General features: G+C 43.1%; 5 protein-coding genes and 4 long non-coding RNA genes across 19 annotated transcripts; 5 read left to right on the top strand and 4 right to left on the bottom strand.

Moving 5' to 3' along the window:
* Positions 1-120,718: 120,718 nt before the first annotated feature.
* On the top strand, positions 120,719-238,584 carry LNX1 (ligand of numb-protein X 1). 7 transcript variants are annotated; one of them, XM_082238120.1, is made up of 13 exons: positions 120,719-120,840; positions 147,992-148,151; positions 170,434-170,927; positions 199,883-200,124; positions 201,982-202,137; positions 206,164-206,304; positions 209,181-209,383; positions 210,850-211,221; positions 213,784-213,918; positions 225,145-225,325; positions 227,814-228,042; positions 236,898-237,056; positions 238,301-238,584. In XM_082238120.1, the coding sequence occupies exons 3-13, from the start codon at positions 170,533-170,535 to the stop codon at positions 238,434-238,436; spliced, it is 2,349 nt and encodes a 782-aa protein (XP_082094246.1). In that variant the 5' UTR covers positions 120,719-120,840; positions 147,992-148,151; positions 170,434-170,532; the 3' UTR covers positions 238,437-238,584. The 7 variants fall into 7 exon arrangements, with proteins under 7 accessions (XP_082094246.1, XP_082094249.1, XP_082094247.1 ...); XM_082238123.1 differs by lacking the exon at positions 206,164-206,304 and having other exon boundaries at positions 120,722-120,840; XM_082238121.1 differs by lacking the exons at positions 120,719-120,840; positions 147,992-148,151 and adding an exon at positions 161,312-161,582.
* A 985-nt stretch (positions 238,585-239,569) lies between these two features.
* Positions 239,570-275,847, bottom strand: FIP1L1 (factor interacting with PAPOLA and CPSF1). Of its 4 annotated transcripts, XM_082238185.1 has the most exons (18): positions 275,524-275,846; positions 274,118-274,157; positions 272,981-273,041; positions 271,505-271,608; positions 270,768-270,829; positions 270,293-270,400; positions 269,572-269,702; positions 269,217-269,285; positions 265,555-265,664; positions 264,096-264,203; positions 259,975-260,068; positions 258,936-259,092; positions 255,074-255,100; positions 254,624-254,678; positions 251,448-251,503; positions 246,142-246,355; positions 240,941-241,078; positions 239,570-239,893 (listed from the first exon to the last, which is right to left on the bottom strand). In XM_082238185.1, exons 1-18 carry the CDS (start codon positions 275,609-275,611, stop codon positions 239,743-239,745), a joined length of 1,773 nt encoding a protein of 590 aa, XP_082094311.1. In that variant the 5' UTR covers positions 275,612-275,846; the 3' UTR covers positions 239,570-239,742. The 4 variants fall into 4 exon arrangements, with proteins under 4 accessions (XP_082094311.1, XP_082094312.1, XP_082094313.1 ...); XM_082238186.1 differs by lacking the exon at positions 255,074-255,100 and having other exon boundaries at positions 275,524-275,847; XM_082238187.1 differs by lacking the exon at positions 269,217-269,285 and having other exon boundaries at positions 275,524-275,845.
* A 2,456-nt stretch (positions 275,848-278,303) lies between these two features.
* Positions 278,304-430,173, top strand: SCFD2 (sec1 family domain containing 2). Of its 2 annotated transcripts, none has more exons than XM_082238152.1 (9): positions 278,304-279,403; positions 282,095-282,263; positions 295,896-296,023; positions 309,668-309,843; positions 327,081-327,330; positions 402,997-403,142; positions 407,237-407,371; positions 424,946-425,065; positions 429,903-430,173. In XM_082238152.1, the coding sequence occupies exons 1-9, from the start codon at positions 278,545-278,547 to the stop codon at positions 430,017-430,019; spliced, it is 2,100 nt and encodes a 699-aa protein (XP_082094278.1). In that variant the 5' UTR covers positions 278,304-278,544; the 3' UTR covers positions 430,020-430,173. The 2 variants fall into 2 exon arrangements, with proteins under 2 accessions (XP_082094278.1, XP_082094279.1); XM_082238153.1 differs by having other exon boundaries at positions 278,306-279,403; positions 429,500-430,173.
* Positions 430,174-432,508: 2,335 nt separating this feature from the next.
* Positions 432,509-438,811, bottom strand: RASL11B (RAS like family 11 member B). Its single transcript, XM_082238300.1, has 4 exons — positions 438,240-438,811; positions 437,232-437,288; positions 435,257-435,333; positions 432,509-434,322 (listed from the first exon to the last, which is right to left on the bottom strand). Exons 1-4 carry the CDS (start codon positions 438,376-438,378, stop codon positions 433,852-433,854), a joined length of 744 nt encoding a protein of 247 aa, XP_082094426.1. The 5' UTR covers positions 438,379-438,811; the 3' UTR covers positions 432,509-433,851.
* LOC309540965 lies at positions 435,340-437,221 on the bottom strand. The gene is made up of 3 exons (XR_014223585.1): positions 436,753-437,221; positions 436,151-436,719; positions 435,340-435,977 (listed from the first exon to the last, which is right to left on the bottom strand). It is a non-coding gene; the product is annotated as an uncharacterized lncRNA (long non-coding RNA).
* Positions 438,812-452,272: 13,461 nt separating the features above from the next.
* LOC309540977 lies at positions 452,273-476,615 on the top strand. The gene is made up of 3 exons (XR_014223597.1): positions 452,273-452,344; positions 472,464-472,566; positions 473,969-476,615. It is a non-coding gene; the product is annotated as an uncharacterized lncRNA (long non-coding RNA).
* A 525-nt stretch (positions 476,616-477,140) lies between these two features.
* LOC309540928 lies at positions 477,141-484,014 on the bottom strand. The gene is made up of 4 exons (XR_014223524.1): positions 483,981-484,014; positions 482,265-482,368; positions 480,377-480,442; positions 477,141-479,246 (listed from the first exon to the last, which is right to left on the bottom strand). It is a non-coding gene; the product is annotated as an uncharacterized lncRNA (long non-coding RNA).
* Positions 484,015-493,967: 9,953 nt separating this feature from the next.
* On the top strand, positions 493,968-524,544 carry USP46 (ubiquitin specific peptidase 46). Its single transcript, XM_082238267.1, has 9 exons — positions 493,968-494,656; positions 506,982-507,062; positions 509,791-510,004; positions 511,557-511,786; positions 515,604-515,680; positions 518,582-518,665; positions 519,032-519,229; positions 520,818-520,896; positions 522,328-524,544. The coding sequence occupies exons 1-9, from the start codon at positions 494,621-494,623 to the stop codon at positions 522,427-522,429; spliced, it is 1,101 nt and encodes a 366-aa protein (XP_082094393.1). The 5' UTR covers positions 493,968-494,620; the 3' UTR covers positions 522,430-524,544.
* A 4,162-nt stretch (positions 524,545-528,706) lies between these two features.
* Positions 528,707-529,272, top strand: LOC309540981. The gene is made up of 2 exons (XR_014223601.1): positions 528,707-528,778; positions 529,059-529,272. It is a non-coding gene; the product is annotated as an uncharacterized lncRNA (long non-coding RNA).
* The last annotated feature ends 47,444 nt before the right edge of the window (positions 529,273-576,716 follow it).

Raw genomic sequence — 576,716 nt, 5'->3', positions numbered from 1 at the left:
TATTCACAAGACACTAGACAGTCCTTTTAAAGTGACATTTCAAACAACTTAGACCGCTTGCGACAAAGGCCTTTCTCCTACCCCTCCTCCTGATTTGTAGCAACTTTATTCATTGCTATGTTCTGTCCCTCCCAAGAAAATCCTGCCCTTCTCTTTTGTGTATGTGTGTCTATATATGTATGTATATATATATACATTAGCCGAATGAAACAGATTTTTGGTTAGGATTTTCTTCTCAGAAACAATTCTGACAAAATCTTACTGTAATAGGCTAAGCTTGTAATGTATAGAACTGCTTTTCTTGAACAAAATTCCATTTATAGGCCTGTCCAGCACAATGTGCCGTCATGTTTTGGAAATTAGGATCATCCTTGCCATCCTGGCTTTTGAGATGCAGGTGGAAAAATACAGAATCTCACATCTTTCTGCTTGCAGCTGACTAGAGGAGGTCTTTTCAGCTACCCAGGATCTTTTTTTCTTTTTTTTGGTACCTTTCCCCCCCCCCATTGTAATAATTGTGGTTTTACCTGTTTCAAATAAACAAATTGGAGTGATGTTTTATAAATCTGCCAGCAGCATCCTCCCTTAAGACACAGGTCCTTTACTGTGACATGGAAAACATCGACAGGTTTGCTGGATGAGAATTCGAGGCAGACGAAAGCACTATTAGACTGGTGCTTAAGATGCGTCATGAAACAAACGCTTCTGTACTCAACCAGAATAACTTCTCCAATTCTGAAGATTCTCCATAACTATTTCAATTAAGTGAATAGCCACTGTTTATACTGACTTGCACAACCAAGACTGTACAATTAACCAAATGTGAACTTCATCAGAGCCTGCGGATTATGCTATTCATATCATAATTACAGAGGAGCTTAATTGCAACTCATTGGATGTTGGATACCAGCCATTATAACACAGAGTTGATGTGCCTACAATAAATGTTCTGTTTGTAGCATGCTGAAAATCACCGAGTGCCTGGGTCTCTTCAACCTGCCAGATGTTCTGTGCAGCGTATTGTTTTTCAAGCATTGTTAGCGCCAACCAATTGGCGAGCAACGTTTGCCTGCTTTCGTGTTGATACAACGGCTTAGCTTCATCCTGATTGCCTTGACTGTTTGATAGATTTTTTAAAATAAAAAAACTCTCCCGATATTTCCTTTCGAAGGTACTTGTGCTGTTTTATCACAGTCATTCTACACTTTGACTTATGCCAATTGCTTTCTTTTTCTTTCTTTCTTTTTAAAATATGAGAATCCCCACCTTCCCAGTCCAAGAAATATTTTGCTTCCCATGAAATTCTTCTGATGTTTTGCCCAAGTTGAAACTCCCAAGGAGCCTCAGATTTCACTTTATGCAAATTTAGTGCCTGGACATCCAGAAAGCAAATGGAGAACAAAGTTTAATTGGCATGTCCTTTCCCCTGAAAATAATGTATAAGCATGTTTAGACAGCCTTGTTAGCTTGTGTTCAGCAGCCAAACTTCGCCACTACAGAGGTTCTTCCTTGAAATCAACAGCCCTGTTCAAATGTAATGGGAAACCAGGGATTCCACTATAGGAATGAACTATGGCAGAGGTACCCAAGTGTGGGGTGGGCATGGGGGATGAGGCAAAAGAGCCCAATAAGGATTTAGCATGCTCAGTAGTTCTATCGAATGTTGAATGTCAGTTGGGAAAGCAAAATTCAGAAATGATGCAGCAGCGTGCTTCAACTCTTTGCAGCTTATACTGTCCTGTTGACTAAAGCCACAAAAAGAAGCATGCATGCTAAAATGTTAGGATAGACCATAACATTTTGTTGCAGGCCCAACTTGTACATTGTCTGGACAGTTGTTTTTTTAAAAAAATCATAGGATAATGGTATGAAGAGGAAAAGATTGAGGTTGCTGATCTGTTTGTGTAGAAACCAACTATGATCCAAACTCCTCTTTAAATGAATGCTCAACAATGGTGGTGTAACATGGTTTGCTGGTGCCCAGGGCAGGCAAGCCGCCAATGCCACTGGAACGCCCCCCTGAAATGAAGTTGGGGAGTCCCACCTGCTAACATGGCCCTTGGCAGGTGAATCCCCACAATGGGGTCACTCTTTTCCCACTTTATTCCGTCCGTGCCCACTCACTGTGGGCCTGGGCAGCTCCTGCTGCCATCTGGGAAGTGCAATGCCCCGAGCAAGGAACAAGTGCCTCCACAATTGCCAGCCTCTGCCAGGGATGTGGTAGCAAGACGAGGCCAGTTTGGCCTCCAGGGCTCAGAGACCCCCCACCTGTAGGCAAGAAGGCAGGGAAGGACAGGGAGCTGAGGAGGGGGCTTGCCAGGATGTGCCTGGGCAGCAGCAGCAGCAGCCCTCAATGGGCTGCTCTGCCACTTTCTCTGGGGTGAGACAGGGATCCCGATGGAAGCCAGCACTTGAGTGTGAGCACCTGCTTGCGTCCCTTCAGAATTTTGCACCCAGGGCCATGGCTCACTGCTTCCCCCATGCTGCACCACTGCTCAGCAATTATAGGTGTCATTTCCAAAAAAAAAAAAAAGGCACTGAAGTGACGGCATTTTTGATTACCACTATAGTTTTCTTGACCACAACACACCTTTGCTTTAACAAATAATATTCAACAGCTTTCTCCCTTTCCCTGAAACTGGCAGGTGCTTTAAGGAATACCGGGGTGTTTACCTGAGCCATCTCTAAGGACAACTGCGGAAAATATAGAGATGCAGGACATGAAAGGCTAATCATTTGCTTGCCTTATTAGCTCATTTTTCAGAGGAATTGACAGGACAGCTGCCTGTTATTACCACGCACCCCAGGAAATGCTTAACTGCCAAGCAGTAAGGAGTTAGGGAGGGGATTAGAACCAAAATAGAAACTCTGCACCTGGTCATCATACAGCTCTGCAGACCATCCATAGTGAGTTTGTGAATTAGAACTTATTTGAAATGAAACAAAAGCCCAAACAACCACTTTCCTTGCTATTAGCAATGATACCTATTAGGGAAATAGTCCGCCATTTCCACCAAGGCTGCAGTTTTCAATGAAATGGTGAGGTTTTAATTTCCATTAGCTGCTGACTGGTTTGACCTAGGTCTGCAACATTACGTATTGTTCTACAACTGAATGTCAGCTTCATATATATATAAATAGCGGAGTTCTGTGTTACCAAAAATAAGCCAGTTAGGAAGCATTTCAGGTATTTGAATTTCTCATTCAGAATGGATTACTTTAGTGCTTGTTAGCTATAGGTAATGATGTTGAAATCAGCTTCAGTATGAGTAGACTAGTTTCCTATATCATTTTGCCTTCCCAAGATTATACAACTGACTGAATGGAGGTGGGGCTATGTCATTGTAGGAACTGAAGCAATATAGATAAATGCAGATTGGGCCTGGTCCGTCATAATCTGGGGATGAATCCAAGAGGGTTTGAGTGGGAATGTATCTAAAATCTTGTACCTGGCCTATTTCAGAATTTGCTGCAGTGCTAGGACTAATTTACACAGATATACACAACTTTCAGGCAGTCTCTTAAACAAACTGCATACAGTACAATACGTACAGTTGCATGTGATTGGCTTGGCTGCCAGCTGCTGAAATCTCTGGAGCCAATTTAATCCTGATGTCAGAAGCAATTTTTCCCTGCACTTTGGGCAAACAGCCCACTCTGTAATCTCTAGAGACAAACTAGAAATTGTTGGTCACTTGCATGTCATACGGCGTGGAAGCAAACTTGTGGTTAAAGCTTCCCCTTCTGGGATTAGGAAGGTCTAAAGTTGAAAATAATGATCCTCCATAAACATAACAGAGCAACGGCTTTGATTAAGAAAACATGTGTAGCCCCTGAAGTGAAAGCAGATGGACACCACAATGACGGCGATAAATATGATCACTTTTGAAGCAGTGCAACAGATTGTGTCAGCACCGGATTTTAGCGAGAGTAATATTTTTTATTTTCGGATGAGAATCCTCTGGACTAATGTATACTGCTGCCAAATGTGGGTCAAAGGAGATGAAAATTGAAGTCAAATTATTCTGCTGCAAGCTCTTCCAGGAAATGTAGTCGCATCTTTACATTCTGAAATGTCATTTGCAAAAACATCTACACCCAATGAAGAACATAACACTTTTGCTATTTCCAGCCCAAGCACCAGGGTGTAATGGATGGTGAGGCTTGACACCAGATCCCCAAAGTTCATTTAATAACTATTTTGATGTATCTGATTTTCCAGCTGTATGGGCAAGCATGTTCCCACCCCATCGGTAGACTGATTACTAAGGTTGCGACGACCTACTGCTTAGTTTCTCATTTGCTACAGAGCAGAATTAAAGTCCTGTTGCTGGTCACAGCAAGTGGGAGGTGGGGGAAATGACCAATGGAGGGAGGTTTGGCCAGTGGTGTAGCTTGGGTTGCCAGTGTCCGGGATTGCATGAAGTAGGTGGTGGGGTGGGAGGGAAACGGACAGAGTATGCATGCGCATTCAAAGAAAAGAAGAGCCTTTCCATTGTCTGGAGAGGTCACTTCCTCATTCACATGGAGAAGCCATTTTCAAGGGAGCCTGATGACTGAAGTGCACAGCTACAGTATATTGAGGCAGCACTGGGTGCTGAAATTTTGTGCCCCATACAATTTTGTGCCTGGGGCAGCCACCCCGGTGCCTGCCTCATGTTACACCATTGGCTTTGGCCAGTCAACTGATGACTTGCTCAATGCCTTGGAGCTCTGAAACAATGGTCCATTTCTGGGCTCAATTAAAATGCTGGTTTTAACTGATGAAGCGCTAAGTTGTTTGGGACAAGATTACACAAAGATTGCCTCCTCCCACATATGCCTACCTGGACCTTCTTTAGAGGCCCTGTTCTGGGTGCCTCTGCCAAATAAATTGAAGCATAGCCCAGGTGAATAAAGACCTCGGTTTTTAAATTCTGCTTTAATTGTGGTTTCATTCTGGACCATAAGTTGTTTTATGCAGCGTCTTTTGAAAGGAAGTTCTTTGCTGTCTTACTGTTTATTTTGGTGTAAACCACTGAAAGAATATTTACTGATGGGTGAGCATGCAAAATCAGTCCAACAAAATATAGTGAAGGTGAGGAATACACATTACCTTTCCTAACTTGTGGGCAGGTAACAAAATTTCCACACATGAAGGGGGAGTGGATTGTCTATCCCAAGTTTACAACTCTTGAAATAAAACTAAAAACCTGGGCTGGGTGTGAAGACTTTTGCATTATGTGTCAGCAGCAAGAAAAGGTAAGTTTGGGCTGTCAGGAGGACTTTTAGAGCTAGGCCGGGGTTGTTTTTCCTTGTTGGCTAGGAACTACTGTTCTAACTGCAGTTTCCAATTGACTATTTAAAACAAGCAAATGAAAAAAGCCTGGGATGAGACTGTGACTTTTAACAGTGCCTTGACATGTAGAAATCAGAAGGTAACACATTTTCTAGAATTAAGATTAAACTAGGATTGGACCAAGCTTTCAAATACTTAAATGTTCAGTTTGAATCTTATTTATTTATATTTTTCATTTATGAATCACTTCCCTTGCAGCATCCCAAAGTGATTTACAATGCAATAAAAACTTATCAAGAACAACTGCATGTATAAAAACAGTGAAAATATGTGTGTGTATAAAAACAACACCCTATCTATAAAATTAATTCAAAACTAATACAGATACCAGCTTTGAAGGCTTGTTGAAAGATGAACATTTTCAACAGGTGTCAAAAGAACCATCAAATATTATGGGGAGTCTGAGGTAAAATATGAGGACGGAACCACTTCCAGTCTTTTGCAGTTGGGGTGCTGGTGGAAAGCAGTGGTGTGGAAGAAATTTGTATTCCTATTTCTATTTTTAAAACATTTTTATTTGATTTTACAAATACAAAAGTATAAAAATCCAAATATATATCCCTCTACAGAGATTACTCCAAATCCCATGACTTACCCCCACCCCCTCCATGGGGTCCCATTTGGAACATTGGTGTGGAAGAAATTTCTAAATTGGGGTGTGCAACACACACCAACACTTTCCTGGTTCTACTGTGAAGCTGGCCACCATATTTAGGCTATGTACACACTATACCAGGCATAGGCAAACTCAGCCCTCCAGATGTTTTGGGACTACAACTCCCATCATCCCTGACCACTATTCCTGTTGGCTAGGGATGATGGGAGTTGTAGTCCCAAAAGATCTGGAGGGCCGAGTTTGCCTATGCCTGCACTACACCTTTAAAACCATTCAAAGTACCCTTTTCACCTCAAAGAATTGTGGGTACTGTAGTTTACCCCTCACAGACTTAACAATTCGCCTCAACCCTCAGCAAACCACAGGGCCCAGAATTCTTTGAGGGCAACAGTGTGCTTTGAATGTGCTTCACAGGTATAGCGTGTACACAGCCTTCATTTCCCACAATACCCCGGAACAATGTTATATCATGGTGTTCTGAGGGAATTATGGGAATTTACGAACATGACAGCTGGCAACACAGAGGAATGCTGGTGAAATTCGCATACTCCTCCCTGAATTTCACCCCGTCTCCCTGAAAATAGCTAGGGAACCCCCCAATTTTGTAGCCGCCAAACAAGACTTACAGGAGTAAGCAGCCATTTCTCTATAACCAAAGATGCAGGCATTTAGCACACACTTTAAAATATCACCACATCGACCCATTTTTAAAGGCACATCTACAGCGGCTCATTAAGACGTTGGCAATCCTGCTGTCCTCAATAGCCTCTCTGCTAAAGTTTATGCAAGGTGATGGGTGGTCTGGCGAGAGATTGCCTAATGACTCCCCCTGCCGCAACTAGGCCGCAGAGGTCAACACATAAAATTAACATTTATTATCTTTTCACCTGCCCTTGCCTCTTCTTTGGTGATCATTTGGGGGTGGGGGATTGCCAGCTGCTGAAACATTTAGAAGTTGAAACCTTCAAATGTTTTCCCCACCTACCCACCCCCTGACATGATCTATTCCAAGTTTAGCAGTCTTTCTCTATTCTAGGTCACTATTACTGTGTAATAAATAGTGAAACATTCTAAGGGAAATGTCACATTCTCCTTAAGCTTCACTAAACTCCACCAGTGTATCAAACCCTGTCTTCAAAACTGGATAACTCATGGGTGGTATTCAACCGAGGTTTCCGCAGAGCAGACCCACTGAAATTAATGAACATGACTACTCTGAGTCCACTTCGAGTAAAATTTAGTTGAATGCCACCCCATATAGTTACGGTATTGTTAAACACAAATTCTGAAAGGGAAAGAGAAACATCTCTGAGTTTCAGCTAACCTAGCACCAATGAGCATGTGTAAAGTTCAAATCTGTAATTATAATGATTTATTACCTACCACTTTTCAGTCCTGCTGTTGATGGTTCTACAACTATCCTATACCTTTGTTGGTGCAGTGCTGAGTATTTCTCTGTCTTGAAATACTAGTTCAATCACACACAATAAAGCCTGAAAAAATAATTATATTAATTTGTATCTAATTCTGTAAAAGTTGTACATTCAGGCTTACACACTTTGTGAACCATCGGAACCAGAAATACCAACTACTAGCTATGATTGGCAGCTCACCAGGGGCTCAGTAATCCCTTTGGCCTGCAAAAAGCCAAAATATCACCCGGAATCCACCATGCATAGGATGCAGTTGTGGCTCATCAGTTTTGCAGGCTATACACATTTTTGGCTTCAAGTCTTACTATATTGCTCAGTCCAGTAGAAGATAGCATTTTTAGTTGACTGGAAACCAAATCATGGATCTGCAATCTCTCCTAGTTCTATTAACTGCTTTAGAATTATGAGCCAACTTGGTTTAGCAGTAACATGCATTGATGTCTGTTGCTGGTGGATGGGTAGGAATAAGGCATAGCACATTACTGAATCTCTCCTTATGGGGCTGGATTTCAATCGCACAATATATCCATTTGTTGACATTTGTATTTGCTTTGTGACATCTTCTGCTGGGCTTCATCTGATGAGACGAGCCTTTTGCTATTCACAATTTCAGTACAGGATATTTTGCTGTATGCAATCTAATCATTCACTGGCAAGTTGCAATGGCCCATGGCTAACAACAATAAAGATGATCATTAATAATATCTGTTCCCTAGTGGTCAATTTGTTTTTATTTAATAGAAACTCTATTGAGGAAGACAGTGGCGGATAATGAAAAACGCAGCCTCACCCGTGATAAACTGGCCTCTGTTTTCTTTGACAGCCCACGAGTTCCTCAGCTGCACAATTACAATACTATCCATCTTCATAAAGGATTCTTTCAAAAGCATTATTAAACATCAGGAAGGAATGGCATACTGTTCGGCAGCTTCGTAAGTAATTAAGAGGTAAACCTATCCAAGCTCCTGAGGGGAATTCTTAACACATTTCTAAACATCCCTGTGTTGTTTGCATCAAACAACAACCACTTATAACTCTGAAGCAAGCTTTTGGATAGCACCCAAGTTTTTAAATGTGTCCTCTCAAGACTTCACATTACTTATCTCTTTCTCTCAGTTGCCTGTTTCAGACATCATGCTGGGCCCAATATCCAAACCTTGAACATGTGGGATGTAGTTTGGTGGGCTGGGGGTGGCAGGAGTGGCCTGAACCATGGAGGGCTATCAGTTCAACAGCCTCCATCTCTCTTTGCAACCAGCTACTGTTAGGGGCGGGACGAGGGTGGCACTGTGGGTTAAACCACAGAGCCTAGGACTTGCCGATCAGAAGGTCAGCGGTTCGAACCCCCGCGACGGGGTGAGCTCCCGTTGCTCGGTCCTTGCTCCTGCCAACCTAGCAATCGAAAGCATGTCAAAGTGCAAGTAGATCAATAGGTACCGCTCCGGCGGGAAGGTAAACGGCGTTTCCGTGCGCTGTTCTGGTTTGCCAGAAGCGGCTTAGTCATGCTGGCCACATGATCCGGAAGCTGTACGCCGGCTTCCTCGGCCAATAAAGCAAGATAAGCGCCGCAACCCCAGAGTCAGTCACGACTGGACCTAATGGTCAGGGGTCCCTTTACCTTTACTGTTAGGGGAAAGGGACGCAGGTGGCGCTGTGTTCTAAAGCACAGAGCCTAGGGCTTGCCGATCAGAAGGTCAGCAGGGTGAGCTCCTGTTGTTCGGTGCCAGCTCCTGCCCACCTAGCAGTTCAAAAGCACGTCTAGTGCAAGTAGTGCAAGTAAACGGTGTTTCTGTGCGCTGCTCTGGTTTGCCAGAAGTGGCTTAGACATGCTGGCCACATGACCCGGAAGCTGTCTGTGGCTTATAGAGCGAGATGAGAGCCGCAACCCCAGAGTCGTCCATGACTGGACCTAATGGTCAGGGTTCCCTTTACCTTTACTGTTAGTGGATGGGTATTTTTGCTGTATCCCTACATTGAGCAGGGCCAATCCTACTGTTAGGCAGCATGAAACAGTAGCCTCAGGCAATGGATGCTAGAGAGTAAGGCGTGGCCATTCTGCCTGGTCACCAAGGCCATAAGACCATAGCTTGTGTACTGGAAGAGAGATGCTTGAACATGATGCACCTGGGTATCTTCAAGGGAGAGGGTAGGGCAAGGGAGAGCCATGACACATAAAGTGCTCCTTCATAGTACCAGCCAGTGTGGTGGAGCACCATCATCATCACAATATTTACCTGGATGGATCTGGGGCGGAACCGGGTGGTGCTGGGGGCTCAGGGCTGCATAGATGAACTGGCAAGAGCGATGGACTGGCACCTGCACAGTTTCAACCTCACCGCCCTTCCCTGTCCCAGATCAGACCAGGTGAGTATTCCAGTGCTTGGAGGGTGACTGTGTCTCACCAGTCACAACAGCCATTGGCTCATTGCTTGCTCACAGGACAATTGTTTGGGACCAGCTTTTCAAATATGAACCTGGGACCTAAGGGATGCCCTTAGGATTCAGGCAATGATACGGACTATACACCATCAGCCTAATGATAATGATAATCAGTGCTTTTTTTTCTTAAAAAAATGTTTAGGGGTACTCTCATTTTGGCTCAAGAAAATCACCATTGACAGGAACACTGTGGCATGAAGCCGCCGTTGGGGGAAGCAACGAAACTGATGATTAAAAAAAAAAATAGTTTCTTCTCCCGTTAGATTCACAAAATGTTTAGGGGTATGTGTACCCCTGCGTACCCCCAGAAAAAAGCACTGATGATAATGATGTCAGTACTATTACTGCTGCTACTACTACTAGGTCAGTACTAATAATAATTGGTATTGCCCAACTCCCTATTAAATCTTGAAGATCAGGCTTGCTCACTGGCTATAAGGACATAGTCTCAAAGAGCACAGAGCTGGCCCAGGAGTTATGGTGGGGGTGGGGGTTGGATGTCGGAGGGCAAATGTGAAGCACACCACTGGCCCAAATTCTATACTGTAAAACCAGTTGCATTCATGAGGACTAGAAACTTCTGTTCACAAAAATTCCCAGAATGTGTTTCTGTACGTAAACAGCGAGCTGTTTTCAGTTGCTTGCATATACTACATTTGCTCCTCTGCTAGATATGACAGCAAATGTTGCATAACTGACCTGAAAAATATATGCCAGCAATTCCATGCATTCCCAAATAAATGTTATTTCTAAAAATAGTACAGGAGGATAACATCTGCTATTCTCATGGACGTTACATATTTCGTTTTCTTTGGCTGGGATTCATTTTGCTCCTCAGGGTTAGATACACCCACCAGGGAGGGATAATAAATATTTCTGTGCCAAGCGGATTGTTTTGAAGAATGGGCTTGGATGAGTTGTGACTAGAAGATGGCAGTGCTGTCTTCACGCAAACGTGCCAGACTGAGTTGAGCTGGACTGGGTCTCATGGGGCAAGGTGCTGTGAACAGCACATTGTCTCAGACCAAATGATTGTTGTGAGGTAGTAAAAAGTCCAGCAGAAAGCTGTTCATGTCTCCAACCTGCATTGGTTGGCATGGCTTGACAGCAGCCTATTTCCAAAGAACACTATTTGACCCTAATTTTCTGTCATTAGCCTGCACCACTCTGCATAGTGCATTGCTGAACTATGACTCTAGGTCTAAATTAGAATAATATTGTGCTGTTGTTGCAAACAGATACACCATCACAGAAGTCTAGTTCTGTGATTTAAATGAAGTTTAGATGTATCATTGGCTTTAGCCACAGTTCTGCATATTTCATTTTTTGCAAAAAAAAATCTCTTAGACGTTTTTTATTTACTTCATTTTTTGTAATAATCTCTTAGACGTGCATAGAGCTTAGCTTGGGTTTGTGCTCTTCCGCTAACAGGAGAAACCTCCCTTTGGAAAGAGTCATGATGAGGGACATTTGATAATCCTTGAATAGATGCTGAGTGTACCGGTAATTCCTTTTTCCTGTTCTTGGGTTCCTCCACACACCCTTCATTTCTGGAAGCCTTGTAGACTATGGCTTCCCCGCCTGCAAATGTTTTGAGACTCTTCCACAAAGCATTCCATAACAGTAACTAATGGCATTTAGATAATGAGGGATCCTGTGAGAATATCTCTTTCTAGAGCGGTTCAACTAGAGAAGCACAAATCCCCTTTGCAGGGAGAAACCTGGAAATATTAACTTATGGGGTGAGTGATATATTGGTTGTGTGGAAGCCCGTTACATTTCTCCTACATGACTGTGTAATGTTTGCTGCTGTGTCTTCCCTCTTCATGTTTAAGTCCAAGTGCCTTTCCTCTCACCTCTGAGGTTTTTCTCTGTATCTTCCTCCAGAAATCATATAAAGCAGTCCTTGGTGATGAAATACTTAGCCTAAACTTCTATATTACCATTCCTGAAGCCTTTCTAAAACTCCTCATTTATGGGATCTGTCAGAGCAAAATTTGTGGGTCAGGTATTTTTTACTATAGCATTGAGTAAGTAGGTGTTGAACAATAAATGCTTATATTGCCTGTAGAAAGGGTTGGGTGTGTGGAAAGAAACTGGGTGACCCAGAAATGGGATCACAAATTAAGGGCTTAGATCAAGTGCCCTCCAGATGTTGCTGGACTACAACTCCCATCAACCCCAGCAAGCATAGTCAATGGTCAGGGATGATGGGGATTGTAGTTGAGCAATGACTGGAGTGACAAAGGTTCCTCACACCTGACTTCGACAAATGGCTGCTGGCAGATGATGGCAAATGGTAAACACTCTTATGGTCTGTTGAAGAAGAAGGCATTTAATATTAAGAAAAGATGGATCAGCTTCATCACCAGGGTTAGGGAACCTGTGGCTCACCAGATACTGATGGACTACAAGTCCCATCATTTCACATCCCTTTTAGTAAAAATTGATTCCACTTGTTAAAGCTAAGGTTGGAAGCTGTGCAGACTGATCCTATGCATGTGTGGTGCTTTGGTCTAAACCACTGAGCCTCTTGGGCTTGCCGATCGGAAGGTTGGCAGTTCTAATCCGCGTGACGGTGGTGAGCTCCCATTGCTCTGTCCCAGCTCCTGCCAGCCTAGCAGTTCAAAAGCACACCAGTGCGAGTAGATAAATAGGTACCACTGTGGTGGAAAAGTAAATGGCGTTTCCATGTGCTCTGGCTTCCATCATGGTGTTCAATTGCACCAGAAGCAGTTTAGCCATGCTGGCCACATGAACCGGAAAGCTGTCGGTGGACAAACGCTGGCTCCCTCGGCCCAAAAGTGAGAGGAGCACCGCAACTCTATAGTCACCTTTGACTGGACTTAACCATCCAGGGGTCCTTTACCTCTTACCTTTTTTAAACACAAAAATAAGTCCCACTGTGTTCTTGGCAGGTTGCTCTCTACGAAGTGTGTTTAGGACTGTAGCCTTATTTGCCCCCTTAGTAACTGATTAATCAACACGATTAATTGTGGGAGACTGTTTTGATTCAAAGAGTAGAGGAAACAATAAAAATGGTTGGATAAGCATCTTTGGATCTAGTGCTTGTAAACAAATGGAATAACATATATGTGGTTGGATATTCTCAGGTGAAGAGTATATATAAAAACATACACCCTTAAAAGAAATGTTCACTTGAAAAAAATGTTAAAACCTCACAGAGTGCTTAGAATAAAATACTGATATTTGAAGGTTGTTTGCTGGATTTATATATTAAAAGGGCAGTTTTAGAACTGGGCAAAGTTCTAAAACTTATGCAAGATAATGTTAGTATTGGATTCTGCTATGGCGTTATTGCAATTCATTAATGTGTATGAGTCAGAGACACGGCACTTTTAAGTCATCTTAACAGCAGCCAAACAAAGTTTGGCAATGAACTGGTGAGGAAAGACACCTGAAAACACCACAGTCTCAAAAGAGACAAAGCATTATAGACTCAGCAAAACCAATAAGGTGAACCTTGAGAAAAGCCCTTCTATGTGACGCAGAATTTTTGTAATGGTTATTAATTACAACCATGATGGTGACTGTAAAGTACAGACCCACATCCTAAGATAATGGAATCCTTGGAATATAGTTTGTTTTAGTGAAATAATAAAAATATATTAATTTTTAGAGGAGGAGAAGCTTGGTTGCAAAGCTGTGTGCATAAACTGATAACTAATCTGAAAGGACCCTGAAGACTAGAAACAGGGTTTTAATCTGATGCCTTCATGTATCGTATCACAAATGGTGCCTTCTCATATTCTCTTCTTTTTCATATGCATATCCCTTTTCTTTTTCACTCTGTGCAAACTTCACTCATGAACTTGACTGTTCAGACTTACTTTTTAAAAAAATAAATAAATAAATCCCTGTTTTGGTTAGCTGCCCAGGAGAAAGCATAGGAAGTTGAAAGGGTTGCTGTTCCTGGACTGCCCTCTATAGGGTATTTTGTGATTCATTTAGCCAAGATCCACACAGCCTGGCTAGTCCTTGGGGAAATGTGTGACTTAATATGGATGTAGCATGCCAGTTACAGTGGGTGTTGCCTCTGAATATCAAAATTCCCCCCTACCACTAATCCTCCATCTCCCTTATGGCCAAGTAATTATAGAACTCCAGCATGTGTCTTTTGTTATATGTCAATTCTGCTGCATAGTCAGAGATGGGGAAACTAACACAACTGGCATTCAGAGCTGGCTCCCCATTCCAATTTGGCAAGTGAAAGAAGCCGTCACTTGCTGAAGAGTGTTCTCCACTGTTGACCTTTTTTTCTTAAACGAGCAGCATATTTGGCTCTATTAAAATTGCCTGCATCACATCATTATCCTATATAGAGACCAACATAAAATGGCTACAGAATCTGATTTACAGAAAATGTTAAGAATATGAGAAGGCTACAAGGTTGGCTCCTAAAAGCATGCTCAATGTGAATCATTAATGGGGGAAATTGTACACTGTCTGATCCTGCAGGTGATGTTGTAGACTGTGCACAAATTGAACAAGCAAGCTCTCACGCAGTGCTTCTGAATGCCAGTTGCTGCAAACCACAGGAGGGGAGAATGCTCTGGTGCTCGAATCCTGCTTGCAAATCTCCCACAAGCATCTGGTTGACCACTGTGAGAACAGGATGCTAGACAAGATCCAGCAGAGCCACAGGCCTGAGCCAGCACGCTTTTCTTATGTTCTTATGGTCTGCATGCACATTGACTGGGCAGTGTAAGAAATCCCCAGTTTTGACAGTCAGTTTGAGCATGTTCACCAGCTTCGCTTGGAGCAGGAATAGCCAGTGATGACCCCCCCTCCCAATGTCATTGGACTACAAATCCCATCAGTCCAAGCCAGTATGGCCAGTGTTTAGGAATGATGACCAGGCAATGAACAAATTTTCCTATATGTGCTTGCACTGACAGCATAAATATCTATGACTTTGTTTGAACATCTACACTGGGTGCATTCAACATGGTGCCCCCAGATCTTCTTGGACAACAACTTCCATCATGCCTGACAACTTGCTATGCTGGCTGGTGCTGATGGGACTTGGAGTCCTATAGTATTTGGAGCGTACCATGTTGACTAGCCCTGGTCTATGCAATTGCTAGTCTTTGCGTAAGTCAGGTTGCAGAAACTTCAACACAAATAAAATGTTTACTTTTAAGATCTGCCCTGGATGTTTTAATGTCTATAAGTAACATTAAATCCAAATAACTACAGTGTGCAAAACAGCAGTACAAATATGGGACAGACATCCCAGTTTGCTTAGAGTTTTCTTAAAGCAGACACCAGTTTTTGTTTTATTTTTGGCAAATGTTGGGCTCAGTATCTAATCTTCTAGAGCACACAACCCCATTTCCTGCTTTATGAAATGCTGGACACTGAACAGCTCTTAAAGGCACTGCTGTTATTCACTGTTTGGTTAACAAAGCTCTCTTCCAAGAGATGAAGCCAAACAGCGCCCTCTTATGTCCATTTGATCGCTTTGGCACTTGTTCTAACTGATTCAAAGGAGGTGGATGTAACCGAATCATTGCAGATTCTTTAGCTAGATGAGAGCAGAATGTGCTGTGTGTCTACCTGAAGTGGTTGTTTAAACTGCTGATGGGCATTTAACGGCACATCTCTATCTCTAATATACATCTGCTCTAGCAATGAATTACTGCTTCCATCAGAAAACTGTAGCTAAAGGAAAAATAGCTGGTGGGACTGCTGGCAAGTAAGCTGTTTTGTTATTTAGAAGGGAGGAAATTCACAAACCGCATCAATGAGTCTAGTAGATGTCATGCATTTGTTGCCCACTCAGACTCATACAGCAAAAAATAATATTTTATCAGTAGGTTTTGTGGGGGAGGCAATATTTTATTTAACTTGTCAGGAGTATACCTCTGAAGAAGTAATTGTAGGTATAGCAAAGATTTTATAATAAGCCTGGTAGTCCTTCTCCTTTCTTGGCGTGTTGCAGTTAGCCCAAGTCTTCCGTTAACAGTTACATCTGAACTGGGAAGCAAAGGTTTCTCATTTCAGAACAAGCTGGGATCTTAAACTGTGGTTTGGAGTTGGTTTCAGAACTCAGCTTGTTTGGAAGTTGGTAGCCAAAGTCCCCCACTTTAGATGTAATGGGAAGTTGTGGTTAATTGAAGACTTCCTGATTTAGTACAGCACATGGAGGGGGGGAGGGGATAGCATGTGACTGGAAAACATAGCGAAAGGCAAAGCATACCTCTGCTTATGAAACCAAGGGATGATTGTGTGAATGCAACCATACAGTTACTTTGGAGTGAGCCCTATTGAACTAAAAAAAATCCCAGAATAAACCTGTTCATCTTTAAGGTCCCACATGTCTAGATTTTTTTCCCTTTCCCTTTTGGCATTCAACAACGTATCACTGCACAATTTCGAGTATTATATCAAATCTGTAAAATGGCTTTTCTGCTAAAGGTATGCTTTATTTATACTGACCTGTGTATCCTTAATAAAAAAATTCCTTCCAGTAGCACCTTAAAGACCAACTAAGTTAGTCTTTAACTCTAACGGCTACCTATCTGTAACTGTGTATCCTTAAGTGTGAAAGCATTAAACAAAGCACAGCACTTCAGTTGCCGCTTGGAATGCAAGATCTCTCTTTAAAGGAAAAAGAAAGTCACCAATTTTCCACGACAAAATCTGTATTTAATAAGGAGCTCGCTGTGCGAAAAAGGGCAGCTTAAAAACACACCAAGCTGCTCTCAGACTAAGAATGGGTTGCTGGCCATACAGCATATGCTGCCATACAAACCTTCTTTGATTCTATTTATGAAATAACAAGGGTGGTCTAGTTATTTTCAGTGGCTTGGGTCGAAACACTGTCTGAAGTCTTGGCCTTCCAGAGGAGTTTGAAAGGATGGCATGTTGTACTTCAGCTTAGCATTATCTGGCTTGCATCTGTGACAGATTGGAGTAAATGTGTGCGTGTTTGGTTAAAATGTTATCCAACTCATGTGATTGGATTAGTCCCATTGTTTTGCTGCTCTTCTGTTACAAGAAGACAGAGAGCGGATAATGGCAGTACAAGGCTGGAGCTGAAGTCTTAAGCTATGTTAAACAAAAAGTCTAGTAGTAATGTTGATTGGGAATGGATTGACAAATGCAGAGCAAACAACTAATACCAGATTGCACTCTTGGAGGTTAAAGAAGCTATTGCCTCCACCCTGGCTTCCATACTCCCAATGTACACAAGTGGGTTAGACTCTCTACTTCTACCATAAATTGAAAAGGTGAAAATGTGCTGTATCATAGACAACCCACATTGCAGGCGGCAATATGGGTTAAAGGGATATCTTGTAAAAGTTAGTTTATCCATGGAAGATTAATATGATACCAAGTTTAAGATTCTTTAAGGAGTTTATTTTTCCCAATCTACTCCTGGCAGACGTAGCTGAATCTCAGTTTTATCACTTATTGGTTGAATGGGAGCAAAGAAACATTTCCTGAAAGACTTAAAGGATTGTTAGGTCCATTAACCTGTAACTGGCAGAGCTTAGCTCAGAAATCTGTTAATTGGGCAAATTAAATCTGTTAACTGAAACAAAGTTAAGCACCAAGAAAGAAGGACTTTATTGTGCATGTGTTGACTCTACTTTCCTTCCTTTTTTGCCAATTAATTTTTATTAAGTTTCAAAATTCTTAACGAATTACATTCCAACTAACATTGCAATTAACATCCATTTCTAGAGACTCCACTCTCCTTCCAATGGCATTGCAGGTAGTACTGTGGGTTAAACCACAGAGCCTTGGACTTGCCGATCAGAAGGTTGGCGGTACGAATCCCCGTGACAGGGTGAGCTCCCGTTGCTCGGTCCCTGCTCCTGCTCACCTAGCAGTTCAAAAGCACGTCAAAGTGCAAGTAGATAAATAGGTACCGCTCCGGCGGGAAGGTAAATGGCATTTCCGTGCGCTGCTCTGGTTCTCCAGACGCGGCTTAGTCATGCTGGCCACATGACCCGGAAGCTGTATGCAGGCTCCCTCGGCCAATAAAGCGAGATGAGCGCCGCAACCCCAGAGTCGGCCATGACTGGACCTAATGGCAAATGAGATTAAATTGGTGGGATTGCTTCTACTTCTGGGGTAATAATCTAACCAGGACCTAGACCATTAGTAGCATTAGTATTATTGTTATTTGTTAATTATTTTCCACATATGTCTCAAGGCACTGCACAAAATATAATAAAACAGTTATGGAAAAGTTTTAAAAATAAAAGAAGTTAAACAGTAAAAAAAAAAAAAAGGACACTGAGAACTATTTACTCAGGTCTGTGTGAATGTAGTTCTAAATATTATTTTCTGTAGAGCAATGCGTGTGGCTTCCTTTTACTGCCATCATAGAAATCCACTGCTCCGGCCTCAATGAATATTTCAAGTGTAAGAGCAGGGAAAGGGGGAAGCTCAGGGTAAAGATGAACTTCTTGGCTGCTGGCTCATAGCACTTGGTTCCCTGTACATTGCCTGTCTTGTATCAAGAGAAAAAATATTGCAGTCATTTGCCATGAGTGGACCTGCTTGAACGATCCATATCCGATATTGGGCTAAACTAGTTTGCAGCACCAACATACCCATAATATAAATTTTAAGGGCAGTTGCAGAGCGGGGGGGGGGGGGATGACGGACGATGACGGGGACTGATTTTCATCTGGACCACAGTCCATGAGGAAGGGAAGCTTTTCTGGTCCTAGGGGCACATTCCAATAGTGGGAGGTACCAGACTCACTCACAAATACACACAGAGATCTATTTTCCATGGAAACAGAGGGATATATTTAATTCTTGCAATTCCACTCAAGTTTCACTTTCCATTTCTCCATTAACTTTTCTTTCTGGTTTTTAGAAGAAGTTCATCTTGCTCTTGTTATCTCCCCTGCCTATGATGATGCCTAAAAAGGAATTTAGTAATCTGAGCAGAAGAATAATGTTGTGAATTTGGGAAGGGTGGAGGCAGTTTTATGTCTGAGTCCCTTCTAATTCTTGGCTCTAACAAGGATTCAGGCAAGTTTCCTGGTAATGGCCCCCAAAGTATGGGCCATTCAGAATAGAAGAGAAGAAGAAGAAGAGTTTGGATTTGATATCCCGCCTTTCACTCCCCTTCAGGAGTCTCAAAGCGGCTAACAATCTCCTTTCCCTTCCTCCCCCACAAAAACACTCTGTGAGGTGAGTGGGGCTGAGAGACTTCACAGAAGTGTGACTGGCCCAAGGTCACCCAGCAGCTGCATGTGGAGGAGCGGAGACACCAACCCGGTTTCCCAGATTACAAGACTACCGCTCTTAACCACTACACCACACTGGCTCTCTGTGCCAGTGGCTCTGTGCCAGAAAACAAATGGGCAGGCCTCCCTCCCTCAAGTGTTAGTTAAAATATATTTTAAAAAATATAAAAAATGTCCAGTAGCACCTTAGAGACAACTAAGTTTGTTCTTGGTATAAGCTTTCATGTGCACGCACACTTCTTCAGATACACTAAAACAGACGTCTGTTAGTTAGAAAGGCAAAAGTCAAATTTAGGTGTGTGAGATAGAAGCAGAAAGCCGGCTGGGCAGATCAGAGACCCAGTCATGCCTGAGTTCTGCTGGGATCCAAGTCTGTAGCTGTGGGAGAAGCAAGACTCTCTTGGGGTGTTGGGGTGCTGTGAATCCCTCAGGTTGTATATTATTATTATTATTATTATTATTATTATTATTATTATTAATTGAATTTATATACCTCCCTATACACGAGGGTCTCCGTGCAGTTCACAGAATATATGTGTAAATATATATCATAAAGGGACGCAGGTGGCGCTGTGGGTTAAACCACAGAGCCTAGGACTTGCTGATCAGATGGTTGGCAGTTTGAATCCCCACAACAGGGTGAGCTCCCGTTGCTCAGTCCCTACTCCTGCCAACCTAGCAGTTTGAGAGCATGTCAAAGTGCAAGTAGATAAATAGGTACCACTCCGGCAGGAAGGTAAACGGCATTTCCATGTGCTGCTTTGGTTTGCCAGAAGCAGCTTAGTCAGCCAATAAAGCGGCTCCCTCAGCCAATAAAGCGAGATGAGTGCCACAACCCCAGAGTTGGCCACGACTGGACCTAATGGTCAGGGGTCTACCTTTATCTTTTTATATATCATAAGGACACCACAGTCTCCACTGTCCCTCATTCCAAGGAAACTGAACCCTGGGTAAGCACCTGGAACCTAGTAAGCACAGCTCAGAGATTGGGGTGGCCTGCAACAATACAGATAAAAGCCAATGTGCAGCTGAATTGCAAGCCCCTCCTTACCGCCGTTCAAAGCCTCAACTGGCAAAATGTAATTGCATCACAAAAACTGCCTGTAAAAAGCATCGACAGTTTCTGCATCTCTGCAAGTCCGCCACTCTGCTGATACTGTTTTCCCACTGTGCTTTGATCTTTCTCCAGCACATCTCCTTGCCGAGGAAGGAGCTTCAATTGAAAACTTTCTACAGCTTCCACATCCTTTTACCTCTTTCCTGCTCCCTAATGAACAGCTGATGAGCTGGAGGGGATCCCACCCCTGACTTAAAACTCAGCAGAAATCACACACAAACCTCCATGTGAATTGGACCTAAAAATAAAATAAAGTAAGATTGAAGGGGGTATTGTTAACCCCCCTGTTTTTTACTACATCCAATTACCATATTTATTTGAAACTGATACCTTGTGTCTGTGAATTTTCTCTGCTTAATAATAAGCAACTGTGTCATAAAAAACCAAGAATACATAAGTACTGCAGAAATGGTTTGCTTAGCCAAATTCCCTGCAGAAATGCAGTTTGTACCAGGTTTCAATAGACTCCTTTTGAAATATTCAGATATGCTTTCTTTCCCCCCCAGTCTAACCCCTGCTAAGGAATATTACATGTAAAGAGAGAGAGAGAAAAAACCCTGTAGAGTCTCTGGAAAACAAATGTTGTATTTTGCCAAGTGTAAGGATTAGTCATTGGATACAGAACACCCCTCTGAACGCCTAACAGCAAGCAGTCCCATCTGATTAAACAGATTCTGTACTCTGACTTTGAACTTAATGGCAGCGAGCAGATGGGAAAGTGTGGGAATTTGGTCTCCAAAGGTGAGGCCTGCAACTGCTGTCAGGAGGACCCGATGAGCATGTTTTCGCTCAGCATCTCACGAATCACGTGGAAAGCTCCAGACAAGCTGCACATGTTTCGCAACGTTCCCCTGCTCAGTTCCGATTTATCCTCCGTGTTTAGCTGTCTTTTTCCCCCAATTTTTTTTATTGATTTTCCAAAATTTATAAACAAACAAACAAAAATCCTAACTGTAATTATTCTAGTCTTAATAACATTGTTACGTGACTTCCTCGAATCCCCCTGGCTGAGTTTCAATATATATCATTTTAACAGTTTTCCAAAACAAATTTCTCATAAAATTTACATAATCAATTGATGTATTTCTTTCTTTTCATATTAAATTTAAACATGTTATTCTATTACACCACATATTTAAATCCTAAGCTTATCTGGTGTTTGCAAGTATTTCTATTTAAATTATCTTAGCATATTTAACTACCGTATTATTTGCACCATAACACTCACTTTTTTCCTCCTAAAAAGTAAGGGGAAATGTCTGTGCGTGTTATGGAGGGAATGCCTACGGGTGGCATGTCTACGGATTTTCCTCCTTTTCTTCATCTGCCATTCCTCCACTGTTGGCACTTCTTGTGTTTTCCAGTTCTTGTCTAACAAAATTCTAGCTGCAGTTGTGACATACAAAAACAGTCTAACATCTTTCTTGGGCAATTCCAAGCCTGTTATTCCAAGAAGAAAGGCCTCTGGTTTCTTAATGAATGTATATTTCAACATTTTTTAAAAATTCATTATAAATCTTCTCCCAGAAGTCTTTCACCTTGGGGCAGGTCCACCACATATGGCAAAAGGTACCTTCTTTTTCTTTACATTTCATGTTTAGCTGTCTTTTCACCGACAGCAATGACTTAAACTGAAATGTGAACTAAAGAAAGAACAAGGGCTGGGGTGGATGCTTGTGGGTAGGTGGGGGTGGGGGGGCGAGCCAATGCAAATCTGGGTAGAAGCACCCCCATGTTTGTGTCCTTTGTAGAACCCACTTCTGGCACAAACATAATCCACATCAGACAACATCAATGCTCTCTAAAGAGACCAGTCGGAATGGTTGACAGAATAAAGGGTGCGCGAAGCAACCAGGAGGCCCCTTAAAACACTGATTTACTAGATCATTATTGACCAAAGAATGTGGACAGTGCTGTCTTATCACTTTGTATCATCACCTTCAGCCCATTCTTTCCTCATAAAACGAAACAGCTTCTAAAACATTTACGGTATCTTCTGTCTAGCCGCTGGCTGCTCCTTCTTTTATCCTTTGCCAGAAAACCCTCCTCAAAGTTTCTTTCTGCTTCTCTGATTGTGCTGGCTTAGTTTATTCTATGCGTACTGATAAGGAAGGGGCATTCGAGCCTAGGAAGGCTCCAAGGCAGCCAGCTGTTGATATTTAGTAACTTGGTTAAAAAAGGGGGGAAAGGAGAATTCCCTGGAAGCCTAAGATCCAGGTTTGGGACAAGTACTTTGGGAGAGAGAGCCCCAGCAGAGATCACAAAACATTCAGCAAAGTAAAGCATGGAGATATAAACTGAAATCTGAGAACAATCTGCATGTCTGAGCTCCATTGCTCAGACACCTTCTCATAGGAACCAACTTCTAGGGGCTTCGTAGACTTCGGCCCCTGCAATAAAATATTCGAGGGGTCCGCCCACCAAAGTTAATGGGCATTGCCATTCAAATGGTGTGTTTGCACCACATCATGTGATCAATTATGTGCAGCAGGGCTTACCTGGCCCCCCACAATATTTTATTCAAGTTGGCACCCTGTACCATCTAAAACTAAGCTAGACTTAAGCTTGGCTTTGTAACCAAATTGCTATTTTAAGCCTGCCTGAACAAAGCTGTTTTATCTGTAACTCTTCAACAAGTACTCTAAGTGAGTAAAGTTTGTTTGTGTGATTCTTGTTTTAAGGGGGAGAAAGGGGGGAAATACCAGGAGGACCCAGTCTGCCTTAAAACATCCTGGATTACTTAAATTAAAAGGCTAAAACGAGGCTATCTAAGCTTCCCTTTAAGCTGCAAATGGATTGTACTTAGCTGAACTCACAAATGTGAGGAAGGAAGGATAATATCTACCGTAATACAGTAAAACCTCTACAGTGGTACCTCGGGTTAAGAACTTAATTCGTTCTGGAGGTCTGTTCTTAACCTGGAACTGTTCTTAACCTGAGGTACCACTTTAGCTAATGGGGCCTTCTGCTGGCGCCACGCGATTTCTGTTCTCATCCTGAAGCAAAGTTCTTAACCCGAGGTACTATTTCTGGGTTAGCAGAGTTTGCAACCTGAAGCGTCTGTAACCCAAGGTACCACTGTACTTACAACCGCCTCCACTCGTGGATGATCCAAGTTGCGACCACGGCAAACGCAGAAGTAACTGGCAGGTTTGCCACCATTTACGCATGCGCAGAAGTGGGCAATCGCCGCCCGTGCCTGCACACAATGGCACCTCTCCCAGTGACCCGTTTCGCCATAAGGATGGGTCTCCGGAACGGATTGTGGTTGTGAGTAGAGGTTCCACTGTAAATATAACCTCTCCTAGCACCTATGCACATCCCTACATCAACAATGTCGAGAGAGGACACTTAGATATGTTGGCGCCAACCTGATTTTTCCTTCTAATGTGTGAGTGTGCTGGGATAACTGACTCGAACAGAAAACCTACTTTCAAGCATTTGTGTGCAGTTGGCTTTCACCCAGCCCCACTGCAATATAATTTTGTACTAAGTGTGGGCAACTGCTTTGTACATTCCGAATGAGTTTCACCCCATTTGGTCCTCCTGAAGTGGCAAGAGGAATCTTTGTCACCATTTCCCAACATGCCAACTGATGCTTTTCTGGTGTTGACTGCATATGCAAATGATCTCCAGCTCATTCAAAGCTGCCCAAGTAGTTCATAGTGGTGAGTCACTTCCTCTCCCTGTTCTAGAGGAAATAACTCTCTTGACACTTAAACAGGGTAATGAAATTTGACATGTTTGGAGAGATCTGGCAGACTTGAGTGGTTCGTGATGATTTTTGCTAGAACTGAATTGACAGCTTCTTTCATTATTAACAATTAGTTTGCCCAGGGGAGAAGTATTTGGGTATATTATAATTTCGCTATAAAAACAGTAGGCGGACATCACAGGACAGAATACATAGCCCTCTTCCGGAGAACTCAGGAAAGCAAAATATAGTGCATGCATGCTTGTTAACCAAATGAGCCTGGTGCATTCATTTAGCTGATTCAGCCAAGCTTTTAAGTGTTGCATGAAACTTCATTTGACTTCAGATGACTATTTGTCTGAATAATGGATGGATGTAGTGGTAAGAGTCTCTGGAAATTCCTTCTTCTTTTCTTGTTTGTCTATAAAATCAGTTGCAGCTATACTGGTTGTATTTCTTATAAATCATATTGCATTTTCTCATCCATGACACTTGTCTATTTTTTCTCTTTTAAAATTATTGCTATGAATGCGGCCGGGGGCGGAGAGACTCCCTTAAACCCAAGAAATGAATAAATGGTAAGATTTTGACTCTTTGGGATGTGAAGGGAGAAATACAAGCTGCAGAGTAATTGTTGGGCCACCCTATGCCAAATGACCTGGCCATTAAGAAACAATACAGGGCTATAGAGGAGTACTGACCACATGAGATAACTATCCTTCTCCCCTGCCCTGAGAGTTGAACAGACACAGGAGATTTGGAAGGTTGCCAGGGTAACTGGGCATCATGTCACAGTTTGGGCCCTTTGGCATGAGGTTTGGGATAACGGAAAAAGGCAGAATGATATAGGCTAGCTGGCTGAAGGCAGGCTGGGACAGAAGCCTTGGACTCCAGGGCTGGACTGCTATGGGGAACAAGCCCCTCTTGAGATGACCATGCTGTAAGATCTGGTGTCAGGTGCGCGTGCAGGAGCCAGGCCCTGTGACCAGTAGGACTTTGCAGGACTGGGGCCTCCCTAAGTTTGTTCTGAAGAGGCAAGGCGTGGCCACACAAGTGAGGCCGATTGGTAACTCACAGCACCTGGTGGCAAGAGCTGGGAAGGGTTATAAGGTCAGCATTTCCCTTCGGCTCTTTGCCACAGCAACACGTTTCCTGCCTTGCTGCGTTTGGCTTCTTGCTTCCTGATCCTTGAACCTCGGATTCTTGACTGCCTGCTTCTTGATCCTCGGACCCTTGACTTCGTGACTCCTTGCTTCCTGACCCTCGGACTCTTGGCTCCTGACTCCTGGCTTTTGGACCCCGTTCCTGCTCCCACCCTGCCATCTTGCCCCCGGTCCTGATGTCCCCTGCCAGGACTTCAATCGCCCGTGAACCGGACCATGACATTTGGACTCGTTCCATCTAAATTCAGGTATAAATATGTGAATAAATCATATTTCTTAATGCCATGAAAGAAGTCTCCACTGCATCTTCAATTCTCCAAAGGAGCAAATACCCCGGAACCCCATTGGGATTGGGGTGGCCTGTAACATTACTCTACTGTCTTCTTTAGATGTGGCATTCTGAAATTGGTATATTGTGGGCAATTTATCAGCTGCTGAATGAATTCCTGTTTGTACACATGCCCCCGAAGAGTTGATAATCACACAGTAGTTGAGGCCAGATTGTTGGAGCTCATTCGCCAGTAAGGATAAGGGGTGAATGCTTCGAGAGGATGGGACACTTTGCTAGCCCACTACCCTCTCCAGCTCTCATGCTAAGCTGGACCCAGATACAGACTTCCTTCTTGGTTATCGAAATGAGACGCTTTTACAGCCTCCCAATAAACAGCAGGCACTGTGCATCATGCATCTTCTCATTGTTTCTGGTAGGAGACAGGCCTGAAGGGGGAAAGGGCCATAGCTCAGTGGTAAAGCATTTGCCTTGCATGACGAAGGTCCTTGGTTCAATCTCTCACGTTTCCACATAGGGCTGTCTGAAACTCTGAGATGTGCTGCGCATCAGTGTAGACAATACTAAGTTGAATGGAACAATCAGGAAGAACTTTCTGACAGTGAGAGCTGTTCAAACCTTCCAGCTCTACAATTCTGTAATTCCATGAATCATCTGACTCAGTACAGTGGTATCTCGGGTTACATACGCTTCAGGTTACAGACGCCGCTAACCCAGAAATAGTACCTCAGGTTAAGAACTTTGCTTCAGGATGAGAACAGAAATTGTGCTCTGGTAGTGCGGTGGCAGCAGGAGGCCCCATTAGCTAAAGTGGTGCTTCAGGTTAAGAACAATTTCAGGTTAAGAATGGACCTCCAGAAGGAATTAAGTTCTTAACCCGAGGTACCACTGTATAAGGCACCTTCCTGTGTTCTGATGAAAAGTCGTGCAGCAGCTGTTCTGCAATTGCCCTGCTCCCCTAGCCTTCTGTTGCTAACCTGGCTTGGCCCCTGGAACAGGATCATCATTCTTAAGGCCTCCTGCAGACCCCCCATTGCGGCTTTCCTCCAAACCTCTCAGAGAAAAGAGATGCAATGTAGCTAGGCAACTGAGCATCATCTCATCATCTTCAACCTTCAGGTCCATGCTCTTGTTCAAAATCACCCCCTGCAAACTTATTTAAATCTGGGATTGAGAACTCACAGCCCTCTAGGTTTTGTTGGGTTTCTTTGTTCTTGTTTTTATTATGGATTTTGTGTTTGTGTTTTGTATTTTTATGCTGTGAACTGCCCCGAGTTCCTCAGATGAGAAGCAGTATACAAATTTAATAAATAATAAAAATAAAAGCATGCATGGCAGTACTCCATTCTGTGGGCAAGCCATGCGAGAGCATTGGTTCAGTCATGTACAGTGCTGGTACTGCATACCCTTGAATACCCCCAGGAAAAAAGCGCTGGTCATACAACTAGCCATGGAAGAATCTAGTTTGTGCCACATGGATATGATTTCCCTGTAAAATGGAGCTGCACCATATGCTTACTTAGACTATAATTAGGCTTTATTTATTTATTTTACTCTCTGTGTTTGTTTTTCCCCCCATCTGAAAATTGTTGTTTATTTCATGCAAATTATGGCTCAACTGGTGCCTGACTGGAGAATCTTGTTTTATTCAGTCTAAATAAACTTGGCACTTTTCACCCAAATGTTCATTTGAAAGAATGCTTCGTTGTTTGACATAGGGGGAAAACCCCCTCCCTCAAAACTTTGTTCTCCTAAATAGTTCTAAGTCCCCTAAACCAGAGTTCCCTAGGGATGCCTGGTCTACCCATATGGCATATAGTCCCATGCTACATTTACTAAATGGATGGTTGTGTGTAGCAGGATTATGGGGTCCCTCTGGGGCAATGTTTTGTTGCTGACATATTCTGCAACATGTTATTTACACACTGATAGTTCATTGGTGGTTCTTCTGCCGTGGTTTGTTCTGTGGTGCTGCCCCAATGCTGCCACATTCTTTCTGTCTGAAGCAGCTGCAGCACAACAAAAATTGGACATATATAAACCAAAGCATTCCTGTTGTAAAAAGTTATGGGATTTAGGAGCAGGAAGCTGCAGGACATGGCACTGATTGGAAATAGAGCAGTATGGCTTCCCTAAAACCTTTGCGGGTGCAAACAGTATGGAAGCAGGTTTGTGTGGAACTTCCTCATTATCATCATGAGTGCAAATCGTCATGTCGCTGTCAAGAACATCTTCTGTCTTGAGGGACAATGGAGTGCACCTCCGGGTGAAGTCAAACTGCTGCATTAGCAGTACCAAAGTGACCTTCCCTGGCAGCTTGAGGGGGACGAGGTGGCTTCACAAGACTACAGGTTTTAAATAAGGTAAAGGTAAAGGGACCCCTGACCATTAGGTCAAGTCATGACTGACTCTGGGGTTGCTGCGCTCATCTCGCTTTATTGGCCGAGGGAGCCGGTGTACAGCTTCCGGGTCATGTGGCCAGCATGACTAAGCTGCTTCTGGTGAACCAGAGCAGCACACGGAAATGCCATTTACCTTCCCACTGGAGCGGTACCTATTTATCTACTTGCACTTTTCCGTGCTTTCAAACTGCTAGGTTGGCAGGAGCAGGGACCGAGCAACGGGAGCTCACCCTGTTGCAGGGATTCAAACCTCCGACCTTCTGATCGGCAAGCCCTAGGCTCTGTGGTTTAACCCACAGCGCCACCCGCGTCCCTGCAGGTTTTAAGTATTATAAATAAATAACCAACATCCAAGATCCTCTTGTATTTCAAGTTCCATGAGTGCACAAGTATGGAGATGGTGGAGCACTGCTGCATCCACCCATTGTGACATGCACTCAACTGGCCCTCTGCATCTAAACATACAGCTGCTGAGGTTTCCTTTGCAGATTTCAATGCTACACAGAGAGACATCAATTTGACTTGTGTTGTAGTATAGTAAGCCCACATTTAACTTGTGCACGTTCAGTTTTACCCACTTGACAAAAATTTAAAAATTAAGAAGGGGATCCAAAGGGGGTGGGTGTCCAGGAAAAAAAGACTTTGGCAATCCCACTCGCCATTGCACCCATATGCTTGATTTTTACTTTAGGAGAGATTACTGGAACGTAACGCTCACATAAGTTGAGGGCTTACCGTAATTGATGTTGTAACTAATTTTTAGAAAACAATAAACTGGGGGGGGGGATGTTTCCCAGGAAAAATATAGAAGTGAAAATACTTTCCAGAAAATGTTCAGTCCCACATAACGTCTGATAGTCAGCCTAGAAAAAAGCTTCAGGTGGGTGTCATGTGAGCATGATTGGCTGGTCATGTGACTGTTAATGACACACACAACTCATTCTGCTGATTGACTTTCTGTGTTTCAATATGAATTAGACTTTTTGATCATACCAGAAGTGGCTGTGTGAGCTACTGGTTCCACTCCAAAGCTACAGGTTCTTTCTTCGCCCTCTTTCTCTTTCTTTCTCAGTCTCCTGTGGTTTTGTGTGTGGCATACAGAGTGCAGTGGTCCAGCTTGCTAACAGCCCAGATGACCTTACAGTTCTTCAGAGAATGCATTTAAATGCCGGAGGTCAAATAAAAATCAATTACAAAGTTGTCGTAGGATCATGGAAGTCAACACCATCTTTCATCCATGAGTCAGGATGTAGGCAATCAGATGCAGGGTCCCTCTAGGTCAGGCTTGTGGATTTGTGCATCCATTTTTCACTCTGCAAATTGTAAACATGGGGCAGCGAGTGACATTTAGCAAATTACCCTGAAATGTGACGTGGTCTTGTACTGAATTTAACAGCTATTTCTTTGACATTGGCGCAAGTCACATTCATATTTTCCAGAATAAAGAGAGCAGCCAAGAGGATTTAGGGCTACCCATGAGATAAAAACTATTGTAGGCAAGTACTTCCCATTTAGCCAATTATTTGATGAACTGAGTAGATAGATCTGACTATTACCACAATCTTCATGTAGATTTAAATCCTATACACATTTACCTGGGAGTAAGTGCCACTGAATCCATCTGAGCTTATTCCTTCATAGCCATGAGTTGGATCGCACTGCTAGGTTCACTTTTGAGCTATTAGAAGGAAATATGAGAACTTACAGTTTGAGGAATAAAATCCATGGCTCGTTGAAAGAAGGAAAAGCCAAACTTGGCCATTTTCTACTACCGCTAAGATGCTAGAACCAAAATAGTCTTTGGAAATAAACAAGTGTGTCCTTAATTTTCAGTCCCCAGATTAATTTTTGCCCTCATTGATTAAAACTGGTTCCTATGATTCATTTTCCTCCTCAGATTCAGAAATTTATTTATAATTCATAGTTGACAAAAATAAGGTTCCTTCAAGTCCAATCTATAATTCCAGTATTTAACAAAACACAACCACATCTTAGCAACCTTTACATCATGGAAACACACATTTTTCTTATGAACCCCATCTGTCAGTTTGTCCATTTCTGTCCATTCTAAACACTTCTCATGTAGCGCACTTAAACGTTCTCATGTAGATGGGACATGAGGGTTTTTCCATTCGGAAGCCCAAACTATATTGGCTGCTATCAACAGTATGTTAACTAAGGACTTTTGTTCACCATAAATATTCTTCTCAATCAAGCTGAACAGGATCAACACTGCGGAGGTCTCAAAGTTTATCCTGTTATTAATGATGCACAATTTGCCTCCAAAATTCCTAGGCATTCGGGCAATTCCACCACATATGCAATAAATATGCATATGCAGTCAAACACTTCCAAAATCTGAAACATGGTTCCATACATATTGTAGATTCAAATCTACAAATTATAGGTTGAAGATTTCTGTGATTTGGTGAAAGAGCCTTTGCTAAGCTTATCGACTAGGAAAGCTCAATATAAACTTTTGCTTTGCTGGTATTTAATATAGAATATGTATGGAACCATGTTTCAGATTTTGGAAGTGTTTGACTGCATATGCACATTTATTACATATGTGGTGAATTGCCCGAATACCTAAGAATTTGTAGATTTAAATGGATTACATTCTGCAACTCTATGGTGAGTATGGGGGGGGGGAACCATTGGATGACCTGCATTTTTCTATACTGAAATATGTGGTGTTGATTTTATATATCTGTATAGCTTGGATTTCTCAAAAGAGCTGCGTGGGGTTCAACATCTGAATCCTTCAGATTTGTTTAAAGCCTCCTTGGTATGTACATTAAATAGCATGACTTTTTATGACCGTCTTGACCACATCCTGATAAGATGCGGTATTTCACTGGCTTTCTCCCTCCACATAGTATGGATTTGAAGCTATAGTTTGGCAATGAAATAAATTCTCTTGCTGCTTAAATAATACTGTAGTAAATTAATGGTGATTCTTTATAGTCAGTCAGTGGATCAGATTTTGCCCTTCTAGGACAGATTTTGGTTTTGCTAGGCTGCACAATGGTAGCACTTCATTTTAATTTACCTTTAATCCACCTTGCATACAAGTTGATGGCAAAGTCTCCATTTATTTTGGTAGAACTACATTGAATTCAAAAAAGCAGAATCCTATCCATGATTTCTTGGAAGTAAATCCTCTTGTAATAAAGATAAGAACACACAGTGGGTGATCTCAGGGTCTGGGTAGGTTCATATGGAGAGAGGTGGTCCTTGAAATATTGCAGTCCTGAGATGTTCAAAGCTTTATAGGTCAAAACCAGCATTTTGAATTGGGTCTGGAAGCTAATTGGCAGCCAGTGCAGTTGGGTCAGGATCAGTGTAACATGCTCAAACTGTCTTGCCCTGGTGAGCAACCTGATCACCAAATTTCCATGTTTAGCCAAAGTTTGTGAACTTAGTAGCATGTCCCATTGAACAAAGCCCCCACTAAACTCCCCCCTTGTATTTTTTTCATTTATTCATTCCTTTATACAAAAAAAGTTTCAAAGTGACTTGACAATTACGCAAAACACAATAAGCAATTTAAAAACATTAAGAAAAAACAAAGGTAAAATTTATATAATAATAATAATAATAATAATAATAATAATAATAATAATAATAATATAATAATACCCCGCCGATCTAGCTGGGCCTCCCCAGCCACTCGGGCGGGGGGCTCCCAACAGGATATTAAAAACACAATAAAACATCAAACATTAAAAACGTCTCTAAACAGGGCTAGTTACATGACCAAACTCTAATGAGTTTCCTTAAGTAATGCCATTATTGAGCTGGGTTTCCAAGTGATGCCCATTGCAATCTAGGATGGCTGCTACAGCAAGGCCCCATATGCAGACAGACTCTGTAGTGGTCAACCTCAGGTGGAGGACATCAGGATAACCCCCTTTTCACTGGAGAAATGTTGGAGGGTATGCATCACTCATTATAATAATAATAATAATAATAATAATTTATTATTTGTACCCCGCCCATCTGGCTGGGTTTCCCCAGCCACTCTGGGCGGCTTCCACAGAAACCAAAAAACACTAAAATATCATACATTAAAAGCTTCCCTGAATAGGGCCGCCTTAAGATGTTTTCTGAATGTCAGGTAGTTGTCCATCACCTTGACATCCGATGGGAGGGCATTCCACAGGGCGGGCGCCACCACCGAAAAGGCCCTCTGCCTGGTTCCCTGTAGCTTCGCTTCTCGCAATGAGGGAACCGCCAGAAGGCCCTCGGCGCTGGACCTCAGTGTCCGGGCAGAACGATGGGGGTGGAGACGCTCCTTCAGGTATACTGGGCCGAAGCCGTTTAGGGCTTTAAAGGTCAACACCAACACTTTGAATTGTGCTCGGAAACGTACTGTTAGCCTGCCCCTTATACAGCGACTCAAAAGAGATCATTTTCTGAAACCTTTGTCTACACAGGGAAGAAATGGTTCCATTTCTTTTGAGTGACTATAATAGCTTTGTAATGCAGACGGTGCCCCTCTATGCAATGGCTACAACAACAAAATTAGGAAAAAGAAGTTAGATAAAATTGTTATAACTTGTTGTGGTGATTTGGAGGCTTAATCTGAAATCAAACTGGATTTGAGTTTGTTGGTGTCTCTGATAATTTTTCACTCTTCCATCATGGATATTAGCTGATATTTTGGAAATCTGTTCTTTATTATCTTATTACTACTACTGCTGCAAGTTTGTCTAATTAAACAAAGTTTATGAGTACACACGGGTAGGAGCAGGCTCTGAGCATACATGGTACTTGATTTTGGCTCATTTTTGTATGATGATTGTATAACTATGTCAAATATGTGGACAGTGAACTACACCACATTACTGCAGTTTGGACTCTAAAACCTATTGCACTAGAAAATATTCTTTGTGTGTGCAACCATAAACTAGATTCTAAGGGTTTGCACCTTTAAAAAAAGAGAGTGCTAGGTGAAACATTAAATATTTTCTTAAAAAATTGTGGCAGTAAAAAGCAACAACCACACACTGTGTCTTCCTCTTTAAACACCATTAACTAATTAATGCTAAACCACAGCAGGAAAGCTGTCGTTAGAAGATGGAATTTGGAAAAAACTGTCACTAAGTCAGACCAGGACGGCTTGTGAATCACCAAGTCAACCGCAGCCCACCAGTCTGCTAAAGGCAGCCCGAATGGATTTATTCAGCTCCTCATGGGCCACCAAGCTTGGCTAGTGGGCCTGGAGGATCCTCCTGGGTCAATTTCAGCCTTCCCACTTTGTTGCAGTATTTTAATGGCTCGGTTCCGGGCCAAGAAGCTACAGCTGTCATCAGCTATCTTAAGAAGGTAAGAAGAGCACGGATGCATCAGGCTAAAGGCTTAAAAAAACATGCTGTTCTCACAGTGATCCACCGGGTGCCTATGGGAAGTCTACAAGCAGGGTGTTAGCACAATAGCACTCCTCCCTACTTGTGATTCCCAACAACTGATATTCAGAGGCATGATGTCTCTGACAGGGGAGGGAGAACATCAGTATCATGGCCAGTAAGTAACTTTTGATAACCTCCACGGTGGATAGTGCTGACCTTTAAAGCCCTAAATGGCCTTGGCCCAGTATACTTGAAGGAGTGTCTCCACCCCCATCTTTCAGCCCAGACACTGAGGTCCAGCTCAGAGGGCCTTCTGATGGTTCCCTCGTTGCGAGAAGTGAGGTTACAGGGAAGCAGGCAGAGGTCCTTCTTGGTAGTGGTGCCCACCCTGTAGAATGCCCTCCCATCAGATGTCAAGGAAATAAACAACTACCTGACTTTTAGAAGACACCTGAAGGTAGCCCTGTTTAGGGAAATTTTTAATGTTTGCTGCTTTATTGTGTTTTTAATATTCTGTTGGGAGCCGCCCAGAGTAGCTGGGGAAACCCAGCCAGATGGGTGGGGTATACATAATATATTATTATGACAATAGGGACATGCTATTCAACAACAACAGTTTTATTATTTACACTCCACCCATCTGACTGGGTTGCACCAGCCACACTGGGTGGCTTCCAACATATATAAAAACATTAAATATTTCAAAAAACTTCCCTATACAGGGCTGGACTCAGATGTCTCCTGAAGGTTGTCTCCTTGACTCAGGGGTTGCCTAACTTCGCACCCTCCAACATTTCTCCCATGAAAATAGGGACCTCCTATGGAAAAGTGGGACATTCTGGGATCAAATCAGAAACCAGGACGGCTTCTCTAAATCTGGCACTGTCCCTGGAAAATAGGGTCTGTAGGGTCTGGGTAAAGAAAGTTCAATGATCAGAGAAGAGAGTAAAGCGCAAAGAAACGGCACATCTGTGAATAGAAAGAAAAGACAGAAAGTAGACAAAGTAATAAAACTGTTAGCTGGTGCCTCTAGCTATTAAAAGAAAGGTGAGCAGCCGTACCATGTGGTGTATGGCCCATATTCCATTATATTTATTTTTAGAATGTGACTCATTTATGTAAGTGAAGCTAGAGGTCAAATTATGAAGTCAGAGTTATATTCAAAAAAGCCATCCATGAAACTAAAGTGGGGAGAGGCATGTGGATAACGTCTTACCTCTTCGTCACTAGGTGGCACTGGACTTAACTGCATCTGGATGGAGTCGAGAGGTGCATTTTGCTGCTCTACCCTTGTTTAAGAGCGGCAATAAAGTTTTTCGTCTAGTTTCCTCACAGGTGGGCCAGCCACATTCACAGCATATATTTAAAGCACTATGATGTCACCAATTGGCATCATATTGTGGGTTAGCAGTGGCTGGGGCTGCGCAGAGGTGTGGGAGGGAGAGAGGTAAGCGGATGGAGTACACATGCGCATTCAACCGCCTAAGGCATCTGCATCACCCAGGAGTCTGCTCCCTCAAGACTGGGAGGACTGAGCCCCCTCCCAGTGGACATGAGGGGGGGGGACACTGTAGAGGCCTCATCCCCATAGAATTGGCATGCCTGATCCTTGCTGAGAGGTACAAGAGGCTACTACTTTCTGTGGGTGGTATAAAGGTTAAGTACTACCTTCAAGAGGGACGCAGGTGGCGCTGTGGGTTAAACCACAGGGCCTAGGACTTGTTGATCAGAAGGTCGGCGGTTCAAATCCCTGCAATGGGGTGAACTTGCATTGCTCGGTCCCTGCTCCTGCCAACCTAGCAGTTTGAAAGCACGTCAAAGTGCAAGTAGATAAATAGGTACCGCTCTGGCAGGAAGGTAAACAGCGTTTCCGTGCGCTGCTCTGGTTTGCCAGAAGCGGCTTAGTCATGCTGGCCACATGACCTGTAAGCTGTACACCAGCACCCTCAGCCAATAAAGCGAGATGAGCGCCGCAACCCCAGAGTCGGTCACGACTGGACCTAATGGTCAGGGGTCCCTTTACCTTTACCTTACTACCTTCAAGAGAGGACCTCATCTTTTATTTTTTAGTTTTTGTGGCTGTTTTTATTTATTTATTTATTGACATTAGTTTTACCCTATCTTATTGTATCATGGGAAAGCTTTCCTACAAATCTTAACGCCGAGGATTGGGATATAAATGGAAAGCACCAGCTGTGAGCTTCAGTAAGAGAATACTGGTGCTCTGTTGGCAGGACGCCCCGGTTCAGAACAGAAAGGCAGTTTCGAAAACGAGCTGAAAATGACTACACGTAGCCTTTGCCACAGAGTGACCTCCCTGAAGACCCACCTCAGAGCTTCGTATTTACTCGGTGACCCTAGACAACCCAGCTCACTTGAAGGGCCGTTCAGGGTCAGTTTGGTTCAGAGAGAAAGGGTTACGGTTCTGTCCTCTCTGGTTTTGACCCAATCAAATCTACTGGGAATTGTTTGCTATGCCTACCTCACAGATCTTTTTTAGGAGAAGCCTGGGTTTGAAAGGGCGTAACAGCTCTTCTGATTTATTGCTGACGTCCGCGTCTGACTACGAACTGTATTTATTAGAAATGTAAACACACAACCACCGACCCACCTTTCTCTTAGGATCCCTCCTCCCACAACTTTTTAACCTTTAAAAATTTAAATCTTAACCCTCCTAGTTTTGAAAACTTTTACAAATCAGCAGCGTCTTCTTCTGGGACTGTTTTCAAAAAGTGTTGAAAATTCAAAAGCCCGTTTGTGGGAGACAACAATCTGAAATTCTAACATTTCAAACCTGCTCATTTCTCTTCTGTGGTAATTTTCTTCCATTTATATTAATATCGTGCATGCAAAGGGCAATATGTAAAGAAGCTATTCAAAAGAAAAACCTTTTTTTTAAAAAATAGCCAGAGGTTGTACCCAATACTGTTGTTCTACTTGCAGAGCAGTCTTTCAGTTGTTCCACAGGATTTCCCCCTCCTTGGCCTCCCCATGCCCTCCCATCCTCAAAATTTGCTTCAGAGAATTGGATAACCCCTGTATACATCAGTCTAGAATGGAGGGTATCAAAAATACCTGCACATATAAGTTCAGGTATTGCTGAAAGATGATTTGAGGGGGGCAGGATCTACCAGGGTATAGAGAAAGTTTGTCTTTCCTCTGATGCCTTCAAAAAGGCATCTCCGGCGAGATATTGGTACTACGTAAAATAATCTGAAATTGTCTGGTTTTGCTTTACCCAATTACATTGTTAAAGATGAGAGCCAGTATGGTGCAATGGTTAGAGGATTGGGCTATGACCTGGGAGAACAGGGTTCAAATCCCCACTCAGCCATGAAGTTCAGTGGGTGACTTTGGACCAGTCACCGTCTCTCAGCTTCACCTACTTCACAGGGTTGTTGTGAGGATAAAATGGGGGAGGGCAAACCATGTACACCACCTGGAGAAAAAGGTGGTATATGAACGTAATAAATAAAAAATAATTAACTAATCGACTGAACTACCGTAGGAAAACAGGGAGCTGCCTTCTCGTCCTATGTCCACCAGTCAACTCTGGCAGGCAGCGGTTCTTCAGAGGCATTCCCAGTCCTACCTAGAGATGTTTGGGATTGATCCTGGGACCTTGTGACTGCAAAGCAGATGGCCTGCCACAGAGCTACACCCCATCCTTTAACGAGTTGACTACCCTAATTTAAATAGTGTTGTTTTAGTGAGATAAATTTCAGCTTAACAGAACGGGCTGATGTAAAAACCTCATACCCTGCAGTATTACGTTTCATTTGTAAGACTAAAAACAGACCCAACCAGTTAAATTGATTAAGGTCTGCGATGGTGGTGGCAATTCTCTTAACACATCCCTTGCGGGTCCCAGAGGAGACATCAATTGTGTTAGACCAAGCCCTTTGCTTCTTCAGTTGAATATTTAGCATGCTTACTAAAAACAAACAAACAAACAAAACATTCAGCTGTTCTGTCTCACTTTATCTTTTTCCAATTATTTCAAAATCACTTCGGACAGACCTGGACTTAAATTATACCAATTCAATATATATATGAGCTCAGATTTAAGGAGACTGTTTCCTAGAAGTTTCCACCCCCAACTGCACTGAAGCAGCAAAAGAGTGGAGAAGCTCCATAGTGAATCTACAGTGGACCTGAAAGAGGACCAGGTCACCAGGACAGGGATTAAGAGGGCTAGTGTGGCCACCCACACTATTTGGTTCCAGGACTGTAAAACATCCCCCGTCGCTATGCAAGTCCATAGAATGATATTTCTGTAATTAATCTGAGGATGGAGGGGGATAGATGCAATAGTTTCTTACAACAAATACAAAAAAGAGAGACCTGTGGCACCTTAATGACTTAACAGATTGATTGCGGTCAAGTTCCCATGAACAAGAACCCACTTCATCAGATGTTGGCGAAGTAAATTCTAGTTCACAAAAAAATATTCTACAATAAATATGCTGACCATTAAGGTGTCATGATGCAGATAGATAGATAGATAGATAGATAGATAGATAGATAGATGATTAGATAGATAGATGATAGATAGATATAGATATTTGTGGTGATTCTATGTTGTCTCCTTTTAATTTAAATAAAAGAACAGACTAAATATATATATATATATACACAGCTTGCTCATGTAAGTTTCATTCCTGATAGCTTAAACATTTCTTGACTTGAGGTGTGCCATAGCAAAGGACTTATTATTTCTTTGCTTGAAATATTTGTGATATGCCCTTAATCTTTATTCTACATGGCAAGAGGTCTCTCTCTCTCTCTCTCTCTCTCTCTCTCTCTCTCTCTCTCTCTGTGTGTGTACAGATCGTAAAATATTTAAACCAAAATAGTTCTGTGCAAACATCCATGAACCTCTCCCTGTGTTAACAGACCATGTATAATCATGTGAATCATGACACTGACCTGTGCGTTAAAACTGAAGTAATGGCATGTCACCCTGACATGGAGCCAGGCCACCTTGAGAGCTTTGACATCAGAGCTACCCCACTAATTCACTTCTGGACAAGAGAAGATGTGGTTTATATTAGTGACCTGAAGAAGGTTCATGCCCTCTGGGAAAGGTTTGTCCCATGGAATAGCAGTGTGATTAATGGTTTATTTACAGCACTGACATCCAGGCTGTCAGAGCCCATCATCAGCCTTTGATGTAAAACACGCTAAAAGGCCTTCAGTCATCCTTATCGGCTCGCAAGAGAAGGATGGCAAGGGAAGGATGGGCAGGTATGGTTAGCATTCTGGTACTGACAGTCTCCTCTCCATGGAATACAATTGTGAAAACTACATGTCACTTATCCATTACTGACTGGTACGGCAATGCATCTTGGGCTTTTAAATCAAGTGTATACCAATGCGGGAAAACATGAGAGGTGAATGTCATCTTGAAAGAGGAACTGAACTTTGTCCTGGATCTTAGGCAAGTCAGTTGAAATATCATGTGTTTTTTTGTGTTTTTGAAAAACTTTGTGTAAACAAAGTTCGACAACTTTCAGGTTTTCCTAAAAAATAGCTCAACTTTCGGGGTGTTCTGGTTTTTACTTTTTGAAATATGGCAACGTTAAAGTAAATGTTTGCAGCCTCCATTGTGTATATCTGGGGTTGGGAACCTGTGTTCCGTCAGATGTTGTTGGACTCCAATTCCCAGCAGCCCAAGATGGCATGGTTAATGGTCAGGGATGATGGGAGTTGTAGTCCAGTAACACTTGATGGGCCACAGGTTTCCAAGTTTTGGTTTATATTTGCACCTATATTGTGTTATGGCTTGTACAAGAGATAATTCATAAATGAAATCCAGCCTCTTCCGCCATTGCATGTCTTATGTTGACAGATGGTTAATGTTCCAAACTGAACTTCAGTAGTTATTTTTGGGAGCAGCAGAACATCTTTTGTGAGTCAGATGAATAGCCCACATAGCTTGCAATCTTCAGCCAGATGCAGCCGAGGAGGTGGCACAGAAGCAAACAGTAATAACAGGGGCTGCATTAATCCCATGTCAAAAGCTAGACTAAATAGTGGTATGATGCACACAAAATTTTAAAAGCACACAAAATATTACCCCAACGAATGCATTTATAGGGAAAACTGACTTTGCCCCCTAATACGCTATCTGCATCAAAGTAGTATTAAGCCGCTTTAAACAGTCATAAAATGTAAAGGTAAAGGGACCCCTGACCACTAGGTCCAGTCGTGACCGACTCTGGGGTTGCGGCGCTCATCTCGCTTTATTGGCCAAGGGAGCCGGTGTACAGCTTCCAGGTCATGTGGCCAGCATGACTAAGCCGCTTCTGGCAAACCAGAGCAGCGCACAGAAATGTCGTTTACCTTCCCGCCGGAGCGGTACCTACTTATCTACTTGCACTTTGATGTACTTTCGAACTGCTAGGTTCGCAGGAGCTGGGACAGAGCAATGGGAGCTCACCCATCGTGGGGATTCGAACCGCCGACCTTCTGATCAGCAAGGCCTAGGCTCTGTGGTTTAACCCACAGTGCCACCTGTGTCCCTTTAAACAGTCATAGGTTCCTCCAAAGGACTTTGGGAACTGTAGTTTGTTAAGGGAACTGAGAGTTGCAAGGAAACCCCTGTTCCCATCCACCCCCACCACGATTTAGAGATTTGCACTGTGCTTTGAGAAAAATGAGATGGAATTAAGATTTACTCCCATTCAAAAGTGGAACTGCCAGTGGGCCACAGGTAAAATGGCTGTCCAAGTCTCCTGTGGAGAGACCAGGAAGTGGCATGGCCAGGTCAGTCCAGTGAGGGGCTGATCTGAGTCACTGGGGCTTCATCCAGTGCTCAGTGTGGCTGGCCCCTGGTGCTGGTCCTGTGAGCAGGGAATACTGTCGTGAGGTTTAACAGTGGTGTGGTGGTATTATCACAGCACTCCCTAACCTTACCGCACAGTATAAAATATAAGCTAGTTTTCAGAAGGTAGTTAGGGTACTGGGCTGGGGACAGGGAGAAATACTTGATTTGTAAAAAAGAGAGGTCCCAGACCTCAGACCTGCAGGGGAATCCTAGCATTCACCTAGGGACTCCCTGTTCTATCTAAAACCCTATTTAGGTGTTCTACATACAGTGGTACCTCTGGTTACGTACTTAATTCGTTCTGGAGGTCCGTTCTTAACCTGAAACTGTTCTTAACTTGAAGCACCACTTTAGCTTGGGGCCTCCCGCAGCTGCACCACCGCACGATTTCTGTTCTCATCCTGAGGCAAAGTTCTTAACCCGAGGTAATATTTCTGGGTTAGTGGAGTCTGTAACCTGAAGCGTATGTAACCCGAGGTACCACTGTATTGAAGTTACCATGTGAGTTGAGGCAGCAAAAAGAAGTACATTAGCTCTGCCCCCTTCATCCCTCTTTTTCTTGACTTCCAACTTGTGAACAGTGACTGTCGGGAGTCTTTTATATCTATGAAGGCTCCCCGCATTGTTTGAAACTCTGGTTTTCAACAACACAGTGTATTTATTGATAACCAGCCATCACTGGGTCACATCTAAAACTTCACAGTCGAATGGCTGTCAATTCTGTGGAAACGTGTCTCTGCGTAATCCCCATTGGACTGAATGATAGCTGTGTAAGAGCACCCATTCATTCCCATGGGGCTCATGCAGGGAACATTCCAGTAAATTGTGCATAAATACTTTAATTTGCAACATCTGGTCTTGCATTCTTGTTTGGCCATTTTCTGAAATGGGTTTCCTCTCCTCCAAATACTTGGGCTGACTAATCCTCACTTCATTGGCTGGAGGAGGAATTTTTGTTGTGACTAGTCCCGAAACTGGCTCATCAGGCTTCATGCAACTCATTTACAAAGCTGTATGTTTTTCATTACAACCCCTTTTCCAGACTAATTTATTGGTTTGACATTATCTCTCTCTCTCTCTTTTTCATTGAAAATGGGGTTTTGGGGTAATAGTAGCTGTTGCCAAAGAACACTGATTCATCCCTATTTTCCCTGAAGGGATTTCATAATCTAAGAAATTCTCAGCCTAATTCCAAAACAACTCTATTGGATGCAGACAACAAACCTTCCAGGTACCCCCATACTCTGAAAAAAATGTTTTTCCAGTAGATTCAGAATGGACAAAAAGGAAGTATTTCCCCCCCAAAAAGCACAATAAACTGATGGAATTATCTGCCACAAGATAAGATAATGACCACTAGCTTAGACAGACATTTTTGTTTCGCTTCATTGAAGAATTTCAGGGCTGGCTCCAGAAAGTGGTGAAGTTTTCAGGCATTTAGGTAAAGGTAAAGGAACCCCTGACCATTAGGTCCAGTTGTGGCTGACTCTGGGGTTGTGGTACTCATCTCACTTTATTGGCCGAGGGAGCCGGCGTACAGCTTCCGGGGCATGTGGCCAGCATGACTAAGCCACTTCTGGCGAACCAGAGCAGTGCACGGAAACGCTGTTTACCTTCCCACCAGAGCAGTACCTATTTATCTACTTGCACTTTGACGTGCTTTCAAACTGCTAGGTTGGCAGGAGCAGGGACCGAGCAACAGGAGCTCACCCCGTTGCGGGGATTTGAACCGCCAACCTTCTGATTGGCAAGTCCTAGGCTCTGTGGTTTAACCCACAGTGCCACCCGCGTCCCTTTTCAGGCATTTACTTGGGCCCAAACACCAGCAAAGGCCTCACTGTGTCTACAATGCAAATCTTACTTTGCACACAACACAAGTTCTTGGTTTGCATGCCTGAGGGCCCCTAAATCCCTCCAGCTGCATAGAGGCCAAGGCACTTTCGCTCCCCAAAATGTTAAAGCCCCTCAATGTTCAGAGGGCATTCAGCTCTGTCCCCTGGCTCCTTGCGACACCAAGATGCCACACATCGCTGTGCGCGTGACATCAGGACACCGTGTCAATCATTTTGAGAAGATGGTGCCTCTGTCCTGCTGGCACTGAAAGGATTAGATAAAGGCAGAGAAAGGGATAGACAGACATGCCCATTTCACTTTTCTTAGTTTCTCATTTTTCTGATCTTAAATCCCTTTCCCCACATTTCTGCAGCAATTTCTGGATTTTAAAAAAAATCCTCATGAAAATTTAGCAGCATTTTAGTGCAAATTTTTGCTAATAAACACAGCTTGTACACAATTTTTTTTTTCGCAAGAAATTTCTCCTTGCATAGTGCATTTGTGTATATTATTGTGGTCAGCATGTTAATTTTTATATACATAGATTTTTGTAAACGTTGTTTGGTTGCAGAACTGCATCGCAAAGTTCAGTTGAGTGCAAATTTCAAAGGATAAGTGTGTGTCGGTTCTCATTTTGTTTTGGAAAGACAGATTCATCTTAAAATGTGAATTTATAGATAGGCCAGATTGGGTGCAAATCAGAGCTACTTAGCACATAGTATGGATGTAGCTTCTAATATTTTATTGTTTTCGAACCTGAGTGAATCTATTTTCTTTCTTTTTTATAAGTGTATTTTCAAAGGGGCTTTGATCTTCAGGAAAGTGTTGAAATTTGACTGTGTTTATTAGTGAATGGGAGAGCTGATGGATGTCCAAAGAGCGCCTGCCACATACCCTCTGTATTTCAGGCAAATGGATAAACATACAGTGCCTTCTTTAAACAGAAGACTTTGCAGGAGCAACTGACATGGGAGCTCCCAGGATCAAAAGGTCTTTCCCCTCCACTGATAATCTCTCAGCCTTAAAGAGCAATAAATGTTCCGATCCAGTCAACAGAACATATGTATTTACATAGGTTCTGTATTTAGGCGTTCCTCTTAAAATTTATAGTTGTACCTACAGTTCTAGAGTATAAAGTGTGTTTATGTCCTTCTCTCCTTCTAGCAAGCTTTGAGACGTTTGTATAGTCTCCCATCAAGACACTAATTGAACTCTATCTTACTACAGCATCAAGTAGCCCCAGTCCAGTCACTGCTTTTAACTGATCTCCCCTTAACTGTTTAATCTTGTGGGTGTAGATTAGATTGGCCACTTGTAAATAGCTCCCAAATTGCTGCAGTGTATCTGTTTTTCACAGTGGTAAACATCTAAAGGTTGGGATGTATTGCCCGGTGAATTCTGAAGGACACGCCATGTATATATAGGGATGGGTAAACCTACCCCATCAAAAATGAGCTCAGCAAGTTACAAATCCAACATTAAAAGCTGGAAGGTTCATAGAATTGTCGCTGGAAGGGATCCCCATGGGTCAGCTTGTCCAAAGCCCTTCTATGCAGGAATCTCAACTAGATCATACATGACCAGGACTTTTTTTCAGCCAGAACTCGGTTCCGGCACTTCTCAAATGGGTTTCCGAGCACAAGTCAAAGTGTTGGTGCTGACCTTTAAAGCCCTAAATGGCCTCGGCGTAGTATACCTGAAGGAGCGTCTTCCCCCATCATTCAGCCCTGACATTGAGGTCCAGCAAGGGCCTTCTGGCGGTTTCCTCACTGCGAGAAGTGAGGTTACAGGGAACCAGGCATAGGGCCTTCTCGGTGGTGGCTCCCACCCTATGGAATGCCCTCCCATCAGATGTCAAGGAAATAAACAACTACCTGACTTTTAGAAGACATTTGAAAACAGCCCTGTTTAGGGAAGTTTTTAATGTTTGATGTTCGATCGTGTTTTTAATATTCTGTTGGGAGTCACCCAGAGTGGCTGGGGAAAGCCAGCTAAATGGGCAGGGTATGTATGTATGTATGTATGTATGTATGTATGTATAAATATTATTATTATTATCATTGCTGTTGTAAGAGAACAAGGGAGGCATTCATGGTGAGTTCTGGCACCTCTTCTTTAATAGTCAGTACATATGCTTTGCTATTTTTCTAGAAAAGAGGTGCCAGAACAGACCATGAATACCTCCCTTGTTCTCTTATAATGGCAATGGCACTCACCTGAGAGGCGCCAGTACTGAGTTCTGGCAAGTTTTGGCTGAAAACCCACCCCCCCCCCGCTGCTATCAGTCATTAAGGGTTGAGGAATCAAGCATCATTAAAACACAAACCAGCCCATATTTCAGAAACTCCCCCTCACCGATTCTTTGCTTCTGTTAGCATTTGACTTATTTTATTACCATATAGAAGACACTGACCGGCGTGCTTTAAAATCTAAACTGACCGTCACCATTTCCAGATGTGCAATATGCCTGAACGCATCTTTCCCAAAGGTCCTTTTCAAGGCACACAGAGCAGCCAGCAACTCCGCTCGGGAGAGAACATATGGAAAAAGGCACCAAGCGTCTGACCTTCTGCTGGGAGAAATAGTTCCTTGAAGATCGGCGCAATGTGTATTTTACATAGAAACCAGTGCTAAGTATACAAACCCAAGCCACATTTCTGGATCCACTCAAGAGAGGCTATAACCCTTGACAGTCCAAAAGATGGACTGCAAAAATAAATAAATAAACAGCAGAGAAGAAAGAAATGCCATAGATCTTTTTAAAAATTGTGCCTTTCAATTAATGATCGGATGCCAGATCTTTTATAGAAAGCAGAGAGAGAATTCTGTCTATACTATGAAGTCTAAATCCATGCCATGTTGTGTGTGTCTGTATGTATTTTCTGGGTTCATTCACATGCCATTGCCTGGCTCCTCCCACTGTCATAAAAATAAAATTAAATTAGGAATTTGCATTGGGAAGGCAAGGAGACCCAAAGTAGCAATGATAAGCATCTATAAAGCCTGACTGTATGCAGCAGCACAAAACTATAGACCAGCCACCCTATATTCCAGTTGCCTAGAAACAAGCCCCATTGAACTCAGAAGGAGTCACGTTTAAGTTAACTTGCATAGGATTGGTCGAAGACACACAATTTCAGCCCATGCACACTGGTCAGTGGCACCACGCTTTAAAGGGGTGCAGGCACAAAGCCCTGCTTTTGAACATATCAACAGCAAAATATGAGAGAGAATTCAACACTGTGATGATTATCACAATAATATGACAAAGCACAAAATCTTGGAGACAAAGACTTAATTGTGCATCTTATAACTGCAGCACGTCTTGCTGTTGCTAGACACTGGAGGACATTAAATGTGAACCTATATAAAGTTTGGTATGCTTATGTCTGGGAATATATTTTGATGGAAAAGTTAGCAGAAAAGGTACGTGAAAGAAAACAATGTGAGAAACATAACTTTTACATAACGTGGTCCTCCTTTATTACATCAAAGAAAGAACATGCATTTAAACCACCTAAGACACATGGGGGCATGTGGAATGATATTTTTTAAACCAGCAACGTTAGAAATATTTTTTTATTTGATTATATTACTAATATAATTACCTGGATGTAGTTGGGGCTGTTGGGGGGGGCTAGGGGGAAACTGTATTTGATTTCTTGTATTTGAATATATGTTGTTCTTATATTCGACTAATAAAATATTCAAAAATAACAATATGACAAACAACATCCAGTCTGATCTCCGTCAGCTTGGCTGGCCTTCTAGTACCAGACTTGAAGATGGAAGATTATGTAAAATGATGATTTGGCACCATCACACTTAGTGTCATTTTGAGGGGATACTCAAGGGTACGCAGTACTGGCACAACCCCCCCTTTTTTTGCTAAAAAGTGTAGTTCTTACTGTAACAACTTCACAGTGAGTACCAGCACCTATTTTTCTATTAAAAAAGCACTGATCACACTGACTACACTTCTTGACCTGTCCCTGAAGGAAGAAAATGTACACAGTAAGAAAATTTAGATTGGGGGAGGAGGGGGAGGTACACAATATTAAGCCAGATTCATTAATGGTTTTCAGTGCATTTATTGTAACCCTATTCCTTTTTTAAAAATAAGTTTTTATTTCAGTGTTTATATTAACATTAAGTAAGAGTACAAAATGCAACAACTCTATTCTTGGCAAAGATGGATTATTAGAATGATTTTGGGTTGTATATTTCATTCAAGTTTGCAAACGGTTTATACCAGCCTCTGGCAATCTAGTAGCCTCCAGATGTTTATGACAACAACTGCCACCAGCCACAACCACGACCCCATCTTGGTGGGAGGTTCTATTTATTTAAAGCATTTCTATACCACCTCTCACCAAAGTCTCAAAGCAATGTCCATATTAAAACACAAAAAGAAAACCAGAACAGGCATGAGTAATACAAACTGAAAACTGGAATTATACACCCAAAAAAGCCTGGGTAAATAAGCATGTTTTGAGGAGGAGGTGATATAAAGTCAAAGATGGTTTGACAAGCTTGTTTTCTCCTGTTCCGGTGGGTAGGACTTGAACCAATGGCTTCAAGTTACAAGAAAGGCGATTCTGACTAAACATACATGTCAGAGCTGCTACCAGGTCCCAGCTCACATAGGACCACGCCACACAGCGTCCACTTTAAAAGAGTCTTTATTGAGTTACAGGTTTCATTTCCGAACTGCAGCGTGCAGCTCTACACCTTCTGCCCTAGGTCGGCGAAGACCCATCTGAGTCCCCGCCTCTTGCACACCAGCTTAATACCCTAGCCTTGCTCCACCTCCTTCGCCTCTCCCTACGTCTCTGGGTCCTTCTGCCCCCCTGGGACTCCTCCCTTCTACTCTCCTCTGACGCTGACCCCCCTGATCCTTCCGCTTCCTTTCGGCGGGCTTTGGGACCTGGCTCACTCTCCGGGCTGCTTACTGCTCCAGCTTCCGCTGCATTTGAACTTGGCGCGCGCGCCCAACCCTCTACTTTCCTCTTGACCGTTGCCTCGCTCTCTGAGGAGGGCGTGACCACCCCTGACTCGTGCCCTCCCTCCTGCTGACGGCCTCCGGAACCCGATGCCTGGCTGCCTTCCTCCCTGCTGCTCTCAGTCTTGAGCGTGGGTCCCGACTTCCAGCTGCTGCTCTCTGAATCTCCTCTGTTCCCTTCCTCCTGGGGTGTCCCCCCGGATCCCCCCCTTGCTCTGCTCACTGGGGCTCCCTTTTGGGAGTCCTCTGACTCACTGCTTAGGCTTGGAGATCTCGGGTCGTCATCATCACTCATTCTCCCTTCGGCTTCCTCCCCCTCGCTCTCTGTTTCCACCCTTCTCTGCGTCTCTGCTTCTGAACCCCTGACATCCATCCCCCCCTCGAAGCCCCCCCTTCCCCCCTCCCCGCTGTCAGGTGTGGGTGCTGGGTGCTCCATCATCATGGGAGGGAATGCTGGATACAGGTCGCTCCCCGTGGGTGGCCGCCAACTGAAGACCTCCGAGTCTTCCCCCTCGCGGTCGTCGACGTTGACTTGTTGCTCTTCCATCTCTGTACCGCCGTGCTCGAACCCGAGGTCCTCCCCGAACACGTCCATGTCAGTCTCTGCGTCGGTCGCTCGACCTGGCATCTCCAGCCACTTCCTGCGCCATTGCTCCTCTGGTCGATCGTCCCACCAATACGAGTTGCCTGATGCCGAACCTGCCGGTGAACCTTCTGGGGAACGGGTGCTCCGTGCGGGTTCCCCTTCTGAGTCGAATCCATGGAACGTGCTGGAAGAAAGTGTGGGTGTGAACAACCAGTCGTCGAAGAAGCTCGCTGGCATGGGTTTGTGTGGGAAGAGGGCATGAAACTCGTCCTTGAGCAGGGGTTCCTCCAAAGCGTAGTCTGGTACCCAGGTATTGGCGCTGGCCCGGGTGCCCTCTCTGGCTAAGAGGTATTCGACTCCCTCTTCCCCCCATCTGGAGTCCAAAATCTCCGTGACCTCGTTGATGTGGTCCTGGTGCTTCACCTCCCGCGTCTCCGTCCGTTCCCGGAGCGGACTTGGCACCGTCCCTGGCTCCTGGAACCTGTGAGGTGCCTTGTAGGGAGTGAGCACCGACCTGTGGAACACCGGATGCATTCTGGAACCCTCCGGCAGCGCCAGTCGGAAGGCTACCGGGTTGATCTGCGCTTCGACTTGGTACGGACCGATCTGCTTGTGCCCCAACTTCTTCTTGGCAAGTGACCTGGTCGGCACTGCGTGGGCTGCCAACCAGACCCAGTCTCCCACTTGGATCACTTCGCCAACCCGCCTGTGCTTGTCAGCTTGCACCTTGTAGGCGTGCTTAGCTAGCTCCAGCTGCCGTCTGAGTTGATCGTGGACCGCCTGCAGCTCTGACGCGAACGCGTCCGCCGTCTGTGGTTCTCCTTCCCCCACTCTCTCCAGTCCCGGGAAGGTTCTGGGATTCCTCCCATTGTTGGCAAAGAACGGCGTCACTCCTGTGGACACGTGCTTCGTGTTGTTGTAAGCGAACTCGGCTAGCGGCAGGTAATCCACCCACGTCGCAGGCTGTTGATTGGCATAGCATCTCAGGTACTGCTGCATGATGGCATTGACCCTCTCTGCTTGCCCGTTGGTCTGCGGGTGTCTTGCTGATGCCAGATTGACCTTGACATTTAGAAAACCCATCAGCTTCTGCCAGAAAGACGAGATGAACTGGCGTCCGCGGTCGGACAGGATAGACCGTGGCAGGCCATGCACTTTGAACACGTGATCTATGAACAGTTTGGCGGTTTGTTCCGCCGTGGCCACCTTCGCACACGGAATGAAATGTGCCATCTTGGTGAACAAGTCCACCACCACTAGCACAGCTGTCTTGCCTCTCGAGCTGGGTAAATCCGTCACAAAGTCCAGGGCCACCCTCTCCCACGGTTCAAACGGTGTTTGCAGCGGTTCTAACAGTCCCGCCGGTGGTCTGTGTACCGGCTTGGCCCTCTGGCAGGTGTCGCACCTCGCGACGTAGTCCGCGACCTCTCCTCTCAGCCTGGGCCACCAGAAGTCTCTCGCGACTAATTCCATCGTTTTCTCTGTGCCAAAGTGACCGGCCGTGGGTGCGTCGTGCAACTGTTGCAGTACCTTGGCGCGAAGGTCGTCTCCTGGTACATAGACCGCCCCTTTGCGTAGGAGCAAGCCGTCCCGCACCTGGAACTCGTCCGTGGTAGCCGTGCCTCTGAGCAGTTCCGCCATCTTGTCTTGCGCGAATGAGTCGTCCCGCAATGCACGTCGCACCGCATCCAGGTCTACTGTAGCTGAGGCACACGCCCACGCCGTCGGTGCGAAGATGTGCATGGCCGCCGCTGGCGTCACCTCTTCTAGGTATTGCGGTTTTCGGGACAGTGCATCCGCCATGATGTTGGTGTCGCCTGGGACGTACTCTATTCGGAAATTGAAGTCAGCAAAGAACTCCGCCCAACGTATCTGCCTCTGGTTCAGGAACTGAGCCGTGCGCCAGTGCTCCAGATTCTTGTGGTCCGTGCAGACCTGCACCGTGTGCTTGGCGCCGATTAGGAAGTGCCTCCACGCCTTGAAAGCTGCATGAATGGCCAGCAACTCCCTGTCCCAGATGGTGTAGTTCTGCTCCGACTTGCTGAGCTTTCTGGAGTAGAACGCTCCCGGCCGCCACACCCCCTGCGGGTCTCGCTGCAGCAGGACAGCTCCCACGGCTCTGTCTGACGCGTCTGTCTCTACCCTCAACGGTTTACTGGGGTCGATATGCAGCAGTTGCTTCTCCGATGCGAAGAGATGCTTGAGCGCTTGAAAGGACTGTTCCGCCTGCTCCGTCCAGATGAATTTCTTTTTTTTGGAGCTGAGCGTGTCCGTAATTGCTGCCGTCTGCATCGCGAACCCCTTGATAAACTTGCGATAGAAGTTGGCGAAGCCGACAAACCGCTGGACCTCCTTCCGGTTGCGCGGGCTCTTCCAATCCAATACCGCACGAACCTTGGTGCTGTCCATGGCTATCCCCTTGTCCGACAACTTGTATCCCAGGAAATCCACCTCCGTCGTGTCGAACTGGCACTTCTCCAGCTTGGCGTACAGTCTATGTTGTTGCAACCTGCTGAGCACCTCCCTCACGTCTCGGTCGTGAGCTGGCTGCGAGTCAGAGAAAATCAGGATGTCATCCAGGAAGCAGACGCATGTCTTGTAGAGGAGTCCCTCCAACACGTGATGCATAAAAGCTTGAAAACAGTGAGAGCCATTTTGTAATCCAAAGGGCATAACTCTGTATTCGTAGGTGCCCAGCGGCGTGAACATGGCCGTCTTCCACTCATCGCCCTCCCGCATGCGGATGAGATTGTACGCCCCTCGCAGGTCCAACTTGGTGAACACGCGTCCCTTGCGCACCGTCGCGAGGAGGTCGTCAATCCTGGGCATGGGGTAATCAGACGGTTTGGTCATCTGGTTCAAAAGGCGGTAGTCCACAACGAGTCTTTTTTGGGGCGTGTCTTTCTTTTTCACGAAGAAAACGGGACTGCCCCCCACTGCCTTGGACTCTCTGATGAAGCCACGCTCCAGATTATGCTCGATGAACTGTTTGAGTTCCTGCATTTCATCTTCAGACATGGAGTATAGCCGCCCCTTCGGCAGCGTCGCCCCCGGTAGGAGGTCAATCTTGCAGTCATATGGCCGGTGAGGGGGTAGCTTGTCCGCCTCCTTCTCGCAGAAGACCTCCAAAAAGCTCGCGTATTTGTGGGGGACCGCTTGCAACGTTCCCAACTGCAGTTGTGATTCCTCCTCCTCTCCCTCCCGTCGGGGCAGGATGCAGTGTTCTGCGCAATAAGAGGAGCCGAAGATCAGTTGTCTCTGGTACCAAGCCAGTGTCGGACTGTGCCTGTCCAGCCAACTCATGCCCAACACAATGGGCGTGTCCGACAGTTGGGTGACATTAAAACTGATGACTTCCCTGTGGTTGCCAAGGCGCATCACCATCGGTGGCGTCTGCTTCACCACCTGCCCCCCTAGCAACTCTCTGCCATCCACTGTGACGACTTGCAGGGGCAGAGTGGCAGGCAATAGCTGTATAGCGTGCTGCTCCACAAAGCTCTGCGCTATAAAGTCTGCGTTGCTTCCAGAATCCACAGAAAGCGGCACTTCGATAGTGACGCCGTCGGGTAGCTGGAGAGATGCTGTGAGCTGCACTACTGGTTTGGGTGGGAGGGGATCCGTGGGTTGCAATATCGCTGGGGACTGCTTCACAGATGCGTCTGGCTGGGCCCCAGTGCCTCCGTCTCCAGCCAGACATCGTCGTTTCCCTGCTGTGGTTCTCCTTGCTGCGTTGCTGCAGTCACCATTGCTGAAGCTGCAGTGTGCTTGTGGAGCCTCCGGGGACACTCCTTCGCCAAATGGCCTGGATCCTCGCAGATGTAACACTTCCTGTTCCCTCTAGGAGGCTTCGCTTTCACTGCTGCCGGTGCTAGGGCTCTGGCTGCTGACTGAGCCCTTGCACCTCCAACCTCCATCGGTTCCCCTCCCCCTCCTGGCGGAGGTGTGGATTGCGCACGCGCTGCTTCCCTCGGAACGAAAGAGAAACTTCTCGCTGCTTCGCGCCCTCCACGTCCTTCATCTCTGCACCATGGACGTTCTTCCAGCCTCACCCCCACAGTCAGCGCCCTTTGGACCACCTCCTGCGTGCTTCGGGGCCTCTCCCCCCTTGCAATTTCATCCTTAACCGCAGAACTTAGACCCTCCCAGAAGAGGTCTCTGACAGGGGGCGAATCCCGATCCCATTCTAAAGCACTGACCAGCGCAAAAAATCGGGCGTGATACTGCCGGACGCTCGCCCTCCCTTGTTTTAGTCCATGAATCTCCCGTCTGGCAAGATCCACATCAATAGTAGACAAAAAACACGCATCCATCGCTTTGATAAAGGCATCTGCATTCTGAAGCGCCGGATCTTTATCCCTCCACAAATTGCGCAGCCAGGCTTTGGCATCCCCATGCAAATGGGACAATATGAACCCCACCTTCTCTTCCTCATCTCTAAAGTCTTTTGCCAGCAGTTGCAGTGCGCACATTACGTCTGCTCTAAAATTAGGGTACTGTTGCAAAGTCCCATCGAAGTGAGCCACAAGCCCTCCTGCTCTCCGTGCCAATCCCACGCCCTCCGGTCTGGGTCCCGGTTGCCCTTGCTTAACAAGCATTTCAAACCTGGCGTGTAGGTCTCTGTAGGCGGCTGTAGTCTCCTCCTCCCGTTTCTTGGAAGCCAATACCTCTGAGGACAACTGGGTCACTGCCTCTTGCAGCGCGGAGATCCTCTGTTCTTCCGTCATCTTGCTAACCTTTGTGAGCTTGCTTACAGACACCCCTCTTCCTCCCCTAGCGGCTTCTGCTCCCGCTGCGAGGTTTCAGGTTTCTGAAGCTTTGAAGGGATGGGTCTTACTGTCAGAGCTGCTACCAGGTCCCAGCTCACATAGGACCACGCCACACAGCGTCCACTTTAAAAGAGTCTTTATTGAGTTACAGGTTTCATTTCCGAACTGCAGCGTGCAGCTCTACACCTTCTGCCCTAGGTCGGCGAAGACCCATCTGAGTCCCCGCCTCTTGCACACCAGCTTAATACCCTAGCCTTGCTCCACCTCCTTCGCCTCTCCCTACGTCTCTGGGTCCTTCTGCCCCCCTGGGACTCCTCCCTTCTACTCTCCTCTGACGCTGACCCCCCTGATCCTTCCGCTTCCTTTCGGCGGGCTTTGGGACCTGGCTCACTCTCCGGGCTGCTTACTGCTCCAGCTTCCGCTGCATTTGAACTTGGCGCGCGCGCCCAACCCTCTACTTTCCTCTTGACCGTTGCCTCGCTCTCTGAGGAGGGCGTGACCACCCCTGACTCGTGCCCTCCCTCCTGCTGACGGCCTCCGGAACCCGATGCCTGGCTGCCTTCCTCCCTGCTGCTCTCAGTCTTGAGCGTGGGTCCCGACTTCCAGCTGCTGCTCTCTGAATCTCCTCTGTTCCCTTCCTCCTGGGGTGTCCCCCCGGATCCCCCCCTTGCTCTGCTCACTGGGGCTCCCTTTTGGGAGTCCTCTGACTCACTGCTTAGGCTTGGAGATCTCGGGTCGTCATCATCACTCATTCTCCCTTCGGCTTCCTCCCCCTCGCTCTCTGTTTCCACCCTTCTCTGCGTCTCTGCTTCTGAACCCCTGACAATACAGAAAAAACTTTCTGACATTAAGAGCTGTTCGACAGTGGAATGGTCTCTCTTGGGAGGTGGTGGACTCTCCTTCCTTGGGGGTTTTAAAGCAGAGGTTGGATGACCATCTGTCATGGATGCTTTAGCTGAGATTCCTGCATTGCATGGGGTTTGACTAGATGACCCTTGGCTCCCTCCCAACTCTATAATTCTATGGTGTCTGCCTAGGTTCTACAGGAAGGGTGCAATTAGAGAAAAGCCATGCCCCCTGGTGGACATCAGTTGTACCTCCATTGGCTGCTGAACCACCAGGAGGGTCTCAACGGGTGGCCACGTCAGGCACTTTGTTCATTGGCCGAGCCTGATAGATTTCGTAGAGTAGGTAGAATTTCTGCATTTTGTCTGCTGTGGTTCCACTCACAGTATTGCATTACTGTTAAGATTTATTTTATTGTGGAGTTGTTTTGAAGGCCTACTGTAGCACTGGATACATCACTGAACACTCAGGGAGTTTGCAAAGTATTCAGTATCTGGCTGGACCTGAGAGCTGGCAAGAACCTCTGCTGGGTCCCTCCATTAAGTATCCTCCTGCTAGTCGTTTGGGATGGGATTCCGGCAAATCCCATTTAAGAACGAAAAGAGGCAGGCAGTAAAGCAATCCAGCATGCAACCAACACGCACACACACACCTTCAGCTGCGTCTCAGTCCGTTGGTCTTGGAAGGTCTACAACATTCCAGTGTGGTCTGTTTCAGATGCGAAAGGAACAGATTCATTTGTCTTTAGGGACAATGGAACAACAAATGACTCATTAGCTTTCTGCAGCAGCTAACACAATTTGGCTTTAATTTGGTAAATCGTGATGTTTTAGAGTTTCTGTTCTATGAATGTATACTAACTGTTGCAAACTGCTCTTATCTGAACGAAGCATAGGCTCTAAATATTTCCAACCTTTCCACACATATTTCTATTCCTTACCTCATCCTTTTAAAGCCTTTCTTCTCCTTCAAAATAGCCCAGTGAGGTAGGTCCATATAAATCCCAGTTCTATACATGTGAAACTCAGGCTAAGAAGCTTCAGCTTGTCCAAGACCACCACCCGATCTCCTGATCCAAGGACCAATTTATTTAACTCTCTCAGCATGTGAAAACCACCCATCGTTTCCAAGCATTTCAGGGTTGCTTCCACCCATTTGGAGCCAGTGGAGTGCCACAGATGCTTGAAAAGCTACAGCTAGACTTCACACTTGCTAGGGGTGTAAGCCTCACTGAACAGATTGGAAGTTGTTTCTGAGTAAGCATGCATAGGATTGCTCTGTTGAGGTAGCAAGCTAAAAGCCAGCGCTGTTCGAGTTCCTCCCATAACAACAATATGCACAGAATTGCAACTACAAGTCAACAGAGGACTTCCTGAAAGCCATGTTAGATTGTCCTTTTTAAAAAAAATTTTTATTGGGTTTTCACATTTTATATAGACATAGACAAAAACACAAAAACACAAAAACAAACAAACAGAAAAAAGCAACAAACATGTATACTTTCCAAAAAAGTTATTTTCTAACCCTGGTCATTGACTTCCCCCCACCCCCTCCCTTGCATCCCTATTCCCAAATTTATATCAGCAAATTGGCATTTCCTTATCCATCTTGATATTAGTCCTTTATATATAAAAAAAGCAAAATTAAATTTTTTCTAAGTTGGACCTCAGTTCCCTTCCATCGATTTCCCATTTTGTCTTAAGTAATAATCTTGTTAGCTAAATCCCATGGTCTTGAGTGTTGTTAAAACTAGATTCTTCCCTCCCTCCCATCCCCGGTTTGCGTCCCTTCCGAAAACATGTCCAAAATAACAGTTCTTAGCCCGGGTTCCTCACGTCCGAGGCTCTCAAGTCTCTTTCAGTCCCTCTCCGCCGGTCTAGTTGGTAATCCTTTATGCCGGTCATCGCGTCTCGAAAGAGTTCTTTCACAGTCAGTCCAAAATCTCTTCCCATATTTGCAAGCAGCTGCTGAAGAATTTCCACAAGGCATGAATCTTGAACATAATCAAAGTCAGAGTCTATGTGGAGGCCCCAATTATATTTCTTTATTTTAAATTCCTTAATTTCATAGACTCCCAGGGCCTCCACTTTCATCTTCTGGATCTTTCGTGGATTTATAGTAGGTTCAATCCAATAGTCTCCTTGTTTATATTCCACAGGTGTCAGCTTCTGGACAATGTTTTCCCATTTCAATTCTTCTCTTTCTTGTTTTGTCTTCTCCTCTTCTTTGGTTATCATTTCCGGTTCAGCTGTGGATTCTTTCTCAACCAGGTTCTCATTACATTCAGCAGAACTACTTGTTTCAGAAGTCAAGGTCATCAATTGTTCACTCATAGCCGTAGTCTGCTCCTGTAAGATTCCCACCAAATAGAACATCCTTTCGATTTCTCCCAGTATCTTTCCATCCACAGCCATTGTAATTCCACAGAATTCCCCCTAGAGGGAATCTGGTTACTTAGTGTTCTTTTCTCCACCAGTCCTCTGTCTTATTATTGTTTCTTTGTTTCCACCAATTTTAGTTCAATTGTAACTCCTTTTAATCCAGAGGGGTCTTAAATAACGATTTTTCTACTATTAACAGTCCGTTTGACAGCTTTGACAGCTGTCAAACTCTGCACTTCTTATACAAGCTCCAAAACAGGACACTCCCGGGCCCGGGAGGGAGGGTTGTTTACAACAGAAATATACCCCTTCCAACACTCCTCTCTCCTGCTCAAAAATTTCTTTTCCAAATCTTGGAAGTTACTGTCTTTTTAAACTCACCCTTTACAGGGTAGGCACTCCAGCTTAGTTCTTTTATCGTTGCTCTGGATCGTCTGCAAGGGGGGGGTGCGGACTTCCTTTTAACACATCCCCCGATCGTCTCAAATTCAGTGGGTAAAATTCTTAAAGTCCAAATTCAATTTACTCACGGGTTCTTCTTCTCAGCCGAATTTCAAGGAAGGAAGTCAGCGCTCTCCGGTCATGGCTCGCGGCTTCACTCAGCAGAGGTAGCGATGGACTCTCGGTGCCACGCCACCCCCCGTATCCCCTCCGCAGCCTTTAAAAAGGCTCTTCGCGAATCAGGGGGGGGCGCTTAAGGCACCCACCGAGTCTTCAGTCCGCAGGCTCCGCGCCTGCGGTTTTAAGGGTCCCCGTGTCGCCGGCACGGCAAAGACCCGTCCCCTGCTGAGCCGATTCCCTCCGGAGCTCGGAGGGAATCCGCCATTCCCAGATCGCGTCAACCCCGGAAGTCCAGATTGTCCTTGTCCTTGTTGGGGAAGGGCCCTGTGGCAATCACACAGGGCTCCCGGACGTTTGACGGTCTATTGAGCCTGTGCCACCACTGTGATCGTTTTTTTCGCTGCCACCAACCCGTTTCTCCTCACGGGTACACACACAGTCCAGTCAGTCGTTAACATTAACAAATAATCAAGTTTATTTTTAGGCATGAACAAGCTTATGGTTTCAGTTAATTTTCCTTGGCTGTTTCTTAATCTTAGTTCCTTAACTGTCCTATATGTGCCTAACAACTTCAAACTGATTATCCCAACTAACTATCTGACTCCACCTAACAATTCCTCTCACTCACTCACCACACAACTTGACCAACCCACAGAGTATTCCTCCCTCCTCCTCCTTCAACTCCCAACTCTCAGCTGTCTTTCACACCACTCCCCCTCTAACCCGAACTACTCCTATCAGTTTCCACTGGCCAATCACATCACACTCATTTTAACCCTTTCCTTATGACCCACCTAGGAGGCAAACGCCACAGGCCCCAACTCTGTGGTAGAGTATTTGCCTTGTGTTCAGAACCTCCCAGGTTTAATCCCTGGCCTATGCAACTGGGGCTGGGAGAGACCCATGTCTGAAGCCCTGGAGACCCCACTGCCAGTCAGTAAAGTCAGGATTGAGCTAGTTGGATCAATAGTCTGACTCAGCAATACTGACCTAGTCAGATCAATGGTCTGACTCAGCAATAGACAACTTCCTGTCTTCACAATGACTATGGACTGAGAGGGTTCTGTGATTCAACCCTCAGCCTGAGATGTACCTTGGGGTTGGCAAAACTGGCCCTCTCCTGGGATGCAGGCCCAGGGAGTGCAAAAATCAGCCCAGGACAAGAACTGGGAGCTGAGCAGCAGGAGAAATGGCAACAAAGTATGAAGCTAGACCGCTGGAGACTATGGAGTGTATGCAGCAGTTGTTTTTTTTTTTAAAGGGGGGGAAAGCTGCCAGTGCTCACCTGAAATTGTTACAGTAAGTGCCACATTTTTAACATTGGGGTGGGTGGGTGGGTTTGGTATTGCATACTCTTGAGTACCCCCAGAAAAAAGCACTGAATGATGTATATGTTATGTATGCAGGATGAAGCCAGGCTGTATGCATGGAATGCAAGCCTAGGCCTTCAGGTTTCCTGGAGCTCAGGAGCGTCACCTGCATAACAAAAGACAGAGAGGATTCTAAACCCCATCAATGACATTGTTAGCAGCTGGCAGGCTCCCAATTCCTGCTGAGATAGGGCCAGTGTTGTGATTTGCTAATTGCAGCATTAAGGCGATCTATCACAGGTGGTGTGTGTTTTGCCTTGGCCAGCTTAAGGTATATATACTGGGCCAAGTGCTCCTGTTTGTCATTCTTATTCCTGATGTTCCAATAAGTCCTTTTTGAGCTGAGCGTCAGTCATGGGTCATTTCTTAGCCCACCTACACTTCAGTAAATGTTTGTGGTGACGCAACACTGCTATTGCTGTGAGATCACCTGAGAAGAAGCTTTCCATCCTCGCACTGTGGCACAAAGGTGTGTGAGTTTTTTCATCCTTCCTCCTCATCTTATCCTCACTCTGGACATTTTGAGCACTCGGGTTGTGTAAAATGTAGTAATTTTTAAGTGGTTATTGTGGTAAAGTGATTTTTTTTGGGGGGGGGTGGAGGGTTGCCTCTTGCCAAGGATGCAAGATATCCTAGGTGCGACTCTGATCCCTCAGCCTAACTAACCAGAGATACTCACCTCCTCCTGCCAGGCCCAGTCAGGCAAACTCCATCTGTGTGTACTTGACCATTTGGAGTTACATAGAAGCCTGCCTCTAAACAACTGTAGCCTTCCCTGTCCCAGATGTCTAACAAGCAGGAGACAAACTCAGCCGAACAATGAGGTTGGTTTCAAGTTCACGAGACCTGAAACTAAATATGTTTGCTCTGGGTTTGGCTCTTTTTTTGTTTTGAGGTTTTCCTTGCACCGCAAACATGGCTTTACATCACCAAAGTGATAGCGTGTATTACACAAGTCTGAGGCAGATTACATGGGAGTGTGGTAAAGTCTTCGCAATGTTGAATCCTTGCCATGATTAGCAGAAGATCACAGATGAGAGGCTTGCCAAGTCGTTACATGCACACCGTGATAACTTAACGACTTGGCAAATGACTAAGCAGCCATAGGATCGAGCTGTCGGTTTACCTCTCAAAGCACAGTTGTATTTGCCCTGCAAAGGTTCTGTTGGACTCTGTCTTGTCTAATAATCTAAGGAAGAATCCTGGGAGTCAAGGACCACCTGAGAAAGGGAGAGAAGTGGCAGAAAGAATAAGATGAGAAAAGGAATGGGGAAAGAAAGATGACGATAGCCTAGCCTTTGGCTCTAGCCCACCCACCATTAGGCTTGGCACTGTCTGAAGCAATATGTGCCCCCTCCAACAGATTACCCCTGAAGAAATGCAGTCCCCCCACCCTTGGTGTTAGGGCAATGGAAGGACATTATTTTTCTAGCTGCTCAAGGTTATCATTACAGCTGAAACCTCTCCTTTCTGATTCATTTGGCATGTTGTCTTATTTGCTGTTAACGTTCTCTGAAATTTGGTTTGCTATATCAGGTAAACAATCAAATGCTTGCGTGACTGTGTTTGTCCCTTGACTGACCATCATATTTGCAGGCTATGTGTCCTGAGAATTATGAATGTCAAAAAAGAAAAAGAGTTTGAGTAATTTCAGCTTTATTGTTTGCCATCTAGCTAGCCATAGGCAAACAATTCTTCTTTCAGCCTGGGATGCATCTGTTGGTATCGTGATAATACTGGACTACCTTGCAGGGCTAGTGGGTTTTGTCCTGCGCCCAGTCACAATGTAGGCAGAGGATTCATATGAACAGCTTACAGCTTCATACTGTAGCTCTAAACGCTATGTAGATGGTGGTGCAGCTACCGTATTCAACCGTGTAAATACTCCTAGCAGGAATTAACAAAAGTGATGGAGCAAATTCTGTCATCTTATTTACCGTATTTTTTGCTCTATAACACGCACCCGACCATAACACGCACGTAGTTTTTAGAGGAGGAAAATCCGTAGGCATGCCACCCGTAGGCATTTCCTCCATAACACGCACAGACATTTCCCCTTACTTTCTAGGAGGAAAAAAGTGAGTGTTATGGTGCAAAAAATACGGTAAATACTGTCAGTAAATTGTTCTCTATGTCTGTAATGGAAGATCAAGCTCAATGAACAGATGTGTTTTTATACCCTTAAATTACAATCCTCTATACGTTTCTTGTGCATTGAGAATTTTTGAGGGGATGTTTACTGAGACCTTTTGCGGTTGCCATGGGAGGTACTGGCAGACTTATTGATGACCCTGGACACCATCATAGTGACCCTTTCTGTTCTGCATCCATGTGCTGGTGAAGAATAGGTGGCAGACCTTCTTCTCTATGGTAGTTGAAGTGGATAGTATCATTTTCCTCCCGGAATTCTGGGATTTGTGCTTCCAGCCTTCTCCACAGATTCCACTGGGGATCTAGAGTGCTCACACACTGTTCTTTATGCTGCTTCCATCACCAGTGCAAATGTATTGCTGGGAAGGGGAAAGGGGTGGCTGAGGAGGAGCAGAGGTAGGTCTTGGAGGTTCCGTCCGAGCAGGCTCTGTTCGCAGGGCCCCGCTTGAGTCAAACAAGGAAGCCCTGCAAGGAACCAAACAAAGATGCTTCCTTTTGTCGGCTCCCATATTTGGATCCTTGCAACATCCCTAATTAGAACTATCACCAAGTCTGATCAGTGAGAAAACCCTGACCCTCCAAACGGTCTAACCTCCACCACAAATCAACCTAATTTACAGCTCTTTTAAATTCCTTCACTTCCATAAAACATCCTTGCATCTTAACTATTCGGTGACTCCCACCCCAGTATAACAATTTCAGTTGCCATTAAGGCAACTTGTATTGACTGAAATTGAGGACATTCATAGCCCCTCTGTTAAAATGATTGGGTATCTCACAGGTTTATGCCCAAAGGAACAGATATATATTTGGATATCCTTTTATGGCATGTCCCACAATTAAGCCCAGTACAACTCTCTAGCCACAAATAATTAGACACCAAATGTTCCTCTGGTCTAGAATAAATAACAGCACTGACCATATTTGTTAATTGGGGGGGGGGTATCTTCATACATTTTATTGGCGCTCTCGTAACCTCTTGTTACAATTTTGGTTCAAGGATACTGGCTTCTTATCCCTGTCGGTGTTTTTGTTTTGTTCTTCAACTCTGCTTTCTTTTGAATATAGCAAAATGTTCTTCTGGAACACCATTTATGGTATGATGCTGCTGTTCTTTTTCAAACAACCAGTAAGTGAAATGTGTCAAACATGCCTAAAAAATAATAATAGTGGCCCACTTTTAATCTGATCCCTATATTGTTGTGCAATGATTAATTTGTGAAATTAAAAAGAATAAAAAGAGAATATTGCCAACCATTTAAAACAACAACAAAAAACACAAATGAAGAGAGCATTAAAAATAAAATCCTCCATCCCCAGCTGAAATCTGGAGCAGGAGATATCCCCAAAGGACTCTGCTGTGTAATGTTGCTGAATGTGAAGTTTAGCTATTTAATTGCATAGCTACAAAAGCTCAGTGGTGCCACCACCTAGCTAGAAGAGCTGAAAATAACAGGAGGTCTGGCATCATGGAGCACTATCTCTGAAGACTTATTTTAAAATGGGGGTTGGGGGTTGCTAACAGTGCTTCAACTTCCACCTATAACCAAGAGGAAAACTTATTAGCACTAGCCTTATGAACATGGCTGCCTTCCAAATTGCACACTTACTTCAACACACACAGCTGCAGTCAGTTGGAATCGCTGGTCAGTGTCTGGATCACTTTGCAGAATCTTGCATGTGGCGTCTTCATTGCCGTGTGAGATAACAAGATAACCGCAAGAGCTGAGGTCACTCACATCTGCTTCTTCGACTGTCAAATGCCGTGATTGATTAAGCAAGAGAATCTGCAAGAAGCAACCTTGTTAGGTACTTTATAACACAACTGCAGTTAGCCTGCTCATTTAGTCTTTTAAAGTTCACCCTCCCAGATCCAAAATATCAAGGGTGCTAGCTGAGTGGTGAATGTGGTATTTATTTCTCTAAGGCATCCATGTACCGCTTAATCATTAGCACTTCTAAGTGGTGTACATAAAATAAATCACATGGAATAAAACAATATGATCTTCATAAAACAACCTGAACACTACTTTAATGCACCCGCTGGAATAAGAAGGTCTTTGTCATGTGTCTGAAGTTCAGCAAGGAGGCAGCCTGTCTAATCTTAGTTGGGTGTTGCACTGGCTTTGGTTCACAACACTGAAAGCATGACTTCTGGTAGTTATGAGACCTGCATCTGAGCCATGGGGCCACCACCAACGGAGACTCCATCAAGGACCTCAGTGATTGGTCAGTGATACAAGGGATCTTAAGATATCCAGGACTCTGGTTGTTAAGGGCCTTGTAAATTAATGCAAGAAATCTGGCCCTGTTCCACTATTTATATGGGGAACGGTTGTAGCTCTCTGCTTCCCTTAGGCAGCCTCCATGGATGTTCCATCAAAGCAACCCTGGCTTGTGAACCATAGGGACCCTAGTTTGACCTGCCATGGACCCATGCCTTGAGAGAACTCCTTTTGTCTTTGGGAAGTGTTAATGGTTCATGTACCTGCATGCACAGGGACGCGGACTTATAAAAAATATTGGGGGGGCCCGGGAAAGCTCATGAATAATAAATAAGCTCATGAATATGCAAATAAAGTGGCGCCCCCCCTCGTGAGCGAATAGGGGAGAGCGTGCTGCGCCTATTAATCAGCTCCGGAACAGCTGATATGCGGGAAACGTGGGGCTAGCTGGAGAAGAGAGGGCGAGCCCCCTCCGCTCCGGCCCTAAATAGGGCAAGCCAGGTCGGGATTCCCCTGTTCTCGCGGGGGCTGAAACCGCCAGGAGGAAGGAAATTCCCCCCGGCAGTGCCTTGGGAGTGGCGGTGCTGCTGTGAAGCAGCGAGGCAGGAGCCCCCGCCCCCGGGAATTCCCTAATCTCGCGGGGGACGGCCGGGGCTCTCCGACTAGGGCGCGCGGCTGGCTGGCTGGTTGGCTGGCTGGCAAGGGAGCAGGTGGGGAGTAGGCGGGGGATGGCGGCGGCGCTCTGCTGGAAGGGCGCCCGAGATTATTGGGGGGGCTGAGCCCCCCCAAAATTTTTTTTGAGGGGGCTCGAGCCCCCTCAGGCCCCATGGAGTCGGCGCCTATGTGCATGCATGCGTGAGACACCTGTAAGAATGAAGCAAAACAGTAGCCTGCTCTGTTGTTGTTGTTTAGTCATTTAGTCATGTCCGACTCTTCGTGACCCCATGGACCAGAGCACGCCAGGCACTCCTGTCTTTCACTGCCTCCCACAGTTTGGTCAAACTCATGTTGGTAGCATCTGCAGTGATCATGGAGCCCAAGAAAGTAAAATCTCTCACTGCCTCCATTTCTTCCCCTTCTATTTGCCAGGAGGTGATGGGCCCAGTGGCCATGATCTTCGTTTTTTTGATGTTGAGCGTAGCCTGTTCACAGAGGAAATTCTCTCCTTACTACCTCTGCCACTTAAAAGTGCTCTGTGAAAAATTATTCTGTGCTGCTATGAGGTATCTCTATAAGAGATATCTTCCCCACTTCCCAATTGCACATGTATGTTAAAGCCAGGCTGCATGAGATATAGAGAGACCTTCAGAAAGTCATTTTTCTTGGGTAAAGGGAAATAATAGCTTTGCTATCACTGTCTCATTTATTATATATATAAAAGGATACAGTGAAGGTCGGAGGGATATAGACAGCATTCTCCAGCATCTCAGCCTTTTAAAAACCAGTGGTTAAAATGTTCTCTTGGAGTACCTAGAGTAGCTCCCATAAATATTTGACTTATACTGATACCACTAATAAATCTGTTTAGAATACTGCTGTACTGTTTATACGTATGAGAGCTATGGGCTTTCCTTGTCCAAATAATTCTAAGTAAAAGGGATCCTGCTTTTTAGCACCTTACATAAATATTTGCAGTACCTTTGTACATTTAAGATAACCTTGTCTGCGTTTAAAAGATATTTACCACTTCCTTAAATTTCCACCTTCCAAATGTTCTCAGCATTCTTCCCCCAGAACTGCGGGAACATATGAATGCTTACTCTCACTGATAGCTGCATGCATTTTGATATCTCTGTGCTCACTACTGTGATTCGATTTCCACTCCTCTTTTGCTTATTTATTATTTCCTCACATTTATATCCTGCTTTTCTTCCACTGTGGAAATTACTGTAGTTTATATGTGGTTCCCAGGCAGTCACCTATTCCGGCATTGACCGGATCCAGATCTGTTTAGGTGGCCTCATGTGTCTTTAAGCCAGACTATAATATGGGAAGCTTAAACTGAGAAGTCACTTTGTGTTGATGGATGACTATAAAAATATATTCCAACACATATCCACTGTAGGTATCTCAAAGTTTAACTCAGGATTAGCAAATCATTGACACAACAGAATACACGTGGCACCATCTACCAGTCATTCCCATGGATTTCTACAAAGGAGAGACACCAGTGAACACTTTACTTCATTTGAAGCTAATCTTCTGAAATGGAAGGAAACCCCATATGTAGGGGTGGAGGGAAACACTGATCAGTGGAAGAACTCATGCTTTTCCTACAGAAAGTCCCATCTTCAATAGTTGCCATCTGCAGATGAAGTTGAGAAAAGACCCATCTCAGACCACAAAGAGCTTTTTCCTTTTCCTGCATACATTAGTGAGCTGCATGGACCAGTAGTATGACATAAGGAGGTTTCCTGTGCTGCTATTTTTTCCACAGAACTGCTATACATTATCAAACAATGCTCTTCTGGGTTAGGCTGGGAGAGAGATATTCCATTTAGTATGCATATACAGTGGTACCTCTGGTTAAGAACTTTTTTTTTTTTTTTTTGCATTTTAAAAAATTTTATTGGTTTCCAACCAATTATACATTTTATCCATGTTACAACATTCTTATCCATTTTTGACTTCCTTCAACATTACTGACAATCATTCGTAGTTATCCTTTCTTACACATTCCATTCTTACATATTGCCATTTTTCCTCCTTTCTTTCATTATTTCTAATAGACAATACTTATTGGGTCTTTACTGTGCCTCTTTAAAACCCACTAGCGTTGTATTTACATCACAGTTATTTTCCAGATAGCCCACAAATTTCTCCCAGTCTTGAATAAACTTTTGGTCTTTGGTATATCTAATTTTCCCTGTTAACCTGTCAAGTTCTACATATTCTGTCAGTTTTTTTCTCCACTCTTCCACAGTTGGGATTTCCTCCTGCTTCCATCTCTGGGCTAACACAATTCTAGCAGCCGTTACCGCATACTGGAAAAGTTTGCGATCTTTCCTTTCAATATCCTTTCTTACCATACCCAATAGGAAGATTTCTGGTTTTTTAGCGAAGGTGTATCTCAGCATTTTTTTCATTTCGTTGTAAATCTCCTCCCAAAACCTTTTAATTTTTTTGCATTCCCACCATTGATGATAGAATGTCCCTTCTTTCTGTCCACACTTCCAACATTTATTGTCTACCTTATACATCTTTGCCAGCTTCACTGGTGTCATATACCACCTGTAAAGCATCTTCATCATGTTTTCTTTCAGTAAGGTACACGCCGTAAATTTTATATTCACCTTCCATAACCTATTCCAATCTTCCAATTGGATACTGTACCCAAAGTCCCTCGCCCACTGAACCATCACTGATTTCACTTCTTCGTCCTTCGTATTCCATTCCAGCAGTATTTTATACATTTTTGACAGATTTTTATGTTCATTGTTTATTATCTCTTTTTGGTATCTAGATTCTTTTTCCTCATAACCCCTTTCCTTCACCTCTTTTTTGAACATTTCATTAATCTGGAAATAGTGCAGCCAATCGTATGTAAACCCTTTAACTTGGTCGTATGATTTTATTTTCCACTTTCCTCCTTCATTGGTCACCATTTCGTCGTATTTTCCCCACTTTCCTCTCATATTGATTTTCTTTACCCCCATTATCTCTAACGGGGATAACCAGTGGGGGGTTTTTGGTTCTAGTATGTTTTTGTATCTATCCCAGACCTCTATTAACGCGCCTCTGAAAACGTGATCACTAAACCCCTTGTGAGCCCTCTTTTTGTCGCACCATAGGTACGCGTGCCACCCAAATCTGTTATTATATCCTTCCAAATCTAGAAGTTCTTTATTTTCCAACTTTACCCACTCTTTCAACCAGCACAAACATGCTGCCTCGTAATACAATCTCATGTCTGGTAGGGAGAAGCCACCTCTTTCTTTTATTTCTGTCAGTAATTTAAATTTAATTCTGGGCTTCTTCCCTTCCCAGACATATCTTGAAATCGTCTTTTGCCAGTCTCTAAAATCTTTTGTACCTTTTATTATGGGTATAGTTTGAAACAAAAATAACAACTTAGGGAGCACCATCATCTTAACCATTGAAATTCGCCCCCAGAATGATAGTTTCATTCTGGCCCAGATCTCCAGATCTTTTTTTATTCTGTTCAATATTCTTTCCAGAGAGCCATATTCCCAAGTACTTGACCTTTCTAACTACCTCAATCCCTGTTCTTTGCTGCAATAATTCAGTCTTATCCTGATCCAAATTTTTAACAATCATTTTTGTTTTCCCTTTGTTCAATTTAAATCCCGCTATATTACCAAATTTTCCCATCTCGTCCAGAATCTCCTTTATACTTTCTATCGGCTCTTCCACCGTCAGGACCACATCATCTGCGTAAGCTTTGACTTTATATTCATTGTTACCTAAAGTCACCCCTTTAATTTGTTTGTTTTGTCTTATTGCATTTAATAGGGTTTCCAGAATCACTATAAATAACAGTGGCGAGAGTGGGCACCCCTGTCTTGTTCCCTTAGCTATTTTGATATCTTCAGATATAACATTATTGACTATCAGACTTGCTTTTTGCTCTGTGTAGATTGCCCTTATGCCATTCAAAAATTCCTGGCCCACCTCCATCACCTCTAAGTTTTTCATCATAAAGTCCCAGACCACATTATCGAACGCTTTCTCCGCGTCTACAAAAATTAAACATGCTGGTTTGTCGCACCTACTGGATAAGAATTCAATGGTGTTAACTATATTTCTTGTATTATCACTTATTTGTCTTCCCGGCAGAAACCCAGCTTGGTCTTTATGTATGATTTTTGATAGTATCTTTTTTATTCTTTTAGCTAAAACACCAGCAAAGATCTTATAATCTGTATTTAATAAAGAAATGGGTCTGTAGTTCTTAATTTGAGTTGGGTCCGAATCTTGTTTTGGAATTATTGTAATAAACGCCTCTTTCCATGTACCTGGAATATCCCTTTCTTTTAATATATTATTCATTACTTCAATCAGCGGGGTTATCAACGTGTCTTTCATTTCTTTGTAATAACTTGATGTAAACCCATCAGGGCCCGGTGCCTTCCCTCTTTTTAATGCTTTTATCACTTCTTCTACTTCTTCTCTACATATTAGGGCATTTAGTTGTTCTTTTTGATCTATCGGAATCTTCCTCAACATCTTTCCTTCCAGATATCTTTCTATTTTTTCTTTGTTGTTCCTTTCACTTTTCCTGTATAGTTGTTTATAATAGTCCACAAACCCTTTCCTGATTTCTTTTGGGTCGGCCTCTGGTTAAGAACTTAATTCGTTCTGGAGGTCTGTTCTTAACCTGAAACTGTTCTTAATCTGAGGTACCACTTTAGCTATTGGGACCTCCCGCTGCCACCACGTGATTTCTGTTCTCATCCTGAAGCAAAGTTCTTAACCCGAGGTACAATTTCTGGGTTAGCGGAGTCTGTAACCTGAAGTGTCTGTAACCCGAAGACAAACAGACCAAATAAACACTGTCTGAAACTACAAGCAAACCCCGAGACACGGCTATATTTCTGAATTTTGCACTTCTTAGAATTTGGCAATGCAGTTCTCCCGCCCAGTAATGTGTACAAAAACGCATATACTAGGGTAAAGTATCCACAAACCCACATAGTGAATTATGTTAGGCAGATTCGTTTGCAAAAAGTGTGTACATTAGGTAAAACTGCATACAAAAAAGTGTCCATTGGGAGAAATTTGCACTAAAATGCTGAAGAATTTACAGAGGCCCTGGCTAGTTTTCTCCATACGTATAAGAGAGCACGATTGCAGACCGGATAAAATTGGGTAGGGTAAAAAGGTTTTCTAACACTAGGGCTGGCACAACATCCAATGAAGCTGCGTGTTGGAAGAATTGGGACGAACAAAAGGAAGTCATTCCTACAGTGCATTGTTAAACTATGGAACTCACTCCCACAAGAGACAGTGATGGCCATTAGCTTGGATGGCTGGAGCATAAGGCTGTTGATGGTCTATGTTCTACCTCCACTGCCAGAGACAGTATGTTTCTGAATGCCAGTTTCCTGGAAAGCGCAAGTGGAGAGAGGGCTGTTGCAGTCAGGTCCTGTTTTCAGGCTCCCCCCAGGGATTCAGTTGGTCACTGTGAGAACAGGATGCTGAAATAGATGGACCAATGGCCTGATCCAGCAGCATTCATCTTGTGTTCTGATGACTGAATCTCTCCATTGCTGTGCACCTTAAAACCTACAATCACAGCACACATCATAATCCTATCTTTCCTTGAAGCCCACCTCAACCCTCTCTCCTTCCTGCGATCCATGCCTTTAAAAAATCCAGAAAACAATCAATATTCCCCTCCATGTTCCTTCTTATTGAAAGTAAATATAGAGACCTGAAGCATTTTACCTTTCCGGGTTATTAATCTTGGCAAGTAAAGTGAAATTTACCGTATTTTTTGCACCATAACACTCACTTTTTTCCTCCTAGAAAGTAAGGGGAAATGTCTGTGCATGTTATGGAGGGAATGCCTACGGGTGGCATGCCTACGGATTTTCCTCCTCTAAAAACTATGTGCGTGTTATGGTCGGGTGCGTGTTATAGAGCGAAAAATACGGTAATTGTCTTCCTCCTGCTTGAATACTTTGCCTTCCTAAATATTTTTTAGCACTTCCAAACTTGAGCCACTAGGTGCCGCAGCTATTTGTTCAGCGCCCACAAACAGAGAAATCTACTGTTTGTTCAGTGTTTGAGACTCATACAGCTGGGGGGGGGGAGGGTAATGAGTGCATAGAAGGGAAGGAGAAAGTGCATAAGATACACTGAATATCTTTGAATGTTGCGGACAAATTTAGGAGGGAGCTGCTGCCTTTATGTTGCTCCTGGAAATGGGATGCTTTTTGTCTAACTGAGCAAGTCTCTCCTTACATCCAACAGAACAGCTTTAACTCTCTTTGAGGAATGTGCTTCTGTCAAATCTGCTTCGGATTCTGTCGGAGGGGCACACATCCAGAAGACATATTCTGTCTCTCTGTACAAGCTCACTAGGTTTATATTTGGGCTGCAGTGGTAACTAATATTGAAGAAGCTCAAAATAGACTACTGCCCTGAGACTGGGAAATGGGTTAGTGATTAGCTGGAAGAAGCGGCAAGGGAGAGAGGGTGGTTTACATATGTTGACTAAGGAGGAGTGCTTTTCAAGAAATTTGGCTGTACTTTCTAGATTTTGGGAGATTAGAAAGAACTGGTTCTTTTTGTGCCTTCGGTAATCTGGCTTGAGAATACTGGCTGTTCTGCTCCCCTATTCCTTCCCCTTAAATGATTTATCCCCTCTGTTCATATTAACCTAGTATTGCTCCTGCTTCAAGGGAGTGAGTTGGGGAAATGAGGAATGTTTCAGCTACATGCTGAGATTGGGATTTGTTGATGGTTATCTTCCCTGTTGAGCCAGTGCGATATAGCAGAGTAGAGCAGCCTTCCACCAAATTGATGCACACCAGAAGTTGCCAGCCCATAAGCCCTGACCATTTGCTATCCTAACTGGGGTTGATGGGTCCAGCCCAACAGCATATGAAGTTTGGGGAAGGCTGTGTTAGAATACTGAACTAGGATTGAAGAGATCTAGGTTAATGTCTTGACCCAGCCATGGAGCTCACTGGGCAACCCTTGGCCAGTCTGCCTCTCTCTGTCTCTCCTGACTTCATGGGGTTGTTGTGAGCATAAATGGGCAGGGGTGTGTGTTACTGTGTAAACCACTTTGAGGTCCTGGGAGAAAGGGTTGAATAAAATAATTTTAATACAGGACAAGTTTTCTCAATGTATCGAAGTTGTGCTATTGAGGGTTTGTTTTTTTTAACATTGTTTTTTATTAGCAAACCAAACCAATCACAGATATACTGTGGCCCTGACCTGACGAGAAAGCCATGTTTTTTGCTCCAGAAACCCTTAATAAGCAGAGTAGAAAATGAACTTTGCACATGCCCAGGAACACTGTGATTTTTTATTTTATTTTCTACTGCCCATGACTCCATCATTCAGCTGAGATTTCAGAACTGAGCCATTGTTAAGCCACACCTTATCCTCTATGGTTGTCTAATGTTACACAGCTGGAGTCAAGCAAAATTGTGATTCTCATGAGAGAGCCTCTTATCTTAATTCTGCCTGCACTGAGAAGAGAACTTCTATTCCTTAAATGTCTCATAATGAAAGTGGAAGAGAGAAGGGGAGACAAACTCTTTGTGAGATCGTCTACCATTGTGTTGATTGGGTCTTCCAGTGGGAACATGTTTTTTTTAATATAGCATCTCATCTGGATGGAATCGCATGCAGACCGCATTTCGTCCACCTGATTGATGGTTTCCTGAATCTCGTGTTGCAAAGCAATCTGGGGAGCACAGCTTCCTCTGGAGAGGCAGCCAATTTTTTTTTCATTATTCTTAAATGGGATTACGTAAGAATCCTTCTCCGAAACTGCTGTCTGCTGCCCAGTGAGTTAATGTTTCATGTCCACTTCCCTTAGATCATTTTTCCACAATCTGTGTATTGCAAGTTAGCCAGGTGCTGAGGTTTCTTTTGTTGTTGTTGTTATTGTCCCTCTGGACAAATGGTCTTTTTAGAACTGTTTCCCCAACCGGGAGGTTGCTGGTAAAGACTGAGTCTTTTGTATATAGTGCAGCCTCTCCCCTATGGAGAAGGCACCACAGAGAAGAGACGTTGGCTAAACAAGCTTTCATTTCCATTATTCATTTGGCTTATTTCCATGGTTGCATCTGTTCTTCTCTGCTCTTTGTGGCTACGATACAACTTCAAGCCCACATGTACGATAGCGATCTGGATGAACTAATTCTATCAGACTTTCATCTAGGACAAACTGTAGAGATAACAACACTCTGCCGTGTGACCTGACACTTGGAAATGAGTCACTGGGTTGCAGTTCTAGTAGAACAAATATATATTTAAATGGCAATTGTTTCCTTCTTCAGACTAAGAAATTCACTTAGGACTCCTTCAGATGACGTATTTGTTGGATTTTTTTTCATGATTTGCTTGCACAAAGCTTTTTGCTGGGGTTAGATTATTTCAGGTCTTTAGTGAGCATCCATTCTGTTCTGTTGGTGGGATGATTTCAGATCTTCCCAATAATCATTTTTTCACCCCACACTTCTCAATGTGTTTCCCCATCACCTTTCTAACCATGAAAAGTTTGTTTCTTTCTCAAAGTGGATTTTCTACACTAGGACAACAGAGCGCTTGAAGGTGGCTTCAACTAACATTTTAACTCAAAAGTATTTTGATCTGCAATGCGTGCTTAAGCAGTTTCTCATCGCACAGTTATTGAAATGTGTATTTTCCCTTTGATAGCCGACACCTAAATTTTCCAATATGCACTAGAATCCCTCCCACAAAATACTGACACTCTGGAAGTACTAACTTCCTTACTGTGAGGGTTTATGCTTAACAGAGAGATTGTGCAAGGCAGCAATCTTATCCTCACTTTCTTGAAAACAACGGGACTCACTACTGAAAACAACGGGACTCACTACTGAGTGGACTTGTATAGGATTGCCCTGTTAAATGAGTGTGAAACAACTCCCCTCATTGAGGTTAAGGACTTAAAGCACAATCCTTTATGTCGACACAGCAGGAAATCCTGGAACTATAATCCTGACAACATTATTATACCCCATATTGCAGATCTGGGGTCTGAGTCTGAGAGAGTGGCTTTTCTAAGACTACCTTGTGAATTCAGAGCGCAGGTTGAGATTCAAACCGAGGACTTCCTGGCGGCAATGGGGACTCTGCAGCCCTCCAGATTGTGTAAGACTCCAACTTTTATCCGCTGCAGCCAACATGGCTGATGGTCAAGAATGATGGGAGCTGGAGTCCAAGAACATCTGCAGGACCACAGTTTTCCACCTCTCTCCTATGGGAACGGGTTGTAAGATGCACACTCCCCCCCCCAGCTTCTCTCCTCGCATTTGGCAGCTCTCCGAGTGACTGCTAGCCTGATAGATGGGCTATCATCCCTGTGGGAGCTGTTGTCTTCTCTGTTACACACCATGTCGGAAACATAACCACAAGGATGAAGGCTGCATACACACCATACATTCAAAGCACATGGCTTCCCCCAAAGAATCCTGGGAACTGTGGTAAGTTAAGAGTGCTAGGAATTGCAGCTAAGTGAGGAGTGAACTGCATTTCCCAGCACACTTGGAATGGACTTTAAATGGGTCCCACCTGCAGATGCAGAAGACACATTGCCACTGAAACTCCCGTCTACAAATTTCAAACATGTGCTAAATATCACTGGAACTTCTTAACAGGGGTAATAAATACACAATTGAGGGATAGTGGTCCTTCCTATCAGCACATTTTAGCCATGAAGCAGTGATCCCAACTGCAAGCTTCGGATCAACACAGCTGTCCTGCTTTCTAAAATAAATAAATATTAGCAGAAACCTCAGAGAGGAAATAAAAACTGAACGAGGATCAGTTCCTAATCTAACTTGCCCAAGGCTGCAAAGCTAAAAATAGATTCACTTATAGATTTGGGAAAATGAGGCTCTTTATCCATATAGAATCTGGAAATAAAAATAGCTTCTTCCTCTCTCCTAGGACACACTTATTCTCCGGACAGTGCTAAAGACTAACCAAGGTCTCTGTAAACTAGACAATGATTCTTGCATTTGCTGTAACAAAGGTAGGGCTACTGTTGCACAAGGAGGCCACTCTTTTCAGAGAGACTAGATTGGTTCAGAAAGAGGACTGCTGAAATATTCAGCCTTAAAAAATAAACATTGCACCGAAGCCAAAGGAACTGCAGACTTCTTTAGCTGCTCAGGGATATAGACATTTCCCCCAAAAAATAAAAAATAAAAATGGGATGGAGTTAGGTCCATAACTGGGGAAATATTTTGGAATTGTCGCTAAGCTAGTATAGCGGTTGGGATGGAGCTACAGGAAGTTGGGTCTAAATATAGCTGGAGAGCGGAGCACTTAAATCTGAAGCTTGCATTTTGCCCTTAATTTATTTTCCTATCTGAAAAACTGCAAATCAGCAGAAGCCCCCCCCCAAGCTTTCTACTGCCTTTGCATTTCACCGATTTTGTATTTGCAAACATAGCACTGGCTTATAATTGTAGGGAAGATGCAACACACTCACTTTACTGCCAGTAATTATTTATCAGATTCAATGTTTATAAGCAGCCATTCAAAGTTCACAATAACATTACACACACAGTTTTCACATTAAATAACCTAAAAGCTTTCTGGGTTATGGAATGGGCCTTCTGGAATCACATGGCTTTTTAGGCAGTTTCCTAAAAAAAGCAAAAAACCACCATTACACAAATTGACCTTTATACAGCCCTTCTTGGGGTTTATGAGATGCAAGGTTATCTCTAGGTCACATCATCCTTGGATAGAGAATGGAATTAAGATTAATTTTGTTATCCCTGCAACATGCCTCTGTCTCTACCACTCCCACCCCCGTTTCATATCATTTGGGAGGGAAGTCTGTTTAAGATGAGCAAAAACAGAGGAGGCAAAATCTTGATAGATTTTACTTCTCTCCACAGATAAATAGTCTTGCGGCAAACTATTTTGATATGCCAGAAAAGGTGGGAGAAGGATATTAAAAATTGAGCATGGCACAACTTTAGATCATCATGCTTTGATTAACAAGATCTTTGGTGTCAGCAGAGCTGACATTATTTGTTTAAATAGAATAAAAAAATCTGTGAGTGATTAGAGAACTGGGAGGCGAGAAGGGATGTATTAGTTTTGATTGCTACAAATAATAATCCAAATTGGAGTAATTTGAAGATCAGTAAGGCAAAATATTTTATTAAATTGGTGTGCAGCTGGTTTATATTGTGTATTTGGCCAAAATTCATAATGGGCCTCTTTCACTTTATAATCGGTTTTCCTGTTTGTGAGGCACATTGCAGTGAGTAGGTAAAAGAACTCTCTAAATCATGACATTAAAAAATAGTAGAAACTTGAAATGGAGATTTAGGAATAGGACTGCTACTTGATATTTGATATTTTAGCCCTTTCTCAATTCACACTCATATTGACATTATTAGCCCTTTCTCAATTAATATTGACATTGAAATATTGACATTATTTCTTTAATTATTAAAGAGGCAGCACTAATTAAAAATAACATCCATCTGTCTTGATTGCTCCTTTTTGGTTTTCTCAAGATGACCCACTAAAGGCAGATTTTTGAAGGGAGGGACTAATTTATCTAGTTTATGGACACTATGCTTTAATTTTTGCTTTCTGACAAATTTAAATTTAATATGTTTAAAAGGCAGGTGGTGATCAGCTAAAAACCACTCTGGTGACATAACTGAAAAGTATTTGCCATGCATTTACCAGACGTATTACATAAATATGCGGCAGCCAGTAATTGCTTAATAATCTTTACAGAATTAAAGTATTAGTTAATGACACATTGCGTACTGCAACGACAGCATATGCATTCAGTCTGATGGGCTGCTTATAAAATGATGAGCATTTGTCAAAAGTGGTAATTACTTAAAGGGCACACTATAAACCGAACTTTATTGTACACAATCCTTTGAAAAAAACTGGTGTTTCACAAGAGGGCAAGAAAAGAAGGGGCTGTAGGCAAGGAGAAAAGCACTTCACCAACATCCACCCAGTGTTTCAGGAATTATAAGAAGGAACTGCTTGTGTTAAACAGGGAGGAACTCATAGAAAGGAGACACAGCAAGGGGTCACAGCAAGGAAAAGAGAGAATGGAGAGGCAGGGTTGAAGACCCTTCTCCCAGATTTTACAAACTAACCTTTACCCAGCCCTTCTCATAGTTTATGAGATGGAAGGTTATCTCGAGTTCACATCATCCTTCGATAGAGAAGGGAATTAAGATTAATTCTATTTATTTATTTGATTTATATTCCACCCTTCCTCCCAAAGGAGCCCAGGGTGGCAGACACAGCAATAATAAAACATTAAAAAACACACGCAACTAGTTTTTTTAGTGGTTTTTTTTTTTAAGCATTCTCAACCAGTAATCTCAAAGGTCACTAGGAGCAATGTCTCCCAGCTATCAACTGCCTAGGCAAACAGGAATGATTCGAAAATTCTCCTTAAGGTCTAGAATGAAAGGGAGACAGTTTCACGTCACTTAAACAGAGAACTGCCACTGAAGAGACCCTGTCATGGGCTGCCACCAACTGGGCAGCTCCCAGGGGTGGCACGAAGAAGGCCTTACCTGAGGATCATAGAGTCCAGTATGGTTGTAAGTAGGGAAGGTACTCTTTTATGTTCTTGGGATCCAAGCCATTTATCACTGTAAAGGCTACTATGAACACCTTGCATTTGGCCCAGTAGTTCATTGGCAGCTGTGCTGGATTACCAAATAGGCAGAGTAGGCACCAGCCTATGGCCTTTTAGGGGCCCTCTGACAACGGATCAAAATAATATTGATTTGATCTTGAACGAAAATTACAATCAAGTATTAGGAGATAATTTGTGAGGGCACCACCCCAAGATTTTGACTGCCTAGGGGTCTCCACGGGGTTTAATCCTGCACTGAGTATTTTCACATGGCCCATTTACCAGCCTAGCAGCTGCATTCTTCACAAGCTGCAGTCACTTCATATCACTTGGGAGGAAAGTCTGTTTAAGGTAACAGGAGAGGCAGAATCTTGATAGATTTCATCTCTCTTCACAGATGAACAGTCATGCAGTGACCTATTTTGATATTCCAAAAAGCGTCATTTGCAAGCAGCAGTAGGAAGACATTAAAAATTGAGTATGAGGTGATCAGCCCTTAGTTACCAAGATCTTTGATGTAAGCAGAGTTGACATTATTTGTTTAAATAAAGTTTTTTTTAAAAAAATAAACCAAAACACAACCCCAAAAACAAATATGGAGTGGGGAGTGACTTTCAAACCTTACTCCTAGAAATTTATTTAGGGCTTGGAAGCTTCAAGGGTCCCTAGATCAGATCAGTAACGACCAATAAGCTGGCAAAGATATCCTGATGTCTACCATAACTGATCATAAGGTAAAGATAAAGGGACCCCTGACCATTAGGTCCAGTCATGGCCGACTCTGGGGTTGCAGCACCTATCTCGCTTTACTGGCTGAGGGAGCCAGCGTACAGCTTCCGGATCATGTGGCCAGCATGACTAAGCCGCTTCTGGCGACCCAGAGCAGCGCACGGAAATGCCGTTTACCTTCCCACCGGAGTGGTACCTATTTATCTACTTGCACTTTGACGTGCTTTCAAACTGCTAGGTTGGCAGGAGCAGGGACTGAGCAACGGGAGCTCACACCGTCGTGGGGATTCAAACCGCCGACCTTCTGGTCGGCAAGTCCTAGGCTCTGTGGTTTAACCCACAGCGCCACCCGCGTCCATATAACTGATCATACACGTTCAGTAAAATGAAACTATGGTTCATGTGGGCTAAAGCGATTTTTATTAAGTAGGTTGGCCCTGCATTGCTCTTTAGCTGGTGTGGTGGTGTGGATGGGAAGAGAAGCTTTAGTGCTTTCTATCAGCTTCAGTCCTGATCAGAATCAAACCCCACTCTGCTGTGATTTGCCTGGGAAGGAAAGTTCCCATTGGCTCCCATGCAAACCTTCCTCCCATTGCAAATAGCAAGCATGGAGGGGTGTGTGAGTCTGGTGAGGAGGCAGGGGAGTTATATGCCCTCTGTAATGTCATGGTCCAAGTTTGCACACCCCCACCCCTACCAAACACTAACTATTTGCTAAACAAAAACCAGTTACGCAGCCCAAACATGTCTTGTTTAGACCGCAGTTAGCAAAGTATAATCCAGAGGTCAAAAAGTCTCTGCCAGCTCCCCTGGGTGAACTGAGTATTCTCCCTGAATGTTTCTCATGCAACTTCTCTGTAGGAAGTTTACTTTGTTGGCATTTAAAGGCAAACTTACCTAATTCACAATTTCTGAAACAAGATTTGAGCCGAAACACAGCCATCCTTTGAAATTTGCACTTACCCAAATTTTGCCATGCAGATCTCCAGCAAAGTAATGTGTACCAAAATGCACATACTGGTTTAAAGTGTGCAACACGCCAAAGAAAGGCATACAAAAATGTGTTTATTAGGCAGAATCCACATCAAAATGCTGCTGAATTTTCATAAGATTAAAAAAAAAAATTCACAAACTGACGTAGAAATGCAGAGAACTGAAGTTTAGAAAAACAAGAAACAAAGAGAAATCGAAAGATCTGCCCATTCCTAATCCTCTGCAAGCCACAAAGGATCATTGGCAGACAAATATGGAAATTGTTCCCTGAGAGCAGAAAGTTTGACAAGAACCATTACAGAAATGTTAAGTTATGAATAAATTCCTCCAGAAAAAGCACTCTCTGTAAGGAGAAGAACTACAGTTCCCATGATTCTCTGGCACACTGCTGGAAGTTCTAGATTGGTTCTGCTGGTGTACCCACAGAGCCCTAACCTCTGTTCCAGGAGAGGAGAGCACACCTGAATCTTGTGGCTGACATTGTGATACTGTCCCCCCCTTTTATTCCCTCGAAAAACTATTTTGACTGTGCTGTTCATTTACAAGCTGAAAGCAAGCCTCTAATATTTTGAAAAGGGCAGATCAGAATTCAGCTTACTGAGGCAGAACGTGGGGTTTCCTCAATGTGTCTCCAATTATGAGCCCTGACACTGGACATTTCACAACAGATATGTCAATGAAAAGAGGCATGAGCTTTGCGAAAATGCCGGAGGGTATTCTCCCTCAGGCTTGAAGCTGTCAATCCTTTTCTTGAAGGCCCAGCTCAGAAGCACCTGCAAGATTGACAGAGAGGAGGAGAGGGGTGAAATTAGACGTCATAAGGGGAAACCAGCTGGTCTCTAGTCGGTTTGCTGCACAGCTGCCATCTTAACCTTCACAGTCAATGTCTGTGTATCTAAGCCAATCAGTTAAGCAGAAATTTGAAAATTATCCTTAAGTTCTCTGGATTTCTTCCCTTGCCATTTTCTCAGAAATTGCACACACGTTGTAACAATTTGCAGCATTAGGAAGGAGAAAATCCAGGCATGATGGTAAATTGGGACATTTGTAGATTAGTTTTTCATTTACGCTTTAGCTGTGTACACATTATACCTTTAAAACACCAAACACAAATCCCTGTTAAAGAAAGAGAACTCTATTTGGTTGACCAAATCTGGCCAGTTTTATACCATAAATAGAAGGGTATATTATTGGCACGGAGCACATGTAGAGAAGACATTGAATGTGAGAAACATCTGTCGGAGGGAAGGCCGCCAATATTTGTAGATATATATGTGATCTCCTGCCAAGTTCTCAGACGGTGCCAATTGACAGCTATTAATTAGCTTCAGTCGATCTTCACTGATTTATGCCAGTTAATATGATTTGCTCTTTGGCGGAACAGTTTCGGACTATTCATTTCTTTTGCAAAGGTAGATCAGCCTCTGCTGAGACATTCCTAATCTCAAGAAACTAGCCCTTGATCATTGAAAATATAGTCATCATGCATTTTGCCATTGATAGAATATTTATGCCTCAGGTAACCACTGAACAAAATGAGTGTTAAAAGAATTGAACTGCGTATTGTGTCTTTCAGTAAGACTTGGAGAGAAATCCTATGCTTGGCTACTCAGAAGGAAGTCCTGTTGGATTCAGTGACACTTACTCCCAGGTGTTTTGGCAGCAGAGGATCAATGGGATGCCTCTTAATCTACTCTAGCATGGATCTGGCACAGTTAATTTCCAGAGGCTTCCACTCTAAACCCCCACTGCCCTGGTAGGGTTTAAGAAATGGTGACAGCTCTGCCATAGAATCTCCCCTTTCTCAACATAAGATTTCTTTGTTAAATTCTTAACTGATACAAAGGGATGGTAGTTGTCAAGTACGTTTAAAAGAATCTGAAGATGTTTTATTGGGGACTTTGACTCCAGTGTTATGGCTCTTGAGCAGTGCGGTCTTCCTACAGACGACTTGAAAATTGCTGAGGGCCTTGGCTGGTCACTTAATGATTTTCCCATCTGTTGTAGCAAATGTAATGTGCTGTGCAGGCTGCGGCATAACTTTTAATTGTATTTCTAATGCTTATTTTACTTTCTTATATATTGTGCTTTAGTGTGTTATAATTGGAATTCCATAGAATTCAAAATGTAATGCAATAAAATACTCTTTTCAGGAGGGACTGTGAAGCTATGTAGCAGGAAGGAATCATCATGTAAGGTGGCTACTTAAACCTCACAAATAAAAGAGAAAAGGGGTCACACACAAAAAACAGAAGAGGATACAGATTTCCATTAAATTTGCATATGCTAATTTAGATGATTATTTTTTATTTTTGTAATTTATATAGTAATAGCGCACCTCTGGACAAAGTGTGATCCATTGACTGCTCAGCCCAGGTACTGACAACTCCAAGGTCCCTGTTCTCCCTCCTTATGGTTTGGGGTCTCCTGTTTGGACAACCCTTCAGATAGCTCATCAAATTAGAAGACTGTCATCTATAAAGGAAGACACATGGCCATCCTATTCATAGCAACTCTGAGCATCTGTTTGTAATAGCAGGAGGAAAGAGGGATGGTTTCCATGAAGCGTTTTGTACTCAGGTATAGATACCCAAGTAGCAGGCTGTGCCAGATTTCTTCTTACCTCGCTCATCCTTTTACAGAGCCCTAATTGCAAGCACCTGTCCTTTCTTTCATTCAGAAATAAATGGTCCAGCTGGCAAAGGTACAGAGATAATGGATGTACAGAGAGATCAGCTGGCGTTCCAGAGCCAAGGAGTGCTCTGTGCTGCAGTATATGAATGACAAAAATAAATCCAGACAACTTAATACAAAATACATGTGCTCTGCCTTTGACTCTATGTCCTGAAGTCTAAGGGATTTTCCCCCTAACTGAAGAACGTTGGGAGCGCAATTCCTTGCTGGTGCAGAGCCTTCTGTGGAAAGAACAGGCTAAGGCTCTACTCCAGAAGTAGCCAATGAGGTGCCCTCTGGATGTTATGAACTCAAAGTCCCATCAGCTGCAGCCCTCATGACCAATGTTCAGGGATGATGGGAACTGGAGTCCAAAATCTGTGAAGGACACTTCACACAGCATTTACCTGCCCCACATCTCAGTGCTTTCTTCAGAACAGTGCCTACTTGTGTATAGGTGGTACACATGCAGCTTCATTCCTCAGCAAATGGACTGGCTGACCATTTTGCCATGCCGTTGCCATGGATCATACACACCAAGGATCACACACACACACAAAGGTGATGGTTGGTTGGTGAAGGACCCTGAGTGAGAGGCAGCGAAGGGAAGATCTCCCAGGTGAGAGCTGGGAGGGTCCACCTCTTTCTGTGTAAGACAAAGGTTAGGAGCTACCTTTGACACAGGACTCTGAATTCTCTTTTCTTGTCATCTTTCTGTCTAAATTACTTTATTTTTTACTATTACTATTTTTTATTGTATTATGGAAAAGCTTTGATAAAATCTTATTAAAAAAGAAGTCGACCAAGAAGTATCTCCAGGTCAACAAGAGGAGGAAAAGATCAGGGGGTCTCAATGGAGTCACATATGGGAAAGAATCAAGGTGCCCACTTACCCTAAATCAGGGGTGGCCAACTCCCAAGAGACTGTGATCTACCTCATAGAGTTAAAAACTGGCAGTGATCTACCCCCTTTTAAGGAAGGAAAGTCCTTTTTTGGGGGTGCAGGCCAACTTTTTTACTTTTTTAGGGGAGCCAAGGTTGTTGAGCTTGTTTGTGGGGAGCCAATGATCTACCAGTGATCTACCACAGACATCAAGTGATCTACCGGTTGAACGTGCCTGCCCTAAATTATTGCTCCTGGTGTCTGAGTTACTGAGGAGGGCAGAGATCAAGTTCCTCCTCCTCCTGTTCCTCCTCCTCCTAACCAGGCTTGTTTATTGATTTGGAATATTTATAAAGTGCTAAGCATTACAACATACCACAGCAGTGTCAGTTAAGAAAAAAAAAATACAAGACATATAAGCTGATACAAACAGTTCTCCAAAGAGAAATCAGATACTGCCAGCTCGGGTGGGGAGATTTCCCCTTCTTACTTCCTAACTGCAACCAGCAGCCAGTTATGGTCAAATAGCACACCTGGAAGAACAGCGTCTCTTCTGTCATGAGCACTTTTGGCTTTCCATCTTTCTCTTTCTCCAAGCTGGTTCCTACATTCTGAAGGGCAGTGGGGAAACCCGAACCACCCTTTGTACCTTTGGACTGGCTATGCATCAGAAAATCCAAATGTTCTAAGTGACACAGAGTCCAAATTGAAAACTCACAGAAATGGCATGACCTCCCTCAAGCAAAGTACAACGAAACCCTCTGGGTCACCATTCATCAAAAAATGTGTTTTCTGTCAAGTCCAAATCCCGCCCCTCCTTCCCCAGCTCTGAAGTTGCCAAAGTGCTTTGTATCCTGGGCTAGACTGGAAAACACGCTTTATCTGTTCAATTGCAACCGAGATCTGCTAGTGAGAACAGACTGTATGTGGTAGTTGTTTTGTGACTGGGACATCTGGTATCGCTGCTTCAGGTAGCCGGCTGTGCCAAGTTTTCCCCCCTTACATCTCCACAGTCTCATCCTTTTATAATCAGAAACATCTGTCTTCTCTTTCATTCAGAAATAAATGGTCCAACTGGCAAAGAAGCAGAGGTAACAGATAAACAGAGAAGTAGATGGCTGGTGGGGGGGGGATTATAGATCCAGGAGGTGCTCTGTGCTTCAGTATATTTGTCAAAAAGACAAATCACTTACCATTTATTTACTAGCAACAAGTAGGAATGTTTTGCCTTATTAATGTTGCATACCTTGACAGGGATCACGGTTCACGTTGTTTCTGATGTGAAACATGGTGGAAGAGTTAACATCCCGTATGCACACTGTGCTTACAGCGCTGAAAGTTTAGGGGGCTGGATCAGCCTGTCAAATTGTGTCACAGAAAAGGCTAGTGTGAACTGGGAGGCACACAATGGAAAGCAAGTAATCATCTAGACCAAGGCAAAATCTTCTTCTTCTTCTTTATTAAAATAAATTATTATTTATACCCCATCCATCTGGCTGGGTTTCCCTAGCCACTCAGGGCAGCGTCCAACAAAATATTAAAAATACAATAAAACATCAGACATTAAAAACTTCCCTAAACAGGGCTGCCTTCAGATGTCTTCTACACGTCAGATAGTTGTTTATTTCCTTGACATCTGATGGGAGAGTGTTCCACAGGGTGGGCGCCACTACCGAGAAGGCCCCCTCCCTGGTTCCCTGTAGCTTTGTTTCTCGCAGGGGGGGGGGAACCACCAGAAGGCCCTCGGTGCTGGATGATGGGGGTGGAGACGCTCCTTCAGGTATAGTAGGCTCAGGCAGTTTAGGGCTTTAAAAGTCAGCTCCAACATTTTGAATTGTGCCCCAGAAATGTACTGAGAGTCAATGTAGATCTTTCAGGACCAGTGTTGTGTGCTCTCGGTAGCCGCTCCCAGTCACCAGTCTACCTGCCACATTCTGGGTTTAGTTGTAGTTTCTGGGTCACCTTCAAAGGTAGCCCCACGTAGAGTGCATTGCAGTAGTCCAAATAAGAATAAGAATGCAGCCATGACCATGGCTGCCTGCTCTCTTCGTTTGCTACTAAGGTCCCATCTGCACTATCAGTTTAAAGCAGCATCATACCACTTTACAGTGTCATGGCTTCCCCCCAAAGAATCCTGGGACATGTAGTTTGTTAAGGATGCAAATAGTTGTTAGGAGACCCTTGTTCCCTTACAGAAATACAATTTTCAGAGCGGTTTCATTTCCTTTCCTCAAATGGGGCTCCAGTCTACATTAGCCTTCCTCTGTGTGGTCCTGTATCTGCACATATCTGCCAACTCCTAGGGCCCCCAAACTCTTATTGGCCTCCCCAATAAAAATTGAGGGGGCCGAGTACCCCCCCCCCCAAAGTTGATGGGCATCGCTGCCTTTCTTTCTTTTCCACGACTGAACTTCATTTTCCAACAAGCCCTGCAAAAGAACTTGCAAAAGGGTTCCTGGATGGCAAGGGAACCTGGATTGGCCAGAAACCTCTGACATTGTTCCTTACAGCTCTTATGATTGGAGATTGAAGGGTTCAAGGCCCATGGGTAGGCAAACTAAGGCCCGGGGGCCGGATCCGGCCCAATCGCCTTCTAAATCCGGCCCGCAGATGGTCTGGGAAACAGCATGTTTTTACATGAGTAGGAATGTGTCCTTTTATTTGAAATGCATCTCTGAGTTATTTGTGGGGCATTTGTGGGGAATTGATTTATTTTTTTCAAAATATATTCTGGCCCCCCACAAGGTCCGAGGGACAGTGGACCGGCCCCCTGCTAAAAAAGTTTGCTGACCCCTGGTTCAAGCTACCTGACTTTTAGAAGACATCTGAAGGCAGCCCTGTTTAGGGACGTTTTTAATGTTTGATGTTTTATCGTGTTCTTACTATTCTGCTGAGAGCTGCCCAGAGTGGCTGGGGAAACCAGCAGGAGGAGGAGGAGGAGGAGGAGTCACCACAGCATTTACAATCCCAGCAAAACCGAAACCCATAAAACCAGCACATAGTTAACCACCAGAATGTCTGGCAAAATAACACTTTTAGAAAGCATTCCTTGCTTAAAACATTGAAGTAGTGTTGTTGCCCAACAACCTTCCTTAGAGAGACAGTTCCACCACCAGAAATAAAAAGCCCAATTTCACCATGTAGACCATGGGTCCCTCTAGATAGGGATGGGCAAATCCATCCATTTCCATTTCTCATTTTTCTCATCTTAAATTCAGTTCTCCACATTTCTGCATCAGTTTCTTTGTGGGGGGGTTTTCCATGCCTTGGCCCACCATCAGTGGCTCTGCTGTGTCCAGACCCACAAACTACAGCTCCCAGCATTCTTTCTGTGAAGTTATAACTTTTTAAAGTGGCATCATAGTTCTCTAAATGTCTGGTGTGAATGTAGCCCGGGAGTCAATATTTCTTTCCTGCCTCATTTGATTAAATTCATTATAGGCCAACCTGTTATTCAGACATCACTTGTTTTTATAGTCAGAGCTGAAATAGAGAGAGAGAAAATGCTTCTAGAAAAAAAGCAAATATTAATACATTGAAAACATTTCTTTCTTGATTTAAAGTAAGACAATAAAATATTACTGGATATATAATACTGCTTTAAAACTAATCTGTCTTACAACAGATGGTTGCAAAACAAGAACATTGTGCAATCATTAGCGAGCCAGCATGTTTAAACTTCTGAGTGTACAACTAATTTATCAGCTTACATTTAATAAAGGATTTAACCAAAGTCATATCTGGATCTCTTTAAGGTGGGTTTTTATCTCTGTATCCACAATTGTATGCAAACAGAAACCTCTCTCATCTATACATTCAAAAGATAACAAACATCCATCCACATTTAGATCTGGCTTGCTACCAAGTTTGGAGTTGGTGATCAGAAAAGCAGGTGTGTGATGAGAGATTCCTAAAGTGATTAAAGTTAGAGGATGTAAAGTAGATTTTATTGGACAGATATTCTTTCTTTAAAGCAAAGGGCATGATCCCACCAAAATTAAATATTTTAAGCCGCATTAGATTCAAATGAGAGAATCTTAGGCTGCAGTTCAGACTCTAGCTATTTACCTAGGATGGAGTCAATTTGAACTCAGTGGGACTAGCCCCTGAGTAGACATATATAGGTATAACTTGTTAGGCATGTGCTTACTGCTTCAGTGAAATCAATAGGCTGTAACCCTATGGAACTGGCACGCATATCCTCAAACCCTGTTGATTTCATTGAAAGAGGAATTGAACGCTCAACCAATGAGTGAAAACTTCACTCATTCTCCCTGCAGGGGTCTGCTTTGCCACCATGTTCCCCACAAAGAACAGACTGGAGAAGCAGCCCAGAGCAGGATTGAACTCTGCTCGCCGGCTGATAAGCAGAGGGTTAAATCCTGCTCTCTGCAGGAGTCTGCTTTGCCGCCAGGTTTCCTGCTGATGCAGAGCCAGATTTAGGTTTGATGAGGCCCTCAGCTACCGAAGGTAATGGGGCCCTTTATATGTCCAGCTGTCCTTTGTCAACCACAAATTGCCACTATTTTTTTGTGTTGAATATATGCTATATGGACCTAATAGGTATCTAAAGCCATTTGCACATAACAAAATATGTACGGCATTTTATCAAAGTAATTGTTGAACTGAAATACAGTTAAGAAGAAGTATATTAATAGTGAAATAATTATTAAGCTCTAACTTAAGTTTTTTCTCCCCTTTGAATTTTTTTGGGGTCCCCAAGAGAGTGGAGCTCTAAGCTATAGCTTGTTTAGCTTATACGTAAATCCAGCACTTTGGTGGACAGGCAGGTGTGGTTTAGGGAAAATGTCCTTGCAGGTCAAATAAGACTTGCAGCAGGCCATTAGTTGGAGTATCCTCACCCCCGGCATTCCCCATTGAGCATAGCAGAACTTACTTCTGAGTAAACGTGCACAGGACTAGGCTGTTAAAAGTGCCTTGACAGTGCCAGAAATAATGTTCAGAAATAGTACTGAGGGGGGTGGGATTTTTACTGCCCCATAAAATCAGAATCTGGCACAGATATTTTCCGGAGAGGCTTTTTACAATATGTGATGTTAAACAGAAACTCATTTGGTGGCTTGAGTTTATCATACAGATATAGGTAATCTCAGTGTATATTTAGGAAGACCTTGATGGGCATTCAATAATATTAGGCTTAATACAAAGTTTTTTTGTTGTTTGTTTGAATTACATATGCAAGTATAGTTTGATGTGAATAATAATAAATCAAACCAGATCATTCTCAGGCATATCCAGTATCCTGAAGAAACAACAGAGCCAATTATCTGATAGTGTTACATGGCTGTCTTCTGGCCTGTTACATTGTGAGAGAGGCATGAAATCCCTGAGGATACTTTGAGTCCCTCTTACATTCTTGTTAGAAAGCCGAGAATCACAGCTTTGGTGCTGCTGCTGCTTCCTTCTTCTTCTTTTAGCAAGTCTCTAGTCCACATTGTTGCAAGGAGAGCATGGAAGTGTGATAGCAGAGTGCTAAAAAGATATCTGAAATATTCAGAAACTAGGTGGCTGCGATAGACCTATGCCCAGAATTAGTGCCTTTTCAAATCACAGTGATTCATAAGGTGGCAGGCCTGGTTCAGAATTATTCCCAATCGCCAATCCTGGTTTGGAAATGGGAAGAGTACCACAGGGCTGATGTTCTGTTTCCTTTCTCCCCCACCCTCTTTTCAGGGTTTTTTTTTTTTTTTTGCTGATTTCTGGGTCTTGGCAGGAAGCCTGGCAATTAGAAGCAGGATGTCCCTATTTTCATCAGAGAAATGTTGGAGAGTACGGAAGCTATGGATAGAACTTCCTCTTGCTTGCCTCCAATGGCTCCTTCCTGCAGGCCACACTTAGGAGTGATACTCCTGTAAAGAGACCCTGGCCCACCTCTGAGTGGTGTAGGACTGTTTTGTTTTTTTATAGGGAAAAAAATTGGAAACACATGGAAAAAATGAAAACTTTGGCCAACGTGTAAGTTTAAGTAGGGTAAGAATCAAGCTAAACCCAAAAGTTTGGAGAATTCTTTTTCCTGCCTATGATGTTTTCAGGAGGGTTGTTTTGTGACTCCTTTCCTATCAACTCCTTTCTGCTGTGCTGGCCTTGGCCTTGCATACCATAAACCTAAGGTTGATCTGCAAAGATGCCTTGATCCTTACAGGAAGTCCTTACATCTGACCAAGTCTTGGAGCACAGCTGCTTCATTAGGTGGGGCTGGACAAGGGAAGTTGTCCTTCGTGCATTCGCTATTTTGCAAATAAGTTTTGTGTGACCCAGATAATGATCTATCACAGCTGCAAACCATGGCATCGAGACAGAGTTCAAGCCTGGGCGGGGCCCTCTGGTAGTTATCCAAAAGGCTCAAATACAAGTGGGTGGGTGAAATAATATTTACACTTACAGTAACCCTTTAGAAATGTAAAAAAAGTTTGCCTAAGTCCCTCAGGTTTAGGCAGAGAACCTAAACTGTTAATACTGCCAAGAGCTTCTCGCTCAATTTTTTATGTTATTTTTTCCTATCAAGTCTCGCTGCTACAGCTCCGTTTGCAAAGAACAGGATTCCATTACACTTATTCATGTGGAACGGTAACAGATTTTAAAAGGTCCTACTGATATTAGCTGGGTCACATACTAGCTGTTGCTCAATGAATACAGGGGAAGGAGAAAAGGCCATAGCTCTTGCACAGTGCTTTTTCTCAAGAAAAATAGGTGCCAGAACACACCATGAAGTTCTTACAGTAAGTCAGCCCTGAACACAGACACATTCACCGCCTGCGGAAGTGCTAAAAGCTTTGGCACGCTGTCTTCCTAGCTGGTTTGGGAGCCACCCCTGGTTCTGGTGCAGGGCAAATAAATGTGTCCCTGCCTCCCTCATTCTCTTAGATTCCAGTGGATGGCTAGGGCAGCTTGGAAGGGCCCTAACATGTTATTTGATGTGCATGCTGCTCAAGGCAGCTCACAACACATTTGTCATGATTAAAGGAAACACTGCACTGAGCAACTCACAGTATAACACAGAGAAGTAGATTGTTTTCATTTTTGAAACAGCAACTTCGATGCAGGTTTGGAGCCAGACTCACAATGCGGCACATACTCTATGCTTCAAGTTACAATTTTCAGCAACTAGGAGATGTAAAAGACATAATTCTTATAATTAGCTCAAAAAATTAAAGAGTTAAATTTGTTCATAAATGCTAATAAAAATATATTGTTACTGATGGCGCAAGATGAGACGTTGATGAATGCGTCCTCTCAGATCTCTCTGTTCACTCTTTTGGGGGGGGATGTCGTGTTTTGGTGTGTCGACATTTTTTATTTTTTATTATGGCTAGGGCCCTCAAAAGCTGGAAGTGGCCCAGGTCTCTTTGGACCTCTGAGACAGCTTGGTCCTCTGCCTCCGTCGGTCAGCAAAGTTGTCTTGGCTGGTTTTTGCAAACAGGATAATCTTAATGCTCTTGAACATTCAGCTCAAAACTTTCTGGAAACACTTGTTACATTAAACCTTCCAGGCCTAAACTAATAGACAACTCCATATAGCCCTCTGGGGTTTTCCCCACACCTCAAGTTCCCTGACAGACATATCGTCATCCACCCACATGGAACGTAATCAAGATTAACTACACAACGATTATGAAGTGTTTCTTCCCCCGATGGTTACATTCAGGGAAGAAATCTCAGCAGGCTAAGTCATGACTCTAAGCATTTTAATGTTTTCTTTAAAGCAAGCTTCTCCCTTCTCCCTTTCAGTGGAAAATTCCACAGTGCATATGGTCTGTGATCTGTTTAAAAAGCGAGACTAGTAATTTTGAATCAGGTCCTATTACTTTCTCACCAGGTGGCTCAATTTGGCTTCGTTCATAGCTCTGCCATTCTTGCACAACCAACCTGTACTGTTTTCTCCTCCTTGCCATGATTTCTGAACTCAATAGGCCATAGGAGAGGATGAGGGTTGGACTTAAATGCAACACAACACCATGGCCTGGAGGGACCGATATGCACAAGAACTGTCAATCCAGCTTGCTGAGGGACATGGGACAGGTCTAAGAGGAAAGCATGAGAGGAAATCTGAACCTGGAGGATTCATAGGGGGCAACTGAATGACACAGCACACTAGAGCCCCATGTAATAAAGCCCCAATAGATCCTTAACTTTGTTGCAAAATGCCTTGGGGAGCAGGTGATGGATGTGCAGCAAAGAAGGAATTATTAGCCCTTCTGCTGACACCAGTTTTTCCAGCAAAACTATCCACCACCCAGCTGCCTTTACACTACAGGGTTCCAGATCCACCGTTGCACTGCAACAGTGATGGGGTAAACAAAACCAGTGGTTGTATGGAGGGGAGGTTCAGGGGGAAAGTGACTGGAAGAGGAATGATTAAACATTTCCTTCCCTCCTGTCATTTCCCCAATTCAAATAACGCCTCCAAAGTATGCTTTGCAAGGGACAAAAGGATTCATTGGGGTTTCGACACACATGGCGTTGATTGTGGTGCATAGTTTAGTCTTATGAATTTTTGAAGTTCAGATTTTGTCTCATGCCCCAGCCATCCTTAACTCACAGTTGTCTGCTCTCGCTCCCTCTGCTCACCATCCCTGGCTAACCTGCCACAACAATTGGGGATGCTTTTCTTGAAACACTCTTTCTTCCCTTTGTAGAACCGTCTGTAAGGAAGGAAGAAAAAGGCTACCGTGTTTGCAGTGTTGGTCTGTTTCGCTCCCTAGGCATCCCTCCTCAAAAAAAAAAAAAAGTCTAACATCTATTTTCCAAAACATATGTCTTGTAAAAATGATAAAACCCTTCAAAATAGGAAATAGAAATATTATCAGAAATTTATAAGATACACATAAAATCTGTATAATACTGTGCCCCTCAAAGGTCCATACTGCACCCCTCTGAGGTCTGCACCCAGACAGGGTGGCGAAATGATAGCATCAGGCCTACATGTTTGTGGACAACAAAAGCAGAAACAGACTCTAAACTTTTGCAAGCTGTGTGGTAGTGTGTGGGTGTGTGTAGGTAGTTGAGGAATCGTTCAAACTGATGCACAGATAAGCCTTTGTTCTGTCATTCTGGACTGTGGTATTCATTGTCATCTGTTCACAGAAGAGGAGCATGGAATTATTGACATAGGGAGCTGCCTCTTCTAGAATTATTTTACACTAGAGGGAAAAGCAATGCCCTAGCAAAAACTATCCCTTTTTTGCATATTTGAGGATTATTTATCTCATCGACTACACTGTAGTAAACTGATGGAAACAGGAAATAGCTCCATGATGACTGATCATCCGATTAAAGTACAAAATACCTTCTGCAGCCAATGCTTATATACACATAGTTTTTTTTATGAGCAAAAAAATGTGTACCTTTTTTAAAAAAACATGCTCCCACCCCAACACCACCATTATATTTGTAGGAGTGAAGTAAAGTATGAGCAATATAGAAACAAAAAGTCTATGGTGTTTCATATTTAATATAGAATAACCTATATGCATCAGTATGGGTGAAAGGGGGCAGTGCCTCCTGTGTTTTGCATCGTATGTGGTTATTCCCAGAGCTTATTTCTTCCAGTGGGAGGGGGGCAAGAAAAGAAAGTAGGAAGGCAATGCTAGACAAAGTATGTCTGCCCCAAAAGAAGTGGGATACCTCGGGCCCACCAGGGGGCGCATTGGAAGATGGCCGACAATAACATCTCTCCGACCCACACGAGGTAATTAAGAGGCTGAGATGGGGAGTATGCAGCCTCCCTTACCCCCCCAGGAGATGGGGGGGACTGCCTTGCCAGCTGTGTCCATAATTCACCCCCGGACTCGAAAGAAGGGGGTGTGGGCACTTGGTACGAAGCCCTCGAGTGAGGCCGGTCCCCTCTGACGCTGTCTCTAATCGTGCACTGGTTCGCATTAGCTCGAAAGATATAATTGGAAATATATAATTGGAAAGAAGCTAATGGACATACATCAAGTGAAGATCGGGAGTAAAGACTGCTGATTAATGGATCTCTGTGAGTGGAGCGACGGGCTGGACAAATAAATCAAGTGATGAATCATCATTAAAAGACTGGTATGTGGAGTGAAACGGAAAGGGGGGGAGGAAAAAACTTTTCTTTTTTTGCCTTATGTGAGTATTAATAACCCTCCCCTCCAGAGAGAAGAATCATTGCATTTTATTAATCACAAGCAGGATTTTAAGAACTGTGTGGAAGGAAAGTTTTATGACGCAGTTTCAAATGGCGTCTCGCTAAGACAGACTTGCCTAAGGAAGATGAGGGGGAGGAGGACCAGGGTCATTGGAATGTGAATGTATGATTATCGGAATGTGATCTTGACCTGGCAGAGCCCTCTGAGATATTTTGGCAAGCCTGGAGAAATCAACGGACAGACTGAGGGAAAATTCTTTACGGAGGTGTGGAAATGGCGTCTGTCCTTTATGTGATATGGTTTTTGGAGAGTGCAAAACCTACACAGAGGATGTTTGTTTTCAACCCGCTTGTGAAGATTATCAGAGATCGCAAAGAAAGGAATATATGATAACAACAAGAAGATGAGGAAAGTAACAAAGAGACTATCTGGACAGAACTGGATAGAACTGTTTAATTAAAGCAGCAACATGAGTGATGTTTGGAGCTTGAAGTATGGGTGCCCCCAATAAAAATTTAAAAATATGGCTGTATAATTTGGAACTAATGTGATTTGGAAATAATGTGATTTGATTGGCCTGTTAATAAAAATTATTTTTTAAAAAAAAGAAGAAGAAGAAGTGGGATGCCTCTAAGGTGTACCTGAAAATGCCATCACAACTCACTTGGATCATGGATTATTTGTCAGGGGCTCCAACTAATGACCAGCTTTCTAGTTCTACTGTTTTAAACAGTTGTAAAGATTCATGCACACAATAGGTACAAACACAGGCAAGCCTCTTCCTGTTGACCCACGGCATGCAGAATTACATTCACTGAATTGAAACTCCTTGCCAGGATGTAACCTGCCAAAAACAAGGTAGCCTTGGCTTTTCCCATCTGTTGTTCTTCTGGTCCTGTTTCCCTTCCACCTGTTGTTGTAAAGAGCAGGACTTCAGGTAACCCAACTCGGTAGTCAATTAGTGCCCCATTTGTTATTCGCTATCTCTGGGACGGACAACACAACACAAGATTATCCATGCTTTCTGTTTTGTTTTGCTGGACACTCAACCACACCACATTGATATACTTTATTATCTGCAGATGATATGAAGTAGTACTAAGACGCCTCTGAGAATACGACCATAAGGAAAGCATCTTCTTGTGGACTACAATTCCCATCGTCCTTGACTATTGGGGCTGCTGGGAATTGTAGTCCATAATATTTGAAGGGCACCAGGTTGTCTACCCCTGGTGTAATGTTTTGCCACCAGACCAGAATTGCTGTGGAAATGAGAGGCTGGTTCCTCTGCACAACACTATTTCAATTTTTGGTTTGGCTGACAGAGAGGAAAAAGAAATCTGTTTCATATTTCATCACACAATATATTCTGTTTATTCTTCACTTGATAATAAAGAAAACCCGTGCTTTTAATGTGGATTGATTTAAACAAGGGAATTCTGAAAGTTTCCAAATCCTCAAACAACCCTTCCTGAATACTTAACTGATCCCATATTTTGCCAACGAGGAGAGGAAATTGCATTAAAATATAGCCATAGAATATAGCCATAGAAGAGACTATGGTTTTAGCTCTCTAATAGTCTCTAAAACCTGCTACCTCTTCCAACTTCGGTATGTCTTCACAGGAAATAAAAACAGTAGTCATGCAGGAAGATGATTTAAGTTTCAGGTTCAAACGTAGTGGGTTGTATTCGACTAGCTTTTACTTGGAGCAGAACCACTGAGTTAATTAATTTGATTTTTTAAATAAAAATTCCTCATGTTCTCTCTCTCTCTCTCTCTCTCTCTCTCTCTCTCTCTCTCTGTGTGTGTGTGTGTGAGTGTGTGTGTGTGTGTGTGTAAGTAAAAACTTAGGCTCATTCCAAAGGGAAATGGGATTAGGTTTTCAGCCAAAAATCCACGTTTTTGCTAAAAGATTTTTTCTTGTTTTCTGAAATAACTTCTTGAATATTAGGCCAACTTTACTTGCACAGCAGCATTTCAGTTTTGTTTGTTTTTTAACCATTCCAAAGTTGTTGGGGTTCTGAACCTTTGCTGCTAAAAATACATTGGGATAACATCTTCTACATAAGTCAATATTTCAGTATTCACGTACTCCCAATACTGTACACACAACACATTTAAACCAGTTTCAGATTCATTTGCTGGTCAAAGCTCCCAACAGTGAATTCTGGGAAATATAGTTCAGTGAGGGGATGATCTCAAAACAATACATATATATATATATATATATTTAGAATTATAGAGTTGGAAGGGACCATGTCTTGCTACTCACATAAAATTGCAGTTTTGAGAATTCTTGGGTGAAGCCATAAAAGTTAAAAAAATAATCAAAGATTGGCAGCCCAACCTTATGGATGTTTCCTGTGTGTCAAATTCAAATAGTGACTGTCCAGAAAGTGTAGACCTCCCTTAAAGATTTGTCAAAGCCCAATTCTGAGTGTTTTCTGCAAGCACTTTCGGGCTCATTTAGGGACACATAAACACAGAGACATATTTGTGTTATAGTATACCTCAGTTTGCACCCTTAATCTCAACTCAAGCATAGTTAAAAAAATAAAAAAGTTAAAAGGTGGTTTGTTTTTTTCTGCGCCTTATTTTGTGTGCATCCATCATGAGCTTTCCTTTTTCTCTACCTATTCCTCTTCTCCCAAGACCATATTTTGCTTAGCTGCTGGATTCTGTGTCTGCAAGAACTCCCATTGGCTACAGATGTGTTTGTCTATATGTAATTGGAGCACCAAAGACTTTTTAATGACTTGCATTGGTACAGCTTTGCTAGGTCAGCTGAATTTTTTGCTCTCTCCCAGTAGACTTCTGCTTCTCTTGCTGAGCTGTGGGAGTCCTTATTCTGGTAAGGATGTTTAAATAAAAACCAAACTCTGCTGATTATTGCAAGATACAGAGGCCTGGATAAAACCCACTAAAACAAGGAAACTGACTCCAGTATTCTTTTCAACTGTAAGCATTTTTAAATCACATTGACTGATTGAGTTAAAAATATTCCCAAAAGCTGCCTTAAACAGGCGCAATGTCATATTTATCTATGTGGTAGACAATAACTTCAGTCCACTTGGTTGGTGTCTTACAGTACTTCTTAGGATAAGTCAAGGGTACTTTCAGATGACACAGATTTAGGATAGTCACCTTTTCTGCTGGGTAGGTGCCTATGTTTGTTTTTTGCTTTTTAAAAAACAATAGTTCAATACGGTCATACCTTGGTTTTTGAACAGCTTAGTTCTAAAATATTTTGGCTCCTGAACACCGCAAACTCAGAAGCGAGTATTTTGGTTTGCAAACTATTTTTGGAAGCTGAACATCCGATGGGGCTTCCGTGGCTTCTGATTGGCTGCAGGAGCTTCCTGCAGCCAATCAGAAGCTATACTTTGGTTTTCGAACATTTTGTAAGTCAAATAGATTCTTTTCGACTGCTGAGGTATGACTGTATACAGAAATTAAGTTTTCTAACACTTATGTATGTCCATGATAGAAAAACATACCGCTAAACTGCCATGTTTTAAGAGGGACACCCCGGAATTACATTAGCCAATCCTGACTTCTGACTGGATCCTGGAACGTGCCATTTTTTGGTTTGGCACTGTGCTATGAATCAGCTGGGTCAAGCCAGAACACCAGAATGAAAGCCGGAAAACAGCAACTTTGATTTGTACATTTTCACACAGGCGCAAGAGCTCAGGGCCAAAAAAGGAGCATCCCTATTTTGGTCCTCAGGAAGTTGGAGGTGATTAAAAAAAAAAGTTCACTTGGACAAGTTGTTGCTTACGGCTTTATGTCACCATGGCAGGGAGGGGCATTAAAAAGTGACAGCCCTACAGTGATTTCCTCCGTCAGTCAAGCCTCTGATGGAGGCCAAACCTTGTCCCACTTTGAATTTCTAGACAGGCAAGAAAAACAGGAGCTCTGCCAAGTCCCATTTGTTGGCTTTCAGGATCCCTGGCCTGCAGTCCTGCCTGTTTTGAAGCACCTGAAGTCACAGGGTTTTGCCGCGAGTCTTCGTGAGGTAGGACTCGGCAGGGAGAGAGTGGTGTTGTGAGGGGTTTGTGGGTCAAAAAGCATTCACAACGTATCAATAGCAAAAGCCAACAGCGACTGAAGCTTCTAATGCATAACTAGTGGGTGTGGTTGCATATCCTGTGAATGAAATTGAGACTGAGAGTCCCAAAGCGTCTTATTGGCTCCTGATACTTCTGGAAGTGGAAGAGGTGTAGCTAATGGATTTGGCCATTGATTCCTGAGGATTGCAGCAACACAAAAAATGTGCAGAGCTAGTTTGTTGATGTCTCAAAGCCCACAGACAATGCCTTTTAGTAAACCCAAAGCAGTGATCCTGGGGAACATTATAAAATATCTGATGCATTAATTAAAGTATTAAGAGACCATTTAATAAACCAGATGAGGCACCAGGAAGTCGTTTTGTTCAAGTGCCACTGAATAAGGAAACCTGCTGTCATATCCAAACAGGTGGCCACTCAATATGTTTTCCTTTAAGAAGGCTTTCCCTGAAGTGTGACTCAGTCGTTTACGGAATATTTATTAATTTTGGAAATGGTTTCATTGCTTTTAGAGTCTTTATCTTTTATCTTGTTTTTAGCTCTCATATCTTTATTTCAGTTCCCTTTTATCTTATGTACAGTGCTTCAATAGTTTCTGACTATGAAGCAGATTATTAATCTGTAAACTAAAATAAATAAAATTAAATAATAGTGCATGTGGTGTCAACCTTATGTATGATAGTAGAGGAAATTCTCAGCGCCCTTGCTGTGGAACGCCCTCCCATCAGATGTCAGGGAGAATTACACAACGTTTAGGAAACATCTGAAGGCAGCCCTGTTCAGGGAAGTTTTTAATGTCTGACATTTTATTATTGTCGATATTTTGCTGTAAGCCGCCCAGAGTGGCTGGGGAAACCCAGCCAGATGGGCAGAGTATAAACAATAAAATTATTATTATTATGCTTACTTAGAATTAAACCCACTAATGGATATGTTGCTAAGTATGCCATAATATACTAAGAATATATGTACCTAATATGGGGAGTCTAATCCTAAACATGTTTATTTACTCAGAACCCCCCATTTATTTCATGGGACGTATTCCCTGGTAAATGTGCTTAAGACTGAAGTCTAGTCGCAATCCTAGGTACACCTACTTGGGGGTAAACCCCTTTGAAATCAGTGGGACCTCCTAGTTAGTAATATTGTTGCATTCTCCAAATTGTTCAGGTTTCTAGTGGTTCCAGGTGCACTCACCCAGGGTTTGTGTTTCCTTTTGGAAAATAAGGCACAGCAGAGGCTGTGGTGTCTTTATGATATATGGTTGATTTACACATATATACAACCTGAGCCTACTAGGGCTCAGCATTATACTCTTTCTCCCTCCTTAGGCACAGTCTTGAATCCAAACAGACACCAGCCATTGCTATCCCCCTGCTCTCTGCTTTTTCCATCACATAACTCCTCCCTGACTTCTCTAACCTTTGGCTTTACCTGCAGAGTGACAGGATCCATCCCCTTGCCATCTCACTCAGAGTTCCCTTTGATGCTTTGTGTTCCTCTTAATGGCCCACCCCCAGGTTATCATCTCACACAGGAGACCAGCTGGGTTTAATTAGCCTTTAACACGTGCTAATTCCGGAGGATTTAGAAATGTCTAGTACACAGCCCAATGCACAGGGTGTGGCTATAACCTCACACAGTAGACTAACCTAGCTTAATTGGCTTTTGACAATTGCTGATTACAGGATTTAGAAGTGTCTTAACACACAGTTTAACACACAGGCCTGGCTTAACACACACTGGTATGCCATTGATTAAATTCTAACACCTATTAGACCCAGGAGTTTAGGGTGTCTCGCACCCAGAAAATCAAAACAATATACAGTCGTACCTTGGTTTTCAAACAACTTACCTTAGTTCTCGAACATTTTGGCTCCCAAACACTGCAAACCCGGAAGTGAATATTCCGATTTACAAACTATTTTTGGAAGCCAAACGTCTGACGGGGCTTCTGTGGCTTCCAAGCTTCCTGCAGCCAATCAGAAGCCACGCTTTGGTTTCTGAATGTTTTGGAAGTCAAACGGACTTCCAGAACAGATTCTGTTTGACTTTCAAGGTACGACTGTACTTAGGATGGAGGTGCATGTTGAAAGTGATGTTAACTATGCTATTAATGACACAAAGCTGATTTTGGGGGGGAAGCGTTTAGATCTTGAAACAGAGGCATTTAAATTGTTAAGTGTGTTTGTCATCACTCAGTGTGCATGAACCTTGATCCAATTCTGGAGTTTTCCCCATGTGTGTGTATGGGAGCAGTGTACATGGAACGGGATTGTGGTATCTGTCCCAGAGTATGGAGGAGGCTATTTTTGAGAAAACAAAAAGATCAAAACAGAAAATTATCAGGGGATTTGAAGGTATCAAATTCATTGTAATTAATGGTCCCACCACCCCACCCCAAAGCAGCGATGCAGAGACAGAAACTCTGGATCCTAACTATTTTGCAGCTTGCTCACTGAATTGAGTCTACACGATAGGTATTGTATATGGTTTAAGATGCGTCTTCTCTTTCCCAAAAACTATTCCTGTGAAGGTAGGAATTATTTCAAGGCTTGTTGAAAGAGGAAAGTAAGAAGTCTTTTAAGCTGAGATCTTTCCCAGTCTACATCAGTATTGGAATTGTTTAAATATATTTTATCACTTGTTTTACTTTGGGTGGAAAGGCAGGATATAAATTTAATACATAAATTCTCAGTATCCCTACCCAAATACAATTCCCATGATCCTTTGAAGGAAGCTATGGCCATTAGGTCAATAAATGAAAGGCAATATGACATTGTTATGCAGGGGGCCCATTGTTGCTATAACACTTTTGTCATAACGGTTATCTGGGGCATTGTAGCAGGCAGAATTCTGTAGATACCAGAAATCCAAATTATGCCAATGGGATGCGTAATGTTATGGCATCTGGTCTGTGTTTTATGTGTTCACTGGAGGCTGGAGGAGTTCCAGTCCAGGTTTTTACATGAAGTTTGAGAACTTTAGAGATTAGACCTGGGAGCAATTGCAAGGACGGTTTTCTGGTGTGATAGATTTGGTTCTCATTGAAGTTGTTATAGTTACCATCTTTTGTGTAAAAAGGGGGACTGTTTCTTGGTTTGTATGTCTCTGAGATAGGACAGGAAGCTGAACTCATCTTTTCCAATACAGGTTTCTTTGAGGACCATAGGAAATTGCCTTATAATGAGTCAGACCATTGATCCATCTTGCTGAGTATTGTCCACTTTGATGAGCATGATTTCTTCCCTGCCCTGTTTGGAGATACCAGGGATTGAACCTGGAATTTTATGCATGCAAGGCATAAACTCTCTCACTGAGCTATGGTCCCTCTTTTACTGGAGAGGGCATTAGAGCCATATGGCGACTGTGTTCATTTTCTTTTTTTTTTACAAGCAGAGAGTGAACTGGGATAGTGGAGCAGTGAAGGAGGACACTGCTTCTCTATTCCTTTAGGAGCTGTTGAAGATGAGGACCTTTTGAAAAGGGCTTCTCCTCATGAGCAGGTGAGGAAAAGCTGTGCCTGCTGAAATGCCTTTCTCACAGCTTTCAAAATCCAGCAGCTCAGTCTCCCCACCCCTCTCTCTTTTAGCATCTTGTCACCCACAAGGGAGCAGGAAGACGCAATTAGCCACAGGCTGAGTCACTGCATTGGTATCCATCAAGCCCAGAGTTCCTTTGCCTCCTCCAGGCCAGCCTTGACATCCCACACTCATTCCAGTTTCCTGGAATCTGACAAGATGTGGAAGCAGCGTGGCTCAGCCGTTAGAAGGCAGGTGGCCACAAAAAAAAGAAAGAAAGTGTTTGTGGCTGGAGGAAGAGTTCCCTATGGAGAAGACGTAGGGATGTGTTGAATCCTTCCCTCCTCCATGCTCTCCGCAGTGGAGGTTGGTCTCTTAGGGTGAGCACGGCACTCAGTCTACCCTCACCTGCCTGCCTCCTTACAACCCTGCCTGAAAATCATTGTTGTCTTTGTAGAACTCAGCTGGCAGCAGCATGGGGACTGAGCAAGAAATAGCTAATTTGGATTGTCATTGGCTCTGGTTCCACTTACACTTGGCTTCCCTGCTTTCTCCTCTTCCAGTTCCAAAAAAGTTCCAGTCACCACCAGCTTTGTCCCTGAATTCACCTCTCTTCGCCCCGACTTTGACAGACACTGTTCTCCAGGCTTGCTTATTTCTGGTCTTGGAACCCAAACAAGGAGAAAAGCAGCTATGGAGAAGGAGCACAGGCACATTATTGGCGTAGACTCCCTTTCTTAGCAAGGCATAAGAGTTCTTGTTGGATCAGGCCAAAGGCCTATCTAAACCCAGCTCACTATTTCTCACAGTGACCACCAGATGCTACACCAGACGTCTGTTTGGCAAGCCATGTTCTAAAACAAAGCTCTTAACATGAAATTAGACCCTCAATGCATTTTTTTTCCAGAATTTCTTGGGCATTCCATGTCATTGGCCAGGCTTGGAAAGCTCTTTTATCTTTAGCGTTATTATCATGTCATTCATAGCTGGACCTTATTCTGAAAACAACAAAACCCAAAACTTAAGATGTGCTTCCATATCCATCATGGATGGTAGAGCTGATCTTGTTCCAAGAGCCTGCAGTTTTCCTTAATGATTATTATTATATTATTAGTTATTAAATGTATATACTGCCCTTCATCGAAAGATCCCAGGGTGGTTCACAAAATAAAATACAAGATGAAACACAAGTAAATAATTAAACCAAAACAACCAAACAATAACCCCCGCCCCTTTCCCACAGATACAGTTAAAAGGCTGTAGGATATTAACCACGCAAAAGCCTGGCTGAAGAAGAATGTTTTCACCTGGCACCTAAAAATATATAATGAAGGCAAACCTCCCTGGGGAGAGCATTCCACAAACAGGGAGCCACCACAGAAAAGGCCTGTTCTTGTGTTCCCTCTGGACCTCATGTGGAGGCGACACATGAAGAATTTGCTTCACTTTGACTCTAGGTGTGTGTTGCAGAATTTAGAGCAGCAACTGAAACAGAGGCCATGTCTGCAACTTACCTTCAAAGCACTGTGATACCACTTTAAACAGGCATTGCTTCCTGTTCTCAGAGGAGTGGTTTAACAACCAATTCTTCTGGAATTTTTTAGCTCTCTGCAGTGAAATAAGGGCCTCCTAACACCTCCCAGTAGGGACACGGGTGGCGCTGTGGGTAAAACTTCAGTGCCTAGGACTTGCCGATCGTATGGTCAGCAGTTTGAATCCCCGCGGTGGGGTGAGCTCTCGTCTTTTGGTCCCAGCTCCTGCCCACCTAGCAGTTCGAAAGCACCCCTAAGTGCAAGTAGATAAATAGGTACTGCTTTATAGCAGGAAGGTAAATGGCGTTTCTGTGTGCTGCGCTGGTGCTGGCTCACCAGAGCAGCTTCATCACGCTGGCCACGTGACCCGGAAGTGTCTCCGGACAGCGCTGGCCCCCTGCCTCTTAAGTGAGATGGGCGCACAACCCTAGAGTCGGAAACGACTGGCCCGTACGGGCAGGGGTACCTTTACCTTTACCTTTAACACCTCCCAGCACCCTTAACAAGCTACAGCTCCTATACAGCTTCCTGATCATCCTTTCTGGAGAAAAGTAGCAGACACAAAGGGCAAAATAGGGAACGTCAGCATGTTTCAGCTTTTCTCACCTCTGCCTGATATTTTGTTTCTCCCAAGACCCTCTGCCTTTTCCTGTTCACCTAGGAACTCTCTCCTGTGTTGCATCTGGTTACCCTATTGATCAAGTTCACTTCTAACTTTGGATGCTTTTTGGCTGAGAGCTGGACCATAAAGAAGGCTGATCGCCGAAGATTTGATGCTTTTGAATTATGGTGCTGGAGGAGACTCTTGAGAGTCCCATGGACTGCAAGAAGATCAAACGTATCCATTCTTAAGGAAATCAGCCCTGAGTGCTCCCTGGAAGGAAGGATTGTGAAGCTGAGGCTCCAATACTTTGGCCACCTCATGAGAAGAAAAGACTCCCTGGAAAAGACCCTGATGTTGGGAAAGATGGAGGGCACAAGGAGAAGGGGACGACAGAGGATGAGATGGTTGGACACTGTTCTCGAAGCTACAAACATGAGTCTGACCAAACTGTGGGAGGCAGTGGAAGACAGGAGTGCCTGGTGTGCTCTGGTCCATGGGGTCACGAAGAGTCGGACACGACTAAACGACTAAACAACAACAAGAACTCCCTGCAGAGTAGGGACGCAGGTGGCGATGTGGGTTAAACCACGGAGCCTAGGATTTGCCGATCAGAAGGTCGGCGGTTCGAATCCCCGTGATGGGGTGAGCTCCCGTTGCTCAGTCCCTGCTCCTGCCAACCTAGCAGTTCAAAAGTACGTCAAAGTGCAAGTAGATAAATAGGCACCACTCCGGCAGGAAGGTAAACGGCGTTTCCGTGCACTGATCTGGTTCGCCAGAAACGGCTTAGTCATGCTGGCCACATGACCTGGAAGCTGTACGCCGGCTCTCTCGACCAATAAAGTGAGATGAGCGCCACAACCCCAGAGTCGGCCACGACTGGACCTAATGGTCAGGGGTCCCTTTACCTTTACTTTTATTCCCTGCAGAAATGCTCTCGTAACTACCAAACTGAGGTTTTCTAGGGTGCAAATGGGCAAGAGTCCAAAGCATGGCATGACTTTTGAGGAGCCCAGATGTGTGTCTGGCTCCTGCAAAAGTGAGTTATGGGGAAATGTTAACTGCAGTTAATGCAGGTAAGTTTCAACTGACTTTTGCCCATGCACTTTTGCTTTCTGCACTTTTAAGTCAGCATGCTACAGTTGAGCAACTGGTATGTTACTGCAATTCAGACATCATAAGAAATCCGCAGGTATAAGCCCATAGACTAATGCAGGCATGCACAATATAATATCCAGGTTGCATTTCTGGCTGCTGTTACACTCGGATCAACAAAGTTAACTGAGAGGAAACTGCACATAGGACAGTAATGGTCTAAAGCTGTTTTGCGCCAGAGCATGAACTCCAGTGGTTGTTTTGTTGATGAAACATCTGTAGGAGGTTCTGGACAAGACATGACCTCAAATCACATCATTGGTTTTCCTGTTATTTTTGGCTTAGGACTAACATTATTACAGTGGGGGTTTTTATTGTAAAAGAGCTTACAGTGCAAGCCTATGCACACCTACTCAAAAGCAAGTCTCATTGAGTCCGATGAGGCTTACTCTGTTGTGTATAGGATTGCAGTCCTAGGCTTCAATACACACCATACATTTCAAGCACTTTGAAAACATGCAACCTTCCCCCAAAGAATCCTGTAGTTTATTAAGGGTGCTGGGAATTGTAGCTCTGCAAGTGGTGAACTATATTTTCCACAATTCTTTGAGGAAAGTTGTGTGTGCCTAGTCCAGCTTCTTCTAAATTTAAACCAGCAAGCTGCAAACAGGTGACACTTCACCCTGTAAGCAGCACTCCATGACTTTGGAAGTCCTTTTCAAAGTGAATATCCAACTAGCAGCATATTTAGAACCACTTCCTGGCGCAACCTGCTATTCAAATATATTTAGACTGATAAGGAGCTGGAAGAGAGGCCAGCCTTTTTTATTTGATACCAGCTTCTTCTTTCTACCTCCAGAGAAGGAATGAAAAGAATCCATTTTCAGTTGATGCAAGGAAGTGACATCCTTCACTTTTTGCCTCTAGTTGCTATGATAGGAAGTTCATCATTAGCAGCAGCAGCAGCAGCAGTTTATTTTAATATGTTACCTGTCTTTCACCCTAAGGTCCCAGGGCAGCTTTCAACAATTTAAAATACAACATTAAAATAAACCTACAATTACAAAAAAAGAAAAACCAGTCACAAAAACTAGGGTGGGTCAACTGCATAATCAAAATGTGCTGGTATGTGACTGAATCCCACATGAAATAGTGACAGGCTGGAAGTGTCCATAGAGACAGAAGCTATTATGGGACACTTGATTATTAATTTTTTAATTACAGTCATACCTTGGATCTCGAATGGCTTAGTTGCCGAACATTTTGGCTCCCGAACAATTGAAACCCGGAAGTTAGTGTTCCGGTTTTTGAACTTTTTTTGGAAGCCGAACGTCCGACACGGCTTCCACGGCTTCTGATTGGCTGCAGGAGCTGCGCTTGGGTTTTTGAACGTTTTGGAAGTTGAGCGGACTTCTGGAACGGATTCCGTTCAACTTCCAAGGTACGACTGTATCTCTCAGACTTTAAAAAAATCCTGTTATAAAAACATGTTGTAGCAAGGATCAGACTCGTATCTTCCCCTTCCTTCCCTCCTTGAGACACCAGGTGGGGAAGTTCCTGAAGCTTCTGTCTGAGGTTCCCATTGCAATTTAAAAGTGTTCGAGAAATAGTTAGCAACTAATATCAAACTGGTTTCAAATTCTGGTTTGTGAACTCACTTTGACTGGAAATGGTGGAGCAAATGATCATTTACCCTCATGTTGTTCCAAATTGCAGGGAGAAGCTTTAAATTTCATTCTCTCACATGCAAAGGAAGGAAAGGGAAGAGGAGCCCAAGACATTTCTGCACTGTGTTCTCATAACAGGGAAGCATGATTTCCCATTTGAACCAGGCCAGGACCTTGCCTAAAGTGATCTGGTGTAGCCTTTGCCAATCCGGTGCCTTCCAGATGTATTGTACTGGACCTGCTGGGAGTTGTAATCCACATCATCTGGAGGACACCTGGTTAGCAAAGGCTCATCTAGAGAACATTGATGATCATGTAAACCTACGCTGAGTCATCAAGCCTGATACATACGAATAAGGATGTCAGGAGCCAAAAATTGTACCAGTCCCACAGGAGTCAATCGGGGAAAAGACAAGGAGGCTGTTATCCTCCCAGCCCATGCTATTTTTCTAGAAAAAGAGGTGCCAAAACTCACCATGAACACGTTCCTTCCTTTCTTATAATGGCAATAGCATCCACCTGAGATGTGCTGGAACTGAGTTCCAGCTGAAAAAAAGCCCTGCCCCATATAAACCATAATCATCATGTACCAAGCTTTCTTTTTTTAAAAAAAGAGTAAGTTTCTATAATTTGTAGAACCTGAGATATGAGGTACAGTCGTACCTCGGGTTACAGACACTTCAGGTTGCGCGTTTTCGGGTTGCGCACCGTGCCAAACCCGGAAGTATCAGAACGGCTTACTTCCGGGTTTTGGCACTCGCGCACGCGCAGTAGCACTAAATCACGACCCGTGCGTGCGCAGACGCAGCGATGTGGGTTGTGAACGTGCCTCCTGCACAGATCACGTTCGCAACCCAAGTGTCCACTGTATAATGTACAGGTACTAGTCAGCTGTCTCCCTCCTTTCAGTGCTCTGCTTCACCCCACCCTGGGAATATTCCAGCAAATGCCCATAGCAGCAGATGTGTCTGAGGTTAGAAAGCCATCTCCATTGCTAGCCTCACTCAGGTTTTTGCTCTATCTCTCTGCTCCTTACTCTCCATATTATTCAGGCGTTCGGTATCTGTAGATACTAAGTGCATGTAGCTCATGGGTGGCAGACCCTGCCCCTTATTCATCTGAGCACACAGCTGTGCAAGTAAAGGGCTCCTTCTGTGTTCTTCAGAACTCTGCTTGTCTGTAGGAGGAAGATTTTCAGAGATACCACCAGGATGTGTGTTGATAGCTGGATCCCGTCCCTGGAAGGAGATACCATTGCGCCATTAGCGAGGGCTAAGGGTTCCCTAAACTGCTTATACATATTGTGCTTGACATTATTTCAGTGTGATGGGGGTGGAAATCATGTTTATTGCCCGATTGAGATAATCTGTTTATCATCAAATGTGAGATTTCTAACATGGCGATTGCCTTGATGGGACCTAGGTTTCTGTAGATTTCTAAACACATCATCCGTTTTCTCATCCACTGTTTTCTCACCCATTTTTATTATGAGAGCAAGGCAAGCAAAACTCATGCTGTATAATTTCCCCATTTTTATTTGCTTGGCAACTGTCTATAAACAGATAGTAAAAATTACCAGAATCATTCCATGAGTGTTTATGATTCGGGAATAAAAGAAAATGAAGGAAGATTGAGGAAGATTTGGGCCTAGTTTAGCGAGGCAGCAGTAGGCAGAAACTCAGCAGCTGCTGTAGCTTTGTTGCCGGGGAGAAAGAACTATAGATCCATAACTGTGCCAATGCTATGAATTGGACTGTTGGTCACCTTTTTATTCACTACTCCAATTTGATTGATTGATTGTATTTTTATGCCACTCTTCAGTCAAATGAATCTCAAAGCGGCTTACAAACAACAAATAATAACATAATGCAGTGGTACCTTGGTTCTCAAACGCCTTGGTTCCTAAACGCCAAAAACCCAGAAGTAAGTGTTCTGGTTTTTGAATGTTTTTCAGAAACCGAACGTCCGATGTAGCTGCCAGCTACTGTTTCTGTGGCGCCTGCACCAATCAGAAGCTGTGCTTTGAACATTTCAGAAGTCAAACGGACTTCTGGAAGAGATTAAGTTTGGCGCTTTTGTATTTGCTATTTATTTTGCATTTTTGTTTTTGAGGCTTTTTCAGTTAATTTGTTTTTGTGACTGTGTGGGACCCAGTTCATCTACTGATTGATTGATTGTGTGACTGCGGAAATGGATAAAAGCCCCCCCCCCAATCCAAACAATGACTATCATCAGTGCAGGTAAGGAAAAAATATTAATTTTAATTTTTATCATCTCCAATACTGTCTTATTTATTTTATAGTTCAGTAGATTGATTATTGCTTTCATTTTGTGGATCAATGGTCTTGTTAGATAGTAAAATTCATGTTAAATTGCTGTTTTAGGGGTTGTTTTTAAAAGTCTGGAACGGATTAATCCGTTTTGCATTAATTCCTATGGGAAAACACACCTTGGTTTTGGAACGCTTTGGTTTTGGAACAGACTTCCGGAACACATTAAGTTTGAGAACCAAGGTACTACTGTAAAACATAATAACATTAACAAAATGCAACTTTTTTTAAAAAAATATTTAAGTTTACATACACACACTCCATGTCCCTAAGACGCACAATCTTTCACAATGCCCTTGTTAAGCTAGCTCAGCCAAATCCTGAGCAAAGGCTAGGGTCCTCAGGTTGTAGGATGTGTTAGAGACAGGGGGGTACCTTACAAGGGGCTTGATCTAGTAAGGAGTTCAAAGAAAACATTCCCAGCAGCAAGTGTAGTGGTTAAAGTACAGTGGTACCTCGGGTTAAGAACTTAATTTGTTCTGGAGGTCTGTTCTTAACCTGAAACTGTTCTTAACCTGAAGCACCACTTTAGCTAATGGGGCCTCCCACTGCTGCTGCGCCGCCAGAGCCCGATTTCTGTTCTCATCCTGAAGCAAAGTTCTTAAACCGAGGTACTATTTTCTGGGTTAGCGGAGTCTGTAACCCGAAGCATCTGTAACCCAAGGTCCCACTGTAGTGCAGTTGTTCCCCCTACTATGGAAATGCAAGTTAGTTCTCCTGTGGAAATGCTCATTCAGTCCTAGAGGAATGGGTCATATGGAAATCATGTAATTTAAATGTAAACACTTCTTAATGACCCAAGGAGCTGCATGCATGCAAAGGGAGATTTGAGTTTTTGTCAGTCAGAGCTCCGTACAGTGACCTGCTCCCAACCTGCACGAAACACGTGGAGATTATTTCAAAGCAAAGGTGATTTAAAAGGCAGATCTGATATGAAAGAGCCTGTGCTGCATTCATTGACAAACAGCCTGCAGGTAGAGAAACTTACGGTAGCTTCTTTGTGCGTGGATGAGAATAACTTAGTTGAGTGCGTTTACTGTATTTTGCCGTTATGGCATTGCCTTTTCCTCCCCGCTTGAGGCTGTGACTCAGCAGCTTTGTATATTTATCTTGCTTTCTCAGTGTTGCTTCATCTGTTTTCTGTTTCCCGATCCCTTTATTCTTACTGGAAATGAGCAGGTAGTTGAAGCTAATTCAAGTGTTCAGGGAGTCTTGTACACAGGATTAGATTTCCAGGACTGTCCCATTTCAGTTTGCATGTATGAAGTTTATATCAATGCATTTTTGAATTCTCAATTCAGTTTCAAAACAAAACTTCCCTGCATCTTGCATATCAAGGAAAAAGATTTGAGCTTCTGGTCCTCTCTCTGATGCGCTGGTTGTCTATATGCAGAGTTCTGATGTCAGAGACCACCCAAACACCCATTCCCTGATTTGCGAAGTATGTGGTACAATCCTCTAAGAACTAAAGATTTATGTCACTATCCCTTTCGTCCACACTTACCTCTTGCTTTCTAGGCACAAGCCCACATTATTCTTGTCCATATCTGATCAGTTTTTCTTTTTCTGTTGCCCCACTACTTTCCCCAGGAAAACCCACTCTTTAATGCTGAATTGAAACAAATGACAAATTGGGTTGTCTGTGCGTTGCCAAGAGCATTAAAGAGTGCATTTTCGCAGGGAAAGCTTCATGGCAAATACTAATGAATGAATTAAAAAGCCCTTAGAGATGCCAGAACTCATACCTCCCTGGTTCTCTTATAATGGCAATGGCACCCACCTGAGAGGTGCCGGAACTGAGTTCCAGCTGGGGGGGAAAGCCCTGGAGGATGCTATTGTTAGTATTTGCACCAGAACACATTTCATATGTACTTCAAGACCTTGGACAAAAAATATGCCAGACTCCAGTTTGTTTCATCCGAGATGTGGCATTGGCAGGAGTGCTGCAGAAACTTTTGAGGAGTGGGATCAGTACACTGCTTACTCGCATTAGACCATACGAATTTTTTTGTACTATGGTCTAATGCAGGGGCAGGCAACCTAGGGCCTGAGGGGCCAGATGCGGCCCAATCGCATTCTCAATCCAGCCCACGAACGGTCCGGAAATCAGTGTGTTTTTACATGAGTAGAATGTATGTGTGCTTTTATTTAAAATGCATTTCTGGGTTATTTGTGGGGCATAGGAATGCGTTCATTCCCCCCCCCCCCCAAAATAATAATATATAGTCCGGACCACCACACGGTTTGAGGGAAGGTGGACCAGCCCACAGCTGAAAAGATTGCTGACCCCTGGCCTAATGTGACATGTTAGCTAGGCCACCTTTTAAAAAATAAAATAAAAACCTTTTTTCCTTTATATAAATTGGACAAAACATAAATTCATCAAAATTTGCAGCACATAAAGATGACAACACGAGGGGGGCATTACTGGCTCCCAGGGCCAGATTTAGGTTTGATGAGGCCCTCAGCTACTGAAGGTGATGGTGCCCTTTATATGTCCAGCTGTCCTTTGTCTTTTTTTAAAAAAAAAAAATATAATTTTTTATTAACCGACCAATCAAATCAAATCAAATCAAATCACATCACATAAATTCCGAATTACAAAGCCGAATTTTAAATTTTTGTTGAGGGGACCCATATTTCAAGTTCCGAAGGGGATTCCGATCATCTTCTTGCTACTGCGTTAATATCCACAAATCAGTCAAAATAATGTTCATAATTCTATCCAGTCTTATCTTGCTGTTTCCACATCTCATCTTATTCGTATATTTTTTCTTTTCCCCCTTTATGATCTCTTCTGATAATCTCCTTAAGCAGATAGACACCAATTATAATCCTGTGTGAATTTTTCCATTCGTCCAGTCCTCATATCAAGATGGTTTCCATGTATCATCACTTTCATAAATAACATCACTCTTTCCATCAGTAATCTCGCAAATCTGTCGCTCTTAAGTCCCTCTGAGAAGGCTCACCCACCATATAAAAACAGCTCTGTTCCTCCTCCCAGACTTAAGTCTTCCGACAGAACTTGCCAACATGGCGACGGTATTTTTTACTGCGTCATTCCAAAGCTCTTATACTTTCCACGATCTTCTTGAAACATGCTTTGGTTAGAAAATTATCTCCACACAGTCATAAATCCACAGCTTAAGTCATTTAAACGGCATTACTAACTTGTGACTTGTGTGTGGGGGGGATTCTTGGTTAATCACATAGAGAAAAGAAAGGAATTTTTTCCCCTCCCCCATCCAGTCCCTTTTCCATACCGAGTCTTGGTGTGTCTTCTCATGATTTATTCTTGTTCCTCCGACCCGTCTTATTTATCAGAGATCTCTTCAGTTAGCAGTCTTTACTCCCCCTTCTTCCTTGAAATATGTGCATTCGCTTCCTCCTAATTGTTTCTTTTGAAGTTGCTGCAGCTAGGGACACGGATCAGAGACAGCGTCCAGGAGTGCCGAGATCCAAAGGAGGGCTTTCTGCCTAGTGCCCCCAAATTTGGGGGGTGGTATAGGGCAGCCCCCCCCACACCCTTGGGGGGCAGGTAGGCTATTTACTCCCATCACAGCCTCCTAATTACCTCGTGTGGGTCGGAGAGATGTTATTGTCAGCCATCTTCCGATGCGCCCCTAGTGGCCCCTCCCAGCTGTCCTTTGTCAACAACAAATTGTTGCTGTTTTTTGTGTTGAATAAATGCCATATGGTAATTTATGGACCTAATAGGTATCTAAAGCCATTTGCACATAACAAAATATGTATTTTAGCAAAGTAATTGTTGAACTGAAATACAATTAAGAAGTATATTAATAGTGAAATAATTATTAAGCTCTAACTTAAAATGATTTTTTTATTCATAACAAACTTAATAATACAAACACACTGGCATTGGGCAATAACCAAAGTTCCTTCAGAAACACAATTTACAAAGACTCATAATCTAGTCTCTAGGAACTTGCTGTTATGTACTGAAGTTCTCACCCTGGGCCAGCAGGGGGATACTGTAGATAGTTTTCACTCAGGTCCACATATGCAAATAAGGGATCAAAAGTGACGTTCAGTGATTGGATAGTTACAGAAAGTTGTTACAGTTACGTTGTACTGGAGCTCTATATAAGCAGGCTGGCTGAACCCTTCAGTTCAGTTCTGTTCTGGCCTGTGAATAAACCAGAGCTGTTTGGAGACTCAATGTGTCGTCTGATATGTTCACCCACAACTTAGCACTTGCTATAACATGAAATAATATTGGTGTAAATATATGATGTGAACTACCAATAATGTAGGTTTTATTTTGTTTTTTATCTTATATTTTGGAAATGTACATCCAGGTTTTTTTCCTTTAAATTTTTTGGAGGCCCCCAAGAGAGTGGGGCCCTAAGCTATAGCTTGTTTAGCTTATATGCAAATCTGGCACTGCTGGGCTCCTCCTTCCTTCCCCAATCTCCCCCTTCTTAAAGAGTTAGTAGCAGCACTTATGTGTCACTTTGCACTTGTGCCAAAGTCACCAGTTGCCAGATAAGAGAGGTGAAAACTGGGTGATAAAACCCAAGAGCCTAGACCACTGTTGAGCTATTGGGTTACCTCTGAAAGTCCACACAAGACAAATGTTCCTCATTCCTGTTTCTTAAGGCAGTTGTTCACTTATGGAGTGTTTATTTACTTAATTAAAGCCCACACTTTAAATGTTTGCCTTCTTTTCTCTTGACTCCCAAAGAGAAAAATCTGCCTAACAATAGTCTTCACCCTTGGAGCACTTTCTTCCTTCAATCTGTCCTTATAAAGCATCTTATTTCGAAACATTTGTGGCAGGCTAATTATAGTAAGTAGGCCCTGAAGTAGAAAGCATGCGAAAACAGTGTGTGTTGAGCATCTCTTCCATGACTTTTCCCCACGCTCTTTTAAATACTACCATATTAACTAAAAAAAAACCACCTTTCCATTTTTGCTTTTCCGCTATGGGAGATGTCTCCTGCTTTATTCTGCAGGTTTCCCCCCCATGTTGATCTCCCTGAGCCCATGGCACTATGCCCGCTTACCTGGGAGTAAACCTCTTTGAAATCAATGGGGCTTACTTCTGACGAGACCTGCATCAGATTGCACAGTCTCTGCGACTGTACCCTCCAATGAAAATAGGGACATCTGAAGGAAAACGGAACATTCTGGCTTCTTTAAATCAGGGGTGTCCTGGAAAATAGGGACTCTTGGAGGGTCTGCTTTTCTCTAAACTTAAAAGCCCCGTTGTAAAGTTGTGAAGCTATTTACTGAGTTCTTTTGTGGGGACGCACCATAGGAATCAACTGTTAGGCATATGCAGTGCTTTCTTTCTAAAAAAAAATGTTTAGAGATACTCTCATTTTCCTATTCATATTGAAATACTGCCCCAAACTTAGATTCACAAAATGTTTAGGGGTATGCGTACCCCCAGAAAAAAGTACTGGGCACATGGGTGCTTGCAGCTATTGGGTTGCAACTCTTATTAGATAAATCATACTACAGCATGGGTAGGCAAACTAAGGCCTGGGGGCCGGATCCGGCCCAATCCCTTCTAAATCTGGCCAGCAGATGGTCCGGGAATCAGCGTGTTTTTACATGAGTAGAATGTGTGCTTTTATTTAAAATGCATCTCTGGGTTATTTGTGGGGCATAGGAATTGGTTCATTTCCCCCCAAAAAATTATAGTCCGCCATCTGCCGTCCGCCCCCCAGGTCTGCGGGACAGTGGACTGGCCCCCTGCTGAAAACGTTTGCTGACCCCTGTACTACAGCCATTTATCATATCTGGCTAATCTAGGAAAACAGGATTATGGAAGAAGATTGTTCATCATTATGTTTAGCGTTCTTGCTTATTCAGGGCTGAAGAAAGCACTGTTGTGGGGTGAAAAAAAATTGGTGGCAATTTTTTCCCTCTTGCATTTTTCTGCAGAAATGTTTTCACTTCTAAAACTGCATTCTTCTATGAAATGAACAATCCACATAATGTAGGTACCGTATTTTTTGCGCTATAAGACTCACTTTTTCCCTCCTAAAAAGTAAGGGGAAATGTGTGTGCATCTTATGGAGCGAATGCAGGCTGCGCAGCTATCCCAGAAGCCAGAACAACAAGAGGGATTGCTGCTTTCGCTGCACAGAGATCCCTCTTGCTGTTCTGGCTTCTGAGATTCAGAATATTTTTTTCTTATTTTCCGCCTCCAATAACTAGGTGCGTCTTGTGGTCTGGTGCGTCTTATAGAGCGAAAAATACGGTATACCATACCAGTCAAATAAAATACCTATAGGAAGTACATGCACATGTGTGCATTTGTGCACATGGACACAGACACACGCAACCCCACATATCCACCAAAGCGGAACAGGAATCTGAATATGCTAAAATTGGTTTATGAACCAATTCATAGTTTTCTTAAAATTTAAATTACATAAGGGAAGCATATGCTGCTGAGCTGCTGCCAGTCTTAAAATATTTACAACTATTTCAATACAAATGTTTTTTGAATATGATATTTAAACCAAATGGAGTATGTTTTACTGATTTGCTCCCCACCCAATAAAACATTCCCATTCATCTACTTATGGCAATTGGAAGAACTTCCTGAGTTGTTTGTATAACACACACAAAAATAACATGACGTGTGTACTAGTTTAGTTTTGTAACTACTAAATATTAAACAAGTAAACATGCTGACTGTTGTCCAATCTATTTAGAGCGCTGGAATCTCACCACCACTGCCACCAATAAAAACATCCCATTGAAGATTTCCTTGCAAATAAGCATTACTGATTTTTACTGAACCAATCAAATTCTATGGGGCCAATTTCTGCCATGGTAGCAAAGATAGTCTGGAATCTGTATTTTGCTTAAACATGTGGGCATTCAGAATGTTATTCAGCATCATCTCTCTTTAATTTTCTTCCACTCATTTTTCATCCTTGAGGCCATCTTACAGGAAATTAAGTTTCAACTGGAAAATGGCTAAGAAATGCACTGTGGTCTTCAAGGGTAGAATAGTAGTTTTATCTTTTTTCTTTTATTTGGTGGGCCAATCATCCCGACATCAAATGTCAAACATCTTGAAATCTGTGGCATGCACCAGAAGTTAGTGGCAAACTGCTGATATGTTCCTGTTTCTTAGGAAAGTAGTTGTTACAGGAAGTTGTCTGAGATGTGTGTTGATGTAAGGTTTTTCTACCTTAAAAGGATATGGTTGAAGAAGGTATTTCAAAAATCACAGCCATTGCCTCCAGACTAGAGTGACGTTCTGTCAAGCTGCATCTAAATTCCAACAAGAACACAAACATTTGCTGAGTTAGTAGCTAAACACCAGGTGTAACCAGGGCTCGCAAAGAATTTTCAATAATTAAAAAAAAAAAAATCAGGACACTTAGAAATTACCATAAAAGTCTGTGGCTCTTCTTTCCCCTAAAGAATAAATTAAATGCTACTGCTTTCAAACACTTTCAGCTGCATCTTGGTTTAATGTCTACTCCTGCAAGTAGATTTCAAACAGCTGGGGGCATTTTTATAAGCCCATAAATTTATAGAGAAAACATACTTAAGAAAGCTATACTATGAGCTTTAATTCTCATGCTAAATTAATAAAACAGCCTTTACTTTCAGTCAGTTGTGAACAAGCAAAAACTCATCACGACTGGATAGAAGTTGATATCTCAGTTGTGGCTTAGAGCTCTTGGTCGTGTTAATTTGATTGTGTTTCCTTTTATTTTGCAGTTTCCTGAAACTGCAGCAGGTAAAGCCATATTCAAATAGACTGAGGAGTTTAACAGATCTAGCAATTGCATATTTTTAAAAACTGCTTTTGTTCATAAAGATGCTCAGGGGACATATACAGATATGAGGTCTCCATTGATGGATGGCTATCATTTATGATCTTGTTGAGATTCCTGTACAGTGGTACCCCGCAAGACGAATGCCTCGCAAGACGGAAAACCCGCAAGACGAAAGGGTTTTCTGTTTTGGAGGCGCTTCGCAAGACGAATTTCCCTATGGGCTTGCTTCGCAAGACGAAAGCCCATAGGGAAATCTCCGGGGACCTGTTTTAAATTGCTGGCGGTCGGGAGCAAAGACTTTTGCCCACAGCCGGCCTTCAGAAGAGGTCCTGAAGCATTCGCTGCCGACCCCCAGCATTTTAAAATCTCCCCGGGACAGCGGAGGCTTCGCTCCCGCCCGCCAGCATTTTAAAATCGCCCCGGGACAGCAGGGGCTTTTAAAATGCTGGCGGTCAGCAGCAAAGCCCTCCTGTCCCCGGAGCTTGCGGGGCGGGAGGTGGGAAGAAGGGCTTTTCTTCCCACCGCCAGCCTTCAGAACAGCCTTCTGAAGGCTGGGGGTGGGAAGAAAAGCCCTTGTCCCCCCCCCAGCCTTCAGAAGAGGTCGGGGGACAGACTGTCCCCGGACCTGGTCTGAAGGGGGTTTCCCTAGGAACGCATTAATTGATTTTCAATGCATTCCTATGGGAAACCGTGCTTCGCAGGACGAAAAACTCGCAAGAAGAAAAAACTTGCGGAACGAATTAATTTCGTCTTGCGAGTCACCACTGTATTGCAGAGGTTTGGACTAGATGGATCTCGGGTTTCCTTCAAACTCTATAATTCTATGATTCCAGAACTTTGTGATCAACAACTTCTACTAAGAACTTATAATATGAACTTCCTTCATTAGCTCACACCACCACCAGCCCCTTTCACCCTCTTTTAAAACAATTATCTGCTTTATTGTTTTGGTATACATGGCATTTTGTGAGTTTATGCATGTTGTATGTTAGGCAGGACAAGCACTGAGGGTAGTGGAAGAGAATGGTCAGAGCTGCTGAACAAAGTAGGACAGGATTTCCAGAACTGGCCTATGGACCACCAGTCATCTAAGAGCTTTATTCAGGTGGTCCACATTGCATGTGGATTTGTGGTTGAAGATGGGAGACAGTGCATCCATCACATTGAATATTCATATTGATTTTTTTAATTGTTTTTTATTGATTTTTATTTCTTACATTGTATTTTATTGTATTGCAATTTGAATTCTGTGGAATACAACAAAATATAATAAAAAAGAAGGAATACGAATACAATGAAAATCATACAGGCACAGCACCTTGTAATTACTAATAAGTGGTCCAGCACTTGTTTCAATTGGATGGTGTAGATAATCATTTGGGAGCTACTGGTGTACAGCTGAGGATGGCAGAGTTAGAAGAGCAGAGTTATAACAGGAACTAAATACAGAAATGTTAAGTGAGGGAACCAATTGTGGGAGGAGACCGCTAGTTCTTCCAGTAATTCTGCTGTGGAATGGACTTTCCCAGACAATCCATTCATGTACTGAAGAGGAATTAATGAATGAGCCATTGTTAGTGAGTGGAAGTAGGAAAGGGTAACAGGACAAGAAAAAATAACAGCAGAGCGAATAACAGGAGCAATTTATTACAGAAATGTGACTTCCAAAGTTCACAGACTTAGGTTCAACAGGGGAATGCACACCCATTGCATAGCTAGTTGAAGTGCTTCTGGTCTCCTCAGGAGGGGTGCTGCTGAACCACAGAGGAGGAAGTCACAACCATCTGTGTTCCACTGGAGAAACCATCATAGTGACATGACCTAGGAATTCCAGGGACTTGAAGGAATAAAGAGCAAAACCTAAAAAACTCTAGAGGGGCTCATGTTGTTGACAGGTTTTGACGACATACTAAGGAAAGTGCCATTATTCTGCTATTCTCCTAATGACTTTTGCAGTCAATTCCAAGTAACCTTGAATCCCCCCCACCCAAGCTGTAACTGCTGCAGCTTTTCTGGAATGTTATGAATAAGATTACTATATGCATGGTTTAGGTCTGCATACTGCTAATCCAGCAATAGCCAATGAGGTATCCTCTAGATGTTTCTGGACTACAGTTCCCATCATCCTTGACCATTGGCCATGCTGGATGGGGCTGATGGGAATAGTAGCCGGCAACATGGGGAAGGCACATTGGTTAATCACATTAGTTATCCTTTTTCATCAATTCCCTTGCAATTGGAATCAAAATGATAATAGCATTGGTGTTTGCTACTCCATACTTTTGGCCAACTTACAAAATTAAACATAGCAGAAATATCGAAATATAGCAGCAACAGCCCATTTTCCTGACTTATTGAAGAATGAGGCTGTATTTGCCAGTCTTCTACCCAGCCTATATTAAACTACTGTTTCTCTCTCTTCTGCTACTGCCTCCTGAATCTTTAGCTTAAATCTGTCAATGATATTCCAGATATTTATTTAACTGGCAGTCAGATTCTGTCCAGCATCCATGCATACAGAGCAGGTGTTTTTTGCTTTCTTTTTTTGTGTTACTGTAGCTTCATGCTTGCTTGTGAATCACACGAGATACTGTATTTTTCGCTCTATAAGACGCACCAGACCATAAGATGCACCTAGTTTTTGGAGGAGGAAAACAAGAAAAAACATATTCTGAATCCCAAAGGCCAGAACAGAAGAGGGATCGCTGTGCAGTGATCCCTCTTGCTGTTCTGGCTTCTGGAATAGCTGCGCAGCCTGCATTCGCTCCATAAGACGCACACACATTTCCCCTTACTTTTTAGGAGAGAAAACGTGCGTCTTATAGAGCGAAAAATACGGTACGTCCCAACTGTAGTTATTCTACTACTTCTCCCTCTTTATCATGTGATCTTTCAGACTCTATTAACTTATGAACACACTGATGTGGTCTGATGTATATATTTTGCTTCTGGAGAATCCAGCAAAAATCTGAAAGCATGCTGAGACTTCACCTGTCTTGGTACCTCCTTTCCATGCCACAAATACCTTGGTAAACTTGCTCCCAGTGTTCATCACTAACAGCGCCCAACTTGTCTGGGGAAATGTTGAGATGCAAATCCAATAAACGCATTTTCAGAGACATATTACATCCCCATAGCCTCTAAGTTTATTAGAGGTGCAAAATTTCAAGACCCAGTGTTGCCTCAATATAGTCGTGTGCTTCTGTTGCTGGGCTCCGTTGAAAACAGCTTCTCCATGCAAACCAGGAAGTGACCTCTCCAGACAATGGAACAACTCTTCTTTTCTTATCTCTGTGGCTGTGATCTTCTGGGTGACACGGACGCCGTTAGGCAGTTGACTGTGCATACGTACTCCATCTATGTCCTCCCTCTACGCGGCCCTGGGCACTGGCAACCTACACTACACCACTGTTTGCCTTCATTGCCTTCCTTATGCTCTGCTTGTAAAGCAGGATGGGGAATCTTTGGCCCTCCAGATGTTGATAAACAGCAGCTCCAATTATCCCTGCTTGCTGTAGCTGCTGGGAGTTCTAGTTCAGCAATATGTGGAGGACCAAAGATTCCCCATCCTGCTGTAAACAAACCAGATTTTTTTACCAAGACAATATTAATGCTCTCATCTTAATGAAATGCACATATATTCACACAGCAGCATCCCTGGTTCTCCTCCTCTGTCTAAAACTAGGCTTCAAATAAGCATTATATTGTGGCCCAAGGAAAGGTTGTGATGCATGTGTGGTGTCTACAGCAGTGTCTTCAGTTTGCAGATGTGCCCACAGTCTCTGGAAGGTTGGTGAGCCCTTGCCTAGATCTTCTTCCAGCTTGGGGAAGGGCAGAGAGCATAGCAGTAACCACAGCCTTCTGTTTTTGGCTTTGGAGTTTGACCCTCAGGGCATTCCACAGAAAAAATGGTCCCCTGCTTCAGAGGAGCTTCACCCTGTGACAGAAACTCCTGTTTAAGGGCTGGCACAAGTAAACTCCTGCCTTTACTCATATTTTTTAATTAGCGTAGTTTACTGAGTCATTCGTTAGTGTGAGCCACTCAGTTATAACATGCTGAACACAAATCCAAAACGTGAGACACTCAAATGGCATGGGATCTCACAGAAAAGTAAGAGAAGAGGGGGAAAACAGGAAACAATTATTTATATGAGCTTTTGATCTTTCGAGGCACAACCAGACAGCATCATACAATAGGCTGAACCTCAGGCCTTTGCAGCAGGAATGCATGAGTAACAGACCTGGTTTTCTAAGTCATTCACTGTGAGGCACTGGGCATTTTTGTGTCCTCCTTCTCCAGGCCATTAACTTGTGTAGTCATATCCAGCTATACAGTGTGAATCAAACACTGTTGGCATCTGGTTCCCTAAGTCATCAGATACCATTTGAGCAAAATGATAAACAGGTGCTAGTTTTAGACACTAGTTTCCTCTGCTCCAAAATCAATGGACAGAGAGGACAGAGACAAAACACAGGTGGCAGTGCAAACCTACCAGATCCAGACCAGAAATCTCAACTGAGACCTGGTGCAGTGGGAAGCCACAATTTATCACCATGCAAGAAATGTGTTAAATTGTGGGTGAACATATCAGACGACACAGCGAACAGAACTGGGCTGAAGGGTTCAGCCAACCTGCTTATATAGAGCTCAACTACAAAGCAACAGTAATAACTTTCTGTAACTATCCAATCACTGAACGTCACTTTCAATTCCTTATTTGCATATGTGGACCTGAGTGAAAACTATCTACAGTATCCCCCTGCTGGCCCAGGGTGAGAACTTCAGTGATTAACAGAATGCATCCTTCAGAGAGGCTTGCCTGGCATCTAGTTTAATGCTATCAGATTCATATGAACAGCTTTGATGGTGTTGGTGGTAATCATAGATATGCCCTGATTTCAACCAAGTGCAAAGAAGTTGAAATTTAAGGGACTGCACTAGTTGAAAGGCAACACAAGATGAACCTATGCCCTGAAATGGTGAAAACAGGCAAAGGCACATTCTGACCTATTCCAAGTATCTCAGAAGGTCTGGATGGTGTCGTCTTGGAGTCTGGGACAGAATTTGATGCTGGCGTGTATGACAGCATCTTAAACCGTTTGAGCTAATTGATTTTATTCCCATCGGTGCAATGAGGCTTTCCTGTGGTGAATTACTTGAAACTTATTATCCAGCACGCAAGATGTGGAGTAGGAAAAAGAACACAAACTCTTTTTCACAATGCTTTAATCTGCAGCCACATCATACAATGAGTGTACAGGGCTGGAATTTCAAACTCAGTTCTGATCTGAAAAATAACAACAAATGCTGAAGAATATACATTGTTGTACTATGTGTTTTGCATTTGTTTTGATGTCTCTTACAGAAGATAGATGCTTGCTTGTAAAAGCCACTGCTCCTTTCACCAATTGTCCACAGGTTCTGCATTGCTTTTGGTGCAAGGTTTCAAGCCTAGGCTGTTTGCGAGGATGTTAAGTCTCATTCAGCTCGGAGAAAAGTTTTCCTCCCTCTCTCATGACGCTGGAATTCACAGGAAGCTGAATGTTGGGAGGGGGGAGGGTTTATTGGTTCGTGGGGTTTCCCCTCCCCCCTCTTTTTTATTATGTATTCTGTGTTTTTATCTGGGAGTGGTCGCCAAGACCACATAACACCGGTCCTGAAAGGCCTTCATTGGCTCCCAGTACATTTCTGAGCACAATTCAAAGTGTTGGTGCTACTTTTAAAGCCCTAAATGGCCTCGGTCCAGTATACCTGAAGGAGCGTCTCCACCTCCATCGTTCAGCCCGGTCACTGAGGTCCACTCCGAGGGCCTTCTGGCGGTTCCCTCACGGCAAGAAGTGAAGCTACAGGGAATCAGGCAGAGGGCGTTCTTGGTGGTGGTGCCCGTCTTGTGGAACGCCCTCCGATCAGATGTCAAGGAAATAAACAACTATCTGAAGACATCTGAAGGCAGCCCTGTTTAGGGAAGTTTTTAATTTTTGGTGTTTTATCATGTTTTTCAATATTCTGTTGGGAGCTGCCCAGAGTGGCTGGGTAAACCTAGCCTGATGGGCAGGGTCTGAAATAATAATAATAATAATAATAATAATAATAATAATAATAATAATAATTGATATTATTATTTTATTTTTATGTTGTGAACAACCCTGGGATCTATGCATGAAGGGCAGTATACAAATTTAATAAATGAATGAAATAAATAAAAAGATTCAAGACAGACAGAAGGAAGTTTACTTCTTCACACAACTCGCTCCCACCACAGGCAGTGATGGCCATCAACTTGGATGGCATTAGAAGAAGAAGAAGAAGAGTTTGGATTTGATATCCCGCCTTTCACTCCCTTTAAGGAGTCTCAAAGCGGCTAACATTCTCCTTCCCCTTCCTCCCCCACGACAAACACTCTGTGAGGTGAGTGGGGCTGAGAGACTTCAGAGAAGTGTGGCTGGCCCAAGGTCACCCAGCAGCTGCAGGTGGAGGAGCGGAGACGCGAACCCGGTTCCCCAGATTACGTGACTACCGCTCTTAACCACTACACCACACTGGAGTTTAATGGAGATAAAGGCTATCAGCGGCCACTAGCCACAATGACTATGTCTTGCCTCCTCTGTTGGAAGCAATATGCCTTTGAATACCAGTTGCTGAGAGTCACAGGCAAAGAGGGTGCTTTTGGGGTTCCCCTAGGCATCTGGTTGGTCACTATATGAGAACAAGATGCTGGATTAGATGGTCCCTTGGCCTGATCCAGCAGTCTCTTATTATGTTCTTATTAACTCAATGAGACTTCAGAGTATGAACACATAGGATTGCCCCATAAATCACCAGCCCCCTTTCCAGTTAAGTAGAATGCATTACTGCAGAATAAGGGAAAATCTTAGACTCTGGGTGTCTCTCTTGGCTGAAGAACTGCATTGCAAAATTCAGAGAATTGCCATGGCATTGTTTTGGTTCACATATGGTTCTGGAAAGTGCAGGTTGGGTAGGTTCACTTTTAAATCCTCCCTAACGATGACTGCAGTGGCACTGTGGGTTAAACCACAGAGCCTAGGACTTGCCGATCAGAAGGTCGGCGGTTCGAATCCCCGCAATGGGGTGAGCTCCCGTTGCTCGGTCCCTGCTCTTGCCGCAGTTCAAAAGTACATCAAAGTGCAAGTAGATAAATAGGTACCGCTCCAGCGGGAAGGTAAACGGCATTTCCGTGCGCTGCTCTGGTTCGCCAGAAGTGGCTTAGTCATGCTGGCCACATGACCTGGAAGCTGTACGCCGGCTCCCTCGGTCAATAAAGCGAGATGAGCGCCGCAACCCCAGAGTCGGCCACAACTGGACCTAATGGTCAGGGGTCCCTTTACCTTTACCTTTAACGATGACTGAAATAATGGTTTGCTCACAGCCCCACAGCTTGCTTCTGCCCAAGCTCCAGTTTGAATTGCAGGACTTCCGGCTGCATGCACTGTTCCTGGGGTGGCATGGGCAATAATTTCTCATAGAGACTTGAACATCATATGATGGCATCATCGTCAGCTGTAATGCACATGCTCGTTCTTTAGCTAAGCTCTGTTCAAACTGGTTTTGGAGCCACTACAGAAACGTGCAAAATCCTGCTGACCAGAGAAAACAACAGGATGAGTGCACACGGGACGTAACATTTCCTCTGACTTGCCGCTGTCGGGTCTCCCCTTTTGCCTTGTTTAGAGTTGTTGCTCTTGCAAAGTTCTATTTCCTACCTCTGAGTTCACATCCTCCTCGTTTCCTTGTTTCTTCCCTCTTCTTTGCAGGAGAATTGTACTCTGAGAAGCCACAGCCCTTCTCCCCGCGGCCAGTGGCTCTTCCATCCCCACGCAGCTCTGTCAGATGTAGAGGACCAAGTCCATGTGACCAGCTTCAAAAGGTACGCTTTATGCAGTCAACTTGCTTTGATCATTTCTGTGGCATTCCGTATCAGTGAGTTGGGGTCAAACTAGACAATATCTATTTGTGCCCTTCAGTGCAGGGTTGGTTTTTGTTTTGTTTTTTACATAAATTGCCAGCATGGGCACCCTGATCTCAACTGAGGCATTAGTTTGTGGAGGGGGCTTTAACCCTTAGTCCTTGCTAGAGGATTGGGAGTCCTACACAGGCAATTTGCTTGTGGTAGGACTCCAATTCATTTCAATGGGAGTCTGTTGTCGTCGTCCCCCCCCCCCCGCGAAGGGAGCACTGTTTCTGTCCTTACAAAGCTACACTTTCCACCTTTCCTTGATCTTCATTATCTCAGAGACCCAGGCCTAACTTGGATTCTGCAACCAGATAATATCCAATATTTAAATCCTGATGGGATTTAAAACAAAACTGAAAACAGCCCTTGGGAGACTGACCTGGAGTTGTTGGAGGATTCTCGACTCTTTCCTTGCCTTCTGTTTTTCTGCTCATAATCCATCTTCCCAACTGTTTCCCCTATCATCACAATGGCAGAAAGCAATTTTTTTCTCCTTGTATGGGGAAAAGCTGCTGAGCTCACTCATTTTTTAACAGAAAATGAGTCAGCAGGGAAAGGGTTAAGCATCCCCCCACCCCTCAAAAACTTATGTCCCTCCTCATTGATGCTTTCCTTTTCTTTTTAGAAGGTCATTGATGGGAAAGTTACACTTACATGTAACATCTAGGTTGTCTCCTAGTCTAAAGGCCTGTTGAAGAGTCAGTGCCCATCTTGTATGTTGCTCCAAGTTTTGCATATTGCAATGAGCGTGTTAACTTTGCATGCAGGCAAACTATATTGTTAGGGGGAGATGGTTAAAAGCATATTTGTCCAATGATTTCTAGTTATGGGTTTGTTTTTTCTTTCGTCCCACTGCCTTACCCAGGAAAACCCGTTGTTTATTGCTGAACTGGAGCAAATTGGTTTTTACTGTTGTTCTGATGCAGTGGCAAACAGGGGGTTTTCCCAGGGAGAAGCAGGGGGACACAAGAAACAACTCTTAGACCCATGTCTAGGAATAACAGGAAAAACGAAATGAAATACAGTGGTAGCTTGGGTTACAAATGCTTCGGGTTACAGACTCCACTAACCTCGGGTTAAGAACTTTACCTCAGGATGAGAACAGAAATCTTGCGGCAGTGGTGTGGCGGAAGCAGGAGGCCCCATTAGCTAAAGTGGTACCTCAGGTTAAGAACAGTTTCAGGTTAAGAATGGACTTCCGGAACAAATTAAGTTTGTAACCAGAGGTACCACTGTATGGGGCAAATGGAAGTGTGGGTGAGCTCTTAATGTGCCCGGCAATATCTCCTCCAGAAGTTCACAGCCCACACTGGGGATTGTATGGAAGACTGAGGGTGTGAGTAGCACAGCTCTGTATGCAGCCTTTGCAGTTTGCATTTCATTTCATTTTTATTTATTGAATTTATATACCTCCCTATACCCAGAGGTCTCAGGGCGGTTCACAAAAAAATCACAATATATAAAATCAAATAATGATCCAATCACACACACACACAGAGAGCCACATTTTTTGTTGTTTAGTCATTTAGTCGTGTCCGACTCTTCGTGACCCCATGGACTAGAGCATGCCAGGCACTCCTGTCTTTCACTGCCTCCCGCAGTTTGGTCAGACTCATGTTTGTGGCTTCGAGAACACTGTCCAACCATCTCGTACTCTGTCGTCCCCTTCTCCTTGTGCCCTCCATCTTTCCCAACATCAGGGTCTTTTCCACGGAGTCTTCTCTTCTCATGAGGTGGCCAAAGTATTGGAGTCTCAGCTTCAGGATCTGTCCTTCCAGTGAGCACTCATTTTAGGATGCTGATTAGATCAGCCAAAGGCCTGGTTAAAAAGGAATTTTTTTGCCTGGCGCCTAAAGGTGTACAATAATGGTGCCAGGTGAACTTCCCTGAGGAGAGCATTCCACAGATGGGGAGCCACTACAGAGAAGGCCCGTTCTTGTGTTGCTACCCTCTAGATCTCTCACAGAGGAGGCACACGAAGGAGGGCCTCAGAAGATGATCTCAGGGTCCGGGTAGGTTCATATGGAAAGAGGCGGTCCTTGAGGAATTGTGGTCCTGAGCCGTTTAAGGCTTTATAGGTCAGAACCAGCACTTTGAATTGGGCCCGGAAACTAATCAGTAGCCAGTGCAGTCAGACCAGGATCAGTGCAATATGCTTAAACCGTGAGCAACATGGCCGCTGAATTCTGCACCAGCTGCACCACGGGGCTGAAAAGTACTCCTCAAGTAACACCCTCTGGGAACGACCCTCCGAGCAGGACTGGAACCACTGCACCCCTAGTTGTGTGAATGTAGTGGCTTGAAAAAGTGCTTTCATATGATTCCAGCTGGGTTGTTATTAGCCTGCTTGGAACCCCTATATAGCTGGTTCCAGAAATCAATCATATAAGTGCTTCCAGCTATAGGAAGGCAATGTTTACCAACATTTTACACCACAATCACATATGTATAACATTCATGTGACCTCGTATTTATGATCTTGTGCTGGAGCAGCAGCTAGGAATCCCCCCTCACTCCATCTCTTGAATCTATTTATTTATTAAGATTGAATTGGTTTATGCAGCCTATGGCACCTATCTGGGATGCACCATGGATGCACATTTTTTAAAATGTTCACAGTTTCTGTCTTTCTTAAGCCAGCGAAGGTTGGGTCATTGAATTCTACAATATCCCACACAGATCGGAATGGGGCAGATCCAGTTTAGCCGCAGAACCGTAACTCCCTGTTTGGGTGTTAACATAGAAATAAAGTCCTGAGTCTTCCGTTTCCCCTTTCAACTTCCTCATTGGGTGTTAACATAAAATTAAATGACTCTCTTTAAAAAATGTAGACATCATTTCCATAATACATGTCCTGTCAGACCGAAAGGTTTTTTTGTTTGTTTGTTTGTCACGGGTGTAATTCTCCCCACCCAGTTACTCTAAAAGCTGCGTTAAGGCAATATGCCTAACTCCCCAAACTCCACCTAATTGCTTGCCTTTTTCAGTTTCTCTTCAGCTTTCAGCAGAGTCAGTCATATATGGTTGCCAATCTTCTGATCGACACTGCAATTACCTGATGCCTCTTGTGACATTATTATGTTGAATTAGAAGCTGTTTGTCAAGGCGCTTGCAGATCCTAACTTGTTTTCCAGTTGTAATGACAACTTCATTTCCCCCACCCCCAGTAAGGATGTGGAGAAGGAAATGTTTGTGTTTCACAAATGTATGTTTTGCTAGGCAAGCTAATGACAGAGAATATTTGATTTGAAGTAAAAACCTGGTATGAAAATATCCAGTGTGAAAAATGTATCACAGAACTCACTGACACAAGAAATAGTTCCAAATGAGTTCAGGATGGCCCTGTTTAACCAGCCTATTTGGGATACCCAAGTGATATCACATGGGTCAAAATAAATGGAATATCCAATCATTAAGCCGATTGTATAAGCAACCTTATCCCAGATTTTCCCCCATTTAGGACAACTCTACCACATGCACAAAATGTTAGGTCGTCCCTCCCACTCTTTTCAGGCATGGTCCACACTTTAAAACTCCATGTCTCAGTGCCCCCCCTTTTTAGGTTCTAGCTTTCCCTGTGTGCAAACCAATCTGCAGAAAACATTTGCTCCTATTGAATGCTAAAGAGGAAGTCTTCGTGTGTGTGCGTGTGTGGAAGCTAGGGACAAAAAAGGGAGCTCAGACATGGAGTTTTAAGCACTAATCTGTGCCTGGAATGACCGCTCCCCACATTAAATGGGGGGCGCCCTTTGCGTGGGTGCACACAGCCCCGCCCAATCCTACACGTCTCCCGGCTAGGCAGCCTGGCTTCCCCTCCCCCTCCCCCCGGGCCAGATACCTGGAGGTCCCCGCCAAGATTCCAAAAATTGGCCGGTCCCAGCTGGAGGAGGCATTGCCAGGGGACTTGGTCAGGTAGGGCTAGGTCTGTCCCCCCCCACACACAATAGAGTAACTTACATGGGAATCTTCAGTTGGCTTCATGCATTCCTTTTGCAGTTTAACCTTTTTTCATTACCACTATGCGGGCATTGCTACGGTCATTGATGGTTGCTGTTGAAGGACCGGGAAGGGATTTCCCTGCATTGGCAGGTTTTGCCTTCTCCGTAGCAAAACGCCACACCTTTGGTGCTTTCAGGCCTTGGGCGGAATTCTTTAGTCTATCTTCCCTAAAGGGGGGGCGTGAAGCGGTGACCCACGCTCCCCCGGCGGTGGCGGCAATCCCAGGGTTTCCCGTTAAAGGGGTTGTTTTGAGGGGAGTCATTGGCCATACGCCGAGAGGTTGTCATTGCTCTCCCCTGCGACACAGTGAAATGGGGGGCAGGCTCTCTGCTTAAACATACATTTTCCAGAACCAGCCCAATCCCCACACATTCTGGATAACCCTCATATTCCCCAGATACCTGGCCAGGGACTGGGAGGGATAAACGCCCAATGCCTAAGACAAGGTCTCTCTACATCTCAAACTTTTGATAAAGTTGTGGCCAATTTTAATCCCATAACACGTGTCATGTGGCATTATTCCACCTGGGTATTGTCTGGGGTTGGGGGAGGGCAGGTCTCTGCCTGCCTACGCAAAGAGAGGGGTGGAGGAAAGTAAGTGTGGATAAATCCATAGTTTCTTTCCTTCTCTTCTAACCAACATAAATGCCCAGCTGAAAGTATTGAATAATTATATGGTAATATGCCTTAGTGATCTCTGAATGAATGAATGATTCATTCATTTATACCTTGTATTCAATGAGTGCAGAGCCAACAATATGCACAGAATTCTACAGCATTGTTATAAGTAAAAATAAATAAATACCTGGACCCTTCTGCTGCCTCCCACCCACCCCCAGAACTTAGTTCTAAATTTTGGAAGTAGAAAAGACAATAGAGAAAAGGGCAGGGAGAGACACACTACCTGTGGATAAATGTAAGCAGCTACTTACTTACACTTGTTTGTCGTTTGGGTTATAGTTGATCATTGAGACTGGGGTCAAGCCAGAGGTTTCACAGAAAATGTGCACCTGAAATCTAAAGGAGAAAAAGAGAGAAGGTGCTACAGGTACATTCAGTACCTGTGCGGAATACTGCCATTTCAGCAGCTTGCAATGTTAGGGTATACAGTCGCACCTTGGTTCTCAAACTTAATCCATTGCGGGAGTCCATTTGACTCCCCAAACAATTCGAAAACCAAGGCTTGGGTTCTGATTGGCTGCAGGAACTTCCTGCAGTCAAGCAGAAGCCGCATCAGATGTTTGGCTTCCGAAAAAAACATTTGCAAACCGGAACGCTTACTTCTGGGTTTGCGGTGTTTGGGACCCAAAATGTAGAGTACCAAGGCTTTCAAGAACCAAGATACGACTGTATTTGGCTTTAGTTATGAATAGGGCACATGGCTGAACTGTGCCAGATCCACACACAGCTGGTAGAAGTTGCTCATGAGAAAGCAGTCTTGTAGAAACAGCCATGTGATCTGCTATTTTTCTAGTGAAATATAATCATCCAATACTCAGCTCGTTTTTAGCAACTACAGCAGCTATATTCCACTGTGACATTATAATCATGTATCAGCTGAGGCTCTTTTTTTGTTTAGAGTCTGTGGTTTTTACTAGAACTTCCCACCCAGGGTGAGAATTACACTCCAGGGCAAGAGAAGCTGGACTCTGGATAGTACCGCTTTACTATCGGGGAATGAGTAACGCTGGCTTCAGAAGGGCAGTTGGGAAATCGCACTAAGATTCTGCAAATTTTCGATTTACTGCTTTTTTTGAAAAGAAAAAACAGTTACTGCCAGCTGTTTTTCCTTTTCTCCCCATAAAATATGAATGGGAAGAATCAAAACTGCTTACTGCCAGCCGCTCTCGACTCCAAATTCTCTTACAAGTTTACCAAGGCCTGTGGTTCCATTTTGGCTGATCAGCAGAGTGTGAAGGAAAGTCCATCTGCTGTTTTGATTCTAAAATACAAAAACATACTTTAAGCAACTTTGTGACCAGATAGGCTCCATCCTAATTACAAGATTGCAAGTTGATCACAAGTAGCCGCTAAGAAAACTGTATGGCTTGTCCCATTAGTAAATGTATTTTAGGATCAAAGTGGTGGGTTCTTGGCAAAGGAAAAATAGCAATAACAGCAGCAGCAGCAGCAGCAGCAGCAGCAGCAGCAGCAACAACAACAACATTATGTATATCCCACCCATCTGGCTGGATTTCCCCAGCCACTCTGGGTGGCTCCCAACACAATATTATTATTAATAATAAAGCAATAAAACATCAAACATTAAAAACTTCCCTAAACAGGGTTGCCTTCAGATGTCTTCTAAAACTCAGATAGTTGTTTATTTCCTCGACATCTGATGTGAGGGCTTTCCACAGGGTGGGCGCCACTACCGAGAAGGCCCTCTGCCTGGTTCCCTGTAACCTCACTTCTCGCAGCGAGGGAACTGCCAGAAGGCCCTCGGAGCTGGACCTCAGTCTCCAGGCTGAATGATGGGGGTGGAAATGCTCCTCCAGGTATACTGGGCCAAGGCCGTTTAGGGCTGTCAGGTCAGCACCAAACCTTTGAATTGTGCTTGGAAATGTATTGGGAGCAAGTGTTCTGTGAAGCAGATGAGACATGAAAATCCCATTCTTTCACCAAGGGTTTGTTTCTGTTCTCTTCCACCACCCTGCCCCAAGTGCAGGAAGATGGGAAGCTGCCTTATACTGAGTCTGGCCACCTAGCTCAGTATGGTCTATATTGACCAGCAATAGCTTTCTTTTTTTTCGGACTGCAGTTTTTCCCACTTGTACCTGGAGATGCCAGGGTTTGAACCCGGGGCATCCTGTGTGCTACACATGGGCTCTACCATTGAGCTACAACAGCCATTTCATAATACAATGCACAGCAGTTGAAACTTTCCCAATCTGCAAGCTAGGTGATTCATGCAGTGTGGAGCGCCTTCAGCTTGCCAGTGCCTCTTCCCAAAGGCAAATCAAATCAAAGATGGTTCAGGGCATCTTCCATCACATGAAAGCATATGAAGGTTGAACAATAGGTCCATGTAGCTCTGCCTATTTGACTTATGGAAGCTTTCCAAGATGTCTTTCCCAGCCCCTCTTCCCAAGATGCAGTCCACAACATCTGGAAGATGCCATATTGGCTATCCCTATCTTAGTGGATATCAATAAACACAGTGATATATTGCAAATAACTTTTTGTTCCCTCTGCCAATGCTCCAAATTCCTTGACTTGATGTGGTTTCAGCACTGGTTCAACTCGAGCCCAAAACAGAGATGTCAGGTAGAGATTCAGACCACCCAACGGTGGTCAAATGAAGAAACTCGGGTGAGGACAAGCACATTACCCATGAAATCTCCTTGCACCAATAAGTCTGAGCAGGTCATGTGTTATTCCCTGAACCCTGTAAAAGATTCCAACTAAGGCTGGCTTGATAGTCTGAGCAACAAAACCTTCCTGCCAACTACAGAGTACATTAACTCATCCACAGCTGTGCATGTTCTCGGCCTCTCTCATACTTTGTGACTTTTAGTTGTTTATTTTTATCTCCCTCTCTATAGCCTCACAATATTGGTAGATTAACTAACAGAAGTGAGTTGCTTAACGTTATCTATTCAGGTTCATGGCTGAGTGGAGATTTGAACAGTAGCTTCTCCCCACATCCATTATAATAATGCACAGGATTTATTATTTTGTGATGTAACTGCTATGCTTCTGTACTTGCTGCCAAGAATATATAAAAAAATACCCAGCCAAATGGTTGGCCTTTTCTGCATGTTTACATAGTTCATAAGTGACCTTTGATGCCTTGGGAGGTCCACCACTTGCCTGTTACATAAGCACAAGGAAGCACAATTTTGTGGGCAAAACACTGTAGATGCTCCTGGGAGTGACAGTGGCATGTACATTGGTGCTCAAACAATGTATTGGTTGTGTAATAAAACATGTGACAGTATTGATTCCTGGTTTAGGATGCTCCAGTTAGTCATAGAATCAGAATTGTAGAGCTGGGGTCACCTAGTCGAACCCCTTGCAATGCAGAAATGCCAACTAAAACATCCATGACAGATGGCCATCCCACCTTTGCTTAAAAACCTCCAATGAATGAGAGTCCACTGCCTTCTGAGGAAGTCCATTCCACTAACAAACAGCTCTTACTGTCAGAAAGTTCTTCCTGATGTTTAGTTGTCACTTATATTGACTTATACTGGTCAGCACCATTTCTTACTTAAACATATTAAGTTGTTTGTTTGAAGCTTGTGGTTGTGATGTCATCTTTTTGCAAACAATGATCAGACAAACATGAGATGAGGCTTTTGTTTCTAAAACTCTGATTCCATGGTGGCTCATTAAAGAAAAAAGTTGTATATGAAACTGAAAAAATAGCATAGTTTATAAATTGAAAATCTGGCTCTGTTAATATTGCTACATTCAATAGGTGGGTTTAAAATATTTGCGTCTGTTTTCTCTTCACAAACTCCTCCTTGATGTACTCCTAAACACCTTTTTAAAAACAAATTCAGAGCCCAGAAACGAGAGAAATTTAGTTGCTCTCAAGTCCCAAATGAAATCATTAGGATGAACTAACCACAACTTATTTCCCACTCATTTAAGTGGAGTTAAAAGCATTACTAGCATTCTCTGGATGTAGACTAGTGCATGTTAAGTGTTAAACAAGAGCAGGGGGCAGCAAACTTTTTCAGCAGGGGGCCGGTCCACTGTCCCTCAGACCTTGTGGGGGGCTGGACTATATTTTTGGGGGTGGGGGGAATGAATGAATTCCTATGTCCCACAAATAACCCAGAGATGTATTTTAAATAAAAGGACACATTCTGCTCATGTAAAAACACACTGATTCCCGGACCGCCCACGGGCTGAATTTAGAAGGCGATTGGACCGGATCTGGCCCCTGGGCCTTAGTTTTCCAACCCATGAACAAGAGAATCTGTGTGTTTAAGAGCTTTTTTCTTTGCCCCACATTCTTGCAGCCATACTGACCCAGAGAGAGAGAGAGAGAGCGCATGTTAGGTACTTGTTAATCTCAGGAAGATCTTTGAATAGTCAGACTTGCTTGAATTTGGTAAAGAGGCCTTAAACCTTCAGTCTTCCCCATGAAAGAAAACAAATTCCCTCTCCCATACAAACAACTAAAGAATTACCAAGTAATGTAATACATTTCCACATCAGCATTATACGTGGGAGCAAGATGGTTTAACAGAAGGGTCTGCAGACTCAGCAGGATGAGACGGTGAGCTTGAAATATTATTTTTGGGATGTTCCCACGTAATGAAACAAGAAAAAAAGGGTTGTTTAACTTAGAACTGCTAAAAGTGTTTGGGGGGGGGCGGGTTTCCAGTCACCAATACTTTAAAAAAAATATATCATTGTCATACAGGGCTTTCACTACATTCCAATAGTTTAATGGCAGTCATGGGCATACCTTTGGGGAGGGGGTTAAAATATATAAATTGTTTCCCTGGATCAGACTGTGGCTGATCTAGTATGACACTCTGTTTCCAACAATCGCCAGCCAGATGACCCTAGAAGCCCACAAGCGGAGAACGCTCTTGAGAGTCACCCACTGTTGTGCTTCCCCAGCCTCTGGCATGAAAAGTCTGTTAGCTCTAAACATGCTGGTCCCATTTAAGCAGTCGTGACTAATAGCTCTTCTTCAAGATCCACTGATTATCTTCTTCTAAAGTTCTGAGTCTCTTACGAGAAAGGAACCCATCAGTGACGTGATAGATACAAGCACATTGAGGGTTCCAACTTGAGGGCCTCACTTTCCTTAAAATGTTGTGATTTATATCTCTGTGAGAGCTAGAAAAAATTGCATTGAGACAAAGCCACAGACTGAGGTTGCAATCCTATGCATACTAATTTGGGAACATGTCTTGGCTTATTTCCAAGCAAGCATAGTTGGGTTGTGCTGTAAATGCATATGATTGGGCCACTTGTCTCTGTGGTTATCAAATCCTTACGTTGACAATGTACTAAATTATCAGCTGCAAGGAGTCAGCAACATGGTGCTCTCATGAGCCTTCCCTAGCACCTACTGGACCCCCCCCCCTTCCCCTACTCTTCCCCACTGAAATTAGGCTTGAAAAAAGCCCTTTACTCTGGCCAATAGAATGGGTTGGGTTGTGCGTGTGTGTGGTAACCACAACAGTTTCTCCAGTGTGCAACTGTGCCCATGTGCTCAGGAACATCATCAACCCCCAATGTGCTTGAAGATCCTGTGGTTTTATTTCAAACTGGTCCTCAACTACCACAACTTAATTCCCATCCCTCTGTTGTTTTCCTCACTGTCCAATTTAGGAACAAGTTCTTTGAGGGAAGGTTCCCATCTCTTTTACCTATGAAGCTCTGCAAAACGCCAGATCTACATATGATTTGCCGCCATCACATTGAACCGAAACAAAAAAGAGTCTGTCGGTGCTTTAAAGACTAGCATGCATTGTGGTAAAAATCTTCATGGACTTGAGCCCCCAGCACGTGAATAATCTCAGGAAGGAGTTGTGTGATGCTGGGGTGGGGCTAGAGGTATAATTCTGCATCCCCTTTCAACGTGCTTTGCCCCCCTGCATGAGTAACTCATGAAAGAAGGTTATTATAAGTCAAAATTTGCATCTAGCTCTATTCAAACTGGTCACCTGGTGCTAAAGTTAGGTTAATGGCTTCCCTTGTCTGGGCTGAAAAACTGATTGTGCAGAACTGATTTACAAAACTGTAAAAAGCTGGAGAAAATGGTATTGTCTTAAGGCAACATGAGTATATGTGTTCTACTTCTGGTCTGCAAGATAATAATCTCTCCATGAGTCACTATTTTAAAAAGGAAGTCTCCTGTTTGTCTTTTTACATGCCCCCTTAGGGATGTCCATTTTGTTTCTGCTGCAGAAGATAGATGGTTTTGGCCCTTCCTTGGTCACCCCTCGGATTGAACAAATATGAAGAATCAATGGCCTCTTTCATTCATTTTTATCTCTTAAAGACCAAGGCAACCTCTTGCAACCTTTGCAATTGCAGTTGTCTTTTCCATTGCCTGTCTTCATAAACATGACAAATGATGCTTTGCTATGAGTAACCAGTCTTGTCCCAATAGATAAATCTGCTGCCAGAATGGTCTTTGCAGAAATGCTCCTGGAGGCAATGACTATTCTTTGAGGAAACTTTCAGTTTAGGGTCTTTGCAACCCAGATTTAAAATGTAACGTCAGTGACAACCTTGGATGTATTTGAAGGAAGTGGGGACCAAAATGCAAGCGGAAGAAATAGGATTTCCTCAAATGGTTATATCAACCATTCAAGTAAAGCCACAAAAGTTATTAGTTCACACATTTGAGATAGCCTATCTACCCTCAAATACCTGTGTTAGTTCTTTACTGTTTAAAGGAAAAAGTAACTACCTTACAAAAACTTATTTTCCTGGAGACAGTTCTTACTCACCAGGTCAGTGACCCATTTACAAGCCCGAACAAATGTTCTTCAAACAAGCTTCACAATGGTTTTACTCAGTGCTATTTTTCTAGAAAAAGAGGTGCCAGAACTCACTTCATTCTCTTAGAATGGCAATGGCGCCCACCTGAGAGGTTCCGGAACCGAGTTCTGGTGAATTCCAGCTGGAGAAAAAGCCCTATTTTTTTCCAAACCAACTTCATTGGTATAAGTCAGAGTGAGTTCATTACCTAATGAAACAGCCAGCTTTGGCGGATTAAATTGTAAGATAAGAAGTGCCAGGGCTGTGTTGCAAGCGACTGCAATTTCTCTGGACATGCTTAACAAATACTCTCTTCTCCTGCAAGGCGGCAGATATCAGAAAAAGAAAAGGGAAAAAGTTTGGCTTACCACCTGAAATAAATGTTTAGCCCTGGAACTATAAGCAGGTCCTGTGCCTGAGTTTCTACCTTAATTTAAATGCTGATTAAAAATATGTACTTCCTATAAGGAGGCAAGGACAGGAGGCAGTGGGAGTGTTGGTAAATATACTGCTGAAAACAAGAGATTACAATAATTTTAAATACAGCATACAGTCAATATCAAACTTCACTCCCCTTCCCCCAGAGTTTTCTGTTTCTTAACCCTGCCCCCCCCCCAAAACCCACCCACCCACACTTAATATTCTGTGCCTGTTGTGCATGCTTAGTCCCCACTGGGCTGTAGGTTCCCTCCGTTAAGCTTTTTATTTTCTGCTTCTGCAAACTTTGGGTTCCACCACGCATGCTGACACAGCCCTCTCATTCCTCAGTGGCCCCATTTTGGCTACAATTCTGTCATTAATCACCAGCTAAGTTTACTGTTAGCAGAAGTGATGGTTGCCATTGGTAGTGTTTATAACTGTGCACTAACAACAATAATTTTTGACCCACCAGTTAGGTCCCCTTTTTAGCTGATCAATACAAAAATGATTAATCCAATTCTAATCAATTAAACCTTTAAGGGCTATATTTTGCGGTAGGAAAACAAAAACTTTTGCCAAGCTTTTCAAGACCTGAACAGACTCTTTTTTCATGCTTTATTCTAGCAGGTAATGTAAGAAGTAATAGCAGATTCGAACGGTACAGAGCTTCTTGTTGATACAGTATTGTCATCCATCTGCTTTGTGCCTCACGTTTTTACTTGCAAGTTCTAGATTGCATTTCATTGGCACTATATCATGCACTAGCAAGAGGGGGGAAATAAGCACTTCGGTTTTTTGCTGCTATTGCTTGGCTGAAGTATTATTTCATTTTGGTTTAGGACTCATATGGCAAACAGAGAGTATCTCATTAGTCTCACTGCTTTACTACTGATGTAGTTTGTCTGAGCTCTGAGAAATTGAGACCCATTCTCAAGTAAAGCCATACATGGGATTTTCCCATGATAACTGCATCCAAATGTACATCTGAGGATCCTTGTGAATGCCAGCCACAAGGGTGCACGCCGAAATTTAAGCCATAGAAGGGACATATTATGTTTCGGTCTCACATGTGACATGTGATCAGGCAGAGCACTGGAACGATTCTGTCCTCCAGGACAAATGCGGCCTGTGGTTCTTGAAATGTAGGCTTATCCTCTTTATTCCTACATATCCCAGTCCAGAAAACCCATTCCCAATTAGGGCATCCTGTTATACTATCCAATAATTGAATTCTGTTGCCGAGATCAGAAAAGCCACTTCCGATCTCTTTCCTAAGTTTTCAGTGGGAGGAATACTATAAATAAAAGATATTTTTCTGTAATCTCCCTCCCCTATACCTCCACCCTGGTTTTCTTCTGGTAGTTGATCTAAAATTGTTTATATATAACTTTGATCATGATCCTACCTCCCATAGTCAGAGCACATCCACATCATGGCAGCTGTTCACACAGTTGTGGTGGTGACCATGGCTATAGTGTGGTGAGTGTATTTCCTTGAGGCAGCTCTGGCTAGCTATGGTTAGTTTCCTCAAGGGCGTAGTGTTTGGGTTTTTTACTTATTTATTTTTTGATTTCTAAAAATACAGACACTGAAGACTATCACGTTTCCTCTCATTTGCGAATACAGTGGAAGCTCAGTTTTCGTGTGTCTCGGAAGCCAAATGTTTTCGAACGCGCCTCAGAAGTCGAACGGCTTCCGAGGCGCATTTCTCAATTTTCACCATTGAAATTGCTGACAACCCTTTGCGCCTTGGTTGTCCAAAGGCCCGGAAGTCAAATGTTCTTCTGGAATGGTTTACGTTCGACAACTGAAGTTCCACTATATAAGGAAAGCCCCTTTGGATTAGACCAAAGACCTATGCAGTCAAGCGTCCTTTTTTCTCACAGTGACCAACTAGATTCCTATGGGAAGGACACAAATGGAACATGAACGCAAGAGTCCTGTTGCTCACATTCTTCAGCATTTGGTATTCAGAGGCCTACTGCATGCACCTATCATGGCGGATACCCATTGGTAGCCTTACCCACCATGAATTTTTTAAATTCCCCTTTAAAGCGATCCAAGTCGGTGGTCATCACTACAACTTGTGTTGGTCAATTTTATAATTTAACTACGTGCTGTGTGAAAAGGTCCTTTCTTTTGTCTGTCTGGACTCTCCCACCGTTCAGCTTCATAGGGTGATGATCCCTGGTTCTAGCATTATGAGAAAGGAGGAAAAGGTTCTCTCAATCTACCTTTCCCCTCCAAAAATGTGCATAATTGGATAAACCTCTTGTCCCTTCTTACTCACTTCAACCCTCCTCCAAACAAAAAATGCCCCAGTCCCCAGATCGTATTCCTTGCCATATTTCTCAGTTACATTGGAACCAGGGAGAAGGCTTTGCACACATATGTGAAAGAAACTTAAGAATAGAAATTGGCACACACTTCCACTTACATTATTGTGAACCTGAAGCAATAAAAATTGCATGTTTTTACTTCCTTTCATTCTCAATGCATATATTTATAGGTGCCCCCTGCCAGTAACGCTTAGATAAGGTAAAGGGACCGCTGACCATTAGGTCCAGTCATGACCGACTCTGGGCTCATTTCACTTTATTGGCCGAGGGAGCTGGCGTACAGCTTCCGGGTCATGTGGCCAGTATGACTAAGCCGCTTCTGGCGAACCAGAGCAGTGCACGGAAACGCCGCTTACCTTCCCACCGGAGCGGTACCTATTTATCTACTTGCACTTTGATGTGCTTTCGAACTGCTAGGTTGGCAGGAGCAGGGACCGAGCAACGGGAGCTCACCCTGTCGCAGGGATTCAAACCGCCAACCTTCTGATCAGCAAGTCCTAGGCTCTGTGGTTTAACCCACAGTGCCACCCGCATCTTGGCAAATCCAAAGGCTGGCTCAAGAGAGTTTGAAGCCTAAGACAAAAATCCCAAAGAGCTCCATTTACTGTCTCTTGCACAGCTGCCGTTCATTTCAATGGAGTTTGAGAAATATGGAGATAATACTAGCCTACTTTAAGGTTTTGTGATGATTAATACTGAAATAATGTACACAGAGAGCTTTGAACATATGAAACGCACCATATAAACGTTGAGTATTTCATGCTTTCAAGTCTCTCCAAGAAAGGATCCCGGGTGGAGTTTGCCTATCAGGCCTTTTAGTACTTCAGGAAGTAATGTGAGGAGAGAGCAGAGTATCTTCTTATCATGTCAAAAGAATTCTGTCTTGATACTTTGGTGGCCTAAAGCGAGTATGTATGGCCTAGATTTACAGATGGATGCATGCATGCATTTATGTACTTTTGAGATTTATATCCCATCACATGGCTTCAAAGGAGCTATAAGATGAACACAAACAGTGGGAGTCCACAAAGTTCTGTTTTCTGGGCATCATATAATTGTACATTTGGAAAAGTACATGTTAATTCCCCCAAATGTTTACATACATGCTTAGAAGTATGTTTTAAGCAGGAAACATTTTAACCATGTATTTATTATACGTTACCCCCAAACCATTCTTGCAGTGCTTTGAGATGTTTTCCTTGGGTTACTTTCCCGATGTATTTTTTTGTTTTGTTTTGTTTACAGTTTGACATTCTCCTCCTCATTCTCGTCTCTTGTTTTTCTTAACTGTATCCTGTTGTAATATTCCCTTTGGAAGGCCTTTTCTAAGAATATTTTTGTACAGATTTTGAAAGCTTCCTTCCTGGCTTTTGCATCCTCTCTTCAGATGTCTAAATTAGAGATAATGGTCCTTTGCTAAACTTCTCAGGAGATGAGGGGAAGGAGAGGACTTTATAGTCTCTTCTCCACACAGCTTGCTTAATTTGTAATGTGCATAAAATGTTGTGTGTTAGAAACAGTGCCTTACTGTTAGCTGTTAGCAAGGAAGAGACATCAACATTCAAGGCAAGCTTTTAAGAATATGTCAGCATTTTCTAATCCATTTTTCCAATCTTCCATGGAGCTTTGGGGAAATGATGGAGACAGTATTTAAATGACAGTTCAAGAGCCTCATTCCTTTTAATCTAAAATCTTATGGTATAAAATAGTGTAATCTGTAAGAACTAAGAATCAAACTCCAAATAATTTAAATAGCTGCTGTTGAAACAAGAGGTGAGTTCCTTTAAATATGTACTAGATGAATCATTGTTATATGAGGATGATGATGATAATTTATTATTTATACCCCGCCCATCTGGCTGGGTTTCCCCAGCCACTCTGGGCAGCTTCCAACAAAACACTAAAATACAATAACCTAATAAACATTAAAAACTTCCCTAAACAGGGCTGCCTTCAGATGTCTTCTAAAAGTTTGGTAGTTATTTTTCTCTTTGACATCTGGTGGGAGGGCGTTCCACAGGGCAGGTGCCACTACCGAGAAGGCCCTCTGCCTGGTTCCCTGTAACTTGGCTTCTCGCAGTGAGGGAACTGCCAGAAGGCCCTCGGCGCTGGACCTCAGTGTCCAGGGAGAACGATGGAGGTGGAGACGCTCCTTCAGGTATACTGGACCGAGGCCATTTAGGGCTTTAAAGCAGTGCTTTTTTCTGGAAGAAATTTTTCAAATGTTAAAAGTGTAGCACTCACTGTAACAACTTCATGATGAGTACCGGCACCTGTTTTTCTTAAAAACAACAACCAAAACACTGGTTATAAGCATTACTTGCTTTGAAGAAAGTGTGTGGCCGGTACTGTCAATCAGCAGCATTCATTTGCCGCACTATTGCTCCTCCCCTCCCATTATTGTTGGTGCTGTCAATAATAGTCTCTTGTCAGAAGAATAAGGAGCAGCAGCAGCAGCAGCAACAACAACAACATATCATTATGCAGCCACAAGCATTCTTGGATGACACCGATTATTTAGATCCATTCCAATCTGGGTTCAGGCTTGGCCATGGGACAGAGTCAGCCTTGGTTGGCCTGATGAAGTTTAGCCTTCGCAGAGTTACAATTTCCAGCAACGCAACCCTTAACAAACTACATTGCCCAGAATTCTTTGAGGAAAAGAACATGCTTCAAATGTTCTTTGATGGCACAGGGTGTTCACAGTCCTAGTCTCCTACCAACTTCATACAACATAACAGCGATATTAGCCTACTGCACTGATATTTAGGCCAAGATTGGTGTACACCTCCCAGGAGCGCAGGCAGTGCTGGTGGCAAACAGATGCAGCAGAAAAGAGAACGACGCTGTGTGTACTTTTGAACTACAGTGGTACCTTGGGTTATAGATGCTTCAGGTTACAGACGCTTCAGGTTACAGACTCAGCTTACCCAGAAATAGTACCTCGGGTTAAGAACTTTGCTTCAGGATGAGAACAGAAATCGTGCGGCGGCAGCGGGAGGCCCCATTAGCTAAAGTGGTACCTCAGCTTAAGAACAGTTTCAGGTTAAGAACGGACCTCCTGAACGAATTAAGTTCTTAACCCAAGGTACCACTGTAGTTACTAATCTATACACATAACAGGAAAAATAACTGGCTTGTCAGAGGCTACATTCTGGCGCTACATTAGTTTCCGTTTGCTCAGGAACGATTGCAATTTGCTATGATCTATTCCTAGCAAATAATCTTTATTCCTCACCATCCAACCCCAACACATTGTTTTCCAATGGCTAGGATCCTTGGGTGTGGCCTGTGGGATTTTTTAAAAAAACTTTCAATCATTTTTTCAACAGCAAACTCCCAGGCCACATTAGAAACTGCTTTTGAAAGTCCTGTGGGTTTCAAATGTGCTCCACCATGTGATATCGAGTGTGTGTTGTGGTTTGAAAAATATAATCCCATAGTGCTCTTAGGCATGCATAACTAATTGCACTGCTCTTTGGATGGCAGCCAGTGAATCGAAGCACAGTTGCATGCATGGTTGTATTCACCTCCCTTTAGTTAGATGGCTATTAATACTGTGAACTTTGGAGAGAGAAAACGTAATTGTCTCTAGACTGGTTATGTAACATGCTTGCTTTTCAATTCACCTAATGAATGTGCTAGGAGCAGAGATTAATCCTTGAACTTTTTTTATATATATACATGGCATGCTCTTCAAAGCTTTACATATTATCATCCAATGGCTAAAAGGAAATTGTAATGTTATACCTCACTAACATCTTGCGATGGGGAAAATGGGTGAAAATTTCATTTAATGCTTGAAATATTCCAGTGCATTGTAACATTCCGTTTCTCAAAAAATTATTAGCTATTTGCCCACCTGCTCTGTTACCAAGTTTGTTCATTTTATCATAGATACAATATCGCAGACTCGTCATAGACAATCAGATTTTAATGGGGCGCTTTTCTATTGATTGGCATATGGGATGTTAGGGGAGCTGTAGTATCTCTGGTGGGTCTGATGATCAAGAAGGCTGCTACTGCAAGTGCTTTAGAGGGAAATGAGAGGCAGATGGGGTTTGTTAACCTAGGAAGGTGGCCCATCTAGGAGAGGGAAAACTCTAGTCCTAAACTTCCACTGCCTTGTGGCTATACTCATTTGTGAGAAAGGTTTTGAGAGTAAACCCCACGGGAAAATGTGTACCTGCTGCCTTGCAGAACATCTTCAGGAGAATAAAAGGCCAAAGGAGTAAACCTTAAACAAATCCGGAGTGGAGTCCCTAAGACAGTTGGATGGTGTTTTATGCATCTCCTTCTGGCCACTCCTGTTGCCAAATGCATTGTTCTGCTTTCCTTTGGACCATATCAGTGAGGCCAAGAGGAAGGTTGTGTCACCTGAACAGCCCAGGACCTTCATACACACTGCCCAGACTTACGCTCTGGAAAGGTCACTTCAGTTCTGCTAACACAACAAAAAACAATGTGGGAGGCAGCAGTTACAAGTTACTGATCTCTGCAGCCGCAGCTGTTGCTCTAATTCTCCAGTGATTTGACTTCACCCCCGGAGGCACACTCCATTGTTTCTCTACAAACCGATGCCAAAAATTTTTATAGGTGATAAGAGATTATTGTGGCTGTGAGGAGGTAAATAACCTTTTCCTGATCTTCTAATAATACTGTTGTTTTCATGTAACCAAGAAACAATGAGGGTCCGATGGCAAAATATAACACGTTTATTTATTTATTTATTTAGTTAGTTAGTTAGTTAGTTAGTTAGTAAGTGAGTTAATAAAATTTATCCACAACTTGATTGTAAGAAATTTGTTTTCCCCACATGTTTGATAATGGACTATCATATTTATTAATCATTGGCTGTATAAAATACATACACCCAAAATTTACTGACATTGCATGACATTTCTAATAGGAATATTTATCTCTGACGTATAAGATTCCATGAAATATGGTGCAGTAAATTTCCCTTTCTTTTCACTAGGAAAATGGGGTGTGGAGCATTACTGCTCCACAATACTACTATGCTTGTCCATACTATGTTATTTCTATCTGTGCTGCAGGAAAAGCATATTGGGAATCAGGACTGGTCTATGGTGCTGACTTGAGTACATGTCAGAGCCCAAGCACCCTTCTGATTTTGCCCAATACAGAATAATTGTCATGGACGACCAGGGTCTAGAATTCTCTGTCTTCTATTGGCAGTTGTGGTATTGTGTATAGATTCAATTCTTAATAAAGCAAGCTTAGGGAGTCTACAGTGTTGAAGAAGAAACTTTAGCAAGTGTTTGCAATTTCCTCCCCACCCCCCAAACTTATTATTTGGGCTGAAAACAAAGCAGAAGAAAAATCAGCCCAAAAGAAATAGCTTTATTTGGTGAAATGCGCCTTTGATCTCTGTGGGTTGCTGCTTTCTTCTTTTTCTTCAGCTGCTTCGTGGGGTTTCAAAACCTTACGTTCTCCAGCTGTGAATGTGTATTTTATCATACCAAGAACCTATAGTGGGATTCATGGGTTACTATAGCTAATCTCTAGAAACACTCTCGCTTTTAAGATTTAATAGGTTGTGTTTTTCTTACCGGAGGGGAAACACAGTTCCAAGACCGATACCAAGTGTCTTAAAATCATATTTATAGTTATGACCTATTCCTGCTCTTCCTTCTGCACACTAATTGGCTGAACAGCCTTGGACCCAAGTCTGGCTGGTTGCCAAAATTCTTACAGGAAGCCTCCAGGCTACCTCACTGGAAGGCCAAGTTAAAATTTGCCTATATCTTGAGGGGGAAAGTACCATTGTTAGCTGATAATTCACTGCATTCCTGAGTTGTAGAAATCTGAAACAGGCTCCTTTTACTTCAGGAAATCGCTGGCAACGATCTGAAAACAGGGCCATCGATTGTTTGACACCTCTGCTGGGCAGCATAGTTGGTTATTCCAACACTGTTTCAAGGCATAAAATCACACCTATGAGCTATATAATATGTTCATTTAGTTGGGTGTAAGTCTCACTGTCCATAGTAATGAACTGGGTGATTCAATGAGAGGCCTGAGGGCCGCATGTGGCCCTTGAGGACTTTTTTAGTAGCCATTGGCAACATTTGACATTGTGTTGCATTCCAAAACTGGGTAAGCAAGGTACTGGGCTTTGGGAAGGAGGCATGAGGGCTCTGGCAGGGTCCTAGATTCCTCTTGCTGCCTTCCCAAAGCCAAGTTAGTGCTTTCCCAGTTTTAGGAAGGAAGTAGGAGGGCTCTAGGACCCTGTGTCCTGAACCCTTGGCCTACCAGGCAGCAAGTCAGTATGTTAAGCCCCCAGTTCAGGATCAATCCTCTTGTCAAAAGTCCAAACAGAAGCTCAGTCCCACAAAGATCCTGGAGCATCCAAGCTGAGGCCCATCAACATGGGCAGTTGTGCAGACACAGCACCTCAGCTCTGCTTCCCTTTTGTTCCTTGCATGCTGATTGCAGCATCTGGGCTTGATGAGGCAGCCAACTTCAGCTGAGGACTCACATGCCTTTTCTCAGAGCTAGCGAGCCCCACCTGGTCAGCTAAGGAGCTGGGCTGTGGCCCCTTGCCTGCCTCGGCTTCCTGGAGCACCTCTCCTGCTTCTCCCTGCGCCTCAGAGCTCACCATGTTTGGGGAGACGGGGGCCTTTCTGGCTCTGGTGATGGGTCCTGCTGCTCTGGTTCCTGTGTACTGACCCCCATCCCTTCATAATCCTCCATCACCCTGTGAGTACCAACCTCTCCTTCCTCATCCCTAGCTTGCCCCAGCATGTCTCAGTCCAGGCTACACCCCTCGCCAGTTTTCTCTGCCTCATCCCGATTGTCCTGCCAGTTCATGACACCCTGTCAGAGCCTTGTGCCTCCTTCTCACAGCCCCTGTCTGGCCAGCTTTGGGAAGGCAGAGTGAGGGCTGGGGTGGCACCCCACCACCACCACCATGTGACAAGGCAGTGTGCAGCCCGCAGGTTCCGCGTTGAGGTACTCTTGCAGTCTACTTGGTATGAAAAGTTGGCCAGCCCTGGTAAAGAATATAGGACACTGCCGTAGGCTAGCCCATTGGTCCACCTAGTTCTCCAGAGTTTCAAACAGAGGTCTTTGCCAGCCCTACCTGGAGATGCTAGGGATTGAGTCTGGGATCTCCTGTATGCAAAGCACACATTCTCTCTCTCATTTAGCAGGATTTATAGCTCAGAAAAATTGCAGGCTCGAGCTGTAATTCTTTCAAGGACTGCAGTCTTTCTCTGAGAGGAGGTGTTCCTCCAGGCCCTAAGGCCAATTCATACTATGTGGGGATTGAGTGTGGGGCAGTCCTCTTTTGCAAGAACGTTATTACACATTGCATGCAGAAGGTTGCTTCTTTGCTCCCCGCATTAATCTCAACCCCGCTGTTAAAACCTGCCACCCAAAGAAGCTCTGGTTCAGGTGATGCATTTTAATATGGAGAGCCGAACAGGCAGATAGGAAGTCTATATTGTGGTGGCCACTGCAGATTTGAAATCTGGTCAACTCAGGGTAGAAGAAGGATCCCTTTTGTAGATGGCAGGTGGGGAGCAGGAAGCAAATGAGTTGGGGAAAGAAGTAAATATCCAATTTTGAACCTCCCAGGTTTTTCATTGGGGAGCTTCTATTACAAGTTCAATATTTTGTTAATACTGTTTCCTCTTTTCTTCCACTGGCAGGTCTGAAATATTTTGGATATTTCTTCTTTTCCTGCCCCTTTGCTTCCTGGTCCCTCTTTCCCTATTTGCCAGGGGTTTCCCCCTTCTTGCTGCACCTTTTTTTGTAGAAAAAGGATTGGAACTCGGTGCAGGTTGCATTTCTAACAGGAATGCTAGAGCCATGAAATACTAGATTTGGCTTCTTGCTTGAAAACAGCATGTGAACATCAGTTCTCCTCTCTTTTGCCAGCTCCTGGCCATACATACTCGTATTTTCATTTCCTCCTTTCTTCCAATTTCCCCCCCCCCATCTCCATTCCACCCATCTGCTGCTTTCTAAAGGCTCTCCTTTCCTCTTTGCTACTTTTAATCTTCCTTTCCAAGGACCTTCTTCCTGTCATCCCCCACTCCTCCCTAACAATCGGTCAGTCTGGAGAGTAACTTCATCACAATGAAAAAAATACTTCATGAAATAATTCCTATTTCAACACTTTTGGATTACTTCTATTTTCAGCTTTTTTGTGCTGCATCTACTAGCCTTCATTTTGCTATCTGTGTTTTATTGAATGTACTGGAAGAATAAACGATGGCGCAAGCCCAGTGTGGCAGGGTAAATTTAAACCACACTGCAGTTTTAAAGTACAGTGGTGCCTCGCAAGACGAAATTAATTCGTTCTGCAAGTCTCTTCGTCTTGCGAGTTTTTCGTCTTGCGATGCACGGTTTCCCATAGGAATGCATTGAAAATCAATTAATGTGTTCCTATGGAAACCGCCTTCAGAACCAGGTCCGGGGACAGTCTGTCCCCGACCTCTTCTGAAGGCTGGGGGGGGGACAAGGGCTTTTCTTCCCACCCCCAGCATTTTAAAAAACCCCGGGACAGCGGAGGACTTCTCCGCTGTCTGGGGCGATCTTAAAATGCTGGCGGGCGGCATTTTAAAATCGCCCCGGGACAGCGGAGGACTTCTCCGCTGTCCGGGGCGATTTAAAAGCCCCTGGGAAGGCAGGCAGGGGGGACAAAGACTTTTGCCCCCCGCCAGCCTTCAGAAGAGGTCCAGGACCTCTTCTGAAGGCGGGCGGGGGGCGAAAGTCTTTGCTCCCCCCCTGCCTTCAAAAACTGTCCTGGATAGGCTTCACGGACCTCTCCCACTGCTTGCGGAGAGTTGCCAGCATGCCGAAGCCTGCGCGCGCTGAGATCAGCGCGCCCAGGCTTCGCGGCCCCGCCGCCCGGCTTCGGAGCATCGTTCCGAAGCCGGGCGGTGGGAGGAGGTGTTCCCTCCCCGCTGCCCGGCTTCGGAGCATCGTTCCGAAGCCGGGCGGCGGCGGGAGGTGTTCCCGCCCTGCCGCCCGGCTTCGGAGGAGCCTTCCGAAGCCCGCGGCGGGTGGAGGTGTTCCCGCCCCACCGCCCGGCTTCGGAGGAGCCTTCCGAAGCCCGCGGCGGGTGGAGGTGTCCCCGCCCCGCCGCCAGGCTTCGGAGGAGGTCCGAGGACAGTGGGGAAGACGCGCTGCGCTTCCCCGCTGTCCCGGAGATTTCCCTATGGGCTGTCGTCTTGCGAAGCAAGCCCATAGGGAAATTCGTTTTGCGAAGCGCCTCCAAAATGGAAAACCCTTTCGTCTAGTGGGTTTTCCGTCTTGCGAGGCATTCGTCTTGCGGGGTACCACTGTATACGGATCTTTATCAGCAGTACATCTCATCAAATTCCAATGGAATGTGCCATTATTTGTTGTGAGAGCAAACCATTCTGTGGTAATCCACACAAGGATGTGTTAAAGATCTGCAGAAATGAAGGCAGTAAACTCCTAAATCGTGGGGTATAATTTCAGCAACAGGGCCCTTGTCTGTTTTGAGACCAGCATATGATGTTGCTCTCCTTTCAGTCAAACAGGCTGCCTCTCAGTTTGGAGATTAAAAAGCGCAACACCCAGATTTAGCATTTTTTCAATCATAAGCATCAAGCAGCTTTTAATGAATCCAATGTAGCAATGCAGTTTGTCTGTTTAATAACATAGCACCAGACACTTAGTAATCAAACTGGGTGGCTGTAGAGGCAGACTGCTTGGGAGACAGTGGAAAGGAGGAAATACCACAGGCTCTCTGACTGCAGTTCAACACTCAAACATGTTCTTAGTTAACCCTAGTAGAGGAAAATAGGGATGTCCTAAGTAAAAGTGGATGGGACGCGGGTGGTGCTGTGGTCTAAACCACAGAGCCTAGGGCTTGCCAATCGGAAGGTTGGCGGTTCGAATCCCCGCAACGGGGTGAGCTCCCATTGCTCGGTCCCTGCTCCTGCCCACCTAGCAGTTTGAAAGCACGTGAAATGCAAGTAGATAAATAGGTACCACTCCAGTGGAAAGGTAAACGGCGTTTCCGTGCGTTGCTCTGGTTCACCAGAAGCGGCTTAGTCATGCTGGCCACATGACCCGGAAACTGTATGCCGGCTCCCTCGGCCAGTAAAGCGAGATGAGCGCCACAACCCCAGAGTTATCCGTGACTGGACCTAATGGTCAGGGGTCCCTTTACCTTTAAGTCAGCCATTATGGGATCAAATCTTCTGTAAATCTGGGACTGTCCCTGTAAAATAAGGACACTTGGAAGGTCTGATATTGAAATAAGGATTTGTGTTTTTATTTAAAGAGACTAAAAGCACAAGCACGAATGAGACAGCCGCTTTCGTTACAGCAGTATGCAGAGACTGTTCAAATTAATACAAAATCCAATCAAAATGGGTGTGTCCAACTCTGGACTAGCAAAACTGATAATGAAAAGAGCAAGATCCTCTGCGCATACAGAGGTACAATTACTTTCTGTAGTCAGCCAGCCACTCCCAGGATTTGATGAGTCCCAAGTTCCACATTGTATGGAACTAGTTTGCGTTGCACATGGTACAATGACTCACCTACTTCTGTGTTCTACATTGTTGACCTTTTAGCCTCACTTTGTAGAAAACTTTTCTTCATTCTTCTTACGTTCAGGGTATACACCTGCCCACTGTGGTGAGTATTTCGTGCATCTGGTAGAGTGGCCCATGAAAGCTTAGGCCATGGGAATTTCCTTTCTAATGTGCCAACAGACACTTGATTGTTTTTAGTCAAAAAGGCCAGAACGGCCGTCCCTTCTGGAAATCTTCAAAAGTGGCTTCTTTTGCTTTGGAAAGAAGCTGCACTTCCCAACAATCAGTAAGGCAGTTGGAAAGGTTGTCTTGTTTGTGATTCACATAGTTGGTGGACCAGTATTTCCTCCTGCAGCAAGTTGCCTTTCAGAACAAAAGAGGGATTTTTGTTTCAGTAAAGTGCCAATTGTGTGAAACCTGCTCAAAAGCTGCTCTGCTTCTTAGACACTCAAAATTCTGGCATGTTCTCTGCTGGCACCTCTCTACAGTAGATTTGTTTTTCTTTGTGTTAACTCAGATTGCATGTTCGTATCTATCTTTTCCATACAGCAAAAATGTTACGGCTGCTGGGCAGTGTTGTAAACAAAATCTGCCCTTTTCCCCTTATGGGGTATCCAAGAGCCCGTATAGTCTCCTTACATGGGTTCCCTATTGGTAGGAGAAAATAACAGAGGCAACCGGAGAATATTTAGAAGCAAAGCAGCTAGTAAGCCTGATCTTTATTGATCTGTTGCAACAGGGTGCTCCCTTCGCACGCAGGAAAGGAGGAGGACCCAGAACCAAGGTGTGCCTGCTCTTATATAGACATTTTAAATTCCCTGCCCAGGAGCTCAAGACCACCCCTCCATACATCATACATACATCACAGAAGGGGTGTAACCCAAGACCACCCCTCACAAACATCATACCTACATTCAGAAAAGGTGGTCTATCACAGAAATTTGAATGTTGTTGTTTTTCCTGTCTGCCAGGTTATCTGATAATGCCTTATCTGATTGCCTTTCGTGGTAGTCTGTCATCCTTTGAAATGGTGATTACTAAATTCCTGTAACAAGGAAGGTTATTTTCACCTCCTCCCTCCTTGCAGAGAAACATTTGGTCAGCTTGGGAGTCAAAATGGTTTCAGGACTGTCTTCCTGTGCTGCTTCAGACATGTGGTTTATATATTTATGTACGAGTTTGCTTGGTACATTTATGAACATTTAATATATATCTTAAGACCTTAAAATTCTTATTACAGCAACCATCTTTGGTTAAGCTGGTGGCTTAGTCAGGGGTGGTTGACTGACATTCCCTTAGTGGCAGCCAATGTCTGAGGACGTTTTCTTTAATGGCCATTGTACATGCCGGCTGTGATCTGAAATCAGTTTTCTGTTAGTGAGTGTAGCAGAAGTGAAGGCAGTTTGAATTTGGACACAGAGGCCCCTTTTGTATGTCATGGTAAACCATTGTTATTGCCTTACTGTGGGGTAGCCAATATGGTTCAGATGTTATTAGATGACAACTCCCGTCAACCCCAATTTGGGGTTGTTTGTTTGTTTTTACTTAACTCTTCTTGTATGCAGGGGAATCAAAACATGGCTCATTTTTCTCAAGCAAACCACAATAATTAAGCCAAGAACAAACGAGAACAAAAGATTGCGGCTTGTTGGAAGTAAAATAAAACACAAACCCAAGTTTGGACATAAGAGCATGCCAGAAATGGTGGTTTGTTTCCCCTGCACAATACCAGGGAGGAGCAAAGTAGCAAAGATTGGTGCAGCATTTAACTATGGTTTATTATGATGCTCAAACAAGGCCGGAGGCAGTATTTAAACAAAATGATAAATATTGTGGTTGATTGTTAATGAATGACCCTGGATGAGCCTCAGGCTCACACTCCCCTCCCCCACTTCCTTCTCCTGTGTCAAAACTGGGAGCAGTTTTGTAGCTTTCGCTTCTGTTTTTAACTGAGTTCAGTATTATGTCCAAACCTGTGGTTAGTCTTAATTATGATTTACTAAATCTGCAGCATATTTACATAATAATTTGCTATTGAAGGAAAAAAGGTGAGAGCAGAAGAGACATGAGCATCCTAAAAGGAAGGAAATCTTACTGCACATGACATGACTGTTATCTGAACTTCGTATGCAGGCAGGCACATGTAGTTTACTTGTTTCTGGGTAGATGACAGGTTGGGTGCGGCTCACTGTTGCTTTAAATCTCTCAGGTGCACACAGCAAAGTTTGTCTTTCCAGCCGTCTGTGATGTCATGCATTTCCTTGTGTGGGCCAGCCAATTAAAAAAGTTTTCTTCCTGCAGGTATCAGATTGGGAGCTCGAATGCCTTGTTGTCGAATGCCTGTCGTCGGGCTAGACATCTGTTGAAGAAGGCTGCTTTCTTTTCTTTTCTTCTGGTCGGGATGTACCTTATGGCCCTGCAAATGAATTGAAAATCTAGTTGCATACACCAGTAACGAAAGGTGAGTTGAGTTACGCTGTTTTGCTCTAAACTTTCATTCTTGCTTACGGGCTCCAGGCTATTATTAAAGAAGCAAATCCTAACCTGTCAGAGGAACTAATTGTAGGGAACAAATATTTGCATGCTTTTAAAAGAACTGGATAATGTGCTTGCTTTTATAGTTTTGAAGTGAAATTTCTGCTTCAGTCTTCCACTCTGGCTTTTATTGTAAGAAAGGCTTCCATGAGGTTGCTTGTAACATTGTGTTGGAAGGTTTAATTCACCGAAGCTGCAAACCTGTGCACGCTGAGTGGAGAGTAAGTCCCGTTGATTTACTGTCAGGTAAAAATGCAGAATCATACTATAAGGAGATGGCAATCTTCACATTGATTACTCTGTAGAACAACATACTTGAGAAGCGTTTTAAGGATTGCAGTTTAAATGCAGCTGGATTATAGTTTCTGTATGGATTATTTTAAATCCCTCATCCCCCCCCCCCAAATGCTAATTAAACAACATCCTTCTTAACATCAGTTGTAATTGCTTTGTTTTATATCCCTTGGCTGGCAAAACCCCAGGGTTATATGGTGAAATCTCACCAGAACCACACTGAAACCTCTCTCACAAAATCTCCTGTAGTAAAAGTCTTCCCGTATATAGTTTCTTGTTACTGCTAACATGTTTGGCTTTGTAAAAAAAAGGACAAGGATGGACCTGTCCCTACACAGAATTTGCCCCAGATTGCAAAGGAGTAGCCTGCATAAAAATCTGTAACCCTCTGTGTGTGTTTTCAGAAGTCAGTCCTGCTGCGATCAACAAGGTCTACATGTTTAGGTTAGCAGCTGATGGAAGCTATTTGCTGTTTGGTTTCAAACACAGGTTTATGTGGATACAGCAAGCTGATGTTCTAGTGTGATCAAAGGAGCTTTTAACTCTGCACACCCTGTGACCCAGGAAGCTGAATGCAGCCATATATGGTGGCCTGACAGGGTCACAATTTATCTCTTGTTTTTGTTGGTTGCCTGGGACTGCAGGGACAAAAGGACTGGGCAGAGAAGAGCTTGGAGATGCACCTGGAGGCACCAAAACATGCCAGTTGGTGGATTCTGTGCAGTTTGGCAGAGCACGAGTTGTGCAGCAAAACAGATCTGAAAAGTTAGGATTTGTTATGGGACTGTGTAAGGCGTTTGCAGATACTTTGTGTACATGAGGTGTACATAACTCTGTCCTTCCCCAAATTTTGAAATGGGCAAATCTTTTCATGTTCCTATACTTGTAAGAAGCACTTTAAGAATTTGTTTTGTCAAATATAGTACATGCAAATACAGTGTATGCATTTGTTTTCTAAAGACTCCAATTTAATGGGGGGCAGAGAGGAATCAGTATTAAGGATTAATACCAATTAGTGGTGCCTCGCAAGACGAAAATAATTCATTCCGTGAGTCTTTTCGTCGTGCGATGTTTTTCGTCTTGCGAAGCATGGTCCGTCGAACTGCGCCTCTTCAAGCGGCTTTAAGAAAAAAGCGCAAGACATTTTCGTCTTGCGAAGCAAGCCCATAGGGAAATTCGTCTAGCGAAGCAACGCAAAACCGAAAAACCCTTTCGTCTAGCGAGTTTTGGTCGTGCGAGGCATTCGTCTTGCGGGGCACCACTGTACAGTCGTACCTTGGAAGCCGAACGGAAGCCGTTCTGGAAGTCAGTTCGGCAATCAAGGCACGGATTCCAATTGGTTGCAGGAGCTTCAGGCACGTAATCAGAAGCTGCGCTGGACATTTGGCTTCCAAAGAACGTTTGCAAACTGGAACACTCACTTCCGGCATTCGGGAGCCAAAACGATTGACTCACAAGGTGTTCGACTTCCGAGATACGACTGTGGTAGGAAGCACAACTTTATGGGATTTTCCTATTAATTCTTGTGGGGCTTTGTAGACCCCCTTACTCCTGCACTCTTCCTTTCAACTTGAGACACAGTGTGGTATTATGGTTGTTATGTCAGATTAGGACCTGGGAGACTAGAGTTCAAATCCCCACTCGACCAGGATGCTCACTGGGGGACCTTGGGCCAGTCACTGCCTCTCAGCCTAACCAACCTCTCAGGGTTGTTGGGAGGATTACCTGATGAGGGGGAGAACGATGTACACCACCTTGACATCCTTTGGAGAAAAAGGTGGGATTTAAATGCAATCACTCAGTCACTCAATCAATCAATCAATCAATCAATCAATCAATATCAACTTACTGTATTTTTCACTCTATAAGACACACTTTTCCCCCTCCAAAAATTAAGGGGAAATGTGTGTGCATCTTATGGAGCGAATGCAGGCTCCATGGCTTCAGCGATAGCAACGCAAAGTCTCCGAAGCGCAGTGGGAGCACTCCCGCCGTGTTCTGGAGGCTTTGGGTTGCTTTCGCTGAAGCCAGGAGAACAAGAGGGATCGGTGCGCACCGATCCCTCTTGCTCTCCTGGCTTTGCTTTGCTGGAGAGGTGCTCCACAGCTTTCCCTCTCTGCCCAGCGTCCCTTCAGCGAAGCAGGAGGAGAAATGGAAGGGGCTCCATTTCTCCTGCTGCTTTGCTAAAGGGGCGCTGCGCAGAGAGGGAGAGAATTTTTTTTACTTGTTCTCCCCCTCTAAAACAAGGTGCGTCCTATGGTCAGGTGCATCCTATAGAGCGAAAAATACGGTAAATGGAAGTAGGCATAATAATGATAATAATAAAGTAATGGCAACTGGCTAACCTCTTACCGAGGTGTAGACAAACTCAGCCCTCCAGATGTTTTGGGACTGCCACTCTCATCATCCCTCGCTAACAGGACCAGTGGTCAGGGATGATGGGAATTGTAGTCCCCAAACATCTGGAAGGCCGAGTTTGCCTATGCCTGCTCTTATCAGTTGCATCAGCATCCAAGTAACTATTGAGTTATCCAATGAGTTTTCATCATGTTGAACTACTGTATGTAATGGTATTAGGCAGACATAATTTCACACACACACACCCTTCATTTTAAGTGTGACCTAATTAACTTGGAAGCCCTTTTAACAAATAACATAAATCAATAAAATGCAATGGGTGTGTGTGGGTGCAGTGGGAATGCATTAGGGTGGCCAAATCTGCAAAAAGAGAAGATGCATCGGCAAGAAGGAGAGCGAAAGACGGCAGAAATGTGCACAAAATTTGCATGTGCTAATCTATGCATCTAGATGCAAATTTCTAAATAATTACCATAATTTAAACAAAAGTGCAATACTTCTCACAATGGTGGGGAAGACTGCAGCCAGATGAGCTGTGTACCAGCTCAGGCTGCTTTCGACCGTGCTAACTATGTATATAGATGCCATCAAGGTATGTACTCTTCCTCGTTTTTTGATTTTGGACTTGACAGTTCTTGAAACGGAGGGCCATCCCCAGTAAAACAGAACATAAAACTATTGCGTATGATATAGCAAAGGATGTGTGTTACATATCTGCATATCCCTTTGGGGTTAGTTCTGACTGAAATGTATAGGAGGCTTAAGGAAGTGTTTTAAAATAATTCAGTCTTTTATAGTGATGCACCTAACTTTTTTTAAAAAAAACCTTCCACCAACATAAATCCAAACAAGCTGAAAAAGCATGTCTGTCAGATAGTATTCTCTTATCCTGTGAAACAATCCCTACTTGCAGTTTCTGGTACCAGTTCATTTTGCTCTTAGGTTTGTTCTTCCAGTGTCTTTGGTACTTTCTGGAGTGTTTTTCTGGACTTCTGGGTCTGGGCGTTAACGGCTGCAGGCCTTTATTAGATGTATAGCCCTGAGCTGAGAAAAGGAATGTTCCTGGCTCCGAATACTGCATGTCTACTGGAGAAGAAAATGGATATGCTATGCGAGAGCTCTGCAAAAGGTTCCAGTGGCTCCCAATAGAATAGCATTTTTGGTGAGAAATGCATATAAAATGCACAGGCAGGAGAAGAGATTTGATTCACTCTATTGGCTTGGAAAATGTATTGTTTTGCAGAATGTAACATCACCTAATAAATCAAGGATCTTTTTTTCCCATGTAAGAAAGAAAATAAAATAAAAAACTTTCCAAACTGACTAGCATTCACACCGCTTGTGCATGTACAGTTTGACACTTCAAATGTCCAGTTTGAAGCAAAACTCCCCAAATACATATTTTTAAAAGAAAACTCCGACATTCCCCCCACATCAAGAACATTACTTTCTAAAGTGCAACTTTTGTGTGGAAGAGCACATATAACTTAGTTTTCAGTATTTTAAAGGATAATAGCTCTTTACTGGTCCATCTAGCCTTGATGTGTTTTATAGATCTAGCCTTATGAATAGCCAATGCCTGCTTTTTGGGATATCTGTATACAGTGCTTTTTCCTGGGGGGGGGGATGCAGGGGTACGCATACCCCTAAACATTTTGTGAATCTATGTTTGGCCTCATTGAAGGGCAGCATTTCAATATGAGTAGGAAAATGAGAGTGCCCCTAAACAATTTTTAAAGAAAAAAAGCACTGTATACCTGAAGGACCATCTCCACCCCCATTGTTCTGCCCGGACACTGAGGTCCATCTCTGGGGGCCTTCTGGCAGTTCCCTCACTGTGAAAAGTGAAGTTACAGTGAGCCAGGCAGAGGGCCTTCTTAGTAATTGCTCCCGCCCTGTGGAACATCCTCCCATCAGATATCAAGGAGATAAATAATTATGGTATATGACCTTCCGTAGACATCTGAAGGCAGCCCTGTATTGGGACTCTTTTAGTGTGTGATATTCGTATTGGGACTCTTTTAATGTGTGGCGCCCTGTTGTTGTTTCGGTGGTGGTGGTGGTGTTAATGTGTGATATTCTGTTGTTGTTGTTGTGTTTTTGTATATCGTGTTGGAAGCTACCCAGAGTTACTGGGGCGACCCAGTCAGATAAGCTGGGTACAAAAAGTGAAGCATTATTATTATTATTATTATATAAACCAATCAACCGTGTAACAAGCAGTGTCCACATTTTGAACTCATTAGACAGGTAAAATGAAATTAGACACATGTCCGGCCATTTATTCAAAACCATGGGAGAAAACAATTCATATATCCCGAGGCAGGGTCTGACTGATGAGAATTCTCAAGTCACCCTGAAGTCAACCCTCAAGGATAGGTGTTTGCTTAATCTCAGTGCTTAGAGAGGAGGAGCTGCTGTTGTCCTGTAGACTTTTGTTTTCACACCAGGTTAATTTCTCCTGGCAATTGAGAAGAGAGGGAAATTAACTGAGCCAAGCTTTCCTCCAGTGACAGATGATTGGAGGGCACCCTCAGAATTCCAAACAGGCAGAGTTTGACAACCTCTGACATGGTGAGTGTTAAATGTAGCCAAATTTTAAGAGTTGGACTATATATAGGAGTAATTGGGTGGAAATTGCTCAGGAAGAAAGGTTTTAAAAAATTGCTCAGAACAGCCTCCATGACTCATGACTGTTGCACATGACAGACAAAACACACACACAGTGGGCATTGGCATGTGGGTTGTTCCCACTGTGTCAAGAGTCTTTCATACCACTTCAAGACGTTAAATGGCAGTGACTGGTTGTGGGTTGACACAAAGCTGTTTACATAAATGGAATTGGTCTACTTAGCTACTTGCTCTCCATGTGTACAAGGCATATTCATGTGTCAGTTTGTAAAGTGTCACCCACTTAGACCTCTAGCTTTCAAGCTCAAGTGTGGAGTACTCTGAGGTAGCTCAGGCATTAGTCAGTGGCTATGTGAGGACAATCCTGTCATGGCAGCCACCCATCCTGCAAACCCATTTGCAGACTTTCTTCACATAACTCCTCCCCACAATGTTCCACATGTTCCCACTCATCGTGCAGGCCAACCAGCGTGCATTGTTTTCTGACACTGGTTGTGATATCATGTAAATATATCTTTATCCATCCAAGCCCTTGCCTCTCCTTCCCCGCCAGTCTTTCTGTTTATTATAATCAGACTTGGCTGAAATATTGAAATTCTCTGTGCAGTGTGTGCACGTGTAAGCCTGTGGGAGACGGTGCTATCCATATCCGATGCCACCACCGCCATCTTGGATGCTTTGCCATGTGACCTAAGTATGAGGATATCTGAAGTGGTGAGAGCAGATACCATCTTTGGTTTGCACAGGAACACTTGATATGCCCTTGTGCTTGTGAATATGAAATGTAGCTGTGGTGAAATGGTTGGCTTGACGAAAGCCAATAGGAAAGCAGAGATACCAGGGATAGTTTGGTGGAATAAAGACTGCATGATTCAATCTATTTCTAGAGTAGCTAAGGGATGGCAGGAGGTGAGTTTTCCATGCAGAAGAAGAAGAGAAAAGTTTGGATTTGATGTCCCGCTTTATCACTACCCGAAGGAGTCTCAAAGCGGCTAACATTCTCCTTTCCCTTCCTCCCCCACAACAAACACTCTGTGAAGTGAGTGGGGCTGAGAGACCTCAGAGCAGTGTGACTAGTCCAAGGTCACCCAGCAGCTGCATGTGGAGGAGCGGAGACGCGAACCTGGTTCCCCAGATTATGAGACTACTGCACTTAACCACTACACCACACTGGCTTTGGATTCTTTCTCCGAGCAGGGCTAGGAAAACCTAAACCTAAAAAGTCAGTGCCCAAGAAAGAGACTAGGGAACTAGATGGGTCAGTGGTCTGACTCAGTATCAGGCAGTTTCCTATGTTCCTGTGTTCCTAAACAGGCTTCAGTTCTAGCACAAGACTCATTCAGGAATATGTGATTATGGGCAAGTCATCCAAACACACTCCATGTCATCTAACCAGTGAGATGAGTTCATGCGTGGAAGCATGAGGCTTCTTTTAATAACGTCCGAATACTTGGAAGCCCCGTAGATTAAAGGAACCGCATGAGCACGCAGCATAATTAAAACATAATATGCTAAGTGCAGTAGAGTTAATGCACCTAGTTAACTATCACGTGTGCTGAAATTATGTAACTGAGTGATTTGAATACTATCTTACAAGTGTTCTGCGGTATGTCTCAAAATTGCCTGCAGCTTCTTGGTTGATAACCCACTGGACTTGTTGGACAAGAGTTGGCCTTAAAGCTAAGTGGCAAGTGCAAGAAAATCTTTAGAAAGTGAACTGCAGTTGCAGTCCTTGGATGGAATCCAACACCCTGTGATTGGACTTTGGCTCACACAGTGATTCAGCTTTCGCTCCACCCCTTGCAGCTACTTGCTCCCTTCAAAAAAATCTGCTCTGGAAGGTCCCCCAGAGCAGATTTTGAGGTGCAAAGAGGATTGTGAGACAGAGGAAGGTGGAGGAGCAGAAGTCTGTTCTGCTAGGGTACAGGCAATGTTGGATACAACCCCTGGGACCTGTGAGTGGCCCTGGAACATCTTATAAGGAAAGGTGTGCATGTACTTTAGAAATAAAATGAAGAAATGTGCATGCATCTGAAAAACACACGCACATGAGCAAGTGGGAGGGGCTGAAACCCGATGTGCATTTACATGGGAACAGGTCCTGTTAAACTTGCCGTTGAATAAACATGCATCAGGCTGCAGGTTCCAAACTGTGTAAGATAAAATGCAGTGTTTTAAAGGAAGGAGGGTTTTAGGGTTATACGTGTGCATGGGACTCAGGTGGCGCTGTGGTCTAAACCACTGAACTTCTTGGGCTTGCCAATCAGAAAGTTGGCGGTTCGAATCCACACTATGGTGGTGAGCTCCCATTGCTGTGTCCCAGCTTCTGCCAACCTAGCAGTTCGAAAGCACACCAGTGCAAGTAGATAAATAGGTACCACTGTAGTGGGAAGGTAAATGGCATTTCCAGCACTCAACACGGTCCTCTGTTGTGCCAATAGTGGTTTTGTCATGCTGGCCTCATGACCTGGAAAGCTGTCTGTGGACAAACGCCAGCTCCCTCGGCCTGAAAGCAAGATGAGCACCACAACCCCATAGTCGCCTTTGACTGGACTTAACCGTCCAGGGGTCCTTTACCTTTTGTGACATATCTGAGACCCCTGCATTGCAGGAGGTTGGACCACATGGTCTTTGGGATCCCTTCCAGCTCTACAATTCTATGATCTGCTGTGCCATAGTGACATCATCACATCAGGCCAGCTTGGGACTCTTACAAGCACAGCTGTTGTCTGGGAGGCATTGTTGCAGGAATAAGGCTGTATTTGGCCCTTCAAGGGAAAGCTTCTCCATTTGCTCTACCCCTCACAACCTTGATAGAGTTGCTGGCTGAGAGGAGCAGCTGCCTGAGGATTTACTCCTGCTTTCTTTGGCATCGGGGGTGGGTGCATTTGGGAGGCATGAGACTTAAAAAAAAAAGAGGTCTAAAATATCTGTAAGCTGCATTTTATCACTTGGCCACCTTGGGGACATTTCTGGTTGAAAGGCATAGTAATAAACTCAAACTGTCTGCTTTCCTCCCTTTTGGTTTGGGATGTTGCATGATTGAGGCATGGCAAAGAAAACTCTCAGGTTCGCTGAGGTTCCCTGGGCTCTGGCATATGGCAGCGGTGACATGTACAGTGGTACCTCAGGTTACAGACGCTTCAGGTTACAGACTCCGCTAACCCAGAAATAGTACCTCGGGTTAAGAACTTTGCTTCAGCATGAGAACAGAAATCGTGCGGCAGCAGCGGGAGGCCCCATTAGCTAAAGTGGTACCTCAGGTTAAGAACAGTTTCAGGTTGAGAATGGACCTCCGGAATGAATTAAGTACTTAACCTGAGGTACCACTGTATTTAATTGTTTAGCAAGATTTATAAGCAGCTCAATCACAAAATATCTCTGAGCTATTTGTAGAACATGGTATGAAATATTTGTTACAATAAACTTTAACAACAGTAGATAGGATAAAAAATACAGACGATGTCGACAGTTTAAAAATCAAACACACATAATAAAATTATGTGTCTGGTTGTGTAGACACCAAATTGAGGCACAAAATTTACCCTGGACCCACTATGGAGTGCAAATGTATTATTTTTCAGACATCCAGGGGACACCCAGGAATTACTCACTCTGCTCCAAATTAATTCCAGAGAGAACTTGGACAGGTCAATCAATCATTAACTCAAGTGCAACTATTAGGATCCAACACAGATGCTACCGTACAAGCAGGGCCGTGAGCATTTCCACCCTCACCCCCTCAAGATTTGCGGTTTGTTTAGCCTGGCTATCCAAATCAAATTAACTGAAAGGCCTCAATTATCAATTTAACGTCTGGGGAATAACTCCGTTTTTATTGTACTTGAGTTCCAGGAATCTCAGGCACACTGTATGGGAAGCCAGCTGGCTTCTCTATATAAACTGAGCCAGCTGAAGATGAAAATAAAACTGCTTCTGGCTACATTTTGCCAAACTAAAAGAAAATATGCAAAAGGTTTCACACATCTCCTCCTCACCCCACCCTTGTTTCTCTCTCTCTCCCCCCCCCCCACAATCTATGAACAGTGATTCCACCATAAGCTCACTCATGTATTGCATTAAAGTTATGCTTCACCTAAAACCATGCAGTGATGGATTGGCAACAAGTTATTACTGGGAAGGCTTTGTGTTGGTGGCTTTGCTGTCAAGTCCGACAGCTGTGAGTGAATTACGCAGGCCTTGCTTAAATAGTGCCCCAAGCAAAACATTGTGCCACACAAACCCACGCAGTTATTATGCAACATTTCTGAGAAAAGCTACTTTTCAGGGTTTTTGTTGTTTGTTTGCCCATTCAGAGTCGTCTCCCCCTGGTTCTTTGGTGCCCTGTTGGTTGCTCAGGCAGTTAAGCAGTGTTAGGTTGGTTCTAGTACTGCAGACACGTGTAGACTGAGGAGCTCCCTGCTACTGTTAACTGAAAGGCTACTGACTATATTTGTTGTCACATGCTCAATCTTCTCTTGAGGATCAAGTTCAGGAAGGAAGAGCAAGTCTGCCTTGCTCAAAGCAGGAGGGGCTGTGCAGTGTTCCAGTTTGAAGCAAACAACCAAATTTTAAAACCAAACAAGAAAAGCACCAGAAATGTGTAATGGCACATTTATGCAAACAATTTAAAGTTGGACAGCCATGAGAAGCACACAGGAAAAGGCAATACGATCAAGAAAATGGGACAATTTGAAGATGGCCCTTAGGCAGAAGAGGGGGTTTCAGCAGATGTAGCTTGCATAACAATCTTTTACATATGGCCCCCTTAGGAGGCAAGCATTTATGTCATCCGAAGAGAGGAGGTAGAGGAATGCCAAGTTCACCCCATGGGACGAAAATCCTGTGCTGGCTCCATTTTTATTTACATGCGTGTGCCTTTTGGCTTAGCCAAACTGCTGGATTTTTTTAAACGCTGGGTTTTCTTTATTTGTTTTATGGACTTGATTCAATTAGAATGAACAAAAATAGCTTGTAGAACAGAATGAATTTGGTTTAAGGAAGGGATGTTCCCATTTTTCATGCCTGTCAACAAGCTTTGCTGTAGAGGCATGGAAATTCAGCGTAGAATTTGGTTGCCTACAGAGCTTGGCTTTCACTTTAATCCTCCCCACCCCACCAGGGGATTCTCAGAGTTATAGTGTCAGTCTCAGTTCTTGGATTCCCAGGGGGCCATGGGCAGGACCTCTAGTGGTCAGAGAAAGGATTTTCGAGTCCCTAAATATCCCTGCTGTGTTGCATGGCTACAAATTCCTGATGTCCTTCCTCCTCCTTGCACTCTTGCATCAGTCCTTGCCATGTGCTCATCAGATATATTCCTAACAAGTTTTGCTTTCAAAATCATGAGAAAGCTTCCATTGCTCAGCTAGACACACATCCCCTAATTTGACTAAAATGTATCTTTGCCTGTACTTCTTCCTGCTTTTTGGTCTATTGGATATGTTGAAATGAATGGCAATTCTGTTTGATTATTCCCTCCTGGGAAGCAACATGACTGCACTGAGTGCTACTGATTAGCTGGCCAGCTGTGTTCAAAAAAGAACCCCTACTGAATAAGAGTTTGGGATGTGTCATTAGCTAAACCTTTAAGGAATTTTGGAGTATGGTAAAATATTAATTTTCTTAGTAACTAGATATATCAGGAGGGTACTGATAGCTTAGTTTTAAAATCAGGCATCTCCCATTAAACTAGCTGCCATAAAGTAGATTAAGGAAACGCATGTGATACAGAGAGACCAGTAATATCCCTTTGTAAAAATGGCTGGAGGAGAACATGTCTAGAGCAGTTAAACCAATGAACTGGGAAAACATAACAGGCAGTGCTTTAAATAAAATGTACTCTATAATGTTAATTTTAAGCTTTGTAGATTTCATTTTTCCAATTACGCGATGGCTTCTTTGTTCCCACAATTATATATTAAGATATCTCTCTAATTATGTCTTAGTCTTTATTGGCTTTCCAATCTTCTGAGTTCAGTTAACAGGCATCTTCCCACTGCTGACCTTGGTAGTCATAAGTCTAAAAATGTATCCATCAGGTTTTTGACAGGTCCGGCTTAGCTCTATGTGTATGTCCATGACAATGGAGTCTTCCTTCCCCAACTTTATTCCCCATCTTCAAAATAGGAGTCCCCAATAACTTGCCTTAGGGCTCTTCCATACTTGGGGCTCATCCACACCTCATTTTAAGCTTGTAATTTGATCCTATCCATTCTTATTCAGAAATTCCACTTAATTCAATGGAAACAGGGCCTTTCACATTTCAATGGTGCCCCATACAAGGCCAAAATTTGGCACCCAACTCTCACTTTCCATTCTGCCCAATTCACTACATTATCATTGTGGTTCCCTGCAGAACCCACTAGGCTTGGCATCCGGTGCATGGAACTGGTCACACTGCCCGAAATCTGCCTCTGATGGAAAGTGTAGGTGATATCACAGCAGTGAAGCCTGAGTCTATTTGTGTTTAATTAAAGGTGTCCCAATGCATTCAGTGACACTTTATTTATATGGAGGTACAAAGACAGCTACAGAATTTAAGCATAAGATTAGGCTGTATGTTTAAGATAAGGTTACTAGATTTTTTTTCAATGAATCCGGGGACACTTTAAATAAATGAATACTACATGTTTGGGACATTGATGCTGCAGCTACGGCGGTGGCAGAAGGGCGGCCGCCACCTTGACCTCAACCGCCACATTTCCCCTTCCTCCGAGGCTCTTTCTCCATGAGCCTGGGCAGCCCCTGAGATGTTGGCTCTTCGGTGGTGGTGATGGGGAAGAGGTGCACGGTGGGTCAGGCATGGAAGGCGGAGAAGGATGCCTGAGAGCAGCAGCAGCAAGGCTCAGGCAGCGCAATGCCTCCCTTCCCATTGGAGCAACCCCAATCCCATTCCTACTTGCGTGCAAGCAGGAGGGGGCAGGGATCCCTCGGCTGGGAAGGGAGGCTTCCCATTGCCTAACTGAGAGATTCCTGCCCCCTCCTGCTTGCACGCAAGCTCTGATAGGCAGCGTGAAGCCTCCCTTCACAGCTGAGAGATCCCCTCCCCGCTCCTGCTTGCACGCAAGTAGGAGTTGGGAGGCTGCTCTGATAGGCAGCATGAAGCCTCCCTTCACAGCTTAGTTGCTGGGGTCAGGGAAGGTGGAGGCAGCCCGGAAGCTGCATCTTTGAGCCCCTGCACCACCATCTTATGGGGACTTCTGAGCAGCTCCTGAGGCCAGCCAGAGCTAACTGCTCCAGGCTGCTGAGACTGCTGCTGCTGCTGCTGCTGCATTTCCTGGGAACATTAGATGGAATCTGGGGACATTCTAGGAATGGAATTTGTTTGGGGACTTATTCGCAAATCCCCGGGAAATGGGGACGTCTGGTAACCCTAGTTTAAGAGCAATCCTGCAGGGTCAAAAAAATTTTTTTTGGGGGGGGGGAATTGAATTGCTCAAGGCCACCCAGTGAGCCTCACGGCTGAATGAGGATCTGAACCTGGTTTCTCAGATCCCAACTAGTGCACCTTGAGTGATCTTTATTAACTGCCCAAAAGTCATATTTCCAGATCAATACAACTGTGTCCTTGGATCTTTATGATGTGACCGGACTGCCCGGGGAAAAACAACTCTGCCTGAACATTCAGAGGAACAACTTAAGTGGCAGTCAAACAATTTGCACTCTCTAGCCCTACTCATTTGCATAAAAAGATTTATTGCAGGCAGTGCCGTTGCATTTATGAGGGCAATTAGGAGGAGTACATACTTTGAGGAGTAGTTCAGGAGAGATCAGGCACCTGACTTGGTTTACACCACATGACTGGCTCCTGATGTATAGGTGAGAAGCATGCCGGTGAAGCAGTAAGTTCACGTCTGTCTTGCTGTTGATCAGCCTCTTGGGACAGGACTTTTCTTGCCTTCAGAAGCAGTCAAGAAAGTATCTGTCAAAGCTTATGTTGATTAGGTTACTCCAGAAGTAGGAAAGGTCGGAGAGTGTTCTTTTTGGAAGGTGAAATACTCTGAAGTCACTGGTCTTTTGAAATATGTGTGAACTGCCGCAGGACATCGCTATATGGAATACAGCTAGAGACAAGGTAAGCCTTCTCCTCTGTAAGATGCAGAGCATGGGCTCAGTGTAGCTTGTACAGCACTGGCTGGGGGACTGAACATGTAGCACATGTTGGCACATGGACTTGGTCCTCCATCTAAGAATCCACATGTTGGAGCCTGCTTCCATGAGAAAACAGCATCTGGTTGCTATTCCTGAGAATGCAATTTGTTTTAACTGCTTTGAATACTGAATTTTAAATTGTTGTATAACCTGCCCTGGGAGCTTCTGGAGAAGGGCAAGTAATAAATTCACTACTACTACTAATGATTGGGGTGGGGCTGTTTCTAATCGTGTGCTAATGACTGGGTTGTATATACATGTGGGAACTGTGGCAGAGGATTTGTGTGAAATAAAAATATTTTACCATTGCTATATTTTTTACCATGACCATATTTTTTACCATTTTACCATTTTTTAGTATTATTTTTACCATTTTAGCATGTCTATTTTTTTAGCATCCTGTACCTCTGTTGTCTGTGACTATGACTGAGTGTTTAGAATGCACAAAGTGGACTTGATGGGCTTAGATGTGTCAAAGGTTTTTTTTAAAATATAAAAAGAATGGAGAGTTAAGTTGTTGCAGCTGAGACTGGTTTGCTGTAAGGTTTACAAGGTGTCTGTGGAAACTTGCATTGCTTTGTATTGGATTCATATGTAGGCACATTGTAATCCTTTGGAAGGAAGTCTTGCTGTGTTCAATGGGGTTGACTCCCAGGGAAGTGTGCATATGAATGCAAACAAAAACTAGGGAGCATATACTCCCTCCCCCCTTTTCTCTCTCATACACAAATGTTGAAAACACATGGTGTGATTTTACTGAAACCTTTGTCGAAGAAACAATTATTTCCTAAAACTGCATGGACATTTCCAAATTAAAATTCAGATCCAGTGTGGAGTGTTGACTAGGACCTGGGAGATCAGTCATGAAGCTCATTGGGTGACCTTGGGGCCTCTCAGCCCAAACTACCTGATAGGTTGGATAAAATGGGGGTGGGGAGAACTTTGTCTGCTGCCTTGAGCTGCTTGGAAGAAAGACAATCAATAAACAGAATCCACTGGGGGTGGAGCTACAATTGCCCAAGTTTTGTGCATAGACATTCCTTTAGAGCAGGCGGTTTCAACCTTGGCCCTCCAGATGTTTTTGGCCTACAACTCCCATGATCCCTAGCTAGCAGGACCAGTGGTCCGGGATGATGGGAATTGTAGTCTCGAAACATCTGGAGGGCCGAGGTTGAGAAAGCCTGCTTTAGAGGTGTCATGATAATAGAAATGTATTAGTGAAGTGTGGTGTTTATCTATAGCTTCAGCTATTAGAAAATCCTCTCCTAAGAAGCACACAATGACTGTTTGATTCTTGTTGTGTTGGAAATGCGAGGGAATCAGCTCATAGCTGCATGGGCCTTTGGTTATTTGGAAGTTGTTTTTCAGCTGGTGAAGGAAGCCCAAGAAGTTGCCTCCTAGGTCTGCTGAGTCAGGCATTCCACAAGGAAGGCGCCACCCTACTTGGAAAGGACTTCTTTAGTCCCGGGTGTTCTCATTGATATTAATTCAGGTACCAGGGAAAACATTGAGTAAGGCCACTGATTGCCCTGGTATCAAAGGCTAGAGCTGAATATAAGCAGTGCTATTTTTCTAGAGAAAGAGGTGCCCGAACTCATGAATGCCTCCTTTGTTCTCTTATAATGGCAACGGTGCCCACCTGAGAGGTGCCAGAACTGAGTTCCGCCGAGTTCCGGCTGACAAAATCCCTGCTTATTTGTTCAATGCATGTCTCGCCCTTCCTCCCAAAGGAGGATGGTGAACACAAGCAATAAAACAAAGCATCTAAAACAATTTCAAGTAGCACAAATAGTTTTGGAAAATAAGTAATGGTAATAGTCTTTCATGGGAATTTGGCCTTGGAGAGATTTTCTTGTGACTCTATTGTAGCATTGGATAATTCATGTTACAAAATTAATTGCATTATTTTAGATTATTATTTTTTTAATGCCACTCTTAACTTACTGTTGGTATTTGTTTTAAAAGCATTTCCTATAGAAAAGGGGCTTTGTCTGTAGTGGCTCCTTGTTTGTGGAAGCTCTCCTCTGGGAGGTTTGCCTGGCACCTTCATTATACACCTTTAGATCAAGGTGTGTTTGTGGGATGGGGGAGTTATTGGGGTTTTAAAATCATGTATTTTGTGTTTTTATGTTGTATTTTTATGTTGTGAACTGCACTGAGATCTGCGGATGAAGGGCGGTATACAAATTTAATAAATAACAATAATAGGCTGAAATCTCTTATGTCCTTTTGTGGAAGCATATCCTATGGGACCTGGTGTGCCTTAGCTTCTGAGGGCACAGCTTGTAGGACGGAAGAAGTTTGAGGTGGCCTTGAGGAGCAGCCACAGGGAGGGCCACATTGCCAGAGTTGTGAGGTAGGGACAAATTTAGGCCTATGTGAGCCAAGGGGCACCGTCTCAAAGCCCAGTAAGTGGGGCGCTGGGCTTTGGGAAGAAGGCAGGAGGCCCTGACAGGGTCCTAGAGTCCTCCCATCTCCTTCCTAAAGCTTTGTTAGTGCTTTCCCAGTTTTGGAACGCAGCATGAGGGCTGAAGGGGGCACCAAATTTTGGCCTTGCACAGGGCCCCATAGTACCCAAGTCCACCACTGTGTGAGGGCAATGGTTCCTTACAAGATTTGGTACAAGAAGGGGGAAATCAGCATATTTAAGGCAGTCCTGCCCTTTGCCCAAGGTTAGTTTTGTGAGGCAGGCAGTGCTCTCCTCTCCCAGTTTTTAGCAGTTGCCCTGAGAGTCTTGGATCCACCTTATAGGGTTAGGAGGGAATTTTTGCATGTTCTGCAGAATTGGCCTTTGCAGAGCAGGCTTGTTGTCTTCCCCAGGGCGCTGTAGTTGGGATGGGATGTGTTCTAGCTTTAATTGGACTTGTTAATTTTTGTCACGGCTTGGCAGGTGGCCAGCGACTGAGGAGGAGCCCTTTAGAGGTGTGAAAGAGCCTGGGAGGTAACATCATTGTCAAGGAAAGGTGGAGAGCTTAGCACAGATTGCTATCTCCTTGGGGACAAGCTGGGGTGGCAAAGTACAAGTGGCTGCCATTTGGAGCTGGCATTCAACTCACCCTGGGATTGGGCAGGCTTGCCCAGTTGGGGATAGGTCAATTGGTGGGACAGCCATGCTGGGCCTCAGGAGCACAGAGATCTCCTTAATGACTGGTCTGGGGATGTTAATTGTTAAAAGTTGCCCGTTTAAAATAAAGTTGTGGCCTTCTTAAATCTATTTATGTGTCTGACTCTTTTATTGGCACACATAATAAGCATGCTTCAGATGGACCATCCCAATAAATCTTGTGCCTACAGCTCATCAGATGTCAGCCAATGGTAGGTGACATAAAAACAAGACAATTGCTGTAATAGTTTTGGTGGTATGAGCAGCAGTTGAATTTTCTGTTGTATTTCAAGGCTTTGAAAAGCCACTTCTAGTATTTAAAGTTAGGATGTTATATGTTCTACTTACTCATTTCAGATGTGCTCTGCAAGTGGAATACTTACATCCATTGAACATCTTGGCTGTACTTTAGTTGAGATATCAGTGTTTTAATGTTACTATCATACATACAAAACTAACAATATGATGAACAGAATCATAGAGTTGGATTTGACCCTTAGGGGTCATCTGGTCCAACCCCCTGCAATGTAGGAATCTCCCCCCCCCCGCCCAGTATGGGACTTGAATCCCCAGCCCTGAGGTTAATAGTCTTGTGATGCTTAATAAAAGCAAAGACAGTCAGGCAGTCAAAATGTATTTGTTTTTAACCATGTGCCATGACCAAACAGGGTTGTATTTAGAGTTCAGAAAAAAATGCTGGCTGCATATATAAATAGAAGACCCGCTGCAAACAATTGTTACTAACGCTACAGTTGCAAAAAACACATAATCATTTTAGGGTCAAATAAAACAAGAAGCTTATTAAACATCCCCACAACAACTTATATAAGATGATCTTGCATGGCATGCAGCACCCTTAACGCACCACAGCTGCCATTATTCTTTGGGAGAATCCGTGTGCTTTAAACATACGGTGTGGATGTCACCAAAGACTCAATCCAGGCATGTCAGCAGCATATTTAAAGTGGCTCTTCTGCTGGGTTGATCACCTGTACTACACTCTGGAATGCCAGACAGCGAGCTACAAATCGCATTCTGCAAGGCACGATATAAGCCACAAGATGTTTCATGTGAATCAGCCCTTCCATGGGCTTGTGCTTCAGGAATGAGCTACTTCCTGTGAGCAAGAGAACAGCAGGTAGCAAATTTTGGCACTGAATTTTCTATGTCATCTTTTGATTACGGCACAAGGGCCTGATCCAACAAAGTCTTGCCTTACCTTGCTATGTCTCCCTCCCTCCCCGCATCGCTATGAGCCACAGCAGGAAACCAAGCAGTGCCCAGGAACCAAACACCATTCCCACTAGCAGTTCCTCACTTCTATAGTATCATTACTTCTTGAATGAGTTGCCAACTTCTCACTTGAACTGGCAGTAATTCAGAGCTGCAGTATCTGTCTCCAAGGGTGCAGAAAGTTAGCTGGGACTTGCTCTGTATACTAGGATGTGGGTTGTGCCAGCACTGTGTAGGATGTCATTAGGTCAGACTCTTAGTATGAAGAAAAAAGCCTACAGTCTGGAATTTGTGGATTTAACATACCGACACATACCCGTGTCTGTGTTGACTTGACTATATGTGTCTGTACTGGGTCTTTTTGATCTTCTTTATTACAACAGCAGAATATGGCCTGAAGGAGCAATGCTTCTCTCTCGGCCTGTTTTTTTAATTATAATCATTGTGGATATAATTGTATTCATGACCTGTAAAAGAAAGCACCATATTCCAGCTAAGCCTGCTTTCAACTGGATAAACTGCTCTGGAGTCTTGCACAAGAGAGAGCGAGGCAGAGAGAGGGGTGATAGAGCAATAGCTTCACAATCTGAAGCTCTTGTTCACAACCCCAGGTGCTGACTCACTGAGGTGACTTTTCGATAAATTCTTTGTGTGTCAGCCGCACTCGTTTCCAAAATGGTAGCAACCTCTAACTGCCTGTAATGAAAGCTGATTAATTTTTCGACAGCACGTTGGAATCCCTTGAAGCGTCAAGGTATGGTTGGCATCATTACAAGTTCTGTCAACTGACTGGAATTTTTAAGCAGATGGGAGGGACGGGTCAGTTAATAACTGATGCAGAAACATAACCAGGAGGTGTATTGTTAGGGAGGTAGTCTGGTGAGCAGGAGAAGCGTAGACTTGTGCCCCGGTCCTTTAAGCACCTAGTGGCACCCCGATCAGTAACACAGCCTCAGGCATCTTCTTCACTAATTTTTGTTTCCCACAGGCATCCAAGAGAAGGGAGAGGTTAGCTGGAGTGGTAGGAGCTGAAATTTCACTACATATATAACCACCCTACATGCTCTAGGTGGAGTTACACACATTTTGCTCTGCCTGGGTTCCTCACAATTAAAATGCTAGCATAGAACAGTGCACAGGGGAAAACTGTGTTGAACTGTACTGTTTTTAATGTGTGTTTTTAATTTTTTAAAAAAATCTGTACACCTCCCTGATATCTGAGAGGGCGGAATATGATACTTTTATAAGTAAATAGCAAATGTAGCTACACCTTTCCGCTGGCCACAACCCTTTCTTGCTCTCAACTCTTTCTACCCCACCATAATCTCCTGGCTTTCCCTCATGAGGTCTTCAGCTCCAGCCGCATCTCACATGGTAGGCCTCAGGCCTACACTGGGCTGGCCTCTATATCACATTATGCGACTCTCCCATTTTATGTGGAACGCCCCAGATTTACAGAAGCCACCCTGACTTCTGATCCCAATCCTGGATGTCCCATTTGGGCTCCTGTGCCCTAGCTGTGCCAGAGTGTGGACCCGGAAGACGTACATCTTTTTGGGTCCCATGCTGTGGCTTGAGTCAGTTGTGGGACCAAAAGACACACTCTTTCCTTGTAACCATGCATCATCCGCTCCCCTTCCTCCTCTGGAAGTGCAGTGCCAGTACATCGGTTTGAAAGCTGAATCTCTGTGGCCCTTGTGGTGGTGATGGAGGAGGCAAGTGAAGGTGCCTTAAGCGAGGAAACGGGATGCACCTTCCCTCGGATCTAAGTCATGCCCATTAACTTCAATGGGACTTCAGTAAGTAGGAAAAGCATTGGCTACAAGCCATTGAACTCAGTGGGTCTTGCTTCTGAGTAAACATGCTTAAGAGTTGCCCTGCTAATGACCTGAATGCCAGGTTGTTAATCATGCATTTATACAACCTTTCTATTTTGTTTTGGTATCCTCAAGATTAAATAAACAGAATCAAACCTGACACCTCCAGGGAATGACAACAGAATAAGGCGCAGCACATTACTTGCGTTATGGATATAGGCTGTGGCTAACATAAATATTGTATAGTGACCCTAATCCATCTTTGCTTTTATCTGATGCCTGCCACAAGTAGTAAATCAAGGATTCCCCGCCTCCCACTGGCATTAATGAAATTGTTGTATAATCTTTCAGGGCTATAGCGGTTATAGTACTTTTCTTTTTCATATGTAATCCTGAATGCTAGAGAAACATAATGTCTCCCTAGGGAATGGATTTCATATTGAAGCAGCAGGCAGAGTTATGCCTTCTATAAGAGAGACGCTGCAGAATTTTGTGGGGACCACTGGGAAGCCAGCCTTGAATTATAACTAGGTGTGGAATGAGGCAGGAAGAAAGGAAATGTATTTTTGCAGTTTGGGAGGTGCAGGGCACTTCCACATGGAAACCTTTTGCCAAGCTATTTTCCTTCTCATTCCCTCTTAACCAGAATTCGGGGTAGCACAGCACTGTCCATACCTTTCCCGATTTTATCATTATTCACCCTCGGCATTCCACCTCTCAAGAAAAATGGATGCCAACAATACCTCTAAGAAATGTCACACAGCATGTCAGAAACAAACTATATCCAAAAACTTAAATCGTTTTGTTTTGAAACAGTGACACCAGTCTTAACAATATTAATCAGGGTTCCTCCCGCCCCCCAGAAAGGAAAATCTGTATTAACAAGGAGATTGGGATGTGTACATCATGCGTCAAAGTTCCTCCTGTTTACTTCACCGAAAATCATGATGGTGATTGCAGAGATATCCAGGAACTCCTACTCTGAAGTTACAAGCTGAAAAGTGAGATTTGAACTCAGTGCCTCAGTGATTTCCAGGATCTTCTGACATGGCTGTTGTACATTAAGTAAAATTCAGACTTGCAGCTCTTTGCCACAATGGCGAGATTTTTCCAGAGACTCCCTGGGCACTAACTTCACACCAACTCTAAAAATATATTCTGTGAGTGATTATTCTTTAGGCTAAGCAGCCAAGTGATGAGGTAAATAATAAGTTGCTGCAAAGTGGCATAAGGATGATTTTAAAGTGTCATCATTATATCACCCAGAGTCTTAGACGTTGACCCTGATGTCAGTGTCTTGGGGTCATCCATGCAGATCAGTAATCCATCTGTCCTTCCCTGCCTTCCCCCGCCCCAAGCATGAACCATGTGTTTTTAACAGCTGTTTCACAGCTTGGATATACACCACTAGGATTTTGTGAAGACATGAGAGCCTATCAAGAGCAAACCAGAGGAAGTTGTCACCCTATATATGTATGATATAGAGTGTTTATCGCCCATTTCATGGTGCTTGCAGAAAAAGTGAAGAAAAAGCACAGGTAGTGGTTGCAACTCTAAGGAATAATGTGAGTAAAAACAACAACACCACAAGTTAAACAACATGGAACACATAGATTTATCTTGCCCCATTGTGTTCCCTACCTGATGGGTAACAACAATCATAAAGGTAAAGGTAAAGGTACCCCTGACCATTAGGTCCAGTTGCGGACGACTCTGGGGTTGCGGCGCTCATCTCGCTCTATAGGCCGAGGGAGCCGGCATTTGTCCGCAGACAGCTTCCAGGTCATGTGGCCAGCATGACTAAGCCACCTCTGGTGAACCAGAGCAGTGCACGGAAACACCCTTTACCTTCCTGCTGGAGTGGTACCTATTTATCTACTTGCACTTTGACGTGCTTTCAAATTGCTAGGTGGGCAGGAGCAGGGACCGAGCAATAGGAGCTCACCCCGTCGCGGGGATTTGAACTGCTGATCTTCTGATTGGCAAGCCCTAGGCTCTGTGATTTAGACCACAGCACCACCCGCATCCCAACAACAATCATACAGAGCATCTGTTTTTTGAGTGCTCAAACTCTTCTGTTATTTTTATGTCAATAATCCTGACAACGCTGTAAGGTAGGTCAGTATTATGAGAATCCGTGTGCTGCGTAGGATAAAATGAAGGACTGGGATGGAAGAGGCCCAGATTCAAATCCCCTCTTGGCCTTCAAGCTTACTGGGTGACCCTGGGCCAGGCACACTCTCTCCGTCTAACCTGCCACACATGTGATGATAAAAAGAGGGAGAATGGTGACACCAGCTTGAGCTTTTTTGGTAGAAAGGCAAAATGTAAATGCAATAAATATCGAATAATAATGTTATAGTTCCACATATTGCACATTGGTGGAGAGGAGAGGGTGCAGAAGCCGAAAGATGAGTTTCTGACAAAAACCACTTACGGAGTTGACTGACAGTTGCATAGCACCATTTCTTCTGTTATTTGTTCTTTAACACAAACTCCAATTAAGCTTTGAATCACTGGCTTGCACAATAAGGTTTGTCTGTTGCCTCCTGTTCCCTAAAATTACCAACCACAGAAGTTGCAACACAATTTCATTTGATCTTTGCTCTGTTCCCCTACAGGCTTGAAGACCCACAGGAAGAGCAGGCAGTTTTGTGGATTAAGATTAACATCTGGATAGAAGTTACCTTTTCTTTACCCCTCGCGCCGTTTACCCCAAGATGAGTCAAAAAGACCCATCAGAAGGAGTGGAAGGAAGCTCAGAAGAACCTTTATGTTTGATCTGTGGCCAGCCCCACTTCCCAGAAGAGAACCATGTCTATAGCTACACAGAAGATGTGGATGACGATCTCATCTGCCACATTTGCTTGCAACCGCTGCTTCAACCTCTGGACACGCCATGTGGCCACACCTACTGCACAATTTGTCTTACGGATTTCCTAGTGGAAAAAGACTTTTGCCCGGTGGATCGCAAAACTCTGACCCTACAGTCTTGCAGAAAGTCAAGCATATTAGTCAATAAACTCTTGGATAAACTAATGGTTAGCTGCCCTTTCTCAGAGCACTGCTCGGAGGTCGTGCAACGCTGTAACCTTGAGCAGCATTTTCAGAATGGGTAAGTCCTCCTGTATATTTCCGCTCCCCCCCCCCTTCACTGACAGGAATCACATCAGTGTCCTTTGTGTGACAGCTAATGGCTTTTCCCCCCAACAAGAAAACAAACAGGTTCTGTTGCAAGTTAGTTTGCTGTAAAAAGTAGGAGGTGAGTCTCCCTAGTGAGGCTGTAGCAGTTACTAATGGAAGACTGTGCCCTAGTTGGATACACCAGAGAGAGATATATCATATCATCAAAGGCTATTGGTAAAGCCTTATTCCACTTTGTTGAGTCACAAGTATGAGAAGAATGAATCTTATGCACACAAACAAAACACGAGGTAAACCTCTCCTAAAATGAATCTTTAAAGCTCCCCATTCTTTTTCACTTTAGTTAAATCTTAAAGAGCTGGAGTCTGCAGCTTTATAATGGTGATACTTTACACCTCGGAGCCTGATTAAGATATTGAAGCAGTGTGTGAAAGTGCCACAAGGGTGTGTGTGGATGCTGACTTTCATATGTTTGAGGTATACGGGTTTGGGCGTATTAAAATGGAGTATGGATGGTCTATACAGAACAACAGGCTACACATTTCCCATCAGACCCTGAAATACATTGGGGTGTTTTTTTTAGGATATCAGAAGAACATCATGCCTTCAAAAGATGAAGGGTTTCTATAACCATTAACCAATTATGTTTTGGATCCTCATAATGTCATAAATATGTTCACCTATACCTACTGGATTGGGTACTGGAAAAATTAGAGTAGTCAAAGAATAAAGCCAGCCCAATATTATTTCTCTTTCTTGTTCCCTTTCTTCTAAATTGTTTTCTTTTGTAAATATAAAACATGGCCTCCCCAGTGTGGCAGATTCCCCACACTTCACAATAACATTTTTGGCAGGACTCATCATGCGGATTGAGGGTGTATGAATCCCTTCTCTGCTGTAATATTTTACTCACTGGGTGGATCAGGACTATCTGGTTGTGATGAACATCTCTGCTGCGGAGCTGAGGCACAATGATTTACAACATGGGATCATTCTGATCCACCTGTTATGAGGGCTGTATTTACTGTGTATTTTCCAATGTGAATTGCCTTTAACAATTGTAGGAAAGATACAGCCAGCTGTATCAAGCTGTACAACCCAAGGCCTTCTCTTTTGCTATAACATAGGTAAAGGTAAAAGGACCCCTGACCATTAGGTCCAGTCGTGACCGACTCTGGGGTTGCATCGCTCATCTTGCTTTATTGGCTGAGGGAGCCAGCGTACAGCTTCCAGGTCATGTGGCCAGCATGACTAAGCCGCTTCTGGCGAACCAGAGCAGTGCACGGAAACGCTGTTTACCTTCCCGCTGGAGCTGTACCTATTTATCTACTTGCACTTTGACATGCTTTCGAACTGCTAGGTTGGCAGGAGCTGGGACTGCCAACCTTCTGATCGGCAAGTCCTAGGCTCTGTGGTTTAACCCACAGCGCCACCCGTGTCCCTTTGCTGTAGCATATGATATTACAAACTAGTATTCCTAACCAATACTCTGAAGCCCATTATTTTGTGACATTTTGGTTGGCCCAGATAAATATTGCCGAGCTGTGGATTTTGGAGGTTTTCACATGGAGGCCGTGGTCTCTAGTTGGCTAGATTGGACCAGAGTCGAAGGGAGGAAAAATCTGTCTTTGTTTTCATTCTCAGAAAATATGTAGTCTTGGGGAAGTTTCTTTATTTGTACTTAATTTCTACCTGTCTGAGCTTACCTCCCTTGTGCTTCATTAAACTTATCCCTTATTAAAACTATCCCTTACCCACCTAGTTGACTAAATTGCTGTCGGGCTAAATTTAAGATTTATTTTGCACTTCGAAGGAATTTGAAATGGGCCAAGTTCTATTTTTGCAGTAGTGCTTTGTTGTCTGCCTTGGGCTTGAATCCACCTTTTGGCTTCCTCAAATACCTTCAGGGACACCACTTGACCTCAGGTAACATAGTGAAACTGGTTCAGTAGCTAATGCAATTTTCTCTGCCCTATCTCAGAAAGTAGACCCAAGAAAGCAGGTGGCCTGGTCTAAATAGTCCTCTTCTCTTTCCTTTCCTGAGGCATTTGACCCAACCCCTTGCAAGCCAAAACCTGTTGTTTTATTGCAATGTGGTACTAGCTATGCTCTCTTGGGTTTTTCTTGAATTCAGCATTGACAGTGAGATTGTAGGGGCTTTTGTGGGAGTGACATTCACCTGCAATTCAGGTTTCATTTGGGTTGATGTACTCTGCTGTGGTTGGTAATGGGTTTTTTATAGCATATTATTCCACTGTCTTTATGGTTTAAATATGTAACCTGCTCCAAGAGCCTGGGTTGAAGAGCAGCTAAAAAAATAAACATTGCAGTAATCATCACCCAGAAATTAATTATATCTTGCCCCACCGTTTACATAGCTTTCCAGTCTAAGTGCTGGCCCATACTGGGACCAGTTTAGCCTTAGCAAATGCCATTAAACCATTTCCTGGGATGTTTTAATTACCTGCACTGTTCTCACCCCAAATATTCTACATGGTTGACTTGTATGATGATGTCAGCTAGCTGGGTAATCTGTATGGCCGGCTTCCTGGACAGAGTCTAGGAGCATTCTAGGAAAACGTGCATTTAGCCTTGAGATACCCCAGTATACTGGTCAGTACAGTAGGGACTATAAGAAGCTATTATTGGCAAGATCTCCCAGGACCTATGTATGTAGTAATATAAGCTGAATTTTACAAGTAGGATGAATAATAGACTGTTCAGGGCTGGAGATCCACACGGAGCTGTTTGGGAGGCAACATTTTATGAACAAGCCACATACTGTGGTAGCTTGGTTGTTGAATGGCTTGGCTCCCAAACAAATCAGCTCCTGAATGCCACAAACCTGGAAGTAAGTGTTTGGGTTTGCGAACATTTTTAGGAAGCCAAACCTCTGACGCAGCTTCCAATTGAGTCCAGGAAGCTCCTGCAGCCAATCGGAAGCTGTGCCTTGGTTTTCAAACGCTTCCGGGAGTCAAACAGACTCCCGGAATGGATTAAGTTTGACAACCAAGGTACCACTGTATCTCAGAAAGAAGGATGTGGAAGGGAAATCTGTGGCTGCCAGTATGTTTTCCTTTTACCTACCCCAGAGTGATGAGCAGAACACATCACTTGATTACATGCTGTGCACTTGAGCGCTGCCCATCAAGACGTTGTCATTAACGAAGCAGCCTGCTTATTTAATGGGATACCAAGTCCAAGTGTTGGAAAGGGTGTGAACCTAATTGCATTTGTTTTCATTTTAAATCCACTTGCAATACTTGCTCCCCTGCCTGCACAGTTTGCCAGAATCAAATCTGGATTGGATAATCAGAAGCCTTCCTGTTTTATAGCTCCCCGCTCCCTCCATCTGGCTGAATCAGATCAGACAGCGTCATGATGGAGCGTTGAAAGGACAGTCCATGTTGGCAGTACACGTCTCCTGCTTCTGACCTGCCTGTGTGGCTTCCCATTTTGCCACGTTCAGGTTCCTTCCTGCCCTCTTTTTTGTTATGCAGCCGAGCTCATAACCCATCTGCCTCTCCGACCAGTGATGTAAATGTACCAGCTGCTTCTGAGGAACCACTCTGAAGAGTGCAGGAGGCAGGTCTTTTCCCTGTGCATCAGCCTGCTTTTTTTGCAGCAATAAGTCACTGCCTCGCCTCGCACCAACCATGCTCTGCTCTCCCTTAAACCCTCACATCTAACCTCCATCTGAGAATCAGATCAAGTAATCCTCTTACAGGTCAATGATTTTTTTCCAGCATAGCTTCATTTAAGGGATTTGCATTAGTTCATAATGTGCTCTCGATTGTGTTGAAATTGAAAGGCTTGTTTAAAAAACGAAGGGGGGGGGGGAGGCTGGAATTGGCTGGCATAAAAAAAGCTTGAAGTTCTGTGTCCCATCACAGAGAAATCAAGAGGCAGAGACAGAGAGAGAGAAAGGGGCAGCAGTTTTAAATCTTGCGCTTGGAAAATGAAGGCTCTGCTGTTGTTGGTTCTACCATGGCTAAGTCCTGCAAACTACATAGACAATGTGGGGAATCTGCACTTCCTGTACTCAGAGCTGTGAGTACTCACAGTTGTGATGTTGTGGTGGTGTCTCTGTGTTGTGTCTCTGTGTTGTCTTTTTAAAAGGAATGGGGAAAAGACGTCCCTTTGTTACTTCTCCTTCGTACCTGTGTGTGTACATATGTATGTGTAATAAATGAATAAGCCTGCTTAACAGTCACATACCTAATCTGAGAGGCTTGGAACAAGAATGCCCCCCTTTTTTGGCACTTTCTCTTTTTAAAGTGCTGGGAAAAGCTGAGACGAGCATTGTTTTCCTTCCCTACTTCCATTTGCTGAGTTGCTTTTTGGGACTGAGGGTCTTTTTCCCTGGACTAGATTCAGGGAGATGTGCAGAACACTCTGTAGATGAACCGGTAGCTAGCCTACACACTCTCTCACTTGCTGAGAACCTTTTCACAATGCATAATTTCTTTAGGGATGTGAAAATGTGCCCCATTTCTGTCCACAGTTAGGATGTTAATTTTCTTTAACTCTGCTTTATTTGGAATATACTTAAAGGATCATCATTGGGGGGGGTGAGTGTGTGTGTGTGTGTGTGTGAGAGAGAGAGAGAGAGAGAGAGAGAGAGAGAGAGAGAATATAAATGCTATTTTCCATATAGATATATATGGCAGCGTAGCTCATAAACGATGCTTGTTGAGTTAGCTTGTAAATGTCATGATGAATTGCCTTCTGAATGCTGATTATCCTTATTGAGGTTTTTGGGTAGCAATGCCTAATCTGTAAAATATGTTCCAAAGTGAAATGGATTTAGTGAAGTACGGTGTGACACGTTAGGAAAATTCATATAGTGCATGCATAATTTGCCTTTAAAATGCATAAAATGATGATGATGATATGGTTTCAAGGGGGGCATTTCAATAATTGGTGTAACATGCAGTGGCTGAGTGCAAGCGTGAGCACATGTATGTCTAGAAATAGTAATTTGCCTGGGTTGTTGCTGTTAGCATTTTGAGAAAACAGCGTAAAAGGCAACTATTAATATTTCAGGGACCTTTACAAGGAGCATTCTGAATTTCACTACAGATCACACAGTCCCCCCCCCCCAAAAAAAAGAAATTGGTATTATATATGTAGCTTAACTGTTTAAAAAGATCATTAGGAAAATAACGATTAGTGGAAGCAAATCGTAGAGGATCAGGATCAAACCAGACCAGATAAACTTTCATAATAGAGACAATGGCATCTGGGACATCAGTTTCCAGGAAAACAAACAGATGAGATTAATCAGAGCATACACAGAGAAAACTCCTCCCCGTAGTTGTTTCCTAGGGAATTCTGTTCCATTCCTGTCACTCACAGAGGGCTACTATGTACAGTAGCTCCTCGACTTGAATTTATTTTGCCCTCCAACCTACAAAACCCTTAACTGCACTTTGATTGCTATTCTTGTTGACATGCACTTTACCCAATTGGTTTGCTGTTGGATGCGCCTTGCCAGTTATCAGCAACAACCAAATCTGTTTAGTGGTTCACTCTGCTGGGGGGAGGGGGGAGGGGAGGGAACAAATCAACCACAGCACAGAACTGCATGTGAACTGGGTCACAGCAGCAAAATTAGGGTATGAAACCAGCAAATATTGCTCCTGTTGTAAAGAAGTCAATGCAACAAGGCTAGAATGGGACGCTTACATTTTGTGTGTGTGTGTCTAGGTTTCAATGCAACAAGGATGCACTATGCTAATCTAGAATGCTGTGTGTGGCTGGGTTTGATTTCTCTGCTTGGTGAATGAGCAAGGCATCTCAAAGTGTGTCTTTTTATTTTTGTTGTACTATGGAGGGGCATGAGAGCTATGATTCACAACCCTAGATATGTGGGAAAGACTGAAGCGAGTTAGAGGCTCTCTGCCTTGAAGCTGGTAGTGTCTCTCCAAGGGATAATTCTTGAAACAGGACATGCCAGGGATTGAACTTAGGACATTCAGTATGTGAAACATGAACTCTACTCTTAATAGGCCTCCTATCTCTTCTTTATTATGATTCCACATATACTAGAACTGAGCCTTGGCAACAAAGGCATGCTTTTCTGCTCAGCCTGGTGTGCAGCAGCTAAAATTAAATCCTGCCTGCAGCGCTACTCAACAAGAATTCCAAATATTAGTCAACACAAATATTACAGATTTGCAGAAATAATATTGTCAGCCCAGCACCTGTTGCTGCCCCCAATACGTCTGTCTTGTGTGGTGCACTGGTGCCTTTCAGGGTCCCTTGATATGTTGCAGAGGGTGCTGGGTTGCCACTCTTAGATCACACATAAGCCTCTCAAGTAACCAATAGATTGCTTGTTGTTGTTGTATTTTGTTGTTATCCTGTTCTGGCCTGGCTGCACTCCAGCAAAGAATTGAACTTGAGAAAAGTGGTTCATCAGCAGGAAACAGGGCCAAGCAAGTGGATCAAAGCTGTGCAGGACCTTGGACAGTTCCCAGAGACTATGATCTGCCCAGATGCCCAGATCAAAAGTATCCTTCTGATGACTGCCAGAGTGAAGGGGCAGGGAATTTGAAGAAGCTGCGTCTGGTTGACTCACACTGTGCATTCTGCCTTCCCCTAGCAGAGCAAACAGCCTTGGATGGTGTACTGGGCAGATTCAGGCTTATCCACACTTCCTCTTGTTTTGTTGCTTTCCCCCAGGGAAAACTGCTCTCTAGAGCTCAGTCAGAGCAAACAGCAATTCAGGTTTTCTCCAATTTGACATCTGCTCTTTAGTAATAAAGCAGAACAAATTTTCCCTGGGAAAGCTGCAGGCACAGTACAAGCAGAAGTGTGAATGAGCCCTCAGACTACTCACCTGAAAAGACTGAGCACTTTCTTCCACGTTGGGAGTCTGGTAACTTCTCAGAGATGTTTTTGGTCATTTCCCTCACAGTCTCTATATCCAAAGGGCTTTGAGGTGATAAAGTCCCTTTGGCAGATGATTCTGGTTCAAAGTCATTATCAGAAGGTTTCACATGGGAAACAGTAAGAGGCTGGATCACTCCAGTTATCAGTTGGACTCAGTGCTATTTTTCTCTTATAATGGCAATGGTGCCCACCTGAGAGGTGCCAGAACTGAGTTTTGCCTGAAAAAAATGCGCTGGTTGCACTACTGCTCCAATCCAGTGCATGCCTGGACTCCAGTCAAGAGTTTTCCTCAGTGGTGCTGGAAGGACATTTTTTTTTAAAAAAAAAAAATGTCTGAAAATAGGCGGCCTTGTGTTGGGAATAAAATTAAGACATTTTAACCAGTAAGGGTATAATGGTCAATTGATGACTATGACCTATGCACGTTTACACAGAAGTCACCATGGGGCTTGTTCACAAGTAGGCGTGCATCCAGTTGTAGCCTCAATAGTATATAAATAGAAACAGTCCTGAAAACTTTTAGCCAGTCCACTTGCCACAAGAGAAGGAAGTACTTGGCTGGCTCCTTCTGGAAACTGCAGTCACCCAAAAGAAATGATACTACAGCCCTGCTGTGTAGCTCCTCTTCCATTTCAACCCCATAATTCAGATGATCAAACAAGCTCCTCCCTCTGTGTTCAGAAGCATGCCAAGGTTTCCTGATGTACACAGGGATTGTCTTTCAGCTGCCACACAGATCAGTGAATCCCTGTGGTTTGCAAGGTAAATGGGCTGAGGGCGTGTGTACGGCTTTGTCCCCCTCCCCACCCTTGTACTCCGTGCAAGAACTGCATTGCGTGCTTTTGCTCCAGGTTTCTCGCTTTTGCTTGCTTGCTTCTGCAGCCTTGACCTCATGAGACAGGCAAATGAGGACATTACAGCACAGCTGATTCTATGCAGCTTGAACTGTGGTAGTGTTGGAAGTTGCTGCAGATGATGGTTAACGGGCATTGTTTTTAAAAGGTGTTGGTCTCAAGTCTTGTCTGCCCAGATGTGTCTTGGTGTTCACACGAGAGACAGTACATATTTAGTTCCCGCCTTCATTGGTGCTTTGGGTAGGTAATCCACATCTGAGTCTTTGAAATGCATGTCAAGACTCAATCCCAGGGAACCCTCTTTCAAGCTGAAGATGACTTCTGCCCTCATTTTGTTGCACTGTACATTTAAAGGGAATGATCTGAGCCTTCTTTGTCCTATCTGTGACAGGAAGCTGTCTCATATTGAGCCAGACCATCTAGGTTGGTGTTGCCTACTACACTGACTTGTAGAAGCTTTTGTGGGTTTCAGGAAAGAGATTTCCCAGCCTTACCAGGGAAAATATCTGGGATATTTTGCGTGCAAGGCACGTGCTCTATGACTGAGCTAGGGCTGTGTTAGGCTGTGAGACAGTAATTGACTCAAGGTAACCCTGTAAGCGTTATGGGTAAAGAGATCCGCAAGTTGGACATCCTACCAAGTCCTTGCTCTCATTCTCATAGCAGTGTAGTGTGAGGCCCCAGGGCAGACAAAAACCCTTAGGTATCATAAAGTCCAGAAACTTTGCAATCCCCGATACAGCCTCTGCTAGGAACATTTGAGATATATGGGGGGTTATCTTCTATTGCTTTCCCGCCCCCCGCAACATGCTCTGACAAATCTCTGCTGCTGTCTTCTGCCATATAAAAGGATGGATAGTGCAACTAATGCAATTTAAATGAAAGCACTAACATATTTTACCCTCTGGTGCTCATGGAAAGCGCTTCTATATTTCAGGGGCAGCATTTGGCTTCAGTTGATGTCATGTTGCATGTAGTATTTGCTCCTGGCTGCTTTGTGACAGTTTTCAGAAACAGTAACATCAGGCAAAGTCAGTTAGGGACAGGGCTTCTGTAGCAAACCATCAGAATCAAGCTAGCTGCTGAAGTTAAAGCAGAGCAAGGCAAAAGGTAAAAACTGTCATTACAGTCCCGCCGAATAAATAAGGAATTGAGTTTTATGCCTATGTTGCATGAAAGGAGCTGCCTTGCATGTTTCCTCTTGTATGGCATGCCGAAATGGAAAGGGGGACAACCAATCTGGTTGCAGTGTGTGCTGCATTGGATAGAGAGCTGATTCAGAGCATGGAGATCTAGATTCAAATTTCCACTTGTCTGTGTAAACACACCTTCTCACAGCCTAAAGGAGGTATCCTAGGTGGCTGTGAGCTTCCTGGAGGATAAATCTCGTTTAAACCACCCAGAGGTCACTGTCTGAAGGAACACTCTGAACACTCATGCTCATTGGCTACATTCAAATGAAGGAAAGCTATTGCATCTCAACCCTTTTCTGGTTATTTGGCTATAACTTTTGATAGAATACAGAGAACTGAACTAACTTTGTTGCACTGCATTCTTCATTAAATTATCTTTCCATTGATATATAATTTTATAGTACTACAGTGGTAGCTTGGGTTACATACGCTTCAGGTTACATACACTTCAGGTTACAGACTCCGCTAACCCAGAGATAGTACCTCGGGTTAAGAACTTTGCTTCAGGATGAGAACAGAAATCATGCAGCAGCAGCGGGAGGCCCCATTAGCTAAAGTGGTACCTCAGGTTAAGAACAGTTTCAGGTTAAGAATGGACCTCCGGAACGAATTAAGTATTTAACCCGAGGTACCACTGTACTACAAAAATAAGTGGTGGTATGAGCCATCAAACCTCGGAAATACACTTTTCCCAAAAGGTTTCCACAGTTTTGGCCGCTAGTGTAGATAATACTGTGGGATGATGCTGATGAAAAGGATGGTGTATGGCTGACTGGTGATGACAGAATCCGCACCTAGAAAGGCATCTTTTCTCTTGCGCTGAGGCTGGTGGTGCAGGGATCTCTGAGATCCACTCGTTCCGCTCTCATAGAAACTGCTGGCCGTGGTGTTGCTACGGCTCCATGCGGTTTATGCCTCTTCTCTGTGTGTGCTCTCAGCCCGCAGGGGACACTTTGAATCCTCAGCTGCATGCCAAGACACAGAGAATCAATTTGAAGCCCCAAAAGATAGAATGGCTGACGGAGAAGGTCACTAAACACTCACCAGCTGCTCTACTCCTTGGAGCTTGGAGGCAGATTCATCACAAAGGTCAAGGGTGCTTAATAAAAATATAATAAAAAATTAAAATCTGCCGGGTGTGCTTTAGTGTTGCAAGGACAGACCTACAGGCAACTGCAGGGACTGAGCTGAGAATCTTCTTCTTGTCCATCATGAATAAATGGGTGGAGGGAATTGCTTTTCGTATTGCCAGAACAGAACAGTGTTGTCAGAACTATCAGATAAAGGCTGTGAGATCCTTGATTGTCTCTGTCAGGCCGCCAAAGCTAGGCCAAACTAGGTTAATTGTAACAGATTAGGGCAGGGTGAGCTAGGCCTCCAATGTACGGAAGCAGCTCACTTTCATTCCATACTGTTAGGGTGCCTGCTGCGCTTGTTCCTCTTTGCTTCTCACCCCCAAGGATGGCCTTCCATTGGATAGATGGGACATTTGTCCAGGAGTAGGCAGGGCTATTTACCCAGCAGCCAGGTATGCAAGCATAACCCCACACTGCTCACCAGCAACATAGCCAGTCAGCTTGACTCCTTGGCAGTGGTTGCACCTCTACAGCAATGACTGGACACTCTATGCATAAAGAAACTGCTACCAAATAGAGTGGTGTTTAACATTTCTGGATGTTCCCCATTCTGCACCTAGGTCTGTGGTTCTGCGCTCACATTCTTTGGGAAGTAACATGAACTCAGCAGGACTTGCTTTGGATTTGGCTATATGGACCAGCTATAAGGCCCCTTGAGCCCCATGGCAAACTTCTGAATGAGCTGCAGTACCTCCTCCTGGCCCATATTGGCAGCAGTGGATAGCTAGCTTAAGGCACCAGTGATTTCCCCTTTCTGGCATAGTGAGCGGAGTCTGAACATCTGGTTCAAGACCTCTGGCACTTTATACAGTGAAAGATTGTTTCCACTAATAGGTGTTCAGTCAAACTGCTCTGTTAATTTGAGACTGAGACCATCAAGTCTCAGTTAAGTGGTTTATAGCTTGCTAACATGTTTATTTAGATGTAAGTCCCAATGCAACTTACTTCCATTCAATTCATGACAGGGAGATGCATGGGTGCTGCTGAGCCTTGCATCATTTTTCAACTCTCTGGTAACATGTAGTTGAAATTTCTACTTCCAGACACCATTTCACTGCTTCCCGCTTGAAGTGGGTGGGGGAATGCAAACTGGTGATGTCTTGCTACATGTCTTTTCAACCATGCACCACTTAGAAGATTCAATGGGGAGTTGGTGATTGCCAGCCCTAAAGTATTTCTCTATAACTGGAAGTTTGGACGTAACTTATTTCTTAGTTCATAAACTTTCATGCTCAACAGACTGATTCATCAGATGCACAAAGGAGATTAGAACGTAGTAGCTTTATGTATTCATAGATTTAAGTACAGTGGAGGGCACATCAATTAGATAACAAAGTATACATAAAGGCATTTTGACAGCTGAACTGAAATGCAGCAAATAAATTAGTTTTGAATGCAATTTTATAGATGGGGATGATGAAAAATGAGGCCATTAGTTTGCAGGATAAGATAGATCTAAAAGAACAAAACTGATGAGGGGAAATCAAACCTTAGTTAATAGCTTCTGACCTACATTTCCCCATCATTCATTGTTGCCCAGTGAATCTTGCATTCAACAAGCCTAGATGCTCACTTCACCATCCTTCAGGCCCACAGCACAGTCTGTCTGAAGAGGCAGTAGAGTTCTTACATCCCAAGTGTGGTCTAACACGCTTTGCTGGCATAAGATGTACCAAACATGATATTGGCATGCTCAGCCATGAGACCACCCCTTCTTTAATTGTTGCAAGCAGGCCTCTTTGATTCTTTTTGCACCCTACCAGCTGAAACCCATCCCTCTCCTATAAAGAAAAAAAATTCTTATATTAGAGAAAAGGGATCCGGTAACAGATGCCAGTGGTCTTCAGTGAAACTAGATGCAGGTAGTCCTAGCAGGCTGCCCCACTTATAGCAAATGAAGTTCAAGGCGTTGTTTTCTACCCAGAAACAGACTATGCTAAAACATTGTGATTTCCTAGCAGAAAATGTTATGGATCATTTCCAGTTGATATATTGAGACTTTTCTGACAACTATTGCCCTTATTCACTCTTCCCCAAGGGGGGTGTTATGTTGTTGTTGTTGTTGCAGGCAGGACAAAAAAATGGCCCCCTGTTTAGGCAGAGAGTAGTAAATATCCACTTTTCAGTTGTTGTTGTTTTCCAAATAACCAGCTTACTTTGAAGTACCCATTCCCAAAGTTCCTGATTCTAGCTCATTGGGAAGTACCCTATTGACTCCCCATTAAGTCATTGAAGTTTAATTATATGTCCATATTTCCAAGGACAACCAGATTAATGAATATTGCAGTGGAATGAATTCTGCCATTCCAACTATTTAGGAAGTGAGTTAGGAAGTGAATTAGTTTGTTCATTATCTGCAAACACTACACTACACATCTGCTCTCAAATCAGGATAATATATATATAATTTGCTGGGGGGAGAGAACCATATATCATCCTTGCTCAAGATTCAGCCTTGAATATTAAATTCTTATTTTGAGAAATGCAAAGGGTTGTATTTACAGGTCTACTATCTCTTCTCTTCATTCTGCAAGATCTCCTTCCTTTGGCAAAGCTGAATTCCAACGGAAGGAGTCGGCAGAAGGAAAATATGGGATGCACATGCCTTTGTGTGTGTATTTTTCATGTACTTGCATACATTTTGGGCCTTCCCATTGCATTGGTCTTGAGAGACCTTGTGTAATGGTCAAGGAATGCAATATTCATTTATCTTCTTCCGGGATCCAAATTTAATCTTGTATTACCCTTGATATAGCTACACAAGGAAAACATTAAGCTGGCCTCTGATTTTTCTTGGACTCTGCTTGGAATAAGCTGGCTAACGTGCAAATTATTTTGACAACTGATCCAAAACACAGGAGAAGAGAAGTTTGTTGACATCTTGTTGGTGTGGTTTGAGGTTAAACAGGAAACTTTACAAATGGAGCATCATTACAATGCCATAAATGAAAAATGTATTATATAGTTTTTTTATTTGAACCTGTAAACCTTAGACCTCAAACACTGAAGACCATTACCATTTCCTCTATATTGAGATTAGGGTGATGCCCTTAAATCAGGTGTGGGGAACATGCAGCCCCACATGATGTTGGATTCCAAACCCCATCAGCCACAGTCAGCATTGCCAATAGTGAGGAACGATGGAAGTTGTAGCCCAACAATATGTGGCGGGTCGCAGGCTCACCCTGCTTTAAAGTACAGCAACTCCAGCTGACCTCTTGAGTTGTTTGGTTGGGCCAACCTTGGATTAGAAAGGGTTTTGCATCTGAATTTTGACTATTTGTACACGTATGAAATTTGTTGATATTTTTGTACATGCCTCATTCCCTTTGGAAGCGCAGCTGTTCCCAGCAGCTGGGGTTTGAAGGGACGTGACTATATGTTCTGGCCATGTCATGTTCACATAAAACTAGTGTCTTAATTCTACTTTTTAACACCTGGGAGGCTCTCCTAGAATTGTGTGTGTGTGTGTGTGTGTTTTGAAAGCCAGAATCTGCTCTAACATTCTTTATTACATGAATGTTTGTCCTTTGTTTTTGTCTGCTGTTCTTCCTCGCTAAATGTGCAGTGTGTACTTTTTGGACAACTGCTTAATCTCATGATTTGGAACATTGCTTGGGTCATAAGTGTTGTTTTGTCACCATCACCAATGAGCCTTTTTTCCTTCCAAATTTCCTTCTCCCAGAAGAGATTAAATTCCAGGACATTCTTGTTGTATCCATCCAAGACATGAAGATGATAAGAGTGGACAGTAATGGTTGCTACATTTCACATTGCATGTGCACAGCTTTTGAATTTGGCAACTGTAGTAGAACCGAGAACTTTCAGATGGAGAGTAGATGTAAAGTCTCATTAGCTGCATGCCAGTAGCAGACCAGATTACGGAAGGGGGAGAAATTTGGCTGGGCTTTCAATTTAATACAAATCTAGTGCATTCAACTTCCAGTATGCAAACTGAAATACAGCTATCCTTCGAGGTTCACACCTTTCCAAATTTTGCAGTGAGGTTCTTCAACCAAAAGACGTGTATAGGAATGCATATGTTAGGGACAAAATGCAGTTCAAAATGCAAAAATTGTTTGCAAAATATTTGGCAAGACTGGATACAAAAATGCATCTAGGAGAACGCTGCACTAAAACACTGATAAATTTTCACTAGGGCTTTTTTAAAATCACAAACTTGACGCAAAAATGTAGCAAAGGAATAAATGAGAAACAGAGAGAAACTGAAACTGGCAGCTACGTACACCCATAAATCAGATTAATGCATATTTCAGTTTACTGCAAGCTGGTGCCCTCCAGCAAAGTCTGGAGGGCACCAGCTTGGGGAATGGCGATACAGCTCTATATACTTAACCATTTTTCAGCTATAACACCAACAAGGGGACTTCCAAACATTTGTTGCTACTGTTAGACAGACAGTTCTTGAAGCAGAATGTCCTCATTAACCCTTGCAAGGGTTTTGACCTACCATTACTTTACAAGCACAAAGCTCCCCCTAATTCCCATGGGGATTCCACTTATCCACCCAGCTAGGAGGAAGCGAAACAAGGATTTACTCCCTTCTTCCAGCTGGACGATGTGGTTTGTCAGTGATTGAATCAACATGCTGGTCACTCACTATACACTATGATATCTGTAAGAAGTCATAACATGGAGATACATGACCTAAACATGGGGAAAAAGCTACCCTAAATTACTTACTGGTAAAAAATAATAATGAGCCCTAATTCAGACCAGATACACATTCTGAGAATAGGTTTCACTCCCTGCTTCTCTGTCATCAAATTTCATCCTTTGCAATCTATCTTCAATATCCAGGTCAGTTATTTGATGGCTGCTGTATCAAATAACTCCTTGAAATATACGAAAAGTCTCTTGGGGGGGTCTTTTCGTTTGCAATTAATGCAAACTTATTTTCACCCAGGTTTCTCCAGCTATTGGTTGTTGAGATGTTTCCGCCGCTCAGTAAATACATGCTGACAAGCAATTAAAAATCTATACCCTGGGATGCCATGCAGTGCCCCTGAGCATCAGGGGAGCTTTGCAGACAATGGTGAGAATTCCTGCTTAATGGAAGGAGTCTGCTTTGCGTGTCCTGTGCCATGGAAGGCCAGGGGAACAAAAATAGCATTTGGCAGGCATGCACACTTCTACCACTTCAGAGTGGTTTGTACGCATCAGTTATGCTTCATAGCTCCTGTTTTCCACATGTGACTATGTGGATGGCTTTTGTTTTGTTCAAATGAGAAATAATGCATGATTGGGGGGAGAAATGCTGTTTTTCCTCCTGTTTTCGCTCAACATATCCCGTGGCTTAAAATGGTTTGACTCTCATTCTCTCACCCCAGATAATTCTGGGAACTGTAGCAGTCTGAAGAAGCAGCTAGCAGCTTATCAAACTAAGATTTTTAGGAATCTTTGGGATATACCATGAGAGCAGTGGTTCCCAACTTTTTTTTGGCCATGCCCCACCTAAGCATCTCTAAAATGCTGGTGCCCCACCCCCGTGACATATAATTCTTATTATTCAAAAAAAAAGTGAACTATTCATGTGGAGGAAGCCTAAAAGGCCGTTACTTGGTCTAAAGAAGCTTCCAAATCCCCCCCTTAGAAATCAAATTGCTCCCCTATGGGGCGTGTGCCCCACGTTGGGAACCATGGCATTAGAGTGAGGGCTCTAATGCCATCCCACACATGTGCTTTCTAGGCATGGGTCTGAGCGGTTTTGCCTTTGCCCTGTCGCTTTTTCCTGGAAAGCCTTCTCTTTAGCAATAAATCGGAGCAAGCAGTAGTCCCTGGAATACCCGGTTGCCATTTGCTCCAATTCAGTGCTAAACTGCAGGTTTCCCCGGGGGAAAGCTGTGGGCAAATGGAAGTGTGGATAGGCCCTTTAAAGAGGTCCAGCTCTGAGGGCCTTCTGGCGGTTCCCTCACAGCAAGAAGCCAAGTTACAGGAAACCAGGCAGAGGGCCTTTTCAGTAGTGGCACCCGCCCTGTGGAACGCCCTCCCACCAGATGTCAAAGAGAACAACTACCAGACTTTTAGAAGACATCTGAAGGCAGCCCTGTTTCGGGAAGCTTTGAAAGTTTGATGCATTTCTGTATTTTAATATTTTGTTGGAAGCTGCCTAGAGTGACTGGGGAAGCCCAGGCAGATGGGCAGGGTATAAATAACAAATTATTATTATTATTATTATTATTATTATTATTATTATTATTATTATTATTATTAGTGTAGACAGCATATCTACCAGACCCATAGGCCCTAAGATCACACCGTCATCTACACCAGTTCCTAGGGAAGGAAATATTACCCATTGGCAGAGAGTCTCTTTCTTTTCAATTTCGCTCACAAGAAAATACCAACCAGCCTCTTCCCACAGCCCCTTGGAAGATGAGGATGCTGATGATTACGTTTATATCCCACCTTCCCTCCAAGGTGCTTAAGGTGGCATACATGATTCCCTTTCTCTCCATGTTATCCTCGCAGCAACCCTGTGAGGGGGTGGGGGTGACTGCTCCAGTGAACTTTATGGCCACGTGAGGTCTTGAACCCTGGTCTCCCAAGTTCTAGTCCAGCACTCCAACTCCCACACCACACTGGCCATGAAGACACATCAAGAAATGCTGCCATTAGGGTGAAAAATATTCCCCTATCCCCAGTGCTATTCTTCTAGAAAAAGAGGTACCAGAACTCACTATGAACACCTCCCTCGTTCTCTGAGAATGGCAGTGGTGCCCACCTGAGAGGTGTCAGAACTGAGTTCCTGAGAGCTGAATAAATAGCCCTGCCGGACGCGGGTGGCGCTGTGGATTAAACCACAGAGTCTAGGACTTGCTGATCAGAAGGTTGGCAGTTTGAATCCCTGCGATGAGGTGAGCTTCCGTTGCTCGGTCCCTGCTCCTGCCAACCTAGCAGTTTGAAAGCACATCAAAGTGCAAGTAGATAAATAGGTACTGTTCTGGCGGGAAGGTAAACGGCGTTTCCGTGCGCTGCTCTGGTTCGCCAGAAGCAGCTTAGTCATGCTGGCCACATGATCTGGAAGCTGTACGCCGGCTCCTTCGGCCAATAAAGCGAGGTGAACGCCGCAACCCCAGAGTCGGTCATGACTGGACCTAACAGTCAGGAGTCCCTTTACCTTTATCTCTGATATATGGGGATAGATTTGGCATTTCTGTCTGTTGCAGCACCTGGTCCTTGTTTTTGTGTCTCCGTTTTGTGACCTGTTGTTGCTGGTGAGTAGCAGTCTTATTTTTAGGGGTGTTTAAGTGAGGGCTTTCCTGCCACTCAAAGCCGGTGCGAAGGAAATGTCCAAAAATGGCTGTGGATCCTTAATGATAATTGGAGCTATACATGACAACAAATGGTGTTCTGTCACTATTCTGCCCTGTAATATGCAATTTCTGGATACCAATTTGACCTACTTAATCTGCTTCTTTACTTTACTGGATGAGTGTTATGGTCTGAGAAACCCATAAGATGTGCATCTCTGTTGAATGGACCAGAAGTACAGAGGGGGTTGTACCTTAGAGTTTGGATGTAGGCCATGGATTTTGTGGTGTGTTCTGGATAGTAGCTGGAAGCATGTAGATATGTGTAGAGGTCTGTAAGCTTCTAATATAAGGTGGTGCTTATAGGTCCATCATGTTAATAGCACCACAGTGCCCAGAAAGTACATACCTTTGGTATGGACTAATCCTGGCCTTGTTTGGTGGGGCAAAAGTTGACAGACTTTTGGTGATCTTCTGAGATGCCTCCTGTCTGTGAGTCCAGAAGACACCTGAAGAAAACAGTTACTGAAGAAAATGTTGGTGGATGAAAGATGATAAGTTAGGCCAGGGCTTTTATTTTTTCAGGGGAAACTCACAGGAATTCAGTTCAGGCCCCTCTCTGGTGGGTGCCATTGGTGTTCATTGTGAGTTCCGGCTCTTTCCCTGGAAAAACAGCACTGTGCTAGGCCCATGGCAATTAGAAAAAATCCAACAGCAGTATGTCATTGCATGAAATAGCAAGTTTGAAAGCGAATTTGCAGAGAAGTACTGTAGTGTCTATATTGCTTTTGTGTCTGGAAGTGGGAGAGTTTGCGACTTAATTTGCAGAAGCAGGAAAGTAAATGTTAAAGCATATTTTAAAGTGAAGCCTTTGGGGAATTGGGGAGACACACACTTGTTAATATAGCTATTCAAATCTATGCTAGAAGCAAGAGAAGAAAAATAAATAGTCCAAGGAAACTAGATATATCCATGGGTATAAAGACTTCAGCATGTGCTCAATCTTGTTTTCAGTCAGAATTTTGGAACTGTTTGCAAATGGACACCATGAGGGCTAGTGGCTTGTGTTTTTTTTGTTTGTTTTTTTCAAAAGAGAAAGCTAAGATTCTCAGGATAAAAAACCCCCAGAGTTTCCCCATCTGGGACATTATAAGGAATAGTGCTTTCTATGATAGATCTAAGAGCATTATATATCTAAAAGCTGGTCATTTTGGGAGGATTAGCCATCTGTGTTGACAGGCTGTTACAGCTATACTTACAGAAAGCAAGCAGGATTTGTTTTAAATATGTCTGCATTCATTCTGTCAGCACATCAGATGCTTGATGCGATGTGGTATACAGGACACGAGAGTGAAAGTCACTCTCATCCAAAGGTGATGGCTTTGGAATATGTGTGCAGTCCATTGGGGATACCCATGAGTAGAATAACAGATATATAATGGCCTTAGGGTAGCTGATTTGGGTACATGGAGAAACAGAAGTGTGTCCTAGTCTGGTTAATGCCTGGAAAGAGACTGCCAAGGTTATCCATGTATGCTGCTCTGAGCTTCCTCAAAGAAAAGTAAGATATGCAGGGGTATTGCTATGTCATGGGTCAGAGGCGCATGAGCAATATTTGCATAGCATTTGCACATACTAATTTATTTCCAGATAAATTGAAGCAAATTTCAGAGGGAAAGCAACCCTGTAAGTAACATATTTTAAATTAAAGTTTTTAAAAAGCCAGGTGAAGAGGCAGGAAGTTCTGCCTCTGGTCTGGTCAGACCTCACCTGGAGTACTGTGTCCAGTTCTGGGCACCACAGTTCAAGAAGGACACTGACAAACTGGAACATGTCCAGAGGAGGGCAACCAAAATGGTCAAAGGCCTGGAAACGATGCCTTATGAGGAATGGCTAAGGGAGCTGGGCATGTTTAGCCTGGAGAAGAGGAGGTTAAGGGGTGATATGATAGCCATGTTCAAATATATAAAAGGATGTCACATAGAGGAGGGAGAAAGGTTGTTTTCTGCTGCTCCAGAGAAGCGGACACGGAGCAATGGATCCAAACTACAAGAAAGAAGATTCCACCTAAACATTAGGAAGAACTTCCTGACAGTAAGAGCTGTTCGACAGTGGAATTTGCTGCCCAGGAGTGTGGTGGAGTCTCCTTCTTTGGAGGTATTTAAGCAGAGGCTTGACAACCATATGTCAGGAGTGCTCTGATGGTGTTTCCTGCTTGGCAGGGGGTTGGACTCGATGGCCCTTGTGGTCTCTTCCAACTCTATGATTCTATGATTCTAAGTCTGGGTCCAGGTGCAGAAGAACCAAGGATCGGAGCCCCTGAGTTGCTCCATTAGAAATGCCCCCTATATATTTGTAAAGAGCTGTCCATTTTCTGGATTGCTTACTCAGTGGCAAAAGTTTGTGGAGAGAAACAATGGATGGTAAGCAGCTGCTTTTGACTCAGGGTAGACCGCCTTGGAATTTATCAACACGCCTGAGTCAGGACCATTGATTTCAACAGGTCTCCTCTGAGTAAGGCTTAGTTGAATGCCACGCAATACGTGGTTACTTTCTACCCAGGCAATGAAGGAAAAATCCCCAAATATTTGTGTCAGTGAGACTTCATTAAAACCAATAAAGAAAAGAAAATATAAAATATTTAGATTGGTATGGTGTGTCAGAATAACTGACACAGATTATATCGCTCTCATTTTCTGAGCAGGAAAGCTACATAGACTCTCCAGCTCAAGGGAAGTGGGGTGATGGGAGAATCAGACATTCTGCTGTCTCCTCAACACGGCAGCTGCATCCCTTGCAGCATCCCCTCTCTACCTTCTTCCTGCCCCCCCATCATGGAAACCTAGGAAGTCGCTTCATTGTAGTCACACCCTATCTCAATATTGTCTACACCTGTCAGTTGCTCTCCAAGGTTTCAGGCATCAGCTTTATCCAGACCTTTCTGGGGACACCAGGGATTGAGCCTGAGACCTTCTACACTCAAGGCAGGGGTACTCCCCTCATAGATGACACTTGTGGACCTGTCAGCTTTGGCAATGTGAGCCTACAGTTCCAGAAGGACTGTGATGATATTTGCATGTGTTCTTAGTTTGAAAATAAGCCACGTTGGGCAATATTTGGGAAACCATGAATCATGATTTAAAATATATAAAAAAAACCAAGGAAATGTTTCAGACAGCATCATGAAGGCAAGAAACAATTTGTTCAAATGTGGTGTGCGGTATTAATGTGAGACTTCCACATTCAAGTCATGTGGCTAAGACTGGAGTAGAAATCTACTGTTTCTTGACAGACAGAGAAAGAGAGAGAGATAATTTTCTTCCTTCTAAACCAAGGAGCCCCTGCTGTGACAGGGTTATAGTCACATGCTGTCATTCACTTTTGTTCTTTAAAAGGTTCTTCGCAAGTTGCTAGAGGTCAGATAGCGAATTGATCAGGTCAGGAGAATCACTGTCTGTCTTTTCTTCCTCTTTTTTTTTTTGGTTTTTAATTAAAAACCTTTATTTGCAATATTTCCTCTCCATCCATCTCGCGTCCTTCTCACTGGCAACTTGGCAACTGATTTACATCTTTAAACTTTTAACCAACCCTTTGCAGGCGCGTTAATGACAGGATTCGATGTGCTTCCTTTGGACAACGCGGGTTATTTACTGCTCATTACTATTGGGACGTGCTGTCCGTTGAAATGTCGATACCTAAAAGAGCCAGTGGGGGATGAAGGTCGGAGGTATTAAGGTCACAGAGGTCAGAGGTAAATGCCACTAAATCCAGACTTCTGGGAGGCTATTAACACCATGCTCTGTCAAATGCAGAAGTGTAAAGACAGTGTCCAATTGTTTGCAGTGATCTGCCTGGGGCTTCTCTCAGCATTTCGGAGCAACTAGAGCCAGGAGGCCAGTGAAGTCTGGAGCCTAATCTTTAAAAGATGCTTCGAACCAAGCCCAGGGCACTTAAAAACTATTCAATGCTTCAAATGTGGGCACTGCTGCCCCAATTGTGTATTGGCACAAGCTTCCCAATTCGGCATCCCTGAACTAAGAGGAGGTTTTAGAAGGCATTGAGATGGTAAGAAACCCACTGGGACCTGATATAATCCGAAACTTGTAGAAGCACTGCAAGGTTAACACGAAATGTCAAAGGAAGTATAGAAAGATGGCGTACGTCATCACAGCTCAGTGTTCAGAGTGGCATGCCAATGCTTATGAATGTTCAGCATGAATGTATAATACTAGCAGGATGCTCACAAAATTCTAGGAATGTGGAGGGAAATGTAGCTCCGTTGCACATAAAAGGTTCTAGATTTAATTGTAGAATTGGGGTTGGACCAGACTCCAGTCTGTACTCTGGATAGTCGCTACCAGTCAGTGTAGTTAATATTAAGCTAAATGGACCAGTGGCTTGTCCCTAAAATAGGCTATAGTTTCTAAGTACAAGAAGGGCTTCCACAGAATCATTAAAGCTTATTCTGTAACTCTTGTAACACAGGTGCATATCTTTGCTAATTTCAGTTTGCAAGAACACAGGTTTCTTATACCAGATCCATCTAGCCAAGCATAACGCTAAACAGTGGTGTAGTGTTTTGTTCATGAATCTGGGGCTTGCACCATGGCTGCAAGGAAGGGGTTGGTAGCTTTTGCTTCCACTTTCAGCTAGTCACAGTTTAGTGTTGTATTGGAACCCTAAACTGCACTTAATCTTAACTAGAGTTTAGAGGAACAAGTGTACTTTACAAACCATAGTTTGAGACTAATGTGTTTCAGTAAAATGTAGTTAAGACTGACCACACTTTATTGGGGGGGGGGTATTTTTGGACTAATGATAAAATGTAATTAACTGTGCTGGAGAAGGAGGGATGAGGAAACAGGCAAGCCTGAGGTCTGTGCACATAACACTAAACGGAATTCAGTACTGAGTCTAAACTAGATCAATAGATAGTGATTGGTTGGTGGAAATGCTGTTAAGTCTGGGGTTATGGTTGTAGTAGCACCAGTGACATTAAAGCCATGCATGTTCCGTTCCAAGCCACAACACAGAGAGTTCTTTTTGCTGTACTGAATACCTTCTTCAAACATAGTGATACTCTATTTTCACCATTTACCTTTTCCACATTTGGCCCTGCAAACTGCTTTTGACAGTCCTTTTCTGTACAGCTTGAAATATGTTGTTTAAAAAAGGGGTATCCTCCCACCCTCCCACCAAAATTAAGAACTTTCCAAAATCTACATGTTGTCGACTGGATATAAAGCTTTGCTGGATATGAGAAGCTAGTTGCACAATTTCTCTGAATTTTGATCTAAATCGTTTGGATTTAAAGTTTGGCTTCTCCCCCCTAAGAAATGGTTCCGTTTCCCACCCTACCCAAGGGATTGTAGAATAACACAGATTCATGCCCAATCAAGCAAGACATTAGAAGCTTTCAGATTATATTGGCAATGTACTGTGAAACAGCCATGCATTTTAAGAGCATTTGTTCCAGTTTCTTATTTTTTAATACTTCATAATAACTATAGCAATATTATCTTCATGGGACAAACAGGCACACCCTCTCTTGCTTTGTTTTTTTAAGTAAAGATGATTGAGCCTTTTGGCATCCATCCCTTCGGCCTGTAGCCTGTGGTGAATTGACTGGGAATACAGGAGGCTTTGCAGGCATAATCGCATATCCTTAGCTGTTGTAGCAGTAGGGCACAATCCCTCTGCTATTGGTCACAAACAACATCTTGCTGGGGCAGAGGTTGGTGCTGTGTAGTAGAAAATAAGCAGGGAAGTTCTAGCTCTTTGTTGTTTAGTCGTTTAGTCATGTCCGACTCTTCGTGACCCCATGGAGCAGAGCACACCAGGCACTCCTGTCTTCCACTGCCTCCCACAGTTTGATCAAACTCATGCTGGTAGCTTCGAGAACACTGTCCAACCATCTCATCCTCTTTCGTCCCCTTCTCCTTGTGCCCTCAAACTTTCCCAACATCAGGGTCTTTTCCAGGGAGTCTTCTCTTCTCATGAGGTGGCCAAAGTATTGGAGCCTCAGCTTCAGGATCTGTCCTTCCAGTTTACACATGCCTTTTTCCTCACACTACAGGGATAATATCACAGGCCTACTTAATAGGATTGTGAGGATTGCTGAGGTGATGCATATAAAGCTTTTGCAGAGCTCGAATTGGAGACCACATGATCCATTGATGAGGCTGAGATAGACCCAGACAGACAGACACACACACACACACCCCGACATCAGAATCACAGCATTCCTCCCTATTTATTTACAATTCACTTTTGGGGATGCAAAATGAGGAACCTGTTAGGGACCAAACAACTCGAACCAAGGACATGAGTGCTTTCTTACCTGTGCACCAAGCAGCAACAACTGATGACCCAAGATGCTTCTCATTCACACGAATGTGGCGCATAAAAAATGGGCCCATGGCCAGGCAAATAACTGTTGGGGACACACATCAGTGGGATCATGTCTGGTCAGATGTTATGTCTACCTTATGGCTGCCCTCATGTGGGAATGCTGCCAAAGGAGGTGCTTCTTAAACTATCTGATGTGATGCATCAGCCATTTCCTCTCACCCTATGTGCCAGAGACCAATACCATATTTGGTCCCTGAAGCATGCCACCCAACCTGAACTGTAGTGGAGTTGTTGATGACCAGCAGCTGATAGTTTGCAGATCACCACCAGTCTATGGACCACCACTCCAGGTAGTACTGGTTTGCAGCATCTGAATGAGCTTCCTTTTGAACCAAGGACAAATAAAAGCTGTTGATGGGCGCTGTCAGAGATGTGATGCTGTTCAGTGGCAGAAATATTATTAGCAGTGTCATTAAGTTGTTTCTTAATGGCCTGTTTTGGAAGACAGACAATTACCGTAAGCCATATGGAAATTAAGCAGGAACTGTTCCAATGTGATCAAACTTAGCCATGCACCACTGTTCTTTTTAAGAGAGGAATTCATTGGCTTAATCCTGTTTTCTTTTATCTAAGCAGTGTCAGCATAAGTAGTCGCTGAAAGGCAGCAGTAGCTGCTATGGTAGATAGTGTTATACTTTTGAGGTACAGATGTTTGTCTGAAAGAAGTAATGCATGTTCCTGGGGCTTCCCACCATATAAATACACAACAATATAGTCGTTCTTTGCAGTGGCTTACATATGGTGTAGGGACGTGGGTGGCGCTGTGGGTTAAACCACAGAGCCTAGGGCTTGCCGATTGGAAGGTCAGCGGTTTGAATCCCCGCGATGGGGTGAGCTCCCATTGCTCAGTCCCTGCTCCTGCCCACCTAGCAGTTTGAAAGCAGGTCAAAGTGCAAGTAGATAAATAGGTACCGCTCCGGCGGGAAGGTAAACGGCGTTTCCGTGCACTGCTCTCGTTCGCCAGAAGCGGCTTGGTCATGCTGGCCACATGTACGCCAGCTCCCTTGGCCAATAAAGTGAAATGAGCGCTGCAACCCTAGAGTTGGTCACGACTGGACCTGATGGTCAGGGGTCCCTTTACCTTACATATGGTGTACATGAGAGTTGTCACCAACATTTAGTCTAAAGTTACTGTCAAAATAAGTGCAGTGGTTCTTGACTAGGAAAAACATCATAATCATTCTGCTTAACATTTGTACAGTGGTACCTCAGATTACATAGGGGGACGCGGGTGGCGCTGTGGGTAAAAGCCTCAGCGCCTAGGGCTTGCCGATTGAAAGGTCGGTGGTTCGAATCCCCGCGGCGGGGTGCGCTCCCGCTGCTCGGTCCCAGCGCCTGCCAACCTAGCAGTTCGAAAGCACCCCCGGGTGCAAGTAGATAAATAGGTACCGCTTACCAGCGGGAAGGTAAACGGCGTTCCGTGTGCTGCGCTGGCTCGCCAGATGCAGCTTTGTCACGCTGGCCACGTGACCCGGAAGTGTCTCCGGACAGCGCTGGCCCCCGGCCTCTTGAGTGAGATGGGCGCACAAACCCCAGAGTCTGTCAAGACTGGCCCGTTCGGGCAGGGGTACCTTTACCTTTACCTTTACCTCAGATTACATACACTTCAGGTTACATATGCTTCAGCTTACAGACTCCGCTAACCCAGAAATAGTGCTTCAGGTTAAGAACTTTGCTTCAGGATGAGAACAGAAATCGTGCTCCGGCGGCGCAGCAGCAGCGGGAGGCCTCATTAACTAAAGTGGTGCTTCAGGTTAAGAACAATTTCAGGTTAAGTACGGACCTCTGGAACGAATTAAGTACTTAACCTGAGGTACCATGGTATAGCACTTTGCTGTATTCAAAATGTTGTGCATGCATTCTTTAGTTGAAATCCACACAACAATCATGTAAATGTTACAAAGTAAATATAAGTCAGTGCTTTAAATGGAGGGACTTCAGCTGAGGTATAGAGTGTCTTGCCTAGCAACTCCTAGTGAAAACACCCTTTCATGTGTCGGTGACAGATGCTTGTAGGAGCATCCTTCACAGGCACCGAAAAGTGGCGCTACTAATTTCAGTGGCAGGGTGGACATTTGCCCTGAAAGGCAAAGAAAGAAATGGCCAGGCAGAATCAGAACAGGGAGGAACAAGTTCAGCTAGGGAGCAGCATGGCAGAAAGCACTCTTCATTAGGCAGTTCGCTGGCATGCATTCCATACATTAAGGCAGCATTGTCTTATTAAGGGCTACCGCTGTTTCAGGAGTTCCTTCACAGAGGACATTTGTATGAACGTCATTGGCTAACCTTAGCCAAGAGAACAATAACAGAAAAGAGAACAATAACAGAAAGTGGGGCAAGCCCATTAGAGACTGATTAAAAAGCGGAATTCATTGCAAGCAGGGGCATGTTTTGAACCTTTGCAGTGGCAGAATGAGGTTGGTTCTGGAGATAAGTGACAGGCAATTTCCTCAGAGTGGCCTGGTTTTTATGGTTATTGTGCGACTCTCATTAAGGATTCAATTCATCTTGAATGCTCCTCGTGTTGAGGCAGTCAGGCATTTCTCAGAGTGCGAAAACCGTGTGCGCATGCATGAGCAAGAGAGATTTTTTTGCCATAGAGGATTGCTCCCACGTAACAATAAGCTGTGAAAATGACTGTGTGTGTACGCATTTGAATAATATTTGTTTAAATTCCGGGTCTTCTGAGCCTTGTCGCCATCTCTTTGCAGACTCAGCCTCTGAACTGGTGAGTTGCAAGTTGTGTAGCTATGACCGTTCACTTTCCCGTCTCAGAATCTTGTGGAGTTCTTCCAGTCGTCTCTTCCAGCTGCAATTCCCAGAGTGGTCCCTTTCCCCAGGGCAGTGGCGTAGCGTGGGGGGTGCAGGGGGGGCGGCCGCACCGGGCGCAACATCTGGGGGTTAGGGTTAGGGGGCGCAAATCCATGGGTTAGGGGGCGCAAATTACTTGCCCTGCCCCGGGTGCTGACAACCCACGCTACGCCACTGCCCCAGGGAGCTCTGAGGGTATTTGTTTGTCACAATCAAGCGGTGTATGAATTTTATGAAATAAAATAAATAGTTAAACTATGGAGATCACTCCCATGGGAGGCAGGGATGCCTATCAACTTATATGGCTTTGAAAGAGGATATACAAATTCATTGAAGATAAGGCTATCCATGAAGATGACTATGCTTTGCCTCACAATTGGAGGCAACATGCTACCAATTACTGGAAACCACAGGCGCAGAGAGAGCTCTTGCCCTTGGCTTCTGCTTGGGAGCTTCCCATGGGCAGCTGGTTGGCTGCAGTGTGAACAGGATGCTGGACTAAGTGGGCCTGATCCAGCACTAAATTGTCCTTGCACTAAATTTAAAAAAGAGAATATGTTGTGTGTGTGCACGCCTGTGTATTCATGTGTATTTTTCATAATAACCAGATGTGTCGGTTGTTGGGATACTGCTGGGAAGACGGGGGCATCAGGCAGGCATCAGGCCCCCAGCTGGCTCCAGCCACCTGCCAGCAGCCGGTCTCCCTCGGAACAGCATCAAACAGCGACACCAGCCTCAGATACATTTAGAGACCCGTGCACGCTCTGTCAGCAGAGTGTGTAAATCACCTCACAGCAGAAGAGGCGGACAGAGAGATGCGCAAGCATATCTGTACAGCACTTGATTCAGCATAGTTCAGGAACAAAGGAAAACATGTCTGCATCCCTTCGTCTCCGGCAAAACAGCAGTAAGCAAAAGCAACATACAATGGAAGTTCCCAGCAGACTGTGCTGGATGTAAACAGGCATGTGATACACAACAGTCATGCCTGACCCTTTTAAGGTGGAACGGAACTACCCGTATTTTTCGCTCTATAACACGCACCCGACCATAACACGCATGTAGTTTTTAGAGGAGGAAAATCCGTAGGCATGCCACCCGTAGGCATTCCCTCCATAACATGCACAGACATTTCCCCTTACTTTTTAGGAGGGAAAAAGTGAGTGTTATGGTGCAAAAAATACGGTATATCCTAACATAGGTGTGCTTGGGAATAATGCATGTGACTGGGGGAAGAGGGACTGTCCCTTTGTCCCTCCTTAAATGGTGCCCCTGCATTGTCTGCCTTCTTGCTTTTCTTGGAATCATAGAGTTGCTTTTCTTGCCATAGAATCATAGAGTTGGAGGGCCATCTAGTCCAAGCCCCTGCAATGCAAGTATCTTTCACCCAACGCAGGGCTGAAACCTACAACCCTGGGATTAAGAGTCTCATGCTCTGTCAACTGAGCTAGGGAGCTTGAAAATGAGCATATGACCAGAGGGCAGGTGGGGAGCCTATGTGGGAGAGACTTTTGTTACCAGGCCTAAACCTATGACTGTCCGAAGCATCCCAACTCTCACTAAGAGGCAGGTGGATCAACAAGGAAGGCCTGTTTCAGTGAGCTTATGGGAAAGCCTTTTGCAAAGGCGGTGGGAACACTGAATCTGGAAGGCAGATGCAACGGCGCTCGCAAAGTGACGGCTGCTATGACAGACACTGTTTGTCATGGTGTCGAGCCCAGCAGCCTCCTATGTGTGTGGCTTTTTCTTTCCCCAAACGTAAGCTGACATAGACAAGCTTTCGTGCCTCACACTGCCCTCTTTCATTAGCCAAAGACAAAGAGCTGATTATAGGCTCCGTTCTTTGTTGTGATCAGTCACCTGCCTCTCCGTTTCCTATGCAGTGGAACTGCAGCCACAAACAGGCCAGTGTTGCTAGAATGGGGCTCTTCATCAAAAAGTAGACTTTTCACGTGAATTAATAACTTAATCCATTATGATTAGATGTCCCCTTCCCCTTCCCTCTCCTATTTAGTTCTGGGGAAACATGACATGCCAAAAATCTTTTCATAGTGTTGCTCACTGTCCAGTCTAATTTATTGTTTAGTAAAATGAATTCATGTTAACTGCTGGGCCTTGTTAACTTAATATGATGAAAGCTAACAGTCTGCTCAGAAAACTGAACATGGTAAGATAGAGTCATCTTTTCTTTTTTCTGTCCTATGTTGTTTCTGGTCAAACAGTTTTTGTGACTTTCACCTCATTAAAAACAAAAAAAGAACCCCCAAACACTATTGTCTGTCTCCATTTGCCTCAAGTAGATATGAACAGTTTTCACAACATGATGTTTCTCTTTCCCTCCTTTGTTTAGGTGTAAAGGAGCATCTCATTACGGCCTTACCAAGGAACGAAAACGGCGTTCTCAGGATGGATCTCCCGATTCTAATGCCCCTTTAACTGTAGCTGCCCTTGGCCCTGAGCTCTCTGCTTCTGCCACCATCGCCTTAATGACCGATGAGCCAGGCCTAATCAATCCAGCCTTTAGCACCACCTCAGAAGACAGCCAGTCAGGAGCCACCTCTGCAGATCTCCACAGAAGCAACCAAACTAGAAGTAAGAACCAGAGAGAAGCTCCTCAGATTTTGCCCACTTCTCCCTCTCTTCTGTCATATATACTTGTCAGAAGACATTTCATACTTTTTGGGGAGCAGAGAAACCTGATATTAAACTGGGGGGGGGTCTTGAGATCCTAGCAGAGCAATTCAGATCCCAGGGTTGGGTTTTGGGGGCGTTGGGTCTGTGCTGGCACCAAATTGGGGGGACAGAGTGCCTTAGGATCCAGTGAATTCATGCAAGCTCTGTTTCATCTCTGCCCTGCCTCCATGAATATCCCATCTTGGTGTTCTGTGCAGGCTATTGCTGGTGGCAGCATTCCATGTACCACACTTACCATGAAAGCCATGGGAACCTCTATAGTGATTGACGCAACCCCCAGGCTGGTGTGTGCAAGTGCATCTTAACACCCTCCAGCAGCACAGATCAGGGGTTAAGGTTGCTCTATAAATCAGCTAATGGTCACACAATGTACAAAATAACACAAATTTTCGGTGGAAAGAGTGCTACCAATGTTCTAGACATCAAAACCAGGAAGGCGTTATGAAACAGTCAAAATCAAATTCTGATATGATCTCACTGATGATGAAATACTTGAGATTTCACTATGGTGTGGGGAAGTTTAGCAGCACAAACATAGCCAACCTTACATTTCTCCATTCATTTTGCATATATAGAGATGTCACAAAAGCAGCCAAAGGCTTTGTAATACTGCGTTGGGGTGGTAGAATGAGAATAATGAGAAGCTGCACAAGAAGTGCAGGAACTTCTCAAGTCATGTGCCTTACCTGAACTGTCTAATACCATACAGAAGCGAGTCATTTTGTATGTCTTTCACCTCCGCATATACTTCTGTGTGACATCTGGCAATGCAGTCCCAGGTTTTGTTATTGATTCTAGCTCAGGGTTATCTGAGCATCACATATCACTACATAACAATATCCACTTTTCGGCATGCTTATCTGATCATGGGCCCACAGAATCACTCCTTTTTATGAGTTATTACTGATACCATATGAAATCTGCGAACAAAATTGGAAACATAGAGAATTGCTGTCAAAAAAAGTGCCAAACGTTTTTGAACCAGAAAATGCACCGATTCAGGAAAATAGTCTACCCCTTCAGCAACCTACAAAAAAATTTGAAAAATCAGTTCAGCTTTTTCCTCGCAGTAGTACTGGCTTATATATATTGTTAATTTTTATCTTTCAATTTGGAATTTGTTTATTTATTATCAACCCTCAAGAAAAGGAGGAATGTGTTACGGATTCATTAGGCCACATTTATAATAGTGGGTATTGTTTGAAGAATAACAATTTGGCCTTTGAAGACACATTGTTACGACTTAGTACTGCTTTTTGAAAATAAAGAGGATAATAGACTATTCCAGCAAATTCAGGGAAGGAGTAACAGCTTCTTGCAATGAAGACTCTCAATGCCCCCCGCTTTTCTTTTCTTTTTGCAATCATATGACTTTGGCATGGCATTAATATTATTACAAATGCTTCAGTTATATGAACTATAGTGGTCAGAGTGAAATTCTGCAGTGCCAGTGCAAAATTATTGCTTTTAGGACTATTGTGGAATTGCTAATCAATATTAAGCCCTGCGAGTCCATTTTGGGGGATGACAGGTACGAAATAAGAGGGTGGGAGGATATATGTAACTGTGAGCAAGGGCAAAAGTGTGTGTGTGTGTGTGTGTGTGTGTGTGTGTGTGTGTGTGTGTGTGTGTATTCCTTTAATAGTTCTCAGAACATTCCTTTAATAGTTCTCAGAACAAGTATTTAGGTCTTTATCCCAAACCTACATAATTTTATTCCTTTTAAAAATAAACCTCTCTCTCCCTTTGCTGCAGCTCGACATTTTGAACGTTCTTCTATAAGGAGCAGGTCTTTTAAAAAAATAAACAGAGCTTTTAGTGTTCTTCGGAGGACAAAAAGTGGGAGTGCTGTTGCTAACCACGCCGAGAGAGAGAGGGAGAGTGTTGACCATTTGGTTGCCCTGGAGGAAGGTAATGATTTTTATTCTTAAAATGTTGTCTTTTTAAATAGTTGATTGTTTAATTTTAACATGTGAAAACAGAAAATACTTTGTGGGAAATTGTATAGGAATCTTGTGAATGCTAAATTCTTGAGCCAGAAGTTAAAGATGTTATTCTGTGCAACAAGCTCCGTAGAAACTTATATTAAAAATAAAAATATACCCCACCCATCTGGCTGGGTTGCTGTAACGTACCTTTCCTTACAGCTTTCACAAGACAGTTTGCCGTTGGTGGTGTCATTGGCATGGGTGAACTTAGATTTCTGCTTAGTGTTTGTTTCTTTTTCATTGGGTAAAATGAACTTAAAGAAAAAATAAAATTATTCACCATCAGAGGTGAGAATAGGTTTTCTTCCATGGATAGTGTACTACATACAAGGGCCAGCACGCCTATGAGGCAGACTGAAGCAGTTGCCTCGGGCGGCAACATCCCAATGACGCAGTGCCCCCACATCATTGGAGAAAAGGTTGCAGTGATGGCTTCAGAGTTCCAGAGAGATCATACTAGAACTTGGAAGCCACCACTGCAGCTCCCATGGCGGGGGTGCCACTAGCAGAACCTGGAAACTGCTACCACACAATCCCAGTAAGCGTGACTTTGACTGGGGTGAGGGCACCTTACCATTTTACCTCAGGCAGCAAAATGTGCTGGGCCGCTCCTGCATGCATATGCCCCTGTACACATACAGAGAGTCAATTCAGTTCATCTATATCCTCCTCTTACTCCCTGACCCTAAAGCTATTATTGTACCTTTAATGCCAACAACATGGGAAGGTGTTGAGGGATATACAGTATATATACAGAGGAATGGTATGTTTCCTATACAGCAGAGCTCAAAGGATTTATACACTTAGCACATCTGGTAGGAAGAATAAATGACTAATCAGAATTGGGCCTCATTTCATCTTCGATGTGGGACTGTGGAGACTGTGGTTTTGCAAGGAGAATTCTGGGAGGATTGTGGGTTTGAAGGAAACAACATTTAAGCAAGGCCCCAATTGCCTGTTGGCTGTCAGCTGTCACCATCTAGCTTCTAGAATCCTCCTGATCCATCAAAATTCGTGTTCATTTAATCCTGTCAAGGTTCAAGAGCTGGTTGTTTCTAAAATTATATTTCCTATTTCATGCTCTTGCTGAGGTCAGCTGCAGTTCAGATGGTTTAACTGCCAGTATTATTTTAACTTTCCTTTTGGTAGCTGTCAGCTTAGCTTCAGTTTATGTCTAGACGTATGTCCCCTGACAATCAACATTTAGTCAAAGTGTGATTTTAAAAGATCTAGGTTTGTCTCTTTTATCAAGGCCTACACAGAGAGAGAGGGAAGGTAGAACCCCACAGGGAGCAAGAAGCTGTCTTCCTTAAGCCACCTTCCCTAAGCAACATTAACGGCTGCCCATGCAAGAGCAGCCTTGAGACACCAGTAAGATATGAGAAGTAGCAGGCTCTTCATTTTAGTAACCGTTGTATATGTTTGTGAGGCGCTGAGCTCTGTCCTGTGCCATCTTGATCTTCTGCCTGTTTTCCATTTCCTTTTCTCCATTACCCTGCAATTCAGAGACTGTTTCTCTGCTAAAGTAAGATGGGATGGGAAATTAATGAAAAATGAATTTCTGAGGTGTTTCTGCTGACAGGAATTAGTCATAGAATCATAGAGTTGAAGGGAGTAGTGCAACCCCCTATGATGCAGGAATCTCAGCTAAAGCATCCATGACAGATGGCCAGCCAACCTCTGCTTAAAATCCTCCAAGGAAGGAAGGTCCACCACCTCTTGTGGGAGTCTGTTCCACTGTCGAACAGCTTTTACCATCAGAAAGTTCTTCCTGATGTTTAGTCAGGATCTCCTTTCTTGTAACTTGAAGCCGTTGGTTCAACTCCTGCCCTCCAGAACAGGAGAAAACAAGCTTGTAGTCCTATCCTGTGAATGCTCACAAACACATCAATGCCCACCCATGCCAACAATGTAACACACACACACACACTTTCTAATCACACCTGCAGTTTGGTGGTTGCCGCAGTGGGTGACCATGTCAGTTTCAGGAGCAGTTTCTGTGGCAGCACTGCATAAGCTGCTGCCACTGTGACCGAAGCAGTTTCGTTGGCGCCTTCTGCGGTGGTGCTGAGCAATTGAGAGGTGGTTAGAGTTTTCCAGAACAAGAAAGAGCACCCCAATCTGCTCAGATGTTTTGCCAGCACTTTAGAGCATACAGAACATTTCCCTTGTTTGTGGAGCACCCTGACCACTTATCAATGGCAGTAGCTGTATGCTGCTTCAGAAGTCAGCGAAGCCATGGTCAAACCAGCTACAGTGAAAAGTGGTATTATTTATGAGGGGTTGGTGGGCCAGGTCAAACCAGATCCCCATTCATGTAAATCAAGGTTTCCCAGACTTTTGGACTACAACTCCCACCATCCCTAAGCTAGCAGGACCACTGGTCAGGGGTGATGGGAATTGTAGTCCCATTGGAGACTCAAGTTTGAGAAACTGCTGTAAATCATTCCTAGTAATCCTTCCTGATGTCCACTGGTCCCTCTGAAACTTCATGTGGCAGGTGTCAAACTATTGCCACTCTTGTCTTTATACATGTTTCCTTTTGTGGCAGAAATTAGACTTCACTCCTTTATTTTTAACCAGTGCTATTCAAATGAACATTTTCTAGTACAATCAAGATACTGACTCAGAAGTCTGGTATCAATTTTATAATGTCCCTGTAGATGGAATAGGCTGAACTAAGAGCTCATCCACACTTCTGCATAGAAAACATGAGTCTGGGTGGTTTTCCACTTCCCACGAGTCAAAGCAGTTTTGCCCTTGCTCCACTCCTTTCACAGGGAAAACCTGCTTTTTAGCTCTATAATAGGAAAAACATCAGTCTGGACAAAAACGAAATTGCCATTTGTACTGACTGAGCAACATTAATTCTGAACATTTATTTGCAAAGGACTGGCTTGAAATTTGTTCCAGAAGACAATGAGCACATAGCCTAACAATCTTCGCTGAATTCAGAGATCATACACACCACATATATTTCATCACAAAGATAACTTCTAAAAACAAACAACTATTTGCCTGGAAATTCAGGTCCATTGTATGGGATATATGGAGATGACTGATACAAACAGAAGAAGGCATATGAGACATAAGAACAGAAAACTGAAACAGACCAGATAGTTTATGCTGGAGACTGGTCAAAATCTGGACCAGACAGGCTTGTGGATGCAGTTTTGATCCTGGGATAGAGTTTGCAACCCAAATATGGCAAAACCCTGTTAGTTAGCAATCTCAGTGGAGCTGACAGATGACTTGGTGATAAGCAGAGCATAAATAGCTAGATAACAGAAGAAATCTGGTGGGATTTCGACTGTTTAAGATAAGTCATTGATTTAGCTTGCCTGTACAAAGCAGAAAGAGGAGCAGAGAAAAGGGAAATGTGATTAGTTATCCGACTAAGTAGGATCTTAAATTCAAGGAGGTATTTTTAACTTGGAAGCAATCACATCTAAGTAATTCTACCCAAACTATTTTTGAAAAGATAAATGTATCATGTGACCAGTAATTGTTTTTTTAAGTAGTAGATATTAAAAAGGCAAAATTGTTCAAAGAATCCACTTTAGTAAAGAATATGTGCAAAGTGTTTTCGCTGCCTCCATAAAATAAATCGTAGGAAATACAACATCAATACAACTTGTTGAGACAAATGTGTCAGTAACAATTATGTCAATGCAGGTTCAACTTTAGATATAACTTTTAGACCTGGCTTTTGGGTTGGTAGTTCCATTCCTTCCTGCCCGCTGTTTCACAATCTCCTGAATTTGGAATATAGTTAACAGAAACCAAGAAGGGTGTCTTGGCCATGCTTTTAAACCATAAATTAATTGCAGCACACAAGTTTTCTTTCTGTAGAGGTGTTCCCTGAAGTAAGGACTTGACATCTTATTCTTCAGGAAAGCAGTACACCAGATATTTCTGCATGGAGATTATGTTTTATTATTATTGACAGATCCAGTGCACCCCGCCCCACAAACGCACGCAGCAAAGTCACGAAGCAGAATCGGCAAAAGCAAGACAGAAAGTATACTTCTCTCTAGGTTTGGCAGTTCATCGCTATGTAAGAGATGGAAGTTTGAGGGGACAAAGCAAGGTATGCGATGGTTAGGATTTTCCTTTAACTGGAAGGCTTTTCAAAACGGGATGAAAAGTAGCTAACAAGAAGAATTAGAACACCAGAGAAAGGAAAACAAGGCTCTTGGGAATGGCATTTAGAATGAAGCCCATTTCTGTCAGTAAGTAAGAAATGGAGACACTTGATCCTAGTTGGCAATGTCAGCATATGTTTGCATCCAAATCCCACTATTACTATACTGGAGTTAATTATTGCTGGTTGTTTTGAGTTTAACTGGTTATGGAAATGCCTTCCTTTGAATGTTAGAGCTGATTTGTGCTTGTAGGTCCTCAGAATGTGGTGGTATCCTTGGGCAGCTGCCAGGCCTCTGTGTTCCAGCAGGACCCATTGCCAATGCCTTCCCTGAGACCTCTGGTCAGCAGTGGGTGGGGTGAGACACCGTGTCAATTTCCCTCCATTTTAATTTCCCCACTGTAGTAGTGCTTCGGGGCACTTTGGGAAATTAAAATACTGGCTTGACCCCCGGTGCTGATTGGAGCGCTGCTTCTGACTGCCAAATAAGGCTATGGGCAGGTTTTGCTGACATACGAGGGACCACATCTCCTCAGGCTACCTCAAACTTAGAAGAACCAGCCTCCCTTACATGACAATGCTTACAAAGTTAAGGTGTGAGTGTGTCAGACTTGTGTTGATAAACATGTACAGTAGAGGTACACTCATTGGGGATGATTATTATTATTATTATTATTATTATTATTATTATTATTATTTTATACCCCACCCATCTGGCTGGGTTTCCCCAGCCACTCTGGGTGGCTCCCAGTCGAATATTAAAAACACAAAAAAACTGAGATCTCCCAATCTCCCATTCCCACCACCCTTCTGAGTAATACCCCTCCCCACCTTCTCACTATATAGAAGGATCTGGCAACTTCTGTTTCAGTGTATCTGAAGAAGTGTGCATGCACACGAAAGCTCATACCAAGAACTAACTTAGTTGGTCTTTAAGGTGCTACTGGAAGGAATTTTTTTATTTTGACTATGGCAGACCAACACAGCTACCTATCTGTAATTAAAAACACAGTTCAGCATTAAACATTAAAAACTTCCCTAAACAGGGCTGCCTTCAGATGTCTTTTAAAAGTAGGACAGTTGTTTATTTCTTTGACATCTGATGGGAGAGCGTTCCACAGGGCAGGCGCCATTACCAAGAAGGCCCTCTGCCTGGTTCCCCGTAGCTTAGCTTCTTGCAGTGAGGGGACCGCCAGAAGGCCCTCGAAGCTGGACCTCAGTGTCCAGGCTGAACGATGGGGGGTGGAGACGCTTCTTCAGGTATACAGGACCGAGGCCGTTTAGGGATTTAAAGGTCAGCACCAACACTGGGAAGCTGGAATTGCATGCGACTCTCTGTTGAGCATCCACTGCCAGATGAAACAACTAGCAGTGGCAGATAAGGGAAATACAAAATCTGAGTGTTTATTATGACATAATAATAGCTGGAGCTGTCCTTGCTCTTGTTAATACACATGACACTGCTGTTGGTAATGTTGGCAACCTATACCTTTAAAGTGCATTCTTTCCCTCAAAGAATTCTGGGCATTCTAGTTTGTGAAGGATTGTTGAAAATTATAAATCTCTGAGGCGTAAACTACAAAGACAAGAATTCTTTCAGAGGGAAAATGAGGATCGAATGTGCTTTAAAGATCTAGGTTTTGTCACTGAATTTTTGCAATTGAAACTTGGGTAGAATACTGATGGCATAAGAACCGTCGCATGATTTTCAGCACTTTGATAGGGTAAAGGATTGGGTGAGGGTGAATCTTCAGTAAGTGATTTTGTTTGAGCTAGCTGCTAGACGGTTTTCTGTGAAATTCAAGGTTTTATATTGCATTTTGGTGGTAGTACTGGATTCTGTCATTGAGGCCTTCTCTAGCCTTGGAACAATAAAGGATTTAATATGGCAACTTTAAAAGTAAGATATTTTCTTTGAACTGGCTTCGGATAGATGCACAAAGCCAGTTTTATCATACAGCAAGACCTGAAGCACCTGGGATGACCCAATTCAAGAAGTGTCCCACCATACTAGATGTAGTTTGCAAGTCTGACATATTTCACTCCCTGTGATGTGACTAGTTTCCACAAATACTCAAATGCACCTCAGTATTCACTGCAGTATCTCAGGGGATAATGGGGATATAGGCAACTTTCATGAGGGATGCTTCTCCTAGAGTGGCAAAAATCCCCTCGGACTGGTCCTGCTAATACTTCAGACTCATATACATCTGTTGTCCAGCTGTTTCTCCTAACTTTCAGTATTCCTTGTACTCTCTACCTGTTCTCATTAGCTGTGCCTCGCTGTGTTAAGGATTGCTGGAAATTTTTAATTCTGTGAAGGGTAAAGTAACAGTGCCCATAATTTCTTGAGAGACAGAGAATGTGCTTTGAATGTGCTTTAAGGGTATTGTATGCACGCAGCCAGAGAAGAGCTTTTACCAGAATGTGATCACAGAACTGGGTTCTCTAAAGCATACTGCTGAAGTATTCTTGTATATTTGTGTCCTCTGCATAGCATCGCTGTGCTGTGTACTATGGAATCATTAGGCTGACAGAGGAAGTTGCTTTATGTAAGGAGAGATGTCCGAGACAACAACTGATTTTCAAAAGATGAAGATTAGCATGCATTATTTTGGCTTAGGAGGGAAAAATCCTTCTTGCACCATGAACCAGCATGGATGTAATCTCTTACCCCTTTTAACATGTAGCAGATCTGTTAAAGCCTAGTTGGGTCAACTGTGCAAAGCTGCATGTTCTATGGCTAGATTTATTCAAAACAAAAAAAGCAAAAACCAGGCATCCGTATTCTGAATAAAGGCCTTTTCTCTGTGTGTTTTCAGTCTTCCCAAGGCTATACCACCTCATCCCAGATGGTGAAATTACCTGCATTAAGATCAGCCGCAGTGATCCCAACGAAAGCCTTGCCATTAGGATTGTGGGAGGCAGCGAAACCCCATTGGTTCACATCATCATACAGCACATCTACCGAGATGGAATCATTGCCAGGGATGGACGGTTGCTGCCAGGGGACATGATACTAAAGGTACACTCTTAATGGAGGTGGATGCAAATGTGAGGAGACTTTTAATAGTGTACGTAGAGACACTGCTTTTATGTAAAGGTTCCTAATTCAGCTTGAGGACATGGCAAACATTCTTCGCCTGCCCAGAAGAGGAAGGGGTGACAGGAAGAAGACATAAAGAAGAGCAGCATCTTTCTGTTTACTGGTGTGGATCCATTTTGAAGTCAAACTTAGGCGTTTCAACAGCAATCCTTCACCTAGTTAAGGCAGAATTATTTGTATTTAGTATGCTTTTTGTTGGATCGTTGTGGACTCAGTAGGCCTAAATCCAGCTCTTCATCAGTCTCTCGTATTTCGGACTTGACTTGTAGTATGCTTGCCAAAATGGTTGACCACGACTGTATTAACAGAAAGGCTGTCCCCCTTTACATGTGGTCACCTTAACTGAAGCAGTGCTGAGGAAACAACTCCCTGGTGCTGCTGCAAATACTTTTTCTCCAGATGGGGCAATGCTTAACTACTCTTAGGAGCACTTGCAGTGTTACTGAGCTAAATAGAAGATCAGTGGTGTTTTCCCCCATGGAGAAAGCTCCCAATTTGGTAGGTTCCCTTCTCTAAGGCTTATTTTGCCAAAGGATGCATCCAGCCCTACTTCCGACTTTATAGCAGAAATTTGCTGTTCCGTACTCAGTTCTCATTCTCTGAGAGAAGCCTAAGTCAAGTTGCTGGAGAAAGAATGTATTTTCCACAGGGACTCGAGTCAGCGGGTCAACTGCATAAAACTGCATCTCTAAACCGTTGCTTGATTTATTTCCCTTATAGCAAATTTAAGTGCTAGAAGTATTAGCAGAGATAGGATTAAATCTCCTGTGAAAACAAACGAGAACCCCAATGAAACATTGGTATAAAATGGCTGACAGCCATTTCAAACATATGTGATTTCCTAAGTATTTAAAACTTGGGTTTTCTGCCTGCGCCCTCCTTCAGTCCCACTATTTATACTGTTCAGTGAAGATGTGGACCGTGATCAATATCCATATTCTTTTTATCGTTCAGAAATCGAGGGTGGCGTCTTTCAATTATAGTCCACGTATCATTGAGGCAACAGATGAATACTAGAGTGGGAGAGAAGGCAGGTTTAGTGGGGAATGGCAGCACTGGAAAAGGAGAAGCCGCTGGACTCAAAATTGAGATAGGCGAGAGGATATTGGAGCCTGAGGAGGAGCAGTAATAAAATTGAAAAATAGCCATTATGTCTGGAGATAATCAGCAGGAGAGGAAGAAAAGAGTACAGTGTGTGCTGTCCTTGTGGGGAAAGGATATTATATAATGAAAACTTGGCTTCTTTTGAGGGAGGCAAATGCCACATGTCGCTCTAACAGGAAGACATCTGTACAAGTAGGTCTTTCTGTCTGGCAGTGCCAGTTCAAATTAGATGGCCTTTTTTTTAAAAAAAAAACTTACTGGTTTGTGGTTCTGTCTTCCAGGTAAATGGCATAGACATCAGAAATGTGCCGCACAGCTACGCCTTGTCGGTCCTGAGGCAACCTTGCCAAGTCCTCCGGCTCACCGTACTCAGAGAGCAGAGGTACCGATGCCGAAACAGTGGACTTTCTCTGGACATTCCCTGCAACAGGGATGACAGTTTTCATGTGGTTCTGAACAAAAGCAGCCCGGATGAGCAGCTGGGCATCAAGCTGGTCCGCAAGGCTGATGAAACTGGGGTGTTTGTTTTCAACTTGCTGGAAGGAGGCGTTGCTGCCCGCGATGGTCAGCTTCAGGAGAATGACAGGGTCTTGGCAATTAACGGGCACGATCTTCGATACGGAAGTCCAGAAAGGGCAGCCCAGCTGATACAGGTTTGACTCAACAACTTCCTCGCCATTTCTGAGCATATCTGATAAGCGATGATATTTCAAGACATGAACTGTACACTTAGCAAGAGTAAGCTGTTCCACTCTTGCCAAGTTAACTATGCTCCCTAAGTGCAATCCATTTGCTAATATTGGCGGGAAAGTGGAGATAATATACTAAATGTCATCAAAGGGACCTCTAATTCCTGCGGAGTATTGTGACAATATTTCATTAGAACGAACACATTACTAATCTCATTCAGTGAGACATATTCCTAAAGCATTACAAATCATTCCTGAATTAGCAACATGGAATTTTATTTTTACAAAAGTGCTTCTAGCCTGCTATTTATTGTGTAGGTGGGTGACGTCATCTGAGATTCTGGCCTGTTTCCCATACTGAAGTACATAGATGTATGATGATAGCAAATTTGAAGTTTTAGCTAGGTCCACCCGTTCATGGAAGCAAGTCACAAAATGTGGAGATGGACCACCAGCTTAGATGGCTTTTAAAAAGGGCAAGAGAAAGCCATGGGAGATATGGCTATCAGTGGCTACTAATCATAAGGGCTGTGTAGTATGCCTCCAAGAACTGAGCCAGTATGTCTTTGATTGCCAGTTGCTGGGAAATTATATTGGAGGAGAGGGCAGTTGCCCTAATGTCCTAAGGGCTTCTCTTGGGCATTTAGTTAGCCACTGTGAGAATCAGGATACTCTTGTTATGTTCTGAAGCCAAACATAGCAGTTTGGCTTTATGGTGGTAAAAATGACCCAGTCTCCATGGTACCTTGGTTCCTGAATGGCTTAGTTGATGAAGAAATCGGCTCCCGAATGCCACAAACCCAGAAGTAAGTGTTCTGGTTTGCGAACGTTTTTCGGAAGCTGAACGTCCGTTTTGGCTGTCGGCATTGTTTCCGGGGCCAATCAGCCAATTAGAAGCCGTGCCTTGGTTTTTGAACCTTTGGGAAGCTGAACAGACTTCCAGAATGGGTTGAGTTCGAGAACCAAGGTATTGTGTGTGTGTGCGCGCGCGTGCATGTGCATCAAAAGGAATACCCTTGTAGAGACTAGTATTTCAAATTATACTTAGATCTATGAAAAGATCAAGAGTGCTTTATAAGCAGAAAGAGCCCATGTGTGTGCATGTGCACCCACTGAACTTGAAAGAATCCACAGAAATGTTTAATAATGCAGTTGAAGCCCTTACATTTTCCTACTTAAAGGGGGGGGGGGAGAAGCAAACTGATGGAGAAATGTGGAAAAACTGTACTTATTGTCAGAAAGTTGTTCCTAATATTTATCAGAATCTCCTTTCCTATAATTTGAATCCATCGGTTTGGGTCCCACCCTCTGGTGGGACAAGCTTTCCATCATCCATGTGATAGCCATCTTCAAATATATGAAGAGCTGTCATGTCACCTCTCAGTTTTTCAAGTTCAGCCCCAATAATTCTCACTCAGACCCATGATATAGAAAGAACCATAAGATTTCAGAGAAATGCTTTATATGAACTTCTGGCACTCCAACCGCATTTCGACCACCACACACAAGCAGTTCATCACATTTGCAACTACTTGTAAATAAGCAGTTCATGAGGTAAACCGTAGATTTATCTCCATCTGACTTTATAATACATTTCATATTATTTCATATAGAATAGATCTGTGTATTAATTAGTTATTACACCACCAGCTGGTTTAGTTTCATATCATGCCTATGGCTTTAATCTAAATCTTTTTCAGACATCTGTTTTTAGTTACAAGACAATACTGTGACTATGTGGATTTAAAGTTCAGATGCCGATATTCCTGTACGATGGCATGCCATAAAAGCCCAGGATAGAATTGTGGGTGGGTTTGTATTAATAATACAAATGAATGGATGCAGATAGCTAGATCCAAACACGGGGCAGGATGTTACATTTCACTACTGCCTTTTGTGTTGTATTGACCAGGAGTTGCATTTTGCTTTTCTATATTTCCAATAGGGGAGCACCAGTCTTTTCTTCTTCTTCAACCCCCCCCCCAATTAATTTTTATTTTTGCTATCTTGTCCCACCTTTTTTGGCAGCAAAAGTCTGACAAAAAAGGAGATGTAAGATAATAATAATAATAGATTTTATTTATACCCTGCCCTCCCCAGCCAAGGCCAGGCTCAGGGCGGCTAGCAAGCAATAATAAAAACAAGTTGAATGAATACAACTTAAAAACAAGATTAAAATACATTAAAACATTAAAATGCAGCCTCATCACAGGAGGAGAAAGGAAAAAGAAAGGGGGGAGGGAATCAAAAACAAAATAAAAACCACCCTCTGTCCAATTAGTAAAAAAACAACAACCCACAATGCAAAAAAGACTTTAAATAATTAAATAGGCCACTGATTACTTAATATTATGAATTGTTTGATGGATCTGTCTACAGTGAGAAATATGTAGAAGTGGTATGATGGACTATAAGGAGTCATATTAATAAAATCATTTAAAGATATTTGCATTCTTCCAGTCCTGAGAGATTTGCTTTTGCAACTGATTAACAAGCTGGATTTGTTTCTCTTCTATCTGTACACAGGCTAGTCAGAAGCGAGTTCACTTCACTGTGTCTCGGCAAACCAGGCAACAGACTCCTGATATCTTGCAGGAGGCTGGATGGGATTACAATGGTAGCCACCAGCTCTTCCCCTCTCTGAGGAACAATCCTAACAAGGTGAGGCCTAGGACTCATTCCCCATATTGTGGTTTCTTCTGTGGAGAGGGCAGGGGAAAGAGGGTGTCTGGAACCCTGACTAATGTGTTAATGTCTCTAAGTATCCTCTCTGGACAGTATCACTGAAATGAGCACATTTTAGCTTTGCTGTGTAAACACAGAAACCTTGATCCTCTTTGTTTATACCCTGGGAAGTGCTGCTGTCTTGTGAATGGATGGCAGAGAGAGTGCAGGGGGTGAGAAGGAGGAAGTTGAAAGAAAACTAGGGCACAAAAAGTTTTATATGCATGTGTCCCTCGCGTATTCTATTTGCAACTGTGCTTTCCAGCAAAAACATAATGTACGTTAATAAACAACAACAAGAAAGAGAAGCTTATCTCCACTTTCTCCATCTGGAGGAGAGCATGAAGGCCAAAGCCGTTGCTTCAGAGATTCCTACCATCTGGTAAAAGATTAATAGGAGGACTGTCATCCTGTCAGTCAATTTTGGGGTTAACTGCTATCAAGAGAGGGATGTGAGGGTGGAGTTTCAACATGCTGCCAGTTTCTTGCCTGCTTCGCAGCATCCATAGGAGGCCACTGCTGTGATTTAAAGGTAAAGGTAAAGGTACCCCTGCCCAAACGGGCCAGTCTTGCCAGACTCTGGGGTTTGTGCGCCCATCTCACATTTATTGGCCGGGGGCCAGCGCTGTCCGGAGACACTTCCGGGTCACGTGGCCAGCGTGACAACGCTGCTCTGGCGAGCCAGAGCCGCACACGGAACGCCGTTTACCTTCCCGCTGGTAAGCGGTACCTATTTATCTACTTGCCCCCGGGGGTGCTTTCGAACTGCTAGGTTGGCAGGCACTGGGACCGAGCAGCGGGAGCGCACCCCGCCGCGGGGATTCGAACCGCCGACCTTTCGATCGGCAAGCCCTAGGCGCTGAGGCTTTAGCCCACAGCGCCACCCGCGTCCCTACTGCTGTGATTTACTAAATACTAAAATAGAAAGCATGAGGGGCTATTTTTAAACAAACTCCTTTTTTCAGTGTGTAACTTATGACTTTGGATGCAGGACAATAAAGTCAGGCCTCATAAGGGAGCAGGGCTCCCATTACTCATACCTCAGGTTTGACAAACAGAGGTAAGGATACTTAGCATCCTGAGGGAGAATTGTTTGGTTTCCTCCCTCTCTCGTCTTCTGTCCATGAACGCCAGCAGTTTCACTGAAGTCCTATGAGTCCTTTTATACTATCTCTCCCTTTATTCAAGCTGCTGCCACAGTGACATAAGCAAGAGGTGGAATTGGCATACTGGTGGAATTGTGTATTTGTTTATTGTTATAACCCTTCCTGGTACCTTACGGTTAAGGGCAGGTAAGAAAGTTGTGAATATTACACTTAGAATTTAAATAGCCCAGCCTCTTTTTCTTTTTTTTTAATATCTTTTTAAAAATCTGCCAGAACAGCTAATGGTAAAAGTATAAAACGTACAACAACCATATAAAAGACCACAGAAACTGTAGCTGGAAAAAAGAGCAATAGGCCAGATTAAAATGTCACCTTAAAAATTCAGCACACGAAAGGCTTGGGCAAATGATATGTCATAAGCTGGGGCTGAAATGACATCAGATGTTATGGAGCAGGCTCCAAACTCAGGGCACCAGAGGACCAAGGAAGTGTTGCTGCTTGCCTCACCTTCAGTGGAGGCGGCTCCATTAGGGCAAATGGGGCCCTGCCCCACCAATCCCAGTCTGCCCTTTGCCAACCTCCACCTTCTTACTTAGACAGCATCTTAAAAAGCAGAGACATCACCTTGCCAACAAAGGTCCGTATAGTTAAAGCTATGGTTTTCCCAGTAGTGATGGATGGAAGTGAGAGCTGGACCATAAAGAAGGATGATCGCCGAAGAATTGATGCTTTTGAATTATGGTGCTGGAGGAGACAAGTCTTGAGAGTCCCATGGACTGCAAGAAGATCAAACCTATCCATTCTGAAGGAAATCAGCCCTGAGTGCTCACTGGAAAGACAGATCATGAAGCTGAGGCTCCAATACTTTGGCCACCTCATGAGAAGAGAAGACTCCCTGGAAAAGACCCTGATGTTGGGAAAGATTGAGGGCACAAGGCACAAGGAGAAGGGGACGACAGAGGACGAGATGGTTGGACAGTGTTCTCGAAGCTACCAGCATGAGTTTGACCAAACTGCGGGAGGCAGTGGAAGACAGGAGTGCCTGGCATGCTCTGGTCCATGGGGTCACAAACAGTCAGACACGACTAAACGACTAAACAACAAAACCTTCTTACTTACAACCAATTTTGGGGGCAGAATAACCTATCAGTATCCTCTTCCTCAGCCTCAGTGCCGCCATTGTAGAACTCAGCAGAGAGGCGGATGGGGACAAGACTAGAATTAGTTGGCTCTTCCTGTCTTCGGCTATGGCGCCACCTACTGTTGGGCTCCCTGCCTTCCACCCTACAAGCTCCAATGGATGCCAGCCACCTCTGCTCACCAATGAAAGCAGAGAAACCAGAAGAATGACATCCGAGGAAGATATTAGTAGCTGGGCAGTTTCATGTGAAAACGTGAAACAAATCCACTGGCTCCCAGTCCATTTCTGAGCACAATTCAAAGAGGTTGCTCTAAAGTTTAAAGGTCTAAACTGCTTGATACCCAGATACCATAAGATTGCGAACTTATACACCTAGCAAGGCATATTTTTGCTATATTTTAGTCCTACTTTTCAGGCAGTTATTGAAGGTGGTGATGGTGATGATGATATAGAAGCCTGGTATCACACTTACAAACTTAAGACACACAAGGGAGTTGCAGGGAAAGAAAGAGGAGAGTTGTTGGTTCTTCAAGTCATGACATGAACGAAGAGCATGTAGTTTGAGTCAGGGTGATCTTCTGTTCCTGGTGTTAGCAGACTGGCAGAGCAATGAGGCAAGTGTGGCCTTTTCCCTTGCTTCTGCAGTTGTAGTATTGAGCTGAGTGTTGTTGTTTTCTGTCTGGGGAGGAAAGCCCCCTGCAGCTGCTGCTCCTCTGTTGGAGGAGGCCAGGTTTGTCTCTATTTGGTCCTTCTGCCACCAGTGACTATTTGAGAAAGGGACTTCTCAGTTGTGGCAAGCCATCTGTGGACCTTCCTTGTCACCATCATTTTCCTTTTCGCTTCCTCCAAAGTGAAGACCTTTTTATTTCCCTACACCTTTTAGGCATCTGTTTTAAGGTGGCTCTCTGCTGGAATTTCATCTGCTTTGCTGCTTCTTTGTTTTATTTGATTATAATCTTCTCTAAGCTGCTTTGAGAGCCTCACTGGTAAAAGAGCAGAGGGAGAAGTTTTCTAATTAAGTAGAATACCAGCTCTGTTGCATTTGTCATTGCACACTGCCTCTTCAGGTGAAGACAGTGTTCTTTGGACCCTAGGAACCAGGAGATGACTAAGATCATTCAAATAAAATACCCTTTCAGCAAGTTTCGTTGCTCTCTTTGCTCCATGTGTCAGCAATGTCAACTTAGTGACCACACAATGACAAGCTGATAGGCTGTGCTTGCCTCCTTTTTGACCTCTTCAATAGAGGTCACCATTTCAGAAGGCTGCTTTGAGGAACGTTACTTAATCTCTCTTGTTTGCCTTGTTTTTGAGATGGCTAGAAAGGAAAGCCACATGCTGTGCACTTCATTCCTGCTCCCTTTCCATATACAGTGGTACCTCGGGTTAAGAACTTAATTTGTTCCGGAGGTCCGTTCTTAACCTGAAACTTCTTAACCTGAGGTACCACTTTAGCTAATGGGACCTCCCGCTGCCGCCGTGCCACCGCAGCACAATTTCTGTTCTCATCCTGAAGCAAAGCTCTTAACCCAAGGTTCTATTTCTGAGTTAGCGGAGTCTGTAACCTGAAGCGTATGTAACCCAAGGTACTATTGTAATTCGTGAGAACACCCCTTGTCCTCTGTGCGTCAGCTCTTTTGTGCTATTATCCTGTGACTTCCTTGGTTTTTCACCTTTCTGTAGCAAAAGGAAGCTGACGTTCTTATTGGTCTAAAACAGCCTATATATATATACCGTATTTTTTGTTCTATAAGTCTTACTTTTTCCCTCCTAAAAAGTAGGGGGAAATGTCTGTGCATCTTATGGAGCAAATGCAGGCTGCGCAGCTATCCCAGAAGCCAGAACAGCAAGAGGGATTGCTGCTTTCACTGCACAGCGATCCCTCTTGCTGTTCTGGCTTCTGAGATTCAGAATAATTTTTTTCTTGTTTTCCTCCTCCCAAAACTAGGTGCGTCTTGTGGTCTGGTGCGTCTTATAGAGCAAAAAATACGGTATATGTATGTATGTATGTATGTGTGTGTGTGTGTGTGTGTGTGTATATATAATATCATCCAAGGTGAAGCTGAGCCAAAACAAAGCCAAGCAGCATCTTGAGCAAAGGAGTGGGCTGACATGAAAGATAACTTATTTGAACACATTATGTTGGAGTCAGCTTGTTTCACAAGATCTGGAAGGCAATGGTTCCCCGTCCCTGCTGTTGGGACAACACTCTAGCTTTCCAAACTCTGTGTCGCGACACATTAGTGTGTAGGTGTGTCTCGTGAATGCTCCCTGCGCTCCTCCTGAGGTTGGAAAGGGGTTAGTTCAGTGATGGCCAAACTTGGCCCTCCAGCTGTCTTGGGACTACAACTCCCACCATCCCTAGCTAACAGGACCAGTGGTCAGGAATGATGGGAACTGTAGTCCCAAAACAGCTGGAGGGCCAAGTTTGGCCATCACTGGGTCAGTTCAACCTCCAGTTTGCTAGTAAAATTGAATTACTGTGTTGGAGAAATGATGCACGTCTTAAAAAGTGTGTCACCAACATGGAAAGTTTGGAAAGCTCTGCTCTAGTAGATGAACCAATGGTCTGACCCAGCAAGAGGAAGGATCCTGCATGGCCAATGTGAGAAGGATGTTGAATTTCAGGAGAGAGGGGGAGTGAGAGAAGGGTGAGGTTTGTCAAAATGAAAAAAACCAACAACCATTTCTGAGATTTCAGAATTATTAATTTAATGTCGTACCATCGTTTACCTTCCTCTCCGAGGCTGGGCTACAACAATATAAAACACAACATTAAATTGATTTTTAAATTTTCTTTTGGAATCTGGAAGATAATATCTGATCTCTTCCATTTCCACATTTGTCCTCCTGGATCCTTGTAAGTGTATCATTTCAGATTCTTTTTTAAAAAGAAATTTTTACAATTTTCAGGTTTATACATTTCAACAATTCATTTCAGATTCTCCAAGATTCCTGCAGGTTGTCCAGTGTCAACATTTGATCTGGTTCTTTTAAAAAAAAATTGAAAGTTAAAAAGTACATAATTATATGTGCACTAAATATGGTGAGACGTAAATAAAAGAGAGAGAGAGAAAAAAGGAGAAACAGCACTCATGTAGAAGGGAAACTAAAGGGAGAGAAGGGGGGAACTCCAAACTCTATACTTTACAAAGTTGTTATTGTAATTCACCAGATCTTAACCTATTACAGTATTTGTAAGAATGGATTCCCTATATATCATTGAATTTGTCCATGGCAAGTCTTCATTTATATGCAAGTTGTTCATATGTTGCAAGTTGTGTAAGTCTTCAATCCAATCGCAGAAGGGAGCCATTAGATTTTACTAGTCAGTCTTTCAAGTTTCGGTGGGCATGTGGTTGTGGGGGTTTCTGCCCAAAACACTGCTACCCTAAAGTGGGTCCATCAGGGTGATGGTATCTGACTTTTGGAACCTGCAAGGGAGACAGTCTCATGTCTGTAGCACATTCTTCCCAGTTCGTCATTGGCTGCAGTTCCAAATTAGCTGATCCTGAAATAAATTAAACTGTGCTTCTTAACATCATTTACTTTCTGTTGCTCTAAGAAAGCGTAAGCCTTTGCCCTTAAAGGCAACCTTAAAATATATATTTTAAAAAATTAAACAAATAAATTCAGATCTCCTCTGATGTATCCTGTTTGCAGCTGAAATTGCTTAAGGGAATCACTGTGTGGGGGGGAGTGTGGTTTTCTTTACACAGTCAGAGCTTAAAGTTGCTATATTGCCAGTTGTTTTCTGCCTGAGGTGCTAAATTTAGCGTCCATGTACATTAACTATCCTCATCCTCACCCAAAATGTAATTATAAACTGATTTTGTTGAGTTTTGGAGAGCCTTCAAGCTTCCAGCTCAAAATGCCATCACACTCACGCTTCAATCTAGTTACTTTATTTCGATATTTTGATTTGGGGGGGGCGAGAGATTGCACAGTCAAATTTCACCACCTCCAAATTGGATTTTATTGTATATTCTGTTGACACACTTAAAACATTCTACTCTCTCTAGCATAATTTGATTTTAAAAACCCCACCCCCACCCCCTCATTTCTTTTTCCTTCGAGAGCTGACTCTCCGCTTCGACATTTCCAAGGACACAGATGTAAATGTGGGGTTGATATTGCTTTCAAGTTTCTAATATCCAGTGCCAAGAATAAACTCCAACCTTCAACATCATTTGTTATTATAAAAGGGCTCAGCCATCCCTTTTGGCAAAGAAAACCATGACATCCTGCCTGCCTCCATGTGGAAATAGGCTGGCTCTGAAGCCGGTGCCAATTGTAAACACTGAGTTGTCCAGCACCAAGCTTTGGGGAAGTTGTGAGGGACTATTAAGAAATGAAGCATCGGACACCATTAGCAGCAATTTGGAGTGTATTTTGCCTGTTGAGAATGACCATACACTTTTATGTTACGGAGGGGGAGGAGGCAAGAGGATGTGATACCTCCTTGTCCTCATATAGTAAGAAGAGCAACCCTAAGAATTATCTAGCACTATATTTTTATGCTTCCCAAACTAATTCCATCAGTGTTTTCTTAAAGCTGTTTCCTAATATCAGCTATACGTTTCCCTTCTGCAATTTAAACCAATTGCCACATCTCCTTTTATCTAAAGCTATTCTGTTCCAGATTTTCTTTGTGGCATTCTTTTCCTTTCTTCTTCTTCTTCTTCTTCTTCTTCTTCTTCTTCTTCTTCTTCTTCTTCTTCTTTGAGATTAACAAGTACCAATAATCTTTTCCAAAGACTAAAAATATGCACTGGCCTTTTAACCTTTCTCTCCTTAACCCTTTGCCATTCCTTTTGATAGATATTACAGCCAGAGCTACATGATACGTGGCACTTTACAGAATAGCTGTTTGTGTTTGGCCAATCCCAAGGAGCTTAATAGATAAGAGGGGGGATACAAAGAAGCAATGAATTTGAAAGGAGGAGAAAAATAAGGAATCCCCATGTATTAATCTGTAAAGGTGGAATCGCCTTTTGTACACCCAAAATAAAATATAAAACTGAAAGATTATATCCCCAATCCAAAGAAAGTTACACACATGTCCAAAAGTAAAAACAGCCCCCGGGAGAGGTGCAAAAATCACCATAGAAGTCTGTCTCCAGTTATCTGTGTAAGGTCATGAATTTAGACAAGAGCCTGGAGCTGAGTCGTAGGAGAAAGGTGGACTGTATGAGGTTTTTGTTGTATGTGTGTGTCAACACACTGCCACTGTCAAGGCGAGATCAAACATGGGAGAAACGTCCCATCCTTCTTGCACCACAGCACAAAGGCATGCAATTTTTTTGCCCTTCCTCCTTGCCTCCAAAGGCTTTGAGTACTTGGGGCACATACTGTAAATGTGGCTATTGCAGTAAAGTGATTTTTTGGATGTGTGTGTGCTGATATAGCTCCTTGCCAAGGGCACAAAGGACCCTATGTGTACCTCTGTACTTGTCACATTGGTTTTACTGGGTTTTGGCAATGACTAGCTTTCTCTGGATTGGGGTTTCTGGAATTCTCCAGTCTTAAGGATTCAGGACATTTTAGCAGTCCAGGGTCCCAGGCACAGCTGTGAGGGAGAAGTCTGTCCGAATTGGTTAGGTGCTTCCCCCTCAATCCCTTATCCCATTTCAGTGAGTAGCACAGCTCAATAGGAAAATAAAGCTTCCTCAACATTTACTTTAATGAAATTGGATCTGGCTTGGTGAGATCACAAGAATACAGCAAGAATTGTGGGGTGGTTTAGGGCTCAGCCACACTTCTGCAGGCCCAGTGTTTTCTAGATTGGGGTCTGAGAGGCTTTTCGTTTGCCTTTCTGCTTTCTCTGGGAAAACCCGCTGTTTACTGCTGATTCATAACAAATGTCAACCAGGTTTTCTGCAGATTGATGTTTGTAAACAGCAGGTTTTCCTGGGGAAAGCAGGAAACGAAAAACCTGTTGAAGAAGCTGAAGTGTGGACAAGCACTTAGCTTTGGATTCAGTTCCAGGCCAAGAAATTTTGTTGCCTGAAGTGTAGTCCAAATGATAGCTCACCCACCTCCTGGCTGCACTACTGCCAGCAGTTCAAAAAGTCTTTCTGTACTATTCCATTATCAGTTTCTGCCTTATGATACTGTTGAGGAAGGTTGCTTCGCTTGGCCCTGCTGGAATTTGTCAGTTAATAGCCTGAACACCCTCTCGCTCCCTCACCCCAGGCTGGCCTACAGTTATATCCCTGGCGAAGTGCAAGTTGAATTGTGTTTTCTTTGAGATCAGTTGGAGCTTGTACATAAAGTCAAACCAGGTTTTAAAATACCACCTACTATTCTTAGTAGGCTGAAATGGCTGTGTTTTGCTTATAAATACATTATCTTCTAGCCTTCAAAGACTTTGCCCTTTACACTGAGGGACATAAAACCCTGTAGCTGAAGGATCAGCTTCAGCCTTCAGGTAATTAAAATGGTACATCCAGCTGTGGCCGTTGCCTGTGAGACAACCGCCAGGACACCGAGTGAGAGATAATCTGCTGTAAATATTTATCTTACAGTAAATATTAAAAACCAGGCAAGCTGTTGTGTTCCCCTTGTCAGAGGGGCGCCCAAGGTAATGTCAAAATCACGAAGAGAAAGCACTTGTTTAGGAAAGAACACGCTGAACACTGCCATTGCTAAACATTGCCTTTCGACTGGCTGAGTTGGTTATTGGTAAGAAAGCCAAAGTTTGGTGTGGTGTTTACTAAAATAAAACCTTTCCTTTCCTTTCATCCTTATCTCCCCTGCTGTCCTACTTTTCCTCAGCCGAGACTCCACAAGTTGCTTTATGTTTATAATACGTCATGTTGAAAAAAAGCTTTGGAAAAACTTGTGGCAGAATTTTCATCATGACAAAATGTAGTAGGTGACAACTTGATTTCTGAACTGGGGTAGACAAATCTATCCATTTCGGTTTCCCTGAGTTTCTCACATTTCCAGGTTTAGGTTCAGTTTATCACATTTCCATATCAGTTGGTGATCTTTCTTAAAGTCCTAATGTACTCATTTTTGTACACAATTTTGTCTGATTTACACATTTTGCAAACATTTACCCCTAAATGCATTTGTATGGCATTTTCACTAATTATGATTTTTTGCGCACATTATTTGGTGGGAGAACTGCATTGAAAAATTTGGAGAAGTGTATGTCTTGAAGGCTAGCTGTGTTTTGGTTTACATTGTTTCAGGAAGTATGAATTAGGTAGGCTTCCATTAAAATGTGAACAAAACCAAATTTAGCTCCCATTCCTATTCTGGACATCACCTTTAACCTTAATTGAGTTTACATAATTTTATTTCATAGAACAGTGTGTAAACAGCCTGCAATTGCTGCGATATTACTGATGTGTGAGTCAGAGGAAGCATATAATTTTCATACTTTGGGTACAAAGTGAGAAGCAGCCCTGACTTATGAAAAAGGTATTTCCTCTCAAAAATGAATACTTGCCAGTGAGGAGAATTTCTGATCACAAGACTGGAAATGAGATTCTTTTCAGATGAACAGATTTATAAAAACAGAATGCTTTATTTACATTTTTAAAACAAGAGATGTACTCAAGATATGATCCAGTCGGATGCCCTTTGAGGTATATGCAAAATTCATTTACAAGTAAGCTGCTCCTTTGTCAAATAGAGGCACACCCCACTGCTTGCATCTTCATATACGCTTTAAGCCGTGAGATGCCGCTGAATTGCAGTCCAGGAAAAACTCCAATTTTACAATTCTGCCTGGGATTGATCTAGGGGACACGCCAGCATCCATCAGAACACAAGACAATTCTAGAGGCTTTGCTAGATGCATCAGAGTTTGGCACTGTCACAGTGAAGTTCCTGAAGGAACTCCTAGAATTATTCCTGGAACCTAGCTATCTTGTATCTCCAAAGGACTTTGGAATACGTTTTAGAATTTAAGGAGGTCTTAGATTGCCAAAAACAGATCTTATATATTAGCTTTACCCAACCAGATTTTGTGTTATAACTCTCATCAGTTCCAGCCAGCATGGCCAGTGGTCAAGGATCATGGGAGTTGTTGTCAACATCTAGAGGGCACAAGGTTGGAGGGGGCTTTTCTAGAGTTGCCATACATCCAGAATTTCCTGGATATAGTCGGAATAAAGCAGTGTCTGGACAGAAATTGCCAAAACATCCAGGACGTATGGAACTCAAGTCTGCAGTTCAAATACTTCACTATTCTGCCAATTTCAAGCGGACACAATCTGTCCAATCATGCAGAACTCACATGTACAGGTGAACCAATAATTCACTTGGAAACCTGCCACCAGGCATTCTTTACATGTTCGTCCTTAAGATATGTGCTTCCCAGAATTTCTATAGAAAAAAACCCTGTGCAGAATGGCAGTACACAAATTTGCAACCATTTTTGTACCTCATAGTGGTATGAAAAGATACTGCCATGACTGCCAGGTAAACAACCGCTAAATGTGCGCCCATGCGCATTCGCGGGGAATGTTCTTCTCACGATCTTGTTCACGTGGAGAAATTTAATCTCAAACCTTAAGGCAAAAGTGGGTCAGATGTCCAGCGTTATGGCTTAACCATCACTTCCTTGCAAGTTAGAGTGTTTCATTTTTAAAAAAAGAAAATGCTTTGGCTCAAACAATGCCTCAGTCGCCTTATGTATACCTCTACTGATGGAGGCAGTGCTGTTCCTGAATATCAGTTGTTGGAAACTGAGGAGAGAGACTATCGTCGTGCTGAGGGTTTCCCCACAGGCATCTGGTTGGCCACCTTGAGAACACGATGTTGGACTAGATGGGCCATGGACCCTGATCATAAAGGCCATCAGATGATGGTGAACCATGTTATGAAGTAGCTGATCATGATCATACCGTCCAAAAGCTTTGTCCATGTCCTCTGCTCATGTTTGCCCTTTGTGCCCCACAGACTGGCCTCCATGCGGTCACCTGTCATGAAAAGGTGGTGGTCGTTCGAAAAGACAACGCGGAGTCGCTGGGGATGACTGTGTCGGGTGGTGCCTTCTCCCACAGGGAATGGGATTTGCCTATCTACGTTATAAGTGTCGAACCAGGCGGAGTCATCAGCAGAGATGGCAGGATCAAAACAGGTGAGACTAAAGGAATTCAGAGCACACTTTGGAGCTGAGTATGTCTTTGTGAACTGTAACCACAACTCTGTTCTTGCATTTAGTTAGGCCTGGTTCTCCGTTACCTTGTAGTACAGTTGCCGCTGTCCGTGATGCCCTGGTAATGTTAAATCTGGGGATATCATCACTGTTACTGTGATTTTTGACACACCCCCCCCCCCGAAGACTAAATACGATTTTAGACATAAAAACCATAACCAAACAGTGCTGACTTTCTGCACACATATTACCAGATAGGCAGTTTTAAGGAATTCTGGTCACCATCTTGATTGAGGAAATCTGTTCATAAATTCATTTCTCGCTGAATAATAATTCAACCGTATAATAATTTAGTACTGTTCAGATAAGGACTTAATAAGAAGATATGTTGATTGCTGTAAAAAGAAACAGGACTCTGACTCACCACCCACAGTTATTGAGATGGGTGCACAGTCTTATTTGACTCAGAGAGACCAGATAATGGCCAGATGTGTTTCATAGGAAATGGAAATATTTTCAGAATTACTGGAATAAGTATTATGAAAGCTGCCAAGTATCGCAAATGTTTTGTATGTAAATCTCTCTCTTTCTCTCAACCTAACCTAACTCAGAAGGTTGTTAAGGATAAAGTGAGAGAACCACTATGTATACTCTGAGCTTATTGCAAGAAAGGTAGGATATAGGAACAAAAATGATAATGAGCTGGTCTCCCAGTCACTTTATTAGTGAATACCAATAAAAAAAGTTTTTTCCAGTCCTGAATTCGATCTAACCTATTTGTTAAAACTCAAGCTCTGTGATCAGCACTATATATGTGGGTCCAAAAGGGAGCCACTGTTTAAAACAGTTGAATATAAATTGGAACCAGAGAAGAAATTCACTTGTAATTTATTCCAGATGCCACAAGGAGGTGTTCATAAGACTGGTGTCTTGTATTTCAGAGTATTACCCACTTCCAAATTTGGTTTCAGTTTTCAAAAGTGTTAGCATTCCACATCATTCTCAAAATGGCTTAATCGTGAATTAGGTAGCTTCTAACATGCTTCAAGCAGCCTTTTGTTCACAAAATTGGAATGCTTAAAGTGCAAGAAATGGCTCTCTCTCTGTGCACAAGGCAGTTGGTTGGTTGGTTGGTTGGCTGGCTGGCATCCATCTGTCTCGGGAGACAATGGAAGCTTTCTTACAATTGTGTATTCATCATCATGTTTCCGATGTAATTATCTGGCTTACATACATGAAATTGTAACATTTGAATGCTGTATCCTCTAGGAAGAAAGTCCGGGAAATGTTGGTTTTTGTATCATCCTGATTACATGAAAGTAGCTAGAAGGAGTCAGATGGAACAGACTTCACTGGGTTTTTTTTAACAGAGGTGGGATGGTCATCTGTCAGGGATTCCTGTGATACCTGCATTGCAGGGGATTGGACTAGGGTCTCTTCAAACCCTACAATTCTATGATTCTGTGAGTCATCCTTATCTGCAGTCTTGCAAGAAGTCTGTGATTTTCATGCAGCAATGTGAGGAAGATACTAGACAATTAGCTTCATACCTTTGAGTTTTGTTTTGTTTCTGAAGGTGCTTTATTTCTTAAAATAATCCCTCCACCCATAGACATTTGGGACAGCGCATATTCATACCACCCTAAACTAGAGTTAAATCAGCCCTGCTGATATTAATAACAGTGAACTGGTGCAGTGCTTAAAGCAAAACAGCAGCAGGCCAAGCCAATGACTGGTGGTTTAAAACAACAACAATTCCAAACAGATATCAGAGGAAATAGTTAAATGTGAAAGCTGCAATGCTGTACACACCTAACTTTAAGTAAACCCCATGGAATTCAGTGTGGCATACTTCTGAGTAGGCAAGCATAGGAGTCCACTTTTAAACAAACACAACATTGCATTTTCTTTTAGTGATTTGTTGGCAGAGCACAAGTCTAAATTGCAGCTCTTCTACAACCAGAGATCTAGAAGGATATTGCAGTTTTATTTTGCTTGCAATGCTCACAGGCAAACTGATTTGGTAGCCCATTCAGAACAAATATCACCACCTTTCCCCAAAATTATTATTTTCTCTTTTTGGAGTGGGGAGAAACTGAAGTAAAGTCAGTAACATACCAAATGCTACCTCTTGTTGAACTGGAATTTGAATCCAGATCTTCCAAACCTGTAGGCAACAACCCATCTATATCTATGGGTACTGTACAAAACACATTAAGTTCCCCATTGGCATCTGTTCTTAGAATGGAGTTTGGGGTAGAGCAAACTCAAAACAAGGAAAAACCTTTCTCTCCCCCCCCCCTTACAACTGACCTCAAAAACATATTTTATAAAAGGCATAAAAACTGCTCTAAGGACCTCCCAGCTGTTATTTGGCCACTCCTAAGTTTAGAGGTACAGCTTTGAATGACAAAAGTGTATTTTATTAACTGCTAACAGGTGTTTTTCCCCTTCATTTCCTGCCTTCCAGGTGATATTCTGCTCAATGTGAATGGAATTGATCTGACAGGTGTGAGCCGTGGGGAGGCTGTAGCCCTTTTGAAAAACATCTCCTCGTCTGTTGTCCTCAAAGCGTTAGAAATGAAAGACTGCGAGACCTTGGAGGATGGCGATGACCTCTCATTGCTCGATGCCAGTTTGAACTCGTCTAGCCCGAGCGAATGGTCTCCATCCTGGGTGATGTGGCTCGAGGTGCCACGGTAAGTCCTAGGAGTGTTTCCATGTGTTGAAAGGGATTATGGAGGAAAGGGTTTATGGCAGGGATAGGGGATCTGTGGCCCTTCCAATGTTCCTGGACTCTTAATTCCCATCAGTCCCAGCTGGCATGTCTAGTGGCCAGCATTGATTGGAAGTGTAATCCAGTACAGGTAAAACCTGGACAGTTAAGTCCAGTCAAAGGCGACTATGGGGCTGCAGCGCACATCTCACTTTCAGGCGTTTGTCCGCAGACAGCTTTCCAAGTCATGTGGCCAGCATGACTAAACAGCTTCTGGTGCAACAGAACACCGTGATGGAAACCAGAGTGCACCGAAATGCCGTTTACCTTCCTGCCACAGTGCTACCTATTCATCTACTCGCACTGGTGTGCTTTTGAACTGCTAGGTTGGCAGGAGCTGGGACAGAGCAACAGGAGCTCGCCCTGTTGCGGGGATTCAAACCGTCAATCTTCTGACCAGCAAGCCCAAGGGGCTTAGACCACAGCGCCACCCACATCCCAGAGTCCAGTAGCATCACTTGGAGGGTCACAGATTCACTATTGATACCTTTGGGGTGCTTACCTGACTCTTTCCCCTGAGTTGATGTATTGCATTGACACCTGAATTAATTCCAGACTTGGCGTGTGTGTACACACACACCACACAGAAAGGACTGTATTTAACGGAGCAGAAAAGATCCTGAGCAGGCCCATTTCTGAAAAAGTGTCTGGCTGTCAAAGTAGCGAGGGAAACCCTGCAGAGATCGCATCTATGCTCTTAGAATACAGGATCTTGAACGCCAGACCACCCTGCGTCCTCCCAGACAGTCCCTGCAGCTTGCAGACTGCACAGACACCGTTTCAGTTATATGCCATTTTAAATTGTTTGACTTTGCCCAGATGTTCAAAAACTGTGTACGCGCTCATGGGCTGAAATTATCCAAACCCCCTCCCCCTCAAAAAAAGAAGAAAAGAAAACATTCACCTCTCTAATGGGCCGGAAGCAGCTGTGTTGCAATTTTTAGTAAAACCACAGAGTGCGTACTTTGTCACCCACTCACACAGCACATTTTAATGACTCCGCGGGGCATAAATCATTGCAGCATTCGTCTGAACTGGAATTTTAAAAATGAGATCCTACCAGGCTGACACTGAATTAAATCTGCCCTCGAGCTAAATCTTCCCTCCAGCAGCCCATCAGTGAGAAAATGTTAGTTATATAAGAGACTCCTTTTGCAGCTTTGCACACTCACTTTTTGTTTTAATCTCATCTTCCACTTATCAAAATATATGAACTATTTAGGTTATGTTGTATTAGTTTATCCTCTGCCTAATGGGAATGTATATCACACATACAGCAGTAATATGTTATTAGATGCATAAAAAGGTAAAGGGACCCCTGACCATTAGGTCCAGTCATGACCGACTCTGGGGTTGCGGCGCTCATCTCGCTTTATTGGCTGAGGGAGCTGGCGTACTGCTTCCGGGTCATGTGGCCAGCATGACTAAGCCACTTCTGGCGAACCAGAGCAGCACACGGAAATGCGTTTACCTTCCCGCCGGAGTGGTACCTATTTATCTACTTGCACTTTGACATGCTTTCGAACTGCTAGGTTGGCAGGAGCAGGGACCGAGCAACGGGAGCTCACCCCGTCACGGGGATTTGAACCGCCAACCTTCTGATCGGCAAGTCCTAGGCTCTGTGGTTTAACCCACAGCGCCACCCGCGTCCCTATTAGATGCATAACACTCCTCAAATGAGCAGCTCGGTAATGGCAGACACAAATCATTGGGAGAGATTTGCCCATCTTCTGTACCGTGCAGCTGGAAGTGTCGTGGGATGTGTTCTAGATTTCCCCTTGCACAATGGTAAGGTGCAACAGGCCTGACCAGAGTCTGCATGAACTGAATGTAGTACTCTCAGAGCCACTTTAATACAGCACACTGGGGGTGCTGTGATGGATGCTGAAGAATTCTGCAGCAGGCAAGTCAATATTCACTAAAGAGAGAAGATTTGAAAACCACTGTGTTAGGTGATGATTGGGCTTTGTTGAAGATGCTTCTAAAGTAGGCTTCCTTAATGCAAAAAAAATTGTGTCTATTCAAGAACTCCCTGCAGAATTTCCAAACACTCATTGCTTTAGGGACTCCCCCATTTCTTTGTGAGAACAAGGAACCACCCTAGCCCATAAAAATGGGGAGGAGGGATTGAATAATGCCTGCATCGTTCCATCTAAATTGCTTCCCAGAATCTGATTTGTAGGGTGGAGTTGGCACCGGGCTTTTGAGCCTAGGGATAGGCAGATCAGTCTCTTGCCAGTCCATCTCAGTTTACATATGTTTATTCATAAGCCCTGTTTCCACTTCCATCTGTGACTTAAAAACAAACAAACACCTCACCCCAAACTATTTCCGAATGTGTTTTTTCAAGAAAACAAACCATTTTGGAACTTTTTTTTTTTTTTAACCTGCATCACAAAAACCGAGTGAGTGCAAAAACAGAAGGATAGCTGCATCCTCGCTGACAGTACAGAGAGTGTGAATTGGGTTATAGGGCTTGAAAGTACGGAGCAAATGAAATCCTTGAGCGTCCCTAGTTGTAGGTGGCGCCCGAGACTTCTACTCTGAAAGTCTGGTGGGCTGCTTCCAGATCACTTGGCAACCAAGAGGAGAGAAATGGACTGGGTGGGGAGGAGAAACAGAAATGGAACAGGCACTAAAACTGCAGTGAATGGAGGACAGTTTGCAAGGAGATGAGAGTGGAGAGAATGGGGGAGGGGGAATAAGAATTGGAAGACTTCTTGATACAGCAACAGATAAAGGAGGTAACTATAATATGGTGCAGAACCAACAGGGAGAATAGATTATGCCCTGGTGCAGAGAGACAATTGCTATGGAGTAGAGAAGGGGTGAGGCATCATGAGCACAGTAGCCTAATGTGGCTTCTTTGACCCTCAGGGCTCTCCTCAAGGCCTACCTCCACATCTTCAAGGTCTTTTGCCTGGCTGGAAGGTGCCCTTGAACTGTACCAAGTCCTCTTGCATTTTGTGCTGAACCCTCTGTTCGTTTGAATGGCTACAGCAGCCTACAGTACAAAGGCCATATCTGTTTCCACTCTCAGCGTTGGCAACTGGCCCCCAGAAAGTTACCTGCTAGAGAATATGGATCTTGGGCTGAAGATTTCCAGCCCTGGAGCAGAGAGAAAAGGGTGGAAGGTGACCAGGGAGAGATTTAGAGAGGCCCGTCATGGTACAGAGAAGCCATGGGGCACATGAGAGGAAAAACAAACAAACTACTACTTAACAGGATGGGTTTTTAAAAAGCCCTGAGCTGAAACTGTAACAAACATGTTTTTCTGTGGCTAGCATAGCAACGAGTCCTCTTAGGTCACTAAAAGGAGAAAAGTGGTCCTTGGGAGTTTCTTTGAGCCCCTGTTCTTAGAGATGCTGATGCAATATGCCTGACATGCAGGGCTTCTTTCCAGCCGGAAATCACCGGAACTCAGTTCCGGCACCTCTCAGGCGGGTGCCATTGCCATTCTAAGAGAAGAAGAGAGGCATTCATGGTGCGTTCCTGCACTGCTGGCATGCACTAGCCAATGATGAAATGGGCTGGTATCCCCTTTACCGCATAAGGAAGCAGCCCCCATGAGCAGCTTTCTGCATGACAGACAATGACTCACAGTCACTGCCCTTCTGAGATAGGGAAAGCTTCACCTGCTGAATTTCTGCACACTGTTCAGCTTTTGAAGGCACAGGAAGATGGCAGTTAAAAGGTGTCAGCCCTGTAAATGAGGCATGGTAATCACCGCGACAGGGGTGAGCTCCCGTTGCTCGGTCCCTGCTCCTGCCAACCTAGCAGTTCGAAAGCATGTCAAAGTGCAAGTAGATAAATAGGTACCGCTCCGGTGGGAAGGTAAACGGCATTTCCGTGCACTGCTCTGGTTCACCAGAAGCGGCTTAGTCAATGCTGGCCACATGACCTGGAAGCTGTCTGTGGACAAATGCCGGCTCCCTCGGCCAATAAAGCGAGATGAGCACCGCAACCCCAGAGTCAGCCACGACTGGACCTAATGGTCAGGGGTCCCTTTACCTTTAACCCCCTAGCAGATTCCCTCTGTACCTCAGTGCTAAAAGAAATGCCATGCTTTTGCTCACAACATAGAAAACAAAGTTAAAAAAGAAAGAAAATATATTGGTGGAAAGGATTTTCTCTATGAAAGTAAGATTTTCACCGGGATTCCTTTGCCGTATTCCAAGTCTGTATGCAGGCACTACCGCTTCCCCATCCTTCCCCTCCCCCCCCCCATGGCCTCTTTTACTGAAGGAAAATCGCCCACAATGTCATCAGGTCTGCAAACAGGAAATTCATTGTAATCCTATCTCCAGCTGCAGCACCACTCGCAGAAAAGGGCCACAGTGTATACGAACACCAGAAGGGATTAGTATGCCAAACTGGTACATCGGTCTTCTTAAATTCAGATTATTAAAGGGGAGGGGGCAGTCAGTAGCAAGAGGCGGCTGGACACTGATTATAATCAATAGGAACAGAGGTGCGTTTCTTGCTAGTACTTGCTTGTTTGGCCAGGCATCCAGGAGTCAAAACGCTTAACAGAGCAGGTTATCAGATACTTTAATCTTACCTAAGTGAGTTTATGCTCACCGTCTTATTTCTCCATATTGGACTCTCTGAGCTCAGTGCCTCACATCTGGAAGCCCTTTTTCAGGTCCTGTTACCAGAGCATGCATCACATTAATACACATTAACTCATTTCCCCCCTCGTCTGAGAATGTAACCTCTCAGTACCAGAGTTCCCATTTGGTACTGGTGAGGGCAACTGCCCAGCAGTTCTTTTAAGGCAGGTCAGATGGGCCTCAAGGATATTTTCCCAAAACCTTCCTGCAGTTATCAAGCTGTCTTGAGGGACCGCGTGGGTGGGAAATAATGATCCTGGATGCAGTATATTTTAGGCTTGTTGCTGGGAGTGCAGATGACTGAGAAATCATTTGTTGTTGTTGTTGTTTTAGGGTATTAATTGCATTTTGGAAACCGTGCTTAAAGTAGCATGCGCAGCTTCTTGAAAACCGTAATAAATCACTGCAGAAATAGTAGGAGAGTTGGAGGAGGGAGAGCGAAGGAAGGGGTGAACAGGAAGGAGGAGGACGGGAGGCAAGAAGGGGAAAGCAGGGGGCAGTGAAGACAAAGATGAAAGAATATATTTTGGAGTAGAGAGCAAAGTTGCCATTGGCTGATATCCTATGGCCAATTAGAACAGCCTTATCCTTTGGCAAATGCCAAGGCAAGTGTAGCAGAAAGGGGAAGCCTCACTCTTTAGGCTGTGTATACACTTCAATTTCCCATAAATCCACGCTATTGCTCTGCTGTTCGTGAAGCCCTGGGCACACAGGGTTAGCCACAATCCATCCTGTAGTTTACTGAGAAATGCTGCGTTTTGATGTGTTTTCCCTCAAACCGTCTACCATCGGGTGTGAAAACGTAAGCTATAGGAGGATACCCACACCCCATCCATCTACCGGTGCGGACGCGACTTTGGAAACGCATCAAACTATGCTGATGTGTACAATGCAAATGCAATTTGAAATGCAGTGCATGAATGTTGGGGGAACAACCTTGCTGCATTTTAAGCCAGTAAAAGGCACACAGCTTGGTGCAAATGGAGTTGAGAGATGGGCAGGTGTCCTACCTCACAGCGCATGCTGTGCTTACCGTTTGAGCATTACAAAGGAACCGCTAAGGGTCTACTTTAAATCTTATCAGCAATAAGAGTAGCAGTAATTGGGGGGTTACTATCGTATGCATTTCCTGGATCATTCTCTCTGGTGTTTTATAGGTAGATAGCCACCTAAAATTAGTATTTAAGGTCATTCACATATTTTCAGACCCTGGGTTGCTTTGTTCTTTTCCTGTCCACTCTGCATTCAGTAGTCCTTTGCTCCTTCCTCTCAAGTTTCCAGAAAAATAAACTTCAGTCTGTAGTTCTGACTGATGAGTTTTAGCAAGCATGTCCGTTTCGTAACAGCATTTATTTTACTCCTAATGCAGGGAGGGCAGGCAGTTGTTGCTCATGCACTGCCAGAGCATCTAAACGATGACTCACCAAAGACCAATTTAGAAATTCCACCTCAATGAAACGGCTGTCCTTCCGTCATGAAGCCAAGCAAAGCACGTAACCACTGCAATGGCATTTACAAGGCTGAAAAGCAAAGGTGGTTTTTTTTTTTGCTTGTTTACTACATCTGGCTGCCTTCACTGTGACAAGCAGACCAGATGGGTGTGGGCTCTGCTTGTCTGTGCATTGATAAATTTTGTTCCTTGATTCGTTTTGGAAAGACAGCGCTAGCACCTTTTTTGTGCACTGTTCAGTTTGGCACCAACAGAAACACATAATGAATCACAACCGACAGTTTTCATAAGGCTTTCCATACAGCCATTGCTGATGGACAAGTCCATAGGATTCACTGCCCTAACCTCCAACTAGTGGTAACCTCAAATATTCAGAATCAGTCAGATGCTTTGGAATGTGTGGAACTGAAAGCCCCAAAAGTTTGCAGCTAGAGATGCAGCAAGCTCATGTGGCCAGCTTCAAAAAATTACTTTGAAAACAACTGATTCTGAGCCCAACTGTCACGTCATGATTCCCAGTGATGGCAATAGCAGTGCAACCCTCAAACATCCCTTCTGCGTTTGCCTCCCTCTGCATGGTCTTAAGGCTGCAAGGCAGGTACCAGGGCAAGGAGGAAATTCCTTCTCTTGCAACAAGAAACGGATTTGGGTGTAAGGATTTTGCTTCTCCAGGTCAGTTTAAAAGCCAGGAGCAACTTTTAGGGTCATAAGGCTTGTCAAGCCCCATAATTCTACCTGGAGAAATATAAACATTTCGCACAATCATAGACCCTACATGTTTCAAGTTAATCCATTGTTCACCAGGGGAGATGTTTTTCAGCTTGATACCTCTCGTGTGCTGCTTGCTGTTGAGTTTTATTTACATAGGCTTGTCTAATAAATCCTATTTTCTCCAGCATTGCATCCCAACAGTTACAGTAGTTTTCCAAATGGTTCTGGCCTTGGGAGCTTCACAAGCTAAGTAATGAAATGATCAGGTAAATAAAAGAGGGTCAAATGACATAAATAGCTTTAGAGACGATACTCTTCTTTAAAAAGCACTCATTTCAGGGCAGTTGCCTAATGCACTTACACATACGTTACATACACACAGGAAGTCTGCTATGTTTTGTGTTTGTAAGTCTGATCTGTAACAAAACACATCTAAACCCCCCCATCTTTTAATGCAGCTTGTTTCATTGGATAATCCAAGCCATCTCCAGCCTTTACTAACCAATAAAAGCAGTGCTGACCAGCAAGTACCCCACCCAATTTTCTTGTACAGTAATAAATTTTTGGTTGAGCCACCCACCTGCATCACATGGCTGTCAAATGACAAACTGGGTATTTTTTCTGGTACAGTTGTACCTTGGATCTCAAATGCCTTGGCTCCCAAACAAATTGGCTCCTGAACGATCCAAACCCGGAAGTGAGTGTTCCAGTTTTCAAACTATTTTTGGAAGCCAAACGTCTGACGGTGCTTCCGTGGCTTCTGATTGGCTGCAGGAACTTCAGAGAATACATCAGAGAAGATTCCTAATTTTGATATGTTTGATATTGTGGAAGCTCAAGATATTATCCAAAGTTTGAGCACCCAGCAAATTGCAAGCTAGTTTGCAATCTAGCATTTGTTAAGTTTTTGGAATATGGTAGCTCGTGATCTGCAATTGTTCTTAGTCTCATGGTTATAGTGGATTTTATTGCTCTCTAAACTCGCACACTGGTGTAGCAGTGTGGCCAAGAGCATAATCTGTAAACCAAAAAGTGGTTCCTTCAAGCTCTCCTCTTAGTATGTTCCATATGTTCAAAATGCTTGTCTATGTAAGCTCTTAAGCAGGTTGGTTGCCTCCATGCTCTTACTTAACAGAATGCTGATATGTGACTTAGTGAGTAGCTATCAATAACGGCTAAATTCTGGTAACATTTGGTCATGACCTTGGAAAGCCCTGTTAAATCTAGTGAGTTTTATGTCTTTATGAGAAATGGGATTCAGGATGCTAAAAGCCCCACACAGATGGCAAAGCAATAGAGCTAGCCTTGTGCACAAGGGCCAAGAGGCTTCTGCTTTTCACATTAGCAGCCAGCTAACTGTTGCACAAACAGTGTACCCTGCATCTTGCCAGCAGGTGAATATTTGTAGTTCCCAAGAGCCTCATCTAGCAGTACCATAAAAACCCTGAAGAACAAGCAAACAAACAAATATCCCCCAAAATGGAAACATCGTTTTAAAGGCTTGTTTTTAAATACCTCCTCAAAATTAAAGCATATTTTTCTTAGTGCTTGTAAGACAAAGACACTAAAAGGGTGGTTGCTACTTTGGTGTCTGTGACTGCAAAAGGCTTTATTGGACCCAACAGCAAGAACAGAACAGGACAGGACAGGTCCAATTTGCACAAAACCCTTCTTCAGTCAGAAAAATAAGGTGCTCTATATTACATGAAAGTCATTACCCTTATCAATTTTATAATCCGAACTAGGTTTTTAATCCAAACAGGCAGATAAGAACAGTTTCCCCGGAAAACCCCAAAAACGGAATATTTATGGGTGAAACTTAGTCTGTACAACACTGCTAACATCCAAACTGAAACTAGAAGTTTGTGCAAACTGTACCGATCTGGCATATACATTTCTTTTCAAGTCCAATATGCCAAAAAAAGGTGAATGAGCAGAATATCATCAATAATTTTGATTTAATTGTACAACAGACCATTAAGTAGAATGATTCCCCCCCCCCAGGTATTTATACAGCTGCAAAGAAATTGTATTACGAAGAAATACAGCGGGAAGTCTTGGCTTCAGTATCGTGGGGGGTTATGAAGAACACAGCGGGAACAAGCCATTCTTTATCAAATCCATTGTTGGAGGGACACCAGCGTATAATGATGGAAGAATCAGGTAATGAAACCACATTGTTTAGCAGTTATTTATAAACCAATCATTCCCATCCAGATTATTACAACAGTTCTCAGTTAACTGGGGCTGCTGGTTCATGTATCAGTTTGATGTGCAGTATTAACATACAATAGGGTTCTTAAGCTTGCATGCTCTCCATGTGGGAATGTGAGATGGGATTAGGCATATACACTCTGTCTATCAAATCACTTCACTTCTGTTTTGTGATGGATGGATCACGCAGCCAGGCCGTGTTTATGTATATTGGCATTCACATGCATACATGCCTGACCACACAGCACATTTTGTATGTGGGGGAAGGTATGTGAAAGCTCAGAAATGCAGTCACAACCTCCGCAAGTATGTTTTACTCACCTAGCTTGTGAGAATTGACCCCAAAGTTCCAATTCTATGCTGCTGAGCAACATATCAAACCAGCACTTGGGGTTCAGGTTCACCAGTGCAAAACTCTGCCCCTTAGTTTGAAAAGCTGACCAGGCGCAGTACTCAAACTGCTTTCTCCTTTCATTTAGTTGCAAGCCACAAAGCACCATGTGTGGCAGTACTTCTGCTTATACTGGAACAGTTGAGGCAGGGAGAAGGGCATGGTACTAATCTTAAAATACCTTCTTGTCTGCAGAGAAAGCTGAAGCCTGGAAGGAGTCAAGGGATTATTAAAGATCAAAGTAGGTTTAATTTTATGCCAGTGCAGTAAAACCCATAACAGAAGATAGAGCTATAGGGCAGGACACATAGAACCACAACTGTTTTCAAAGGCAAAGTGATTCCTAAATAGGAAGAACTGGGAAGAACGGAATGTTCACTTCTGAGTTCAAATTCTCAAAAAGAGTCGGGTGGTTTGCAAATTCTGATTCAGTTCCTTTGGTGAAATGGAGAACTTTATAAATGCAGGTGTTTGCAAATCAATATTATCAAGAAATTAGAAAAAAATGCAGCGGTATATTTTTTTACAGAGTATTAAAAACACAGTCCAAAAGTCTTGCAGACACATGATGTTATAAAAGTCATTGCCTCTGGAAGTGTCAGACTGAAATCTGAAGCATTTATATAAAACAAGTCTGTTCAGCTGGCATAAATTAGCAATACCTTAATTAGCAAAACCTGACTATTCTCATTTCCCCTTATATCTGCTACCTTTCTGATAAAAATGAGTAGGGGTGTGCAAGCTATTCCTGCCTTGGAGCTGCTGAAGTGCCACTAACCAATTTTATATTGCTTCCTTCCAGGTGTGGTGACATCCTCCTTGCAGTTAATGGTAGGAGTATCTCAGGTATGGTGCATGCCTGTTTGGCGAGGCTGCTCAAAGAACTGAAGGGGAAAATTTCTCTCACCATTGTGTCCTGGCCTGGCACTTTTTTATAAAGATGTATCGCAACTGGAGAGCGAAAAATTATCTGACACAAAATCAGCCACTTAATATGGACGTTTACTCCACTTTCTGGTCAACTGTATACTTGTAAAAGAAAACGTTGTTAAGTATAAATGTGCATAACACAAACAGAATGGTATGTGTTAGAGAAACAAGCAATTTTAAAGTACGGAAGTCTACTGAGATCATAAGTTAGGGTACACATCTTTACTGCGCTATGTCTCATGTTTGTATTTTTATATCTATTCCAAGCAGTTTATAAACAAGGAAAACCACTTTAGACCCGTAATTTGAAAATATTCTGAACTCCTGAATAACTGTTGCAATACTTTTCTATTATGTTGACAGCATCTATTCCAAGACATAAAAAAGCAGTCTGATTGAATACATGAAATCCCACTTTGTGATCAGTATGGATCAGATATTTTAAAATATTTTGTTTCCCGGTATGTAATAACTGTGAATGAAATTTCATTTTTACCATTAAAATAACTGTAATTTGTAAAGCCAGGTTATTTTCATTTAAAAAAGCACAAAAATGCATTTCTCCCCAGTGGATCTAATTCGTGGCATGAACTGAGTGTTCTGCCTTATTTTACTCAGTTTTGCTCATAATCTTCTGTGATGGTCAGTTCTGAATCAACATAATAATGAAAGGAAGGAAGGAAGGTGTAGCAAGCTACCAGCATAGACAGAGAAGTGGAGGAGAAATTGCCTGGTTTACTGGATCAAGTAGCTGAGGGGAAAACTAGTGGAGATTAAAGAGAGCAGGGAAGCATTTCATACAAAAGGCTACTTAGTACTGTACAGTAGTAGCCAAGACTCAGACTTATTTGAAGATCTGGCTGTTTTAAAAATTAAAGAGTTACATAACAGCATCCATCTGAAGAGCCAAAACAATGTTGGTTCCAATTCATTCTACTAGGATCTGTGTATGTTTATCAGATGGGACACCTCATTTGTGGTACAGTCACTTTCTTTACTCTTTGGGGGGGGGGACCTGCATTACATCTGCACACTGCTTGTGTAACAGTGCACAACCTCACTATCCAAGCACAATTCTCCATGTGTACCTTATGTGTTACCGTCCTTTTTTCTAGTTGCGTAGGCAAGACAAAACAATGTGTTTTAACATGAAAAAATGCTTTTTTTATTTTCAAAATTCCAAATTAAACTTACGCTTTATGCTAACAGAACAAGATGAAGAGCAATTTTTTTTAGACCCAGAAAAAATAATTAGGATTGAGAGCCATCTATTTCTGGCACTAATTTAAGCAAGTAGACAAAAACCACACATGCCTATTCCGCAGCAGTAGCATCCATGTCTTCCTGTTCCGGGGCAGGCTCGCCACCAGCCGACTCTTTTCCTTCTTTGCTCTTTTTTGATTTTTTGTGTTTGTGCCTCCTGTGGCTTTCTCCCTCTTCACTGTCATGGCGACGCCTGCTGTTACTAAGAGGGGGCGAGAAAAAGAAATGAGACACAGAGCTATTAAATGGGAGTCTCAAGCTCAGTGCGCCACCCTGAACGGAAGCTACTTCTTAAGCCTGTGACATCATCAAGCTAATTATTTAAGTACATGTGATGGCATCGCCACGTGACCCCTAAGCATGGGCAAATTTAAACCAGAAAGGGAGTGAAGAAAAACACCTGTCAGTATAGATTCTGCCATCTGCCAACATTTACTCTGGGCGGGTTGTCTGGCACCTATAGCAGCAATGAAATCTTTGCCATCACATCATCAAAGTAACATTATAGGGCTAGAGTTTGTTGGTCAATGAGAACAGAGATTTTTAATGGGATTCTACATAGAAAGTACTACATTTTAGAGGCAGCCTTAAAATAGGTTTGCAACAATGATCTGATGAGTTGCTCGGAGACCAAGATCAACTTCTAGTAATCTAACCCCACCTTTTAGTTTCCTTTCTCGCACAACAGAATAAATATAACTGCAGGATTCAGTTGGTGTCATTGGTAGATCTAGGATCAATGTCTGAGATGGGCACTGTCTGGCAGCTTCCAGAACCTCAGGCTCGCAAATCCCCAACTAACTCCCCCCCCCCCCCCGGAGTATGAGCAGCAGCTGACACTGCTGCTAGCAGTAGCTCGCCTTGGAAGATTTGAGCCCACTGCCATTGGTGGGGGCAGCAATGCCACCTCTTCCCCGCTCTGCCCAAGTGAATCCCAATGTTCACGCTGCCCAAAGAGCACACAGAGAACACATGGCTGCCATGTAGTTGCAGAGGCTTTCCTTAACATCTATTCTAGAGCATCAATTAAAATATGAAATTGGTTGAGAAATCCTAATAATCCATCACCCATGGCTGAAACTTATATCCTGGTCATATGACACAAGGGCTAATATCCTACTGGTATATTCTCAACTTCTGGCTATTTTTAAATGTCAGCAACTAAAAAGCAGCACATCAATAGCCAAGGTCTTCCTGTGACACTTCAATCATCCCACAGCATTACTTCAAAGATTATTAAAGAGCTAACCTTCGTGATGACTTATGTCTTGTCTCTTCCTTATCTCGATGTCTCCTTTCTCGGTGTCGTTCTTCTTTCTCTCTGCTTGTTCTGTGCCGTTCATAGCCTCTATCTGCATATTCTCTGTACCTGTATCGCTCCTCATCACTAGCAAGAAAATAAAAACATTCAGCAGACAGACAAACAAATGCTAAAGGAGCATCAATAATCTTTGTCTCCTCCCATGCACAGAGAAAATACAGGTGTTCATGTGATTTCTACATTCAGCAGAACACAATTTCCTACTGAAGGTATTACCAAAATGGGAATTTGTAACCTAACACAGTGTGAAACTACCATTGTACAGTCTTGACAATGGAAAATGTATTAAGGAATCAAAAATACCAACATTAGTAAAATCAGATTTCATTACCTACAAATAAATTGTTGTCTTGGATGACTGTACTGCTGAACAGTAGAAGAGACTGCCAGTCTGATAGTTAACTCTTAATAAAGGAGAAATATTCATGGCCTCCTTTGAAAATCTCAGGACACAAAGTACCAAATATATTTCTAAGCCGTTAATATGCCATCAAAAAAATAAGGAATGTGATCTGTTTCTTCATATTGCAGTAAAGGTTTCCATCTGCTAAATTAAAAGAATGAAAGTTCCCCAAACAAAAAATAAGTGGCTCACCACTTCACTCAGTTAAGCTTGAAATTATAATTCAAAATATCATGTTTAACACTGAGTGTTATCCAAATACATTTGTTGGTCAGTATACATCTAATCTTTGGGATCGACTACAAATGAAAAAGAATAAAGTTATGATGTCCCCCCGGGATGCCTGGGTACACACAGCGGCTGTTCAAGCTGTGCGCACAAGACATTTTGGTTGAGCATAGAGGGAAAACGTCCTGACGGCAAGAGCAATTTGACAACAGACCCAATTAGCTAGAAAGGTACTAATGGGCTCTTGCTCACTGGAGGTCTTCAAACTGAGACTGGACATCTCTATACGTTAGGTGTGTTTTGTTAGGGATGCTTTACTGTGCATTTCCTGCATCAAGCAGGATGGAATGTTGACTAGAGGACCCACAAGACCCTTTCCAACCATGATGCTGACCCAAAAGTAGCCACTGTACTGAACTCCACATGTTGTTAAGACTTCCAAGTCCCATCAGCCCCAGCCAGCATGGCCATGGGATGATCAATATCACCTGTAGTACACTACATTGAGAATCTTGTATTTGTTAAAACAAGCAGCAATCTATCAAGCTGATATCCTTCACGTCTTCCAACAATATCTGCAGTGACTACAGAGTTTGAAGTTACCCACAAATAATTATGTACTCACACAGTGTTAAATTAAGGACCTGCACCTTGGCTATAATGGCACATTTCTCTGATCTGCCATTTATCTCATCTGATCTACAACCAGGTTTCCAAAGAGCACCTTGAAACTGACTCATTCTTTTTTAAACCCCTAAACTTTAAGGGGAGAGCTGTCTTGTGTATCATCTCAATCTGAGCAGCTGCTCTTCAAGAGGGACAACGGCTACTTTGACTTGTTCCACTGTTCTTTCAATCCCAGCCTTTCCCTTCCATGCCAAGGAGGCTCTAGGCTACTGTGATACATTATGTACACAAAATATTAAAGAGTTGGACATAAAGATTGAAGGGTCACACTGTATGCCATTAAAGCCCCCAAGATAATAATAATAATAATAATAATAATAATAATTTATTATTTGTACCCCGCCCATCTGGCTGGGTTTCCCCAGCCACTCTGGGCGGCTTCCACAGAAACCAAAAAACACTAAAATATCATACATTAAAAGCTTCCCTGAATAGGGCCGCCTTAAGATGTTTTCTGAATGTCAGGTAGTTGTCCATCACCTTGACATCCGATGGGAGGGCATTCCACAGGGCGGGCGCCACCACCGAAAACGCCCTCTGCCTGGTTCCCTGTAGCTTCGCTTCTCGCAATGAGGGAACCGCCAGAAGGCCCTCGGCGCTGGACCTCAGTGTCCGGGCAGAACGATGGGGGTGGAGACGCTCCTTCAGGTATACTGGGCCGAAGCCGTTTAGGGCTTTAAAGGTCAACACCAACACTTTGAATTGTGCTCGGAAACGTACTGGGAGCCAATGTAGGTCTTTCAAGACCGGTGTTATGTGGCCTCGGCGGCCGCCCCCAGTCACCAGTCTAGTTGCCGCATTCTGGATTAGTTGTAGTTTCCGAGTCACCTTCAAAGGTAGCCCCACGTAGAGCGCATTGCAGTAGTCCAAGCGGGAGATAACTAGAGCATGCACCACTCTGGCCAGACAGTCAGCGGGCAGGTAGGGTCTCAGCCTGCGTACCAGGTGGAGTTGGTAGACAGCTGCCCTGGATACAGAATTGACCTGTGCCTCCATGGACAGCTGTGAGTCTAAAATGACTCCCAGGCTACACACCTGGTCCTTCAGGGGCACAGTTACCCCATTCAGGACCAGGGAGTCCTCCACACCAGCCCGCCCCCTGTCCCCCAAAAACAGTACTTCTGTCTTGTCAGGATTCAACTTCAATCCATTAGCCGCCATCCATCCTCCAACCGCCTCCAGGCACTCACACAGGACCTTCACCGCCTTCACTGGTTCTGATTTGAAAGAAAGGTAGAGCTGGGTATCATCTGCATATTGCTGGACACCCAGTCCAAACCCCCTGATGATCTCTCCCAGCGGCTTCATATAGATGTTAAAAAGCATGGGGGAGAGGACGGAACCCTGAGGCACCCCACAAGTGAGGGCCCAAGGGTCTGAACACTCATCCCCCACCACCACTTTCTGAACACGGCCCAGGAGAAAGGAGCGAAACCACTGTATAACAGTGCCCCCAGCTCCCAACCCCTCTAGACGGTCCAGAAGGATGTTATGGTCGATTGTATCAAAGGCCGCTGAGAGATCCAGCAGAACTAGGAAACAACTCTCACCTTTGTCCCTAGCTCGCCGGAGATCATCAACCAGTGCGACCAAGGCAGTTTCAGTCCCATGATGAGGCCTGAACCCTGATTGGAAGGGATCCAAATGGTCCGGATCCAAGAATGGATCCAAGAAATATATTTATAAACCCTCTCTGTTTTCCATTGCAAAAATGGCTCACACATGGATGCATTATTATAAACCACTCTGGGGTTTTTTAAATGAAATTGTGATATACAAGTATTTTTTATAAATAAATAAGGTCCTAGGGTGGGTTACAGCAATTTAAAAATACAGTCTAAAATCAGTTTAAAACAAATGACAGGCAAAAGAATATTGAGGTACTAAAAATATCTCTCAGTTGTCAAGGGTCACAATAAATAGACTGTTTTTGGGTGGGATGAACTCCACTTAATTATAACAACAGGGGTCCAACATTTATTTTCTGAAGGAAGCCATTTCCAAAGACCATGTAAGGTTACTGCCTAAAAAAAGAAATTGTGCACCACATCCTGCTCAGTGTGAAATGGACATCCTCTTTAGTTTGAATTGAAAACTAATTTCATAGAATTGTAAGAGTTGGAAGGGACTCTGAGGATCATCTAGTCCAACCCAATGCAGGAATAGGCAGCTGTCTCACATGGGGACTGAACTTGCAACCCTGGCATTATCAGCACCATGCTCTAACCAACTGAGCTATCGATTCCAAAATTTAATTGCAACGTGGGGTTTTTTTGGGGGGGGGGGTTTACAAAAGGCAAATTCCCCAGACTCCTTTCAGAAATGGCCCCATTTCTAGTGTGAGAGTAGAGATGTGAAGAACAGATGCCACATTTCATGGCTTGTGGATGCTAATTTTTAAGTTTCTCTACAAGACCAAAAGCTATACTGGTACACCAATGTCACGGTATCCACTTATAAATGGTAAAAAGTCTGTGTGCATTCCACCCCCCCTTTCTTTATTCATTTGTCACAATGTTTTCGTAAGCCGCTGAATAATTGTTAAAAACAGGACTATTAAACGATGAAGCAAAATTTGTTCAAGGGTGTCATATCTACATGATCTGTCGTTCTCAAGCCTCCCACTTTCCCTGTTACTCCCCTAATCAAGTTTTTACTAGACCAAGGCCCCCCTGCTTTCTCACATCGCCATGTGGCAGCAGCTTTACTGCAGATGTTGGATAATTTAGTCACATAAAAAAACCCACTCCTCTCCCCCACCCCTTCCCTGACTGATAAGTCTGGCAGCAACACAGAGACTTCTCTGGGCCTGGAAAACATTAAGGCTCATTTCAAGCACCCTTGAATGACCAGGCTTTTTCTGGCCTTCAATCAAGCTGCCTAAGAAACAGATGTTAAATTGATCTTAACGTCTAACACACTGACCCAGTAATTTGTAACACAAAACACACACACAATATTACCCCCACCACACACACGTCTTATATGAACAAAACATCGTCATCGTCATCTTATACTTCCAAGTCAATTCTTTAACGCTCATAGCATTTTTTTTAATCCCCTGTGTTAACCAAGATCATGCAAACTTGTTTTGCTGACCTACAAGGGAAAACTATAACAATGGTCTTTAAAACCCAATTTAATACCAATGCATAAAACATTTTGAAGTGGAAGGCAGAAGAAAAAATGATTAGAAATCGTATCAAGATATTGCCATGTGAAAATGGTATTCAACGATCACCAGACAGAGGAAATGTGGGGCTTAACTGCTGCATAAACAAAAGGGGCTAAAGTTTATGTAATACTGCAGCCACTGTATTGTAGCCCTGGTTAACAGGATGAATGGCATAGTTGAAACTGCTAGCAAACAGTACTTTATTCCTCCTCAGGTATTGAGAGCTCTCATCCCAGAACAACTGAACTCACAAAGCAGTACAAATTGAAAGTTTTGGACTAGAATCAGTTACTGTCGGAACTTCAGCTGTAAAATGATGGTTAGGGGACTCAAATCCATTAGGCCCTTCTATTATTAATGTTCTGAATGCTTAGAGCCGATTCCTTCCCAGGAATTAACAACAAAAATCATCAGCTCAGCACAATTTGCCTGCAAAGCATTTGTTATGTACCACTTATTGTCATACTTCTGGTTTGCATCTGAAATTGCTGGCTATGGTTCCAACGACAAACAAAATGTGAGCCCCACCCCTTGTTCCCTGAGAATACACAGCTGCATGCTGACTTTAAGTATGTCTCTAGTACAGACACAAAACTCCCACCATCAAGCAGCATTAGACATAACCCTCAAACTCACCTATTGAACACACTAGGAGTCGGGCTATGCTCCCGCTCTCGTTCTCTTTCTCGGGTCCGCTCTCGCTCCCTGTCACGGTCACGATCCCTTTCTCGATCTCTGTCTCGCTCCCTCTCCCTCTCTTTATCTCTTCTTGAATAATAATCCCACTGTTTGGTTGTGTCCATGAGACTAGGCCACGATGGAGCGGAACCTGTAAGGTGCGGAAAGGTGACTAAAGAAGAAAAAAAATGCCAGCATTAGAAAGAAATAAAGTTGACAACAGTGGAAAAGTGTGATATGAAATCAATGGCATCCAATCTTATATGCTTAGCTGAAGCCTAGAAGGCAAGTTCAGTGACTCTAGGCCTGTTATTTGCATGCTACTTTACCATATGTAACAATTAACTCTCAGGTTAATTTCATACCAGTCTGTTTGTTGGATAACTGCTGTGTATCAATACTTGCTTACTTTTCTTAGTAGCAAACACTATTCACAACAGTAAACACAAAGTCATATACAGTTAAGGATTGCTCCCCGGTAGTGTTTTAATGGTACTTTATTTAAAACACATGTTTTCGTATTATTTTGTGATCACAGCTTATCTTTCTTAAAAAATGCTTATTACTTTAAAGTGTTGCTTCTTTAAATACTGCGGTTCTGAAACTGAAATTCTAAGTGGTGCAGAAAAAGGAAAGGCTCAAAGATTACTAGGCACTGAGCATTTTAAGCCAAAGAAACATGCAAAAACACCAGCGAGGAGTGTTTTAGTCACTGGGGATCTGTGTGGAAATGCATAACCTACTTAGATAAAAAGCTAATTTGAGGTGGACACTAAAAAAGAAAAAGAGCTTTTCTTGTTGTCAGAAAATGAAACCGCTATCAGTTGAAAGCTTCTGGTAAGGTGTGTGTTACTCAAACGAGGGGGATTTATCGAAGAAGAAAAGGGATCTAGCACCTCAGCGTGCCTTCCAATTACAGAACAATTTGTAGCGATGGTGAAGCTCCAAAGTGTGCACAGGGTGTTTTTTCAGCTTGCACTCCCGACATTCTTTTTGCATTCACACAGGCCTTACTAGATATCTCAGCCAGTGCTCTGCATTTCCATTCATCGCTGGCGATTTAACAGAAGTACTGTGTGGCTCAGAAGTTACTTACACTGCTAACATCTTCAACACACATCCATCATGCTTTTACACTTTAACCATGGTTCCATGCTTTAACATGGAAGTCAGCCAGTGATCTTACTTCCAAAGAGTAGCATGATCCCGAGGCATCCAGGCCACAGGCAATGGTGGCTTCTCTCCCCTTGGTCAGTTTCCTGCTCCAGCAACCCCACCCTCAAGCTCAGGGTGCTTAGGATGCAAATATTAGGCTGCCATCTTCAAACTACTAATTCTAGCATAGCCCCAGCAACATCCCTCCCATTCCTCCCCACTAGCGTTAAGAGGGTTAGGGAGACAATAACTAAGCAGAGACAAGGAAATAGAGCAAAGTGCCTGCTTGCCTCTCCTCTCGGGAACAGGAATGCCTGAACATCAGGAATTCATAACTCCCAGACTCCTTTCCTCACACCAGTTAATTGGGAATGCAGCCTCACTCATTAATACATTATTAGTCTTTGCTGTTGCTGAATGGTGGTGATGCCGATGCATAAATCTTTCAAGTGCTCCATCTAATGACTCTCAGGAGGAGCGCTGCAGAGGTTAACAACTGCTGAACTTAGGGGTGGGAAACAAGAGTAGGATTCTGAAGTGAATTGTATTCAAGGGCTCCATTTGTAGCATGCAAAGGTGCGTTGGAGGGTGGATATAAAAATTCTCGAAGAAAATGGAACAGAAGAAAATGGTGGAAGAAAAAGAATTGCTGAAATACAATTTCTAGCATCATCGCCTATAATCTACAGCAGAACAATTTGTATTTTTGTAATTTTCTTGCACCACAGAAATGTTATTTTTGATCATAGGAAGGAAAAACATTTTATGATTTGCTTTTGTTTTTAATTTAGGGGGTGGTGGAAGAGAAGAAATAAGACAACTAGAATTTCAAGAAATAGCTGGACTTCACAGAGAATTTCCCCAACTTCCAATACTGTCATGGATGTAGCATCTATCAACCACAACTTTTCTGTATGAGACAAGGGTTAAGATCTACCTTTGAGAGAGGACTCTGCACTTTCTTTTCTTTTTCTGCTTTTATTTAGGTTAGTTTTTTATTGTATTGTACTATGATAAAGCCTTAATAAAATCTTATTAAAAAGTGGAATCAATCAATAGAAGTGTGGTGCAGATCTTAGTACTAAATCTCATTAAATCTGACTCATCAACCATTTAAAAACTAATTACACTTGGCAAAGCCAACAGCAATATAAAGAGATTAAAATGATGAACTTTTTGTAGAAGAATGGAGGCCTTTTTGGACTATTTGGAAAACAAATGAAATTGTGGGCAAAATTCAAGACAGGAGTAGCAGAAGGAAAAAATGACAAGGGAGAGGGATATTGGTAATAGACAATAATTTGATATATAGAGAGTTGGAATAAAAACACTGTAGAGGTGTGGGTGGGGAGTCAATACATGAAATAATGTAGCTATTTATTCTGAAATTAATTTGTAAAAATTTTGAAATTCAATAAAAATATATGGGGGGGGGGAATTGCACTTGGTTCAGTTCTGTGAGACATACAAAAATATAGTCAAGGAAGAGAGAATAGAAACTATTTTTTTAAGAAACATTTTTTTAAAAAGTAGAGAACAGGCTTTCAGTGCTCTGAAGTACCTGAAACTTGTGTAACTTCTTAGGCTTTAGGACTGCTTCTATTTTTAACTGAAGTTCCTTTGTTTGTTTCTTGCAAGAAGAGATACTAGATGACATAAATGCAAGATTTTGGGGCTAGTGTGCCAAGCCACAGTAAGAGAAGGGGGTAGTGAGGATACCAGGCAGCAACAGAGGGACAAAGAGAAATGCAATACTGATTCTACTATCTATGTCACAGCCAGGTCAACAAGTGGAATAATGGTTCGAATATCAGACAGTGGTGCTAAGTTCTGCCAAACATGGGGGGGGGGAATCCCCGCTGTGACACGCATGTGTGACATCACGCACGCCGCACACTGCAGTGAGCCCCTGCGAGACCAGCTGCTGCCACAAGTTCCTGTGAGGCCCACTTCTGCCACGAGGCCTGGCACAGCGAGGACTTTCGCCATAGCTGCGAGACCTGCTGCCACAAGGCCCAACCTCTCAATACTGGAGGGAGGCTCAACCCTATCTCAACAGACTTTGGGGGGTTGAAGACATCTCAGCCCTATGGAGTTGGCACCTATGATGTCAGACTAGGACCTGGGAGACCAGGTGCAAATCCTCACTTGGCCATGGAGTTCACTGGGTGACCTAGTCACTGCCTCTTGGCCTAACCTATTTCACAGGGTTGTTATGGGGATTAAACAAGCAGAAGGGGAACCGTGTAGGCAACTTTTTGCTCCAACTAATCTTTTCAGTTAAAGACTCACATGTAAGAAGTCTACAAACACATTATCACTGAGTTCTTGCCTGTGGTCATTTGTCAAGAGAAAACATGTTTGATGAATCCTAATTGGTCCTTTATAGCTTACAGAAATAATCGTCAAAAACATCAGAAAGGGATGCCAGAAGTGTATATGAAAAAAGGTAGATGAGCAAAGGCAGGATGAAATTCTATACTCTTATCTGTGAGGATGCCCAACTATACTCAGTGGGGCTTATTTCTAGGTAGACATGAATAGGATTGTGCTGCAGGAAGAGCAGTATTCTCACAGATCAGGCCCAAGAACTAAACTTCCTTCCCTTTCTCATCTAAATCTGCAGCATCTCTGTGAGAATTAAAGATGGTATTCCCATCTAAACCAAAATACACAGAATGAAATGTGGAATAACGTGCTTCCAGTATTAGTCGTACTTTGGGGATTCTTACATATTCCATGCCAAAAAAGTGACAGTGTTGTTTACAATATATAATTCTGATAATTTGAAGTGCTCCTCTTCGTACCTAATTCCCAAAACAGCCTAATGTGGAAGACAGTTTCACATCCATGCTGTTTCAAACACCATCCTACCCATGTGAAACTTGTGGTCTACACATCTGAATCAGTGCTCAGAGTCAAAATAAAAAAATTCCTTCCAGACCTTAAAGACCAACTAAGTTAGTTCTTGGTATGAGCTTTCGTGTGCATGCACACTTCTTCAGATACACTCAGTGCTGAGAGTGTGATGTTTGATGCCAGTTTTAAGATCTGTTGTGTTTTCTTCATGAGTGCTTGGGGACAATTTCTGTAGATGTCCTATTCTGAAGCGACACATTCTCCCAGTCAAGTTTACTCCAAAAGCACTTGCACAGAAAAGAAACCCAGCCCTTATGTGTGCTTTGCATCACACTTTAGTATAACTCTCCAGCAGACTTACTGAACAATGCTCACAGATTTTGGAAGAAGCCCTTATAGCCTTTCATGAAGAAAATATCAACCCATAATATATGCTGTTTGAGGATAGAGGCACCAAGTGTGAGACCTCCTCCGAAATATGGAAGACAGAGAAGGCAGTTTCAATACTTTCACATGAGCACAGATTAATAAAGGCATCTGCTTTCCATTAAAGGAATCATTCTGAGCATCATCTGTTTTTTGTTACCTGAAGCAAAATTCTGGTTTGTTCATTCATACCCACACACTCCTCCCATTTTACTGGAGCTTCATTCTTGCTGCTTGGTCACTACAAATTCACTGTACTTTTAATCTGACTCATGAAGATGCGGGAGAGGGAAAGAGAATGGGCACTGCTTCTATAGCTTAACAGTACACAAGTCTCTAATTAATGCTGCTATCAAAACCTGCACTTAAGCCAAATGTCTGCACATTGAACATTATTGCCTGTTAATTTCTAAAAGGAAAATAAAAAGAAGGTTGAAAAAGGTTTGGTGAATTTTTCTTCTTCTTCTTTGTAGTAACTACAAAGAGTAAATACCTGACTAAAAAACAAGGGAGAGGAACCAAACACAGAAGATGACATTTGTTTGTGTGTGCAAAGGAGAATATATGTCATACACCATGTTTCCCAGCTTCACAGGCTTACCAGAAACTGAGCACCATTTTTTCCAAAGAATTAAAAACTATTATACAGGAACCTTGTTTGCATCAATGCATCCTGAACAAGAGGAAGAGGTTACATATAAAATAAAGGTTAGAAGCATCTCAAAGAGTAGGCTGTGAACCAAGCTGCTAACCTGCTAACATAGGTTGAACTTAAAAGTGAAGCCACCTGGTCAGCCCATTTTCAAGCAGTTCAAGACACTTACCAGCGCCATATGGAAATGCCCGAGCTGAGCGGCTATCGTAGCCAGAGGAATGTCCACTGTTGAAAGAGAAGCACACAATAAATTAATCTTACTGTTTAAAATAGCCATCTGGTTGCTGAAGCTGGTAGGGTATGATACTTGTCATACCAGGGATGCAATCATTCATGTGATACTTTAAAAGTCAGTGTGCAACAGTCTCTCTGTTGTCAGTGAAGTCATTTTTAACATTACAGTGGTGCCTCAGGTTACGTACTTAATTCGTTCTTAACCCAAAACCGTTCTTAACCTGAAGCGTGCTTTCACTAATGGGGCCTCCCGCTGCTGCTGCCGCACCACCGGCACGTGACTTCCATTCTCATCCTGGGGCAAAGTTCTCAACCCGAGGTACTACTTCCGGGTTAGCAGAGTCTGTAACCCAAAGTGTTTGTAACCGGAAGCGTTTGCAACCCGAGGTACCACTGTATCTGATTTATTACCTTTGATCCTAAACCTCTACTATCTTGCGGGATGTCTTTGGCAGAAGACAAGGCTGAGGAGTAAACCCTACCCAAATCCGGAGTGGAGATGGCTGGATGGCACCTAGTACACCTCCTTCTACCAACTCCTGCAGCCAAACTGGTGCCAAATATACTGCTCTGCTTTCCTTTGGACCGCATGAATGAGGCCAAGAGAGGGCTCCTGTCGTCTGGGTAGCCCAGGACCTCCATTCACACTGCCCAGGCTTCCGCCACAGGGACGTTATTTTGGTGCTGCGAACGTAGTGGTATGACTGGTGCACTCTATTGTCTCTTGAGACAGACAGGTGCCAACAATATGCTGGTCTTTTGACACTTGATATATATTTTCCGGCCCACCGTATTTTTGTGAGTGGAAATTATTTTTTATGTTGTATTTTAAAGTACTATAACCCACCCTGGGACTTCAGGGTAAAGGTTGGGTAATAAAATCATCACCATCATGTCATATCTGCCAAAGTAATTTGGAGTGACTGTAGCTTTTGCCTCTCGCTCTGCACATGCTGTGCTTTCAGCTCTGGTACGATGATGGAAGACAATCTGGCCAACTGGATCAACCCTGCATGCCCCACATTAGGCATAAGATTCCTGCATTGCAGGTGGTTAGACTACATGACCCTCATGGTCCCTTCCAACTCTTACAGTTCTATGATTCTATGCCACTGGAAGGAGTGTTTATTGTGCAGCTCAGCAGTGGCTATAATCATGTTAGATCTGCACAGGTAAAACATTACACCTATTGATGTGGCCAGGAATCTATCCTGCCCCTCAAGCAATCAAATGTGGAAAATTCATCCACACATCTATTTTATTCACTGCAACGGGGGACAGGGTGAATGAAGGTCCCAGTTGGACCGTCTGCCATATAAAATCATTATTCATGAGGCTGCTATCCATCATACACACTAACAGCCAACTCAGATGATAAATGTTGACAGAAATGGAGCCAAAATTGGGCCACCAAGAAACAAGAGAGAGATATCAGTATGCTTGGAGCAAAAAGTACAAATTAGGTTTTTTTTTAAAAAAAACAACAACTCAGGAGGCAGCCCCCTCCCATGGCCCAATTATGTGTGACCATGCTCAGTAGCCATGAAATAATGAGTGCTTAATCTGTTGGGGGAACAGGAACACCAATGGAAGAAAGGAGAAGTGGAATGCCTTATTTGAGCTCCTTATAGCTTACATTACAGGTGGGTAAACCCCCAGGCTCACCATATGTCCCCCACCAGCTCAATCTCCAGGCGGCAATAGCACTGGGGGCACAGAGTCATGTGAGGATGGAGTCGTTTGTGTCCTCATCACAGCACTGGGCTGAGGATGCAAACTGCCCCACTCATCAGATGACTGTCCTGAATAGAGGGCAAGTAAAAGCCCTTCTCAGATGATCTGCATGGATCACCTGAGGAGAGGTGTGTATGTATGCCTGTCTAGTGTGCTTCTGTGTGCTGTATGTTTGGGGAATAGTGGTCTCCTCCACCCCCAGCATGCATTCGCTGGAAGTTTGGCCAAGGGTGGCTCTAGCTCTGGTTTACAGCATGGCTGGGAGACATGGACGCTGAACAGCAGCACTCCTGCTGGGAAGTAAAAATATACTTGCATCCTACTTAACTTCACATTCTCCAAGTTTCAGCTGAATGGGGAAAATATCAGCTGAAATAAGTAAAATACTAAGGCTAAAAAAGATATGTATGGTTTAATTTACTTTCTATTATATGTTTTATTACTCCCCATATATCTTGAATTAATTATATTTACCTCATCTACCATACTTAGATGAGTGCTATTTTTCTTCTTGAAGACAGTTTAATATTTTATAAAACACTTTTGGACTGTGGTTTTAGAAACGAGATAATGAAAACCTTAAGCAATGTTTATCAGCCTCTTAGGTTTATGGAGAACTTCATTCAGCTAGAAGTGTAAGAAAGAACAAAATCATTCTGTGCAAGAAAAATGTATGTTGGAAATGTGGCAATCAGGAAGCAGTGCAGGAGAAAAGGACTCGACAGAGGGACTAAACTCTACAGGCGATTGTACATAAGGCAATGAAAGTTCAGACTCTGTAGGGAAGAGTGCCCAAAGGAGCAAGAAAAACCATTTTAAGCAAAATGATGAGGGCTTAATCTAACTGAAAGGACAACCTGAAAATCTCCTGGAGCCTTCAAAATAACTCAGAAGGGAGGATTATTTTTTTCTGTCTATTGGAAGAGTGTCTAGAGACCTTCCAGAAAAAATACTAAATGCAAGAGCAGTTACAGAGATAGCTAGTCATTATTTTCCCTAGCGCTTCCACCAATTCAACAAGCAACCATTTCACTAAAAATTAAACAAAACAAAGCATCAAAAAAATTTAGCTGGCTGATAATATATACCACAGCTCTCCACAGTAATGCTTACCACCACTCCTCTCTGCTTTTGCCTCCTTACAAGTTTACCCCAAGGTCAAGTAAGGAAAAGTAGCCCTGGACCTGCACTGTTTCTGCACCTAATAACAGACTCCATAGATCTTCTCCTCCCCACCCACTGCCATCAGAGGCTGCTGGCATGAGCAAGTCAAAAGCCATGCCTAGCTGTTCTCTAAACTTGAAGCAATAACCACACCTTGCTTGACATGCAGGGAAAACGTGCTTAGTTGAGATCATTCTACAAACTGAAATTTACCTTTCTATGGTCGGTATTAGGGAAGGTGGTGGTCCTCCAGGTGGGGGAGGGAAGCCTGAAATATTTGAGAAACAAAGAAGTTGCCTTAGCTTATCGCTGCTAATTAACGCCTGAAAAACCCAGTACATGCAAGCTGTGTATATATATTAAGATAAATCTGTATAACAGTGAAAAGGAATGACATGCCCAAAGTTAAACCATTATTTTCTTACATCATATCCTTGCAATCTTATACTTAGCATATTTATTCTATTCCATTTATTTTATCCAATTCTTCAATTACATATATTTACCTGGCAATTAAAAACTATTTCTGAATTTTAGCTATTTTCTCCAAAGAAATCAAAGTACATTTTTTTAATATTTTAAAAAAGGGAAGTGGCAGATTGTCCCCCTATACCAAAATTGCATTCACATTATGTTTCATACTACTAAAACAGATAAATATACCTGGCGGTGGCACAGTTATTGGTATACCTAAAAACAAAAAAAATGCACCCAGTCATTTCAGTAATGAGTTTATTCTGATTCCCACATTACCAGAACAGGTATCATGGCACTCATGCCAACAACGTATTAAAAAGCCAGTAAGAGTTGATAGCAATTTCAGCTACTGCCACTCCATATTGGGCTTTGATCCACGGTTGAATTAGTGGGCAGCTGCACCAGCGGCAGGATTTGGGCCAAATGCAAGGTGACATTAGTGGCTTTAAGTTCATAAATATGGGGAGCGGGGAGGCTTCACAGCATGCACCTTGACATGTGCCAAACAAGGTTCTGTGGTGTGGGGTTGCTGCTTAAAACTCTCTGAAAGTAACACACCCATATCAATTAACTTAAAGCTGCTGCTTCCCTAAATTAACAGATTGCTCTGAAGATTCCGTATTTATCACGACTTCATCGTCCAGGCAACACTGAGTAAACACAAGGAAACTTCATTAACAATCTTATAAAGATTTTCCACTGAATTCCAGGTTCATAGCATCTGGAATATAAAAGTGTTATTATCAACACTAAGCACGTTCTAGAAATCTAACCCTACAAATTAATGCAGTTACGTATGCAACAATGATCAGTTTAAAGAAGACCTGTAAAGAAGTACTCCTTTCGCTGTACATACGTATGGATATGCATGCACAAGTCAATGCAAAAACCCACCTGTGCCTTTATATCCTCAATGTTAACAGACAAGACAGCAGATTCAAAATGTAAAATGACAGGTTAATGTTAACTGGGCCATACTGTCATCAAAAATGCACTGACTTTATGGCATTAATAGAATAACTTCCACGTTTCTAACACAGACACATGACATATTTTACCAACAAGCATATTTAGCTGCTTTTCCAAAGCATTGTAGGAAAGTCTACAGAATGGGCAATTTTAAAAATTCCTAATTCCTGAAAATCTTAGCCCAGACATTATTACTGCAATTGTTAGTTGAGAGTCCTTTCCAGTAGCAGCTATTCAACTTTCTAGTGTTATATTTTCAAACAGTGATGTTTCTTTTTGTCTCAAAGGTATTTGCATCACGAGTGGCTAAGTGAACACAGTACAAGAGACCAAACTTCAAAGTGAGATCCTTTTTCAAAGGATCTTCTGAAGGATGTTTTATATTTGAATGCTTAAACGTTCTGGCCAGTAGTTCCAAGCTAATATTAGGTAACAAGAAACTAACAAGAAACTTTTCCCTCTTTAAACCAATGAGGAATGGGCAGGTTCTATTTTGGTAGGAGCTTTGAAGACAGAATGCTGGCAGAAGCAAAATTAAAATAAGCCTGGAGAAGCCAAAGCCACTACTCATAAGTTATTTTCAAATGGGCTGAAAATACAGGAGATAGCAAACAAAATCTTCTGGCTGGGCTCATCTCATCAACCTGTCTGAATGTTACCAGTCCTCTGCTGCTTTCACCAAAGGGCTCAACTAAAGTCACAACACATGCAGATTTATTTTAACTTTGAACTTCAACAGATGAAAGCTTCTTCTTTAATATTGCCTCTTACTTGTAGGTGGGACTAGAAGTTCACCCCCAAGGCTTAGGCTAATATTATTCTTTACATTCCTATTTCTTTGAAGGCAACACATCTCCTATTTCTCCAACCAACCACATATGCAAGTGCTATGCTACAGAATTACTGTACTTTAAATGTTGCTACCTTTTTGTTCAAAAGGTTCCATCATAACCACATGGCAAGCTGTATACCAACTGCACAATTATGTTGTTCAAAAGCAGGGATCAGCAACCTGTGGCCCATGGGGGTTGTTTAACTGGCCCATAAGCCCCCCCCCCCCTCCGAACTGAGCTGGCCACTTGGTGAGTTCCCTGTGCTGCGCTAAACTGGCACAGCACAACGACACGCTTCCGCGGCACCGGAAATCGCATGTGCGCATGCGCAGACGCTGGAAATCGTGTCTCTGCAGACACAGACACTGAAAAATACTGATGCATGTGATCCGGCTCACAGAGGAATCTCCGCTGGAGTGAACCGGCCCAGGTGAGGTAAACTTTGTTGATCCCTGTTCAAGAGCACCAAGGCTGCAATCCTAAACATACATACTACAATGTAAGTCCCATGCTCGTGAATGCAATGTAAATTTTCATGGCCTTTTTGTACTACACATTAGCAATGCATTACCTGGGCTGTGTATAAAAATGCTTTTAGCTTTTCCTCTTTCCCACTTTGTTTAGCCCATATGAATTTAAGCACACAGTAAAGAACGCAATTTGCCACAAACATGCCAAATCTAAAAGGGGCCAGGAAGAGAAAGCAAGTCTTAGAAAAGGGACATCATCCGGAGAATGAAAAGTAGGGCCAATAATCCCTTTTATGTTTACAGGGTTGGAGAGAAACATGGAAAAGGACATAGGCAAAAAAGGAAGGCAGTTGGTATGGACTGCTTTTGAAGACTAGCCCACCTCAGGCATCCACTTCCTACCATGCTAGGAAGCAGTTAAGGTTATTGAAATAAGAGTCCCAGGCAGTGGTTTGGCACTACTGCCAGAAGCCTCTGTGCAACTTTCCAGCCAGATTCATGCCAACTGCTGCATTAGAAAAGGAAGTAGAGGCTCATATGCAGTTGCCCAATGCTTCCAGGTAATCCAGAAGCAAACTGTGAGTGTTTGTCCAGAACTACATTCATGACTCCCCCCTTCCCTTGCTGGAATGAAATTGGCTGGAAAGTCATCCAGCCACTATGCAGAGATGTGAAATCCCAGAAAAACATAAACAGAAAATGAAGGAAAGCCCTATACAAATCATAGGAGGGTAGGAATTAACTTGATTTTGAGTAAGTGCATTTCCAACAGAAGCGTTTGCATCAACGGAATTATGTCTTTAGCGCTATGCTGAATTCCACCCATGGTGTCTGTACTGAGCCATAGATGTTCAATGTAGGAGTTCCTTTTGTTTCTTGATGGATAGAAATCAAGCACTATGTACAACAGTGGAACCTCAGTTTTCAAACGTAATCCGTTCCAGAAGACCGTTCGACTTCCGAAATGTTCGAAAACCAAAAACCGAAAGCGGAAGCCTCAATAAAATAGGGAAACTCAAAATGGAAGCCGCGTGGGCACGTTCGACAACCGAGGTTCCACTGTAACTCCAAATAACAATTGTTTACCATAATGATGATGCAATTTTCAACTTGTTCCCCCACTATTTACAAGTATATTGGGTTACAAAATATTTGTAATTATGGTTTGAATAAAAACAATATATGTCATAAAGCAGCTTAAGATTTAATGTAAGCTAAATGATTCATAATGCATTTCGTTTTCACAGATGACCGAATAGCATTTAGGTTTGCAGTTTGCCTATGCAAAGGTTTAAAAATCAGTGGAAATTTTACATCTCAATTGCTTCGCTTAAATTTACAGCAGTGATGGGAGCCTGCCCAGCATTTCTCCCGCCCTGCTGCTCCTTCACCAGCTGGCAGCCTTCCTTTGATCCAATTCTGCCTGGAGGCCACAAGTCACCAGCCCTTACATGAAGCAAATTGTAGTTGAATGCAACGTCAGTGAAGCAAGGGGATCTTCACCCGTGGAGGAGAAAATGAAAATAATGAAGAAAAATGCCTTCGAAGGAAAGATGAGGAAAAGATGTGAAAAACCCTTCATAAGAGAGGACCACGTGAAGCCAAGGTAACTCTTGAAAGTTGTCAAGCAAATTGCAAATCTTTTACTGGCCAGAAAAACATCAAATCCCAATTATAGATAAATATATAAAACACACCCTGAACACAACTTTAGCTATCTAAATAGAAACACTGCTAATTATGGGTTTTTTTCCCTTTCTGCATCTTTTTTTTTACCTGGAGGAGGAATCAGAGGGGGAGCAGTACTGACAGATGGAGGTGGCGGAAGAAAAGGAGGCGGTGGAAGATGGGTGGGAGGAGCTCCTGGAGGAAAAAACGGAGGGGGCTTGGTAAAACTGTTGTCCACGTCGGCACTGGAGCGTTCAGAAAGAACCTACAAAACAAAACAAACATTACAATTTTCTTTTGAAAAAGGGGGGGGGGGGGAGAGAGATGCATATTTCCCCCTAATTTACAGATTGAGTAAGGTTTGGCCTGAAATGAAGAAACGTGCATTTGCCTTCCAACATAAACAGGAGAAATTTCTCAGTGAAAACTCTGAACATTAAGAGGATAATACAAGTTGTTGCTGGAATATCCTATGCATTTTGATCTCTCACTCTCTAACAAACACTTCTAAAAGTATGCTCACTTGAAATGAGAAGATGCAAGGTGAAACTTTGACAACACACGAGTGTGAGCATGCCGGGGCCAAAAAATACCCTCAATTCTATGTTGCATTAGCAGTAAAGCATGCTGATGACTATAACACCCTAAGAGCACTCATTGCCTACCATACTTTAATTAAATGTCTCCTTTTTCAAGGGGCAAAGACTAGTAACCAATGCAGTACTAAGTATTGTCTTGTCAGTGCAAAGATTTCCACTAGAACAATAGGACTTCTCCCCCTCCTTTCCAGTGCATACCCCACACCCTCCCGAAATCTTTTCCGTAGTGTTGGGGGAACTCCAAGAACAGATTTAGTGGATGTGCAGGGGAAGGGGAAGGGGGAGGAGACGTCCCATTGCACAAGTGTAAATCCTTACACTGATGGGGTGGTTACATTGGATACAAGCCACTGGGTTCTTTCAAGCTGCAATTCTCTCCAATTTCTTGACAAGTGGCTTAATCAAATATATGCTTTCTATTAGCTCACTCATTTTGCATATCGAATATTATATACATCACATTTTCAATTCTTTAAACTGAAGCTAAGATGAAAGCAAAGTCAGTCTTGTTGTACCCAATACACATATGTAAGAGGGAAAAAGGAAACCTGTATGTTGCTGTTTTCATTCGCACGCCGCCTTCCTTCTACTCGGCTTATCGTGATCGTCTGTCCAATCACATCTATTGTACCAGAAAGCCTTCTGAAAAGAAATATAAAAGGGAACTGTTACACTGACACACAGGACCAGAGCAAGACCTGGGGGAATGCACCTCAAGCCTTTCAAATGCCTTGTGCATACGTTTCAAAAGGCTATTACTCAAAAAGGATAATCAGCTGAGGGGTTTTTCCTGCTTCTTTATTAAAGGCAGCAAGATCATCTCAATAGATGATGTGTCATCCCCCAAGAAGAAACATACTGTACTTCTGTTTAAATATAAAATACTATATCAGCAGTATCCCTGAGAATTAGCAATATGAAGAGAAAAATAAAAAGGTAAAAGTACCCCTAACCGTTAGGTCCAGTCGTGGACAACTCTGGGGTTGTGGCTCTCATCTCGCTTTATTGGCCAAGGGAGCCGGTGTACAGCTTCCAGGTCATGTGGCCAGCATGACTAAGCCGCTTCTGGCGAACAGAGAAGCCCATGGAAACGCTGTTTACCTTCCCGCTGGAGCGGTACCTATTTATCTACTTGCACTTTGATGTGCTTTTGAACTGCTAGGTGGGCAGGAGCTGGGACCGAGCAACTGGAGTGGTGGTTTAGACCATAAGAGGCATCTATTCAAACCTAGCATATACTTGCTTTTCTATTGAAGGAAAAAATCCTTGAAATTAAAGGTGGAGGTAATAGAAGCTAAAGTTTCAGAAGATTACTTAAAATGAAAGATTGCATGACTAAGAAAGTACTGATGAACTATTCACGCTGTGTATCACATATATTAAAGCAAGGCACCTATCCAACAACTGAAACTCTGGTAGTCAACTAGTAGTATACAACTTGTGAGAGCCAGGTTCTCCATCAATAAGTGGAATACATGTTGTTACTGCTCTCTGCATCTCCTGCCTTCAGGCTGAAAGCTGGATCTCCCCAACAACTCAGATTCAGCTTTGGAGTCATCTCTTGTTGACCTCTACTCTCAATCCTTAGGGCAAAGAACTATAATTCCTAGCAAATATTATTGCCTAAGAAGAGAAGATCAATTCTTGAACAGGCAGTGATGCCTCAACTATCAGAATCCTTCTGACAGGCACGTTTCCAAATCTGCTGTAACATGCACCCCAAAGGGAAGCAAACCTCAACTTTTTTCTGTTGGGTGGTTTCTAGACAAAGTGATACCGTTCATATCCTACTGAAGTAAATGGCAAGACTCCCATACATTTTAATAAGGTTGCATCTCATCCAAACAAAGCAAGTTAACATAAAACCAAAGTATTTCCTCTCCAAGTATGACACAAAGCCAGCATACAAAAGCTAGCTCTCAAGACTTATTCTTACCTCCCAATATTCATGTGGCTGAGAGGACAGTCGAAATTTGTGGCAGAGCTCAGAAGAGGGTTGAAAATGTGGATAGCTTATTGCAACATGCCATTTGCATAATCTGTTTTAAAATGTTTTTAGTATTGTATTTTACATTGTTGAGACCTGTCCTGGGACCTTGTGGTGAAGGGCAAGCAATAAATCTTCTATTATTATTATTACCATCATCATCATTTCCAGATTAACTTTTAAGGAAGGGAACACCCCAGTTTTCCCCTTTAAGAATTGACATTTTTCTATCCCTGCACAGTGCCTGTAGCTACAGAAGTGAAATAGCCTGGCAACAACAGTCAACAACTTTAATATTGTTAAAACAAAACGCAAGTAAGTCAAACATTAACTACCAGATGATAAATATATGGATGAATGAATTCTACACTAGTTACAAAGGAGCCAAAATTTACAAACAGCTGACCAGAACGTAACCTAAGAAAAGCCTCGAAATCTTCAACAGTATTTCAAGGGAACATGCAAGCAGGCAAACTAAAAGCAGAAGACAAACACAACCTTTTTGCCAGCAGTTAAGAATTTTAGCGTGTTAAATTTTTAATAGTGAGATCTGCTCTGAAAAAACAGAAAATAATGGTTAGAAAGATGAAGCTGCATTGATCATTAGCAATAGGAAGAGGGTAGCAGCAAGCATATAGAGGCAGACTATACACCAGAAAATTAGGGCCCCTAATCTGTACTTAAAAGGCTTCAACATTCAAACATAATATGAACTACACTGACACGGGTCCACAATTTCACTCAACTTTACTCAGCATGATCAGTATTCTACCATCCTCTGGCAAGCACAATGACGTCCAACCTTCCTTTCAACCTTGGAGTTGGGGAAAAGGTAGGGCAATAAGGTAAAAGACAACAAATTGTGTCCAAAATCAGCAGACAACAATATTTCTACAAGCCAGTGGGAATGTAGTAAAAAGGCCCATGAGCACATTCAGAGTGTATTCCCCTTCACACTGAGCAAATGCACCTCCAGCTAATAAATGAAGTATATATACTCAGTATTTATGGGATCAGGCTGGAAGCCATCAGAACACATGACCCTGGGTTGGTTGGTTTTTTACTTGTCAGGAGGAAAAACATCCTCATCTCATGGTCCAGTATATCTGAAGGAGCGTCTCCACCCCCATCGTTCTGCCCAGACACTGAAGTCCAGTGCCGAGGGCCTTCTGGCAGTTCCCTCCCTGCGAGAAGCCAAGTTACAGGGAACCAGGCAGAGGGCCTTCCCGGTAGTGGCACCCCCCATGGAACGCCCTCCCACCAGATGTCAAAGAGAAAAACAACTACCAGACTTTTAGAAGACATCTGAAGGCAGCCCTGTTTAGGGAAGCTTTTAATGTTTGATGTTTTATCGTGTTTTTAATATTCTGTTGGAAGCCGCCCAGAGTGGCTGGGGAAACCCAGCCAGATGTGCGGGGTATAAATAAATTATTATTATATTATTATTTGTTGGTGAGTGGTTTTGTAGAAGACTGTGCATCAACACAGTCGCAACAAGCACAATCCTCCACCTGAACTTCAAGCTCAATTTCTGGACAATTCAAAACTCTTGCCCCACAAGCTCCAGATCAGGACGAGAGCTACCTGCCTATTTTGTGCTGCGATTGTAGTGAATCCAACAGAGCCCTAGGTATCTCAGAAGTACTGTTTAACTGTGATGACCCCCCCCCCCCCCAGCTTCAAGGGGTCTGGGGCTAAAGGATTGTCCTGGAAATCATGTAAAGTTTCAGAGTTATAGTGGAAGGTCAGTGCCAAGATCCTGCTCCTTGGAGAAGTGATCAAGCCAAGCAAAGTTTGTGGACCTTTGAATGAGTACAAATCAGAAACCACTAAAAATACAGGTTTAAAATATTATAGTTAGGAACTAGGTGGGAAAACGAAGTTAATACGGGGTCTGCAACATGTAGATTAAATAGCCAAACAAATCAAAACACAAAATATCAGTGCCTGAAGACTGACAGAAATGACATATACACTTCAACTAGCTGGAGGCAATGAGCCAATAATCAACAATCTTTTCGGAGAGAAGTAGGACTGTATACCTACTATTGTGGCAACTGTCACAAAAGCTGTTATTGTTAAAAGTGATGGAAGTTAAGGGTTGGGAGGTTCATCCTTTCTGCAAAGAATTACTTTGTAATTTCACAAACTGATACTTTAAAAGGATGGCGCTACGGTGTGCGATGAAGGGATGCGAGGCCACCAGCTATCTAAAGGTATGAGTCTGGCAAGTACTGGATAGGCATCCTCCTTGCGTTCCACAATGGAAATAAGGGGATACACAGGCACACACAGTTTACAAACTAGTTCGCATTCTGTTTGTTAGCAGCATATGAAGCCTGCTATTCTGATGTGAAGCTTGCCCTATTTGTATGCTTTCCTGTTACCAAATGATTATTATATTGAGAGAGAAGAACAAAACCTACCTGGTTTTGATAGTATTAATCCCCAGATATCACCGCACTCTAAGATTTAGCACTTTTGCTCTATGTAAGAAGTGTGGCTATTATTACCCACTACATATATACTGTGGAATTAAGGGTAGGGGTTTGTGCTGCAAAACCTGGGCATACACTAAAGTCCAGAACGCTATTCTACAGCAGCCTTGCCTAAACACATGCAACCAATGAGTAAAATTAACATTGTAATTCAAAAAGGACTATGTCCCTTTTAACTTCTTACCTTAGTTCCGGCGATTCAGCCCTCCCATATCGGTCCTGCCACTTCCCAACACCTGAATTTGCTTTTCTGGCTGCAGTGCTCGGCTGTGCCTGAGAAGAGGCGCTGTTTCTGGTGAGATAAATTTTCTAGGTCTTTCTTTTCCTCAGGCATTACCCCACTTTCAATGAACCCCCAATTGGCCTTTCCACATAGGAGACATAAAGTATGTTGTCCCTTATTGATGGAAGAGAAGAGCAGAAACAAAACCTCAAATCTATCCCTTTTTGACCCCTTTCCTTCTCTGCGTAAGGTGATCTGAGAAGCCCTATGTCCCAGACTTAATTATCCAGGTATTTACTGGGAACTCTGATCCGGCTTTCCATTGATGAGGCACAGCCGGTAATGCTGCTATCAAAAAAAGAAAAAAAGAAAAAAAGCACACTAGTTTATTGTGTTTAATCCCTGGGTTTGTGTCACTTTCCAGCAATAATAGGGCTAATGATGGGTCAGGCGTATGTTCCTGGCTCGTGCCCAAACGAGGATGTTATTAAGCAAAGGAAACAGGCAAGTACAGGGTTCATTCATGGAACGCCAAACCATGGTTAGGTTTTAATATTTGAACCAACCCGTGGCCCAGTTTGGATAAAATGATAAGCCAGAGTTTATCACCAATCGGCATGAGCCAAAGCTAGCCTTTGATGCACACAGCTAGTGCAGTCAAGGAAGAAATTGCTATATTTTATTAATCATAACTGAATTATGTTCATTCATTCTTTGATACATCACTTAACAAAATCCCTAAGCATTACACACAGATTTACAATCATAAAATCACAAGCAAAAAGTCAGTACATAGTATCAAAACACATAGAGTAGAATAGAGTAAAACATTAAGCAAAACATTAAAATAGAAATACCACCTGTGAGTTACTACAGTGCTTTCAAGAACAGATACAGTAAGCCTTGTTCAAACCCTAAACTGGTTAATCTTAACTACTGTTTGTTGAAACAAAACCATTTCACAAACTATGGTCTGAATTTGGCTCATTTCAAACAAGCTATACTTAACATATTGTGTAGGTGAGCATGCTGCTGATAAGATACAATTAATGGGGAAATGAAACAAAAGCTTCCAGTCTAGTCCTTGTGGAGGAAGGACAAGGGAAGCAGCTTGTTCCTGTCAGTGATTTCATCATGTAGTCCAGCACATTATCTGTACTTACCTAGCACAGGTGCTTTAAACAGAGACTTAAAAAGTCACATTCTTACTATTGATCATGCTAAAATATAATTAAATCCCTTTAACTTTTCCTGGTAAAATTCCACACACTTCAAATACATCTAGGATTGCAAACTAAAATATGAAAAAAGGTTAAGATTTGAGACAAGGATAGCAAACTTTTCTTTTATTTAGTTTAAGAGAATGGTAACAACTAGAAGGTATTTTCTCTCTATGGCAGTTTGAAAATATCCAACTGACCTGTTTGATGGGATGCCTGTCTTGAATAAGGGAGGGGGAGAAGTAAACTCAGTTTTGGTTGGTGGAAGTGGCATTTCTTTCTCCATGTTTCCAGTTCTTCCCTGCTGCACCTTCAGAATAAAGTTTCTTCATTAGCACTGTCTAATGTATTGGGGGGGGGGAAGCATCTTTAAGTCAAGTACTTAAGTCAAGATGCTTAAGTACAGGGCTGAAGAACAAAACTCTTAACGAATTATGGCTGCTCATCTTAGCAGATCTTGTGCAGGAAAATTATGGCCTGGATTCAAAGACTGTTGCAACTAGTTCCATGTACCCAAAAGAGCCTGTGTCGCCCACACAAACCTGTGATAAACCTTCTTTCAATCTGGGGGAGTTTCAAAAATAGTTTGTGCTACAGCATGAAGATCAGACAAATCACAAGAGAGCAAGTGAGAAATAAAAAAAATTCCACTGGACATGTTTGATGAATGAGCATAAAGTAACTCTCTGAATGCCAAAAATGTTTGTATTATTTTGCTGCAGCCTACGTAAGATTTTATGTAAAGCATACTTCAATGTGGGAGAGGGACAGAAACTGAAAATTATAGTATGGTGAACATTTGAAAAGTTTGAACAACCACGTTTCTACCAGAACAAAAGCAAAACAAACTCATATGGTCTCCACCGTGGAAAAGTAGTTCTTCATGGCATCTGGAGCAAAAAGCAAAACACAGTTGCCACAGTAATTGTAGTCTCATTAAATGTGATCATCTCCTTTCAGATAATTATGCCAATGTTCAACTTCAGAAAGGAACAAGGCTACAGAACGATTGTGTCTCTATAAATTTAAGAATTCCAAGCCATTGAACAAGGACTGCAATAATCTAGACTAGTCTTCATGCAGACTGTCCTGCACATGAACTGTGTCATTAAAAAAATGCCTCCCACTTGCTAAGAAAATTCTTCTTCAAGTAAAGTAAACAAAACTTAACATACAAATTAAGCAGAGACAGGAATCAAAACCCTTTCTTTTTACAATAGAGCAGGGTGCTCTTAGCTACTTGCTTGAGGCAACAAACAATTACTGCTATGTATGTGGCAATAATGTCTCCCTCTATTTAGGCAAAAAGAACATTGTGGTGTTGTACAGCTAATTATGACTGTATAAATTGGCAAGGAGCAGGCCAGGTAGGGTAAACCACATCCATTTTCACAGCTCCGTGCTCAGAAAAGCCACCAACATACCACTCCAATGCCATCAAGTAGTCTCAGAGAGCAGAGCCATCTGGACTGTTAAAACCCTCCAATCTGGGCATCCATAAAATCACTAAAAGGCTAATGTATTCCCAAGGATCTCCCCTTATTTGAAGGCAGCAAAGTACATCTAGCCTTCAAATTCTCACCAGATGTTAATGAAAAGCACCACTAGAGCACAGAATTTTAAATCAGGATCATTCAAAGTCTGCTATTGCAGTGCAGCAGTCAGAGTTCTGAGTTTGAATGTGGAAAAGTTCAAATCCAGATTTAAATATTAAATTTGCAAGGTGGCCTTGAAAGTCACTACCTCTTAGAATTGTTGCTAGGCTTAATGCCACCCTGAGGGCCTTTAAAGGATACAATAAAAAATAAGAGACAAACGAACTAGGAAAGAGCAAACTTCAAATTATTAGTATTACATCAGCCTTGTCTAGATTAGACATCAATTACCGTATTTTTCGCCCTATAGGACGCACCGGCCCATAGGACGCACCTAGTTTTTTTGGGGGGAAATCAAGGGAAAATTTTTTATTCCCCCCCCAGGTTTGCGCAGCCATCCCCAAGCTAGAAGAGGGAGACGGAGCGCTCTGTCTCCCTCTTCTGCCTTCAGGGACAGCCTCCCAAGCCTCTGCGGGGCAGCGCACTGCGCTGCCCTGCAGAGGCTTTGCGCAACCATTCCCAAGCTAGAAGAGGGAGATGGAGAGCTCCGTCTCCCTCTTCTGCCTTCAGGGACAGCTTGCCCCGCTGTCCCCCGAGTTTGTGGGGCTGGCGGGGGGGAGAAGCAAGCTTGCTTCTCCCCCCCTGCCAGCCTCCAGATCAGGTCGGGGAATAGCGGGGTGGCGGCGCTGCGCCTCCCCGCTGTCCCCCAGCTTTTGGGCTGCAGGCTGCTGCTCGCAAGCCTTGCGAGCCCGCAGGACATCCCACCGGGCTTGCAAGACTTGCGGATAACTTCCTGAAGCCTGGAGAGCAAGAGGGGTTGGTGCGCACCGACCCCTCTCGCTCTCCAGGCTTCAGCGAAAGCCTGCATTCGCCCCATAGGAGACACACATTTCCCCTTCATTTTTGGAGGGGGAAAAGTGCGTCCTATAGGGCGAAAAATACGGTAGGTCTTCTGTACCCAGAATTGGATTACTGAACGCTAATAAAGAATGGAAAACTTGGCTGGTGAATCCAATCAAAAATTTCTATTCATATTTACCTGCAGGCATATAGTATTAACATTGATCAGGCATTCTTATTTACATAGTAAAACTAATTATATTAGACAACTGTGCATAAAAAGTGATTGGTAACTGGTTGCCCTTGGGCTATAACCTCCTCTACCTGGCCCCTACTGGCCCAACCTAAATGAAAGTGTTTTAAAGAAAGGGAATCGTATAGTTCCAACTTTCACTTTAAGAAACAAAGAGCTTTCATGAGCTTACACATTCTATTCAACTGCACACATGTATGCATTCTGGAAAAACAAAGCACCCCCATCAATCTTGAAGCCATTTTTTCCAAAAACATATTGGTTCCTTGGCACCAGGAACCTACTCATCGTCTCACACCATGTCGTCCCTTAATATAAAGTTTTACACTCAGGTGTCCACAAATGCAGTTGCCAATGGAGACCTCCTACCATTTATCCAGCACTTAGCAGGGCTCCTCTCCTCCCCCAAGTTCTCCACACAGCACAGAGATCTCAAGAGGACAGAAAACTCACACACTCCATGCAGGAAAGAGATAAACACTGCATTGCCTGTGAGTCCTTCTATATGAATGTATGGCAGGGGAAAGGCAAAGTCTCATGTCTAGGTTCTAACTTCAGAAACAGTCAACGTTCTTGCTATTCCCAGTATCTTGTAAGGCTAATAAAACTGTTCCCTCTGGAGCTCTCCATGCACATCAGCGTGAAAGGGTCAGTGACGACAGCTGTCTGCCAACACCAGCCAAAATATGTGTTCCTCTATCCTTACTGCCAGCTTTATAGTTATCTATGAGGGAGTAAATTGCTCTGCCCCCAATAATACAGAAGTGGATCATTCCTGATATCAGTGAGAGAGAGAGGGGGGGAGGCAAAAAAGAAGCCATCCATTCAATTGGTTCTGATCATTCTCCAGCATGTTTTCTCACTTGAATACTGCACAGAAAATAAAAACACATTAAACATCGACACTTCCATAAACTAGAAACTCATCTGACTAAAGGGATGCAGCATACAAGGAATTAAAGAACTGCCATAGCAATCATTAGTACATTAGGCCATCAAGTCACACGCTTGCAGCAGCAAAGGTAAATTACAGGGTTCTACATGCAGCACATCTGGAGTATACATCAAAACACTTGGGGAAAACAGCTATGCCCACTTGTGCTTAGATTCAGACCTTGGAAATGGTATGGCAAACAGTGATTAGAGTGACTAAGGAAAGTTTACCAACATTCACCTTAAAAAGATTGTATGTGCCATCTGGAATCTCTGCCCCTGGCGTTACTTCCATAGCAATGTCTTCGGCCTAAGTTAAATAACACATTGCCCATTAAAACACCACATTATGGACTGATGGGCTACAATACAACTAACAACAGGTTACAAGCTAGTTGTAGCTTGGTGGTTCCACACTATCAACACAAAGGCCAACAAAGAAATGGAGCAAAACTTCTGGGTGACAGGAAGAGGAAGGAAGGTATGTACTTTGAACCACACAAAGACTTCTAACACTCACTGCGGATACAGTGCTATTCCAACTTCAGAAGGGAAAGCATTTCCATAATTTGGTAATCAGAGAGTCTATTCATTACCGTAATTTTATTTGTCGTTGAGGTAACAGGTAAAATTTCAAGTCCCATTCGTATTCTCTTTTGTTTTTCACAGTATGCTTTCCAGGTGTCTTCATTAAACCCATAATTGAAATAATCTGAGAGATCAGCACCTGAAGAGGGATAAAACACAGTCTAAAAGTTACAACTCAACTGGCAGAGAGGAAGGGAAATAACCCAGTCCTCCACTAAGCTGTTGGTTTTTAAACGAAACATAGCTGAAAACCATTCTAAAAGGGGGTGTTTTCTACTCTCCCCCCCCCCCGAAGCACGTATTAGCTACCAGCAGTGACAATTAATTAACTGCAGTACAAGGGAGAGGGCACTTGACCAAATGGTACATAATCTAGCAAAGAACAACTGCAGCAAAGCAAAAAACTCCAAGCAGATGCTCAAGAGACACTTATGCAGTTAAGAGGACTGCTCTGTTGATACGATGATTTAAAAGATGCACAGGCATATTCTTGTACATGAAAATTCATTTATTTAAGTAAGGGTTTATTCCACATTGATTTAAGAAATTAACAACACAACTTCTTATCCATAAATTGTGTTCATTGGGTTCTGAGCAATAGTGATCACCCTACTTTCTAGTCGACTAATGGCTTAAGTTCTAATTTGCTACATGGAAAACCCACATTTTTATACAATCTCACTGACAAGCTTCTACAGTGATAAAAATTCAAACAGCAAAATTTGTTACCTGGCTTTCTCCAAGGTTTATCCTCAAAGGAATCCAAATCAACTTCTAATAGTGGAACACCATTAATACTTCCTGGTGCATCCAGATCAACTCCTTTCACTTTTGCACCTACAAAGAAGTGTCAAAGTATTATAATAAGAACCATCACACTATTAACAATTCTACATACAGAATTAAAGCATATCTGTGTTTATAAGCCTGACAAATAATTGAAAACAATGAAATAACTACAGATACATGGGGAAGAAAGACTTTCAGTAGGTACCCTGGGAACATCTCTCAGGAGAGCCTACCTAATATTGTTGAGAAAAATATTCTTCCAATCATATAATTCATAACTTTACAGCTGTATATAAATGCATTCATTTTCAAAGTTTTTCTAATTTCTTGCTGTACAATAATGTTTGGGATAGCCGGTACAGAATGCTGATTTTTTCTTCTATTTTTTATTTTTGACAGCACAGAAGACGCTTACCAGAAGATCCGTAAGATCGTCCTCCTGTCTTGATATTGAGATTCACTGGGGCTGCTCCATACCTAAAAATTAATGTTTGTATTATTAAGTGGAAAAATGAAGGTTGACAGCTGCCAACTCTAGCACCCATTATTTGCACATGAAACAAAGCCTAATATTTTGTAAAAACATTATCCAAGGCACAAAAAACCCTAACCTAAGAATTTGAGGAACATGCTGGCACCATATTCCCATTTTGAATCCTGTGTTTCAAAGCATCTGCAGCGTAAGTGCAGACTTTCAATATTATGAAAAACCAAGATGTTGCATTATAAAGCTGTATTATCTAGAATCAGTTGGATTGTGTTACTTTTTAATTAGTCAACCTGGCAAAGTACTGAAAAAGAAAAAACTTTTTTTATTTTGAGCTTTGTATGTTACTTATAAAAAGCCCACGTGTAATTAGTCCATCAAAAATGAAACTGGCCTGATCAAACACATGGCCAGATGGTTGAAAAACAAAAAACAAAAGGTGTTACAACTTACACCTTTCCTTGCTACAGTTTGACAAGGGAAGTGAATATTCACTTGCCTGCCTTAGATCAGATCCCTTGTGTCATGGAAGTCAGATGCTGAGCCCACCAGCAACCAATCAACCAAACAACCAACCAGAGATATGGGTTTTCTGATAATTTTCCAATGTAAACTAGAGTAATCTGCATAGGATAATCTGCCCCACATCACTGCAGACAGCTTACCCATATTGTGGGGCTCCTGTTTTAATATCTCCTATTGTGACCTGAACATCGTCTTCATCGTCATCACTATCACTATCACTGTCATCCTCGGCCTCTGTTGCTTTCTACAAGAAAAAAAGATCACAGTTACAAATTACATTCAATGTAAGTAAGTGACCAACAATGGCAGACTAACATTTAATAGAGTACTTTCACTAGAATTGTTTCAAAATAAAAAATGTTACTGCTTTTTTGATATCTGGGTAATATTTATATCATTTAAGACTTCCAAAAAATAAAAAACTAAGCAGAAAACTGAGTGTTGAGGATAAACACTGACATCTCAAGAGAGAAAGAGTAGGAAATCTGGCTCATTTCACAGCCCCAGGACCTTTTCATATGTACTACTATGGTGCACCACTGAAGTCAATATGGGCTCTGCCACTGACTTACAATGGATGTGGACACAAGCATCCTCACTATTAAGGTTTTCTAACTAGTGCTGCATGAGAAATAACACAATAATAAAAATAAGTCTGAAATACTTATGCATATGTCCATAGTATCCATTGAAAATACTGGTGGGCATCAACCAAAAATGCTATCGAATGCATTAGAAAGCTAAGCAGCCACTCCTCCACAAAGTTGGACAAATTATTCACTGATACTGCTAGCTTTGGAAATATTATTTTAATCTCCCCCCTTAAATAATAGTACTAATAATCCAAGAATCATTCACAGTACAGTCTCACAAATGAAATGGCACTAATTTATATATCAGACACAAATGCAATGTAGCACAGTCCTATCAGCATTTTTTCCAGAGAAAACCAGCTTCAGGCAAGATCCACTATGAGCAGAGATATGGCAGGTGAGGAGGGGTTGCTCAGCCCTTACTCTACCAGATTTATTTATTTTTGCTCCAAACTTCAATGCAACAGAAAAAAAAAACAGTTATTGGGACAAGGGCTAAAATACTACTTATCTACCCAGCTGGTCTCTTCTAAAACTACCATTCTTCACAACAAACAGCCATTGGGGCTGTGTTATGTGCATGTAGTATGAAGACTGTCTGTATCAGGTTTGTTTTGTTGTTTTTCAGTAACAAGGCAAATATTTCAGCATTAGTTAAATGCAATCACGTGACTTGGTGAAACAAACAAACTCCTACTGAACTAAATTGTTTTTGCAATCATGTTAAATCTATTCATAACTTTGTACCAGTTTTTGACTGATGTTCAACACCATTGTGGAAAAGGAAGGGGGGGGAGGAAAAGGACAGTGAAGCTGACTTATTGGATGGGCTTTCAAAGATGAGCCTAATTCCAGAAGCTGCACTATCAAGCTTTGGATTTTTCAAATCATTTAGCACCTGGGTTGACTTAACTGAATGTTGGATAATAGCATCCTGCAAAAAAACACATTGACTTGAGTTCATTAGTCACCACAAGCAGTTTGTTCAGAATCCAAGTACATCAAATAACTGGTTTCAATCACCGTTTTCACGACACCATTTTCAGCAGCGGCTTCTTCTTCATTTCCAGTCGGAGGTTGAGCACTTAAAAATAATCATAATAAAAAACATTAACCAAGTTATGAGGCGTTAAGATGTACAAGAAAATCAGTTCCATTTAAAATGGGTTATATACTTGTTGTTATATCATGGATGGATGAAATAGTGTTCCATAAAAATCTGTATGTTTATTTAATACTGCATTAATATCCCATCCTTCCTCAAGGATAGTGTACATGGTCCTCCCGCTTCTCCATAATATTCTCACAGCCCTGTGAGATGGGTTAGGCTGAGAAAAAAGGTAAAGGACCCCTGGACGGTTAAATCCAGTCAAAGGCGACTATGGGGGTTGCGGCACTCATCACACAGACAGCTTTCCGGGTCATGTGGCCAGCATTGCTAAACCGCTTCTGGTCCAATGGAACACTGTAATCCAGAGCGCACGGAAACACCATTTACTTTCCCACCACAGTGGTACGGTACCTACCATATTTTTCGCTCTATAACACGCACCAGACCATAACACGCACGTAGTTTTTAGAGGAGGAAAACAAGGGAAAAAAATCTTCTAAACAAAATAGTGGATATATGATTTTTGTGGTTCATGCTGTGGACACAGACATGTGATCTGACAGTGAGTTTGGAGTAGCCCAATGCAAAAATCCTGAGGATCCATGTGGATCCATGCTTTGTAACTATGGAGGAGGGAAGGAAGGGGAACCATGGATCCTCTGCTCATGACTGCAGCAGATCCCCCCCGCCACCCGCAGGCATTCGCTCCATAACACGCACAGACATTTCCCCTTACTTTCTAGGAGGAAAAAAGTGAGTGTTACGGTGCAAAAATTACGGTATTTATCTACTTGCACTGGGGTGCTTTTGATCTGCTAGGTTGGCAGGAGCTGGGACAAAGCAATGGGAGCTCACTCCGTTGCAGGGATTTGAACCACCGACCTTCCAACTGGCAAGCCCAAGAGGCTCAGTGGTTTAGACCACAGCGCCACCAGTGTGGCGTATTGTATCGTATAGTAGCTCTTCAACAAATAATAATAAATTCATGTATTTTCAACACATTTCACACTCAATGCTACAACGATACACACAAATAAAAGAATACCTACTTGCCAGATGTTTCCTCAGGTTTCTCATCTTCATTTTCATCTACAAAAAGCAACAAGAAGAAAAAAATACTACCTTAAAATTATCTCTGACTGCAATAGTACAAACAAGAATCCCTCACAAATTTCCAGTTTTCATTTTATACAAAATGCACAGATTCCATTTCTAAATATTCCAGCTGCATTTCTCAAACCATGTATTATCTGCAGTCAGGATTGTCTCCCTTTTTACTAGTCCTTCTACACATGAATTCATAATGGGTTCAAAGCACCAACAGATGTGAGCTGTGTTTTCTTTATACTTTTTCTTTGTGAGGGGCAACCTGCTTCCTGCCTTTTCCATGCAAGCTTAAACACATAGGGACACACACTTCCAGTAAAGCAGCAATATAGAGGGAGTGGTGTTCTTGTTTTATTATGGAACTTGTGTTTTTACCTTGTATATTTCTGCCTAGATCTATGGAATAAGAGTGGTATACAAATTTAATGAATCATCATCAGCATCATAATGACATACCGTTTGTGCCTTAACTCTCTACTTTCCCCTTATGATCTTTGTACTGTTTAGAAACAATCTCAATAAAAGTGTGTTTCTGAACACCTTGGGCTTCCCCATGTCTCTCAGGCAGGAAGGCAAAGGACCAAAACAGGTTGGTGCATTGCTGCTGGCAGCCTTCCAACTCCCCCAGTATTTCTGATTTACCTTACCACTAATAACAACAAAACGTTCAAAAATCGCTACTGGTCCAAAGACCTCGGCCAACTCCTGAGAGAAAGGAAGTGGTGGTCGAGTTAAAACGTATTTAAAAGCTGGTGGGCGGAGTATTAAAAACACAAAACCCAGGGCTATGCAGAGTCAGGGAGGAGTCTCCCACCAAAGCACGAGGCTTCGAATCAGACCGTGACTTATTGCCTTTTTCACAAAGGCCCAAATCGATTCACAACAAGGCACCCCAAGTGCATCCAGGGCCCCCCTCTCGGCTGCTTAAAAAAGCCCCATATGCATGCGCAAGTTCAGCGGGGCTTAACTCTTCCCCGGTGAATGTCCGATGGGGCCCGGTGTGCCTATTCGCTTTCCAACCCAGGGGGCTCCAAATCCACAGCGGGGCCTGCCGAGCCTCCCTTAAGGAGCCGGGCAGGGGAAGGCGCCGCGCTGCGAAGGGCAACCCGCCTCCTTCCCAGAGGCCTCCCCGTCCTTTGGGAACCCGAAAAGCCGGCCGCCGAAAGAGCAGGCCGCGGCCTGGCAAGGGACACGCTGCGGGGCAGGGCCTAGCGTTTCCCGCCGGCCGAAACCCGAGGAGGGGCGGCCCGGCCCGGCCCGGCCAGCAGCATAATGGCGGCGTGGGGAGGTGGAGAGCAGCTTGAAGAAAGGAAAGAGGTGGTGGTGGGGTTTGAGAGAAGCTTCGTACCGCCATAGAGCCACTCCTCCTCCTCATCCCCGGCGCCGGCCCCGCTCAGGTCCGCCGCCAGCCTCTCCACTTCGCCGCCGGCCGACATGGCTGCTGCTGCCGCTGATTCCGCACGAGGAAGGCCCGGTTGCGCTTCGCTGAGGCGAGTCCCGCAGTGCGCCCCCGCCCCCTCCAACCTCGACCGCTTTTGATTCTTGACGGCGGCAGGAGGAAGGACAACAACAATGGCTGCCGCTGCCTCTCTCTCTCTCTCCCCCGCCTCCGGAGAAGGCGAGCGGCGGCGGCAAGCGCGACGGCGCCTCGGCCTGCACTTCCCCTCCGCCGCCGCTGCGCGACTGACACGCTCGGGAAGGGGCAGGCCTGGGCGCCGCTTTCCTCCTGAAAGCCTTTCTCTGGAAGCCCTAAGCGTGCTTACTCTGAAGTAAGCCCTGCTGAGCTCAGCGGGGCTTACTTGCCCAGGACAAGAGTGCACTTGGAAACTGAGGAGATTCCCCCCCCCAAAAAAAAAGGATGTGGGGTTGTCCCTGAGCAGCAACACCTGCACGCGAGCACTTCTTTATCTGCCCCACTGAGGGTAGCTGTGACACGCAGCAGTGTTGAAACCACAATTACAAAGTAGTTACCAAGTCAGTGCTGTAGTCAGATGCGGGCAGCCCAGAGGATTTAATGCACTCGTCTCAGCACACACAAACGCACGTGAGATGCATTCTCAATCCACTCAAAAGGCTCACCTGTTTCTCAAAGGTGTGTGTATCTACTTGCAAGGTGCCCCCGTGGAAGGGACTTAAAATAAACCAGATGCTTAAAGATTTTATTTTTTATCCAGTTTTAAGTAGTTCTTGCAAAAAGGGGGTGTGATTTGAGGCATATGATTGGACTGGGTGGCTGTTACTGCAAAGCACTTTTCATTCTTAAGCAAGGTAGTTTTGTTTTGATGTACCAGTCAGGTTTCCCACTCACTACCTGGTTAGAATGGCATTTCCTATTTCTAGGGTCTTATAATGCCGTTTTATGCCCGCTAAGTGCTCTCTGAGACTGTACAACTCAAGCCACTGGGAACTTCCCTTTTCCACCCATCTAAACACCTTAATTTGATTCTATAGTCCCCGTGCCTTTAAACATAAGCTTTACCAACCTTCCATTCTGAAAGTCCCTTTGCTCTTTTTCCTCAGTGTCTTCAGCTTGTGGTAGAGTTGGCCTAGTGAAGAGAAGTCAGCTCCTTTAATCAGCATTAGCAATTTATTTCTAAAATAAGAGGTGCTAGCTTTCAGGCCTGCCTTTATATCAGACCATTTGTTTTGGGAGGCATCCAGGTTGATAAATTTATTTAAGACACTCAGTGGGGAGGGGGGAAACAATTTGCATATACTCTATTTGCTACCACTTCACATGTTGTTTTCCATGGCTCAACCCTGGCATTAAAATGGTTTGGCCTGGTGAATGAATATTGATTCAGATTAAATCATACCTAAGAGAGGGACTTGCATTAATGACTTTTGAAAACAGAAGGTTTCCCCCCAGAACAGATTAGCTAGTGATAGCTTCTTTGTAACTTTGTCCATTTACTCAAGTCATCTTGAAAAACAGATCCAGAAATACATCTCAGTACTTTGTTGTTCCTGCTGTCTTCCTGTAGTACTTTGTAGTCTGGATTGTGTGGACTTTTGTAGAGGTTTAAGAATTGCATACCTTTTTTTTTTGCTGAAGTTAGTTGTTCATAACACTCCCAGTGTTGTGTAGGTATACATGCTTATTTTAATATGTTCAAGGACTTCTACCTGACGGTACTGCTGGGTTGATTTACCATCCTATCTCATGTATAAAATGCTAGTGAACAGGACCTGAGTACAACAGCACTCTCCTCTTATTCCATGGATTACAAAAAGGATCATGATCTATGCTTATATTATTGCTGGCTGGTTGCAATTTATCTGACTTGCTTATTAAGTCAATGTTACCAAGCAGGTGGATTAGTTTTAATTGTAACCAGTTCTAGAACTGCATTTGCAATGAAGAATGGGTATTAAATGTTTTAAATTAATGAGGCTACAAACCTAAACCTGTTCACTCAGAACAAAGCCCCACCAAACTCAATGGTGCTTACACGAAGTTAGGTACAGCTAGGACTGCAACCTTAACCATTAATTATAAATAACTAGTTTCAATCCTTTCCCCTCTAAAACTCAAAATCTCAGATTATTTTCCTGTTAAACCTTCACCCTCCCCACCCCCACACGCACATTTAATCAGTGCAACTATGACAAGTCTCTACAGAATTCAGGCTTCCAGCTTTTATGACATTCAACAATACATTGTTTAACAGATATTAAATCTGATGAGACAATTATGCGAGCCGACGAGACCTGTAGCTAGTCCTGGGTGTGCTGTTGCTATTACTACTACAGTTCCTATCACTAGGACATGAAAACACCACCGAATACTATTTTGTCTTTCAAAACCATCATTAAAAAATAATAATAAGGCGAACGTGACAGAACAGTTCAGAACCGAAAACAGTAGGAGAAACGCCCGACACAACTCTCAAAGGTCCCGCCCCGCTACACATTGCCCAGGCTCCATTCAGCCTCCGCGGCTCTTCCGGGTTGGTAGGCGAACTTCCGCCCTCAGGTGAGAGGGGCATTTGCCGGCCAAAGAGCTTCGTTCTTACAAACGCCCGAAACAGCGCCCCGCCTCCTGGTCTTCCCGACCGGCCAATTGGAGTCGGGAGCTGGAAGATGACGTTAAATCCGCGCGACCGCTTCAAAGATAGGCGTGTGCGGATTGTGGAGGCCGGCGGTGCTGTCAACTCCGCTACCCGCTTGTGAAGTGCCGGAGTGGCTTAGGATGTGCCTGATTTAAGTATCCCGCGCCGCCTGACGGGCCTCGGAGGTGCGCTTCCCGCTTCAACACATAGCAAAGGGCTTCTTTTCACTTTTGCCTCACTGACACCCCTTGCAGCCCGTCGTCTGGAGTGGTACCCACTGAGAAGTGCCCGGGGGACTCCAGCAAGCCTCTCCCACGATGTCTTCCTCTTCCACTACCTCCTCCTCTCCCACAGCCCCTGCTGGGATGTCGCAATTCTGCCAGCAAGCCTGGGGGCAGGTGTTTGCCAAGGCGAAGCGGGCTGTTGTGTTCATGGACCCTGCTTGTGCCGAAAGCCTTCACTGGGCGTGCGGAGGAGCCGGGAGGTTGCTGCAGGCCGGGGCGATCAACGTCAAGGAGTTTTCCAGCTTTGAATCTGGAGGCGCGGACCAGCCCAAAGCTGTCTTTGTGGTGGGCAGCTTGCTGAAAGGCAGGACGGTGGACATCATCCGTGACATTGTCACTCTCAGCAACTTCCAGTACTGCGTGGTTTTCACAGCTGTCAGCCATGCGGTGCACTTGCAGGCCCACAACGCTCCCGGCACTACTGAGGTTGAGGGTGCCGGCCGCGTGGTCTTTGAACAGTTTGAAGAGAAGCTCTGCCAGTGGATGGGAAACATGAACTACACTGCAGAGGTTCAACATGCCCCTTTGTTCTTGGCACCCATCTCGCCTCATCTCTTTGTAGCACCTGCCTTCTCCTTGTTTTTCCCCTTGATGGCTGAGGATTTGACTCGGATCAATAAAGCTAGACCGGAGAAGAAGAAAATTTCCCACTTGAGTGATGTTGATTTTTCATCTCTGTCTTCAGAGTTGCAGCTTCAGATCAGGTCCTTGGTTTCTGATTTCAACAGCTTGTTTGAGTACCTCAGTGTGCGGGAGGAATGTTTTGCTGTTGGGACAATAAGTAAGATAATTGCAGGGGATCTGGCAAATTATGCCCAGGCTAAGACCAGAAGGAAAACTGCACAACAAAGAGCTTCTGTCATCTTTGTGGACAGGACATTAGATTTGACAGGTAAGATGTTTGAGGGATTAACAGTTTGTTTCTTCTTGAAGCTATTCCCCTTAGTTACAAGAATACTAACCTTTGTATGTTACTGTAGGAACTTCTGAACAGAACCACTAACATGCCTGAGTTGGTGGAGGCAGTCTTAAATGAGTGTATAAACACCAGGGCCACTTTGGCTGGAGCAGCACCTGCCTCAAATAAAATCACCAAACACATATGTTAGGAAACACTTTAAAGAGCCAGTGTGGTGTAGTGGTTAAGTGCAGTAGTCTCGTAATCTGGGGAACCGGGTTCGCGTCTCCACTCCTCCACATGCAGCTGCTGGGTGACCTTGGGCCAGTCACACTTCTTTGAAGTCTCTCAGCCCCACTCACCTCACAGAGTGTCTGTTGTGGGGGAGGAAGGGAAAGGAGAATGTTAGCCACTTTGAGACTCCTTAAAGGGAGTGAAAGGCGGGATATCGAATCCAAACTCCTCCTCCTCTTCTTCTTCTTCTTCTTCTTCTTCTTCGTCGTCTTCTAAATCTGGTTTTCTGTACTGGAGTAAGGGAAGATTATATGTGGGTGAGGGAACTGACAATGACTTCATTGTCAGGGATAGCTCCTTATCTGATCAAGTTTGGGCTACTATATAAGCCAGGCATGGCCAAACTTGTCCCTCCAGCTTTTTTGGGACTACAATTCCCATCATCCCTGACCACTGGTTGTTAGCTAGGGATGATGGGAGTTGTAGTCCCAAAACAGCTGGAGGGCCGAGTTTAGCCATGCCTGATTATAGGCCCATTGAGTCAAGCTTGACCAAGGCATTAGTTTTTTGATATATTAGTTTGTATTTACTCTAACGTGGATATTGTGGTTCTTTAAAGAGTTGGAGACAGGTGCCCCTAAACACTGTCTTGTTACACTGTTATGGATACTTTTCAGCTTGCGTAACTTGAACAGGCTAGCAAGTAATTTCAAGGGTTGAAACATCTTGTACTTTGGGTTCCTGCTCTTCCTGGCTAGTGAAATCTTCCAGGGATGAGCTTTCAGTAAGATGCCTGAAGGTGGTTAGAGTCACTTTAAGAGAGGGCATAATTCCCATCTCCCTTGAAAGATGCAGTAGTGATAACATTATGGAAGAATCCAAGTGGCCTGCCAAGGCAGTCTTGGAGACCGTAGATTATTTCAAATCCATCCCAAGTTAATAAACCTTTGAGATGCCAGTTAAAGTGTAAACATACTTCTGTGATATGTGCACATCTGCCAGGATTTAACCAGCTTTCCAATTACATTTTTTAAAAAATAATTTTTATTAACTGACCAATCAAATCAACTCACATAAATTCCAAATTACAAAGCCTAATTTTAAATTTTTGTTGGGGGTACCCATATTTCAAGTTCCGAAGGGGATCCAATCATTTTCTTGCTGCTGCTTTAATGTCCACAAATCTGTCCAAATAATGTTCACAGTTCTATCCAATCCTTTCTTGTTGTTTTCCACATCTCTTCTTGTTGTTTTCATATATTTTTCCTTTCTCTTTGTGACCTCTGATGGTCTCCACAAGCGGGTTAAGATAAATTGTAATCCTGTGTGGATTTTTCCGTTCGTCCAAGAGCCATATCCAGACGGTTTCCGTATATCATCGCTTCCATAAATAAAAGCACTCTTTTATTTATCTTCATAGGTCTGTCCCTCCCTTCTCAGTCCTCTGAGGAGGTTCGCCAGAAATCCAGTATGAAAACAAATCCATTCCTCCTCCTGGTTGTAAATCTTTCGACAGAACCTACCAAAATGGCGACTCTGTTTTTATTGCTGCGTCATTCCAAAAGCTCTTGTTCTTTTCTTGATCTCCATAAGGCAGACTTTTGGTTAGAATTCATTTCCACACAGTCTTAAATCATCCAGCTTATGTCAATTACATGTCGGTTCTGACTTTAGGGGGGGTTATTGGTTAATCACATAGAAGAAAGAAATAAAGTTCCCCCTCCATCCAGTCCCGTTGCCGACATGCCAAACCTTTGATGTATCTTCTCATGATAATTTCCTCTTGATCCAACCCGTCACTCTTCTTTCACAGAGGTCCCTTCAATTAGCAGTCTTCACTTCCCATTCTTCACTTGAATATGTGCATTTGCTTCTTTCTAATTGTTTATTTCAAATTGCTGCAGCTAGTGCGCGATCAGAGACAGCGTCCAGGAGAGCTGGAGTTCACACAAGGGCACCTGGCTAGTGCCCTCACCCCCTTCCTTCAAGTCTGGGGGTGATTTATGGGCACAGCAGGCAAGGGCAGTGTTCCCCATTCCCTTGGGGCAACAAGGGAGGCTGCATACTCCCATAACAGCCTCTTAATTACCTCGTATGGGCCGGAGAGATGGTATTGTCGGCCATCTTCCAATGCGCCCCTAGTGGCCCCTTCCAGCTTTCCAATTACTGTCAAATCATGGTTGTATATAAGAGATCTAGACACCGGGCTCTAGTTTACTGTTTTTCTGCTATGTGAATAGAGTGTGAATTCATTTTATACAGTTATGGTGATCTTTGTTTGAATACCTGTCTTCCAAATGGTCAACTTCTAAAATTCACTTCTTTTCCATTTTAATATTGACATCGTTCAGCTGTTCTTCTTGTGTACACAGTCATATGATTTTGTTTTGTTCTGAATGCTCATTTCACGTAATAAACCTTTTGCTAAGTCAATGGATTATTCTTTTTCAGGAGCAGTTGGTCATCATGGTGACAACCTAGCGGAGAAGATACTCTCTTCTCTTCCCAAACTTCCAGGTCATACAAATGATGTGATGATCAACATGGTAGAACTCACAAACCTGCAGAGTGATGATGCAAGTTGCACTATTGTAGCACCAGGCTGCTTGGCACAACCAAAGTAAGAAGCTTCCGTGTGTGTGGTATTCTTTAAAAGCTATGTTGCATTTGAGTTCTGCACTGTTACCTAGCCCAGCAAAACAGAGATGTAGTCACAAGCAGGTTTTGCATGCATATTCCTTTGCTGGGCTGGAAACTGAAAATGCAGGCTGGATGTATATGTGCATCTGTATTGTGATGCCAACCATAAGCTGCCAGAAAGTTGATGTTTGCTATTGTCTATTCAGATATTGATCATTAACTCAAACACCACAATATGATGGCAATTTCACATACAAAAATGTTGCTATTGCATCATCGTTGGTATCATCTAAAATGGTGTCTGCCTAGCAGAGTGATTTTCTTTTGCCCATGTGCCCCTTCAGGTGTTCAGAAAGCTAATTTAAAAAGGGACCTAGTTCAGGTTCCAGCTATACAAGAAGGAACTAGTTCAGTTCAAGTTAATAGGATCAGAGAATGGTAGAGTTGGAAGGGACCTCGAGGGTCATCTAGCCCAACCCCTTGCAATGCAGGAATCTTTTTACCCATGACTCAGAAATTAAGAGTCTCATGCTTTACCAAGTCAGCTATAGCTCTACATGCAATGAATTACTGTTTTGGCAGTGAACTTTGGATCAGATGTCATTCTTCATAAAATGTTTGTTGGCAGTGATGGGAATTTTGTAGAATTTGTTATTTCTGAATAAAGGTGTGTGAGAGATATACACACACCTAGAGTTTGGAATCCACCGTCAGGTAGTTCACATTTTAATAGATGTTTCTTCTAAGTATTTCATATGTATTGGGATAACGGAGAAAGAAGATCTCCTTTCTCTACAGCATGCTATATGTCTTTTATATATAAATAAATAAATAAATAAATAAATAAGTAAGTAAGTAAGTAAGTGTGTTTCCATCCAAAACATCTGGGCTTCGTTTATGGAGTAAGCAAGCAGATTTAATGAATATTTATGGTTGACGTAGGGCTATAAAGCAGAGTCTTTACTTAAATCTAGGGAAACAATTAACTTCTTTAAAGATGAAAATTTTAAATTCTCTGTGCTCTTAAAGTTAATTGACTTTGAACACAACCACTTGATAAACTGAAAAATGCAGCAATGTCCTTAAAATTATTTAAATCATATTAGTCATGTGCAGAATTTTCCATCGAGAAAACCTTCTTGCTATAATTGCTGACACATTGGTCATTTAGTAGAAATGGATTGCAGAGAGTATATATTTTTGGAGAGTGGTAATTTTTTCTCTTTAAGTATATGGTTTATATATTATGAAATAAAACTTATGGATCATAACTATGAAGGGTGTGTGTGTGTGTGTGTGTGTTTGTGTGTGTGTGTGTGTGTGTGTGTATGTATATATACAATGGTAACATGAACTCCCTCATTGTGGGGGTTTTTAATGAAAGTGCAGTTTATAAATATTTAAAGAAAGAAAATAAAGGTGATACTATTTTCTATATTTGGGCACCCACGGAAAATGTGCAAAATTTATTGGGCACTATAGAAACGTGCAAAATTCCAGTCTTCCCATGGCTGTGCTATCAGTGATGCAGTAACATTTGTCTGAGAAACCAGTTCATAATTCACTCAGATTGCTCAGCTGCAAATCCTTAGCCCTGAAGATATAATAATAATGATAATAATAATTTTATTATTTCAGTCACAGACCAGTTCCAGCTCACATACAATATCAGGAAAGTCATAAAACACGATAGGGATACGTTTGAATTTACAGTTGGGTATAACAGAGACAATACAGATATAGCAACAATTAAAACTAAATATATAATTTAAATCTTAATTGCTAAAATATAACCTAAAATTGTTGACGATATAAAAATTTCAAGTTTATATACTATAATTGTTTGACATCCGCATAAAAACTATTTAGAAGTTTACATTTTTATGACAAAAATTAAAATTGGGGAGGGGGAGGCACGGGTATCCTGTGTCATGCTAATATCCATAGAAGCTTTCCAATATATATATTAAAATAGATTATTGATACAAATTGTATGAATTGTTTTGATGAGTGTAGTTTAAACCCAGAGGAAACAAGAGGATAAGGAAGCAGTCAGAGTGTCTTGTAGCAAATGATAGCTCTTTCCAAATAGAAAAATATTCAGATGGAAGCAAATTCTATTCATTCTGTAGCATCAGAATTTTTGTCTTATATACAGTAAATGGGTGAGTGAATGAAAATGACCTAAATATATTTTGAGTTGCCTTATTTAAATCTACTCCACATAGATATGAAGTGTTCTGCATGCACCAGGAAGCGTCCTCTGAGTAACTAGCTGCCACATCTGCAAAAATGGACTTGGCCGTGGTTACAGTCCCTGAATGTAGATTCAGCTGTCAGCGCCTTGTTATTGACTCCTCTTCCATCAGCCTGTTCTTTTCTTTTCCTATTAAGTAACTGTTTGCACTTCTAAAGCACAAAAGAAGAATGCTTTAAAACCGTTACGTATCTAATGAACTGCCAAGGAACAGACATGCTATAAAGATCAGAACTTTTTAAAAGCGCAATGTGACAGACAATTCTTCAGTGTATGCATTTAATGTATTAATATATATTTTTTACAGGACACCTAAGAACTAACAGATCAGGAACAAGTGAGTTTGTGAATCTGAAGGATCACTGCTCATATTCCATTAACCCACCATGCTTGGGGAAGACAGTGCAAGGATTCCTGCTAGCACAAGGGGGTTTCCCTACCCTACACCCCCCCCAAAAAAAATTAGAATTATACATCATTTTAGGAATTTGCCACCTAGTGGTAGGCGAGTGGAACTGTATATTTTAAAACCTTCCTTGCTTCATCTGCCTAATCCTACCTTATTTTCTGCAATTTGAAAGACTTTGAGGCCAATATGAGCATAGTGTACTGACTTGCTGCTTAGTAAACTGAACAGCAGCACCAATGTTTCAGAGAGATCTGACAGGAATGTACTGCAAGCCTTAGGTGGCAGATGCTGAGGTGATGACAATGGTCCTCACTGTTTCTCCTGAGCTCCTCCCAGCCATTTCCCTTAGCTGGATATCAGAGCTTTATGTGCTACACAGCCTGTCATCCCCCTTGAAATTGCCCCGCTGGCATCAGGTGCTACCATATTTTTGGTGTTGAAGTGAAATTAACAGTCAGCTTCTGGTCATGGAATGAGGGAGGCACCATCTTGAGATAGCAAAATACATTTTGTTGGCCCTAATGGTGCCTTTAGTCTTGGAAAAAGAGAATGAAGATAACAAAGATAAATTGGATATTAATCTCATGTTTCTGGTTTGGTGTGCAAGCTAGGTTTGGGGTCTGAAGAAGCTGAAGGCTACAGAATGAAATGAATGGCGCTATCAGTTATATTTCCTGGATTAGCAACAATAAAAATCCTACACTAGCCCTATGAAGCTTGGTGTTGCAGGATGTAATAAACAAAGATGGAATGTTTTTCCTTTGTAAACATTTTATTTTCTAGACAGCTGGATTGCATTGCGCACATCCAGGGACTAAGTGTATCAAGTTATTTGTTATCACAGACACTCAAATATGCCTTAAAACATTATCTGGTATTCTAAATACAAAGAACATATTGTGATTTATTTATTTTTGTCTGAACATTTTGTGTGTGTGCGTTTCTCTGTTCCGTTTAGATAACATTAAATAGAAAAAAATTTAGGATTAAGATGTTTGCCCTCTTCTACAAGTTTACAAGATGTTGGGATGCAGGAAATGTTTGCTACATGCTTAAGATATGGGTTCACTTCTGTGGGTTTGGCAAGTAAAAATACTGCTTTGAAAAAATTAGTTGACCGCAGCAGGCAAGCTTGTGCTCATTTTATCCCATTAAACATCCCCAGCTGTATGTTGTGCACCTAGTCACATTTACAATTTTTCCAGGGCGCACAACTCTTGACATGTTTGCTTATCTCTTGTGCGTAAATACCACAGCTCATTTTTTTTATAATTGAAATACATTTTGCCGTCTTCTGGCTCACTATTTTCACAAAAAAAGTTGTAGAATAGAAAGCAGACCAAAATCCCACCCTCCATTCTCACTCTGGGAAGCATTCCATTTTCTTCTGGTGAGGGTAACAAAAGGACCTTAGCTTTCCTCTCCAGTTTAGAGGTGAAGAGAGATGATACCAACCTCACTGTTGGGCTGAGATTTGGATGTGTAGATCACCTACAAGGATCCCATATCTCAAGAGTCTCCTCCAGCACCATAATTCAAAAGCATCAATTCTTCAGCGATCAGCCTTCTTTATGGTCCAGCTCTCACTTCCATACATCACTACTGGGAAAACCATAGCTTTAACTATACGGACCTTTGTCGGCAAGGTGATGTCTCTCTGCTTTTTAAGATGCTGTCTAGGTTTGTCATTGCTTTTCTCCCAAGAAGCAGGTGTCTTTTAATTTTGTGGCTGCTGTCACCATCTACAGTTATCATGGAACCCAAGAAAGTAAAATCTCTCACTTCCTCCATTTCTTCCCCTTCTATTTGCCAGGAGGTGATGGGACCAGTGACCATGATCTTCATTTTTTTATGTTGAGCTTCAGACTATATTTTGTGCTCTCCTCTTTCACCCTCATTAAAAGGTTATTTAATTCATCCTCACTTTCTGCCATCAAGGTTGTGTCATCTGCATATCTGAGGTTGTTGATATTCCGGCAATCTTAATTCCGGCTTGGGATTTATCCAGCCCAGCCTTTCGCATGATGAATTCGGGTAGGATATGGGTGATCACAAATGTTGACGTGGCTACCAAGACCACTCATAATGTGTTGACCCTTGAGAATTGCACGCAGATGAGTCTACATTCCACTAGCAGCAGAAATATAACAGGAGGAATTGTGTGCTATGTCAATGTATGATTGCTACTCTGGTGTTCATTTAAAAAGATGTTTTCCAATATCTTTCGCACTTCTCCAAAACAGACTTTTGTTTGGGAAACTGACTTTTGCCATCAGTTGAATAAAACAATGCTCCCTCCCCCCTCAAACGTGCAAATCATCGTTGCCACTTGAATCTGGAAGAACTCCAGGAATGTTATAGCCTTGGGATATTCCCAGATGTTTTCAATTGGAAACCCACTGTCTCCACACACCATGCCTCTGAAAACATATGTCTAAACCACTTTATCCATTTGCACCAAAAGAAGTGTTCTCTTACAGGAGAAATTGAGGCCACTGAATTTCTTAAGGCCAAGTGATGTATCCAGTTTCTGTTTATTGATGAGCAATCTAGTAACTAGTGAAGGCTTTCCTTAAAACTGTCAGTCTAAAATTAATCACTTTCTAATTGCTTTTGCATATATAAAGAAGCAATAAAAGCATCATGGATTTTTACCCTGTACCTATTCCTTTGTAGCTATGAAGGAAAAGGAATTGCTGTTGATTAGTATCTATATTCCCATTTGTACCATAATTTATCCATCTTGTCCCCCCCCCAAATAAACAAACATCATATTAACTTCAAGGAAAAGGGTCAGAAAATGGCTTCCTACATACAGATGCTGATTTGCAATGAATTGGTATTCTGTGTAAGGGTCTTTTCTTTGTATGAAGGTCCCTAAATCGTACCACCCTTAAGAAATCATACATTACTTGGAATGCAAAACACATTAGTGGTGAATAATGTCATCTGAAACAATATTTTAAAAGCAGTCTTGCAGTCCTGACCTGATATATGTGATGTTTTTATCGTGAAAATCTTATTTTCTCTCTCTCAAAGAATTAACAAGAAAAAATTAAATATAGGCACTTTTTAATCTTAAATATTGTTATAGAAATGGGGGGGGGGAGGGATCCCTCTAAACACTAGGAACAAATAAATACTAGGATGATTGGGGATGGACTAAAACATTGGTAGGCAAACTAAGGCCCGGGGGCCGGATCCGGCCCAATTGCCTTATAAATCCGGCCTGCAGACGGTCCGGGAATCAGTGTGTTTTTACATGAGTAGAATGTGTGCTTTTATTTAAAATGCATCTCTGGATTATTTGTGGGGCATAGGAATTTGTTGTTCTCCCCCCCCCCAATATAGTCCGGTCCTCCACAAGGTCTGAGGGACAGTGGACCGGCCCCCTGCTGAAAAAGTTTGCTGACGCCTGTACTAAAACATAAACTGCAGGGCTGTGGCAAACAGGGAATTTCTGGCCTACCTATTGCAAATCAGTTTGGCTGGCTGAGGGAAGGGCAGGCCTGTTAGCATTTCAATGGAGAGCCATTGAGGGTTAGCAACTCCTTGCCCCAGCTGTGGCCAGAGACTAGAGATTTGGAAGGTTGCCAGGGTAGCTGCTCTGGGGGAGGGCAAGGGGCTTCTGGGCCATGCTGTAAGATCTGGACTCCCTTCCATGCAGACTGAAGGTATAAATATGTGAATAAACCATATTTCTTAAAGCATAACAGTCTCCGTCATGTCTTCCATTCTCCAAAGGGACACAGACCCTGTTTGTGCTCCTCTGACCCCATGCGCTCTGGCCACTGCTTGGCAGAGAGAGGGGGCAAGTGCCGGGCTTTTGTAACAACATATCTGTGCCAAAAATTATCTTGGTGCACAGCCAGTTCCCATAATGCCATCTCCCAAACTAGAAAAATATTTCAAATTTCTAGGAACTAGGACTGAGCATGTCTCTCATATTCATTATTATCAGTGTCATATTTATAGGCTCTGGACAGCACAATGTCTGCGATTCCTCTCACCCTGGAAATATCTGTATGCATACAGGATGCATATAGTCTGCCTTTATTGCACATAAATTTAGATGTACTGGTTAAACAGCAAAATAGTTACATCTGGTCAGTCATGCAGGCTTATAAACAGTTGTCCTGGTCACGAGTGATGAGTAAAAATTGCCTTCAGATGATTAGGCAAGGAACAATGTTTCCTTTTTGTTCATTTAGGCCTCAGATAACTAGCTGTGGTATGTGTAGGCAGGTGAACTTAACTGAAAAGCTGAGGTGATTAATTGCTATCTATGGCTGGGAATTTTGAAAAAGCATGCAGTGAATAGAACAACATTTCCCTTACATTTTGTTGTTGGCATCCGTCTGTCTTGAGAGACTGTGAAGTTTGCCTCCTCTTCGGTCAAGGAAGGTTTAGCATTTGCCTTCAGACCAGTCCTGGGATGAATGAGTTATTCATGCACAGAAAAGTATGTGTAACATCTGACTGGGGCACTGAATACTCTGTAGTTGTTGATGCCATGATAGTTTTATGCCTCCTCAGATTATGAGTACTTGATCTTTGGATGTGGCAGTTTCCTTTCATAGATGCAAAAAGTAGGTTATGGGGGGGCTGATACTATTTCTCTGCTTCTAGGGCTATATATCTCTAAGCCTTTTGGCATCTGAATCAAATAATAATCTCTAACTTTTGAGTATTTGCCAAGACACACAGTTAAATTGAGTCTAGAGCAGATTACGCCATCAAAGTGGCTTGAGGAGTTGGAATGGAATTGAGGAATAAGCTTAAATTGCTCAAGAAAATGCTTACGTTCTTTAATGTTGACTGTCTGGCTTTTAAAATATGCAACTGCATGTTTTGCTTTGAAAAATTATGGGAATTTTAAATGCCATTAATCCAAATGAGGATAATGCTCTGTGACTAGGAAGCTGGGAATTGTTTGCTGTATCAGATTGTATTTATTAGCCTAAGTGGGAGCAGTATTGTTGGATATTTTCAGTCTGTTGTTCCTTGTGAAGGAGTTGCTTTATATGTGAGAATTTTCTACATGAGCATATTTCTTAAACTGGATACCAGCATAGGCCATAACCGTATAAGTCTATACAAATAAGTAAAAGGTAAAGGTACCCCTGCCCGTACGGGCCAGTCGTGTCCGACTCTAGGGTTGTGCGCCCATCTCACTTAAGAGGCCGGGGGCCAGCGCTGTCCGGAGACACTTCCGGGTCACATGGCCAGCGTGACGAAGCTGCTAGCAAGCCAGCACCAGCGCAGCGCACGGAAACGCCGTTTACCTTCCCGCTATAAAGCGGTACTTATTTATCTACTTGCACTTAGGAGTGCTTTCGAACTGCTAGGTGGGCAGGAGCTGGGACCGAAAGACGGGAGCCCACCCCACCGCGGGGATTCAAACTGCCGACCATGCGATCGGCAAGCCCTAGGCACTGAGGTTTTGCTCAAAGCGCCACCCGCGTCCCCAAATTAGTAGCCCTTAGCAAATGTCACTACCTGTTTTCCCACACATTCAAGAACCTGAAAGGGAAGGCCTGTTATCATTTATTTATCCTACCTTTATATTATGACTGCAGGTATTCCTGTCACAAATGCACGATAAATGATAGGCATACTAAGGCATTTCCCTGAATGCATGATCTCTGTATCTATGGCCAAGGTCAGGGGTGTGCATGATCAGTGCCAAACCATCCCCATACTGAATGCAGTGGTTCTGCAAGGGCACCTATTCATGCTGTCTTGGATGTGGTGGAACTGTCCCTGAGATTGGAGACACTTATCAAACAAGGTCTCCAACCACTTGAGCAGGCATGAATAGAAGCCGCCACAAACCAACCCCACACAACACTGGGAAGTTGAGGGGGGAAGCATTGGGGGGACTCGGGTGCATGCCTCCTGCCACACTTTGAGTGTTGCAAATACCTGAGCACATCTGAAAAGTACCGGCTGGCCAGTATTAGAAACTCAGATTTGCCTAGGCGCCAAATGGCTCCTTGAGTTACAGTTGCCAAAACAGAATGCCTAGTTGCCATTTTTGGGCCAGGCGGCTTGAAAAATCATACCTTCCAATCCGACTTTTGGTTCTTGAAATTCATTCTAATTGTCCAGATAAAATATAGAACAGAACAGAACAGAACAGAACAGAATAGAATAGAATAGAATAGAATAGAATAGAATAGAATAGAATAGAATTCTATTCTATTCTGTAGCATAGAGTTCTACAGGATGTATGGCTAGTGTGTGAAAACAGTCAAGATCCAAGGATCTCCAGGCATTCACCTCCAGATGGTGGAGACACCAGACGCCTTCTTGACTTGGTCGCAAGTGGCCAATAGACAGGTATAAAATTTGCCTGATACCTGGCAACTTTTGAATGCTGCGGCTGACACACTGCCTTCAACTTTTCCCAAGGGCTGCTGCTATGGTCTTTCTCTCCCCTTGAAGACCTTCTTTTTTTCTGCTTTTAGTGACTTCATCTTTAAGGTGTTGGCTCCTTCATTGTCAGCTGCCTTCTGCCAAAGGGATTTCTCAGGTCCTAGCCTCTCTCTGGACTTCAGCCACTTTAGTCCTGGCTGCTGCTGCTGCTTTCCATACCAGATTCTTTGCCTTGCCTCTTCAGAGTCTCTTCTTTCATTTTTCAAAGGTTTTCTTCTCAGGCTCTTAAGCAGTGCTGAACCTAACTTTCCAACCAATTACCAGGCTCTCAGTGAAATTCTGAATTTTGGTTGGCCTATAATTATGACTCACTATGTTTGAATGGAATGCCCAGTAAAGGACCCATCACTTTGTGAATAAACTGAAGCATATACAGTGGTACCTTGGGTTCCAAACACTTCGGGTTACAAACACTTCGGGTTACAGAATCCGCTAACCCGGAAGTAGTACTCGGTTTAAGAAATTTACCTCAGGATGAGAACAGAAATCATGCAGTGGTGGCGTGGCGGCAGCGGGAGGCCCCATTAACTAAAGTAGTACCTCAGGTTAAGAACTGTTTCAGGTTAAGAACGGACCTCCGGAACAAATTAAGTTCGTTACCAGAGGTACCACTGTAAAAATCTATGTCCTCCAGCTAACTATTATAACTGTAACATCACAAATTAGATAGTAACAGTTTTTTTGACACACTATAAAACTGACCCTAACACAATGTATCTCTCTGGCTTCAGTTAGGCATGAAACACCAGTTTTGTCCCACTACACACAGTTAAGAATCTAAATTGGTTTTAAAGGATAGTCAATCGAGCATGAGACTCTTAATCCCAGAGTTGTGGGTTCAAGCCCCACGTTGGGTGAAAGATTCCTGCTTTGCAGAGGGTTGGACTAGATCAGTGTTTTTCAACCTTTTTTGGGAAAAGGCACACTTGTTTCATGAAAACAATCACGAGGCACACCACCATTAGAAAAGGTTAAAAAATTTAACTCTGTGCCTATATTGACTATATATAAAGTAATTCTCTTGAATAGGAATCAAATAAACACAAAGAAGCATGGTTTAACATTCAAGCATGGTTTAATATTTTTTTCTTTAATGGCAAACAAAAACATTGCGGACCGTTCTCTGCTCAGCGGGGATCGATCCGCTGATCCCCGCTGAGCTGGCGGATGACAGCTCCGTCTCTGCACTGTGTGCGGAGAGGGAGATGTCAGAGCCCCGCTGCTCTCTACAGGGAATCAGATGAGAGCGGACCGCCTGTCCGCTCTCATCCGATCCCATCCGATCTGATCCCCACCCAGGACAGATGGAAAATAGGGTGGACATAGTGCAGCGCCCGCCTAGTGGGTGGAAATTTGACTTTTTTTAAAAAAAAATCTTTTGAATTTTTCAATTTTTCCCACGGCACACCAGGCAACATCTCGCGGCACACTAGTGTGCCGCGGAACAGTGGTTGAAAAACACTGGACTAGATGACCCTCATGACACCTTCCAGATCCACAATCCTATGATTCTGTGACAACATTGATACAGTTTCTAAACAGGGCCCCGTATCTCTCTTTCTCCAGAACCACTGTCTACTTCACATTTTATTGGACCACAGTTCACTACTTACTCTTCTGCATTAAAACAGAGCGGCACTTTATCTTGAGATTAGCATTTCCTGTTAGCTCCCAGCAAACTCCAACTGGCATTTGTTCGAAACCAGGATATATGCATGCTTAATGTTTCATTTCAGACAGAAGTCATGTTGGCAGTGGACATGATTTCAAACTCAGACCAAGCTGTAAACTGAGACAGCATCTCTGTCTGCAATAAAATAAAACAAAATCCTTAAAATCTTGAACTATTCAGCATTGTTTACTCAGGATGTGACTTTAGGAGGAGTCCCTTTCACAGGAGCTTGCCTGGGGATTTTGGAGATCACTCTGAAACATGATCTTTGAATGCTTTGTGAGTTGTCCTATCATATTTACTTGGAACCGAAGAGATGGAGGAACCGAAGGGATGGAGGAAAGCCTATTAAGAAGCCAAGCTTTCTCGGGTGTCAGAATTACAGGCAATCTGATCAAGCAAAGAGTGCTGGTGCCCTGTAGCAAAAGTCATGAGTCTAGTAATCCACACACGGCTTTCAAAGGTGCTTGCTTGACAAATAGTCATTATGGGTAACTCTGATAGTGTCAATATCCTGTTTCAGGGCATTGGAGGCTGAATCCAGGTTGTCAAAACTGCATGTACTGTCCATCTGTTTTGGTGGCTCCACATACTCTCACCAGTGTTAGAAACTTGCATATATAAGCTAATCGCCAAATGACACCTCAACCCTGGGTTACAGTCACTACAATGGAATATCAAGGTGCCATCCCCACATGAAGCTTATTGTTGTTATTATTTATTTCATTTCTATGCTGCTTTATATTTTAATGGGGGGATTTCAAAACAGTTTACATTAAAACATCAAATGAACGAATATAAGGTCATAGATGCTTTCTCTTTGTATTGTCTCCAAAACTCATAAAAGCCCTGGTCCCAGTCGTGTGAATGCCAGTTTTTCTTGGTCAAGGTACCATGTATGCACTCTGAATAAGCTCAGGCACATATTTATTTATTCACATTTTCCATGTCTGCGTTAGGGCCTTCAGAACAGACCCTAGAGCTGAGATTTGAAGAACATGGGGAAGCAAGCAGTATTTGTGAAATTTGATGAATGGTAGTGTGGACTCTAGCTCGGTTGTATTAGGAGACTAGCAGTGGTATCCTGCATGGAATGTGCGGCTGCTGTTGGCTTCAGAGGTTGCCTACTTTACAGGGCATATTAGTAGACAACCCTCATGGTATGAAGACATATTAGAATTGCCAGGTCCAAATCTGAAAGCTAAGTCCATTACTAGAAAGCACTGTGGTGGGAGGACGGGAGTCTCAATTAACTACTCTCTTTAGCTACAAATTTTATTTTTGTCCAAAGCCATTTGTTTAGATACTATTCCTGGTGCTATCCTATCACTTGGCTGGACAGCTGGATCTGTGTATAGAAATAAGTGTGTAGAAACAGTGTGTATCTCCTTTTCCCCATCTTTTGCAAGCAGTAATAAGTCTACAAAACACCCACTTTTGATATTGCAAATCTTCAAATGTGCCGGTTTGTCATATTTTCTACTTTGCTTTTAAACAGAGTCTGCTATTCTCAACATATTTTTAAACAATTCCCAGTAGCCTTGCAAAACAAACCTACAACTTTGGGAAGAAATTGGCTTGTAAAAAAAACAAAAGCCAGGGAAGGAAATCATTGCCCTCCAGGACTTTTAAAATCTATATTAGCATGACTTGACAATAAATGTTTGTCTCTGCCAAGGAACTTTCTCATGGGTATTGAGTTTTCTTTCATTTTCTTTTAAAAGTTATAGTTCCATGTGATCACAATTAATATTGACATATTTGAGATATAGAGCACTTTTGTATGCCATTCAAGATTGACGCTGCATAAAGTTATACCTTCATATATAACAAAAAATGTATGTCCTCATGCAGCCCCCGTTGGAGGATTTGTAGTGCCTCAACACAGTCCTGGATTTGCATGAAGTGAGGGGTAGGCAGGAGAGCAAATGAGAAGACATGTTTCACAGCAGCAGTGGCCTTGGCATATGACCCTTTCCCAACTCCTTTATTGCTGTACTGAAACTTTGTCTAAAACCGCTGCTTGTCCCGCCCTCCCTTGTTATACTTCAGTGAGCTTTATGAATGAGGTGAGATTTAATGCAACACCTCCCAGCTCAGCCAGATCCACTTTCCATCAATGGCCATATGAACGTTTACTTAATATTCTGCTTGTATCAACGGCTTCACAAGCCCACCATTACTTCTGAACCTGGCGAACAGCTTTTCGTTTCAAAAAGTATAGTCACGAGAGTGCATTTCAGAAGAAAGTCTATTATACTGAAACTGTTGCTGTTTTTGTCGTCATTAATATTCTCAGTAGCTTTGGTTGTTTGCGCAAGCCACTGCTGAACTACAGTGGTACCTCAGGTTACATACACTTCAGGTTACATACGCTTCAGGTTACAGACTCCGCTAACCCAGAAATAGTGCTTCAGGTTAAGAACTTTGCTTCAGGATGAGAACAGAAATCGCGCTCTGGCGGCGCAGCAGCAGCAGGAGGCCCCATTAGCTAAAGTGGTGCTTCAGGTTAAGAACAGTTTCAGGTTAAGTACGGACCTCCGGAACGAATTAAGTACTTAACCTGAGGTACCACTGTATTCTCTTAATAATTTTGTGGTAACAGAATCAATTAAATTGATAACCTCTGGTTAATATAACAAGTTACCAAATCAGCCCATGTATTCTTAGTCTGAAGAGAGAGCAACTCTTTCTGAAAAAGTTGAGCTTTGTTTCCGTACTTGAAGGTAAATAGGCTATCCACGTTGTAGAAATCACTAAGCTCCAGTCCGTTTGCTTGATCCTTAGCAGATGTTTGGTGTAAACCTGGGTGCTTTTTTTCTTTTTTTATATATAGTGATCCAGCTGCTAAATCTCTGTGGGAGTCCTTGATGAATTTCAAGCAGAAAGAAGCTGTGATGGAAGTCAGGAGACACCTAGTGGAAGCTGCAAGCAGGGAAAATTTGCCAATCAAGATGAGCATGGGTAAGTAAGCCTTGGAGCGGGCCTGTGCGTACTCTTCATCTGTGTCCAGCCATTTAATCAGTGTAGCTATTTCTCAGACGCTGATCATTCCGAAATCATTTGTCTTTAAATAAATCTGAGGTTGTTAACTGTGGTTTGGTGACGAGCCATGTGTTTTAGCAATCAGTTTCTTTGGCGCTTGGTGAGTTATCAATCAGTGTTTTGAAATGGATTCAAAATGTTACGCAGTTGTAGCCTGACTTACAGGCTGATAATACACTCATAAAAATATACAATGTCACCTCTTGCCTTTAATGCTTTGAAGTATGAGCCTGGGGACAGAAGGGGTTATTCAGAGCCTTGTTCCTGTGCCCAAAAAACTGCAGTTTTCTCAGTTTCCACTTATGGCTGTGGCATAGCTCTCGTCTCATTCTGTACAGTGGTACCTCGGGTTAAGTACTTAATTCGTTCCAGAGGTCCGTTCTTAAGCTGAAACTGTTCTTAACCTGAAGTACAACTTTAGGTAATGGGGCCTCCTGCTGCTGCTGCGCCGCCGGAGCATGATTTCTGTTCTCATCCTAAAGCAAAGTTCTTAAACCGAGGTACTATTTCTGGGTTAGCGGAGTCTGTAACCTGAAGCGTATGTAACCTGAAGCGTATGTAACCCGAGGTGCCACTTTGTTGCTTTCCTTGCCTTCAGTATCATGGGGCAACCTTGTATATCATATGGGCAATGTTGTATACGCCTTAAGCAACTAGGGATTCAATGCCAGCAAGTGAATAGGCTGACAAAGCAGGGATGGATTGTCCCAGGCGGAAGGTCATTTATCTTATCTTGCCTTCTAAGAGAATGGTAGCATCCTTCTCCTCCTCCAGTGGTGTTGCAGCATTTGCTGGCAACCGGGGTGTGTGCACACACAGAGGCGGGGCATAGAGGGGGAACAGAACCCACTGTACCAGCCCAGCCTTTGCTGCCAACACCCCCGGGGTGTGGAGGGTTCAAAGAGGCTGTGCGCCAGGCTAGCCTGGCTTTCACTACCAGAGCCAAGGGGGACTGCGTTGTGCCAATACTGCCCCCCTGCCCCCTTGTCCTCCTCCACATCCAGCATAGAAACACAAGCTACTTCCCTCTTAGCATGCTAGTAATTGTTTATTTCTCTGCAGCCTAATTATTTTTTTAAGCTTATTCACAAGGCTGAAATGGATACTTGGGGCACCATCTTGCTGTGGTGGCAGATGGATAGGCAAGTGCCCTGTGCTTCCTGTCCCGTCCCCCCCAACAATGTTGTGTCCAATATCTGCTTTCCCCCGTCTTTGGGACATAACATACAGTGGTACCTTGGGTTAAGTACTTAATTCGTTCCAGAGGTCCGTTCTTAACCTGAAACTGTTCTTAACCTGAAGCATCACTTTAGCTAATAGGGCCTCTTGCTGCTGCCGCACCGCCGAGCAAAATTTCTGTTCTCATCCTCGAGCAAGGTCTGTAACCTGAAGCGTATGTAACCCGAGGGACCACTGTAGTCTCAACAGAGCTCCTAGGTGGAAGAAAAGCAAAGGCTCTATTTCAAATCTAGTGTTGTGAAAAAGCAGGAAGCTGATCATATATGCATCCTGTCCCTGTATCCCATGCAAGAGCAGTGCATGAACATCTCTGCCTTCATGATACAGAAAATCAGCCTGGGACTATTTCCTGACAAGTTATTTTGTTAAGTTAAGTGGTCTATAAGTACCGTTGTGTTTTTTGTTTGTTTATTTACCACTGAGTGGGAAAGCTGAATAACTGAAACACAGGTGTAACTATTTCAAGTTTGTTTGTGCCTGTTACCTATTTTCTGAATCATAAGCTCATCTGGTATTGACGATTTCATCATTGTTTAAAAAATATGAGCCTTAGTGTGTATGCACATATATATGTTCAATAAGGAAATACTGAGTGATTGCTTTAAGATACAGTCGTACCTTCTTTGGAACCCGAACGTCCGAAGCGGCTTCTGCAGCTTCCGATTGAGTGCAGAAAGCTCCTGCAGCCAATCGGAAGCCATGCTTGGCTTTTAAACATTTTCGGAAGTTGAATGGACTTCCGGAATGGATTCCGTTCAAGAACCAATGTACGCCTGTACTGTAAGTATAATGCAAAAGAGTAGACACAGGCAAGTGGAAGTATACATTAAGGCATAATTATTTCAAATAAAATGTAGTAATCACATACTGTAATTTAGGTGCAGGTACAGCTGCTTCAAAAGAAATTTGATCTTTCCCCTTTCCATGTGCAAAATTTGCTGTCTGAGGCTGCACAACCAGGGTCCACAATGGTTAGGCCAAAACTTCATTATGAGCAGTATTGTGTTAACTTTGTTATCTGAAAGCATTTGTCCCTTGAGCCATTCAGTAACTCCTTGTCCCCAGAAGACTGGAAAAATTTAGGGTGACTAAAGAGTTGAGTTGCCAAAGGGCAAGGGCATGTAAGTTACCCATATTAGCTCAGCGCTGCTTCAAGATAGCAAATGCTGGCTTGTCTTGTATGATCTGAAAGTGCCCTTTAACTTCCCCCCTCAGCTATCAGTTGCTGGAAAAAAATCTCTTCACACATTCAGGAAGGACAAAGGGCAATTGCAAGCCAATGATGTTTTCAAGCTTCTTTTTAGCATGTAGATATTTTAAACTTGCTTCAGTATCTAAATCCAAAATGTAGCATTAACAATAACAACAAAAACAACATTTCTCTACTGCCTTTCATTTGAGGATTACAGGGCAGTTGACAATACGAAAACACAAAAATACATACAGTAACAAACCAAACACTACCACCCAGACAGTTTAAAAGGCCATAGATTGTTTAATTCCTCGAAGGTCTGGGAGAAGAGGAAGATGGACATTAAGCGTGTGCAAATTAACCTCAGAAGCTGCTGGAAGATCAGGGTCTTGATTTATCATTATAGCAGGAGTCATATGCAAGAGGCCAAGGCTGAGTAAAAAGGCTATTTTTTCCACTTTAAAGACCTAAATATTATACCAGTTTTAGGAAAACTCTTGTTAAAATTGCCCTCAGGCCTGACTACATCTGAACAAAACACTTTTTGTTACTGGGTGGGTATATGTGGTTTAAATATGCACAGTTCACTTAATTCTAATATTTTTAAATAATCATTTTTGGTTGTTTTAATTTATGTGGATAAAAAATACAGTGAGAAGGTCCAGAATTCTTCACATTCTATTCCAGGCAAAGAAATATATACTAAGCTGGCATCTAAGAAGAGACATACTTCTTTCTCGTTTTCACAACTTGGGGTTGAATATAGCACAGTAGCACCATGGCTGTCAATCATCATAGGCCTTATTTATGAATACTTCCTGAAATATTAACAAACCAAAGAGAAAAGAAGATGCCATGGTCAGGAAACCATCTTCTCCTGAAGAGGCCATCAGTGACATAAAAAAAAGTTTGTAATTTGCTTGTGTTGGTATTAAATTTTAAACTGTCTTGGCAGAAAGATGCTGTAAAGCACCTTAAATAAGCAAATAAGTAATGTTTGACAGGATATAATACACCTTTATAATAAGGCAGTGAGCCAAGTTCTCCCCAGCACCACCATTAAGGAGGAAGTGCAGAAACAGTTATCCCAAGAAATTGGGACGCGAGTGGTTGTGGATGTACATTGGAGAACTCACTTGCTCAGCTTTCCTGAGCGAATCCTTTTCTTGTCTGAGTGAATGTGTGCCATATACTCCTATTGAAAAAAATAAAACTACAGTGGTACCTTGGTTCTGGAACTTAATCTGTTCCGGGAGTCCTGAAAGTGTTCGAAAACCAAAGCCGATTAGCTGCAGGAGCTTCCGGGTTTACGGCATTCAGGAGCCAATTTGTTCAACAACTAAGCCGTTCGAGAACCAAGGTGCCATTGTACTGCATTTGAGCCCACCATTGTGGTCAGCCTGACCTCCCCTGAGAGGGTGTGTGTCTTTTTGAGTGCATAGAGACCCATCGTCCATTGCTAAATCAGAGTCTCTTTCTTGGGCCCCTGCCCATAATAACTGACATTTTGCTGTTATGGAACACTCCTCAGATACCAAGATATCTCTGACGTACATAGAGGATGCTTAGTTGGATATGAGATTAGATTAATGTTTGTTGTTCATTTCTTATGGGTTATACCCAACTATGTCACCCAGGGTTGATGGTTGAAAGTCCATTGATTTCCTTTGAGTTTACTCTCAGTGCATCTTAGATGGCAAACATATTAACACCCTGCCTATTTTTAAAGAACTCAAAGTTGCTAATAATAATAATAATAATAATAATAATAATAATAATAAAACAGTATGCAAAACATATACATCAACAGTACGTAGAGTGTTTATGCAGAAGAGCACTTAGTGGAACATCAGAGAACTGGAGGGCAGAATTATATACACCTTTACCCTATTCTAGTAAATATTCTGCTAATGTCTGCTTTCTTGTGTTATGGATATATGTTAGGCCACTTCAATTGGTAGGCAAGGTTTAAATACTCCTAAATAAATAAAGATAGCCATCATGGAAAACAGCATATAAATATAAATCAATTACGTAAATAACAAACAAAAAAACAGCAATAAAGGAATAATAAAAAAACCAAGTAGTTAAACATTTATTATTTCAATGCAATATCCATCAATTCAAAATGTTTATATTATTTGCACTGGTTTAGACAAGTCAAGTAGCAAAATGTAGCTGTATTTTTAAAAAAGGTTTTTATACTGTAACATTCTTGCTAGTGTCAAAAAGGAAGTCAGGCTTGCTGAAAAACAGGCATCTTATTTTTTCGTTGGGTTTCTTCTTCCTCTTCTTCTTTTTCTTCGCATTTTAACACACTTGAAGATACTGGGTTCCGAAAAAAAGTTCTATTCTGCGTCTAGCTTCCTTAAACAAAGGAGTGTTGTTCCTTCAGGAGAAGTACCGCTTCTTCTTTCCCCAATCCTCACTTCCTTTGCAGCCTCGCTGGTGATCAGATGCATATCTTAGAACGCTTCTGAAAGTGATGGTTCATGATGCTTTTGTTTAAAGCTTTGCTATTAGCATATTATTTGGCAGCAAAAGACGCTTTGCTACAAATGTCCTTCTGTGGCTTCAGAAATGGCCTGCCTTGCTTGGCAGTTTTAACAGTGGACAGTAAATCTAGCCTGAGCTTGAATCCCTTTATTATCTCCCTTTATTGGCATGTTGAATGATGAAAGCTGAAACACCAGGAGGATAACAGAAACAAAGTGCTCTCTTCTGTTACTCTAACCCTCCATTAATGGAAGAAAGCCCTCTCAGTTCTTCCCTAGTAAACTATGCAGAATGCGACCTGAAAGACGAAAGCATCTCATTAAAGAGCACAAGGCAGACCTAGCCTACAGAAACAATATACCAGCGCAGCATGCTTTGTGAAAGAGGTTGGGATAAGGCTACTGTAAATCCCTTAAGTAGTTTGTAACTATCTGGCATTTTTTTTAAAAAAAAGGGGGGGCATCAAAGGAAATGGCAGATTTGTTAGGGGTGTAAGGTATGCCTGAACTTTGTCTGCAAACATGAAAGAATATCCAAGATATGAAAGAACACAGCAATATGATCACCTCTGGATGTTATGAAAGGGGAGAAATGGGAAGCACAAATTCCTTTTGCCTCCTGTTCCCCCATATCTTTGTAATGCTTGAATTGGAACTTAAGCATCTTTTACTTACACACACACACACACACACACACACACACACACACCTTTCACAAAACCTTTAATGTTGGACTGCACCAGTCCTAAGTATGCAGCTTCAAATATGATCATTATAAAGAAGTGTAGCCTATTTGGTGGTGCTCATCTTTTCCATCATCTCATAATTTCTGAGGCTTCTGTGAAGGTGAAATAAGACGGTGCAAGCAAGATGTGGTTGCCAATGAGGCAGCTGTTCTGTTTTACTTTCTTTCTCCCTCCATGACATCTCTATTTGCAGCCTTAAGGGCTAGGAACTGCCTTTGCCTTTAAATCAGAAATGAATTGCTCAAGAAGCTGAATTCTGCACCCAGTACTACGTGCTGCAGCTTCTGTTTAACACTTTTGCAGAATTGCAGAAGCTGGTATATTGCGTAGTTATTTTTAAAATATGAAGTGGTTTATAAATGCTTTTTTAAAAATGAATGGGAATCTGTGAAGGTTGATGCCATAAACACACCTTTCTCCATAAGCCTAATCTGAAGTGCAGAGGGTGTCCATGAGAGTGAGGGCCTTTATAGTGGTGACCTCCTCTACCTATTGAATTTTTTCCCAAAGCTTGACTGGTGCTCACACAGGCTAAGACTTCTTCATTCTTCCAGGCCCTTTAAGATTTTGCTTTAAGTCCCTGTGATCAGGTTGGTGGTTTTAGCATATGTATTGGATGGCTGTTTCTGGTTCTGTGCTGCGTATGGTGTTTTATTGTGCTGGTTTTGTATTTGGTTTTATTGTGGATTTTTATGTAGTATATTCTCCCTGTTGTGTTCCTATTTTTTAATTTCAAAAGGGCTGGGGGTGGGGTGGGGGCTTCATCTGGCCAGTGGCCTGGATCCTGGGTTTCCCTGCTCCCAGTGGGCCACTCTTTACAGGTATAATGATTTATAATAATAATAACTTATTATTTATACCTTGCCCATCTGGCTGGGCCTCCCCAGCCACTCTGGTCGGCTTCCAACAAAATATTAAAATACAGTAATGCATCAAACATTCAAAGCTTCCCTAAACAGGGCTGCCTTCAGATGTCTTCTAAAAGTCTGGTAGTTGTTGTTCTCTTTGACATCTGGTGGGAGGGCATTCCACAGGGAGGGTGCCACTACCGAGAAGGCCCTCTGCCTGGTTCCCAGAAACTTGGGAAAGGAAGGGAAATTAATAGCACAGCTGGATTCAATGGGCTTTCTAGGCCCTACTTTTGCTGCAGTGCAGTCAATCCCAGCACCTGTGGCCTTGTTCACATTGCCATTCAGCTGATTGCTGGTGACATCAAATCTACCATGCTTGTGAAAAATCAGGAGTGCACTTTAAGGCTCCTGACTGTGTGTGGGCCAAATCTACCTGTTCCACTCCTTATGTCACATATGTTGTCAGTTGTGGGGCATGTGGATGTCATACCCTCCAACATTTCTCTGATGAAAATAGGGACATCCTATTCTTATTTTACTTTTTATATCCCCCACCCATCTGACTGGGTTGCCTCAGCCACTCTGGGCAGTTTCCAACACATATAATAATAATAATAATAATAATAATAATAATAAAACATTAAACTTTTTTTAAAAAAATACAGTGGTGCCTCGCAAGACGAAATTAATCCGTTCCGCGACTATCTTCGTCTAGCGGTTTTTTCGTCTTGCGAAGCAACCCGATTAGCGGATTAGCGCTATTAGCGGTTTAGCGGCTATTAAAGGCTTAGCGGCTTAGCTGCTAAAAGGCTATTAAAGGCTTAGCGGCTTAGAAAAGGGGGGGGAGTGAAAAAAAATCTCAAGACTCGCAAGACATTTTCATCTTGCGAAGCAAGCCCATAGGGAAATTCGTCCTGCGAAGCGCATTGAAAAACGGAAAACCCTTTCGTCTAGCGGGTTTTCCGTCTTGCGAGGCATTCGTCTTGCGGGGCACCACTGTACAGGGCTGCCCTCAGATGGGTTGGATAACTCCAGACCCTCCAACATTTTGCCAGTGAAAATAGACATGTCCTGAGGAAAAGCGGGACATTCCAGGATCAAGTCAGAAACTGGGATGGCTTCTGTAAATCCAGGAATGTCACTGGAAAATAGTGACACGTGGAGGGTGTGGGTTGTGGTTTTGAGGAAACTGCCTTGAAGGCCTTATTAGGCTTCAGGGCCAGAGGTTCCATTTATTTGGCATCTCATAAGTACAAATAATAAATGCTGTGTTGGATTTAACAATGCCAGTTAATTTACAGCGGTGGGAAAATAACCATAGTTTACTGCTGAAGAAAAGCATGGATATTGACTGATGAAACCAAAGGAGATCCTTAGGCGGTCTTTGGATTACAACCTATTTAGGCATTACACACAGGATGGAGGTAGGGTTTCTGTAGGAATAAGTGAAAATTACCATCTTTAGTGGCATGTCCTTGGAGGACGAGGGAACGTTGTTCAGCTGGATGTGATTCGTTGGCCTTAGTTCAGATACCTCTGATGCCGCTTCCAGCTGCAATAAAGCACTGCTTGTCTGAAGTGTATAATCTAGAAGCTGAAACTAAAATAGGCATACTGTCATTAGATTAAATGTATGTACTGACAGATCTGTAATACATATTAGGTTTGTGTCTCTAGCTAAATCAATTTTCACTTATCCTTATAAACCACGAAAAATTAGAAGCAAAATACTGTTAAATAAAACCTGTGTGGAGACATTTACAAGCCAAATATGCTGGCAGTATGTTATCTTTGCATATTAAATTATGGCTGGCACATGGACACAGAATGCTTGGCCGACCTTACTTTTTCCTGCAACAAGGGAGTTTGCTGACAATGGTCTTTTTGTTGGCATATCTTCCAACAAAATTTTGAGACTGAAGATACAGCAGGATCCTAATCTCAGTGTTGGTTTGTTTTTAAGATTGAAAATGGAAATCCTCAAACTCAAATTCATATCTAAGTATTTTTACATGTCTAGCTGTGGATATATATTTTTAAATAAAGCTAATCTAAGAATAATTAAAGAGAAAGTGTATTGAGAAAGTGTTCCCTATACATTCTGTATTCAGTGATGTAATTTTACAAATACATTAATTTTAATCCAATATTTGTAAGTAATGTTTACTTTATTGGTCTCATGCTCATTTTTATGTTGTTTTTTTGCCCCCGTGTCAAAATGCAAATTTTTTTTTGTTGTTGTTATTATACTGATGGCTGTCAAGTGTTTCCATCTTTAAGGTTGTGCCATGCTCCAGCAATACATAGAGTGGTTTCAAGACCTACCAAAAAGGATCAGGTAGAAGTTGTGTTTCAGATGTGTAAAAGCCAAAGACATTTGTTGTAAAAAAAAACTTGTGAAGAATTATAGAAAAATTAATAGACACTATTTTATTAATCAGTAATCCATATGCAGTAACTTGTTAATAGCAACAGCAAATCCATATACAGTGGTACCTCGGGTTACATCCGCTTCAGGTTACTGACTCCACTAACCCAGAAATATTACCTCAGGTTAAGAACTTTACTTCAGGATGAGAACAGAAATTGTGCTCCAGCGGCACGGCAGCAGCAGGAGGCCCCATTAGCTAAAGTGGTGCTTCAGGTTAAGAACAGTTTCAGGTTAAGTACAGACCTCCGGAATGAATTAAGTACTTAACCTGAGGTACCACTGTATTACCTTTCTTTGTTACTTGAATGCATGATGGAGGCATCGTGTGATTCCTGGATTGGGGTACAATCCTGGTCTCTGGGGTCAGGCTCTGCCTCCAAATACCTGCATGTTTGCATGGTCATCTTGAAGAACAGCTCATGCCCAAGCTTCCATGCAGTTGGGACACTCATTTCCATGTAACTGTGTGATAGTATTTATTTACTATATCTATAAATAAATGAAAAGTCTCTCTTCCTCACCTTAATGAACTCTCTTCACTACTTCTCCTAACTACAATGGTTCCTCAGTTTAAGAACAGTCCAGTTTAAGAACAATTCGGTTTACAGACTCCACAAAACTGGAAGTAGTGTCCCGATTTGAGAACTTTACCTCTGTCTAAGAATGGAAGCTAAACTGTGGAAGGGCACCGGTGGCAGGAGGCCTCATTAGGGAAAGCGCACCTCAGTTTAAGAACGGTTTCGGTTTAAGAACAGACTTCCGGAACGGATTAAGTTTGTAAACCGAGGTACCACTGTACTTTGCAATGTTCCTGTTCATCACATGACATTCCTTGCCAGCATTCTAAAAATACCAGAGTATTACAGTAAGGGGGCCTTCATTACTGCACTGGCATCTTCTGTATGCAGAAGATTCTGCCTCTTAGGTTGCATGTCAGTGCTGAAGCTTTCTAAGGATTTAGAGCTGAAGCATGCAGTCCAAAGGCCATTGGATGTGACTCTCTTGTGGACTGTATGATTTCAGAATGCAGGTGGGGGGAATCATATGTACAAAACGTCATGACAGGGTCAAAGAGCAGGCTGGCTCCGTAGGAAAGTAAGAGAATAACGAGGGGGTGAAATTGTCCTTGACAACTGAAGTAAACAGAGATGTAGAAGTGAATGTGAGGTACTCCAGACAAAGTTGACACAGCTAATTGAGTCCCAGGGTATATAGTCTGAAGGCACATGAGCCCACCATCTTGCTGAAACTTAAGTGGGTGTGATTTTTCTGGATGTGAGATTCTGGATGGGTGACTAACTTGGGAACAACATGTAGACTGCCTTAGGTTCTGTAACAGAACAGAGACAGGATATAAATGTAAGAAAAGAAAAGAAACAAATAATGAACTGATACACCATGTAGCAGCTGATTACAAAAAGTGAAAATCCTTGAATGTGTTTACACTTTAAATGTCTTGGAATGCAATCCTAGCCCTACTTACCTGGGGTACTGACTAATGCAGAGGTGTGATTAGGACTGTGTTGTTACTACTTAAAGAGGAGGGAAAGAATTCCAGCCACCGAGTTTAGTCAATCCAGCTAAGGATTGGCTAGTGTTGTGTGTGGCATTTTTATGCTTTTCTTCCTACCATGTTTTTCCCTTCTGAAAACACTTATTCAGTACTGGTGCAAAAGCAAAGTATCTCTGTCCCTGGCATAATTGCAGCATAGGATAGCTCCATAAGAGGCAGATCTATGAATCATCATCAGTCTTTACTTCAAATCTCATATTAGCTGGGGACTCAGTACGTAGATGCAGACAAGCCACATTCTTTCAGCCTTAGCCCCACATCTGGGAATTGGGTACGGAGACCATAACACTAACCAACCATCCAGGGTTGTTAGAATTATAACCAGATAGTGTGTGAGAAAATCTTTGAACACCAGAAAGTGTTATATGTATCCCAAGTATTGTATTTTTTTATTATGGTATTCCACAGAGTTATTCTGCTTTCTGCAGTCTGGTTTGCTTGCAAAATGGATAGGAACATAAGGAATCACTTATTGTTGATTGTCAGCTGAAAGCTTGGGGACCTCTGCAATTGAGCATCAACAAAAGCTGAACTGAATTTAACATACTTGGCCGGACTTGTATCCTTAGGAAAGAGGCCATATTCAGTTCCTTGAAGTTTACTCCCTATTAATTGGTCCCCAAAGAGATAATTAACTGAATGCATGTTCCAAAATAAAATACCCCATCTATTCAAACACCTTCATCATTGATGGAGTCTCTCTTTTTTGTCACCTCATTCATCTGTAAAGTCTGGAGGAAAAGATCCAGTCTTCTTTGGGATACTCAGTTTTAAGAACATGACATTTTTAGCACTGATCAATCAATCAATCCTGGAGCACAAAGTTTTCTTGTAATAATGCTTGTCCTACAAAACTACCACAGCCTTAATAAAAGGCCATTACTCATGAGATGTTTTCAACTGTGGTTTAAGTAATCTGAGTACAATGTGCATTGTGTTAGGGATTATAAGTCTGCATGTATGTTTTCAAATGCACCTTTCACAATATACCGTATTTTTTGCACCATAACACTCACTTTTTTCCTCCTATAAAGTAAGGGGAAATGTCTGTGCGTGTTATGGAGGAAATACCTATGGGTGGCATGCCTACGGATTTTCCTCCTCTAAAAACTACGTGTGTGTTATGGTCGGGTGCGTGTTATAGAGCGAAAAATACGGTACTTAGTCAAAAAAGCAGAAAGGACCAGACCCCCCATTTTCTTTGAGTTCTTTGATGTGAAAAACCACAACCTACCTCGTTTCAAAAATGTGTGCGCCCTCTGCATCTGGTAGAGTCTATGCACATTTTGTACTTGGCAACCCATGAGTGTAAAGTGTCTCTTGTAAGGAATGTCCCTTAAAGAAGTTTAATAAAATGGCCTGGAACAGGGGACAGAGAGAGAGACTAAAGCAGTGTAAAGTGAGGACATACATTTCCACAAAATAGAAGGAGTGACAAGCACATTAATATAGATGCATAAGGAAGTGAGAAACTTCAAATTGTGTTAAGCATCTATTGCTGTCCTTCATCCTCTTCAATCTGGCTTTAAGTCCTTGCTCTTGGCAGTACTTCAGGAGGATTAATAAGGCTTCTAGTTAAAATCAGGCTTTTTGACTTCACTAAGCTCGGAGATGGGTTACAATATGAACACAGTTTATTGGGCATTGCACCAGCAAAGGCCCGAAGTCAAACGCTCTAGGAAACCACAGGCCATGGTGTTCTTCTCCAGTGAACAGCATACTGCAAATGACTTTTCCTCCTAACAGTGGGTGGTATCTTACGGTTTATGAAATTGAAAGCTATTTTACACCTTCTCTAAATATAACGTTTTTGAGACGAAGGTGGGGGGGGGAGGTTTGCACCTTGTGGTTTTATCTGTGATGTGTGCATGAAACAGATTTTGAGTAAGTAGCAATAGATCATTACTGTTAAGGGTGAAAAAAAAAGAGAAATCACTTATTGCAAAGCATCAGGGTTAATGTTTTCAGACCACTATGTCAATCTGCATGACAGCTTTAAAGGAAATAAATTATAGCATGGCTGGGAGTTGAATGTTTAGTCTGAAAACAGACATGGCTGCGGCTGCATTTTTAGCCTTTGTGGGCTCAGCGAAGGACCCTTTTGTCAGCTTTTAGCCATGCGAAAGGGTTGGCAGCTTGAAGCATGTGATATTTTGCTGGCTTTGCCTTGATGTTTTGCAGAGAGTTCTTTTTCTCGTGGAAGGAGACGTGTTGGGAAAGGGAAACTAAACCCAAAGATGTTCATCTTCTCGTGTAAGCACGAGAGCTGCTGTAGAACGTACTGAGATTTGGAATGGATTTCTGCACAGACCTTTGCAACGTTCTGCTAGCAGCTTCTTTCTGCCTGCCAAGAGTTCTTTGGATCCCATCTATTAGGTTGCAAAGAAGGCATTTCTGAGTTCTGCCTCTAAAAACTCAGTTTGAAGCTGAAGGGAAAACTTGCATGATGCTGGCCCAGCAAGGAACGGTGTTCCTCTTGCACACTGATGAAATTAAGAGGGTGGTTTTGGGGGGTGGGGAGTGTAATTGAAATTATGTATTTATTTTGATCCAGTTGTTCGAGAAACGTTAAGTGGTAGCACAGTGCATATCATGAGGGCAACAGATGGGATCACAGGGACCCTTTGCAGGGTGCATATTTTGCCCTTCCATATGAGTGAAAATTGGCCACCCATTGTTTTCTTTTGTTCCCTACCCACTACAACCATCAGATTCACACAACAAATGCAGTGGCAGTTCACAAACATCTGGTTTGGGTTGACTGTGAGTTCCAAAAAGAGGAGACATAGGAGAGTACACACCAACTTTCATACTGCTATGCTTATATGTGCATGTTAATTACCAAAGTTACTATTCCTGGGTAAAGAAAATGATTGTGAATGGGGGGGGGGAGGCAGGCTTGTGCTGAATGAATAGCTGAGAAAAGACTTTGTCTCTTACTGGAGCACACTGCATAAGTATTGCTCGCTATTGGTAACATTTTCTCCTTTCATCTACCTGCACACTGTTGAGAAGTGTCTGCAATTACTTTCACAGGGAGAGTCACCCCTGAGCAGCTCAGCTCACATATCCAGCTCTTCAAAAAGAAATTTGAGGCCATTGAGAACCATTGTGGGCTTCTGCAGATTGCGTTGGCTGTTGTGCAGACACTGAAACACCCTCAGAGTGCCAAATGGGACAATTTCCTAGCCTTTGAAAGGCTACTTGTGCAGGTAAGATATAATGTGAGATTTTTATGTCCCTCCTTCTTTCCTCCAAGAAGTTAACAGTGGCACTTTTTAGGTAGGCCACCATCAAGATTCTAGCCAGGCCCCCAGCCTTTGCTTCCATTAAAATCTGTAGATTATGCTCTAAACTGAACTTTCTTAAGTTTCCCTGAAGTGGTTAGAACAGTTAAGCATGTGCTTAAGTCTCACCCATGTAATCAGAACAACTGAGGCTGTAATCCTATAGATCTTTGAACTGACAAGAGCTTACTTTCAAGGAAACATACATAGGATCAAACTTTTTAAAAAGTTGCCCGGCTTTGGCAAGATTGTGCCAATTGTATATAAAATATGGTTATACCACTTGTAATCTTATTTGTATTAAAAAAGGAAGTACAGGCTCAGCACTGTGTGCAAAGTCCGCTGAGAAAACAACAGCACTGTGTTGAACTAAATTCTGAGTGAAGGGAAAAAATGCAGAAGAAGAAAAAGGGCAGAAGGCAAGCAAACATTTTAAAATATACATTTTGATGGTTAGTTGTTACCAAGTCCTTTCTTAATCATACCCATCTCAGGATTTATACCCATTGCCTCCTAACCTTTATAATAGGTTTGGAATTGGAGCCAAAGCAAACTTTCCTATCTGGCATTATAATTGTTTCCTAAGTACACATTCATTTGCTGCAGTCAAATGACAATTATTTTGAATTGCATTATCCATAAGGCTTGCAATTTTCTGAACTAGGACACACAACCCTATTTCTAGCAGGCGGCGGGTTGTGAGGAGGGAAACTGTGGACCTAAGGGAAAACAAATCTGAGTTTCTAAGTTCAATGCTCGGAAAGCATGGCTGTCCTTAGGGAAAGAATCATAGTTTTGTTGCAGAGGCTCAGAACCTGGCCTCTCCAGGTAGACCTGAGAAAATCTGCTCTTCTGAAACCATAGACAGTCTCTGGCAGTCAGTGTAGACAGTACTGAACTCAATAGTCCACTGGGATGATTCCAGCATAAGGAAACTTCCTATGTACTGAATGCCAGCTTGATACATGATGCCAGCTTTCCTTTTTTTTAGTCGTTTAGTCATGTCCAACTCTTTGTGGCCCCGTGGACCAGAGCATGCCAGGCACTCCTGTCTTCCACTGCCTCCCGCAGTTTGGTCAGACTCATGTTGGTAGCTTCGAGAACACTGTCCAACCATCTCGTCCTCTGTCGTCCCCTTCTCCTTGTGCCCTCCATCTTTCCCAACATCAGGGTCTTTTCCAGGGAGTCTTCTCATCTCGCGAGGTGGCCAAAGTATTGGAGCCTCAGCTTCATGATCTGTCTTTCTAGTGAGCACTCAGGGCTGATTTCTTTCAGAATGGAGAGGTTTGATCTTCTTGCAGTCCATGGGACTCTCAAGAGTCTCCTCCAGCACCATAATTCAAAAGCATCAATTCTTCGGCAATCAGCCTTCTTTATGGTCCAGCTCTCATTTCCATACATCACTACTGGGAAAACCATAGCTTTTACTGTACGGACCTTTGTTGGCATAGTGATGTCTCTGCTTTTTAGGATGCTGTCTAGCTTTCCAAGATTCTTCTTTTCTGCAAGGTGTAACGGTCTGCTTAAAGTCAGAACTGTGCAATAAAGACTCTGGTACACTTCTCTCTCTGCTTAAGATTTTTTTAATACAATAAATTGCAAATCAACTGCACTCCTCTAAATGTTAGCTGCTGTTATATAACGGTACATCTAGATTAGTCTTTGTCCCTATAGTGCTCATGGGATTATAATTTTATAGGGCTGACCAGTATGTGCTTCCTGAACTTCCCAGCCCCATTCTCAGTCTGCAAATTTGGGAGAGACAATATGTGCATTTGAGGGAGATGGGTTTAAAGAATATTCCTTTCTTTAATGGGGGAATTATGCTAGAATTAAATGTTGCTCCTAGGGGCACTTCTGTCATCCCCCCCCCCCACATTAAACATTTTAGAACAGAGACAACATAAAATATCACAAAAGAACAGCTCAAAGCAATTAAATGGCTGTGTACCACCTCCTCTTAAGATGAGCCACCCACCATTTTCTCTAGATTAAGCCTTATCCAGTCCATTGCAGCCTGCAGACCTCTATTCAGCATGTCTGCATTGGATGAAAATTAGTAGAGTCACTCCAGCATATTGGTGGCCCCCTGGATGTCATTTCATGTAAAAATCAAACATTTCAAACCAAGTAAAACCCTGTAGCACAAAGTCCACAGGGTACAACCATACCCTATTTTCATCTCCATGAAACAGTTTACCAGGCAAGAATGAAAGCACCAGAATGCTGTGTCCTAACTTCCTCAGGTCTCATTCTGAACACCTGATCCGGAAGCACACCACGGTCAGGGGTAGTAGCGTCACCCAACTCCCAATTCTTTTCTCACTAAAAGTTATCCAGCAGGTTGACCAAGGCTGTTTTGCTGCCAAAACAGAGATGGATGCCAGACTGAACTGCATCCAGATCATCAGTGTCATCCAAGAATTCCAGTACAGCCACCACCATTCAAACACCTTGCCCAGAGAGGGAAGATTTATGACCTGTTGATAGCTGTTGCAGACTTCTGGGTCCAGGGGTGATTTCTTAGGAATATCAGTTGTTAGCAGCAGGGACCACTATTAGCAGGGAACATGATGATCTGACTGAGAATCCTAATACAATGTGTCATGGGGAGACTTAAGTAAGGGACAAACGCATTTGCTCACTGATTTTTCCTCCATCTGTGGGCTCCTTCTCCTCTCGTACACCATCTCCCGATGCATTTTATAGACTCTGCAGTTTTCTAGATTAGGACTGCTGCGATAATCTGTGCTTCCTAAAAACTTTTTTTTCTGAAAAAAAACCATAGCTCTCAATCAGGAATGGGCAACCTGTGGTGCATGCAATTGACGTGTCACACGCAAGCCATGCAACATGCTAATCTGTTGTTATTATTATTATTGTGCGGTGTGCACACATCACGTGGCATGTGCACATCACGCACACATCACCGCAGAATATTGAGCTCTTTGTTCCAGCTAATACCCCCTTGCTGGTTATATTGGATCACCCACTCAGCAAAATTCCAGCATACGGGAGAGAAACTAGATGTACTAAATAGTTTATATGGTGACCTATTTAATCTGATGTCTTGCAGAGAGAAAAAACATATTTTGTGCAGATAGACACTCTTAAAAGGCAAGGCATTTTGAGGATCGCCTTGAGAGAGAAACAGGTTTACACAAGTTGCGAATTGCTGAATATCTGCAAGGCATATTTGAATGATTACTATCACACATTGATATTACTATAGCCAACTTTAGAGGCACACCATCATCTTATAAGGAAGAGGCAAATGTGTGTCACATCTGGTGAACATCTAGAGACTTTCTGAAAAACATCATCACATTTTTGCGCTTGGAAGTATGCACTAATGCCCTTGAGTTAGCTTCTCCTGCTATGAATGTTTTGAAATTGCAAAACTTCCAAAGATAACAGGAACATGTTTCACATAATTGGGAGCGATTGCTTTGCGATGGATGTCCTCATGTGTTTTTGTATCCCAACGTTGGTTGACATTTCGTGCCTTGAAAATACATCATGGATGCCATTCTTGTGTTTGTGGAGGGACTTTAGCTGCTTTCCCTTTGACCCGAAGAGGAATCAGTTGAGCTAATACTCCAATCCAAAATTCATTGGGCAGGATCCAAAAGAGCTACTTCTGACCAGGCCCAAGGGTTTGCAGAAACCCAGTGGAGTTTTTGAGTCCTTTTCTTTCAATAGCTGACTCCATGCTGGACTTTTTACGGTTGCAGTTTCAAAAGCAGTTTGTTATGCCATATGGAAAGCTGGAGCGGGTGGTCCTGTTTTGAAGAAAAACAGCCCTAAAGCCCCCATTGAGGATACAGAACTATGCTCAAGAACTATACAATGATGATGATGATTCTGGGTATATTATTGGGGGGGGGATGTTTACCATAAAATCTAGATACTTGTTTTTTGCTTCTATAAACTCTAGATACAGATTATCTTCTTTTTGAGAAATGTTAACATTCTTGAAACTGATTGTACTATGGTTTTAAACAACTGCTTTTTCAACCCACGAGCAAAGCCAACTACCCAGGCCACAATCTTCATCTTATCTGCTCACCAAAAGAAAAATTGTTCCCTCCTGTATGTGTGCAGTCTATATGGAACAAAAAGAAGAAGCAAGAAGCAAAACTGGCCTTCAGGGCAGCATTTCATGTTTGTTCAACAGCTTTGAATGCAGGACTTGTGAGGCATTTGTAGGGTGGACTTGCTCAGCAGTTGAAATACTTAACCACTCCCATAGATGCCTGTTCTACTGATAGGACTGTTTCCCCTCCTTGCTTCCAGTTTCTGAGACCATGTAGAAATAAAATAATTTAATATGCCCACCGCAGGCAGGAATTGGCAGGGGAGGAATGGTAGGCTGGAAAATGTTTTAAGCACCTACTCTGTCCTGATAATTTCCCCCTACAGTTGATCCTTCAAATGTGGAACCCTGGATTTCCCAGTAAAGTCTACTTTTGCCCTTAGACTGTGCCCTTTCTATTTTCATTTAAAGTCTGTACAGATATACAGTCTATGTTCATTTACCCTGGCACTTCAATAGATTTTACATATTTAACACTGTGAATTTCAGTCTGTTTAAAGTTATATATGTTTTCTTGTTCATTGTATTTGTTTTATGTTGCACACTACCCTGAAGTCTGACATGAAGAAGGGCTATATAAAAGTGTTTTAGCATGTATGATCTGTCTGTTTTGAAAAAGAGCTGAGCCCACAGTGGTGGATCATTTCACGAGCATCTTTCTCAGTTTTGAAATGGGGCAGCTCCCCTATTGATGATTTTCAGCGATTACTACAAGGTAGCATTGAGAGTGTTTCAATAATAGGGAACAGAATGATTCCTGCTTGGCTAGAATTATCCCTGCAACCAGGATAAGAAACATCACCATTGCTCTGAATAGATTTCATTTTCTTTTAGGGATGTCAGAACATAAACAAATCAGATTAATTACATGGGATCATGATTTCATCACATCCAATACCTTGGCAGGGTTCACTTAAGAAGGAAAAAAAGGACTGAAACAGTGCCTGTAAATACCGGTAGTTTTGAGGAGCCATGTAAAAGGCAAAATTAATCACTTTTGAATAGGTTTCCCTGCTCTTGAAATAGTTACTTTTGAGGACATTGAGAGAGAACATTTGGCTCAACTCTAGTTTTGATTACTTGGTTTTGATTCCTAACTGTTTTCATGGAAGAATGGCAGCAAAATTTGAGAACAGTGTACTTTCCCCTCATTCTTCTTCCTATTATGTAGAGCAAAGTTAAAGTTTGCCCTGAGATCTGTTTACACTTTATCCTCAGGTGCAAGTAACACAATCTTATTTGGGCACGCAGAATGCGAAGCCAAAACTTAAAGCACGTTTGGTTGGTGTAGACTGACAAAGTAAGGACAGGAAAAAAATCTTGCTCCTGATTTAATAATAAACTTGAATTCCCTTTTGCAACATGACTTTTGACATAGCAAGAAGTCCAAAATGAAAACCAGAGTGGAGTGAACGTCTTGAAAGAAATGTGCCTTCAATTAGCCCTTGCAGAGGCGCTTTCTCTGGTAAAAAACTTCAGGTTGAAAAGTTCACACACACGACTCCAGCTTGGTTCTTGCAGCTTATTTGGAATCTTGGGCTATTCAAGCATATATCTCTGTACGGTTAATGTCAGGGGCTCCCAGTAACATAACTTCAGTCAAACCAAACCATATTTCACCTTTCATTATCTTATTGAATATTTCAGTTTTGAGTTGCAAGACATCTCAAGATGCTAAACCCCCCCTCTCTCCCCCTTTCACATTAATTATTTTTGTTGATCACATATAGACCTAACATATGTGCCAGACAGAAGAAATGTAGAATAATGTCTGTGTCCTAAAACTATTGTATTTTAAAAGATTTTTAAGCTATCAAATCTGCAGCGAGAATTGCACATTTACCATGCAACCTTTTCCTTCTAATTTTGGTTTATGCATGTAGGGAAACAGGAGTACAGAATATTGTGTTCATACTTGTTAACCATCCCTCTTGAGCAAGGTATCCCAGTGATGCCCAGTGCTAAGAAATCTGCCCACGTAGGTTCAATTATTTTCACCAGGAACTTTAAACCCTACATGAAGGATAAGAAGAACTACACAACTGTGTATAAAAAAATGGGATTCAGGTTATGCTTCCCAAAATGCAATGTTATCTCCAGCAAGACAGTTTAGCAACTGTGTGGTGTTTCAAAGGTAGCTTCCAATATGGCCTGGAGATCTGCTGTTCAAAGGGGAACTGGGAAAGCTGATTTCAGGCCGTTGGTCTACTTAAGTCTACACTTACTGTAGGTCTACACCTACTGACACTACCTCTCCAGGATTTCAGACATGGATCTCTCCAAGATCTACCTGGAGATGCTGGGGATTAAACCTGGAACATTCTGGGGGTAAAGCAGATGTTCTACTACCAAGCAACATCTGTTCCCCAACAAAAAAGTCAGTAAGACCACCGGACAGGCATTTGGTTTATTACCAAAATGTAAATGGCACCCTTCATTACAAAGTAACCACATGACAGCTACAACATAATATCTGGAAACGTACGTACAAACAAATCAGACCAAACACTTCTAGCAAAACTAAAATCTGTTATAAAACATTTACATATAAACAGCACAGCAGAGCAAACAGACTAAGGCACTGGTTAAAATCAGAATGACTGAAGTACACTTTACCTTGCAAGTCAAATGGAATCCATTCCTTCCAAAATGTTTGAAAACCAAATCGTGGCTTCTGATTGGCTGTAGGAAGCCCCTGCAGCCAATCAGAAGCCGCTGAAACCTCATCGGATGTTTGGGTTCCAAAAGAGCGTTCGCAAACTGGACTAATCACTTCCAGGTTTGTGGCATTTGGGAGGCAAAGCATCCGAGTTCCAGGGCGTTTGGGATCCAGGGTACGACTTTATCTCCAAATACCTGAAGAAGCAGGTATTTTTAGCCAGGCATTGGAAACTTGGTAATGTAGCCATCTGTACCTCCAACCACATCTGTGCAGATGTAATGAAGAAGTAGAGCTTGCTGCCTGCATATTGAGGACACCAAGCCCTAAACCCCTGATAACCATGCCCAACATCTTCATGTAGATGTTAAATAGCATTGGAAGAATTAATGGAAGTGAGGGAAGTCACAACACAACTTTTTAAGGGGAAAAAGGATTCTGCACTCTCTAGAAACAGCCCTGCAGGTAGCAACAAAACCCTTGTATCACAACATCTCCATCTCCCAGCCCCAGAATGGATGAGATTATCAAGGAAGATCACTAGGGTCACAGTTTCCCTTTTTCTCAATATAGATCATCCACCAGAGTAGACTAAAGCCATCCCAGCTCTTTGGAACTGGGTCTAGATGGGGGGGGGGAATACTGAAGGAGTAATATTCCTGAAAAGCTTGTCAGTATAGATGTAGAAGAATGTTCCCTGCCCACAGTACGTTCCATCACTGTCACTTGCATTTCCTCTTCTGTTAATTGAGTTGGCCTCTGGGCATCCTCTCTGAAGGATTCATGCTCACTGATCAAGCTTGCATTTAAATTTCCAGGAAATGAAGCTAGTTGCAAATGAACGTAGCAAATTCCATAAATAAATAGAACAAATTGTGTGATTGCCAACCTTCTTGTTCTACATTTCCGATACAGATATATGCCCCAAGGATGATTTAGCTTGTACCTTTACAAATGTAAGAACATCTCTTCCCTGCTGCCTGCCTCCTCATCTTCCCCATGTTTGCAAAACTAAGTAAGAATTTTCTGGTGGAGGGAGATGTTATTTTGCTCTGGATGGAACTTCTTGGTGCCCCCCAAAGCAGTAAGAAAGATCCTTGTATGTAATAGCACTGCTCTGAGTTTTCGTGAGATCGAATTATTGCTACAAATAAAGTATTGGAAGAAGGCACAAAAAATATTTACCAAACCTTCCTGCCTTCCACTTCTTCATCTGTTGCCAGCTTGATTGCAGGTGCTTAGACATTTTTTAACTTGGAATGGTATTTTCCATATACGATCTCAACCAATGAGAAATCTTGTGTAGCCCAGGGATGGGAAGCTGTGGCCCTACAATTTTGTTGGACAGCAACTTATGTCAACCCTAATCAATGACCATGCTGGGTGGGAGAAACATGATTTGTCCCAGCAGGGGCAGATGAAGGTGTCCAATGGGAGGAAAGGGATAAAAATGTAAAATAATAATAATCTGGAAGACTAGTGATGAGTTAGCATGTGATGAGGTGCCCACAGTTGTAGTTGGATCAGATCCTTGATACTTTAACCCTCCTGCACAGCTCTCAAATACTGTGATAACTGAATGTTGCTTAGATTAAATTTATAAATGCACACTGTAAAACAGGTTATTTTTTAAAACAACAACTCAACTTTTGTGTTTCCTTGATGGCCCGTTAGCCTATTTTTATACTCAATAAACATGAATGGGTGGGCTGGGATTTGTGGTTTAATCATGTAACAGTTGTTCACTCTCCTTCCTCCTTTGCAAGCTTCAGAGAATCAGGGACTTGGGAAGAGATCCCATCAGCCAATTAGTGCTGCAGAAATTACAAACACTAAGCATTCTTGTTTGTGCTAAAACATATGCCCTTTGTCCATTATAGAGATGCATCAGATGACTGATTCTAGCGTCAAGTCCTGGCAATGAGGGTGTTGTTGTTGTTGTTGTTGTTGTTGTTGCTTCCCCAAAGGGAGTGAAAAGCATTTGAGATGGTGTTTTTCAGTGATCCAGTTGGTTTCCTTGCTGAGCACTTCTGCCAAGGGTTATGAAGCATAAAACCACACCATTGTTTGGAAGAAAACTGCCACAGTGTCTGTGCAGTGTTTTGCTCCATTTCCTTAAAGACTGCCCCCACCCCACAAGGACGAAGTATATTGTACCCTTCTGTTTTCTAACTTTCAAAGCTTGTATCCCAGGTTGATTCACTGAATTGTGTCTCAGAGCATAGTTGGCTTATGCGTGAGTGTATGCATAGACTGACTATCCTCTGCCTTGCGCCTTAAGAATTAATAACCCTATTCCGTTTAAATGAAATGAGACTGAAGAGTGTTCTGCTGAAGTTCAGCATCAGTTTTGTTGTTTTCGTGATTTCTTTTTTTGATAAGATGAAACTCAGTACACAGGAAACTTGTCTCTTTCCTCCATCCAACATATTTGACAGTTTAGCAACTTAGTGCAATACTGCCATCTTATGGTTTGGAAGGTAGAATGGTCTCTTGGACAAATTGCGTCTGCATACTTACACTTGCATTCACACACACACACACACACACACACAGTGAAAGAGGGAGATTTGAGGAGGTTAAAAATCACTAGCAGTTATTTCAGTTTCACGGTGCCACTCTTAACATAGCTTTCATTATGTTCCATGTATTTGTGCAATGCACAAGAGTGTGCAACTAATTGCTTTGTGCTTGTCTTTTCCAATTAATCACTGCTGAAACAATAAGGAGCAGAATCTTAGGCGATACAAAGAATTGCAATTCGGTCTATCGTCTCCTGTGGTGGTTTTGTGTTTTGAACAGTAAGCACGAGTCTCTTAGTACAAAAATCCGTTGAACAGAATGTTTGTTGGCCTTCTTCCAAGTCAAATAAAGCCGCCTGCAAAATCTTCTCTCTGCTTTCTGTGCCGAGACAATAAAGCTCAGCCCTGTTTAAGGGTTTGAGAGTAATTCCGCATGTGCGAGTTGTTTCCTAATGCTTTGTAAATTTCTGTATTTGAGATTGGGATTGTTTCATTTTTAACAGTAGTTGGTGACATTCTTGTTGGTAGGGCACCCTTTCTGCAATGGCATAACAAATCAAACTCCACCTATCACATGAATCATTGTTAAAGTCAGCAGTAATCCAGTGTGTAAAATCTACCCGTAAAAGCTGGGAGGAGGGAGTGAGGATCAAACCTGGAACACATTAAATTAGTTCCAGTATGTCCAGGGCAAGGCTCTGCATTGCTTGCTTAAGCAGGCAAAGCGGAAACAGGCAGTTTATAACAAGCAGTCTGGTTCAAGAACAGTGGGGTTCATTTGAAAAAGATTTATATCCCTCACTTACATAAACATTACAAATGCAGGCTGCAAGTAGGGAGGCAAATCTTTATCGAAATCTTTCTTAAGAACTTTTTCATTGTGAATAAAACGGACAGCATGTATTCTTGTTTGAAGATTCGCCAGTATTTGCACAATAATGTTTTTGGTGTTCTTGGCTAATTAAAACACTTTTCTTGTCTTCTTTTTTTTTTTTTTTTTTTTGCACAGCTATAGCAGACCACCTACCATTAATTTTCTTTTTTTGTTGAAAGCATTAGAATTTGACTGGAGCAGAGAACAGACAGCAGATCTTCCTTGCTTTGATTGCTATACAGAAATTTCATTTTCAGTTTTGAGGGGGAAATAAATGTGGAGTCTTGGTCTGTCTATCCGTCTGTCTCTCTCTCTCACCCTCTCATATATACACACACACAGCTATCTACCTATTGAGCAAAATGTGGTAGATTTGTTTACTGTGACGTGACATTTTTAAAAACCCTAATAACTTGGGCTGTAAAATGTTAGGAGCCCATGTGTCTTCGGTTTTAATGCCACTCTCACTGTTGTGGGCACAGCCAAGTCACTGTCCTGCAGCTTCACATCTGTAATAAGGGGGATAACGCTACCTACCACTTACCACATGTTTGTAAGAATTACTGGGAGAATTCTTGTGAACATTTTTTAACGTACCACAGTAGCAGAGATCCTGTTAGGAGGCTTCTTCTTAAGGTAGAAAATCCATGCATCAGTTAGGCACCCGTTCTGTAACAATACACAAAGCATCGGAACAGAATGGTAGACCAGAGAGATGTCCGGTTATTGCTTTGCCAGGATCTCTGAAGCAGGGACTTCTCCTTCATGTAAAGACAGGCTCTGGCAGATTAAGCAGATGAGACCAATTGTGGGGCCCTGCAGTCAAGAAGGTGGTTTCTGCATGTTCTGTAGGGGGAAGTGAGGGGTAGATGGGGTTTGTCAAGCTGGGAAGATAGCCCATCTAGGAGAAGGAAAGCTCTGGTCCTAAATCTCTGCTGCCCTGTGGGATGTCTTCAGGAGAAGAAAAGGCTAAGGAGTAAACTCTACACAAATCCAGAGTGGAGTCCCTAAGGCAGTTAGATGGTACTTTGTATGCCTCCTTCTAACAACTGGGGGACGCGGGTGGCGCTGTGGGCTAAAGCCTCAGCGCCTAGGGCTTGCCGATCGAAAGGTCGGCGGTTCGAATCCCCGCGGCGGGGTGCGCTCCCGCTGCTCGGTCCCAGCGCCTGCCAACCTAGCAGTTCGAAAGCACCCCCGGGGGCAAGTAGATAAATAGGTACCGCTTACCAGCGGGAAGGTAAACGGCGTTCCGTGTGCGGCTCTGGCTCGCCAGAGCAGCGTTGTCACGCTGGCCACGTGACCCGGAAGTGTCTCCGGACAGCGCTGGCCCCCGGCCAATAGATGTGTGATGGGCGCACAAACCCCAGAGTCTGTCAAGACTGGCCCGTTCGGGCAGGGGTACCTTTACCTTTACCTTTCTAACAACTACTGCAGCCAAGCTGGTGCCAAATGTATTGCTCTGCTTTTCTTTGCAACATACAGTGATCCCAAGAGCGGGGTCTTGTTGTCTGAGCAGCCTAGGACCTCCATACACACTGTCCAGGCTTGTGCCCTGGGGAGGTCACTTTGGTGCCGCTAACATGTGGTTAGACTTCACCCCCAGAGACGCACTCCATTGTTTCTCGAGACAGACGGGTGCCAACAACAACAACAGGGTACTTCAGGACACTTCTTCTAGATATAATAAGGAGAAAGGGGCAGTATTTCCTACCATAGAAGCCCACATTCATGATACCTATGTACTTTGCACCTCTGCTGTGAACAGTATTTGAAAAAGTTGTTTACAGCAAGGTCAAAGGACATATAACACGTACCCTTTCAACACAGTGAGGTTTTTATCTTTCAAAATATCATAAAACTTTAAAATCTAATAAAACTTACTAGCATTAACTGAAATTCCTCAGCAGGGATGGTTAGTTCTATTAAGGCCCAAGGCCATGGACCACTGTTTGGCTGAAGCACAGTTGGATCAGTTGAGGATGGTGCCACTCTGATCTGCTATTTTGGGCCTTCTCACATCACAGCTGATGCTTCTAAGTGGTCTGTCTGAAGCACAGGTCATTTGCATGTCCTCAGTCTTTCTCATGGTTAGTTCATGGTTAGTTTGTGGCCCGGTTCACAAGATCAGTTCCTGATTAAATGAACCAGGACATGTACAACCTGCACGTTGGTGGCTGGAGCTCTTTTGAGAGTGCTTCATTCTTCCCTTTTCATGAGCAGCTGAACAAGCCAGGATTCAGCTCTTAACCATCGTTTCCTGTTACCTGTGAACCCAGAAACTGTGGTTAGTGGCTTACAAGTCAGGATGTTAAGCCAACTTTAAATTGTGGAACTGGATCAGAAGAAGTGAAATATTTTACCGCTGTTATTATCATTAGTGCGTAGTTCTGATATTTAATGTGGCTTTAAACTTTTTTTTCAGTGTTGTAAAGCACTGTGGGAAGATGGTATGTTTTGAACAGCAACATATATATTTATTAAATACACATTAAAAAGTCACTAACCATGATTTACAGGTTTGCACATTCTTAGGAAGTTATGGTTAAAAGCTGAATCCCCACTTATTTGTGTGAAGGGAAAAGCAAAAGCAGAAAAGAAGCTATATTTGAGTGCCTACTACTCATTCATATCCTGCCTTACTGATCACCCATTGCTATTACTAAGGCTTTCGTGGTGGCTGAGGTTTGCCGATTGAACTTGGTCATCGTTAACAGCTTCTTGGTTGAGAGCGCAGATGAGTAGACTTAAAAGCTCCAACTTTTGCAGATATTCATGCTACAAAATCCAGGCTTCCTGTAAACCTTCTTAGGAGTGCTTTAAAGAAAAACAACGGCCAGCTTCTATCCCTGCTGACCCTACACTAAGCCAATCAATTGCAACAAAATGCAGTGGTACCTCGGGTTAAGTACTTAATTCGTTCCGGAGGTCCGTTCTTAACCTGAAGCTGTTCTTAACCTGAAGCACCACTTTAGCTAATGAGGCCTCCTGCTGCCACCGCGCCGCCGAAGCACAATTTCTGTTCTCATCCTGAAGCAAAGTTCTTAACCCGAGGTACTATTTCTGGGTTAGCAAAGTCTGTAACCTGAAGCGTATGTAACCTGAAGCGTATGTAACCCGAGGCACCACTGTACCCATAACTTTATGTTTGGTTAATTTGCAAATATGCTATATATAGCGACATGCTGTCCAGAAGAGCAACTTGGTGAATTCCACATGTCCGTGAGAGTTTGGAAGATTTGGCATCTGGCAATTATAGGTATTTAATTTGTTATTAGGGGAGGGTCACTTGTTTTTAAGCCTTCCATTTATAGTGTAATAAAGTCAACAACAGAATCTTGACAGGTTCCACTGAGAAGAAACCAGAGCAATCAAGAAGCTTAAGGTTTAACGGAGGCAGGAAATTGCCACTCAGAAAGGGGAAGGAGGATGGGAAGGAGCATTCAGCAAAGAAAAGAAATGGGAAAGAGCTTTGTTTGCACTGATTTCTACAAAGTGGCTGGACAGTACTGGATAGTGCAGTCTAATCCGATGGAGGTCTTGTTGTCTCTACTTAACTGGTGGGTATTTGGATACCTGTTTTAAGAGGGAGCAAATACATATATGTATAAGTGTCATAAATCAAGCTTAGTTTAGAAGTAATGGGTTAATGTTGTTCACTAAAACCTGTTTTCAAAACAGGGATTAGAAAATAAAACCAACTTCACTTTTTAACTTTTCCTGATTGTTTTCCCCTGTTGCTTATTGAATACATGAAAAACCTGCCCTGTAAAGGACTGAAGGGGATCATCTGCTGCTGCCTAGCTTGTGTCTTCCTTTTCTGCCAACATGTATGCTACTAGTATGATACTGCAATAGAGCTTTCTGTTTCAGGGACATGTGGGTTGACTTTTACGGGTACTACCATTAGTGCCTTCCATCTTCGACTTTCTCAGAGATTGCTTGATTTATTTTCCAACCCCAGTTATGCTCAATGTGTCATTTGGTCATAAGGAAAATTCCAGTAACAAAGCATGTTCGGTCACCTTCAACAGGTGGATAAGTCCCATCCTAGAATTTCGAGTCCTGAAACAGCTCCTAAATTCTGGCATAATACTAACAGTTCCCATAGATACATCAGTGATTTGCCAGTAGATTATACAAATAATTTGTCTTCACGAAAATTAGCAGAAAAGGGGGAGAATTCTGAAATAAAGCATTAGGCAAGGAGGATGTTCTTATTTGTTCCAGATAGGGGCTGGACAACTTATTGAGAGCAAATTTATTCTTCATACAACTGTCCAGGGACTGGAATGTTTGTTACGACACAATCCAACTGCTTCATAGGTAAAGGTAAAGGGACCCCTGACTATTAGGTCCAGTCGTGACCAACTCTGGGGTTGCAGCGCTCATCTCGCTTTATTGGCCAAGGGAGCTGGCGTACAGCTTCCGGGTCATGTGGCCAGCATGACTAAGGCGCTTCTGGCGAACTAGAGCAGAGTACGGAAATGCCATTTACCTTCCTGCTGGAGCGGTACCTATTTATCTACTTGCACTTTGATGTGCTTTCGAACTGCTAGGTTGGCAGGAGCAGGGACCGAGCAACGGGAGCTCACCCCATTGCGGGGATTCAAACCGCCGACCTTCTGATTGGCAAGTCCTAGGCTCTGTGGTGTAACCCACAACTGCTTCATACTCTATAATAATGTTGGTGTCAGAGTTATAAAACATGTGTGTTCAGGCATAGGTAGGCATTACAAACAAACCCTCCAGATACATGCAAAATTAAAGTGTGAATATTTTCTGTCTGACATTTCAAAATTGTTCACCCCCCCTAATAAAAGTCAGAATGGTGGCACACTTTTTACCACAGTTTTGAAAACTAGTAGGCCCAATGAGAGCCAGAAATTTATTGTGTATGTGCAAGTTCGTAGCACATTTGATCAAGGGAAGGATACCTTCTGTATGAACTCTGTGTTTGTCTAATAATATAAGGTTCTACACAAGTATAAAGGTTTGGGCTTTTAAAAAATGATTATGGCATTGATTTTCCCTCAGTTCTTTAATACATGACATTAGATTTATGTGTAACATCTTGCAAAATAAAACTGTTTTCTTTGAGAAATACATTTTTTTTTCTTCTTCCCTCCAACCTGCCAAAACCCAAACTGGAGCAGTCAGCAAACTGACGTCACCACTTTTTCTTCAGGGATAGTAGATTATTTCTTAGTTCCAGTTTAATACAAAACAGACTAGCGAGAAGAGAGAAGAAGAGGAACCCCTCTCCTTTCATGCTTGCCTTTGTTTCGTGTTAAAATAACCAAGTAACAATAAGTAAAGAAACGTGGTAGAGAATCATTTTGGCTGGACGCACCTTGACTAGTGTGATTGTTTTTATGGGGGTTTTCAGAAGCACAGAAGTGACCCTCGTTTTATTATTTTTACTAGACCCCTTGATGATGGACAAACAAGGCTAACCTGAGGCCAACATAACCAGCAGGAAATTTGGGTCACGGGTAGTTACATTTTTAAAACTTGTTGGTTTTTTCAGTGCTGTTCAATCAGTGTAATTGATTGATTTGTAACATCAGAGAGAGCTCCTAAATCATTTAGAGGTGCTGGCTAATGACAAGCTGCTATAGGATTTTTTTTGAGGCAAATTTCCAAGCTCTGTGGTGTTTGGATGTAGTCTGAAGAAGCTGGCTTGTTGCCTGTTTTCATATGTATCGCTGTCCAGTTGTAATATAAAACACCATCTTTAGACATGTCAGGTATATAATTATATAATTCTTATATCAATAGGAACAACAATGCAAAACAAGAGAGAGTCAGGCGGCAGACTGGTGCTGGGAAGTAGTAATTTGTTTTATGAAGAGTTCCCCACTGCTTTTGAACATTGTCTTTCCTCAGGGTCTTCATGTGTTTATTCTCATGCATAAAACGTCAACTTTGCCAAAGAAAAAATTCTGGCGGTTTTTGACCTATGAGATTAATACCGCAATCCTGTACACCCTTACCTCTTGTTGAACTCAGTGAGACTAACTTTTCAGTAGACATACAAAGGATTGTGCTATAAGGCACATGAAAACTCTCATCTATGGTTAAAATGTTGTCTACGCTCTTCATAAAATTATTTTCCACTGCCAGCCTGACACCTGCCTCTTCCAGTTATTTTTCTAAACGAAACAGAAATTGTATGCTGATATTCATTATCATTATTTAATTTGTAATCTGTTCTACCTTTTATGCTTATGGCAGGCTGCACACTAGTTTTCCAAAGGGACAAGTAGACAATGAATTTTTTTTTTTTTAAAGAATGTGTGGCTTATCTATTTTTTTAAAAAAAAAAACTTTGGGTCCAGAATCAGTGACCACTATGTACTGAAGCAATTTGCTGCAGACCCACCAAGTGTCCCTATTTTCCAAGGTCAGTCCAAGATTTACATAAACTGCCCTGGTTTCTTATTTTATCCCAGAATGTCCCGCTTTTCCTTAGGACATCCCTATTTTCATCAGAGAACTGTTGGAGGGTATGGAGTTATACAACCCCCCAAGCCAAGGAGATGAGTAACTATACAGCCTTTAGAAGACATCTGAAGGCAGCCCAGTACAGGGAAGGTTTTTTTTTAATGTTTAATGTTTTATTATGAACCTAGAGTGGCTGGGACCACCCAATCAGATGGGCGGGGGTAATAATAATAATAAATAAATAAATAAATAAATAAATAAATAAATAAATAAATAAATAATAGGGTGTCCCTATTTTCATCAGAGAAACTTTGGAGGGTATGTTCCTGTGCCCCAAGAAAGTCTGTCACTTGCATAAAATCCCACACTGAAACAGATCCATAAAGTCACTTTGAGGGGAAGGGCAATAACTCATTGTAAATATCAGGGAGAAATTTAATTCACTTCTCATTTAAAGACGAACCTACCTAAGCTGTACTCTGTGAAACAATATGTGAACCACAATGCAGCCATCCTTCAAATTCTTATAATGTGGTTGTCCCCTCCCCCCCATCTTTCTATTTGCAGAATATTGGGGAGTCAACATTACCTACTGTACTGAACCAATTGTTGCCTATCATCAAGTCTCATAAGAACAGGACAGATGATGATTATACCCCCGAAGACTTCCTTGTATTGCTGGTGTATATTTACTCCATAGTTGGGGAACTCAAAACTGGAAAAGAGTTGGATGAAGCTGAAAGAGAAGTGAAAGAGGCTCTCGTCCAGTCTCTCTGTGACGAGCCTGAACTGCCTTTCCTATTGCAGAAAATAGCAGGTAAGTGTAGATTCCCTTCCTTGTTCAAGGAACAGGCCTGTTCAGACACAGTTTAAGCTATAGACTTCCATCAATTAAAAATAGATTAATTATTCCGAGGCTTTCAGGGTGCTGCTAATACCTGCTGCATGCTTTAACTATTTATTTATAAAACGTGTTGCACACACATTTATTGAAGAGAATGAAATCCTATCCTAGCAAATTAAGTGCAATTCTATATGCATCTGTTGAGAAGTAAGTCTCATTGGGTTCCATGGGATTTACTGTTAGGTAATTGCATGTAGAAATGCAGCCTAAACAATTTTGTATGTCCAGGGCTTTAGAGATGTATGGCATAGTAAATGATTTTCTGTGCTGGGCTAAAGTAGTGAGGAGTGTAGAGTTGAGATTGCCTAGCTGTAACTCATGCAAAGCTTGAAGGAGGGGGTGTTGCTTTGTAGTCAAATGTTCCTGAGCTGGGAAAAACGTCCTCTGCTTTCTGTCAACTTTTCAGAAGTTCTGCAAAAAACCCAGTGAGCCAGTTTAGAAGGTATTGCCAGAACTCCTGAATTGGTTCCATGATGTTGCCTACCAACCAAATCTAATTGGCTACATGGCCTTGTGATATCTTCAACATTCGTCAGGTGATCCCCAATTAGTTGGGATAATTCTTTTTAGGAGAAAATGGTTTTAAAAGTAATGGCACTAAAGCAACTGTCACCCTATCAGTGTCCAAAATCTGAACAGGCATGAAAAGAGAATTGGGAGAGAATTTTAGCGTACTAAGTAAACTACTTTCTTCAGAAAGCGTTCATGTGTTTACATGTTGTGAAGCAATAGAGATAACTAGGCTTTTTAAAAAAACACAGAAAAAAATATTTTTAACCACTCCCAATGATGTTGCTCACAATGATGTGACTACCCTTGTCTCCTCAAACAAGTTTGCGCCGTCAGGTAGGTAATAAACTACAAAAGTGTATCAGGGGATCTTCCTTCTCCGCTGCAATGTGTGGACCTCTGTGTTGGATAAAAGATTTTAACTCCACGTTACCAAGGCCTCCACGTCTATCCACTTAGGTCAACATCTGTGATTCAGTTTCATTCGATGGGGAGTTAATATAGTCATTTGGGATACATCCTGTAACTTCCTGCTTTTCTCCTATTAGTGTGGATTCTGTGGCTTAAAGGAAGCATTTGTAATTTGGTGTATGTGGATGAACTCAGTGATTTGCATCCAGCGGTTCTTGTGTAAGCAGAGGACATTTTGTAGTCATGTATGGGGTTCCCTGCATTTTTTTCCATACCCCCATTCCTGATCAACCCCACATTCTCCGCTGTCTCTCTCCCCCCTCCCCCCGCATGCCATGTCCCACACTGTTCTGGAGGGTCATCTATCCACAACTTTTCAAAATGTCCACCAGCTCCTCATGGCTCTCTTGTGGAGGGGCATCCTTGAATAACAAATAAAAGGAGTGGCTTTTCTGGAAGTCACAGAGCTGCAGCAGAAAGGTGGAGGTAAAAAGAAGAAGAAGCTCATTTTCAATCAGAAGTCTGCTCACAGCCGTTAGGTTCAACCCCAAGGATTAAAGACGCCTGCTTCTTGGGAGAAAAGCAATGACAAACCTAGACAGCATCTTAAAAAGCAGAGACATCACCTTGCCAACAAAGGTCCGTATAGTAAAAGCTATGGTTTTCCCAGTAGTGATGTATGGAAGTGAGAGCTGGACCATAAAGAAGGCTGATTACCGAAGAATTGATGCTTTTGAATTCTGGTGCTGGAGGAGACTCTTGAGAGTCCCATGGACTGCAAGAAGATCAAACGTATCCATTCTTAAAGAAATCAGCCCTGAGTGCTCACTGGAAGGACATATCGTGAAGCTGAGGCTCCAATACTTTGGCCATCTCATGAGAAGAGAAGACTCCCTGGAAAAGACCCTGATGTTGGGAAAGATGGAGGGCACAAGGAGAAGGGGACGACAGAGGGCGAGATGGCTGGATAGTGTTCTCGAAGCTACTAACACGAGTTTAACCAAACTGCCGGAGGCAGTGGAAGACAGGAGTGCTTGGCGTACTCTGGTCCATGGGGTCACGAAGAGTCGGACATGACTAAACAACAACAACAACAACAAACAACAACAACAACAACAACAAGCCATATTGGAGATGCACCCAAGCAAATGCTGAAAGTTACTACTGAATTTTAGAAATTGTTACAACTGTTTTATGTTCTTAAATTTGGCTGCATTTCTCTCTATTAAAGCAGCTTGCCTCCCTTTTGATCAATGTACTTAATGCCGGCTTTGGAAATTCAAAAGGCATCTTCAGTAAACCACTGCTTTGTGCACTTGATTTATCTTCTCTGGCACTGCAAATAGTAACATTTCTAAAATGAACATCTAATGTTTTATTGAATGTGAATATTGGCTAACTAAAAGGAAAACATCCCATTAGGCTCTTGTCCACGTGTTTTGCTGTTCTTGGGAGGACTTGCGTGAGGCCTATAGATGCCATTAGCACACACTTCACTTGGTTTAATTACTAACAGAGTAATGGTTGGTGTGTGTTTTAATCTATTAAACTCTACAGAGATCACGCTTGATGTGGCTCCTGTGATCAACTGGGGTTGGTAGGAATTATAAGGGTGGCAGAGCAGGTTGGGCCCTGGAGCAAACATCTGTGGAACTGTTTCAAGTGTTGTGATACGTACTGCAGAAACTGGCCTACAGTCTGAATCACATGAACATGCATGGAGTGCTTTTGAAGGTGTGCTGACCTTGAACAGATCTACACCTATTAGAAGCTATCCAAAGGCTCATGTGGGAATTCCTTGCAGACGACCACAGTGCCTGCAGGCAGGCAGTCAAGTTGTGTATCCATAGCAGTGACCAGAGGAGGAATTGACCCCTGGGGGGAGCGCAGAGAGAAGAAATGCCATGGTGAATCTGCAGCAGCACAACTGAATACCTTCATCTGCCCCAGCTGCAACAAAACATGTCTCTCCCACATTGGTCACTCCTCCATTGTCTTTCAAGACAGATGAATGCCAACCAACCTAACTGACATAGACAGTAGGGTTCAGGTTATTTTTGTTGTTTGCTTTCAGACTTTGAAATTCCAATTCTGAGGTCTCAGAAGAACCAGCATGGTGTAGTGGTTAAGAGCGGTGGACTACTCATAATCTGGTGAACCAGGTTCGCGTCTCTGCTCTTTCACATGCAGCTGCTGGGTGACCTTGGGCCAGGCACACTTCTCTGAAGTCTCTCAGCCCCACTCACCTCACAGAGTGTTTGTTGTGGGGGAGGAAGGGAAAGGAGATTGTTAGCCGCTTTGAGACTCCTTAAGGGGAGTGAAAGGCGGGATATCAAATCCAAACTCTTTTTCTTCTTACAGAAAGTAAGCTTATGACTGCTAGAGTGGCCATAGCAAACTTGCATGGTCAAGTCCCCTGTGGCGACCATCAAGAGAGAAGCACAATGCTAATAATGCAAGACCTTCGAGGAAATTCAGAGCCCCATGTACTTATGGGTCCTTAGCAGTGCTAGCACATTCTTCCTCTAGCCCTTTTGTAGCTAAAGTCAGATATGTTCAGCATGTTATTTTTTAAAAACAACAAAAAAAACTAACCTTTGTCTATGTACTGAAAATATTTTCTTCAACTCTTATTGGATAATGTTATTACAAGAAAGCTTTGAGAGATTTTTTTCACACCACCCAAGAAAAAAATTAGGAAAGGCCCAAATTAACATTTTTGCATCCAGACATGATTTGTGTGTGTACTTGTATTAGGACTGGAGATTTTAACTGAGATGATTAAAGAACATGTGGCAAATAGCACAAATAGGTTGCTGTTCAGTTTCTCCATCGTGTGGATAACTCATTTGTAACAATTTTCAAATCCTGCCAGGCGTAGACTAGTACAGCATCCAGTACAGCTGTTTATGTGGAAGTACAAAATAAACAACTGTTGCAGAACATAATGCAGATGGAAAAAAATATGGTGTGCGTGCAAACAAAAGCACAGCCACGCTGCATAAGATTTCTGGCACATTCGACAAAATATTGTTTCTTCTATTGTGGCTGCATTGGAGACTCCAGAGAAAATGTGAGCCATCACTTTCCCCCTTGCCATTCATTTCTACACAACAGATGTACATAGATAGCCAACCACATTGGCTAACGTTAATAAATAGCTGTATCAGTCTCAGACATCCATGGCAATTGCTAGAACGTGAGTGAGAGTAGGGGGGAGGGAGGAGAAAAGGACAATTCCATAGAGTTCTCTTGCAAATGAACCAGATGTGCTCTCTATAAATACTTGGTTCTTCCTTTACATCTGTATAGGATAAAGCAAAATCTATATTATGTGCGTACTATCGCATATGACAAATGTGTGTTTACATAGAACTAGAAGTCTCTACCAGTAGCAGTGAAAGAAACAGTAGAGTTGGACATTGCTTCACATATTTATTAACACTGTACAAACACATTAGAAGTAATAATATATCTGCATTTTTTGTTGTGAGAAAGATTGAATATCTGGAAACGGATGGCGTTTGAAGAATCTTTTAAAAATAAGAATCCTAGAAAGGCGCTTAGGGATATAGCTATTAATGATAAATTAACATGTGCCATTAAGGTAAGACGGGGAATATGCAGGAGAAATGATTTTGAGGAGATATGGAGAGGGTGTTTGTAGAATTTGTATTGTTAAAACTGAAAGGGGTCAAACCATCGCAAGAGGTGTTGAAATTTTGGGAGGTTGGACAGTTACAATGGAATGGTCTTGGTGGTGGGGTGCACATGTTTATTCTTATTTATTAATGATTACTACTTTGTCAAAACAAAATTAAAAAGGGGCGGGGGGAGAAAGCTGCTTACATTTTCACCCTAATCCACCCAGAGGCATTTATGTCTTTGGAAGCAGGCTTCCTCACACATATTTCCAACCAGTGGAGGAATTGTGCATGCAGTTTCTGGTATTGCAAAGGCCTGTGTAGCAGCTGAGGCTGTGCTCATGTAGTTCTTGTCACAGAATTAGCCAAAGTTATGGTTATCCAGATTTCAGTCCCTCTCTGCTCTCTCCAAGCAGATGATTGGCATTTTTGGGAATGATCTGCCAGGGACTCCTTGCATGCAGCTCCAGTTGTAGTGTCAAATACATATATAAAAGATATGATTATCATAGTAAGTTGTCTTTAATCTGAATTTCTCAGTATGTTCTAAAATAATAAAAGTGGCAGGATGATAAATACCTCTTCTCATTGGCATCACTCTAAAATATTACATACCACATAGTTTCATAGTTGTTTGTTTATAGCGAGCTATTCAAATGCAATGGATACTTGAATGTAACCGTTCAGGGCTTTCTAGTGACTAATTCATAACAGCTTTATATTCTTCATCACTGTTTCCAGCAGAAATCAAGAGCAAAGGTTTAGGCCAAGCACTGTAGTAAACTGTAATCGCAAACAGTCTTCTTCGTGTAAAAGATTTCTTTTGGCAGCTATAAAAGAAAATAGGATCTTAAAAGTAGAGCTTGAAATATGTAATTTACATTTATTTTGAAACACCTGTCCACAGCTGAACACAGTTTTAAAACAATGCCAAAATGTGAATTTGAGCTCACTTTATCCCCATCAGATGTGACTCTGGGGTAACTCTAGAACCTAGGTCCATAGCTGAGGTGAGACAATGCCACAGTTCCTAGACTTAATGGATTCCAACTGGCTACTGTCTCCTGACGAGAGGGTGAAAAGCACAAGAGAAAGATGAAATCCCAGACTAGCTGAACCAGTCTAGAACCAAATGGCTCCCCTTTCCAATATGATACCATACAAAAATAACAGGGATGGGATTCATTTCAACTCTATTAAAAAGGGGGTGGACAAAAATCTTGAGTACTAAGAACAATTGGGCGTAGACAAACTCCACTGATAAGGCAGCCTATTTGACCTATTTAAAAGTCCTGTTTCCCTCCAGCTCCAATTCTCTATCACCTCCTATGACTGCTATCTTGGAACAAAAATTATGCCTCTAGTTCTCTTTTGAGGACAACCTGCAACCAGGAGGAGATTGCTTTAAAGGGATATATATATATATATATATATATATATATATATATATGCAGGTTTTGGTGTCTTCGGGTGTCTTCCCGTGTAAGAGTCGGGGTGTCTGTGCATTCCTGTACCCGTGAAAATCTACGAAAGCATATATATATATATATATATATATATATATATATATATATATATGCAGTTTTTTCAACCATAATGTACTCATTACAAAACCTTCAAGAAAACCCTTAGATCAGAGATCCTTTATAATGTGCTGTGAAGGTCAATACACGTTGAATTAAAAGCTAAACCATCCATACAAAAGATGTGGATCTGATACGTCTAGATCGTATTTTAATGTTAAGGAAAACATTGTGCTCAAAACTAATTTGGGTCACATTATGGTGAGCGGAGGGTTGACCTATGCAGTTTCTTTTTCCTATTGGAAAAGCAATTCTACTTCTAAAATCTAAATAAAAGAGGTGAAATCTGGTAGGGGAAACGACATGTTGCTGGAGGGCATCGAGACTTTGAAATATTAGTACATCTAATAGAAGTAAATACAAGTAAATCAGAACAGAACTGGGTTTCTTTGAGTGCAATCCTAGGCATACTTATCTAGAAGTAGAAAAACAACAAGCAATCCTATTGAACTCAGTGGAGCTTAATTTTGAGCTAACTATGCGCATGACATCCTATTTGCATAGGATTAACCGGCATATCTTTTTAAAAAAATTATTTATTTAATAATAATAATAATATCTTTATTGTCATTGCCCCCTTCTGGGACAACGAAATTACTTGACTGCTCCATAAAAACACTAATTAAACAATACAGTATAATACAGCAAGGGAGATTAGATGACTTTCAAAGTCCGGGCTTCCCATTCAGGGCCGAGATCACTCTGGAGAAGAAGCTGTTCTTAAAACGGCTCGTTCTTGTCTTCATCGTCCTGTATCTCCGCCCCGACGGCAAGAGCTCGAAGAGACAGTGACCAGGATGCGATGGATCTTTTACTATGTCCAGTGCCTTCCTATGGCACCTTTCTAAGAAATATAATTTTTCAGCAAAATCCTATGCATGTTTACACAGAGGTAAGTTCAAAAGGGCTTATACTCACAACTATGTTTAGGATTGTAACCTTGGATCCCAATCGTATGCCCACTTGCCTAACAGTAAGCTGCACTGATCACAGTAGGGCTTACTTTTGAGTAAACATGGATAGGTTTAAGCTGATAAATTTCTTTGGCCTCTGTTACACCATAAGCTAGTACACAAAAAGAAACGTGTGTGATTAGAAAACTTTCCATAATGCACCCTGAGCCCTCGGGATAAAGTGGAGAACCTAAATATTATACAGGCAAGTGCTGTGTTTTAGGAAATCGTTAAAATGCTAAAATTGGGAATTGATATCTGATTTTTTAGCTGTGTACTAAGACTTGGTTTTGAGTCATGGCTTTTAAACTAGATAAATATACATCAGCTCCTATTTTAGTATGGTATTCAAAATGGAATTTAGATCATAATTCCTATAAAAGCTCTACTTTTTATTATGCTTTCAGGTGTTCACTGTTTACTCCTCTCTTCAGCACCTGGTCTGAGCAGACCCTAAACTGGATGTCAGTTTTCACGGAGGTGTCCGTAACATGTCTGTCTGCCCCCCTTATTTATAACACAAGATATAAGAGGATATGTTATGATAATTTGTTATATTGAATTTATTAATAAATTTTTTTTTTAAAAGAGGGAAAAAAACACACAAGATATATGCTTTTAGCTTTGCTGGCCCCTCAACTCCTGCCAATTTAACAAGTCAGCCAACTGGAGCAGGAAACTGATATGTCAAAATATCCATTAGCTATTTACATTTCTCAAAATACATAAGCAGATGGGCATTTAGAAGGTCATCTAAAAACCAAGTTTAAGTAAACTTTTTAATTAGTCAATAAGCTGTGTTTAAAATTAATCTGCATGCTTTTTAATAGGAACTCCGCTTTTCTCTTCCCCCACCTCACCATTTCTTTTCCATACATGTGGCTTCTTTAGAAAGATCCCAGAGAACGCTGTTCACACATATTTAAAACAGGAGTATTCTTTTCTATCTGCTTACTTTGTGAAACTGTGTGTGTGTGTGTGTGTGTGTGTGTGTGTGTGTATGTGTCCTTCAGAAATAAGTGAGATGCTACTACTACAACAGTGGCACTGTGGGTTAAACCACAGAGCCTAGGACTTGCTGATAAGAAGGTCGGCGGTTCGAATCCCCGCAACGGGGTGAGCTCCTGTTGCTCGGTCCCTGCTCCTGCCAACCTAGCAGTTTGAAAGCACGTCAAAGTGCAAGTAGATAAATAGGTACCACTCTGGCGGGAAGGTAAACGGCGTTTCCGTGCGCTGCTCTCGTTCGCCAGCAGCAGCTTAGTCACGCTGGCCAGATGACCCGGAAGCTGTACGCCGGCTCCCTCGGCCCATAAAGCGAGATGAGCGCTGCAACCCCAGAGTCGGTCACGACTGGACTTAATGGTCAGGGGTCCCTTTACCTTTAAAACAACACCACCACCCTTTTTTTGGCTCTTGCCTAGCATGCAGTTTCACATTTTGTAGCATTTGTAAATGTGCTTATAGAAGGTATAACCTATCAGTATTTTTTGCTGAGAATGACAAGATGGTATGCTGTTCAGTAAGCTGCTTGAACTGTTGGTTTTCTTCTTGTTTATAACAATAGGTTTGAAGAGCTGGAAAATTTAAATATCCACATTGAGTGCCTAAATAATCATCCCCTGGAACAATTCCATTCCTGATTTCTCCAAGTTTTTTTTCTGGCTAGGAATCCACAACTCCTAGACACCATGACATCATACTAATAACGGCAACCCCCTCCCTTCCAATTGTAACTGGACAACTATGGTTCTGTATGATGCCTTCAGTAGTTGTCCTGGGTATAATTTAGATCCTTTCAGGTTTTATGGAATCCAGATTCCAGCACCCACTCCCGCCTCCCAGCTTGCATATCATACAGGTTTTTATGTAGAAATTAGGGGCTGAAATGTAGGTTTTCTGTTGAAAGCAGATGTGCAGGGACTTAAAACATAAGAAACCACAAGTGTTCCATTGTTGCTATGGAATATGTGGAGCCAAACTGTCTTATGATTTAGCAACACTTTTTATTGCTGAAGCTCATTGGGACTTGGTTTTTCAACAGTGAAATAGCATGTATGAAATTAATGGTTCATAAACCATAAACCATTCCTAATCCATGATTGTGGAAGTTGGGAACAAGTATCATGGCAGAGTGCTTCCCCCTCCCTTTGTGTGCTGGATTTGATGCAAAGATCATGACTTGAATTAAAGCAGAGTTCCCTATTAACATCTGAAATGGGGAACTCCGGTTTAACGTTGGTTAACAAACCAAGGAAATAAGCCAGAATATGATCCCCTGCTATTCACATGAATAGGGATTTATTAAATGGGACGCTTGTGACCTGATCTGATTGGGTAAAGGATTAAAGTCCTATCCTTCCATTCTTAATGTTCATCTACTTGCTTTAGGGTACTTCTAGTACATAGGTAGGCAAACTAAGGCCCAGGGGCCAGGGCCGGCCCAATCGCTTTCTAAATCCAGCCCACGGACGGTCCGGGAGTCAGTGTGTTTTTACATGAGTAGAATGTGTCCTTTTATTTAAAATGCATCTCTGGGTTATTTGTGGGGCATAGGAATTCATTCTTTTTTCCCTTTTCAATATATAGTCCGCCCCCCACCCCAAAGTCTGAGGGACAGTGAGCTGGCCCTCTGCTTAAAAAGTTTGCTGACCCCTGTTCTAGAAGAATTAATGACTAGTCATATTAGAGGATCATTTGCTCATTTATGGTTTCACGGAACTATTTGAGTCACTGCCACCAACCTTAATATTGTCCCTTCAGTTACTCAGGTTCGGGGTGCCTGCCCTAATTTCACCTAATGGAATCAATTGCATTCTACCATTATAAAACCTGGACATTCTAAATCCAGAAGGATTGTTCCAGTTTGTGAAACTTTGCTTCAAGTTTCTATATCAGGGCTTACTAACCTGTAGCCCTCAAGATTTATGGTGTGTGTGTGTGTGTGTGTGTGTGTGTGTGTGTGTGTGAATGAGAGGTCAGAGCAAGAAAGATACAGAGGGAGAGGGGCTGAGAGAGGTGTCCTATACAGCAACAGTGCCCCCTCATTTGGTTAGGCTAGACACCAAACATGACTAGATAAATTTCAGAAACATCTGGAAATATCTGGGTGATTTCTCTCCTTTGGCCAGAGGAGAGGAGAGAAAATAAAAAGGATGTCTGGAGGTGCCCTATGAGATTATTTTTCTAACATTAGTAACAATATTCTGCATCTGTATCCTAGAATCCTGTGTGTTTGGTGGAACCTTTAGTACTGCAAATCTTCCATGATTATTCCATAATGATTTTTTAAGGTATAAACCTTAAATAAGTCCTTAAACCTTAAATAAGTCCTGAAATGAAAGCGTGTTTCATTGATCTGGCTCCTCATTCTTCTAACTCTCATAGTTTTAACAACAAGCATGTTTTATGGAGGATTTGGTTTATTGTCAAATGAAGCAGAAATATCCTGCGTTTTTCATACATACATAGCTACATCTGCTGTATTCTTTTCAGTTATCGCCTTGGGACCTTTTGAAATGATATATATTTGTGTATTAATAATTGAGAAAGAACAGTCTGAACCTGTTCTGTCTTAGCACTTCTGAGTGTAAGTGTAAGTTAGACCATTCTTTTGACTTAATAGCCTGTTGCGTGATGTGTTGAGACTGTCAATTCGTCATAAGTGCTGATGTCACTCTAGTTGTTAAGTTTATTGAGTCAGTTATTCCAAGGTAAATTGGGTCCAAAGAAAGCATGAATATCCATAGTCTCTTGATTAATTTGAGGTTAGAGTTATTAAGAAGTTATTTGACCATAAATGATTATATAAGCAAGTCCTTACTTCATAAGTAGCTGCTAGAATCGTCTCCAGGGAGGCTATTTGCCATTAAATTAGTTGCTTCTGAGTAATACAGTGAAGGGCACAGATTGCAGTTGTGTTTAGCCTGCTGTTAACAGTTACTGCTAGACTCTACTGAACCTACATGCATTTCCTTCTGTTCTAGTCAGCTCCTGCAATCATGTTCTGCTTCCAAGGCAAAGTTCACAAACCAAAACACCTGCTTCCGGGTTTGCAGCATTCTTAATCCAAGTTGTTCATAAACTAAGCTGTTCTTAAAACCACAGTACCACTGTATTTACTTCTTAGATTGGTTTTGGATGGCTCTTGCATCACTTCAAGAAGGTTTCAGTCTTCAGTGTATCAAAGTAGAAAGTTAAGCTGAAGGGTCTGGGGTTTTGTTTTTTGTTTTGCTCTCGTTTGCCTGCCTTTTAAGGAATGACTACTGATCAAAGTAAAGCAAATGCATATAATGCAAATGTGCAGCTTGCTTATCGGCCCGGTTTATCAAAGAAGGTGGTTCTCTTTTTTTGGCTTGGGAGTATTAGAGATCTGTATCCAATTATTCTTTGAATTTCTGCATAATATTGCAAAGTTCACTCTGAGTAATTACTTATTGGGGAAAACTCTTTTTAAAAAAAAACGAAACAAACACCAAATCAAATATTCTTTCTCATGTTGTTTTTTAAGTTAGCAAAGCATTTCAAAATGTGGAGGTATTACATATCTGCAAATTGTTACACTATTTGAAATATTTGCACCTCCAACAGAAATCCAATTCGCATGAATATGGGGCAGTTAAAAAGAGCAAAGATCCTTTTATAGCCTGCTCATATGAATTGTTTCAACAGAGGCAATACAATCCAAGTACCATGGCTCAATGAAGATGTAATGTTCCCTATCTTCTAGACATGGCTACATTTGTGCTTGAAACATTAGCCATAGTTAGGAGGTTGGAAACGTTAAGCCCTTGCCAGGCTTAATGGCTGGAAATTCTTGTTTTTGAGTCTTGTAGATTCCATAAAAGTTATGTTTATGACAATGCAACCTTCTGATAAATTAAGACATATGTCTTTTAAAATTCCATTTTAAGATAATGACCATTGTCAGTATATTTTTACAAATATTTTTATGGTCTATATATTTCCAGAATGATTTGTATAAATTTGCTTAGTTTTGTAGTAAGAAATGGATCTAATAATATCCTTTTATTGCAAATCGTGTTTTTCATCAGGGAGCAGTTCTTTTCATCAGTGAGCAGTTTTTTTTTCCTTTAATGTGAGCAGTTTTTAAAGTGTATATTAACATTTCTGTTTATAAAATATTTCAAGCAAGACGCTTTTTCATCTTGATTCATTATATGAAGTACATTTTATTTCCCATATTTTAAATTATGGGGAGTGTAACATAGCTCAGTGTTTTACATTTTGAGAAAATGGCTGGAATGCAAGTTTTTTTTTTACATTGTTGAGGACTAAGTTGCAGGCCTTTTTAGCATGACAGTCTTAGAGCCAGTTAAAGCCAATCCAGATGCGCTTCTCCTGTTATAATCCATTGCTGTCTACTCTAATAAAGATTTGGCCCTTGTGTTAAAAAAGATATACCTGGGCCACAGTCCAGAATTTATACATACCCAGTTTGATTTATTTTCTTTGAACAGATGCTATATCATAAACTTCTTTAAAGCTCCCTTTAAGATTCAAACATGGGTTGCCAATGGAAGCTTCTATTCAAAGAGTGAATGTCAAAGGTATTGCTGGGCATGCAGGGTTTTTTTATTATTATTATAATCCTGGAACAAAAATAGGAAATCCTGATACCATACAGTGTCTCATTTCTGGTAAGTGCTTCCAAAATGATGAGCTCCAGAAGCCGAATTTCCAGGCTGCCCTGATGACTGAATTGAAGAAATGTAACCTATGCACCTAAGAAGGGCAGATTTCCAGGTCAACAGATGGCTCCTAATTTAAAATATTCTGTTAGAGTATGCCATCACTTAAATGGTGGTGGTGGTGAGCTTTGGAACAGGAAAATTCCACCATAAATTTCATTGGTTTGGAGGCAGTTGAGGCATGGCGTAAATTAAGGGAAGTTCTTCAGTGCTATTTTTCTAGAAAAGTTTTCCGGAGCTCACCATGAATGCCTCTCTCTTTCTCTTAGAATGGCAATGGTGCACACCTGAGAGGTGTCAGAACTGAGTTCCAGCAAGTTCTCAGGGGGGGGGGAGCCCTGAAAGTACCCTAATAAGTTAATGGGGAACAGTTGGAATTAAACTCCAGAATACTTACTAAAACAGCTGAAGACCTTGACTGTCCAAGTACCTTTGGATTGTATCATATTTATATAATTGCTACCTGGAGATTAGCAGTGGGTGGGTGGGTGGAAGAGGACATTGAGATTTTCCCCCTGTCCATGAGGTCAATGTAATATATGACCCATGGCTATACAAGCATACAGCTGTATTACCTCAGTTGTATGTTACATGGTGTACCCAGTGGGGACAACTGTATAGCCAGCCCCACTGCCCACTACACTTGAAAGATTTGGGGGCAGCAGTTTTGTGTTCAGGCCTTGAAAGGAATGTCAACAGAGCAATAGCATCCTTCCTCTGAGTCTGATTTGTGAAATGTTAACTCTCCTCCAAATCGTACATTTACATACAGTGGTATCTCAGGTTAAGAACTTAATTCGTTCTGGAGGTCCGTTCTTAACCTGAAACTGTTCTTAAACTGAGGTACCACTTTAGTTAATGGGGCCTCATGCTGCTGCTGCGCCACCGGAGCACAATTTCTGTTCTCATTCTGAAGCAAAGTTCTTAACCCGAGGTACTATTTCTGGGTTAGCGGAGTCTGTAACCTGAAGTGTCTGTATCATGAAGCATCTGTAACCCGAGGTACTACTGTACTGCACAAGAATGCCTTAGAGGTTACCCTGCTCCATTTTGTTGCTGCAAACAAAAACTGTAAGCGTAATAATGCAACTCTTTTTTAAAATATGTATCTAACTATTACCATATAAGATTTTTGACTGACTCACTCTTTAAAACCAAAGCTTATTCTGACTTTAAACACGTGAAAGTGTCAGCGTTTTAAATGTATTGGCTGACATATAAGTGAGCGCTGCCTAGGCAGCCTGTGATATAAACCAGAGATGGAGATTGTGGCTTGAGAGGAATCCTTTTGAACTGTCTGATGATGAAATATGACCTCCTTATCATGGTTACGTCACCACCACTAATAGGACATCTTTTACCGATGTCTCATAATTAGTAGTTTCAGATTTTTGCCTTACTGTGTGATTATTTAGATGTTAACGTGTTGTAAAATGGTATACTAAGGCTTTGATCCTAAGCACATTTCTTAGGAAGTAAGTTCCATTGACTTTGATAGGCTTTACTAACTTCTATGGCTTGGAGATTGCTAGCATAACATCTGAATTAAGACCAGGACTTTTTTGCAGCCAGAACTTGCTGAAACCTGGTTTCGGCACCTCTCAGGTAGGCGCAACTTCTATTCTAAGAGAACAAGGGAGATGTTCATGGTGAGATGTTCATCTTTTTCTAGAAAAACAGCGCTGATTAGGACTCTGCTGCAAGCATCAGATTTGAGTGTGAACTCTTTAACACTGTCAGAATAGCACCCCTATGAATTAAAGCCCAATTTTCCATAATGGTTGGTTTCAAAAAGTGGTGTCTAATATAAAGGAGTGGCCCTTCTTGTATTAAATGCACTTAATGATTTCAGAGGTGTAAGTTGGGTGTATTATTTCAAATGTAGGCTTAGCCATGGTTTGTCAGGTAGATTAGAACGACAGTGGTACCTCGGGTTAAGAACTTAATTCGTTCTGGAGGTCCGTTCTTAACCTGAAACTGTTCTTAACCTGAGGTACCACTTTAGCTAATAGGGCTTCCCGCTGCCGCTGTGCCGTCGTTGTGCAATTTCTGTTCTCATCCTGAAGCACATTTTTTAACCCGAGGTACTATTTCTGGGTTAGCGGAGTCTGTAACCTGAAGCATCTGTAACCTGAAGCGTCTGTAACCCAAGGTACCACTGTATAGCCTTTGTGCTTATTTTTGTACGTTAGGGGTTTTTTTCCTGCCAGCATGGTTTAGCTACAATTCCTCCATGTGGTTAGGCTGCTTTTAAACCTTATCAAAGTCAATGGGAGTTTAGTAGTGTAATGTAGCTCTTACATCCTATGCAACATGGATGCTGACTTCCTGAGTGGAAGGAAGATTATGAAAGGGGACTTTCACATCCCTTCCTTTCCCTTGCACTGCTCCCCAGTCCTCTTGGGAAGTCCAGAATCCTCCTGAATTGTGTGGGATGGGGCAGAGTGGTTTGCAGTGAAATTTCCCCTAGCATCCTCCTGCACCTATCATACACTAGTCAGGAAATTCCTCCGGCCCTCCAGGGAGGCTTTTTAATAGTCACAAACTGCTAGAGTGGGATAATGGTTGTGTGAAAGCCCCCTTCTGCGAGCTTCCTTCCATTACAGTTGCAGGCAATAAAATCTAAGCGTGCACAAAGATTGCACTCAGTATTTGCTCCAAGCAGAAATGCAGTTTACAGCAATCCTTCCCTGCCCTCTGCAAGAGTCCTTTGACTTATTGGTGGACATTTGCAAGCAAAAATAATCTTAAAGCTGTAATTCTGTGCACGTTCGGTAGAAAGTAAATCCAGCGGAATTTATTCTGAGCTAATCAGGTATAGGTTTGGGCTGTAAATCTGATTTAACTAGACACTTCATTCTGTTAGTAGAAATTTCATCGTTTTGAATAGTTCAATAAGACTTTCCCACAATATATTTCTTCCCTTGTCTGAAGATTGAACGGTAGTTTATTTTCTCTGTCCAAGGAAGCTAGGGAGGTGGGGTGTATGTGTGGGTCAGCATCCTCCAGCACAGTTTAATTCAGCTTCAGTTTTCATAATGGTTGCCTGAGTGGCAAGTTTATTATATTGTGGGTGTCCCTATCTAAAATAAACGTTCTGACCATTGATTCATTTTTCTGAAAAATAGATAATAAGCAACACCGAGAATGTCTAGGCTCCTTCCCATTTTCTCTGGAATCGCCATAAAAATGCCTCTTCACACGACACAAAGGAAAAGATGACAATAACTAAAGACTATATTTTCCACTGTAATAGATTTTTCCCACATGTAGAAAATGAAGCTATGCTGCTTTGTTTGTTTGTTTATTTTTTTAAAGAAACAACTCTGCCATGATGCTTCTGTGTTATAATTTCTGATGTTCATTTATACTGAAAGCCTTTTTTAAAAAAAAAAAGTTATAATATTTGGCATAAAAATGGTCACCTTACAAAACTAATTTTCATTTTCCTTCTGTATATTCATAATTTCTGTTAGGGTTTTTTCTGTTTCTCAAAGTGGATTATTGACTGCTGTTGTTATGTTTGTTGCTTTGCTTTTCAAATAATGCTGTATAACTGAGACAAACATTATTATTCTTCAGCGATCACTCATAGTCGAGTAAGATTGTCTTCCATAAACACGGTTTTAAAAGTGAGTCCGTAATTGACTGTGGAGGCCAATTCTGGATCCACACGTCCTTCCACAGTGGGGACATAGGTTTCCAGGTGGGAGCTGATCGTGGTGAGGGTTTGCCAAGCATACCTTCCTCTTAGCCTGTTTCTCCCTTTTGTCCTGAGTTCGAGTGTCTTCAAAACCCATGACACCTTTGGTAAAGGCTGTTGTCCAATTAGAGCTTTTTCAGGCCAGTGTTTCCCGGTTGTTGGTGTTTATACTGCATTTTTTTAGATTTGCCTTGACAGAGTCTTTGAACCTCTTTTGTTGACCATCAGCATTACATTTACCATTTCTAAGTTCAGAATAGAGTAGTTGCTTTGGCAGATGATAATCAGGCATCTGCACAACATGACCAGTTCAACGAAGTTGATGTTGAAGAATCATTGCTTTGACATTGGTGATCTTTGCTTCTTCCAGTACAGTGATATTAGTTCGCCTGTCTTCCCAAGAGATGTGTAGATTTTTTCAGAGACACCTTTGATGGAATCTTTCAAGGAGTTGGAGATGGCTTTTATAAGTGGTCCATGTTTCACAAGCAAACATTATAGCACATGTTACTGTAGTATTTGAGGGGAATGGCTGTAGCTAGTTGGTTGGGCCCATGATTTGCATGTAAAAGTTTCAGATTCAATCTCTGGCATCTGAAGTCAGGCCTTGAAGAGCCTCCTGCCTCTCACCATGGAGACCTGCTCTTCAGTACCCGAATCTTGGGTTGCCAATGTGAACTCCTTCCTTAGCACTTGCCACAGCTCCCTCCCCTCCCTTTCCCATTTTTAAGTGAAAAGGTATGGGCAACTGGGGGCACTTAGTAGCAAAGTACTGGCCTCTGGCAAAGTATTCATTTTCCGTGTGGGTCTAGAGGCATTCTTAGGAAATGAAGGTGATAGCAGAAGCCTTGCCTACCAAATTCCTCGGCCCATCTCCAACTAACTAGATACCTTGGCCACTGTGGATCCCTTAGTAAGCATAAGCTAGAAGAGGCCTACTACAAGACTTTTACCAGAAGCCCTCTGCAGGCATTCATGTTAAGGTTTAATTAAGTACCTGAGGGTATGGGATGAGCACATCAGCACTGCCACCCTCCACTGTTGTTCACAGTCACCAAGCACAAGCTGGAGGGTTATCTTTTGGTAGGGTGTCTCCTTGCACATTTTAGAGCTCTGAGTGTTAGGCCCTTCCTTGCCCCCTGATTTCCCAACTTGCTTGGCATTTTCTCTTTGCCAAGGCTCTTCTGTCTGCCTTACACTCTTTAGGGTCTGAGCAAAACGGCCAAAGCCCTTCTAACTGTCTGCCATCTTTGTGACATTCAAGAAGATAACATATCCTCCAACATTTCTCCAATGAAAATAGGGACGTCCCATTCCATAATGATAATTTTACTATTTATACCCCACACAGCTTACTGAGTTGTCCCAGCCACTCTGAGTAGCTTCCAACATATATAAAAACATAATGAAACATTTTTAAAAACTTCCCTATACAGGATTGCCTTCAGATAATTACATACCCTCCAACATTTCTCCAATGAAAATAGGGACATCCTAAGGAAAAGTGGGACATTCTGGGATCAAATCAGAAACCAGGATGGCTTCTCTAAATCAGGGACATCACTGGAATATAGGGACACTTGAAGGGTCTGAGCCAATAATTACCAGAGACTTCATCACTACCACAAAAACCCTGCTTGGGAGTGAATGTATAGACCACCATAGCCAAACATCAAATTTATCTCTGTTTCAGTTGGTTCTCCTGAAGAATTCAAGCAATTCTAATTTGTGAAAGCAGCAGACTTGTCACAGCCCACTTTTATTGGTCCCCTTTGCTGATGCATGCATCTGATGGATTACATATTTTCTTTGGCCTTGACGATGGAATTAAGCTACTGAAGTCAAAAGGAATACTGGGATTCCACAAAACCCATCACACCTCACAGCCAAATTTCCATGCAAGCGTCTTTCTCGTTTCTTTTCCTTGAAAAGGGGCATCTCAGCACTTGAGGATCACCTAGTCAAGGTCACTCAGTGATGGTCATTGAGGTCAATCTATGAGAGACGTACTTATTCCTGCCTCGGCCCCCAAATTTCAGCAGTCAGTTTCAGCAACACCTCTTGCATGTGACAGTTATTAGAGCACTAATCGGTGTGTGATGCCTGCAAGCCCGTTTGGGCCTGCAGTTGACAAATGGCCAGGGTTCAGAGTCTTTCCATGAATAATGACTTAGCTCTGTCAGTTGTTTTGGCCTCTGCAGTACAGTTATACGTTTCCAGAACAGATGGAGCAGCTCTCATCTGCCATTCTGTCTTTTGAACTTCCTGTTCGGTGGTATGGTTCTCATCAACACTGATTCTGCAGAGAGAACCTACTTTTTATAAGCTGAACTATCTCGAGTTTTCTTCTTAGCCAGAAACGAAAGAATGGCACATTTCTCTAACGAGACCCAAATGTTTAAAAGAATTGTTATTCGGCCAAAAGTTTGTAACCAGGATATGAGATTTTAATTGCTGGCAATTTAAGGTTGGAAATAACGGGCTTTGATTTTGCTGCTCCCAAGTTTTTGTTTTTATTTTTATTGCTGTGAAATTATTTGCTGCTGATTGGATGTCAGGAGCAGCGCTGAGCAGGCTTGTATGGTCAGATCAGGCTTCTGTGTTGACGTGGCAATTACCCTCTCACAGCTGGTCACCTGTATCTATCTGGAAAATGAGCCGAACCACAACCTCCAAGCCATTAAGCCACAGAGAAGATCCTAGAGATACAGCACACTCAGAGCAGTTATGAACACAGGGTCCTATGTGCTGGACAGTAGCAACATAAGAATCAAAGGCTGAACTTATTGTTCTGACGGCTGGCCGGTGGCTTCTGTTTGCTACGCATGCAGAGGGGTCTCACTCGGTTGCGTCGAGCTGTGCTGCCAATCCTTGAAGCCAGCATGAAACACATCATTAAGTCTCATGTCCTCCTCCCACCTTACAGTCTGAGCCTGCTTCTTTATTCTTTGATAGTCCGTTTCCACTGCAGACGAGTAACGCTAAACAGACCTCCTTAACTTGAACAACAAAACTGTAGGTTAAAAAAAACCAAAACCAGAATCCTGTCTTATGAAGGGAGTGCCTCCTCAAAGAGGGCAAAAAATAACTGCCTGCTTTAAAGACTTTGTGAAATAAAACTATTGCCATTAGAAACTGAGGCAGCAGCTTGATCCAAAATGCCCATCTCAACATTTCTGTGCCAAAGTGGTGCAAAATATTTTGGAACTGGAAAAATTTGCTGATAATAATTCAACACAACATTTGGAAAACAGCAAATACTGAGATGAATATAGAAATCTATATAGCTTTGGTACAGCTTTCCTTCCTATGCTTGCTACACATGAGAAGCATTTTGAGATTCTCCCCCGGTGTTTACACTTTTAAGATGGTGATGGCGTAGGGAGCTATCTGAATCATAAATGTTGCGCTACAAAGCAACTGTATTTCAAAATTGTGCAATAGTATTTGATTCTTCATTATGACGCCTTCGTTCCCTACATGATACCAGCCGGATTTTCCCTCCCAATACAAGGTCATTTGCCATCGACTGGCCTGTAGCAAGGAAATAAAGGGAGGGAAGTGAAAAAACATTGGGGCCTGCTGCAGCTGGACTGTCCTCTCTCACCACACACATAGGGCCATTCTACTACCAAGTGCCCCTTAGGAAGGAGCCTAATGACTTTCCATATTTTGACCTTAAAAGGACAGTGGCTCAGTGATAGATCATCTGCCATGTGCTCAGAAGGCCCATGGTTCAATCCCTGACATATCCAGGTTTGGGGGTGGGGGACCCTGAAATCCTGGCTAGCTGCTTCCAGTCAATACTGAGCTAGATGCATCAATAGGTCTGACTCATTGTAAGGCTACTTCTTCTGCTCCTATGATATTGCTTGCTGTGGTTTTTAAAAATGCAGTTTAATGTTCTTGCAAGCCACCTTGGAAAGATCTGTATCCTGTAAGGTGGGTTATCAATCTTTCTAATAAATAAATCACACACACAACATTTGAAAGGTCTCTTTGCTTACAATGGTCATTTTGCAAACAATTCAATTCCCTAATCTTAACCCTGCAGTGGGTGGTACTGTGGTCTAAACCACAGAGCCTAGGGCTTGCCGATCAGAAGGTCGGCGATTTGAATCCCCGCAATGGGGTGAGCTCCCATTGCTGGGTCCCTGCTCCTGCCAACCTAGCAGTTCGAAAGCATGTCAAAGTGCAAGTAGATAAATAGGTACCGCTCCGGCGGGAAGGTAAACGGCATCTCTGTGCGCTGTTCTGGTTCGCCAGAACCGGCTTAGTCATGCTGGCCACATGACCTGGAAGCTGTACGCCGGCTCCCTTGGCCAATAAAGCGAGATGAGCACCACAACCCCAGAGTCGTCTGTGACTGGACCTGACAGTCAGGGGTCCCTTTACCTTTAACCCTGCAGTAAATCCCATTGAGCTAGATTTACTGTACTTCAGAGAAGGGTCAGTTCTTGCAGCCTTATGTGGTCTTGTTTCAAATCCAATTGACTCCCCCTGCCCCCCGTTACCATCTGATTCTGGTCAGCTGCATATGCTTTTTGTGCATGCACATATTATAACTTACTTCTACTTACGTGCAAGTTAATAGATCTGCTCACAGAAGTTCTGGAGCCTAGGCATGCCTATGCAAAAGCACATGATTGGTTATCATGCGCTGATTAAAGCTAAATTGTCAAAGGAAAACTCAGATTGATTTGAAATTAACTCAGAGAAGGAATATGTAACATGTTGGCCCTGACCAGTATATGTTAGCATCAGAAAGAACCATGTCATTTAATCAACATATGAGGTTCCTCCTTACAGATGGTATCTGCATCCCCTATACATCCCTGATCACATTAATTGTGCCTAAGTGTATTTAAGATACAAACTTGATACTAGCTCTCTGAAAACATTTTTTTTACTCACTCTTCTAACTGATCATTGAGAATTGCTTATCTTCTTTGCTGCTTCTTAATCTGCCCTATTGTAATTGTTATTTTAAATGTATTTTTTACTTTGCACATAGCCCAGAAAACCTTTTATTATTGGGTAGCTGATAAATTGAATCAAGAATGAATAAGGAATGTCTGCTTAACATCCCTAGTTGCATGGTGCCTATCTTAAATTTTATTCCGTTACAGTCAACAGGATTGCTTACGTGAATAAGCCTTTGTTAATTATAGAAGATTCGAGCAAAGAGTCCTTGCGCCTTAGAGTCATCAAGGATGTTATAAACAGCAATAGAAAAATGAAAATGCTCCAATTATGAGTTGAGTGAAGAGCAGCATTTTAATCCTCATTTGAATTGGAGTGGCAGATGCTGTTAATTTGTGTATGAGTGTCTGTGATCTTTCCCACAGTGTAAAATTAGCCAATTGCTTGTCTGGTGAATCAGTCAACCCCTTTGTTCACTGTGAAGATGTGAATACACTAGCTATTTTAACTCTGGCCGAGGCTTCCCCAGTTGCTGGGTTTCCCCCAGCAGATCTTTGGAGATGAATCTGCTCATGAAATAAAGCCATTTTTATGCTTTTTTTAGTACGCACAGAGTATTTGCCAAAGAAGTATCTGTGAACACACACTGAGGCAACACCACCCCACTTCCTGTTCTGAATGGCTAAAACGAACGATAAACTGTAGTACTGCTCAAGGTAGGAAGAATTCTCTGCCAGAACCTATTTATCACTTTGCTGGCTTTGTACCATTAACATCCGTCTGAAGTTAAATGAGAGGGTTATAAGAAGAGTTTTCTCTTTTCTCTTCCTTCAGCCCTGCCAGCGATAGTGTCTTGTTTAAAGATTAAAATAGATGCTCAGTGTTCAGCCACTGAATTTTCCCATCTATCTAAAAAGGCAGTGGAGGCGCTATCTAACTTTGACTCAGGTGCTTGCTGATGTTACTTAGTTAAATACTAACACCCATCTGTCGTCTTCGGCGGGAGTGGGGCTTTTAGTCAATTTGGAATTAAAGTAAGCACATCTAGCTGGCAGCTTGTAAATGGTTTCCACCACATAAATGCAGTTTTTATGTTAACATAGTTTGTCATTTTCATATCTGTTTTGAACCTAGTTTCCTCTGTGTCTGGGAAACAGACTTAAAGCTGAATATATTAAAATAATGTGGACTTTCTATATGCAGAGCCAAAACACAGGCATTTGAAAATAATGTAGTAGTAATTTCCCTCCCAAAAAACTCAAAAGTATTTAAATAGTACTGAGCAATGGGCAGAATTTCTGCCTTCTGTGATTTTTTGACCTTGAAAAATATGCTGAACACCTACTTAATGGGTGTGTGGGTGGGTGTGGGTGTATATATATATGCATTGCTCCCCCCATTCCACTTGGAATGACAAACCACAGAATAGGCTGAAGCAGATGCCAGAATTTACCAGCCATACCATAGTTATTTGTTCGCCAGTGTAACAACATAAGGAGTCCACTGGGCAACGCTGTAAATCTTTGAGTTTAGAAATAATAATGTCAGGAACAAAGTGAGACATTGTCTATTCTAGCCACCAAACTAAACTGAAATAAATAGGAATAGAAGTATTATCAGAGTTTTAAACACACTGGAAAATATTTACAGGCACCTCCCCACTCAAGAGCGATCAGCACATGTGTGACTTAATATGTTGGATGCATGTCTCTGAAAGTTATTTATAGCAAGGTGTGTTTCCAAGACACCCAGTGGAGCTTGCCCTCAGTAGCTGATCACAGGACCACAGAGTAAGGCCCTTTGAACTCAATGAAAATTACTTCTGAGTATACATGTATAGGATTGCACTGTTAACTTGTATTTATTGCTAATTTGGGCAGCTACTCAAACCATATATGTTGACCATTTTATGAACCTACTAGGTATGTTTTAACAGTGCAGCTTTGTCTTGTAGCAGTGTTTTCATTTGTTTCATAAAATTATCATGAGGACATTATCTGTTGCCATTTCTTACTGAAAGCTGGTAACTGCCCTTGGGGTTACTAAATTGTTTTAACAATTTAACAAATAGCTGGATTGGGCCAGATTGATTCAATTAACAAGCTCTCCCTCAATGATTCATTGTTTTATTTCACCTGAGGTAGCTTTGCTGTAAGCTAAAAACACAGACCTACTGTGATAGAACTACATGGTAGTTTCTCTTTGCTTGGTTTATGAAAACAAAAAGATTCCTATATTTATACTTGAAGAACATCAGAAGGTATTGCTGTTCTTGACTGTTTCTTTGATGTGAGTGGTTTTAAATGAAGAAATGTTGGTATTAAAAGCTTCTCATCATAAAGGAAAAGTTTGCTGGTGGTGACCCCAGTATTCATTATTTGCTATCTTTGCACTGCGCCTTTTTCCTTTCCCATTTTCATGCATATAAATGTGGCTTTAAAAAAATACAGTAGCACAAACGCCAATGAAAAACATATGCACTTACTTTTGAGTTCAGCTTCTTTTTTCAGAGCATTAAAAGCTTAAAACTGCAATTCTATGCCCACTAATCTGCAAGCAAACCCCGTTGAACTCATTGGGACTTGCCTCTGTATAGACAGCAAGGCTGGCCCTACCCTTAGATAATGAGGCAGCAGGTGTTGAGGATGGGGCGGTAGGTGCTCCCTAAACTCTCCTGCTACCCTCTTTTCAGTGGAGGACACCCCCCTCGTTCAAGTAATATTCAGCCGACAGTCCAGTTGGCCTCTGTACATGGAATGGTGAGGAGGGGTGTCATCTTCAGGCAGCAAAATGTCCTGAACCCATCCTGGTAGACACACATCAGAGTGTGCTGCAGGTCATGAAACCACTTAATCTTAAGCAAATCGACTCACCTCTGCAAATTTGCTTCTTCACTTATTTCAGGTATGTGAACATTAAGTATAGAGAGATGTCCCTTGTTTCAGTACTTTGTAAGAATTATTTGAAGAATAGTCTGCCAGGTATGTAACTTACATGAAATTCCAAAACAACTTTTTTTGTCATGTTACTAGATGGTTGCAATGTTGTGTTGCACATTTTCAAGCTTCCTTGCTTTTCACTGGAGTGTGGGTGTCTGTTTGGCCTGACGATTTTCCTTGCTGCCCCTGCTCAAAATTTCTGACAGTTCAGATAGGGCTGTGATATTCGCAGCTCCCACCTGTGCAGGCTGATAGAGGCTTTTGCAAAAGCCTGACCCAATGATATCATCTAGATTGCATGACCTGGACACTCCAGTTCTTGATCATTACCAGCCACAAGCATTCTGGAAATAGAGCAGCTAGTTTTCTCGAGGCCTGATTTTAAGGGTAAAAATCTGGCATAAAACAAAAAGTCCAGATTCACAGAGAAATTCAAAAGTGTTAGAGAGTATAGAAAGTATATAAAAGATTAACACATACACACAAAAACAAGAAAATAAGAAAATAACTCTACAGTTCAACAGACTGTTTTGTATTACAAAGCAAAATATTTGATCAAGATTTTTATTTGAAAAACTAACACCTACCTTGACCCTCTGCAAAAAATAAAAGAACGCTAAACGCTTTGCCTATCAATTTATGACAGTATTAAATATTATAGACATTTTCAACGGACAGTGGCAGGAAGTTGGCATAGCTACATGTACGTACAAGGCTGTGTGTAATGCACAGTGCTCCCTCCACACCCCTGTCCGTCATAATGACAGGCGTTTCACTCGTTAAAAGATAAACATAACTGAAAATTTTATTCCCATATGAACTTGGTATAATAGAATGAAAGTGTGTCTGTTTAAAAGATCTCCCCTTTCCGTTTGCAGCTGGCGTGAGTGGCAAGTAATTTTGAGCAAAGACTTCTAGATACTTCGGATTGTTCCATGTTTATAAACCTACAGGCTGTGGGAATTTGCCTCTCTTTGCTGTAATGACCACTCACCCATCTATCAGTGGGTGCCCTTTGCGGGGTCGCGCACAGCACCCCCGATCCACTGGAGTCTCACCGGATGGTCACACTGGCCTGCCTTCCTGCGTTGCGGCCATTGGGTTTCCTGCTAAACCCTAGTTCAAATAAGCCAACCCGTGGTGTTGGTGGAGGTGGGGCCAGTTGAGCAGGCCAAGAGTGAGCAGACTTTGCTCCGGTCCTTTTTAGGGGTATAATAAGGGGCAGAGCCAACTTGGGAGCATGCAGTTGGCTCCAGAGCTTCACCCATCCAACCCTCCCTTGTTTCATGCTTGATGACGGATTAACCTTTTCTTTCCAGGTCAGTGGGCGTTGCTCTCATCTTATGGTGGCTGCTGTTAAAGAACTGGGAAGGAATTTCCCCTGCCGCACAGGTTTTGCCTTCCCCATAGCAATTGTCACAACTTTGGTGGTTTTAGACCTTGAGCGGAATCCTTTAGTCTATCTTCCCTAAAAGGGGGGGGGTGAAGTGGTGACTCACCCCCACCCCCACAATGGTGATTCCAGGGTTCCCCATTAAAGGGGTTTTGTTTGAGGGGAGTCACTGGCCATACACTGAAAGGTTGTCAGTGAACCCCCCAGTGTTGCAATGAAAAGGGTGCTGGCTGGCTGCGTAAACAAACATCTTGCAGTGTCCCTTCCCCTGATCCGACCCTGCTGTGCCTCAGTCCCCCGGCTGGGGGGCTGGGAGGGATACACTCCCAATTCCTAAGCCAAGGTCTTCCTACATCTTAAAGTTTTAATAAAGTTGTGACCAATTTAATACCATAACACGTTGTTGTGAGTTATTCGTTTCTTCTGGGTGATCTCCTGGGGGTTGTGGAGTCTCCGCCGAGGCACGCAAATGAATTCCTTCTAGGTTCAGTGCTTAATGGGGCATCTGAAGATATAAGGCCTTCTTGAGCCTATAGTGTTTTCCCCCCTTTTTGTTTTCCTTCTTTGATTATATTCCATTTGGAATTGCTACTGTTTTCAAATTGGGGGCATGATGTGGAGATATTGCTCCTGCAAGTAGTTTTTAAAAAAACCATCTAGTAGGCACATCCTGTGAATTTGCCAGACTTCAAAGACTATAGTTAGAAGCTTGAAACCCTATTTCTTTGCCATTAACGGTGCTTTTTAGTTAAGAACAAGAGCAAGGAATTAAATAAGGAGATATTCCAAGAAGGTTGTGGTTTTTCTCATGGTGGTCTCTTTCCACTAAGCATTCATTATCCTGTTTATAGTGAGACCAAACAGATAGGTACACTCTAATGAACAGAGCGTTAAGCAGCCACAGATAGCAGACTGTCCTTCAGAGCAACCAAAAATAAATTGTCATAGACTTCGCCCTGCCAGCGTAGTTAATAGTTTTGGTTCCTATAAGTAATGTTTTGTTTCTTTCAAAGCTTTTATAGCAGGGGCTGGCTGGGTTTCTTTCTGTGGGTGGTGAAGGTTTTCGTGGACCTGCACTTTGGTGGTTTCTTGGTAGCTAGGGTGTGTCTTCTGTTGGAAATGTATAGGTATGGAAACAGTTTCCTCCCTGCTGGACAGCTCATATTTCTCAGGGCATATGTAGCGTTGTAGAACACAAGGTTGGTAATAATTGTTCGGTGCTTAATTCAGCACAAAGGCTTGGATGTATTACGGAGACCTGGCTGGATGGTGCATTTGAGCTGGTGCTTACTCAGTTGTTTCCAGACCTAATGGCTTCCACACTTTCTGTCCTCGGGGAACCTTTCCATGTTGACATTTGCCAAGGCATTCCTCTGTGCAGTTAAAATTTCTGTAGCTTGTTCTGTAAGATGTGCAGTGTGTTCACAAACAACACGGGCCAAACCTGTCCCCCTACATATTGGGCAGGAACAAGCAATTACATCCCTTGGAGGATTGTAGAGTTGTTGATGCATTCTCTCTCTCTCTCTCTCTCTCATTATAGGTAGAAAAAGGAGACAGTGTGTGTGGTTTTCCTTATGGCCACACATAGAGTGAAAGTTAGAAGCTGTGAGCAGAAATTGCAACTAATATTCTAAAAGAATTGGCACTGCTAGTGCTATATTAAGATGCCATTTCTACTTTGTGCAAAATATTACCTGATATCCTGGTGTTTGCTTTATGTTTTAATTGCTATTCCTAGCTCCATGTTCACCAAGATGAGTTCAAACTCGAAAAGAAAATGGGATTGTGGGGGGAGATTTCCATTTGGACAGCAACTGGATATTGTCCAGATGAGGAAACTTGCTAGTGGTATCCTCATGAGCTGCAAAATATATTAAAGCAGACACGACATCTGCTGCAAAACACATATTGTGGCTGCAAATGCCTCAAACTTGCCAATGCATTTGATTCAGAATATTGCCACCCAAGGGCATTGCTGGATGCCTCTGTACCTCTAGCCACATCACATGCCCCCTGTTCCTGGCTTCTGCAATTTGCAGTTTTCCTCTAGTAGAAGAATTTCATTCTGTGGCTTTGTGAAACAATTATCCTATTTTAAGCATAACCTGAAGGAATTTCCGAAATTAAATCTCCCTTATGCTAAGAAAGGACCATCAGAGAATGGGGAAAGTCGGGCCCTTAGCAGGAGAGTATATTGAGTTTACTGATATTTTTCTTTCAAATATTAACTTAATGTCAGGAGCGGGTCAGCAATAAATCACATGGCAACAGTGTAGTTAAGTCTTTATTCAAGGAAACCAGGTCGACTCAGGAGGCCAGGCCTAGTGAGCACAGCAACTCTTCCCGGTAGATCTTGTCCCTATAGGGGGAGATGTGGGGACTGAAGGTCCTTGCCTTCCCACAGTTCCCTATGTCTCACCCCCCAGGTTCTTCCCAAGCAATCTGATACTTCATTGTTGTGCCTTCCTCTTGCTCCGCCCTCTTCATACCTCCTCTGGTTCTGGGAGGAAGGGAGTTGGTCACCACAGGAGGGGGAACTCCCTGGCTTCTTCAGCAGCCTGACTCATCTCTGCCTTTTGCCCCCCCCCCAGCTTCAGCTTCTGCCTCTGATTCTGAACTGCTCTCTGCCGCAGCTTCTTCCTGCTCACTAAGCCCTGTTGCCTCTTCTGCTTCTGACGCCTCCTCCTCCCGGTCTGCGCCCTCTTCTCTCTCAGACCACTCATCGTCATCTCACCACCAATCTCCGGTTCCGTGACTTCTTCCCTTGGGGGTTCCCTAGCTGCTGCCTCCCACTGCTCCTCTGCATCTAGGCAGTCCATGAGGAGTATTATTTTATATTCCCCTCATATTCTTTTTTATAGGGAAGGGTTTTGAAAGAAAATACAGGAATATCCAAATAGATAAAAACCAACGGATTTGCACTGTTTAAAAGAAAAGAAGAGGCATCTGTGCAAATAACAGGCTTGCCGATAGAACAAGGGATGAAATCCAAACCTGTATTGGTTTTTGTTTATTTAACAAAGACCCAGGAGGGGGAAGGGACGTGGGTGGCACTGTGGGTTAAACCACAGAGCCTAGGACTTGCCGATCAGAAGGTCGGCGGTTCGAATCCCTGCAACGGGGTGAGCTCCCGTTGCTCGGTCCCTGCTCCTGCTAACCTAGCAGTTTGAAAGCACGTCAAAGTGCAAGTAGATAAAATAGGTATCCCTCCGGCGGGAAAGGTAAACGGCATTTCCGTGTGCTGCTCTCGTTCGCCAGAAGCGGCTTAGTCATGCTGGCCACATGACCCGGAAGCTGTACGCCGGCTCCCTCGGCCAGTAAAGCGAGATGAGCGCCGCAACCCCAGAGTTGGCCACAACTGGACCTAATGGTCAGGGGAAACATTTTTGCAACAGACTGATCAGGCTTCATCTGTACTCCTTGGCAAATAAAATGGGGGGAGGAGAAAGAGAGAGCGGTGTTAGCATCTTTTATTGAGTGTTTTAGAAGTAACTGACTAGTAAGGCCCATTCCCTTGTTTTTTGGGTTGTTTAATATTTCTTTCCCTATTTCTACTACGTATAATGTATGGCTACGGTTCCAATGAAATTGTTCAATTGTTAATGAAAATCTTGGTGTGACAACCCTTAAATGTAGAATACACTGGAGTAACATCACTAGGTAAGTGATTGCATCAGCTCTTAATAGTTTTTTTCCCATTGGTAATCAGTAACATTGAATTTAAATATTAATTGTTGTTATGAGGTTAAGTCTTGGCCTCCGATTTGCATCAACTCATTTTTTACTAACATTATCTTCATAATAGGAGCACTTAATTCCAGGCTTCCTTGTACCTGGAAATATACATGCAAATCGTTGGTACAGTACGTGTTCTTCCTTCATTGCAGGGGGTTGGACTAGATGACCCTTGGGTTCCTTCCAACCCTACAATTCTTTGATTCTATGATATTGCCTTCTCTTCTTTCCTGTAACCGCTTGGGATCCTTTCTAATACATTCCAGTTAAAATGACTACAGCTCTCTTTCTTGGTTTCATATTGCAACTTTCTGTATTGTGTTATACTACACCTTGCTTTCCCGAAACTGCAAACACCTTGGGTATTCAATCTGTAATTTGTTCCATGCAGTTCATATAGGTGTGAAGTAAATGCAGAGAAGTAACAAGTTTAGGGTAAAAGTGCAGATGCCATCATTCAAAGACTTCTGTTGCAGTTTATCGTTATGGCAGTGTGGGAGAGAGAAATGATTTCTGTACTGCAAGAATCCTTTAGGGATTCCAAGCCATCTCGATGTTCTTTGTGCTAGGACACAAAGGGTATTGTTGCCACTCCCTGCTAGACTCCATCAGCCCTCTCTGCTCCCTATACTCCAGGTGTAAGACAGTGGTACCTCGGGTTACAGACGTCAGGTTACAGACACTTCAGGTTACAGTAATAATAATAATAATTTATTATTTATACTCCTGCCACTCTGGGTGGCTTCCAACAAAACACTAAAATACAATAACCTATTAAACATTAAATGCTTCCCTAAACAGGGCTGCCTTCAGATGTCTTCTAAAAGTTTGGTAGTTATTCTTCTCTTTGACATCTGATGGGAGGGCGTTCCACAGGGCGGGTGCCACTACCGAGAAGGCCCTCTGCTTGGTTCCCTGTAACTTGGCTTCTTGTAGTGAGGGAACCGCCAGAAGGCCCTCGACTCTGGACCTCAGGGTCCGGGCAGAACGATGGAGGTGGAGACGCTCCTTCAGGTATACTGAACCGAGGCCATTTAGGGCTTTAAAGGTCAGCACCAACACTTTGAATTGTGCTCGGAAATGTACTGGGAGCCAGTGTAGGTCTTTCAAGACCGGTGTTATATATATACAGACTCCACTAACCCAGAAATAGTACCTCGTGTTAAGAACTTTGCTTCAGGATGAGAACAGAAATGGTGCACTGGTGGCAGCAGGAGGCCCCATTAGCTAAAGTGGTACCTCAGGTTAAGAACAGTTTCAGGTTAAGAACAGACCTCCTGAACGAATTAAGTTCTTAACCTGAGGTATCACTGTACTTACTTTTCCATATAAAAGAGGGGTGTGATCATTCACTTATATGAGAACATGTAAAGGAAACATTTGGGAACAGCACTGAATCCTGCATCCTGCTCTGACTTTACCAAGCTTTCTCCTGTCTGCAGTGCTCCCTCATACTATAGTGTAACAAAACATTAGAAGAGTGTGACAGTGTTGGAAAGTCACTTTTGTGTACAGATAGGTCACTACCTCAAATCCATTATTCTGGATTCAGCTGTTTGGCTGAGATTCTCTTCCTTTCAACGCACTCAGAAACCCACAATGGTAAATAGTATTTGTTCAAAATTTCTCAAGCTCATGTTTTCTGGAGAGATGACACATTGCTTTTGGCTTACTACTGCCGTTTTTCAGCCATGCAGACTAGCAATTTTCTCACCACAAGAAAGGTAACTCAGGCTCTAGAATTTTCCCAGGCAAAGAAATGTGGGATGTCCTTTTTGTAAAAAAAAAAGAGAGAGAAAGAAAAATCCTGAACTTCTAGCGCTACAAAGCAATTTGTTACAATAATTGGTGAATTCTCATCTTGGTCTAGTAAGAGCTTTGGAAACACTCTTTCTTCCGATGAAAAAAATGAACAGTATTAGTGGAAAGTCATTGCGGCATTTTTCCAGATGGAAAAAGTGAAACTGGAAAAGTCAACACACTACAAAAAAGAAGATCCAGCAATTCTGTCTAGTGTGTGAGATTAGCTGTGCAATGTTTTAGTGTCGGTTCTGCCTTTTGGGGGGATGGGGGTGGGGAAAACAAATACAGGGGAAAAAATTAGAAATATGCCAACATGGGGAGCATTTAATTCCTCTCCCCCCCCCCCGCACTAAACTTCTCTGGTTCATATGGTGAGTGTGCAGAAGCAAATGTTTTGAATGGAATAAGTTGTACACATCTCCTCAGTTGTAAGATGATTTATTTGCAAAACACACAGAAATTCAGGAAACAAGAATATATGAACAGTCGTTAGGGATCTGCAGGAACATGAGTTATTTATATAACTAAACTCTTAGGGACCAATGCACTCCAGCAAGCTACTTGGGGACCTTTGGCTCTATTGCACAATGCCCTTGAGATTTTGAGCTGACAGCATCCTCTCCCTCTTGACTATGCAGTCAGTGTCTGCCTCCCCCCCCCCATCTGTTCTTACAGAGTTTGTTTGTCTAGCTCACCTTTCTCTTTCACACGCTTTTTCTGCAGCCAATAACAAAACTACGCTGGAGCCCCAAATGCACGAGCAAGAAAGCAGTCAATCAGTTTAAAGTCTTTGCACCGTCACTTGAATGGCTTAGTTTTAAAATGACCTTATTAAGCTTATTTCTTGTTCTACAAGGTGGTCTTTGACTAGAGACCCCAGAAGTATTGGGGGGGTCAAGGTAATGTGCTTTTTAAAATTAGAAATTAAATCCAAAAATCCAAACTGCACTCTACAATTCATGATTACATCGCATACCCTGCCTTTGACATAGAGTGTGCTGGTCATTCTACAATTTAGATGAAATCTATTTTGGAGGGACTGGCTTGTGTGAATGGTTTATATCTACTTAGGAGTGAGTAAATAATTAGTTGTCAACTAAATTTCCTGGTGGAATGTGATTCTAAGCAAACTTGCTACAAAAAAAGGACAAATCAGTCGGGTTTATATTCCCAAGTACATGTCTTCAAGACTGAAGAATGGAAACCTCCATATCAACTTAGTAGAGAAGTAAAGTTATGTATTTCTCTAGGGGAAAACACAAAAACTGCATGCACCTAATTTTTGGTTAAAATAATTTGGGGGGACTACCATAACAAATTACAAAATAGACATGGCTTGGCAATTGCCGTAAAAATCCTGGCAGCAACACCACACACTTTTGTAGCAGACGACGCTTCACGGAATGATAGAACTATTTCATTTGGCCATAAAGTTGTTTTCTCTAAGTGGAATACTGAAAGCCTTTAGTAAAAAGAAATGACGCAGTATGGGTGTGAAGTAAAAAAGCAAATTTATTTTGGGAAGGAAGCAGACTTTAGTTGTGGACAACTTTAAAGTGTTGCTTGAAGACCCGATTAGAAAAGTAAATATAGCACATTCTAATTTGAAGAAATACAGACCAGTACTGGGAATGCACAGGGTGAACATTTGAAAAGAAAATGCCTGTTTATTCTTGTAGTAATTACTGTGGGACAGAACACCACTACTACTGAATACTTTTTTAAAAAGCCAAATAATGGCTACTCCACTGAATGTTAGTTAGAAACTACCCCACAGAAATGCTTTTCAGTGGCATAGGGTGCCCCTGTTCAAAATTTAATAAAGTTTGAATTTGCATTGTCTTACAAATGAGCCCACAAACTACTAAGCCTTCAAAAAGGTTAACTAGCTCACCTGCCCACACCCATTTCTGCATTAGTAATTTGTACCTAAAATGGGGGATTGTGGGTAAGGAAGAGAGCCATAACTTTGCTAAAATGTCCCTTTGTTCCTGTCATAGACTATCAACTAAGAGACAATTTATAAGCCTGCATTACCACTCCTGAGGAATGTTTTGCTTGGCTGCCATGAACTCACCATAACCAGAGCTGCACCAGTCTAGAAGTGCAGCAGTTATGTTCTCCTATGTGAAGTTTATTGGTGAAATAGAAGGGTGGGGAGATGAGTCAGCAGTCAGCTGGTGTGTATATTTAAGTCTCTTGAGATCTCAAGGCTCCCCACAATGCATTCTTCTCTTGCAATGCCAGCTGTTGAGGCAGTGAGAGTGCTTTCCTGGCTCAGAACAGCAGAAGAAAGTTGTTGCCTTGGTTTGCAACATTGAGTTATATACACACCAGGTCCAAATGCAGTGCATAATGCCTAGCTGTTGGAAGTCCATAGTAAACTTTTAAAACAATTGTGAGCATGCCTGTGAAAGCTGTAAGCTGTTTTGCCTTCAAAATGTATCCCAAAATATCCTAAGAAGTTTTTGCTTATGATCCTGCATGCCCTTATGTATAAGAAAGCTCCACTGAAATTGGTGGGGTGTGCTTCTGAGAGAACATTAAGAGGATGGGGCTGTGCAATTGTTTCTGGATTTCAGCCCAAATTCCCACCAATATTTAATGGAGCAGTATGGCTGGTCTACCTTAAAGGCCCATTGTCCAGAATGGCTAACAGTGTGTCTGAAGCAGTCTCTCTCTCATGCTTTCTAATATTGTCCCAGACTCATTATTGTTGTTTAGACGTTTAGTCGTATCTGACTCTTTGTGACCCAATGGACCAGAGCACACCAGGCACTCCTGTCTTCCACTGCCTCCCACAGTGTGGTCAAACTCATGCTGGTAGCTTCGAGAACACTGTCCAACCATCTCATCCTATGTCGCCCTCTTCTCCTTGTGCTCTCAATCTCTCCCAACATCAGGGTCTTTCCCAGGGAGTCTTCTCTTCTCATGAGGTGGCCAAAGTATTGGAGCCTCAGCTTCACGAACTGTCCTTCCAGTGAGCACTCAGGGCTGATTTCCTTCAGAATGGATAGGTTTGATCTTCTTGCAGTCCATGGGACTCTCAAGAGTCTCCTCCAGCACCATAATTCAAAAGCATCAATTCTTCGGCGGTCAGCCTTCTTTATGGTCCAGCTCTCACTTCCATACATCACCACTGGGAAAACCATAGCTTTAACTATACGGGCCTTTGTTGGCAAGGTGATGTCTCTGCTTTTTAAGATGCTGTCTAGGTTTGTCATTAAGCTGTCATTGTCTTTATTAAGCTGGAATTTTAGGGATATTTGCTTTTTTCTCAAATCTTCAAAATTAGTGGTGGATACAAAAAGGGAGGTGAGCTTGAGGAGAAGAAGGTGAGAAGACTGGAAAAGTTCAAGCTCAAAAGTTATGCTGGTGATGATCTTCATATCCTAGTCTTCCATATCGTGCATAAGATTTTCATCAAACGACTGAGGAAACAGTGGATAAATGGAAGCATGATGGCGAGATCTTAGCCTTGATTCAGAACAATATAACTGATACGAAAAGAGAGGGAAAGTCAATGTCAAAAAAACTTGGGCCATGAGTGGGTGAGCCAAATTGGAGTCCAGGAAAGAGGCAATGGAGTTGCATAGGTTGCCTGTAGTTAAACAAAAAGCCAAATCGCCCACGTTTCAGGGCTGAATAAACCAGTGGGAGGAAGCAAGGAAGCTAGAGTCAAACTTGGGATAAGAAATCTCAAGGGTAGGAGAGTGCAGCCCCTTGGAAAGGCCTTGGAGAGGTCAATGGCGGAAGCTAAATCTCTAGGAGAAAAGCCAAGAATGAAGGAACAAGACATGGTTGCTGGTCACAGATTCCCCCAGCGACTGTTTTTCACTGGAATTGTTTGTTTTTATTGAACTTTAGAAGCGTGTTTTGCCACTGTTAGGAGTCAAACATTATGAGTTGTTTGTCCAGCTCCTCTCTGGGTGAATTCAAGAGGAAAGAGAAGTTCATGGGCAGAATGCATGGAGCCGTTTAAACATATATATTTTTAAAAAAGCTTACTTCTGTTCCCTTCTGTTTTCCTAATGTTTCCTATAGCATTTCAATGTGTCAGTATTTCTACAGTAAACCTCTTTTATCTATTTCCTTGAGCTAAAAGATAGATATGAGGAAAAAATTTAATTGTTTATATATATGTCTGTGTGTATATAGTTATGTGTATCTCTCTTTGTGTGTATGTTTTTGTGAGTGGGTGTGTATGCATGTATAATAAAACACATACACACACCAGGGTGTTCTCATTTTCCAAAAGCATCAATACTAAAAAACCTACCCACTTGAGAATTTAACTCTTGGTTAAGGAAAAATATAGAAGCTCATTCCATAACTTGCATTATAGTTGAATATGGTGGCAAATTTACTAGTCTTCCCTCTCTTCCACTTCTAGTTCTTAACATTTCATCACAGTTGTTGTGGCCAGGGCCTTGGAAAAATTCTCACTGAGGAGATAAACCTCTTTGTGAAGTTGTAAATGGTGCCATTATGCACTGGGAGTTAGGACTCACATGTTAGAGCAAAATCCAGCCACTTAACATGAGTAAAACAAAGCTCTGTCCCTTATTCCAGAAACGTGTGTGTGTGTTTTGTTTTTATGTGAAGATTTTGCAATATGAACAGACAGTCTACTGAAGCCCCACATAGTCGGAAGTGATAATTGTCTTTCAACAACGCTGGGGCTGGGGAGGGGTATCAAATTGACTACCCTTGCTCTACTCTACCGCTGGATGACTTTGCATCACTTTGGAAGGGCTATGACTCAGCTCAGTTGCAGAGCACATGCTTTGCAGATTCAATTCCCTGCATCTCGGTGTAGGGCTGGGAAAGACTCCTGCTTGAGCCCCTGGAGAGCTGTTGACTATACTGAGGTAGATGGATCAGTATGGGAGCGGGTGGCACTGTGGTTTAAACCACTGAGCCTCTTGGACTTGCCAATCGGAAGGTTGGCGGTTTGAAACCCCGCCATGGAGTGAGCTCCCGTTGCTCTGCCCCAGCTCCTGCCAACCTAGCAGTTTGAAAGCATACCAGTGTGAGTAGACAAATAGGTAATGCTGCAGCAGGAAGGTAAATGGCGTTTCCGTGTGCTCTGGCTTCTATAGCGGTGTTTTGTTGCGCTAGTAGTGGTTTAGTCATGCTGGCCCCATGAACCGGAAAGCTGTCTGCGGACAAACGCCGGCTCCCTTGGCCTGAAAGTGAGATGAGTGCCGCAACCCCATAGTCGCATGTGACTGGACTTAACCGTCCAGGGGTCCTTTACCTTTGTTTACCTTTTTGAGATGGATCAGTAGTGTGACTTGGTATAAGGCTGAGGTTTCCACTGACAGGATTCCACAGAGGCTGGGCGCATTGTGTGTCTGAATGCAGGACTCAAAAGAAATGCACAGTGCTTTCCAATACACACACTGTCTCCTGACAATGAGGGACATTTTGCTAATTGAATATAATGTCCACAGTCCAAACTCTTGTGGGGTTCCACTGCACACAAGGCTGCTTCACATTCCACTATGCATCCCTACTGTGTGTCAAAGACATTCCCCAAGCAAATTTGATCAGTTTACACTTTCTTTGAAAAAGGTTTATAACATGACAAAGTTCCAACCTATCAGTGATAGGTGTTTTTTTGCATGCATGTGAATGACTGCCTTAGAAAATGAGAGGGCTGGAGCATATGGTGGCAGTTCTGTGTGCATTGTTGTAACTGTGTGTTGTTGTTTTTATTTTAAAGAATAAACTGCTTTCAGCCTTTTTGGAATTCTTCCGTGGAACAGCAGATCAGGCAACTGCTCCAACTTTTTCCAGAGATAACTGTTCTATGAACAATGCTTATAGGGCCTTTTCCAGAGCAATCAAATGAATGGTTTTCATTGGACAGTGCTTTTTTATGAGGTGAGCTTGACATCCCCCTGTATAAACAGACCTGGCATTGACCATTTCCATGAAATGTGAGATCTCACAGCAACGGCTCTTGACCTATATACAAGCAGACATTCTCAGAGCTCTTGCTTTAATTTAATTTTACTCCAGACTTGGATAGCCACTGCCAGGGAATTTAGCTCCCAGATTTACTCTTAACATACAAAAATAACACAATAGCATTTGCAGATCCATTTTTTTTCCTAATGGTTTCGGGGCTCAAAATTAGAAATAACTTTGTCAGGCCTATCTAAAATATATACTGTGACTAAAGCAACATTTGGCTGCTTTGTGTTTTACTTTGGTTCCTGTCATGAGGCTAAGCAGAGGAGAAAATAACTGAATGGAATCAAGATGGCTGCTTTGTTTTTCCTCTTCAAGCCTTTTACTCTGAGGAATATTTATTATTAGTATTATTATTATTAGCATTAACATTCCGCGTGACTTAGCCAAGATTCTGATTGAAGCAAAGCTCTGCCCAGTACCTAACAAAATTTCATTTAAGCAAGTATTTCTTGTTCCTAGATACATTGTGAAGTACTTACGCTGCCCTCACTAGTATTCTACATAACATATGGATTTTAAATATGAACTTCATTTTGTGTGTGTTCATGTATGAAATGCCCATTGGAAAGAAGAGAATTTATCTGTGAGGTAGTTGGTGGTGCTGCTCATGAGGGATATCTGATTTGCCAAGAAGTTACACTCCGTTAAAATAATCTTATCTTTGTGATGCAGAAACCTGCATCTGTGTCATCCCTCCCTTTGTGAGTATGGAAAGCCTTTGAAATAACAGAATCAGTTCAAGGAAATTTTTGAAGACTGAGGTAAGGTTACTGGATGTATCTTGGCGAATACCCTGGCAAAACATTCTAGACTGGTCCCTGCTATTAGAGTAAATTGTTCTGTTTGATTAGCCCCCATTTAAACACAGTGGGCCAAACATTGCCCTGCTAACTGTAAAAGGACTCTTTTTTAATTGGAAACAATTAGTTCTATGCTGATTGCATTATTTCCATGCTGTATTGTGTTATTCTAATAGATATAATCTGAATGGTTGTTACAATAAATGAATGAAACTGGTAATTTGGGGTTCTGTCCTGGGAATCTTTTGGCTGTTTTTCCCTACATCCTTGAGCTGCTTCACAAGGTTTCTAAATCAGGACTGGATCTAGACACATCACAGAGGCATTTCAGTTAAACACATTGCAAACTTTGTATGAGAAATTGGGTTAGCTGACCGGGAAAATCAGAGATCAAGAGGACAATAAATTTAATAAAGAATGGGGAAATGTTATAAATTACTGGAAATAACACTGTAAACAACTAAAAACATTGGCAGGATTGTAAAAAAAAACACCAAAAAACTTGCAGTGAAGCGAGAACTATGGTAACAATTGAGTTTTAGGAAAATATGAAGGTATGACATCATGCAGTTTCAAAATAATATCTAAGGAAACCGTGAAGGGAAGATCTGGGATTCTGAGAATCCTATTTGCAAAATGATTATGATTTATGTATGAGGACAATTGTTAAAAATGAAAATGAATTTTTTAAAAAAATTAAAAGAGAGAGAGAGAAATTGGGCCACATCTCGCTAGAACTCTGTTCTGGCACCTCTTAGGTGGATGCCATTGCCATTACAAGAGAAAATGGAAGGTGTTTGTGGTGAGTTCCAGCACCTCTTTTTCTAGAAAAATAGCACTGCTTAGAATGCATAAACAATGCGTATAAAGCCCTTTTTTTGTCAATGTAGCTGAGTCCCAGATTACCGTATTTTTCACTCCATAAAACACACTATTTCCCTCCTAAAAAGTAAGGGGAAATGTGTGTGCGTCTTATGGAGAGAATGCAGGCTGTGCAGCTATCCAAGAAGCCAGAACAGCAAGAGGGATCGCTGTGCACTGATCCCTCTTGCTGTTCTGGCTTCTGAGATTCAGAATATTTTTTTTTCTTGTTTTTCTCCTCCAAAAATTATGTGCGTCTTATGGTCTGGTACGTCTTATAGAGCAAAAAATATGGTATTTGTGGGAGAATGCACATTTTCTTAACAAAAATACCTATTTGCAGATGGCGTATCATGGTGGGAGGGACTTTGTGGAAGAGTGGAAGAGCCTACCATTAGTGCTGAGACACTTGTGGATTTCACTCTTTTCATTTAACAACTACTACTCCAGGACTCCTCTAGTGGCGGCTATGCAATTGCAGCTTTTTAAAAAAACGGCAGCCACCAGCTGAGCTGCCATTTTTTGTGGCAGCTGCTCTTCCCACCCCCCAAAAAAGAATGCCGTAGAACAATGCAGCAGCCACACAATTCTAGAGTGAAATATGAGCCAGAGGCTGTTGAGAAGATGTTCTATTGCTCATTGTCCCCATGTTCACCGTCCCCTAAAATTATTACAAAAACTGTCTGCAGAAAACCTAAGTCTCTGCACTAACAGATACAGGAAAATAAGGAGAAAGATTAATGTATAGCAATAAGGGAACTCAATAGAGCACATTAGAGAACTTGGAAATAAATGAGTCCCTATAAAAGCAATACTTCGTCAGATTTTAGCATTTTTCTCAACTGAAAACAGCAAAACATAGCTGAAGATGAAATCTGATGAGATTTTTTTTAAATCACCAAGATCTCTAGTTTAGAAAAAATAACTTTATCAGGGGATTTAAAAAAACCAAAAACACACAATATAAGGATAGGGAAGAGAGGAAACTGGAGAAATCCTGTTTTTGAAGAATTAAACTTCAAAGAATGAGCAAGCAAGTCGTGAGGAAGCAGCAAGAAATGATGAAAGATTAGCAAAGACCAAGATAGATGAATGATAATATTCACTTATTCTTTTCTATCACCATAGAATTAATTAGTACCAAATGACTGAGTAGGAAAATCTTAAAGGGCATAGATAAAGAATCAAAGCAAAAGAGCCCAAACAAGGAATGGAAGGAGAGAGAGTGACAGACATTAGAAAACACAGATAGAACAGATCCATGAAAACCAAATTCATACAAAGAAGTATGATCAACAGTACTGAAAGCAGAGGTTAAATCAAGAAGAAGATAATAATACTAGTTCTGCTGTTTAAAGAAAATTAGTTCAAGAAATTACTTTCTCTTGTGGTAAGCACGGAAACCGGATTGGTGAAGATCAAAAATTTAGATAAAAGAAAATGCAGACACCGAAAAGAAATACATTTCAAGCAATTTGAGGACATGAGAAGATGGACAGTGTGATAGCTAAGAAGAAAGAATTGAGAATAGTTTTGGTGCTTTTTTTAAAGATCAGATATTGAAAATCTGAAGGAAACTCAGTAGAAGCTAACTGGAAATTCAGAAATGCAGGTAAAGGTAAGAGAGCCAAGGCCTTAAGGGAAAAAAGGGTAAAGAAATCAGGAATGAAAGGAGCAATATTGGTGATGTCAAAATAACAAAGATCATTTTAATGGAAAAATAGAAGAAAACAGAAAAGATTCAGAAAGGAGATATACTGAAGGAAAGTAATCTTGGTTCATCCTGAATTACCTAGGTGAAAACCTGGGTTAGAACTGGAGAGAAAGAGGAAACAGACAAGACAAAGAGTTGAAAATGGAAAATAAACAGCAAGGGAGAAAACGTGTGAGAAATCAAGTTTGCAAAATAAAATGGTTTAGCAGAAAGGAGAGTTTAGCATGCATTTATAGTGGAGAAAATTTTAGCAGGCTCAGTACTTTCTCTGAAAAAGCAGAATGATGGCCAAGAGTAAGTGAGACCAGAAAAAGGTAAAGGTAAAGGGACCCCTGACCATTAGGTCCAGTCATGACCGACTCAGGTTGCAGCGCTTATCTTGCTTTATTGGCCGAGGGAGCCGGCGTACAGCTTCCGGGTCATGTGGCCAGCATGAGTAAGCCGCTTCTGGTGAACCAGAGCAGCACACGGAAACGCCGTTTACCTTCCCACTGGAGCGGTATCTATTTATCTACTTGCACTTTGAGGTGCTTTCGAACTGCTAGGTTGGCAGGAGCAGGGACCAAGCAACTGGAGCTCACCCCGTCGCAGGGATCCGAACCACCAAACTTCTGATTGGCAAGTCCTAGGCTCTGTGGTTTAACCCACAGCGCTACCTGCGTCCCTATAAGAGCAGAAGAAGAGTTAACCTAAATTGTGATCACAGAGTGGAAAAGAGAGCTAGTACATTGAAGAAGAAGAAGAAGAAGAAGAAGAAGAAGAAGAAGAAGAAGAAGAAGAAGAAGAAGAAGAAGTTGCTATCAGTTCTACATCATAAGGGATAGGGAAAGAATATATTGTAACAAGAAAAGAATCCAGATCATCAAACTTATCATCGTGACTGTTAAACTTATCCATGACATGAACAAAGGGTCTCTGTAAGAAAAAAAGCCAAAGCTCCAAGTCATGGGTACTAGCTACACCAGCAGTCGCTAATATATGTGTCTATCATCAGTATATCATATTTGGGATCCTGTGCATCTTAGCAACTGCATCAACAGCAAATGCTGTCTGTTTAAAGAACGCAAAGCACTCATTACATTTTTCTTTAAGTGTCTTTTGCACCCCCACAATAGCCATGTGTGGAATGAGGGCTCATCTACACTTGCCGTTTCTCTGTGCTTTTTAGGCATAAGGTTTGGGCTTTCCAGGTCTGTGTCCAAGCGGGGGGGGGGGGTTGTCCCTGCGCTTTCCCCAGGAAAAACCAGATTGCTGTTTGCTCTAATTCAGTGGTGAAACACTAGTTTTCCCAGGGGAAAGCGCCAGGACAAAACAAAACAAAACAAAATTTGGATGCGGACTTGGAGAGTTCTAGACTTGGGCCTAGAAATGCAGAACACAGGTAAGTTCATCCAAGCAAAATTATGCCCAAACACCTACGGTGGATGTCTTCCTTCACAGTCCCATATCACATATAAATACCACCTTAATCTATAGGAGACCCACTTCTTACACACTCCAGTAGTTGACAGGAGATGGAATCTCATTGTACAGCTGACACATAAGCATACAATTTGCCACCCGAGAAGACTCCCCGGAAAAGACCCTGATGTGGGGGAAGATGGAGGGCACAAGGAGAAGGGGATGACAGAGGACGAGATGATTGGATAGTGTTCTCAAAGCTACCAGCATGAGTTTGACCAAACTGCGGGAGGCAGTGGAGGACAGGGGTGCCTGGCGTGCTCTGGTCCATGGGGTCACGAAGAGTCGGACATGACTGAACAACAACAAGGGCTGGTCAACAAAAGGGGAAGGAAGACCAGAGTTCAGCATAACCCACCCCTGTAGCTCACATGGCGAGGGGCAAACATGGAGAACACATAGCCAGCCCTTACCAGGTTTTCAAGCCCTGTTGGGAGAACTGTGTCTGCATGAGGAGGAACTGTTTGCCTGGGAAATATTAGGATGAGCAACAAGGAAAGCCACAGCTGCCTTGTCACAGGAGCAAACCCCATTAACTTACTTGGATATAGCATGGGAATGGAAATTTGTGGGTCTGAGTCCCATAGAATGGAATTAAGACGAGACCTCCTTTTTGACTAGCAGCTGATTGCCAGAAGCCAAACATTCAGAAAGCAGACAGGAACAGAACTCACTCTGATAATCTATTTGCCATGAAATCCATGGGGTGGGGCCAGCATTTTAAAGCCTTATAAAATGTGTTCATCTGTTTGGTCCTGGAGAAAAGTTCGAAGCATGCTAGGTTTTTCTTTTTCACATCCTTTCATCCAGCATGTATTTTGTCCTTCCTTTTTATTCACTCAGATTCCATGCCACTTTTTTTTTTTTTTTGAATGAGCAATAGGCAACAGCATTCCTATTGGTGTCGAAAGAATGAAAGATTAGGGCTGCTTCCAGCAGCCACCAAAATTGCTTTTAAATGAAGGACTCTTCAGCCTGAGTAGTTGTGTGTGTGTTCATGTTTTATATAACACATTGTCCTTTAACCTCTCTCTACTTTTTACCCTGGGATCCTGGCATCCAGTTGTTTAAACAGCATTGTCCCAAACTCTGTAATGCGTTCCATCTGTTGACTTGGCACCATTATCCGAAAGGTGTCACTTAGTTCCTATGTGTAATAGTTCACAGAGCCAAGATTGGAGGCCTTGCAAAGGAGCAGGCTATCCGTTTCATCTCTTGGCAAAGTTTATTTTATTTTAGCAAAACAAGATTGCACTGATTTATAGAAATGGGTGGTGCTTGTATATATTTAAAATAACAGGACTCTCATGTGTACTCCCCCCCCCCTTTGCTTTGCTTACTCAAGGAATACAGTATTATAATGCAAAACACTCTTATAGTATTTTCATCCAGAGAGAGAGAGAGAAATGGGTCAAGGTATTTGGCTGGCTGCTATTAGAAACAGAATCTTGGATTAGATAGACTTTGGTCCTTGATGCAACAAAGCAGTTCTTATGTTCTTACAAATAGCACGGTTCCAGGATTTGGGGAGACACTGTCCAGGAGCTGTGACTCAGCTCTAGTGCTGCTAGGAAGCATGAACATTTCCCCCTAGATAGCTGGCTACCATGCATGAGTAAATAAGCTAGGAGTACTGAAAACATGGAGTGCAGAGGATCATAATGGATGGAAAGAGTGTTGTTGGAGGTAGGAAGCAAAAAAGCGGGGGTATGGTAAGAAAAGCACTAAAAATGACAATCTAGATCAGGGTTTCCCAAACTTGGGTATCAAGCTGGTTTTGGACTACAACTCCCATCATCCCTAACTAGTAGGACCAGTGGTCTGTGATGATGGGAACTGTAGTCCCAAAACAGCTGGAGACCCAAGTTTTGGAAACCCTGATCTAGATTAAACATAAACATATATACATATTGTCAGGGGTTCAGGAGCAGAGGCGAGGGCAAGGGAGGAAACAGAGAGCGAGGGGGAGGAGGCAGAAGAAAGGATGAGTGATGACGACGACCCGAGATCTCCGAGCCTTTCCAGTGAATCAGAAGATTCACAAAAAGGAGCACCAGTGGCCAGGGCAAGGGGGGAGACTAGGGGGACACCCCAGGAAGAAAGAGCCAGAGGGGACTCAGAGGGGAGCAGTTGGAGAGCGGGACCAACGTCACCACCAGAGAGTAGGAAAGAGGAAGAGCGCCAGGGAGCAAGCGCTGGCAGCTCGCAACAGGAGGGAGGGCATGAGTCAGGAGTGGCCACACCTTCATCGGGGAGCGAAGTGACGGTTAGACGGAAAGTGGAAGGTTGGGCGCGCGCGCCAAGTTCAAATGCACAGGAAGGTGGCGCAGTAGGCAGCCCGGAAAGGGAGCCAGGTCCTAAAGCCCGGCGCAAGGAGACAGGAGAGTCAGGGGGGTCAGCGTCAGAAGAATCCCGGAAGGAAGAGACCCAGGGGGGCAGAGGGACCCAGAGGAGAACTGTCAGGCGGAAAAGGTGGAGCAGGGCTAGGATATTAAGTTGGTGCGCAAGGGGCGGAGACTCAGACGGAGCTCCGCCGATCTAAGCATAAGACGTAGGGTTGCACGCAGCAGCTCGAGAATGGAGACTGTAACTCAATAAAGACTTATTTAACGATCGCTGGCTAGCGTGATCCTCTGTGAGCTAGGATCTGGAAGTAACCCTGACAGTAAGCTCCGTCTCCTCAAATTGTGGCCATCCACGGCCTCGCGGAGAGGAGGGAAAGCGGGTGCCTACAAGAGAGCTCACGAACGGCAGACAATATGACGGCCGAACAGCAAATAACGGAACTCAGAGAAGCAGTTTCACGACTGAATGCCGAGGCGCTGGCGTCCAGGAAGAGAGAGGAGGAAGCAGCTGCCGCCTACAGGGATCTCCAGGTCAGGTTGGACGTGCTTACGAAGCAAGGGCAACAGACACCCAAATCAGAGGGGATTGGGTTGGGGAGACGCACAGGCGGTCTAGTCTCGCACTTCGATGGGAATTTGCAACAGTACCCCAACTTTAGAGCAGACGTAATGTGTGCACTGCAACTACTGCACAAAGACTTTAGAGATGAACAAGAGAAAGTGGGGTTCATCATGTCCCATTTGCATGGAGACGCAAAAGCATGGCTGCGCAATTTGTGGAGAGATAAGGATCCTGCGCTCCAAAATGCGGACGCCTTTATTAAAGCGATGGATGGCTGTTTTTTATCAAGCATTGACGTGGATCTTGCCCGAAAGGAGGTGCATGGACTAAGGCAAGGGAGGGCCAGCGTAAGGCAGTATCATGCCCGCTTTTTCGCTTTGGTCAGTGCCCTGGAATGGGACAGAGATTCGGCTCCTGTCAGAGACCTTTTTTGGGAGGGCTTGCACAACTCGGTTAAAGATGAGATTGCGAGGGGGGAGAGACCCCGGACCACGCAGGAGATCGTTCAGAGGGCGCTGGCGGTGGGGGTGCGGCTGGAAGAACGTCCGTGGAGCAGGGACGAAGGGCGCAGCGGGCGCGAACCAGCCAGGGGCTCCTCCTTCCTTCCCAGAGAAGCAGCGCGTGCGCAATCCACGCCTCCAACAGGGGGAGGGGTGGAACCGATGGAGGTTGGGAGTGCAAGGGCTCAGTCAGCAGCCAGAGCCCTAGCATCGGCAGCAGTGAAAGCGAAGCCTCCTAGAGGGAACAGGAAGTGTTATATCTGCGAGGATCCAGGGCATATGGCGAAAGAGTGTCCCCGGAGGCTCCACAAGCACACTGCAGCCTCAGCAATGGTGACTGCAGCAACGCAGCACGGAGAACCACAGCAGGGAAACGACGATGTCTGGCTGGAGGAAGAGGCACTGGGGCCCAGCCAGACGTGTCAGTGAAGCAGTCCCCAGAGAGTTTACCGCCCATGGACCCCCTCCCGCCCAAGCCAGTAGTGAGGCTCACCGCATCGCTCCAGCTACCCAATGGAATCACCATGGACGTGCCAATCACCGTCGACTCGGGAAGCAATGCAGACTTCATAGGGCAGGACTTTGTCGACCGGCACGCTATACAGTTGCTGCCTGCCACGCTGCCCCTGCAGGTTGTCACGGTGGATGGCAGGGAGCTGTTAGGGGGGCAAGTGGTGAAGCAGACGCCACCTATGGTGCTGCGGCTTGGAAATCACAGGGAAATCATCAGCTTCAACGTCACTCAACTCTCGGACACGCCTATTGTATTGGGCATGAGTTGGCTGGACAAGCACAGCCCGACGCTGGCTTGGTACCAGAGGCAGCTGACCTTCGGCTCTTCCTTTTGTGCTGAACACTGCATCATGCCCCAGCAGGAAGGGGAGCAAGAGGAGTCACAGATGCTGCTAGGCACGCTGCAAGCGATTCCCCACAAGTACGCAGAATTTTTGGAGGTTTTCTGCGAGAAGGAGGCAGACAAGCTACCCCCCCACAGACCATATGACTGTAAAATTGACCTGCTGCCGGGGGCGGCGCTGCCCAAAGGGAAGCTGTATTCCATGTCTGAAGACGAACTGCAGGAACTCAAAGAGTTCATAGATCATAATTTGAAGCGCGGTTTCATCCGAGAGTCCCAGGCAGCGGGGGGGAAGTCCTGTATTCTTTGTGAAGAAGCGAGACACGCCCCAAAAAAGACTCGTAGTGGACTACCGCATTTTGAACAGTGTCACCAAGCCATCGGACTTCCCCATGCCCCGAATCGACGACCTCCTCGCAAAAGTACGCAAGGGCAGCGTGTTCACCAAGTTGGACCTGCGAGGGGCGTACAACCTCATTCGCATGCGGGAGGGAGATGAGTGGAAGACAGCCATGTTCACGCCCCTGGGCACCTACGAATATAGAGTTATGCCTTTTGGATTGCAAAATGGCTCCCACGTTTTTCAAGCTTTCATGCATCACGTGTTGGCGGGGCTCCTCTACAAGACGTGCGTCTGTTTCTTGGATGACATCCTGATCTTTTTGGAATCGCAGCAGGAGCATGACAGACACGTCAGGGAAGTGCTGAGCAGGCTCCAGCAACATAGGCTTTACGCCAAGCTGGAGAAGTGCCAATTCGACGTGACGGAGGTGGATTTCCTGGGCTACAAGTTGTCTGACAAGGGGCTCGCCATGGACAGCGCCAAGGTTCAAGCGGTGTTGGATTGGAAAAGCCCACGCAACCGGAAGGAGGTCCAACGGTTTGTCAGCTTCGCGAACTTCTATCGCAAGTTCATCAAAGGCTTCGCTATGCAGACAGCGGCCATCACGGACACGCTCAGTTCCAAGAAAAAGAAGTTCATCTGGACAGCGCAGGCGGAGCAGTCTTTTCAGGCACTCAAGCGTCTTTTCGCGTCGGAGGAACAGCTGCTTCATGTCGACCCCAGCAGGCCGATGAGAGTTGAAACAGACGCCTCGGACAGGGCCGTCGGAGCAGTCCTGCTGCAGAAGGACCCGCAGGGGGTTTGGAGGCCCGGAGCGTTTTACTCCAGGAAGCTCAGCAAGTCCGAACAGAACTACACCATCTGGGACAGGGAGTTGCTGGCTATTCATGCAGCGTTCAAAGCATGGAGGCACTTCCTGATTGGAGCCAAGCACACGGTGCAGGTCTGCACGGACCACAAGAATCTGGAGCACTGGCGCACGGCACAGTTCCTGAACCAGAGGCAGATACGTTGGGCTGAGTTCTTTGCGAACTTCGACTTCCGGATAGAGTATGTCCCGGGGGACACCAACATCATGGCGGACGCGCTCTCCCGTAAGCCACAGTATCTGGAGGACGCCACGCCAGCGGCCGCCATGCACATCTTCGCACCAACAGTGTGGGCGTGCGCTGCGGCGACAGTGGACCTGGAGGCGGTGCGACGAGCGTTGCAGAATGACTCCTTCGCGCAAGCAAAGATGGCAGAGATGCAAAGGGGCACGGCAGTGACCGACGGGTTCCAGCTGAGAGATGGATTGCTCATCCGCAAAGGGGCCATCTACGTGCCGGGAGACGAACTTCGCGCCAAGGTACTGCATCAGCTGCACGACGCGCCCACTGCCGGGCACTTTGGCAAGGAGAAGACGGTGGAATTAGTCGCCAGGGATTTCTGGTGGCCCGGAATGAGAGGGGAGGTCGCGGACTATGTGGCGAGGTGCGACACCTGCCAGAGGGCCAAACCAGTGCACAGACCGCCGGCCGGACTGTTGGAACCGCTGCAAACTCCGGTCGAGCCATGGGAGAGAGTCGCCCTGGACTTCGTCACGGATCTGCCCAGCTCGAGGGGCAAGACGGCCGTGCTGGTGGTGGTGGACTTGTTCTCCAAGATGGCACATTTCATCCCGTGTGCGAAGGTGGCCACGGCGGAACAAACCGCCAAACTGTTCATAGACCACGTGTTCAAGGTTCACGGTCTGCCACGGTCTATTCTGTCCGACCGCGGGCGGCAGTTCATCTCGAATTTCTGGCAGAAGCTGATGGGCTTCCTAAACGTCAAGATCAACCTGGCGTCGGCGAGACACCCGCAGACCAACGGGCAAGCGGAGCGGGTCAATGCCATCATGCAGCAGTACCTGAGATGCTATGCGAATCAACAGCCTGCGACGTGGGTGGATTACCTGCCGCTCGCCGAGTTCGCCTACAACAACACGAAGCACGTGTCCACGGGGGTCACGCCATTCTTCGCCAACAACGGGAGGCACCCCAGAACCTTCCCGGGACTGGAAAGACTGGTGGAGGGGGAGCCGCAGACAGCAGATGCGTTCGCGTCGGAGTTGCAGGAGGTCCACGATCAGCTGCGGCGGCACCTGGAGCTGGCCAAACACGCATACAAGGTGCAGGCAGACAAACACAGAAGGGTTGGCGAAGAGATCCATGTGGGAGACTGGGTCTGGTTAGCAGCCCACGCAGTGCCGGCCAGGTCGTTGGCCAAGAAGAAACTAGGGCATAAGCAACTGGGGCCCTACCAAGTCGAAGAGCAGGTCAACCCGGTGGCCTTCAGGCTGGCGCTTCCGGAGGGTTCCAGAATGCATCCGGTGTTCCACAGATCGGTGCTCACTCCCTACAAGGCACCGCACAGGTTTCAGGAACCTGGAACGGTGCCGAGTCCGCTCCGAGAGGGAACCAGGCAACGGGGAGTGGCACAGGAGGTGCGCCTCAACGAAGTCACGGAGATTTTGGACTCCAGATGGGGGGAAGAGGGGGTAGAATACCTTCTCGCTAAGGAGGGCACCCCGGCCAGTGCCAACAGCTGGGTGCCGGGCTACGCTTTAGATGAACCTCTGCTCAAGGAAGAGTTTCATGCCCTCTTCCCCCATAGGCCAATGCCAGCGGACTTTTTCGACGACTGGCTTTTCACGCCCACGCTTTCAGCCAGCACGTTCCGGGGGTTCGACTCGGATGAGGAACCGACACAAGACGCCCGTTCCCCGGAGGGGTCGCCCTCGGGATCTGCTTCAGAACCCTCGTATTGGTGGGATGATCGACCGGAGGAGCAGTGGCGCAGGAAGTGGCTGGAGGGTCCAGGACGAGCAACGCCTCCAGAAGGAAGCGAGGGAGAGACGGACATGGACGTTTTCGGGGACGACCAGGGTCTCGAGCACGGCGGCACAGAGATGGAAGCAGAGGTGACCGTCGTCGACGAGAGCAGGGAGGAAGAACCGGAAGACTTCGGATGGAGGCCCGCCACGGGAAGCGAACTGTACCCGACATTCGTCCCTTTGACACTGCAGCACCCAGTTCCCGCACCGGAAGGAGGGGAGGGGGGAAGAGGGGGCTTCGAGGGGGGGATGGATGTCAGGGGTTCAGGAGCAGAGGCGAGGGCAAGGGAGGAAACAGAGAGCGAGGGGGAGGAGGCAGAAGAAAGGATGAGTGATGACGACGACCCGAGATCTCCGAGCCTTTCCAGTGAATCAGAAGATTCACAAAAAGGAGCACCAGTGGCCAGGGCAAGGGGGGAGACTAGGGGGACACCCCAGGAAGAAAGAGCCAGAGGGGACTCAGAGGGGAGCAGTTGGAGAGCGGGACCAACGTCACCACCAGAGAGTAGGAAAGAGGAAGAGCGCCAGGGAGCAAGCGCTGGCAGCTCGCAACAGGAGGGAGGGCATGAGTCAGGAGTGGCCACACCTTCATCGGGGAGCGAAGTGACGGTTAGACGGAAAGTGGAAAGTTGGGCGCGCGCGCCAAGTTCAAATGCACAGGAAGGTGGCGCAGTAGGCAGCCCGGAAAGGGAGCCAGGTCCTAAAGCCCGGCGCAAGGAGACAGGAGAGTCAGGGGGGTCAGCGTCAGAAGAATCCCGGAAGGAAGAGACCCAGGGGGGCAGAGGGACCCAGAGGAGAACTGTCAGGCGGAAAAGGTGGAGCAGGGCTAGGATATTAAGTTGGTGCGCAAGGGGCGGAGACTCAGACGGAGCTCCGCCGATCTAAGCATAAGACGTAGGGTTGCACGCAGCAGCTCGAGAATGGAGACTGTAACTCAATAAAGACTTTTATTTAACGATCGCTGGCTAGCGTGATCCTCTGTGAGCTAGGATCTGGAAGTAACCCTGACACATATGTTTAGGGAAGCTTTTAATGTTTTAAGTTTTATTCTGTTTTTAATGTTCTGTTGAAAGCCACCTAGAGTGCCTGGGGAAACCCAGCCAGATGGGCGGGATAGAAATATTATTATTATTATTATTATTATTATTATTATTATTATTATTATTATTTTAAATGCCTCTAGCTTACTCCTTTGCCAATAGTTCCCAAGACTACTTACGTTTAAAACTTAAAAAGCAATGATAAAACCTAAAATTCCAATCAAGAGTTATGGCATCAACTGTAATCAAACTGATAAAAAAGCTACAGAGAGTGCAGCTAGGCTCTTGCAAAACTTGGGGAAACAGAACAGCTTTCCCTTGGTACCTAAAGGATACTAAAGTGGGTGCCAGGTGAACAGGTTTTCGGGGGGTGTATTATAAACAAAGCACTGGAAAAGAAGAAGAAGAAGAAGAAGAGTTTGGATTTGATACCCCGCCTTTCACTCCCCTTCAGGAGTCTCAAAGCGGCTAACATTCTCCTTTCCCTTCCTCCCCCACAACAAACACTCTGTGAGGTGAGTGGGGCTGAGAGACTTCACAGAAGTGTGACTGGCCCAAGGTCACCCAGCAGCTGCATGTGGAGGAGCGGAGACGCGAACCCGGTTCACCAGATTAGGAGACTACCGCTCTTAACCACTACACCACACTGGCTCTCTAATAAAAGAAAGGCCACGCAGAGCCGAATTAGGACAGGGAACAATTTGATACCTTGCCTGCATTCAGGTCAGCAGCTTTCTGTATTAGGCATTTGCCCTGCCATGTGTGTGTGACCCAAAACCTTATGGAACAGCCCTGTAGTTTTTATGGTAGCAATAAAGACTGAAGCTACCCTGATTAGAGACAGTGTGGGTGAGCACAGAGATATGAATCCCCAAAGCAAGCAATATTGAAGATTGCTTCCACATAACAGAGAAAGAGGACCACATTCACCCACTTTAAAAGGTGCGTCTTAGACAATGGGTAGGTGGTGCTGAGGGACACGGGTGGCGCTGTGGGTTAAACCACAGAGCCTAGGACTTCCCAAGGTTGGCGGTTCAAATCCCCATGATGGGGTGAGCTCCCGTTGCTTGGTCCCTGCTCCTGCCAACCTAGCAGTTCTGGCAAAGCCCTCAGGTCCAGGAGGCAATTATGCTATGCTTTACTTTACTTTATAATAGTCATACTCTTGCAGCCTTAGAAGCAACGATGCTTTGCTTCAGACACGTATAACAGAAAGGAAAGCAGACTGAATTTTTAAACTGACATTAATCCTTGCCACATTTTAACACGGCCATATGGACTAACCGTTAAACTCATTTATTCAGGAGTGTATATTTTAACACCATTTTAAAGACTTTGCACCACTGAATATTTTACCATGTTTGTATTAACTCGTTACGGTATCAATCTTTATTTGCTGGATAGAGCTATATTGTCTTCCGTAAAAAAAAAAAAATCCCTTCAAATTACAAAAAAGGGCTAGAATTTACAAGGCCTTAAACTAACTAATTTATCAGCCCTTTTGTAGCATTAATGCATTGCATTGCATTGCATGCTTGGACTGCACAGATAATAGGAACTATAAATGGTGACACTTAAACAGTTCCACCACCTTTCAGGCATCAGGTTGCTTTTATATCCTGTGATGCCAATGCAAAACTTAAGAGTCACAGAGTAAGAAGGGAAGTTATATTGTACATGGAAAATCCTTAAGGGAAATATCACCCTAAGCTGCCTCTGTAGAGATATGAAGCTGCATTGTACTAAATCAGACTAAATCAGACCATTGCTTTATCCTGCTCAGTATTGTCTACAGCACTGGCCCATCAGCTGATTGGTTGGGACCTACTAGTGAGTGGGTCCTCCTACCAAGGTGGGTTGCAAGAGGAGTGCTGCCACCATGCAAATTTATGTTAAAAGATTAAGAAAAGAATTCCTGAATGCATGTTTGGGTTAAAAGTGACTTCTGGGTCTGAATCATAAAATCATTGAATTGTAGAGTTGGAAGGGACTGCAATGGTCATCAGTTCCAACCCTTTGCAATGGAGGAATCTCATATCCTCCAACATTTCTCTGATGAAAATAGGGACATCCTAAGGGAAAGTGGGGCATTCTGGGATCAAATCAGAAACTGGGACAGCTCCTGGAAAATAGGGACACTTGGCGGGTCCGGAATCTTTTTCCCAACATGGTGCTTGAACCCACAACTCTGAGCTTAAGAATCTCACGCTCTACTGACTGAGCTATCACAGAGCAAATCTATTGATTTATCCCATAGCAGTGCAAGATCTCTTTTTAAAATCTACACCCAACATGTGATGGGCCAGTTGCACCTGTCCTTAGCTCCAGACAGTTGCCCCCATCCCTGCCAGGCAGGGATTGCATGGTAACATCCTATGGAGTTGATCCCATAGTCCTGTGTAGGTGAGTCTCAACACTGCACAGCAGCACACTGGGATGAATTGAAAGGAAAGCAGCTCAAGTGCAGCCGACATCATATCTGAATGGTACCTCATTGGCCAGGATGCAAATACAAACAGTGTATTCAATTGAAATGCCAATAATTTCATCTAGATGATTTTATTTTAATCACAATCCTGTGGCAAGCAATTCCATTACCAATCTATTTTATTTTTGTCATATTTTTGTTTCTGAAACAACTGCAGTTTTGTTTTTGTAGCAAACATTTACAAAAATCATAAATTGTGAAATCATGTTCAATTACCAAATGACAGCAATCTAGAAGTTTAGCTTAATGGTACCAAACAAATGAATGTGATCCACATGTTGCCCAACCTTTCTTTCAGGAGACAGCAGTTTAATTGGTGCTGAAAACCACTGGAAAAAAGAAATCAAGTTTTCACCCACAAAAATAAAAACTTGCTTTAAGAAATAACCTTTCTAACTTCATTACCCATCTGCAGAGCTGTAGGTACAGGCTCTTCCTGTACAAAGCAGCTGCAGCTTTGTTCCACAGCAAAGAAGACCCATAAATTATGAAAAAATTCAAATTACAACACATTGTAACATTGTCAAGGACATATGGGAAACAAATAGCCACATAAATTGCTCATCATATTTTGCTGTCCTTTATTATGGACTTGCTCTAGGATTGCTGAAAGTCCCTATTTGGCAGGAGCTACAGCACTGAGTTTTGTCCAATTATCTGCAAACAGCCGCCAAGCATCTAAACTACAGTTGACTAAACATCTCCACTCCAGAGGGGCTAATTGTCCTTCATATTATTAGATAAAGCTCTGTATGTTTTGATGAATCCTTCATGGAAATCGTCAACAGTACATCAAATGAAGATTCATTCAGTGAGCTGCTTTCCATGCAACCCCTTTCCATCTGTTAGTATAGAGTGCCTTCTTGTGGCCAAAAAAAGACTTTAAGCTTCTTGAACGTTTTCAAAAGGTTCTCCCTTTTTGGTTTTTTAATCTCTGGCCACACGACTGTAAAAGGTTGTTGCTTCATCCTAATACCATAAAACATATTCTTTCGTAAAAGGATCACATCTCGACGCACAAATTGTATTTTTGCTTGCTGCATTATTTTCCAGAGGCCAGGAGAAACTTAAAACTCCAAGGTAGCACCACCCCTTTCTTTGACAGCACGGTCTTGAGAGATTTGATTAAAGCAAATGAGACTCTCATAGGAGAGTGACACATATTGCTGCTGTCCCAGCTCTTACTAAGTTCCTGGCACTTGTCATGATAGCAGCTGAGCTGACTCTGTTGTTCCATCTCCTTTTTTCCCTGTGCCTAATGCAACTTTGGTGTGAGGGAACAGACAGAGCACTTAGAGTGGCCCTGAGTTTGTGAACTCCAGATGGAGGACATCAGACAGGAGGGACCAGGGGAGGTGTAATTAGCAGACATTGCTGCTGCTGAAGCCATGTGTGTCTCAGGAGAAAGCAGGATTTCTAGCACCTAATAGAGCATGGAAAGTCTATGGCTGGAGTCTCGCAAAGGCCGCTGGGAAGCTCTGTTAGACTCAGACAGATTCTGTGCCAGACTCTAAAGAAAGGTAGGGAAATACACGAAAGGATGGAGCAGACCCCATGTTTTTCCTTTCCTAGTACAGTGGTACCTCGGGTTAAGAACTTAATTCGTTCTGGAGGTCCGTTCTTAACCTGAAACTGTTCTTAACCTGAAGCTCCACTTCAGTTAATGGGGCCGCTACACTGCCGCTGTGTGATTTCTATTCTTATCCTGAAGCAAAGTTCTTAAACTGAGGTACTATTTCTGGGTTAGCAGAGTCTGTAACCTGAAGCGTCTGTAACCCGAGGTACCACTGTAAGTGTGATTCAGATTTCAACCTGAAACTATCAACCTTTCAAAAGAATATTCTTGATTGCTGGTTTGTTTCCCACCTGGAACACAATGTGTTGCAGCTTAAATCTAAAAGCAAAAACAAGTATTTATTTATTTAGATTTCTTACTCGCCCTTTCTCATAAGGTCCCTCTGTGGGTTACAACAATAAAATATAAAGTTATAAAATGGTTGCAACCATAAAGCAAGAATTTTTTTTTAATTTTTTTTTAGAAAGCAATTAAAAATAGTATTCAGCAGCTACATATTCCTGCATTGCATTGGATGATGCTCAGGGTCCCTCCCAGCTTTACAACTCTATGATTCTATTATTCTGTGACTGCAGCTCTCTAATATGGAATAGGAGGAAATTCCAAAGGATAGGTGCCACCACAGTAAAGGCCCTGTTCATATCTCATACAGAAAGGACCTCCTGATACAACAATAAGTAGAAGATTCTTTCCTCCAAGTCTGTAGTGAATGCAATATACATTGTGTGTGTGTGTGTGTGTGTGTGTGTGTGCGCTTTTTTAAAAAAAGGCATATGTTACTATTCAAGGTTGCAATCCTGCCATGTGTATTTCACAGCAGAAGTTGTACTTCTTCCCATTCACCTGACCCCTTGTATGCATGGCTTGTCAGTTTTGATTGTGTTAAATCTTAGTCTACATGGAGGAAGACTTGGTCCACTGGATACTGTCCCACCCAGCTTTCAGAAGACATCTAGTGCAGTATAAGAGGAAAGGAAGAGTGGGTGGCATACGGTGCTTGTGGGAATTGGTTTAAGCATTTCAGATTATAGTAATAATATGTAACCTTTTAAGATTGCTTTAGGGACACGGTTGGCGCTGTGGGTTAAACCACGAGCCTACGACTTGCCGATCAGAAGGTCGGCGGTTTGAATCCGCGCAATGGGGTGAGCTCCAGTTGCTCGGTCCCTGCTCCTGCCAACCTAGCAGTTCAAAAGCACTTAAAAAGTGCAAGTAGATAAATAGGTACCACTCTGGCGGGAAGGTAAACGGCGTTTCCGTGCACTACTCTGGTTCGCCAGAAGCGGCTTAGTCATGCTGGCCACATGACCCAGAGGCTGTACGCCAGCTCCCTCGGCCAATAAAGCGAGATGAGTGCCGCAACCCCTGAGTTGGCCACGAATGGACGTAATGGTCAGGGGTCCCTTTACCTTTACCTTTTAAGATTGCTTTAGGGGGTTATCTCTGTGATCATGACAACAATCTTGTACAGTAGGAAAGCAGAGTTAACTACATATTGCATACGTGAGACTGAACCTGAGAGAATAGTACCTTGGCTAAGTCCCTCTTGTGAGTTTGTGGCCGAGATTAGATTTGAACTGTTTTCGTCCTGGTCTCAGAACCCACATTTTCTGCTGCTACCCCAGTACCAATAGCTTTTCTGCCAATAAAGAATTGGATACATCATCAACTTCATCACCGCCTTTCCCACCAGTTGTGTAGTATAAGGTGCAGTTAAATTATTTTTATTATTAATAAATCAATATTTATTAATTAATAAATAATAATAATAATAATTTATTAAATTTGTAAACCACCCTTCACCAGAAGATCATAGGGTGCTTTTGTTTATCTGACATCTTTTTAGGCCACCTTACAGAACAAGGTATTCTCTAGGTGGTTTTCAGACATCTATCAATGAACACGATTCTATATAATATATATATAATATCATTTTCTAATGTAATATAAATGCATAATTTGCAAACAAGGGCCAGTATGCCAGCGAGCAGTAACTGAGAGTTAATAATCCTTTAGAATCCTTTATTTAGCCCAGTATTAAAAAATGACCAACATTCAATAAAGCAATTCTCAAGAAACAAGCGACAACATTTCTAAAATCCTCTTGACTTCTGTTTTATGAAAGCCAGATATTCTAGCAATGCAGAATAATCTTATGGAACAGAGTACTAATGACCCACACTGATAACGAGGAAGCTGGGCTGTCAACACAGGTATGTGTCATTGTAAGCAGCAACATAAGGAAACGATGGAACCCAAAGGTACATGTGATAAAGTGAGAGAGAGAGAGAGGTCTCCTGTGAATTTAAAATGCATTATCTCCATGCAACTCTGTCAGTTTGGCAGGCCATAGCAAAGGATTTTGGTTTTTTTGTTTTAAAAAAAAGCTTTAAAAATCTTTCAAAGCCTAGTTGTGAATGTAATGTTATGAAGCTTCTATTTGAAAATAAGTTTCTACATTTTTGCTGCTTCCCTCATACTCCCAGTATCAGTCCAAGTGTGGTGGAGTTCAGGCTAGTGAAGGCCTCTTCCTGTCATAAATAAGATTACTTTCATTTCACTTGTGGAGTGTGTTATTCCTCAGAGTAATGAATTTCCTCTGTGCCTTAGAGCACATAAACATGGTTTTCATTAGGATTCTCTTGGAGGGGGAGGAAAAGCCCAAGCAAAATTAATAAGATGATGATTAACTCCACAAATGCAGATGTGCTTTTACTGTACAGCTGAAACAGGCTTGTGGTCTACACACCGCCTTGTGCAGGCAGACTAAACACTAAACAAAGTGAAATAATCCCTGATAGCGAGCTGGGTTTTGCTTGGAATGAAGGAGTTAGGAAAAATCAGTGGAAAATGTGACAACTAAAAGTGTGTTAGAAAAATAAAATATCTTAGCTGTGGAACATAAAAAAGAGGCACAGGCCTTTAATTTTATATGAAGTGTCTGTGTTGATAGCAAATTGTAGAAATATTTTGAATTAGTGTTGCAGTGGGATCAGTCTTGAATAATGATACTAGCATTTTGCTAATATTTCACAGCTAGACAAGACTAGCAAGAAAATCTTCAAAGTACAGTCGTACCTTGGAAGTCGAACGGAATCTGTTCTGGAAATCCGTTCGACTTCCAAAACGTTTGGGAACCAAGGTGCGGCTTCTGATTGGCTGCGATGGACGTTCGGGTTCTGAAGAACGTTCGCAAACTCAAACACTCATTTCCGGGTTTGTGGCGCTCGGGAGTCAAAGCGTTCATCTCGCAAGGCGTTTGACTTCCGAGGTACGACTGTACAACCAGTGTATGTGGTTTGAAATCTCTGTCCAGGGGTGACTCCACACAGCAACTCTGAAGCTTTCTCCTTGCTTACCACAATTTTGTAATTTTTTTTTAAAAAAAAGCAGTTAAAAGGGCATGCATACGTAAGAAAGGTTGTGCAGCATTAAGGCTTCTTCTGTTTTCTGTCAACATGATAGGTAGAGAAGCATGCAGCCCTGGTTGGCAGTTACTTAACCAGAGGCATATTTTGAACTGAGCAAGCGTTGAAGTGGAAGCAACATGCTACTTGGCCAATGGCTCCCACCTGCATAACCAGCGGAGTTTTCTGGCAGGGTTCTCTTCACCTTCTCAGCTTTTGGTTTCTCATGTTTGACCCAAATGGGAGTGAGTGACCAAGCAATACAAAGGGGGAATGCTCTTCCAAAACCATTTAAACCTATGGATGTGGTTCTCATTGAGTCCTTTGCAGTAACGTTCCTAGTAAAGGAGATGAGATTCTCCTGTGCCGGGAAGCCAGAGCAAGGTTGACTCTTCAAGCTCTCAGCTTGCCTATCCCTAGGGTAAAATCAATGTAAAAATAATATATGGGCATGACCAAGTCAAAGTTAAGCTGCGTTAAATCCCTGTTATCTCAAATGGAAAGGTAAGCACATAGCTAATTCTCTCCCATTAAAGTAAATGGGGTGTAGAATGTCTGGGCTTAGGGGCCTTGACTTTGTATTTTCGTGTTTTGTGTTGGAGTTACAAGGGCAGTTTGGAGGCAGAAATGACCTTGTTTGGTGTGCCTGCCTTGCCTACGCTTCCTGCTAGAGATGTTGTCTTCATTCCATGTTTGCTTCTATTAAATAAATCACCCACGTCTCTGATTGCCTCCATCATTAGTTAAACCCCTGAAATTCAACCAGGAAAATGCTGCCAGGTCTACCTGAGAGATGATTTTAACCTAATGCTGACCTCCCTGAGTATTGTTCGTTTTTATGGCATGAGGAGGGCGTTCCTTTTGGCGTAAAAGAGCATGTGTTTTTTATTTAAAGCTATAACTGAAACTTTTGCTTCAAGACCCATTTCTCAGTTATGGAACGGAGGTTTTTGGATCAAAAACTCGCCAGCCAAGCGAACAGTTATCTTAAGTTTGCCTTTCTATTTCTTTCAGGTTTGGGGCAAGGAGCTGTTATTGTTGTTAAGAAGAAAGCATTGCAGGTTTAAATTTTGCTCCACAGCATGCTGTTCTCTAATCAAATCCCTCTAGACTGTAAATCACGTTGACTGTGTCACTATTTTGATTGGAAGCATGAGCTGTACCACTGCAAATCTCTAAGGAGGGTTAACCTCTGCAGCTGCGGAAAGCTGGAGCTGTTTGCTGCTATTATTAAAGGAACTTGAGAGGGGAGGGGGGTTGTAGGTAAAGATGTAGTGAAATTCATAAGGTGCACAGAGATTTAGTATGAAGGTTTTATTACAAGATGGCCCCCAATGATATTGAGATAGTAATACAAATGGAATGATTCTCATTGTCAAAACAACAAACATGACATATTAGAACCTCCTTCCTTCCCCTTCTTTTCATCTTGGGAAAACTGAAATGCAAAGAACCAGACATTATTTTAAAACCTAAAATATCCAGAAGACTTCTTTGTCTGGAATAAATATGCGTGGTGGGTTTTTTTGGGTTTTTTTTTTAAAAAAATATGGTTTTCTGAAGGAGCTTTATTTTCCTTGTTTTTCTCCAGGGAATGAAAACTTATTATATCCAAGTTTTAATGATTACATCATGGGGGTGTTTTGTTTTGTTTTGGCTTTTTGACTGGGTTTAAACCGAAGTTGGTAAAGTTTACCTTGACACTGATGGGCTCTCTGAAAAGCTTTAATCTGCAGTTAATTGCAAATGCTACGAGACTAAAATAACACTGTCGATGAGAAAACTTACTAACAGGTTACATTTGCTTGTGTTTGGGAAGATTATGCCTAGTCGAAAAGCACTCCAAAAAGGCGGAATGGGTTTAGATATGGGAAAGAAGTGTGCACTGGTTAATCTATATCAAAATGGATAGAGAGTATGTTGCTTGCTGTCTGTCTTCACAACTCTAGCTTGGCTATTAGGAATAGGTATATAGTTCAGTGATCTTGTAGTGTGTGGACTTTAAAGGCCCTGGGAATTGGTGGTACAGGTCCTAGTGGTGCCTAAAAGAACGATTTGTCTTGTTTCTATGCCCATGTGGTTTAAATTTATTGAGTGGGCTTGAATGGTTGCAGATTTTACCACAAACACTGGAGAGAGATCGTTTTACTGTAAATGTCCTAAAGGGCTTTTGTGAAGTACAAGAAATTAGTCTGAGATCATGAACCTATAAGGCCTTGCAGGGCACACAACAAGAGCTGCAGAGTGACTTAACATGAGTAAAGCTGCACTATCAGAAGTACAGATCAGCTACTGGGTTGTGCCTTGCAAAGCCCCTTCTGTGCATGGAAAGGTATTGTGTCCACTCCTCCCCCAAAAAGCCTATCTAGATAAACCTGCAAATGTCAGAAAGAGCATATCCACGCTTATCTTTCCTCCGCTCTTTTCAGGCACAATCTGTGCTTTAAAGCACTAAGTGCCCATTTTAATTTTTTGCTCTGCAAAAACCCACTCTTTAAAGCTGAATCGGAGCAAACAGCAATCCATTTTTTAAAAAAACCCTCAAATTGATGTTTGCTCCGATTGAGCACTGAAGAGCATATTTTCACAGGGAAAGGTATGGAGCAAAAAACGCTCTTTTAAGCGTGGACCTGTGTCTGGAAAGAGCAGGGCAAAAGCTGAGTGTGGGTAAGCTCATAGCGAGAGAGAGGCTGAACAATACTGAAATCAGAGGCGCCAGCTTGCGAGGGTGATTGGGAGTGGGTGGGGCAATGTTGCACACATGATGTCAGGGCATTGGGAGGAGCTGGAGGCAGAGCCAAACACGCCAACCATGCAACATGGTACCCCTGCCTAGTGGGAATGTGGAAGTAATAAAGGTAAAGGTAAAGGTACCCCTGCCCCTACGGGCCAGTCTTGCCAGACTCTAGGGTTGTGCGCTCATCTCACTCTATAGGCCGGGAGCCAGCGCTGTCCGCAGACACTTCCGGGTCACGTGGCCAGCGTAACAAGCTGCATCTGGTGAGCCAGCGCAGCACACGGAACGCCGTTTACCTTCCCGCTGGTAAGCGGTCCCTATTTATCTACTTGCACCCGGGGCTGCTTTCGAACTGCTAGGTTGGCAGGCGCTGGGACCAAATGACGGGAGCGCACCCCGCCGCAGGGATTCAAACCGCCGACCATGTGATCGGCAAGTCCTAGGCGCTGAGGTTTTACCCACAGCGCCATCCGCGTCCCTGGAAGTAATAGTACCACTCTATTCCGCCTTCGACAGACCATACCTGGAATACTGTGTCCAGTTCTGGGCACCACCGTTTAAGAAGGATATTGACAAGCTGGAACGTGTGCAGAGGAGGGCAACCAAGATGATCAAGGGTCTGGAAACTCAGCCTGACGAGGAGCGCTTGAAGGAGCTGGGTATGTTTAGCCTGGAAAGGAGGAGACTGAGAGGAGATATGATAGCCATCTTCAAGTATCTCAAGGGCTGTGACATGGAAGATGGAGCAAGCTTGTTTTCTCCTGCTCTGGAGGGTAGGACTTGGATCAACAGCTCCAAGTTACAAGAAAGGAGATTCCAACTAAACATCAGGAAAAAACGTTCTGATAATAAGAACTGTTTGACAGTGGAATAGACTCCCTCAGGAGATTGTGGACTCTCCTTCCTTGGAAGTTTTTAAGTAGAAGTTGGATGGGCATCTGTCATGGATGCTTTAGCTGAGATTCCTGCATTGCAGGGGGCTGGACTAGATGACACTTGGGTCCCTTCCAACTCTATGATTCTATGAATGGTTGAAAAACAATTTAAAATCTATAGGAAGATCTCAGTCATATATTTCTTAATGGAAGAGTATTATAAATGAGGCTCCAATACTTTGGCCACCTCATGAGAAGAGAAGACTCCCTGGAAAAGACCCTGATGTTGGGAAAGATGGAGGGCACAAGGAGAAGGGGACGCCAGAGGACCAGATGGTTGGACAGTGTTCTCGAAGCTACCAGCATGAGTTTGACCAAATTGCGGGAGGCAGCGGAAGACAGTTGTGCCTGGCGTGCTCTGGTCCATGGGGGTCACGAAGAGTCAGATACGACTAAACGACTAAACAACAACAACAATTATAAATGAGTGTGGAACCTGCAAATCCATCTATGACTAACTTATATATGCATTACCACTGGTATAAATTGTCATATTTCTTATCCTTTTTAGTGTAGATTTGTCTAATGGATTATAAGTGACAGTCTTAGAATGCCACTTTAATCAGCCTAATGAAACAGGGGCATGAAAAGAGCAAAGAAAATGAGGCATAATGAAAGGGCCAGTTTTAGAAAAAAAAGTAAGAAATTGATCAGGGAGATGGTGGGAAATTACATTAAGTGACCCACCTGGTTTTCTGCAAGATTTCTCAGAAATGAATCCCATTTACTTCAGTGGAACTTACTTTACAAAAAGCATGCCCAGGATTAAAGTCTGTCTAAGATTTTTGCAGAGAAGGAAACAAAGTGAAGGTCCCGATCAAGATCAGTCAGAAGAAAGAATTGCATATTAAAACATGTTATAATGAAAGGCTAATATCTGGAGTTGCCAATGATAAAATGATTTAAGTTGATTAGCTGCCTTTTAACCAATAAAATGTAAATAAACTTACATATTTTGAAGACAGCCACAAAAATGTACTGTAGGACTCTCTTCTTGCAATCATTCTTAGCACCTAAAGAAATTACCCAGGCCCTACAAATATATGGGAGCAGAAACAGGAGGACCATCCCTTTCCTTCATGAGGACCATCCCATGAGCAGAGTTCTGCTGACACCACACCCCCCCCCCAAAAAAAGAAAGGATCTGTACTATTGGATCAATTATAGTAAAGGTTGTTTTCATACATGGTTTTTTTACAATGCAATATAGAGGGGGAAATGATGTTCCAAATTCATATTGTAAGATAGATTAGCATCTCATTTAGTTAGAAATGTGGCGTGCACACAGTTCGAGGTCTTTTGAGATAGTTTCCAATTAGTTCTGTGTGTCTCTGGCTTAAAACCTCTCCTGCTGTGCTGAGTCCTGTTGATTGCAATTGCAATATGGAAAACAGCTAATTGGCTGTGAAGACCCCTACCGATGCTACCTCTGCTGGCAATCTGTTTATGGATTTTCAAAATGCAGTTCCAGGTTTTTGATGGCATGTGTGAGAGTGTGGATGTGCTTTAATGTTACATATTTTCAGATTGTTCCAACAAGAGAATGTTCCTTGTTTAGCCGAATGCCAGCTTCATAATATATGGTTTATGAAACTGCAACAAGCATCAGATTGCCCTCTGCCCTGTTATGGCTCCCTTCCTTTCCTTCTCTATTTGAAATGGGAGCTTTCGAAAGTTATTTGTAATATGGCTTCAGAAAGGGTTAGGTCTGCTGTTCAAGTGGGGCAGGTTAAAAAATAATCTAATTTTTGCCCTTGAGTATGGATAAATGAGGGGATGCGGGTGGCGCTGTGTGTAAAACCTCAGTGCCTAGGACCTGCCGATCGTATGGTCGGCGGTTCGAATCCCCGTGGCGGGGTGAGCTCCCGTCTTTCGGTCCCAGCTCCTGCTCACCTAGCAGTTCGAAAGCACTCTTAAGTGCAAGTAGATAATTAGGTACCACTTTATAGCGGGAAGGTAAACGGAGTTTCCGTGTGCTGCATTGGTGCAGGATCGCCAGAGCAGCTTCGTCACGCTGGCCATGTGACCCGGAAGTGTCTCTGGACAGCGCTGGCCCCCAGCCTCTTAAGTGAGACGGGCGCACAACCCTAGAGTCAGACACGACTGGCCCGTACGGGCAGCGGTACCTTTACCTTTACCTTTATGGATAAATGAATGCAAGCCCTTGAGGATGGGTAAGTAAACTAGTTACTAGTTTATCAGATAAAATAAATGTGTGCGGTAAACAGGAATAGGAATCTGAAACATGATGTACTAACTTTGCATTGCATTTTAATGTTTTTCCCTCTGAGATCCTAGACGGTAGATTTGCTAAAGTTCCCGTCAAGGATATGACTTGTCCTTGTAGCATTCAAATATTTTAACAGTCACTCGTGTGTTTTTCTGCTCTAGTTTTCATCAAGGGGAGAAGGTTTTGTGGTTCATCTTTTGAGTATCTTCCTTGAAGGAACTCATAAATCTACCAGACTATTTGAATGTTCTTGTATTTCTTAGACCTGCTATCATTGTCAGTTCCTAGCTTGTCATTGTTAATCATTAATAATTGGTTCTGTTGAGGTTGTGACTTTGTATTTTGTTTATTGGTTGGTTTATTGGTTGGTTAACAGTAATAAACAATTGGTGGCGGCGATAGCACAATAAGTATGCTGCTACTGATTAGGATTTTCAGCATTTATAAGCTGCCTTTCTGGATCATGCCCACTCAAGGCAGGAAATAAATTTTGCTTTATTTTACTTAAACCTTTTAGTATGAATTACTGGGGAAGAGGTTCCTCATAGGTTTGCAGATCCACAAAACTTAGCTTGAAACAGCAGGTGTCACTGTTCTTATTACAGAATTTTTTAGAGTGTCAGTTTAGTGTTATGAAGATTCACAGAATGTTACTAGAGCTACCTAGATATTATAACCCTTTTGCTTTTGGATGCGACTAGACCATTTAATGTTTCCATTGGAAACTGGGATTAGTCCTGCCATACTCTGTTCCCTGTAATTGCGCCCAGAAAACAGCTGGTGCCGGGGGAGGGGGGGAGAGAAGGAAGGAAAATTGTTCTGATACTTCCTTTTTCTCCAGTTGCTAAACTGGGAGCATGGGGCAAGGAGGGTTGCTAGGCAAATTGAGATTTTAGGATATATGTTAGATTGTTTTTTAATGATTGCTCTCCCCCACCCCCTATGTTTTTAGCTGTTTCTATTTTAGCTGTAAGCCACCTTGATTCCCTGTCAGGGGGAAAAGGTAGAATATAAATAAATGTAATATAACAATAAATATAGGAACAAGGGCAGGATTACTGGATATCTGGATCCCAAGTAGATAAGGCAAACAGCTACACAGTTCACAGCTATCTGTTTATTATGTTCTCTGGACAAGGCAAGGTGTTTTGATAAGAACAGCCGTGTTAAAGGTTTGTGGTACAGAAAGCAGCGCCCATTTTTTAGAAGCTGAGGCACAAATGAAATACGATCTTTGCATAATGGGGGTCTTGATGTACTGTAGTTACTATAGCCACAGTAGCGTCAGAAGACAAAACCTTATTTACAGGTACAATATTGTATCTGACAGTGCAATCCTATATTTAGAAGTAAACAGCAATGACACTGTTGCCAAAAGAGGAATTAACCCTTGGCTCCAGGATGGAGTAAGAAATTAAACAGGGAACTTGATTCAGTATGCTTAATCATCATCCCTTACAGGACATCATACTACGCCTCCCTCCAAACAGAGGCTTGATACTGTGCCCACATGAGTACATTTTGTGTATGCTATACAAAAAAAATGAAAAGCTGCGGGGCTCCTCGGTTTCTTGACAGACGTTTTATATCTCTTATTTATTTGGGATGCTCTATCGCAGAGTGCAGGTGAGTTGCCGCTTGCTATTATGAAGGCAGTTGGGAGAACTATCCACATACGAACTACAGTTAAAAAAGAAAATGAGCAGCAGAGGGCAGTGGTGCAGTGCTTGAAATGTTGAGAAAATATATACCGGTAGACCTTTCTCTGTGTGTGCTGTGTGTGTGTAATGGGGTGAGGGCAGAAATCTGTTATATGAGACTGGGATGCTTCCATCGATAACAGGCAGAAGATCTTGAAAGTTCTACTTATATCTTGTATTTGTCTTAACAGATAGTGTGTGGAATTAAAACCAACCCCCCCCCAAAAAAATGCAATTGTTTATATGGCTACCTGAGTTCTGTTTCTGGTGATAATAGCAAAACATTGGTTTATTTGGCATTGCAATAAAATGTATACCGTATTTTTCTCTCTATAAGACGCACATTTTCCCCTCCAAAAATTAAGGGGAAATGTGTGTGTGTCCTATGGAGCGAATGCAGACTCTCGTGGCTTCAGCAAAAGGAACCCGAAGTGTCCGGAGAGCAGCGGGAACTTCCGCCATGTTCTGGAGGTACTGGGTTGCCTTCACTGAAGGCGAAGGCAATGTGGGAGAGGGAGAGCTGCGCAGCACCCCTTCAGCGAAGCGGGAGGAGAAATGGAAGGACTCCTTTTCTCCCGCCGCTTCGCTGAAGGGGTGCTGCGCAGAGAGGGGGAGATTTTTTTTTCTTGCTCTCCCCCTCTAAAACAAGGCGCGTCCTATGGTCGGGTGCATCCTATAGAGCAAAAAATACGGTAAACTTCGACTGACACTCATAGGCCAGGGTTTGTGGCTTCCAGGCAGACTTTGAGTCCCAGCAGCTCCTTACAAATTGACCATTGCATTATCCCATGTTATTATAGAAACATGACAGATATTCACCTCATTCTTGCAGCTACAGTCTGGTTCTTTCTTCTAGACCCTTGCGAAATTTAAGCGCAAATGGATCAGGAACGTTCACCTTCAATAGATAATTTCCCAGAACTTGCTCCCACAGGAGGCAGTGAGGCCCACCAACTTGGGTGGCCTTTAAAAAGAAGATTAGAGAAATTCATGGAGGAGTTGGCTATATCAGGTGCTGATAACAGCAAGGTTGCAGTTTCGATCTCCATTTGAGGCAGCTGCATATTCCTGCGTTGCAGGTGTTAGACTTGATGATCCTCAGGATCCCTTCCAACTGTTCTATGATTCTGTGATCTGGTTGGCCACTGAGAGAACAGGAGGCTGGACTAGATGGACCATTGGTCTGATCCAACAGGCTTGTCTCACGTTCTTAAGAAGGAAAGAGTTGAGTTAGATCACAGCCTTTAGAAATAGGCAACATTACAAGAGCTTGAGCTGCTTAACTTCCAATTCTCTTCTCATTTTAGTTCAATCACAACAGGTCCTAGCTAAAATTCTAAACCGTGGCCAAACATTAAGAGAACTAGTTCATTAATTTCCAGTGAACTCTGAAACAACCTCGCACCAAATTTGGTGTCTTTCTTGGAGTCAACGTTTCCTAGAAATAGTTCCAGTGTTTCTCTGGCAGCCTCTTCAGAGTTGCTTTTGATTGTTTCACCTTAATTGGAACATGTGGATAAGATTGCTTAGCAGTGGAGCTATTGCTGTTTCATTGTTTATACGCATACTTAATTTTCCATGGCAGTGGTGGGTTTGTGGCATGTCTAAATGTAGCAACCGCAGGAACCAAGTAAATGGGAGATACGCAGTAATGTTGAATTTTCTTATATAGCCTAACAAAGTAAGTATTACCTTTCTGGGTCAGAACAAGGACCACGTGGTACAGGTGCCCTTATATGTCCTATAATATAATATCATATAATAATAATAATAATAATACAATACAATACAATACAATACAATACAATACAATACAATGATATAAATTTTATTGAGGCACCTAAGACATTGCTACCCAATTTGCTTACAGTCCTGTTTGGATAAAGAGCAGACATAAAATAAAACCAAAACTGAAAGAGAAGGTCTGAATCAACGTGACTCAGACATGTGAACCAGGCAATAATATAAAGTTAAGCCAATTTGGAGGAACATACACTGTGGGATCGTAATATACTAACCTGAGATATAATTTTAATATTAATACAGTGGAGTAAATAACTTCTCTTATTCTACCTTTGAGCAGTGCCCATTCTCCTTTGTTCCTCACATCCTTCTTTGGCAGGGTTCTGTAGCTGAGCAGCATAATCAAGGTTCCCATTAACATGTTATTCCCCCCCTAATGTGTGTTATACAGTCATACCTTGGAAGCCGAACACCTTGGGAGTTGAATGTTTTGGCTCCCGAATGCCGCAAACCCAGAAGTGAGCGTTCCAGTTTGCGAACATTCTTTGGAAGCCAAATGTCTGACGCAGCTGATGCGGCTTCCAATTGTGCGCAGGAACCTCCTGCAGCCAATCAGAAGCCATGCCTTGGTTGTTGAACGTTTTTGGATATCGACAACCAAGGTACGACTGTAATTGGATCAAAAAACATATGCCACAGAAGACTGTCAGAACTGCAATCCAGAACTGGGTACACTTGCCTCAGAGTTAGCCCCATTGGACTCAGTTGGGCTTAGTTTTGCACAGACCTGTGTAGGATTGCACTGTAAGCGCAACATGAGACCAGTAGCAGATCTGAAGTGTTGTAGCTGCTTGGCTGTTATGTACTGAGTTGAATAGGATCCAAAATGCAGCAGTCTGATTGGTCCTAGAACAATAGGATTCACAATGCAGCAGTCTGATTGGTCCTAGAACAATAGGATTCACAATGCAGCAGTCTGTTTGCTCCTAGAACAATAGGACCCAGATTGCAGCAGTCTGATTGGTCCACAGGAGCCACCCAATCCAGCTCCAGGTGGAAGTGAATCCGCAACCTGATTGGCCTACAGGAGAATCCCGGAATTAGCCAATCACGTGAGGCCCATTGTGTAAATGATGTATATAAAGCAGACATTCTGGGGGAACTGCCATTCCTCCTCACCACTGTGAGCTGAATAAAGAGCATAAAATCCACTCTCGACTCCGCATATATTTCATTGGCCTATGCTGCCTGTAATTAATTTGCTCAGCGTTTTCATTAGCGTAGCATATGCTAATCAAACTTCTAGAGCAGTTAGGGCAGGCAATTTCTACTCTCGGACTTCTTTATGCTTTGCATTTTTGTTCCTTTTCTTTTAGTAGAATTTCCAGAGCTTTGTAGATACACAAGTTCTTGAGCATTACTTTTTTAGCGGGGCTAAAAGTTAGACTCTTGGATTTCCTGAAGTCCTTGTGGGTTACAGAAATACTACCAGGAGCACATGTCAACCCCTTGCGATATGTTGCCCACACCTTCTGCAGACAACTGCAAAACAGCTTTAGTCGAGAAAGAATACGTAGGCACTATATGACTCAAAGTGGCAAGCTGTTGCTCATTCAAAAGCCAGAGAGAGTTTTTGACCTGGTGTCTGTTTGAGAGAACAAGTTGCTTACGTGGTGCTGACATTTCTTTTCCTCTTGCTTCTGAGTTTTGACAAAAGGTAGTTGGAAGGGACTTTATCCCCCTCTTACTGAGCATTCTAGTCTGCAAAGTTCTGCCCACATGCAGAAGAGAATAGCTGAACAGTTCACATAGCTGAACACTCACATAGCCAATGACAGCAGAGCTCTGGTTCAGCCATACAAATGGCAGCAGGAGGATACCTCCAGTTGCATGTCTGATTCTCCCCTGCACACACTTAGAATTTTGCCACTCACTTGAATCCATGGTAGTATGAAAACAAGGGGAGGCACCATGAGCTCAGTACTGTCATGTGACTAACCGTAACAAGTTGATGCTCAAATCCTACCTCTGGTAGCAACGTAAGTTACCTTGAAAGTATGCTCAGGATAAAACTTACTAGAGCTGTGTCAAACCAGGCAGTAAACAAGGAACACTGTAGTTTTTAGTGTAATGATTCTGAAGTACAGTGGTACCTCAGTACAGATGCTTCAGGTTACAGACTCCGCTAACCCAGAAATAGTACCTCGGGTTAAGAACTTTGCTTCAGGATGAGAACAGAAATCGCACGGCGGCAGCGGGATGCCCCGTTAGCTAAAGTGGTACCTCAGGTTAAGAACAGTTTCAGGTTAAGAACGGACCTCCGGAACAAATTAAGTTCTTAACCTGAGGTACCACTGTAAAACAATTCCTCCTCAGGTGTTCAGAATCTGTATCCATGGAGTGAGGTAACTCCTGCATTGAGTAAGAAAATCTGTGAGTTTGGCTTAACACATTTACCAATTCTCTACCCAGTTGGAAACCTTGCGCTTTGAGGGTTCCCAGTTGTTGTTGTTATTTATATACCACCCTATACCTGGAGATCTCAGGGCGGTTGTGGGGAGAGTTGTAAGTACATTCAGTCAAGTAGACTTGCTGTGCAATCACCCTTCAGTGCAGGAAGATCAGGGTGGAGGGGATGTATCATTCAGTCCACACCCTCATGGACACAGATTCCAATGCTGGAAAGGACTACAGTGTTTAGTGAAAGCGAGCCTATGATTTCTTGCAAAACAACTTTTTTCAACTTAACTGTCTAAAGCAAAAATAGCTTGAGAAAATCATAGTCTCTATAAATGTTCTCATAAACTCTAGCGCGAGGTTCTTAGGAAAAGACCAGAAGTGTTCTGGATTTGTTTTCAAAGTTTGGTTCAGGCTAGCTGTAGTCTGCTGCTGGGAGACTTTTGTCAAGTGCTCTTTTCTATTCTGATAAATGGTTCTGTGGATTGCTAAAGTCCTGGGCAGCCTGAAAGTTTTACAGCCTGCTAATGAAAATGTGTTGAGTGTTAGAAACAAGTTGGCGCTGCAAATGGCAACATTTCCCCCCACATAATGCTATTTTAATATTTCCTCCTCCTCTCAAGATGGCAGTGCAAAGCCTTGGATAGTATGATCGGGGGGAGGGGGCAGGAGATGATGGGCTAGAAAGATGGAGGGAAGTTGCTGGCTCTTTTAAGTTTTTCTAGCAGTGATGTGTGACAGTGTTCCTCTGTCTGGAAGATCACCCTAACCCTGCTTTCACAAGTAGGAATGAATTGTGGGGTTAGGGAGAGCTCACATTCAAACAAATACAACACAGAAAAATCCTTCACACAAGTAAAGGAGGAAGGCTATGCAGAGAGGATATTAATATCCAGTACTGTGTTAAACCACAGAGCCTAGGACTTGCCAATCAGAAGGTTGGCGGTTTGAATCCCCGCAACGGGGTGAGCTCCCGTTGCTCAGTCCCTGCTCCTGCCAACCTAGCAGTTCGAAAGCACGTCAAAGTGCAAGTAGATAAATAGGTATCACTCCAGCGGGAAGGTAAACGGCATTTCCGTGTGCTGCTCTGGTTTGCCAGAAGCGGCTTAGTCATGCTGGCCACATGACCCGGAAGCTGTACGCCGGCTCCCTCGGCCAATAAAGCGAGATGAGCACCGCAACCCCAGGGTCGGCCAAGACTGGACCTAACAGTCAGGGGTCCCTTTACCTTTACCTTACTTCTATCAAACCTTGGATATGGAGGTTTCAGAGCAAAATCTGCCCAATCTTTTTAGGCTTTGTAATAATAGAATCATAGAATTGTCAAGTTGGAAGGGACCACAAGGGTCACTGAGTCCAACCTATGAAGGCAGCCCTGTTTAGGGAAGTTTTTAATGTTTCAAGTTTTATTCTGTTTTTAATGTTCTGTTGAAAGCTGCCCAGAGTGGCTGAGGAAACGCAGCCAGACGGGTGGGATAGAAATAATAAATAATTGTTGTTGTTGTTGTTGTCTCATACTCTACCAACTGAGCCATGTATGCTATATGATAAGGTTTTGGAAAGTGACAGAGCAAGGCAATAAATTAATTGGTTATTTTCAAAGAAGTCTTGTAGCTCGGTTCATATCGTGAATGCAATGGGCCTAATCTTTTCTGAATGAAAGATGGGAAAGGTCGGATATAAAACTTAAGGAAGAGGGTTTATAACATGGAAATCTTGCCAAACCATGGGGCTCCATGGGGAAACCCAGCCAGATGAGTGGGGTATAAATTATTATTATTATTATTATTATTATTATTATTATTATTATTATTATTGACACTTAAGAGTCCAACTCCACCACTTTATGATTCACAGCAGCAGAATCCTATATTCTGTGTTTGGCAAGGCTTACTGCCTATTAAACATGTTTTGAGTTGCATTCTTAATGCTCATCAGTCAAAAACATTTTCGCTGGCTCCTCTGTCTGCTTAATAGAGATTCGCAGTTCACAGATTGGGGTGGGGGGGGAGACAGGAGAGCTCTCTGGTCAAAGAAGTCCTATTTCAGGGGTGGTCTAGTCCAAGATAAAAAAACTATAAGAAGCAAGGACCTTGATGTTAACTATCAATAGTTAACATGTGGAAAGCAGACTGAGCAGGCCGTCACCTAGTCAAGTCTTCCCACTATGGAAAGAAGAATTGTATTTGTTTTGAAGTTGGAGTGGGGGAATCATTCTTTTCAGTAGGGCCCAAATCTTCCCCATACTGGTGAGCCCACGTTGACAAGTGGGTGAGACCACCACCTGCCTATCACTTGTCATGTAACTGATAGGTAGGTTGTCCCACCAACCTGTCAAAAATGGCCCAGGTAGTGGGGGGGGGACATACTGCCATGCAAGATTGAACTCCCCATGCTGACTCACTGGCGACAAGCCCAAACCGAACAGGATCAAATTCACTACTTATGAGCAGGGGAATTCTATGCTTCTTTCTTCAGCCAAGGAACTACCTGCCCCACACCTGGTGTCACATGTGACATCAGGTGTCAGGCAGGTGGGTGTGTCTTCAGGAACATTGTCTCATTGGCCAAGTGGGAAGCCTTGGCTAAGTATACCATATTTCTGGTTTAAATTATAGTAAATATTTTAGATTCACATTTGTACATTTAAATTAACCTATGTCAGTTTTATGCAACTCTGTGTCATCTTGTGTTCCCTTTTTTGCCCATGTGCTTCTCTCTTTTTCCATCTTTCTTTTTGTGATTCGGAATCGCTGCCATAAAGCAAAATGATTAATTTTGTAAATAACCAGGTAACATAATTGAGTTTGCACTACCTTGCTGGATAAATAGTCTGGCTCAGTTTCAGATAGATAGACTATTGTATGTATTATATTTACTCTCCTCAACCCAGAAAACCTACAGAGCCCTGATTAAATTTTTTGAAAAATCAAGATAGAGAGGTTTGCAAAGCTGTTTGAATTATTATCAGACGAATGGTTTATATGATTCATAAACTACGTAAATCTCAATAAACCCCTCTGCTAAAGATGTTCTATTGAATGTCATTCTGAGTGCAATGTGTACTTCAAATCATGCTGCCACCCGTGGTTTGAGGAAAATGTTAATCCTGTCAAAAAAAATTGCGAGATTTTCTAATATTAACTTTTGCCTTGGCTTTTTTTCTTGTTAAAGGCTCACTTTTTATTAATTCAAATCCAATATTAGAAGTAGAATTAAATTTGAAATTATTCCTGAGGTTTGATTTTTATTTTTTAAGCTGGATGGAAATGCAAGAAGTTTATTAAAATAGTATTTTTGTGCGTTATATTGAAAGCCATTACTAACTTCATGGAATTCTATTTGTTCAGTTCATTTAAGGGAAAGGTCAACATAAGCTACAACATCACGATTACCGATATTGTTGCACTCATGAACATCACAGTTGGTTTAGAACTAAATTGCATGGGGTTCGTGGTAGGTAAAGGTAAAGGACCCCTGGACAGTGAAGTCCAGTCAAAGCGCTCATCTCGCTTTTCAGGCTGAGGGAGCCGGCGTTTGTCCGCAGACAACTTTCCAGGTCATGTGGCCAGCATGACTAAACTGCTTCTGGCGCAATGTAACACTGTGACAGAAGCTGGAGCGCACGGAAATTCTGTTTACCTTCCCGCTACATCTATGGTCACCTCTTTGATTTTATGCAACCTTCTTCAATTGCGTTTTTTAACCATATAAGAATATGTGTAGGGAAGACTTCAGACTATAAATAATTTCAAAACCAGCCTCCTTCTAAGTTGCTGCTGCTTATCATTTTCTTTTGATCCAAGTTAAGAAGGGTGTCCATAACCAACAGGACTGGATTTTACAACATCTGAGTTATATTTACGTGTATGTCCATGCAAGTTTTCAATCCAGGAACACACTGTGCAGGAACACATTGCGCATTATTGTCAGCTGCACATTAAAAACAATAGTCTTCTAACCTGAAGTTGGGTTATTTGGTGCACAAAGTACAGTACGTATTGTTATTATTTTATTTTATTCTCTTTGTAAATTACTTCAGTGTTTTTTGTTACACGAGTTCAAGAAACTTAAATAACCTAACCTTTCATATCTGTAGAGAAAGTGTGAGTCATTTTTAAAGCTTTATCTTTTAATAACAGCAAACACATTCATGGCAATTGTATCAGCCATAGTGTTACTGGGACCCTTTTCATCCCGGCTTAGAACAAATCAACCACGTTTATTATTATTACTGCAGTTGTCGTTACTATCAAACAACCAGGATATTTTGGGAGTGGGGGTGTTTTATTGTATTATATTATCATTTGAAGATGTAACCCACCCCGGGACCATGTGATTGAACAGTGGGTAGCAGGTATAATTGATGGTGGTGGTTTTAAAATATTAGAGATGCAATTTCTAATATTTTAGAAATATTTGCCAACAGCCCCCAAACACAGTGATGCTACAGTTTTGTTTAAGTCCGATAGTCCTACTCCCTGATGCAATTGAATCTATAAACTTGCTACAACATGTTTATTGTTAGCAGAGAATAACCTCAGAGTTGTTGTAACAACCATTTGTAATCCTGGAAACTGTGTTGCCTTTTCAAAACTGTCTCTTAAGTGAAATGAGCTTCAAGTCAGTTCACTGAGAATACAAAACCACTCTGCTATGTTGCTATGCAAAGATTAAAATTTAATTTTAGACAGAGTAACCATAGCGTAGAAACAAAGGGGGAATATTTTATGAAGCTTCCTTGTGAGCATGAATTTCACAGCTGTTTCATATTTGTACTGAAATGTTAGCAAGATCAGTGGAAGGCAGATAGATATCGCCTATCATTGATTTCATCTCATTGTCCATGGACATCCTCTGCAAACAGTTTTAAGGAAGCAAGCAAAATACATTGTAATACATTATTAGAAGGAAAACCTCTGGAATGCTTTGTGTCAAACCTGTGTGTTATATATGTAGACAAACAGGAACAAAAGAGACTTAAATGGGCATTTGTTGAAAGTTAGACTGTTTGTTTGTTTGTTTGTTTGTTTGTTTTTATGACAGCCAGTGTGGTGTAGTGGTTAAGAGCGGTAGACTCATAATCTGGTGAACCAGGTTTGATTCCCCACTCTTCCACATGCAGCTGCTGGGTGACCTTGGACTTGTCACACTTCTCTGAAGTCTCTCAGCCCCACTCACTTCACAGAGTGTTTGTTGTGGAGGAGGAAGGGAAAGGAGAATGTTAGCCGCTTTGAGACTCCTTCGGGTAGCGATAAAGCGGGATATTAAATCCAAACTCTTCTTCTCTCTTCTTTTGATACCTTATTTTATTTTTGGTAGCATAACCAAGTGGCAACATTGGGATGCTAAGGTGGTATGGTTCTTTTAAAACTTTCTAGGTGGAGAAACTGATATTTCTATTTTCAGCATCATAGTTGAGAGCTTAACAAGACTTCTCCAATGTTGCCATATGCAAGGTTCAAACTGTTGCTTGTCTTCTTAAATCTGGGGGGATTTGTTAAACTACCATCTGGAGAATGCAGAACCCCCTCAAGAATGCATACGTTGACCATCCCTGCTCTTAAATTAGAGAAACACCCCCCCCCATTCCTCTTCCTTTCCCCCACTACTTTCATTTGTGTTGGTTAAAAAAAAATGGCCTCACCTAGCAAATATTTTTTCTATGTTGTTCCAGGTTGTGAGTCTCCACTTGATCTGACATTTCAAAAGGCCACAGCTGCAGTGAATGAGATATTTATGACTCTCAGAGATGTTGCAAGAGCTCGGGCTTACATGAAGCAGTTTAATTCCGTACATGTTCCAGGAAGCCAAATTCAACAGGCAAGTTGCTGTGTCTTTTTTTAAAAAAATCCATGTGTTACTCTGTGTTACTTTATAGCAGTGTTTCCCAAACTTGGGTCTCCAGCTGTTTTTGAACTACATATCCCATCATCCCTGACCACTGGTTCTGCTGGCTAGGGGTTATGGGAGTTATAACCCAAAAACAGCTGGAGACCCAAGTTTAAGAAGCCCTGGTTTGGAGCATTGGCAAAACTACCTGTAGCAAAATGTGACTGATTTTGTGGTTGTTTAATGCAGAATGTATTCTACTAATCTACAAGTGGGTTTGTAGAATTGTCTTTCCCTTCCAATGTTCTTAATAGTCATTGCTTAATTGAAAGGATATCTACTGAACCACAGCAGCTATAACATTGCCATCCATCTAATGTTGTTTCTGTGCTAGCCTCACCAGTTGCAGGGAGCTTACATGTACCCATGAAGGCCACCTGCTCTATAAAATAGAAAGGGACACGGGTGGCACTGTGGTTTAAACCACTGGGCCCCTGGGCTTGCCGATCAGAAGGTCAGTGGTTTGAATCCCCGCAGCAGGGTGAGCTCCCATTGCTGTGTCCCAGCTCCTGCCAACCCAGCAGTTTGAAAGCACACCAGTGCAAGTAGATGAATAGGTACCACTGTGGTGAGATGATCATTACAACCCCATAGTTGCCTTTGACTGGACTTAACCATCCAGGGGTCCTCTACTCTACTCTACTCTACTCTACTCTACTCTATAGAATAGTCATCCATTTAGCAGTAACCACTAAATGTATCCAGCTTAAAAAGAATAGAAAACAAACTATAGCATCTTTTTATTGATACATTTTCTGTGCATGAAACAGTTAACCCCCCCCCCCCAATATATTATGTAAGTTATCAGAGTTTGGAACAACCAGTTACTGAAGCTTTTGCTCTGTGCTTTTTGGTAGCACCTTTGTTGATGTTTTCTAGACAATTTGTCACCGTGTTCCTATTTCTCAGCCCTTAATTTCAGATAGCATCATGTCCCTCATGTACCATTGTTAAGCACTGATTGATTCTTTTTAGCTGCTGTAGTCTTAAACTAGAAGTACGAAGAGTGCAAGAGAGGATTCCTGCCCCCGCCCCAATAAGAAAGAACATTTTTCCTCATCCGGTTGCATAGACAGGGATGTTTAATGGTTATACCTTACCTTCCACACAGCCAAGATCATAGAGGGAGTGAAACCATACTGGCTATCATGCTATCACCCATCCCCAGGTCCTTGGCCAGAGTGGGTCCAGCTGCCGCCCCCCCCCCCCATGGATAATCAGTAACTACAATGGGTTGAATCCAGATTTCATTAGTCTTACTTGGAATAGACCCATTGAATTCAATGGGACTTATATTAGCCATGACTAAAGTATAATTAACCAAATCTGGATCCAACCTAAATACAGAGACGTTCTGCTTATTTCAGTGGAACTTATTTCCAATAAGTGTGCTTTGAATCAAAGCTTAAGTGATTTTTTTATATATATATTTAAAAAATCACATATTTCCTGTTTTGACATCCTTTCCCTTTTAAGCATATCATTTTGAATGAATTTGTTTCTCTTTCCCAAAGGAATAATTTTGTGTGTTCAACAAGCCGTTTTTTATGTTTTTGAGTCCCAGCCAGTCATATAACACACAGCTAATGTCTGCTGCATCTTTCTTGGCTCAGTTAAAATGTAAATGTGTGTTGGAGGAAGCTTTGAGTGGCACATCTACATTTTCTTAGTGACTGCATTGAAGAAAAAGATCTGTATTTGACATTGCAAACTGCTGGACACAAAAATGTGTCTTTAATGGCTATAATGTTTTAGAAAATCTTTTCTTTCCCAGGTTGTTCAGTTTAAGTAGTTAGTTTCTCATTTGTTTTTCTTTTTTCTGTCTAAGGTAAGTGGCACTTCTGTTTATCATTTCTGCAGCATGACTCCTACATGTGTTTTCTAAGAAAACTAGAGATTGACATTCTTGGAATAGCTCAGTAAGGAAACATTGGCTGCCATAAATGGAACACATTAATTCAGTTTTGTAGATTGTAATACTGGCTACTGAAATTATATGAGTTGGTGGTTACTGCTTTAGATCTGCAGTAATTGTATAAATGTAGAAAACTTTATAAACTGTATACAGTAAGCTTTCACTAAAAGCATTCCTCTGGTTTGAAGTGCCTACTTTATTTTATTTGCATTACGGTTGGATCCAGGGACCTGAAGAACCAGCAAAACACATGTTCAGATAGACAATATGCTGTCTCCCACCAGCTCTATACCAAAACTTCAGTTTTGATCCTGGTTTTCCAAATGATGTGCTTGCAATGTTTCGAATACAACCTTCCAAATCAATTTTCAAAATGCTGAAGTGATACACTCTCAGTAATGTGTTTAGTATATACAGCAAAAGAAGATTGTAACATTTAAAAATCATTTTGAAAAGCCAGATAAACCCTGACTCTTCATTAGTCTAGATAGCCTATCCTTTGCTGCAATTCACCCTCTGGAACATAGGATCTCTCATTTCATGATGGGGGAGAAGAAACTGGAGAGCTAGGTGGGAAGCCTGGGAGCAATTTTGTTCAGACAAAAGGCAGCACCTTCTCAGGCTTCCCTTCTAGCTGGAGACAGTGGTACCTCGGGTTAAGTACTTAATTCGTTCTGGAGGTCCGTTCTTAACCTGAAACTGTTCTTAACCTGAGGTACCACTTTAGCTAATGGGACCTCCTGCTGCTGCCACGCCGCCGGTGCACGGTTTCTGTTCTCATCCTGAAGCAAAGTTCTTAACCTGAGGTACTATTTCTGGGTTAGCGGAGTCTGTAACCTGAAGCATATGTAACCTGAAGCGTCTGTAACCCGAGGTACCACTGTACTGTCCCTTTCAGTGCTAAATAAGAGGGCAATCCAGATGTCGCTGTGTTTACCCATGATGTCTATGCTGCATCCTTTCACTTAGTGCTGAGAGCATTCTTCCTCCTGGAAGGGGCAAATGGCAAGGATGTTCAAACATACACCCCCAATACAGCGACGGAGAGAGAGCAGAGCCACACCACCACCATTGGATGTGGAGACCATTACCTGGCTGGCTGCATGTGGGGAAAGGTCCCTCATGTGATATGCGCTTAGAGCTCCTACACCAGCCTTTCTCAACCTCTGGGTCCCCAGATGTTGTTGAACTACAACTCCCATCACTCCTACCTAGCAAGGCCAAAGCTCAGGGATGATGGGAGTTGTAGTCCAACAACATCTGGGGACCCACAGGTTGAGAACTGCTGTCCTACACAGTCTGGACCTGCTCTTGCATTTAGGAGCTCTGTGTGCCCAGCAGCAGTAGGTGAGAGAATTCAACTATGCATCCTTTTCACATGCTTGTGTTTAATGCATGATTAGTTAGCCATCGGAACACCGCTGCCGCCCATCCCAGCCAGTGTGTGTTGAGAGAGGGTAATGGTAATCATTACTGTTGGGAGACTTCGATCCCCGATCATATCACTACAAAAAAGCAGCTCCAAAATTGCACAAAGCTAGGACCTAGTGAACCAATGTTATTTCTCGTGACGAGGTGTTTTGTTTTGTTTTGTTGGCAAAAGCAAATATACCAGGCAGAGGCAAGAACTCCCTGGGATTTTGTACATTTTCCTCCCCTCATCTTCAAATTTTGTTAAAGTTCACATTGTTGAATTTTTATTTTCCAAGAAGCTGAGTGCTTGTATCTTTGTGGAGCCAACCAATGGGAATCAATGCAGAGGCTCGATAGTCCAGTTTGAGCCATCAACTAGGCAGAGGCTGAAAATGTTTTCCCAACATTAGTAGCGAAATAAAGCAGAATTGGTTTGTCTGGTGTCGCAAAAGCAGTATGAAAGATAACTGTGTGTGTGCCCTGTCTCTGTCTCCAGACAACAAATTGATGCAAGCAAGACAGTATCTGCTCCAGTGAGCAAGTTTTAGGCAGCTTCCACTCCATTTTCCTCCCTTTTTTTTAGCAGTTACCACAGTGACCATGAACATATCCCAACACAGTAAATTTCACAAGTGGGTTGTGCATTGTGAAATCACTTGTATATATACACTTACGTTCAATGTTTAATATTTTCCAGGCCTCTTATAAACCATTGCTGAAGCAAGTGGTGGAAGAGATATATAATCCGGATCGACCTGACTCTGTTGATATTGAGCACATGTCTTCTGGGCTCACAGACCTTCTGAAAACTGGGTTTAGTATGTTTATGAAGGTAAGGTTGCTATGCAGTTGCCCACGTGTACATCTTAACAAAGTTAAATGTGTAGCTGTTTTTGGTAAGAGGAAGCTTCTTCATTTTATCTGTGACGTTGTTATCTCATCGTTTTCTGCCTAATATGCACAAGTCATTGGCTACACCTGGCTTTGGCATTTGACTTGCAGTAGAATACGGAACATGCATTTTGTAGTTTTAAAGTTTATATTTGATATATAGGTGGTAGCTCTGGAACTCACTGCCCCCAAAGGTTAGGTTTTCTTTCTCTTTAATTGTTTCCCATCGGGAATGGAAAACTCCTTTTTAAGCATACGTTTGATTCTGTTGCTACTAAAAGTGCTGATGGCGAGTACGGCTCTTTATTGTTTGTCACTGCTGGTTTTTGTTTATAATGTTTTTAGTGGTTCTTCTGCCATTGTTTTTATGTTCGATTTTATATTTGTCGGCCACTTTGAACACTTTGTATCATCATCATCATCACTTTTAATTTGTATACTGTCTTTCTATCTTACAATACCCAAGGCGGTTTACAAGCTGAATAAACAATGAATGTACACCTTATAACAATCTAATGCAATACAAAAATGTGATAATAAAACATAACTTTAAAATAAGCAACTACATCAAATAAAATAACATTCAACAATCATTAGAATAGCATAGAATAATATACTATTCTATACTATTCTAATATCAGCATATAAAAATTAAACAGACATCCACTCTTAATTACAATAAATAATTTCTAAACTACAATCAATAAAACAATTGCAAGCCACAGAGCATAAAATAATACAATACAAATTGAGAAGCAAGGACTGGAGGGTGGGACAAGGCAGATGGAAGAAGGCCTTGCCTGATGAAGTCTCTTCAAATATGGTTTCTTGAAGTCTGCATCCAAAGATGGTTTCTTGAGGCCCACAGAGAAGTACTGACTATTCCCTCCGCCTCTGCTAATTGTGGTTTCAATTCTTCAACTCTTTTTCACCTGCTAGGATGGGCTTGAGTTTAGTTCACAACTGATTTCTAGAATTAGTGTATTTTTCTCCATAAGTGATTAACTCATTCCTACAATTCCACATAAACAGATTTTGCATTCACTGATTTTGCAGTGAAACTGCTGGTTTCCACATCAAATGCAAATGCAAACCATTTATTATCAGTCCATAATTAATAGCTGCAGCCTTCAACATCATACGATGCTTCCAAAAACAATTTGTCCATTCACTCATTTGTCTGCCGGTGCTGAAATTAACTAGGTCTAAAGAGAATACTGTTGCAATCAAAGGATTTGCCTGCTTCACAGGCCCTAGAGCTTAACTTCAGTCAGGAAGAAAGAAAGAGATGGGGGCAGAATCATTGAGGACTGATGGGGCAGGGGAAACCTTAGTTTCTGCAGTATATTTTTAAACATCTCTCCAGATGAATATATGAGGCAGTACTCAATTATTATTATTATTTTAAAAAAGGTTAAAGCTCTTAAGAACAAGCATTGGAAGCAGTGAGTTATGCAGTAAATTGGAAACAACAGTGACTGTGTTAAAATGGCATTTCTCAAAATAGCTTTCCTTTGAAAGAAAGAAGAAGAATTATGAAGTGCTTATGAATTATACATGCCAGGAACAAATCTTCATGTTTCAGCAAATTATGAATCATTTCTTTTTCATCACCTTGCAATCATCATCTTCTTCCTGAGGTATCCAAGAAGCATCCCCCTTTGAACCAGGATACAGTGGTACCTCGGGTTAAGAACTTAATTCGTTCTTAACCTGAAATTGTTCTTAACCTGAGGTACTACTTTAGCTAATGGGGCCTCCCACTGCCACCACACCGCCAGAGCACAATTTCTATTCTCATCCTGAAGCAAAGTTCTTTACAAAGGTACTATTTTTGGGTTAACGGAGTCTATAACCTGAAGCATCTGTAACCTGAAGTGTCTGTAACCCGAGGGGTACCACTGTATACTCCCCACCTGTTACATGGAGAAAGTCCCTAAGTAGGCAAACTTGGGGAATACAAAGCAGCCCAACTAAGTCTGCGTGTGCCGATTAGCTACAGAATGTTGACTGACCTTTGGGAGGAAACTAGCTTTTTCACCACCAGTCATGAGATAAGAACATTTGTGCCAATTTTGTCCTGGAATCCTTCCAGGCCTTCAACTGCACTGTCCGTGTCCACTTCCCCTGTTACTATAGATCCCCAAGCCAAACGGAGGACATAGATGATGCCTTCCTGGAACAGATGGCCAAGCATGCAAAAGGAGGGGAGATAGTAGTAATGGGGGACTTCAGTTACCCGGATATTTGTTGGATGTCAAACTCAGCCAAGAGCATAAGGTCAAACAGATTCCTCACTGGCCTTGCAGACAACTTCATTGTCCAGAAAGTGGGAGAAGCAACAAGAGGAACAGTCATTTTATATCTGGTCCTAACCAATGTTGATGACCTGGTTAGTGGGGTAGAAGTGGAAGGATCATTAGGCATGAGTGATCATGCTCTTCTGAACTTTACTATACAGCAGAAAGGAGCAGCCAAGCATACTAGGACTCAATTTCTTGACTTTAAGAAAGCCGACTTCATAAAACTTAGGGAAGTGCTGGGTGAGATCCCATGGACAGTAATACTAAAAGGAAAGGGAGTTCATGATGGCTGGGAGTTTGTTAAGAGGGAGATAGTAAAAGCACAACTTCAAGCAATACCAATGAGACGAAAACATGGAAGGTGCCTAAAGAAGCCAGGGTGGCTATCTAAAGAACTTTTAACTGAGTTAAGATTAAAAAAGGATGTGTACAAAAAAATGGGAAAGGGGGGGAAACCACCAAATAGGAATTCAAACAAATAGCCAGCACATGTAGACACAAAGTCAGAAAAGCTAAAGCACAGAATGAACTCAGGCTTGCTAGAGTGGGGTCACTCAGAGAAGAAGATGGTGAAATGCAAACAGGGGACACAGAAAGGGCTGAACTCCTCAATGCCTTCTTTGCCTCAGTCTTCTCCGATAAAGAATACAATTCCCGACCTGAAGAATTTGGAGCAAATGATTCAGCAGAGGAAACACAGCCCAGAATAACTATGGAGATAGTACAAGAATACTTGGCTAGTTTAGATGTATTCAAGTCTCCAGGGCCAGATGAACTGCATCCAAGAGTATTAAAAGAACTGGCAGATGTGATCTCAGAACCACTGGCAGTCATATTTGAGAATTCCTGGAGAACAGGCGAAGTCCCGGCAGACTGGAGGAGGACAAATGTTGTCCCTATTTTCAAAAGGGGGGAAAGAGAGGACCCAAATAATTATCGCCCAGTCAGTCTGACATCAATAGCAGGGAAGATTCTGGAGCAGATCATTAAGCAAACAGTCTGTGAGCACCTAGAAAGGAATGCTGTGATACCAATAGTCAGCATGGATTTCTGAAAAATAAGTCATGTCAGACTAACCTGATCTCGTTTTTTGACAGAATTACAATCCTGGTAGATGAAGGGAACGCAGTGGATGTAGCCTACCTTGATTTCAGCAAGGCATTTGACAAGGTGCCCCATGATATTCTTGTAAAGAAGCTGGTAAAATGCGGTCTTGACTATGCTACCACTCAGTGGATTTGTAACTGGCTGACTGACCGAACCCAAAGGGTTCTCATCAATGGTTCCTCTTCATCCTGGAGAAGAGTGACTAGTGGGGTGCCACAGGGTTCTGTTTTGGGCCCGGTCTTATTCAACATCTTTATCAACGACTTGGATGATGGACTCAAGGGCATCCTGATCAAATTTGCAGATGACACCAAACTGGGAGGGGTGGCTAACACCCCAGAGGACAGGATCACACTTCAAAACGACCTTGACAGACTAGAGAACTGGGCCAAAACAAACAAGATGAATTTTAACAGGGAGAAATGTAAAGTATTGCACTTGGGCAAAAAAAAAAATGAGAGGTACAAATACAAGATGGGTGACACCTGGCTTGAGAGCAGTACATGTGAAAAGGATCTAGGAGTCTTGGTTGACCACAAACTTGACATGAGCCAACAGTGTGACGCGGCAGCTAAAAAAGCCAATGCAATTCTGGACTGCATCAATAGGAGTATAGCATCTAGATCAAGGGAAGTAATAGTGCCACTGTATTCTGCTCTGGTCAGACCTCACCTGGAGTACTGTGTCCAGTTCTGGGCACCACAGTTCAAGAAGGACACTGACAAACTCGAACGTGTCCAGAGGAGGGCAACCAAAATGGTCAAAGGCCTGGAAACGATGCCTTATGAGGAACGGCTAAGAGAGCTGGGCATGTTTAGCCTGGAGAAGAGGAGGTTAAGGGGTGATATGATAGCCATGTTCAAATATATAAAAGGATGTCATATAGAGGAGGGAGAAAGGTTGTTTTCTGCTGCTCCAGAGAAGCGGAAACGGAGCAATGGATCCAAACTACAAGAAAGAAGATTCCACCTAAACATTAGGAAGAACTTCCTGACAGTAAGAGCTGTTCGACAGTGGAATTTGCTGCCAAGGAGTGTGGTGGAGTCTCCTACTTTGGAGGTCTTTAAGCAGAGGCTTGACAACCATATGTCAGGAGTGCTCTGATGGTGTTTCCTGCTTGGCAGGGGGTTGGACTCGATGGCCCTTGTGATCTATTCCAACTCTATGATTCTAAGTACGATGTAATGGCCTTCTTTTCCGCTGGGTATGAATCCTCTCTCCCTCCTCACTTAATCACGCGCACACACACCCCAAAATGATTAATGAAGTTGCACAGCTTGTGGGAGTCATTAACAAGATCTGTTCAGGAAGGTGACAGGCAGGCAAGCAGCTCCTCAAATGTCTCTCAAGGGACAGCCCAGTATTCACTTTGCCAGCTACAGGCTGGGAGGCAGGGAGAGAGGGACTAGCAATAAAAGATAGGAGAGAGGGGAAGGAATCAATGAAGAAAGGCAAATACAGTATCAACACTGCAAACCAAAACCACACAAATGCAATTAGGAAATCCTGCAATACAGACCCACAGCCATAGACGTTACCTAAGCTGGAAGAAATCTATATTTTTAAAGGGGACACCAACAAACCTGTCTTGGGGCAGGAAATATTACCTAGAAAGCATCCCTGAGAGATTGCCCACAAATCATGCTCTTGACCACTAATAGAAACTCCATGAAATTGCTCTGCTACATATATATTTTTTTTGTTCGTCTAGTTTTCTAGGTGGAAGTGCTCCCCCGTTCCCTGGCTCCCCAAGACATATCTAAAAATGGATTCTGTAACACAGGTCCCTTCCTTTCTTGTCCTGGTGAGCCTTAAGTATAGATTAAGCCTTTTTCGCAGTTGCTGTTCATACTTCATAACTATGCTCGGTGCTGGATCTTGGGGTATCAAATTCCAGCGGTGCCCTGTGTGATGCCAAAATCTGGTGCCCCTCCACCTCTGGTGCCTCTCCACCATTCTAAATCATAGTTACGGCGCCCCCAAGGCTCTGCGCCCAGTAAGGCTGAACCGGTTGCGCTCCCCTAAATTCGCCTCTGCTTTGCTCCACAAACAAGGCAGCTGACTTTGAGCCAGGCAAACTGAGACACCACAAAAAGAGATTAAGGCAGCCTTTGCCCACCAAGTGCTTCCTGGGACAGATGGGAGTTATAGTTCAAAATATTTGGAGAGCAGCAGGCTGCCAAAGGTTGGATTGAGCCAATGGTCAGCTTTGGGATCTCTCTGAAAATAGAGACTCAGAGCCTCCCCTGCATATCCAGAATGCACTGGCCAATGAATTGTCTTCTGTGCACCTTTTTATTTAATTTATTATTATTATTTTAACAATTTGTATGGCATTTAATCACAGTTCTCTTTATTTTTTAGTACTTTTTTATTAATTTTCCGTTATATAATATTTAATCACATCATCATTGTTCACTTTACTTCTTTGGCTCTTAAGAGCTTATTGACTCCCCTCCCTCCCACCTCATGGTTTTCAGAGTTAACCTCCATATCATAGCATTTATACATTTTCCAATTTACGTTTCACTCATTTGATACGTCTCAATTTTGGGTAAATATAAAAAGGTAAGTACGGTTAACATTACAAGTCTTCTTACTGTCCTGCCAGTGTTGTTAATTGCTTACAACGGTCCTTCAAATATTGGTTAAATTTGCTCCAGTCTTTTTGGAATGCTCGATCATGCTGGTTTCGGATTTTCCCAGTCAGCTTCACCAATCCCGCAAAGTCTATCATCTTCATCTGCCACTCTTCTTTTGTTGGAACTTCTTGTTCCTAATCACAGTTGTCTTTAAGCTGTGTAAGGGAGACCCAGTACAATGAATGTATTTGATGTATAATTCCCTGGATTTGGTAACTTATAAACCATCTCCTGCAAGTTGTCAAGGACTGTGCTGAGGGGGAATGGTGGGAGCCTCCCCCTCCCCCTGCTCCTGATCCGGATCCTGAATCTTCCCAGGAGCACAGGAAGACAGTATAGATTTGGAACAGTGGTCCCAAACAGTGGGACATAGTTCAGAAGGCAGAAGCTGGGACATACTGGATGGGGAACAGCTAGGAGGAGAAGAACTGGGAGAGAGAGGGTTAACAGATTCACTGTCTCTGGAAAGCATTCATCCACTCAACCCAAGGTCAAGAAGAGCTGATAAGGGGGCAGCACAGAAAGCACAGTGGTCACGAGCTCAGGGTACAAGACGCAGTAGTGACATGGGTGACTAGGGAGGAAGTGGGTGGTGCCCTTAATTGGGAGCACCGTCCTTTCTAGGAAATGGATTCTTTGCTCTCTCGCTGTGATCAGTAAAGTTTCTAACTGGTAAGAAGACTTCTTTTCCTTTGTTCTGCTTATCTACTGCTGGGGGGGGGGCTGATTTCCTGAGCCTGACAACTGTAGGCAGAGTGAAACAGCTACCTGAGATGGTAAGTGCTGGCAGTGGGAGGGAGGGGTTGAGGGACAGCAATGACTGGCAGCTTCTCTGGCCTTTCCTCCTGGTATTCTGATCAGCTGTACATGCCATGTGGCCTTTTAGCTGGCCTGCTGCCCTCAGACGTGGCTGTCCTGTTGCCAGCATTAAAGCAGGAATCAGCTGCAAGTCTGGTTGGCTTCTGTGTGTGGAATGGGTGGGGCGGAATCCTGTCCTTAGGCAGCATAATATCTTGGACTCCCTCTTTCCTCTCTTGCCTCTGCCATTTTGAATGTCTGCCACCAGAGGTTCACTTCATAAACGATTCCCAGACGTGTTTGGCACAAGTAGTTTGTTAAATCTGCTTCAGCACGGCCCTGACAATATAAGCATGCAACTGCTAGTGTAGACAAGTTTTTGCGCTCTTGTAGAATCAAAGAGGTGTGCCCATGCCTCTTTGCTTCTTGTTTTTTGCTTCTTCCGAAATTAGAGCTCTAAATGTGCCACCTCACAGGGGCTTCTCCAGGGGGAAAGGAGAGGGAAAGTCTTTCTTGGAGCCACAATGGCTATCTATGCCAGCCATCTTTGGGGGAAAGATAAAGGAGAAACTAAAACATAGCTAGAATCACTCAGCAGTTGCTGCTGTACAGTGGTGCCCCGCAAGACGAATGCCTCGCAAGACGAAAAACTCGCTAGACGAAAGGGTTTTTCGGTTTTGCGTTGCTTTGCTAGATGAATTTCCCTATGGGCTTGCTTCACAAGACGAAAATGTCTTGCGCTTTTTTCTTAAAGCCGCTTGAAGAGGCGCAGTTGCGATGGACCGTGCTTCGCAAGACGAAAAACATTGCAAGACGAAAAGACTCACGGAACGAATTATTTTCGTCTTGCGAGGCACCACTGTATATCAAAACCTGGGCAAGAAATGTCACTTTTCGGTTGAACCTGACAAACTTGCTTGGTTGAGGGGAGCCTTAGTACATGATATGCTGTAATATCTTTGCTGTCGCAGGGTTTTCTGTTACCACGTGGGAAAACAACAGGGGAAAGCGTTTTTGTGGGCTGTCTTGGAAACAAGAGTTATTTACTATTGATTACTTAATGGCTCCTCAGAATCATAGAACTGTAGGAAAGAACTCTTATGAGGATTGCCATATTTAATATGAGAAAGGGCTGGTGTGCCATTAATATGCATGTCAATATGCTGTGTTTGGACTGTGATTTGGTATTATGACAATGAGCCTAGCCTCCTTCTGTGCTTATGTGCAACTCTCCTCTTATCTCCAGCACTGGCATAAGGAGAATACCAGAAGCTTCCATTTTAGATTTACCACAGTTTAGCACTGGCATGGTATTCCTCAGGCCCAGGGACAAAATACAACTCTTGCAGCCTGTCTGCCTGGCTCTTGGGACTCTCTCCCCAAGCCATATCCCTCACCAGCTGTACCCTGTACCCGCTCTGACTGTTTTTCTCTAACTGGACTGTGTCCTTGAACACTAATAATGCCTCTTGCTTACTTGGATGGAGGAGAAGAGAGAGTTGCGTGAGTTTGTGTAGAAACTAGCCAGCTGTACAACGACAAAATTTATATTTATTGCTACACCCACCTTTGCCTCTGGCCATGCTTGCTGCTGGTATGTGGCCCTTGAAAGATTGCTCAACCCCTGTTTAGTTGGGGCCGATGGGAGTTGGGAGTCAAGAAAGCTGGAGGTTCTGCATCCCTGGTTTATTAGCAGCTCGTAGCCACAAGTGCTGAATGGAACCTTTGTGTTTAGAGGCAGAAAATTCTGAGTAACCAATGTTGTTGACAAACAACAGAGGATGGAAATTAGTTCCCAGTGGTATCTGTAGGGCCAATGCTAGAAATAGGATTTTGGACTGGTAGTATTTGGTCTGCTCTAGCAAGACTTTCTTAATGGCACATAAAAGTAAAGGGACCCCTGACCATTAGGTCCAGTTGTGACCGACTCTGGGGTTGTGGTGCTCATCTCGCATTACTGGCCGAGGGAGCCGGCGTACAGCTTCCAGGTCATGTGGCCAGCATGACTAAGTCGCTTCTGGCGAACCAGAGCAGTGCACGGAAACGCCGTTTACCTTCCCGCCGGAGCAATACCTATTTATCTACTTGCACTTTGACGTGCTTTCGAACTTCTAGGTTGGCAGGAGCAGGGACCGAGCAACGGGAGCTCACCCCGTCGCAGGGATTTGAACCACCGACCTTATGATCGGCAAGTCCTAGGCTCTGTGGTTTAACCCACAACGCCACCCGCGTCCCACATAATGGCACATACACTGTACTTAATCTGGTGCCCTCATTTTAACATCCAGCACTCAAAGGCAGACATTTTAAGAACTCATACCACTTAACAGGTTTTATTTACTACATTTTAATTTGGACTTCCTCCTAAGAGCTTGAGGCAGCATATATAGTCATTTCCCCCCAACACACACACGTTTACCCCCTCACACAATAACCCTTTGAAGTTGTACCTCAAGAAGCAGGAGGAGCTCAATGTACTGTCCTTACGGGACGAGGAGCAACATTTAATATATAATGCATTCCAGCAAAGAAACTGGCATGATGCACACAAACAACAAGAGGATATGGAAACTCCTCAGAGTAGCCAATCTCATTAGATTCCCTTGAAGCCTCAACTATTATAATAAGGTTAGAAATACTTGCCATCAGAAATCCTCCTTTTGGTGTTTCACCGTGGAATCCTGCTGCATTTAGCCACATGGCACTGATCACTTCAAAACAAAAAGCCTTATGTAATTGTATTTTATCTCATCAAAAATCACAATTGTACCCCAGGTCCACACACAGTTTAACTTGCATTCAGATATTGTCCAGTTCCAATGAAGAAAGGAAAAGAAAACCACGAACAGCGGGGGGGGGGGATTGAAATGTTCCAAAACCTCTTTCATAACAGTTTTAATTGAAAACTTGCATGCCTAAGCAGTCTGCATTTTAATATGCATATCTGGAATTCGTGGTTTAACTTTCAGACCTTTGAAAAGGGATACTATTTTATATATGCACCATGTGTTTGGATGCTTGCTTATTTTTTACTTAAGGAAAGTATTTGTTGAGGCATTTTCTTTGTTAGCACAATCACGAAAGCACACGCAGCTCAGTTAAATTTCATAACTTCTTTCAGTATGCATTAAGTAACCTTAAAGTCCTTTTCTAACTCCACAAACATGTTAACATTGAGGTTTGGAACACAATCCTGGGCTCGCCTACCAAGAAGTAAGCTTCACTGAGTTCAATGGGGCTTGGTCCCACATAAATGTATATTGGGTGTTTGCTAGGGCAAGCTGATAACATGTTAATACAGTGGTACCTCGGGTTATAGACGCTTCAGGTTACATACGCTTCAGGTTACAGACTCCGCTAACCCAGAAATAGTACCTCGGGTTAAGAACTTTGCTTTAGAATGGGAACAGAAATTGTCCTCCGGCGGCGCGGCAGCAGCAGGAGGTCCCATTAGCTAAAGTGGTGCTTCAGCTTAAGAACAGTTTCAGGTTAAGAACGGACCTCCAGAACAAATTAAGTACTTAACCCAAGGTACCACTGTACAGGAAACCAAGACCTAGGTGTTTGGGTTCAGCACACCTAAAAACTGACAAGTCCCAGTAAACTAAATAGGACATATTTCTGAATGAACATGCATCAGGTTGGACTGTAAACCATTTCATATTTTGATACACTCAGAGAATAATGACTTAAAATAGGGGAAAGCTAGGCAATTTGTAGTCACAGATGAAAAATGGTGATATGTATGTATAGATAGATAGACATTTTTCATCTGAGACTACAAATTTACTTCTCTCAAGTCATTCCTAATTTGAAGGAAATGTTCAGAAGTCATTACCACATTGGTTAAGATAGTTTTTAAAAAAATATTAGGGCACTAATATAGCCGGATTTTTAAAATAAAATTATAGAGATGATTTCATACACATTTGGTAGAAGTAGAAGTTTGTGGAGCTTTTCTAAAGAAAAGTTGTCAAAATACAAAGGATGCAAAATCTTATTAGCACCTGCGGTAATTTTTCTAGGCTGCTGAAGAATTATGTTAGGAAAATATATAGACATTAAGCTAGGGTTGCCATATTTTAAAAAGTGAAAATCCGTACGCAAAAGCTGTTGAGCTTTTCTTTGGGGGGGGGAGAATAAATATAAGACCCTTGTCAGAAATTTGTTTTCAAGAAAGCCCCTTCAATTAGTTCTCTTATCTTGGCAAGGGCAGTGGCAGCAGATGGTATCCCTCAATATCAGATTTAGCCCAGGGACCTCCAGTCACTGTGGCTTGTATTCTAGCATTAATTCTGAGTAGCCAATACTTCTGTCTGTAATCTTCATAAATATTTATTCTTTAACTTATGTCAGCTAAGCTCATACAAGTCGCTGAACAGCACAGCGGCTCATATTGCTGTACTGCTCAGCAATTTTGGAGTCTTGTTTGACCTACTTTTCAGTGTGGCTGTTGAGATCTTTCACAAACTGTGTGCTTTTATTTATGGTATGCAAATAGTTTGGGTTCTGCAGAAACGTAGCTATGCTGTCATGCTGCATATTATCTTGCGGTGGAAGTAGGATGACGGACAGGAAGAAGACAGCTGACATCCATCGCTTTCTTCTTTTGCCGTGAACAGAGTATACCAGATTGTATGTCGAGTCTAGTAAAAGCTATGGTTTTCCCAGTAGTGATATATGGAAGTTAAAGCTGGACCATAAAGAAGGCTGATCGCCGAAGAATTGATGCTTTTGAATTATGGTGCTGGAGGAGACTCTTGAGAGTCCCATGGACTGCAAGAAGATCAAACCTATCCATTCTGAAGGAAATCAGCCCTGAGTGCTCACTGGAAGGACAGATCATGAAGCTGAGGCTCCAGTACTTTGGCCACCTCATGAGCAGAGAAGACTCCCTGGAAAAGACCCTGGTATTGGGACAGATGGAGGGCACAAGGAGAAGGGGATGACAGAGGACGAGTTGGTTGGACAGTGTTCTCGAAGCTACCAGCATGAGTTTGACCAAACTGCGGGAGGCAGTGGAAGACAGGAGTGCCTGGCGTGCTCTGGTCCATGGGGTCACGAAGAGTCAGGCACGACTAAACGACTAAACAACAACAACATGTCAAGCCTGAACGTGGTTGGTCATCATTTAGCAAACGTGAGGGATACGCTTACCTTGTGTTTTAACCCACATCTTGGAACAACTTGCAGCCTGACCCTGTTACACATTTAGGTAGGCATGCCCAACCAAGCCCTTTGAAATTGTCAATGAATGTGGTCACTAGAGCAGAAGGCAGGAAAGCCAACAACAGTAGGTGGAACCAGAGCCAACAACAGGCAGAGCCAAGTGATTCTCATTTTGTCCCCATCCTTCTCTCTGCTAAGTTCTACGAGGGCCACACTGTGTCTGAGGAACATGGCAGCCAGGACAACCCCTTGGGGTGCTTGAAAGAAACATGCAGGTGTGGGCTGACTGAGGTTGGTGGAGCAATGCCCCATTTGCCAAATGGACCAGCCTGCACTGGAAATCACCGGGTTTTGGCAAACTGTACATAATTCTGCATAGGCTTGCAGCCTTACAAGGTACTACCAGACCTTCCAAGTGTCCCTATTTTTCAGGGACATCCCTGATTTAAAGAAGCCATCCCAGTTTCTGATTTGACCCCAGAATGTCCCACTTTTCCTTAGGATGTCCCTGTTTTCATTGGAGAAATGTGGAAGGGTATGGTAGGATATTCCTATTTTCATTGGAGAAATGTGGGAGATATCCAACCCCTGAGCCGTCTGAAGGCAATCTTGTATAGGAAAAGGTGTTTTTTTAAATGTTTAATGTTTTATTATGTCTTTATATACGTTGGAAGTTGCCCAAAATGGCAACCCAGTGTGTGTCCTAACATACTATAATCTCCCCTCCCTTTGAAAACTCACAGCAAAAGATGATTGCGGAGAGAAAACATTACCCACACATTGTCTGTCTGCCCTTCTCCCCATCTCTGTAGGTGGCCCATTATCTGATTGCCAATTGGCGATGCTAATTTTAAATTATGTACATGTTCAAGAACTGTGCACCTGGGAAGACTGCTTGACAGGGATTTCGGTCTTTGTACTGTGTAAACAATCTTGTTGAGAGACCAAAAGGGCCCCTCCTAGTCATTCTGAGGAGCGTGACACACCATGCTCAGGAACTGGTGGTGAGGGAACTTGACTGTGTGTAATAGAGGACAAATGGTTAGCCGTAGCCAGCAAAGATCAAAATAAGCAGTGGTTTAATTTAATTAGCAAGGGAAGGTGTATCGTAGTATTCAAAATGAAAAGTATGGAAACCTTTAAAATATGCTGTACATTAATAAAATCATAGCCGTGCTTTCACAGCAGCCTGGAGGAGGAGTGCGGGGGGGGGACTGGGGGGAAGTTCTGTTGTGCACACAGAGCTCCTTGCATGAATGGGGTGACTTGGCTGAACGCAGCCCTGTCTTTTTCTTCGCCACAGGCCTGCCCAAATAAAACCATCTTATTTTGCCTTTGGAAGATCAGGGCCGAGGTACCTACGCAAGTTGTCCAAATGACAACGGCGAGCAGCACCTTCCGCACACCCTCCAAGTGTCCCTATTTTCCAGGGACAGGCCTGGAATGACAAAAGCCATCCCAGCTTCTGATTTGATCCTGGAATGTCCCCATTTGCCCCATCAGTGCCACCGCCACCAAGCTTGGGGAGGAGGACGAGCCAGCGTTTGTCTTGAGCGATGGCGGAGGCAGCAGTGGGTGAAAGGGAGCATCCCACGACCTGTTGTGGCCACTGCTGCTGGCCTCCTCCCTTGGGCAGCTTGTAGTGACTGCTGGAGAAGCTCATGTGACACACCAGCCCTGAGGAGCAGGCACAGGGCAGGAAGAAAGGAGGAGCGTAATTTGAGGAGTCCTGGGGTTTTTTAAAAAAGGAAATACTTTGAGTGCTGCGTCTGATCTTTCCCCTTTCCAAAATGTATTTGTTGGTGTGTGTTTTTCTTTTTGTAAACCTACCAAAGAATAAAATAAAACCAGGATTAAGGGGTTTTCTCAGGACGGCGGAGGGTGTGTGTGCTGGGTCCTGTTGGTGTATTGGTGGTGGAAATGCTGGGGGGAGATACTGGCAAAGGAACGGGAGTGCAGAGGGAGCAAACCGCCCCCAGCACCACTATTCCGGTAGGGTGCCGTCGTGGCAGCCCCCCCAACACACGCCGCAAGTCATGCCCCCACAGGCAGCGCGTCATACCCCCAGAACATGCGCCACACCCCTGCGGGCAGTGTGCCACGCACTCACGGGTGCATTGCCACGCCCCCGGGATGCATGTATGTGACGTTTGCCCTCCTAGGTGTGTGACATCATACTGGGTTCATAAGGAAAGGGTTAACTAATTGTAAAATGACTAACCAATGGGAACCCAAGGGGAGGAGTTAGAGTGGGTGAGAAGTCAGTCTGGAGTTAAAGAAGGGAGAGAGAGGATAAGTCTGCAGGTTGGGCTAGTCTGATGTGAGAGAGTGAGAAAATTTGTTAAGCGGAGTCAGTCAAACAGTTGAGATACAGTGGTGCCCCGCAAGACGAATGCCTCGCAAGACGGAAAACCCGCTAGACAAAAGGGTTTTCCGTTTTTGAGCCGCTTCGCAAGACGATTTTCCCTATGGGCTTCCTTTGCAAGACGAAAACGTCTTGCCAGTGTTCCGATTTCCCCCCCCACTCCCCCCTTTTTCTAAGCCGCTAAGCCGCTAATAGCCTTTTAGCCGCTAATCCGCTAAGCCTTTAATAGCTGCTAAGCCTTTAATAGCCGCTAAACCGCTAATAGCGCTAATCCGCTAAGCCGCTAATAGGGTTGCTTCGCAAGACGAAAAAACCGCTAGACGAAGATACTCGCGGAACGGATTAATTTCATCTTGCGAGGCACCACTGTAATCAGTCAGAAGGTATTAGGAAGGTATAGGCCAGTAAAGAAACTAAAGTTAAGATACTGACAGGAATATTATCTGGGAAACCATAAACTTGTTAATGTTTATAAAATAAACTTGTTTATTTGGTTCACTTTTAACAACAGTCTGGACTCAGTGTTTTACCTGAGAGTAATGGGTTGGTGGCAGCGGGGAAGCGAGCACAGTGGTGGCACAGGGATCAATAGACCGTCAAACGTCCGGGGACCCTGTGTAAACGCCACAACATCAGCCCCAAAAGGCCTAATTTTTTCCCATTGTTTCTGGTTTCTTCCTCGCACGGTAAGGGTGAGTCAGCAGTCAGCCTTTTGTCCCCGCCATTTTCACCTCTCTTCAATCCTTTCTCCCTCCTTCCCCGTTGTGCTGGTCCCGTGGGTTGCCCGAGAGGTGAGGTCCAAGTCCGGTCCGTGGTCAAAGGTGCAATGTGGAGGCAGTCCGTAGTAGCTGAAGATGGGTGCAGGGCAGGGAGTCGGGTGAAGTCAGGAACAGGCATGCAAGCAGGGAAGCAGGGCAGGTCAGGAGCTCAGGCAGGAAAGCAGGACAGGGTTCAGGCAGGAACCAACAATGTTGCTCCCGCAACTTGGGGCTGGGGCTGGCCGGCTTTTATCTGCCCCGAGGCATAGGGTGGCCACGATCCTCTGGTGACTCGCCTCTCCTGGCCTGGAGGCAAGCACTCCTCCTGTGGGAACTTAGTTCCCTCCACCTCTCTGCCCTTAGCCTCTGCAGCTCAGGAGAGGCTGGAGGGTTACCTTGATCTCATCGCCCTCGTTCTTCCCTTACTCCCTTTTAACTCTTCCAGAGTGGAGCACCTTCCCTTGACCCGTCACGCCGGAAGCTCATTCTAGATCTTCTACAATTATGTCCTCTTCTTTGTCACAACTGGTGCCACAGGAGGCTGCTCCTTGTGCTGGAGCGGGGCCACTTTAGTGCTCTTTTTGAGCTGCATTATGCTTCTCAGTCGCCTGAGTCACTCTGTTCCGCGAAGGAAAAGTCCACTTCTTCCTGAAGGTCTGGAACTGACCGCATGGTTGATGCTGGCTCCGCCTCCTCTTTAAGCAGTCAAAATCAGAAGAAAATCCAAATCCTCTGCTTTCTCTCTCACCACCAACCGTACCTACACACCTCTCTCTGTCTCTCCTCACTAACCCACACTGGACACCTGTAGTTGGTGGCTTTTAAGGGAGAAGCAGGAGATGTCACAAAGGAGGGCAGGCCATTGTTACCATGGCAACACAGCCACCTGTGGTGGCACAGGGATCAATAGACCGTTAAATGTCCGGGGACCCTGTGTGATCGCCACAGCGTCACGCCCTCATGGTCGGCGTGCCACGCCCCGGGGGCGCCAACCACGCCACACCTGCTCTCCGCCCCCGGTAGCGGAGCCTGCAGCTTCGCCACTGGGTGGAGAGACACAAAAAATGGAGGGTCAGTTGGGAGCGAGTGAGAAATGCCCCTATTCCCCTTTGAGGAATGTTGGAGGGTATGCATGCAGTTTGGTGGTGTCTCCACCACATTCGGTGCAGCCTGCCTGCTTTGAGGTGGCTGAAGGGAAGGAATGCAATCTGCATCACCCTTGCATTTTTGTTTCGTGTTTTGCTTCCCATCGAACCACTTTGCAAGGAACCCTGAGCCACTTTGCATGGGATCCTGAGCACGCTGCCACTTCCAGTGAAATGTCTTTCACCAGCCTTGCAAAAAAACAACAACACTCAAACTTGCAGTATGGAAGCCCTCCATAATAGACAGTACAGGTTCCATCCGGTCATGGAACTTTTAGCGCTTTCAGTCAGTAGAGCAAATGCATAATACAAATGGTATTGCAAGAAGAGGCAGTTACGGTAGTTGCTAGTATAGCACAGCAACCCTCTCTCCATTCTGATCTGTCCACCTAGGGTGCCCTTATGTCTTCCTTTACAAAGGACAGTTCTCTCTTTCAAGGGCTTCTTTGAGTTGACTCATAAATCTATTACAGAACAGGCAGCAGAATATCTGGATGCCGCCATGCCTTTCAGATCTGCTGCTTCCTAGCTTGTCAGTGTTAATAGTTAAGCTAGAAAGGGACTTGTTTTAAATAAACCTATTACTGGCATCTTTTCATTGGGAGATGGCAAGAGAACATCAAGCAAATTATATTTTTAAAGTTGCATTTTTACAAAAGGTTTCCACACCATCAGCCTAGAAGTGGTTTAGGAGGCTGTTACATGCATGCTTTGTTACTGTCATCAAGCAATGAGAATCCAGTTTCCTCTTCTCTCTAATCTGACAAGATGGGCAGCCATCTTAGGGGTGAAGCTGCAACCATAGCAACGGTGCATAGGTAAATGGGCATAGAAAATGGAAGGCAAAGTAAATGAGGAGGGAAAGGAGGTCTCTGTTTATGATCTGTTCGCTTGCCAGGCAGAAAAGAGAGGGCCTTCTTTGGAGTGGCCCCTTGCTTGTGGAATTCCCCCTCCCCCGGGAGATATGCTGGCCTCTAGCATCCTGCCTTTGAAACAGACCCTGAAAACGTGGTGATTATCATTATTCAAGGTGCATCTCAATATGTGGCGCTCCAAATTGTTTTAACTGCTGCTGTTTGAATGTGTAATGTTTTAGTTTTATATTCTGATTCTGCTGTCATCTACCTTTGGAGGGTTTTGCTCTGAATTGCAGTATATACTTTACTTGGGAGGGGTTAAATAAATAAGCTCAAGTTGCATAACCATCTTAATTCTGTTCCTTTAATAGGTGAGCCGCCCTCACCCTAGTGATCACCCTCTGGTGATCATCTTTGTGGTTGGTGGAGTGACGGTGTCTGAAGTCAAAATGGTAAAGGACCTTGTAATGGCGCAGAAGCCTGGAGTACAGGTACAAAACTCTTTTTAGGCATTTCGGAACAACAAGAACATCTCCGCATATGGATGTAGAACTATTGGGTTCAGCCTCAGTCTGATGCTAAGAGTTTTCTGGGGTCACAAACACTCGATTCTCGGCTTGAATGAAGTGGCATACTCTGCAGAAAAAATGGGAAGTATTCACAGAAATAGCCCCTATAATCCACAAAAGCCTTTCCCCTGCCCAAAATGTGCCACAGGATAAAGCAAACCTGAAAAGCTCTACGGTCTGGCTGGGTCTCCGCATGCAGAAGAATGAGGTGGTGGAATCCTGAGGTGATGGAGCAGACTGTGCCACTTCCGACTTCAAGTGGCAAGTGGCGTGCTCCATCATGTTAAAAAAACAAAAACAAAACCCCTTCAGGTTGAAAGTTAGCACATCAGGAAGAAAGGTTCTTCGTTACCTTTCTCCTTGCAGTGCTAGTTTTCTCCATTTAGGGAGTTTTTATGTAGAGGGATTTTCCAGACTGTTGCTCATCCGCCTGAGGTGGTTCGCTCTATTATTCTACCGCTTCTTTCTCACCTCATTCTGCTGCACATGTGGAACCGGCCTTGTAGGCTGGAGGGAGGAGGACATATATGGGCACGTAGCTATGGAGTTCAAAGTTGTCTCCTACCTAGTTTATGTTCCATATAGGAACAAATAACACTCAAAATAACTGAGTACATGGGGTGGTGCATTCAGTACCAGGGATAGGCTGCTTGGTAGCTTTCTGGTGTTTTTGAACTCAAGCTCCCATCCGCCCCACCCATCTGAGGTAGCTCAGTTGGTAGAGCATGAAACTCTTCATCCCAGGATTGTGGGTTTGAAGAAGAAGAAGAAGAGAAGAGTTTGGATTTGATATCCCGCTTTATCACTACCCTAAGGAGTCTCTAAGCGGCTAACAATCTCCTTTCCCTTCCTCCCCCACAACAAGCACTCTGTGAGGTGAGTGGGGATGAGAGACTTGCCCAAGGTCACCCAGCAGCTGCATGTGGAGGAGCGGAGACGCGAACCCGGTTCACCAGATTACGAATCTACCACTCTTAACCACTACACCACACTGGCTCTCTTTGAGCTGCATGGGCAAAATATTCCTTCATTGCAGAGGGTTGGACTACATTACTCTCATGGTCCCTTCCAACTCTATGATCAGGAATGGTGTCAGTTGTAGTCCATAACACAGCCTGTTGTGAGGTGTTGCCCTACCACACTGGCAACTGAGTTTAGTGAGACGGGACATAAGAAAGACGTAAGCCTATCACAGAATGGCAGTAGCAGGTACAGTAACACCTCAAGCTGGAATGAGGAACATGGAGGCCTGAGGCTAGAGAGGGACTCCAGAATTCTACACCACAGAGAGAGGGCGGTTTACCAAACAGCTTCCTGTCAGGATTCCCCAACCCCTTGTGAATTATCTGAAGCCTACCCAAGAACTAGGGACATGGATGGGAAGCTGCTTCAGGAACCTAGGCAGTTTTGCAGGCTCTGCCGACACTGGCTCGCTTTTGTACGCCAGTCGTCCAGCAAATTATTGTGTGTACACAGTCAGGGTCAGCTTAAACGTCTGCCAAGCTGCAGCTATAATTTTGTAAGCCTTCACAGCATACTTATAGCCATAAGTCATTGGCTGCGACTGTACACTCACAGAAAGATTCCCCACTCCTTTCTTCTCTGGGTGGGTATCACTTTTCTTCAGGGCTCCACCAGAAATCCAGGCAGACATCCTTCTCTACCCACATGGTACATAAATAGCATGTTTTTGCTCTACAAACAGCATGCAAACACTCCTGTCATAAATCATGGTGGCCGCATGTTTGATTAGTGAAAACGTTGGAGGTGGAAGCAGGGTGGGCGTTGAAGCAATGCAGGGCTGGAGAAGATGCCTTTTGCGTGTTAATGGCATTCTTGAGTTAAGAGCTCATTCAATAGTTCCCAAGCCTTAAATGCTTTCTCCGGCAACACGTTTTCATCTGATAACTCTCCTGCTTGCGTTTTGCTTCTCAATTATCCCCTTAACCCAGGGAATCAAATTCTTCGCTGCCCTGGGCAGACCTTGAATTTGCAGTACACTGATGGACAAGTTAATCCCGACTCCAAATGTATAACTACGGCTTGAAAGATAAGCAGAGGTTTAATGAGTGAGAAGAGTTTAAACTATGTAGCCAGGCTTTTTGGCTTACTATCTGAGAGGGATTGAGGTTTGACAAGGAGTGACATGGAATCTGGTGTTGCTTTGCTTTGACTTGACCCCACCAACGATGGGTCACCCCTTGAGACAAAGAATTCAGAACATACTCATTGTTTTATACCCCTATGTATAAAGCTGTTACATTAGAGATTAAAAGCTTTGGAGTGAGTGGAAGGGAAGGGGAATCCTATGCCTCTCCCCACCCCACCCTGAAAAAAAGTTATCTGAGTCTTTCTCACATAAAGTTTCCAAATCATCTGGATTTACCTAGACTCCTCTGGTCTCTGAATGCTGACCACCTGTTCAGGATTATGTTTTCAATGATCCTGGCACTATTCAAAGCTGTTTATGTGAAGCCTCGTGTCACTCACTTTTAAATCTCAGGCCCAGATGAAAACATTGCTATTGGCATACCGTTCTATTCAAACAACACCTTGCAGTTCACAGTTTATGCTGGTGTCCCTTTTAAACAGGAATTGGATTAGGGTTGTTAAATCTAAAGTGTTTTCAGCAACAAGCAAAGAGCCTGTCAACAGATACCGATCACTTCCAATGTTTGGTTGGAGTATAAGCAAATGATGACTAAATGCAAAGTTAAAGAACGTGTGGTTCAGTTCACAGTTCACATCTCAAATACAGAGATGGTTATGATGATAATAGAAGCCGTGCCTTTCATTGAGAAACACAAAGAGAAAATAGCTTATTCGTGGCATTTCTTTTTGTTAAGGATTGTACTTAAAAATACCATTGAATGTCTCAGAGAAGCACAATGCCACCTTGCAGAAACAAACAGTGATTAATAACTGGCATTAGTAATAACTGGAATTGATTACAACCCAGAGAATGCAAAAAGGATATATTTCCATTACTCCTATCATTTTTACACCTGTTTTAGTTACTGCATTATTTCATTCTTACTGTGAAAGAAGGAAATAGTAAAGATTTTCTTTATTATTAATGGGTAAGAATTTCAAAGGACGCGGGTGGCGCTGTGGGTAAAAGCCTCAGCGCCTAGGGCTTGCCGATCGAAAGGTCGGCGGTTCGAATCCCCGCGGCGGGGTGCGCTCCCGCTGCTCGGTCCCAGCGCCTGCCAACCTAGCAGTTCGAAAGCACCCCCGGGTGCAAGTAGATAAATAGGGACCGCTTACTAGCGGGAAGGTAAACGTCGTTTCCGTGTGCTGCGCTGGCTCGCCAGATGCAGCTTGTCATGCTGGCCACGTGACCCGGAAGTGTCTCCGGACAGCGCTGGCCCCCGGCCTCTTGAGTGAGATGGGCGCACAAACCCCAGAGTCTGTCAAGACTGGCCCGTTCGGGCAGGGCTACCTTTACCTTTACCTTTAAGAATTTCAAAAGGCATCTCTATTGAGGTTTTGGTACTTGACAGATGTAAATCACCAGTGTGGTGTAGTGGTTAAGAGCGGTAGTCACGTAATCTGGGAAACCGGGTTCGTGTCTCCGCTCCTCCACATGCAGCTGCTGGGTGACCTTGGGCCAGTCACACTTCTGTGAAGTCTCTCAGCCCCACTCACCTCACAGAGTGTTTGTTGTGGGGGAGGAAAGGAAAGGAGAATGTTAGCCGCTTTGAGACTCCTGAAGGGGAGTGAAAGGCGGGATATCAAATCCAAACTCTTCTTCTTCTTCTAAATAAATTTAATTGGTTGATTAATCAGCTTAAAAGAAATAATTAATCAATTGAAAATGTTTAGTCAATGGAGGGGCTCTGATTGTGGGCTGAAATTTGAGACCCAGCATCCACCACTGCACAATGCATGACACAGGTTAACTATTATCTCTTACAAATGCGAGAAGGCAAATTTTGTAATTTGCTGAGCACATGCTAGGATAAAAACACGTTTGATTTTTAAAATTCATCATAAGCCAAAAAGAAGCAACAGCTTTAAATTGAATCATTTGTTGACAAAAATATTAACACAGTTGCAGTAAACCTATTGCAGGTATATTCAGATTGACAATTAATTAAAATAAGGAACATTGATATAGCCCATAAGTTGGGGAAAAGAAAAGAAAATTATGCAATGGGGTACAAGTTTTCTGATTATGATGTTTCCAATAATAGTACTATCTATAATAAGACATTGAGCTTTAGTGAAGCTGTATTTATTTGCCTGCAGAAACACAACTCCTTGTCATAAACTGTGCCTGACACTTCTCTGTGTCTGGTAGTGGTGGCAGGGATTAGTCTCTGTTATTCTTTATGCATCTCTCTTTCTTTTCAGGTAATTGTATTCTCCACAGCTCTCCTGACACCACATAGCCTCCTGGAGCTGCTGTTTGCCACGGACCGTCTCCAGCCAGACATTGGCATTTGACAAGCCAAGAGTCTGATCAGAGAAGATGAGCACCAAGCCCAACTTGCCGGAAAAATATCAAAACCCTTGGCCTTCTATCCCATGAGACATTCCTGCAGAAAATGAGAGGTTCTGAAATTACTCCTGATCTTGATCTGAACATTGGGGGAATTGCTTTGATAGCTGCCAGCAAGAGAAAAGTACCTACGCTAAGATAGCACTTGAAAATCTGTTCATTAGTCCTGTGACATCAAGCCAACTTTCAGTTCTTCTCTCTGCAGTGATGCTGTGTTTAACTGAAATTTTCTTTCTTGCTTGCTGGCAGCTACAGGGTAAATGTTCCTCCCTGTCCATATCACTCTCATTGGAGCATCGCAGAACCACTGAAGATGACTATCAGTGCTTCCATTTCTATGCTGAACTTTTCCTTCGTTTTCTTTTATACTGAGCTTTTCCTTCCATCTTGCTTATGCAGTTGGCTGGCTTGTGATATAAGATACCCCTGGAGAAAAGGTTGAATCTGTTTGAGCAGAATATGTCAGTGACAACAAAGTGTGCCTTAATGTCTTCTTCACAATCTCTAATATAGTGAGCTCTAATGTTGGGCAGCTTTCATAATGGCAACCAATGGACATCACTGAGGAAAGAGGGAGGACTGGGATTGCCTATCAGTGCTTTCCCAAAAAAATGTAAAAATCTTCTATTGGTCCATTGTGGAGTCACTCTCTTCAGTGGTGTCCATCTCAGTGGTGCTACACAGAAGGTAAATATCAAGCCTTTGATAGCTAAGTATACATTAATATACTACAGAATCAGCCCAGTGTGATTGGACATTTAGGGTGTTGGAAAACTGAACACCCAAATGAGGTAGAATTGTTTCAGAACTGTTGAAAGTGCACAGCACCATGGGGTTGCCATAGGCCCGTGTGGCGGGTGGAGCAGGCCTCTGAGGTCTAAGCCGGCTTCAGGAGCTCACCCGGGGCCTGCCGGACTTACATTGTCATACTAAGAGCAAAAAACTCTGTATGGGCCTGGGTTGTCATGTAGACACAGGGTCAGTTTATACATTCAGTAGATACATACGATAAAAGCTTCTGGACCTTCCCACTTCAACTCAGTTGCTTTCTCCAATGAAAAACCCTCCCTTCCTTTAATGAACTAGAGAGAAGGGTTCCACATAGACATCTCCCAGGCATGGCTAGTTTTCTATATGGAGTATCCCCCACAATTGCATTTATTATTGGACTTCTAGCCTACTCCATCCCAAATGTTGAGGGTGGTCACAATATGCTAACTATTCTCCCTTAGACATTGCCACCAAAAGTCATTCAAACATGAAACCTGCTACCACTGCATGCTGAAGTCAGTCTTTTCCACCTTTGGCTACTGAATGTAGAACATTTATAGAAGAAGCCGGCTTGTTAGTCCAGAGCAAAGAGCTTGTTATTTCAGACCAGGGTTTATTGGATGAAATGGTTACTTAGTGTCTTCTGTTATAAAAGAAGCAGATAAAAATTTGTAGCAGATTTAACATTATAAGGCTACAGCTAATCTTTCTCTTATAACTAGTTTTCTGAAAAAACAATGGTAGAATAGTTTAAGATTAGGAAAGAATGCCTGACAAATCAAGCAGAGAAACAAAATTTTCTTTTCTGAATTGCATATGAGATTTTCCTCCAGCCAGCTAGTGATTCTTTGCTGCAGTTTACAATGTTAGAATACAGCGAGGCACTGCCTTTTCCCAGCAAATATTTATGTGGACCACCAGTTTAGGCCTTCCCCAGTCTAGTAGATGCTGATCATCCCATTTTTAAAGCCATTTCATTTCATGGCCCTTCATGAAGGTAATCTAAATTGGGCTCTAACCCAGCTAACAAAAGGGGAACAACGGACAAAGTATTCTTAAATGAAAAGGACACATTTTGTAGCATTTACTTATGGCAATAGACATTGGATGCACCTCACAGGCTGCATTTGATAGACAGGTGACAAATCATATCTGTATAGCTATTTGTTTTCAAGCACTTGGAGAAGAGAAAAGAAAAAGCTGGCAGTCTCCATGGTTACCATTGCAGTTCTGCTACACTGCGTTAATAGACGTCAGTATTTTGGAGATTAAGCAGGAAAATGGGCATATGGCAGAAATGATGCATCTTTTCTTTGTCTCTTTGATGGGATTGGAAACCCAGAGCAGTTTTCTGCCCGTTGGTGGCTGTCGGGAAGCCAGACCTTTATTCATTCAATGGCTGCTCCTCTCTGTTCATGATGGTTCTCGCATGCAGAGAGCCAAGGCTTAACTGCAGCATGGGTTTAGACTCAAGACATAAAAGTTGGGGCTTGCTTTGCAGGACCACTGTGTATTGCGTGTAATGGAAAAGACCACATGATGCTTGTACAGAATTTCTGATGCCATTGTCACATGAATAGCTCTCAAATGTGGGAAATACAGATTTAGGCAGTGGGAAGAGACCCTGTCTTGACAAGGGATACTCCCAGTACTCTGAAAAAGTCTTGATATACAATAGCCTTTTTTCTTTTTGTTTTTTAGGATGAGGTAAAGGAGGACTGTGCAGATTTTGTACTACACAGTCTTCAGCATCTTAGGAATGACAGAACGATGCCAAAAAGGGTTTAAGAGGCAGGTGCTTTTGCATAATACAGTAACTGCTTTAGTTGCTGCAGTACAAGTCTGTATTACAGACGTCTGCAGTTGGGGACAGCAGAAGACGGCTGCAAAGGCAAGTCTTGATCATCTGTATTTGTGTTGTGTTACTGAAATCAGAGAGACACTAATCCCTGCAAACCGCCACTGGCCAAGCCAATGATTGAAGGTCCCCTTAGCCCTTGAATGCCTTTAGGTGACTTCCCTGTCTCTCGCGAGTCTTGCCACTCATTTCTAGATTGTTTGGCATCTGAATATAAAACACAACAATCAGATGAGAAAACAAGGTTTGGTTTAATCACGGGAACAAAATGAAGATGTCCCATTTAAAGAGTTGCTGTCAACATAAAAATAAATAAGTTACAGCTTAAGGAACAAGCACGGTGTTTGTTTGTTTTTAAAGTGCATTGGTGTCGGGCGCATAGTCCTCAAATCCTGGATAACACGACTGATAACTCAGTGTTTTCAAATGTTACTACAAACAGCACTTATGCAGTAGTGGAATAGCCCTCATGCCTTAGCTGGAGATAAGTCTCAGCTAAAATGGAACAGTTTCATAGACTAAGACAAATAATTGGATTGGATTGAAACAATAGGAAGTTGTATTCCTGTTCAGAGCAATTAAGTGGGAACTTTACAATCCTCATGATGAGTGGAATACAGAAAAAAGGTCTTATCTGGAAAGCTGCAGCACTGCATAAGATGATCAGTCTCTGAAGAATCATCAAAATGATACTGTCTTAGAGACAGTGAGAGTAAACTTTTAGCTATCTATAAAATGATACTAAACAACAGTTGTGGTACCAAAATGTCTCATCACACCATCAGAAATACAGTTAATAATGCCCCCCACATTTTATACTGACATTGCTTTTACTCATTCAATGACATGCTTTTGCTTCTAAACCAGGGACAGGCAACCGAAGGCCCGGGGGCTGGAAGCAGCCCAATCACCTAAATCTGGCCCGCGGGCGGTCCAGAAATCAGTGTGTTTTTACATGAGTAGAATGTGTGCTTTTATTTAAAATGCATCTCTGGGTTATTTGTGGGGCATAGGAATTTGTTCATTCCCCCCCCAAAAAAAAAATATAGTCCTGCCCACCACATAGTTTGAGGGACAGTGGACTGGCCCACGGCTGGAAAAGGTTGCTGACCCCTTTTCTAAACCATGGGTTTTTAAAAAGCAGACGGCTCCACTAAAGACTACTAAAGAAGACAGCCTTCCACCAAATACTAAAATATAGCTAATGGATGTAACACACAATTTGTTCCCCATCAGTAAGACTGCATTCAGAATATTTCTTCCCTGTCCTTCATTGTGTAAGTATGATACAAATACCAACATGACCTAACTTCCACAGCAGAACATGAAAATATTGTCCATTTAGTCAATCAAATGCGCTTGCAACAAGAAATTCGATGCTCCACCACTTCTTTGGGGGCTTATTCAAGCTTCAGTGTTACTCCTTCATTACAAAATGCTTTATGTGCATCTGAACTCTTTCTTTCGCACGATTTTCGGATGCTGAAGTACCAGCAATTAATGTTCCAAAGCTGGAACTATAGAAATATGCACTGGGAAGGGGGAGGGAAACCCCATCCCATTTAGTTTGATCTTTCAGACAGATGTGACAGTCCTCACTTTGGCAGATAAGGCTTGCTTAAACCTTCTCTTTAGATCCTGCATGTTGGGTGACTTTGGTCTTGGAATGAGAGAGCTTCTCCTCTTCTCTGGCGTGCTGCTGGTGGTTTGTTGCTTACAGACGTCTTTACAGAGGTTGTGGAAGGCATTGAAGACCTCCTTGTAATTCTCACTGACAGACACCTCATAGAAAGTGCAACCCAACATGCCAGCCAACTGAAGTCCGTGTTGTGGTTCTACCTCTTTAATGTGGAGGAGGTCTGCTTTGTTTGCTACAACCACCACAGGCACTCTGTTTCCTGGGTGCAGCTGCCGTATGTGCTGGTGGAAGCGACCGAGTAGTTCGTAACTCTTATAGTCTGTGATCGAAAAGACTATCACAACTGCATCTGCCCAGCGAATACATTTGTTCAGTTGCTCGTTACAGTCAAGGCTGTGTCCGTGGACCTGGGGGAGAAAAAAAAGATTAAGTAGGGGAAATATTTGGCTGCAAAGGAAAGCCTACAATGTCCATTTCATGTTTATTATTGCATGTTGTCTCTAAAATTTTAATCCACATTTCCACATGTTAAGTCCAGTTGCAAAAAAATAAAATTAAAAATGCTACACTCAATTATTGCAAAGTCTGACATATTCAAGCTGTACTCTGCCTCGAGAAAAAGACTTTGTGGTGCCGTAGAATGGGAAATTAACTGGCTAGACAGTGAGTCGGGAGTGGGGAGAAAAGAACAAAGGTATGAGCTGGAAACATTTAAAGTTGGAGAACGGCCCAGTTCAAAAAGGCAAAATTTGCCCTTACTCATGCCTATACGTTCAAACTTTCCGTAATATAAACTCAACTCCTAACAAATTTTAATGAGTGCAGCTGCCAGGGCTGTGACTTTTAGTTTCTTTTGCATATGTGTTTATGAAACTAAAGTTGATTAGGCTATAGCAATGAAATTTCTTTCCAGATTTCCAGTCCACTTTAGTAGAATAATAAAAATGAAGCGTTTCTTAGTTTGCCAAGGAACTGTTTGTAACACATTCGGGTTTTCCCCCTTTCTTTTAAGAAAGGCAGGTTTCCTAAACACAATGGTTGTGTCTTCAAGTAGACAAAAGTTTAGCTGAAATTGTGGATTGTTTTCTTTTACTGTCAGGGGACGATATACAGACCGTTTATCAAGGTCTGACTGTTTACAACTCTAGTTAATAGCAACAAAACAGTTTTTCAATGCAGCTAGGCTCCCAATTCAAACAGCTACAATCCTTGCACATCTACTTGGAAGTAAAGCCCTACTGGGATTCTTATGAATCAATATATGTAACAATTAACTTCTTGAAATGTGCCAAAACTGAAGCTCCCCTTTAAAGTGGTACAAGGCACAGGAACGAAACTCACCTGTACTCCAGGTGTATCTTGGACTTGAATTGCAAACAACTCTCCATCGATTTCGATCTGTCTGCTGTACAAATTACCTAGCAATAAAAATGCACTTCATCAGACAAGTTCAGAGAGGGGATTGTACATGCACGATAAACTGACATTCATTAACCTCTGCACAATGAAAAGGAAAAAAACTCATTAGTGGAGATGGATCTGTGACTTGTTGAAAAAAAGTGGCATTTTTGCTACATTAGGCAGATGGTGTTTTCATCATAAGAAAGACTGGCTGTACAATCCTGCCCATGTCTACTCAGAAATTCATCCCACTGAGTTCAGTGGGATGTACTCCCAGGTAAGTGTTTACAGCCTAAACACAGCAAAGCATGGCGTATATGGGCAAAAAACCACACAACAGAATTCTTAGTAATTGGCTTCACTTACAAAGCTAAAATGCTGAAGCAAACCTACATAAAAACCTCTTGGCAGAGTTAACCTTTGGAAAAAGTTAGTTGTCTAGCCCCTTTTTACGGGAAGCACATTCCTAGCCAAACTTAAGCTCATTTAAGTTTCACTGAGTCCAAGAAGAAAGTTAAGGATGTGCTTAAAATCAGTTACACTGGAACTAGCAGGATTTCAACGTTCCACACTGGAGCATGCTGTGCTTCCTTGACAATGTGGGATCTTGCGTGGTCACAGAACTTTTTCACTCAAATCAGCCTGCTGTTAAATCACCACCCTCAAATCAATGTGTCCCAGTGGCGTAGCGTGGGGGGTGCAGGGGGGGCTGGCCGCACCGGGCGCAACATCTGGGGGGGGGCGCACTCGCACTCACAGCTCTCTGCCCCCTGCTAAAATCCATGGGTTAGGGGGCGCAAATTACTTGCCTTGCCCTGGGTGCTGACAACCCACGCTACGCCACTGATGTGTCCTGCCCTCCACACACACACACTCCTATTTTAGCTACAGTGTCTGATTAATGGGAAGGGGGGATCATTTTCATTTTATACAAGAGACTTTAAAGGCTTTGTCACAATTGATTCTAGATCAACTATATTTGGTCTTGACACTATTGGCTCAAGCTGAGGCAAATGCATAACCCTCCAAGTGGCTACAAATGCTTATCTACAATATGTGCAAGTAGATTTAAAGTACACAGGCAGCCTGTGTAAGGGAGAATGAAATGAATGCTAAGAAATAAATGCATTCATTATAAAACTGCATCTTCATTACAGCAAAAACAGGACATTGGAATATTGCTTTGATGGGTGTACACCTTGTTATGGGGCACCTGTGGCCATCCAGATCTTGCTTGGACCCCAAACTCTCATCATCACCTGGAGAGCCACCTAAACACCCCCCCCCAATATACTGAAAACTTAAGTTTAGTTTGGTTTATCTGCATTATAGAAGGTCATTCCCACCCTCTTTGTGGTCACATGTGGTCCAGAAATTTATTGGAAAGCCCTCATTTTGTGTGTCTGCTGTTTTTCATGAATAACAAACTACTTGACTTTGAATTCAAGCTTATTTGCATAAATAAGTTGATTACGTAAATATAGGAGTGGGAAAAGGTTATAGGACTGAAGCCACCTCCTTTAGCTTAGAACTTGTTTCATTCTAATGGATGTGTGTGTGTGTGTGTGTGTGTGTGTGTGTGTATAGCAGATTGGTGAATGAGGACTAAACTTCAGAAGTCAAACTATAGAGGAGGGGCTTGACACCCCAATGTGGCTGCAGTGAGAATAAAAACGGGGCAGTTCTCGCCTTGTGCTAGCTAAAGTAGGTCAGTGTATAAATTCTTTTTGTCCTCTTGATAACACTTGGCGAGACACCTGGGTTTCAGCGTTGCACAGTGACTTTGCCTAGTGAAATCCCCATTGTACAGTCTAGCTTTCTGGAAGTGAGACACCAAAGGCTTCATTGAGTTTGTCGCTGGAGTCAAAATACACTGCAGTGCACACCTGTGAATACAGCAAGGCTCATTTCTTACCTGCATTGCGTTCGTAGTCTCCAATGAACCGTTTTGTGAGAAATCTCACCACCAGGGCTGCAATTGATAATAAAAAAGGTGCAGGTTAGAAAGGGGGGAAAGCAGAAGACACAATGTCATCTGCACTTGGTGTTTAAGGGCAATAACCTTCCCCAGTTTCTGTCTGCATACCCAAAAACTCCACATACAGGACACCCGAGCAGGGAAAGCATTTCAATAGGCTATTGGAGTGCATCTTTTTCTAGAGTTACCTTTGGCTAGCAGTAGCAGCAGCCATCAAAACTTGGGATGTAGCAGTCAAGCAAATTAAAAGCTGCAATCCTAAGCATATTCTGTTGGGAAAGACATCCTACTACAGAATCCATTGCAGCTGACTCCTGAGTAACTACTTTTAAGAGTGGAACTGTGAGCAGTCATCCACCATACACCTTTCAGTCTGAAGGAACAGGCATTTAGGCACCTTCTAATATCATTCACCCCTCACAGGTTAAGGATTCACTGCTATGATGAAAGTTGCAACTACAGAAGCATCTTCAAGGGAGTGGGAATGGGTGTTATCCTTTTAATGAGGCGTCCACATGTCAGGCTCGGGCAGCAGGGGGTGTCAGAGCTTTTGTTTGGTCACTGATCTTCATCCATTCCTGATCTGGCAGCAGGTGCTTACCTAAGAGAAGAAGGATGCTGCTACCTAGCTAGCCATCGTCTCTTTCTCCCCAAATTAGAGGTGAGCGCTTTGGATCGCTGGCAGGGATGCTATCCTCATAGTCAAACCATACTTTGGACAGGGCAAACAGATTGTCACAATGGCAATAGGTTTGCTCCCTCTGGACCCTCCAGGGCGTTTCTATTTCCCGCCCCGCCCTTTTGCTACAACTGGGGAAGGATTCCCCCCCCCCTTGAATATTGGTATATTCATTGCGTCCTTGCAGTATGCCTATGTCCACCCCCGCCCCCCGCGCACGCCTTTCCATGTCGCCAGGATCAGCCCCGCGCGTCCCGTTCTCTTACCGGTCTTGCCCACCCCGCTGGCTCCCACCACGGCGATCTTGATGAGTCGGGGGCGGCCCGATCCGCAGCTATCTCCGCTGAGGGTGCTCCCTGCCTGGGGGTACTCGGCGATGGTCCCCATGTTCTGGATCAGGCGCATCGCAGCTGCCCTCGGGGAGGCGAGCGTCACTGCAAGCCGAACGACGCCCAGCCGCGATGGGGACAGACTGGGAGAGAGGAGGCGCGACGGGAACCCGAACAGACGGAGAAGAAGCGCGTCTGCTCTGCGCCGCCTCCGCGCTCCGGAGCCCCTTTTCTCTTGGTTTCCGCAAGCCCCGCCTCCCGGTTCCCGGGCAAAGCTCCGCCCCGCCTCCTCCTCGCTTTGAGCAGCCAATAGGGAGCCAGGCACCACCTCTCTCCCCACCTCCTTCTCCTAGCAAACCCGCCTTCCCGCTGCGCGATCCTGAGAGCCTTGGCTCCTTAGGAAGGCGATTGCTCTGCTTCCCGGGAAGGAACGGGGCAGGGGTGCCAACTTGGATAAAATATTGTGGGGGCTGACGGCCCCTCGGAGTTAGCTCCTATGGAACGGGGCCTGCAAGCTGCAGCGGGTTGCAAGCTCCCTCTTCTCTCTCTCTCTTTTTATTCAAAATTAAAACAAGACATATTATCCAAAAACATATCATCCTTGTTTCCCCCCCATTTTTCCTCCTTCCCCCACCCTTCCACACAACCCCCCCCCACCCCGACTTCCCTCAGTTCCAGTCTTTGGTTTTTCTGAGACTGCTGTTTTAAACTATTTAGCTGATTATTATCAATAAAAAGGTTGTGAATGTTTATTCAAAACCTGCCAAGGAGTCCAGTTCGCTTTGTTGCGTCTTCAACTACTTTGGAAAGGGTTCCCATTCATCTTTAAAGTCACAGTTATCCTTGTCCCGTAGCAAGCTCCCTCTTCTTCTCTGACCACAGAATCGTAGAGAGTTGGATGGGGACACGCGGGTCCTCTATTCCAGCCCCCTGCGGTGCAGGAACCGTTTGCCCAACTTGGGGCTCGAAACCCCAACCCTGAAATTAAGAGTCTCATGCTCTACCTTCTCCAGGTTGGAGTTGGCGTGCAACAAAATTCTGGCGAGCCAAATGGGATTCCCCCTCCCCAAATGTGGTTGGTCAGGGGGCAGCCAGATGACCTAAGGCAAAGCGAGGGTGGGTGACTGGGGAGGAGCGCCGCAGGGCAGCCCCCGCCTCTTATTTCCGAGCTCCCGCTCCAGGAACCCGGAATGGTCTGCAGAAAATTCGCCGTCGAACTCTCGCGGTGGACATCAAAGGCGGCCGTGGGAGCTGCTGGCATTCGGTGACTCAGAGAAAGTGGCTCCCTGCTGCGCTGCGCTCCACAAGGCCCGGAGCGTGCGCGGCTCGCCTGCGTCCGTTGCAAAGGGCTGCTGGGCGGGCCACGTTGGAGTTTGCATTTCCCACTTGATAGAACACAAAAGGATGAGAGTCCGTGAGGCTGGGGGGGGGGGGCGTGTTGGCACAAGCGCTGACATTGCTCCAGCTGCAACACCCAAGTGCAGTGGTACCTCGGGTTGCAGGCGCTTCAGGTTACAGACGCTTCAGGTTACAGACTCTGCTAACCCAGAACTAGTACCTCGGTTTAAGAACTTTGCTTCAGGATGAGAACAGGAAAAAGAAATCCAGAAGACCGTGGAGAAGTTCCCTCGGTCGCTGTTATATAGAGCACATGGTTGTTAAATTTTGACAGCGCTCTATTAACTTTGTTGTTGTTGTTTAGTCGTTTAGTCGTGTCCGACACTTCGTGACCCCATGGACCAGAGCACGCCATGCCATATACAATGGTACCTCGGGTTACATATGCTTCAGGTTACAGACACTTCAGGTTAGAGACTCCGCTAACCTAGACATAGTGCTTCAGGTTAAGAACTTTGCTTCAGGATGAGAACAGAAATCGGGCTCTGGCGGCGCAGCAGCAGCAGGAGGCCCCATTAGCTAAAGTGGTACCTCAGGTTAAGAACAGTTTCAGGTTGAGAATGGACCTCTGGAACGAATTAAGTACTTAACTCAAGGTACCACTGTATTTTGATTTCTTATGATTTATGTTTGGGACAAATGAAGATACATACAGTGAGGGGATGGACAGATGAGACGGACCTGTGTGGGGCTGAGGAAGGGGTGAGCTCTCCCAGGTGAGAGCTGAGAAGACGTACTTCTTCCTATGTGGATTGAAAATTAACATATGATTATAATAGAGGACTATATGCATATAATTTTGTTTTTTATCGTGATTATTAGTATTTTTCTTGTCTTTTTTTCTTTTCTTCTCTCTTTCCTGTATTTTTTTATTCTATTTGTCTTATTTTATTGTATTGTGAAAACGTTAATAAAATTGAAGGTGGGGGGGGGAGAGTAACAGAAACTAGATCAGGCCCATGGCTCAATTGTGGCCGGTCAGAGGGTGTAATTTGACCCACAAAGGCATTTTCACATTACAGTACTGTGACTACCTGTGTTGGTCAGCTGATGCCATCAGCTGATGATGGATAGAGGGATTCAATCCTGGTGGGTGCTGGGAACACGCTGGCAAAGCAGATTCTCCACACACACACACACACACACAAAACTTTGACATGTCATCAGATTATGCCAGGTGATTGATGTGTGGGTAGCCCTCCCCACCTGTCCAAGTTGGGCAGGGAGAGAGGAAGGCCCATAAAGTCCCCATGCAGGGGCTCAGTGGACACACAGACAAGGAGTATCAGAGCCACATGTCTCTGGTAGGCAGGGATGCTGAGGCACGAGTGAGAAGAGCAACAGGTGCACAATTTATCCACCAAGCTAGTTTTTACACACAGTCTAGAGAGAGATGGATGGATCAGTCCAATCCTATGCAGATCTCATTAAGTGAGATTCACACCCGAGCTTACCGTCTGAATTCCTTATCAGCCTCATTTTTGAGATACAAATCTCTTCATTTCAGATTAAGCTCTCCAGATGTGCTGTAGGAGATGTTGAGAACCAGCCCCAATCCATTTAAATTCCTCACGTTTGCTGGGTTTTTAGGGGTCAGCGCGGTGGGAACACAGTGGCAAGACTGGCGATGTACCTCTGCTTGCTCTTTAGAAAGCATCATGCAGAGGTTTAGCTACCTGCTGTCTTTTAACCTTCTGCCTGCTTCGGCGCTTGGAATTTGGATCACCTGACAGCATACAGTGGTCACGTGACTGACAGATAGGTGGACGCACCCACCTGTCAGAAATGGTCCCCAGTGGGTTGATCAGTTATATATCCAGCTCTCTGACTGAAAAATGTTCTACATCCTGGTTTAGACAGACAAACTACACACACACACACACACACACGAGATATGGAAGCAGTTTGAAAGAGTGGTCTCTGCTTTGTGCGGGTATCCCACATTCACCTCTGGTCTTGCATGCTTTTCTTGTATCATTTCAAAAGTCTACCTTAAGAAATGCACATGCATTTCTTAAAACTGAAATCTGTTTTAAACCAGGGCTGGATCTGGACACATCAGAAAAAGTGATTCAGTTAAACACATTGTAAACTTCATAAAGGGAAATCCCGTTGGCGAAAAGTAGGGCTCCACAGCGCCATCTGGTGTTACAGTGTTATTATAACACAGACAAAGCGTTTTTTCTTTATCAATGTAGCCGAGTCCCTCAGTTCACCTGCCCAAACGACTATTGTCCATCAATGCCCTGCAGCATGGATGCATTGTAGGGCTGGGCGATAACTGGTTTACAATATTACAATATATTACCAGCTAAACATCGCAATATATTGATGCCTGCTGATGAAACTGAGTGTGTGATGATTGATAATGTTGCCATTTATTCGTTTTAGACCCCTAAGTAGTAGCAGTTGCCAGGATATTGTCCTGTTTGCCTCTGTATAGTTCCATCCTTATTTCAGACATTATGGTAGATTGCAACATTTAGCTGGTGATATTGTGAGGTTTAGCTGCTGATAACATTGCAGTGTTTAGCTGAGTTGTTGTGATATTTATCTAGTGAGTTATTGCAATGTTTAACTGGTTAGTTATCGTGGTGTTGAAACCCAGATATCGCTTAGCCCTTGCACACATTGTGATTCATGATATATCGCCAGCTCAAATGTTATGAAACAATTATCACAGTGTGAACTTCAAAACCATTTTGGACAATATATTGATATATCGCCCGACCCTAATGCATTGGCCATGAATTCTTTTCTGTGTAAGTTGCTTTGAGGCAATTGAGTGCAAAAATGTTCCTAATGAATATAATTAATGATCATAGTGCTTGCATTTAGCATCACTGAATGGAGCATTGCTTCTGGACTTCCAGGAGGTACTTAGCTGGCCAGTGCTGGAAATGTCTTGATGAATACCTGATCTGAATCAGCAGGGCTCCTCATGTGGCATGTGATGTGCTTGCATCACATCAACATCTTAAAATTCTTATAATTATTGCACTCTCTTTGAAACAGCTTGTTCTGCGTGGAGATTTCTCCTAAGGCCTGTGTGTTCAGATGAACAGTGGTTTGTGCAGGGCTGCTCGATCCATTCTGAGGTTTAGCAGGAACTCAATGAAACAACCTGGCTATTCAAACATTTCCTCTGTCTCTAGCGCTGTGCTGTTGAACCTCTGAGCCTACGCAAACAAGCCATGTGAATGGACACGTGCCGGTCCCTCCTGTGTCGTTGCTGTTTTTGGATTCGTCCAACAACCTGCGCAGTTTGCACAAATAAACACAGGCACCAGAAGCCGCTGGTGCAGCATTGAGTGCACGTGTCTTGCCTGCTTGCTTCATCTAAGCTGATGTGGATCAGCAAACCATGGCGGCAAGCACCTTGTCGAGACTGCCATATTTGCTGCTTTAGCAGAAAGCCGTCTCGTTCAAACAAGCCCAGAACAAAAGAAGAAACCGAACCAGGGCTGAAAAGAAATTAAATACAAAAGCAGGGCAACTTTGCTTTGTACTGGGGAAGATCAGCTGGTCGGGCTTATTGTGTGAGATAGGATCTTCATCACGCAGAGCTGGGGGCCAGGCAAAACACACACATAAAAAAGCCAGTTGGCTTCTAGAGTCGTCTTAATAGCAGGCATATTTTCTCTTTCCACAAAAAAGGCCAACTAATGTTCCGCAGCTACATTAAGATTTTTATCACTTTTTGAAGCTTTTGCGGGGCGTTTTTTTCCCTTTTCCAATTTTTCCTTCTTACATAACACACGCATGCTGGGCCAAGGCAGCTGCTTTTCCCCCTGCTGCTCAAGGCAGCCCATGTGCCACTCGTATTTATTTTAAACTTCAATCCTGCCTTATCTCACCAAGAGGATTTGGGACAAGTTGCACATGTTTCAAAGCTTGGCTTATTTTAAAAGCACCGGGATGGGCGGAAGTCCTATTATAAACTCCCATTAAAAATGTCTTTTTAAAAAATTATCCCACCCTTCCTCCAAGGAGTTCAGGACTTGTTAGAACCCAGCACCTCAATTTTATCCTCACTGATAGAGCAGTCAGACTGAGACACAAGGACTGGTTAAAGTTTGCAGCTCAAAATAATGCTGGCAATGATGTGCTGGAATGAAAGCACCCGCCTTAGCTATAAAGCCAGAATGCATAAGTACCTGCAAGCTTTCCGCAAGCCACATTGCAGATTTCCATGTTAGGGATTGGTGTTGTCTTTTTCCAGGACTGGTGTCAGGAGTCCGCATCCCTGGGCACCAGTTGGTCCATGCTTCTGTAGTGACAGGGGTGGGTGTGTGGATTGCTAATCCCTTCAGTTTCCTGGGCCTGCTCTTCCTCCTCTTTATTGTTGCCTCTTCACCTGTCCTTGTTGAGAATTCCGTTCCATCTTAAGGGACAGACATGTGGAATTGCTGCATGTTGCATGTCACATGTCTGTTTACATTCCAGCACAGTATGCCGGGAACTTCCGTCTGTGTATAGCTTTCTGTTTTGCTTTGGACACGAAGGAGAACAGACATGTTTTCCTTTTGTCCTGATCTATGCTGAATAAACCTGCTTGTAAATATGCTCACAGGACACGGGTGGCGCTGTGGGTTAAACCACAGAGCCTAGGACTTGCTGATCGGAAGGTCGGCGGTTTGAATCCCCGCAATGAGGTGAGCTCCCGTTGCTCGGTCCCTGCTCCTGCCAACCTAGCAGTTCGAAAGCACGTCAAAGTGCAAGTAGATAAATAGGTACTGCTCTGGTGGGAAGGTAAACGGCGTTTCCATGTGCTGTTCTGGTTCACCAGAAGCGGCTTAGTCATGCTGGCCACATGACCTGGAAGCTGTACGCAGGCTCCCTCGGCCAATAAAGCGAGATGAGTGCCGCAACCCCAGAGTCGGTCATGACTTGACCTAATGGTCAGGGGTCCCTTTACCTTTACCTTTTATGCTGAATAAACCTGCTTGTAAATATGCTCACACAGCCTCTTGTGCCATTCTGTTTGTGCAGCGTTTTCTCTGCTGAAGCCTGGGCGGCAGATTTATGCTGCACCAAGGACCGGAGTTCGCCCGGCACACCAGCCGGTGGGCTGGAGCCCGCTGGGGGCCTGCCAATTGCCCCCGTTTCTTTGGGTGCATTCAAACAGTCCTGTCCAAGGAAGCAGGGGCAGATGAAGGGGGCAGTTCGCCCCGGGTGCCATCACTGAGGGGGCTGACATTCGGCACGCTGCCTGCCTGCGACTCCATCAGGGGAAGGGGTGGAACTGAGCTGCCTTGTTAGCAGCTTTCCCCCCCTCCCCTTTCATTTTGACAGCTCAGGGGAGGCTTGGGAGTTGCAGGCGGGTGGCGCGCCATTGCCCCCCCCCGCTCCCGGGCTGCTTCCTGGGGGGCAGCCTCCCCCGAGCTGTCCAAAGGAAGAGGGAAGGGAGGAAGGCTGCTGGCAAAGCGGTGTGGCTCCTATTCCCCACCCCCCTTCGCCCAAGAAGCAACCTGCCACGGGCAGCTCGCTCCACCCCATGGGAGTCTTGTCCCCTGGGGTGGTCGCCATGGGCAGCGCTCCACTGGGATGCTCTTCCTGCCCCCTGGCGCCACCCCTGAGTGCACAGCTAGAGCTGCCTCTGCAAGGAAGCAAGCAAAATGACAAGGCAGACAGATTCCATCCATATACAGAAACTGAAGGACTGGTGGTAGCTGAATCTTGGGTCATATCTGCACGATTCATTTAAAACACTATTATACCGCTTTTAAAGTCATGGCTTCCCGCAAGGCATGCTGGGTACTGTAGTTTGTTATGAGCGCAGAGAGTAGCTAAGAGACCCCTGTTCACTACACAGAGCTTTGCTTCTCAGAGTGGCTTAGCAATCCCTCTTTCCAGGAAACTGGGGGAATGGTTGACAGTTTCAGCCAGAGAGGTGGCAAATGTGCCCCACCCCACCCAGCATCTACCACCAGACTCAGCTTAATGTTGGGGTCTACCCTGCATAGGTGTTGTGTGGTGGAAATAATGCATTGATTGTATTGCCAGTGGTAATAAAATAAGGTTTTTGGGGGGTTACGTTAGAACACTGGATCAACCCGTTTCACTCCAACAGCTATTTAACCACAAGGAAGGGTGTGTTGAGGCAAGGAAGTGGAGCTCTGGCTGGGATTTCACCCTCCATTCCTGGCTGCCCACAAAAGGAGAACAGGAGGCAAGTAATTTGTTGTGCATAGGACAAGCAGGAACTTCAGCAAATGCAATCTGGATGTTTCAAAGAAGCAGGCCCTTCCATGCTACACACTACAGCTCTTCCTAGCATCACAGATTTTTCTCCCAAAGTGCCACTACGTCGATTCAATTAATGAATGATGAACCTTCATCGTCTTGAGAGATTTACAGCTGTGAAAGCAAATTGTCAATCATGTTTCTGATTTCTTCCATGTAAGTGCATATAAGCCTTCTGTTTCTCAATGCTTCAAAACACTATTGCCTATTGCACTAACATTTGTGCACATTCATTTTGAAGTGAGTCTTATTTGTTTGTCCTTCACTATACCTTAATTTTTGAGTTAATTTTTCAGCAGCAGCTATGAACCAGCACTGCTACACGCCAACTCTTCAGGTGATTAAGCATGCACCAAAATTTAGAGATGGGGAAGTGTGGCACTTCATTATGTAAAAATGTTTCTGTGCCACAAATCCTTCTGTTATCATACTGCAATAGTCTATTGTCAAGAGAAGTAACTCAGTTTGGATAAAGACATGAGTCATATCGTCTCCTACAGCCTGAGAAGAGGAAGAAGAAGAAGAAGACTTATTTTCTATATAAAGGATGGAGCATGTCCAAAAATAGAAGTAACACTTAAAAGAATTCTGCTTCTGGAGGAACTGCAAATTCCAAGCACCAAAAACACAAAGGTTGGAATGTTAGGTCATCTCTGCAGAGAATATAGTGTGAAAGGCAGCCTGTTGCATCTGGAGTGTAAATCTCTCCAATCACAAGGAAGACTTAAGTGATTCAAAAAGTTCTGTTCTAGTTTTACCATTTTCACCGTACTCATTATATTCATCCGTTTCTTCCTAAGGGCTTAGGGATTTGTGCTGCGTTGGCAGAAACAGAACAAACTCTAAGCATTAATATGCAGGGATTTCAAATAAAAGAAACTGCTTTAGTTTACATTTGAATGCAATTATAAATAAAGCAGTCGAGTAGGCACTTTTCATCATATGGTTTTGCGATCCAAATGGTGTAAATGCCCAGTTCTCATTTTGCAAATGCCTGTGGCAGCTTTGCTTTTTTTTTTTTTTTTTTTGGTAACAAATCAAAACACTGCAAAATGAATGGTGGTGTTTAATTAACTAGGATGCTGTTTTGTGTACGGTAAAGTCCAATTAGTCAGCTGAAGTCATTTGTCATAACTTTTCGAGGACTGTGAGTAGAAGAAAGTATCTGATGACAGCTTTCTTCTTGTTGAAGCCTGGAAGGTGATCAGAAAAGAGGACCCAATAAAGCACATGTCGAGGTCTTGCCCTGTGTGCTGCTACACAGATTATCAGTTCTGCAAACTCTTGCAAGGGAGGGGGGATCAATCTGTCTGAGTTGGGGTGCTCCTTCCTCCACTCCTTCCTCAACAGGAAATTAGTTTTGATCATTTTATTATAGTGGTCCTAAACTAAAGATGATCTGCCAAGCTAGAACTTTTACATGTGTCCCATAATGTTCATTCTGCACTTACAAGGAAACCAACTTTTAGTGTAGGAGACCTCTGGAACTCCCTGCCCAATGACACCAAGTGGGTGACTTCACCGCACTGCTTTTGACAGCAGACAAAACCTTTTTCGTTTAAGCAAATCTGCCCAGAAATGCAAGGTAGACATGTATTCTAATATGCGTGTGTGATGTTTTGAATTTTGTGTAGGTTAACTTGCTTTTGATGCTAATGTTTACCGATAATTTCAGTGTCTATTTTATTTTATTTTAACTTGTGGTTCAGAACAAGTTAAAAATCTTATAAGATAATATGCTGGAATTTGAATACTATCAGGCCAATTCTAATTAATGGGATGCGGGTGGCGCTGTGGTCTAAACCACTGAGCCTCTTGAGCTTGCTGATCAGAAGGTTGATGGTTTGAATCCCCGTGGCGGGGTGAGCTCCCGTTGCTCTGTCCCAGCTCCTGCCAACCTAGCAGTTCGAAAGCACACCAGTGCAAGTAGATAAACAGATATCACTGCAGTGGGAAGGTAAATGGAGTTTCTGTGTGCTCTGGTTTCTGCCATGGTGTCCACATGACCCAGAAAGCTGTCTGTGGACAAACGCCAGCTCCACCGGCCTGAAAGTGAGATGAGCGCCACAATCCCATAGTTGCCTTTGACTGGACTTAACCGTCCAGGGGTCCTTTACCTTTTACCTTTTTTTGAATTGTGATGCTCACAAATGTGCCTGCAAATATGTACTACTTTGTCTATTCTTTTGGCGCACACAAAATATAGCAGAGACCCATTCCAGAGTGGAATGTTGGAACTACTTCAAAAGAAAATAATTATGCACACAGCGCATAGCTAAATTATGGACTTCACTTCCACAAATGGCATCACTTTGGATGGCTTTAGAAGAGGATGAGACAAATTCATGAAGGGTAAGCCTATCTATGGTTCCTAGCCATGATTGCTATGTTCTGCTTCTACTGTCAAAAGCAAGATACCTCTGAACACAAGTTGCTGGCAATCACAAGTGGAGGAAGCCCAGTTATACCCAAGTCCTGCGTGCTGGCTTCTCATCGGAATCTGGTTGGCTGCTTGTGAGAACAGGATGTTGGACTTTGGCTTGGTCAAGCAGGGCTCTTCTTTCATTCTTGTACGATGCTCATTCATCATCATTTTCTTTCCTGAATGGTTTGTAGGGAGTAGCTAATGCATGGAAGATAGCGAGATGATCAATGGACAAAAGTGTAGCTTACGATGTAGTCCTTTACTAGTGAATCTTCGCTATAGCTGACTCACGGCTTATACAGTGGTGCCCCGCAAGACGAATGCCTTGCAAGACGAAAAACTCGCTAGACGAAAGGGTTTTTCGGTTTTGCGTTGCTTCGCTAGATGAATTTCCCTATGGGCTTGCTTCGCAAGACGAAAACGTATTGCGCTTTTTTCTTAAAGCCGCTTGAAGAGGCGCAGTTGCGACGGACCGTGCTTCGCAAGACGAAAAACATCGCAAGACGAAAAGACTCGCGGAACGAATTCTTTTCGTCTTGCGAGGCACCACTGTATAGCTAACCACCTTCTCGCTGAAAGGCATCTCAAATGCCCGAGACATCATAAAACTGATAATTGGATTTTGAAATGATTTAGTGCAGAAATGTTTGCTCGAATATTACCGTAAGTCATGCATTAAACATGAAAACGCGGTTGGGAGTACTTTGCTGCTTTCATCTTAGTGAAAGGTAGCTGCTTTTTCAGCTCTTTCGGCAGATGTACCCTTTGAAATGTTGGGGGGAAAGCGTCCAGGCACATTATGATCTGTACACTCTCTAAGCTACAGGTTGTTCCTCATTGTGTTATGAGAATAAGTATAGTACATATTGTTCCAAATAAACATGGGAGACTTCGGTCCTAAACTTTAAAGACACGAAGAGCCAACCACTGTTTTATGAATAGGCCATCGATATAATGCTGTCATATGTTGCTAGTTGGCTAGAACAATTATAACACTACTTTACTGAGCTAATGAACTCCCAGGAAAGCCTTATGGGCTTTTCATACGTAGGTAAAATATGTACAGTATGTTGCCCGATACCATATCCCGATGCTAAAGGAATAAGTGCTGTCTTGAGTTATGTTGAGCAATAATGTTTTATTTTTACATCCCCTGGCAAAGTCAGCCTTGTGAACTTGCCTCGTGAACTTTCCTCACTTTAGAACAGACTGTTCTTTAAAAATATATCTATCATGCCTCATTTTTCCAGAGACAAAAGTTGGATGGGGGGGAGGGGGTACTTTCCCAACAGTATTCACTGTGTGAGGAAACTTTGCAATGGATCTGCCCTAATAATAGGAAGCAGTAGGAGTCAGAGAAAATGGAATAGTTGTATTTATTGGGAAACAATACAGCAGCTAAAGCTTGTTACACAAGTTAAGACTATGGTTCCAACTAGGTCTGACCAAACTATGGAGGGAGCCACACCCAGAGAGGGGAGGGGTGTTTCTAGTACAGACCAGGCATCTCTCTTAACAGACAAGTCACGCACACAACAAAGGGGACCCGCCCACTTCACAACATTATACAATTATTATTTTTGGTGTTGGCATTGAATTGCATCAGGAAAGGTCAGCCCAGAAAATGATAGGTGATTTTTAGCAAATGTGTAACAAAGGCACTATTTAAGGAGACCTACATGGGATTATTCTTCAGGGCCATTCAGGGCCAGCCCAAGACACTTTGGCACCTGAGACAAACCACAAAATGAGCACATACACACGAGGGGAGAAGGGGTGAGTGAAAAGCTACATCAGGAACAAGCAGCGGGAATAAAGATCTGCATCGGAAACAAGACCATCAGCGCCTTCTGTTCTCCAAGAGGCCAAAGAGCAGACCACCATTGTCGCTGCCACCTTGGCAGCAGTGGGTGGTGCATTCATTGGAGGCTTGATTTGCTGCCCCTGTGGATCTTGCTGCCTGAGGCGCTCGCCAAACCTTGCCTCATGGGTGGGCCGGCCCTGAGGCGACCTCTGTATCTTGATCATTCATTTCTTCTAAACACTGGCTGGTTTTTACAAAGAAATTTATACTCATAAGTACTAGATCTGTATGCTGAAGACACACATTCCTTGACTTTTTTCAAAAAAATTAAAATAGTAACCTCATCTGAAACTGCTCTAGTTTTTATAAGTTATTTATACTTCATCACAACAAATGTTTGCAAAAAAACCAACAACACCTATTTTTTGACAAATTGATCTTGAAGAGGTCCAAGAGTGAGTGCTTGAACTTTGCTGAGCATGTCGTTTGTCCCTTCACTGAAATACAGTGGTACCTCGGGTTAAGAACCTAATTCGTTCTGGAGGTCCGTTCTTAACCTGAAACTGTTCTTAACCTGAGGTACCACTTTAGCTAATGGGGCCTCCCGCTGCCGCCGCGCCACCAGAGCACAATTTTTGTTCTCATCCTGAAGCAAGGTTCTTAACCTGAAGCACTATTTCTGGGTTAGTGGAGTCTGTAACCTGAAGTCTGTAACCCGATGTACCACTGTACATTGAAGTCCTCACTGAAATAGTCCCCTTAAGCGGGGTTGCCATGGGGCAAGTCTGAGCAACATGCGGATGATCACACCAGCTTCAGCTCATGAACTGTGTACTGTAGCTTGTTAGGAGCTCATTTCCCCTCCTTTCTTTTTGCTGGTTAACAAAACAACAACAACAAAAGGGAGGGGGCATCAAAGACATGGAAAGACACAAAAAGTGGCAGTGGACTACAGTTTGGCTCCGTCAATCCACATCATCAGCCATTAGTTGGCTTGTTTCTGAAGGTTTCCCTAACTTTCTTTAGAAATTGCTCAAGGGGGAATGATTTCTAGAAACACGAGTCTGTTACTGTAATCGGACGTTACACATCTGAAGAGTCAGCCGCATTCGATTTTTTTCCCCAATAGGAGAGCTGCTGGAATATTTTAAGAAGCAGGTTCTGAATCTGAGTTAACATTCCAGCGACGCCTTTCTTATAGTTTCCAAATGGTCTTTGTTTGCTTGCCAAGTTTGTGCTGCTCTGCAGCCTTGGGGGGGGGGGAGAAAGAGAGCAGACATAACTGGAATCCTTTCGAGGGGCAGAACTAATGGATGTATTTGAGAGCGGAGAAATATTCCGGACAATGCAGAGGGGAAAATAAAGGTAGTCCGAAAATAAAACATTTCAAAACGTTTTGGCAGGCGAAAAGAACAGGGGATGGGAAAGGGGGTGGTGTGTTGTAATTGCATGTTCTGGTGTTTTCCAGAATACATATTGTTTTCTGGCAAGCCACAATGAGTTTGACAGGGTACAATGAGAAATTTGGAACAAGTTTGAGTAAGAGGAGGATACCAAAACAGAACAGCAATTGGATTGTTCTAATTGCTCTTGTAGATACATGGCAATTTTTACTGCAGCCTATCCTAGACTGCTGTCCTCCAGATAACAATAAGCCCTCAACTAACGCAGGGGTTATGATCCGGGTGGGTCACACCTCAAGCCAAAATCATGTATAGCATACCCTCCAACATTTCTCCAGTGAAAATAGGGACATCTTAGTCTTCATCAGGTAGCGTTTGTACGGAGCTCCCGGTCGTCTCGCAGACTATTGACCTGTACACCACTAATCCGCTGCCACCAACCAGGTCCTCCCCGATAAATCACTTAGTCTCAGTCAGGTTCTCAAATTAACAAAGAAGAGTGTAGTTTATTTCAGACACAAACAAACTTTAACTGCATTCCAAACGTTGTTACTCTTTACCTTCTTAGTCTTTAGTTTTATCTTGTCTCTACCTCTTCTACCTCCCCTCACACAAGAACCCATTGCACTAACTGCCTCTCTATTTCCAACTGCCTGCCAACTGCTTTTCCAGCTGCCTTTCCCAACCAACCAACCAACCCACTAAAACCAACCAACCAACTACCAACAACTAACTCAAACCTCGGGCTAAGCCCTTTTATATACAGGTAGGCTCCGCCTCTGGCTTTCCTATTGGTTTACATATTAACCCTTTCTCTCCACCTGTACAGACATTTTTCAAACAAACGGGCAAACGCCACAAGCATACCCTCCAACATTTCTCCAGTGAAAATAGGGACATCTTAGTCTACATCAGGAAGCTTCTCCCACATTTGATTTCCCACAGACATAAATGTCATATACAGATCAACATTGGTCACCTTGAGCCAATCTCTCTGCCTCTCCTCCCTCACAGGGTTGTTGTAAAGATTTCCTCCTGAGCAGACAGTGTAGGGCTCAATTTACAATAAAGAGAACAACATGAAAATGATGTACCGTTGGTATTTGACTCCGGTAAAATTAGCCAAAATGTATAAAAACACCTCCAACTTATGCTGGAGGTGTAACGATAAAGATGGTACTCCTTACCACATGTGATGGACATGTAAAATAGTAAAAGACTTCTGGGAAATGATATACAATGAATTAAAAACAAATGTTTAAGATAACCTTTATCAAAATACCAGAAGCCTTTTTGTTGTTGTTTAGTTGTGTCCGACTCTTCGTGACCCCCTGGACCAGAGCACACCAGGCACTCCTGTCTTCCACTGCCTCCCGCAGTTTGGTCAAACTCATGCTGATAGCTTCGAGAACACTGTCCAACCATCTCATCCTTTGTCGTCCCCTTCTCCTTGTGTTCTTCATCTTTCCCAACATCAGGGTCTTTTCCAGGAAGTCTTCTCGTCTCATGAAGTGGCCAAAGTATTGGAGCCTCAGCTTCAGGATCTGTCCTTCCAGTGAGCACTCAGGGCTGATTTCCTTCAGAATGGAGAGGTTTGATCTTCTTGCAGTCCATTGGACTCTCAAGAGTCTCCTCCAGCAGCATAATTCAAAACCAACAATTCTTCGGCGATCAGCCTTCTTTATGGTCCAGCTCTTACTTCCATACACCAGAAGCCTTTTTACTAGGATTGATAGGAGATGAAATACCAAAAGAATTAAAAAGATTTTTAATGTATGCGACAAGAGCCGCAAGAATGTTACTTGCCCAGAAGTGGAAGGAAGAAAAAGTCCAGACCAAAGAAGAGTGGATAGCCAAGATGATGGACTATGCCGAAATGGCAAAGATGACCAAGACAACAAGAAATTTGTGGGGAAAGTTCATAGAATAGCTTAAGGACCATTGTGTATACTTAAAAATATTAGCAGGGTTATTGTAACATGTATAATGTAATATTAGTTAAAAGGAGGGGGTGATAAAATAAATTAGAAAAATATAATTACATGCAAAGAAATAAGGGAAAATTTGGAAATTGGGGGGGAGTCCGTCCAAGGGATTCAAGTTATTCCAGAAGTGTAAAATATCAAAATGTTGTTAAGGTATCAAAATTCTGTTTTTAAAAAATTAAAATAAAATAAAATATTCAAAAATAAAATAAAATAAAGGAATCAATACTCTTCATATTTCCTAAGATATGGCTGACTTTTCCTCTTTTCCAAGCTAAACATACCCAGCTCCTTCAAGCGGTTTTTGTAAGGCTTAATTTCCAGACCCTTGATCATCTTGGTTGCCCTCCTCTGCGCACGTTCCAGCTTGTCAACATCCCTTCTTAAATTGTGGTGCCCAGAATTGGACACAGTATTCCAGGTATGGTCTGTCGAAGGCAGAATAGAGTGGTACTTCCCTTGATCTGGACACTATACTTCTAGTCTAGAATAGTGTTAAACTGCATCACACTGTTGACTCATGTTAAGCTTGTGGTCCACCAAGATTCCTAGATCCTTTTCGTGTATATTGCTAGTCAGCCAGGTGTCCCCCATCCTATAGTTGTGCATCTGGTTCTTCCTGCCTAAGTTCAGAACCTTACATTTGTCCCTGTTGAAATTCATTTTGAATTTTCTCATTGCTGGTTAAAAAAAATAGAAAAAATTCATCTGAGGTTGCCATGAAAACTGAAACCTAACCCCCCCCCACCTTACAATGGTATTAACAGCAGTCATTTTAATAAGATTCTTTGTGCATCTAGAGAACATTTTAAGAGCATTAGCAGAAGAGAAAGCCTGTCAAGGAACATCAGCAAACAAGAAGGGATACTAAACCCTATCTAATCCCTCATTAATGCATGTTGCTGGGTTATTGGTAATCTGAATCTTTATGCTTGACAGCTTTTAGGGAATCAAATACACCATAAGGATCAGAGGATGGGGAGACAAACTTTATGACAGCCAGGACTTTTCACCTCAAGCTAGTTACTTCAAATTTGACCCCAATCACTCAGTAACATTTGGGATAATTCCCCACCTTCCTTTTAAAGGGACGCGGGTGGCACTGTGGGTTAAACCACAGAGCCTAGGACTTACTGATCAGAAGGTCGGTTGTTCGAATCCCTGCGACGGGGTGAGCTCCCGTTGCTCAGTCCCTGCTCCTGCCAACCTAGCAGTTCAAAGGCATGTCAAAGTAGATAAATAGGTACTGCTCTGGCGGGAAGGTAAACAGCATTTCCATGCACTGCTCTGGTTTGCCAGAAGTGGCTTAGTCATGCTGGCCACATGACCCGGAAGCTGTACGCCGGCTCCCTCGGACAATAAAGCAAGATGAGCACCGCAACCCCAGGGTCGGCCACGACTGGACCTAATGGTCAGGGGTCCCTTTACCTTTAATGATTGTTCTGCAATGTGTTTCTAGGGGACAGGAAGCCCCGTTGAGAACTGGGCGCAAGTAACTACAGTTCATAGGATATGTCTGTAAGGCAGATTCCCACAATCTCATTCACCCACATGGGAAATTCACAGATGTACTCTGTAAATTCTGTGCAAAAACATATCACAGTACTGGAAATGTTTTACTGAGCCTGTTTCTGATATTTGGAAACACTATCATGACCCTGAAATGGAACAGATACTGAGGTCCCCTGGAAAATTACATGTCCCAGGGCTTCCTGCTGATTTGTCCCAAAAGTTATGCTATTGTCCAAGCTTGAGGACAGGGGTGCCAACATGAATAAAAGATGGGGGGCAGATAAGCCCCACCCCACACAATCGCTCACATGATGCGGTGCACACACATTTGAATGGTAATGCCCATCAACTTGGGGGGAGGACCCATCTCCCTCAAATATTTTATTGTGGGGGCAAAAGCCCCTGTGGACCCTAGGAGTTGGCTCCTACGCTTGAAAATAAATTGGGGGGTGGGAACATGGTGCTCAATTTGTATTGCAGACAAGCCTTACTAGCAGAACTTCTCATTCCAAGCTAGAGAAGATAACATTCTGAGTCATGCCAGAATTAACTTTAGCAAATCACTACAGTACTTGTAAATTCAGGAAATGCAACAGATATTCTTAGCCAAATTGTGGCAGTGAAATTCAGGTTCCAAGAATAAAATCAGTAATTAGTTAGGTGTGACCTTCAGCATGTGTAATGTGTGTGCTTTGCCCAGAAGAGAATATGTTGCGCGGGTTGGAAACAGGGGTGTGTGACAGGGTGAAGCCAGGGGTGGGTGGGTGTGAATGTTAAGTTGTTCTTAGCTAGGTTTTTTTGTTTTGTTTTTTGTTTGCAGGAGCTATTCTGCCAGGATTTTACCATCCGCATAAATCTTCATGGCCCTACTGATGCCAAAGAGGGATGTATGCGGATTCCTCCATCTGAGAACGTTTCTTAGTTGTGTTTATAATAAGACAAGTGCTATAACAAAGCTAGCTACAAGATACCCATGTTCTTTGCAAGGCTTCTCTTATGGTGCTGAGCATAAGAGCATAAAAATAAGCCTCCATTTTTCACCTCTCTTTTTGTCATCTCTAGGAAAGCGCTGCTTGAAGAGAACTTTGGAACATTTGGGGGAAAGATTTTCGCAGCAAAGCTGTCATGTCCAGTGGGTGTGAGCTGGCTTTAGAAAATAACCTTCTCTCCCACCCCTAGTGAAGAGGCATGTTTATGTCCATGGACGTTGGTTCCAGGTATCTGTAGGTTTACCCGAATACCATTTTGATGGCTTTGTGTGAGCACTGACTGGTAAACTGCCAGAAAAAAAGAAAATTATCTCCTGCCTGTTTCTCTCTCCTGTGCACAGAAGTCATTACTCTGTTCTAACAAGAGAGGCTTTGTGGATTTTTTCTCTCTTCAGAATTCCCAAGTTCCATTCCAAGTCCTGTGGCAGCTAATCATGACCGTGGTCGCTGATAAGAAACCATAAATTGTTAGAGCCCCTCACGTCTGATAGGTATATTCCAGTTCTCATTGCCGGGCTCTGCATTCTACACATTATTGTTCACAGATGGGAGCTGTCAGACTCTGTCAGCCCTCTATGCATGCTGAGAGAGTCACATCCGCCGCATTCCTGGAATTTATGGTGGCCTGGGCTTCACCTTGTAGGGTCCTTGCATCAATTACATGTCACATCACTTCGGTCTCACCCTACCCTAAAATACTTTCACCCACTTATGGGCATTCCAGTTAGGAGGGACAAGCCCCTGAGTTATTACAATGTAAATATTTTAATAGACTCGGGGGGGGGGACAGGGGGGACTATTGTAGCTTAAAACTGTCTCATTACTGATAAGTAAAAGTTAATGGCATATTTGGGTGTTGTTGTTTTGTTAAAGTTTATTTAACTTCATGGCACAGGGAAGTAAATGCATATCCCTTAAATCAGTTGATACTTCCAGCTGATGAAGGTGAATACATCGAAACAGGGCCCTGTCCTGGTTTCTAATCCATAATTGACTTCTGACTTCTGCTCTATGATTGAAACTGAGTCTCCATCTGCAAGCTGATAAATTATAAGGATCAACATTATTGTTGAGTGAAAAAGAGAAAATCTTTGTAATGAATTATTGTGTTATACATATCTCTTTGAGTTTGAGTTTGTAATCTCTGTTAGAGTTTGTAATCTCTATTTGAGTTTGTAATCCTTATTAGAATACATACTTTGAATGGATTAGTTTTTGTTACTATTGACTATTGAATTGTGAGTAGGGACCACTCCCACTACTGAAACTTACATTGGCCTGAGTTCTTGGTGTGCTTTTTTTCTTGGTATATCCCTTAAATCAGGCATAGGCAAACTCAGCCCTCCAGATGTTTTGGGACTACAATTCCCATCATCCCTGACCACTGGTCCTGTTAGCTAGGGATGGTGGGAGTTGTAGTCCCAAAACATCTGGAGGGCAGAGTTGTCTATGCCTGCCTTAAAGCTTTGGCTAGCACTATCTTATGAGACTGCTATGCATTCGGCACTGGTCTCAAATGGAAATTTGCAAGGCAAGGACTGCCTGCCACAGTGGCAATGCCATGCCTCCAAACACTGGTTTTTTTTTAATCTGCCTCAGTGGCCCATTGTGTCAAACATCCTGTTCTCACAGTGGCCAAGCGGATGTTCCCCAGGAACTGGTATTCAGAGGCATAGCATGCTGGAGGGTAATATAATCAATATGACTAGTAGCCTTGTCCGCCATGAATTTGTCTAATCACCTTTCAAAGCTGTCTAAGATGGCGGCCACCACTACCTCTTGTGGCAGCAGATTTCATGGTCTAACCAGGCTCTGTGTGTAGAAGTTCTATCTTTTGCTTGACCTGACTCTCTCAGTGTTCACCTTCATTTCTTCTAGTATTGTGAAACAGTACAGTCCCCATGCAATGCATAAAATGTTTATAATACGCTGGTACCTTGGTTTACGAACCTAATCCCTTCCGGAAGTCCGTTCTTAAACCAAAACCATTCTTAAACTGAGGCATGCTTTCCCTAATGAGGCCTCCCACCACCAGTGCCCTTCCGCTGTTCAGATTCCATTCTTAGATCGAGGTAAAGTTCGCAAACCGGGACACTACTTCCGGTTTTGTGGTGTTCGTAAACCGAATTGTTGTTAAACAGGACTGTTCTTAAACTGAGTTACCGCTGTAATAATAATTTATAATAACAATTTATAATGTATACCCCACCCATCTGGCTGGGTTTCCCCAGCCACTCTGGGCAGCTCCCAAAATAATAATAATAATAATAATAATAATAATAATAATAATAATAACAACAACAACGCGATAAAACATGAAACATCTAAAGCTTCCCTATTGGTCATGCCTCCCTTCCTCACATTATTTTCTAAGGTACAAGCCTTTATGTAAGTGTGCACAGAACTGTCGTCTTAATACAGGCCGAGTTTAAACCATCCTGTCATCAGTCAAGAAAATCCCTTGACTTGGCGGCTTCACCTTACTGTCCAGGTCTCTGGGTATTTGGAAGAACAGTTTGAGAAGAACCAGGTGTCTGTTCATTAGAACCTGGTGTCCTTTGGGGAATCTAGCTGTGCAACAATTTCCCGGTGCTTGTATTGCTATGAACCTAGGCCTTTGAACCAAGATGGCACCTGTGATGTGAAATGGGATGGAAAGTCTAGGAAGATCATTGCATTGTTCCAGCTCAGCGTTGCATGTTCTAAGGCTGCAGTAGCTGTGAACTATTGACCGTTTCACAACAAGAATGCCAGAAATCCATTTTTGGACATGAGCTTTTTTCTTTTTAAAAAATGCCTGGAAGGGAAAGCCTTGGGTTGTATCATTCAGGAAATAGTTCTCTAGAAAGCACCACACCTTGATGCCTTTGCCACCTCTCTGTTGTGGAACAACACATGACTAAACACAGAATGATTCTCACAAAACTCTGGAGGGACCTTACCAGAGAGTCTGCTGCCACTGTGTGTTAAGCTGTGGTCTTTGTTGTTTCAGCATCTCACACTTAGTTGTATTGGACTTGCTTCTATATTCGGGTAACCAACTATATTCGGGTAAACAACCTTTTCTTCAACAGGAACACAGTCTATGCCTTTATCATCTGCATGTTAGGAAGAAATATAACAGGTGCACATTTTTGCAGCTGTGATGGGAAAATATCCACTTGCCCCCATGCAGCTATTAGGAATGTTCAGCCAGATGTGTGTTTGTGCACACACAAAATGTTACTTGTCAAAGTGAGTTGCCTGTCTGGGCTACCCCTTGAGGTATGGTTCAACCATATTTGGAATGTGACTACCTTAGAGCTTAGAAGGTGCTTTGAAGAGAGATACCTTTGCTGAAACCTGGTCTCCGGGGAAGAAGATAAGATGTCTCTCCTACCAACTACTCATATTTCTGTATATTAATGTCTTAAGAATATGCTTGAAATGGCACTACAAACTCAATGTCAAGTTTTCTGGGGAGATTGTATTATATAACTAGACTTGTACCCAGTTATTGTCATTAAAAGTTTTATTATTTTGGAAAATGACAATTTTATTGCACAAAAAAAGTCAGTTGCCTATCAGTGCCTGTTGTCCTTAATCAATAGCCAGGCCATATCCAAACACAGTGGGAAAGCAGGTTTATGCTTCTTTTACAGAAGAGTATGACTCATGGCGGGACGCGGGTGGCGCTGTGGGTAAAACCTCAGCGCCTAGGGCTTGCCGATCGCATGGTCGGCAGTTCGAATCCCCACGGCAGGGTGAGCTCCCGTCTTTCGGTCCCAGCTCCTGCCCACCTAGCAGTTCGAAAGCACCCCTAAGTTTCAAGTAGATAAATAGGTACCGCTTTATAGTGGGAAGGTAAACGGCGTTTCCGTGTGCGGCGCTGGTGCCAGCTCGCCAGAGCAGCTTCGTCACGCTGGCCACGAGACCCGGAAGTGTCTCCGGACAGCGCTGGCCCCCGGCCTTTTAAGTGAGATGGGCGCAGAACCCTAGAGTCGGACACGACTGGCCCATACGGGCAGGGGTACCTTTACCTTTTTATGACTCATGGCAATAGCCCATGCAACTTCATCTCTTGTCACAATACATTTTCTCGCCACTGCAGTTAACTGCTGAAGATAAGATACTATAAATATTAGTAGCAAAGGGGGGCTCCTCCCGCCTGAGCTTATCCAAAAGCAAACAAATACATTGAATCAGTGGTTTGATAAGGGATATCTTGACTAAATGCAAAAACCTCTTTTCAAACAACAACAACAACTAATCAGAACTGTGGTTAAAAAAAATAATGCATGGATTTCTTCAAGAGCACAGATAAGCCACCAATCTTTATTTAGCTTTTTCTTGGGCAGCTGCCGTCAAGAGAAAATTCACAACAGCATCTAAAGGTTGAGTCATATTGTGCTGTCATTCAGAAGAACAGATGATTTATATAACAGTCATTAATGACAGGCTAACAATAGCAGCAGCAGCAAACTCTGAAGAATGGTTCTGAGAACGCAATGCCAAGCATTAAAAAGATCAGCTTGTAAACTATCACGAGGTCAACCGAATCTGTGCTTATAGAGCTCTTTCCATTGCTATAGCAGGCACTATTGATGGACAGCAGCAGTCACGAATTAGGGGAGTATGAAAAGAAGTGTCCTTAAATTGAGTGCAGGGCCTCATGGGTGAACTCTGGGTCAGGTAGTGCACAGAGCACGGTGCGCTCTGTGCATTTTAATTGCAGGATACTGGATTTTCTCCTTTGTGCATCAGCTTTACCTGCATGTAGAAACCTGTTTCCCCACCAGTGGCGTAGTGGGAGGGAGGGCACAGGGGTGGTTGCCATGGGGGCAAAATTGTTAGGGGATGCAAAATTTCAACACCCAGTGCTGCCTCAATACAGCTGCGTGCTTCCGTCACTGGGTTCCATTGAAAATGGCTTCTCCTTCCGAACCAGAGAGTGACCTCTCCAAACGATGGAACGACTCTTCTTTTCTTATCTTTGTGGCTGCGATCTCCTGGGTGACAGAGACGCTGATAGGCAGTTGAATGTACATGTGTACTCCGCCTGTTTCCCTCCCCCCCCCCCGTGTGGCTCCGGGCACAGACAACCCATGCTACACCACTGTTCCTCACATTATGTCTTTATTAGCTTGAGGTTCAAACTACACACAGGTCCCCTCAGAGACTGAGAGAGGCTCAGGCCATGCCCACCTTTTGAAGCTCCAGGGGACATGTTAAATTGGTGCTTGGAGGCAATGATGGGCTGGTCGTGGGCCAATAAGCTGAAGCTGAAGCTTGAAAAGACAGGTGGGTTTTGTGCCCTGAGTTCTCGTGTCTGGGAGGTGGGGAGATGGTCTGTTCTGGACAGGGCTACATCCCTCTGGAAGGATCAGGTCTGCAGCTTGGGGCACTCCTGAATTCAACATTGTCACTAGAGGATCAGGTACCTTGGTGGCTAGGAGTGGGTCACCAACTATAGCCTCTTTTGGACAGAAAATACTGAGCCACTGTACTCCATGCTCCGGTAACTTCCAGAGTGGATTACTGCAACGAGGTCTATGTGGGGCTGCCCCACATAGACTCAGCAATTCCATTGGTTCAAAATGCTGCCATGAACCAACCAACATTAGTACAAATGGATGCACTTTTCTAGCACGTAGTGCTCAGACTGAAAATACATTGAAAACTAGTGTTTCATGAGAAACATGGGATTCTTCTTTCTCATATCTAGTTCAATGTGAAGGGGTCTTTTTATTTTTGGTTGGGCGTTCAAGCACTTAATAAAAATAAAAATAATCATTTTATCATTTATACCCCACCCATCTGGCTGGGTTGTGGTCTAAACCACTCAGCCTCTTGAGCTTGCCAATCAGAAGGTCAGTGGTTCGAATCCCCATGACGAAGTGAGCTCTCGTTACTCTGTCCCAGCCTTTGCCAACCTAGCAGTTTGAAAGCACACCGGTGCAAGTAGATAAACAGATACCACTGCTGAGGTAAATGGTGTTTCTGGTTTCCATCATGGTGTCCCGTTGTGCCAGAAACAGTTTAGTCATGCTGGCCACATGACCCAGAAAGCTGTCTGTGGACAAACACCGGCTCCCTTGGCCTGAAAGTGAAACGAGTGCTGCAACCTCATACTCGCCTTTGACTGGACTTAATCCTTTACCTTTTTTTACCCCAGCCACTCTGGGTGGCTTCCAACACACACACAAACATAATCAAACATCAAACATCAAAAACTTCCCAATACAGGGCTGCCTTCAGATGTCTTCTAAAAGTTGTGTAGTTATTTATCACCTTTAATCAGATAGGAGGGCATTCCAAAGCCGAGAAGGCCCTTTGCCTGCTTCCCTGTAGCTTCACTTTTCACAGTGAGGGAATCACCAGAAGACCCTCAAAGCTGGACCTCAGTGAATCTGGAGTACTACAGCCCGGACACAGACTTACCATTCCAAGAAGAACTAAGTCTGAGAGTTTTTCTGCCTTAGGTCAAAGAGGCAATGAAATTCTTCCTTCAAGTCAAGATTCACAGGACTCGTGACTGGCCAAATAATTCTGGCATGTGGTGTGGAAAGTACCCTAAAAGCCTGTTACTAAATATAGTAATAAATCAAATAAGTAACAATTTGCTGTCCTTTCAGGACACCCCAAATCTGCTGCCTGATGCAACTGACTCACTCTACCTAATGGTAGGGCAAAACCCCATGGTATCTGCCAGTGGAAGTGGGCAGGGAAGATACAGTGGTGCCTTGCAAGACGAAATTAATTCGTTCTGCGAGTTTTTTCGTCTTGCGAATATTTCATCTTGCGAAGCACCACTGTACACTGTTCAAGCAATGCACCCTGGGTATTAAGAAAAAGGAAACAAACTTGCAAGACGTTTTTGTCTTGCAAAGCAAGCCCATAGGAAAATTTGTCTTGCGAAGCAACTCAAAAAACGAAAAACTCTTTCGTCTTGCGAGTTTTTCGTCTTGCGAGGCATTCGTCTTGCGAGGTACCGCTGTAGATGATAGCAAGAATTGATGTCTGAGTGGTGCAGCAAGGTTTTTACATTAGTAGTCTTAGCCAGGAACAGCCACCATTTGGGCTCCATTGTAGGCAACAAAATGTCTTTGGGCACGGCAAGCAGCTCAACTGTTCCATTTTATAAACACGATGTAGCATCTATCTAGTGATACAGTGGAATCATTGTGCTGTGTAGCAGATTTCATGCTGACATGCACACATTCTTCAGGTGCAACAGGACAAAGAAACTGAGAGTTTATATAAAGAAGACCTGTGCAGGTGCAGAGGTGAATGTATTGGAGCTGCATTCTTCTCTGATATGACGGCTCTCTTTGTATCGCAGCTACCCACAAACGCAGAAACCACTGCGTTCTAAGCAACTCTGTATAAAATAACTGCATTTGTCAATATGAACAGTAACAATTTTTGAAAGTCACATTGTGCTTCCTTGTCTTGCCAATTTAATTTAATTTTTTTTTTACAAACCAACCATTGTTGAACAATCTGTGCATGAAACAAAATTTAGCAGTGTAAAGTAAAACAAATACGAAACCCCTGAGATTTACTCAGAAGCCCTTATCTTGGTTTACTCGCATATGGGAGGTGGGATTGCTTGATGACGTTTAATCAATATACCATATTTTTCCGTGTATAAGACTAGATTTTTAAACCTAAAAATTGGATTTAAAATTGGGGCTCATCTTATACATGGGTAGTGCTGAGGGGTGTTTTCTTAATTTGGAGTCCCCCAAAATATACATGGAAAAATATGGTAGGCCCAGATGGGTATGAACCAATTTGGATGGAGTCAGTTCCAAATTGACTCCATCCAACACACCAGCTTAACTCAGCATGACTTCTGCAGTTCCACTTTTCCATTTGGCCACCTATCCTCCTGTAACCTTTTCTGTTAGCACATTATTTTATTCAGTTGCAGCTTCAGCAATGTTCTATGGGATTTGCACCTAGCAGCAGCATATTTATCTCCTTCTACAATGCCAGCATCTTGGGTGAAAGTTTGGCAGCTACCAGGTGAGAGCTGGGAGGGTCCACCCCTTTCTGTGTGTAACCTTTGAGAGAACCCTTCCTTCCTTCCTTCCTTCCTTCCTTCCTTCCTTCCTTCCTTCCTTCCTTCCTCCCTCCCTCCCTCCCTCCCTCCCTCCCTCCCTCCCTCCCTCCCTCTGTTTTTGTTTTTATTTAGTTTCTTTTCTTTTATTGTATTATGAAAAGGCTTTAATACAAATTGTTTTTTAAAAAGAGACTTGATATTTGCTGTAGTGGATATTTGGCAGTGTGTGTGTGTTTGTCATTCATATCTGGAATCATGGATCCATTCTCCTCTTTGTGCAGTATATTTGTGACTTTGTCCATGCTCTCTTTTGTACTCTGACTCCTGCCCACTCGTGAACAGTGTCATGATCTTTTGTAAAGGAGTGCAAACAACAACAGCCCACTGAAAATAAGTGTGTGTGTGTGTGTTTCGGAAAGGAGAGATCTTCACAAAAACACATCTGGTTATGCTCTACTTATTTTTGCCCTCTATATTCTTTTCTTAATGCATCAAGATGAAAATAATCTTGAGCGATCACATCGGTGAGTCATCTGTCCTGACTATAGCAAATGTGGTCATCTCCTAAGTTGTTGTTCTGAAAATCCCCATCAGTAATGGCTTACTTGTGTTTCTAAAAAGCCCAGAACATCCATGTTTTTAATGTCACAAGGATTTGATGCGAAGGCACTATGTATGAATGACAGTGCTGTAATGTGAACTACAGGGGAGGAGGAATCCCAAAAACCTTTTAAGAAACTTACATGATAGTCCAGTCTTGATATTGTCTTACCATTCTGACATTAAAAGTTGTAGAACAAGCTAACTGGAAAGCCCCATGATCACTGGATTCCCTGACCCCTGGACTGCCTGACCATGCAGACTGCTGTTCACCTGACCCTAGGACTGGACCTGACTGGACCTCAGAGACTCTTCTGTTTGTCTGGCCTCCCACTCCATCAAGTCCTGCACATTGTTGCTCAACAACAAGATGACAACAGGGAACCACACCCATTGCTCCACCTGCTTTTGCCTATGGCTCCACCCACTGCTATCACATGGCTCCCAGAAGGTTTCCTGGGGGAAATGTGGCCCACAGGCTGAAATACCGTATGTTCCCCACCCCTGGTCTAAACACCTCTCACCTATGCACTGGTCCAGTACAGCTTCAGCATACCAGTCTCTGCTACCTACTGGGATATGAGACACCGGCTTGTGAATGTTGTAGAGGAGGGGTGAGGAAAGGAACTCAAACACATCGGAATAATAACCACTGATGGGTTAATATGTTTTCACGGTTGCCCTGAGGGGTCCCTAAGAGCACTTCTGGAACCATAGAAGCTGGTCCCTTTAATACCTGAGCAAAAATGGGAATTTCAGCAGATGTAGTTTGTGTATCCTGAAACTTTGACCTACCTGGTGGCAAGTCAGTATGTCCAGGGTCAGTCCAAAGTCCAAACCGAGGCACAGTCCTGCAGAGATCCTGAAGCACCCAAACTGAGGTTCAGTCAACATGGGCAGTTGAGCAGACACAGCACCTCAGCTCTGCTGCGTTTTATATTTGCATGCTGAGACATGTGATCCTCACCTGTTTTGGACCTACTCTAGCTGAGGAATCACTCCCCTCCTCCCAGAGCTAGTGAGCCCCACCTGGCCAGCTAGAGAGCTGGGCTGTGGCCCCTTGCCTGCCTCAGCCTCCTAAAGTGTCCCTCCCACTGCTCCCTATGCCTCAGAGCATGACGGGTTTGGGCAGACAGGGCCCTTCCGTCTCTGGTGATGGGTCCTACTGCTCTGGTTCCTGTGCACTGACCCCCATTCCCTCACCATCACCCTGCAAGTACTTTCTTCTCCATCTCCTGCTTGCCCTGGTGTGTCCTCACTGGGATCCTCTTCCTCCTCCCTGTTGTCCTGTCACTTCATGACATCTTGTGACAAGCTAGGCCAGCTGAGAGTCACTCTTCCGCAGGACCACGAAAGGTGCAGGAGCGCAGTCCCTCTTTGCAACTGGCCAGCCTGTCTCCTCCACAGTGTCTGACGCTAGAAATGTCCCCATTTCCCACTTTCAAAACCGTATACAGCGGTACTTAACCTGAAACTGTTCTTAACCTGAAGCACCACTTTAGCTAATGGGGCCTCCTGCTGCTGCCACGCTGCTGGAGCCCGATTTCTGTTCTTACCCTGAAGCAAAGTTCTTAACCTGGAGCACTATTTCTGGGTAAGCGGAGTGTGTAACCTGAAGTGTATGTAACCTGAAGCGTATGTAACCCAAGGTACCACTGTATGGGGAAAGGTTTCCAATGCTTTCAGAGGCAGGCCATAAACTCATTTAGGATTCAGCCCTTCCTTTGCTACTTAACAGATAAATTCCCCATTTCTCACCGGCTGTTTTGAGAGCCGTGAAAATATACAGTGACATGTGTGAAGCCGTAAATCTGCCTTTTACACAATTTCTACTGTCTGCAGCATTTGCAGCATTCTTGGTGTGCAGGATTGTGTGCTTTTATTTATATATTGTATCCGTGTGTACACCAACCCAATTGCCGCCCAGGAACAAGTATCATGCCCTCCCTTTCAACTCTTTAGGCTTTTGTTTCTGAAGCAGGAAGAAGAAGAAATCAAAATTAACATCTCTCTTTGTAAGCAGATCTGGCTGTGTGAATGTTCATCAGAAGCATAATTGGAAGCAGCGGGGATTCTGCACTAGAGCAATCTGGGATTGTCGACACCTAAGGAGAGCCTGAGGCCAGGTGTCAGAGCACGAAAAACAAGCATCTCCTGGTGCTTATATGAAAAATATGCTCTTAAATTAGAGTTGCAAGCACTGAAAAATACTGGCCATGAGAGGACAGGTACACCATGGAGAAGGGAGGACCTCAGCAGAAGCTCTGACTGCCCCATTTACCTCTTCTACATACTGGTAATTATTATTTTTAATTATATTTGCATCCCGCCCTTCATTCAAAGGTCTCAGGGATGTTCACAGCATAAAAACAGAACAAAATCACAAAGTACATAAGAAAAGCAAGAACAAGAACAAACTGATAACCCTCCCACAAACACATTTAAAAGGATGTAGACTTGTTAATCAGCCAAAGGCCAGGTTGAAGAGAAACGTTTTTGTCATTGTACACCTAAAGATGTATAATGAAGGCGCCAGGCAAGCTTCCCTGGGGAGAGCATTTCACAAATGGGGATCCACTGCAGAAAAGGCCCATAGTTGTGTTGCCATCCTCTGGACCTCTTGCGGAGGCAGCACATGAAGAAGAGTCTTAGGCGATGCTCACTGGGTCCAGGTTGATTCATACAGGGAGAGGTGGTTCTTGAAGTATTGCACTCATGAGCCTTTAAGGCTTTTTAGGTCAAGACCAGCACTTTGAATTGTGCCCAGAAACTAATTGGCAGCCAGTGCAGTCAAGCCAATATTGGTGTAATATGCTCAAACTGCCCTGCCCCATTGAGCAACCTGGCCAGCGAATTCTGCACCAGTTGAAGTTTCTGAACAGTCTTTGGAGGCAGCCCTACTTATGACGTGTTGCAGTAATCTAACCTAGGGGTTACTGGAAGAAGAAGAAGAAGAAGAAGAAGAAGAAGAAGAAGAAGAAGAAGAAGAAGGGGAGGAGGAGGAGAGTTTAGATTTGATATCCCGCTTTATCACTACCCGAAGGAGTCTCAAAGTGGCTAACATTCAGCTTTCCCTTCCTCCCCCACAACAAACACTCTGTGAGGTGAGTGGGGCTGAGAGACTTCCAAGAAGTGTGACTAGCCCAAGGTCACCCAGCAGCTGCATGTGGAGGAGCGGAGACGCGAACCCGGTTCACCAGATTACAAGCTCTTAACCACTACACCATACTGGCTCTCCGTATACTGGAGTATAGACAACAGAAGATGGGGGTGCAGCTGGATTACCAGCCCAAGCTCATGGAAGGTGGTCCGTGTCTCTGAGGCTACCTGAGCCTTAAGCAACAGCAAAGGATCTAGCAATACCCACAAGCTACGTACCTGTTCCTGCAGAGGAGTGTAACGATTGAATGTATTATGCCCCAATACTTACAAACCTGATCTTAGCAGGTCAAAAGTCCACTTATTGCAACAATATCTACAACCTCAACCTCCAAACCAGCTAACTTCGACCTGGGAAGGCTGCCAGCTTTTCAACCTACCCTGATGTTGAAGAGCAACTTTATGGGCTGAGAATAGCCAACCATGACATGCAAGCCAAACGTGGCCCCACATATATGAACACACATTAAGGCTCCAACTTAATTGGCCAGGTTTCTAATTCACACACAACAGCTTGGTGCATGGACAGATGTGTACACGCAGGTCCTCTTTCTCATGGCTGCTGAATGTGCAGCTGCTGGAGGCCTGACTAGCCAGAACCCTCCTTCTCCTTGCACAATGGCCACGTGGTGAAGGGAGGGTCTGGAGAAGGGTAATGTTTACCTCTTTTCTATGAAATACTTCCCCTGCTCATTTCTGCACACCAAAATGCTGTGGGCCAAGCCTTTCAGCCCCAGGCCAGTTGGTAAGCATAGCCTTATGCCAGCTCTTGACTTAGGCCAGGCATAGGCAAACTCGGCCCTCCAGATGTTTTGAGACTACAATTCCCATCTTCCCATCATCCCTGATCACCAGTCCTGCTAGCTAGGGATCATGGGAGTTGTAGGCCAAAAAAACATCTGGAGGGCCGAGTTTGCCTATGCCTGGCATAGGCTGACCAAAGCTATACAATTACGTAATCCAAGAAGCATGGGCTTAATTGGTTTATGAAACACAGCACTTTAAATTCTCTTCCAAGGAAGACTGAGTTGCTTCCATGATGACTTTCAGCCGGTGCAGAATTGTTCTGCAGATTCCACACTGGGCTCCTCTGTGTTCTCTCTTTAAACAATCCAGGCAAACACTTTGGTATTTGCTTTTCACATTCCAGCAGTAATTGTGTGTGTGTGTGTGTGTGTGTGTGTGTGTGTGTGGTACTGTGGTTAGTTTCCATTATATGCAATGCTTTCTTTTTATTTAAAAGAGGTGTCAAATGGAGAAGGTCAAAGGATAATCACAAATTGTATATACAAATTGTGTATAGTTAGGATGTACAGACAAGACAATAAATTTAGGGTTTCTTCTTTCCCAGAGTGCAAAGGAAGACCATATAGAAGGTAAAGATGACAATAGATTTGGTCCCTCTCTCCTTGATAAATGCTCCCAATTCCACCCTTGTCACGTGGTTACCTCCGTGGCAACTATGTTGAGGTTTAATGTGTCCACCCACGAATGCAACCTGCAACAATTGTTTCAGTTCTGCCACTTACCGGTAAATACTGCCTTGGAGGATTGTACAATCTGCTGGTATGCCCCAAAGCTGCATGAATTTGTCTGACTTGCAATGCTCCTGCCAAGGGAGCAGGAGACCTGACTGACCCACTTGGCATCTAGCAGGGGGGGGGGGGCTAGCCACATGCACTGAATGACAGAAAAGGGCTGGAGCTTTCTTAGCAGTGGCAGTCAGGCTCAGTGAGAACTCTGACACATTCTTCAGTAACATGTTCAATATTTATATCTGTTAGGTACTGCAGTTCCTCACTGCAATAAAGTATTTGTGGCTGGTGTTTCTGACTTGCCCTTGTATTCTGGTTTTATTTTTTTATCCACAGTTTTGTTGATCAGGAATTGAAATTATTATTATTTTTTTTAAACTGGGATTGTTGTTCACCTTGTGAGCATTGTTGTGAAGTCAAGGGGTGAGATAACCATAAATAGATGCTATAAAAGATGGGTTTCATAATACTAAAATGCACAGCTGAAACCATCCTAGTAATGTATTTGCCAATATTCCTTCTGGCATATTACTTCAAAACAATGTACCCTTCCTCCTCTAATTCCTTTTAGTTTCTAGTCTGTTGTTTTGAAGGACAAACATTGGTTAACTGCCATTTCCTCCCCCCCCCCCGAACAATTTGTCAAGTTGTCCTCTTTTTGAGTGAGAAACTTTACACATCACATTAAATCTTGACTCCTCTAATACTTCTCTAATATCTTGGAATACATAAACACTGAGGAGGAGTGCTTGGTAGCTTTTTGGAGAGCAGCACACAATGTACTGTTTTGTATACTGTCATTTAAATTAGGCCATCCTCTAAGAATGGGGTTATAGTTGAATTCACATCTGGAATTTATATCCAAGGGCTTGGCATGAGCCCCACTGCTCGCTTCTTAAATCCACCGATAAGACCCCATGGCTGCGAAGTTCTTGAAATAAGTGACATGCTTTGCTGTTGCACCATAGTTTAAATGAAATGCCAAATGTCTCGCAGGGATAGAAAACTTAATTTGCTTTTAAAGCATCAAGAGTCCACCAGACGAAACACATTAAAGGAAGGAGAGTCTTGGAGTCCATCAGTTCAAGATGTTTAAAACTTGTTCACACAATTACCATTTCGGCTTGTGACGCGACTGAAATGAAATTCACCGAAGGACAAAGAAAATGAGCTTCGTTAGCTTAGGCCTGGCATTTTCCAATCTATTCAGATCCGAGAAACATGGTCACCACACCCCCAAAGGGCAGGCAATAGAGTGCTTGGACCTCACCCCACTGAGGGAGAAAGAAGCTGTGGGGACAGAATCAGGGAAAGTAGCAAATAGAAAGGCAAAGTACAGTGGAATCTCAGGTCTTGAACATCTCCGCTGATGAACATTTCGGAACCCAAATGTCGAAAACCCGGAATTGCTTCCATTTTTGAACGTGTCTCGGAAGTCGAAAGGTTTCCGTTGCGTGTTTTTCAATTTTCTCTGTTGAATTTGCCAACAGCCCTTTGCGCCTCAGTTTTCTAATGGAAGTCGGACGGTCTTCCAGAACAGATTATGTTCGAGAACCGAGGTTCCACTGTACCCTCTTTGCTCTCCACATTTCTCCACTGCTTCCTCTTTAGACCTGTTGTTGCGTGGCGACTCTGGTTCCTATACCCAGACTGGCTACCAATTGTTGACTTGGCTCCTCACTCAGTTCTTCTCTACATTCCCACCACATATGATAAAAAGTCCCTTCTTTTTCTTTACATTTCCAACATATGTTTGACCTGGTTTTATACATTTTTGCTATCTGTACTGGTGTAATATACCATCCACACATCATTTTCATATAATTTTATTTCAAAAGAGAAAAATCTGTAAATTTTACAATCATTCTCACATTTCAAAACTCAACTTCCTCTTTCTGCAGATCCTTAATTTTTTATTTTTACATTTCCTGCATATTCCCAACTTATTCTTTTTTTATCTATATATTCTTATGAAACTGCAGGTTATTGCAATAATCCCGCCAATGTTCTTATCCGTTTACAGTTTGTTTGTAAATATTCCTTTACAATGGTACCTCGGAAGTCGAACGGAAACCAAGTCACGGCTTCTGATCAGGTGCAGGAAGTTCCTGGAGCCAATCGGAAGTCGCGCCAAACGTTTGGGTTCCAAAGAACGTTTGCAAACCAGAACATTCACTTCTGGGTTTGCGGCGTTCAGGAGCCAAAACGTTAGACTTGCAAGGCATTTTGGATCCAATGTACGACTGTACTAAACTGTGCTGGCTATTGTAGGAGTGAGATCTCTCACAAATCCCAGTTTCCTTGCATCATAGTTGAGAATTATTGTGTGCTAGATGCCATATTGAGACAATGAAACGTTTTCTCTGCCATGGATCAAATTATTAGTGATTGATTCTGTGATTCCTCTCCATGTGGCTTTTTTCTTGGGATTTTGGCCATCATGGAGGGATTTTTAATATATATTTTTAATATGGCCAGGCTAACTGTACCATTCTGGAACTAGTGGAGTTGTAGCTAGCAGCCCAACACTGGCCTCACTTCCTTCAGAATTCCTTAGGCTGAGAAAGCACTGCAGAACACTATTCAAAATCCCATTTCAAATTTATATATTTTCAAAAGGCTTGAGAATTGAGAGTTTATCGAACCTGTCCCAAAGGTATTTGCCACAGTGGATATTTGCCAGCTTAACAAGCAAGCAAGCAAGCAAGCATGATGCCAAGGTATGGGCTTCACAAGACTTAGAAAGCACTTCTTAATTAAAGATCATGCTTGTCTGACAAGAAATGTAGCTATTTCACCTCTCTGAGCAATAAGGCAAGGCATTGTGAAGCTTATTCCCCACTCCCCACAAGAATGCAGCAAGCACGTTCCTTGATACTCAATTATATGCAAAACTTTTTCAAGCAATCCAAGTGGTAAATCTAATCTTGAGGTAATAAAAGCATGGATAACTAATTTCAGGGTCTGACAGAGAGAGAAATGAATTCAGCTCTACCATTGTGGCTGTAACTGCTTAAAAATGTTCAGATTACAAGCGACAATTCCCCTTCTCTCCCAGCCCCCTTCTCTACTCAAATTACTGCAGGACTGAGTCATCTAAGTACTGAAACCTGAACTATGAAGAAAATCAGATGAATTAAAGAGAACCATCAATAAGGAAGGTATGACAAGCACTCCATATTATTTAAGGCCTTTTTTTGCCATAGTACTTGTCATAGCGAGCATCTTAAAATGGTTTGGAAATGAATTGATTGCATCAAGGAATAAAGAGTTAAACTAACAAACATTTAGGTTGGTTGTTTTTTTAAGATATTTATTACAGTGTATTTGTTTCATAACATTTAATACAAAAGGTAAAACAATATAAACAAGAAAAAAATTATACCCATGCTTAAAAACATACAAAAGTTAAAATAACTTTGAATGTTGTGATTAATACTGTTTTGAATTTGAAAACCTTAAGACATGCATAAGAATTCATCTTCATAAACGTATTATTTGCATTAATAGCAAAAAGGCTATGAATAGCATTGGGGAGGGGATAATGCGCTAAGGATGAAGCTCAATGAAAAATGCAGAAACGCTGTAAATAACCAATGACAAGGGCTCAAGGATGTTGATAATATTCAGCATGATTATACAGAGCCTTGTAAGCATGAGTGGAACACAGTGACCATACAAATCCAACGTCTGAAGCTCAGATTTGTAGGGGCGCTGAGTAGCTCATTTTATCTCCCTGTCTCCATTTGAAAGCTGGAACTTGAGTTGGTCGCTTGAAAGCAATGGAGCCATTTTCTCCATGTCAAAAAGCTGCCAGACAAAGTGGAATGCTTGGTATACCTTACTTATTGGCGGCTTTTTGGTTCTTTCAAACCATTGTCTTTCCATTTGCATCTCACTGTTGTTGGACTGAAAGGTTGATGGGAAGGTGCCAATAGTTTTTAGCAGGTCAGGCTCAAACACTGAGCCCTTTTCCACCATGAGTCTGACAAACAGGAATAATACATGGGTACTGAATGTACTGCATGGGATGCGGGTGGCGCTGTGGGTTAAACCACAGAGCCTAGGGCTTGCCGATCAGAAGGTTGGCGGTTTGAATCCCCTCAACGGGGTGAGCTCCCGTTGCTCAGTCCCAGCTCCTGCCAACCAAGCAGTTCGAAAGCACAAAGGGCAAGTAGATAAATAGGTACCACTCCAGCAGGAAGGTAAACGGCGTTTCCGTGCGCTGCTCTAGTTCGCCAGAAGTGGTTTAGTCATGCTGGCCACATGACCTGGAAGCTGTATGCCGGCTCCCTCAGCCAGTAAAGCGAGATGAGCGTCGTAACCCCAGAGTCATCTGTGACTGGACCTAACAGTCAGGGGTCCCTTTACCTTTTTACTGCATGCCAGCATAATGGAGCAGTTCATAACTTTTCCATGTTCGGCTTTGATGAAAGAGGAATAATTCGGCGGGGGGCGGGGGACGGGGGGAGTCAACTGATCTGATGTAGGTAAACATACCAAAGTCTTCAAGTCTCACTTTATCTGGAATTTATATGGAATTTCCCTCTGCTTGTTTTTCAGCAAAAGCAGGTTTTATTCCGCCGTGCTTGATGACGTCTGCTGCCAAAAAGCTTTAGAAAGTTATGTGCACTTTTCAGAAAATGCTGTATTGATGCAAGTTAAGGTCATGTCTTACACCAAACAGATATATAAACAACCTTGACTTGGCTCTCTGTGCATCCTATGTAAATTATGTAAATAAATTCTAAAGCTGAAGGCACTTGTTTTTGTGTGCTGCCTTGACTGTACAGAGACAAACGGTCAAGAATAACCTCTGTTCTTTATATACAGGGCATTTTTCCATAGTTGACTTAGACCGCTATCTTGACACAGAGTCCAAAGGATTATGTAAGGAAAACAAAGCAAGGGAAGCAGCCTCCAACAAAGCAACCATTTGTGAAGTAAGGACACTTTCCTCACCAATAAAATCTATTTATTACTTACTGTTTTTTCTCCAGGGAGTGCTGAATGGCACACTAAGGAGTAAATTCAAGTGGATTCCACTGCCCCACTCCTTATCTTTCCACATTAAAAACTTATTCAAAAGGAAATGGGTACCAAAAGACTAGTCACAATGACAACCTTCAATCAAGGCAATTACAGTAAAGCGTAGTTCAACAGAAATGCCAAGTGTAGAATGAACTGCACTTATTTGAGGCTTGAGAAGGTTGTAACAAATTGAGTAAGGACAACTACGGTATATAAAAGCAATTTGTTGGGAAATCCTGAGCTGATGTGTTAACTTTTTTATGTGCCACACCTTTTGATACCAAAATTCAATGGTGAGATAGTCTGTCTTGTAAAGTTTTGGCTACTTCTCATCAAGGTTCCACAAATCAGAATATGACAAGTTCTTTGTGTACTGGCAAATAAGGGTTAATTTTGCATCTGGAGACAACCAGTTTCAGGACTGTTGATACTTCAGCAAAAGCTTTCTGCCATACCTTTTTCTACTGCTTTCATCCCAACCACAAATGGAAAATAATGAAGATAATGACTTTGATCTCTAGCCTTTTATAGAGGCTGGGGTGGGCTCAGGTGCAACACCAAACCAGTTTGGCATTGTGTGTATGAACCTGCTCAAATTTTCAGAAGCATCTGCATCTGGCAAGCCAACACGTAACCAGGAAATACAGAACTTTTTATGGTTTATCCAAATGTGCCAGGATCACAAACCAGCTGGAAGTTAGCTTGCTTGGACAAATAATTACATAAAATCCAGTGTTTGTCTGTTTTTGAATAGTGACCCACTGTAGCTAAGTGAAGCAAACGCTTTCAATATCTTTGTAGCAGAAGGAGCACATGAGATCAAGCCATGTTTTCCAGCACCAAAGCAATTGAATGCTGTATATCAGGCCTGTCCAACAGGTAGATCCTGATCTACTGGTAGATCATTGGACGTGATGTTTGAATTCCTGCTCCATGATTGCAGTCATGGGATTGTTGTCTTTCACATGACGTGGTATGTTTTGACTCCACAAAGTCGGAAGTGACAGAGACAGAATGTTTGTGTTACTGTGTTTCATGAAGTGGGACTATTGTCCCTTGTTCTTTTTCTCTTTGCTGTCTGATGCTAGACAGGGAGCCATGTTGCAGTGCTCCATGTGTGTTTATATGTAAATAAAGTAGATTAGCCAAAATGCTGAGTTGCTAAGGTCTGTTATGCAACTGCACAAACTCTGCAGATCCCGAAGTGCGCCGGTGTCAGTTGGCATCAGTCGCTGTGATGTTCGGACAGAGGAAAGCTTTTGAAGTTCCCGAATGACCAGGAGGGAGAGAACATGCCAGTCGGGCATGTGTCTCTGCCAGGGTCCTATCGAATGTAGACTGAGCTCCTGACATGTCTGTGATAGATCACTGGCTCCCCCTAAAGCAGCTCAACAACTTTGGCTCCTCTAAAAAAGCTCAACATTTTTGCCCTGCACCCCCAAAGTGGGTAGATCACTGCCAGTTTTTAACTCTGTGAGTAGATCAGTGTCTCTTGGGAGTTGGCCACCCCTGCTGTATATCAATGCCTGATTGCATTTGTAGTTCCTCAGCTTCCTAGATAAAGCAAGGGAGAGGCTTTCCCCCTTAAGCAAAGGCAGCATGTATAAGGTACAGTGACTTTTCTGTGATGCTCCCCCCCCAAAAAAAAAAAGACTGTGGGATGTTCTTTATTCAATAATTCACATTATCTTTTAGCCTTTAGGAAACAAAATTATTCTTAATTCTTATGTGGAGTTTATATTGTTGGACACTGCCAAGTGGGAGGAAATGTGTGACATTAAACTAATAAATTGGCTTTCAATTAAAGTTCAAGCAATGCAACTTTGTATCTTCAAGATCTACACCACTCTTGTTTAGAGCTAAACAGGCTGTGCTTGGATGTAATCTTTATCAAAATGGCAAACACTTAGGGCTGGCTATTAGTCACTAGTTTACCTTGAAAAGGTCGACATGGTATAGTAGAGGAAAAAAGAATGTCTTGGAACGAACTCACCAATGAGCAAAGCATAATAAATACTCCCAATATCTCTTGCAGCTCTCCCTTACATTACTTATGGCATCATTAAAAATAGTCACTGAACCTTTCACCTGAAACTATCGAAATATTCCCCAACTGTGTCTCAGCTCCATTCTACTCCCCCACCCCTTTTCAGAATGTGTACACACAGAAACGCAAATGTAGATTACAGGTGGGTAGCCGTGTTGGTCTGCCATAGTCCAAATAAAAAAATTCCTTCCTGTAGCACCTTAAAGACCAATTAAGTCAGTGTATCTGAAGAAGTGTGCATGCACACGAAAGCTTATACCAAGAACTAACTTAGTTGGTCTTTAAGGTGCTACAGGAAGGAATTTTTTTATTTGGCAAATGTAGATTGTGTGCAAGTTGAGATTCCCCTGTACTGGTTAAAACTTGTGTTGTTTCATCATTTAGCGGTTTTAGCTATCATTTTTAAGGCTTAACATTCAGGCAGTAGAGCTTTGAAAAGGATTTTTTAAAAAATCATGAATCATTCATTGCCCTGCTAAATATTATTTTTGTAAGCTGGGGAAAACTGAAAACAAATTTAAATTTTAAAAAAATTAAGAAAATCTGAATATACCAATGGGAAAAAGATACAACGTTGCATTTTGAAGCAGATATAATACAATAAACCATTTAGTCTTCATTTTTTAAAAAAGGTTCAGTAAAAACATAAGGCACATGAAATGTCAGTCTTTTTTATTAGCAAGAAACCAGAGTTTGCTTATTGTTGCACAGCTTTTCAAATATTGGGACCAATGTAGTTACTGCTACTCTCATTTCCTTCTCCACATCAAATCCTGAGATGTATTTGCTTTTTATGACAGCCATGGCTGGAAACCCAGACTCACATAGATGGGATGTTGCAAAATTAATCATTATCTTCAGTGCTTTGTTACTCAATGTTGGGAACTCCTGTTTTACTGAAGTCCAAAATTTTGGCACTAGCGTGTCTTTAAGCTTTGCTTTTAGTTAAGGGGTCTGATGAAAGTTGTATCAGTTCCTCCTCTTGTACAGTATTAAATATGAAGGAGGATCAGTACCAAAGTACTTGAAACCACTGAAACCTGTCACCATTTTCAAAAAAGTACTTATCGAAATGGGCACTGAGATGAGCTAAATGTCCACTAATTAGTGAAATAGTATCTCTCTTGCTGTAGAACTGGGAAGCAGTCCATTCATCCTCCTTCAGTTTTTCTCTTCCAAAAAAGTTTATTTTCAAAGGCCGAAACTTTACAAGTGAGTCTAAGCAAATGAGTTTCGCTCCCTTGTGAAGATTTATTGAACAATTTCAGCTTTTTGAAAATATCATAGAGATAGGCAACTTACAGCAAGAAGTCCACATCGAGAAAACACTTAGCACTGGCATGGTTTTCTTGGTCAAGGTAAGAATGGAGTTCTTGAGCAAGTTCAAGAACAACAGGTAAATCTCAACACATTTTATTGATAAATCTAGCTTTCTGAGGTTGAGTTTGGATGAAGTTAACCACATCTAGCACTGTTTGCAGGGCTTTGTTCAAATCAGCACTCAAATGCTGAGAAGCAAGTTCTTCCTTATGGGTAGTATGATGTATAAAAACTGCATCAGGGGCTCTGCTGAGAATGAGTGCTTTTAGGCCATTGTAACAGCCTGCCACAGAATGAGCACCATCGATGCACACACCGACGCAATGAGCCCCGTCTATTTTTTTTATTTACTGTCATGAAGTTGTCCACAATTCCAAACAAATCTTCGCTTGCTACTTCTACATTTACGTCCTTACAAAAAAATATATTCCACCATTTCATTTAGATCATCATCAAAACGCACATAACAGGTTAGATGAGCATCTCTATTGCTATCAGTGGACACATCAAACTGCAAACCAAAGTCCTTCCTCCTCATTTTTTCTAAAAGCTGCTCATTAAGTCCCTCTCCTAAATCTTGAATTTGGTGGCAGATTGCATTGTCAGAGGATACTCCAACCATAGGTAAAGGTAAAGGGACCCCTGACCATTAGGCCCAGTCATGACAGACTCTGGGGTTGTGCTGCTCATCTCGCTTTATTGGCCGAGGGAGCCGGCGTACAGCTTCCGGGTCATGTGGCCAGCATGACTAAACCGCTTCTGGCGAACCAGAGCAGCGCACGGAAACGCCGTTTACCTTCCCGCTGGAGTGGTACCTATTTATCTACTTGCACTTTGATGTGCTTTCAAACTGCTAGGTTGGCAGGAGCAAGTACCGAGCAACGGGAGCTCACCCCATCTCGGGGATTCAAACTGCCAACCTTCTGATTGGCAAGCCCTAGGCTCTGTGGTTTAACCCACAGTGCCACATAGTAGACAGCATATCAATAAGAGTTCTTCTGTTATTGTATGGGTTTCTTACATTTTGCGACCCGGTAGGTTATTTATAGGATGCTAAAAGAGTTTTACTAAAGGACGGTAACCTGTGTATTAAATACTGATTCTTTCACCTGACTTAGTTTTCTAGAGATATATTCCATTGGTTTACCCACATCGTTCTTATAAACACTTTCTAAGTGGTGTTTCATTTTGCAAGGCAACGTGCATTCAATGGGGAGTATTTTCAAACACAAAACACACTGTGGGTGCTCTTCATTGTTCACACTAATGAAACCAAAATACAAATAACTGTCATCTTGTTTTCTGTATTTGCGGCTCCTTTCTTCATCAACTTCTTCTTTGTCATCCTCAACAAGTTCTTGCTTTTTACTAGTACTTGCCAAACTAAAGAATCTTTCCATTTTGCTGTTTTAATTTAAGCGTGGGACCCGGATGCAAGAAACTCTGGAAGCAGAAAAAAGTAGCACAGGAGGAAATGTTAGGCTAAAACAGACATCAGTTGGCTATACTTATGGGTATAAGTGAATGCCATCAGTGTCGACACATGCCTTGACTGCTAAGCGTGGCTCCTGTGCCTGCCCTTGTGAGCGGCAGAGGCTGTCGGAGGAGCCCACCCCCCAAAAAAGCTTGCCGACCCCTGTGAAAAGGTTTTTCAACCCCCAAAGGGGTTGCGAGCCACAGGTTAAGAACCACTGATTTGCACTATCAGATTATTGCGTCTCTTGTACACTGAGGACAAGAGCAAGATGCATTTTGGCCTCTAGGAGGCACTGCCATTAACACAGAAGGAAGATTCAGTGCCTTCTTTGTGGGCTTCCCTTTGTTAGCAAGGTTGGTGTGTCGCTTTCTGTCCTCTCATAGGAGAAAGTACAGAGGAACAGAAAGAATCAGAAATTGATCAAAGGCTTGTTTTGGGGTTCTACTTGTAACAAAATAACAAGTAAATTCAATTTGTAATTACTGTCTGAATAAACTACTTTTAATATACCAAATATGGTAATGCTCTGGTAAACAAAGTTATATAGTGGTCCCTCGGGTTACAGACTCTGCTAACCGAGAAATAGTACCTTGGGTTAAGAACTTTGTCCCAGGATGGGAACAGAAATCATTTTCTGGCGGCGCAGCAGCAGCAGGAGGCCTCATTAGCTAAAGTGGTACCTCAGGTTAAGAACGGACCTCTGGAACAAATTAAGTTCGTAACCAGAGGTACCACTGTAAAAGAAAACTTTGTTTCTCAAGTAGCAAAGTAACTTTTGATTTGTAAAGGGTGATGGAGTGGGCAAAAGGACTATGTATTTTTCAAAACAAACACACACACACACACAAAAAAACCACACCAATATTTTTTGTTTTCTCACATGGTTTCAAAATTTCTCTAGGTGTGGGGCATGCACGGGGAGGGGAAAGTTCCACTGCACAAACAGAAATCATTTTTCCTACAGGCTACTGCACTGGGCCTCTTCTTTACTTGGTAATGAAATGCCAGCCAGATGAATGAATCTTCCCTTGCCACACCTGCAGTTTCTACAGAACCATCTATAATCCATTCATCTGCAGCTGTTCATAGTACTCACCCAGATGCTTGGGTCTTTCTAGTTGTCAGGGATGCTCAAAGCTCTGGATAACCGCCCAGGCATCTGCTAAAAGAATATATCCATCTTAACTTTTCCCTCCTAAAAAGTTTTACATGTACCTAACTATCAAGAAAGTACAAAATCCATGGGCCGATGTTTAAAATGCCACTGACATCAGTCACAGTAATTCTAGAGCAAGATATATCATTGTATCACAGTAGACATTTAACAAGTATTTTCTTATGTTTGTTCCTCCCGACAGGATCCAGAGGAAAGTTACGTTCTCACCTCTGGGTTTGAGAGAGAATTACTCTACCCCTTTGTGTTGGCCACTTAAAGCACCACCAGCCTTAAGAGGGCAAAGCTAAAAAGGGGGAAATCTAGTGCCTGCAACTCCAAAGACTTTGACTCCAAATACTTAGTTCACACATTGATGTTTATCACTTGGCAACTACTAAATCCACTGATCTGCAAACATTCACGCCAAATCAAGGAACAGACTGAACCACATAAGCACAATGCTTTTCAGGTTCATCAGTTGCTGTATTAGGCCCTTTTCCTTTAAATCCTTCCTACTCACAAATCTGGAGGAACGTGGCGCTGTGGGTTAAACCACAGAGCCTAGGACTTGCTGATCAAAAGGCTGGCGGTTCGAATCCCCACGACAGGGTGAGCTCCCATTGCTCCGTCCCTGGTGCTGCCAACCTAGCAGTTCGAAAGCACCTCAAAGTGCAAGTAGATAAATAGGTACCGCTCTGGCGGGAAAGTAAACTGTTTCCATGCACTGCTCTGGTTCGCCAGAAGTGGCTTAGTCATGCTGGCCCCATGACCCGGAAGCTGTACGCTGGCTCCCTCGGCCAGTAAAGCGAGATGAGCGCCGCAACCCCAGAGTCAGCCACGACTGGACCTAATGTTCAGGGGTCCCTTTACCAGCAAGGCTGCTTGATCCAGCCTTTGCTGAAACCAGAAACACAATAGAGAGAAATAGGCAGAAGCCCAACTCTCCCGCAGCTCTTAACTGCAACTAGAAATGGCAGAGCTTGTGACAAAGTAATACCTTGTACTGTTACGTTGCAGTTCCACTTATTTCGTGGGCCAAACCTGTGCATCAAATAGCACAATGCAAAGCGGCTTAGTCATGCTGGCCACATGACCCGGAAGCTGGATGCCGGCTCCCTCGGCCAATAAAGTGAGATGAGCGCCACAACCCCAAAGTCAGTCACAACTGGACCTAATGGTCAAGGGTCCCTTTACCTTTACCTTACAAATCTAGCATTGTTTCTTTGTTTTTTATTAATCAGCCCACGTTCTGACCCTGCATCTCCTACACAGGAACAAAGCTGCCCCTTATCTTACTTAGCATTTTGTGCAACACTGGTACAAGTTACTGGCCATTAGCAAGTAGTCTCAAGCAATGATTATCTAGCACCATCAAATTACAGGACACTTAATAAAAAGAACTGTGCAAACAACTGGTTGCTGCAGTATTTTGAGAGGCAAGAGACACGCATGCATATGTAATATGCAGCAAGGGGTTAGGGGCCAATGACTTCTTGGGGAAATGGGTGGCACTGAGGAAGGATTTGAAGAAAAATAGTGTCATGCAGGTGTCCTTGGATAAGTCACAGACATCAAGGATAGCAAGGAAACATAGGTAGAATTGTTTAGAAGAGAGCTTTGTAAGACAGCACTGGAGGGGAAAGAATCACAGGCAGTGTTGTAATGGGAAATGAGGGCAAAAAGACTGGAGCAAGGCCACTGAGTTTTAAGTAAGGCGCTTGGAATGTATGCAAAATAGGATGAAAAGTTAGTGTAAGGGGCTCACTGCAAGCTCTGGGGCCAAGACAGATTCAAATGTTCTAGAGAAAGGATTGTCATTAATTCTTACCTTCTACCTAAAGGAATATTGCTTCCAGCTTGTTCAGTGACAGAACACTTTGTGGAAGGCCTTGCAGCTAAGATGACAGGGGTTTTGCTTTTACTGGAACATACCTGCAACAGAAGAATTAGTTAACTGGCTACTTTTGTTACTATGGCTTTTGAACAACACAAAGCTAGCAGCAAATGTTTCAACCTTGTAAGTCAAGGCAACTGTACCAAATTTTGTCATAACATGTATCAAAAGCCCACTAATCTGAAGAATTGCAACACTGTTTTTCATCATGCCACTGCTTGTAGACCAAATCAGGGGGAATACACCATGGGAATACTACTAATTCAATCAAGATTTATTGCTTTCTTCCCAATGCTAGTAACCAAAAGGTTCTGGGCAGGTGTGTGTTTTAAATTTGAATTCCTGTAGCATTCAAGCAGCATTTTCTGTCAGTTTTTGCAGTTCCAGAGCACTATCCTGACCCTCAAGTTGTACTCTAGAGACTCATACTGCAAAGTGAACATTGTGGGAAGATGCCAGAGATGGTACCTTGTTCCCCAATATCCTCATACAACATATTTTTAGGACCCATCCTATTTTTATGATTGGAAACTGTTTTAAAGCTGTAACCTGCCCTGGAACCTTAGGGCGAAGGGTTGGGAATAAATGAATGAAGAATATTTATTATTTCTATTGGTCCAGTGTGATGGATGTTTGTAGGATTAACAAAACATAATAGACAGAAGACATGATTCTTTATGAGGGAGAAAACTCAAAATAATTTTATGGCAACAAAATTTGCAAAAAAGTAATAATTAAATGTGTTTCTTTTTCAATGCCCAGAGAAATTGTCTGAAGGTACCTGATGTAGTTCTAGCAGCTGTAAGCAGGCCTGGCCATATATAAAGGCCACTCTGAACATTTTTTGGGGGAAAGCAGGGTACAAGGCTGTGTGCGCACTGTGCATTTAAAGCACATTTCCTCCCTCAAATAATTTTGGGTACTGCAGCTTTTTAAGGGCTGCTGGTAATTGCAACTCTTTAAGGGGTAAACCACAACGCTCAAAACCCCTTGAGTGTGCTTTTAAAGTACAGTACATATGCAACCCAAGCATAAAACACAAGGGGACATGCCAGGCTTTCATATCCAACTTATTTGCACTGCAAAATTAACTCTTGCTGAGCAGTGAAGGACAAGCCATACAAACGTGGATACTAGTTAGCCCTTTAATATGTTTTATCCTCTTTCGCCTGTATTCACAGGCTATGAACTCCTGCATTGCAGGGGGCTGGACTAGATGAGCTTTGGGGATCCCTTTCAACTCTACAATTTAGGCCGGTGACTGAATGCATGGGTTCAACGACATGCTTTTTATGATTAAATGCTCTTTCCTGAATGAAGCTGGGAAACGTAAGGGGGTGCAGGGCATCTGTTTTGGGGTAGATGAACTGCTCATGCGAAGCCTGCCACTCACCCACCCAGCGCTACAGTCAGATACACACCGAAATGGCCCTTCCTGGGCCAAGCAGGAGCTCCAGCACGTGTCTCTCACGACAGGATCCGGAAGCAGAGAGCGGCAGCCCTGCCCCGGGTTTCAGTGAGAGGAATCCTCTGCCCCCCTGTGTTGACCACCTCAAGCACGGGACGCTTGAGGTGCGCAATGCTTAAGGGGCTCCGCGGGGAAAAGACCAATTTCAAGGCCAGCTCCACCTCGCACCCAGCCATGCTTACCTCCAACCTCGGTAGGCCCAGCAGCCCAGAAGCGGAAAGGGCGCAAAGGGGGCAAACGCGCCTTCAGCGGGTTTATATAGCGAGCGGGCAAAGCCGATCGCGCGAGACTTAGGTCCCAGGGCGCGCGCAATGGATGAGGACGGCGCGAGATGTTGGGGGTTGGGGTGGGAAGAGAGAGAATTCGTCCACTCCTAGCAAGCGCCTCTCCCGGCTACGTCGCTGATTGGTGGAGAGGAGAAGGCACGGGACTTATCTGAAAGAGAAGGCGGGCTTGGCGAGGGAGGTGAGCTCAGCTCTAGGCATAGAATGCTAGAATGGGAGAGGTTGGAAGGGGTCCCTGAGGGTCATCCAGTCCAACCCCCTTTTAATGCAGGGAACTCGGTCAAACAGGACAGGTGGCCATCCAACCTCTGTGGAAATGGAAAAGGGAGAGGGGTGGAAAGGGGGGCGCTTTTGCCTACACGCTGCAATGCATGTTGCGCTCTTACAGCAGGCGCCTCTTGCTTTCAGAGGGAAGGGAGATATTGTCCATTATCTGCGCATTGCAGGAGGATAAATATTAAGAGACGGTGGCTTGCAGTCGCCCTGCCGTGTAGCCTGCGACTGGTTCCCCCCCTCGTGGCATGGGGAGGTGGGGGTGGCAGTTCGCCATCGCTTTGCATTGTGCTATTTGATGCGCAGGTTTGGCGCACGAAATAAGTGGAACTGCAACGTAACAGTACAAGGTGTTACTTTGTCACAAGCTCCGCCATTTCTAGTTGCAGTTAAGAGCTGCGGGAGAGTTGGGCTTCCGCCTATTTCTCTCTATTGTGTTTCTGGTTTCAGCAAAGGCTGGATCAAGCAGCCTTGCTGGTAAAGGTAAAGGGACCCCTGACCATTAGGTCCAGTCGTGGCTGACTCTGGGGTTGCGGCGCTCATCGCGCTTTACTGGCCGAGGGAGCCGGCGTACAGCTTCCGGGTCATGTGGCCAGCATGACTAAGCCGCTTCTGGCGAACCAGAGCAGCGCACGGAAACACCGTTTACTTTCCCGCCAGAGCAGTACCTATTTATCTACTTGCACTTTGAGGTGCTTTCGAACTGCTAGGTTGGCAGGAGCAGGGACCGAGCAACGGGAGCTCACCCCGTCGCGGGGATTCGAAGCGCCGACCTTCTGATCGGCAAGTTCTAGGCTCTGTGGTTTAACCCACAGTGCCACCTGCGTCCCATATATACTGTACAGTATTTCCTTCTTAATCCAGCCCTCCCTTTCTAAATCACAGAATCATAGAGTTGGAAGGGACCCTGAGGATCATCTGTTCCAATGCAGGAATGCGCAGCTGTCCCATATGGGAATCAAACCTGTGATCTTGGCATTATCAGCACCACGCTATTTATAGCAAATGAATTATTATTTTTTATAAAAAATGTGAATTATTGGTCTTGCCACTGACATTTGTAGTTGAGTCTGGATCGGTAATGTGAGCCACAGACTTTGCCAGGGCACAACCATCCTATTCGAGAGGGGTTGCCAGATGCAAAGCCCTGCTGTCTAGTTGTGGCCAGAGTAAGCAGGACACCAACAGCGAGGTGTTTGCACTTGCCATGAATCACTTCCATGAATATAAAGGGAAGGTTCTGAAAGCACAAGTGCCATCTTGCAGCTGGGCCAGGCTCTGTCTCCACCAGCAAAGCAGCAAACATGCCAGTTCTTTCTCTTTTTTTAAAAAAAAGCAACTTCAAAAATAATTCTAGATTTTTGTGCAGCGGGACCAGCAAGGCCCAGAGAGCATTGCAACACTAAACATGAACACACTTCTATCCTTTGTTCAAAATTACCCCATGAACTTTTATGAAGAATACAAGCCATAAATAAAAGCTAGTCCAGCTGCAATTTCAATTTGGAGTCCCTGGCTGCTGCTATTGCATGGATTTATGCTTACCCTATACATGTTGGTCTTCTTATACGATGCTGAAAATAGCTCGTAGTATGTCTTCAGCCCACATACTGTCAGTGCACCCCACTATTTGACTTCCACAATGCATATGCCCTGCAATTAACATTTCTAGATTGCCATACACAAATGCTGGATGGGGAAAGAGCACATAGAAGCAGTATGTATTTTATAAAGGCAGAAGAACTGTTTTGCACTCCTTGTCAGCCCTTCAGTGATAATGTGCTATCTTTGTTCCTTAAAGGCCACTTTCAAAATGTTGTTACACTCCTCCTCTTCCCCAAATGGTGGGAAATTTGAGGGGTGCAGAGAGCAATCCTGTACCCGGGGGTAGATACATCACTGTGCCAAAGGAACTGCCATTGTATCCAATACTAATCCCAAGGACGGAATGACACGGCTAGAAACATCCCAGAACACTGTGAATAGGGCAGACTGCCCCCCCCATCACAGTCCCTGGAAATATTACTAAAACCTACCAATCAGGAATGGTGCAGATGGTCCTGGGACCTTTTCCTGGCTCTACACCCCCAGCACAGTGGGGTGTGAAAGCACAGACAACCAGGCAAAGTGTCACAGGAATATTCAAGAGACCTCTGTTGTACTATCTGCTAAGGCCAACACAAATGTATAAGCATGTCCTTAGAATCACTAGTTCAAATCCCTCTAGGACAAAAAATTTTTTGTTCCCCAACCCCCATGAAAGAGAAACATGCAACTAAAAATGATATTAAGTGGAATATCGCTTCTGAACATGTGAGATTTTAATTTGCTATCAATTAAATTTGCTATCGGTTTAATTGCCCTGGATTTGTCCATGCCCCTTTTTCTAGTTTACTTGAAAAAACAAAAACAGAACAGCAATATGTCTCTTCTATGGTTAATTTATGTTTTATCAATTATCAGGAAAGGTGGGGAAATCATATGTTCCTGGGAAGGATTAATATTTTCTGCTGAATTTCCCCTATTTTAAATGACACCAGTGCTAGTATAATTTATGACTTCTTCACTGAACAAGTTACCAAATTATTATTAGGTCACAGCTGCAACCTTATTCAAGCTTTTACACCACAGAAGGCAGGAAATTTTTTGAACCAACCAGCAGCTGCTGCAATAAAGACAAATATTATGTACACAAAGAAGGTTAGTCTCATTGGGACTCTCTCTACAAAGGCACTAATTTGCACAGGGAATACAACTTTTTGAAATGTAATTAAGTTGCAAGGTAGGGGAAGGAATGGCTATACTATAAAATAATCATATTCCAGGGGTATTTATGGCGAATCGGACCAACCACAAAAAGCTGCTGTAAATAAAGGTAGGAATAAAAGCCCCTAACTTGCTATTAGCACAAAGTGTTAACCTGCTTTATGCATTTGGTGATGTCTTGTTCTGGTTGATGAATTTGGTAGGTCAGTGTGAGGCTGCCTGCTGTCTAATTCTTAGACAGAAAACAAATCCTTCTGCCATTCCCTTCCCACTATAGAAAAAAACACTGGTTTCTACCCTCTTTGTTTATGACTAAGAGGACCGCTGTGGACCTTTATGAATGGTCAGAGGTGAACTTGAGTGGGCATGGATAGGAATGCAGTACCATCAAAGTGACGAGCTTAAAAAAAGGAAACGGACATGTACTCATGATGCTGTCCAAATTCATGAGGGCAATGCTTAATTTCTAAAAGAAAAGAAAGAGTGTGATAGAGTTAAGGTTTGCCAGTGCCATTGTCCATCAGCCCATATTTCATTCATGTGACAAGCAAAACTATTTTATAGGTGTTGGCAGAAAGTAATGGAAACTCCTACATATTGCTGTCAGTAAATCAACAAGGGTTTTTGATTCCCAATGGTTTCACATAAGCCACCACAACAAAAAAGACTCCCAATTAAGTTGGTTTTCTTGGCTGATTGTCCTTCTTTGTCACTTTCCATTCAGATGAATGCCAAAGCGCCTTACACACAATAAGCAACAAAAGCAGGGACATAATAGAATATCATCATTAGAGCACAAGTGATGTAATATCCTTAGCAAATGCATAATATAAAAACAATTATAAATAATTTATTATATATAACAATAAGAATAAGACAGAAGCTAAACATTGTTGCATACATTGCCGCTGCTACCACGCCAGCTTAATAATCATGCACTTTACTTAATCAGCATACAAGAGTATCCTGATTCAATAGAAGCCACTGCTACAGAACCAGACTGTAACAAACACCCAGTTTTCTGACCCCAGTCAAGTGTTAGAATTCCTGCTCCACGATTGCAGTCATGGGATTGTTGTCTATCACATGACGGTGTATGTTTTGACTCCACAGAGTGGGAAGTGACGGAGACAGGATGTTTGTGTTACTGTGTTCCGTGAAGTGGGACTATTGTCCTTTGTTTTTTCTCTTTGCTGTCTGATGCTAGAGAGAGAGGGAGCCATGTTGCAGTGCTCTGTGTGTGTTTATATGTAAATAAAGTAGATCAGCCAAAATGCTGAGTTGCTGAGGTCTGTCACGCGCATGATGTGCAAACTCTGCGGATCCTTAAGTGTGCCTGTGCCGGTTGGCATCAGTTGTTGTGATGTTTGGGCTGAAGAAAGCTTTTGAAGCTCCCAAACGAACTGCCAGGAGGGAGAGAACATGCCAGTTGGGCACGTGTCTCTGCCAGGGCCCTACTCGAGTGTAGGGCTGAGCTCCTGACATCAAGTGCATGTGCATTCATGGCCAGCAGGCCTGTTTCCACTCAGGCTGCTGTCCCCCAGACTCAAGCTCTCACCGAGAGATTGGAATAAATGCTACACCTCCTCTCTTGGGACTCCACAGTCTCACTGAGAACCACCATCCATCCCCCACAAATAGCAGCAGCATGAAACAACAAGCAAAGGCAGTGATAAACTTGTTATGCCCTACTATCAGCTTCTGGTTGTTCTTGTTTCAGATGACCTGCATGAGAAGCTTAATCTCAAGAGTCATGGTCTGAGCACTACACTGGGCAAAAGATTCCTGCAATGCAGGGGGCTGGCCTGGATGACCCTTGTGGTCTCTTCCAACTCTACAATTCTCTGATTCCATGGATGTCTTAACAATTGGCAGCAAGCCACACACCCCCATCACTCTTCCCACCAGTTCTGTTAGAGCCCAACATTAGCCAGGCTAGTAGATCTGCCAGGGAACAGGGTGAGCTGATGGGGTCAGTGTGCTCATACTGTCTGTTGCTTAGGCTCTTCACTATTGGATTAATTCTGTGTGCTTTTGGAGGGGTGGGGAAGTCTGTGGCCCATGGATTTTGAGCTCCAATTCTATGCATGAGCTTGAAATGTAGATAAGGCGAAGCAATGTTAGCTTGTCTAGGTAAGCTGTATGGCTTTGAGGCTCTTACCACAACCACCCACACCAAAATGGATATTTTCTGATAACATTTTGGTTGGGAGTATTTGGAGGCAAATGAGCAGCAGGCTGTGAAAAGGAAATGCAAGGGTGAATGTTCTTTTGACCTTTCAATAAAAATTATATAAGCACAGTTGTGTTATAAATAGTTCGTTTTGTCTTACCAGAGAAAGGAAACACAAGGCTGTTTTGTTTGTTATGAAGGGATACAATGGGAACAATTGCTCAGTGTTCTTATCCTCCTGATACTATTTTGAAGAATAAAATTTCTTGCTTTCCCAGCATTTCTTTGTCAACCATAAAAAAGAAAATACTCTTTGTGATATGCACCCTGCCAATGTTGCACTTATTTGCTACTAGTTTTCAGAGGGGCAGCTGTATTTGACACAATCTCACAGCATCTTAAAAGACCAACAAACCTACTGTGGTGTGAGTTGAGCCTCCGCTTTTAAAAAACAAAACAAAACAACTTAGCATCAGTGGTAGTTAAACCAGAGTTTACAGTTAGCTCCTCAAGAAAGGTTGAAAGAAGACATGCAAACAAAGACATTCAGCAAACAAGATTGTGAGGTGATGTATTTGTAATACTGTAATGCAAACATCCTGGCATGGCTAAGCTGATGAACACCTATATTGGAACAAAACAAACCTGTTATCTTTATTTATTTATTTATTTTAAATGATATTTATTAAAGTTTCAAAAAAGGTTACAAAAATAAGAAAAAGAGAAAAAAAGAAAAGAAAAAATATACAAAATACAGAAAAATAAAAACACTTTAAAACAAATCAATCTTTCCATGTCTTGTCTTTCATTTACTTGTTTCCCTGACCTCCTCACACCTCCCTTTTTTGTATTCCAGTTCAGTTAGTTAATTCAGCAAATCCTTTCCCTCTTTGCTTTTATCCTAATCCTTTAACTTGATATATTGTAACTTTGGATTCTCTTTGCTTTTATCCTAATCCTTTAACTTGATATATTGTAACTTTGGATTCTCTTTGCTTTTATCCTAATCCCTTAACTTGATATATTGTAATTTCTCACCTGTTAACAAACCATTTTTACATACTCCTTTATAACATTAACTTCATTCTGACATCATTCTAACATTCATTAATTTTGCAGTATTTCTGTAAATAGTCTTTAAATTTCTTCCAATCTTCTTCCACCGAGACTTCTCCCTGGTCTCGGATTCTGCCAGTCATTTCCGCCAGTTCCATATAGTCCATCACCTTCATCTGCCATTCTTCCAGAGTGGGTAAATCTTGTGTCTTCCAGTACTTTGCAATAAGTATTCTTGCTGCTGTTGTAGCATACATAAAGAAAGATCTATCCTGTTATCTTTATTAACCCCCCAAGTGATCGGGTTGGATTTTTATCTTGATAAGTTGTGATTTAGTGGTTTCATGCTGGTATTTCCTTTTGAATTTCCTTTGTTTGAGAATTACCCCTTGAAGGCCAGCAACAGAGTGTTCTGAGAGACTGAAATGCTCTTCTACTAGCTTCTGAATCTTAAAAAAAAAGTTATTTTGTTTAATGGCAAGTATATACCACTGCACGACGAAATAAAATCAATTCTAATTTTATTAACATGAACTAATATTTTAAACTAGCCTCCAGTTATGCCTGTTGGGCAGGAATGGATCACTAGTAAAACTGCCCTAAGCTGGAACACAAACAAAATATGCTGGATTTACAGCAGATCACTGATGCTAGTTCGCACTGAGTGGTGGATCCTTAAGCTGGCTAGGAGAGCAGAATGGGTGGAGTAGGGAGTTTGGTGAGAGAGAAGCAGAACATAGTCAGAAACTCACACCAGGGTGATGCTCTACAACAGGCTTCCTCAACCTCGGCCCTCCAGATGTTCTGAGACTACAATTCCCAGCATTCCTGACCACTGGTCCTGCCAGCTAGGGATCGTGGGAGTTGTAGGCCAAAAACATCTGGAGGGCAAAGGTTGAGGAAGCCTGCTCTACAAGCAAAAACAACTGGGGTGGAGCACACAATGGAAGGCGCTAAATGCTGCTTACAGTGGAATACAGTATTTAAAAAAGGGACTGGGAACTAGATTGTTGGTGCACTGCAACGCCCTAAAGGTAAAGGGACCCCTGACCATTAGGTCCAGTCGTGGCCGACTCTGGGGTTGTGGCGCTCATCTTGCTTTATTGGCCGAGGGAGCCGGTGTACAGCTTCCAGGTCATGTGGCCAGCATGACTAAGCCGCTTCTGGCGAACCAGAGCAGCACACGGAAATGCCGTTTACCTTCCCACTGGAGTAGTCCCTATTTATCTACTTGCACTTTGACGTGCTTTCGAACTGCTAGGTTGGCAGGAGCAGGGCCGAGCAATGGGAGCTCACCCTGTTGCGAGGATTCAAACCGCCGACCTTCTGATCAGCAAGTCCTAGGCTCTGTGGTTTAACCCACAGTGCCACCATACTGCTTAGTAATTGACCATACTGGCTGAGACTAATCCAGTAAACAGTCATAACTTGAAAGCGGGCTGAAAGGAAAAGCCTTGGTGTAGCAGCTGGCCATTTAGCAGCAGTGCAGATCACCTAGCTGAGCTGCAGCCCCATTCCCATCCCCTTTGGAGAGTGTTCCAATAAATTTGGTGGAACTTGCTTCCAAATAATCATATGTGGAATTGCGCTGCACAATTGCGGTTCTGTGTACATTTAATGAGCTGGGATAGCTCGGTCGGTAGATCATGAGACTCTTAAGCTCTACAATTCTATGAACTGAGCTCAGTGGAGCTGACTTCTGAGTAAACTTGCCTAAGATCACACACATGGTTGCTCATCATTCAAGAACTGCAACAGCAAGCAATGAATGGTAAGGGATGAATCAGCCAGAACACATCACAGGGCATCGCTTCAAGCACAGCACTCTCAAGACAAAGGCACTTTGCAGAATCAGCTGCACTGGGCCCACTTTGCAAACTCCTGTCCATCCATGAGTATAGCCAGGGGGTGCAGCTGCCCTCCCATCAAGTAAATAAAAAAAACCTGGACTGACCAATTGCATTACAGATAACTCGGTTCTGTCCCCCCCCCCCAATAAATCATGTGTCCATTCCTTCATCACATAACACTTGGGGAGTTGCAAGAGAATGCATGAACTGTCTCCAGTGATAAATGTTTGTGTTGGGGTGATATGATGTCTCCTGCTGCTGGGCTTGCCCCACCAGAGCAAGGCAGTTGCCTCAGATGGCAGAGGCCAGGGGCAAGGAAGGGGAGGTGAGATGCTGCAGACAGATCTTTGCGCATCACGCAGCGTGCCCTGTGTGTCTTAAGCCTGGACGATATTGACCAGTTTCCAGTGTTAAAAGCTGGTAAGATCAGTGCTTTTTTTTTTTTTAAGGTGCCAGTACTCACCTTGAAGCTCTCACAGCAGGCATCCCCAAACTCGGCCATCCAGATGTTTTGGGACAATTCCCATCATTCCTGATCACTGGTCCTGTTAGATAGGGATGATGGGAGTTGTAGTCCAAAAACTTCTGGAGGGCTGAGTTTGGTTACGTACTTAATTCGTTCCGGAGGTCTGTTCTTAACCTGAAACTGTTCTTAACCTGAAGCACCACTTTAGCTAATGGGCCCTCCAGCTGCCACCGGAGCACAATTTCTGTTCTCATCCTGAAGCAAAGTTCTTAACCCGAGGTACTATTTCTGGGTTAGGGGAGTCTGTAACCTGAAGCGAATGTAACCACTGAAATATTACCTCAGGTTAAGAACTTTGCTTCAGGATGAGAACAGAAATTGCACAGCAGCGGCGCTTTCAGGTTAAGAACGGACCTCCGGAACAAATTAAGTACGTAATCAGAGGTACCACTGTACTTTTTAACATTTGGAGGGAGGAAAGGAGCTGGTCCTGTGAACCCTTGAGTAATGCCCCCCCCCCCAAGAGCACTGGGAAAGATTCAACTCTCAGACTGCAAACAAGACATTTTCTTTACCATTCTTTAAGAAGGAGGGTGCTATTTCACTCATGTCTTGCTTGTGGGTTCTGGGAACAGAATGCTGCCCAAGAACCAGCAGGCCACAGATCTCTTGCATTCTTAAAAACGCACTGGGCACCTCTCCTCCTGCGTGGCCTTGGTTATATATGTCTCTTGATACTGGTGGTGGAAGAGCAGGATCAGTAACATTTCCCCCTTGTCCTTGTCAGCGGGGGAGATGATGTTTCTTTCTCCAGAAGCAAACGTCTGCTTTACAAGACATGCACACATGCCTCACTGGGTCCCTCTCTGCACTTGATCACTGCACAGTTGACTGGCTGCACCAAGGATGTGAGAACTGATTCGCCTGGGAAAGCAATTGCATCCGAGGCGGCGCGAGGGATGCGCAGCTTCCAGCGGAGAGGAAATCTCTCCCAGCCCTCGAAACGGCGACGTTTCCCCACGCGCGCGTGCATCAAGTGTTCCCTATCACTTAATGCACGCGTGTGCTCAAGTGTCGCCCTTCTGAGTGCTGCTCCTGCAGGATCTGAAGCCGGCATCTTGCCCTGGCGTCCTAAAACGTGGAAAAAAGAGAGGAAAAAGGGGCGAGATCCCTTACTCTTTGAACGTGGGGATGGGAGAAACACCCAACCCCTTGGTGCCCCTTTGACCCGTAGCTGGCGGAACCCGCCTCCCGCCTCTCTGGCATTGGCTGCTCGGCGCGCCCCCTTCCCGGGGCGGTTGGCTGGTGGCGACGCCACTCACCCGGCCCTGACCTCCCCTTCCCCGGCCGCTGTCAAAGTTGACCGCCGGGCGCTGCGTTGCAATGGAGAGAAGGGAAGAGGCGCAACAGCACCCGCTGCGGGGGGAGGAGGCGGAGGAGGAGGAAGAGGAGGAGGAGGAGGAGGAAGGAAAGCGGGGGGATTGAGATCGCGCCTGTCCCAGCTGCTGGAAACCAGCGCCGCTGATCCGCGCTCGCCTGGTGGCGGCTGCGCGCCCACGAGAGAAGCCGATCGCCCCCAGAAATGCCGCGCCGCTGCTGCTGCTGCTGAGAGAGGGAGACCCCGGTCACCCCCGGCGGTTCCTGGACGGGTCTGGGAGCGGCGGAATTAGCCGGCAGAGGAGCAGGGAAAGGGGGTGGGTGGGTGCCCTCTGCCTCCGATCCTGCAGAGCCCCGAGGCGGAGCAGCCGATCTCTCTCTCTCTCTCTCTCTCTCTCTCTCTCTCTCTCTCCCTCCCCCCCGCCTCGGCAGAGCTTCCGTTTCTCTCCACTCCCCCCCCCTCCGCCGCCTCCTCTCCCTGCTCCTCCCGGCCTCTTCCCGATCCTCCCCAGCCATGACCATTCCGGTTTTCACCTCATAAAGATGGCGGTGCGGGATCACTGCAACCTTTAGACTCATGACTGTCAGAAACATCGCCTCCATTTGTAATATGGTGAGTATTACTTGCTCGGCCTGGCTGGGGGCGGGAGGGGCGCGCGGGGCGGGGGAGAGAGCCGCGCAATCCTCCCCCGCACCCACTAAATACACACACACACACACACACACACACACACACTCTTCCGCCTCCCCACCCACTACAACCCACCCATTTATGGGGAGATCGGAATCCACAGAAAGGTGCGTGCAGAGAGGGCAAGGCTTCACCCCCCCCGCCCCGAATTGGTTGCCAGAGTTTCAGGCTTGCAATCCTGGGCCACACTGAACTTGGGAGTAAAAAGGCCCACTGCAGCCCAGTAGGACTTGCTCCCGAGTAATCCCTTCCCAGGATCGGGGCCATTTTGGAAGGAGGAGCTGCCCAAGTCTGGAAACGCAGGCGATCTCTCTGCCGATCCGGTGGGCGGGGTGCTGGAGGTGGGCACCCGAACCATGTGTGGGGAGGAGGGGGGCGTCCTTGAAAGTTTGCACAGTGTTGCCTTTTTTTTTTGCACAGGAGAATACCGGGTGTACAGTGCTAGGTGCGGATGAGCCAGGGATCTGAATTACTGGGTTTTGGAAACAAGGGAGGAATTGTTTTTTTCAGCGTGCAAGCATGTTGGGCAGGTTCAAACATGAACATGTGATTTCCGTCTGGGCAGTGCTAGTCCCTCAAGGAAGCATGTGCTCCAAAAGGAACTGGTCCAAATGAGAGTTGTTTAAGCTTCTGTGAATAAGCCGAGCTAAGAGATATGGCCTTCAACCTGCCTCTCTTTTGAGTGAAACGAATAAATCAGGAGTTAGATGCTGGGCTTTGGTCAGTTTTGTTGTTCTTCTCTTAGAAATTTAGTTAACCATGAGGTTTTTGCATTAAACTTCTTGACCTAATGTGTCAACATTTTCCAAACATTTTTCTCCTTTGTAGATTGGCAGCTAGATGATAAAAAGTGTCTGAAGGATGGAGGAGAGATGATAAAAAGTATCTGAAGGATGGAGGAGAGGCAATGCAAACTAGTTGCAGGAAAACATGTACAGTAGTAGCTCTTTAATAAATTGCAATATTTTGCAGGGTGTGGGCAAGTCCCCCCCCCCAAAGGGTAAAATGTCACCAGGTCCAGTGAGTCATCTCCTTATGTGTCTTTAGGTAACAGATTGTGTGAAAAACAACTACCTAGATCTTACTTGCTGTACCAGTGTGTACATGCGTAGACTGGAGGGCATCAATAACTAGGGTGGCCCCTGCCTGCTGGAAAGAGGCAGTGGTAAAAACCACTCCTTAAGAATCCCTCCCTGCTCTCAGAAAATCTAAGTAACTACCCATCAGTTGCTAATCCCCCCTTCTTGAGCAAGGTTCTTGAGTGGGTGGTCACAGATGAGATCCAGGCACTCTTGGAGGAAAATGATTTTCTAGATTCATTTCAGTTGGGGCTTAGGCCCGGTTTTGGCACTGAAACTGCTTTGGTTGCCCTGTATGATGAGCTCTTGTTAGGAGAAAGACAGGAGAAATGTATCCTTGTTAATTCTACTTGACCTCTTACTGGCTTTCAATACCATTGCCCATGGTTTCCTTCTGGAGTGGCTGTCCGAGTTTGAGTGGGTGGCACCACTTTGCTGTGGTTCTGGTCCCACTTGGATGGCCGTTTCCAGAGGGTGATGCTTGGGGAACATTTTTTGGCCCTGTGGAACCCCCATTGTGTGGTTCCTCAGGGCCAGTGCTGTTTTGCTAGAAAAAGAGGTGCCGGAACTCACTATGAACACTATGACACTCAACTGAGAGATGCCGGAACTGAATTCTGGTGAGTTCTGGGCCAAAAAAAAAAGCTCTGCTCAATTTATCCCCTATCAACATGAGACCTCTGAGTGGGGTTATCTGGAGTTTTGGAGCACATGGTCAGCAATCTGCTGATGACACACAGATCTACCTCTCCTTTACATCTGCAGCTGTGGCAGTGGATGTGTTGGAACATTGCCTTGCCTCGGTAATGGACTGGATGAGAGCCAACTGAGGCACTGTTAGTGGCTGGTTCCCTTGACTGTATGGATGGGAGGTTGCCTGCTATTGATGGGGTTACACTCTCTCTGAAGGAGTGGGTACATAGCTTGGGGGTCCTCCTGGATCCTTTGCTGTCGCTTGAGGCTCAGGCAGCCTCAATGGCGTGGAGTGCCTTCCATCAACTTTGGCTGGTGGCCCAGCTGTGCCCCTGTCTGGATAGCCTAACCTCAGTCGTGTATGCTCTGATAACCTCTAGGTTAGATTACTGCAATGTGTTAGATGTGGGGCTGCCTCTGAAGACAGTTCGGAAACTTCACCTGGTGCAGAATTCAGCAGCCAGGTTGCTCACTGGGGCAAGATGGTGTGTGAATATTACACCGATCCTGGCCTGACAGCAGTGACTGTAAATTAGCTTCCTGGTCCAATTCACAGTGTTGGTTTTGACTGATAAAGCCTTGAACTGCTCAAGGACCACCTCCTCATTTGTGGAATGCTCTCCTATGGGAGGCTCATCTGGCACCTTTATTATACAGCAAAAATGTTCCTCTTCAAGCAGGTCTTTGGCCGATAAACAGTCTATGGCCTTTAAAATGTTTTTTTTTTTTTTGGGGTGGTGGTGGTGGGGAGTTATAGGTTGGATTTTTTCTTGTTCTTATTATGTATTTTTATGCTGTGAACTGCCATGGGATCTTTGGTATTAATAATAATAATGATAATAATAAATAATAAATAATAAATAAATAAATATATGAGAGCACATCATGAAATATGGTGATGGACCAGCCTTGTGGTCAGAACACATGCTTATAACAGGAAGTGTAAGACCTGAGTCTTCAAGCTGATTCCTCCATCGCTTGCTCATTGAAGTCAAAAGGGGTTCTGAAAATGTGGGCCTTGGAGCAGCCTGTATTTCATTTCTAGTCTGGTGTCTTCCTTTCATGACAGAACTTGTGTGTGCTGTTAAGCAGTGAGTTGGTCTGGTTTCCTTGCCTTTAATTTGGAAGATACTCAAGATGCAGTAGTAGGACAGGTTCTGAGACTCGCACAGCACAGCACAACACACACACACACACACACACACCACTTGCCTAGAAGGACCAATTTACTTTCTTATTTTGACAATTAAATGACTCACGGTTGCATAAACATATACCAAAAAAAAAGTGACTTGGGAAATAAATGATGATAATACATGTTCTGCCCTTTTCCTTAGTGGCCAAAAACTACCTTTCAACAACAGAGGCATGCGACAACTTCAAGACTAAAAGTACCGTACTCTGAAGTTAATTCCTAAAGCTGAAATCCTATATAAGCTTGCTTGGGATAAGTCCCACTGTACTCAATAACCCTTTCCCTTTGAGTAGACATGTATAGGATTTCATTGTAACATATTTATTAGGGCATTACTTTTCATGTACTAGCGAGAGTCTGCATTACCAGATACATGAAGTGTTATCCTCAGTTGACTGGTGTTGTGTTTGTGTGTCTTATTGTTGACATTTTATTATATTACCCTCCTTTCATCTGAAGGTTCCAGGGTGGATTACAGCATATGAAAACACAATAAAATTAAAATTGCAATAAACATCAACAAGCTTGCACTTAAAAGGATAATTCCATATATGTGTGTATATATATATATAGAGAGAGAGAGAGAAAATTTGTAAACTTGTGTGTCCAAATGGCAAAAAAATTGCAGTTTGTGACAATTCTGTGTAAAGCTGTAGGTAAGCAAAGTGATCTTCACAACAACAGTAATTGGTGCTGTGATCTAAACCACAGAGCCTAGGGCTTGCCGATCAGAAGGTTAGTGGTTCGAATCCCTGCAATGGGGTCAGCTCCCGTTGCTCAGTCCCAGCTCCTGCCAACCTAGCAGTTCGAAAGCACATATAAAGTGCAAGTAGATAAATAGGTACCGCTCTGGCGGGAAGGTAAACAGTGTTTCCGTGCGCTGCTCTGGTTTGCCAAAAGCAGCTTATTCATGCTGGCCACATGACCTGGAAGCTGTCTGTGCACAAATGCTGGCTCCCTCGGTCTATAGAGCGAGATGAGCGCCGCAACCCCAGAGTCGTCTGCGACTGGACTTAACGGTCAGGGGACCCTTTACCTTTTCACATAGCAATGTGGGTTGAATCCACGTGGCCCCTTCCAACTCTACAATTCTGAGCAGGGGCTCTGTCTACTGAAGTGTGTGAGAAACTGCTTGGGGAGATGCAAGCTTTTTATCCAGTACCTAGTCCTGAAATGGGTTTTGTGTGTGTTGTGTAGCCAGGACTTTGGGGGGGGGGGCAGATCCCACATGATTCGTCAGTGAGTTAAGCATTTCTATTGTTTTACTTGAATTGGAGGGGCAGCTGCCCCCTGCGCCCCCCCATGACTACGCCCATGAGCCCATCTGCATGTTCAGCAAAAGTCCACAGTGCAGTCTTCCTAGAGCTGTAAAATGCGTGTGGAGGATTACATGTTTGAATGATTCCCCCCATTTAACCATTCTTTTCTGTGTTAGTGAAAAGGCAGTCAGCATAACATGGGTGGGTATTTTTTGCTTCCCTTCATGCCGTTTGATGATTCTGTAGTTGGAAGAGCAATAACAGAGACTCCTTTCTTCCTTTGAAGCGGTAGGAAGCCGCCTTGAAACAGTAGGGGGGCACAGAGAAATTCCTCACTTTTTTTTTGCAGTGCAAAAACATTCTTGGGATTTCTTTGTTGGGGGCAAACAAAAATCAGGCCTGGAAGCTCTTGTCCCCCATCCTCACTTTCAGCCTCAATTACAAAAAGCTCCATGGCTCTACTGCCCCCCTGCCACAAACCAAGCAAAACAACAACAACATCCTAGACATGAGAGAAGGCTTTGCCACTGCTCTGCGTGTGTCACAACAGAACAATGGGCTTTGATGAGTTGGAACAGAGACTAAATGGGGCAGAGCAATGGCTTTTATATTTGTACAGTACGCCACATCCCTCACTGCCCTCCATCCAGACAAGCAATAGGATTTCTCAGCGTTCAAGGACATATTCCAGACAGGCAGAAGCACTCAAGGAAGGCTGGTGAGGGGCTTGGTTCAAGAGGATTTGTGGCCTGGAGAAAGTCCCAAGGGTCTGTGTTTTCTCCATCCCTGGGATAAAAATTAAAATAAAATTACATAAAAAATAAAAATAATGCCGGGAGCCAAATCTGACTGCTGGGGATTTTGATTGCCTGTTTAGAGCCACAAAATCTTCAGTCAAAATGTTTGCTTCATTAGTGGTAAAAATTAACTTGTATTTAAGGAGAGGTGGGAAAATTGGCTTTGTGGCATTTGAAACTGGAGTGTACTGTTTTTGCCCCTATGTTTCATATTTTTGTGTTTGTATATTGCAAACCACCCTGTGATTGTTAGAGGAAGGGCGGTATAGAAATTTAATAAATAAAAATATTAAGAATAAAAGGAAGTATCCAAGTACAATATCTGAAGCCATTCCTCAGAACATCTTTCTGTTTTAGTTTATATCCCCCCTTATTTTCAGGTTCTTGCAAGAGCAGCTAGATACAGTCACTATCTTCCCTCCTTGCGGTGAGCCTGCATGTCCCTTGCTGATGATGTCATATGCGCCGTTCATCAGTGGTGGACAATGGATCCTTCCTATAACGTAGTGCACCTCTCAGCCTGTGGGGTCTTGACCTTCCTGGGGTCACTTGCAAGGCTGTTTGAGAGTCCTCTTTCTTGCCAATATTTTGTTGAAATGAGTTTTCTCAGTTGCCTTCATTGCCAGAAACAGCCGTACAGAGAATGTGCTGAGGTCCCCAGTCACACCCAGCTTAAAAGGTTGAGAATTCCTGGAATAAGCGACACTATTTAAGAAACCATGTTGTGACTGGGAGGAAAGAATCCTGGACTCTCCTATTGATTTTTGTTTTGTTTCACTTGGAAACATTATGTTATCATGTGCACCTGAAATGAATACTGTAAATTGAGAATTAACGCTGGGGAATTAGACATATCGAATTTGGTTTGTCAGAGCAACCAGAAGGATCCTTGTTTAGTTAGCATTGGTTGCCTGAAGATGATCATTTTTACAAGAGCGAATCCTCATGATGGAGAGCATTTAGACCATTCCTGAAATGGCAGAATTTATTCAGACTCTTGTGGGGATATAAGGATGAAGCTTCTAATTCTGACAAGTAAATAAATAAATCTATTTTCCAGCATATTAAATAGAAAGGAGGTCCGCCCCCACCAAAAAGAAAGGATCCTTCATGTCAAGGGTATTGGAGCTCGTCCAGACTTTCTTTTGCACCATGCTTTCCAGGCACAGGCCTGTGAGAGCTTTGTGTCAGAGCAGTTTTGTTGTCTCTGGGAAAACCTGTGTTTTACTGCTGAATCACAGCAAATGGCAATTCACAGAAAACCTGGTTGTTGTTTCTTCTGATTCAGCAGTAAAATATGGGTTTTCCCACAGAAAGTGCCAACACACACACACAGAGAGAGAGAGAGAGAGAGAGAGAGAAAGAGAAAGAGAGAGAGCGCTCAGAAATGCAACTTTAAAGCCTAGACCTGTATCCTGAGTCAAAGCAACAGCATTTTGTGCCTGGGCTCAGAACTAGATGGATCATTACAAAAGGAGATGGCAAGGTCGTGAGGGCTTTGGGGATTTTTTAAAATACAAAGCTGAAAGGCTAAAAAAAGAAAGAGAAAAAAATTGTTCCTCCTGTGACCCAGGGACATGTCAATTTATCCACCAACTAGGAAACCCAACAGCACATAGAACTTGCAGTGTTGCACTAATTGGAAAGAGGAAGGATGCGCAACAGGAGTTTTGGGATGTGATGCAGCAGCAAAGTAGGGAGAGCCAGGCTAAGATGTGCACAATATATGGGGAGGCCTCTGGTCTCATTGCATGCACCAAGATGTCACCAACTGGATAAAGGAGGCAGGGAAGGCCTGAGCCATTTAAGTTCATTCTAGGTTCCCTTGGGAGTCCAGATTTTGAAATAGTTGGGAAAAGAAAAAGGACGAAGATAGGCCTCTCCCAAATACAGCAGCCTGACCTGGTGCCAGCTTTAGAAATCCTCAAACTTAGTTGTATTTACTTTTGATATCTTTGAATCCTGTGGCTAGGTCAAGTGATAACTCCATGAAAATGCTTCCAGTTTAAGGAAGCTCTGACCAGCATGCTATGGAAATTGGCCACATTGAGGGTGTGGCAAAGTTCAATTTTAGTTTTGTGCGTTTGGTGTAGTTCCGTTTATATGGGCTCCTTGAGAATGCTAGAAGAACAGTGACTGGTTTTGGCAGAGGGGTTTGTTATATTGAAGGAGGATTTCAACATGTGTCACTTCCATCTCACAGCCTGACGGGAGTTCTGCTCCCTCCTTTTATCTGTGGTCCTTCAGTGCTCTTTGATGAGTTTCACTCTTTCATAGGCACTGTTCCTCTTTTTATATCTTGCTGTGTTGCTAGCTGCTCCCTTTTCCAGTGCCCTGGTTTTGCTTGTCTCGTGGTTGCTGGTTGTGGGACTCCAGCACTAAGGACTTGCTTCTTGTGACAAGTATTCTGGTTTCGCCAGGCAGACGGGGCTAGCCCTGACTTTCGAAAACAATATCGGTGATATGTGGGGCACAGCAGTTGGAGCAATAGATTTCCTGTGCGTTATGTGTTTGTTCACATTCTCAAAGGATATACACTGATTTGAAAAGCAACAATGCTAACCCCCCCCCCACATAATATAACTCTCAATGCAATTTCTTTACAGCACCCTCTGGTGTCACACTTTTATAACACATTTTAATGTTTTAATTGACCCGTGTAAAGGTAAAGGGACCCCTGACCATTTGGTCCAGTCGTGACGGACTCTGGGGTTGCGGTGCTCATCTCGCTTTATCGGCCGAGGGAGCCGGCGTACAGCTTCCAGGTCATGTGGCCAGCATGACTAAGCCACTTCTGGCGAACCAGAGCAGCGCACGGTTCCTTCTGGAAAGTTTGCAGACAAAGCTTATGTGAGTTTGGACTAATTGACCAGTGTAGGTTAGTCCAAACTCACATAAGCTTTGTCTGCAAACTTTCTAGAAGGAAAACCAATAAGCAGTTGGGTGGCAATTGTGGAATCTGTTTCCACGGTTTCTAGTCATGATGGCAAGGGTGATCCCTTGCATGTTGATGACGTCTGAAGTGGAGGACATGGTTCTGTCCCTGCGCATTCTATGCGCAGAAAGTGATCAGTCTGACAATTGAATTTTAGGGTGTGCTGTTGGCATCCATCTGTCTCAAGAGACAATGTGTAGACACCACCCATTTATCCTGGAAACTGTAGTTCACCCCTCAGAGATCTGTAATTCCTAGCACCTACAGTTCCTAGGAAGTTTTTTTGTGTGTGTGTGGGTAGGGAGCATTTTAAATGTATGGTGTGCATACAGCCTAAGTTTGATAAAAGCAATGCGCCAGTGTCTTCCACTGTACCTGAGGACGGTAGGTGAGCTTAGGGGACAAAGGGCAGGCCTGCTCTACCTTCCAAAATCCTATCACTGTCCTCTGCCTTCCAGAATCTGCCACCTGAGGCAGCCACCTTATTCTGCCTAATGGTAGGGTTGGCCCTGCATGATAGTTATATGGAACCTTTGAGTTTGGAGGCTGCATGCCACTGGATACCAGCTGATGGGAACAACTGGGAGAGTGGGAGAGAGCTATTGCCCTGTTGGCCACTGTGGGATTCTGGACTAGATGTGCTTTTTGGGGTTGGACTAGATTACCCTCGGGGTCCCGTCCAACTCTGCAATTCTATGACCCCGCAGGGCTTTTCTGATGTTCTTGTGATGTGTTGTCACTTTCCCCCAAAATCCTCTGCAGCACATTTCTCTGCATCACTCATAATCTTCCAGTTCAGCAGCTTCAGACTCTTTAAGTTAAGCGGTTGCTGCAGTTCAGCTGCAGAGGGAGAGAAAGAGAGAGAAAAGGAAAGGAAAAGAGTGATTGCTGCCATATATAATCTTCTCCACCTGCAGTAATCTGGCTTTTCTTCCCACACTTCATTCCTCCCTGGGATTCTGAACAATAACTAAAATTATCTGTTTTGAGTTTGGTGCCAAATTTCAACATGTCATAATAGCTCTTGATGCTGTCGCACACATTGTAGCAACTTGAGATGCCAATTTGTTTCCAATGCTTGTCAATCCCTGCAATGAGAATCTGTGACTTGAATAAATCCATTGATTGTGATTCTGTGTTGTATACTTCTGGGCATTATTATTATTATTATTATTATTATTAAAACCCCATCTTTGAAAAATATATGGCCTGATTTTTGGATTGATAAAAAGCCTGGCAACTACACCTCAAACTTTTAGAATTTTGCAGTTACAGGGTTGACAGTGGCAGATCCTAGCAGCTGCTCAAACATCCCATGTTTGGCAGCAAGCAGGATGCTAGTTTTTGTAGAAAAAGAAACTGAATGGGTGGACTACAGTACGTACTTGAGCACCAAGGACAGAGTTATAGGTGCAGTCTATAGGTCTGGAAATAGCAAGCCTGTTCAGAAGCAGTAGAGGAGCAAAAAAATAAATCGATTCCTTGCACTATACATCTACACTGCAATTATTATTATTATTATTATTATTATTATTATTATTATTATTATTATTATTATTTATTAAATTTGTATACTGCCCTGCCCTGCAGATCTCAGGGCAGTTACAACATAAAAACACAATATTAAAAAATTACATAATACAGTGGTACCTCAGGTTAAGTACTTAATTCATTCTGGAGGTCCGTTCTTAACCTGAAACTGTTCTTAACCTGAAGCACCACTTTAGCTAATGGGGCTCCTGCCGCCGCCGCACCGTTGGAGCACGATTTCTACTCTCATCCTGAAGCAAAGTTTTTAACCTGAAGCACTATTTCTGGGTTAGTGGAGTCTGTAACCTGAAGCGTCTGTAACCTGAAGCATATGTAACCCGAGGTACCACTGTAAAGTACATAATAAAAACATAATAAAACAAAAACAACCCAATAACCCCCCTCCCCAACCCATTTTAAAAGCCCATTGGATGCCAATCAGCCAAAGAGAGAAATTTTGAAAACACATGACTAATGAATAAGCTGCTGGAGAATGAGTGTAGGCATGTGTACACAAACTTTGTGTGTGTGTGTTAGAGAGAGAAAGACAGAGCGACAGAGAGAAAGAGAATATGAAAACTTCGCAAATAGAAACTGACAATGTAAACCTCAACAAGGGAATAGAATGACAAGTAGCTGCAGGGGAAGAAAAGCAGCCACTCACAATTGTAAGAGAGATCACAAAAGCGGGAGAAAAGGACCTGACCTACATCTTTGTATTTAGCAAGTTGGCAAATGACATCAGTGAGAGAAGAGGGTCTCTGTGAAATGGTTTATTTTAAGACATAAATCTGTCAGATGGTTTGCAAGCTAGTGAAACCAGTCATACACAAAGCAGCCAGAAGGCCTGTGCACGAAGCATCCTATACTTTCAGGCCCTCTTGCATAAAAAGAAACATTTCCAGTGCTGATAGACACTTGGTAAGGGACACAGGAATCTAGACCACAAAGAACTTTATAGGGTACCGACAACAACATAAATTTGGTGCAAGAAATAACCAAGGGGCCAGTACAGCTGCTGCAAAATGACAAATACAGTGGTGCCCCACAAGATGAATGCCTCGCAAGACGGAAAACTCGCTAGACGAAAGAGTTTTCCGTTTTGGAGGTGCTTCGCAAAACGAATCTCCTATGGGCTTGTTTCGCAAGACGAAAATGTCTTGCGAGTTCCTGCGGGTTTTTTCCCCTCCCCCCCTTTTCTAAGCCGCTAAGCCGCTTATCAGCTGATCCGATAAGCTGATAAGCCACTAAAAGCCGCTAATAGCGCTAATCCTCTAATCCGTCAACGGGCTTGCTTCGCAAGACAAAAAACCCGCTATAGACGAAGAGAATCACAGAATGGATTCTTTTCGTCTTGCGAGGCACCACTGTACAATTTTGTATGAAGTTTTGTTGCTCCGCACCTGAGCTACGGATTTCTCCTTCTGAAGTCTTCAGGACCATCCCTATGTATAGAGACCAAACTACATGTAATTCTAAATGGGTATAAGCGGTCTATATGCATATCCTTTATTCTTTAAGCTGCCAGGTTGCCTGACCATGGTGTGTTTAGGGAAGGCGATTTAATCTCTTCCCTCCCGTAGTTTTGGGTCATAGATAAACACTTTCAAAATCAGTAATCCTGGTACACCTTGCAGCAATGGAAAGTTAGGTCAACTGGACTCTGGGAATGTTTTTCCTTTTTCAGGGCTGATGGCAGCATGATGGATGGGTTGGATAAAAAAAGAACCCTTTCACCTGATCCTCCCTGGGATGCAAATGATATAATTTGAAATACAGATTCATAGTAGCTCAGCTCCTGGGCAACTGGAGTCACCCACAATGCATTGTCTGCCTTTCCTTTGGAAAGGCTCAGGTGTCTTGGGGAACTGAGGTGTTCTGTGTGCCTGACAAAATTCAATACAGCCCTTTGTTCTCAGTGGGAACGGCTGGGACGGGATATGCAAAAACATCTGCAGCCTAAGGTTCAAAAATAGGGAAAGTGTTCCGGCACATGAAACTTTAAAAAAGAACCAAACCCAAATGCTTGTGACTTTTATTACTGGCTGCCAACTGCAAGCAAGTTGATTTACATTTCAAGCCTACAAGCTCTCCGCAATTATCTCTTCTGATTTTCATTCAGCCGTTCCAGCTCTCTGAAAGCATTTATTTTGCTGGGGAAAAATCAGAGTCGCTTGCATTCATCCAAGCGAGAGAGAAAACATTGCTCTGGTTCCTCTCTCCCAACCCCTGCAAATCAGGCAAATAGAAGGGCTGATAAGGAAATGTTAGATTAGATTGCAGAAATGGATAAAATCAAATAACATCAAAAAAGCCCTGGGGAGGGCCTGTTTATTTTTGTATATTGCTCTGTCTGGGAACCAGATGATGACAGGTTAATGGATGTGGAGTGAGAGGTTTCTTTGGCAATCCATTCCCATGTCATGTGTTGGAAAGAATGGATCCTGTGCTCTGTTTCCAATTTAAAATCAATGGGGCTTGCATATGCTTCTTGGCATGCTGGATAACAGCCCTTTTCTCGTTGCAAGCATTTTCAATGGGATGTTGGGTTTTCACAGAGTTCATGGCAGCCTCATGTCATTGGCTGAGCAGCGCTTGGGCTGTAAGTATTCGGAAATGTCTAAAACACTTCAGACAATCCATTTGGCACAGCTTTGGGGGAGGGCAGCAGGAAGTGACCTAACCTTTCAGGATATTTCTCAGACTTGTGTCATAGTTTAACCTGGAACTAAAATAACTGGCTGTTTCCTTTTCCCTAGGGCACCAATGCCTCTGCTCTGGAAAAAGACATTGGGCCAGAGCAATTTCCAATCAATGAACACTACTTTGGACTGGTCAATGTAAGTATTACTGCTGTGGTGTCAGTTTCTGAAAACATATTTTATGACTTGCCCTGTCGCACCTTGGAGTACTGTCTAGAGGTGGAGATGTGTCCTCCATTTTGTTACACCTCTAGCTCCTCCATTTTGCTACACCTCCCTCCACCACCCCACCTGCTGGGTTAGACTCCCATGTTGCCTCACAGCAGTGGAAAGGGCTATGGGAGGATAGGTCGAGAGAATATGTAGCTTCTGCAGCACTGGTAGAACATCAGGAGAAGAGCATAAAAGGAGCACTGTTGGACCAGATTGACTAATTCAGTAGGTCTAAAGGCAATCTGGGTGCACCCTGGAGTGAATGGTACATTCTCCATGCCTGGGGCTGCCTGGTTGGTGGTGGTGACTTGTGACAGGGCCTTTTAAGTGGTGGTTCCTCATTTGTGGGATGCCCTCCTTAGTGAGGTGCAACTGTCTGCATCATTATTAGCTTTCAGGAGGAATCTGAAACCTTCTTGCTAGCCTAGTCATTTGGTGGCTGCAGAATACTTTTCCCAGCAACCCTGACATCACTAGATGGAAATTTGTATTTATTTGTAATTTTAGAATGTTTTAATTGCTTTTGGAATATTTTTTTTTTTATAATGTGGATATGTTTGCTGCTTTGGGCTCCTTAGAGAGGAAGGGCAGTTTATAAATCCTATCAATCAAATGCAGTTTGATTGTTATCATGAACCTTACCCTGAGCAGCAGTACAGACAACATACCAGCACACACCCTGATATCAGAGTTTGGTCTCAGCCAGAGCCTGTCAGCCAGGGACCCCTGGGATTTCTGTAGATAACAACCACTAAGCCTAAACCTTCTGAGGAACTGGTCTCTTGGCCCCAAAGACCTCCACTCCCATGTCTGGCAGGCAGTGAACTTGGGGTGGAGTGCTCACTCCAGGTGAAATGACTGCCTCTTTAAGGCCTTCTACATTACCAGGAAGGGGCAGAACATGCAAAGTGTAATATTTCCCAAGAAGGATAAAAGCCCTCCATCCAGCTTTAGACTTGCTTAGAGTAAGTTGCTCACTGGAAGTTTTCCAGTGGTCAGTAACTCTACACTGCATTGTGGACTATATTGTGGCCCGTGGGCTTCTGCTTGAGGTCAGGATAGGACACAGGTGTGTGGGCAGGTGCATCCACATGTTCTGTATACAATAGATCGGGACATTCTTTCATGTGATTCCCCCTGGTTTGTGGTCACTGATCAGATGATCTGCCCCCAAGTGCACAGGTATGGATAGTATGCCAGGTGCGCAGGAAGGAGAAACTACATGTGCCTCTCTGTGTGTTGAGCCAGTACATCATCCGAACTAGCTCACTTTGACCATGTTGACCATACTTTAAGTAAAATAGAATTTGTAAAGGTCCAGCCACCCTGTTTTGAAGAAGGAAGCGAGTTCTGCGTGTGAAGCATGCATTTATACCTTATCATAATAGGTTTTTAAAATACATATATATATTCAGGTGTAGGTCATGCATGGTAAAGGGCTCTCTGGGTCACAGACAAAATTTATTTTGATGAGTGCTTTGAATATCAATTTTGGGAACTTCTAGAATAGTAACACTGGGCCCCTACAGGTGTGCCTTTTATTATTCCTTTATTTATGCTCGTGATGGAAATGGGACAGTTTTATGCAATGGTACTTTCAATGCTGTTTGCACCTGGAAAAACATTGGAATGGACGTCCCACTTCATTTCCAGTCAGTGCGTGTCCTGTAGCTTCCTGCTGAAACCCTGTAACATTTTATTCCACAAGTGTTCCAAGAGAGATGGTGGGTGTCCCTTTGTGCTATAATGAAATTTAGTGAAATCCAGTAATACAGTAATACTGGAAGAGCATTGTGAAACAGCTATGAAGCAGAATGATGTGTGGATGGTCCAGTAAAAACCTGGCACTAATGCACTGTTACTACATCAATTATGTGTTGCAGAATACAGAAAGCCTGCAACTTACATGCATTTAACTTGTGCACATTCAGCTTTACGTACATGGCTAATAATGATGATGATGATGATGATGATGATAGCAGAAGGGGTGTGGGGCTCTGACGGCCTTCTGGCAGTTCCCTCCCTGCAAGAAGTGAGGTTACATGGAACCCAGCAGGGCCTTCTTGGTAGTGGTGCCTGCCCTGTGGAACGCCCTTCCATCAGATGTCAAGGAAAACAACAACTATCTGACTTTTAGAAGACATCTGAAGGCAGCCCTGTTTCGGGAAGTTTTTAATGTTTGATGTTTTATCGTATTTTTAATATTCTAACAACAACAACAACATTCCAGGAAAATTGAGTTTGGCAGTCCCGCCTGTCATTGAACCTAATAGGTTCAATGACTATACATGATTTTGGCTTTAGGCACAACCCACAGAGTGTAACCTCTGCATAAGTTGCAGACTTACTGTGAATCCACAAAAAAGCACCAAGTCTGAAGGCACCCACTGTTTTTAAAACCATGTTATGCCTGACACCAGAACAAAACTGAAGAAGCCTGTTTTAGCATTACGAAATTTTTATTCCTAGCTAAAGAGTAATACTTTGAAGCTCCACATACAGACCCGTTGACCTACATTCAATCTACAGTTATAGATTTCTCCTCTTCTACCGAGAGGAGAAAATACTGAGGCAAGGGAGATAGGATATTGGGCAAGGGAGATAAGCTGCACTTCATGATCCGCTCTCTCCCGTCCCCACTTATATTTTGCAGTTTGGAAACACGTGCTACTGCAACTCCGTCCTGCAAGCCCTGTATTTCTGCCGGCCCTTTCGGGAAAATGTGCTGTCCTACAAGGCCCAGCAGAAAAAGAAGGAAAACCTCCTGACTTGCCTTGCGGACCTTTTCCACAGTATTGCCACGCAGAAGAAGAAAGTTGGAGTGATTCCACCCAAAAAGTTCATCTCGAGGTTACGAAAGGAGAATGGCAAGTATAGACTCGCACATCCTTTCAGACCACGGCCCTGATCCCAAACCATTCTGGAAGGCTGCCGAGAGAGGAGAGGAGGGAGGAGTGGGTGTCCTCTCAGATATGCCTATGCTTTCTGGTCAGTTCCGCTGTCCAGTCCTCTGCGTCGCCTCGAGACAGAGGCCAGAGAAGGGAGTAGAGACAGTCGCAGCCCCCGTGAGGCCCAGTCCTTCCCTGTTGAGGACAGAGGCAGAAGTTAGAACAGTCATACCTTGGAAGTCCAACGGAATCCATTCTGGAAGTCCGTTCGACTTTTAAAGCCTTTGGAAACCAATGTGTGGCTTCTGATTGGCTGCAGGAAGCTCCTGCAGTCAGTTGGAAGCCCCGTTGGATGTTTGGCTTCCAAAAATAGTTTGCAAACTAGAACAGTCACTTCCGGGTTTGCGATGTTCAGGAGCCAAAATGTTCGAGAATGAAGCTGTTTGAAAACCAAGGAATTGCACAAAACAAATGAAATACCGTGAAAATCCCTGAAATGAGAAGTAAGCGACTATAAATATTATCTTGTGGAAATCAACTAAACAATAAAAATCAAAAAGCTTAAGGAAAGAATTAGAAAAACCTAAAATAGAACAATGCCTTAATGGGATGCCGGCTACAAACCTCGTTTCACTGAACTATTCAGTTTCCTCAGAAGGAAATAGAAAAATCATAAACTTTAAATGACCAAAATTCAAACGGGTAGAATCCCAAAAATTCTGGGATACCTAGATCGACCTAGATAAAGCAAAGTGCAGTGATAAAGGATTGAGGACTCAAAAGTACAGTTTCTAATACTGAATTTACAAAAAAAGGTTTATCTTGTATTCCTTTCTTTGAATTTGTGCCACTTAGCTTTTAAACCTTTTTGTAAAAGCAGCACTAGAATTTTCACAGTTGAGTCCTTAACCCTTTATTATGGTGCTTTGCTTTCTTCAAATTGAGCTTTGTTTAAAACTTGCTATTTAGGTTTTCAAACCTTTTTTTTGTAAATTCAGTATTAGAAACTACAATCTTCCTTGCTACACTGCTCAGTGAAAGAGGGGGAGATGCAATTCAGAGGGTGAGGTGGCTACTCCTTCAAGGGTTCCTCCTTGCTTGCTTGCTTGTGTGCTCTCTCTGGGCAGTCTTGCTGTGCCCAGATTCTCCCTGTCACACCAGAAGGTGAGTGAGGGGGCAGAGGCAGAAATAACCACCAAGGGAAATGACAGGTGAGCAATCAGATGCCCTGGTGGCTGCATGGACCACACATGGGCAAGCAAGTGAAGGCAGCCCTGTGCTGACTGTCCTCTCGGGCTGTGGGGAGGAGGTGCTGCTCCTGCCACTGCAGATATTAGCATGGCACAGAGTGGGGAGGATCACCCACAATGACCCAAACCTTCCGTGGGGCCCTCCCCCATGGTTGGAGGACAGTGCTGGTGGACTCTCCTAAGATATAGGCCCTTGACAGCTGCCCAACAGCCCTGAACCCTGACTAGCCACAACACCAGAAGCCATGAAAATATATGCCTTCCTCCTGTTTTTTTTACAGATCTCTTTGACAACTACATGCAACAAGACGCCCATGAGTTTTTAAACTACTTACTGAATACCGTCGCTGACATTCTGCAAGAGGAGAAGAAGCAGGAAAAGCAAAATGGCAAACTGAAAAACGGCAACATGAACGAAGCGGAAGAGAACAACAAGCAAGAACTCACCTGGGTGCATGAGATTTTTCAGGGAACGCTGACGAATGAAACGAGATGCTTGAACTGTGAAACTGTAAGCACTGGGCTTGTTGGTGTTTTCCTGAAAATAGTTAGATTACTTTATAGCAGCTTGTAGAGCTAAATATGTCGCTTTATGAAGCCGTTCAAGAAATATGAGTGTTTCTATGGAGTAAAGCAGCTATTGTCTATGTATATTTATTTGGGGCTTTGGATAACTTTGGTTAATCCACCCCCCCCCATGTTGAACCTTCCTAAGACAAGAACAAATTATTCCCCAACCTTGTCTCTTTGCATACAAATATGGGAAGCTGCATTATACTGAGTCAGACCATCTAGTTCAATATTCTGCACTGAATGGCAGTGGTTGTGCAGGATTTCAGTCAGGATTCTTTCCTAGCTCTAACTGGGGGTGTCAGGTTTTGAACCTGGGACTTCTGCATGCAGAGCAGATGATCTACATGTAAGCTTTGGTCCTTCCCCATAAGAGAGCCCCACATGTGACATATTGCATCTTAAGGTATTGTAAATGTGTACATGCCTCCACTGAGGTTAATTTGAGTTTGGAGCAGCTCCAGGAATTACTTGTGGCAAAATAAGAATGAGGTTACCCTTCTCCAAACTTCTGATATCCCCTTTTTCCTGAAACTGAATTGGAGGCACACATCACTCTTAAACCAATCTATGTTCTTAGGTTGGTACTCTAGTGTGTTTGGAGTTCCCAATTTTCTTCCCATGGGGGTGAGAACTGAACAGGATTGCATTCTGGTGAGGAGAGGGTCTAATCAGGGTTTCCCAAACTTGGTTCTCCAGCTGTTTTTGCACCACAACTCCCATCATCTCTAGCTATCAGGACCAGTAGTCAGGGATGATGGGAATTGTAGTCCAAAATCAGCTGGAGACTCAAGTTTGGGAAACCATGGTCTAACGCTAATGCACCAATCCAGATGACTTCATCACACAAACTGCTGTTACATTGTTAAGGCTCTGGGATTTCACTTCTGTCACTAATGAAAATTTGGTGGGGGCCGTCTGGATCAAGGCTGTGCTGCAGGGTGGGGGAAGGATTAGACCCATTTCTCCAGCATTGCAGCCCCAATCCAAGTTGGGGTGTGTGAAGAGAGCCCCTGTTGGGCACTCTAAATGCAGAGTTCCAGCAGAACAAACTTAGCCCTCGGAAAGACTTACCAGAGCTCGAAAGAACCCACCTCTGTGACAGCCACTGTGCTAGATGTGCCTCCCAGACTTGGGCACAGACAGAGCCCAGGGTGTGCTCTGAAGGTACATGGGAGGGAACCCCACATCTGCCCTCTTGCATTCCATGATGAAAGGCACCCTTCTGTGTCCCAGAGGCAGTGGTTTGGTTAGATAATTTTAGACTTAATTGTCTTGGCTTAGATAATCTTGTAGATGATAATGCGCATTACTTCAAAATACAGTGAGCCGGCACTGCTGTGTTTGCTGGGCCGCCCTGCTCATTCTGTGGAGTGGTCCTTGAACGTTTGCCCTCAAGTCCTGCCCTGTTTGTGCCTTCCTCAGATAGCAAGCCAGAATTATCCAACTAGGCTAAAGTCCTGCTGAATCAGTGACTCATGCAGTAAGGCGTTGAGTAGGTACTTTGAGTGAGCAGTTCAGATTCCCCGGAGCCCCTAATGATGGAATTAATTAATTTTTTCCTCGATCAGTAGCAGGCCTGTCATCACACACTAGTGTGCCCTGGAAAACAGTTTGGTCATTAGTGGATTAGATGAAGACAATCTCTTATAATTGCACCGCTAATATCGTATCGTGCGGTTTTGTGCTTCAGCTTTCTGATGAGGGCATATTAGGACCATTTATGTAACAGTGTGCAAGTCAAAGGCCACTGCGGCCTTTTTTTATATTCACTGTTGCGGCATCCCTGTGAAGTCATCACTCTTATTCATATCTTAGAAATAGAGTGAGAAACAGAATGTGTGATCGAGGAGGCAGGGAGGTTCACATGAGAGTTGGGATTTGGATGGATCTGGGCCTCTTAGGTGGAGCTTGATAGGAGCCATTTTTTCCGGGTTGACTAGCTTACCCCTCAACCTGAAAAACAGTCAGAAATATGACTTATCATCTGAATTGTCATTGTCAGATTTGGGGCAAGGTAAATCCTGACTAAGATTGATATATGCTTCTTTTTGCAGTTTAGCTTTTTTGGATTAAGTTGCATGCTGTGCTAAAGGGTACTAGTTGATAAAGAGAGAGCCCTGGATCCAGATTCCATGTGTCAACACATAATTACTGTATTTATGAGATTTTGCCATAATCAGTTTCTTGAAATAAGCAAATATCCTTATTTTATTCTTTCAATATAAAGTAGTTACAAGATATTATTTCTGCTGTGTGTAACAAGTAATGTTTGTTGTTTGAAGCAATCTATTTCTCCCCTTCAAACAGGGGGAAATGGGTCTAGTGGCAGCAGTATATGCAAACGTCCAAAAGGGATTGTATTCTCATACCCATGTTCAAAGTGACTCATATAATGGGTTTCAGCAGGACAAACTCTGGAATGAAGAACTTTCATCCCACAAATCTCTTCCCAGCAGTTGAGCCTGTATCTACAGTTCCTAATCTTAAGAAAAACTTAACTAAACTTGTGTGGTTATAGTTTTGCTGATGCCAGTGACATTATGTAAACGCAAGCATTTCTTAAAGCACCTCGCAATATGAGCAAGAGAATCTGTAGTTGGATCAAAGCAATGGCACTAGAGAGTAGGGATCCACATTTAGGTCTGATCTACTTACAACAGTACTCACAACTCAGAGAAATTGAAGAGAGAGACTTTTAAAACAGCCATAGCTTGGGCCAATTATATGGAGGTGAGGCTGGTGGGGAGCCCCAGTGTACTGGAAAGGGTCTTTGGAGCATTGGTTGTGAGAGGTCCGGTAGGAATTTCTCTACCTCAGCAGGTCCAGAGTTAGAGGGCATTCTTGGCCCTTTCCTGGATAACCACGTAGCAGCAGTGCTGGAGTTTATGCAGACTCCTCTTTTCGGAGAAGGGGGGGATTTCATTGTGGTTTTATAACTTATAGGACTGATTATTGCACTGCCCCTTACTGGGGAGCACCACAGAGAGCAACTCTGAAGACAACTCTGAAGCTGCAATTGCTACAGAATGTTTGCTCTCCTGACAGGAAAAGGGAAGTAAGGTCATATGCAACTGATATTGCAGGCTTCTGCTGCTCAATGCAAGGTGCTGGTGCTTATCTTTGCAATAGTTCATTACCTGTGGCCAACATCGTATAGAAAAGCCTTTGGGAGCAGCCTAGGATCGATGGAGGTTGTAGTCTGAAACCGCAGGAGAGACCAAGTTGGCAGAACCTCCTATAGACTGCCTCTCAAAATATGAAGTTCAGTACACTGTCTGGGCTCTGCAGGAAGGCTGGAGAGGAAGGGGGAATGCTATACTCAATACAGGTGTAACAATTATGCTAAAACAAACCTTAATTGGCAAAAAACCCACACACCCTCAAATCACAGTTTCATGTCCTGGTTTGTGTCCAGTCCTTAACTACGGTGGAGGCATTTTTGTAACCATAGTTACAGAAGACAAGCCATGCTTAGGCATCCCGTCATAGAGCTGCGAGAGATTAATATGCCTCCTTTTCCCAAACTGCTTTCAAAGACAGGACCATTCAGCTCCACAACTTGAACCTAAACTTTTAAATAACTTGTTTTGGTGTACTCATCTGCTTAATTCTTTCTGCAATGTTGGCATCTTCTAGGTTTTGATGTTGTGCTGACATAATGGTAGGCATTTGCTTTGCTGGTGCAGCTAGTCTTAGGATCAAGCTGTTGGTTGTGCAGTACCCAGAAATATTATTGCCTCCTATTTTTGTTGCAGGTTAGCAGCAAAGATGAAGATTTCCTCGATCTCTCTGTTGATGTGGAACAGAACACATCGATTACTCATTGCTTAAGGTAAATGAGTGGCTGCAGAAATGTGTGTTGAAAAAAGTGGGAGCAGGTTTTTGCTGTCTGATCATTTTAGATTAGTGGGATTTGAAAGGAAGAGCGGCATGAGAGTTACGGTATGATATGGCATAAATCAAATCAAGAAATATAAATGGAACTTTTTTTGGAAGGTAGGAATATAAATCAATCCTGCTGCAATTGAATATTCAGGAAGAAACTACAGCTTTTCAATCTTTCAGTTGCTTACTCCAGGGAGGTTCCACTGAAGGCAGCAGATTTACTCTGGAGCAAATCACTTGAGAATGGTGTGCATGCATGCATAACATGTACTTCCTGGGAAAGTAATCTACCATCTGTCAATCAAAGGGCTTACTGATGAATAATATGGAGCATTTATCCCAAGTATTAGAAAACTTTATTTATCACAGCAGTTAATCTGAAAGAAGTCGTTAAGCATCCATTAGGTCCCACTGAATTAAATACAACTTTGAATTTAGATTTACCAGAGAGATTTACCAGAGTTATACTGAACTAAGAGTGCAATTTAACACATCTTTCCGAGTTCAGAACCTGCTTGAGCCTTGTTATCAGTTGGGTCCAAGACATAGCAGTACTTGGAAGTCAAAAATCCCCCTTTGCCTGCCTGTGCCTGTATACACACACACACACACACACACACACACATGCATTCTCTCAGGTTTATTGCTTCAGCTCTTTAGGCAGGTGACTGCACGAGTCCATCTACATGAAAACATAGCTCTTACCTAAGGGATCATATTCTCTTCTGCTTCCCATCATGAGACGCAAGTGCTTTCCCAAATGCTTATACAGTCGTACCTTGGAAGTTGAATGGAATCCATTCCAGAAGTCTGTTCAACTTCCAAAACATTCGAAAACCAAATTGTGGCTTCTGATTGGCTGCAGGAAGCTCCACCAGGAGTGGTGGAGGGTGTGGCTGAAGGGGGGTTGTGGCCTGGGGAGAGTCATATGGGATGCATGGAGACCTGAATTTGGCCTCTGGATCTGAGGCTCTCCACCCGTGGCTTAGTGGGTCATACATTCTGTTCTTGGTTGTCCCATTTTCTTGTGGGAATCTGGATGTAGAGAAGCACTCTCAGTACCATTTCCACAGTTGTTTGTCTTCCTTATCCTGGAAACTCATCAAAGTCTAAGCATTTTCAGAAGAGTACTTCAGGACTGGACTACCATAATGCACTCTATCTGGGACTTCCCTCATGCTTGGTCCGGAAAGTGCATGGCATCGTTTTATAACCTTTGTGAATGTTACTGGCATTTGTTTACTTCTTAAATTTCCCTCTTGTCCTTCTTCCCAAATGGGCCCTGTGAAGCCAACACCAAAGTTGCAAAACAGTATGAATGAAAATAAAATATTTGAAACATTAAAAAAAATCCAAAATGTGTGTTGTTGTTTTTTTACCAATCATGAATATATAAAAAATCTACAAGAGTCAAAAACCCTCAAAGCTAATACAGTGGTACCTCGGGTTACATACACTTCAGGTTACAGACTCCGCTAACCCAGAAATAGTACCTCGGGTTAAGAACTTTGCTTCAGGATGAGAACAGAAATCGTGCTCTGGCCGCGCGGCAGCAGCAGGAGGCCCCATTAGCTAAAGGTGTGTTCTTAACCTGAAACTGTTCTTAACTAGAGGCATGCTTTTGCTAATGGGGCCTCTTGCTGCTGCTGTGCTGCCGGTGCACGATTTCCATTCTCATCCTGGGGCAAAGTTCTCAACTCAAGGTAACTCTTCCAGATTAGCGGAGTTTGTAACCTGAGGCGTTTGTAACTCGAGGTACCACTGCATTAAGATTTTGGACTCACTGTAGTTAACCCCTTGTAAGAGTATGAGCTCTTAACATAGAGTGACTTCAAATCATGTCTGCCCGCATGTGCAATGGAAATGAACCTTTAGCTGGCAGGTTTCCCAAGTGTATTTTGGAAATTATAATTGCCATGTTTGAGAACAGAAATGGCATTGTTTGACCTTAATTGTATAAACAGTGTTGAGCAGGAAAGAGAAATAAGTAAACAGGAGCTATTTCAGAGGCAATAGCTCAATTAGTCTTGCTTCCCTTTAATACTACAGCAAACTCTCTTTCCTCTTAGTTATCGTTGAAAGAAAAAGCCCTTTTGTGTTTAAGCCCCCAAACATAGCTCTTTTCCTCTGGGCATCAGTGCTGGCATTAAAAGAGGAATTCATAAAATAACACAATAAATTATGTATCAATTATTTTTATTTCCACGAGGAGTTGAAAAGGCCAGCTGGTTCTGTCAGTTTTACCTCTCTCTCTATTTTTTTTTTCTTAGAAAAGCATTTGCCCCATGAATAAACCAACACCTCCAGCATATTTCTGTCTAAGAATAGTTTATATGTCTAGCTTTTATCCAGAAATTAGAAGTTTTATTTTAGCTAGGTCAAAATGAAGTAATCTGTCATCTGTTGAATGTAAAACAAGCATTTCTTATGCCTGTGAAAACCACACTTCAATAAAATTTGAAGAGCAGAATGAGTGCCCATTTGTACTACACATTTAAAGAGGCCTGCTTTCCCTCAAAGAATTTTGGGAACTGTAGTGCGTTACAGGTTCTCAGAGATGTTGGGCGACACCTATTCCCCTCACAAAACTATAATTCACAGAGTTCCCTGGAAAGAGGGATTGAGAGTTAAACCACTCTGAGAATCATAGTTCAGTGAGAAGATTAGGGAGTCTCCTAACAGCGCCCTTGACAGTTCTCAAGTAAGGTGATCCTGCAAGTGTATTCTCTCTGACCACTGTGTTTGAGTTACAGTCAAGCAACTGTACAGTATTTTGCAACCAGCTCAGGATGCATTTGGGATGGGAAGGATGAAACTGTAAGCACTGTTCCCTCCGTTGATTTTTCAGAGACTTCAGCAACACAGAAACATTGTGCAGCGAACAAAAGTACTACTGTGAGACTTGCTGCAGCAAACAAGAGGCACAAAAAAGGTAAGCAAAGCGCCTTGTGGCCTGGTCCCAGGGAGGCTAGTATAAATTTTAAAGCAGTGGTTAAAATAAAACAAATTCTTCCTGCTTTCAGTTCTGCAAAAAACAATAACAGAGGTATGCCTATGTGGGAACATAGACCTGTTTATAAATAGAATGGGCACTTATTAATTGTACATTTTTATTACGGATATCATGGACTCCCTTTTGTGCATATTTAAAGTATTACACTGTTGTTGTTGTTTGTTTTTAACAAATAGCTTTTATAACAAATAATTGCTGGTTGCTTTTTCCCCTTTGGAGGGAAAAAAAAAACAAAAACCTGCACAGGTTCTGTTCTTATCCAGTGATATTATTTTGACTTCATAGGATGAGGGTCAAAAAGCTGCCAATGATCCTTGCATTGCACCTGAAAAGATTTAAATACATGGAGCAGTTACATCGGTATACCAAGCTCTCTTACCGCGTGGTGTTTCCTCTTGAGCTGCGTCTCTTCAACACATCCGGGGATGCTATTAACTTGGATCGCATGTATGACTTGGTGGCTGTAGTAGTGCATTGTGGCAGGTAAGCAGCATTCTCTTTCATTTATAAACTCTTAACGCGAACACTAAAAATCCTATCCAGCAAATGATTTAAGTGCGCTGGGTAGTTCTGAACACTGTTGGGCATTTTCTAGAGCCTGCTTTACTGTTCTCCCCTTCAGCATTATTAGAGGGCACATATGATGACATCCCAGTGGAACAGAGATGGTGTTCAGTGTGGTGTAGTGGTTAAGAGTGGTAGATTAGTAATCTGGGGAACCAGGTTCGATTCCCTGCTCCTCCACACGCAGCTGCTGGGTGACCTCGGGCCAGTCACACTTCTCTGAAGTCTCTCAGCCCCACTCACCTCACAGAGTGTTTGTTGTGCGGGAGGAAGGGAAAGGAGAATGTTAGCCGCATTGAGACTCCTTCGGGTAGTAATAAAGCGGGATATCAAATCCAAACTCTTCTTCTTCTTCTTCCATGTAATTCTGATGGGATTGTCCCATTTGGCACATTCTTCTATATTGCCCGCTATATCGTGATACCCAAAGAGAGCTAATTCAACTGTTACTAAGGAAACTACCCAGCCACTCAGAGGAAACCTATGTTAAATACCTTCTTGCTGAAGATCTCTAGGCCTGTCTTAAAATTCTGTTTTATGGCAATGAGGATAAGACAGGCTGCAGTGACAGTGATGGTTGATGAATGAGTACTGATGGTAAACTCTGGAACATAGATTTTAACTGAAGGAGTGCTATTTTTTAATGCAAATAAGTTTAAAGGGAATTTTTAATTTCATCTACTGCATCTGCCCCTTGGTGCTGATGCAGTGTAAGTTGCTGTTGTAAATTCTGCTGTCTGACTGTGGTCAGATTGATGCTTTAATGAAGCATCAATCTGACCACAGTCAAGATTGATGTTTCATTAAAGAAAATAAATCCTGTGTAGAAGAAGCAGTATAATTTCCTTTAGTCAGTGCTTTTTTTCTAAAAAAAATGTTTAGTGGTACTCTCATTTTCCTACTCATTTTGAAATACTGCCCCTCAATGAGGCCAAATTTAAATTCACAAAATGTTTAGGGGTATGCTTAACCCCAGAAAAAAGCACTGCCTTTAGTACTCAGGAGTGCCTGTCAGTTTGGAAACAAAACAGGGTCACCTAAAAATAAGGGTTTCTGCGCCCAAAAATGTGGTTTCTACACATTTGGGGTACTACCTAGGTATGCAGGTGTATATAAGCTTGTCAATTAAAATATTATTATTATTATAATTATGGTTAAAGAAGACAGGAGTGCCTGGCGTGCTCTGGTCCATGGGGTCATGAAGAGTCAGACACGACTAAACGACTAAACAACAACAAATTATTATTAAAACCCAAATGGCATAACAAGCACATATGAACTACCTTGATTGAAAATCAAAATGTTAAGGTATCAGTTGAAACAGAGTTGGAAAATAAATTGGATGTGGGAGAAGATGGAATTCGCCTGTTCAAGCCTTAACATCTTATAGACAATACCCTGGAGGGGAGAATTATAGTTGCAGGGAATGCAACTTTTATGTCTAGAAGGTTGACTCAGTTGTGTCCTTATTCTTTTTTTAAATTTAATGGCGTTTCTTTTCTTTTAGTGGACCTAATCGTGGACATTATATTACCATTGTGAAAAGTCATGGCTTTTGGCTATTGTTTGATGATGACATTGTAGAGGTCAGTATACTTGTTCCTGGGATGTGGCTTATAGCTTGAAGGTTAGTCCCCCCCCCCATAAGAGCAAGCCCCCAATACTGAAAAACATAAAAACCAATGGGACTTATGCAAGGATCCTAATTTTTAATTACCCTCAGGTGTTCATTGCAACCTAATCTACATATGCAACAGAGCAAGATAACAGAATAGATGGAATCCCCTCCGGGTGTAGATAGAAGATTCTGTTTTTGATTTTTTCCCCTAATTAAAAATACTCTCCATCAATAGAAAACCAGCACAGCAGCCCTGAGATAGAACCCTTTTCTCTGATATACTGTGGAAGGAATTCAATGTAGCACCTTGGCATTTGTTCCATTGGCACAAGCTTTTTTCCTTCCCAGATTGAATTATCACTCCCACTCCTCCCTCCATAAACTGTTCTGGCGGGTTCTCCTGACCCCCACAAGCTAATTTTAGTTGCATATAGCATAATCAGCCCAAGATAAAATGGGGGGGGGGATTACAAGTAGAATAATAACCAGTTACCTGCTTCATAAATGGAACATCATTGCAAACAGTAATTCTTCCATGCCCTGCCTCCCGATATTTCTTGAAGACCTTTTCATGCCAACAGGCCTACTCAGTTCTTTAAACTATTTTAAGATGAGCCAGTCATTTGTGTGATTATTTTATATTGTGTTTATGGTTTTTTATGTTCGGTTGCACCTGCGTATTTTGCCGTACACAATCCTATTATTTTGTATGGAGGGGGTTTGTCTGTAAATATTTTTGAATAAATAAATAAAATCTCCCAGAAACTTGGGAGTAAAGGGCACACCATAGATTTGAAAAATAAAAATGACAGTTAACACAGAAGGGCCGTGCTGCGACAGAATGCAAAATATATTTGAACCAAGTAGCTGTAACCTGAAGGCAGCTAGGATTACCTAGGCCTTTAGCTATCTGTACTTGGTTGGTTTATGTTTGCATACCCAGTTGTATCACATAGCCTACCTGCTCATTGTCTTGGTGAAAGGATTAGAGGCACTTGCTCACCAAAGAAATTGTAGTCAGTAATAAGTTGAACTAAAGGTCTATAGAGGGGACTTGGATGGAATAAAGTTAACTGATGCTCTTTCTCAATTGGACAATGCAAAATAAGCTTGCTTCCCAAAAGTTTGTACTGCAAGTCACTCCAGCCACAAACAGGAGAAATATCTCAGCTGTCTGCAGCTATTGCAGTAACTTGCCAGCCTCTGTGCATTTTAAAGGTAAGTTTATCTCTAAGTGTTACATAAATTGGGAGTTTGGAAGGAGCTGGACAACTATTTTGCCACCTTGTCTAAATTTCTAACAGAATTTTCCCTTGGGCAAAGCCTATTTGTTTTAATATTGTTACATCCATTTCCTTAATTTTTCTCCGTTAACATTTTGATTATTTTACCTTTGCAGAAAATCGATGCGCAGGCTATTGAAGAATTTTATGGTCTGACTTCTGATATATCTAAAAATTCAGAATCTGGATATATTTTATTTTATCAGTCAAGAGAGTGACTTGGGAAGACACTTGACTTTTTCCACCCCGAGAGGAGAAACTGACCAACACTGTTAACTGACTTCCATGTAGACTCATCCAATACAGTATGACAGTGATAAGCTCATGCCGAAATTGTGAACTAAGACTCTCCATCTTTGACTGGAAGATCTTTTTTTCTTTAGTCTGAATCTCATTAACTACTGCAAGAACAAATTTATACAGCTCGTGTTCATTTGCTGAATCCTGCTGAACTGAGGTATAATGTGGCATAGATGTTTGCACCACCACTAAGGACCATTTGTTCTCTGTTTCTAAAGAACCATTCCTTTAGGCTAGTGGTTTTCAGACCATGTTTTGAGGAACCTTGGGATTCCTGAGATGCCTGTCAGGGGTTCCTCAATGAGAAGATGCAATAGTAATGGTAGACATCCATCCCTTAATGGCAGCTTGCCTGCAGCTACCAAGCTTCACCTGTAAAGGGCAGCTGTGGGGAGCACTGGGCTGTGTCCTAAGAGGCACTCTCACCATTCACACAGGACAGTAGTGAGCCCCAGGAAACCTAGCCAACACTCCAAATGAAATGTGCAGCCTAGAACACCCAACTCTTTTGCAAGAACTCTGGCAAATGCACAAGGGTTCCTAGGCAGAGCAATCCATGTGAAAAGTGTTCCCTTAAGTTGGAACGTTTGGGAAATTGCTGCTTTAGATATCTACTGAAATGTAACTCATATTCATGGATCCTCAATCTGGTTGGATTGTGGATTATGTCACATGGTACTCTTCGACTAGAAAACTATTATCTCCCGATCCCCCTCAAGCTTTGGGTCATGAAACAATATCAAATTGGCAGCCACAAAACACAACGTCGCTCAGTCCCGTTTGAACCAAATTCCGCCAGTCTTCCTGTTTATCATGTGACAGCACAGATCAGCCAAACTGCTCCTTTGGATTCCCACACTGTAAAAGGTTTTAGGAGATTTTGCACTGAAAAGAAAAGGGGGGGGGGAGGGAGTTGTTCTTCCATGTTACTTTCACTGTGTGATGAGTGATAGTATCCTTTTATCCCAAAGAAATACCACAAAATGTCCTTGCTTACCTGAGTTTGCACATGTCTATATGAGTATCATGCATGCAAGCAAGTATTGGTTGTACAATCCAATTAAGCAATATTGACCATGATCCAAAGCTCCATAGGATTTTGGTCCAAAGCTCCGTGCAAAGAGGAGTTTCTCATTCTTCCTGGTGTTTGGGGATGCATCATGGGCACATAAGAGATCCTACACGCAGATCAGAATCCCTGGATTTAAGTGAATAGCCGTCATATTACGCAGAGCTGTGGACTTGGACAGATGGCACCGATTGCACTGAGAGCCAAATTATGTGGCATTGCACAGAGATGTACTACATTTGTAGCCATATGTAATGAAAATCAGATTTTAAGGTTCCATCTGTTTGTCACGCTCTAGTATGATGAACGCCGGAAACCTAAAGTAAATAGGACCTGGTCCAATTTCAGCTACTCCCATTAAGTACAAAGAAAACTGGCCCAAATTGGCAAAGCTGTTGGGTAAAATACAGAGCTGCTGATCCAAGAGAAAGGGCAGATTTTGCTCCCATCTCGAGGATATGCAGTGGTGGCCAAACATGCTCTCTGGCCCAAACACTGGGTTGCCAAAGTTGTGCTGAGTGAGACTCCCCATTTGAGGAAATATGTGTCTCTGCATGCCACCAGTAGAACCTGCAATATACAAATATCTCTGGCTCTTTTGCTCATCATATTTGCAGGCATTTTGCTTGTTGTGTAATCATGAAGAGCATTTGGCCCTGCAGGAATTAACAGCATCAACAGCCATAAGCAATTTACTAGCATGAACTTGTGTTTTAAGACTATATGAATGTTTTGAGGTGTTCCCTGTTAGTTATGATAAATGCACTCTAGCTATTCAATAGCTGTTTAAAATATTATTGCATAAGTCATGTTTAAATGCAAATATCAGAAGAGGAATGGGAATAATTTCTACTTTGCTGAATTAATGGATCTAAAATTGCAGAGTTGGATTGTCTTGACACTTGTAAGGTGCAGTGCATGGTCTTCGATCAAAATAAAAGGCAAATAAATACCCTGCGAGATATTCACGTTTGCAATATAAGAAACGAATAGGAATACAATAAATGAATTGTGCAAAAGCTACTTCATGCTGACATATACCCTGGATTTGTGCAGATCTGAGTATGACTTCAAGTGAGAAAATTCCAGAAGAGATGTACATCATTTTTTCTATTTTTTAAAAATATGCATGTATTTATTAGGAAAGAGCCCCTTTTAGTACTTTCTGAATAGAGATCTAATTACAGTTTTACTGCTGTGCTGCTTATTTTGCCATAATTCAACACTGTTGGAACTTGCATCTTGGTTTTCCATCTGGGAATGAAAATCTTTCTTGTGCGCATGTGTTGTGTACCTTGTTACATTGTGGTGATCTTACAGTATTCGAGAGAACACCGTGTACTGTGCATTTGGGACAGGAAACAGTGCATTTAGAACTACTTTGTAGCACCTTACATGAGCATAATTGGATATTCTTTAAAGTGCCATAAATTGTTTTATCTTTGCGGTGATCTAACAGAGTAGAGGGAGAGTCTTGCTTGCATGAATATTCCATTTATTCAACAGGGCTGTGGATACTCTGTGTACATAAACAGACACCTATACATAGATTAATAAAGCCTGTGTGTATTCCTGACCACTTGAAGTCCTGCTCAGACCCAATTTTGACAAATTAAATTTTATAGCAGGCATTCCCCACATCTTTCCCAAACATGTCAGTGGTAACAAAGATTAGAAATACATATATTTAAAAACAATTTGAAGAATTCTGACTTCTCAACAAGATGCCAGATCCCACCCTTGCACAGTGACGTCAAATGTATAAAAATATACTTAGTCCTGAATATAGCATAAGAAGAATCATTCCTGATCAGACCAAAGGTCAATCAGTTTCAAACAGTAGCCAACCAAATATCCCTGGCTAGCTACAAAGGCAATAGCTCTTGCTTGCTTGTCTCCAATATCTGATACTCAGTAATATATTCTGAAAAAGAGTTAATTATAGCTAATGTCCTTCGATTCACCTAGGCCTCATGGATTTGTTGAATCCTTAAATATATATATCAATTTGAGTGATTAACTCTGTTCCTTTTCATTTCCCCATGATTCAATATCTATGTACCTATTTATGTTCTGCTAAACATCAAAAAACCATTGACCCAATAATACCAGTGATATTAATTATCTAGAGCTCAGTATTTCAGGAAGGCAAAATGTACACCTTTTGTGTTCAGTGCAAGAACACAATATAAATACATCAAAGGTCCCTATATGCAGAATGCTTGAGGGCTATTTAAATGGAATAACTGATGCTATTGAGTTACTGTGAACAAATACGTTAGTCTGCAGGTTCCTGACTAGGCTACTCACTGAAGCAAAGGATGGAAGTGTTGGGTTTATATCAAGAAGACCTCAAATTGTGCCTGTCGTTTTTTGTCACTGCACACACACATGCGTCACTTGATTCCTCAGTGGTTTCTTTCTGACAGCTTGATATGTCGATTGACTCAGACCTGTTTCAGATGTAATGGGAAACCCTCGCCTTTTGTTGTTCCAAGGAGGAGATTGTGGACGCGTCTACTCCTGTTTTAAAACAAAACACAGATTCCCATTATGCAGAAACTATGGTTTGTTTAAACTACAGTTAGGAAATAAACCAGGATTAGAAACCACAGTTTCCTCCCAGCTTTCATTTTGTTTTTGGAACTTATTGGAGTTTAAACAAATCACAGTTCCCCAAGTTTCTACATAATGGGGGACTGTGGTTTGTTTAAAACTAATATTATGGCCACAAAAGAAGCAAAGCAGGAGGAGTGTGTGAGCCCAAGGCTTACCATACTTCATTCACCTAGCTGGACATCATCTGAGAAGCATTGCACTTTAGGCAATGATGTGAAAGTTGTGTCGCTGGCTTTTGATCTGTGCTAGCACATTCACATCTGTGAGGCATCATTTGATCAAGTGATTAACAGGCATGTGTACAGCAGCCCACAGCATGTAGATCTTGCCTCAGAATACAGAATATAGAAACTATTCCTTATGTTGGGACTGGAACAATGCTAGCTTGTCTCATCAGTAGCTGGAATCAATGGGGCTCTTTCCATTAAAGCCCATTTACATCAAAAGACAACTGTCCTATTGACTCCCATGGGGTTAGGATATGATCCTTTTGTGAATGAAATCCTTTACTTGCTTTGCTATATTGCACAGCATTTCTCTCGAGGTGTGACCATCACTTTTCTGAAAAGCTAGGCTGCTCTGGTTGTGGTGAATAAATGCACTTTCTAGTTCAGTGTTAATCAGTGTAATACAGATGTTTTGTACATTGCAAAGGTTGCTGCCAAACATTTTAAGGATATATGTTAAACCTCTTTTTAAAATAAATAAAAAGAAGCTAGTATTAATGTATAACTGGAATGTTTGGAGCTGATGTTTGTATGGACAGAATTTTTGCATTACTGGTGAATATTTTTTAAAAAAACAACTTAGGGGTTAGGGTATATCTGTGTTTTACATTAACTACAATATTCTTTTTGTGGCAGGTAATAAAGCCAGAAGATGGAAATAATATTTAAATATTATAATATACAGTTCAACATGTTTTTCCTTGCTGTATCTCATGATTTGAGTTGGATAATAAATACAGATAATTATACTGGGGTTTTTTTAATGGTAAAATTACTATGCTAGGTTTCCCTTTTCTAGTTTTCTTACAAAATCAGGCATAACACAGTCAAAACTGTCAGTGCAGTCAGTAGTGAGATAGATGAACCAATGGTCTGCTTAGTATAAGGCACTGTCCCATGTAAGCCTGTATGTGTATTTATGAATGCACAGCCAGCCCCCTACTTTCTCTCCCCTTCCCCTTCTCCCTTCTCCCTCCCACTCTCCCTCCCCCTCCTAAACAGCTGAAAGATGCTATTCAACATCTCTAGCCAAGGCTATGCATATACAGCCCTGACTAGTGGATCAGGCTGCAAATGATTCATGCAGCGTTTGTTCTCAGGTAGGATTCCTCCTGCAGCCAGGCTTATCGCAGAAGTCAGTTTCTGTGTGAATATAGCAGGCATGCACATAGTCACGGGCAGGGGGCAGTCCCCCCCAATCAATCAAATAAATAAAAATGCTTAACTAACTGACCGATTGCATCACAGGTCGATTGGTTCTGGAGCCCCCTCCGACGTAAATCTGGTTACACCCATGCTAGCAGGATTAAGGCAAATTACTTCAAGCCCTAAAGATGTTAAGGAGAGACTTAAATATGTACTAGACTCTCACCAGTCTAGTACATATCTAGACTGTCTAGTACAGTCTAGTACAGAAATCAGCTGAATGCGCAACAATCCTAAGCATCCTGTTTTAAGCGCGAAAATTCAGAAACAAGTCCCACTGTCTTCAGCGGGACAAAGGTTGAGTAAATGCACATTTGCTGAGAAGTCAGTGCCATTTCCCCCACTCCTTCACAATTTGTGCAAAACACATCTTCACACCCTGCTGGGAAACAACATTCAATCTGCTTCATCTGTCTATATCAATGGTTGACTACTGGAGCTGTGAGTGTGTCTCTCATCCCAAAGGAGAGTAATTTACACATGTGCAAAGGCATGTTTTACTAAGAACCTGGCTAGCAATGGGTCTGTGGATGTCTGTCAGACATGTGTCTTCTTTATCTTCAGGAGGGCAGTTCCCCCCATCCCCCACTTTAGGTGGCCAATATATACATTTATTTTCTGCTCTGCATGTTCTTCCATAATGTGAAGTTGACCCTCACATTCTTTTGTTTTGTTTTGTTTCTCTATCGTTCTTTGGGGCTAGCAACTGTGCTGTACTTTAGGATTTTGATAATGAGTACGGTGGCGCTGTGGGTTGAACAACAGAGCCTAGGGCTTGCTGATCAGGAAGTCGACGGTTCGAATCCCCGCGATGGGGTGAGCTCCTGTTGCTCGGTCCCTGCTCCTGCCAACCTAGCAGTTTGAAAGCACGTCAAAGTGCAAGTAGATAAATAGGAACCGCTCCGGTGGGAAGGTACACAGTGTTTCCGTGCGCTGCTCTGGTTCACCAGAAGCGGCTTAGTCATGCTGGCCACATGACCTGGAAGCTGTATGCCGGCTCCCTCGGCCAATAAAGTGAGATGAGCGCTGCAACCGCAGTCGGCCACAACTAGACCTAATGGTCAGGGATCCCTTTACCTTTACCTTTACCTGCTGGTTACACGTTGCCACATTCTGTGTTGCAGGTGCAGTACTTGGAATCACCTTGTTACTTAGTCGTGTCTGACTCTTCGTGACCCCATGGACCAGAGCATGCCAGGCACTTCTGTCTTCCACTGCCTCCCGCAGTTTGGTCAAACTCATGCTGGTAGCTTCGAGAACACTATCCAACCATCTCGTCCTCTGTCGTCACCTTCTCCTTGTGCCCTCCATCTTTCCCAACATCAGGGTCTTTTCCAGGGAGTCTTCTCTTCTCATGAGGCGACCAAAGTATTGGAGCCTCAGCTTCACGATCTGTCCTTCCAGTGAGCACTCAGGAATCACCTAGTTCAGTTTAAAGAAGTTTAAAAAATCTCTGAACTACACCTGAAAGTAATTGCTGGGTGAACGTGAATTACATTAATTTGGTGGCAGCACTTGGTTACAATTTCTAGTTCAACTTCAGGTGCATTCTCTTACGTCTGTTTTTTGCTCTTTAGATCCTTTAAGCTTAAAGAAAATAATTTTGGGGGAAAGTAAATTAAACAAGCCACATACTTCTCTCTGTGTATCTTGATGTTTTCTTAGTCATCTTAGCTATAGTTTATGCTTCAGCACCGCAGCTTGTAACATTCTGAATGGTGAAAACACTTCCCCAAGAATCATTTAGGTGAACTTAAAGTGAACTGTGAATTGAACATAAACTGAACTAGTTTGTGGTGGACATTGAGGTGACAACTTCAACAAAATATGGGGGGAGGCAGGTAAGCCCTTCCCCATATAATCAATCACAAGATGTAGCACACATTTGAATGGCAATGCCCATCAATTTTTGGGCCCCCCAACCACCTCAAATATTTTAGGGGGGGGGCATATGGACCTCAGCCTTAGAAGTTGGCTCCTATGGTGGACATGATCTGGAATTAGTTCCTTTGTGGACATGTTGAGCTTGAATAAGATGGAGTTCCTATTTTAAATGAACTTTCCTAGCTCTTCACAGAGGGTAAATGAAAATATGTTTCCACAGAGCCTGAAGATGTCGCTCTACTCAGAGCTGTGACCTATAACAAAGGGACATAGACTCCCACACAAATTAATCAGGCTAAGGGGTAACCTACCCATTTCTGAAATTCATTAAGGAGCTACCATGACCACCTTGTTTGCTCCCAAGCTTGGAAGCAATAGTGGATGGAATTTGAAAGCAAGCAGCATTTGTTGCTACTGTTGTTGAATAGCATTGAAGAACTCTGACCAAGGCTTTGTACACCAGCCTATTATGAAAACCCAGGGCTGGCCAGAAGAATAAGCTTATGCCCAATGCTTTTAATGTTGACATTTGCAAATAAAATGAGCACTTGTACTGCAACCTAGAGTCCCATATGGTCTGTGAAATGTAGCATGTGGAACGCCTGCACATGTGAAATGTGCACATGTGTTTTTCTGCATTCTGCATTCCCCCCCTCCACTGAAGTGAACATGGAAGCCCTAGCAGGCGAGGGAGCTGTTTTTTGTGTGTTGTATGCACTGGAGTCCACAAGAGATAGTTGGAGCAGAGCGTAAGAGTCTTCTATTCATACGTTCAAATAAGAGTGTGGAAAATTAAGGCCGATGACATTCTTGACCATTTCTGTCCTCGTGTTCTTTTGTTTCACATCTATGGAAAGAACGGGAATATTTTGCCAGCTGAATATCTGAATCAATTTTTATACACGGCACTTTCAAGTGTTTCACTAGCAATGTTCTCAAAATTCCACAGCAGCCTATTTTAAATGCACATTGTCTGACCTTGCCAGAAGGGATATCCATCAGTAAGAAACTAAATTTGAACAAAATGGAAACTGGCAATTTGAAGCCAGCCTTCTCATCATGTCAACCAAATTGGTTAAAAAGGCCTTCTGCAAGATGTACTAGCAATATCAGGAAAAGAGAAAGTGGGAAATGGCTTTATAATCTGTTCATCTGAAATGATTAGCAAATCTAGTAGCAGCAGGGCATACCTAATAGAAAGCCTTTGTCACAATTTAACAGATACCGTACTTGTTACTACATCAACAGCTCAATGAGGGACAAAATGCCAATTGTTTTAAAGCAGCCAGCGCTGCTATACTTTTTTCCCTCCTCGGCTAAATGCCAATTAGTAGTTTGAGGGGCAATTTTTGTCAGGACTGTGACAAGAAAAGGGGGGAGGATTAATCTTGAGCTTTATCAGCCTAGACACACACACGCGTGCACACACACACACACACAGCTAGTTTTTAAAAAATTTAAGAAGCCAGGCATGTTAAATGCAGTCACATATTTAATGTATCATCCATTTTGGTCCTTATTAATGTTTCCCATCTTTCTATGACGGTGTGTTTATGGGCAAGAGATCTTGGGTGGATCTACACACAGGGGGGGAAATGCTATAAAGAAGTCAGAAATAAAATCATTACAAAAAAGGGGGTGGAATTGCTATGGAAAATTGCAAAGAAATTTGTTTTCCTCTCCAGCACCATCTAGTATTGCGTGTTTATAACCTATTCAAAATGCTGTTTTGTGACTACCGTATTTTTCGCTCTATAACACGCAGTTTTTTCCTCCTGGAAAGTAAGGGGAAATGTCTGTGCGTGTTATGGAGCGAATGCCTACGGATAGCAGGGGAATCCGCTGCAGTTGTGAGCAGTCTGTGGCTCTCTTTGAAACTGCAAAGCGGGTGTAAGCGGCTCCTGTCATCGAAATATCTTTTTGCCACCTCTTGAAGCAGTCCATCTTGTCAATGATTTGCAAGGTTTGAAACCAAAATAACATTCTAGGCAATACATTCATCTTAATGACTGCAATTCGGCCTAACATTGACAATTTCAGATTTAACCATATTTCTAAGTCTTTTTAAATTTCTGACCAGCATTTTTCATAGTTGTCCTTATACAAATTCAGATTTTTAGATTTCAAATACACCCCTAGATATTTCACCTTTTTAACCACCATCAGACCTGTCTCTTCTTGAAACTTCTCCTTCTCCATATCTGTTAAATTTTTCCCTAAGACCTTAGTTTTTTGTTTGTTCAATTTAAATCCAGCTACCTGGCCAAATTGTTGAATTATTTCTAACACCCTTTTCGTACTAGTGTTTGGCTCTTGCAAGGTCAAAACCGGTCATCTGCGAATGCCCTTAACTTGTAGTGTTTAGTTCCGACCTGTACGCCTTTAACTTGCTGGTCATCTCTAATCATATTCAGCAACACCTCCAGAACCGAAATAAAGAGCAATGGGGAAATTGGGCACCCCTGTCGTGTTCCTTTTTCTATCTTAAGTTCCTCAGTTATCACATTATTTACAATCAACTTAGCTTTTTGTTCAGAATATATCGCACCCATACCATTCTCAAATCTTTGACCTACCCCCATCCCATGAAGATTCTTTTTCATAAAACTCCAAGAAATATTGTCAAAGGCTTTCTCCGCATCCACAAATATCAACACTGCTTTAGTGTTTATATTCACCTCTAGCTTTTCCAAAATATCAATTATATTCCTAACATTGTCTGATAGATGTCTTTTTGGGAGAAAGCCTGCTTGGTCCTTATGAATCTTCTCCATCAAAACTTTTTTAAATCTTTTTGCTAAAATGTCTGCAAAAATTTTGTAATCCACATTAAGTAATGATATTGGGCGGTAGTTCTTCAATTGAGTTTTTTCAGTCTCTGTCTTTGGTATGAGTGAAATATACGCTTCTTTCCACGAATCAGGTGCCTTTTTCCCCTCTAAGATCTCGTTACAAACTTCCTTTAACGGTTGAATCAGCCATTCCTTCAAAGATTTGTAATATCTGGAAGTCAGTCCATCTGGCCCTGGAGACTTGCCCAATTGCATGTTCTGTATGGCGCCCTCTATCTCTTGTTCTGTTATTTTCTGGTTCAAGTCCACCTTACTCTGATGAGAGATTTTTTGTAATCCGTATTTGTTAAGGAATTTGTCTATATCTTCTTCATTTTGTGGCCCTTGAGAATAGAGTTTTTTAAAATAGCTCAAAAAGCAATTTCTGATCTCATTAGGTTTGGATATGTTCTTTCCATCCACTTCTAGGCTTGTAACTGTATTTAGTTTCTGCCTTTTCTTCAATTGCCATGCCAGAAGTTTGCCACATTTATCTGCCGATTCAAATGTCTCTTGTTTCATTTGTTTTATCTTCCATTCTATCTCTTGATTCATCAATTCCATGTATTGTGTTTGATATAACTTAATCTCTCTCAAAATCTCCTGGGACTTTGGCTTTGCTCTTAATTCTTTCTCTCTTTCTTTTATCTTTTCCAAGATCTTTTCCTTTTTCTCATTCTGTTTTCTCTTCTTTATTGAATTTTGTTGAATCAAAAAGCCTCGCATCACAGCTTTACTTGCGTCCCAGATCACTCTCTTTTCGACCTCACCCTTTAGGTTTATTTCGAAATAGTCCTTTAACGTTCTTTGGGCCTTCATGTGGATCTCCTTATCTCGAAACAGGGCGTCATTCATCCTCCATCTAAACTGACCAGTTGCTGTAAGTTTCATTTCCATCTTCACGGCGTTATGGTCGGAACATGTTTTTGGGCAGATTTCTACCTTCTTAATCTTTGGAGCCATTCCACTAGTAATCCAAATTTGGTCAATTCTGGTCCAGGTCATCATTGCTTGGGAGAAAAAGGTTCCCTCTCTCTCAAGAGGGTTCCTTGTTCTCCATATGTCTATTAAGTCCATGTTTTCCGTCATTTCAAAAAAGGTCTTCGGAAGTCTCCCTTCCTTGGTAACTGTCAATCTTTGTGCTTTGTCCATGTTTGTAGAGACTACGCCATTCATGTCTCCCATAATTATCATATTGTAATCCAAATAGTCCATCAAAGTTTCATGGAGTTTCTTGAAAAATTCTGCCTTGCCTTCGTTTGGTGCATAAATCCCAACTATCAAAAATTTTTCTCCTTGTACTTGTATCTCAACTGCCAGATATCTTCCTTGTTCGTCTTTAAAAATCATTTTTGGAGCCCACTTCTCTTTTACATAAATCACAACTCCTCTTTTTTTAACTTTATCCGACGAGATAAATTCTTGTCCCAATCTTTTGTTTATGAGTAGTCTCCTGTGGGCTCTGGTTATATAGGTTTCTTGTAAACATATCAAATCCAGTTGTTCTCTGTTCAAGATATGAAAAACTTGTCGTCTCCTCAAAGGCATGTTGAGCCCATTACAATTCCAACTAAGGAATTGCAGGGCCATCTTGTTATTTTTGCGGCACTCCTCCAACAGCTCCAAGTTGTTGCTCTTCCTCTGATGGTGGTAGGTTATGTCCAAACGATAAGTTCAGGATGTCTAATACTCTCCTCTGTTCTGCAATTGGGTCCGTAGTTCCCTTCTCCAAGTCTTCTCGGTTTCTTTCCAGGAATCTCTCTTTGTCTTGTATCGTCTTTATTTTCACCTTTTTCCCCTTGTAGTCAAAGGACAATCCCTGTGGAAATTCCCACCTGAAGAGGATGGTGTTCTTCTTTAGCAGGTAAACCAAGTCTTTATAAAAAGCTCTCAGATCCAAAATATGTTTAGGAATATCTTTGAAAATCTGTACAGATGAGTTTTCGATTTGCAAGGCCTTTTCAAAATGTCGTTTTAAGATTTTGTCTCTTTCTTCTTTGGATCTAAGAGTGATTAAACAATCCCTCGGGATCTTTCTGTTCTGTCTTTTACCCAATCTAAACGCTGTTGTAATTTTAATTTCGTCCTCTTCCAACTCCCAATGGTCAGTAAACTCTTGTGTTAAATATTCCACGAGATTGTCTCCTTCAATATCTGGAATTAGTCTTAATTTCAAATTTCTCTCTTTTCTCTGTAATTCCCACAAAGCCAGGGTTGCGTCATGTTCACACACCTTTTTGGCAATCGGTTCCAAGTTCTCTTGTGTCTCTCCAGCAATTGTTCTAGCTTCTTCTGCGATTTTACGTGTTGCAGAGTTTTCTTGCGCAAGCCTATTTATAGATTCTGTATTCAAGTCCAATCTTGCTGTTAATTCTGTCAATTTCTGTGAATTTTCTGTCAATTTCTTTGAATTTTCTGCAGTTTGCTTCGTTAGGTTCTCCAAAGACTGGTTTATCTTGAGCAAAGCTTGTGACACTGCATCCATGGAGGCGGCTGTCCCTTTTTCTTGTCCTGTTGTTCCTGTAGAAGTTATCCCTGTAATCGAGCCTCTCTTCTTTTGTTGCTGTTGCTGTTGTTGCTGTTGTCTTGTCTTGGCTCTCGTACTTATCTCCTCTACTGGACCACTCATATCCCAAGGTCGTTTCCCACGGGAACCGTCTCTTAAAGGAAATTTCCACCGTCCCAGGCTGTGGCAACTTTTACTTTACCCTCTAGAGGGAGCAAATCAAAATGTCTATGTACGAAGACAAAGAATATTTAAAAACAAGTATATCAGGAGGCTTCTAAATGTATATTACAACACTTTTCCAATAGATACTGTCTCAGCCTTCTCTAATATATTGTAGCAGCAAAGTCCAAAAACTTTGTATCTAGCAACACTTCCACTATGTAACTTTCACAGAAGTTTAAAGTCAGTTCAGTGTCCTATTGTCTTATAAGCAGTCCGTTTCAGGTTGGAGACTGCAGAAGATTTTCCTTTTCCTTTTAAATTGGTCATGCAGCTCATAAAGTCCCTTTTTCCATCCCTCTGCCCTGCAAGCTAGGGGGGATATCCAAAGTCCAAATGTCAGATTTAAACAGTCAAAAACAATGTCTCTTGCGGATGCAGTTTTTTAAATTTCATTGCTTTGGTTATCATGCAGTTGGGGGAAGGCAGACTTCCTTAATTTTTGTCTTCCCCGTTTTCAGCCAAATTCAGGTATCTTTGTAACAAATAGAGGTTCAGTCTTACTCACGGGTTTTTTCAGTCCAAAATTTACAGGAAGGAATCGGCGCTCTCCACTAATGGTGACGCGGCTTCACCCTGCGGGCTGGGTGGCGATTCTCAGCACCGCGCTCCCCCGTTGTCGTTCCGGAGCCTTTAAAAAGGCTCTTTCTGCGGTAAAGAGGGGCGCTTCTGGTGCCCACCGAATCTCCTTGTTCACGGGCTTCCGCACCCGTGATTTTAGGGGTCCCCTGCTTGCCGTAGCAGGTCAGACCCGAACACGCAGAGCCGTCCTCCTCCGGAGCTCGGAAAGAGGACCGCCATTAGCGCTGGCGCCGACCGGAAGTCCCATAAGAACACGTTTGGCAAGTAAAATAATGTATAGGTTCACTTATGCACAAACTGAAATTGTCCTTCTCACTTCAGCATTTGCTGTAGGTCTAAAATTGCTGTGACTACTGTTGGTCACACAGTGCCTGAACTTTCAGCTCTTTGAAGGAAGAGTGAGGTGTATAATAAAATAATAATAAAATATGTGCCACATTTAAGCCAACAGTGGGCTTAGAGCTGGTCCTTGGACATTTTGTTTTAAACATAAAGTGGTACCTTGGGTTACATACGCTTCAGGTTACATACACTTCAGGTTACAGACTCCACTAACCCATAAATAGTACCTCAGGTTAAGAACTTTGCTTCAGGTTGAGAACAGAAATTGCGTGGTGGCGGCGCGGCAGCAGCGGGAGGCCCCATTAGCTAAAGCGGTGCTTCAGGTTAAGAACAGTTTCAGGTTAAGAACGGACCTCCGGAACAAATTAAGTACTTAACCTGAGGTACCACTGTATGTTTGTTTCTATTCAACTCGTATCTTATATTTCAATCAGTTCGATAACCCATTATGTTTTGTTGGCTTTATTGATAGAACCAGTTCAACCCTGGCTCCTTTCAAGTTTCCCTTCATTCACAAAAACATCCATGTAGATTCCTAAAGCCATATTATCATGCCTCCATCTTTTCCAAAGCACTGCCTTTTAGCTTTACTAAAGGCGACTTATTTCCATTTTGAGACACACACATTCCAGAGGTATCATGAAGCGGCACTTGTTTTGGCTTTTAAAAAGTTATTCCCAATTTTGTTAACACATGCCACAGCTCATGAGTCTTCTGGATAAGAAAGTTCCTGACAGTATCCTTGGTGACAGTTGCTATAGCATTTGTCAGAATTTCAGTTCTGCTCATTCTTCAAAAGCCTATGTTTGGACATCTCTGTGGGAGGCTTGTAGTTCTGCTAACATCAGGCTTTATAGACTTTATTGCTCTGCTCCTGCTAGGGAATAATCTGTTATTACTATCTTCTCCACCTGGAGCATATCTCAGATATTTCTGGCAAAACCACCTTTCATTCTTGCTTTATATCTTCTCTATATCTGTTGCTGCACATTTCCCCTCTTTTCCTATTCCCAAACCAACATTGTTGTCCTAATCCTCAGACTTTTATATAATTCTCTTCCTTTATCCATTTTCTTGTTTCTTTTGGGGGGTATGATCACATTAAACCTGACATGCAACCATAAGAAACTCTCTGGGAACATTTAACACATTGTACACAGCAAACCTGACTGTGCCACTGAATTTACTGTCAGTGGGAAGCTGGAGCCAAATCAGATCACAAGAGCACCATGTTTGAAAACTTATTTTCTTACATTTTCGCTTTACACTTCAGTGACATACTTAGAACTTCTTAGGTGCATATCTTAAAAAAACACAGCACAAGTTTCGACTTACCATGTCATCCAAATCTGGGCTCTTGGTTTAGCTCTCCCACATAAACCACGAGCTGTAAACTATAGGGCTTAACTCAGCAAAACAACCAGGGAAGAAAATAGCCTCCTCTCCAGGTGCAACAAAATCTGTCCCCTGCCCCAACTCCATTGCTGTATTTAGTCCCCAAACACCCTCCAACCCCCCCACAAAAGGTAGATGGGTCTACCTTTGGCCACAACCACATCTCTCACACACAAGAGTTTTCTCCAAAGAGGGAGAGAATTATTTCATAGGTAATGAGAGTGAAAGGGAAAGAGCCCTTTCGATTTATGGAACTGCTCTGCAGAAGAGGGGTATCTCATCCCATTTTGTCACATGAGATGAAATGGGAATGTGCTGCCCTGTGCTTCCTCTAGAACTTTGGAAAATATTAAAAATTTACAAGTCAACATATTCCTTCCACTGCTGATGGAATGCCCCCCTCACCAAATATGGTGAGAGAGGGGGCATTCCACAAGGCATTGCCACTCTTTGCCTCAGGGGTGGGGAAGATGAACGGCAATGCCACACGCTGGAATGCCTCCCTTTTGCTGGTGAGAGAAGGACATTCCAGGTGGTGGATGTGCTCAGGCAGATAATAATACCCAGCCACTCTGGGTGGTTACCAACAGAAAACTAAAAACAGAATAAAACTTCAAGCATTAAAAACTTCCCTTCAGATGTCTTCTAAAAGTCAGATAGTTGTTTATTTCCTTGACATCTGATAGGAGGGCATTCCACAGGGTGGGCGCCGCTACTGAGAAGGCCCTCTGCCTAGTTCCCTGCAACCTCACTTCTTGCAGTGAGGGAACCGCCAGAAGGCCCTCGGAGCTGGACCTCAGCGTCCAGGCTGAATGATGGGGCTGGAGACTCTCTTTCAGGTATATTGGGCTGAGGCTGTTTAGGGCTTTAAAGGTCAGCACCAACACTTTGAATTGTGCTTGAAAATGAACTGGGAGCCAATGTAGGTCTTTCAGGACCGGTGTAATATGGTCTTGGTGGCCACTCCCAGTCACCAGTCCAGCTGCCGCCTCTTGCACTTCCACCACTTGAGGAGGGTACTTTGCTCCACCTCATCAATTGGCCAACTCTGCTCCAGAGCAATATGGAACCTGTTTCACCCACTTCAGGAAAATCTTATCTCCAGCCAGGTTCGATATTTTGACTGATAACTTCCTCTTTGGAAGGGTTAGAGGCTGAAGGCTGCCTTTTTTAAAAAAGGAAGAAAGGAAACTCACACACTGTGACCCCTTGCAGGCACGGGCCCTGGTGGAATTGTTCCAGCTGCCCTGTGGCTTATCGGTCCTTGGGGGTCAGCATGCAAAGCAAATAATCAAAGGATATTTCAAACTTGCCACCTATGTTTGTGGCTTGGTTCTGTTCATTTGCAGAGATTGTAGCTCGCTAGTCAGAACAATTTTATTAAGATAGAAGATTTAAAAAACAAAACCCAGCTTGTCTTTGTCTAAGAGAACAGCCTCTAGACTGAGTACCCAGGTATATTTTTCAGTATAAGCTGTCTTCCTGCTTTTTCATAAGTAGATAAAAGAAGAGCCCTGTTGGATCAGACTGATTCTTGTGGTGGCCAACGAGATGCCTATGGGAAGCCTGCTGACAGGATATGAGGGCATTGGCATTGCATAGCAAATTAGCGTTACCAAGAAAGAAGGTTCACTTCCAAGAGGAAATGGATATCTACAGTGGCCTGAATTCCAGCTGAGGACTTGGTGGTTCATTCGTGTATTTGTACATGTTGGGCAGTAGGAATTAGGCAGGAGGGTACAGGAATTTATTTATTTAATTTTCATTTATTAAAGTTGTATACCGCCCTATACCCGCAGATCTCAGGAATAACCCTCTGCCTCCCTTTTGTTCACAACAGCTACAAAAGTATCATAGAAATCAACCCTCCCCCCAAAAATGAGGTGGAAAAGATCTGTGTTTATTCAAGGAATGTACATACCTGCATTTAAAAAAAACAACAACTTGAATTTGTCGCCTTTATGCTAGAGAAAAACACTTCCGATTCTCGGTGTGAAAATGACAGCATTGGTGTGAGCCTCGCCAACAAATTCAGCAACAGATTACATTTTTCATGTGTCTCTACCGATCATACAATGGTTGCCAAAACAAAGGAAAGGGCGTATTTGAGCAATTCTGCCACTCTGTACCACATCTGTTTAGCTTAATATGGGCAAAAAAACAGAACCTATTTCATAGCTGGCTGGTTCCCTTTTGTTTTGCATCCCTGCTGCCTGACAAGCTCTCCCTGCTCAACAGGAAATTCTAAGCCTTCCAGAGAATCTGTGGTCCACAGTTATAAACAAAGTGTAGTAGATTTACTTTAAGTCTAATTATATAAGATGTCTACCTTGGAAATGCCCAATAATTTTTTTTTGTAAATACTTTAAGCAGGCACTCAGTGGTCGTGAAATTAATAGGCCTACATAAAAAAAACAAAGAGGCAGGCATGATACAAGAAGGCGCCAGGAAGACTACTTCAGGGAACTCTGTTGTAGGGCTTCTAAATCCTAGGCTGCAACATCCTTCTTATTCCAATGTGCAGCCTTCAAAGAGCCATACCTCATGTTCGGTAGTGTTCTATGCTACTTTCCTCTAATTAAAAAAAATTAAAAGCATCTGCTCAGGCTGTCTTAAAATAACCGTAAAGCTGAGAGGTAGTATGTGATGGAGAGTTTGTAATGTAACATGTTAGGTTGTAGAAGTTATTTATCATCATCATCAGGGCTTTTTTAAAGCTGGAACCTCCCGGGTGGGTGCCATTGCTATTATAAGAGAACAAGGGAGGTGTTCATGGTGAGTTCCAGGACCTCTTTTTCTAGATAAAAAACCCAGCACTGTTTATTACTATGGGCATGTGGAGCTCATTGAACTGGGGTGGTAGCCCATCTAGGAGAAAGAAAACTGAACTTGAAGCTGAACTTGAAGCATGGGAAGCCTCAACAAAAATTTATAATTTGGCAGAATATTTGGACTATATTATATGTATTTGTATAATTTGGAATACTTCATGTGATTTGATTGGATTGTTAAAATGGAAAATTTAATATATATTTTTTAAAAAAGGAGAAAGAAAACTCTGATTCTAAACTTATGCTGCTTTGTGTGATATCTTCAGGAGGAGGAGGAGGAGAAGAAGAGGAAGAGGAAGAGGAAGAGGAAGAAGAAGAAGAAGAAGAAGAAGAAGAGAAGAAGAGTTTGGCTTTGATATCCCGCTTTATCACTACCCGAAGGAGTCTCAAAGCGGCTAACATTCTCCTTTCCCTTCCTCCCCCACAACAAACACTCTGTGAGGTGAGTGGGGCTGAGAGACTTCAGAGAAGTGTGACTAGCCCAAGGGCACCCAGCAGCTGCATATGGAAGAGCGGGGAAGCGAACCCGGTTCACCAGATTACGAGTCCACCGCTCTTAACCACTACACCACAAAGGCTAAGGAGTAAATGTAACACAAATCCAAAATGGAGTCCCTAAGGTGGTTGGATGGTGCCTTGTACGTCTCCTTCCGGCAACTCCTGCAGCCAAGCTGGTGCCAAGTGTATTGCTCTTCTTTCCTTTGGACCACGTCAATGAGGCTGAGAGGAATGGAGAGGAGGGCCTTGTCTGGACAGCCCAAGACCTCCATACACACTTCCCAGGCTTGTGCCCCAGGGAGGTCACTTTGGTGCTGCTAACACAGCAGTTTGACTTCACTCCCAAAGGCGAACTCCATTGTCTCTTGAGACAGATGGATAGAGATGGATGTCAAGAGCCATGCAAAGTGAGACCACCGGTGCAGCTCCTCAATTGATTATCAGGCTTTGGCAAACTCATAAAAATGGGTTTCCACATGGAGGCTTATTATTGTACAGTGGTACCTCGGGTTAAGTACTTACTTTGTTCCGGAGGTCCGTACTTAACCTGAAACTGTTCTTAACCTGAAGCATCGCTTTAGCTAATGGGGCCTCCCGCTGCTGCCGCGCCGCCGGAACACGATTTCTGTTCTCATCCTGAAGCAAAGTTCTTAACCTGAAGCAATATTTCTGGGTTAGCAGAGTCTGTAACCTGAAGCGTATGTAACCTGAAGCATATGTATCCCGAGGCACCACTGTAAAGGGTTGCCAAGATATTGCTATCAAATAACCAGCAATAGTTTTGTTTTGTGTGTTTTTTCTTCAGTTTATCATATTTTCCTTAGAAATGGTAAATCCAGATTAAAGGGGAAATTGTGGAGTGGCCTTTTTTTGCCAGTGAAGTCACACAGACACTGCAAAAAAGGATTTCATGCCTGAACGTGCCCCCAGTGACAACCTGGCATCAAACAAACAAAAAACCAGAGATGTTGCATGGTTTTTAACCTTTCCCCGAAAACCAGTTTTCCTTTCAATACTGCTGCTCTCACTTTCTTTTGATAAAGATCAGAAAAGCACTTTGGAGTGGGAAAATGGCTGGCAAAGGAAGTGTCAAGTCCCTCCTTCCCTACTTGTCCTTCTTCCATTCCTGCTTTTCATTTTAAAAAGAGAGGGAAAGGGAAATTAACATGGAACTCCACAGAAAGTATACTTTGGCGCAAATCCAGAACTGGCCTTTGCTAGGGCTCTTTTAAGTGTCAAGATCTGAAATATTTTATTCCGAGATTGGGCAAGCAGTCACTGTAGAAACTGCTCTGTTTGTCTAGCAAGATGCATGGTGGTAACTGAGACACAAAGAAGAAACAAAAGATAAAACCCAGCAACTAACAAAACACAACAACAGAGTTGCCTATTTTCTTTCTTTCTTTCTTTCTTTCTTTCTTTCTTTCTTTCTTTCTTTCTTTCTTTCTTTCTTTCTCATTTTGGTCAGCTCAAGTCAGTTCTAACACCTATTTGGAGTTCTGCCTTTTTTCCTTTTTTATTTTTAGGGTGAATGATGCCCCAGTGCAGTAGCTCCCCCTCCCCCGAAACTGCTTGGCGGGTCACAGCAATAACACTGCCAGATTGCTAGTGAGCAATGTTTATCATCTGAAGAACTACAAAGTTATCTGATTAGCTTTAAAACTCTGGCTTTTGTTCTTGATTAATGCAGATTTTCTTGGTAAACATACCCAACAGAGGTGAAATGCACATGTTGACAACCGTGTCCTAAACTGGGGGTGCTGTAAAACGAAACCACACTATCCTTCCAAACAGGGGATACTGTTGAAGTGAAATCACTGCTCCAAAATGTTTAACTCTGTTAAAACAAAATATTCCTTCCATCTCTTCATCCCTTACCTTCTTGAGCTTTGGGGTTTCCCCAAACAGCTTGGTGAACACCCCAAGTTCAGACTACGATTCGTTCCCAACAGCTTCATAACATGCAATGAAAATAAGCATGGTTGATACCTGAAACTTTGCCCTCGACTTCTGCTTTGATTATGCCAAATTGCTACCTTTATGTAATCACCCACTTTATCTTGATTCACTATATTGAGTATTGCACATTGACACAAATAATTATAAAATTTACATACATACTTCTGGGGAAAAATGGAACTGTTTATAAATTAGTATTATCCCTTAATTGTAGAGATGAAAAGGTATTGTATGAAATGAGCAGTTACTATATAGTAGATATGAGATGATGCTATGGAGGGCTGGCATCATGACACAGCATTGCCAGACAACTGTGTTATAATAATTTTAAGGTCTCAAATATAGAATAAGTATTAATAAATGCACACATGAATATATGAACCATGTGTCTGAAATAGTATGGGAGACCAACCCTGAAGCTGTTCTGACTCTTTCAATGACCTCAAATATTCCTCTGCAGTAAGGGAGGCAAACGGGGAAAGCCTTCCCATTGTCTTTTTGCATGCAAATCCTGTCTTAAGGGTGTATTTGTGTCTGAATAGGGACGTGGGTGGTGCTGTGAGTTAAACCACAGAGCCTAGGACTTGCTGATCAGAAGATCGGCGGTTCAAATCCCTGTGACGGGGTGAGCTCCTGTTGCTTGGTTCCTGCTCCTGCCAACCTAGCAGTTTGAAAGCATGTCAAAGTGCAAGTAGATAAATAGGTACCGCTCTGGCGGGAAGGTAAACGGCGTTTCTGTGTGCTGCTCTGGTTCACCATAAGCGGCTTAGTCATGCTGGCCACATGACCTGGAAGCTGTCTGCGGACAAACGCCGGCTCCCTCGGCCCATAGAGCGAGATGAGCGCCGCAACCCCAGAGTCGGTCACGACTGGACTAATGGTCAGGGGTACCTTTACCTTCTTTAGGGTCAGCCTGTGACATGGATCCAGGAACTAAAGTATTAACCAGCACAAAAGAAAGCCCAGGCTGCCCAGGTAATGCAATCGGTGAATATTATCAGGTATCCTGGCAGGCAGGATTTCTGCTGTAGACTGCCTCCCTGTGTGAGGTATGTAAAATGTTTTGGAGGGTGGTCTTGGGCTACAGGGTGGGCAATATCAAAAGTCTATATAAGGGCTTGCGCACCGTTGTTCAGGGTTCTCCTCCCTCCTGTGTGTGGTGAGTGTTGCAACAGTCCCTTTAATAAAGATCAGGCTTACTAGCTGCTTTGCTTCTCAGTATACTCTGGCTGGCCTCTGTTTTCTCCTACCGATAGGGAACCCACTTAAGAACTCTATACGGGCTCTGGAATGCCCCATAAGGGAGCAGTTTTTCTTATAACAGTTGCCAAGACTCTAATACTCTGTCAGAGCCCATTACTCATACCCCTGCACCCCTAATTTAATGTGTCTTGAATTAGCACTGAGGAGACAAGAGGAGAATTCTGGGACAACACTGGGATGGGGAGATCATTTTGTGGATAATGACCATTAATGGGGAGATTGTTGTTTGTTGTTGTTTAGTCATTTAGTCATGCCTGACTCTTCGTGACCCCATGGACCAGAGCACGCCAGGCACTCCTGTCTTCCACTGCCTCCCGCAGTTTGGTCAAACTCATGCTGGTAGCTTCGAGAACACTGTCCAACCATCTCGTCCTCTGTTGTCCCCTTCTCCTTGTGCCCTCAGTCTTTCCCAACATCAGGGTCTTTTCCAGGGAGTCTTCTCTTCTCATGAGGTGGCCTCAGCTTCAGGATCTGTCCTTCCAGTGAGCACTCAGGGCTGATTTCCTTAAGGATGGATAGGTCTGATCTTCTTGCAGTCCATGGGACTCTCAAGAGTCTCCTCCAGCACCATAATTCAAAAGCATCAATTCTTTGGTGACCAGCCTTCTTTATGGTCCAGCTCTCACTTCCATACATCACTACTGGGAAAACCACAGATATAACTATACGGACCTTTGTCAGCAAGGCAGGTGCAAAGCCACAGTTTGCTCTGTTATGGACAAGCTTGGTGTTACATAAAGCCACTCAGCACCAAGCTATTTCTGGGAACATAAATGACCTAAATTGTTTTCCAGCCCCTCAAGAAGTGGTTCTGTTTCTTTGTTACAGCTTTCCCACCCAATGTGGGCATCTTTGTCAGTCTGCCAGTTGACCAAATAATTTCACTGTCTGGAATGAAACCATTAAAGGCAACAATAATGAAAACATATTTTCTGACTTACTTGCTTTAAGTGTTGACAGCCATGCAGAATTTAACTGAAACGGCAATGTGGGTCGCCGTACTTCTTCAACAACAACATTGCGTAACATGTGTCACTGTGCCACAAGCTTAATTCAAGCTGCAAGGGTAATAATGTTGGGGAATTAGACCATCCACATATATGGTAACACATATTTCCCTTGGTTTTGGATTCTGGGATTTTAAAACAAGTTACTTTCCACCTTAACTCCTTTTCAACAATATCCTGTCAGGCAGCTGTCCAATGACCTTTTTGAAAAGACTTCACAGAGTAATTGAAAATGAATTTTATAATAAACTGCTTTCAGAAGGAAATGCATTCTTGGAAATATTTATAGTTCTTTAGATGTTGATACCTGGGCATCCTAGTGCCTGGTCACAGATGTCAATCAACCTTAATCTGCCTTTAGGTGCTTCTTCCCAACCTTCTGTGGAGGCCCAAAGTTGCGCTCCACTCTGCTGGTGTCACAGTTTCCACACATTAGACTCAAGCCTCCCCAAAGAAGTACACACACTTGTATGTAAAGATACGAAGTCCTCCTCTGATGAAGCAGAATTGTACTTGTCTTTTGACTGTGTTAAGTCACTTCAGAATGTAGACAATGTATTGTGGCTGACCACACTGGCAGTCAGGGATGCAGGTGGCGCTGTGGGTTAAACCACAGAGCCTAGAACTTGCTGATCAGAAGGTCGGCAGTTCGAATCCCTGCGACGGGGTTAGCTCCCGTTGCTCAGTCCCTGCTCCTGCCAATCTAGCAATTCAAAAGCACGAAGTACAAGTAGATAAATAGGTACCGCTCTGGCAGGAAGGTAAACGGCGTTTCCATGTGCTGCTCTGGTTCTCCAGAAGTGGCTTAGTCATGCTGGCCACATGACCTGGAAGCTATACGCTGGCTCCCTTGGCCAATAAAGCAAGATGAGCGCCGCAACCCCTGAGTCAGCCACGACTGGACCTAATGGTCAGGGGTCCCTTTACCTTTACCTTACACTGGCAGTCAAACTAAATGTGATGTTGGAGTGATTGAAAATTGTCTGTTTTTATTTTTATTCCCCCGCCCCCCAAAAGTCAGCAGGGTGAGGGCTGAATTGGATCAGGAGGACTATGGAATGAAGGTTTGGCTTAACTTTTTCTCCTACTGTCTTCCCCACTAAAAATGTCTCTTCAAAGCTGCTATTTGTTCCAATTACCAACATTTACTGTTACAGATTTTCCCCCTCTCTGGTGCAATGGAACCAGGACATAATGGAATAACCAGATCACCCTAAACCACAAATGTGGTTAAACCTCAGGAACATTGCATGGGACAATGACATCATCACAATGTATATTCAATGCTAGAAACCTTTAGGCATGCAAAATGAGACCTAACACAGGCATCCCTTGGTTTGCTAAGCCTCGCCATTAGTGATGCCAGAGAAATCAGGGAAAAATTGCAATGGAAGTGCAAATTGTCTGGAATTGAGATCAATCCAGCAAATATGATTGGTATTCACTGTTATTACGTTCCGTCTACAAACAATACATAATTGGTTATGCTCCCCTCCCACAGCTATTTACATTGTGTTTGCTTTCATTTCAATTCACTTTTAAGTTGTATACCACATTTCTATATTACTATACACAAGGCAGTTTACAGCAACAAAATACACAACAAAGAGCACACACCTTATAATAATCTGATCCGATATAGAAAGTCATAATAAAACATAACTTTAAAATGGAATGACTTATATCAGATAAAGTAATATTCCACAAGCTATTAGAATATAATAGTACACTATAAAATTAACTCTCAAAACAATACAGAGCCTTTGTATTGAAATGAATGTGGTGGAATAACAGTAGTTATGTAAGTTAATTAATTAATTATGTGACTTACATAATTTCACCATAGTGGACAGCTAGATGATAATAATACTGTTTTTGGTGGAAAGCAAAGTGCAAGGGAATGGAAACAGTAGTACACACGATGAATACACAGTAGAACAAAAAGCAAAGCCTTTCAACATCTTTGTTCACCAAACATGTGTGAAGGATCTCAGCTTTGTCAATAAAAACTACCTGTTTGAGGGAAGGCAAGAAACTGAATTCAGGTTCCAGGGCTTTCTCCTGCCTCCTCCAACAAATGAGTTGCTGTACCTGTGGATCCGAGCTTATGATTATGATACTACAAAACAAAGTCTTTTTTTTATTTTAAGGATTGGTTGAAAACTAGCACGAGCAACATGAAGCATTCTGGGAGCCTCTATTATCCATTAAGAATTTCAGATGAGTATTCATTCTTCTAAAGCCTACTCCATTTATATTTTTAGGATATCTTATTTCTTTGTGACTAAAAGGGAACCTTACCCTTACAAAATAAAACAAAAGCTGGATTTGAAAATAACTCAAAACTCCCCCCCCCACAAGAGCTTAAAGGAAAATACCAAATATCAAAAGACTTTCATTAAAAGGACAAGAACTGGCAACTCTGAAGACTGCAGGATTTTGCAGGATCCTGTCAACTTGTCGTTCATTCCTTCTATGGACTCTCCCTTTGAAGGCTGAAAAAAAGTTTGAATGGAGTTCATCAAAGAAACATTCATCCTCCAAATTGCCAAAGAAACTGCAGTTTGTTAGAGGAAGAATTTAATAAAGTTAGGCACATTCGGGTGATAGGTCATTCTTGACTTCCTGTCGAAGACTTGGGTACCTGTCATATCACTGTTCACACTGTTAATGTCTAGGTATGGGATCAAAAGCATCCCATGTTTCCTTAAATCTGCTGAACTCAGCAGTCAAACACACATAATTTTCTCACAATTGCTTGAAATGGATTTGTAGCAGTTCATTGAAGGATGCAATCAGACCCAGCATGTTTCATGCTGTTGGTTGTTTAGAGAGCATGTTCTTAATACTCCAGCAAATTATATTATAGCTGAGGCTTTAAAGATATCCTACATTAAGTTTCAAAAGGCATCTTGGTAGTAGAAGGCATTGCAGCATTTTCCAACGTGCATATATTTGCATAAAGTCCCAACACTGCCGTGATTTATGCTATTAAAATACTAAGAAAAGAAGTGGGATTTTGAGAAAGCAAACAGAATTGATGGGCCTTCTGAGGGACTCTGCATTAATGAAATTAACCACCTGCCTAGATCTAATTGCTGCACTCAGGGCTCAGAGACCAACAAAATGCACTTTGGACGTATCATCAACCTGTTAAATGTGCAGGTGTTTTCAAGATCCGGAAACATAGTGATGGCTAATTGCTGTACATGTTACATAAACACACAGCTCTCTTTGTTTTTGGCACAGGAGGAAAATGTGCAAAAAGAAATAAATTCTTTATGGTGCACACAGTGACAAAATGGTGACTGAAACAGCTATTTTATATATACATATTAGATTTGAACATGTATATTTCTTTTTAGCATCACAACATCCTGTTCTTCATTACTAGACTGGTGTAACTTTCATTACAGTGGTACCCCGGGTTACATACGCTTCAGGTTACAGACTCCGCTAACCCAGAAATAGTGCTTCAGGTTAAGAACTTTGCTTCAGGATGAGAACAGAAATTGTGCTCTGGCAGCATGGCAGCAGCAGGAGGCCCCATTAGCTAAAGTGGTGCTAAGGTTAAGAACAGTTTCAGGTTAAGAACGGACCTCCGGAACGAATTAAGTTCTTAACCCGAGGAGCACTGTATACGATGAGTGGAAAGTTAATGGGGGAATGTGTTGGCATGACAGCTCCCTCATTTGTTTAGGGCAGGCATGTCCAACAGGTTGATCGTGATCTACTTGTCGATCGTGGGGGTGCTGCAGGTCAATTACTGGATTTATTAAGTTGATCAATGACAATGGGTAGATCACTGCCAGATTTTTTTATACTGGGTGTAGATCGCTGTCTCTTTGGAGTTGGACGTGCCTGGTTTAGGGTTACGACTGTCAGCTTGCAAATAGGATGGTGTGGAACCACGTTGCTGTGTAAATCAGTGAGAGGAGCTGCAATTCTGGATCTGGCATGTAAATCCCCTTTTTCTTTCACTCTCTGTGTCAATGCTTGTTCTGCGGTTGCAGCAGTAGGTTGGCTGAAAGGGTTTTGATGACTGTGGAACAGGGGTGGGAAAACTTTTTGGCTTGGTGAGTGAGATCTCTATCTCCCCCGTTCACCCTACAGGTCAACTTTGACAGAGGATGAGGCCACCCACTTGTCAGATGTCAAGAACACACAAGGTGACTAATAGGTGATAGATTTGCATACACAAATCATGTGCTATATGGGTCTAATCTGAATTGTTACTGTCACATACAGTAACCCCTGCCTCGTGAGGATCCATATTAATTAGGGCTGAGATGAAATTTCTCATGAAAGTTTTCTGATAGATTTTGAGTTCTTCTTGAACTGCTGGATAATTCCACTAGTCCTCTGAATGATATTAGGCAAAACAGGCTCCCAGGTTTCATGATTTGTGATGCAATGGTGGATCCATTTTTCATATTTCCATTATTATTTTAATATTGTTGAGCCAAGCAATGGGCTTGATCCTTCTGACCTCCAGTCCTTCTCTTCCAGACCATTATTTCCACCACCCACCAATCTGAATAAATAACAGACTTTTGTCAACATTATGTCAGCCAACATTTCTCATAAAATAATTTTCTGACAAATTTTGAAAACCTTCTGAATTGAGCTGTTCCTGAAGTGTTGGAGAATTCTCCCCGGAGAATATTCAGCAAAGTACTCCTCTCCCAACTTGCTGTTCATAAATAGCATGGACAGTGTTGGGAGTCCACTTTTGCTCAGCCCTCACATCTATTCCTTACCATGTGCAACGGCTGTATTTCATCTTTATCTTATTTCATCATCACAACAACCTCATATTACAGACTAGAAGATTAAAGGCTGCCAAGGATATTTCATGTCTGAGCAGAGATTTGAACTTGGGCCTCCCATTTCCAAAGTCTGTAGAAAAGATGCAAATAAGATAAATGAGAGAATATTTCCAAGTATCACACTGAAAACAGCACTTTGCACTTCCAAGTACCTTCCATGTGTCCAATGTGTGACTGGGGGACTTGAGAGTGGAAAAGAATAAAAACTCTAATGTAAAATGGCTACTTAAGAATAGCACCGATGTAAGCAGCTAGAAGAAATAGGCAAGATAAAACAGGCTCTGTAATTTCCTCAAAGCTCAGTTTGTGTATTCCATTTCTTGGAAAATGAGGAAGATATGAAAATTAAGCATATGACATTTTCCTGGATTTCTGAATGCTTATTTCCCCCAGCAAACGAACATCAGGCTTTTTTGTTTTGCTTTGTTTCTTCTGCCTACTTAGAATGAGGGGGAAAGTACATCATTACAATTTGCTGTTTTTAATTACAGCTTGATGTACTAGCAAAATTCAAGGAATTCTCTATGATGTTCTGTTACATAAAGAATCCAGCATATCTTTGTTCTTGCGATGAACCGGAACGCACTTGTCTATTTCAGAACAAATTGCAAATCATTAGTGGCTATTAGAATCATTCTGTGTTCCTGTAGCCATATTTAAATATGGAGTCTTTCCTGGTAATAAGCCACTTTTCTAGAATGGATAGTCAGGAATCATAACAACATATCTTTAAATAAACTAAATAAGTAAGAACTTTTTTTTCTTTGCTAAAGCCTCAGCTCACTTAGATGATGAGGCCCACTGCATTTGAGGAAGATGCCTCTGTGCTTTAGGAAGTAAATGAAAAAAAGAAATATATTGTGGGAAGCTGAGATCAGTCACATATGGCACACAACACAGAAGTGACCAAAGGACTTACAGGTAAAAATATACAGAACACACTCAAGAATATCACACCATACACCCCTTGGTTGTGCGACACCATTTCAATCTGCAGCTAGAATCATGTACTTGAAGGCTTCACCACATTAAAACAAAAATAGCTTCAACACAAAAAGACCCAGCCACCATGGCCAATGGTTGAGGGTGATGGGAGTCGGAATCCAAAAACATCTGAAGGATGCCAAGGTACAGATCCTTGGCTTACCAAGTAAGAATGCATTTATGGTTTTGTTTCTGTGGATTGTATTCAGCTAACTTTTACTAGGTGTAGACTCATTGAAATTAATGGTCATGGCTCATTTAGGTCCATTAGTTTCAATGGTTGACTCTGAGTAAACTTTAGTTGAATACAACCCTATTGTCGCATCTATAGCTATCAAATATTATGCTGAGGTCCTCATATTATTCCAGGCTGAGAATATGTTGGCTGGATCTGTATACCAGCTATTTGCCTTAAAGGACAGTGTAGAAAAAATAGAATTATTTCTTCCCCACAAATCTCCCTATCCATGGAAAGAATTATCGGTGTCCCACACTGAGGCACCACACACCTGTATTTTTTTTTTTAATGAATTCACTTCCTATATTGAAGAAAATAAAATAAAAACCTGCATTTTTCAACAGAACTCTGTCTGCAGTGCACAAAACACAAATGTGCCCATAACAGACTAAGCTCCACCATATGTTCTTTTCCTTTCTGAGGTTCTATATTAAGAAAACTCCATGTGTTATTTTTGTTACTCATAAATCCATTCATTCACTCATGGCAGATGCTAAAGGAACATCTATTAATACTTTTGCTGGGTGCTGAAAACCTTGCTTGGTTTTCTATCAATGCATCATGATTTAAAAGTCCACACAGACATATGTAATACTCATACATACTTTGGAATAGAGCTTTTTTCAGCCGGAACTCACTGGAACTCAGTTCCAGCACCTCCCAGGTGGGCGCCATTGCCATTCTAAGAGAACAAGGGAGGTGTCCATGGTGTGTTTTGGCACCTCTTTTTCTAGAAAAATAGCACTGCTAATCTTCCCTTAACTAATAACAACAACAACAACAACAACAACAACAACAACAACAACAACAATAATAATAATAATAATAATAATAATTTTTATTTATACCCCGCCCTCCCCAGCCAAGGCTGGGTTTAGGACACACCCAAAATATTGTCAGTCCTTTTCTCTTCACTTAAAATACAGGGGCCATCAGAAACACTGGAACACCAGCCATCCATCTGTTGTGTGGAGAGGGGGCACAATTCAAAGTGCAAATAATCAATATAAAGCCCTAACTAAACCAGTTTGGACCTGGTTCCCTGAAAGGCTACTTTTTACCGCAGGAGACTACCTGAATTCTCCCCCATGTGCCTTCTGAAGTTAGCTATAGGGCCTTTTTGGTTGTGGTGCCCTACTTCCATGGGAACCAGTTCCAGCATCAACTATCCCCTGAAGAGCTTTTTATCTGCTGCAAGCATTCCAGAACACAGCCTAAATTGGGCTTAACTGTGGGTGCTTTTAGTTCTGCCGAGGTTTCATCACTGCTTTGTTTCATCCAGAGTTTTTTAAATGGCTATACAGTGGTACCTCGGGTTACAGACGCTTCAGGTTATGGACGCTTCAGGTTACAGACTCCACTAACCCAGAAATAGTACCTCAGGTTAAGAACTTTGCTTCAGGATGAGAACAGAAATCGTGCGCCGGCAGCGGGAGGCCCCATTAGCTAAAGTGGTTCTTCAGGTTTAGAACAGTTTCAGGTTAAGAACGGACCTCCAGAACAAATTAAGTACTTAACCCGAGGTACCACTGTATAGTCACTTTTAAAGTAGTATTTTAATGCATGGTGCCCCGTGAGTTTCGTTCTGAAGAATGGCATAAAATTCTCTGAGTGAGTAAGTAAGCAACCATGATTATGCTAACCCCCAGGCTGGACAATTTGTGATCCACCAGGCAGAATGCCACCCACCACTCTGCCGGATACTTGAAATTTCCCCCCTCCCGTTGTTGGCTTTTTTCTTTGCAGCTGAGAGGCAGTAAAAACAGAAGAGCAATTGATTCACACAACCTCCCAGAGTGCCCAGTGTGTTCAACTTGATGGCTCACAAGCTGTGCAGGGCTAAACATAATAGTCCCTTTTTAAAAAAATCACTGTATGGTTAGTATAGCTCTGCCCCTATAAATCCACTTTTATAGCCAGTTTGATGCCACATTGGTAAACATGCAAAGGCTTACGAAGAATTCAGCCATATTTAGATGGGATGTGTTGGTCATTCTGTTGTTGTTGTTTAGTCGTGTCCGACTCTTCGTGACCCCATGGACCAGAGCACACCAGGCACTTCTGTCTTCCACTGCCTCCCGCAGTTTGGTCAAACTCATGCTGGTAGCTTCGAGAACACTATCCAACCATCTCGTCCTCTGTCGTCCCCTTCTCCTTGTGCCCTCCATCTTTCCCAACAGCAGGATCTTTTCCAGGGAGTCTTCTCTTCTCATGAGGTGGCCAAAGTATTGGAGCCTCAGCTTCACGACCTGTCCTTCCAGTGAGCACTCAGGGCTGATTTCCTTAAGAATGGATAGGTTTGATCTTCTTGCAGTCCATGGGACTCTCAAGAGTCTCCTCCAGCACTATAATTCAAAAGCATCAATTCTTCGGCGATCAGCCTTCTTTATGGTCCAGCTCTCACTTCCATACATCACTACTGGGAAAACCATAGCTTTAACTATATGGACCTTTGTTGGCAAGGTGATGTCTCTACTTTTTAAGATGCTGTCGAGGTTTGGTTGGTCATTCTACCAGAACTCTGTTTCTGTTTGGTTGCATCCAGTGCTATTTTCAGGGGGTACTCAAAGGTATGCAGAACAGGCACATCTTTTTTGTTGTTGAAAAGTTTGTCACTTACTATAACAACTTCATGGCACCTATTTTTCTAGGAAAAAAGCACCGGTTGCATATGTTAATCTCTGTCTTGGTGGCATAGATGAAGTGTTCATACAATGCTTCGACACTTATGGCACAGTTAGTTGATGGGAGCTGGCCCCTGGGGACAAATAACTTAATGCAACAATCTGAAATTGATTATACAAGTGCTCTTAAATATCCTGTAATTGAAAACAAATTTTTAGCCTTTTGGTACAGTTAGTCACACTATCACCATGGAAACTGTTTCAGAGTTGCTTCTAATCAATGGCAACCATCTTCTGAAATGCTTTGTGCTGCTGGAGTAATAAGCAGATGTGAGCTTCATTTTGGAATTTTAATGGTTAAACATTGTGCATCATATCCTTTAAAACATGCTGCAGTTTAGATGCTCTATCTAACATAGAAGCTATCACTGTGCTAAGTAAGGAAATATTATTAAATTCAGAGAGCTTTCTTATATCCCATAGTTGAAGAAATCTAACAGTTCATCTTTATAGTGTGCTGGAAAATATTTGCTGTTGCAGTTTTGTACGTTGCTTTTCAACATTTCTTCCTATTTCCATAGGTAATTGTGAAAATTCACCAGCATTTTGAGGCGAATTCTTCCTCATATACACATTTTTGTATGCAATTTTCACTAAGGCATACAATTTTGTGCCTGCTGGTGCCCTTGTATATGCATTTTTGTACACATTACATGGCTGGAGAACTGCATTGCAACTTTTGGAGAAGTGGAAATTTCAGTGAATAGCTGGGTTTCACTTCTCAATACAATTAGATCAGCCCTCTTCTAAAACAATGCAGCTGTAGGTTTTTATGTACAAATTAGCTTCTTAGGAAGGGTTAATGCAAACTAACTTTGCCCTAGTTTTACATTTCTCTTCTGCTTTTTTGGGGGGTGGTCCACTAATAACAGCAGTGCCATCTAATGGCTAACAGTCCACTGTAAGCTTCTCCTGTGCTCAGATATTCTAAAATAAATCTGTTTCTTTAATCAAATAAAGTTACCAGGGAAAGGGTATATATTGGAATAGTAGGTGGCACTGTGGTCTAAACCACTGAGTCTCTTTGGCTTGCTGATCAGCCTTTTACCTTTTACCTATATATTGGAATGAGAACTTTTAAAAAGAAACACATCTTCTGATATGTTTCTACTACAAGTCTTGCCAATGTAGAAGACACGGGTCTCAAGATTTGGGGTCTCTGGCTCTCCATCTACCCTCAAATATCCATAGACCAAGATTCCCCTTCCAACCTTACAGAATGAACACCTCCTTCATATTATGCCCACCCCAGGTTGTGGAGCTATTACTGATATATGGTTTGTAAAAAGAAAAGAAATACCAATTTTAAAACCAAACAAAGCACAGCTTCTATTGCTCAACTTTCTCTCCTCGTCTGCAACATAAATCTAAAACACATGAAAATATATTCACCCGAGGGCTTTACAGAAATGTTCATAGCTCAAGGAAATACTTCAAGGTTTTCATCCTCGGTTGTCCAGGCTAACCAATTGCAAGATCTGAAGCTATGAAGTGTTTTTTTGCATTTCCGTGATAAGACGTTGGATTAAGTCTGAGGGTGGCCAACAGACCATATTCCATTTTAAAAGAAAAATTAATTAGACAGTTGCTTATGTCTTTGATCATAGTAATCTCCTGTAAGGAGGGGGCTATGCGGAAAGCAAGGGAAATTCTTTTTCAGCACTGATGTTTTTAGAAATATCTGTTCACATATTTTAGGTCAACTTGTGTGGTAGAGGCTGAAATCCTATACCTGGGTGTATGCCCCATTGAACTTCATGGGACTTGCTTCTGAGCAGACTTACACTGTTATTTCCACACTATGAGCCCAGGGAGCTCTTAGTTGCTGGGGCTGGGGAATATCCCATATTTCCATAGATTTGACAGGAGCACTTGAGAAGTCTGAATGCCAAAATACAAAGCAAGTTTCTGAATCCACAATGGAAGTGTACAATTGTCTTGTCTACAGTGTGTTACTAAACAGCCCCCTTTGCCCCAACACCACCATGGTGAGTTGGGCTGCATTTATATTTAAATTATAGAAATTATTTTTAAATTCATATTTATTGATATAAATGAGCAACTGCAAATTTTATTGAAATCTGCCTTCTCTTGTTCTCTTTGGGCAATGTGTGCCCTCTGTTTTGGTAACGTGGAAAAGTAGCCAAGTACAGCCAGACTGGAAGGAGTTATTTATTTATTTGGCACAATTTGCTATTTCAAAAAGGGAAAATTCAGTTCACACTTCATCTCAGAGATTTACTACTCACAATCAACGTTCAAGAATTTGGGGTCCAAATATCTAGAGCTTAGCTGAAATTTAAGCTTTTTAAATTTATGCTTTGCTTTACATTTGAACATTCCTCCTTTTTCTGTGATTTCCCCCCAGCAACTCTCTTAAAAACATTTTCTCTGTTTCATCTGTGTTTCCCCCAGTTTTATTTATTCATTTAACAATTATTATAAATGATTGTCATTGTATATCTCCAGAATATGGGCCTCTACCAACCCCAGGTAACTAGGGCAGTGTATCCATCCTTTGGGTCTTGTTCTTTCTCCCATTCCTGCCAAAACAATTGAACTGTTATATGTATTCCATTTCCTGATATCCTCCCAAAGTGCAGGCCATGGGCTAAGCTGTAGAATGCTGGCAGTTGTTGGTCAACTAGGCAAACAGTTTGAAAAAAATCTAAATAAATATCTCAGTGCAATGGTTGCTTGGCTGCGGAGGTCCAGCACTACTTAAAACTGCTTAAAAACTAAGTAAACCCCTTTTAATGTTTAATAGGTTATTGTATTTTAGTGTTTTGTTGGAAGCCAATATTATTATTGTCTAGGTAAAGCCATCATGGGTTGTGTTCAGCATATGTCCTACACAAAGTAAACCCACTGAAATGAATAGGCATGACTAACATGAGGCCATTACTTTCAATGGGTCTATTCCGAGTAAAAGTTAAATACAACCCCATCCCCATCAAGAAGGGATTGCATGCAACTAGTGGCTTCCTGAGATAAGCCTTATAAGTCTGCCTTATAAGATGGTCATGTAGCATATATCCCTATCCAAACTGTAGGGCAGATGAATTGCACTGAGTCCCTCACATCTGAATGACTAGGACAAATTATAATGCAGATGCACACTTCATTTGCCCCATCTGCACCTGTGATTCCCAGTCCAGAAAATGGAAACCTGCTTTTATATGGGGATCTCTATTGTTGCACATGGGTGAAGTGTTACATAATGATATAGTTAGGGTAGACTAAAACTATAGCCAAGGACACGGGTGGTGCTGTGGTCTAAACCAGAGAGCCTAGGGCTTGCTGATCAGAAGGTCGGTGGTTCGAATCCCTGCAATGGAGTGAGCTCCCATTGTTCGGTCCCGGCTCCTGCCCACCTAGCAGTTTGAAAGCATGTCAAGTGCAAGTAGATAATTAGGTACCCCTCCGGCGGGAAGGTAAACGGCATTTCCGTGAGCTGCTCTGGTTTGCCAGAAATGGCTTAGTCATGCTGGCCACATGACCCGGAAGCTGTCTGTGGATAAACGCCAGCTCCCTCGGCCTATAGAGCGAGATGAGCGCTGCAACCCCAGAGTTGTCCGCAACTGGACCTAATGGTCAGGGGTCCCTTTACCTTTACCTTAAAACTATAGCCATATGTTTTAACCATCCAGAGTATGAGTAGTTCTGATTAATGCTAGAATCAGCCAATCATTTGTTATGCTGAACAGAGAACTGAAACAACTTTGGCTTGGGTCTGTCTCTAGCAGAAATGTGCTGCTACTTGCCTCTAACAACTCTTTGATGCTGTTTTATTTTGGCCCCGTTACCTCTCCTTGACATATTAGGTTAGCTTATGAGTAGGTGGTAATGGAACAGACAAGAATATCATCTGGTTTCTATCTTCAAGGATAATATCTTCAGATCTATTCATAAGTCTTCTTCCAAATCCAAACAAGCCGTCCTCCTTCAAAGAAGTTAAACAGGCATGTATGACTCTCACTACCCTAGAAATCCTTCAACTTTGCTGGGATTTTAATTGACACCCTGGTGAAGTTCCAGGCTACTGAGCATCTAGGAGAAAGGTTATGCAATTTTAATTGAACTTGACCATCTATAAGGAATGGTAAGCCTTTCAACACACTGGAATGTACTTATTTGGGGTTGCATCCAGTTGTCTCAGCTTTGGCAGCTCTTTATGGAACAGCTAGACGTAAAAACAGGAAAGCAAAACAGCCACTTGCACAGATACAACCAGGAGTGAATAGGATGAAATAGGTTTCCAACACACTAATCATGTCTTGAGGAAAGGGGAAAATCACAGAAACAGTGAGAGGTGTGGACCATTGAATTCAGTCAACACCCGAGTGCTCTTTTTATCCTAGTATCATGGGAGGCATAGAGGTGTTCAGGTGTCATGGATTGGCAGGATGCAGAAGAAGGGGGGGCACCAGTTGGGGAATCCTCAACTGAACCCCCAGGGGAGGAAGGCTCAGAGTGGGATGACAATGAGTGGTGAGAGGGAGAAGAGGGACAGCCTGGGAGGAGGAAATGTCAGAAGCTGGAGGGGCAACAGGGTTTAGTGATCTGGAAGACTCTGTGGCAGAGTGCAGTTCAGACTTGGAGGCTGAAGCAGAGGCTGGAGGGGAGGATGTCAAGAGGCTGCTGAAAAATCCAGGGAGTCTCCTCCTGCTGCTGCTACCAGCTCCCCTCCCCCCTGTTTCTTGAGAATGAGCAGAGAAATAAAAAGAGCAGAACAGAGATTAGTTGTGCACAGATGCAGTTTGGGACTGCATGGGGGAAACCCTGGAAAGGAGGAGATTCAGAGGGGGATTGGAAGGCAAGGACCTTCAGTCCTTGCAACTATGTCATCAGGGCAAGACCTACCTACTGGGAGAGGTTCCTGAGATCACTAGGCCTGAGCCTAGGGTCACTTGAATAAAGAGTTAATTTCACTGGCATTGGTGACATTACTTTAGTGCTGACCTGCGTCTGACTGCAGAACCTGACATCAGGACTGGCTCTACCATTAGGCAGAGTGAGATAGCTACCACAGGCAGCAGATGCGGAGGGGAGGAGAATGGTAGCCAAGGTGCTAGCCTGCAGCCCTCAAATCCAGCGGAGGGTGCTCTCCCACTGCCAGTGTTAAAATAAGATTCAGCTGTCTGTCATTCTGCACAGGGAATGAGGGGAGCACCATCTTGCCCTTTGTGTTGGGCACCAAAATATATTGGGCCAGCTTGCCAGTACTTCTCCTTACCACATCACTGTGGGAACACAAGAAACCCCAAAGCAGACAGGAGAGGCCCATGCTACAACTCTTACCAGTGTCAATCCAGGTGTGTATGTTGTGGTTTTTTAGGGTCGAGGCTGGCACAGAGAGGAGTCCTGCTGCTGCCGCCACCACACTAACAGGGTAACTTAAATACCCAGCCTGGGATGTCTTGTATAAACATTCAGTTCCCAAACACAATCCACCAACCACAGATGTAAATAGGCATTATGCCAGAGGAGTACTTTGTCTCTAATGGTGCTTTTAAAATCCAATTACCTACTTTCCTTTCTTCCTCATCCAATAAACAACTCTCTGTGTCACTAGTCATGCTGCATTCAGGTGGCGTACGACTCTGAAGAGAACTCTGTTTTTGGGGAGTTTAAACAAGCAGTCGTTGAAACAGTAATGCACTCATGAACAAAACCAGGTCTATAGGAGCAATTCTCTAGTTTGACACATCATTAAGCAAAGGCTTAATAAAAAAATACTCAAAACAATTGTAATATAGTTGTGATCTGTGACAGTGCAAAACATGCACTGTAACTAATTTAGGATGCTTGGAGATGAGGGCTTCATATTGCAAGTGGGACATGCTTAAATTGTAAATGAGTCTTTCAGATATCACAGAGAGGTGATTGGCAATAGTGTTTTCTGTAAAACGGGAACATCCAGATTAAATGGAGGGCTCAATAAGGCCTTGCATTCTGATGTCAGCAGTGTTGTGTGAACATTGCAAAAAAACTTTTGATACGCGAGCAGCACTGATCCAGCAATAAACCTGCATCTGAAAGTACCCTCACAGAACAGAAGAGTAGCTAAGGAATGAAAAGTGGACTACAACCTATTAAAAGTGTCAGCTGTGATGAAGGAAGCCAGCTTCTCAAATGCACATTTCTCCTGTTGGACGGGGCTGTTTGTCTTTATTTTTCGTTAGCCCAGTTAGCAATTACTGTCAAGCAAACTTCAAAAACGGGTAAACTCTCAGGGAAGCCGCCTTCCCTTTTGAAATGAAGCAAACTGTACCTTTTACTGGTGTAACCTGATACATGGCTTTCAGAGCCAATTAATCCCAATGCACAGTTGCTTATGCAGTGAGGTTTATAGTATTAAAGCTCCCACTGATGAAGCCTGAAGTTCATGGCTTATCAAACCATCCCCTAAGACAAGTATGGGGAACAAAGCGTGGATCACTGAAAACAAGCTTTCTGTGCTGAAATACACTTGGAGTCGAGTGTGAATTTCATGCTCTTTATTCAGCTCATAGTAGCAATGAATGAATCTTTCCCCAAAACCTCTAGCTATATATACATTATTTACACAATGGGCCCCATGTGATTGGCTAATTCTGGGATGCTCCTGTATGCCAGTCAGGTTGCAGATTCACTTCCTCCAGAAGCCTGATTGGCTGCTCCTGCAGGCCAATCAGGTCGCTGATTCACTTCCACCTGAAGCTGGATTGGGTGGCTCCTATGGACCAATACGACTGCTGCTTTCTGGATCCTATTGTTCTAGGATTCAGCTCAGTACATAACATATGCCCTAGTAGGATCCTAGCAAGTGCACCAGCCCAGGGGCACCACCTGGGGGGGAGGGCCAGAGATCTTTGGGCACCACAAATAATAATTTGGCCAGGGCAGAGGGCCCACCCCCAATGTTCAGGGGGCAGTGGAAGCTGAGCACGGAGCTGCAGCTCCTCCTCCCGCTGTTGGAGAAAGAGGTCCTGGGTACTCCCAATGCCACACATGTGGTACATCACACGTGGCATGCACAACGCTCAACACAACATCAGGAGGAGCCAAGGCCTCTTTCCTTGGCAGCTGCAACAGCAGGAGGAGGAGGAAGAAGTGGAGAAGCCAGCACTCAGGATGTTCAGTGCCCACATCACTCAACACACACACACACACACACACACACACACACACCACATGCCAAGTGGAGTTATTTGTTGCATTACATCTACAGAATATCCACCAACTAAGCAGAAAGGCCTTTCCTTTAAAAACTCCCTGAATTTATTCTAAGCATTCACAGTCGGAAGGTTTTCGCTGCTATTAAAACAAGACATTTTACATTTTCAAACCACCATGCAAGCACACCACTGGCACATTATAGATAGCCTGCCTTGCTGATGATGGTCTTTGCTCAGCAAAATGTTTTCCTGCTGAGCTGCCTGGGGGCAGTAAGAGTGGGTGACCTCAGCCCATTAAGCAGCAGAGCAGTGACATTGTAGAAAAAGAAGTCACCAGTACAAATCACATCCTCTGACCCCGCTTGCAGTCTCAGCTGAGAGGGCAAGGAATTAATAGAGCGTGCTGATCCCCTTTGCACTCGAGACTCGGTCCAGCAGCTACAAAATGGAGGAGGAAATGATGCAAATCAATGCCACCAAGCAGAAGGGCTGTAATAAAACAACCCAGTAGCTTCATCCCACTTGAAAACAGCCCACTGGGCATGAAGATCTCAATTTCCCCTCTGCCTTCCTGTCTACTGCAATGGTACAGGCCAACTTTCCACTGGGGGGTTGGGGCAGAGCTGCTGCTCATCTCACCTCCCCATCTCTCACAAATATTGCACTGCTGGTTGTTGCCGTCGTTTGCAGGAAAGTGAGTTGCTCATTAAAAATAAATTCACTTCATTGTCATCTTTCAATGCATATCACAAGTAGTAGCACTGGAACTACTCATGAGTAGAGATGGATGAATATGTCAGTTTTGGTTTCTCTCAGTTTCTCATTTTTCCACTCTTCAGTTCAGTTCTCTGCATTTCCACAATGGTTTGCTTTTTTCTTTAAGGTCCCTGTGAAAATTCAGCAGCATTTGAGTGCAATTTCTTATCACGTGCACATTTTTGTATTCAATTTGGTAATATGCATTTTTAGAAAGCAATTTGCCTAATACAGTGGTACCTCAGGTTAAGAACTTAATTCGTTCTGGAAGTCTGTTCTTAACCTGAAACTGTTCTTAACCTGAAGCACCACTTAAGCTAATGGGGTCTCCTGCTGCCACCACGCCGCCGGAGCACAATTTCTGTTCTCATCTTGAAGCAAAGTTCTTAACCCGAGGCACTATTTCTGGGTTAGTGGAGTCCGTAACCTGAAGCGTATGTAACCTGAGGTACCACTGTACTTGGGCTGGGGAACTGCACTGCATATTAGGTAAAGGGACCCCTGACCATTCGGTCCAGTCGTGGCCAACTCTGGGGTTGCGGCACTCATCTCGCTTTACTGGCCGAGGGAGCCGGTGTACAGCTTCCGGGTCATGTGGCCAGCATGACTAAGCTGCTTCTGGTGAACCAGAGCAGCGCACGGAAATGCCGTTTACCTTCCTGCTGGAGGAGTACCTATTTATCTACTTGCACTTTGACGTGCGTTCGAACTGCTAGTTTGGCAGGAGCAGGGACCGAGCAACGGGAGCTCACCACATCGCAGGGATTTGAACCACCGACCTTCTGATCAGCAAGTCCTAGGCTCTGTGGTTTGACCCCCAGCGCCACCCACATCCCGCACTGCATATTAGGAGGTGCAAATTTCAAAGGCTGTCACTGTTTCGGTTTGCATATTATTTTCAAAAGTATGAATTAGGTAGGTTCATCTAGGCATGCAAACAGAACTGAACTTCACGAGTAAGCATCCTAACCTGCCATTTCTTGTGGCAGGCTATAGTGTTTACAAATTATTCCCTGTAATTTACTAATTGTTAACAGACTAGATGGAGCAGTGGGAAAGGGGTGTGTCTTAACCACTGAATTTAGCCAATATATTTTGAATTCAAAACAATCTTCTTTTCTAATCCAGCTCTGGTTCTTCAAAATTAAAATGGGGGGGGGGAGAGAGATCCTATTTGGGATTATGCTTTAATCAGTCTCCACCCTTTCTCAAGCCTGTTTCTGGGGCAGAGGACGGAACATATGGAATATAGATTCAGTTATATGGAAAATAGCAAGCCATAGTCTTACACACAGTTAATGAGCATGCTGAAGCCAATTCTGATGGGCTTAAGTTTATGTTTAATTCTATTTTGGAGTGTATCCATCAAATTTAAATATTCGTGTTCCAAAAACAGAAGACAGGTCTTGACCCTCTTCTCTGTCTCTTGCTGCCCCCTGCTGCCTCCAGCCCTGTATGTATCCAACCTCAAATATGCCTTGGAAGTTTCTCTACTCTGGATATTTAATGAATTAATCGAGAGCCAGAACTGAAAGCTGACTCATATGTTAGCTCATGCAGAATTACTCCCATGAGTAATCCCAAACAATGAGTATTTTGCATGGTGATGCATGAAATCTATAAATATAAAAAAGCAACTTTCTCCATCAGATCAAGGCTTCGTCTAGTCCAGCATCCTTTTTCCAGCACTGGCAGACTGACACTTCTAGGAATTACACAAGCAGTGCATGAAAGGAACAGCAGAAGTGGATTTAGGGCAGTGCAATCGGTTCCTTCTCACTGGGTGCCGAGCCAAGGGGGGTGCCACATAGCATCGCAGCTATGACATAGTGCACGTGCAGAATGGAAAGTGCCAAATTCTGGCCTCACAAACTGAAATAACGTAAAGTTAAAGGATGTGGGTGGCACTGTAGTCTAAACCATTGAGTCACTTGGGCTTGTCGATCAGGAGGTTGGCGGTTCGAATCCCCGCGACGGGATGAGCTCCCATTGTTCTGTCCCAGCTCCTGCCAACCAAGGAGTTTGAAAGCACAGCAGTGCAAGTAGATAAATAGGTACCGCTCCGGTGGGAAGGTAAAGGCACTGGCGGAGGAAGAGGAGTGCGGAGGGAGTGCACCGCTCCTGGCAGTGCGATCCTGGCAGGGTGCTATCGCGGCTGCCGCCCCGCCCTCGCTGGGCACCCCGCCCCTGCAGGCAGCACGCCACACCCCCAGGATGCGTGCCAGCCCTGCCCCCGCCTGCTCTCTGACCCCCGGTGCCGGAACATGAAGCTCCGCCACTGGGTAAAGGGTTTTTCCTGTGCTCTTTGGCTTCCATCACTGTTATGTACAGAGTTGAATAGGATCCAAATTGCAGCAGTCTGACTGGTCCTAGAACAATAGGATTCAGAATGCTGCAGTCTGATTAGTCCTAGAACAATAGGATCCAGAATGCAGCAGTTTGATTGATCCGCAGGAGCCACCCAATCCAACTCCAGGTGGAAGTGAATACGTAACCTGATTGGCCTACAGGAGAATCCCGGAACTGGCCAATCACGTGGGGCCCATTGTGTAAATAATGTATATAAAGCAGACATTTCGGGGGAACTTCAATTCCTCACTACTATGAGCTGAATAAAGAGCATGAAATCCACACTCGACTCCGAGTATATTTCAGCCATGGTGTCCCATTGTGCCAGAAGCGGTTTAGTCCTGCTGGCCACATGACCCGGGAAGCTGTCCATGGACAAACACCAGCTCCCTCAGCCTGAAAGTGAGATGAGCGTCGCAACCCCATAGTCGCCTTTGACTGGACTTAACCGTCCAGGGGTCCTTTACCTTTTTTTTTTAACCTTTACCACTGAAATCTGAAATACCAAAGTCCGCCTCTGGGAACAGAATTCTGCCAAAGTCCGACTAACTGGTACTCATTGTAGCTCTATCTCTACACATTAAGTTAGATTGTTTTATTTCCACCGTGAGGGTAAAGGCATTCACACTTTTCTGCCATAGACACTAACTGCCTATTACATACAAACGCGTGTATACTCAAAGGTCAATAAGCTTCATCTTCCAAGAAAAAATGCTTTTGGAACAGGGAAGGAAAGGGGCTTCCCCCTTTCCTCTGTGACTCCCCACACAAACACCCAGCTGCCTTTTCTCCTGGGGTTCCAAGCTCATGTTTCAAAGACAAACACACACATTTGGCATTGCTGCAAGGAGCAGAGAAGTCACAGGCTTTCAAAAGCCAAGGTGTATTGAGCTGAATCTAATCAAGAAATGCGTTATAGCAATGACATTGTGTCAAAATTGCGGGGAACTTGTGGGGAACCTTCAGACGTTTTTGGACTCTAATTCCCACCAGCTGCAGCCACCATGATCCAGAGTAAGGGATGGTGAGAAAAAATATTCCAACAACATCTGGAAGGGCACAGTTTCCCCATCCCTTACAAACGGCAACCATCAATGGTAATAATGGCCATCAAAACCTAAAAGTTGAACTTTTTAAAAGGGTGTAATATTTGGAGTAACTTCACTGAAGTGACTAAGCTTGCTCCATGTAGGGCTTTTGCCTGCTTCATAAACTGACTGTTAATGGCTTTTGTTCTGGGTGAAATCTGAAACTAAAGTTTTAGAAATACAGTAAAAATTAGATACTAGCAGCAAAATCTAAGCATAGCACACAAGACGTCGTAACATCCCCACACAATGTGGTGGCAATAAACTGCAATGTAATTCTGGAGGTGAAACGCAAACCTGACAGGATTTTGGCATAGAGAAATTTTCTCCCACTTTCTCAGTTTCAGAATCATTCATAGTCGCCCACAGTAAGATCTCTTAACCTCATACAAAAAAATCTTTAAAAACCATCTGCTTTTAAACTCCACACAGATTATTATTAGGTAGAAAATGGCAAGGGGTACTTGCTCTATCTACTGTCTATGCAATTTTGAGAGGTGAGATTGCGGCCCCCAAAACGTGCTTTTGTGAAGGCAAGAGTGCAGCACCCAAAATGGCCATCAAGATCTCAGGAGGAAAAAAATGGAATGCCCCTTTCTTTCTAGGGGACTTGGAAGGTACGGTCTTTACTTCCAGGCAAATACACCAGGAAATTAATTAGGGGGGTGGGGAAGGAGATTTGTGTGTTAAACCCCAAACGCTACAGGGGACTTTTAATACCCATAATTCATTTGTCTTATGGGGCAGAGCCCCAATTTTCCTTAATTTTTTTTACAAGCTTACTTTTCTGACCAAGCCATATATATCTCTCCCCCTCTCCCCCTTTCAGAGTAAGCTGCTGGATGAGTGGTGTTTGTTTTGGGAATAGAAGAAAGTCTAATATTCAAGGCAACATACTATTCCAAAAGGGGCAGTTTCAAACAAAGACTGTGAGTTACAGAGGGCCTTTTTATCCTGGGGATATAAACAGCCTGAGCGACTATAGCTTGGAAAACCAAGACTGTAACACAAATACCGTTTCCTGTTTTCCTCTCCTATGCCAACCTCTTGGGACAGAAGTATAAAAGAACTATTTCTGACCCAAATGCCAGAGTTAAAGAAACTTTTATGCTGTGTGTCAGATTTTATGTGTTTTCTATCTGTTTTGCTGCTTGGATCTTGATTTAGTCACAACCACCTCATTGCAAATCCAAACTTTGGGAGTGGGGTTATTTCCTTTGCCTTAGTTTGCCCCCCCCCACCAGCCGTTTAAAGGTAAAGGTAAAGGGACCCCTGACTATTTAGGTCCAGTCATGGCCGACTCTAGGGTTGCTGCACTCATCTCGCTTTATTGGCCAAGGGAGCTGGCATACAGCTTCCGGGTCATGTGGCCAGTATGACTAAACTGCTTCTGGTGAACCAGAGCAGCACACAGAAATGCCGTTTACCTTCCCGCCGGAGTGGTACCTATTTATCTACTTGCACTTTGATGTGCTTTCGAACCGCTAGGTTGCCAGGAGCAGTGACTGAGCAACAGGAGCTCGCCCCATCACAGGGATTCGAACCGCCGACCTTCTGATCGGCAAGTCCTAGGCTCTATGGTTTAGACCACATTGCCACCCGTGTCCCCATCAGCTGTTTACCTGACTTCTAATGCAACAAAACCTCAAAGGTGCAAAATACCTCAGCAATTAATCAAGGAAGAATGGCTATATATTTATATATACAAAATAGAAATCAAAACAACACTATCTTGTTTAAAATTGTAGCTATTTACCAGAGACCTTTTTTATCTTTGGGGCATATTCACTAACTCATTTTGCTTCCAAGAAAGTGAAGTTATTTATGAGCATAGTATCTACCTGGGCCAGCCCAATTGTTTATCAAAGGGACCTGATTTTCAGTTAGGATATTATGCATCACCTTTCCCAAAGGAAATGTGTCACCAATGAAGAGGATAAAATATGACTGAACTCAGACCAGACAGCTTTTAAAACAGAGGACTCCTTCAGGCACTCTCTATTGTCCCCTCACAGCCCTTCAAATAGACGTCAACAAATATTTGGTTTTTTAAAAATGTTTCCTATTAATGTATTTTTATTGCCAAGGAGAGGTGCTTGTAGGATATTCTGTGTCTGTAAATAGTGTGACTGGATTTGGGGGCTGGGAGGCTATCTGCCCAGGCAGGAAAATGTCTTGGGCCAGCCCACCCCCACAAAAAAAATCCCTGCAGCCTTCAAGTTACCTCACACCTTCTTCTACATCCATAGCCACATTTACACATCTTATAACATTCATCTAGGCTCCTAAATACCTCCCAGCGATCTCTTTCTACCAGCTTCTTGTGCTAGAGATTTGCATACCCCCCCATGCTCATTTACACACAGAGATATGGTGGGTGAGTTTTAAAATAAATATCCACAGCTTGCTGGCAGTTTTAAGTGTCAAACTAGATGTTACCTTGAAAATAGCAACTGCATATGTGACTTCCCTGCTACTCTGTAACATTTTAACGGAACAACTCCTCTCTTCTTTGCATCATTGTCTCTCAGGTGTTAGGAAATCAGAAATATCATAATGTTTCCTTCATGCATGCCATACATTTAAAGCATATCCTCCCCCTTAGAAGAATTGTGGGAACTGTAGTTCACCCTGCACAAAACTACAATTCCTAGCACACTTAAAAAGCTACAGCTCCCTGGATTTTTTGGGGGAGGGGTGTGCTTTAAATGTGCTTTAAACATATGGTGAATATGCAGCCATTGTGATATGAGGTAAACTCACTGAGGTAGCACTAGTGGAGATGCTAAACATGCAGTGGCTGATTTGAGTAGCAGCTACATGTTTTGTGCAATGTCTAATAATGCAACAGAGGCTGCAACTAGGAGGTGGCAATCATGCCATCTGGCATTTGTCACAATCAGTGCTGTTTCTGTTCCTCTGTAATTTGGCTTCTGCTAAAACCTATGTGATTCATCTCCCTTGCTCAACAGCCTAAACTAACATAATTAGTTATGTAATTAGCTGCAATGTATTTCAATGGAATGAAAATGTCAAAAACTGTGCAGAGAATAATGCAATTATTTTGGTGACATTCTCAGACTAAAAAGAATCATTAAAAAATGCACACTAGGCCAAAAAGGGTTTAAAAGACTAGGACCTGAGAAACAGTTTCTACCCAAAGGCGACTTTTGTTTTAAATGCATTGTAAGGAGTCTGTATGGGAGTATATTGTATTTAAAAGTAGGGTATCAGGAGTTTTTAGGGAGCTAACCAGGTTGGGATAGCTGGGATAGCAGACTTGTTGGTTTTTGAATGTCTTATGTAGATTTTTCAATTTTGTTGTTCTGTATGGGACAATGACAATAAAGATTATCGTATCGTAAAAACTTTATGCTAAGTTGTGTGTGATCATCAGCACTGCTTTGTGAATGGTCACTGCAATTATTTCAATTAAATCTAATGCTAAACTTTAATCTAAATCAGGGGTCAGCAACCTTTTTCAGCTGTGGATTGGTCCACCGTCCCTCAGACCATGTGGTGGACCAGACTATATTTTGAAAAAAGAACAAACAAACGAATTCCCATGCCCCACAAATAACCCAGAGCTGCATTTTAAATAAAAGCACACATTCTGCTCATGTAAAAACACACTGATTCCTGGACCATCCGCGGCCGGATTGAGAAGGCGATCCAGCCCACGGGCCTTAGGTTGCCTCCCACTGATCTATATCCACTGCTCTGAATTGGTTGCATTTAATTTCCCATTGACCCCCATAGCAAACATTTTCGCTTGCTCGTGACTCATGCAAATAAGCACCTAGCTTGCAAATTCAGAGCAACATTCCATGTATCTCATGAAGTGGATTCTAGTCCATGACTGGTAAGCCAAGAACAAACATTGGCTTATCACTGTGGTTTGTTTGGAATGAAACAGCTATGATTCCTGGTTTGGATGTAACATTAAGTCAGGGATTGTGGTTTGCTTTGCCGAATCATGAGCAGGGAGGAATAAGGCAAGCACTATTAGCTCCTGCACAGTAAGTGAAGGCTTCATGTAGGAATGTGGCCATTAGACACTGTATATCAGAGTGGCTCAAAACCTATTCCTTCAGATTGGGGGCAACAAGGGAGTGCTGTAACTATTGTTATTATTTGTTATTATTTGTTTTATTACATGTTCTTCACCAGAAGGTATTGTGCACCAAATAGGTACACAATATCCTAAAACAAACTCCCCCCCCCAAAAAAAAAATTAATAATATAAAATTATATCCTTTGACATAAATGTTATATCCCTTCATATCAGAAGACAGAACATCTGGAGAAAAGGGGGTGGGGCATCTGTAACTTTTTGTGTGATGTGCTGTCCATTCTTCTGCCTTTGCCTTTAAATTGTCACTGACCCGAAGTCCTGAAGAAAGTTCTAGTATAGACAAACAGTTAGAAGGTAGTTCTGTTGGAATCATTGGGCCATTGTTTTGTGTGAGTATGATCAGTAGTTCTGGCATGCCTTAGAGGCATGACTCTGGTATTGTGACTTAGGACAGAGGCAGGGAGCTTAAACAGGGTGGGTAAGGGTTAAGTCTCAGAGACAAAACCCGATGAGAAGTGTTGTTGAATAATAAGGAACCACTCCAGTTCTATGCATATCTAGTTGGAAGGAACAGAATATTGTGGGCACACGCGCTAAACCCTGTCTGTGGTGCCTACCCCTTTTCCCAAATGATAACACAAGAGACCAGAGTATGGGTTCAAATTGGCCACAACTTTATTGAATTTTAGAAGTGGGGAACTTGGCACAGGCTTTGGCAGGTAACCCTCTCAGCCCCCCTGGCTGAGGATATGCAGGCAGTTGAGGCCCAGTGGGAGGGGACTGCAAAGCGCAAACTTACACAGCATGCCCTTCCACTGACCTCGTCCGGGGAGTTTGACCTACATGCCACTGCTCTAGGGCCAGGGACTCCTGGTTTTGCCGTTTAACGGGCCCTGCAAGTGCCGCTGCATGGGGAGGGAGCATGAATGCATCATCCCCCCCAACTTGATGTTAGACTAAAGGCTACCTTGCCGAGGCCTAAAACCGCCAAAGTTGTGATGAAATTGCTACGGGGAAGGCGAAACCTGCCAATGCAGGGGAAATTCCTTCCCGGTTCTGAATACAGCAACCATCTTATGACCGCAGCAGCGTCCACTGACCTGGAATGCAAAATATTAGCCTGTAAAGAAGAAATTGTTAAATTGAAGATCGCTGACCTAAGCTGAAATTGAAAGGCAATAAATATTAATTGAGGGAGGGTGGGTGGGTGATCCCAGAAGGAAGAGCAGCAAAAGAGGTTTGAGCCCAGGAGTCAGCCTCTTTTCTTTGGCCTTAGGCCCACCCCCGGCCCGGCCGTCCATTGTCCTCCCTGGCTGAGGGCAGGTCAAAGGCCAGCTCAGGCAGGTGGGTGGCACCCGCCCAGGTGAACCTCGCTTGGTGCCGCAAACACCACCCACCTGTGGGGAAGGGAGGGCAGATATTCTTGCAAATTGTGTTTGGTTCCAAAGAGGGTTACCTTAAGCAATTGTTTTGGTTCACTTACAGTTTTCATTTACAATCAGAACCCCAAATTTATATTATAACTAGGGCTGGGCAAAACTGATTTGAAGTCCATATTGTGATATCTGTTTCATAATTTTTGACCTGGCAATATATTGTGAATCATGATGTGTGGTTGTATGCTGTGCAAAAATCACAATGTGAGAAAAACCACAAAGCCAGCCAGTGCTTCTACATAGCTCCATTTTTATTTCAAACACCATGATCTATTGGTACATATTGCAATGTTTAGCTGGCAATAAAATGTGATGTTGAAAATCAGATATTGCACAGCCCTAGATACAGTGGTACCTTGGGCTACAGACACTTCAGGTTACAGACGCTTCAGGTTACAGACTCCGCTAACCCAGATATAGTACCTCGGGTTAAGAACTTTGCTTCAGGATGAGAACAGAAATCACATGGCAGCAGCATGGCGGCAGCGGGAGGCCCCATTAGCTAAAGTGGTGCTTCAGGTTAAGAACAGTTTCAGGTTAAGAACGGACCTCCAGAACGAATTAAGTTCTTAACCCGAGGTACCACTGTATAACCAATGGTTATCATATTGCACAGACTTACATCATACCTTCTCCTCTTTAAGGCTCAACTGCAATGTAATGCAGCAAATGGTGGTCAAATGATGGTCACTGAACTCAGTTGCATACAGTTGTGTGATAATTACTTTTTAATCCTCCATCTGTCTTGGAAATGAAAATGAGAAAAACAAAATACAAAAAACCCAACCCCCCAAATCTGCACCTTTTGATATTTCTCATCACTGTTCAAGGCCTATTCCAGCGATGTCAGAACACTGTTTGATCTCAGCAGGAGTGCTAATCGACTATAGCGAGGTGGCAGAAAGCTTTGTGATTTATTTTAATCAATTCCCCCCCCTTTTTAACTCCTTGGGTGTTGAGATTATCTCCATTTCAGGAAAGCATTCTTTTATAGAATAGTTGCACATTTATAAGGGATAAATTGCAATAACATATATAAGGGATAAATTGCATGCACACTTCTTCAGATACCAGTAGGTTTCTTCCAGTTCATTCTCGCTGCTCCCATGGGTTAGGAGGCAAAGCATGAGCAAAAAAACTTGACCTGCATTTAAGGACTCTGAAAAATAGCCGAATATGTGACTCACGAGTCCGAAGGTATAAAATGAACGAAAATGTGACCTGATCAGGAGGACTCCAATATATGAGTAAAAAACATGACATTTAGGTCAGGATGTGAAAAATGAGGGGAAAGGTGATCCAAGCATCAGGGCTGCAAAAGATGAGTGAAAGCGTAACCTGCAGTAATCCTGGTCACTGGGACTCCCCCCCCCCAATCTAAAACCTCAATCACATTTTGAGGCATTCTTCTGAAGCTTTCTACAAAGAATCCTATCTATGAGCCAACTTTTGTGTATCACTTTGTTTATCCCCCCCCCCCGAATCCTTAGTCGCTTGTCAATTTTTGTGCTTTTTTTGGCATTTCCTGAAAGTCATGCATTTTGAAAATTTATCAGAATCCTAACTCATGGCTTCTATTTTTTCCATAAAAAGGCTTTTTAAGAGGGCCACCTGAAGTGAACATTATTAATGTTATTAATAATTGAATCTCCTTCATGGATCACTGCCTTGCCGTGGTGAAGGGGCTTGAATAACTCAGAGAAGCTATGAGCTATGCCATGCAGGGCCACCCAAGATGGACAGGCCATAGTGGAGAGTTTTGACCAAACGTGATCCACCTGGAGCAGGAACCGGCAAGCCACTCCAGTATCCCTGCCAAGAAAACTCCATAGACAAAGACAACAGGCATATAAAAGTTATGACACTGGAAGATGATCCCCTCAGGTCGGAAGGCATCCAACATGCTACTGAGGAAGAGCAGAGGACAAGTACAAGTAGATTCAGAGCTGATGAAGTGCCTGGCGTGCTCTGGTCCATGGGGTCACGGAGAGTCGGACACGACTAAATGACTAAACAACAACAATAATTGAATGAATTAATAACTAAATGAATTAATAATTTAATGACTGAATTAATGAATGAAATCCATGAAATCAATCTGGAGTTTTCAGATAAAAAATATAAAGATCACTTGTTTTACATAGGTAATATATTTAAGGACTGCAGAGCTTTATCTTAAGCTGAGCCGTGTGATTTTCCTGACATCTAGTGGCATGTGGTATAGTTGTATTTTCCCTCTAGCAGTAATTCCAACCATTTCAAAACAAATAACACCCTCCTTTGTCACCTGAGGGCTTAAGTCCAGTGGCGTAGCGTGGGGGGTGCAGGGGGGCCGGCCGCACCGGGCGCAACATCTGGGGGTTAGGGTTAGGGGGCGCAAATCCACGGGTTAGGGGGCGCAAATCCATGGGCTAGGGGGTGCAAATTACTTGCCTTGCCCCGGGTGCTGACAACCCACGCTACGCCACTGCTTAAGTCAAGTGTTTTGTGGAAGCTGTGGCCCTCCAGAAATGGTTGGACTCCAATGCCCATCAGTCTCAGTCAGTATAGCAAATGGTGAAGGATGATGGGAGTTGTAGTCCAACAATATCTGGAGGGCCACAGGTTTCCCACCACAACCTTTGTAGGACTCTCTGTTTAAGAACACAAAAGGAAAGGGATCGGCATGCTTGGGGTGGGGGGAGAAATGTGTGAGCTTGCTTAATCCAGAATTGTCAGAATTATTGTAATGTTTTCACAAGTTTGGTACACATTTTGTCTTTCTAACTACCAGACAGTTAACTACCCATTTGCTCTCTGGTGCAGCCACTTCCCTTAACAACTCATACTTAGGGCCATGATGGCCGTTGCCTGGCTAATTCAGCAACTGAATCCCTGCTGGATCCAGGAATTGGAAGGGAGTCATGCAAACAGCCTACCCCCACCGCCCAAACACATAACAACATACAGTGGTACCTAAGGTTAAGAACTTAATTTGTTTTGGAGGTCTGTTCTTAACCTGAAACTGTTCTTAACCTGAGGTACCACTTTAGCTAATGGGGCCTCCCGCTGCCACCGCACTGCCGTAGCACGATTTCTGTTCTCATCCTGAAGCAAATTTCTTAACCTGAGGTACTATTTCTGGGTTAGCGGAGACTGTAACCTGAAGCGTACATAACCTGAAGCGTATGTAACCCGAGGTACCACTGTATTTGGAAAGGATAATTTGAAGTACTACCATATCAACCTCCAGAAGCTACACCGCAGAGGAAACACAGAGCTGACCACATACACAGATCTCTTCTTCTGATGCTAAATGTCTGGTGTTTGACAGAGCAAACGCAAATATGCCCTAAGATAATCAGATTCCCATTTGCCCCCTGTTTGTGTTGTTGAAACTCTTTCAGTTCTGCAAATCTACAACTTCTGCATATGGACATAGTGAGGATTTTTGTTGTGGGGGGGGCTATGCATTTTTATTGATTTTTTGGGGGGGGGGATTCCTGCCCCTGCCCCCCTGGCTACGCCCATGCTTCTGCATCAAAAGTGATTACTTGGATAAACTCAACACACCAGAAAGACCCATCAACCAGCACTTGCCATTCCACCCCACCCCATGAGGATATATCCTGATTTGCTGATATAGCAGTAGGGCTAAAATTCAACTAGCTGCTGTTGAATGAAAGGAAAATCCCTCCTAGCTGTAGTTCAGAGTCCAGCTGCCAAGAAATATTCCTTCCACTAACTTTGCACCTTTAAAATGAGAAATATTTTAACAGGCAGGAAATTTAAACACGTTTTCTTGGAACTTCATATTGGGTTTTCCACCCCTTTAGCATCCTATAGAGAGTAATTTAACCTTGAATGCCATAAAATCCATGCTTTGTTTCAAACTGGGAATTTTCTTTGGGGTTATTATTTTCTTTTGCTCGAGTTAGCTGATATTTCATTGTTCCCAGGGAAGCAATTAGCTGAAGTAAGCACCTGCACAGCACAAAACCTCATCTTCATAGCCAAATAAATTGAGTTGTTTTGTTTGCAAGTCAGATATTACCAAAAGAAGGGTATATAATATGAAATTCTTGCTTAGCATGCTGTTTTCATCCACTAGATATGCACAATGACGATTATTATTATTATTGGAAACATTACCAATTGTATTCAGTTGCTCAGGATGGCTCCCATCTGCATTTAATAATTGGAAAGGAGTCTTATCACACAATCAATATGAGGCTAAATGAGCCTTTTCATTGGGCAGATTGCAAAAAAACAACAACTCCCAAAACCTAAATCCAAGACAGAAATTCCAGTGGGACAATTAAATGGTACTATCTAGTAATTATCATATGTGGCAGGCACCTTCAAAATTAAACCATAGCATCATTTTTCTGCTTGCCAGTAATATAAAAGTACTTCAAAGCACACAAGCACAGAACGCGGTAGAGAGCACTAATCTAACAGATGTTGGCAAAAGTGACAACACAAAAATGTGTTATTGCACCTGAGCTGATAACACTTATAGGGACTTTGTCCCTACAGAGGTGGAACTAGCTGCTCCAGTACCTGGAGTGGTGTGCACCCGGGGGGCAGGAATAGTGTCCTGGCGGGTGCACCGGCTGCAGCGTCCTGGGGGGTGGTGGTGGCGCTACTTGCAAGCGAACATCAGGGGCAGCGCTGCATGTCACCTCCCCTCAGGGATGGCTCCCAGGGCGGACCACACCCACCACACCCACCTTTCTCTGCTTCTGTGTCCCTATACTGCCTGAAGCACTCAAAAACCTAGAAAGCCAGTTTGACAGGGCATGAACCACAGACCTATAGCACCTCCACAATTCCAGAAACGACTATTTTCCATACCTACGGAAACAAACTCGCAAAAGCTACTAGCTGCCAACAACAGCAGCAACAACAACAAATCACCTTACAGTGGTACCTCGGGTTACATATGCTTCAGGTTGCATATGCTTCAGGTTACAGACTCCGCTAACCCAGAAATTGTGCTTCAGATTAAGAAATTTGCTTCAGGATGAGAACAGAAATTGTGCTCTGGCGGCGGCGCAGCAGCAGGAGGCCCCATTAGCTAAAGTGGTGCTTCAGGTTAAGAACAGTTTTAGGTTAAGTACGGACCTCCGGAACGAATTAAGTACTTAACCCGAGGTACCACTGTACTAGCTTTTGGGGGGCCAACAGGGGAGGGACAGAGAGCTTTGTTCTTTTTCCAGGAGCCAATTGATTTCAGTGCTGGGTATGGAAAACGGGGGATTCCCCCCCCTCTGGCAACCCACTTGTTTTCTAAAGTTGGCATGAAGGAAGCATGGAGCACTCCATTGCTTTTCCTTCACTTACTCACCTGCATGGAATTTCATGTCGCACAAGCTATGAGCTGTAGCAGTTGGTAAGGCTGTGCAGCTGGGATTGTGTGTTTTCTCTCTCTTCCCAACACTATGCATTGCTGTCCGTTACTAAGAGCAGGAGGGGCAAGGCAGCAGGGAGCTGGGCATGATGTAGGCATGGCTTTGGAGCATTCGATGGGCTCTGTTGGTGCACCTACACCAAGCCGAACTCCCTGCTCCTTTGTCCCGTCCCCTCTCCCTTCTGGCCACAGGCAGCAGTGTGCAGTGTTGGGAAGAGAGGAAAACCAGGCAGGCCCACAGGGTTAGGGTGCAGCCCTGCTGGGCTCTGCTGGCTACCAGGCAAGTGCTGTCATACAAGGCTGTAGCAATCCATAGCAGGTCCATAATTCAAAGGCTATAGATGAAACTCTTTGTCTTCATTCATCAAATCAAATCAAACAGCCACATCATGGTGCCCTTATACAAATCTGCCCTTGGAATATGGCATATTATTCTGGTCACCACACTCCAGAGAGGATAGAGGTGGGAAAAGTTCCATTAAATCGCCTAGGAGAAAAGGGTACAACAGCTGGGGATTTTTTAGTTTAGGAAAAGGGTGCTTAAAACAGGACATGGTAGAGGTGTGCAAATTAAGCATCGTGTGGAGTGAGTGGAGAAAGAGAGAAGCTGAATATTGGAAGATTAAGGGTATCTCCACCTGAGCAGGTTAAAAAAATGCAGCAAGGTCACTTGCCCCTGCTGCATTGCAAGCTGCATTTGCACAGTGTTGTTCACATCAGAGAGAAGTAGGCGTCCTCGCCCCAACACACATGCCGTTTTCGGGTTTCTCCAC

The sequence above is a fragment of the Podarcis vaucheri genome (assembly GCF_965113315.1).
Source record: "Podarcis vaucheri genome assembly, chromosome: 9".
NCBI lineage: Eukaryota > Metazoa > Chordata > Lepidosauria > Squamata > Lacertidae > Podarcis > Podarcis vaucheri.
The sequence above is the reverse complement of the archived record's forward strand: the minus strand, read 5'-3'. Positions and strand labels throughout refer to the sequence as shown.

Bases quoted from the DNA above. Each gene is read 5' to 3' on its own strand.
- SCFD2 (XM_082238152.1), top strand. From the start codon at position 278,545: ATGTCTTCCTCTTCCACTACCTCCTCCTCTCCCACAGCCCCTGCTGGG. The intron at 279,404-282,094 runs GTAAGATGTTTG...ATTCTTTTTCAG, and splicing joins CAGGACATTAGATTTGACAG to GAGCAGTTGGTCATCATGGT. The intron at 309,844-327,080 runs GTAAGATATAAT...TTCTATTTGCAG, and splicing joins TTGAAAGGCTACTTGTGCAG to AATATTGGGGAGTCAACATT.
- LNX1 (XM_082238120.1), top strand. From the start codon at position 170,533: ATGAGTCAAAAAGACCCATCAGAAGGAGTGGAAGGAAGCTCAGAAGAA. The intron at 209,384-210,849 runs GTACACTCTTAA...TCTGTCTTCCAG, and splicing joins CAGGGGACATGATACTAAAG to GTAAATGGCATAGACATCAG. The intron at 225,326-227,813 runs GTGAGACTAAAG...CCTGCCTTCCAG, and splicing joins AGATGGCAGGATCAAAACAG to GTGATATTCTGCTCAATGTG.
- USP46 (XM_082238267.1), top strand. From the start codon at position 494,621: ATGACTGTCAGAAACATCGCCTCCATTTGTAATATG. The intron at 519,230-520,817 runs GTAAGCAGCATT...CTTTTCTTTTAG, and splicing joins GTAGTAGTGCATTGTGGCAG to TGGACCTAATCGTGGACATT. The intron at 520,897-522,327 runs GTCAGTATACTT...TTACCTTTGCAG, and splicing joins TTGATGATGACATTGTAGAG to AAAATCGATGCGCAGGCTAT.
- FIP1L1 (XM_082238185.1), bottom strand. From the start codon at position 275,611: ATGTCGGCCGGCGGCGAAGTGGAGAGGCTGGCGGCGGACCTGAGCGGG. The intron at 273,042-274,117 runs GTAGGTATTCTT...ATTATTTTTAAG, and splicing joins CCTGAGGAAACATCTGGCAA to TGCTCAACCTCCGACTGGAA. The intron at 254,679-255,073 runs GTATATTTATCT...CAAATATTTCAG, and splicing joins AATAACTGTGCCACCGCCAG to GCTTCCCTCCCCCACCTGGA.
- RASL11B (XM_082238300.1), bottom strand. From the start codon at position 438,378: ATGCGCCTGATCCAGAACATGGGGACCATCGCCGAGTACCCCCAGGCA. The intron at 437,289-438,239 runs GTAAGAGAACGG...TATCAATTGCAG, and splicing joins CAGCGGGGTGGGCAAGACCG to CCCTGGTGGTGAGATTTCTC. The intron at 435,334-437,231 runs GTAAGAAATGAG...TTTTATTGCTAG, and splicing joins AGACTACGAACGCAATGCAG to GTAATTTGTACAGCAGACAG.